General features: G+C 39.1%; 2 long non-coding RNA genes and 1 pseudogene across 2 annotated transcripts; 1 reads left to right on the forward strand and 2 right to left on the reverse strand.

Annotated features, from left to right (window-relative positions):
* Positions 1–144,933: 144,933 nt before the first annotated feature.
* Positions 144,934–301,342, reverse strand: LOC107971136 (uncharacterized). The gene is made up of 5 exons (XR_010154779.1): positions 296,192–301,342; positions 290,690–290,803; positions 210,317–210,524; positions 208,324–208,468; positions 144,934–149,023 (listed from the first exon to the last, which is right to left on the reverse strand). It is a non-coding gene; the product is annotated as an uncharacterized LOC107971136 (long non-coding RNA).
* On the reverse strand, positions 216,881–220,663 carry LOC107971135 (tight junction-associated protein 1-like; annotated as a pseudogene).
* Positions 265,372–395,629, forward strand: LOC107971137 (uncharacterized). The gene is made up of 5 exons (XR_001714062.4): positions 265,372–265,555; positions 320,937–321,047; positions 325,007–325,123; positions 374,769–374,881; positions 380,880–395,629. It is a non-coding gene; the product is annotated as an uncharacterized LOC107971137 (long non-coding RNA).
* Positions 395,630–576,716: the final 181,087 nt, after the last annotated feature.

A 576,716-nucleotide genomic window follows, 5' to 3' on the forward strand; every position in this document is an offset into this window, starting at 1 on the left:
AAAAATAAAAAATAAAAAAAAAATCTCAGATTTAACCCCTGTTCTCCATCCGCACTGTATATGACCTAATTCAAATATGTGTTACCTTTGCCCTCAGCTACCACAACAGTGTGGGCTTGGAAATCAGACTTCCATTTGAGTAAAAGGCGTACTAGCCACTAACCATGTAACTGTTGGTGAGTTAATTCACCTTTCTGAGCCTGTTTCCTCTTCCGTCAAATGGACAGGCTAACTAATACAGGCATACCTCTTTTGTTGTGCTTTGCTTTATTATGCTTCACAGGTATTGAGTTTTTTACAAATTGAAGGTTTGTGGCAACCCTGTGCCTAGCAAGTCTCAGTGCCATTTTTTTCAATAGCATGTGCTCACTTCATGTCTCTGTATCACATGTGGGTAATTCACACAATATTTCAAACTTTTTCATTAATATCATATCTGGTGTGGTAATCTGTAATCAGTAATCTTTGATGTTATTAATGTAATTGTTTTGAGGTGCCATGAACCATACCCATATAAGAATGCAAACTTAATAATTATGTGTGTTCTGACTGCTCTATTGATTGGCCTTCCCCTCCCCTATTTCCCCCTCGGGCCTCCCTGCTCCCTAAGATACAACCATATTGAAATTACTGAAATTAGGCCAACTAGTAACCTTACAATGGCCTCTAAGTGTTCAAATGAAATAAAATGTCACACATCTCTCACTTTAAATGAAAAGCTAGAAATGACAAAGCTTAGTGAGAAAGGTATATTGAAAGCTGAGATAGGGCAAATGCTAGGCCTCTTGCACCAAATAGTTAGCCAAGTTGTGAATTCAAAGAAAAGGTTCTTGAAGTAAATTAAAAGTGCTTCTCTAGTGAACACACAAATGATAAGAAAGTGCAACATCTTTAATGCTTATATGGAGGGTTTTAGTAGTCTGGATAGCAGATCAAACCAGGCTACAGAGTTCCCTTAAACCAATGCCTAATCCAGCTTTCTTCAATTCTGTGGAGACTGACAGAGGTAAGGAAGCTGCCAAAGAAAAGCTTAAAGCTCGCAGAGGTTAGTTCCTGATGATTAAGGAAAGAAGCTGTCTTCGTGATATAAAAGTGCAAGGTAAAGCAGCAAGTACTGATGGAGAAGCTGCAGCAAGCTATCCAGAAGATCTGGCCAAGATAATTAATGAAGGTGGCTATACTAAACAACAGATTTTCAATGTAGACAAAACAGCCTTCTATTGGAAGAAGACACCATCTAGGACTTTCATAGCTAGAGAGGAGAAGTCAATGCTTGGCTTCAAAAGACAGGCTTACTCTCTAGTTAGGGGCTAATGCAGCTGGTGACTAAGTTGAAGCCAATACTCATTTGCCATTCTGAAAATTCTATGGTCCTTACAAATCCTGCCAAATATACTCTGCCTGTACTCTATAAATGGAATGACAATGCCTGGATGACAGCACATCTGTTCATTGCATGGTTCACTGAGTATTTTAAGTCCACTGTTAAGACCTACTGATATTATTTTCAAAATATTACTGCTCATTGATAATGCACCATTTCACCCAAGACTCTAATAAAGATGTACAAGGAGATTAATGTTGTTTTCATGCCTGCTAGCACAACATCCATTCTGCAGCCCATGGGAATGAATAATTTTGCCTTCCAAGTCTTATTATATAAGAAATATATTTTGTAAGTCTATGGCTGCCATGGATAGTCATTTTTCTAATGTATCTGGGCCAAGCAGATTAAAAACCTTCAGGAAAGGATTCACCATTCTAGATGCCATAAGAACATTCATGATTCATGGGAAGAGGTAAAATATCAACATTAACAGGAGTTTTGAAGAAGTTGATTCCAATCTTCATGGATGACTTTGAAGGGTTCAAGACTTCAGTGGAAGAAGTCACTGCAGATACAATGGAAATAGCAAGAGAACCAGAATTAGAAGTGGAGCCTGAAGATGTGACTGAATTGCTGCAATCTCATAGTAAAACTTGAATAGACGAGGAGTTGCTTCTTACAGATGAGCAAAGATTGGTTTCTTCAGATAGAAACTTATCCTGGTGAAGATTCTGTGAACATTGTGGAAATGACAACAAAGGACTTAAAATATTACATAAATTTAGTTGGTAAAGCCGCTGCAGGGTTGGAGAGGATTCACTCCACTTTTGAAAATTTTGGTCTGAGTAAGATACTATCAAAGAACATTGCATTCTGTAGAAAAATCTTTCATGAAAGAAAGTGTCATTTGACTAAACAAACCTCATTGTTATTTGAATAAATTGCCACAGCCACCCCAACCTTCACCAACCACCACCCTGATCAGTCAAAAGCTTTCAACATTGAGGCAAGACCCTCCTTCAGCAAAAAGATTACAACTCGCTGAAGGCTCAGGTGACTGATAGCACTTTTTAGCAATAAAGTATTTTTAAATTAAGGTATGTACATTGGTGTTTTTTAGGCATAATGCTATTGAATACTTAATATGGTATAGTTTAAATATAACTTTTATATGTACTGGAAAATTGAGAAAATTCTTGTGACTCACTTTATATTGATATTTGCTTTATTACAGTGCCCTGGAACTTACCCCACAATATCTCCAAGGTATGACTATACCTATCTGATGAGGTAGTTATATGATTTAAATGGGAAATGTATATAAAGGATAAATGAATACAATGTCTGGCATATAGTATGTACTTTCTAAGATATTGAGATACTTGGAGATATAAACTGAGCAGTAGTGACTTAAGAATTTCTTTCTTTTCTTGTTATGTTTTTTATTTTTAGTGATATAATTGTACATATTTATTTACAGAGTACATGTAATATTTTGATGAATGCATACAATGTAAAATGATCAAATCAGGGTATTTAGCATGTTTATCACCTCAAACATTTGCCATTTCTTTGTGTTGGGAACATTTAAACTCTTCTAGGTATTTTGAAATATACAATAATTGCTAACCATAGTCGTCACTCTACTATGCTATCAAACACTAAAACTTATTCTAACTGTATGTTTGTACCTATTAACCAACCTTTCTTGGGATCTGGGAAAAGCTAACTGGTTGGAAATGGATTGGAAGCTGTTCGCATAGCACTGTCTTTTGATTGCAGAAATGACCACCAGAATTGGAGCTAAAGGAGATGACAGAGGGGTTAAACCTCTCCCCAGCCACACCTCAATGCAGCCACTGATACAGACGTAAAGACATAGAAACATGATCACAAGGGTAACACCTCACTCTCTGCCTTAAAAACCTTTGATAACTCATCATTGTATATTGGTTAAAATGCATACTTTTTAAATGACTTTAAAAGTTTCCTAAATTTAGTCACAAACTATTCTAATTTCTTTTTTATATTTCACTCTTAGTTATATGAAGGACTATACACACCCATATCATAGTTATATTAAACTTCTCAGTTTTCCCGAAATATGATATGCATTCTTCAGTGTTGGTGATCATGTTATCTCTTCTATCTGTATTACCTATCTCCTTCCATGTGTGCCAATTCTTGCCATCACTGAAACCCCAGATAAAAATATCACTTTCCCAGAAAAAGACTACTATAATTACTGAAAATAAGGATAACCTGAATCATCAAGAAAAGACATATATTTGGTGTATTCCAGCTTAATAAGGTAGGATCACATTAATCTAATTTCTTAACTGGGAAAAGTATCTCACAAAATAGTGAAGTCATAACAAGTTTTGCATTTCAAAGGAGTAAATTTCAGTTACTTGGGAATTCGTTTGTGTGTACTCCGTGATTCACTGATTATTGAAAATAAATGTGACATCAACAGAAAATGCTTGCTGTCTCTCTCTCTCTCTCTCTCTCTGTCTCCAGAGATTGCTTCATTCGTTCAACCAAATTATAGTCATTTATTCCACATCCCTGGCTCCCAAAGGACCTCAAAGAGTTAACATGTTTGTTTCACACTCCAGTTCAGAATGCCACTCTTCTTTCCACTATTGGAATTCTGCTCCAGCATTACGTTACAGAGCTTCCCTAATGTCTGCCTATGGGGATGTGGGTAATGGTGCCATCTGACACTTATCATAATTTCATTCAAACTCATATTGCTTTTACATTGAATTTCTCTTTGCCATTCTGGCTCCTAACTGCCAGCAGCAGGCTCAAATTTTACCCAAATGGGAGCATTTTGACTTCGGGAAAGAACATTGCTGAGTGCCATTTGCTTAATTGTATACATTACTACCGAGAAATTGTTCTGACCCAGGGCCAAATCCCCTGCATCCAGAGCACAGGAAGTTTCTTTTTTATTATTATGATTATACTTTAAGTTCTGGGATACATGTGCAGAACGTGGAGGTTTGTCACATAAGTATACATGTTCCATGGTGGTTTGCTGTACCCATCAACCCCTCACCTACATTAGGTATTTCTCCTAATGCTATCCCTCCCTTAGCCCCCACCCCCGGCAGGCCCCAGTGTGTGATGTTTCCCCGCCTGTGTCCATGTGTTCTCATTGTCCAACTCCCACTTATGAGTGAGAACATGCAGTGTTTGCTTTTCTGTTCCTGTGTTAGTTTGCTGAGAAGGATGGTTTCCACCTTCACTCATGTCCCTGCAAAGGATATGAACTCATTGTTTTTATGGCTGCATAGTATTCCATAGTGTATATGTGCCACATTTTCTTTATTCAGTCTATCATTGATGGGCATTTGGGTTGGTTCCAAGTCTTTGCTATTGTGAATAGTGCTGCAATAAACATACATGTGCATGTGTCTTTATAGTAGAATGATTTATAATCCTTTGGGTATATACCCAGTAATGGGACTGCTGGGTCAAATGGTACTTCTGGTTCTAGATCCTTGAGGAATTGCCACACTGTCTTCCACAATGGTTGAACTAATTTACGCTCCCACCAGCAGTGTAAAAATGTTCCTATTTCTCCACATCCTCTCCAGCATCTGTTCTTTCCTGACTTTTTAATGATTGCCATTCTGACTGGCATGAGATGGTATCTCATTGTGGTTTTGATTTGCATGTCTCTAATGACCAGTGATGATGAGTTTTTTTCATATGTTTGTTGGCTGCACTTCTTTTCAGGAGTGTCTGTTCATATCCTTCGCCCACTTTTTGATGGGGATGTTTGTTTTATTCTTGTAAATTTATTTAAGTTCCTTGTAGATTCTGGATATTAGCCCTTTGTTGCAGGAAGTCATGGACCCCTAATGGAGGGACCAGCTGGAGCTGTGGCAGAAGAACATAAATTGTGAAGATCTCATGGACATTTACCAGTTCCCAAATAATATTTTCATAATTTCTTATGCCTGTCTTACTTTAATCTCTTAATCTTGTTATCTTCGTAAGCTGAGGATGTACGTCACCTCAGGGCCACTATGATAATTGTGTTAATTGTACAAATTGATTGTAAAACATGTGTGTTTGAACAATATGAAATCAGTGCACCTTGAAAAAGAACAGAATAACAGCGATTTTAGGGAACAAGGGAAGACAACCATAAGGTCTGACTGCCTGCAGGGTCAGGCAAAATAGAGCCATATTTTTCTTCTTGCAGAGAGCCTATAAATGCACGTGCAAGTAGGAAAGATGTCGCTAAATTCTTTTCCTAGCAAGGAATATTAATAATTAATACCGTGGGGAAGGAATGCATTCCTGAGGGGAGGTCTATAAATGGCCACTCTAGGAGTGTCTGTCTTATATAATTGAGATAAGGACTGAAATATGCCCTGGTCTCCTGCAGTACCCTCAGTCTTACTAGGGTGGGGAAAAACCCCGCTCTGGTAAATTTGAGGTCAGACTGGTTCTCTGCTCTCAAACCCTGTTTTCTGTTGTTTAAGATGTTTATCAAGATAATATGTGCACCACTGAACATAAACCCTTACCAGTAATTCTGCTTTTGCCCTTTGCCTTGTGACCTTTGTTGGACCCTTATCAGGAGTTTCTGATTTTGCCTTTGTCCTGTTTCCTCAGAAGCATGTGAGCTTTGTTTTCCTTTTTGCCCTTTGAAGCAAGTGATCTTTGTGACCTACTCCCTGTTCTTGCACCCCCTCCCCTTTTGAAATCCTTAATAAAACTTGCTGGCTTTAAGGCTCAGGTAGGCATCACGATCCTACCGATATGTGATGTCACCTCTGGAGGCCCAGCTGTAAAATTCCTCTCTTTGTACTCTTTCTCTTTATTTCTCAGTCAGCCGACACTTATGGGAAATAGAAAGAACCTATGTTGAAATATTGGGGGCAGGTTCCCCTGATACCATTTGTCAGATGGATAGATTGCAAAACTTTTCTCTCATTCTGTAAATTACCTGTTCACTCTGATGATAGTTTCTTTTGCTGTGCAGAAGCTCTTTAGCTTAATTAGATCCCATTTGTCAATTTGGGCTTTTGTTGCCATTGCATTTGGTGTTTTAGTCATGAAGACTCTGCCCATGCCTATGTCTTGAATGGTATTACCTAGGTTTTCTTCTAGGGTTTTTATAGTTTTAGGTCTTACATTTAAGTCTTTAATCCATCTTGAGTTAATTTTTGTATGAGGTGTAAGGAAGGGGTCCAGATTCAGTTTTCTGCATATGGCTAGCCAGTTTTCCCAACACCATTTATTAAACAGGGAATCCTTTCCCCATAGCTTGTTTTTGTCAGGTTTGTCAAAGATCAGATGGTTGTAGATGTGTGGTGTTATTTCTGAAGTCTCTGTTATGTTGCATTGGTCCATATGTCTGTTTTGGTGCCAGTACCATGCTGTTTGGGTTACTGTAGCCTTGTAGTATAGTTTGAAGTCAGATAGCATGATGCCTCCAGCTTTGGTCTTTTTGCTTAGGATTGTCTTGGCTATACAGGCTCTTTTTTGGTTCCATATGAAATTTAAAGTAGTTTTTTTCTAATTCTGTGAAGAAACTTAGTGGTAGCTTGATGGAGACAGCATTGAATCTATACTTTACTTTGGGCAGTATGGTCATTTTCATGATATTCATTCTTCCTATCCATGAGCATGGAATGTTTTTCCATTTGTTTGTGTCCTCTCTTATTTCCTTGAGCAGTGGTTTGTAGTTCTCTTTGAAGAGGTCCTTCACATCCCTTGTAAGTTTTATTCCTAGGTATTTTATTCTCTTTGTAGCAATTGTAGTTCACTTATGATTTGGCTCTCTGTTTGTCTATGATTGGTATATAGGAATGCTTGTGATTTTTGCATATTGATTTTGTATCCTAGAGCACAGAAAGTTTCAAGGGCAAGAAAGCTGCCCCTGCAGAGATATGAAAATCATTGCTAAGCAGCAAAATGGGAGGTGGGGTGGAAAAGAGTCTTAGTGGAACCTGTTACCCCAAATCAAGGCTGGGCCTGAAGCATTTGGTTAGAATGAAGGGAAGAAAGAAAATAAGCATCCCTACAGTTACCAAATATATGCATCTTACCTGTTCCTCCTCCCATATGTCCTCTGCACATGTAATGCTAAGTAAATTGTAAGTGCTAATCAAAGAGACAGTATGAAATAAGATTTTGAAGAAGGCAGGTGATATATGTAGGATAACAAGACCCAAGGGACAGATAAATGGTTTTAATTCACCAGAAGATATGTTCTAAAAGGGCCTGGAAACAGAGATGTCTCTATAATGAGGGAGACAATAAGCCAGTCCTATGAGGAGGTGTAATTGAAGATGTAGAGGAAATAATGACACAATCAGAGGTAAAGAGGGAAGGGTATTAAACCATGAATTGTCAGGAAGCATTTAGACATCTTGCTGTCAAAGAAGCCCAGGATATTTTCAGTGCTGATGTAAGGAGACAAGAAAGCAAGTCTGCAGAAAAAAAAAATTAATTTTTGGGGCAAGTGGGGGTGGGTGCAGGGAGTAGAGTGAAGAGGGAATATAAACAAAACAATATTCTTACATGTGGGAAAAGTGTGCTATCAAGTCACATAGCCCCTTTCTCTTCAGGGCCTGTCCACATTCTGATCAATAACTAGCCAGCCTCTTGACCAGGACTTTCATGGAGGATGATAGCTTTTGTCAGAAAGGTCTTTCAGAGTCTTTTCCTTCTCATTCTATAGGTAGCTGTAAAGCTCATCCCAGCTCCGGATATAGGGCTGCCAAGATCAGGCTAGGATCTGGTTAAGAAACCAAACAAACACAAAAAGAAAATAAAAACTAAAAAACCTTGTTCAGAGCTTTTGCAAGGATGGATTAGCTAAAGATTTTCACATAAAATTTTCTCAGGAGCCCCCTCCAGGATTTCCAGGCATTCCAACATAATTTATATGATTTATAGTCTTCTCTTCTGTATTTCTCTGGGGTTATACATTTCTACTTTCACTGCAGCTTCTTGCAGTCCTTCTTGGATCTCGAATAGACATGTATATTAACTTTAAATCTGCAAGGCCACAAGCTGAAGCCATCCAAACAAACAGTATGTATCTCTCAACCCCTTGAACTCTAAATCTGGGTCATCTGCTGTAAACCAGCACTTCATCATAACTTTCATAATTTTCAAGTACTTAGTTACAACAAAATTAAGGAGATTAAAATCTCTCTTTTTGTGGTTTTAACATTTTATTCTCTTATCAAGCTAGCACCAAGAGACTAATCCAACAAAGACCTAATGAAGTATTATTAGATTGAAATAACATCCTCAGTCATCTCCATATTTCTCAAATAGTCATTATTGATTTATCAAGAAAACCTATTCTTTTCTCTCAAAATCCAAAATCCCTAGCACCATACTCAAGGTCCATCAAAATTTTCAGCCTTTATATTTCATAGCATCCCTTTACTCAGTCTCTGTTATAAACCTTGAACTACTTACAAATTCATAAATTTTAACACCTCCCTTCCTTTTTCGTGCCTTCCTTCTGGTCAGTATGCTCATCCCCACATGCTATGCTTACTGAAATGATAATCATTTTTCAAGTCCCAGGTCAAATGCCACTTCATAGAATTTACCTGATCCCTGAGTGAGATTTAACACCTCCTTTCTCTGTGCCACAGTGGTAGTTTTTTGCTTATAGCTCTACTGAACACATACTGCCTTGTGTACTTATCTGGATCCTGCCTACCAATAAGTGGTAAGCCCCAGAAGGTAGCGGACAGCTCTGGTTCATTTCAGCCTACCTACCACAGCCTCATGAAAACACATCTTTTAAGTGTGGATCACTGACCATAACCATGCTTGTTTCCACTTATGATGAGGACAGCTTAAAAACAATGTGATTTGTATACCTGATTGTATATCAATCTTGAAAAACACTGTTGCTACTTATGCCTTAATAATTTGGGAGGACTGGGCAAATCCTTTGGTCATCCTGGAACCTTATTGTAATGGATGCACTATTGGCAGAGGCATAGAAAGATCCGATGTGGAAAAGTTTGTAATGGGACTAGACCGTATACTGTGAAATTCATCTTTTGTTTGTTTTTTCAGGGGATGCCTCAAAAGTTGATAATGTACAGGAAGAAATTGCTTTTATCTTTTCCCTACTACTTTAAAAAACAAATATTTTAACTTTGGAAATGTCACTTCATCAGCTGATATAGCTATACACATAGAGTCTCAGTTCAAAGAAAAAATGCCCACAGATTGAGTCAGTAATACAGAAACTCACTTAAAATATAAAGTATTTGATCAACTCAACATTTTTGTGTAGCTATGTTATTTACTTACATATTTATTTATACCCTATTTTACTCAATAAAGATTGTTTAACAATGAGAACACATTCAGTAAACTAATGATAAATACAAACAGATAATCAGGACCAGGACAAATACAAATTACATGTATTTATAAGTTTGTTTATCCATTTATTATCTGAATCTTGCATTAGACTATAATCTTGATGGCAGTGTTTATGTCTGTTTCATTCATCACTATGTACTCAACACCTGCCATGTAGTAGATATTTAATAAACGTGTTGAATTAATGCATTTTAAAATAACATTTTATGTAGATCATAAACCAAATTAATTTGCTGTAATTGAGCCTTCAAGTTGGATATGAACTTCCTGGCAGCCAAAGAAAAAGTGAAGATAGATGTAGTTCTCAAAAAAAATTATACAAAATTTTTAGGTATAGGTTACCTCTCCTTTCTCTAGAAACAAACCTTTCTCTAGAATTCAGTTCTAAATAAGTTGCTTGCATGGGGCTTATAAGAGGCACTGGGTAATATATGAAATGACAGCCATAACAGTACTTCTACAACAAATATAGACATCACTGTACTTTAGCTGTTTCTTGTCACATACTTTGATAAAAGTAAAAGCCAGAACAGCAAAACACAAGTTGGGTAGAAGAGGTGGCTCCTGTGAGAAACTAAAAAACATAGGGATATCTTGATATACAGCCTTTTGGGAGTCTGGTGTGACTCAAGCATAGAATAGAATTTCTTTAGATCCACTATAGTGCCAACACAGTATCTTGTGTATAACATATGCTTACTGCTAACTGAGAAATCATTTTTAAAATATCCAATTGCATTTAGTGAGTCCCATTCTTTCTTCTTCCCCACCTCTGTGCCTTTGCTTTTGTTGCTCACTATATCTGGAAAGTCTTCTCTATCTTCTTTCCATCTGTCAAAAATATAACCTGTCTTTCAAGATTAACCAGAAATGCTACTTTTTAAATTTTTTAATATTTATTTATTTATTTATTTATTTTCAGATGGAGTCTCGCTCTGTCGCCCAGGCTGGAGCGCAGTGGCGCAATCTCAGCTCACTGCAAGCTCTGCCTCCCGGGTTCACACCATTCTCCTGCCTCAGCCTCCTGAGTAGCTGGGACTACAGGTGCCTGCCACCACGCCCAGCTAATTTTTTGTATTTTTAGTAGAGACGGGGTTTCACCCTGTTAGCCGGGATGGTCTCGATCTCCTGACCTTGTGATCCGCCCGCCTCTGCCTCCCAAAGTGCTAGGATTACAGGCATGAGCCACCGTGCCGGGCTGAAATGCTACTTATTTTTATGAACACTTCCTGATCTGCTCAACCAGCTATGATCCTTTGAAACCAGAAGGTATAGGTTACCTCTCCTATTTTACATTTATTTTATTCTGCTTTGTATTACAATCATTTAGAATTTTTGTCCTAATGGCAGGAATAGTGTCTCACTCATCGTACATTCTCCAAAGGGCCTACTATTCTACTTCATACTAGGTATTTACAAAATCTTCAGTTGAATAACAATGGATTGGGAATTTTGAGATTCCATCCATCTTATCGAGTTAATCTCATTTGGTTAATCACTTTGGCAATTTAGCCTGAAACCATAAGTCATAGAGATTCTTAAAAAAGATATTTTTAAAAGTAATAATAGTTGGGATGTTGTGTGTAAACAGGGAAGAACATTTATGAGTATGGGAGCTGTAATGTACAGGACAAAATTCAAGGGTCAACTAAAACCTTGAATTTAATTACTGTGTGAAACAATTAATATTACCCAGTTTTGTGGTCACAAATTATAATCCTGATCCTGACCCTGGCCGTTTGTCTTATTTGGGAGTTTACAGGGCTAGCTATATAAAATACATAAACAGTGCAATGGGAGCTGCTGTTCATTTTCCTCAGATCACAGTCTGGCATTAGCTTTGGTGAAGGTAATGGCTAGACAGACTGCTCTTTGCACAATGACTTAATTTTTTTTGGAAAAAATGTTGTGTTCAATCTGATCATAAGAAAATTTGTTACATATCATCATTCTCAGCTCCTTGACATTGTGCCCAAGTATTTCCAGAAGCCTCTGGGCAATATGTGCTCAGTTTTCATGTTGCTCCTACAACCAGTGTTGGATATCAAAGTCTGACCTTTGCATCTCATACTCATCCTGTCACCAATGCCTCCAAGTTTCTTTCAGGGAGGCTTAATTTTGACGTAAGTTGTGGACTGTGACCAGCCGAATGTCTTGTTTCTCTTTTTTGCAATCTTAGGTTTCATGAGAACTCTAAGAGTGGTTATGAGGCCAGACAGAAGATACCGTTACCTCAAAAGACAGTACTGAGGAAAAAGGAGAATAATGACTGCAGGGGTTGAGGGACTCAATTACATTATTTTTAAATTAACAGTTTTATTGAGATATATTTCATATATCATAAAATCTACCCTTTTAAAGTGTACAGTTCAGTAGTTTTTAGTATATTCACAGAGATGTGCAACCATCACCACAATCTAATTTTAGAATATTCTCAATGGCTTTTTGATAAATGCTTTTTATCATAAATGGGACTAGGAAAGAGAATATCCTGTGTAGGCTTAGCCCCACTGTAGGAGATATAAATTAAAGTGTGAATGTTCATGAATATCAATATATATGAAAGCAGCAGTTTATACACTAGTACTAAATTATGTCCTTTTATATTAAAGTGACACACTATCATTTTTTATACCTGAATACAATGTAATTATGCAGTACTGATACATTCAAATATCTCGATGTGAGTAATTAAAACCACAAAGAATATGAGCTTACTTTGGATGCTAAATATAGCCACTGAAAATTAGATTCGTGCCTGGTGCCACCCACACCATTTTATATTGATCAGAAAAATAAAAATGTATCAATGGGATCATTTTTCTTATGTTTTCTGGTCATCATTCCAAATTACCACATGCATTATTTTTACTAATAAGTATCTTATTTTACCTCTATGTTAAGAATCCTAGTTTTGATCTCCAGCTTTAAAATTCAGTTTTTATGGTTGCTAGGGAACTAACATATAATTCTTCAAGCTATTATAATATAAAGGTGCAATTATACACTTGTTTTCAGAAAAAAATACATCCAAAGATTATTTTTTCAAAAATGAGATTAACTAATAAAGCTACTTCTACATGGAAAATAAATAAAAATTAAACAGGGAAATAGCAGTATGCATGATAATAGTCAACTCCCTATTGTTCTCCCCTACCTGCCACTTCTTCACATCTACTCTTTGTAATGAAACAATCTTGATTTGTCTCCCAATGCAAAACATAGTCTTCTGTTTCTGCCTTCAGTAATATTTCATTTAGCTCCCCTCCAAAATTAGAAACAAGAAACTCATTATAGTGGGTTATGAAATTTACTCCTGATAGATTCTCAAATTTGTTATTAATATTTCATTATTATGATTGCTGATGGTCTTAGGTTCATGGGGAAGCTGTTCTGGGATAATCAATCTCCTGTCTTTATGAGAAACATTATTCATAAACTTATGTAAAAGGTCTGCTCTTTCATTATAGTATAACCAGCTAACAATCTATCTGTGTATGCCCATCTGACCTTGCAATTACTGGCTTATCTTTATGATCCATTGCAATGGAGTTATGAATTCCACTTCCCTAAGACTTTTATTCTTTTGCTCTGGAGGTCAGCTAGGAAGAATGATAGAGATACCATTAATAATAATTATCATCAACTCACGTGGCATATGGAAAACATTCTTTCAAAAGATTGGCATTTGCTCTTGAAGACAAGCAATGGTAGATGCCTCCATTTCCAGGAAAACATTGTCTCTAACTCAGGAACATCAATTCAGTGATAGCAGTTACTGGCTGAGAAAATGAGAACACGGCAATTCAACAGCATGGAGGCTCTCAGCTGTAAATGGACTGATTTGTTTTTTATAAGCCTTCTGGCAAAATCCCCAATTATTACCTTTGTCCCTTTCATAATGGTCCTGCTTGTTGCATGATTTACCACTGTTAGTCTGTTAGTAAAAGAGAGAAGGGAGCACAAAGTGCCAGCCATACAAACACTAAAGTTCCCTGTTCCAACAGTGCTAGAACCTAATTCATGAAAATGTATTTACAGTCTATTTGTCTCAATCAAAAATGCTCTTAGGATCCCTCCTGTTTCAGGGAAGCATATTTTGTTTGGAAGTTAGGGATGGTGAAATCACAACATTATCACATCAGATTCTTGAAAGGGACTCACAAAGATCATCTTACTCAGCAAACCATTTGAAGGCAGGTTGTTGAAACTATTATGAGTTACTTATGCCCATGTTCTCTTACATCTCCTTGGGCAGGAAGAATGGTGAGAGTAGGAGTAATCTTGCAGAAAGTGATGGTGAGATTATACCAATGATTCTGGATTTCCATTGTTCTCTCCATTTATTCTTACTACTATCCAGGACCAGGCTCTGTATTTTTGCCCCATGACAGGATTACTGCAAGAGTTCCCTTAGTGGCTTCATCCAGTCAGGCTATCATCACTACCATCAGAATTATCAATGCCTCAGACTATTTCATTTTGTCACAATTTAGTAATCTAAATTAACTCCCTTCCTGGTTTCCAGTATAATTATTTTTTAAGGACAAGTACTTATTGGACATCTACTATTACCAAGCACCATTCTAGGCACTGTGGATAGCACAGAGAACAAAACAGACAAAAATACTCACTCTAGTAGAACTCATTCTAATTAGGAGAATGAGATAATAAATAAGTAAATATCTGATATGTCAGATGGTGGTCCAGGCTATGGACAATAATAACATAAAGAAGCAAAATAACAGTTGTTAGGGTGGGGTGACGGGAGAACAGAGAAATAGTTATAATCTCACATTTTTGTAAAATAGTTTTTCACCTCTCTTCTGAAATTTGCCTTTACCATCCTGTTATGTATGTTTACCTACATGCTTTTTGGAGGGAATTGGGCAGGATATATAGTAGGTAAATAGATATATTTATCCTATCATAATAATTCAAGTCTTTTGACTGGTTTTCAGGGTACTCTGTGATGATTAATTTTAGGTGTCAACTTGACTGGATTAAGAGATTACCCAGATAGCTGGTAAAGCATTATTCCTGAGTATGTCTATGAGGGTGTTTCCAAAAGAGACTGTCATTTGAATCAGTGGAATGAATACGGAAGACCCACCCTCACCCAATATTGGTGAGCACTGCCAAATCGGCTGAGGGCACAGACAGAAGAAAAGTCAGAAGAAAGGTAAATCTATATGTACTCTCTGTCTTCTGGAGTTGGGACACCCTTCTTCTCCTGCCCTTGGACATCAGCAATCCAGGTTCTTTGGCCCTTGGACATCAGCAATCCAGGTTCTTTGGCCCTTGGACTCTGGGACCTACACTAGTCTTCTCAGGCCTTAGGCCTCAGACTGAGAGTTAACACCATTATCTTCCCTGGCTCTGAGGGCTTTGGACTTGGACTGAGCCACCCTACCAGCTTCCCTGGTTCTCCAGCTTGCAGACAGCACATCACAGGAATCCTCAGCCTCGATAATTGCATAAGCCAATTCCCCTAATAAATCCCTTCTCATATGTATGTGTGCATGTGTATGGGTATATGAGAGGATGTGTGTGAGTGTGTGTGTGTGCATGCGTGTACAGACACACACATAGAGAACCCTGACTAATACATCCTTCATATTCTGATCAAAATACACCTTTTCTTGTTGCTGGTGTTTTTTTTATTATACTTTAAGTTCTGGGATACATGTGCAGCACGTGCAGGTTTGTTACATAGGTATACATGTGCCATGGTGGATTGCTGCACCCATCAACCCGTCATCTACATCAGATATTTCTCCTAATGCTATCCCTCCCCTAGCACCCCACCCCCCAACAGGCCACAGTGTGTGATGTTCCCATCCCTGTGTCCATGTGTTCTCATTGTTCAACTCCCACTTATGACTGAGAACATGCAGTGTTTGGTTTTCTGTGTTAGTTTGCTGAGAATGATGGTTTCCAGCTTCATCCATGTCCCTGCAAAGGACATGAACTCATCCTTTTTTATGGCTGTATAGTATCCCATGGTGTATATGTGCCACATTTTCTTTATCCAGTCTATCATTGATGGGCATTGGAGTGGTTCCAAGTCTTTGCTATTGTTAACAGTGCTGCAATAAACATACATGTGCATGTGTCTTTATGGTAGAATAATTTATAATCCTTTGGGTACATACCCAGTAATGGGATGGCTGGGTCAAATGGTATTTGTAGTTCTAGATGCTTGAGGAATTGCCACACTGTCTACCACAATGGTTGAACTAGTTTACACTCCCACCAACAGTGTAAAAGCATTCCTATTTCTCCACATCCTCTCCAGCCTCTGTTGTTTCCTGACTTTTTAATGATAACCATTCTATCTGGTGTGAGATGGTATCTCACTATAGTTTTGATTTGCATTTCTCTAATGACCAGTGATGATGAGCTTTTCTTCATATGTTTGTTGGCTGCATAAATATCTTCTTTTGAGAAGTGTCTGTTCATATCCTTCATCCACTTTTTTATGGGGATGTTTGGTTTTTCCTTGTAAATTTGTTTAAGTTCTTTGTAGATTCTGGATATTAGCCCTTTGTTAGATGGATAGATTGCAAAAATTTTCTCCCATTCTGTACATTGCCCGTTCACTCTGATGACAGTTTCTTTTGCTGTGCAGAAGCTCTTTAGTTTAATTAGATCCCATTTGTCAATTTTGACTTTTGTTGCTAATGCTTTTGGTGTTTTACTCATGAAGACTTTGTCCATGCCTATGTCCTAAATGGTATTGCCTAGGTTTTCTTCTAGGGTTTTTATGGTTTTAGGTCTTATGTTTAAGTCTTTAATCCATCTTGAGTTATTTTTTGTATAAGGTGTAAGGAAGGGATTCAGTTTCAGCTTTCTGCATGTGGCTAGCCAGTTTTCCCAACACCATTTATTAAATAGGGAATCCTTTCCACATTGCTTGTTTTTGTCAGTTTTGTCAAAGATTGCATGGTTGTAGATATGTGGTGTTATTTCTGAGGCCTCTGTTCTGTTCCACTGGTCTATATATCTGTTTTGGTACCAGTACCATGCTGTTTTGGTTACTGTAGCCTTGTAATATAGTTTGAGGTCAGGTAGCGTGATGCCTCTGGCTTCATTCTTCTCGTCCAGGATTGTCTTGGCTATGCCGGCTCTTTTTTGGTTCCATATGAAATTTAAAGTAGTTTTTCTAATTCTGTGAAGAAATTCAATGGTAGCTTGATGGGGATAGCATTGAATCTATAAATTACATTGGGCAGTATGGCCATTTTCACGATATTGATTCTTCCTATCCATGAGCATGGAATGTTTTTCCATTTGTTTGTGTCCTCTTTTATTTCCTTGAGCAGTGGTTTGTAGTTCTCCTTGAACAGGTCCTTCACATCCCTTGTAAGTTTTATTCCTAGGTATTTTATTCTCTTTGTAGCAACTGTGAATGGGAGTTCACTTATGATTTATATGATCAAAATATACCTTTTAAAACTTCAGTCTCTCAACACAGATTGAAAAGACTATTTAAATCTGTCACATCATTGTTGCTGATGGGTCTTGCCATAAAATTTTCTCTTCAAATTCCCTGAGAAGTTTATCCTATGGTAATATCATATACAACAGGTCCAGTGCATTATGATACTTTATGTGAAGATGCTCCAGATCAAGACCTGCCCATAAGGCTGTGGATGGTAGAGTGGAAGAAATAAGAGCCCCATCCCTATCATAAAAACAGTCTGACAGAATATGACTTAAGTTGTATATAAGAGGTTGTGAAAACCACAAGCTATAGCCCAACATATAGCATAAAGAATACAAGTATTTTCATTCCCATCCTGGGGGATCAGCAGGCATTAACTATAAGGGAACAGTAAGAATAATACTCAGGATGGAATATTTCACTTTATACAACATCTCATCAAAGTGTACCAAATTTGGACCCAAATCACCACACACTAGGCATGTTTCTTGCTCTCAGTTGAACTCAAAGTATACTAAGTTGAGGCTAGAAGCAAAAGACAGACATTTGAGGCCTGCTGAGAATTAAGCCAGCCCTTTATTGGAAACATAGAAATAAGAAGGCATACAGCAAAGGGAAAAGGTACACTTATTAGTATAAACCATTTTCTTCTCCCTAATCTGTGCCCCAGAAAAGGATAGTTTATAAAAGAGCTTAGAGATCAAAAAAATTTATTACAGACAAAATATCACAGCTTGTATAAGAAAGAAGAGTTAGAACTTGACTTACCAATTCCAAGACTAGTAAGTCAGTTAAGGGAGAGGATTTCACTAATACCTCAAGTCTAGAAATATATGTATGGTGGGTGTGTGTGTATGTGTGGGTGTATATATATATATATATATATATAGAGAGAGAGAGAGAGAGAGAGAGAGAGAGAGAGAGATTGATTGATTGATTGTCTGGCAAAACTGCAGTGGAAATACCTGATTGTACATGAGCTAGCATATATGGATGAGGAAAGGTATTTCAGAAGGGTGTTATCATGGCCAGAATGCTCACTACGGTTTGAATATGTACCCCAAAGTTTGTTTGTTGGAAACTTGGTCTCTAATTCAGGGATGTTTTGGTCATGAGGGCACCACCCTCACAAATGGATTAATGCCACAGGAGCAGACTCATTATTGTATTCTGTTACAGCAACATAAAGACAATGCTCTATGTTTCTGAGATTAATAGAGATAGCAGTTAGAATGAAAGAAAATGTATTGTTGTGATACACTTGTATCCAATCATAACTGTTTGATAATTCATTTGCCAGTAGAGTTTAGAGTATGAGAAAATGGTATCAGATTTTTTCAGCACAGGAGAAAACTAATAAGGGTCAATTGACCAAGGGCAATAAACATTTTCCACTTATATCCAATACACCCCAGAGGAATTTTGTATGGAGTGGGAGTTTGTATTAGTTTCCTAGGGTTGTCATAACAAATTATAATTTTTGGCTTAAAACAAGAAACTATTCTCTCATAGTTCTGGAGGCCAGAATTCCGAAATCAAGATGTTAGCAGGGATGGTTCCTGCCGGAAGCTCTGAGAGAGAATCAATTCCATGCCTCTGTCCTAGCTTTTGGTTACTATTGGCATTTCTTGGCTTATGGTGGCATCACCTCGATTTCTGTATCTGTCTTCACATAGCTTTTAGTTCTGTCTCTCTGTATCTCAAATCTCTTTTTCTCTCCCATAAGGACACTAGCCATTGGACTTTGGGACCCTCCTAAATCCAGGATGATCTCAGCTCAAGATTCTTAAATTAATTACATCTGCAAAGACCCTATTTCCAAATAAGGTCACATTTACAGGTACTATGGGGTAGGTCTTGGACATATATTTTGGGGGGACACAATTCAACCCACTACAGATTCTCAGAAAAGGGGAGGTAAATCTTCAACAGCTGTCCAGAGGGGGCCATTCAACAACTGAAATTTTTCTTTTCAAAGAGCTAGGTATCTGTTGGTGTAGAAGTTCTTAATTTCTTAGGGGCTTGCCTTTTCCAAGGACTTATTACAAAAAAAGAGCTGCTAACTTTCAAAATCTACTTTATTAAGAGCTCTGTCCCTGAGGCTGTTACATCTGCATCTCTCTGGTTCTAAGAGTGCATACCTTTATTTTGCCAAGGCTCATATTTTACTTCATAACACCTAAAACACAAATCCTAATTTGTCCATACATCCTGGTGTTCTGGAAGTAAACAAGTGTATGATGGTAACATTATCACCTTAAATAAAACTAAAGGTCGTTAGACAATACATCCAATAATGTCTTCACTTTCTGTTCGTGTGAAGCGGTCTGGCATATAGTAGGTTTTCAATAAACATGTATTAACACTCATAACTGAACCATGAATGTAGGTTTAAAGACAGATTACTATGACCACAGCTATAAATCAGATTACTAGGCAGGCTGGGTGATCACACTCAGAAAAGTTACACCCCACTAGCAAACAAAACCTCTCCCATACCCTACTGCTAAGAACAACATAATCAAGGATGTCAATGACTGCACACAGGAACCAATAAAACTGAACGGTGCTTTTGGCTACTAAGCTATAGAAACCTCAGGAATATAGAAGAAGGAAAAGTATATCCCAGAATATGGCAGAAAGCCAGGTATAAACATGCCTGGTTACTAGAAATATGTTCCTTTCACATTATATTTCATATTGGCAAGACACACCCATTTCCTCCACTGCCAATGACACATGTTATGTATGAATCTAGCATATACACACATTTTACTCTGGAATGACAGTATTAAAGGGAAATAGACAACAGTCTTCATAGTTCCTGTTATACTAAAGCCTCAAGAGTTGCATTACCTTCTCAAATAGGATGGCTGTGATAGAAAACAAAAGTTCTGACAAAGGGCTAATATCCAGAATCTACAATGAACTCAAATAAATTTACAAGAAAAAAACAAACAACCCCATCAAAAAGTGGGAGAAGGATATGCACAGACACTTCTCAAAAGAAGACATTTATGCAGCCAAAAAACACATGAAAAAATGCTCACCATCACTGGCCATCAGAGAAATGCAAATCAAAACCACAATGAGATACCATCTCACACCAGTTAGAATGGCAATCATTAAAAAGTCAGGAAACAACAGGTGCTGGAGAGGATGTGGAGAAATAGGAACACTTTTATACTGTTGGTGGGACTGTAAACTAGTTCAACCATTGTGGAAGGCAGTGTGGCGATTCTAGAACAAGAAATACCATTTGACCCAGCCATCCCATTACTGGGTATGCACCCAAAGGATTATAAATCATGCTGCTATAAAGGCATGTGCACACATATGTTTATTGTGGCACTATTCACAATAGCAAAGACTTGGAACCAAGCCAAATGTCCAACAATGATAGACTGGATTACGAAAATGTGGCACATATACACCATGGAATACTATGCAGCCGTAAAAAATGATGAATTCATGTCCTTTGTAGGGACATGGATGAAGCTGGAAACCATCATTCTCAGCAAACGATCGCAAGGACAAAAAACCAAACGCTGCATGTTCTCACTCATAGGTGGGAATTGAACAGTGAGAACACATGGACACAGGAAGGGGAACATCACACTCTGGGGACTGTTGTGGGGTAGGGGGAGGGGGGAGGGATAGCATTAGGAGATATATCTAATGCTAAATGACGAGTTAATGTGTGCAGCACACCAACATGGCACATGTGTACATATGTAACTAACCTGTATATTGTGCACATGTACCCTAAAACTTAAAGTATAATAATAAAAAAAGAAAACAAAACTAAATAGCTCATTATCCCTTTCCTGTAACATTCTGTGACATAAACCAAAACATTCTCTATTCCATACGCTGCAAGTCTTAAATGCAGGAGAAACTCTACAGAGTCCCTTATCAAACTCCTGTCATTTTCTCTTGGGTGTAAATAACAATAAAGAAGAAGACCTAATCACTCCTTTATAACTATATGATTTATGGGATAGCTCTTCTTATGGCTTCTGTGTAAGTAAAAATGTGTAAAAAATTAAATGAGCCCACGTTAACCTGGTGAAGAAAATTGCTTGCCTGGTATTGAAAAATGCCCTTCTGCATTACCTAGGCTGCACTGTAAACACTTGGGCTTTCCTTTGGAATGCTTGCAGATCAAAACAGATTGACTAGAAAAGTTACTGATCCATAGCTAGAAGGCAACAAAATGTAATCAAATGTTCCCATGCCCAAGAAAAGTGTGTGTGTGTGTGTTGGGGGTGGATGGTGATACTTGATTGAGCCCTATAGATCCTGCTGAGAAAGTGCTGTAATGAAACACAAATTATCCTGCCTTTGAGCAATAAACTGGAGGGCTGACACCTTAACTTGCCTGTTTCTAGGTGTGTTCCTCTTTCTAGCAATTAACCATGATAGTTTTATTATGGTCCACAGAACAGCTAATCAATAGGGTGGGATGCTAGTTACAGTCCACAGCCGGCTCTGTGTGCCTGCAAAAGGCCCACGATTTCGCTCCCAGCTGTTCAGTCTAATCCATTTATGGTTGTTTATGGCTCACAGTCAGAGAAATCTTCTATTTACAGCTCATTCATCATTCTTAACATTTTCACAAATCCAGGCCGAATGCTTTGAGGATGGGAAATAAACCCAGACTTCCCCAGTCCCCTTTGCTTTCTCAGCATATTGAATTTCCTTCTTCCTCTGAAAGGCTCACGAACCATATTTTGTTACACTCCAAAATTACATAAAACTTGTTTCACCTGACCCATGAGATTATGCTACTAGAAATTTAAAAGGCAAATATATAACTCTAATTTCTATTGTGCTTTACAGGAAGCTATATTGTTCTAAAGTGAGAGTCCTAGTTCTTTGGGAATGGGATAGGGTGGCCACGAGTGAAAGTCAATAACCAGTTGCAAATATTGCTACAATATTTATGGAAAACCAGACCAGAGAATGAATATCACCTAAGAGTATCACCAATATGGTATCAACTAAGTCTCCCAAGGTAGGCCAAGTCCAGTCCTTTCCCCCTTTTTTGAGCATGGAGTACCATCACATTACCATCTCTATGTGTATCATTATTGACAATAAACCATAGAATTTTCAGATCCATTCTTATTGAAACAAGTGCTCCCAAAGCTGGTTGAGAAATTTTGATAAAACTCCTAAGCCAAATTTGTCTTACTGGGGGGAAAATGCAGTTCTATGTCACCCAGGAATCAATGTCCTCCAGCCGAAGAACACCAGAAACACAAATTTAGTCAAACAAATTTAAGTGTATTGATTCTTTTCAATTAGGAAACACACATCATGGGGAATCATGGGGATTTTTCAGTGAAAGGAGCTTGTTGCAGGATTTGGGCTTATGTCGGGTTACTCTGAGGAGAGTTTAAGTTAAGTATGGTTTTGCTCTGGATTAGGTTCTCTTAGGAAGTAGTGATAATTCTATGCTTGTCAATAATTTTTATTGAGGGGACATGAGGAATGCAGTGGGGCTAAAACTATAATTGATGAAGAAGTAACAGCAGCTCATATTCACCAGGGTTGGGGGGCATTTGGTCATCTCGATAGTTTGGGAATTGTTTTTGTCTGCATTCAGACATGATTACAAAGTAGTCTTGTTTTGTCTTGCTTTCTCATGGTAGCAGAGTGACCTTGTTTGATGTTACTGTACCGAGAAATTTTTATGTCCAACAAACAGAACACCAAGGTCCACCTGTGAGTGCCTTGCTAGCCCTAAGCAGGCATCAGTCAGGGACCGCAATTTTCTATCTCCTAGGTTTTGTAGAGGAAATAGAACCGTCATGCCCAAAGGCAATGGTAAAGTCAAGCTCCCTCCAACCCCCCAGAAAAGGTATGCACCACTGTACCTGGCACAAAGTATAGCTCATGCTCTCTGGAGAAATCCTCCCGTTTACATTGTCTCTGAAAAATTAACACAGTTGTTTCTAGTTTCTATAGCTATGATTTCTCAGGACTTGTTTCTGGCTGCTGCTAAGAGCTTCTATTTACCTGATTTTTTTTTTTTTTTTTTTTTTTTTTTTTGTAGAATTAAGCCAAAGAGTAAAAATATAAATAATTAAAAGGTACATGTCAAAAATATTAATAAATCACATTTTAAAATTAGAAAGAGTAAAGTTTTTTCCTCCTACTTATTCTACTTCAAAGAACTTTATACTCCTATAAGTGTTTTAGTACTGCTTACAACATTCCTTATTAAACCTATAGCAATGAGAAAGATACGGACACCTAAGAGTGAGTATTTCAGGGGAAAATACTGAAAAAACAATCCCCACCCTGGATACATCTATCCCAGGATTCCGGTACTGAGCTCTACTGCCCATTTTATAAAAAAAAATTCTCATCTTCCCTGACATCATTCTTTTATTAAATAAGTATTATTAAATACCTAATACACACAAGAACAGACTCCACTTTCATCAGTGTGGCAGAATAGATCATCTGAAAAGCCTTCTCCTTTAAAACATTTACATTGTGGATAAACCACAACAAATATAGTTTTAAATGCATTGCTGAACTCATGAGAAATAAAGGAAATCCTGAAGGGGAGAGGGCAGAGATGATGAGAAAGAGAAGTAGAATGCAAGAGAGAGAGGGAGAGAAAGGCTAAAACCAGACCAGTAAGCAAAAGCAAAAACCAGGGTTGGCTCAGGGACTATGCAGATACCAGAAACCCAGATTAGAGGATTAGTGTATTCCCTAGCTACTGAAATTAGGCCTTGGGCTAAAGCAAGAGCAAACTGAGCACCTAAATTGAAACCACTGCCCAGCCATGAGGAAGATCACACCCTTAGTGAACACTAGGAATTTTAAAAACAAACAAACAAACAAACAAAAATACTGCCTGACAGCAAAGGAAACCTATGAGAAAAACTGCCTCTTTTTCTGTAGTTCCAGATGTGGATAAATGATCTCTCCTGAGATTGCTAGCAATAGGCCTACCCTCAGTTACGTCTGGGGTTTACATTTATACTATCCTCAGGAAACTCCAAAACAAGAAGTAAGATTAAAGATGTCTCAAGTTGGTAACAACTCTTTGCACCTAGAAGAAGCAAACACAAAACCCTCTGGAAGAAAGCATCATTAATTGCAGACCCTTAGAACTCATACAAAATAAATTTAGCCAAAGTAAAACCATACTTAGAAGTAGCAGAAACAAGAAAAAATACTTATTTCATCTCTCAAACATTTTAGATATTAAAATTTTATGATACAGGACAAAACAGGCAGATTTGCAAAGGAACAAGGTAGAATACCTATAACTTAAAATATGAATGAAATTAAAAACTCAGTGGATAGGTTAAACAAAAGATTGGATAAAGCTGAAGGACTAAGTGAACTGGAAGGTTAAATAGAAATAAATGCCCACAATTAAATTAAAAGACACAAAATGTAGAAAATATGAAATAGAAATTTAAAAATATAGAAGGTATAAGTGGGACGTCTGAATGTATGTCTACTTAAGGCTCTAGAAAGACAGAATGAAGAAAACAGTGGAAGCAATAAAGAGATAACGGCTGAGAAGATTCCACAATTAATGACAGACATGTATCTTCTGCTTTGGGAAAAACAATATATCCCAAGTACACTTAAATACATTGTGGTGAGATGTTAAAACACCAAAGACAGAGAAAATATTTTAAATGCAGTCACAGAGAAGGGAAGATAGATGACCTACGAAGGCATTTATACTGTGAATAGGATTCTCCACAGCAACAATAAACTCAAGAAGAAAGTAAAACATCTTCAAAGAGCTGAGGAAAACAAATGGAACTAGAACTGTATCTGTGTCAAAACTATCTTTTAAGAATGACAGCAAAATTTTAACAAAAATTGCGTGTACCATTATCAAACCCTTTCTAAAACAAATTGTAGAAGATGTTCTTCAGGAAGAAAGCAAATTAACCCCAAAGTATTTCTGAGTTACAAGAGAGAATAGTGAGGAGGATGTCAGCAAGAAGGAAAATTAGAAGGTCCCAGCTCCAGTTCCCTTCACAAAAATACTGACAGCAGCAACTATCCCCAGCCAAGAATACCTTTGTGAAAATTTCAGAACCCGAAAGAGACTGAAGTAGCTCCATGGAGCTCAAAAAAACAAGAAAAGCGGCATTAGAAGGTTAAAAGGAGTGGTTTTACACTGACCACTCACCTCTTCTCCAGGCCACACCATGAGACACCAAGAAGAATCCTCTGGAGCTGTGGTTTCTCCAACGGAGAAAAGAGAGTTCGAGGTGGACATCCATCTTCCTCAGAATTCTGGGGCACTCCCAGGGAGGCCCACTTCTGTCTCGCTCCATGGAGAATACTATGTGAATTGGCAAGACTAGCTAGACCATCTGGAATCAGCAGGGAACAAAGAAGGACAGGGGAAAGGGCTCACAGCAACCAGTCTTTGGATCTTGGTGGTGCTACTGTGTCCCTGCTAGAGGCCTCACCCAACCAGAGATCCCAGACCAACGCTCTGCCCACATGCAGAGCCAACCCAGTGGCCCCATCTGCCCAGGGAGCAAGGTTGGCTGTTCTTCCTAGCTGGGGTCCCTAGCTAGTAGTCTGGCCCAGCCACAGAACACAGAAGGTGGTCCCACCTTGTCCGGAAGCCCAGCCAGCAACCTTGCCCAACTGCAGGGTATATAGCTTGTCATTCGGTTCAACTGTGAAGCCTGGCCAGCAACCCTGCTGAACCACCCAGGACAACCAGTGACCCCACCCAACTGTGGAGCACAGCTTGAGGCCCTGCCTGAACATGGAGTCCAGTCAGTGACACCACCTGTCCAGGGATCACAGAGATCACAGGGATCTCCTGCAGTCCAGAGAAGATTGCAGAGCCCAGCCTGTGACCCCACCCAATCATGGAGCCCACCCAGCAGCAGCACCAGACAATGAAGCGGAGTCAGTGAAATTAAATAAACCCACTCATATATGTTCACCTAATATTTGACATGCAGAAGAATGAAACTGAACTCCTATCTGTCACCACTTACACAAATTGATTCAAAGTGGATGTCTTATGTAAGACCTGAAACTGTGAAACTACTAGAAAATAAAACATAAGGGAAACACTTCATGACATTGGACTGGAAGAGTATTTTTTGAATAAGACCTCAATAGAACAGGCAACGAAAGAGAAAAATAGATAAATGGGATTACATCAAACCAAAAGGCTTCTGCACAGCAAAAGTGTTGCAGGAAGTCAGGGACCCCAAACGGAGGGACCAGCTGAAGCCATGACAGAAGAATGTGGATTGTGAAGATTTTATGGACATTTATTAGTTCCCCAAATTAATACTTTTGTAATTTCTTACGCCTGTCTTTACTGCAATCTCTAAACATAAATTGTAAAGATTTCATGGACTCTTATCACTTCCCCAATCAATATCCTTGTGATTTCCTATGCCTGTCTTTACTTTAATCTCTTAATTCTGTCAGTTGAGGAGGATGTATATCCTTCCAGGACCCTGTAATAATTGCGTTAACTACACAAATTGTACAGCATGTGTGTTTGAGCAATATGAAATGTGGGCACCCTGAAAAAAGAACAGGATAACAGCAATTGTTCAGGGAATAAGAGAGATAACCTTAAACTCTGACTGCCGGTGAGCCGGGCAGAACAGAGCCATATTTCTCTTCTTTCAAAAGCAAATGGGAGAAATATCACTGAATTCCTTTTCTCAGCATGGAACGTCCCTGAGAAAGAGAATGCGCGCCTAGGGGTAGGTCTCTGAACTGGCCCCCCCGGGGCGTACCTGTCTCTTATGGTCGAGATTGCAGAGGTGAAATAAACTCCAGTCTCCCATAGCGCTCCCAGGCTTATTAGGAAGAAGAAATTCCCGCCTAATAAACTTTGGTCAGACCGGTTGATCTCAAAACCCTGTCTCCTGATAAGATGTTATCAATGACAATGATGCCCGAAACTTCATTAGCAATTTTAATTTCGCCTCCATCCTGTGGTCCTGTGATCTGGCCCTGCCTCCACTTGCCTTGTGATATTCTATTACCTTGTTAAGTACTTGATGTCTGTCACCCACACCTATTTGTATACTCCCTCCCCTTTTGAAACTCCCTAATAAAAACTTGCTGGTTTTTGTGGCTTGTGGGGCATCACAGATCCTACCAATGTGTGATGTCTCCCCCGGACGCCCAGCTTTAAAATTTCTCTCTTTTGTACCCTGTCCTTCTATTTCTCAAGTCAGTCGATGCTTAGGAAAATAGAAAAGAACCTACATGATTATCGGGGCAGGTCCCCCGATACAAAAGAAACAATCAATAGAGTGAAGAAACAACTTACAGAATGGGAAAAACTATTTGTAAACTAAGCACTGGACAAGGGATTAATATCAAGAATATGTAAGGAACTCAACTCAAAAGCAAACGAAAAAATCAAATAATCTGATTTAAAAATGGGCAAAAGTTCTGAATAGACATTTCTCAAAATAAGACATACAAGTGGCCAACAGGTATAAGAGAAATGCTCAGCATCACTATCAGAAAAATGCAATTCAAAACCACATTGAGGTACCACCTCACAACTCTTAGGATGGCTATTATCAAAAAGACAAAATAAAGATGCTGCAAGGAGAGAGAGAAAGAGGACCTCTTATACACTGTTGGTAGAAATTTAAATTAGTGCAGCAATTATGGACAACAGTATGGAGGTTCCTCAAAAAATTAAAAATAGAACTACAATATGATCACACAATTCCACTATTGGGTATAAGAAAATGAAATTAACATGTCAAATATATATGTGTACCCCCATGTTTATTACATCACTATTTACAAATTGCCAAGATATGGAATCAACCTAAGTGTCCATCAACAAATAAATGGATTAAAAAATCCACATACACAATGGAATACTATTCAGTCACAAAAGAATGAAATCCTGTCATCTGTGACAAGATGGATGAACCTAGAGAACATTATGTTAAGTGAAATAAGCCAAGTAGAAAAGGACAAATAGCATATTATCCCATTTGTATGTGGAATCTGAAAATGTTAATCTCATGGAAGTAGAGAGTAGAATAGTGGATACTAGAGGATAGGCAGGGTATGGGGGAGGGGCAATGAGAAAAGGTTGGTCAACAGGTACAAAATTATAGTTGTATAGGTGGAATAATTCTAGTATTCTATTGCCCAGTAGAGTGACTATAGTTAAGAACAGTGTATATTTCAAAACAGCTAGAAGACGGAATTTTGAATATTCTCACCACAAAGAAATGACCAGTGGTTTGAAGAAATGGATATGTTAATTACTCTGATTTGATCATTGTACAATGTATACATGCATTGAAACAGCACATTTTACTCCATAAATATGTACAATTAACATGTGTCAATTAAAAATGAAATATAACCTTAAAAATTTACTGCGGTGGCTCATGCCTGTAATCCCAGCACCTTGGGAGACTGAGGCAGGCGGATCTCAAGGTCAGGAGTTCGAGACCAGCCTGGCCAACATGGTAAAACCCCGTGTCTACTAAAACTACAAAAATTAGCCAGGCGTGGTGGCAGGCGCCTGTAATCCCAGTTACCCAGGAGGCTGAGGCAGGAGAATTGCTTGAACCCAGGAGGTGGAGGTTGCACTGGGCTGAGACTGTGCCATTGCACTCCAGCCTGGGCAACAGAGTGAGACTCCATCTCAAAAAAAAAAACAAAACAAAAAAAAACTTTTAATCTTATAAATAGCCCAATTACCTGTCACTCATAATAAAAGTTATATTTAGAGACAATTCAAGCATATATGTTTTTGAGAATAAGATATATATCTAGTACTTTCAGTAATAAAACATTGTCATCACCTAATAATAATAATAATAATAATCACTAATTATGGAGATTACAATTAACTCAAATACTGGACAATAACAGTATGTAAGGCTGGAAGGGGTAATGGGAGGAAAACTGTTGTAAGATCTATGTATTGTTTGGTGTTAAGGGGTTAAAGATACTAATTATGTTTAGAATTATTTGATAAGTATACATGATGATACTTTAAGGTGAATCATTTATACAGAACTAAGGGTATAATTTTCAAACAAGTAGAAGGGACAAAATGATTTTTTTAAACAGTCAATCCAAAAGAAAGCAAAAGAAAAAAAAAGAGAGAAAATAAGCATAGAAAAAGTAGGACAAATAGAAGGTTTAAAATAAGATGGTAAAAATTTATCCAAATTGATCAGTAATCACAATAAAAGTACACAATGTAATGAAACAAAGTATTTTAGGAATACAAAGTAATTGTAAGAAACGTGCATGTTGTCCTCAGTTATTTATTCTAGACTTGTCGTTGACCTGTTTATGTCTCATTTTGGATTGTTTTCTGACTCACTGACTTATCAGAGTACAGAGCTCAGTAAGTTTGTCTCCTGCTGTGTGAGGAAGGTTTGCTTTTCATTTATCCTAAAATGACCTTTTGAGACTCAAGAGATATCCACTGAGGACTAGTACTCTGGGGGTTGAAAATAATTGTTTGATTCCCCTTTTCAACTGCTTCATGATTCCATAGACATCAATCTTACTGCCTCTCAGCTTTCCCCTTATGTATGTGTTCTGTCCGGAGAGTTAGATGCCCACTCCAACTCCATCTCATTTTGGGAACCAGGGAAATAACTCAGATGTTGAATCTTTGAGTAATACTCAAGTTCAGAAAATGAAGCCTCATAAATCTCAGAAACAAATATGTCAATTACAGAGACGATTTCAGCCACCAAATAAATAAATAAAACACAATTAGTCAGACTGGTTTCTTATATAATTTCTTCTAGAAGGTGTTTTCTTTTCTTTTTTTCTTTTTTTTTTTTTTTTTTTTTTTGAGACAACATCTTGCTCTGTCACCCAGGCTGGAATACATTGGTGAGATCTGAGCTCACTGTAACCTCCACCTCCCAGGTTCAAGTGATTCTTGTGCCTCAGCCTCCTGAGTAGCTGGGACTACACGCACACGCCACCACGCCTGGCTAATTTTTTGTATTTTTAGTAGAGATGGGGTTTCCCCATGTTGCCCAAGCTGTTCTCGAACTCCTGACCCCAGGTGATCCACTTGCCTCCGCCTCCCAAAGTGACGCGATTAAAAGTGTGAGCCACCGCATCCGGCCCCACTCCTCTTTGATCTAAGAAATCACTAAGGAAATTTTTAAGATACTTTTTGTTGGTTCTGTATGGTAATAACGAAAATATTTTAGGTTAAAAAATACTGTATTTAGGCCAGTATATTATTATACATTTTAGTGTGAAAATTATTTCTAACAAAATGTTTAACTATAATCGTAATTTAATAAATAAGTGATGATAATTAGCTTGTGTAAAATTAGCATAAAATCAACCTATAAATTCCTAAATGATATACTGTTTTCAGTTTTGGAAACCAGTTGTTTATACCAAGGAAAGTTGAACTGTTGCTAAATACTAAAGATTAAATGAGATAAAGGATAGAAAAGTGGTTGTCCAAACATTAAGTGCTATCAAATGAAGGTGGTTAATATAATTATGTTTATTAAAGAGGTACATAAACATTGTTGAGCAGAAATTGATGGCTCTGGAAATAGGACATATATAATAAGAACATGGGAAACAAGGCTTCATTAACCAGTTGGATCATCACCACCACCACTATCAAATATCATTTTGTAACAGTGTAGTTCCAGAATACATGTTCCCCTCAGAAACCCCGAAATTTCAGCAGCTTGCAGAGTAAGACCTCAACTCAGCTAATGCTCTATTGGCAACACAGTATCTTCTAATACTCTTTCATGTTCAAGTGCTATAATTTGCATTTTTAAAAGTCTGTACCTGCTTTTACTGCAGTAAATACAACACAAAAGTCTACCATACCTTTATAGGAGCCTTTATTTACCTAGCATTAGTTATCCTTGATAAATTCGAACATGTTCTTAGAAGAGATAGGTTTTTAGTTGCAACTCATGTAATGAAAAGAATCAGAGACAACGCAGGATACTGATTGTGTCATGGAAGTGTCACCATTCTTTCTGAGAGCCACCATAAGCTGAGGCACAGCAGTAAAATGCTTGAGGGACCCTGGCTGATCCCCTCATAGCTGGATGGTAGTTTGCTCTTCGATTTGTCATTTCTTGTTTTCCTACGTTTTAACGTGGTGCTTTGTTGATACCATATTGCCACTTTCTTCCTTTTCAATTTCCCTCACCCATTTCATATACCATTGTCCTCTTTTATGAGAAATTCCTTTTCTGAGAACCCGGCTTATAATCACCTTCCCATTTCTATGCCTCCTTTCTGACATGTAAAATACCTACTATCAGTTCACCCTCATTCATTTCTGCAGTTTCTCCTTTTTGCCTTAGATGCTCATTTTCTATGCCATCTCCCATTCTCATTTATATGGGATTTCCCTTTCTCTTTCACTAAATGTGGCTTTCATTTATTTCAATGACCTTAAGAAGCCCTTTATCCTGACATTTCTATGATTGTGAGCTGTTTATTCCCTTTTTAATATAAATAATTTTGAAAGTTTAGCAGGGAGCCTTTTTTCATCTCAGGCAGTTAACTGCTTTTTTTTTTTTTTGGCTAAGGTTTAAAAGAACCTCATTTTGCCAGAGTGTTTTGAAAATAGTCATCCCAAATAATACAGGAAAACATCCTAGTTCAATAATTTGTTGGAGAATGCAAGCTTGAGCCAAAAAAAAAGAATTGTTATCATGTGTAGATTCAATATAGAACCTACTGGCTTTGCAAAAAAAAATTTAATATTTTCTAGTTAGCAATGGTTCCAATTTTATCCAAAGCACCATTATTACTGAGTATACTTATATTTGACCAAATATTGCTTCTATGGCTCTTGCAATTGAAGATGCCATCAATCATGGCACTATCCACAGATGTAACACAAAAGCTTTGTCACTGAAATACTATTTATTTCATGGTCTTACTTCAAGTTCTCTGATAATTTTACGTGTTGTTTTTCAAAAATATTCAGACATCATTTTCTTCATATTGGATGAACTTTTGTCACTGACAATCCTGGGTAATGATAAACCTTTACTGTAGACTTAAGGTTCACCTTTAAGAAAGCTTTGAATCATTCAGAAAGTGTTCAATATGCTATTGAGCCCTATGAAGGTAGTCATTGAGAATCATCATTTTCTACCCACAATCTGATTCTCTCAGAGAAATTGTGCCAGTGCCTTGATAGATTCAGTTAAATTCATATAATAGCTTTTACTTGATGGTAAATATATATAAACCACATGATATTATAACCCAAACAAATCCCAATTGAGGGACATTCTACAAAATGTCAAACCAGCACTCCTCAAAACTGTCAAGGTTATGGAAAGCTAAGAAGGTCTGAAAAACTGTCACAGCCAAGAGAAGCCTAAGGATGCTGGACAATTAATTGTTATCCTGGATGGGATTCTGGAACACAGAAAGGATATTAGGTGAAAACAAAGGAAATCAAAATAAAATACAAACCTTAGTTAATGATGTATTAATCGGTTCATTAATTGTGACAAATACACCACTTTGACTTAAAATGTTAATAATAGGAGAAAGTGGTTGTGGAGTATATGGAAACTCTCTGTACTATCTGCAGTTTTTCTGTAAATCTAAAAACTGTTCTAAATTTTGTAAAGAAAAAAAAGTTTACTAAAAAAATAGTGTCAAGCAAACAATCAAAATAACTAGGCACCAAAAGAAACTGATAACATGAAAAATAGACAGCATAAACAACAGATAAAAGAGGAGATCCAAAAATCATAGAAAGTAAGACTAAAAGCAATGTCTATAACACAAATGTCCTTAATATTTTCATGTAGATAAAAGCTGAGCTTGACTGAGCTTGAAAATGTTAGCAGGAAACTTGACACTATAAAAATAGCACGCCAGAACCAAATGGAAAACCTAGAAATGATTAGTTCAATAACCAAATTCAGGAATGCAATGAATGGGCTGAACAGCTGAAATTCATGAAATGGAAAATAGTTCATATTTTAAAAAACTTATCCAAGATGAGACAAATAGAAAGGAATAATGAAAAGTAAGTAAAGGCAAGTGATAGATAGAAAGGATACTGTAAGAAAATCTAACATATGTATAACCTGAATTGCAGAAAGCTAAGAAAAATGAAACAGGAAGGGTATTTGGGGAAATAAAAACTGCAAACTTTCCAAAACTGATGACAGATATCTAATCTACACATTTGGGGATCCCAAAGGATAAAAAAAATCCACAACAAGACACATAATGATAAACTGAACATAAACAATGAATAAAAGAAAATCTTTAAAGCAGCAAGAAACAGCAAGAAGAAAAAAGTTCTTTCAAAGGAGAAACACTTAGACAATAATAGCATATATGTCAGGAACAGGGAAAATAGAGTTAAACTGTTCTGAGATCTTTGAGTTTTCAGAGGAGAGTTAAACTACCAATTAATTCAGGCTTTAGTAAGTTAAGGATGAGGTAATTTCTAGGCTAATTACCAACAGAATAACAAAATAAAATATAAATACCTGTGGGAAAATAGAGATAAAAATCAATCAACCCAAAAAAAAGTTTAAAAAGGAAAGAAAATTGAGAAAGAAGAGAAAAAACAAAAAAAAAGTACATAGGAAGATAGTAGATTTAAACACAAATACATCAGTTATTACATTGCATGTTAATAAACTCGGCATTCCAATTAAAAGAAAAAGATTCACAGGCTGAATTTCCAAAAAACGAATATGCTGTGTGCAAGAGACATATAAAAACCATAAGGATACAGAATTGTTGAAAGTAAAATGATTGGAAAAGATATACTATTCCAGTAATAGCCAATAGAAACTGGATGTGCCTTTATTAACATCAAATATAATAGATGTTTATACAAAAATATCATTAAACCATAAGTGATATGACAATTCTAAACTTATTTATACTGTAAAACTTGGCCTTTAATATGCAAAGCAAAAGTGACAGAACTCAAGCAATTCATACATACACAAAACAGAAATCCAAATGGCCAGTAAACATTTTTAAAAGTGCTTAACTTCAATGACAACCAAATAAATTAAGATTATAATGAAATACTGCTACACACCCACAAGAAGACCAAAACTTTTAGTTTTTTAAGATTGAAAATAAAGAGTGTTGATAAAGATGAGGAGCAAGTGAAAATCTTATACATTGCTGGTAGGGCTGTAAATTGGTACAATCGCTTTGAAAACTCATTTGGCATTATATTAAATTTTAACATTAAAGTATATCTCATGATCATGTTGTCCTATTTTATTATCCAAACAAAGACATTTTTGAGAGTGAAATGGGGCACTATAAATAATTACACCAGGACAATAGGTAACAACCAGGACTGAATCAAGCAAACCAGGATATAATGCCTCCCTACTATGACCCCACAATTCTCACTCTTATCTCCAACACAAATGCATGTGTTTATATACCAGGAGCAATACTGATAGCTGAAAATTGGATTGAACCCCAATGTCTGTCTACAGAAGGAAATGTGTTATATTCACAGAGAGAGAGAGAGAGAAAGAGAACAAACAATACAGATGATATCTCATAAACATAATATTGAGCAAAAGCCAGACACAAAAGGATACATACTATAGAACTGCATTCATATAAAATTCAAAAAAGACAACAATATGGAGTTTGAGAATATAAACAAATGATAAAACTATAAATAAAATTAAGGAAGTAACAATTATACATGTTAGAAGAACTTCTAGCATTATAAATGTTAGAAGATAACTTCTAACATGTATAATTGTTACTTCCTTAATTTTAGGGAAGGTAAGGAGGAATGAGTACTTTCAAGAGAGTGTAGGGGTTCTTCTTCAATCACTTCATCTATGCTGTATGGTATGAGCGCCATATTTATTTTCTTTGCTCTTCTGTATGTTTACTATGTCTTTCAACAAAAAAAAAGTTTTTTTTTAAAGAGAATACCAGATGCTAACCAAGGAAGTACTAACTAGTAATGTACAGAGGGAGCCAGGGGCTGGCACTGCAATATGTAGTATTCAAGCTGAACAAAGAAGGCTTTTTGAACAACAATATCTCAGCTCTACTTTTGCTTAAAAGAGAAGCTGCAAAACAAAAGCATTTGTAAGACAAGAACACTGCTAGAAAAAAAGAAAAAAGAACCCTACTAGAAAGAAAGAAACCTTGTGAAGCTCAGTTCAATATTACACTGGAGCACTGAGAATCCCCTTTTCCAAGGTTCTTTACCAAACAAAAATATTAAAGAATCCTGTTTATAATATAACCTGACGCTTCAGAATGGAACCCCACAGCCATGCTAGAATGAGACATAAGTGTGCTTTTCCCATCTTTCTGAATAAACGGTATTATACCTTAATCTTTTCAGTTGTGTCGCTAAATCTAAATAAACCAAAGGAATGCAAAAAAAATGGGACAATTTCTCTTATATATCTCCCCCTCCATCAGGCTCAGACAAACCTCTGAAAGTGTTCCAAGAGATGGTCCTATCAACCTGTCATTTGCTGAGTAAATAGAACAGATTTGACCTAGGTCTTGATTTTATGAGTTTTATTTGTCTGTTTTCAGCAGGAGGTAAAATGTGCCAAGTTGTTACTTCATTTTCACTCTAAGGTTTAAACACAAATAACCATTCATCTAAGTGTTGGACTGCACAGTACAGAACCACTTAAATCCCAGGAACATGTCACTTGTGCTAATGGCTTCCGCTAGTCTATGAGGAAATGTTACTTGCATCTTGCTGACCACTTTGGATTGATTAAGGCAAGGAGAAATAAAGAGATCTCAAAGGAAAATTCACCCCCTGTCTTAAATGCATGGAATCAGCATGTCGAGGAGTTTAGAAACACATTTCATGAGGGAATCTTCAAAGCCTGCAAGGGACAAATCCCCCATTAAAAATTAAATTTGCACTCTCAAGGACTCAGTCAAGAAATACTTTTGCTACAAACGACATAAGTAGGACAAATGATAATGTCTGGATAAAGATCATAGAGTAAATAATACTATGTCAGTATTTTTTATTTTAATAATTGCACTGTGATTATGTAAGAGATTGCTCTTGATTTTATGAAACTCACACTGAAGTTTTAGTGGTAAATGGATGTCATATTTGCAACTGGCTCTCAAGTAGTTTAGGAACAAAAAGCTTATTCAAATCTGTATCTGTAGAAAGAGAAAGAATACGAGAGAAAAGGAATGTGGTAAAATATTAACATTCAGAAAAGCTGAATGAAAGCTATATGGGAATATTTGTACTATTTTTGCAACTTTTCTATAAACTCTGAAATTATTTCAAAATAAAACATTAAAAGTCAACGAACTCATGGGTTAAAGTCTAGAATTAGGAACCATTACGTAACTCTTTGATAAGAGGAACATATGCAGGCTCAGACAATAATAAACTATGACTGTGGACAAAGCACTTGATTTTCCTGAATCTCAGTCACAGCATCTTTAATGAAAATGAGCTGATTAGATAGTGTTTGAGCACAATTCCAATTCTAAAATGTTATGGTTCAAGGTTTTATTATTTGTCCCTCATCCTCTCCTCCTTTTCAACTGTCTAATAACCTCTCTCAAGGAATTATAGAAATAATGACAGCAGTTAACATTTAGTGAGTATGAATTCTATTGTAGGTAACTTTCTAATTTATACATTATACATAATGTATACATATAATTTATACATTATACATAATGTATACATATAATTTATACATTATACATAATGTATACATATAATTTATACATTATACATAATGTATACATATAATTTATACATTATACATAATGTATACATATAATTTATACATTATACATAATGTATACATATAATTTATACATTATACATAATGTATACATATAATTTATACATTATACATAATGTATACATATAATTTATACATTATACATAATGTATACATATAATTTATACATTATATATAATGTATACATATAATTTATACATTATATATAATGTATACATATAATTTATACATTATATATAATGTATACATATAATTTATACATTATATATAATATATATACATTTATATACATATACATAATTATATAAATTTATATACATTTTATATATGTGTATAAATTAGAATGATTATATATATATAATCTCATTTGATCTTCACAACAAACAGATTTGTAGGAACTGTTATCATTCTCATTTTGTAGAGGAAACTGGGGCATAGAGACACATCAAAATATACCTCAGGTGATACAATTGGTAAGTGGACTGAGCTGGGCCAAGAGCTTATGCTCACATTCTTTATACCAGAGGTCATAAAACTTTTTCCGTAAGTGGCCAGATGGTAAATATTTTAGGCTTTGCATACCACATAGGTTTCTGTCACATGTTCTTCTTTGTTTTGTTTGTATAACTCTTTATAAATAGGAAAAAAAATTCTTAGCTCAGAAATTGGGCCAGATTTAGCATACAAGATGACTGTTACCCATACCTGAACCTTGAATGGGGACTGATCAGTCACCAAATGACATAACTGGAAAGAGACCCGAGTGATTAACTCATCTAACTGTATTATATAGATGAGGCACTAAGATATCAAGTTATTTGCCCAAGTCCATGTTGGTCATTAGAGCCTGATCAAAGATTAAAACCCTAGTCTTCTGACTCCTCATTCAGTGCACTTGCAGTCACAGAACAATCAATTCTAGATGCATACTGGAAAAACCTAAAGTATGCTATTAACTTATATGTTCATTTATGGCCACAAGCAACTGATGATCGACTTTAAATCAAGCTGGAAAGCAAGACCTACATAAAAGTTTTCAATGACAACGAATATTACATAATTAAGTACTTAGCTATTGAAATTGATTCAAATCAACTCAATATTTTTGAGGAACTGCCATGTGTCTAATACTGTGTGAGAACAAAAAGAACTAAGTGAACTCTGCCTTTAAAAGAAAGCCTTCTGGAGAAACACAAAATTGTGAGCAAAAGACAAGAAAACAAGATAAGGAAATAATCAATGAGGGCTGCAGCTATACCAGGAGTTTCTATGAGAAATAGATCTGCAGATAGAGCTTGAAGAAATGGGGTAAGCCCTTTGGAGAAGTCTTCTGCTTTGCAGTTGCATGGACTTCAACTGAGCAAACATCAAACAAAGACTAAGTGAGAACAAAAGTTATGGGACATGGTGATTAAAAAGGCATTGCATCTGTGCTCAAAGACCTTAAAATCTGATGAAGACCACACAATTTCACTTGTGAAATCCTTAAAGATTTGAACACGTCTCATGGTAGTTCTCCCAAGAGCTATTAACTTGACAGCTAACACAGAAGACACAGTGCTAACAAAGGAATGAAAATTGATGATTGCATAGGAAAATGGTGACTTGATTAACTAAGTTCTCAATAGTTACCTCCAGGGTAACTTCTCCCTGACTTCTCTACATGACAGTTCTCTCTGGGGCAGGAAGAACAGTGTTCAGGTAGTAGAAAAGTCAAGTATCCAGCCCATTTGAGCTGAATCTGTTATCTTTGTCACTGCAAAATTTAATATGACACATATTTGCTGTTTTATTTGTTTACCAGTACAAACATCAGTGGAACATATTAATTTGTACCAAAGCAAACTTCGACCATCAAAGTCCATGAGCTTTCTTCAACCTTACTCTATTCAAAACTTTATCCTAAAATTATAAGGTATCATAATGTTGGCTATAAAATTGATGCGATGTCAAATTCACTTGAATATTCACCAATAGTTCATGCCTGCATATTACTGTCAAGTTCTTACAGCCTTACAGTAGTTCTTGTAAGCTATGGATATGATGCCAATATTTTTACATAGTGGCACCAGGAGCTAAAATAAGACAGCTAATCTGGTGGGTAACAGAGGGAAGGGAGGGAAAAGTCTTAAGTTCTTTGAAATGACTACTATTAAAGTGTGAGAGTGAAATACAAAAATAACTAGATGACAATTCGAATATCCAGGTTTTGCTTTTGGTTATGCCACTAATAAGATATGAGATGGTGAAAAAGCAACTTCTTTGGCCTTCAATTTTTTTTTTTTATATGAAAATGAAGGGCTGGATGAAATGACCTCTAAAGGCCCCTTTAATTTTAACTCTATCATTCAATGGATTACACATATTTTACTGTAAATATAAAAGTTTATTTTATGTATTTTAATTGATACATAATAATTTTACATATTTATGAAGTACATGTGATTTGTAATACATGCATACAATGTGTAATTATCAACTCAGGGTAACTGAGGTATTCATCACCACAAATATTTATCATTTATTTATGTTGAGAACATTTCAAATATTCTCTTCTATTTCAAAATATACAATAAATTATTCTTAACTATAATATTGTACTGTGCTATTGAACACTAGATCTTATTCCTTCTATCAAACTAACTGTTTCAATGGAAGTAAAACCAGGAGTCAAGAAAGAGCATAAGACTGGGATTTAGAAAACTTGACAACTAGTCCTGACTCTGTTGTTCATTAGCTTTGTGACTATATACAAATAACTTAACATTTCTGGGCCTTAATCTTTTAAATTGATATTCTATGACTAGCCAGGGCCTCGATATGGTATCCATATCCATTCCTACCCTTTTCCCAGACAGTATCTTTTGAATGAGACTTGCATTCTCTCTCCTCTACATTTTGTCTAAACTTAATCACCCAGCATCTCTTTCACTCAAGTCATATTTCCTATAATAGAATAAACTTAATCTTACCATTATGAGAATGTGGGTTACTGAGACAAAGTTGTTCCATTTCAGTTGGATCTTTCTCTATATTCTTAATGATAATGTTAACATCATAACCTTAAATTGTCACACACTTTGAAATATCACATTTAATCCCCCACAAAATTCTATTAGGCAAATATTACTATTATTTTTATTTTATATGTGAGAAAATGACTAAATGTGAGTTCAATGACTAAACTCACCCAGCTATTAAATGGTGGAACAAGGATCTGAAACCAAGTCTGTCTGACTCTAACCTTCTTAAGCAGTAGTGTTTGTAGATTCAGAGCAAGTTGGTGACAGAAAGGTAATAGAACATGTCAAAAGGGACAGGTTCTCCGGAAACCCCAGGCACGTCAGAAGTAGCTCCAGTTTATTTCCCTTAAGAAAACATCAATAATGATTCTAGAACTTAGGCCTGAGCAGTTACTTTGTCACCCATGCCTCCAGTCTGTATTTTCCAATCAATATGGCAGCTTCAACAACACTGGATATCCCTAGTCTAACACAAAGCAGTGATGGATCATGATGGCCTTTAGAAATAGAGTGAACTAGGTCACATAATAGAACATCCATCAATTAAAATAGGAGGTTCTAGCCAGTGCAGCATTTGGAAATTAAAGAAAACCACTGAGCATGTGGTGAGAGGTACTTGATCATTCCCATCTAATGTACACATTTAATCATCTTCCCAGCTGGGCCATACACAGTGGACACAGTAGAGAGGGTGTTCTTGTTTGCAGAGGAACATCGTACCCTGTGGTACCGCTCTTCATCAAAGCAGTCACTGCCAGACATCTGTTACCTCTAAAGCCCTCAGGACCTGCTCCTGAACATCTGTTAATAAGGAATTCATCTTAATTGATTACTTGCTTGTTTAAATAAACATGTAACACCTAAAATTGCAAGTACCATTCTCAGTTTATCACTTTCATGATACATTGGAAAATATACTGAGCTAGAAATCAGAAAGCTTCAGTTCTCTCTAGCTATGCTGTAAACTGCCTGGGTAACCTTGGGTAAGTTATTCTCTCTGAGTCTCAGTTTCCTCTTCCGAAAGAGAAAAGAGATTCAACATCTTCCAAAATTCTTGGAAAGGCTTCTCCATTATTTTACAGATGTATGTCCTTCCCTTACTCTAGAACCCTGCCCCCTATGGACGAAATAAATGCAAACTTGACATTCAAGCCTCTATATGAGATTCACATGTACTCTATAAATATGTACAACTATTATGTATCAATTTAAAACAAATTAAAAGCTAAATCTAAAAAAAACTCAAGCTTCTATATGATTCAACCTAACCTTGCTTGTCCATTTTCCAAGTTTTCCATCTCCCGTATTTTCTTTAAAACACATTGGCTGCAAGACATCTGTCAAGCCAGATACTCTGCTTTCTTCACACATGTGTTATTTCCATGGCCATACCTTCATTTAGTCCCTTTTCCCAGCCTAAAATGTCTGATATGCTCCAAAACCTGTCCCATCCTTTAAGATCCAGCTCATTATTATATTCTCAAGGAGGCTTCCCTTCAGGGGAGAAAAAAGGGAAAACATAATAGTTAAATGATCCCTAGTGCAGAATGTATTAAGAACCCTATATCTACATAATGAGTGTTTGTAACTCAACCTTCTGAGAGCCTATGGTAAAAAGTAAACAAATTATAATTGTAGACACATTCTATATGGCGATACCCTGATCTCACAAAGTTTCCTAAAGACAAAATAATATACTTTTAAAATATGAGATGACTAATCTTGAAATCCTCTTCAATTTTATACATCTATACGAATACTAGGTTGCAGTTATAATATTATATTCTCCTTAGACCTTGGATATCATAAAATATCAGAGTTATAAGGATTTCTAGAGGTCATCAGGTCAATGTTCCCACTTAATTTGGGAGCTTCTTGATATATAACCTTCTTATCTCTGCTTCATGTCTCCTTAAACAGATGCAGGGACAGGAAACTCATTACTTCACAAGATAGCTCACAAAACACCTATGATTTATTCAGTTTATTAGTTCATCCAATATATAATTATTGAGAACCTACTATGTACCAGTACTGTTTACCATAAGACAAAGACACAGTGGTAAACAAGACAAACAAGGTCTTTACTCTCATGGAGCTTTCATTCTATTTGTAAGGAAATAAATAACAAGCAAGTAAAGAAGTATAAAAATAAGACAATTTCAGATAGTGATAGGTATAGTAAAGTAATAAGATTATGAGATAAAGAATAACAAACAGTGGGAGGTGTAGGGGCTAATTTTATTATTTATTTATTTATTTATTGACATGGAGTCTCACTGTTTCGCCCAGGCTGGAGTGCAGTGGCAGGATCTCAGCTCACTGCAACCTCCGCCTCCTGGGTTCAAGCGACCCTCCCACCTCAGCCTCCCAAGTAGCTGGGATTACAGGCGTGTGCCACCATGCCCAGTTAATTTTTGTATTTTTAGTAGAGACGGGGTTTTGCCATGTTGGCCAGGGTGGTCTCAAACTCCTGACCTCAAATGATCCACCCGCCTTGGCCTCCCAAAGTGCTGGGATTACAGGCATGAGCCACCATGCCTGGGTGAGGCTAATTTGGGATTGATGGGTTAGGAAAGACTTTTCTGAGGAGGCAGCATTTGAACTGAGACATGAAAAACTAAAAGGAGCTAACTATGCAAACATTTTGGGAAAGAGTGTTCCATGGAAGAAAAGGGAACAATAAATACAAAAGCCCTGAAATAGAAGTGGGCCTGATATGCACAAAGAACAGCAAGGGGGCCAATGTGGCTGGACTATAGTGAGCAAGGGGAAGTGGCAGAAATGAGGTGAGAGAAACAGACAAGCCAATCATGTTGGGCCTTGTAGGTCATAGATAAGAACTTGTTTTTTATTCTCAAGGCAATGGAAAATTCTGCCTTCTGGGATGATATATACCAATGCTATCCCTCTTCCATGTGACAGCTCTTTACATGTTTGAAGACACTGCTTATACCACCCTTAAGTATTCTCTTCTGCAGTCCGAAAATCACCAGATTCTCCAACAATTTCTCTTAGATTGTTTTCATTCTTCACTATTCCCATTTTCCTAGTCATGTTGGGCTACCATAACAAATTACCATAGAATGGGTGGCTTAAACACCAAACATTTATTTCTCGCAGTTCTGGAGGCTGGAACTTCCGATCAAGGTACTTGCAGATCCAATGTCTGGTGAAGGCCTGGTTCCTGGTTTGCACAAGGCTGTCTTCTTGTTGTAGCCTCACATGGCAGAGAGTGAGATTATCTCTCATATGCCTCTTTTTATAAGGGTACTAACCCCATTCATGAGGGATTTACTCTCGTGACCCGATTACCTCCCAAATGTCCCATTTCCAAACACCATCACGATAGAGATTTAGATATCAATACATGAATTTGTGGAAGAGAACACAAATATTCAGTCAATAGCATCCATTGTGTACTTCTGGTCACGCTCCAGTTTGCTATGTCCTTCCTAAACTGGATAGTGACATATATTCGATGAAAAATAAACATTAGCTAAAGGAATTAATAAACAACATATCACACTCAATGAAAAACACAATAGGATCATTTCTTTCATTGAACTGGATATTATGGTTCTACTATTATAACCCAAATAGCATTTGTTTAAAAGTCCCAAACTTCATTTATCAAGGCATCAGCAGCCTGTATTATGTATGTCAAAGATGCCATGGAAGCTGATTTTCACTAGTATATGGAACAGCAACCATATCTGTGGACTCTCATCACTTTTGCTTCAAAAGATGTTATCCTTCATTTGGGGCTTGGTCACATAACTTCTTTCCATAATTAAATGTTAGCAAATATGACATAAGCAGAGTGTTTATTTGAATATTCTTACTCTATGAGACCTCTACCATTACCATATGGACATACACCTGTTAACCTGCTAGGGAGACGCAAGAGAATGTGGAGAAGAGCTGAGTCATCAGATGCACTAGTAAGACCAGACAAGACCAAAAGAACTGCTTGGCCAACTCATTGACTAACAAGCAATAATATATAGTTGTTTAAAGTCACTAATTTGTAAGATAGTTTATTATGCAGCAATAACTTGCTGACTCAAAGAGCCATCAGTTTATGGTGTTCAACCATAAATCCCCTTCCCCCAACACATATATGCACATACATACATGAACTAGCCAGACAGTTCAAACCTTGGTGCATCAGTTTTAGAAGGCTTTAGACAGTTATTCTAAAACATCACAGGTACAATGGGGTTTTGTGTCTATATAATATTGTTCATATTCATTTAGCTACCTAAATATCACAACCTCTCTTGGATTCAACTGAACCCTTATTCTGCACAGCACAGAAACTTGCATAGCATGCAAAATGCCAGCTCAATCAAAATCAAAGCAAACGTTACATATGCAACGTCTACACCTGCTTAAAATGTGTTTTTCCTCTATTTTCCCTCAGAACTATATGAAATTATGGGCCAACTGCAGAGCAAAAATGATTTCTTGGTAGATCTGGATTTCCTATTATGTCTAATGTAATAGAAAGGATATTACCACTCTGCTTAATCTTCCTGCAGTTGACTTGCTGTGAATTGCTATAGTAAAGTAAAAGAAAATCATTATTAGGGTTCAAAAATACAAGTTGGTTTAAATAAAGCTTACATTTATCTGCAGGCATTACACACCTAAAATCTCATTTACAATTCCAAATAATTGGTCAGGGCTTATTAGCCATTTCTATATTTGGATTTACACAGTTTAATATATTTTTCTTTTAGTTGTTTATGTATTTTGTCTCATTGGGTGGGAAAGTAATTTAGGACAAATTAAATATAATATTTTTGCCAGAAATGTGTCTGGATTGCAATAACTGACTTTTTAAAATCTGTATGTTACAAGAAAACCAAATACCTCCATCTTGAAAGTTCTTTCTGGCTATAAAAATTTGAATGTGCCATACAGAAATAAAGACAGGTGTTCTTAAACATCTTGGGGAATAGTATATGCATTTTAAAATCTAGGATCTTAGGATCACATAGAGCGTCAGGAGTATGATGCTAAGAGAGGCTCTTGAGAAGGGCTTAGAAGTTAATAAATCATTAATTAAAACAAAAATATAGAGTGTGGAAGCGGGTACCTAGGCTCATTTTAGAGCTCTCCTGCCACAGATTGGTGAATGCTGGAAAAACTTCAGACAAGAGGATACAGTAAAGATGAGAACATAATTCTACTTACCATTCTGTCAGGCATAATGACTAGGCTGGTTCCCTAAGCATTACCCTACACTTCTTGCAAGCTCAGTCCTAGAACCCAAGTTATTCCTAATCAGGCAAGATTTAAGAACCCTAGTTTAGTACTCAAGTGTCCCATAATTAAACCACCTTTACTTCTAGTCATGTTCTGAGCACATGCCCCATTCTAGTAACTGAACTTTGTGCTAAACTTCTCTAGCCTTAGTTTTCTCACTCCCTCCAAAAATGAGATGGTGTGAGACTTAAATGAGATAATGCAAGTATTTAACACATAGTGAGCATTTGATAAAAGTCACTTGCTGCTACCTTATTCATATTATCAATGTTGTGCTGGTAAACTGGCTTTCCAGAGGGGAAAAGAGGTCTGATCTATAATATTTTCTCATTCCCATGGTGCAAATACTCCTACCATAGCTGATAGCAAACAATCAACATGAAGTCACTGAAGGTAAAGTTAGGAAGAGAAGTATACGCAGTCAGCTCTCACAAGCCAGTATGCACCAGCTCCACCAGATCACTGCATGACCAAAACTCTACCTTGTAACCCACTTCAAGTAATTGCCCCTATTGCTTCCTTCTGTATCTTAATACTAATAATTCTAATACTTTGGACCTATTTTGCTCTCAAACTAAAGTCCCATTCCTTATACCCAGAAGTAACCCCAGAACTGACCCAGAGCATGTTATTATCCCTCTCTGATCTGACAATGTCATCAGTTCTCTCATCTGAAAATCTCTTTGCTCACCTGAGTCTTGGAATACCACCTACACCCAGAATTTGTATCATCAAGTAACATTTGCCTGACACACCATTCTGTTCTTGAGGGACTTCTCTAATTAAATTCATCTTCTTGAGCTGTCATCATCTTCTAATTATGGGATGGTTAAAGTTCTGTCTGGGGCCAGAGACAGGGCCTATTGAAATAGAGGTACAGTTTGTGAGCAAGAACCAAAGAGCTCACTCATCCATGGAAATAAAATTTATGCCTTTGGTCTAACTAGCACTTTATTTTCTCTATCTGGATACCAAACCCTAATTCTATGTACTAGTGGTTGAGTAGGGCCACCATAAACATACCAGGGTTTTCAGGATGCTATAGACACATTTAATGAGTAACTCGCAACATACAATCATACCCAAACCATGAACTCTGGAGTTGGTCCATCATATAGAATAAATAAGTTCCAATACTTTGCTCATAGTCTCATATGGCTATTGGGTATGCTACTTGGTAGCTGGCAAAGCTGGCAGCAAATGGAAGCAATTATCTATGCAAGTGAGCATGTGATCCAATTATGTGTATAATTATGATGCAGGATTAATGCTGATAATGATGATAAAGATGATCCCATAATAACTGAGCCAGAAAAGAGAAAAGGGTAATTTAATTGGAAAAACATGAAGCCACCTAGAGCATCTGTGGGGAACTGAAAGCTCTTGGCTGTTCACATGACAGGGATGAGAGAGCAGAGAAAAGGACTATCCCAGTGAATTTTATATTTCATTAAATAGAAAGTATAAACCTCATATAGATTATAAAATAAGAAAGAATTAAGACACAGTGAAATTCATGCAGCAGGAAATGTGAATCTGATCATGCATAGTTTTGTTTTAAAATTTCCCAATATCTCAGCGTTATCTTATGCTATGAGTTTACCCCTTAACTGTAACTGTGTGGAAATGCTGAGTGATTAAGAGGCTTGTGAATTTCTTTCCCTCATGGGGATGTATGCATACATCCAGCCTGGGGCATATCTCTCAATATCCTACAATAAAAGTGATAGAGCTCACCAAGGTCTGCATAAAAAGAAGGCTCCTATAGAAACACAATGGCCAAGTCTCACCAAAATCATCCAGCTTCTCCTATATACACTACAATTTACTGTTTGCACATGTCCAATCTCCCTTTTCATTTTTCTAGCTAGCCACCTTAACCCTGAGGCTGAATCATTCTCTTGCTTCCTCATTCTTTTATCTGCCTTATCATTCATTAAATAATCATTATTGAACATCTACTATGTGGTGGGCACTAGATGTTTTGAGTTAAATATATACACACATGTGTGCATGTATGACAACATCTATATCCTCAAATCACTCACAAATCTAGCAAGACACACAGGTAAACAGCCAATCACAAAAGAATAAGAAGAGTTTTATTTTGGTGTTATCAGGAGGGTAAAATAGGAGCCCAGAAGGGAAATACTAAATCAGACTAAAAGAGTCAGAAGTTTTCTGGAGGAAATAACTTCTGAGACAAAGGACAGGTAGGAGGTAGCTAAACAAAGAAACCACAGTGAACAAAGCAAAAACCCTGTTCCCATGCATCTTCAATATAGGAAAAGACATACAATACAAATAATATTTGTGTAAGAATGCATCATTTAGTAACTAGTGTAAAAAAAGTATATCAGGGTGTAAAAACAGAGTAATGGGGTACTTTCTTTTTTCTTTTTTTTTTGTTTATTTTCGGGGTGCCACTTAAATAGGATTTTCAGAGACACCTGGATGAAATATCTGAGCAGATTTGAATGACATGAAGGAGCAAGAAGTGTGGTTATCTGAGGAAAGAAGGTTCTTGGCCCTGAGACAAGAATATGTTTAAAGAGTTAAAGGATCAACAGAAAAAGCGGTGTAGCTGAAGCTCAGTGAACAAAGAGAAGTGGAAACTTAAAACAGAAAGCAATTCAAAAAGAGATCACGTGGGACCTTGCAGACTATGACATAGAGTCTATTGTTTTGGATTTTTCTTGAACCTCAGATGTACAGAACTGAAATAATCATAATTCTTAATTCAAGTTATACTACCATTGACTTATAAATCATCCTTTTCTAATGTCCTAATAAACATCCATGAACCCATTGTCCAACTCCCAAACTATGTTCCTCTACTATACTATACCCTACCTCCCCCAGAGGTAACCACTGTTCTGAATTTTATATTTACCATTTTCTTCCCTTTATATTCATTTTATCACATTTATGTATTTTCCTTTCAAATGCTTTGTTTTCGAATTTTACAAAAAAAAATTGTATGCTGTCTTTCGAGTCTTGCTTTTTTCACTCAGCACTATATTACTAAGGTTCATTTATGTTGTTGCTTATAGCCGTAGATCATTCATTTTCACTAATATAATATTCCATTATGTGAACATTTCACAACAATTTACTCATTCTCTTTTTAATGGTTATTTTGGTCATTCCCAAGTTTTTGCTACTATAAGCAATTCCACCAAAAATAGTCCAGTAAATATCTCCTCAGGTAGATATGCTAAATTTTTTCTTGGAATACACCTACCATTGCTGCTAGGTGATAGAATGTGCAAATTTTCAACTTTAAAAGATAATATCAAATTGTTTTCCAAAGTAGCTACACCAAATTACATTCCCAACAACAATGTATGAGAGAGCTCACATACTACACATCCTATCTAAAACTTGGTATTGTCAAGTTCTGTAAATTTTACCTGTCAAAAAGATGTAAAATGATATCCATTGTGGTCCTGTCCCTGAGTATAAGTGAGACTGTGTATCTTCTCATATTTTTATTGATCATATAAGTTTCCTTTTCTCCAAAGCACCTAATTCTTTTTTCCCCCATTTTTAAATTAGGCTATTTTTCTTTGTCCTGTCAGTTTGTAGGATTTCTTTATATATTCTTTATATTAAGGCTTTTTTGATTGCATACATTACAAATTCATATTTTTCTCCCAGTATGTAGCTTGTCTTTCAACTTTGTTTATGGTATTTATTGATGACCAAAGTATTTTTAATTTTGGGAGTGAAGTCAGCAAGATAGCAGAATAGGACCTTCTGGCACTTGTCGCCTTGCAGAAATGTCAATTTGAACAACTATCCATGCATGAAAGTAGCTTCAAATAAGCTAAGGAATCCAGATAAGGAATAACAATATCTGGCTATAGCACAGAAATAAGAAAAGGTGCATTAAGGTGGGTAGGGAAAACAATTTCACATTCCCCATTTCACCCCCTACCAAACCCAGCAACACCGTATGGAGACAGATGCCTTCCATGTGAGGGAAGGAGAGTGAAGTGAGTACCTGACTTTGCCACGAACTCAAGCACCAGGCCCACACCAGTGAAATCCAGCCCGAGGCCAGCCCCCACAGTCCCAGTCTCAAGGCCCACTCCTGTGCCAGGTCTGCCTTTGTGGACCCAGACTTCAGTGTGATCCCACAGACACAGGATCCAAGATTCAGGGTGTAGGCCCACCCTAGTGAAATCTGGTACTGTTCCAGCTGACCCCCATGGACTCAAAATCCAAGCCTTTTGCAGCAGACCCAAGCTTCAAGCCCACCCCTGAAATAGGACATCTTGATCAATGGCATAGCTAGAGAAAAGATAGGGAGAGGCATTTTGATTTGCTTTGGTGGGAGTAGGGAAAGGAGAACAGGGAGCAAGGGTAGTTTTGTTAGGCCTAACTCTGGTCTTCCCAAGCTAAGGAGAACTTTTGTAATCAGACATCATATGTCACTCCCCACTGTAAGGAAAGTAGATGGTACAGATGCAAATAAAAGAATAATCATTTCAGAACAATTCTCCCAAGAAAAGGTAATCTCATAATGACCAAAACATTCACAATCAAGTGATAGAAAAAAATGCACAATTCTAACTGCCCCATCTGTGTATATCTCTAAAAATTGCTTATTTCTAGACTCCCCATTGCAGTGACGTTATTACCTTTTCGCCTGTGGCTGAATCCCCTATACCAATTGCTCACCTGGATGCCAGTGTGTTGCCTACCACTATACTTGTTTGACACCATGCCTGTTAGACACCAGTCAGCTCTGTCTTGTTGACACTTGCTACATACCATCGGAGTCCAGTTCCATCTTTTAGACCACCTTGCCTCCCCTAGTCATAGCTGACCCTTATATATGTGACCTATAGTACCAAGGCATAAAATCCTCTTTATTATTTATAGAAATCTTATCACATTTGTCTCTCACATTTTTTTTTTCAGGCAAGTGATCCTGCTCATCCTATACAGGAGAAGAATAAAAATATCTTTGCATATAAGGTGATGAACTATTTATTTTATTCAGGGAGCAATTGTGAATACATTGCCCTTTATAGTGTTCAGGACTACCACATACATTTACGCAATGAACAACATGGCCAACTGTAGAGACCCCAAATTGCCTACCAATATACCTGCATGTTAATGTCCAATGGAACTAAAAAACCTCAGAGAGATAATCATGAAAATAGTTAGCTCTAATTAGGCAAGGAATTTCAAGGGATCACAGTTAACAATAGTCAAGATGACTATGGCCCCCTGCTGTTTAAGTGAATGATATGTTTAAATATAAAGCATCAGAGTCGTTAATCACAGCAGTAAATTTATTAAATAAAATTAATTATGTTTTCAATAACATAAGATTCTTAATGAAATAAACTAACTATAGGAGGACCCCAAAACACAGCCAAATTGCAACTGAACTTATCAATATATGTGTGTGGGACCCAACTGGTCCAGGCTATAATTGGTATGGAATTTAAAAAGTACAGTTCATGTAATACTGTTAAGAACTTCTGATTAACAGTCCCCTGAAAATACTTCTTTTTTTTCTATCCTACCCCTAGCTCATATGGCTTTTACTTCCCCTCAACTTCTCTCTCTCTCTAGTTCCTTTATCATATAGCTTGGTTTAACCTCACTTGATAATGTATTCCCCTTCTCCTCAAATCTCTTTTGTTCACTCTTTCTCTTTTGCCCACTCCATGATTATGCATCACAAAAATCTAGGAACCAGTCTAGCAAATGTAGGCTCCAAGAGGATATGGTGCTTAAGAAAAGGAAGAAAGTATCTGAAGACTCTTATGTTCATAACATTTTTCTTCATCACGCATGCAGTGCAATTCAATGTAGTTCTTAGAGAGTGACATGGAGCACTGTGCCTACATGTAACTGCTGGACAAACTTGAGCCCAGTTAAGCTAGGGTGTTGGTAGCAGCAGCCCAAATAACTATCACTTGACCAAAGATAGCCTTGCATTTTATGTATTCTATTTGCCCCACAGTAACTTTTAAAGAAGTTGAATGATTTTGAATAAATTTTTACACTATTAAATAGTATGGAGTTATAAAATAAGGAGGTGCCAAATGGCATCAAGCATAATCAAAGCTTTATTTTGGGGGGAAAATGTTAATAACTAAACATGCTTTCAGATTTATTGCTGTAAGGAGGTAGGATCAGTTTTGATCTGGACAAATAATTCAAGTCTTGTTTTTCATTATAGAATGTCAATTTGCCAACTTTACTCCTATAGCAGAGACTACTAAATGTCCCCCAATATCCATTTTCCCTTTTTCCTTTCTTTAGTACCTCTATGCTTTGACTGGGCACATGGTGATCCAGAATTAAGACTACATTCCTTGGACCCTCTTGCAGCTAAATATGGCCATGTAACTGCACTATGGCCAAATAGATGTAAGGAAAAGTGGTGGAAATCTTATAAGAAATACCCTTTCAAAAAGGGAAGGTTGTTCTCTTCTTTTTCCCTTTCCTTGCAGTTTAGAATGAGGATGCATTGGCTAGAACTAAAGCAGACCCCGCCAGGAATAAAGAATGACCTTGAGAATGAATGGTGGACATAACTGAGCAATGAAATGGAAGGATCCTGGGTCTTGAGACTGGAGCTAATGCACAACTGACAGCTCTGTAACATCTAGCTCTGGTATCTTATATTAGTGAAAAATTAAGCTTCTTGTTGAAGCCACTCATAGGTTGTATTTTGTCACCGACAACCAGACCTAATCTTAACTAAAACAATTCCCATTAACTAAAACTTATGTATCCTGCTTCAATCAGCAATACAAAATCTCTGCAGTTGAGTCACTTGCCAGATGGCTGAAGCTTAAATCAATAGCTATCCAATTCCTGCCAAAGGCCAAGTTAAAACAACTAATAGTTGAGAACTGAATAAAAGACATGCTATTCACCCATTCCTTGAGGTCTTCTATACAATTTACATCCACTTAAATTATCAGAAAGCAGTACAACTTGACTGAAATTTTAGTCATCTGACAAAATGCTTTAACTGAAGTGTGATTTGATATGGTCTTTCACCTAGGAGGTGGGAAAGATCAGATAGAACTGTATATAAGACTTTATGAGAAAGTAAGAGGGTTAACTGAATTCCTTGCAGATTATTTCTATGTTGGCTGAATCAGAATTGCCTGTAAAACTGATAAGTAGTGCAAACATAATTTATTTTCCAAACAAGGACACTTTTAGGAGTGAAAGAAGATGCTATAATGCATACATCAGGAAAACAGGCATAAACCAGGACTATCCTTGGAAAATCGAGATGTATGGTCACCCTGCATAGATAGGGAAGGAATACATTTTTGGTTTTTACTAAAATACCAATGAAACTACCTTAAATTTTAATATTGTCAGCAAACTGCTGGAAACCAAAACTACCAGAAAAAGTGGTCTGGTCAGTCAGCAAAGCCCAAATCAGACAGATATTTAATAACAACTATTAAATATAAGGAGATTGTTCCAAAGTTGAGAAAAGAGGTTAATATATGTATGAATTATGCAGTATCCTGATTTCAATATTTATTGTCTCCAACAAATTACATAAATTCATTCAAACATTTGCACACTCATTTGGTTGATATATGTGAACTCATTTGGAAGCTGCTTCTCCATAGTGCATAGGTGCTCAAATCCATGTATGATAAAATAAAGAGGGGTTCCACAATTCTTAGCAGTTATATGTGTTCATGAAATAACAATTTATTCTTTTTTCTTCTTCCTTTTTTCTCTTCCTCTTCTTCTTTCTTTTTTTTTTTCCTTCTTCAGACAAGTCTAGTTTGAACTTGGCTTACTTTATACTATCAAACACTAATATGTTTATGGCAATTTATCACTTTTATCTTCACAGAATAAATACAGGCTTATCAAATATGCTGAATGGGTTATCTGACTTTAAATTTGAGCTCCATAGACTTCCGTCTCACTTTGTCTTCCTCTTATTCTCCAGTAGGGCAGAAGCTCATTGATAAGCATTAAATGCATTTTTCTGCTAATGAACCTATCGACAACAGATATGCAGTATTGTTGACTTTTATACTTTGTTATGAGCAACACTTGATTCTATTCATGTATCTTTGGTACTCATATTCTCTAACTATAAACACACACACACACTGAGTATTCCCTATGCACCATGTTTTCAATTAGTCTATATTTAATGTAGCCTTATAGAGGCCTGTAAAACATACTAAATTGAACTCACAATTGAAAACACCACTAGTTTATTTAGCATCATTTAGCCAGTATTGACGCTGGGTGCTAACCCAATTGATAGCTTAAATCTTACTGTTTGGAAATGAGAGGACTTTACAGAGCACAGGCTCCAGATCAACATAAAGAGAATTTAATGGAAAGTATTTCCAGATGCTTTAACTTTAAAATGCTCTCCCATCAACCCCAGCCTGTCAAGTAGTTAATGATCATAAACAAATGCTTGAATGCACTAGAAAAATTGCTATTTAAAGCAAAATTACAGTCAATCTTCTGGTAGAGCAAAATTTTTTCTTGAAATGAGAATAATCATTCCCTAATTCATATGTTTTGAAAAAGTTTTTCATATATGGTTTCTGAAAGCTTCACCCATCCTTCAATTCAGGTCAACAGGTATTTACTAAGTGCTTAGAATAAGCATTCCTCTCTTTTACCAGGGTTGGCAGAATAAATTGGCCCACTTTGGGTCAGATGCCGATTCCTCACACAATTCACTGTGGAGAAGAGGTGGGATCATATTGTACTAGCATAGCGACTCTTGTGGAAATCATGTGGATTTTGGGTAAGGTATGGAAAAGAATGGATCCTGAAAAAGGGAATGTTCTTACATAACACAAAAGGTGTCCAATATAACATAACATAGCATAACATCACATTACATTACATTATATTACATTACAGAAGAAGCTTGAAGAGAAGACCTTGTCTTTAAGAAACTTACCATTTCATTTCCACATTTCAGAGATTTTAAAATTAAAAAGCCAGTATAGAAAAGAGGCAAGAATCAGGATCCTTTCATTAGGAGACTTTTAACCAAGTCCAGACCCTTACACTGCTGAACTAGGTGGCTGTTTTCTGAGGGCTTTTGTTCCTCATCTATCAAAATAAGGAGGTTGGAACAGAAAATTTTTTAAGAGTGTCATCTTTCCCACCTAAGGAAATTGTATCACCATCCATCCAATTGCTCCAACCAAAAATCTAGAAGTCATTCTGAATTATTCTTTCCCCCTCCACCTCCAAATCTAAAACCTCTTGTTACCGAAACAACTCCTCAGTCTCCCTCATCTCAACATGTGGTAACTCTAATTCCTTTCAGTTGCTCAGACATTAGGATCATCCTTGACTCCTTTGTCTCACAACCCATGTACAATTGATTTGTAAATTTTGTCGACTTCAAAATTTATACAGAATCCAAGCACTATGCAATATATCCAGTCTAGCCCAAACCATCATCATCTCTAGCATAGATTACTGAAATAGCCTCTTAAATGGTCTCTATGCTTCATCTTTTGCCTCCTTATGGTCTATTATCAACACAGTAGCCAGAATGATCCTGTTAAACATAAGCTGGATGATGTGACTCTTCTACTCAAAACTCTCCAAGGGATTCCCGCGTTATCTTACAAATCAAGGTTCTTACAATGCCCAACATGAGCTTCCCCGTTGCAGAACCCCTTTAATCTCATTTTACTGTCACCCTTGTCCATTCTACTCTAAGACACACTGGTTTCCCCACTGTTCCTCAAACTACCAAATACATTTCTACCTCCTGATGTTTTATTTGCCTAGAATACTTCCCCCAAATAACCACATAGGTTTCTCCTCTATTTTCTTCAAGTTTCTGCTCAAGTGTAACCTTACTAGAAAGCTTTTTTCCTTACCACTCTTTATAAATAAGGTTACATTTTAAGGTTCATATGTAACCTTATTAGAAAGCTTTTTCCTAACCACTCTTTATAAAACAGCAACCTCAAACCCATCCCAGTACTCCCTTCACATCTTATCCTGCTTCATTATTGTTCATAGTTCTTATCCCCATTAGTCATATTACATTTTTCTTCTTTATTATATCTATCTTTCTGCTAGACTACAGCTTCCATGAGGGCAGAGATTATATTTTGTTCACTGCTCTATTCGCAGCACTTACAATAATGCCTAACACCGGGGGTAGGACTTAAATATTTGTTGGAAGAAGGAATGAATGAACAAATCCAGTTCATCAGCAAGTCCTATCATTTCAACCACCAAGATGTATATTAAACTGGCTTATTTGTCTCCAACCCACTGTTGCTACCTTAGATTAAGCTTCCATCATTCTCACCAGGATCTATGCAGCAGCCCTCTATGTGGCCTTCCCACCTCCACTCTCACCCTCCTACATCTGTCAGAGTGGTCTTCTAACAATGTATATCAGATAATTTCCTCTCCTACATAAAATACCCCAGTGGCTTCTCATAGCTTTTAGGATCAAATCCAATCTCCTACAAATCCCACCATGACCTAGTTTCTACTAACGTCTCCAACCTCGTTTTTTAATCACACGTTTCCACATTTTCCATTCCTAGTAGGAACCATCTCAGTGCTTCTTCTGTGCTATTTGCTCTGCCAAGATCTCTTCTGACCTTTCATGTTTCAGCTTGTCTCCTCTACAAGAAATATCTTCCTTTTCTGTATAAAGCAGGACTCCTGTTATCACCATTTCACAAAGAGCCTTCTTCTTCTCCTTTGAATATATTAAAATTCATAATAACAGTAATATTTGTACATTTATTTGTTTAATGTCTGCCCAGCTACTCTAAGTTCTGTAAGGTCCTTGTTTGGTCCCTGTTTATTTTGTTCACAATATATCCAATGCTTAGCAAAGTATTTCTAATATCCTGAAAAAGTATTAAATAATTTTATCTAAGCCAATGAAATTTAAGTCCATATTATAGTTAATGTATACATCTTACTTTCTTATTAAGTTTCTACTTTGGGGGTTGAGCTCCAAATAATATCACATAAACCAAAAGGAATTACAGCTTTCTTATTTGACTTTGATCTTTGGCAGATAGATAAAGACCCTTTCTGGGAAAAAAAAAAAGAAGTTCAGTACAGTCATGTAATACATAATGACATTCCGGGCAACAATGGACCGCATATACAATTGTGGTGCCATAAGATTATAATACTGTATTTTTAATACACTTTTCTATGTTTAGATATACAAATATTTACCTTTGTGCTCCATTTGCCTATAGTATTCATTATGGTAACATGCTGTACAGGTTGGTAAACAAGGAACAATAGGCTATACGATATAGCCTAGGCGTGTGGTAGGCTACACCATCCAGGTTTATGTAAGGACACTCAGTGAGGTTTGTACAATGATGGAATCGTCTAATGATGTTCACACAATGATGAAATTGCCTAAAAACACATTCCTCAAAACATATCCTCTTTGTTAAGCAACACATAACTGTATTTGTGGTAACAAGCAGTTTATACTTTTAACTCTTCAGTTACTGCCACCTCTAGGGTGGGGACAACCCTGGGAAATATTTTTGTGGAACTCTTTACTGTTTATAAAATTAGGTTTTAAAATGAACTGCAAAATTCATGGGCCCATTTGAGGTATATACAGTGAGTTAATAAAGATTTAGAATGATGGGTCGAAAAGCAACGCTTATGTATTTGTTTCTTGTCTGATCTGTGCATATAAATATTATTCATGTTCAGGGACCATCTCTTTTTGCACTTTATTGTAAATATGCCATTCTTGGCTAATTTTATATTGGCCACTATGAGAAAAACAGCGATACTGTTATTCACGAGTTATGGCTTTTCAGAGCCCATTTAATGAAATGATATAAATCTTATCTCTTCAGTTCTGTAATATCATTTACTTACTGTTCATTACATCATTCCTCATGATGCTGCAGCATCCACGCCTCACTCTCCATTAATACTGGCCACAAATGTAAGCCTTGCCTAGGGTATGCAGGAAAATGTGAATAATAATTTGTTTTCTGGTCATGTTAAATTTTTACAATTTGGGGTTTTATAGCATAAAGGTAGAACAACACATCCTCCAATCATGTCTTCTCTTCAATGCTTTGGGTCACAATTATTACATTCCTCAAATATGGTTGCTTTCAACATTGACTACACCCCCTGACTTCCATACAGTACCACCAGCTGGGAAGATAGTCCAGGGACCCATGGGCAGAATGAAAAGGGTGGTAATACCCATGCAAGGAACATCTGTCCCTCTTCTGGCACAGTTTAAGATCAGCCTCAGAAAATGTGATATCACCACATCAATTGAAGGCAAGAGAGGACAACAAGAAGAACTTTTGACATAGCAGCAGAATAGTCTTGAAAGCCTTTAGGGAACATAAATGCGACCATCCACTGTCTGAGAAAAGACACAGAGCCTGTGCAAAAGAATGTGGTGACTGTCCTGGGTGCCAGTAGTGCGAAGGTGAGGGGTTTAAAAAATGCCAACAGCTGCCCCCACTATCCTCTGGTGCTATAGGGAAATGGCTGATACGCAGTTGGAATGCAGATGGAAAAGAGCCAATACTTAGGTCAATGATGCCCTAAAATTTTCATGTATTTAATGCGAATGAGAGTTGTCCAAAATCAATATCTCAGTACCTATCTGGCAACCCAACATTGCACAATCACTGGAAAATATTCCATCAGCTAGTGGTAGCTATCAATTTACCAGGCTCCCCTCTTGGAACAGGGTCCCATTTAAAGATCCGTGAAAGGATTTCATAGGAGTGAGTCTTGGGACTCATTAATGCAGCTGATTGACCCCATATTCAGAACAGAAGAACAGATAGTTCTCTGAAGAAGAGAAACTGGGACTGAGATCCACGCAGGTACCAGTCCACACTAAGGGCGACCTAGTGGAAGAGCTTTAGAAAATTTTGAGGAAGGCTTCTTTGCTCACAAAGTGCCGAGGACATGAGGACAATTTGGTGAAAGGCATCTACCACAGTTGAAAAAAATTACAAAAGCTAAGCAAACCAGCCAAAATGCTTGGGCATTCCAATCAGATAGCTTTCTATACAAGATCATCACTTTCACGGTAAGCTTATTTTTATAAAATGTTAAGATTAGCAGAAAATCAAGCTGTCCTTTTGAGTGCATTTTCCCTTCTTGTCTAAAGCTTGTGAATTAAAATCACTATTTTTGGCAGATTTGAAAATAGGATGTGGGTATTAGAAAAGATGACATGGTTTTTCTTCTTGAACCATTTGAAAAAGAAGTGCTGAGGAAGGCATCATTTTTAGTGTGCTCTTTTAGCGACTTGGGAAGAGTTAGACTGCTTTATTGCTTGTGAACACACAGGCTCCAGGGCCCTATATTCTTAGGATAAAATGAGCTTTGGGACCTGAAGAGCCTCCACAGAGGCCTCTTTTATTGCTTACAAACTTCCTCTGTGATTAAGATCCATCCCAGACCTCAGCAGTTACGTGGCACAGACCCCCACATCTGCATATCTGCTAGCCAATTTCCTCTCTGCATAGGGGTTCCCAGACAAGTGCTAGAATTGGATGATTTTATTCCTTTCAGAAACGAATTGTAAAGCTGACATCCGGAACTATTATAGTGAACACCTTATGTCTGCTACACAATGGTCCTTTGCAAAGTGGTTTCCCTTTTAAGTAAAAGCAGTTGTGGCTTTAGAAAGTTCTTTTTTGTCTTCTGTATATGTTCTTCAATATACAGTGAGTACAGAAGAAAAGTAGAAACCTTCTTCCAATACAAATGAAGGAAAGGGTACCAGGGTGGTGGGAGAGGGGTAGGGAACCTACACTTTCTCATACAGGCATTCAGATTCCATTCCATAGAAATCTTACACAGTTCCAAAAAGAAAGAAGAAATATGTGTTCCATATGTATTTTTATGCCACACATGTGAATCAGAGATATTAAGAGGTAACAGCTTTCCTCAGGAAGAAAAATAGAGCAGCACATTTTTTAAAAGTACTATTCAGAGATGAAAATGCTATGTTTCATTAAAGGAAGATAGAATTTACTAATCTATGATTAAATTTTAACAATGATAACCAAAGGGTTTCTGATTGAATTATAAATTAACAAGATCAACTCTTCTGAAACCCCTAAAATCTTGTTTCTTAGACTGTATCTACACAATGACTGAGTCACTGTGTTTGCAAGGATCATCAAACTAAGCCACAGACCTTACTGCCTATGATATAGTTGCTCTGTGAGAGCAGCAGAGCATTTGGTTAGATATGTGTACGAGACTGAAGTCTTAACTCTTTCTTCCAAATTTATGGTTTATGATATCCTGGGTGTATTAGTCAGGGTTCTCCAGAGGGACAGAATAAGATATATATGAAAGGGAGTTTATTAGGAGAATTGACTCACACAATCACAAAGTAAAGTCCCACAATAGGCTGTCTGCAAGCTGAGGAGCAAGGAAGCCAGTAGTGGCTCAGTCCAAGTCCCAAAGCCTCAAATGTAGGAAAGCAGACAGTGCAGCCTTCAGTCTGTGGCCAAAGGCCTGAGAGCCCCTGGCAAAGCACTGGTGTAAGTCCAGAAGTCCAAGGGCTAAAAAACCTGGAGTCTGATGTTCAAGGGCAGGAAGCATCCAACATGGGAGAAAGATGAAGGCTGGAAGACTCAGCAAGCCAGCTTATTCTACCTTCTTCCACCTGCTTTTTCTAACCATGCTGGCAGCCGATTGGATACTGCCCACCCAGATAAAGGGGGGGTCTTCCTCTCCCAGTCCACTGACTCAAATGTTAATCTCCTCTGGCAACACCCTCACAGGCACACCGAGAAACAATAGTTTGCATCCTTCAATCTAATCAAGTTGACAATATTAACCATCATACTGGGTGACCTCATCCCCTTTGCTAGTTATAGAGCAGGGTGGCTAAGAAGGTCAAGGTGAGTATTCAACCCACGCAATCTGGCTTCTACCTTCACTTCTCCAATAAAACAGCTCTGGTAAGGTTCCCAGCATCCTCTCAATTTCCAATTCAATTATACCTCTCAGCTGAATTTGAGACTATTTCCCACTCCTTCCCCTTTGAAACTCTCATCCCTTGCTCTGATAACACTCCTAATTCTTTGCCTTCTATAGCTTTGATGGTTCTTTCTTACTTTGTTCCATTTTCTCTGCCTCGCCCTAAAAACTGGTGGCCTTGGGGTTGTGTTCCCAGTCTAAATATACTTTCTATTTAGATAATATTTTCTATTTAGATAATCTCATCTACTACTCTTTCATCATCTATAATTTCATCGGCTAACACCTATTTTCATCCGCTTGCTAAATCAATTGATAGGTAGATAGATATTCCACAGACATAAATGTAACAAAACTCGCTGCAATAGTCTCAATAATTTTCTTCCCCGAAATCCCCCACTCCCCCCAAAAAACCACACCCATCCTCTGGTAATCCACTTTTCAGTTAAAGGGATCACACTTCCTTCCAATCACTCATCATCTTCTTTGATTACATCTTTGACCTCAACTGTCTCTTCCTACCTCTGCAAATCAAGAACTAAGAGTACAATCCCCTAAATCCCATTCAACTCTATTCCCTTGGACTTTCCTCCTCCCTTGATTCAATTTTATTCAGGACTTTTTGTCTCTTTCCTGAATTGTTGCACTAGTCTATTAACTATTAACTATGTGCCCTGCGTCTACTCTCTAACCCCTAAAATCTCTCCTTCTTTCTCAAGACAGAGTGGTTTTTCTGAAATACATCTTTGATCCTTCCCTTATGAAGAATTCAGCTTAAGCAGATTCCCATTGCCTACAGATGCGATTCAATCACTTTTATAGAAGAACAACAGTTACAAATTATTGAACACTTACTATGTCTCAGGGCTTGTGCTAAGTACTTGACAAACATCATACTTTACATAAATTAATCCTCACTCCAATACCATGAGGTTATTTCAATTATTATTCCCATTCTATAGGTGCAGAAACCAAAACTCAGAAAGATCAGATAATTTGCCCAAAGATTACATAACTAGTAAGTGGCAGAGCCCAAATTTGAACCTGTTCCATCTGATCCAGAAACAGGGTTGTACAGCTTGTATCGTATACTATCTTGCCTAACTTGTCTTTCGATCCTTATTTCCATGATGCTCCACTACATAATTGCCAGTACTCCAGACACTCCAGACTACTTGCCATTTCTCAAAGACGCGATATGTCCATCTTTCATGCTTTTGTGTCTTTATACATGATATTCCCTCTGACTAGAATGCTTTTATCCATCTCATGGACTTGATGAATTTCTACTCATCCTCCTAGATCTAGCTCAAATATCATGACTGTGTAGCCCTGCCCACCTTCTCAGTCAAATCATTCCCTCCTGTATCAAACTGTACTGCCTTGTATATGGAATAGAATGTAAGCTCAGTGAGGACAAAGACTGGTTTGTTCACTGCTATTTCTCTGGTATCTAGCACAGTGCTTTGCAGGTAATAGGCAGCCAATAAACATATTTTGAATGAATGAATTAATAATACCTTTTTCATAGAACTTATTATGATACTACACTAAAATTATTTCACATGCCTATTGCTTATATGATACTGTAAGCTCTTTAGGGTGGAACCACATTTTACTACTGCATATCCATTGTTACTAATGCAATGTTTGACTCATAGTAGGCACATGTTAAATATTTATTAAAAGAATAAATGTCTGACACATGAAAAAATGCTCATCATCACTGGCCATCAGAGAAATGCAAATCAAAACCACAATGAGATACCATCTCACACCAGTTAGAATGGCGATCATTAAAAAGTCAGGAAACAACAGGTGCTGGAGAGGATGTGGAGAAATCGGAACACTTTTACACTGTTGGTGGGACTGTAAACTAGTTCAACCATTGTGGAAGTCGGTGTGGCGATTCCTCAGGGATCTAGAACTAGAAATACCATTTGACCCAGCCATCCCATTACTGGGTATATACCCAAAGGATTATAAATCATGCTGCTATAAAGACACATGCGGCACTATTCACAATAGCAAAGACTTGGAACCAACCCAAGTGTCCAACAATGATAGACTGGATTAAGAAAATGTGGCACATAGACACCATGGAATACTATGCAGCCATAAAAAATGATGAGTTCATGCCCTTTGTAGGGACATGGATGAAGCTGTAAACCATCATTCTCAGCAACCTACCGCAAGGACAAAAAAACCAAACACTGCATGTTCTCACTCATAGGTGGGAATTGAACAATGAGAACACATGGACACAGGAAGGGGAACATCACACACCGTGGCCTGTTGTGGGGTGGGAGGAAGGGGGAGGGAGAGCATTAGGAGATATACCTAATGTGCCCACCAACATGGCACATGTATACATAGGTAACTAACCTGCACGTTGTGCACATATGCACATGTACCGTAAAACTTAAAGTATAATAAAAATAAATAAATAAAAAATAAAATAAAATAAAAAAGAATAAATGTCTGAAATTAATGCCATAGAGAATCATTCCTTAAAATAGGTTTTGTGGTCCTAAAAGTTTCTTTTTTAAAATGCAAATATGCCTGAGGGGAAGTATAGAGGCCACACTTTGGCAATTATTAGGTATTAGGACCTTAGCAGAGATTGATTTGCTAGATAGATTCCTAACATGACAGCTGCCAGCAGGTGGGATAGGACAGAATATGGTGCAGTACAACGGTTCCATAATAATGGACACAGTAGCGGTCTCTGAGCTGTCTAATGGTTGCCTAAAGGCACCCAGTGTCTTGAAAAAGAAGAAATACCTTTGTACTTGTAAATGTCTCTATGTATGAGGTGCCTAGAAGTGGAGAGTAAAGCAGATGGTCAAATAAATAGGTTGCTAGTTGGATGAGCAAAAGGTTAGTCCGGGAAATTTACAGATGAAAGAAGTTTTCCCACGATTTTACTATTCTGAACAGACAACTCTGACATGGAAATATAGACAGCACTCACTTACCAAAGAACAGATATTAAATGGATATCTTGAGTAGAAAGCAAGGTATCTCCATTTTGCTTAGAGCTGGCTCTCGACAGCAATTTGTGCCACTTTAGGCTCTTTGTATTATGAGCATGTAAGCCTGTTAATTGCCAGCAAGAGCCTCAGACATTGCTTGAAACCAACAAGACCATTGTCACAGCCCCCACTCCTAGAAGACACATATCAAAAAACCCACTTTGACATTTGCATTCTTTAGGGAGCACCTAGGGTTCTTTGGCCGGAGGAAGGAAAATGGATGGAAAAATCAGGTTTCAGCCTGTTCAAGAATTAGATTTACCTGACTAAATAGTTTTTCATGCAGAGTTAAAACCACTTAATGGGTCTATTTTCAAAGCTTCTTTGCATTGATTTTAGGGAGAAGTAACTTTCTAAGACCCTTTGCAAGATTTAGCTTATTTATGCCTCAAGCAAGCTAGAGTATAAAGTTTCTGAGGAAGAGAAAAAAAATTACCACACAATCCACAGAGGCCTCAATAAATGGGATAGAGAACAAAAATATAAGCAGCTGCAAGTCATTGTACCCAAAAGTTTGGGGTGTCATTATTTTTAGGCCACAGGAAACCAGGGCTAACCCCAAGTGCTCTGGAAAACAAAATCAGTTCCTTGCTCAATGAAACCTCCAGAGCTAAATGTCTTGCTGATTTAATTTGAGGGCCAGGAAGCCCTTCCATACCTTCCTTCCCCTACTTTAGAGCTTTCAATTCCCATAGTCAGTTTTTTCTTTGGGTTAAGATACTCAAATGAAATGGAAAAAAACCCTGAGGGTATGAAGACACTAATTTATTCGATTTAACTACCTTAGCACTAATTCACTTGTTAGCTACCAGGGAAACATCCTGGGAAGAGGAGAGTAAGACCTTGAAAGCACATGATCAAGTTTTTCAAATAAGGGAAGGGGAAAGTTTAGAGCAGGACTGGCTACTATAAATCACCCTGGTTAAACAGGAAATGGTGCAAGAGCCCTAAACACAGTGTGGGCAGGCAGCAAGCAGTGAGGGCACCTAAAGGCAACGTAGGGAAATACCAAGTACCATGAACAATTCTTCTGTGTCACAATTTTCCAAAGCTGCCCCTGAAAGCAACCTTACAAATTGATTTTGGCTCCCTTTCCTCACTCCCATGCCCCTGTACATCTGAAAACATTCATCTAACAAATGCATAGGGAGGCACTGCCAATCCACAGAGATCGGGAATCCACTTGTCACCAGAAATGGGATTAGGGGGACACTCCGTGCTTCTCTTTGAATCAAGGTCTTTGACATGGGATGCCACAACTCAAAAAATCTGTGCTATCCTCATTATTCAGGAGCCCAGGTAAGCATATTGATGTATCTCTCAACTCCAGCACAGCCCTCAGTCTCAACAATATGTCATGGGGAGTCAAGCTACCTCTAGTCAATCATGCCAGTTTTTTTTTCCTCCTAGGGTAGGAATGCCTGCCCCTCGATTGGCCTCAGTTTGAAGCCTTCAGGCCTTGCACCTTTCATACCCCATTACTCGCCATTACCTTTGCTCACAGAATAAAACCATCAAATCTAGTTTTGCTTCTTTTATTTTCAGCACTCTGCAACTCAGTCCATCTTCTTTTGTGGCATCTGTCTCTACTTTTGACACTCCCCGATCCCTTTCTTCTATGTTCTCTGGAGCTGTGTTCTACTATCAGTTGCATTCCTTATATTTTCTACCTGTCCCCAGAGGATTCCCTCTACCCTCTGATTTACCTGCTGTCTGCTGCTTTCCCCTGAGAGTTCTGCCTCCCTCATGACTATTTCAAAAGGAAGCCTCTCTTCCACTTCCTCTTCCTCTTTTTCTGTGTACCAAGAGAGTTCTGCCTTCTCTTCACTCATGTCGGTTGCCTGTCTTCTATTTTTCCAACACCTTCCTTTATCTAACTCTCTTCCATCGAAGCCCGTACTATAATCCAAGTACACCTCCACCCTCCCTTCCTCCACGATGGCATTGCTCACCCCCACGTCCTCTTCCATTTTGTGCTTCTAACAATATTTCCTCCCACACAGACTCCTGTCTAAGGTGACATTAATTTCTCTCTGCATTAATCCATTTGACACCCTGACCTAGGAATTTCTTGACTTCTTCTACTCTGAAGGCCTTCATTTCCACTCCTTTCCAGTTTCTTGACTAAAATTTATAACTTCACCTCACCTGGAACTCAAACTAATACCCTGCCCTCACCCTTCTAGGAACAACCTGCTTTGCTCCCTCATAACATTTCTCCATTTTCCTGGTCTGTTTCACCCCCTCCATTGCCATCCCCTAACCCTCCTGTCCTCAGGTAACATAAACCAGGGAAACGTCATAAGATAAATCCATGTTAACTTTTCTTAGTTGAACCCTCAATGCTGCTGGTTATTTTATTTTATTCCTTACTTTCTGCCTATCCTAATCCTCCTAGCCAATGTCTTTACCTCAAGCCCCCAGTTTCACCTGCTCTACATGCAAACAAACAAAACCAGCATTTTTAAAACACTTTGGTCCTTCAATGTTCTCAAGTAACTCCCCATTCATCATTCCTTTTACTGGCAAAAAATCAATGAGGTTTTATTTTGTACATCTCTTCACTGCACATCCCCTTATTAACTCTTAGTACTGTACAAATTGCTCACTTAAAAGTAACTAATGATCTCCTAGTTGCCAAATACATCAGCCTCTTCTCCAGCTTCATCCTACCCCAACTCTCGAAGCATCTTATAGTTTATTACACCCTATTTGTTAAATAAATAATGAATACATCTATATATACCTTCTGCCTTCACTGTCACCTCTCCCATTCCCTCTTTCCCACCAGAAATATCCTTTGATGTCACTATGACAACAAGGCCCCCAACTTCTCCTACCCCTCTCAGTCATTTTGCCCTCCTCCTGACCCAGCATGCATGCCCTCATCAACAACACTTCCACTAGATCTTCATTTATTTTGTCCCCTTTGCATTCTGCTGGTTTTGCCTTGCCAAAACCCATGCTTGGACAAACACAACTCTCCATTTTCTCTGCTCTACTTTCCAGGCCACAACATATTGCTGGCTGAAGTCACAAGACAGGACTAAATGCCTCAATTACACATGCATTGTAGGATTGGGTACCTAGGTTCTCAATATACTTCATCAGTTTTTTTATTTATCTCAAATCAACCGTCTATATCAGCATTCCCTGAAATGCATTCCCTGGAACACTGATGATATAGGATATTAATAATAACTATGTGAAGAAATGGCTACTAACTGCCCTATAAATAAATTGGAAAATGCAAGATAAATGAAGGTAGGTAATTTCTGTACTACAGAAATACTAAGAATCTTTAATATTCTCACATATAATGTGAAATGCATACTGTGATTAATTTCCCAGTACGTTTTCCCTAGAAACATTTTTCTATCTCCTGAAATAATACTCTGAGGGACATCATTTGGTAAAAATATTTTAATTTCACAGTCAGCCATTTCTATTTTCTCTTCTCAAATCTTCCCCAATCAACCCATTCACAAAACTCCAATGACACTCTGGGTCCTTTCATTCTTAGCTGATGGTTTTTGTCTCCTGCTCCACTAAGAAAAACATGTCCATTGTATGTGAACTGCCATTCTAGTTTGTAATTCTCTTTATTATATACACATAGCCTTCCACTGCTATAAAGCTAAACCTTGCTTTGTGCTACCGATCTCTCATCATCCCCATAATCTTGCTCTCTCTGCCACTGTCACCTTCTTCATTCTTCATTCTCCCAGACTTGCACACCTTCACCCAGACATGGGCTCACTAAAGTCCTTCTGTCCTAAAATAAGCAAACCTACACCATCTGCAAGCTACTATTTATTTTCTGTCATTCCCATATTGCCAAAGGGAATGTCTGCCAAACCTATTTCCAGTGCCCTAGTTTAAGTCTCCATCATTTCTTGCATTATGGGAAGGCACCTGAATTTAGTTTCTAGTGGAATGCTGTGTACATTATAGGTACTCAATACATGTCTCTTAAGTGTGTTGTGCAACAGAAGTCAATGAAAATCCCCAAAAGCACAATCCTGAATACCATAATCCCAAATTGTTAAAATTCTGAAAGATCAAAATCCCAAAAATATAATTCTGAATAAAATATCTATTAAATTCTTTAAAAAATATTTATTTGCATTTATAAAAGGGGATTTATTTGAGAAATATAAAAACATGATACTTCACAGGCCACTTTACACAATACAGTAGGCAATAATAACATACATATTGTTCAACCATGAACGCTCAGATATACCGTCACACAGATAGAACAGTTATGAGCAGACAAATTGCATTTATAAAGAAATAGGTCAAAAGGGAAATTATAAATGCATATCACCATGGTTGGTAATTTTGTGCACCCAGGATAATAACTGCAGTCATCTGAAATACTGTGATGAACAACCTGATTGGCAAGATCTATCGGAAACTGAGGTGGGTCACCATCACACATGCAGTTGCCCAAAAAGCCAAGATGAGGAGAAATTTTATCAGTCACAAATACAGATGTACAAAAAGGACACGTCTTTATTAAGGAATTGTCAACAATTCCTTACAACATGAGGAATTTGGTTTAAGCACTATGTGTGCACAACAACATGCACACATAGTGCTTACACCAAAGTCAACATTTGGATAATGTATTTTCATGGTGTCAAATTTGCAAAAAATGCATAAAATAAATTAGAACTCTCTAAAAGTCTCACACAATTGATATGTTCAATATTGGAAATGATGCGAAGATGAAATACATAGCATAGTGAATTGTAAAAAATAATGCTGACAATTTAAAATAGTGAAAAAAACTAAAAAAGAAAAAGAAAAAACTAAAATTTGACATATGAAAAAGTGTATTACAGGGATAGATTACGGGCAATTGCACAGAGATAGTCCACAAGAGCTGGCAGACATTCACAATCGTTAACTATATGTTGAAGTCTTGCCTCATGACGAATAGCTGCTTTTTTTCTTTTGGGACATGGCTGTCCTTGGAGAATATGTTCACATTCATTTTCTACATGGTGCTGTTCTTTTTGAAATTCTTCTATGATTCAATATACACCAACATGAGCATTCCCTACTAAATTTTCCCATATTCTGTGCCATGATTCTATGTTGTTTTGGGTATACAAAAATCTGTTCAGCATGTACTCATATACAGATCACAAATTTGGCAGAAACAATACTAGTGATCAAACAGCAACATCGTTGAGTGGGTATCTTCTTATCCTACCATACACATAACTATTCTCAAACCAGTCAGTAACTTTGCTGGCTTCTTCGGGCAAACGTGGCTTTAATTCATTAAAAGCTCCTGGAATGTCATCAGCTGGAAAGAATGCCAATGCTGGCAAATGATGCATTTTTAAACTGAAGTTTGCATTGTTGCCATATCGCATGGTAAATCTACTTAAGTGAATTTTCTTACAAGTGAAAATAAAGACAATAACAAGGTAATAATTCTGTCTAACATGATGAAACTAACATGATGGAACTATTCTGCATACAACTGAAAACTACTCACCCCTTTCCCAGAATTCAACTTTCAGGATTTCAACTTTTGAAATTTCAATCTTTTGGGATTGTGATTTTCAGGATTTTAGACGTTAAGGATTTAGATCTTTCAGGATTTTGACATTCAGGATTATGGCATTCAGAATTGTGTTTTTTGGGATTATGATTCAAACCCTTGTACAACATTATGAAACTAGCCTGCAAACAACAGCCTGTCTAGTTAAAAGAGCAGGCTTGGGACCCAGACTTGCCTGGATTCATATTCAAGCCTTAACTCTTACTAGCTCTTTAGTTTGGGCAATTTAAATAACTATTTCTTTGGAAGTCAGTTTCCTCATCTGGAAAATGCAGATAATAATGGTAACTACCTCATAAATGTACATGGAATAAATAAGTAAATACATGAAAAATGCTATAAAAAGTGTCTGGCAACTAGTAAGCAACCCAAAAATGTTAATGGTTGTTAGCAGAATTACCTTGTTACATATTGATTACGATATAAACCGATTCAACAAACAGCTTCATAGACTTTCCAGTTCCTACATTCCCTGGCACCAGCACATGCTTTAACAGAAAAGGCCTTCTCTGGATCAGGCTAATAAAAGATACTGTTTCTGTCAACAAATCACTGAAAGTGACAACATCAATACTGATTTGAAAGCAAGATTTGGCCCGGATGATTTCTAATCCACTCAAACTACCTCTAGAGAATTCAGGGTTGAATGTCATAAGGGATCTGATTATTCTTTGTGTGATGTTTTATCACAGACTAGAGTAGGACATGGCCATAAAGGCCCATAAGCAAGTGATAGGGCATAGAGGATGGAAATTAAGGACAAGAAGCCCAGTGGTGTAGCACCAATCTATCCAAGTCCAGAGATGAAATTTGAGGGCAGAGACAGAAATTTAATTGTTAGAAAAGTATACAGGTTAGTGGTTAGAATTAAGCTCTGGACTCAAATTGCCTAGTTTCAAATCCCAAATCCTTATTCCTCCACTTGCTGAAGTATGACACTGAGGAATTTACTTCACCCAAGTCTCAATTTCCTTGTAATCAAGGGATTGTGATATAACAGTTCCACCTTTATAAGATAGTTGTGAAGATGAAATGTCAAAATCTATGCACATGGTTTGGCACAGTGCGTGGATCAATTTTACCTTTTTTTTATTATACTTTAAGTTCTAGGGTACATGTGCACAATGTGCAGATTTGTTACATATAGTTCAACCTTTGTGGAAGACAGTGTGGCAATTCCTCAAGGATCTAGAACTAGAAACACCATTTGACCCAGCCATCCCATTACTGGGTATATACCCAAAGAATTATAAATCATGCTGCTATAAAGACACATGCACACATATGTTTATTGTGGCACTATTCACAGTAGCAATTTTACTTTTATCATCATCATCATTATTCTTATTAACAGAGCCCAAGTCCAAGATACCAGCCCATAGTTAGAGACCCAAACCAGAGTCAAAGGCAAGGAGTTGTTGTAGGGTTCCTATGACAGAACATCCTAAGTCAGCCTGTATTGGACTTATTTTATTCTACTTTGTTTCCTGCCCCATCCCACCCCCCCCCCCAGTTTTTCTCCTGGGATTAGAATATTTTCCCCACAAATGACTACATGGATTTGTGCTCCCCATTGGAACTACAGAGAGTTCACCTTCCTTAAACAAGGTCCTCCATGACCTACATACCCCTTTCCTCTTCAGTCTCATCTGCCATTGCTCTCATTTACATTTCACCTTCCAGGTGCATTGAATTACTCATAGTCTCCACATATTCTCTCATGTCTCTGTGCTTTTGCACAAGCTGTTCCACCTGCCTAGGAAGCCCTTATGCATTCAACAAATAATTGAGCATGTCTGGCACTGTTTCAGGCACTGGGGATATAGCAGTGAACACAACAGATTGAATTCACTTACCTTTGTGGCACTTACATTCTAGTCGGGGCATTGATAATAAGTATGTAAACAAAAGAACACAACTACAGAGTGTGGCAAGTGCTATTAAAAATGAAGAAAGAATAATGAGATAGAGAAGAGGGTGTTATTTTCAACAGGATGAATAGGAAAGGTCTCCGTGAGTGGTCTCATGTGAATTATTATTATGATTACTATTCTGTTTATCCTTCAGGTTTCAGCCTCAGCCTCTAACTCTCCAGGAAGCCTACTCTGAATCACCAGTTTGGGATAAATATTCTCTCTTCTCAGCTCTCATAGCACCCAGTGTAAGCCCCACACAGTGCGTGACTCATAATAGACATTCAAAAAAGTAGGGGTTCCTAACCACGGGACCATAGACATTTAGAGAATCCACAGGAAGACTAAATTGCACTCAAAAGTTACCATATATGTGCATTTATGTATTTTTCTGGAACCAGTATTCATAGTTTTTGTCATATTCTCAAATAGTAAATGATCTCATCAAAGATCTACTGCTGAGTTGATGGTCAGTGAACCACCAAATTTCACTGCCTCCTTGTGAGCACTGCATTAGCTCTCCTTGGATGAGCTCTGTCCCAGAGGTATGTGTGTGGTTTAATGCCAAATTAGTGCCCACACTAACTCATTTCTTTAATGTATTTAACATCCCTTTATTGAGTGGCTAAAATACACCAGGAACTATATGTTAAGCTCAGCGGGGGCTAAAGAGATAAGGTCTGAATATAGAGCAGAGCAAAGGCCTCACACCACTTCCTCACATATAGCCATTATCTTCTATTTGCTCATAAACTCCTGTAAAGACAGAAACCCTTGCTGTGCTTTCCTCTATATTTCCCTTTAGCTCTTAATGTGAACTTTTCATGTAGTTGGTGCTCAGTAAAAAGCTGTTCATTTTGTGGTCATTTTTGTCAGAAGACAGGGCAGTGAGCTGAATTCCATCATATCCAGTTAACAAGGGGTTTGAGTGTACTTTCAGAAACTTGATTACTTATGATTTATGAAATGCCCAGAAAAGACAAATTCCCCTGAATCAATGATTTGGCCCTCTCCTGAAGTTGAGTGGTTGTACCTATGTTGTGTTCCATGAGAAAAGTTAGGCTCCTGGGTAGGAACTAAAATTGCCATAAAAAGATATCTTAGGGCTAAATTTGTTACCATCAGAAGCCACAATAAAGCAAAAGGGAATAATTCAGAGAGCAACAGGATTATACAAAACAAGGACAGCTTTTTGGAGAGAACTTAACACCCAGAGAAAGGAGGAAGGTAGAGGAGTGAGGGAATAGGAGAAAAGAAAACCTGTGTTGCCAGTGGCCTCTGAATGTCATTTTGGTACTTTGTCAAATGGGAAATTGTTTCATTACAGTCAGTTGAAACTGTATCTGAAGTGATAAATTCTAAACTCTTCTTCCTTCCTCTGCCTAATTCCTTTTGAACACATTGGATCATACCTAGCCTAGCTGAAAAAACAAATTACATTCCTTCTGCCATAAGTAGTATTCCTTAGGAGAATAATTGAAACCGGTCTATCATTCTCTAAACCTGCACGTTGTGCACATGTACCCTAGAACTTAAAGTATAATTTTAAAAAAGAAGAAGAATTGAAACCATGTCTCAAAATATTTACCTTTTTTCCTCAGACCCTACTAAGACATCACTTTTATCCTTTCTGTTTTGCTAAAAAGACAGTTGGGGAAATACAAAAAATTGAATATTCAGATTCTCTTTTATGAAAATAAAGCTTTACCAAATCAGATTATTTGGGAATATAATTTATCTGAATTTGCTCAGAGTCTAACTTTTACACAAAGGTTAAAGAAAAATAATTATATCAAGTATTTTGCACAAACGTAAACTAATTGCTAATAAACTGCTTTAGTAAAAAGACTGCCTTGGACAAGCTTTAATTAAGAGATATGACATATTTGTAATTAGAATATTATTTGTGAGAAGGCAGATGTAAAAAAAGAATGGGTATTTCAAAAAAGAGTTCATTCTGTTAAAGTAGACTTGGCATTCGTCCTACAGTCTTGTTTTACTATCTGTTTTTGCATGTAAAGATAAAACAAAGCCCAGTATTTTCCAAATGATCACAAATTCTAAATTTGGGGGAGTGGGGTTATAAAAATGAGTGCTATGTTGTACACCTGAAGAAGAACTTGGAACCTAAATGTTCAAAGAATACATAACCATCCGTGGAAAAACAAGCTTCACATAAATGGCAACATCTCATACTGGATCCCACTGACAGCTTTCCAAGTGTAAAATTCACATACAGGGGATGGGTGTGGCAAATGTTACAAACAGACAAATGCCTCACTGCTTATCTACATATATTTCTGTAATTCATTTCCAGTCTAGAACAAACAATGCCATCTATAGATATTCTAATTCTTTAAACATATAAATCACAGTTATTTTAAAGTCTGTATGTAATAACTCCATTACCTGAGGCCCTTGCAGATCTTTTCTATTACCTGTTGATTAACCTCAGTTTTGGGTCATACAGTATTATCTCTTCCTATGCCTGATTGTTTTTGACTGAATGTTCAAAATATCATATGTGAAAAACTGTAAAACTAATTCGGGGCTTTAGATGAGGTTATCTTTCTCCAGAGATGATTCATATTTTTGTTTTGTTTTGTTTTGTGGCAGGCACTGAGAGTCTAAGGGCATGAACAACTCCATATCACTTTAACCCAATCAGATATTAAAATGACTATATGCCAGGCTTCAGTCCCTGCAAGAGCTAGTCTATTTCTGATTTGCCTTCCCACCTAGGATGTTGCCCTTCAGAGTCTCAATCTAAAACCAGGGGCTTTACCAGAAACCCTCCTCTTTGATGGACCCTGACCTTTAAATATTATCCCCTAGAATTGTAAACAGCTCAGCTATACCTTTGGAATCAAGAAAAATGTTGAAGGAGAAAGTGACACCAAATGTTAGATTAACCTCTCTGAGCTTCTCTCTTCTCTCTGAGTGACCTTGAGTCTCCCAATTCTTCACTCCCTTGTTAGATCCCCAGTGTCTTAAAATGGACATTAGTTCTATTTTGTCCAGCTTTTCTCATTGCCCTCAGTTGGAGGGCTGGTCCAAACCAGCAGGATTGATTGATTTGGTAGACATGGCAGACACCATGCCTAAGGCCCTCAATATTTTTAGGAGCCCAGAAATATATCTTAATACATTTTAAAAACAAAATAAAAAAGGAATTTTAGGTTGAAGATTTTTTAATACATAACATTAATATATCAATCTTTATACCAATGCAGTCATAAAACAATTTTGAATATTTTTGGGCTCATGAATCAAAAGCGCCTAGAGCCCACAAGAGTCATAATGTGCCCCTTAAAACAAGTAGTCTGCATTGCTAAAAGCAAAACTCTTCTGGGGATATTTTAAAACCGTCAATACTGCTATAATCTCATCTCCACAACACTTCACACTTTACAAAGTATCTCTTGTCCACTACCTTGTTTGAGACTTCTAAGAATTTGGCGAGCTAAACGAGGCAGGTATTGGTTTACTGTTTTGGCAGAGAAGGTAAATGAGACACAGAGAGTTTAAGTGATTAGCCCAGGGTCACACACCAAGTCAGTGATAGATTCAGAATTAGAGCTCGCATCTGGAGACAAACGGTATTTGAGAAATATGTTGTACAATATAGTCACAGACCCTGTGACTATTTTGAAAATAATATGACACGATAATTTATGAAAAATTTATGAAAACACTTCCTTACATCAATGAGCATACCGTTTTAGGAGTCATAAGGTCTGAGTTCTAATCCTGACTCAGCACTAATTTATTGTGTGACCTTGAACAAGTCTTCTTTCCAGCCTGGCCCTCCTCATTAAAATTAGTACCTGGAGAGCACAATCTGAAATTCTCTACTGGCTCTATTTTCTTTTAAATTCAGTGAGCATACCAAGCCAAAACACTCATTCTGGACATTTTTTTAAAAGGATGCCAGAAGTGAAGTGACCCACTGTGATTCTCCATTTAACATAAATAACCTACCTCATAATAGCCAGTCTTCTTTGATGTAACAAACCGAAGCATATAGGGAAAAAGGAGCCACAGCAATGAAACAAGACCATGTCAAATAAATGCCATTTCCCCTATTGTCTGAAGGGTCTCAGAGACAAATCAATAAGTGTGGAGCCAGGTCCCTGTCCACACTGCCACTGCCTTTATTAATATTGCTTTATTCAATTTCATTAATATTGCAAATACTAGCAAACAATTTGTGTTTAAACCTTCCTCACTCTCTTTTACTAAGACATGACAGTTTAAAAGCAGAGTTGTATTTGTCTGAATCCCATATACTTAGATTCTAGAATAATCCTTGACAGCAAAACCATTTCCTAGCTAGCTAAGTGAGTTGTTTAGATCACATTTTGACCTAAGGAGGATATAGAGTACACAAGTGGAAATTAAACCCAAGGGACAGGGCTTTAATAGCTGCTGCCTAAGGTGATAGTTTTATACAATTCCATTCAGACCCCTGAAATTGCCCATGGTCATAAGAAAGGGGAAATAACACTCCCCTGGGAGTTAGGACACCAGGGTTTAGGGCCTGCTGTGCCACAGACTGAATTGTTATTTAAGGTTAGTAAAGCACTTTCCTCTCTAGACCTCCATCTCCCGTTTGCACTAAAAACGAGGTTACATTAATTATTTCTGGGACTGCTTTTAGCTTTAAACATTTATGGTTCTGTCCTCAACTGGTATTGCACTGTATGGGCTCTTTGCAGTCTTTCCCAGCTTCTGGGCCACCAGAATTGCTTACGCTCCCTATCTCTCGGTTTCACTCAGCGTTTCTGGGTGACACCAGAATGCTAACACTGCTAACATGGACTGCCCAACATTTTGCCAATTGTACTGCCCACATGGGGGGCTAAAAGGATTTTAAGAGCATCATCTACTGACAAGTGAAGATCTCTGGAGGTATTGGGGTCACAGTGGAGGAAGGAAAGAAAAACCTCAAGATACCGTGCTTCATTTTACACAACATACAAGCCACACGTCTTACTTTCACACTATCAAAGCCTTGCTTTGTTAGGAGCACAATGCTGCTGGAGCACCTGGTAGCCCCTTTTCCAAGAACACATTTTCTTTCCATGATGATTGCCCTTTATCTTCTGTAAGGCCCAGACAGCATGGACTGTCCACTGCCATGGCAGGGAACTGGGGCAGTTCCTGGGATGGAGATGTCCAAGATCATATACGTAAAGAATTGAGTAGGTCTGCAACTGCTAATGGGGCTACAATGCTGAGGCAAACTGCAGTAACAGTGCAGAAGATGAGGGGGAAGAGGAAGGGAAGAAAAGGCAGGAAGCGGGAGGGAGATAGGGAGGTGGGCAGAGAGTGGAGGGAAAAATAAAGAAAATGGTGTAGAGAAATATGAAAGCAAACATGAACTTGATTTTCTGTTAATGAATTTAAATACCTCTTTATGTTCAAATTAAGGGATTTATTAAATGCAATTTTCTGAACCAGAAAGTTGATCGTAAAGCATATTAAAAGTGTTTAAAATTTCGACAGGAAAATAACTCATTCCTGGCACACAGCACTAGACCATGTATTATTCTCTTTCAGATTTTCAACTGATTGCTACAATCACTTTAGGCGACTGGCTGTTTTGAGGATTGGTAGTAAGGCCTCCAGTGCTTCATGTAACTTGTATGTGTATTGTAAAATTACTCAGTGGATATGTGTTCAATCTAGTAAGGGGTGATTTTATTTTCTTTCAAGGCCTCTGTCTGCTTTAAAGGTGGTGGATCCAATAATATAGGGATTCACATATGGAAACGAGTTAATGAGCTTCACTCTTCCACATCTTCCAGTGCTATATCAGTGCCCCCATAGCCTGATGCTCTGGGCAGCTACCTGGCTGATCTGCTCCTCAGTCCAATTCTGCTTTCAGAGAATTCCAAGCACATTACCTCCGCTGCATGATACTTTTCTGAATGGGCAGTATAGTCTAGTTAAAACAGTATGTGCTTTGGGATGGGCACAGTGGCTTACGCCTGTAATCCCAGCATTTTGGGAGGCCAAGGCAGGCAGACCACCTGAGGTCAGGAGTTCGAGACCAGCCTGGCCAACATGGCAGAACCCCGTGTCTACTAAAAATACAAAAATTAGCTGGGTGTGGTGGCAAGTGTCTGTAATCCCAGCTACTCGGGAGGCTGAGGCAGGAGAATTGCTTGAACCTGGGAGGTGGAGGTTGCAGTGAGCCGAGCTTGCATCACTGCACTCCAGCCTGGATGACAGGGTGAGACTCTGTCTCAGAAAAAAGAAAAAAAAAAGAGTATGTGCTTTGGACAGAAATAGACTTGAAGTTCAATCGAACTTCTCCAATACTTTTGCTGTGCAGCATTGGGCAAGTAAAGGATGATTATTCATACTTTGCAAGGTTCTTGTAACCATTAAATGAAATAATGAATGTAAAGCCCCTAGCACAGAGTAGGTATTCAAACAATGCTAGTTGTCATGATAATTGTTATAACAACAATAGTAAATATTGCTGATGTTATTTTGTTATCCTCTCACCAGCCTAGTTCAGCTTGTTCATGTGGCCTACAGTTAGGTCAGCCACAAAGCCTCTGCCTTACCAGATGGGGATTGCTAGTTTCCAGATCCCCTCTCTACCCACTCGTACCATCCTACTACCCACTGTGTGCTCGAGGCTTATGTTCTGACAGACAAGCCAGCCACAGGCCAAAACTCACCAGCAGGGACAAGGGACTAATGGCCCTACCAGCTGTAGCACCTAACCCCAGGGAGGAAAGAAAAATGAGGGCGCCAAATATATAAATGGCCCCTGTCTGGACAGCTCATGAGACTTATCAGTTAAGGACTGAGGATGCGTTGTGTGCTCATGTCTTCTTGGTTATGGGAATGATGGTTGTAATGTAGTATATCACGCTTAATCACTTCAGCCCATCAATTACCTGCAAGGGAGAAGAGAAAGGATGGCCTGTTGCCAAGAGAGACCTGTAACTGATGATCACCTGAACAGCATAGATCAGGTCTTGCATCAAGTATGAGCAATTAGAAAGAAAGTTGCACTAGAAATAGGCAGGTGCTATATCAGGTTGGACTCTCTTTCATTTCAGAATTTGACCTTAGCCTTGCAATATGGCAAGGCCTTATTTATATACTTATGGGCAAATTCACCCTCACTTAGGAGGGGTTGGGCAGTCACCCTCAGGCCTCAGGTAGAAAGGCTCCTGCCCCTTAGAAAATCTTGGGCCCTAAGGTTTCACCTTAAGTCATGCCTTTAGAAGGAGTTGCTGAGAAATAAGAGATGCTACATATTAAGATGTCCCCTCACCCATTCCTCTAAAGCTAACAAGCCAGGCTGTGCGATAAACTCCTATCTATTACAGTTATCTATACTAGGGCATTAAAGGCTCATGGCCAGAATCCCATGGCAAGCAATGTACTCTTAGATTCCAATTCCCTACCTTGACTGATATCATCATGTCCCATTAAATGTTGTCACTTGATACCTGAGCCATCATGCCACTACTTTCTTAGCCTTATCTTTCCTTTTCCATCTTTGCCATCTCCTTTCTCCTTGGTCCTGGGCCTTTTCCCACTCCATTATTCACCAGTGTGACAATAGATAGGACAAGGTCTCAGCCCAGGCAGCAGTAGCAACTTGAGGGCATAAAATTCCCTTATAGAGTTACTTTAGCTTCTATCACATAGACCTGCTGTTTTCCCTCCTGGGGCTACGAGCTCCTTGAGGGCAGGAACCATGAGTTACAATAGTAACTGCTACAAAGTGTCGTGGTAAGCCTTACCAGTAAATCCGAGATTTCACATAAGCACTTCACAGCTCCCAACATGGAGTGAGTATTCTATAATTGTTAGCTGCATCAACTTCATTCTCATTTCTAGTCGCATTCCCAGCACCTAGTACAGTGCTTGGCACACTAAAGGGACTAAATATGTATTTATAGAGCCACAATCATATATCTAAAAACCTTGGATCCATAAGTGCTTCAGAATTTAGAATGTTCTCAGATTTGAGAAAGATAATGTGGGCTATATACTATAAATTGCACCCCCAACAAGATCTGGGGTATCATCTCATAATTTAACATATTAATATATCTGTAGTGGATCACATAAATACTCACTTCATGTTGCATTAATAAAGCATATAAAATGCCTCATATATTAGATAAGGACAGATTTTGCTGTCAGTGAGTTGGGGGACCAAATTTACCAGAGAGAGAGAGAGAGAGAAAGGTCAGGTTTCAGACCTCGGATTTTGGAATTGTGAACAGGAGATTGTAGATCTATATTGAGTACATATATGAGTGAAAAAGGACTGTCTTCAGCCTCAGCACCCCTTTTGGAGTAGAGAGATGTTGCTAACTATTCCCCTCTAACTCCTTGATCCAGCTTGCCTTCTGTGTTTTACATCAAAATTGAACAATGTACACTATATGGTAATGAATGCTCCCTATTCAATATAACTTCTAAGGGGGCCAGTTCTCCTACCTTATCTCATTCACTTAGCTTCAAATAATACACTGAGAAAGGATAGTGGGTGCATTTGTAGAGCTAGCAACTCTGCATTCACAGGGCTGCGACCTTGGGCAAGACTCTTTACCTCTCCCTTAGTTGCAATCTCCACATCTATAAAATTATGAGTGGTAAATTTAGGGAGTGGAGAGCTAATACTTAATGAGAAGCTTCTAGGGTATGATTACAGTCCATATCTCACAGATGAGGGAAGTGAGGCTCAAAGAGTTATAAAACCCCAGCCCTTTCCCCTTAGTTGAGAAACACTTGAGAAAATAGAAGGGGAAACTCTAAAAACAAGCCAAAGCACTAGCTAACACACATGCTAAATAGTATAAAGATGATAATATTGTAACAAATTACAAACCTGATGCTTCTGCTACTTGCTAACTTTTTATACCACATCAGCCCATAGCAAGGGCAGAGTGTAAAATTAACAACTAAAAGGGGAAACCAGTGAGATGGAAACACCTAAATATGTGGGAGAAGCAAAGACCACTTAATTGCAGAGATCCAAGATGCTATATTTTACTCCAGTTGAAAATGCAAATGATGCCATCATCAACTATTCCTTGGCAATATTTCTTACTATTCACAGTGCAGTTGTGTGGTCTGAAAACAATTTATACTGAACAAAAACTAGTGCTTCTTTGACTGATTCTGATATTGGATTCTTCCCTTTGCCTCCCTCAAATACAATCTCTTCTATGAATACACAGTGAGTCAATCTGGTATATCTTGATGGTTGAATAAGCTCTTTGATTTTTGAATTATTTTGAGATTAACTGAATTTGAAACATGGGCTGCCTGCAATGTCTTGCTGGCACAAAAAGATGAGCTTTGTTATTGACAGAGAAGACTTGCAAACGACATTTTTTATCATTATTCGCCTGTGCAGAATTCGTGTTCACTTCAGCCTGGCCCAGCTGCCTGGATGAGCACTTCGAGGCCAGGTTCAAAGTGCAATTTACAATCTTCTCTCTCGACTTCTGTGACCTGCTGCACAGTACAGGGTGACTCTTCAGCCTGAGAGAACAGACATTTTTTTTTTTTGCCACAATCAATGAACATTGTCCATTATATTAGGGTTTTTGAGAACTTTCATGATGTCCCAAGTTGAATCAAAATGTCACTGCTTCAAGGGTTTGTATGTGAGCCCTACAATCCTGTTCTTGGTCCCAAAGGAAACTTAGCAATTTCATATCAGCCTTAGGGTCTCAGTCTGTGGACTACAAGATAATCAAGCATTCTTTATCTATTTCTTATTCTCTTAGTAACTCCCACTCTTCCTCATTTCTCCTCTTTTCTCCCTCTATTTATTCTCTTAAAACCACACTTTGCTATCTACTTAAAAGAATTACTTGTCTATCAACACTGCCACCTCTAACAATCTATAATCTCTTCTTTGTCTCTCACTCCTAATTTTGATGCTGTCTTCCTTTTCTTATTCCTTTTGGGCCAGCTTGTCCTATCCTTTAGTTGTTCTTCAAATTCTTTTCTCCAGTTTATCATTCCCTACTTTCATGTTAACAAAAAGTTCACTTGGCCTGTCCTATAGACATTGGCACAACACATATGAAAGCACCCGTGGGATAGGCACAACGACTAGTTGGTTTATACAGTCACTGTCTTAGTCTGTTTTCTATTGCTATAACAGAATGGGCCACAGACTGGGTATTTATAAAGAAAAGAAGTTTATTTTCTCATGGTTCTGGAGGCTTGGAAGTCCAAGAGCACAGTGTCATCATCTGGCGAGGGTCATCTCATGATAGATAGGTGATAAGGCAAGAAATCACATGCAAAAGAGACCACAAGAGCAAGCCAAGCTGACTTTTAAAACAACCTGCTTTCTTGGGAACTAACGCACTCCCATGATAATAACATTAATTTTTTCATGAGCTCTTCACCCTCATGACCCAACCACCTCTTAAAAACCCCACCTCTTAATATTGTTACACTGGCCATTAAGTTTCCAACATATGAATTGTTGAGGGAATCATGCAAATCATAGCAGCCACCTACTAAGAATTCTGCTTTAATGCATAGATAAGAATGATTTTAAATGACTATGCAGTAATTTGAAGAAGCTGGTACTTCTGAAGTGCTCACACTTTTTGCATTTCTATTATACTGAGCAAACCCTATGTACCAAATGTTTATAGGACCAGTTGTGAGGACACAATTGTGAAGAAAGACAAGAAAGTGAGAAAGTGAGAAAGGAAGTGAGAAAGTGAGAAAGGAAGTTAGAAAGCAAGAAAGTAAGCAAGAAAGCAAAAGAACAAGGGAAGGAAGGAAGGAAGAAAGAAGAAAGAAAGAAAGAAAGAAAGAAAAAAGAAAGAAAGAAAGAAAGAAAGAAAGAAAGGAAGAAAGAAAGAAAGAAAGAAAGAAAGAAAGAAAGAAAGAAAGAAAGAAAGAAAGAAAGAAAACCAGCCAATAGGCCGCCTCATAAAAGTCCATTGGGAAGCAAGACAGCAATCAGTCAGGCAGCCTTTAAGCATGATGACAAGAAAGAGGGCAGCCCAGTTACAAACACAACAATCCGAAGACCTACTGAAACTCCAGCCCTTCCAAATCACTCCATCTTTCTCAAATTCAGAGTCAGGAAGAGTAATGATGCCCCTGGGCAACCGACAAACAATAATCTTGCATATTCCCATAAGGCCTCTGTGCCACCACTGCTGCCCAACTAATCTGCAGACCACTGCAAAATACTTCCTCCTTATTATCTTCACTGTCAATCCCAATAAGCCCCAAGCTGAAATCAGTGAGGAGAAATCCTCCTTCTCCACCAGTTACATTCTGCCTTTAGCTAACACGGCAGCAATTACTTATGCTCCTAGGGTTACACATAAACTCTGTAGATATGACTATTTTTGCAATTATCTTTACCATTAGTATAATTGCAAGCAGCTTGAGGCAAGAGCTGTGTCATTTATGTATCCCCTGGTGCCTCTAACATGATGCCTATCACACAGTAGATGCCCAATAAATATGCATTGGATTGAGTTGTATCAATCAGCACCACTATCCACATTAAATTATTCTCCTGTTTTCCACTTTATACACTGTAGACATCTGCAGCCCTTTCCTTCCATTTGGTCTTTGCTTTATTGCTAAAGACAAGAATGAAACTATCACTTTAAATCCAGTGGCCTTCCCCTTATTGAAAGCTAATCATCTACAAGGATTTTCTCTCCCACTGATACCATATGAGGAAACAATTAGCAATATTTTTTCTGATGCCAGCAAATGACCTCAGTATTAATCTTATCAGGCTTGCCTCTTTGAGGAGTTTATTCAGAAATCAATTCAGATTACATTATAAATCAAAAAGAAGAAAAAAAGCAATTCCTAGCTTTCTATTCTACCAATGCGAATATATCAGTTAGGTAATATTCTGATTAAAATGTCAGGACTATGTCACAAATGTTCTATTCTAATTTTCTTTTTCAGCTGTATACTTAATTTGCTAATCTGTTGAAATCATTTGTTCCAATAACTGCTTCTGTATTTCCTGTCTGTTTCCCCGATCATAATTTCACATATTCTATTCCTCCAGGATACTGGACACATGGAACATTATCTTCATTCTTGCCTATGTGCTCGCCACCCAATAATGGGTACACTTTCAAAATTCAAACTCAGTTCCTAAATTAGGCAGTTCATTAAACATATCCATTGGAAACTCCATTTTCTTCATCTTCCTTTCAAGCATCACCCAATGAAGGTGGCTAACCTGATGACCTGCATAACTTATCTCTAACCCCTTACTTTCTTGTGTACATACAAACTCAGAGTATAAAGGCCCCAATTGGTTGTTGTCAGTGCACTAAATTTAGCAAATTTTCAGCCAGGTTTCATCTAGCTATTCATCTGGATGTCCATGACCTCCATGACTCTTTCCATAATGTATTCTATTTCAAGATTGAAATGAGCCCAGAGTACACCAAGACATGAAATCTTAATTCTCAGAGTTGTCTAATTAGTTGGTAATGATCCTGTTTATACAGCTCCCATAACCTTTATTTCTGCTGAGGTCGCTTTTTCTTCAACCTCTTGGCCTCTGACATATAGCACATTTCACTTCCCAAGTCTTATCAGAGGAGTCTATTTTTTATCGATCTGTATATTCTTTACCTTCTCTGATCAATGTCACACAAAACATTATCAGCCCTTGTGGAACCTAGTCCATTTTTTAGTAATTTTTATCCATTTACTAAGCAATATATTTGTTAGGCAGCAAGTATTCCATATAATAACTTGATAAAGATTTCCCAGTCCATGTTACATGAGAATCCTGGATGGAATAGCTCAGCCACTGAAATATTTTGACCCTGGTACTATGATATGACTTATGCTTTAATGAGATTAAATTGGCTGCTGTAAGCAGAGTAGAACATAAATGGGTAGAAACAGAGAGACCAACTAATAGGCTCTTTCAAAAATCCAGGTGAGAATAGATTATGCTTTGGAGCTAAATGGTAGCAGTAGAGGTGCTGAGAATGGTCAGATTCTGAATGTATTTTGAACATAATAGCAAGATTTCATGACAGATTGGTATATGAGAAAAAGAGAAGAGTTACAGGTGATGCCAATATTTTAGGAATGAGCAACTAGATAAATAGGACTGTCAATTACCAAAATAGGAAAGAATAGGTTTGGAGTAAGATTAGGAGTTGGATTTTGAATATGTTAAATTTGAAATGCCTTTCAGAAATCCAAGGGAAAATGAACATTAGGTAGCTAGCTATTTGCGTCTGGGCTTCAGGGAAGGATCTGTTAAAGATATAAATTTATGATCAGTCAGTATACAGATGGTGATTAAAGCTATGTGACTGGATGAGATTGTCAAGGGAGTGAGGATAGATAGAGAAGTCATCCAAGGAGTGAGCCTTAGTACACTCCAACAATTAGAAGTCACGGAGGTAAAGGAGAACCAGCAAAGAAGATTGCTAATGAGTGGCTGAAGAGAAAGTAGGACAGAATACTACCTTGGCAATCAGGTGAATAAAGTGTTTAAAAAAACAGAGAACAATCCACTGTAACAAATGCTGCTAAAAAGATGAAGAGATGAAGACTGAGAGTTAACATTGGGTTTGGTGATTTATTGATTATTGGTGACCTTGGTGAACCATGTTAGTGAAGAGGTGAGTATAAAAGCTTTATAAGAAAGAGTTGAGGAGAGGAGTTGCCCAGAATCTATATCCTGTCCCAGTAGTGTCCCAGTTTTGGAGAAAACATTTATCTTCCATTGTGGGTAGGCTTAGCAGGAGAGTCATTCTCAGCTTCACCTCTCCCTCCCACCTCTCACTGTGAATACTCAGGAGTCTAGATCCTTCTTCCACCAGCCCCTGATATAGCCAGGGAGAAATCCTGTGACAAATGCAGCCAATCAAATATTCTACAAAAGGTTTGAATTTTTAGTAAAAGAAACAAGAAAACAGAAGTCAGTATTTGGTCGTGGAAGTAGAGGCAGCAGCTCAGCCACATCCTAATCCAGCTATTTCTGTGATGACACAATGTTACTATATTCACTAGAGCCTCTTTAGTTCCCTCTCTTTGTAAACCTCATTTTCCAACCTCCCTTCAGTTATAATGAGTCCCTGATGTTCTTTATAAATATCTCTTTTCGTTTAATGTAGCCTGAGTGTGTTTCTGTTGCTTGCAGCCCAGAACTCCAACTTCCACCATAGTACAACCTCAACAGGATGCCAGGTCACTAGCTAAAGTGGCAAAAGTTGTCAGGGAAGCTTACACTCTAGAGAATCAGACACAATCTTTCCAATGTCAAGAGGCCATGGATGGCTGGGCACAGTGCCCCACACCTGTAATCCCAGCACTTTGGGAGGCAGAGGCGGGCAGATTACTTGAGGCCAGAAGTTCGAAACCAGCCTGACCAACATGGTGAGACCCCGTCTCTACTAAAAATGCAAAAATTAGCCAGGCGTGGTGGTGCTTGCCTACAATCCCAGCTACTCAGGAGGCCGAGGCAGGAGAATTGCTTGAACCTGGCAGCCGGAAGTTGCAGTGAGCCAAGATCACACCACTGCAGTCCAGCCTGGGTGACAGAGTGAGACTCTGTCAAAAAAAAAAAAAAAAAAAAAAAAAAAAAAAAAGGCCAAGGGTCAGGAATTTTTTTTCCTTGAAATTTTTGCTCAAATAGCAACAAAATTGGCTTAGAACTGAGTGCATTGTCTACTATATTGTTCAGTAAATATGGATTATACTGTGTAACTGTTTTGCTATACAAGACTTTTTCACCTACTCTTTTTCTTCAACAAATTCTTTTTCCAGATGACATTTCCAATACTCTTGATGGAGTAAAGTGTATAGTTAATCCTTTAAAGAAAGAAAGAAAAGGGAAAGAAAAACTCTGTTTACTTAGGATCAATCGGAAATGAAGATAAAGTAGCTCTGGAGTGGCAGCGTTGATCAGTAGGAAAGAAAAATCAATTTACATAGGACATTCCAAGGCCACATTAAATGTGCATTGCAGGCTAAACCTATGGTTTAAACTATCTATCTTAACTTCATTTCCTGGGACTACACATCTCCATATAGATCCTAGAACAGTTGCTCTCAAATCTGGTGCCCATACCCAAAGACCCTGACTTAGTAGGTCTGTGCTCTAAACTCCAAGCTTCCTGAGGGCAGTTCTCAACAGAATGCATGACCCATGGTAGCAATTCAGTAACTATTTGGTGAAAAAATAAATAACTTGAGTTTTTAGTATTCTCTGGAAAAGAAAGGTAAGTTTTCTTTGAATTTTTGGGGCACGATCATTTTTTAATTTTTTGAGAAAATGTTTCTCAGAGTTTGTCACTAACTCAGAATAAGTTATAATTGGTATTTTGTTGACATGAACATGTCAACTTCTTCCCAGCTTAAGGCAAAAGATAAATACCTTTTAAAGCCAAAATAATTCTTTTTTTGCCCTATTTGTAAACCAGCAGGTATAGAGGACAGCATTGCTGTAGGACAATAATAGATAAAATAGGTATCACTTTTTAAATTCTTACTATATGCTAGGAACTATTGTAAGTGCTTTATATATGGTATGAATGATCTAGCTCAAGCATGAAGAAGAAAATCTACATGGGAAAAAAGATGAGGGATAACAATAATTATTATACTATAAAAATAATAACAACAATAATAATACTTCTTGAGCATTTACTATGTGCGAAGCATTGTTCTAAGTATTTTGTATGAATTATCTCAGGTAATCCTCACAACAACCCTATAAAGTAGGAACTATTATTATTCCCATTTTACACATGTGAGAAGCAACCCTTTGAGATATTAAGTGACTTGCTCAAAAGGTTACAGATAGAGAGTGGTGAAATCAGGATTCAAAGCTAGACCTATATGATTCCAAAACCTAAATAAACTCCTACCCATTCCACTACATTGCTTCCCTTTTAGGAGAGCTTTCATTTCATCCTGAATCTGACTGTGTTGATTCAAATAAGACAATATGTAGAAAATAACTTTATAAACAGTACAATGCTATAGAAATAGAAGTGGTTATTGTGATTATTAATTTTTTTAAACATGTATTGAGTTACTGTATAGACACTATAGATGGTGTTGGATGCAGAGGATACAGCTGTGAGCAAGACAGGCATGGCCTGTAACCTTAAGGAGCACACAGTCTAGGGGATGAGCAGATATATAAACAAAGAATTACAACAATATGGGGAAGGCAAAATGAGAGATGTATACACAATCATTATGGTATTATGGGACCACACAGGAGATATTAGCCTACCTTGGTAGTGGAGAGGGCAGACGGACTATTTCCTAAAGAAGACAGGCCTGGCCAGACACGGTGGCTCACGTCTGTAATCCCGCACTTTCGGAGGCCAAGGCGGGTGAATCACTTGAGGTCAGGAGTTCCAGACCAGCCTGGCCAACATGGTGAAACCCCGTCTCTACTAAAAATACAAAAAATTAGCTTGGCGGGGTGGCAGGCACAGTGGTGGGCACCTGTAATCCCAGCTACTCAGGAGGTTGAGGCAGGAGAATCTCTTGAACCCGGGAGGCGGATGTTGCAGCGAGCCAAGGTCGTGCGCCATTGCACTCCAGCCTGGGCAACAAGAGCGAAACTCCATCTCAAAAAAATAAATAAATAAAAATAAAAATAAAAAAGAAGATAGACCTAAGCTGAATCTTAAAGATCCGTCAAATCATACAGATCAATTAGGTATAGGGAGAGAAAGGCATTCTAGACTAAGTGGTAGTATATGCAAAGTAGAAAAGCAAGAAATGGCATGGCATAAGGAAGGAATAAAATACATTTCTAAGGTAAAGCTGGAAAAGTAGGCAGGATACGGACTTGGAGGGCCTTATATGTCATATGAATTATGTTTAGCTTTATTCAGTAGGTAACAGGGAAGCTTTGCACAGTTTTAACCAAATAAATGACAAGGTCAGATTTCATAACAGAAAGGTCTGCCTGGTAGTTGCATGGAGAATGTACTGAAGGGGAGAATATCAGAGGTCTATTGGGAAACTACTATCAGTTCAGAAGTTAAAATGAGAGACCGTTAGTAGGGATAGAGTAGAAAGGACAGATGCAAGAAATATTTAGAAGAGAAAGCCAACTAGACATAGTGATTTATTAGATGTAGAAAGTTAAATGAAGAAAGGAGTATAATACGACTTTTCAACTGGGTAACAAAACAGGACATCAGAAGAAGGAACAGATTTGATGGGAAGGAATGATGAGCTCCATTTTGGACATATAGAGTTTGAATTGCCTGTGAGACATCCCACTGAAGATACTGGCAGGCCATCAAATATATAAGGCTGACATTTCAGGGAGATGTTGGGGCTAAAAATATAGATCCGGGAATCATCATCACATAGATTATGAGTGGACAATGCCTGGTGAGAGGGCTGACTTTTGCAAGTGGAGTTTCTGTGGATAATGACAGCAGAAGCCAATTTACAACAGAATGAAGAGGGAATAGAGGTGTGAAGGTGGAGACAATAAGTGTAATCTACTTAAGAAGTTAGGATGAGAAGAAAAAGAATGAAAGAATAGGACTGTGGAAATCAATGAAGAGATTTTATTTGTTTTTAGAATAGGAAAGATTTATGTTAAATGTTACTTACAATCTCTTTCAAGGTCACCATTAAGATGGAAGCTTATTGGCAATGGGCCAGTCAGATCCCTAGTAGTAGATCATAGGAAAGAAGCCTATGTCCCCAATATTCTGAGAAATTTAGTAATGATAATTCTGAAAGATGAAGTTGACAGAAAGGGAGAGTAATTATTTATGAAAAAGACAAACAAATTGGTGATCCACTTATTGGTAATTTTGGATTGCTAATAAACATTTAACAAAAGGGAGTTCAATAACTCAACATCACTTTAAGCCAAAAAATATTTTAAAGCTGTCTGTAGCTGCTCATAAATTGAATTTTGTAGCATGTGATTGACTTCCTGCCAAGAACATTTGCTTGTTCCAACTTAGTCTGCTTTATCTAGATACAGTAATTATTTCATTTTGGCAAAGACACTTATTTGAAATCAACACATACCAACCCCCATATTTTACCCCTTCTGAGTTGTCTTCATCCCCCATTGTCTGCCTAATAAGTCTGTTAATGAAAAGGTCTCTACAGTAAAGGCCTTCCAGAAACATTTGTCTCCAGATAGAGGCTCACTAGAGGGGAGCCATAGTACTGGTCACACTGGGTCTGGTACCCAGAGAGCAAAGGGTGATTCAGCCAAGCATCTAATCTACCTGCAAGAAGATGGTAACTGCTGCTCTTCCAAACCCCATCCCAGGTTCTGAGCCTAGTCACATCAGGTCACATAAATGGGGCAGACAGTATTGGAAGGACTGTAGCAAGCCATACCACCTTGATATAGTTTCGATCATTTGTTGCCACAAGTTAACAGTCATTTCTGCATCCATCTCCTGACCTCATGGAGCAGGTTCCAGATAAGAGTACAGCTTGCCTGATCAGAGGACTATTTCTTAGTATTCACAAACCCCCAAATTACCAAATGACACCTTTTGGTTCCATGCAGAAAAGAGGAGGGTGCTCTTCTCCCCAGGTGTGTATTGTATTTTATCAGCTGGACCCAAAACAGAATTATTAGTATTCGGTCTCACAAAGATGCTTCTAAAAACAACTTCAGCTTCTGTGTGTAGTTTTTAGGTACATAGGGGCTAAGAAAACCAGTCCATGGGATCAGTAAGGGCAACAGACCCCATAATTGCATTAGCTAACATATTTTGAGGTAATTATCAGACACGGTTTTAAATGTTTTGTATATATTGATAGATTTAATTTTTTTCTATAACCCAATGAAGTTAGTACTTATCTGCATTTTTCATGTAAGGAAAGACAGTCACAGAAAGGTTAGATAACTTGCCCAAGATCACTTAGCAAGTAAGTGGCAGAGTCAGTATTTGAATCCAGGTAGCTTGACTTTAGAATCTATGCTCTTAGTTGAAATGATCTATTGCCTTTCTGGGCATACTGCCCTTGCCATTAACCATTCTCTATCTCTGATCCCTAGTCACCTAAACACAGCAGCCTACTTCTCTTAGGTCTCTTTCCTGTTAGATGCTTCAGTTAATGTAGTTTGATACTGTGTGAGCCACTGATTCAGCACACAGCTAGATTATGAATCCAAGATCAGGCTTAGCTAGGATATCCTGCTATACTTAATTGAGATAACGTATATAAAGAACCCCAAAGCAATGTTTGGTAAATAGCAAGCACTCAAACATATTCATTTTTTAGATTTTTAAAAACAACCAAAAAAGAACCATCCAGTGCCCAGGCAGGCCAAAAAAGAAGATAGCTAATCAGTCTAGAATTATGATTTCAAGGAGTTGAGAGGAAGAGGGCAATCAGGTCATTCTAGGTGGTCCCTTTTACTTTTGTTTCAACTCCTCCCTACTCATCCACACACAAATAGTGCCGTGGGTAAGGGCAATCTGAGCCTTTCCCAGGCCTGAAGCTCAATCTATGTTCCCTTAAGAAGATTCAATGGAGCAACAGGAAATTTGCACAGAGAAAGAAGGTGGGGAGAGAGAAGAAAATTGACCCAATCAGTAACAAGAACTCTTCTGTTATACAAAGCAAGCCTCCATAACTACCCTCTTGTAGGGTTAAAATAATGAAACCTCAGCTTTACCAATCATTCACATCTTAATAGGAATGATCCTTTCCAAAAGGTGAGCTCACTATAGGTTGGTTTCCCTGAAAAGTAGTCAATAGCTGGGGGACCTGATGACCTAAGGTTGAAAGAGAAAGAGCAATAAAAACAATCTTCCCAAGCTTCATAATTTTGTCTAATGCTTGGTAGGCAATTGGCTCCTACCACAAGTAGGGCCAACATATCCATTTAGGCATAGTAGGCACAGGGCCTGGGGTCCACAAAAAAAAATGTTTTGCTTTGCTCTAAAATAAGAATAAATAATTAACTCTGAGGTAGAAAAAAGTGTTTTAATATATAATATCAATATATTCATTCTTATACCAATACAATTATAAAATATAATTTTAACATTCTTATGGAAGAATAGGTAAATGAAGGCAAAAATGCCTAGGGCTCATAAAAGTCATAATATGGCCCTGGTCCCAGGTTGTGTTTCCATGGAAGTAGATACCGAGAAAGAGTTTAGCGTCCAGGATGGTTATTAAGGAGTACCTGCAGTGGCAGCACTTGTAGAAGAGAAAGAAAGGAAGCTGAAAGGAACAGAAGGAAATGTCAAGCTGCACTGCAAGCTAAAGGACAGACTTGGCCAACCCCACAGGGAGCTCTGGAGCTAGAATGGCCCTTCAGAGTCGTTGCAGGTTGGGCTGGGATGATCAGGTCTTTTTATCCCCCACCTTGGATATGGATGCTCCAAGAAGTAGTGTGGCCTAGGGTGAAGTGACCCCGTGCAGCTGACGTAAACCTTGAAGGGACTGGCAGCTGGAGGCTGTCTGTTAACCTGATTCTCAGTACCTGTGCAGCATAGTCCCTCCTTGAAGAAGGAACTGACTGGTGCCTCATACCATCCCCCTGTATCTATTATACTCACTGTGGAGGAAGAGCCTTCAGTGGGAAGGAATCAACACCAACTACCTCTGCTGGCTGAAAGTAGGGCCCAGTGGCATTATAGCCCCATTTCCTTTCAATCTGTTAAGAACAGCCACAGGAAAGACATCATAAATTACATCAAATACATTATGTAGAGCATTTATTTTTATCTTAGTCTACAGCACTTGAGTTATTTTTATCACCTTTTAAAAAAGAAAATTCAGCTCTCCCTGGCCATCTCATCAATTTGTCAGGTTTGAATTCTGAAATCTATATATCCATATAAAATTTACACCCGTCCAAGCATATTTTTATCCCCACATAAAATTTATGTCAGCAGTGTTTTGCCAATATGGCTACCATAAAAGTTTTGTTTAGACCAAGAGAGTGAGCTCTATATGTCGTGGATAACAATTTCCTTGGTGCAGAACAGTCAATAATATAAGTTACAGGATAGAGTGCCTGGATGACTGCCTTGTGTACACTTTTACTAGCATAAACGTGTTCATCTTCTGATTAGATACAAAATGGGCCAGGTACCACCTTATCTACAGTTCGTTTCCCACACCTATATTGCATAGGTAGCAAGACCCAGAGAAGGGAAGAAAATCAGCATCAACCCAAATAGAAGAGTTAGTTGAATAAAACCTATTTGAGAAAAGGAAAAGACAGAAGAGGAGGGGTTGCACTTGGGAATAATGGACTAAAGTGGAGGTTTTAGGAAATACTACCTATTGATTTCTCACTCACAAGTGGTGCAAGCGAGATCTTTACTAGATTTTTAAAAATTATTATTATTATTATTATAACGATCATTTGAGGGAAGAAACAATAACATAGAAATGCTTATTTTCTTCTTTAGCAAAATGTCCATCACTTCCCACTTGGCTCCTCTTCTCCCTAGATTTGATTATTCAGAGATAACTTATGAAAGGCCATTTCAAACTCTGTATAGTACCTTGTTCATTTTCCCAAGTAGTTCTTTTAATGGGTTTTGCACGTCCTGGGTTTCAGATTATGTAATCTTAGGCGAACTCCATGATCTGACTCTAGCAATTGACAGATACAGATTTGATTATACAATCATGAATGGCTAGGGAAAGCTTTCATTCTTCTTTCAAACCCATAATTGCCTGAGCTTTCCTTTGCAGCTGCCTGCCTCTCGGCAACCCAGTTGGGTTTCATTTTGCAGACTGCTAACTCCTAATCACAAACTCCAGTTTTTGTGATGGGGAAAACAACCGTGCAGCACCAAAACAACAACAAGGACCATTCTTTTCTAACTCAGAAATTTGTCCAAATACCAAATCCTATTTCTGCATCACAAAGGCCATCTCTATCTGGGCTTTGCATGGCCCACATATTCTATATTAAGGAAATTCACTATGAGAAAATCTAGATTTATAAAGTATTGGGATAGGGATTATTTGAATAGACATAGGTAAGAGGGTGGAAATACACAGGAAATATCAATTCATGTATTTGCTTTAAATAAAGGATTTCATAATGGTCCTCTTGAGCATCAACTTCCCCAATATTCACACTTGCTACACTTAAGTACACCCACATTTCTCGACTGCTCAAGGAAATAAAAGAGGATACAAACAAATGGAAGAACATTCCATGCTCATGGGTAGGAAGAATCAATATCGTGAAAATGGCCATACTGCCCAAGGTAATTTATAGATTCAATGCCATCCCCATCAAGATACCAATGACTTTCTTCACAGAATTGGAAAAAACTAAAGTTCACATGGAAGAAAAAAGAGCCCACATTGCCAAGTCAATCCTAAGCCAAAAGAACAAAGCTGGAGGCATCACACTACCTGACTTCAAACTATACTACAAGGCTACAGTAACCAAAACAGCATGGTACTGGTACCAAAACAGAGATATAGATCAATGGAACAGAACAGAGCCCTCAGAAATAATGCCGCATATCTACAACCATCTGATCTTTGACAAACCTGACAAAAACAAGAAATGGGGAAAGGATTCCCTATTTAATAAACGGTGCTGGGAAAACTGGCTAGCCATATGTAGAAAGCTGAAACTGGATCCCTTCCTTACACCTTATACAAAAATTAATTCAAGATGGATTAAACACTTAAATGTTAGACCTAAAACCATAAAAACCCTAGAAGAAAACCTAGGCAATACCATTCAGGCCATAGGCATGGGCAAGGACTTCATGCCTAAAACACCAAAAGCAATGGCAACAAAAGCCAAAATTGACAAATGGGATCTAATTAAACTGAAGAGCTTCTGCACAGCAAAAGAAACTACCATCGGAGTGAACAGGCAACCTACAGAATGGGAGAAAATTTTTGCAACCTACTCATCTGACAAAGGGCTAATATCCAGAATCTACAATGAACCCAAACAAATTTACAAGAAAAAAACAAACAACCCCATCAAAAAGTGGGTGAAGTATATGAACAGACACTTCTCAAAAGAAGACATTTATGCAGCCAAAAGACACATGAAAAAATGCTCATCATCACTGGCCATCAGAGAAATGCAAATCAAAACCACAATGAGATACCATCTCACACCAGTTAGAATGGCAATCATTAAAAAGTCAGGAAACAACAGGTGCTGGAGAGGATGTGGAGAAACAGGAACACTTTTACACTGTTGGTGGGACTATAAACTAGTTCAACCATTGTGGAAGTCAGTGTGGCAATTCCTCAGGGATCTAGAACTAGAAATACCATTTGACCCAGCCATCCCATTACTGGGTATATACCCAAAGGATTATAAATCATGCTGCTATAAAGACACATGCACACGTATGTTTATTGTGGCACTATTCACAATAGCAAAGACTTGGAACCAACCCAAATGTCCCACAATGATAGACTGGATTAAAAAAATGTGGCACATATACACCATGGAATACTATGCAGCCATAAAAAATGACGAGTTCATGTCCTTTGTTGGGACATGGATGAAGCTGGAAACCATCATTCTCAGCAAACTAATGCAAGGACAAAAAACCAAACACCGCATGTTCTCACTCATAGGTGGGAACTGAACAATGAGAACACTTGGACACAGGAAGGGGAACATCACACACCGGGGACTGTTGTGGGGTAGGGGGAGGGGGGAGGGAGAGCATTAGGAGATATACCTAATGTAAATGATGAGTTAATGGGTGCAGCACACCAAGATGGCACATGTATACATATGTAACAAAACTGCACATTGTGCACATGTACCCTAAAACAAAGTATAATAATAATAAAATTAAAAAAAAAAAGAAAATAGAGTGAGCCGCAACCAGCTCACTATCCAACCCAGGAGATATCACTGTTTAAGAAGATATTTGCAGTTTCTCAGACAGTAGAAATGATAACCATGTATGCTCTCCCAAAGACTGGATTTTCTACAATGTTTATTCAAATTCCAAGATAATATAACAATATTCAGCTGCCATAGCCTATGTAAAGGAACAAACAAGAGACAGAGATTTTTCAGATCTGCTGATTCACTAAATTAATGTTTTTATGACCCTTAAGATAAGGTTGGCTAGTTTCTTTCCTAGTTGTAAAACTACAAAGATTGATGAGATAAACTTGATGCTTAACCTTGACATTTGTAAGAATAAGTTAAGTTTGAAGCTTGTCAAAATATTGACAGTTCTTCTTTAAAAATGAATTGCCTAGAATATTAAATGGTGTTTTATGTACTGCATTCAATTTGGTTTTGCAATATTGTAAAAATTATTAAACACAGTGTTAGAGTTTTAAGGACAAAAAACATTTCAGTCTTTATTCTGAAGTTGGATTCTGAATCCCTGAGGGTGACACCTCTTGAGAAATCTTTCCAGTTATAAAGGTCTTAAAGGCTCCATTAATAACACTGCTTTGAAAGCATAAAACATCTTCCTCTTGACCTTGAACCTCAGACTCTCAAAAAATTGTTAAATTGTGCTGTGACTATGGCCCTTTTGAAGATTCATTATATGGGGAAATGGAAAGGGGACCTCTTGGCTTCAAAAATTAGAGACCCAGTAAGAAGCTTTATTATAGCCTTTTTTATTATATAGTTCAGTAGAAGAAGCAAGCTCATCATAGAAGAGACAGCATTGGAGGACCAGTGCCAGTGCTGACAAACCAGATGATTATTGATGGCAGTGCTCCAGAGTGTTAAAGCCAAAATGAAAGCAAGGAATGTAGGCCTCTGGGATGTGGATGGGAGAGCTTTGAACCAATCTAATGTTTATTTTATTGTGATACTTGAATCACTGCATCAAAATCACCTGGGTAGTTGTTACAAAAGCAGATAACTGGGCCACACTCCAAACCTACTAAACCAGAATCTCTATGGAACAGATACCTTGGAAACTGCGTTTTTAGCAATCACCCCAGGGATTATTATGTACAATGAAGTTTGGGAACCACTAAATTAATGCTTCTGAAAGTGGGCTAACACCGTAAGATATAGATCTTTTAAGGACTCTTTGCATTTGAATAAAGACTTTATTGTCTCATAGATCAAACCCTGAAAATGGCAGCCTAAACTATAGAAACACATTTGAATATACACAGGAGTTTGGAAGAAACTTCAGCACCACAAGTTTTCTTCTCCTCATTGACAGAGGCTATATATTGCCCAGTGTATTTTTAAATGCTTCTGCCCATTTCAGCAAATACACTCAGGACTGTGACTGAAAGTAGCCACCCCATGACCCTGGCCTCACTCAATCACCTAGTGGTTACCTCTGAAAACTTGATGAAATGGATATTGGAAAGTGAGGGCTTAGGATCATTTATAATTTCTGGTTAACTATACAGATTAAGAAAGAATTTGGATTCAACCCCCAATATGGAAAATCATCCTAAAATGATTCCCTCTTTTTGTATCTGAAAAAGTTTAGCTGGTGAAACATAGCAGAATTCCTCTTTGAGTACCCACAAATCTGTTGCACCTCAGGGTCTCCTGAACATACAGCACAACATGATATCTACAGTAATGATAAGACACTGGGCTAAATGTATTCTAGCCCAGTGAATTCCATGAAAATGTAGTTGTGGGGTTTTTTTTAATTCTTAAAATTCTGGTGTTTTATATCCTCTATCTCAGCCTATTTTATTAACATTTACCTCTTTTTCCTCAAAGTGGGTTGGGGACAGGGTGATGGAAAGGGGAAGATTCAGCGCAGACATTTCTATACTTGTGGGTTCTAAGTAATTGGGTTCCAGTTAAAGAGGGACCTCTCTGTATTTGAGACATTGCAGCTATCCTATCACATTTTTCCAGAATTTCTTAAAAGTTACACCTCCTTCCCTGGGGTATGAATTACACACAAATGTCTTTGAATATATTTGAAAAACACTAGGGTAAACAAAGTTAACTACTTTCTTTTCTGTGGAACTTGCAAGAGCCTTTACTATATTAATCTTCATTTAGAATCTCTGAGATAAAAATATAGCATTCAGTAGCTCACAAAAATTATATAACTGGAGATTACCTTCTTCATAGTGCATCTTATGTGACTATTTTTTCACTCCCACTCACATACCACCACAGACACCGAAACGAGCTCTGCTTAAATGTTACTTAAGCAGAGAGACTATCCGGACCATTTTACCTAAGGTAGCCCCCCAATACCACTTCATCACTCTATCCCTTTAATCATCTTTATTTGTCCCCAGTACCTGATAAAAATATGGTCTTTCTTTTGTCTGTTTTTGTTATCTCCCTTACTAAAATATAAGCTCTAGAAGAGCAGGGGATGTTTTCCTTTGATATAAATGCTATATTTCTAGTATCTAGAACAGAGCCTAGCATATAGAAGGCACCTAATCAAAATTCGTTGAAGGAATAAGCAGACAAAACATCTGATGCAACTTTCTTTTGGTCATTTATGCCAAGAAACATTAACCTTGAGGCCAAGTGAACATCACTGCTCAATATCATCCAGAGAAGAATATATATCTGCAAATTATTTTAAGGGATAGAGGTAGCCTTTCCTAACTCCTCTGTGGGCAGATCTGAACTAAACTTTTCTGAAATGTCAGTTGAATTACCACATTTTCCCAAGTCATACCTTTGAGGTTTATTTTATTCTAAAAAGTTGCCTGAAGTATTTTTGTGTCTTACCTCCTGGTAGAAAATATGACAATAGAATATTTCTATGTTTTGCAACAGAATAACAAATTGAACTGCCTATACTGTTAATTTATTTTTCTTTTTCTTTTTGTTTAGACAGAGTTTTGCTCCATTGCCCAGGCTGGAGTGCAATGGTGCAATCTACGCTCACTGCAACCTCTGCCTCCCAGGTTCCAGCAATTCTCCTGCCTCAGCCTCCCAAGTAGCTGGGACTACAGGCGTGTGCCACCATGCCCGGCTAGTTTTTGTATTTTTAGTAGAGACGGGGTTTCACCATGTTGGCCAGGTTGGTCTAGAACTCCTGACCTCAGGTGATCCACCCACCTCGGCCTCCCAAAGTGCTGGGATTACAGGCATGAGCCACTGTACCCGGCCTATACTGTTAATTGCTTGTGGCTAATTCTCAAAAACAAGGCCATCCTAGTATTGGAGTAAATACTCTAAATCACATCACAGTTTAGAAAATATAGGCTTTTGGACACCCTAGACCAGGGGGGATTGGGGAAGACACAGAACCAAGAATTACAGCACTTTATGAATACAAATGAAGCTGATAAATAAAGACGACACAGATGAGCTCTAAGGGTAAGAGGGTGTAGTGAAGCTAGTTCAAACAAAGTACACTCCCAAAATTTAACAAAAAGAATAATAATAAATATAAAATATGAAAATTAAGCAGCAAACATGCAAAGGCTCATACACCACAATCTTTGAAAAGTTGCAGTAAAGGAAATGAGAAACACAGTTTTCATTGATATAGCTCTCATCAAGCCCCTATCTCCTATGAATTAGTACAGTGAAAATAATGTAAGTGGATTTTTTAAAGTCCTGAAACTAGATTGAAAGGAAAAGATTTGGAAAATTTCTCACAAGAAGAGAAGCCACTCTTTATGAACCTCAATATCTCAGCAAAGACCAGAAGTCGGTGAACCTTCATTTTGGTTTTTGCAGATTTGGGCAGATCCTGCTGTAAGAAGACATAACAATTAGAATCATCCATAGATAATTTTCTTTAGCAATAACTGAGAGTAGACAAGATAATAAACAAACAAGGAATTAAATAAGATAAAATTATTTGAAAAAGTAAAGGGCTCAAAAACAAGAAGCTCATGGCCATGTGCTGCTGAATTCTCCCTTCAAGCCTGCGGGATAATAGTACTGTGGCAAAAACCCAAAGGTTTTATAGTGTTTTTTTTCTCTACTCCCTAGAATGGGTGGATAAAATGGGAAAAGTTGACTTCTGACATTAATTGTATTTGTTGGAAAGAAAGGTTTGAGGACTTCATTTTAAACAACTTGAAGCCTAAGATACTCTATGTGCAATAGGTGGTGTCACTATTTGGGTCAGTGGTTCCCAGTCCTAACTTTGTATTAGAGTTACTACATGGGGAGTTGCTGAAACATGCCAATTCCTGAGCCTCAAGCCAGATCACATGAATTAGAATCTTTTAGAGGGTGAAGTGCAAGCCTTGGTACTTTTTTAAAGTTTCCTCAAACTGATTGTGATCATAATAAGGATCCCAGTAAGGATAATCATTGAACCAAGTGGGATGAATCTTGTTACAGGCATTTTAAGGAAATTACAGAGAGGAAATCAGAAATCCACAGATTGTGACGGCCCTTGGGCAGCAGAATGTGGCTAGAACACCCAATGCCTAGCATTCAAACTGAGGCTCTTAAGGAGGTACAGAATGCCAAGGGAGTGAAGAGAAATTTATCCCACTATGTTTAGAATTTCTCAGAGAATTCTTTAATTTAAACATGAGTACAATAAAAAGATATAGAATGACAGATTTGCGAAAAGATTATAGAATGACAGCTTTGCAAAAATACTACAGGAATGAGCAGGAGAGTGGGAGAAAGCAAGGGAGAGTAGGAAGAAATGGGAATACAGATACTGAATCCACACTTGAAAATAACATCCCTTGGTAAGGAAAAGAAAAATTTCAAGAGAATATGGAGTCATTGAGACAAGACATCAAAGACAAATGATAAAACAATGGAATGAGAAGAATAAGATGAAAAGGGAGATTACAGAGGTAAAAAAAAAAGCTGTGAATCAAAACAGCACTACTGAACTATAAAACATATTATATATCATAAAAATGATGAAAGAAGAAACCAGAGGTCATGATATTAATATCAGAGAAGATTGAATTCAAGGGGGGAAGGGGGCTTTGATAAAGGACACCATCCACAATGAGGATATAACTGCCATAAATATTCATGTACCAAATAACAGAATCAGAATATATAGCACATAAACTGCATAAAATGCAATGAGAAATCTTCAAAAACACAGTAGTAGGAGTTGATCTTAACACATTTCTGTCATCTGTAACAGACAAGGTAGACAGAAAATAAGCAAGAATAGCCAGAAAAATTCTGAAAGAGGAGCATAAGGGAGCAGAATTAAGAGCACTGTGAACCTGCAAAGACTAAGAGTTTGATAGTAGAGAAGAAATAAGTGGACCAACAGAACACAATAGAGTCCAGAATTAGACTGCTATACATATGGAAATTTCATATATGACAAAGGTAGCATTTCATATCAGCAAAGAAAATATGGATGATTCACTTGATGATGTTTGCACTTGTGACTGTTTCACAGAAAAGCTGAATTCATTCCTCATTTATTATACCAAAATAAATCCTCAATGGACAAAAGGTTTTAATAGTAAAAAAGATGCTAGATGAAAACATAAGGGGATTAATTTATACACTTGATTTGAAACCAATTCCTAAGCAAAATACAAATGTCAGAATCCAAATGTAAACTGTGCTTACTACAAATTCTGAAAATGTCAGAAACAATGACAAAAGACACATTGACAAAGTGTTTGCAGCATATATGACAAATGACTTTGTTTATTGTTTACAATAGGCTTGTACAAATCAGTGACAAAAGGATGAACAACACCCCCACCACCACCACAAAAGACAGGCAAAGAATAGCAACAGGCAGTTATCAGAAAAAGAAATACAAATGGCCATTAAACACATGAAAATATGTTCGACCTTATTCATGATTAATGAAATGCAAATAAAAACAGCAATGAAGATGTCTTATTCACCCACCTGATCGTCAGTAACTCAAAAGCTCACCAAGATGAGTAACAGGCACTCTCATACACTGTTGGTGGAAATGCAAATTGATGCCACCTCTGGGGAAGATAATTGGGCAATAGAGGCAGTCCATGTATCCAGAAATAATTGCTACTGGAAAAAGGGTCACTTAAAGGAAGTCTACTTAAAATAGGAACCACAATATCATCATTAATTTTTTGAATGTTTGAAATTTTTTTTAAAAAAATTTAAACCTCCAAAAAGGTGTCTAATCTTATAATTTTTAAAAAGGTTTAATGCAATTACAAGCACATCCTTTGAGCAATACATAAATCAAATATTGGTTGTGGGGTTTTTTTGTATGCCTTTTCTGACAAAATTGCATAATAGTGCAAAAAGGCATTGTTCTCATTATTTCATAGCAGGATCATAAAGAGTAAGTTTTACAAAATATCAACGGGCTTCATCAGTTTTCCCAAGCACCTCTCATAGTTCCTGATATTCCAATCATTCTCTTTCATCCTAGCCATCTTGTCACTATATGCATGGGTTTGTTCTGTCCCTCAAAAGATAACTATGCCAAGTCTCACCTGCCAATGGCTTTGTGGAATTCAAGCAAATCTCCCTCACTTTCATCAGCCTCATTAAGTCTTGTGTCTTTTACAATATTTAAAATTTCACTTTGCCATTGATTTACACTCTCTTTCTATTGTAGAGATTGACAAAGACATTTATGTGTTGAGCAAGGATAGACTCCAGTGTTAAGTAGAGATGGCTGAGTAGGGAAAAAAAATGTCCTAAATAGCCAATTAAGTAAAAAATATTGTTGTGCTTTAGTGTATTAGTCCATTTTCACACCGTTATAAAGAACTACCTAAGACTGGGTAATTTATGAAGAAAAAGGATTTAATTTACTCAGTTCTGCATTGCTGGAGAGTCCTCAGGAAACTTACATGTCCTCAGAGAAACTTTTAACTTCACGACAGAAGTTAAAGGGGTAGCAAGGACCTTCTTCACATGGTGGCAGGAGAGAGAGAGAGAAGGGGAAACCACCACACACCTTTAAACCATCAGATCTCATGAGAACTCAATATCATAAGAACAGCATGGGGGAATCAGACCCTGTGATCCAATCACCTCCCACTAGGTCCCTCCCTTGACACATAGGGACTACAATTTTAGATGAGATTTGGGTGGGGACACAGAGCCAAACCATATCATTTAATGCATTCTGCTCCTCCATAAAAATCTTTATTTTTATTTTTTTACTAACTCTAGGGACTCAGATAGGTATTTGGTTAATAAGGATTTCCCATTTTATACTGAAGTTTAAAATGCATCTATTCTTTTTTTTATTATACTTTAAGTTCTGGGGTACATGTGCAGAACGTGCAGGTTTGTTACATAGGTATGTATACATGTGCCATGGTGGTTTGCTGCACTCATCAACTTGTGATCTACATTAGGTATTTCTCCTAATGCTATCCCTCCCCTAGCCCCCCACACTCCATCAGGCCTCAGTGTGTGATGTTCCCCTCCCTGTGTCCATGTGTTCTCATTGTTCAGCTCCAACTTATGAGTGAGAACATGCGATGTTTGGTTTTCTGTTCCTGTGTTAGTTTGCTGAGAATGATGGTTTCCAGCTTCATCCATGTCTCTGCAAGGGACATGAACTCATCCTTTTTTATGGCTGCATAGTATTCCATGGTGTATATGTGCCACATTTTCTTTATCCAGTCTATCATTGATGGGCATTTGGGCTGGTTCCAAGTCTTTGCTATTGTGAATAGTGCTGCAATAAACATATGTGTGCATGTGTCTTTATAGTAGAATGAGTTATAATCCTTTGGGTATATAATCAGTAATGGGATTGCTGGGTCAAATGATATTTCTGATTCCAGATCCTTGAGGAATTGCCACAGTGTCTTCCACAATGGTTGAACTAATTTACACTCCCACCAACAGTGTAAAAGCATTCCTATTTCTCCACATCCTCTCTAGCATCTGTTCTTTCCGGACTTTTTAATGATTGTCATTCTAACTGGTGTGAGATATTATCTCATTGTGGTTTTGATTTGCATTTCTCTAATGACCAGTGCATCTATTCTTTGTACGCTGCCTAGAATGCTCTTTTCTCCTCTTTGTTATCTCATACTCATCTTTCAATAGTCAGCTCAAGCATGAATTCCTCAGGGGAGCCCTTTAGGGCCTCCCTGACTAAGTCAAATACTTTATTACAGGTTCTTAAAGCATCTTTGGAGCATGTGTCACAGTTGCAATTCAACATTTCTGTAATTTAATTAATGACTATCTTCCCCACCAGACTATTTACTCCACAGAGGCAAGGATTACCTCTGGCACAGAGTAGTCCCTCAACAAATATCTATTTAATGCATGAATAACAGAGAGAAACTGAAAACTACCTAAATCCCTCAATAAGAGAATGGTTAATTAAAGTAGGCTACATCCATAATGGAACATTGTATTATGTAGTCATTAAAAAGGAGGAGGTGTGTCCTGATATAGAATGATTTCCACAATATATTAAAATTTAAAAAGCAAGGTGCAAAACAGTTTGTAAGATTCTGTGTATGTAAATTTACAAAGACTACATATATACGCTGATAAGTGCAAACAATATTGTTCTAGAAGAAATTACTAAGAGTTTACCGATGGGGAAATTGACTAGGGTGGATGGGGGGGAAATTTTTAGTTTTCTTTTATGCATTTCTATACTGTTTTAATTGTTTTACTATATTCATGTGCTATTTTAATTTAATAAAAATACATTGTTTTTTGATAGAGGGCACCAGTACTGACCAGTAGAATGAGGCCAGAAGTTCAAAGTCCATTGTAAACAATCAGCAACTGGAATCCATGCCAGAGTTGAAATAACCTATTATATTTCTTATTTTGGTTGGTGGCCCACATTTTCTCACTTACTAAGCCAGAAAACCAAGTTATTCTCCAATCCTCCCTCTTTGTTAGCCCTCAGATCTAATCAGTTATTAAGTCATATTGATATTACCACCTAAACAGCTTATCCTTCCGTTCTCTCTTCACCATTCCCACTGCCATTGCCCTTAATCAGGACCTCATCATGTCTCCCTTGGATTGCTGCAATACTCCTTCTTCGCACTTCCACTTTTCACTTCCAAAATGCACTCCCTATTCTGCTGCTAGAAACATTCTTCAATCTAATGAAATCAAAACAGGATGGGCGTGGTGGCTCATGCCTGTAATCCCAGCACTTTGGGAGGCCGAGGTGGGCAGATCACCTGAGGTTGGGAGTTTGAGACCAGCCTGACCAACATGGAGAAATCCCGTCTCTATTAAAAATACAAAATTAGCCAGGCGTGGTGGCGCATGCCTGTAATCCCAGCTACTCTGGAGGCTGAGGCAGGAGAATCGCTTGAATCTGGGAGGCAGAGGTTACAGTAAGCCGAGGTCGTGCCATTGCACTCCAGCCTGAGCATCAAGAGCGAAACTCCATCTCAAATAATATAATAATAAAATCAAAACAATCAAAGACTAACCAACCAACCTATCCTCATCTGCTACTCTTTTCCTATGGCCTTTCATAGTTCAGCCACCCTGGTGTTCTTACATTTACCCTGAAACAGCTTGTTAGTTTTTCCCTCAGGCATTTTGTGTATCTCCCTCCCTCAGTCTTTGGGATGTTCTCCCCTTCCCCATTTGCCTAGCTAATGTCTACTTACATTTTGTTACTTCTTCCCCATCCCCACACCTCTAAAGTAGATTAGTTCTCTTTACATTCTGTTCTTCTTCTTCAGTGCACTCATCATTTTTCTATTTGTTTTTACCATATCTGTCTTCCCCCACTTGACCTTAAACTCCATCAAGAGAAAGACCATACCCACAGTGCCTGACAGAGGGCCTGGCACATAGCAGTGGCTCAATCAATTCTCATTAACTGACACCCTGAATGAGTAAATTAATGTAAATTGGTTTACATAACTCTCTTACTTAAATCCCATCACTGGCTCCTTACCATGTACAAAATAAAGTGTATGAGGTACTTCATAGTTGGGCTCCTGCCTCCACAACCCAAGCCTTAACATTTCATGCTCTAGCAGTTCTGAATCATGCATAGTTCCTGGAACAAGCCTTGCTGCTTCTCCTTGCCTTTGTGTATGCTGTTCCTGCCACATAGATTACCTCTCCCTCCTTCTGCCTTATGTCTATCTGGTGAATACTCATTCATTCATGAAGAACAGCCAGAAGTTCCCTCTTCAGAGAAGTCTTCCCTGACGTCCTAAATAAAGTTCACCCATGCTTCCTCTGTGCTCATTCTGTAGCTTATATCTTTTTGCTTTTTATTGCATTTATCATACTGTGAAGATTTTCTGGTAATGGAGACTTTGTCTCACATTTCTAGGAATTCAGGCATTCCTGAATTCCTAACATATAACTAGAACACAGTAAACACTAAATATCTGAAGTGAATTGAACATGGGTTGTGTGTTAGTATAAACTATTAACGGTATATCTATCATGCTTGCATACTTATGTACAATTTTTTCTGGGAAACAGAAAATATTATCGAGATTTTATATGAAGTAACTCCATTCACTGCCCTGAAAGAATAGCAAATGCATTTATTTTTACATCTAATAAACCTTCATGCTGCTGGTTGAAAGGCTGCGTAAAACTTTGCCTCCCTGGGACACAGCCAAAATCTAAGGCAAACAGACCTTTTTCCTCTTAGATCTAATGTTACGAATCTATGTGGCAAGAAAGGCAAAGCAAATAAATGGCCTTTACAAGCCATGCAATTTAACAGCAGTGAACAAATCAGCCATTTGGTACTTGTGCAAACATTCCGTGCCATCTTCTCAGGTCACATGAAGGAATTGGGTCTAGCATATCTAACAAAAACAAAAAAATAAAGCAGAAATATCTTTTCTTCCCCCACCCTCTGCACAGGGACTTTCAAATTCACAGATACTAATTCTGAATTAGCAAACTCTAGCTAGCCACTGCCGCTTTAGTCCCAACATTTAGATTAAGAATCACTACAGTTGTTCTTTTGGTATACAGTGGTAAGTGGTTAATAAAATAATAAATCTAAGTTTTTTAGCTTCCTAGGGCCCCTCCAAAATGTACCAAGTTATTCATCAACATTAGGCCCAGTCAGCATTTACTAACTTCTCCTGAAATGATAATGAAATCATTTGAATATTATATGGTTAAGTGTTTTTTAAAGAGGAAAATTTATAGTGCTATTGGAGCAGAGAGGAGGGACCTGGGAGTTAAGAGAATATTATTGAAGGAGATAGAACCTGAGCTGAAACTTGAAAAAAGGGAGTTAGTTGGGAAGGGTATCCCAAGCAGAGGGGCATTATGAATACAGACAGACACGTACACATGAAATAGAATAGTATGGGTGAAGATCTACAAGCAGCATAAGAGACATAACATGTTGAAAAAGAGGCTGGATAAATAGGCAGGGGCAAGACCAAGAAAGACTTTAAATGCCATATTAGGAAGACTGGTTCTATGTAGGATGTGCTATAATATGATTAATGTTCTAGAGCATTCTGGCAGCTGTGTGAAGAATGGATTGGGAGATAAAGGACACCCCACAAACCCAGTATAAAGCATACATTTGGACACACTATAATAAAAGCATGTTGAATGAATGCAATCCATGACATTCTGTTTCCAGCAAACAATTCCCCAAAAGACTTATATTTCATTGTCACTTCCTTCCCCACTTCCCACGTTCCATGAGGGCATATGTTTTCCAGTAACTATGTTACTATTTTTAGGTCCCAAGCTGTTCTGGAGACCTCTATATGGTACAGAAAAGTCGTAATTAGGAATCAGGGACCTAAGACTTGAGAAAGAATTCCCAGCCTGGGATGATGTGAACTCAAGTTGAGACTAGTTAGCCTGAAGCTTAAAAAAAAGCTTGTCAGGTCACTTGGTAAGATTGGGTAAAGAAAAGCCACATGATTCCTAAGCTTCCCCTTCTTCCAGCATTTTATGGATATATTCTCAGCTATCTTTCTATCTCTTCTTCCCACATGATATGGTTTGGCTCTGTCCCCACCCAAATCTTATCTTGAATTCCCACGTGTTGTGGGAGGAACCTGGTGGGAGGTAATTGAATCATGGGGGTAGGTCTTTCCCATGCTGTTCTAGTGACAGTGAATAAGTCTCATGAGATCTGATGGTTTTAAAAATGGGAGTTCCCTGCACAAGCTCTCCCTTTGCCTGCTGCCATCCGTGTAAGATGTGACTTGCTCCTCCTTGCCTTCCACCATGATTGGGAGGCTTCCCCAGCCACATGAAATTGTAAGTCCAATTAAACCTCTTTCTTTTGTAAATTTCCCAGTCTCAAGTATGTCTTTATCAGCAGCATGAAAATGTACTAATACACCCCACTACAACTCACTTCATCTACTGCACCCAGCCTGTGAAACAGCTACCCTTCCTTCAGCAATGATAATCTCTGACTTGTCAGGGTGACAAGAAAGGGGGAGTGTCAATCCAACTGAAGTTGTTATAGAGCCAGGTAACATTTGCCCAGACCACGCCTGTAGAACAGGCTTTTGAGTACACATAACTTTGGTATCATTCTCTCAATCCTGTCAGCTAACATGTTCAGTGACAGATATCATTTGGGAACTTGTTTTAGCAAGGCAAACCTGGCCCTGCAGCTCTCCCTGACCACACACATGTTTTCAGGATCTCATTCTCTCTCTCTCTCTCTCTCTCACACACACACACACACACACACACAGGGAAAAACATTTTATTTGAGAAAAAAATCAACTCAGACTGCTACTAAAGTTTACTACTCAAGAGATACACTCAAAAGTTCTGTCACAGAAAGTGGCTTTCATGTGGAACCATGCAGAGTTTTTAGGGGCTGGCACTGTCCGTGATCTGTAAAATCCCCATTTCCCAGTACTAGAGTCCTGGAGTCCTGAAGATATGTGTCAGAGTTCAATCCTCTGCCTGATTGTCCTTTATTACTCTACCTCCCCTTCTCTCCCAGTGTAGTCTACCCACTTGTGATTGAGGCATCTGAGGACATTCCTTCCACACACTTCACATTAACTCTCACAATCCCATGCCCAGTCATTCTTTTCCTTTCTGCCTACTGCCATAAGTTCTCTAAGCTAAAACAGACCTCTCTCAGCAGAGGGGCTTTTTCCTCTCAAAAGATAATCAAGAGAAGCTCTCTACTAACTTAGTAGTAAAACTGAAAGCTAAATAATTAGACCTTTATGACACAAAAGGATACACACATATAGCCATACAAATATAGCCCAGAAATAATGCTTACATATATATGCATGTATATACTCATACCAACACATGATCCTTATTTCTATGACTATTTCATAGCCAATACATTAAGACCTGATTTAGAGAGAGAATTAGACTACGCCAATGTATGGATTTGGAGTCTTACAATGGATAGTGATTTATTTTCAAGTGAAACCTTTGTGCAGAAAGAAAACACATCTCTTAGTCTACACCCTCTTCAATAGAAGGTGCAGGCATCTAATCGGTTAGTAATTCAAATGTCTGGAGTTGGGTGCTGGCTCAAACTCAAAGCCAGAAGCAGGCAGAGGCTTCTTGGCAAGAATCTCCCTCTTCTTTCTTCTTCCAGAGTACCTTTTCCCCTTCTCACTCAGGCACTCTATACTCTTGGGAGAACCTCTGCTCTGAGGGAATGAAAAGAACTAATGAAGACCTTCATATTGAAATCTTAATGACAACGTGTTACTCTTTGCAGGGCTGTTTCCATTTTAAAAGAGAGCAGAGAGTCTAACCCTAAGAAAGAAATCCCTAATAGTGGAATTTCAATAATATGATACTTGAATAAGAAAGTTATAAGTGGTGAGGAAATAGGGCCACAAGGGCTTTCCAACATCCCTTAAATTACACCTAGCCTTTTACGTGTATGTAAAACTAACATGATGTTGACACTCACCTGCTCAACGTACTTCATTCATCTCCACTATCTATAAGATCAAGTCCATAGTTCTTAGTCTAACATTTAAATCTTCTCACTCTTTCCCAGGCTCACCTTCACTTTTCTCCTGTGAAACTTCTTCACTGTACCCCTTATCTCTTGAACATACCTTCACTTCCAATTTTTTGCTCATGAGGCCTCTTCTTGGAATTCCCTGCTCCTCTACAGTATTTAAACATCAACCCCATTCATTCTTCAAGGCTCAGCTCAAATCCTAACCTCCTCTATAAAATTTTCTCTAATCTTCCCACACAGAAATAATATATTCCTGCATTATAACCCAAATCCAGAAAAATACAATACCACCGAATGATTGGAGTTGGACAGGTTTGGCTTCATAATCAACCTTTATTATTTTCTACTAACTGTGTAAATATGAATAAGCAGCCTACCTCTTTGGGCCTTACTTTCCTCATGTTTATGGTGGTGATAATGGTAACTATCTCACAAAGTTGTAAGCATTAAATATGATAATTCAAAAAGGCACTAACCCAGTGCCTGAATGAATAACGCTATTATTGTATATACACATTCACAAAAACTATGAGAACACTGGACTACTTCATCAAGCCCTCTTTTCTTCTTCCTTTATCTACTGCCTCCATATGTCTTCCATCTTGTTTTTCTAACATGAACTATCAGAGTATGTAAGATGTTACTAGCTGCCCACCAAAATCTGTTCTCCACTTTTTTTCTGAGCACACAGAGAGACTGTTTCCTAATCTCCCTTGCAGTTAAGTGTGGCTATATGACTATCCACATAAGAGACTTGTGTTTTAGCTTTATCTTTTTCAATAAACTTTTACACAACCTTGCAGAAGTCGCTTTACTTCCCTTGATCTCAATATTGTCATCTGAGAGACAGGGATAATAAATTATAGTGAATAAAGTATCTGAAATGAATCTTCTTTCCATATTACTCTGCCCTCAAATGCAGGGACTGGGTCCCCAATTTCTGATGTGTTCTCAAATACATACAAATATTTAATAACCATTAGGGCTCAATAACCTTGGCCAAATAACCAAAAAGGCCCTAAATGACACATGTGACCTCAGGTAACCAGGAAAGAAAGGCAAGAATACCCTTTTCACCTATAAAGTCCCACAAAAACTCTGTTGTATTGTATCACAATGCATATCCCCAAAGGTCATCCTTAATTATAATTAAAATAAATGTTATTATTATATTCAAATTGCCTTAAGATATCATTAGCAAGATGATGGGCTAGGAAGCCCTGGACCCTTTATTCTCCAACAAACATATCTATTTCATCAATGAATGAATGGATGCAGAAAATGTGGCTTATATGCACAATGGAATATTACTGTCCTAAAATGGAGAAGATCTTGTCATTTGCAACAACACAGAGAAACCTGGAGCACACTATGTTAAGTAAAATAAACCAGGAACAGAAAGACAAATATCACATTATCTTATTTATATGTGGAATCTAAAAGAGAGTCCATCACCTAGAAGCAGAGAGATGGATACTAGGGGCTGAAGTGGTTGTGTGTGTGGGTGAAGGGAGGGGAATGAAGTTGTTGGACACAATATAGAAAATTTCAGCTAGATAGGAAGAATAAGTTCAAGACATCTACTATACAATATGGTGACTACAATAAATAACAATATGTTGTATTATTAAAAATGCTATGAGAGTGGGTATAAAGTGTTCTCACCACAAAAATAATAACTATGTGAGGTAATGCATTTGTTAATTAGCTGGATTTAGTCATTCCACAATGTGTGTGTGTATATGTCAAAATATCATGGTGTACACAATACATATAATTTTATCTGTCTATTTAAATACTTTAAAAAGAAAACATTTCCAATTACAATAGCATCACAAATCAATGCTGTGTGTAGACTTTTTTTTTTTTTTTGAGACAGGGTCTCACTCTGCTGCCTAAGCTGGAAGGCATGGGGAAGATCACAGCTCACTGCACTCTTGATCTCCTGAGCTCAAGTGATCCTCCCACCACAGCCCTTCCAAGTAGCTGGGACTACAGATACACATCACCATGCCCAGCTAATTTTTTTAAAAAAAATTTGTAGAGATAGGGTCTCATTATGTTGCCCAGGCTGGTCTCAAACTCCTGGGCTCAAGTGATCTTCCCACCTCAGCCTCGCAAAGTGCTAGGATTACAGGTGTGAGCCACCACGACTGGCCTGTGTGTAGAAACTTTAAAAAAATGGCATCATAAATAATAGCATCATGTTCATGGATAAGAAGGCTTAATATTGTTATTGAATCTACAGATCAATGCAATATACATCAAAGGACCACTTTGCTCTTTTTGCAGAAATGGACATACTTTTCCTAACATTCATTTTGAAATTCAAGGGGTCAAAAATAGAAGAAAAAAAAAAAATCTGGAAAAAGAAAAACAAAGTTTCAGGACTCAGAGTTCCAAATTTCAAATTTTACTACAAAGCTACAATAATCAAAACAGCATGGTACTGACATAAAGATAAACATATAAATCAATGGAATAGAATTGAAAGTCCAGAAATAAACCCTTACATTTGTGGTTAACTTTATTCAAGGTTACCAAGACAATAAATGGGGAAAAGGTAGTCTCTTCAATAATAATGCTGGAATAGCTGGATATCCACATGCAAAAAAATGAAATTAGACCTCTACTTTATACCATATACAAAAATTAAGTCAAACTTGATCTATGACTGAACTATAAGAGCAAGCCCCATGAAACTCTCAGAGAAAACACAGGGATAAACGTTTATTACCTTAAATTTGGCAATGAAATGTTAGCTATGACAACAGAATCATAATAAACAAAAACTTTGACTTTATAAAAATTAAAATTTTTGTGCTTCAAAAGACATCATCCAGAAAGTTGTGACAATCCATCCACAGAATGGAAATGTTATTTAGCGATAAAAAAGAATGAAGTATGGAACATACTGTAAAACAGAGGAAACTGAAAGCATGGTAAGTGATAGAAACTTATGACAGATGACCACATACTGAATGATTCTTTTAATATGAAATGTTCAGAATACACAAATTTATAGAGACAAAAGGTAGATTCATGATTGCCTTGAGCTGGGGAGCAGGGTCTATAGGGGAATAGAGAGAGATGCTGAAAGGGCACAGGGTTTCTTTGTGGGAGGATAAAAATATTCTAAAAGTAGATTGTGCTGATAGTTGCAAAACCCTGTGAATATACTGAAAACATTGAATTGTATTCATTAAATGGATAATATGGTATGTGAATTACAACTCAATACAGCTGTTAAAAAACACACACTATTTAATACAATTCAAGAGGTGATTGTTTCTAGAAGCAAATGATACAAATTGTACAGCCTTCTTGGCAGGAACATTTCTGCCAGGTCACCTATCCCTAATCATTTCAAAATTGCAGACTCTTGGAGATAGATTTTTCAGTTTGGAAAATTCAGCTTTTTTGGCCAATTTATTCATCATTTGTAGAAGATTTCTGATAACCTCTAAACTGACACTCTCAGAACTCAATAATATATAATATTTTGGAGCTTGATTGTTCCAAAAAAGTAAATAAATAGATCTATATAGTCCATATTTATTTGAAGCCTATCTTCATCCTTTGGCTTATTGCATCATTGTAATAATCATTATTTAACCACAGAATAGATCATAGATCCCGTAAAATGTGAGCTCACCATGATAAAAATTGAAAGATTTTTCCTATGCAGAGTGAGGGGAGAAGGTGGCACAATAAGTGGGTATGGAGGTTGTCTTAATATGTTTTTTGGAGGCTGGGTGCAATGGCTCATGCCTGTAATCCCTTCATTTTGGGAGGCCAAGGCGGGTGGATTACCTGAAGTCAGGAGTTCAAGACCAGCCTGGCCAACATGGTGAAATCCCATCTCTACTAAAAATACAAAAATTAGCCAGGCATGGTGGCGTGTGCCCATAATCCCAGCTACTTGGGAGGCTGAGGCAGGAGAATTGCTTGAACTGGGGAGGCAGAGGTTGCAGTGAGCTGAGATCGCACCATTGCACTCCAGCCTGGGTAACAAAGCAAGACTCTGTCTCAAAAAATATATATATATATATTTTGTATATATATATGTGTGTACATATATATGTGTTTGTATATATATGTGTACATATACACACATATATGTGTGTATATGTGTACATATACACACATATATGTGTGTATATATGTGTATATATGTGTATATCCACACACGTGTGTGTATATATGTGTATATCCACACACGTGTGTGTATATATGTGTATATCCACACACGTGTGTGTATATATGTGTATATCCACACACGTGTGTGTATATATGTGTATATCCACACACGTGTATGTGTGCGTATGTGTGTGTACACACACGTGTGTACGTGTGCACACGCGTGTGTACGTGTGCACGTGCACACACGCGTGCGTACGTGTACACACGCGTGCGTACGTGTGCACGTGTACACGTGTGCGTGTGCGCGCGCGTGCGCACACGTGTGCGTGCGCGTGCGTACACGTGTGCGTGCACGTGTGTGTGTGCACGTGTGTGTGTACGCGCGTGTGTGTGCACGTGTGTGTGTACGCGCGTGTGTGTGCACGTGTGTGTACGCGTGTGTGCGCGCACGTGTGTGTGTACACGCGCGTGTGTGTGTACGCACGTGTGTGTGTACACACGTGTGTGTACGTGTGTGTACGTGTGTGTACACCTGTGTGTGTACACCTGTGTGTGTACACACGTGTGTGTGTATACACGTGTGTGTATATACACACATGTTTATATGTGTGTGTATACATACACATATACACGTGTGTGTATACATACACACATATGTGTATATATGTGTATGTATACACATATGTGTGTATATATACACGTGTGTGTGTGTGTATACACACACACGTGTGTGTGTATACACACACACGTGTGTGTGTATACACACGTATGTGTGTGTGTATACACACACATATATATACATATATATATATATATATACGAGAAATTCACAAAAAGCTGGTATGCAGACCTGAGTTCCCAGTTCTGCCACTTATTAGCTGGTAATGGTGGGCAAATGACTTAACATCTCTGAGCCTCAGTTTCTTCATTTATAAAATGGTAATACAAATAACATTATATCATCGTATCATTGGAAGGATTAAATAACACATGCAAAGTTTCTAGAATGCTACACAGTAAAGATTTAATTAATGCCCACTATTATTATTATGTGCACATGGAATGTCTTTTAGTGGCAACTTTAATAATTGCAATACTAATGCAAGATATTACAATATTTGTGTAAGCCAATGCAATCATTAATTCAACAAATGTTAGTACCTGTGGGGGATAACAAAACAATTAACACAGCCTCAGCCCTCAAGGAACATTTACTAGAGCTGAAGAGAAACAAAAACTGCCAGAAACAATGTTAAATAACCACAAAATAAAAGAAAATAGGAGAGATAAAAAGGTAACTAAATGGTACAAGATTACTAGGAGCTGAGGTAATGATGATAAGTCATCAGCAGTTATTATTCTTCAACCCAGTGCTCTATCCAACTACATCAACTGAACAGAATCTGAAGTTCTAGTAGACCACAGTGATGGCAGAGGAATGGAAATGGCAATGGCAAAGGAATGAAATAGCAATGGAAAATCTCAATACATAGACTGTAGTCATTTTCCAGAAGAGCAGTAATAGGAAGTTACATAAGATGCACAGAAAGTCCTGAAAAATAGAAAAATATGTGATCAGCTAACTGGGGGGAGAGACATAAATCATGTTTCAAGCCCAAATATCTTGGTGGTTGTGTTTTTTTAATGTAAACTGTGCAAAAAGGGAAACGTAAAACTTCAGTGAATCAAGCCTTAAATATTACTCCTACAGGCAGTTTCAACAGTTTACTGGTAATATACCAAGCTCTATAGCTAACGTAAAATATAGAGCCTGTGACAGACATTCTCATAAGGGAACCGAATTTATGAGCCAACTTGCTATTTAAAGGTGAATGAACTTCAGCCTTTACTATGGTATCTCCCTAACTAGTAAACACCCTCCCCTCGTGTTAATTGTGCTTATTGTCAAAATAAAGATCCTGCCAGGTCTCCAGCCAGCAACGTACTGTGATATCAATGTCCGTCATATCAATATCATCCAACCACCACATTTAGAAAAGAAATATGACTCATTCTTCAGCTGCCTCTAATCAATAACTCCAGAATTTATATTCAATAAACATCCACACTTTGCTTCTAAACAAATAATTTCATCATAAGCTAGTTCTCAGTAGAAACTACAATAAGTTTTCACAATATATTATGGGAGCTCAGGCCATTCAGTTCTAAATAATGGCTCCTTTTGCTGGACAAGTAAATTGAAATTGATTTGTTTCAGCCGCCTATGCTAGAACACACAATGCCTGCTTACAACAAGCCTATTGACTTCTGCAAACAGGACTCCAGCCTGCTTCCTCAAGGACTCCTGGCAAGATTTTTAAATCATCCTACCTTCTCCCCCTTAACCCCGAGAACAAAGCATCCATTTAAATAGGAAATCTGCACAATATGTCCAAGAAAAGGCATGTGAGAAAGCTTCTTTTGAGATCAACTGAGCAGAGACCAAGGTGAGGAGTAAGCCCTCAGATGAAAGGAAAATGACACAAAGAAGAGGCTGACTGAAAGTCAAATCAACTCCTCCTTGTAAATCACAAGGTGGGGGAGAAAAGAGAGAAAGTCCCACTCTTCTGCTGTCTCCTGCTCCCCTCCGCTTTCCCCTCCCTTGGGACAGTGCCATCATGGAGACAGTTGAGGATTCACAGAAAAAATTGTAAGATAACTCTCATCTTTGGAGGGATGGCTATAAGCAGCTGAGGAGACAATACAGACATCTGGTCAATGGCTTCCAAAAGTGTTTCATGTGAAGTCCACAATGCTTCCAATGCTTTCTGTCACTTAGAAGAGAAAAGCCAGCAGAAAAGAACAAAAATCTGATTCTTACACTGCTTACACAGGAGTCTGAGAGCGGATCATTGGCAACACAGAGGTTTCTTTGTAAGAGGATGCATCTAGACCAGAGGCTGGCAGTAGTGACCCTCCATTATGAGATCCAGGGATATATTTAATTTAGCAAACATCAAAATGACTGTCCTTGTTCAGCCCAGGACATTTCTGTGGATTTTAGTTTCCAAAAGGATTATTTTTTATATATACATATTGTTTCTCCCACAATTGTGCAAAAGAGGCAGGACAAGTATGATTATTTCCATTTTATTGTATATTAAGAAAATAAGGCCCAGAGAGAGACAAAAATTTACCAAAGGCCCAACAGTCAAATTTCTGGCAGTCTAGAAATTTGAACTCAAGCCTTATGACTTTAAATGTAGTGCTTTCTTCAGACTATTTATATTTTATTTATTTATTCAATCATTTATTAGTATATCCAACAAATATAGACTGCCAACTCTGCACCGGGCATTAGGAGCTCTCAATTTTCCTTCAGTACCAACTTTTAGGGCTACAAAAGGACCCAGGGGAAGTATGGTCCTCTGCATATATTAATCCTGGGGTCCAAATTTTTTTTCCAGTAATATCCAGCAGGTTGTTTATCAGCCCAGCAGAAACATATCATTGTAGTATGAATCGATGCTCTCTTCCCAAAAGCCTGAGGCATGGCAAGATGCCTCTTAAACAGCACAGGCCACCAACATCTGTGAAATAGAAAACTACCACTCACCAGACCTTCCAATTAAGACTGTCTGAAGATTTCTGCTCCTTAGGAGTGGGGGTGCCATGGGCTGATCCAGAAACACTTACTGTACCCAGCAGTGGCTCTTGGCTACCTAGTGCCACTCACATCCATATTGAGAAGACTTCTCCCAACATGGTGTCATCATCCAGAACTTTTCGCTTCCCCTCACTATAACTTCCCTGTCCTATATCCCTATTCACTTGAGGCTCTTTCCATGATAAGGAGGTAGTAAAAGCAATCTTTACTGGCTTAACATATTTGCCTTTTCACAGAGTCCTGTGCCTTAAAGTGACTTGCACAGTGGGCATTTCAGGCCCCACTGCACACTAATGATTAGAGAAACTTAAGACAGAGGAAGGGGCTTTTCAGTGCTGCGTTCAATTCACAGCCCAGGAATAGGGGCACATGTCACTTACTTTTCTGAACAATGAAGCAAATCCTGAATGATTGTTATGCTGTGGGGATACAATGCAGTTATTGGAAAGGGCAGAGGAACATCTGGCCAGTCAGGCTTGGGCCTCACAAATGCTATAAGGACAAAGCCGAAAATTATTTCTTCCTCTTAAACCTTTATTCCCACAGCATATAAGGCATTGTCCTCAAAGGGCTTCTAGATGAAATCAGTGTTTATAGCTGAACTCTTGTCAGTATGGTCTCCAATTACACATACCTTGTAAACAAAATCCAACCAAAATTGCTTGCTTCATTTCTAGCTTCTCCAAGGTCTATCTATGACCTTGTGTTTCATCAGTGGTTACTATCTCACAAGGATTATTGGCATCCATTTGTACTATCCTTTCAGAATTTTATATACCAATTAGAACATCACCTTTCAGCCCCTCTGGCAATATCATAGAAAGTTCGTTCTCCCACAAGGTCACAGCAACCACCAGCTCATTTCACAATCTGATTTTCAGGAGTTTAACAAGAGCTTTAGAAATGCACTAGTCAGATAAACCTTGGCCTCACAGCCTCTTAGTCTTTCTGGATGAAGTAATTTGAAGGAGGGGGACCTTCAGTCAGTCACAGAGTGTTACTGTTTCCCAGTCTGATGACTTTTTTCCCCCAAATCTTCTACTGCCAGCCTGATATAGGGCTTCATCCCCTCACATCTATCTTACTGCAATTGATATTTTACCTTCCTCCAAGGTTCTCTTCCATTTGATTCATCCTATGTCGTGCTGTAAGATTAATTCACTTGAAGGTACAGCTTTCAGTATGTTATTCCTCTGCTCAAAATCTTTTGTTGACTCTGTTTATACCAGGATGAAGCCCAAATTCCTCAGGCCAGCATTCAAAGCCCACCATGAAATGGTTCCACTCTATCTACCCAACCCTAGCTTCACCATCTTCCTCAAATAAGCTTTTTGTCCTGCAAAATTCGACTTCTCCTGGTTCTGGGCATATAAAATGCTTACTCCATCCTCAGTGCTTTTATTTCAGACTGCCTCTCCTACCCCTGCACCACAGGACATCCCCTAGCTTGCTTCACTATGTAGCCAAACCTCATCTTATCATTCAGTGGCCTGCTCAAGACCCACCTCCTCCTTAAGCCTTCTCCAATCACCCCCACCTATACCATGGAATGCAGAATACTAGACCCCTTCCTAGACATACAGAATCAGAATCTGTATTTTAACAAGATCCTCAGGTGATTCTCATATACATTACAGTTTGAGACATCCTGTCATAAATAGCACTATGATTTGTACCATGAAAAAAAATCTATGACTGCAAATTACAATAGACAACAAAATTTTCCTTGAACTTTTTTCCCAGCTTCTGCTACTTCCCATCTTATGTTACCTATTCCTTCTAGCTTGTGGAGGTCCAAGGAAATGGGAGAGGTTTGTACTTTCCCAACCATCTACACCCACAACCTGTCCCTTCCACCACTTTTGTGCCATTTGAGGACCCATATTCCCTAGTTTTGATTTAATTGGGCTTTCCTATTCTGGGGCCACAATTTTCTATAATTAATTTTGCTGTCATCTAATTATAGGTACAGTTGCCTACATCGACACCACTCCCCCAAAGGCAGGGCAAATAGCTGAATAAACCTATGGGCCTTGGAGAAGGGACAGGGAGGTAGAGAACAAGATGGGTTAACGTGCTATATGCAAAGAGTACAGCTACCCCCAGAGGTAGCACAAGGACAGAATTGGGATGCTGATGGAGAATGGGCTGTAGAAGATTTATTGGGGTTGGGCTACCTTCCATCTGTTTCTCTGTTTCCAGATCTCCCTATGTACCATGAACTTTGTCTGGACATTAAGAGGAGGTCATTGATGGAGAAAGTTGACAAAGTCCCCAAGACATCACCAAAACGAAAGAAATCCGAAGACCTCAGAGGCTTGTTCAAACTCAGTACATCCTTTGGACTCTCTTTAACCCTTTCTTAGTTTCTCATTCCCCACCCCTTTGCTCTCCCTCCCTCTTTTCTGGCTTTTAATGCTTTGGGCTTGATGAAAAGAGGATTTTCCTGGGGGAAAAACTGCTAGTGATCTCTACATCAAGCACAAAAGTCCTTTATTTGAAGTCTTTCTTTTTTATTATTATTATTATACTTAAAGTTTTTGGGTACATGTGCACAATGTGCAGGTTAGTTACATATGTATACATGCTCCATGCTGGTGTGCTGCACCCATTAACTCGTCATTTAGCATTAGGTATATCTCCTAATGCTATCCCTCCCCCCTCCCCCCACCCCACAACAGTCCCCCGAGTGTGATGTTCCCCTTCCTGTGTCCATGTGTTCTCATTGTTCAATTCCCATCTATGAGTGAGAACATGCGGTGTTTGGTTTTTTGTCCTTGCGATAGTTTACTGAGAATGATGATTTCCAATTTCATCCATGTCCCTACAAAGGACATGAACTCATCATTTTTTATGGCTGCATAGTATTCCATGGTGTCTATGTGCCACATTTTCTTAATCCAGTCTATCATTGTTGGACATTTGGGTTGGTTCCAAGTCTTTGCTATTGTGAATAGTGCCACAATAAACATACGTGTGCATGTGTCTTTATAGCAGCATGATTTATAGTCCTTTGGGTACATACCCAGTAATGGGATGGCTGGGTCAAATGGTATTTCTAGTTCTAGATCCCTGAGGAATCACCACACTGACTTCCAGAATGGTTGAACTAGTTTACAGTCCCACCGACAGTGTAAAAGTGTTCCTATTTCTCCACATCCTCTCCAGCACCTGTTGTTTCCTGACTTTTTAATGATTGCCATTCTAACTGGTGTGAGATGGTATCTCATTGTGGTTTTGATTTGCATTTCTCTGATGGCCAGTGATGATGAGCATTTTTTCATGTGTCTTTTGGCTGCATAAATGTCTTCTTTTGAGAAGTGTCTGTTCATATCCTTCTCCCACTTTTTGATGGGGTTGTTTGTTTTTTTCTTGTAAATTTGTTTGGGTTCATTGTAGATTCTGGATATTAGCCCTTTGTCAGATGAGTAGGTTGCGAAAATTTTCTCCCATTTTGTAGGTTGCCTGTTCACTCTGATGGTAGTTTCTTTTGCTGTGCAGAAGCTCTTTAGTTTAATTAGATCCCATTTGTCAATTTTGGCTTTTGTTGCCATTGCTTTTGGTGTTTTAGGCATGAAGTCCTTGCCCATGCCTATGTCATGAATGGTAATGCCTAGGTTTTCTTCTAGGGTTTTTATGGTTTTAGGTCTAACATTTAAGTGTTTAATCCATCTTGAATTAATTTTTGTATAAGGTGTAAGGAAGGGATCCAGTTTTCCCAGCACCATTTATTAAATAGGGAATCCTTTCCCCATTGCTTACTTTTCTCAGATTTGTCAAAGATCAGATAGTTGTAGATATGCGGCGTTATTTCTGAGGGCTCTGTTCTGTTCCATTGATCTATATCTCTGTTTTGGTACCAGTACCATGCTGTTTTGGTTACTGTAGCCTTGTAGTATAGTTTGAAGTCAGGTAGCGTGATGCCTCCAGCTTTGTTCTTTTGGCTTAGGATTGACTTGGCGATGCGGGCTCTTTTTTGGTTCCATATGAACTTTAAAGTAGTTTTTTCCAATTCCGTGAAGAAAGGCATTGGTAGCTTGATGGGGATGGCATTGAATCTATAAATTACCTTAGGCAGTATGGCCATTTTCACGATATTGATTCTTCCTACCCATGAGCATGGAATGATCTTCCATTTGTTTGTATCCTCTTTTATTTCATTGAGCAGTGGTTTGTAGTTCTCCTTGAAGAGGTCCTTCACGTCCCTTGTGAGGTGGATTCGTAAGTATTTTATTCTCTTTGAAGCAATTGTGAATGGGAGTTCACTCATGATTTGGCTCTCTGTTTGTCTGTTATTGGTGTATAAGAATGCTTGTGATTTTTGTACATTGATTTTGTATCCTGAGACTTTGCTGAAGTTGCTTATCAGCTTAAGGACATTTTGGGCTGAGACGATGGGGTTTTCTAGATAAACAATCATGTCGTCTGCAAACAGGGACAATTTGACTTCCTCTTTTCCTAATTGAATACCCTTTATTTCCTTCTCCTGCCTAATTGCCCTGGCCAGAACTTCCAACACTATGTTGAATAGGAGTGGTGAGAGAGGGCATCCCTGTCTTGTGCCAGTTTTCAAAGGGAATGCTTCCAGTTTTTGCCCATTCAGTATGATATTGGCTGTGGGTTTGTCATAGATAGCTCTTATTATTTTGAGATACGTCCCATCAATACCTAATTTATTGAATGTTTTTAGCATGAAGCATTGTTGAATTTTGTCAAAGGCTTTTTCTGCATCTATTAAGATAATCATGTGGTTTTTGTCTTTGGCTCTGTTTATATGCTGGATTACATTTATTGATTTGCATATATTGAACCAGCCTTGCATCCCAGGGATGAAGCCCACTTGATCATGGTGGATAAGCTTTTTGATGTGCTGCTGGATTCGGTTTGCCAGTATTTTATTGAGGATTTTTGCATCAATGTTCATCAAGGATATTGGTCTAAAATTCTCTTTTTTGGTTGTGTCTCTGCCCGGTTTTGGTATCATGATGATGCTGGCCTCATAAAATGAGTTAGGGAGGATTCCCTCTTTTTCTATTGATTGGAATAGTTTCAGAAGGAATGGTACCAGTTCCTCCTTGTACCTCTGGTAGAATTCGGCTGTGAATCCATCTGGTCCTGGACTCTTTTTGGTTGGTAAGCTATTGATTATTGCCACAATTTCAGATCCTGTTATTGGCCTATTCAGAGATTCAACTTCTTTCTGGTTTAGTCTTGGGAGAGTGTATGTGTTGAGGAATTTATCCATTTCTTCTAGATTTTCTAGTTTATTTGCGTAGAGGTGTTTGTAGTATTTTCTGATGGTAGTTTGTATTTCTGTGGGATCGGTGGTGATATCCCCTTTATCATTTTTTATTGTGTCTATTTGATTCTTCTCTCTTTTTTTCTTTATTAGTCTTGCTAGAGGTCTATCAATTTTGTTGATCCTTTCAAAAAACCAGCTCCTGGATTCATTAATGTTTTGAAGGGTTTTTTGTGTCTCTATTTCCTTCAGTTCTGCTCTGATTTTAGTTATTTCTTGCCTTCTGCTAGCTTTTGAATGTGTTTGCTCTTGCTAGGTCTGTCTTTCTTTACAATTCAAATACCATTCTCCCCTTTGCACTCCTCACTTCATGACCTTTAATTCTACTGTCATCAAAAATTAGTCATTTAGATAAGTTGCATGGAAGTCAATCTGAATTGCGCGCCTTGTGTGTATGTGTATGTGCGCATGTACCAGAAGCAGATTTTTATTATTTCCCTCAATATTAACTTAAAGTTGCAAAAGCAATCATTGTATATTAAGAGGCCTTTATGAAACTTACCACAAAGAAAGGAAAAGACTTATCAGAAATGTACATAGAGTACTAATTTGTAGTACACAAAACAATAATCCAACTGTGCTTGCAAACATCTGGTTCTTGTAGAATTGGAGTATTCTTTTATACAGCTGAGCCATTCTCCCTATTTTGAACTTGATTGCAGTGCTCCACTGTTAAAGCAACCCTTTCGTCACAAACCCCAACAGAAATTTCAGCTCAACTCATATCAGAGCATCCACAAGGCCCAATTCAAAGAATCTGAAATAATGTATTGTTACTGCAACAGTTGTGAGTACCAGGGGCATCAGAGCTACCTGAGGCATTTGTTAAATGCATATATTCCCTAGCCCCTAGGATGGAATGAATTAAAATCTCCATGTTTAGGCCATATGGAATCTCCAAGTGGTTTTGGAAATCACCGTTTTAGTGCACTCATAAGCTACAGTCCTCTTGGACTCCTGATTCTTCACCAGTTCCTTGTTAACCTAGCTGCCATTGCAACTGCTTTCCAGAATATGTTCCCTGGCAGACACCAAGGGCATTTCCTGTCTTTTTTACAAAGCTGCACTAGGCATCTCTGGTGACATTAAAGTTGAATGCCTTTAAAAGGATTTTCCTCTGAGACCTTTTACCTTCCCTGATTATCACATCCAGAAGTACATCCAGCAGCCTGTGAAAAACTCTTCCAAGCGAAAGGCCTCGCAGCAGGCTCAGACCTCCAGGTTAAGCAACATCCTACGTGACCAGACTGGAGGTCCACACATACAGAGGTCCTGACTACCAACGGGGCCAAGAGATTGCTCAAGGTGGTTAACACTTCAAAGGTAGCCCATGGTTTCAAGGGTGAAGGAAACAAACATCATAGCTGTCACTCCATATGTCTTATTCCAAAATATCTCCTTTAAAAACCCCTCCAGACAAAGTGCTGGATTCTATAGACGGTGTCAAAGACAAAGTTGTAAAGCAGGTGAGGTTTGTCTCATGGGCCCTCAGCCTCCATGTTCTTTTCCTGCACAGTCTATCCAGCAAGGCCTGATGCCCTTGAGCTTCCCACAGTGGCATGTGGGAAGGTCTGCTGCATGTGTTACCCCAGCCTGGACTTGCTTCTGACTTCCCCTCCTCTTCCTTTGCCCTCCACCTTCCAGCTCAGGGATCCCTTCCCTCAGAGCTGTGTTTTCTGAGTAGAATGTGGTAGATGGTGGATCATAAAAGTAAATATCCTTCTGGGTTACAGAAAAAGTTCCAGAGAGGATTAATCTGAACTAACCATTCACTGTGTCCCCTGGCACCTAGCTAACCCTGGTGCCAGACTGAATCCCTAACACTGACCACAGACTAGGCCCTCTAACTTTGGCCACCATATGATTGTTATTTGTGGCCGGACACTAAGTAAGAAGATTTTTTAGGGTGTGTTTTTTAAATTATATTTTAAGTTCTGGGGTACATGTGCAGAACCTGCAGGTTTGTTACATAGGTATGTACATGCCATGGTGGTTTGCAGCACTCATCAATCCGTCATCTATGTTAGGTATTTCTCCTAATGCTATCCCTCCCCTAGTCCCCCACCCCCAGACAGGCCCTGGTGTGTGATGTTCCCCTCCCTGTGTCCGTGTGTTCTCATTGTTCAACTGCCACTTATGAGTGAGAACATGCGGTGTTTGGTTTTCCGTTCTTGTGTTAGTTTGCTGAGAATTACGGTTTCCAGCTTCATCCATGTCCCTGCAAAGGACATGGAACAGCCCTTCATGCTAAACACTCTCAATAAACTAGGTATTGATGGAACGTACCTCAAAATAATAAGAGCTATTTATGACAAACCCACAGCCAATATCATACTGAATGGGCAAAAACCAGAAGCATTCTCTTTGAAAACTGGCAGAAGACAAGGATGCCCTCTCTCACCATTCCTATTCAACATAGTATTGGAAGTTCTGGCCAGGGCAATCAGGCAAAAGAAAGAAATAAAGGGTATTCAATTAGGAAAAGAGGATTTTATTTAAAAAAAAAGTTATTATTGCCACAGAGAAATCTTACCATGCCCCATCAATAGAGACATAATTCAAAGGACACATCTTATCTAACTGATTATAAATCAACACTATCACCTTGCTTTAGGAAGGACACCAAGTTGCCAACTGTAATTTATAATCCATCAGTAAAAGATAGGTGGGTGAGAGGCAGGGAGGAGCAGCAACAGAATCTCTTATGTAGGTGAACAAATAAATTGAAATAAACAGAGCCTACTCCACCTGGACCTCAGAACCTCATGGTCAACAATATCAACATGCTTTTTATTATGTTTGCTAACATAACCCTGTCTCTACTCATAATGAGAAAAGAGGAACTGAGCCATGATGCCGGAATATTCATGAAAGTAAATATTTATAAGCAGAACAGACAATAAATGTTTGAGAACAGTAACCTTACAAGCACTCAAATATGAAACATGCAACCTCTGCCATTTGTTGTAGCTTTCAGTTGTGAAGAAGTTTTAAAAATAAAATTTAGTCTCCTAATGATATCATATTTGAAATACAAAAAAAAAAAAAAGATCTGAATGACCTCAAGGTGGTTCACTCTACAACAACTAAGTCCTGCATGCTATTAATTGTTGGAGATTCATTCATGTGTCTTTTTCTAAGAATTTCTGAATCAAGCCATTTCTCAATTATTCCCTCGGTGCTGATTACTCCTCCCAGCTGACTTCTCTTATCATCCAACATGCAGCCAAGAAGCACCCTCTAGGTATCAGGCACACCCCTATTTCCAGCAGCCCCACATGCTGACTCTTTGTAAGTAAACTCACTCCAGATAAATGAGACACAGTGTTCTGGGACAAGAGCAGCAATTGTAGTCCTTAGCAAAATTAAGAGGGAGGCGAAACCTGGCTTCACTGGCTTCACTGTCTTCCTCTCACTCTTCTCTGCCCGTCTCCTGGACCAACAACACAAAGTCTTCCCGACCACCTCCTCAACCAGCTCCTGCACCAGAGCAGGGGGCTTTCTAAGCATAACCACAAATAGAGCAAGGAAACAGGAGAATTGAGTTCTAATCTGGACTCCACCTAGCTGTATATTCTTATGATGACATTTCTCTCTTAGTCTCAGTATTCTGAGACTCAGTTTCCTAAATGTGTCATTTTAACGCAATGAAAAGAAAGAGCTCAAGGAAACTAAAATTTACAGACTCCTTACCATGTGCTAGACACTGTGCTCCAGGCAATTTACATCAATAATTCCTTTAATCTTCCCAAATAGTTAGTACAATGTTTATTTTACTTATAAGGAATGTTAGTTTCATAAAGGTTACATCACTTGCTCAGACCACAAAGCTTGAGTAGTAAAAGAGGGATTTTCATCCATGTCTGTGTGTCTGACTGCACTGCTTCCAGGGGCTTGACACATGTGATCCCTAAGGCCCATTCCAACTTTAACACCTTATGAGTCTGTGAAGTCCCATCATGTGCACAGTTGTCTATTCTACCTACTTAAAGTGCTAGCTCCATAAACATCTGTGAAAAGAATAAAGTTAGGTATCATAAATGAGAGATACTAAAAAATGGTACAGATGCTTGAGTGTAACTGTGAGTAAACCAAAGAAAGGAGACTTGAATTGGCCTGAAAAAAAGTTAAAGGAATCTGTTGGCCAAATTTAAAAATAGGTGAGACATGCCCACCTCTTCCCTATAAGAGGAAGGGAAACAGCTATATCAAAACTAAGATTCTATAAATCATTACCCTACACCACCTTTGATAGAAAAAAGGAAGTGGCCTGTCTCCAGGCAGCTTAATGAACCAAAAATGAGTGCAATCTTTTGCCACAAACTGAGATGACATTGCCAAGCACTTCTCAAACTAACTTTGTTTTCCCTGTATTATAAAGACACTGGGGCTCAGATGATTTATAACTCATCTTATACCACTCTCGTCCCTTGTTCTCTCAGCCTTCCAGGCTATAGTGTGGAGTTCAGATTGGAAGGGGATAATAGGATTATTGCAGTGGCCTGAGCTTGGATGGTGGCAGCAGGGACAGAGAGAGATTTTGGAAGTACAGTCTACACAACTGGATGTCAAGGATTAGAAAGGGGTAGGTTTCTGACTTGTGTGAATGGAAGGATGGTAGTCCCTGAGATTGTGAATACTAGATACAGAGCCAAAGTTGGAGGGAAGTTCATAAATTGTCACAAAAGAGGAGTTTATCCAGAAACCTTTCCCCATCTTGGGTATCTGCACTGAAATGACTGCTAAGTCATCTCTCACCTAGTGTTTAAACCCATAATTCAGATCTGCATCGTCTTGCCCCTAAACTATTATAATAATCTTCTAACTGGTCACTCTGCCTCTAGCCCTGCTCCCTTCAAATCCACCTTCCACGCTGATGCCAGAGGGTTCTAACTCAAACTTTTCTATACAACTTCCTTGTTTATAGCCCCTCAATGGCTCCCCACTCTCCCTAGCATAAAGATCCAGTACCCTCAAATGCCATATGAGCCACTTCATGAGCCATCCCCACTAACTTCTCCACATTCATCTCTCCAACCACACCAAACTACTTGGAGTTCCTAAAGCACTCTAACTGTGCCTTTGTTTATGGTGCTCCCTCCACCTTAAATGCTCTTTCCTGTACCACCATCTGCCTGGTGAACACCTACCCAACATTCACAACTCAAATCATGCTTACCTTCTCTCTGAAGCCTTTCCTAATATCCATACCACGACCAGATTTGTGCCCCTACAACTCGGACATTCTTCTACCATAATACCTATAGCACTTTATAGCACTTAATTGTATACATGTTTGTTCCCCTACTAGATGTTGTACCCCTCAAGAACAAGGACCTTGGCAGAGTTCACGCTTAGTAAAAGTCTATTGAATTAATGGATGGATGAGTGATTAAATGGATAAGTGAATGAATGGATTTATGAATGAATGAAGAAGTAGAGGCAATACTAGAAAAAATTAGATATAATACTTAACATATTCATATTACCTCACAGTGCATAACATTTTACAAAATGCTTTAAAACCTTGTGTCCTATTTGTCCCTGATAATATTACAAAATAGAGAAGGCAAACAGATGACATTACTCCAGAAGGGCTAGAACTCAAGTCACCTGGGTTACTCCAGAATTGTCCCTTCAGTTGCTAACCAAATGCCATGAGAAAGAAAATTATTAGGTAATAAAGGTTTTGTTCTCTTGCCTGGCCTTTTTTTCCCCCAAATCAACTTTTTCTCCATGTGTTGAGTTAGCAGCCACCTCCACCATGCCATTTTATGTTTAAACTTTTTGACATTCAGCACAAAGTCAGGTCAGTGTTCCCTGGCCTTGTCAGCACTCCCAGAGCACAGCAGCTCAGGGCTCAGGAGGAACCTCGAATGTTAAAAGCCCAATTGCAAGACTCATCAGAAAAGCAAATACATTTAAACTCTAAAAATATCCCCCGTGATCTATGCATATAGCCATGGTGTCTGACAAATTCAATTAAATCTGTCATACATCATTCTCCACAGTGTTATTGAGAGAGACATCGTAGTATCGAATTTTAATTATTCGGCTCCTATTGATCCCACCATAATCTGGTGAGAATCACTTGCAAACTGACAGTCCCCTCAAGAGACAGCCACTATTATCTAATTATAAATCTCACAGTGTCACTTGATAAAAGGTTAGGATTTGTCTTCCCCACAAGAAAAGCCCCAAATTTTGCCAAAAAATTCTTGTATAGAAACCAAAACAATGTACACACGTTGTAATGTAAGCTGAGCTATAAATGGAGCCTGGCTTGTGGCATCACTGCCTCTCTCCATCCCACCCACACCTTGGCTCCTCAATTCCCTCATATCAAGTGTTTGGGCATCGCCTTCACACTCCCTCCCCAGAGTTTATGCTGAGGGATCTCTCTTCCAAGGTCCCTCCTCCCATAACATCATAACCAACTAGACTAACTCTCAACCCAAAAGCCTTGTGATCTAGTCTAACCTCTCTTTGCTGGGAACAATCAGTGGTCACTATATTTGTATTCTCACAAGTATTCTCAAAGCTTCAACACAGAGGAATCATAGGAATTTCAAGTCCTTAGCAGATGGCTGGGAGACACTGGGAAAAGAAAGGCCTCAAGGTCCAGTACAATTGTACCATCAGAGCAACCTGAAGGACTAGCATAAGAATAAGCAGTCCCATACAGTCAATGAGTCAGTCAACAAATATTTTTTGAACACCAATGGTATGCTAGGAACTGTGCTAGGCTCTAAGAGATACAGTGGTGAACAAAATATAAATGAAGCCTAATAGAACTTAAATAAATGGCTACAATTAGTTCACTGATTGATTAAAATATGTAACAGGCAAATACAATGGGCAAATCATATGGGGCCCCAGCCTATTCTGAAGGGCGAAAGATTAAGCTGAGAGGAGAAAGGTGAGCTGGTCTTGTTTATGTAAAGAGTGAGGCTGGTGGAGACAAGAGGATAGAAGCACTATAGGCAAAGGAATGTGTATGAGCAAAAGCAGCCCAGAAGGTAAAGAGGTCAAGGTAGGGAAGAGGTGATAGCAAGGAGGGGTACCAAATATGGTTGGTGCTGGGTGGAACCAGTGGTGTGGTTACTGCTGATGGATACTTGCAAGGCAGCTTGCAGTAGGTATGGCTGCTGGTGACAGGAATTGTCAATGAATATAGTTGTTGATGATAGGCATGGAATCTGGGATTAGAGTTGAATAGTGGTTATGGCTGCTAGTTGGTATGGCAGTTACTGGTAAACATAATAAGTGTATCATGGCTCTGATTGTAGACATGTCTTATGGCAGTTAACATTACTGGGGATATAACCTATGCTGGTAACTGTGTTCACTTGGCATAGATAGAAGGAAGAATCCAACCTTATTTTTGGCTACCACAAATCATCACCAGATAGCTACCCAGGTGACCCAATACCACTTGTTGAATAATCCATCTTTTCTCCTCTGATTTGAAATATTATCTTTGTTATATATGAATTTCCTCTATATATTTGGGTCTATTTTTGGATTAATCTATACTTTTGCATTGATTTGTGTGTCTGTTTTGTGCCAATATCTTAAAGTTTAAATTACTACAGTTTTATGATATTTTAAGATTGATAGGGACAGCTCCCCACTAATAAATTTTTCCAGGTTTTTCCACACTATACTTGCATGTTTAATTTTCTATGTGAACTTTAGTTTTCTGTAGTTATTCTTATTCAGATAATATTAAAATTGTCAAATTCACATTTATGATATTCAGTGTTCAAACCCAAGAATATGATATAGGTTTTCCATTGGTTCAAGTCTCCAATTAGATTCCTCCTTGTTGTGTTCCAATTTTTCTTCTAAAAGATCTTGTACATTGCTGATAAATCTATTTCTAGGCCGTTACCATTTTTCTTACACTTGCAAAAGGGATTATTTTATTATATAAGCATATATTTGATACTTGTCAATTGTATATATTAATTTTGTTCTGAGAAGTCTGAATTATCTTACTATGTACTATATTTTTAACTTGATTCTCTTGTGTTTTCTAGATATTTAATCATACCAGTAAAAATTTGATAATTTGGCTTCCTCCTTTCCAGTTTTTATACTTCCTACTTCTTTGGCTTATCTAATTGTACTGACTAAAACCTCTAGAATAAAGTTAATTCTTACCATCTTCCTGCCTTTCATAGAAGTCTTTCACTACTAAAAGTTAGTGTTTCACCATTTAACATGATTTTGGCTTTTGGTTATTGTATTAGTCCGTTTTCACTGTACTGATAAAGACATACCTGAGACTGGGTAATTTATAAATAAAAAGAGGTTTAACTGACTCACATTTCCATGTGGCTGGGGAGGCCTCACAATCATGGCAGAAGGTGAAAGGCACAGCTTAAATGGTGAGAGACAAGTGAAAAAGGAAACCCCTTATAAAATCATCAAATCTCATGAGACTCATTCACTATAACAAGAACAGTATGGGGAAAACTACACCCATGATTCAATTATCTCCCACCGAGTCCCTCCCACAACAAGTGGGAATTATGGGAGCCACAATTCAAGATGAGATTTGGGTGGGGACACAGGCAAACCATATCATTCTGCCCCTGGCCCCTCATAAATTTCATGTTCTCACATTTTAAAACGAATCATGCCTTCCCAGCAGTCCCCCAAATTCTTAACTCATTTCAGCATTAACTCAAAAGTCCACAGTACAAAGTCTCATCTGAGACAAGGCAAGTCCCCTTTGTTTATGAGCTGTAAATTCAAAATCGAGTTAGTTACTTCCTAGATACAATGGGGGTACAGGCACTGGGTAAATGTACTCATCCCAAATGGGAGAAATTGGCCAAAATGAAGAGACTTCAGGCCCCATACAAGTCCAAAATTCAGAAAGGCAGTCAAATCTTAAAGCTCCAAAATGATCTCCTTCCTGGCTGCTTTCACAGGCTGGCATTGAGTGTCTGCACCTTTTCCAGGCACACTGCGCAAGCTGCTGGTGGATCTACCATTCTGGGATCTGGAGGATGGTGGCCCTCTTCTCACAGCTCCACTAGGTATTGTCCCAGTGGGGACTCTGTGTGGGGGCTTCAACCCCATATTTCCCTTCTGCAGTGCCCTAGCCGAGGTTCTCCATGAGGGCCCCACCACTGCAGCAAACTTCTGCCTGGACATCCAGGCATTTCCATACATCTTCTGAAATCTAGGCAGAGGTTTCCAAACCTCAATTCTTGACTTCTGTGCACCCACAGGCTCAAAACCATGTGGAAGCTGCCAAGGCTTGGGGCTTGCACCCTCTGAAGCCATAGCCTGAGCTGTACCTTGGCTCCTTTTACTCACAGTTGGAGCAGCTGGGATGCAGGGCACCAAGTACACAGCAGGGGAGTCCTGGGCCTGGCCCATGAAACCATTTTTTCCTCCTATGCCTCCAGGCCTGTGATGGGAGGGGCTGCTGTGAAAACCTCTGACATGCCCTGGAGACATTTTTCCTATTGTCTTGGGAGAGAGGCCACACAATCATGGCAGAAGGCAAAATGCACATCTTACATGGTAGCAGGCAAGAGAGAATGAGAGCGAAGAAAAAGGGTTTTCCCCTTATAAATCCATCTGATCTCATGAGACTTATTTACTACCATGAGAACAGTATGGGGGAAACTGCCCCCATGATTCAATTATCTCCCACCAGGTCCCTTCCACTAGTGGAAATTATGGGAGCTACAATTCAAGATGAGATTTGGGTGGGGACACAGCCAAACCATGTCAGTTATACACACACACACACACACACATATATACACACACCCATATAGTTGTATATTTTATACAGTCATTTTAAGCCTTTTTAAGTCATTTTAAGAACTATCCAATAATTCCAATTTTATTGAGAGTTACTTTTTAGTTGGGAATACATATTTAATGTCACATTTCTTTTCAGCAGTTCTCATATGAATTTTTTCTCTGTTTTCTATGAATATGGTGGAAGAATGGCAAGGGAAAGAGTAATTCAAATGACTTTCTTGAGTAAGTCATGTTGCACAGAGATCTGGAGAATAATTAATATTTCTGATTTCAAATGGCAGACTAAATACACATGATAGTTTTCCTACCTTCTGACTCCATACCATTTTCTCCGCCAAAGCTAAAATGAGAGGGAGAAAGAGAAAAAGAGAGAGAGAGAGGGAGAGAGAGAGAGAAATACTAGACTCAAAATCAAGAAGATACATCATTAGGGGACTAAAATCTGAGGAATCTCTGCAAAACTGAAAACCAACAAATCAAACTAAATAGGAAAACAGCAGCCTATGACATGCACAGATTAGGTACCAGGATCTGTTTTCACAAAGGGTAGAAGTTACACAAAGGGTGCTTCACACTTGGAGGTCATGAAATCTGACAAGGGTGTGGCATAGAAGAAGCCAACAAGGAGATTAAAAGGGTCACTGAAGTGATTGTAGTAGACAAACTGGCTAACTTCTGTGCATTCCCCTGCTCTATCCCCATTGTGAGTCAGGCAACAGCAATGGGGTTATTTGTCTTCAGGCAGAAGCAGTGCTTGAGTCAGGGAGACAGAATAGTGTCCCTAGAGGCTGATGACTTCTGGAAGGAAAGGGGAGTGACCATGTCCTGATTGCCAAATGTTAAAATATCCTACCCATTGACACATTAAAAGCATCTCTATCCATCTTCTACTCTCACTGTAAAGAGGGCACAAGCCCCAACAGGCACCTCCCAGGGAACTGCATAAACAGAGGCACCAATCTGGCAGGAAATCTCATCAATAAAGGAAACGTAATAATCAAGAATCACAAAATATTCGAAGAACAGCACACACAACCAACTGAAGGATGAGCAAGGTTTTACCAGGCAGTGATAGAAATACATTACAGGCAGAAGGAAATATGTGCATCAACAAAAGTATAAGAGTGACAAAGAATAGTATATGTTTCAAATATAGAGCATAGCCTGCCTGAGGACATAAGCTTGAGGGGGTAGGCTGGGCCAAATTGTAGAGGGTTTCAGATGCCAAGCAGAACCATTTGTGTTTTATCCTGTAGGCAATGAGAATGGAGACAGTGGCAGTTTATGAGGGGGAGAGTGACATGATGACAGCTATGCTTTAGAAAGATGATTCTAATGGGAATATGAAATGCAGATAGAAGCGGAAAGAGTAGAGCCATTTGGGGGGACTGCTGCCACAGAGTAGAGTAAAAAAGACTGAGGTCTGCTTTAGAGCAGTGGCAATAGGAGATGAAAGGAGAGGAAAGAAGTGAGAGATGTAAGATATCTGTAATTGATTAGGTTTAGGGATTCTGCATTAGGGAGACAAAGGAATCACAGGTAATTTTAAGTTACATGTTTCATGTAACTGAGTTAGGGAACAATAAGATAACTGCATTTGGTTTTTGTTCATTTTGTCATTGTTATTTTTTGGAGATGAGGAGTTCATTTTGGAAGTTTGAGTTTGAGGTGCCTGCAGGATATATCTAAGTGAAAATATTCTATAAGCAGTTGGAAGTTCAAATCCAAATTTCAAAAGAGAGGCCAAAACTAAGAGACATAGGTTTGAGCAGTATTTTGCAATAGTGGGTTAGATCACTCAATACAGCGAATGAAGGGAGGAAGGAATGAGGAGATTGAGACAAAGCTTCCAAATACAGATCAGCTATCTTAGGAACTGACTTGAGCCATTTTCGATAAAGTGCTATGTGAAGCAAAATGATTTCCTTTTTTTGTTTTGTTTTGTTTCTACTAATCAGAACCAAATAAGTTGGCCAAGTGATCGTAGGAGTAACTCACTAGAAACAAAATGGTGTGAGAAAGAGTATTTTCTCTCAGCAAATAAAGATGTTTAGGTTGAGTAATGTTGACAAATAAAAAATCACACACAGTGTTAGAGTTAAATGTTTATTTTGCAGTTGGGGAAATTTAAGTACAAAGAAGTGAAGTGACTCCTCCAAAATCACACAGCCAGTGTCAGAGCAAGACTAGAATTCAGTTCTGCTTTATAGCCCAGTGATTCATCTTCTCCCACCATCACCACCCCACTAACTCATATACAGCCAACAACTGATATCGTTGATTACTACATTTGATTCCAAGAATTACAACCATAATTCAAGGTGTTTGGCAGGGGGCAAGACATCATGAGTCAGGCTGATAGTCTGTCTATTTAATGTGTAGTTAATTGTCAATTACCTCTGCAAAAAAGCAAGCCATGGCAAGGACAGTCCAAACAATGAATACTTTTAAAAATCATTTGTTTTGAATTTAATATATATTTCAATTTCATGTCATTTAAAGAAAATTATGCACACCCAAAATGTTGTCTGCAAAAATACATGTTTGTAAAGTAAATCATTTTTAGTCCTTTATTTATAATACCATTTCTAAGATATATTCTCAGGAAAAAAAAAACATATTGTGTTTTCAAGATAGTCCAATCCTTTTACATGATTAATAAGTCTTTAATGCATGATAAATATAAGAAAAATACTCCTCAGAGCCCATGAAATCAAATCCATACCCTTTAGCATGCCATTCAAAGTATCCTACCTCAGGGCCACCACCTAGCTTTCTATATTTGTCTCCCTTTACATGCCTTTATCAATCCTCTCTCCTAATGACACTAAACTATTAGCTCTACCCCAAACATTCAATGTACAATCAACCTTACCTCTATGTCTTTGCTCATACTGTTCCTGGGGTTTAAAAATGCTTTCTCCACAATCACCTAGCAAAAGTCGTATCTGTTTTTCAAAATCTACCTCAAATTCCACTTCCCTGTGAAGCCTTCCCTGATCACTCCACAGGAAGTACTCTCATCTTCATCTGCACCACCCTCAGGAATAGAGAAGAGAATCTGAGGGCGATCTTGGTGTAGTTTTGGAACACACTTAAAATACTACCTCCTCTTAAAATGTAGGCTAAATTTGCATTTATTCATATGTCCCTAAAATGTTATGTGCTAGAAATCATGCTCACCATTGAGAATATAATGATAAGCAAAAAAAAAAAAGAGTCCTTGCTTTCAAGGAGTTCACAATCAAGCTAGAGAGGCAATTAACTAAGCAGGCAATTATAATTAATTTATGATGACTGCTGAAATAGGGGTAAGTCAAGGGTGCTACAAGACGGCAGAGGAGAGTCACCAAAACCAACTTTAAGGAGTATATTAGTTTGTTCATGCATTGCTATAAAGAAATAACTGAAACTTGGTAATTTATAAAGAAAAGTGGTTTAATTGGCTCATACTTCCACAGGCTGTACAGGAAGCATGTCTGCAGAGGCCTCAGGAAACTTACAATCATGGCAGAAGGCAAAGGAGGCAGGCACATCTTACATGGCTAGAGCAGGAAGAGAGCAAGAGGGGAGGTGCTACATCCTTTTAAACAACCATATCTCATGATAGCACTAGAGAGATGGTGCTAAACCATTAGAAACTGCCTCCATGATCCAATTACCTCCAACCAGGCCCCACCTCTAACATTGGAAATTACAATTAACCATGGGATTTGGGTGGGGACAAAAATCCAAGCCATATCATTCTGCCCCTGGCCCCTCCAAAATATCATTTCCTTCTCACATTTCAAAATACTATCAGGCCTTCACAACAGTCCCCAAAAGTCTTAAGTTATACCACAATTAACTCAAAATTCCAAAGTCTCACCTGAGACAGGGCAAGTCCCTTCCACAATGGGGATATAGGAAATGGGTAAATATTCCCTTTCCAAAAGGGAGAAACTGGTCTCAAGAAAGGTATTACAGGCCCCATGCAAGTCCAAAACCAGCAGGGCAGTCATTAACTCTTAAAGCTCCAAAATAATCTCCTTTAATTCCATGTCTCACATCCAGGTCACACTGATGCAAGGAGTGGACCCCCAAGGCCTTGGAAACTCCACCCCTGTAGCTCTACAGGGATCAGCCACCACAGCTGCTCTCAAGGGCTGGTGTTGGGTGCCTGTGACTTTTCCAGGCACACAGTACAAGTTGTTGGTGGATCTATCATTCTGGGGTCTGGAGGATAGTGGCCCTCTTCTCACAGCTCCACTAGGCAGTACCCCAGTGAGGACTTTGTGAGGGGGCTCCAACCCCACATTTCCTTTCTGTACTGCCCAAGTAGAGGTTCTCCATGAAGGCTCCACCTTAGCAGCAGACTTTTGCTGGGACATTCAGGCTTTTCCATACATCTTCTGAAATCTAGGTGAAGGTTCCCAAGCCTCAACTCTTGCACTCTGTGCACCTGCAGGCTTAACACCACATGGAAGTCACCAAAGCTTAATGATTTACACCCTCTGAAGCAACAGCCAGAGTACCTGGGCCCATTTGAGCCACAGCCAGAGTTGGAGCTGCCAGGATGCCAGGAGCAGTGTCCTAAGGAACTGTTCTTCCCTCCTAGGCCTCAGGGCCTGTGATAGGAGGGCCTGCTGTGGAGGACTCTGAAAAGCCTTCTGGGCCTTTTCCCCATTGTCTTGGCTATTAGTACTTGCCTTCCTTTTACTTATGCAATTAGTCTGGTCTCACACTGCTGTAAAGAAATACCTGAAACTGGGTAATTTATTTTAAAAAAAGAGAGATTTAATTGGTTTATGGTTCTACAGGCTGTACAGGAAGCATGCCTGGGAAAGTCTCAGGAAACTTACAATCATGGCAGAAAGTAAAAGAGATGCAGGCACATTTTACAGGGCTGGAGCAGGAGGAAGAGAGCAAGGGGGGAGATATTATATGCTTTTAAACAACCAAATCTCATGATGGCACTAGGGGGATGGTGCTAAACCATTAGAAACCGCCTCCATGATCCAATCACCTCCCATCAGGCCCTACTCCCAACACCGGGGATTACAATTTGACATGAGATTTGGGCAGGGATACAAATCCAAACCATATCAGGGAGTGAGTAGTCTTCATGGAAGAAGTGGCACTTGAGATGGAATCTTAAGGATGAGTAGAAATTATCTAGACAAAGTGGGGACCATCTGGGAATGGCAAGAGATGAAACTGGAGAGATAGGCACTGTCAAGATCCTGCAGGGCTTTATCGACCCTGATATGGAGTGTTGATTTTATTTACAAAGCAAGAGCAAAGAAGAGTAATAAGGCTTTAAAGCAGATAATGCTATGATTTGATTTTCATTTTTTTAAGGACAGTTTTGGCTACTGAATTGAGAATGGATTGGGAGAAAAGTAGGGTAAGAGTAGAAGTAGGGAGATCACTTAGGAGGCTCTATAGTAGTTAAGGCAAGAGAGAATGGTAGTTTAGTTTACAGTGGTAGCCTTGGCCATTAGTGCCAAACTAAGGAGGTATCCAGGGAGACAGTAGAAAGTGGACAGTTTCAAAGATATTAAATAAGTACAACCTAAAAGACTTGAGGACTGATTGAATGGGAATGGGACTGCTGAGAGTGAGTAGAGGCTCCAGTGAGAAACACTATTTAGTCTCCCCATCAAGGGTGGAAAAGATAAAAACCTTTACATAGAACTTGTACTGATATGTAGTTTAGTCAGGGTTGCCCCTCCCTCCATTCAGATTGCCTTGCCCTGGTAATATTTTATAGACATCACTCCCTGTTATCAGGCATGAATGTAAGGTGGGCATAGTGAAGGAGAGGGAAAAATGAAGGATTATTCCCAAGTTTCCAGGTAGGACCACTGGATAGCACTTATTGAGATAAGAAACATAGGAAAATAAGGTCAGGGTAAGAAGTGAGGAAAGATGATTTTGGTTTGATGTGTACTGAGTTTGAGGACCCTGTAACACTTGGCACTGCATCTAGCATCCAGGGGAAGTTCAATTAATATTTGTGAAAAATACTGAAATTAAAGAGACAAGTAGAAGAAAATGAAATAATTAAGTAGATTGAGAAAAGTTGCCAGAAAGCTTGGAGAAAAACCAAGATATGTAATTTTTGCAGAAGTCAAAGGTAGAAACTATTCTGAGATCAAAGTCCTATAAACAGAGTCAAATGCTTCCAAGAGGTAAATAAGAGAATTGGAAATCATCCATTCAATTTGTCAACAAAAAGTTCTTGGTGACCCCTGTAAGGGCAGTTTCAAGTAGCATGAGTATGAAAGCGAAATTTGAAAATGTTTAAAAATAAATGTTTGTGGAACTTCCACTTCTGGCCAAGATGGAATAGCAGGGACTAAGCTTACTCCCCTGCCTGAAACAACTAACAAAAAGGAACAAAATATATGAAACAATAGTTTTCAGACACTAAGCATCAAGCAACAAAAAACAATATTTACTGAGATAAAGGCAATAAATGATCTTTAATTATAGTTGGGATCTATAATATCTCCCTCTCAGCAACTGATAAAACTACTAAACAGAATATCAGCAAAGATAGAGAAGAAATAATAACATATAATCAGCATAGGACATCCCACCCAACAACAGAAAAATACATATTCTGTTCAAGTATACATGGAACTAACAAAAAGGGACAAAATATATGAAACAATAGTTTTCAGACACTGAACATCAAGCAACAAACAACAATATTTATTGAGAGATAGGAAACAAATGATGTGATCTTTAATTATAGTTGGGATCTATAATATCTACTTCTCAGCAACTGATATAGAACTACCAGGCAGAATATCAGCAAGGATAGATAAGAAATAATAACATATAATCAGCATAGGACATTCCACCCAACAACAGAAGAATACACATTCTGTTCAAGTATACATGGAACATTTTATCATGATAGACAATAATCTGGGCCATAAAACAAGTCTCAATAAATTTAAAATTATTTAAGTCACATAAAGAATATTCTTTGATCACAATGAAATTAAGTTACAAATCAATAGCAGAAAAACCTCTGGAAAATTGCAATTTTTTTGGAAACTAAACAACACACTTATAAATCATGAATAATTAAAACATCAAAAGGGAAATTAGAAAGTATTTTGAATTTAATAAAAATAAAAACACAGCTTATAAACACTTGTAGGATGCAGCTAATATGGTACTTACCAGGAGATTTATAGCACTAAATAAATATATTTGAGTATAAGAAATGTCTTCCATCTATGAAACTAGAAAAAAAGCAAATGTAACCTAAAATAAACAGAAGAAATGAAATAATAAAAACCAGAGTTGAAATCTATGAAATAAATAAAGAAAAACAATAGAGAAAAATCAATGAAGTCAAAAACTGGTTCTTTGAGAAAATCAATAAAATTGATAAATATATAGCCAGGCTGTATAGGAAAAATGAGAAGAAACAAATTATCAATATCAGGAATGAGAGTGGTAACATCACTACCAATTCTACAATTATTAAAAAGCTATTAAGATTATAAACAACTTTGGCTAATAAATATTACAGCAGATGAAACTGACAAATTTCTTGCAAGAAAGAAACTACTCAAAACAGCTCAAACAGATACTATTATTACTCAAGGATAGATAACCTAAAAAGCCCTATATCTATTTTTTAAATTGAATTTATAGTTTAAAACTTGCCCAGAAAGAAAACTCCAGGCCCAGATGGTTTCACTAAAGAATTCTATCAAACATTTAAATTCAATACAGACTCTTCTTGAAAATTAAAAAGGAAGAAATATTTCCAACACATTCTATAAGACCAGCATTACTGTTACCAAAATATAACAAAGACATTACAAGAAAAGAAAACTATAGACCAATATCCCTCATGAACAGATATGTTCTTAACAAAATTTGATGGCGCAAACTCAACAATGTATAAAGGGATACTACATCATGACCAAGTGGCTCAATAGTTATCCTATTATTACAAGGTTAGTTTAGTATTTGAAAATCAATCAAAATAACTCATCATATTAATAGGCTAAAAAAACATATGATCATCTTAAAAGGTACAGAAAACACACTGGACAAAATCTAACATCCATTCCCCCAAAAAATTTTGGCAAGTTTTGCAGAAGGGAATTTCTATAACCCAATAAAGGGCATCTGCAAACAATCTACTGATATACACCATGACATGGATGAATCTCAAAAATGTTATGCTTTGTGAAAGTCAGATATATAAGAATAAAAAAAATGCTAACTCATAAAACTCAATAGCCAAAAAAGTCCCCAAATAACCCAATTAGGAGATAGGCAAAGAACCTGAAGAAACATTTTTCCAAAGAAGACATACAAATGGCCAATAGGTATATGAAAAGATGCTCAACATTACTAATCATTAGAGAAATGCAAATCAAAACCATAGTGATATATTTTCTTATCCCAGTCAGAATGACCAGTATCAAAAAGACAAGATATAAAGAATGTTGTTGTGAAGAAAAGGGAACTCTTGTAAATTGTTGGTGGGAGTGTAAATTGGTACAAACATTACGCAAAACAGTATGAAAATTCCTTAAAAATTAAAAATATAACTACCATATGATCCAACAATCCCACTTCTGCATATATTTTCTAAGGAAATTAAATTGGTATTTTGTAGCAATATCTATACTCCTATGTTTATCGTAGCATTATTCACAATAGTCAAGATACGGAAACAATCCAAGTATCCGTTGGTGGATGAATGGATAAAGAAAATTTGGTGTATATTGTGTTTGTGTGTGTGTGTGTGTGTGTGTGTGTGTGTGTGTAGCAGAATATTAGTCAGCCTCAAAAAAAGAAGAAAATTCTGTCATTTGTGACAATTTGGATGACTCTGAAGAACATTATGCTAAGTGATGTAAGCCAAACACAGAAAGACGAATATTGTATGGTCTCACTAATATGTCTAAAAAAGTTGAACTCACAGAAGCAGAGAGTAGAATGGTGGTTGCCAAATGCTGGGGGCAGGAGTGAGGGGAGGGAAGAGGGAGATGTTAGTCAAAGGGTACAAACTTTCAGTTATAAGACAAATAAGTTCTGAAGATCTAATGTAATGCATGGTGACTACATTTAAATTTGCTAAGACAGTAGATCTGAAGTACTCTTACCACAAAAAAGGTAACTCTGAGCACAATGTGTATGCATACCAAATCATCATGTTGCACATCTTAAATTTATGTAATTTTTATGTGTCAATTATACCCCAATCAAGAAGAAGAAAAATTATCTGAAAAGAAAATACATTAAAAATTGTAAGGTACACATTATACTCGATTGATAGTAACCTGCCCCTCCCAAAAAAATTAATCTATAGCAACAAAAAGAATATTAGAGTTTTTCTGGGGCTGAGAGGTAGAAAATTAACTAGGAAGAGGCAATTGACTTTTGGGGGGATGAAAGTGTTCTATAGCATGATTGTGATGATGGGTACATAGGTTTATGAATTCTTCAGAACTCATTAAATGTACACTTAAAATGTGTGCATTTTATTGTATGTAAATTACACTTCAATAAAGTTTAAAGTAAAAACTAAGTGCAGCTGAGGAAGTATAGATGGTAAGCTCACCCTATTTGATAAATTTTGGCTAAGAAGCACAATATGGGATTGAAGGATTATTTTTGTTGTGTTTTATAGTAAGAAGGCAACTTGAGATTGATTAAAAACTGATGAGAAAAGAGGGAGAGATTGAAGACATATATTTTTCATTTTTATTTTTTATTATACTTTAAGTTCTAGGGTACATGTGCACAACGTGCAGGTTTGTAACATATGTAGTAGCCTTCTATAGTACCGCCATCTTTTACAGCAATCCACATATCATGCTTCCCTAATAGACAGGAGTATCGTATAATCATAAGTGTTAAGGTTTGAAAATATTTGCAAGGATATATACATTTTCAACTAGAAATTTCAAGCAGGTCAGAAGTTTGTCTCTGGGCAGCATATGTGAAATACTCTACCTTCTAGCAAACTCTGATCGATTACCTAGGATCAATTACTGCCTGGAAGTGGAGAGTCACCCAATCTTCCCCTGCTTTTGATACGACTGCCTTTTAGGTAACTAATGTTAGCTACCAACTTCTCCCTATACTTATATGGATGTTTGAGGCAAAATTTCAAACTTGCATTAAATATTTTTTAACTATCAAGTGAGATTTACTCCATTGTAAGTGTTATTTTTCCAGTTTGTATTTAAAACTCTTGTACACTTTACCAACCAACTTTTGGACTGATTTGAATGCTGGAAACAGTTTATTTTGGTTACTCAGAATAGACTCATTTTCTAAATGTATTTTAATTATCATTATCTATATATGGGAAATACCCCAAATAAGATCTGCAATAAAATAGAAGCTACCCATGTCAAAACCCAAAGAAGTGATTCAAATGTTGGAGACTTTAGATGCTTTGGTGTATCAATGAGGTAAAGGATTCAGGAGAGAAACGGGCTTTAAGTACTAGGTGCATTTTCATAAATTGCTGTCATGGCATTGCCCTTGGTATCTTAAACATGAGAGTGGAGCAAAACAAACACCAGTGCTGTCTTTTTAACAAATGAAATAAAATGGCAGATACATTTTCAAAGAGATTTTATCACATCTATCCTAAATTCTATCCTCAAAGTTAGAAGCAATAGTTCCCATATTCTCACTCCAGCAAGCTTCTCCCTGTGGCTTCTAGTAAATAAAAACATGTATATATCATTTGTTATCACAGGAAAATAGGTTACTCATGTCCTATTAATAGAGTAAGTTCCTTTTCTTAGTAGAAATAATGGAGATACACTACAACATCTTTACCTTCTTTCCCGATCCCTTTGATGCCCCATAATACATATATCTGAGGTAGCCAGCCAAGGTCAGGGGCTCAACCTATGGCTGGGTTTAAGAGCTCAACCTATGACAAGGATTAGAGGTCAGCCTATGATCAGGATTAGGACCTCAGCCTCTGGCCAGTGATAGGGCTCTACCTGTGACCAGGTTTGAATTTTTTTCTGGGATTAAGGCTAGGCTCAGGCTGAGACTATACATAAGGTTAAAGCTTATGGCCTGGGTTCCATCTGTAGCTGGGGAACAGAGTTAAGCCACCAGACCCAAAATTAGAAGAAACCCACTACCTTGGTTCTATTGCCACAGGGTTTTGACCAGCTAAGTTAACCAACCAGAGTCTGCTTTGGAAGCAGGCATGCGAGAGCACCCAGAGAGACACCAGTTGTGGGTCCTTCAACTACTGCTGACAATTAGCTGAGAAAGTCATTTCCTCTCACCACGCTTCCCATTACCCATTCTTCCAAGTGTGGAACATGATCATTATTTCTCACCATGGGACGAGGAGCTAGGGTGAGAGGAAGGCAAGGAAGGGGAAATGAGCTTTGAATTAACATTTGCTGTTGTTTTCTCTCTTGTCCTACTAACCTCTGTCTCTTATTGAAAACAAAGCCAAGCTTCCAATTTTATCCCTCCAGCTATCAGTTTCTTTCTGTTGCTCTTACCCATAATTTGAGTACTTATTGGTTTTTTTGAAATTGAATATTTCCATTGGCCCCTATACTAGACTAATTGATTCATTTCTCTCTATCTGTTGTTTGCATGCCTTCTTGACGCTCCTCCCTATGTGAACACTTCTATGTGTATATACACAATTTGCCATCTGAAGTATTAAGATTTGAAAATATTTGCAATATCTGGACTTCTAACGCAATTTCATAAAAGCCAAGAAGTACACACACTGCTGTTTCAGGATGTCTTAGTTTTTTGTTTTGTTTTGTTTTCTTTTTGTTTTTGTTTTTTGCTGCTGTAACAGAATACCACAAACTGGGTATTTTATAGTGAACAGAAATGTATTGGCTCACGGTTCTGGAAAGTCCAATATAAAGGTGCCAGCTTCTGGTGAGGGCCTTCTTGCTGCATAATAACATGGCAGAAGGCGTCACATGGTGCAAGGGCCAAAAAAAGAAAGAGATCAAGGAGGAGCAAACTAATTCCTGTGATAACAATAGCAAACCCACTCCTGTGATAATGGCATTAGTTCATTCATGAGGAAGGAGCCATCATGATTAAACACCTCTTAAAGGTCACATATCCCAATACTGTCACAATGTCAATTAAATTTCAACATGAATTTTGGAGGGGACAAAGATTTAAATCATAGTACCCCTTAAAAATGAATTTAGTAAACAACATCTTTATGCAGAGTAATGACTGTACTTGACACTAAACGGGGAGAGGATACGGACAGTTTGGCTATGGGGTGCTCTGTCTAGTTTCCAGGCAACAGACTGCCCCTGGTGCCAAATCCCAGAATCCCAGCAGCTCCAGGGAATAAAAATGGTATGATTAGCTGCAGAAAAGCTTAATTTTATTACTGGAGAAGTAACTCAAAGTGCACATAATAGGTCAAGAGGAGTATTTAGGTAACAAAGAATACTGATGATGATGTTGATAATGGTGGTGGTGTTGGTGATGATGATGATTTTAAATCATTTAGATTTTAGATCAGGATAATATTATTTGAAATGATTTTTTCTCCTAGTAGTCCAGTCCGTACCCCAATGACCACCACTCCCTTCCCAATTCCATCAGTTCCACAATTTTGTGTTCATTGCCTCGGGGAGGGATATGACTGAACAAAAGCAGAAATAAAAGAGTTGATCAGTTTGGGTGTCCAAAAAATTAAGTTCTGAGGGCACTAGAGAGGACAGAGAGTAAAGTGAATGTGTTTATTGAGGAGGATAGGAGAAAAAGAGAAATTTTGAGACTATAGGCATAACTGGAACCCAGCAAGAGGGTCTTTGCAAATTGCCTCCTGGCAAAAGCCTTGGGGAATTAAGAAGGAAATAAATTTCTGTGCCTGCTTATGGCCAGGAAGGAGCAGAATGACTTCCAAGTCCTCAAATGAAGTATGGAAGTATCAAAGAGAGCCATTAGAGCTGAAGGGGACAGGTGGAGGGATATCAAAGCTGCAACTTACCTAGTAGATGACATTAAGGATCAGATGGCTCACCAGTGCATACAACCCTAGGGAAAGGAGAGATCCTTGCATAGAATGATATTGAGTTTGGCCATCCTATGGGTTTAGGAACCCAACCAGAAGTTGAACTATAGAAACCTAAATTTGTGGACTGAGACTTAAACCAGCCTTTTCAGTATGTAAAAGAAGACTATGTCCTGAAGTAAGGAACCTTTCATGGTTTCCTTAAATTTAGCTGAAAGTTGCTTTTGGAGGGGGTGTTATTAAATGGTGTCAACTCCAAAAAATGGTATCACACAGTTGGTTAGGAAAACAGAGGGCCTCAAATGGTACCTCACAGGTGCACATAATATCAACTTCTAACTGCAGGTAAAAATTAGCCTCAAAAAAAATTAGACAGCAATTAAATGAGGATCATGATGCCTGTGGATGGCACAATTTTCCCCAGGAGAAGCTATCTGTCAAAATTTAGCTATATATATGGAGGTGACATCATATACTTACACAGTGTAACTCATTTTCTTGTCAAACATTTGATCTTAGACACACGGTAGTATTTAACTTACATTTCTAGACACACAGAAGCGTGCGTGCACACACACACACACGCGCACACACACACACACATCATAATGCTTAAAATGAAAGCCTCCAGGTGAATACAAATGTTCTCTCCTCCACTTCTTAGCTTAGGTAGTCGCAGATATGCTTTTAAACTGTTAACTGGAATATTAACCACATATGACTTTAGATTACATGTTTGTCTAAGACTTCCTCACCTAACTCTTCAAAGGGACTGCCTGCTGCCATCACTCTCCCACCTCACACCTGCCTCTAAGCTTTCTTGAGTTTTCTGTCACTTCCAGCTCAGAAGTGATTCAAGGTTCACCTCCTCTGAGTCATCCCCAATTTCTAATTTATACTTTACATTTCCTTATTTCTGATTCCCAGCCACTTTGTTATTCTTTTTCCACTGTCAATTTGTCAATCTTCCCCCCACTAAACTACCAGCACTAGGCATTGTGTGGTTCATAAGTTTCCTTCATTGGTTTCATATATATATATATATGAAATATATAGATGTAATTTTTTTCCTGACTTATAAGGTTTAATCTAAGGAGGTAGCATAGTATAATGACAATGACAAAATGCACTGGACTTGAAGTGTTTACACTCCAAAATCTTAAGTTTGAGTCTCTTTCCGCCACTTACTAGCTGGGTGCATTTTGACAAGTAATTTTGCAGCTTTGGTGTATCAATGAGGTAAAGGATTCAGGAGAGAAACGGGCTTTAAGTACTAGGTGCATTTTGCAGCTCTCAAGTTTTAGTTTCCTCATTAATAGATTTGAGGGCTGATTTAGATAAAGGTACTGCACACTGGAGACTGTATAGTGAACTGGGCATTCTAATATGCTTTGTTTGGTCTGGACAGTGTTCAAATATTTTTAATGATTTTAGATGGAGAATACATGCTCTGCTTCTCCAAAGTCCCACTCCCTAATGCCTTCCACTCACAAGCTACACGTATGGGCATTTGTGTTTAGAGCCACAAGATTAGGTGCTTTGTAAGTAACACTCTTGCATCTCCAATGGCACTTTATATCTTTTACATTTTTTGCTCTTCCAACAGATACCTCCCACTCCACATCTCCCGGCCACAGTAACATTTCAGTAAAGCAAATTCTGTGTCCTGCACTGTGGTTTGAACAATAAAGGTTAAGAAATTGAAGAAGATAAAGTCTAAACACGAAGAAATAAAGATTCATTGAAACAGCTAGGACTCAAATTTGGTTTTAACAGGCAACATTTGGGACTTCAGATGTCTGTCTGGTCATGATGCACAAAGAATGTGTCCCATCCACATTTGATCCACAACCCTCTTCATCCTCTTGCCTCTCCCAGACCCCCAGTCACTCTACAAGATGCAGGCCATCCCAGGATACCCTCTACTATTTCAGCAGTCTCTGGCCATCTGAGGCTGGAAACAACAAAGAGTACCACCCAGGTTTCAATCCCTTCAAAGAAAAAGGCTTTAAAATGTTCATAAAAGCAGCTCAGCAGGCTTCTTGGATATCAAATCTCTTACAAAACAACATTTTGATGTGTTAAATGTAAATCAATTGGAAGCACATGCATTCAATAGGGCCTGAAATGTGCCTAGGCTTAAAAATAAAGGAAAACATCTCAGTGCAGCGTCTGGGGACATTTGGCAGCTGCAAAATTTTGGAGGGTAAAATGGTTTTTGATATTCCATAGAAACTCAACTATGATGAGGCATCTGGACCCTACCTGCTCCCATCCCTTTTCTGCCTTCTCACTCTAGCTCAATCCAACTATAATACCAAGACATTAACCAGTAATAAAATGCAGAATGCTATTATCTTATTCCACTCAAGAACATCATGTACCAAATGACCACCTGTGGGCTCTAGATAAAAGATAGTATCTATGTCCTTGGAGAAAACTAAAATCCACTGTTGGAGGCTCGCACCCAATTTTCAGGCTGCCTCGTATCTGATGGTAGACTCTACAGTAGAGCTGGGAAGATGTGATTCTCTTCCATAGCAAGTTTCTAATTTGGTGGGAATGAAATCCCTGCTTTCAGGGAAATCCCTACCCAGACAGTAAGACAGAAGTAACATCCAGAGCATATTCAATAGGAAGGTCACAAGAATTAAGCTCCTAACATTGATATTGACAAATAAAACATAACCGCTATTTAGAATGTCCCTAGATTCATATTTTTTGCTACTTAGAACAACATATTTCATGGGTGCTAATAATAAGATAGTAACAATACTATTACCCCAACCAATAAGAATAATATCTTCCATTTATCAGTGCTCTTGTGTTAACAGGAACTGAACAAGACATTTTATATCCATTTATATACATTTTTTTATTTAATCTACCCAACAACCCTGCAAGGTAGGTATTAATAGTCCCATTGGGAAGATATGGAAAATGAATCTCTGATAACAGGACTATATGCAGTCTATACACATTTAGATGCTTTCTGGCCATGCATGCTTCTGTCTAATGCTGTACTTTTCTTCTCTTCCTCCTCGACACCATTAGATAAAGACTATGTTCCTCCCCTATACTGTATTCCCTTGCTGATAAAAACTCATGTTTCTTACTCAGCAGAAAACCAAGCACTGGACTGTGAACACCATGGGTGTACAACCCATATTGGTAACTAAATGACTGACTTTGTTATTCAGGTTTGATTCTGTTAGAGCCACACTTAAGCAGCAATACCGGTGCCTAGGTGTCTTACGGAGTTTTGCATGAACCAGTGCTCTTAGGTTTTATGTGCATGCCTCCTATTCACAGCACTGAGTCAAGAGTCCATGGTGGTCTTGGCTAGGAGACAAATCTGAGAGACAGACAACCATGTTGTACAGTGATTGTTCCCCTCTACTCTGATGATGAGGGCTTTCTCGCAGGGTCAGACTCATCACTCCTGATTGGCTCCTTTTTCAGGGAAGTCTTTCCTGAGGAGGTTCCTGAGGCTTACATGTTCCACCAGTTCATTGTGTCCAGTGAACCTTAATCCCAGTTTATGCTCAAGTTGGGTGGGACTGATGGATGGTTTCTGTGTGTAGAAATGTTATGGACCCAACCACAGCACTGTAAGCTAGAGAGCAAGTTCAGAACTGGGAGACCAAGTCAGGCTGTGGCAACTTGCCAGTCTATAGGTACAACCATGGCCAAACCTAGCAAATTCTGGCTTAACAAAGCTAAAAGAAAGATTCAAGTCCACAGTCAGAGGCTGAAGCCAAGGTCTTATCTTGGTAGAAAGTGTCACCAGAGGTTCTTGACCGTCTCAACCCAGAGAATGATCATTGAACCAATGAAACTTGAAAACTCCATAAAAGACAGCGATTTTCAAAAATTTCAATCCATATCACTCTTTATTCATATGAATTCTTTCAAAGAAACTCAGTATTCCTAACAAAATTGAGAAGATGGTTGGCATACTGCTTATTGAGTACAGGCTCTCATGCTGGGCAGCCCTGGGTTCAAATCCCACCTCCACTTACCCTACCTGTGTGACCTTGGACAAGTTTCTTTGTTTCTCCATGCCTGTTTTTGTTTTTGTTTTTGTTTTGCCATCTGTAAAATGGGGGTAATAACAGTACCTACCTCTTGGTACTGTTGCAAATGATTGAATAAATGAATACATGGGAAGTTTATGCAACAGTACCTGGTAAATGCTCAATAAATGTTGGATTATCGTTTCAGTAGATGAACTCTGAGTGGCTTTGATTGAAGAAGATGTGGGGTAGGCACCCCAAGGCCCACCCCATCACTTGGCACTCTTTGGAAATCATTGCTCTGGTACAATATTCCACCCACTCCAAGAATCTCCTCTACAATATCTATACACTGCTTAACACTGCCTGTGATAGAGACCCTGTTACCAGCTCTAATTATTCCAAACATCAAAGTCTTCTCTTATATTGACTCAAAATGTACTACACAGTGGAGTGGGAGATGCCACTGATTCAAGAAGCAAAACAGAAACAGTACAGCACACAAAAAAAAGTTGTCCTTTAGTCAGACAGACATAGACTCTTACCTCTGCAACTTCTTAGTTGTGTAATCTTGGAGAAGTTACTTAACCTCTCTGAGCAGGCTTTCTCTCATCTGAAAAACAGGGATAATAATCTAAGACATAAGGTTGCTGCTATGGACTGAACTGTGTGCCCCAAAAAATTAATATGTTGAAAACTTAATCCCCAGTTTCTGTTTCTGGAGATAGAATCTTTAGGAGGTAATTAAGGTAAAGTGAGAGCATAAAGGCAGGGCCCAGTCTGATATAACTGTGGCCTTATAAAAAGACGAAAACTCTCCCGCTTCCCCTTTCCATACACAGGTACCAAGAAAAGGCCATGTGACCATACAGCTAGAAGGCAGCCGTCTGCAAGCCAGGAAGAGTGCCATCACCAGGAACCAAGTAGGCTGGTACCTTGATCTTGGGCTTCCTAGCCTCCAGAAGCGTGAGAAAATAAATTTCAGTTATTTAAGCCACCCAGTCAATGGTATTTTGTTATGGCAGCCTGAGCAGACTATTATAGTTGCTATAAGGATTAAATGAGACAATATGTGTTAAGTGCCTGGTACAAAGGCAGAATTCAAAAAGTCGAATTATTTTTATTCTTAATTCTTTGCTCTGACTTGAATGGTTATGGAGAGCAAATCAAACCCTTCTTCCACGTGAATTTGGTCAGATAATTAAAGACAGATGGCATAGAGGACTCACCACAGAAGTTTGCCAGACGTATCCAGTATTTGTCTCTAAATTTAGACTCATTAAATGTGCCTGTTTCCATGACTACACTGTAAGCTCCCTGAGGGCAGAAACCTTGTGTTAGTCCTTTCTGTAGTTCAATTGCCTAGAATTCTGTAGATGCTAGGTGTAAACATTGGGTGGATGTATGAATCAACATACAGCCATAACCTATTAGTGGGCATTTGGAAGTCTCCTGGCCACTTGCTTCTCATATGCAAAAGCTTGAGGATGATTTGCATTTATCCTAGGCTCTTTAGCTGACAGCAAGCTTACTGCTCCTCATCCACAGAGAGCACTGTGGCACTGAGTGGAAAACACCCAGCAGCAATTGCCAGGAGCTTTTTGCAACTGAGCTTATGAGCTTCCTACAGGTGGAGTCCCCAAATTTGAAACTTTTCACATTCATTGGGAGATGTAACTTGCTCCTACTCAGAACATTTTCTCTGTCAAAAGAGGTAATTACAAACAATGGTAAAAGAACTATACTGGCTCAATGTTAACTTTGCTAGGCAGGCCTTGTCAGATTTATTATCTTAATCCATTACTTTGAGTGAAATGACCAGAACTGTTTTTCACAGAACCATGTCAGAGCTGATGGGTGCATATTAGAAGTAATTGTACTAAATAATTTTCTAAATCTTTTAGAAGAACAGAAGTCCAATGGGACATTTATTTTTGCATATGTGTAGTTAAATTACTCTTCTTTGTGTGAAGTAGAGTTAGGTTTGGAATGGTAGGCAATGAAGTTGTAGCCAAATGGGCTTAGTAATATAACACGAATCCTTTAATAATAGAACTTGTTACTAAAAAGCAGACATTTCACAACATCTCAGGAAAATTCCCCCAGAATACAAGAGGCAGAAGGGAAGGAAGGAGGCAGAAGAAGAAGGAGAGGGAGAGGGAGAAGCAGAGGAAGGGAAGAAGGACGGAGGGAGAGAGAATTCACTATCATTAGCACAGCAACAGCAGTTTGATGAGAAGAGCTGTCCATTGCTAGAAGAAATAGGATGGGAATATGAATGTTTTCTCTGACAGTAAGGGGCTGATTTTCCCAGACTCATTCAAATTCTTCCACCCAGTTCCCCATATGATCTATGACAAATGTGGAAATATGATGATAAGATAAAAAGCAAGAATAATAGTTGGCATTTATCAAATGCTTACTATAGACCAAGAACTTTACAAAAGCTAGCTCATTTAATCCTCCCAATATCCTTGTGAAATGTATATTACCATTTCCAATTTACAGACAGGGAAACTGAGGCTCAGAGAGGTTATGTGAAGGGTCTAAAGCAGCAGTCCCCAACTTTTTGGGTACCAGAAGGCAGTTTTTCCATGGACAGCAGTGGGGGAGGGGAGGTGGTTTCAGGATGAAACTGTTCCTCCTCAGATCATCAGGCATTAGTTAGATTCTCATAAGGAGCACACAACCTAGATCTCTCGCATGCGCAGTTCACAATAGGGTTTGAGCTCCTGGTCCTGCGAGAATCTAATGCCACCGCTGATCTGACAGGAGGCAGAGTTCAGGTGGTAATACTCCCTGGCCCACAGCTCACCTCCTGCTGCGCAGCCTGGTTCCTAACAGGCCACGGTCTGGACCAGCACAGTTGCAGCCCGGAGGTTGGGAGCCCCTAGTATAAGGTCAAACAGCTTAGGAGCAAAGCCCTGATTTGTGCCCACATTTGACAGACTAAAGAGAGGCGCTATATCTATTGCCTCTCACCTCATCTACTGATCAGGCTGAGGCCAGGAATAGTTTTTGTCTGTCTTCCTCCAATTGTCAGTGATTTTACAAACTCTAAATCATATGTGTTCTTTGCCTTTAAAAAGATACAGCCTCTTCAGTCTGGAATCTGTTTTTATAAGGCTGGGCCTAAACCTTTGACCATTTCCACTAAATGTGTAGGGGTGTGGACCTGAATGGGTGGGTGGTATGTGTGAGAGGAAGGGGTGAAAGAGAAAGGGAACATTGCAGGGGAAAGCAAGGCTGTTCAGAGGCTGGCTTGGAAGCGTAGCTTTGCGGCTGCATGTTGCACCACACTTCTCCTTCTGCTACACAACCTTCTCTTGTACAGACCCCCAACCCCCCAGGGTCTGCAATAGTGAAAGCAGAGGATGAAATGGCCTGGGAGTACCTGCAGCCTGCTCCACCGGATGGGAGATTGGGATTTAGGGCGGAATCTGAGGCTCCTTGGAGCCTTCCCATGTAAGAGCCCTCCCTTCCTAAGATAGCTTGTTCCACTGAAGGGCGCTGGCTCCTCCTGCAGGCCTGTCCTGGGAATTACCGCGGTTTTCGTGTCTGCCTCTGTTCTCATCTGGGATGAAAGATCCACCCTAGGCAGTCATCCTCACCCTCCCAACTCAAGGCCCCCTCCAGAAGGGAAGAAAGAACCATTGAGGAAAGGGCCTGCCCTGCTCCTGCTCCTGGCCAATTACTCTGAGCCTAAGCAGCAACCCTGTTGGAGGAAGGTTTGATGAACTATTCATCACACTTCTAAATAATTCATTTCCCTTTGAGAGCAAGCAGCCCACAGGAGCTGTGAAGTTTTCTTAAGCTGACACCTTTTGAGAGATGAAAAATAAAGCAAAAGCCCCCTTTTAGAGAAATCACAGTTGCTTTATATGCCGTTTCCTGCATCTCTCTTCCGATGTTACAGGGCTCTTCTGTTCTGCCCCATTCCTTGGAATTGGTCTCCTATTGTTTTCTTTGCTTTTTGTTGTTCAAACGACTCCACTTTGTAGGATCTGCTGTGCTGACACTTCCAGCGTTATTCTTGTCTCTCCTGGCCCTATGGGCTTCCAGTGTATAACAAGCCAACCAAATAGCCTTTAAATTGAAGGTACAGGAGCAAGAGATGGGCACAAGCCTTTTTGGGGAACAGTTCGTTGTGTCAAATGAGATGCACCCAGAGCATTTCTGAGAGTTCAAGGTCTCCCCTTTGTTCTGACTTTGGCTTCCCTGACAAGGCTTACTATCTCTACTTGCCATTCTGTAAAAATCTTCTCTCCCCTTCCCTGATTTTTAACAAAACCTCCAAAGAGCTACCCTCTTGGCCAGCTAGGGCCAAACACATTGCATTGTATGAGGCCTCTTTTACTCTATCCCCAGCCACCCATACACCATAGATACATATTTAATATGTGAGAAGCAGGCTACAGGGGATTGTGAGGTTGGAAGATCACAGGCTGTGACTAATTATCTTTTCTGATATTAACCCTGCCTCCTCCTGCTCCCCGTACAGCTATGGGTCTCTGACTGCACCTCAGCAGCAATGGTGCCCTTCCCCATCTGCCATACTCCAGAGCAGACTAAGCAGAGCATTTCTGAGCAGGACTCTCATCCCCTCCACCCACATTGACCTTTGCCTAGTATATTCTCATTTATCCTACCTACACATCTTCTGGAAAACAGAATAGGTTCAGAACCAGAGTTAATAAAAGGATTTAGGGGGAAAAATTAAAAGGACAAATGCCCCTAGATAGTTGGGCTTTCAACCTCACTCTACTTTGACATAGCATCATACAAGAAAATAAATACAATTAGTAATTTCCCTTACTTAACAAGTAGAAGTCCTCATTGATCAAGGGGAATGAGCAAGCAGCTCGAGCTATGCCTCCCTTTAAGCAAACATAATAAGGAAATGAAGATTTCTAAAATCCTTGTCTTTTGAAGCCAGTTGCCCTATTGCATTTCAGAAATGTTTCAGTGTGCATGTATTTGTTGACAAGCTTCTTTTGTTTAAGAATTGCTTTAATTAGCAAAATTGGTTGGTATAAAATTATTTTCATAAAACTAAAGATCTAAAACCACTTTAGAATATAGGGTACAGTGAGGTTTCCCAGGGCATAGAATGTGGCTTGGGGCATGCTACATGCAGACCTAGAAAGTTCCAGACATTGGAAGTCTACCAGCACCTCAGTGCTACAATTACACTTCAGTTTCAAGATAAAGATAAGATTTTGCAACAGCACAAAGGGATAAACAAAGGTTTAACTAATAAAAACAGTCCCTGCAATGGTTAATTTTGTTTCCATCTGATTGGGACATGATATACCCAGATATTTGGTCAAGCATTACTCTGGGTATGTCTGAAAGTGTTTCTGGATGAGACTAACATTGGAATTGGTAGATTAAGTAAAGCAGATGGCCCTCCCCAATGTGGGTGACCACATCCAATCAGTTGAAAGCCTGACTAGAACAAAAAGGCTGATCCTTCTGTGAGTAAGAGAGGATTCCTCTTCCTCTTGTCTGACTGCCTTTAATGTGGGACATTAGTTTTTTCCAGCCTTCTGACTTAAGCTGAAACATTATCTCTTCCTAGGTCTCCAGCCTCCTGGCTTTCAGACTAGAATTTACATCATTGGTTCTCCTGGGTATCCAGCTTGCCAGCTGCAGATCTTGGGGCTTGTTAGCCTCCATAATCACATGAGCTAAATCCTTATTTTATTTATGTATATATTTATCCTATTGGTTCCCTGGGATAGAAAGGTCCCTGGGGAGGCCTCAGGGAGCTTTCAATCATGGCAGGAGGTGAAAGGGTAGCAGACATGTCACATGGTGAAAGCAGGTGGAAGAGAAGAATGAAACTGGATCCTCATCTCTCACCTTATACAAAATCAACTCAAGATGGATCAAAGACTTAAATTTAAGACCTGAAACCATAAAAGTTCTAGAAGATAACATCAGGAAAATTCTTCCAGACATTGGCTTAGGCAAAGAGTTCATGACCAAGAACCCAAAAGCAAATGCAACAAAAACAAAGATAACTAGATGGGACATAAACTAAAAAGCTTCTGCACAGCAAAAGAAACAATCAGCAGAGTAAACAGACAACCCACAGAGTGGGAGAAAATTTTTGTAAACTATGCATCTGACAAAGGACTAGTATCCAGAATTTACAAGGAACTCAAACAAATCAGGAAGACAAAAATAATCTTATCAAAAAGTCAGCTAAGGACATACATAAATAGATAATTATCAAAAGAAGATATATAAATGGCCAACAAGCATATGGAAAAATGCACAACATCAATAATTATCAGGGAAATGCAAATCAAAACCACAATTCAATAGCATCTTACTCCTGCAAGAATGACCATAATTTAAAAATAAAAAAAAAAAATAGATGCTGGTGTGGATATGGTGAAAAGGGAACACTTTTACACTGCTGGTGGGAATGCAAACCAGTATAACCACTATGGAAAACAGTATGGAGATTCCTTAAAGAACTAAAAGTAGAACTACCATTTGATCCAGCAATCCCACTACTGGGTATCTACCCAGAGGAAAAGAAGTCGTCATGTGAAAAAGACACTTGCACATGCATGTTTATAGCAGCAAAATTCACAATTGCAAAAATATGGAACCAGCCCGGCACAGTAGCTCACACCTGTAATCCCAGCACTTTGGGAGGCCAAGGTGGGCAGATCACCTGAGGTCAGGAGTTCAAGACCAGCCTGACCAACATGGAGAAACCCCACCTCTACTAAAAACACAAAATTAGCCAGGTGTGGTGGCACATGCCTGTAATCCCAGCTACTTGGGAGGCTGAAGCAGGAGAATTGCTTGAAGCCGGGAGGCGGAGGTTGCAGTGAGCCGAGATCGCACCATTGCACTCCAACCTGGGCAACAAGAGTGAAACTCTGTCTCAAAAACTATATATATATATATATATATATATATATATATGGAACCAGCCTAAATGACCATCCACCAATGAGGGAATAAAGACAATTATACACACACACACATATATATTTATATATATATATCTAGATTATGTATACATATACATATATACACATATACATGCATATATATACACATATACATATATACACATATACATATATATATACAAATACATACACACACACACACACACACACACACACACTGTGGAATACTACTCAGCCAGAAAAATGAACAAAATAATGGATGCAGCAACCGGGATGGAGTTGGAGATCATTATTTTAAGTGAAATCACTCAGGAATGGAAAACCAAACATTGTATGTTCTCACTTATAAGGGGGCACTAAGCTATGAGGATACAAAGGCATAAGACTGATACAATGGACTTTGGGGACTCGGGGCAGGGGAGGATGGGAGAGGGATGAGAGATAAAAGACTACACATTGGGTACAGTGTACACTGCTCAGGTGATGGGTGCACCAAAATCTCAGAAATCACCACTAAATAACTTATCCATGTAACCAAACACCACCTGTTCCCCAAAATCTATTGAAATAATTTTAAAAACTAAAAATGGGCTAAATATCTGAATAGACATTTCTGAAAAGAAGACATACAAATGGCAAACAGGTATACGAAAAGGTGCTCAGCATCAAAGATCATCAGAGAAATGCAAATCAAAACTACAATGAGATATCATCTCACCCTAGTTAAAATGGCTTATATCCAAAGGACAGGCAATAACAAATGCCGGCGAGGATGTGGAAAAAAGGAAAACCTCGCACCCTGTTGGTGGGAATGTAAATTAGTACAACCATTATGGAGAATAGTTTGGAGGTTTCTCAAAAAAACTAAAGTAGAGCTACCGTAAAATGCACCAATCTTACTCCTAGGTATACACCCGAAAGAAAGGAAATCAGTATATTGAAGAGATACCTGCACTGCCATGTTTACGGCAGCACAATTTACAATAGCTAATATTTGGAAACAACCTAAGCATCCATCAACAGATGAATGGATAAAGAAAATGTGGTACATATACACAATGGAGTACTATTCAGCCATAAAATAAGGAATGAGATTCTGTCACTTGCAACAACACAGGTGGAATTGGAGGTCATTATGGTAAGTGAAATAAGCCTGGAACAGAATGACAAATATTGCGTGTTCTCAATTATTTGTGGGATCTAAAAATAAAAACAATTGAACTTATGGAAATAGAGACTAGAAGAATGGTAACCAGAGGCTGGGAAGGGAAGTGGGGATTGTTAATGAGTAAAAAAGAAAAAAAATTGTTGGAAAGACTAAATAAGACCTAGTATTTGCTAGCACAACAAGGTGACTATAGTAAAAAATAATTTAATTGTACATTTTAAAATAAGTAAAAGAATATAATTGGCCAGGTGCGGTGGCTCACTCCTGTAATCCCAACACTTTGGGAGGCCAAGGTGGGTAGATCATCTGAGGTCAGGAGTTTGAGACCAGCCTGGCCAACATGATGAAACTCCATCTCTACTAAAAATACAAAAAAATGAGCCAGGCATGCTGGTGTGTGCCTGTAGTCCCAGCTACTCTGGAGGTTGAGGCAGGAGAATTGCTTGAACCCAGGAGGCAGAGGTTGCAGTGAGCCGAGACCACACCACTGCACTCAAGCCTGGGTGACAGAGGGAGACTCCATCTCAAAGAAAAAACAGTAAAAGAGTATAATTGGATTTTAACACAAAGGATAAATGGTTGATGTGATGGATACCCCATTTACCCTGATGTGCTATGTGCTTATTATATTACACATGGCATGCCTGTATCAAAATATCTCAGCTAACCCACAAGTATATATACCAACTATGTACCCACAAAAATTAAAAATAAAAAATTAATGTAAGAAAGACATACAAATAGTCAAAAGGTATGTTTAAAAATGCTCGAGACCAGCCTGGACAACATAGTGAGACCTCATCTCTACAAAAAATAAAAATATTGGCCCAGTATGCATAATCAAGCAGGTTTTATCCCTGTGATAAAAGGTTGGTTCAACATACACAATTCAATAAATATGACTCATCACATAAACAGAACTAAAGACAAAACTCACGTTATTATCTCAATAGATGCAGAAAAGGCTTTCAATAAAATTTAGCACATTTTCATGTTGAAAATTCTTTTTTTTTTTTTCTTGAGATGGTGTCTCACTGTGTCACCCAGGCTGGAGTGCAGTGGCGTGATCTCGACTCACTGTAACCTCCACCTCCCGAGTTCAAGCGATGCCCCTGCCTCAGCCTCCCAAGTAGCTGGGATTACAGGTGCCCATCACCACACCCAGCTAACTTTTTGTATTTTTAGTAGAGATGGGGTTTCACCATGTTGGCCAGGCTGGTCTTGAACTCCTGACCTCAGGCAATCCACCTACCTTGGCCTCCCAAAGTGCTGGGATTACAGGCGTGAGCCACCACACCCGGCCGAAAATTCTTAAACTAGGTATTGAAAGAACATACCTCAAAATAATGAGGGCTATCTATGACAAACCCACAGCCAACACCATACTAAATGGGCAAAAGCTAGAAGTATTCCCCTTGAAAACTGGCACAAGACAAGGATGCCCTCTCTCAACATCCCTGTTCAACAGTGTACTGCAAGTCCTGGCCAAAGCAATCAAGCAAGAGAAAGAAATAAAGGGCATCCATATAGGAAGAGAGGAAGTCATACCATCCCTGTTTGTAGATAACATGATTCTTTATCTAGAAAACCCTGTAGTTTCATCCCAAAAGCTACCTCAGCTGATAACTTCAGCAAAGTCTCAGGAGACAAAAATCAATGTATAAAAATAACTAGCATTCTTATACAACAACAACAGTCAAGCCGAGAGCCAAATCAGGAATTAACTTCCATTCACAATTGCCACAAAAAAAGAATAAAATGCATAGGAATACAGCTAAGCAGGGGGGTGAAAGATCTCTACAATGAGAATTACAAAACACTGCTCAAAGAAATCAGACATGACACAAACAAATGGAAAAACAGTCCATGCTCATGGATAGGAAGAATCAATATCATTATGATGGCCATACCACCGAAAGCAATTTATAGATACAATGCTATCTCTATGAAACTACCAGTAACATTCTTCACAGAACTATAAAAAAAATTTTTTAAATTCATACGGAAGCAAGAAAAGAGCCAGACTAGCCATGGCAATTCTAAGCAAAAAGAACAAATCTGGAGGCGTCAGGCTACCCAACCTCAAATGGCACTACAGGGCTACAGTAACCAAAACAGCATGGTGCTGGTACAAAGACACATAGATCAATGGAACAGAATAGAGAGCCCAGAAATAAGGCCACACACCTACAACCATCTGATCTTTAACAAAGCTGATAAAAACAAGCAATGAGGAAAGAACTCCCAATTCCACAAGTAGTGCTGGGATACCTGGCTAGCCATATGCAGAAGATTGAAACTGGACCCCTTCCTTACACAATATACAAAAATCAACTCAAGGTGAATTACAGACTTAAATTTAAAACCCAAAACTATAAAAACTCTGGAAGACAACCTAGGCAATGCCATTATAGGCATAGGAACAGGCAAAGATTTCATGGCAAAGATGTCAAAAGCAATTACAACAAAAGCCAAAATTGTTTAATGGGATATAATTAAACTTTAGAGCTTCTGCATAGCAAAAGAAACTATCAACAGAGTGAACGGACAACCTACAGAAAGGGAGACAATTTTTGCAAACTATGATTCTGACAAAGGTCTAATATCCAACATCTATAAGGAACTTAAACAAATTTACAAGAAAAAGCAATGAACCCCATTAAAAACTGGGCAAAGGACACAGACAGTTTTCAAAAGAAGATATACATGCAACCAACAAGCATATGAAAAAAGTTCAATATCACTTATCATTAGAGAAATGCACATCAAAACCACAACAAGATACTATCTCACACCAGCCAGAATGGCTATTTCTAAGAAGTCAAAAAACAACAGATGCTGTCAAGGTTGCAGAGAAAAAGGAATGCTTGTACACTGTTGGTGGGAGTGTAAATTGGTTCAACCATTGTGGAATACATTGTGGCAATGCCCCAAAGACCTAAAAACAGAACTACTATTTGACCCAGCAATCCCATTCCTGGGTATAAACCAAAGGAATATAAATTATTCTATCATAAAGAAACATGCATGCATATGTTTGTTGTAGCACTATTCTCAATAGCAAAGACATGGAATCAACCTAAATGACCGCCAATGATAGACTGGATAAAGAAAATGTGGTACATTTACCCCATGGAATACTATGCAGCCATGAAAAGAATGAGATTATATCTTTTTCAGGAACATGGATAGAGGTGGAGGCCATTATCCCTAGCAGACTAATGCAGGAACAGAAAACTAAATACCATATGTTCTCACTGATAAGTGGGAGCTAAATGATGAAAACACATGGACACATAGAGGGAAAAAACAGACAGTGGGGCCTATCTGAGGGTGAAGGGTGAGAGGAAGGAGAGGATTAGGAAGCATAACTAATGGGCACCAGCTTAATACCTAAGTGATTAAATAATCTGTACAAAAAAACCCCGTGACACAAGTTTACATATATAACAAGCCTGCACTTTTACACCTGAACTTAAAAGTTAAAAAAGTTAGCCCAGTGTGGTGGCACGTGCCTGTAGTCCCAGCTAGTCAAGAGGCTGATGAGGGAGGATCACTTGAGCCAGAGAGATGAAGGCTACCGTGAGCCAAGATCATGCCACTGCACTCCAACCTGAGCAACAGAATGAGATTCTGTCTCAAAAAAAAAAAAAATGCTGAACATGTCTAATCATCAGAGAAATGCAAATCAAAAGCAAAATGAGGTATCATCTTACATCAGGAAGAATGGCTATTAAAAAGACAGAAAAAAAGAAGTCTGCAAGAATGCAGAGAAAGAGTAATTACTTTTATTGACACAATATTTGTACATATGGGGTATATTTGATATTTTGTTACATGCATAGAATATGTAGTGATCCAGTGAGGGCATTTAAGGTACCCATCACCTCAAGTATTGATCATTTCTATGTGCTGGAAATGTTTCAAGTCCTCTTTGCTAGCTATTTTGAAATATACAATATACTGTTAACTGTAGTCCCCCTGCTCTGCTATCAAACATTAGAACTTATTGCATCTAACTGTATGTTTATACCCATTAACCAACCTCATCTCATTCCCCACCAAATATATGCACATCCTTCCCAGCTTCTAGTTTCTACCATCCTACTCTCTACCTCCATTTGAGCAACAATTTTAGCTACCACATATGAGTGAGAACATGCAATATTTGTCTCCCTGTGCCTGGCTTACTTCGTGTAACATAATGACCTCCATTTTTATCTATGTTGCTGGAAATGGCATTATTTCATTCTTTTTAATGGCCAAACAGTATTCCATTGATGTGGTTTGGCTGTGTCCCTACCCAAATCTCATCTTGAATTGTAACTCCCACAATTCCCACGTGTCATGGCAGGGACGTGGTGGGAAGTGGTTGGATCATGGGGGTGCGTCTTTCCTGTGCTGTTCTTGTGGTGGTGAGTGGATCTCATGAGATCTGATGATTTTAAAAAGGGGGAGTTTCCCTGCACAAGCTCTCTTCCCCTGTCTGCCACCATGTGAGATGTGCCCTTCACCTTCCACTGATTGTGAGGCTTCCCCAGCCATATGGAATTGTAAGTCCATTAAACCACTTTCTTTTGTAAATTTCCCAGTCTCAGATATGTTTTTATCAGCAGCATGGAAACAGACTAATACAGTAAATTGGTACCAGTAGAGTGGGGCACTGCTGAAAAGATACCCAAAAATGTGGAAGCAACTTTGGAACTGAGTAACAGGGAGGGGTTGGAACAATTTGGAGGGCTCAGAAGAAGAAAGGAAAGTGTGGGAAAGTTTGGCACTTCCTAGAGACTTGTTGAATGGCTTTGACCAAAATGCTGACGGTGATATGGACAATAAAGTCCAGGCTGGGGTGGCCTCAGATAGAAATGAGGAACTTGTTGGGAACTGGAACAAAGGTGACTCTTGTTATGTTTTAGCAAAGAGACTGGTGGCATTTTGCCCCTGCCTTAGAGATTTGTGGAACTTTGAACTTGAGGGAGATAATTTAGGGTATCTGGCAGAAGAAAATTCTAAGCAGCAAAGCATTCAAGATGTGACTTGGGTGCTGTTAAAGGCATTCAGTTTTATAAGGGAAACAGTATAAAAGTTCAGAAAATTTGCAGCCTGACAACGTGATAGAAAAGAAAATCCCATTTTCTGAGGAGAAACTCAAGCTGGCTGCAGAAATTTGCATAAGTAATGAGGAGCTGAATGTTAATCCCCAAGACAATGGGGAAAATGGTATGTCAGAGGTCTTCACGACAGCCCCTCCCATCACAGGCCTGGAGGCCTAGGAGGAAAAAGTGGTTTCTTGGGCCGGGCCCAGGGTCCCCATGCTGTGTGCAGCCTAAAGGCTTGGTGCCCTGCATCCCAGCCTCTCCAGCCATGGCTGAAAGGGGCTAATGTAGAGCTCAGGTTGTGGCTTCAGAGGGTGCAAGCCTCAAGCCTTGACAGCTTCCATGTAGTGTTGAGCCTGCCAGTGAACAGAAGTCAAGAATTGGGGTTTGGGAACCTCTGCCTAGATTTCAGAAGATGTATGGAAATGCCTGGATGTCCAGGCAGAAGTTTGCTGCAGGTGTGGGGTTCCAATGGAGAACCTCTGCAAGGGCAGCGTGGAAGGGAAATGTGGGGTCAGAGCCCCCACACAGAGTCCCTACTGTGGCACCACCTTGTGGAGCTGTGAGAAAAGGGCCACTGTCTTCCAGACCCCAGAATGGTAGATCCACCAATAGCTTGTGCCATGCACCTGGAAAAGTTACAGATACTCAATGCCAGCCCATGAAAGCAGCCAGAAGAGGGGCTACACCCTGCAAAGCCACAGGGGTGGAGCTGCCCAAGGCTGTGGGAGCCCACTTCTTGCATCAGCATGACCTGGATGTGAGACACGGAGTCAAAGGAGATCATTTTGGAGCTTTAAGATTTGACTGCCCTGATGGATTTTGGACTTGCATTGGGCCTATAGCTCCTTTGTTTTGGCCAATTCCTCCCATTTGGAACAGCTACATTTACCCAATGCCTGTACCCCCAGTGTGTCTAGGAAGTAACTAACTTCCTTTTGATTTTACAGGCGCATAGGCAGAAGGGACTTGCTTTGTCTCAGATGAGACTTTGTACTGTGGATTTTTGAGTTAATGCTGAAATGAGTTAAGACTTTGGGGGACTGTTGGGAAGGCATGGTTGGTTTTGAAATGTGAGGACATGAGATTTGGGAGGGGCCAGGTGTGGAATGATGTGGTCTGGCTGTGTCCCCACCCAAATATCATCTTGACTTGTAACTCCCACAATTCCCACATGACATGGAAGGGACATGGTGGGAGGTGGTTGGATCATGGGGGCGGGTCTTTCCTGTGCTGCTCTTGTAGTGGTGAGTCAGGCTCACAAAATCTGACGGCTTTTAAAAAGAGGAGTTTCCATGCACAAGCTCTTTTCTCTTGTCTGCCACCACGTGAGACATGCCTTTCACCTTCTGCCTTGATTGTGAGGTTTCTCCAGCCACATGGAAATGTAAATATATTAAATTTCTCTCTCTCTCTTTTTTTTTTTTTTTTTTTGGTAAATTTCCCAGTCTCGGGTATGTCTTTAGCAGCAGTGTGGAAATGGACTAATACATCCATTGTGTATATATACCACATTTCTTTTATCCATTCGTCCACTGATGAACACTTAGGTTGATTCCATATCTTGGCCATTATGAATAGTTCTGCAGTAAGCATGGAGGTGCAGATATCTTTTTGATATACTGACTTATTTTACTTTGGATAAATACCCAATAGTAAGATTGCTGGAGCATATAGTAGTTCTATTTTTTGTTTTTCGAGAAACCTCCATATTGTTTTCCACAGTGGCTATACTAACTTAAATTCCCACCAACAGTGTTATAAGAGTTCCCTTTTCTCCACATCCTTGCCAGCATCTGTTATTTTTTGTCTTTTTAATAACAGCTATTCTAATTGAAGCAGGATGATATCTCATTGAATTGGGCTTTTGATTTGTATTTCCCTGATAATTAGTGTTGTTGAGCATTTTTAATATACTCGTTGGCCATTTGTATGTCTTATTTTGAGAAATATCTATTCATGTTTTTGCCTACTTTATAATGGGGTTATGTTTCTTTACTGTTCAGTTGTTTGAGTTCCTCATATATTCTGGATATAAGTCCCTTGCCAGATGAATAGCTTGCAAATATTTTCTCCCATTCTACAGGCTGTCTTTTCAATTTGTTGTTTCCTTTGCTGTGCAGAAGCTTTTTAGTTTAATATAGTCGCATTTGTCTATTTTTGTCTTGTTCCCTGTGTTTTGCTGTCTTAGCCATAAAATCCTTTCCTAGACCAATGTCCCAAAGTGTTTCCCCTATGGTTTCTCCTAGTACTTTTATGGTTTGGCATCTTACATTTAAGTATTTGATTTATTGTCAGTTGATTTTGTATATGGTAAGAGGTCCAATTTCTTTCTCCCACGTATAGGTATCCAATTTTCCCAACACCATTTATTGTGGAGGTTGTTCTTTTCCCAGTGTAAGTTCCTGGCACCTTTTTTGAAAATCAATTCAGCTGTACATATGTAAATTTTTTTCTAGGTTCTCTATTATATTCCGTTGATCTATGTGTCTGTTTTTATAACAATATCATGCATTTTGGGTTACTATAACCTTATAATATATTTTGAACTTATGTGTTGTGATGCCTCTAGCTTTGTCTTCTTGCTCAAGATTGCTTTCTCTATTTAGGCAGTTTTGATTCAGTAAGAATTTTAGGATTGTCTTTTATAGTTTTGTAAAAAAAAAAAAACGACATTTGTAGTTCAATGGAGATTGTATTGAATCTGTAGGTTTTGGTTAATATGGTCATCTTAATGTTAATTCTTCCAATCCATGAACATGGGATGTATTTCTAGTTGTTTATTTCTTCTTAATTTCTTTCATCAGTGGTTTATAGTTTTCCTTAAAGAAGTTATTCACCTCTTTGGTAAATTTATTCCTAGGAATTTCTTTATTTTTTTTTTGTACGTATTGTAAATGGGATTGTCTTCCTGATTTCTTTCTCAGCTAGTTCATTATTGGTATATGGAAACACTACTGGTTTTTGTAGGTTGATTTTGTATCCTGATACTTCACTGAATTTATCAGATTTAAGACTTTTTTTGGTGGAGTCTTTAGGTTTTTCTAGATATAAGATCATGTTATCTGCAAAAAAGGGAAAACTTGACCTCCTCTTTTCCAATTTGGATGCCTTTTATTTATTTCCCTTGACTGATTCCTTGGGCCAGGGCTTCCAGTACTCTGTTGAATAGGAGTGGTGAAAGCAGGTATCCTTGTCTTAGAGGAAAGGGTTTCAGCTTTTCTCCATTCAGTATGATGTCAGTTGTATGTTTATCATATGTGACTTTATTATTTTGAGGTCTATGCCTTCTTTGTTAAGAGTTTTTATCATGAAAGTATGTTGAATTTCATCAAATGTTTTTTCTGCATCTATTGAGTTTTTCATGTTTTTTGTCCTTCATTCTCTTTGTGTGATGTATCATGTTTATTGAATTGCATATGTTAAAACTTCCTTACAACCCTGGGATAAATCTCACTTGATCATGGTGTGTTATCTTTTTTATGTACTGTTGGATTAGGTTGGCTAGTACTTTGTTGAGGATTTTGGTATCTATGTTCATCAGGGATATTTGTAGTTTTATTGTTTTGTCATTGTTGCACCCTTGTCTTGTTTTGATATCTGGGTAATGATGGCCTTGTAAAGTGAGTTAGAAATAATTAAGTCCTCTTCAAATTCTTGGAATATCTTGAGGAGAATTGGGGTTAGTTCCTTTTTATTAAGTTTGGAAGAATTCAGCAGTGAAGCCCTCTGGTCCTGGATTTTCTTCATTGGGAGACATTTTATTATAGATTTAATCCCATTACTCATTATTGATCCTTCAGGTCTTATATTTATTCCTGATTTAATCTTGGTAGGTTGTAATTGTTCAGGAATTTATCCATTTTCTGTGCATTTTCCAGTTTGTTAAAATATTACTGTTCATAATTTTCTCATGATCTTTTGTATTTCTGTGGTACCAATTGTAATGTTTCTTTTTTCATTTCTGATTTATTTGGGTCTTCTCTCTTTTTTCTTGATTAGCTATCTTTTTATGAATTTTGTTAATCTTTTCAAAAAACTAACCTTCATTTTATTGATCCTTTGTATTGGTTTTTATTCTGTTTTTTGTTTGTTTGTTTGTTTGTTTTAGTTCTGCTCTAATCTTTAGTATTTTTTTTCTTCTACCAATTTGGCATTTGGTTTGTTTTTGTTTTTCTATTTCCTTGAAGTTCACTGTCAAATTGTTTACTTGAAATGTTTTTAATTTTTGGATGTAGGTGTTCATTGCTATAAATCCCCCTCTTAGCACAATTTTGCTGTATCCCACAGGTTTGGGTATGCTGTGTTTTTATTTTTATTTGTTTCAATAAATTTTTTGAGTTTTTCTTTAATTTCTTCCTTCACCCAATGGTCATTCAAGAGCATGTTGTTGTTTAATTTCCATGTATCTGTAGAATTCCCAAAGTTGTTCTTATTAATTTATAGTTTTATTCCATTGTGGTCTCATAGGATACTTGATATGATTTTGATACTTTTTAATTTGTTAATGCTTGTTTTGTATCCTAAACTATGCTCCATCCTCGACAATGTTCCATGTGCTGATGAGAAGAAAGTGCATTCTCTGTGGTTGGATGAAGTGTTCTGTTCATGTCTGTTAGGTCCATTTCTCCAAAGTGCATTAAATCCAATGTTTCTCTGTTAATTTTCTGTCTAGATGATCTGTCTAATGTTGACAGTGGGATGTCGAAGTCCCCCACTATCATTATATTGGAATCTTTTTCTCCTTTTAGATCTAATAATATTTGCTTCGAATATCTGGGTGCTCCAGTGTTGGGTGCCTATATGTTTAGAATTGCTATATCCTCTTGCTGAATTGATACCTTTATCGTTATATAATGACCTTTTCTCTTTTTACAATTTTGTCTTAAAGTCTGTTTTATCTCATATAAGTGTAGCTATTCCTGCTCATTTTGGTATCCACTTATAAGGATTATCTTTTTCCATCCCTTTATTTTCCATCTATATGTGTCTTTACAAGTGAAGTGAGGTTCTTACACATATGATATGGTTGGCTCATGTTTTTTTATTAATATCTATTCAGCCAGTTTATCTCTTTTAGGTGGAAAAGTCAATCCATTTACCTTCAAGGTTATTATTGATATGTGAGGGCTTATTTCTGTCATTTTATTAATAAATCCCTGGTTGTTTGTACATTCTTTGTTCCTTTCTCTCTTATTGTTTATCATTGTGGTTTGATGGTTTTCTATAATGTTAATATTTGATTCGTTTCTCTTCCTTGTGTGTTTGCTTTACCAGCGTGTTTGATCATTTCATTTTTTTACGATGGTAGATATCATTCTTTCACTTTCACATGTAGGACTTCCTTAAGCATCTCTTGTAGGGCTGGTCTAGCAGTGATCGATTCCCTCAGCTTTTGCTTGTCTGGGAAATATTTTAAGTCTCCTTCATTTATAAAGGATAACTTTGCTGGGCATAGTATTTTTGATTAGCAGGGTTGTTTTTCTTTGAATATTTTGAATATATTATGCCATTCTCTCCTGGTCTGTAAGGATTCTACTGAGAAATCCACTGTTAGTCTGATTGGGGTTCCCTTATCAATGACTATACAGTTTTCTCTTCCTGCTTTTAAAATTCTCTTTGTCTTTGATTTTGACAGTTTGACTATAATGTGCCATGAAGAAAACTTTTTTGAATTGTATATTTTGGGGTATTTCTGAGCTTCTTGTATCTGGATGTCTAAATCTTCTGCTAGACTTGGGAAGTTTTCAGCTATTGTTTTGTTAAATCAGTTTTCTATCACTTTCATTTTCTGCTGCCTTCTGGGACACTGAAAATTTGAATATTTGGTTGCTTTGTGGTTTGCTATATGCCAAATAGGATTTGTATATTCTCTTTTATTCTTTATTTTTGTCTGACTGGGTTAGTACAAAAGATTTGTCTTCAAGTTTAGAGATTATTTATTTTGCTTGATCTAGTCTATTGTTGAAGCTTTTGAATGTGTTTTGTATTTCATTCAATCATTTAATTCTAGAGTTTTTATTTGGTTCTTTTTATGATATCTATCTCTTCAGTAAATTTCTCATTCATATCCTGAATTGTTTTTCTGATTTCTTTGTGTTTTCTTGTTTCTCTTGTACCTCACTGAGCTTTGCTAATATAATTATTTTAATTTCTTCTTTAGAATTTCATAAATTTATATTTGATTGGGATGTGTTGCTAGATAATTACTGTGTTCCTTTGAAGGTGTCTTATTTCTTCTCATTTTCATGTTTCTTATATTCTTCCATTGGTATCTACACATGTCATATAAGTTATTTGTTCCAACTTTTTGAATTTGCTTTCATAGGAGAGAACTTTTTCATAAATATATATCTATGGTGTTGACTGAGTAGGGCAATTTACCTTTGATTCTGGGTGTGTGCAATAGTATAGTCTACATATTATTTCTTCAGCTGTAAGCAGCATTAGTAGTATACGTAATTTCTTCAGTGGTTTAGGGTGCACTTGTTAGTGGAGGCTGTGGTTAAATTTTGTGGGGGATGGGGATGTCAGGTGAGTCACTCCTTGGGCTCCAGTAGTGAAAGCATCAGACCAAGTGTGCTTGTCCTTGTGACCCAGGGTGGCATACACTGGAATCAGTGTTAGAAGGTCCAGGCTAGTGAATTCTTGAGCCTCCAGGCAGGTTGCTTGAGTACCAGCAGTGGGCTAGGTTAGCAGGCAAGTCCTTGGGTCACTGAGCAGTGGGAATGGCATAGGCAATGGCAATGGCAGTGGCAGGATAACCCTCTGGCTTCCAAGCAGTGTGCACTGGTGTTGGCAGTAGCTGCAGTGGAGTGCATGGTCCAGTACCTATGCCTGCAGGTGGCAGATGTGGGTGGGTTCCAGCTGTGGTAGTAGCTTCAGTTTTGGTGCACCTGTCCTTAGGCCTTTGGTTAGAGTATGCTGCTGGTGCCAGTGGTGGTGGATAGGGCAGGGAAATTCCTAGGACCTGGATGGCAGGCTTGGGCACTGGGTGGGGAGTGGTGGCGCCAGGCCAGTAGTGCCCCCTAGCGGTGTATGTGGGAACCCGGTGTGGTAGGCAAGAGCAGAATGATTCCCAGGTTCTTGGCGGAATGCTTTGGTGGGGATATCAGTGTTTGCACTGTGATCCTACTTCTGGGGAAGTCTGTGTTGCTTTCAGTAGCAGCAGCCATAAACAAGTGCCTGGGGAGTATGCAGTTCAGCCCCAAGGGGTGGCTATAAACCAGGTGGCTTTTCCTTAGTGAGCTTTTAAATGCATGGCAGCCCTGCCACTGGGGTAGCTGGGTTGCTGCCCATGGCTTATGCTTGAACTCTGGAAGCAGCAGCCAGCAGCAGCACCTGGCTGTAGGTAGGGAATTTCACTGGGGCTCCAGGGATGTGAAGATACAGGGCTGTTGGGCCACAGGGCAGGGTGCAGTCTGGTGGGGACTGGGCTCTCAAAATGGCACCCTGCTGTAGTTGCTTAGGACTCAGTGGGTGTGTGGGACCTGGTGGGAGCTCCCTCTCTGGAGCAATGCCATCACACAGTCTCCAGACAGATCCCTACATAAGTCTCAGGACCCATATGGGTCGAGGGGCTCTCCTGTGGCTAAGTTTGCAGAGGTCCACAGTGGGAACGTAGACTGCTAGAGGTCACTCACTTATACTTTTCCCACATTGGGGAGCCTCTCCAGGTTTCTAGCCCATCCCAGCCAAGCAGGTTGCCTCACTTTTATTTCCTTCCTTGCTTTAGATCACTTCTGTGTTGAATTTTAGCATTCTCTCTTAGGTGATCTATTCGTGTGTGATTATCTACTCACTATTTTGGTTCTTCTTTGTGGAGGAGATGAATACCAGATTCCTCTAGTCAACCATCTTCTTTTTTTTGAGATAGGGTCCTGCTCTGTTACCCAGGATGGAGTGCAGTGGTATGATCAAGGCTCACTGCAGCCTCCACTTCCCAGACTCAAGCAATCTTCCCACCTCAACTTACTGAGTAGCTGGGACCACAGGCACATACTACCATGACCAGCTATTTTTTAAAAAAATTCTGTGAGATGGGGATCTCACTATATTGCCCAGGCTGCCCTCAAACTCCTGTACTCAAGCGATCCTCCCACCTCAGCCTCCCAAAGTGCTGGAATTACAGGCATGAGCCACCATGCCTGGCCTAAGGAACCATCTTGAAGCCCATTGATAAGGGAGCTCTTATATGGTCTTGGTGGGAATGTAAATAAGGATAGCCACTATGGAAAACAGTATGGAGATTTCTTAAAACACTAAAAATATAACTACTATATGGTCCAGTGATCTCACTACTGGGAATTTATCCAACAGAAGAGAAATCAATATATCAAAGGGATACCTGCACTCCCATGTTTATTGCAGTATTCACAATAGTAAAGATCCATATCAATCTAAGTGGATAAAGAAAATATGGCACATATACCATGGAATACTATGCAGCCACAAAAAGAATGAAATCACATCATTTGCAGCAATGGGGATGGAACTGGAAATCATTACATTAAGTGAAATAAGCTAGGAGCAAAAGACAAACTTTGTATGTTCTCATTTAGGGGAGCTTAAAAAGTTGATCTCATGGAAGTAGAGTAAAATGATAGATACCAGAGGTTTGGAAGGGTGTGGAAGGGGGATGAGGAGAGTTTGGTTAATAATGGGTACAAACATACATCTAGATAGAAGAAATAAGTTCTAATGTTCAATAGCAGAGTAGGGTGACTATAATTAACAACAATATATTGTATATTTCAAAATAGCTGGAAGAGAGGACTTGAAATATTCCTAACACACAGAAATGATCAATACTCGAGGTGATAGATACTCCAAATACCCTGACTTAATCATTACACATTCTATGCATGTAACAAAGTGTTACATGTACCCCATCAACATGTATATTATGTATCAATAAAAATAGTGTCATGAAGGCAGGGATTTTGTCCTGGTCATAGATGTATACCCAACACCTAGCACAGTACTTGAAACATAGTGGGTGCTCAATAAATATTTGTTCAGTTCACTAAACAACTCTGAGTTCTAACAATGACTCTGTCATTAACTGGCAACTCTGTGGCTTTGGGCAAGTTCTTTCCTCCCCCTTGAGCCTCGGTTGTACCATCTAGAAAATGATGGTGTGGAACTAAACTATCTCTAAGGTACTTATCAGCTTCATAATGCAATCAATGATTTTATAAATTGACATATATTGCAGCCATTTTCCAAAAGCAGAAAATAAGGGAGCAGGCATCATCATCGTCACTATTCTCTATCACACAATAAGTATTTATTCAGACCCACCATCTGCCATGCTGTATGCTAGTTGTTGAGAATACAGCAATTAATTTAAAAAACACACCCTTCCCTCAAGGAGATGGTAATCTAATTAGGAAATATTCTATATACATGCAAATCAAAATAACAATACAAAGTACAATGCTCAGTGCCAAATGAGTTGAAATCATAATGATAAACAATTTTGATAGCTAAAATTTATTGAGATCTTACTATATACCAGGAATTAATCTAAAAAATTTACTTATATTAACTTATATAAGCCTCACAACAAACCCATGGGAAATATACTATTATTACAACCCTAGGAAACAGGTACTGGTACTACTGTATCTATTAATAGATAGTAAGTGCTACTGGCATGCAGAAGATCTCACAGAGGACTGAGTACAGGCAGTCTTGAAGGAAACAGGAGCTGAGCTGAGCCCCAAATGAAGGATGGAATTTAGATAATCAAAGAAGAAAGAGACCATTTCAAAAAGGAACAACTTGAGCCAACACATTGAAAGGGAAATGTATATTGCAAATTCAGGGCATAAGAAGTTGAGTGATTTCACTGGACTAGAGTTGCCTGGTAAAACTATCGAAAGATAAGTTTCAAAAGAAAGGTGACAACTGATTTGTGGAGGAGTTTAAATGTCATGCTAAGGAATGTGGCCCTGTTCTTGTATATATTGGGGCTCCAATGAAATTTTTGAGAGTGGAGTTTCATGATCAAAATTACCATCTACGAAGATTAATGTGGCTATGAAGAAACCACTAAAACCTAGGTGTGAAGTGATAAAGGTTCATATTTGGGTTGTTACAGTAGGAGACAAAGAAATTAGGGCTGTAACAGAAACTACAGAAAGAATTAACTATAATCAGTGACTGATTTGATTTTAGATGATGATACGGTTAGGCTTTGTGTCCCCACCCAAATCTCATCTTGAATTGTAATCTCCATAATCCCCACATGCCAGGGGAGAGACCAGGTGGAGATAATTGAATCTTGGGGGCAGTTTCCTCCATGCTGTTCGCATGATAGTGAGTTCTCACAAGATCTGATGGTTTTATAAGAGGCTCTTTCCCCTTCACTCAGCACTTCTCCTTCCTGCAGTCTTGTGAAGATGTCTTGCTTCCCCTTCTACCATGATTGGAAGTTTCCTGAGGCATCCCCAGCCATGCTGAACTGTGAGTCAACTAAACCTCTTACATTTATAAATTACCCAGTTTAAGGCAGTTCTTTATAGCAGTATGAAAAGGGACTAATACAGATGACAAGATGCATATGACAAAGATGACCCCAGTTTTCCAGTTTTGGGTATTTTTACAGAAATGGGTAAGTCTTGAGGAGTGGGAGATAAAAACTTATAGAACAACTTTAGAAACATTTATAAATAACTTAACCATCATCCTGAGAAGACTTACAGTAATGTAAATGTCAAGTTAACTCTGACTTAAATTCAACAGAATAAAGAAAATACTGACTGCATTATCAGGTGCTCATGAGACATTAAATGATAACTTTGCTATAACCATCTAGAAAGGAAGAGAAGTCACACTTCGTGAAGGGTTCTTATTTTCCACTCAGCTAAAAATTGTGAAAAGCTACTTGAACTTATACAGAGCACATTGGTAAATGAGAATATTTATTAATGCATGGTATGATGGATATCCTCCATTTGCCCATTTTCACTCTCCACCCTTTGCTTTGCTCCTGCCTGAGAAGCTCACCTATATGGATCTTATCAATTGGCTTCTTTCTCTATGGCTTCTGAATGGACTTGGCCAATTGTGAGCCCAGTAAGTGATCAGAGGGAGGGAGAAAATAAAGTCAGAGTATTTAATCCTAAGGTTGTTCTGGCCTGGCTGTGCCCCTAATCCAAAAGACACTGCTCTTCTCAAGTCAGCCTCCCTTACAGGACTCTCTCCTTCTTGGTGCCAGTAACTGCTCCCTCTTCTTGTCCCTTCAGCTTAGAAATAGTAATAGCTGCTTGTGCTATTACTATGCTATACCTAGTATCCCTTATGCCCACACCTCTGTAAATAGTTTCTTTATGAATAGATCCTCTTCAAATTATTCTAATCTAAATGTATTACATCTTTTCTATTAGCACATTCTGACTGACACACTTGAAAAGTGGGTTTTACATATACACTACATAGTCTAGGTCAATGTAGTATCATGGTAAAGAGCTTGGGTTCTAGGGTCAGCCTAACCTATCTTTGAGTCACAGATCTGCCATTTGCTAACCTATGTGGCTTTGGGCAATGTTTTTCATCTGTGAATCACAGTTTCTTCCTCTGCAAAAATGGGAATAACAATAGTATTTTCCTCAAAGTGCTGTTATAAGGATTAAATGAGACAGTATATGTAAAGTGCCTGACACAGTGCTCAGCATGTATAAGTACTCGATAAATATTAATTATTCTTCTCATTCTTTTTATAGCTCATAGCATCCACAGAGGTGGGAAGTACAGTTTGAAAATTCATTAATTAGGGTCCTGTTTACAATTTTATTGTTAACCATAATTGCATCTTTAAAATAGTCTCCTGACTTCATTCAAGTAATTATAGCCTGTCAGTAAATGATGGGTTTAAATTTCTGCACATATGCTAGAATTTTACGCATCTTGCACTTCACAGCAGGGACCCAGTCTTAGTCGACACTTTCTTGCTCTGACATCTGCACTCAATACATAGGGTCTTACTTAAGCAAAGACATAATTGTCCTTCAAAATAAAAGTGTAAACAGGATTGTGGATCTCAGATTTGTTAACTTCCTCCCTTACTGTGACCATTCTAGTTACACTATCTGCACTGGACTGTCAGCATTGCAGAAAGTCAGCAAGTTGTTATACAAAATAAGAAACTAGAACTCCAAGAAACTGAGGCAAAGCTACAGGTGAAGGGAAAGACCCAGGCAGAGGAGCTTACTAGCCCTGTGATTTTAACCAGGAGTGTGAGTTCAGTACAAAGTTAGAAGTCAGAAATCAAGGGTTTGGGTCTTAGAAGCCATAAAAGGATCATGGAAGTGAGAATCAGGCAATGTATCTAATATTTAAGATATATCTATTCAATACCTACTATGTGCAATAATTCATAACAGGCAGTGAGTTAGGTCTTCGTGGGAATGTGAATAAGGATAGCCACTATGGAAAACAGTATGGAGATTTCTTAAAACACTAAAAATATAACTACTATATGATCCAGTGATCTCACTACTGGAAATTTATCCAACAGAAAAGAAATCAATATATCAAAGGGATACCTGCACTCCCATGTTTGGATATAGAAAATAAAAACAAGACAGAGATGTAAAATCCAACATCTAGGCAAACATCCTGAACCGAGTCCTTTGTAGGAAAAGGCATGAGTTCAAGTATCTGGACAAGCAACTGAGGCAGGATACATGGAGTTCTAGCAACAAAAAGTCTTGGTAACTGAAGGCAAGTCCCCCCTTTCTAATCACGGAGTCACTTCTGTACTTCTATCCAAGGCAAGCTTCACTCCTTGGACATGGCCACCCTCAAGCTCGCAAATGAAAGAATCTTAAAAGCTGCAGGTGACTGAATGGAAGAATAAAGTTAAAATGAGAAAGATAAATAAATTCTGGCACACATACATAAAAAGTACAAACATAAAAAGTGCATGTTGTAAGTCCTCCATAAGCCGAACAGTTTTGTTGCTTGTCTGTTTTCGTTTCTCATATTACATTATTCATAGATTGAAATACTCCAAGTCGGATAAAAATCAAATGACTTCCTCACCACCAATAAAGGGAAGAGAGATATATATGCACTGGGTTTATGAGGCTGCAAAGGGAAATGTTGGAGAGCGTCTCTATAAAACTAGGGGTAAGATTCCATTCAAGACAAAGGAAAACAGACACATGCTGAGGATGAAAGAAAACAGCAACAAAATGAAAACAGAAAAATGAAACAAACAGAAGGGAAAGTTAGCTTTGGGGTATGTTGTAACCACCCAGCCCAACACTCTATCACTATCCTTGGAAGAACCGTGCTATGGGAGGAGAAGAGGCGGGAAGCAATTAAAAGATGTGGCCAGATCCTAAAACAAGCTTTCACAATATTAAAGGGTACCAGCTGCTTTTCTTAAAACTCCAATAGACAAAACTGTGAAATTACCTGGCCAAAAATGGGGTTCTATTATACAAATTGGAAAAGAATTTTACTTTTTCTCAAATATAATGATTTCATCAAATACACTTCATTACCTAATCATTTGTATCAAAAGGCTTGAGAAAAATAAATGATCTAATATTTTGTCTGGGAATTAAAACCATGTATTTTACATTATATATAATTTTCAAAATAAATTTGCCCTTGTCTTGCCCTTGAATATACAATTCCATCATGTATTCTTGGCAGCCAAGATTGATTCATGACTTAGGTTGGATTCCTCCCAGAAGCTGACGCTGACACAAGAATGTGAGTGCAAGTGGTGTATGTGGGAGATGATCCCAGAAAGCACTGGTAGAAAAACAGGGAAATGTGGCGGGTTAGAAAAGGAAGCCCATACAGGGTGCAATACTGAACACGTCACCACTGAGTAACTGGTATTCTATCCCACTAGAGAAGTCTGCGAGAGAGTATAAAACACCTCAGAGCTATCCCAATAGAAGGACCAGGAGCTGGGAGTATTTATCTCTCAATTCCCCCCAGTACTTAGGTGAAGGCCGCTTCACTTGGGGGAGGGGGTATATTAACTCCATCATAGATCCTACAGGCTCCAGAGACCAGAGAAAGCACACAGGTAATGAGTTGCAGGTGCTTGCAGTTAAAAGCTGTCAGATGGGTGTACACAGAAATGGTGAGGGCCCAGGAGATATGGGTGTGGCCACAACAGTGTCTGCTGCAACACACAACTTCTTCCAGCTACCTGAAGGATGAAGGAATAAGTTCAATGGCATTTCGAGGCATCTTCCAACTTTATAATTCTTTGATTACGTAAAGAAAACATGTAAAAGTGTTCTAATTACTATAATATAAAAATATACATGAACACCTGATGATTTAAGTTTAAGAAGGCAAGGACCATGAGTATCTGGTTCACTACTATAGCCCCTTGTTTGCACTGTGCCCGTGCTGTGTCTGGCACATAGAAAGCTTTCTAATCAGTCAATGTTTGTTGAACAAATGAGTAAGTAGGTAATTATAATCAAAAGGTACGCAATTCAGTTCACATTTACACTTCTCTGGTCAACTAGTCATCTACAGCCTTTTGTTTATTTGAACAGAAGCCTCTTCTCTAACAAAGGTCAGCAAATATTCTACAGAATCTGTTTTCAGTGAGGGAAAGAGTTCCTCTTTAAGCTAACAAATGACTTCATTTTACAATAGCATGACAGACAGGTTCTTAATTAATTTGCTAATAGTTTTTCCCTATGTATGGTTATTAACTCTAGTTGAATCTTTAGCCATGACACAATGTGTGCATATATCTATGCCACATACAGATGTATTTGCATACATATGAATAAAAGGAAGACCATACAAATGGTTGACTTTATATATATCAATTGTATTTTATGGAACACTCCCAGGTTTTGACAATTGGTTTAGCACAATTTAGCTACAAGTGCTTAAAATATTCTTGAATATGAAGAAGTAAAATGCTGCCTTTCCACAAGATGCAGGAAGAAAGTTCGCAAGAAAAATCAGGGCAATTTTGCATAGCAACTTCTATATTTACATATCAACAATCTATTTAATGAGGAACACCAAAAATAGCAGATCAAGTAAGTCCAGAAGCTGCAAACACAACACATCCTGCAAAATTCAAAACAATAGCAGTTGAGCAAGCCTGACCTGTGTTTAAATATTGGAAAAATACAATGTTCCTTTAAAGCAAAACAAAGCAAAACAAATCTCCTGGCTTGCCTTCTTCAAACTAGAAGAACTGTATGCTGATCACATAGGATGTGGTCCTTATCTGCAAATCTCAGCTATGCTAGTGAACTCAGTTCTCTTCTGAAGTACTGTCCTGGTCCTGTCAGTGAGTCAATTAGTCATCAGTGAACAAGTACCCACTGTGAGCTGAACACAGAAATAAACATTATTGAGGGGCAACAAAAGAAACAAGGCCCAATTTCTGTCCTTGAAGAGTGAGGACCTGGTTGCTTACATAGAGCACACATTTTAAAATAATGATAATAACCCTTAAAAATGCTTACAAAGAAACATCAAGCAGTGCCAATTAACAGTGGAGAGAGGAAGAGTAAAAGAGATTGTGGTTGAAGTCTAAAAACCCATAAAGTGAGCGGAGGGGAAAATAAATACTTATTGGCAAATCTTAAAATAGTTGTATTAGCGAAAGAGTTACAAACCAGTTGTGTCAGATGGAAGCACTTTGTAGATTATCTAGCCAGCCACTATGTTTTAAAAATGTGTATTTGAATGACTGTAAGTTCTATCATGCCCTATTCATACCAACCCTGATAGTTTCACACATTTATAGTCAGTTGCTTGCCTGCCCAGTGAAACCATTTAAATTTGCTCTCCCTGAGTTACAGGGGAAAAATATCATTTAGTAACTTGCTACTAAAGCATGGTCCATGGATCAGCAGCATCAGCATCAGCATCAGCATGATCTGGGAGTTTGTTAGACACGTAACCTCTCTTTAAAGTCCATATGGAACCAAAAAAGAGCCCGCATTGCCAAGACAATCCTAAGCAAAAAGAACAAAGCTGGAGGCATCACACTACCTGACTTCAAACTATACTACAAGGCTACAGTAACCAAAACAGCATGGTACTGGTACCAAAACAGAGATATAGACCAATGGAACAGAACAGAGCCCTCAGAAATAATACCACACATCTACAACCATCTGATCTTTGACAAACTGGATAAAAACAAGAAATGGGGCAAGGATTCCCTATTTAATAAATGGTGCTGGGAAAACTGGCTAGCCATATGTAGAAAGCTGAAACTGGATCCTTTCCTTACACCTTATACGAAAAATTAATTCAAGATGGATTAAAGACTTAAATGTTAGACCTAAAACCATAAAAACCCTAGAAGAAAACCTAGGCAATACCATTCAGGACATAAGCATGGCAAGGACTTCAAGACTAAAACACCAAAAGCAATGGCAACGAAAGCCAAAATTGACAAATGGGATCTAATTAAACTAAAGAGCTTCTGCACAGCAAAAGAAACCACCATCAGAGTGAACAGGCAACCTATAGAATGGGAGAAAATTTTTGCAATCTACCCATCTGACAAAGGGCTAATATCCGAATCTACAAAGAACTTAAACAAATTTACAAGAAAAAAATCAAACAACCCATCAAAAAGTGGGCAAAGGATATGAACAGACATTTCTCAAAAGAAGACATTTATGCAGCCAACAGACACATGAAAAAATGCTCATCATCACTGGCCATCAGAGAAATGCAAATCAAAACCACAATGAGATAGCATCTCACACCAGTTAGAATGGCGATCATTAAAAAGTCAGGAAACAACAGATGCTGGAGAGGATGTGGAGAAATAGGAACACTCTTACACTGTTGGTGGGACTGTAAACTAGTTCAACCATTGTAGAAGACAGTGTGGAGATTCCTCAAGGATCTAGAACTAGAAATACCATTTGACCCAGCTATCCTATTACTGGGTATATACCCAAAGGATTATAAATCATGCTACTATAAAAACATATGCACACATATGTTTATTGTGGTACTATTCACAATAGCAAAGACTTGGAACCAACCCAAATGTCCATCAATGATAGACTGGATTAAGAAAATGTGGCACATATACACCATGGAATACTATGCAGCCATAATAAACGATGAGTTCGTGTCCTTTGTAGGGACATGGATGAAGCTGGAAACCATCATTCTGAGCAAACTATCGCAAGGACAGAAAACCAGACACCGCATGTTCTCACTCATAGGTGGGAATTGAACAATGAGAACACTTGGACACAGGGTGGGGAACATCACACACTGGGGCCTGTCGTGGGGTGGGGGGAGGGGGGAGGGAGAGCATTAGGAGGAATACCTAATGTAAATGAGGAGTTAATGGGTGCAGCACACCAAGATGACACATGTATACATATGTACCAAACCTGCACGTTGTGCACATGTACCCTAGAACTTAAAGTATAATAATAATAACAATTTTTAAAAAATTAAAAAAAAGAAATGCAGCCTCTCAGGCATCACCACAGACCTACTGAATTAGAATGTTAATTTTAACAGATTCCAGTTGATTTCTATGCATGCTAAAGTTTGAGAACCACTGGTTTAGTTTAGCACACATGAAAGAAAGCCCTACTTCAGCCAAGAGTAATTAGAAATAGGGACTGTGCTACTCACCAAGTGATAGGGTAAAAATAAACTTCAAAAAAATTGAGATCAGTCAAAAGGTAAACTAAATACAAACAAAACATAACTTTTAAAGCAGTGGTTTTCAAACATCAGTGTCCATCAGAATTACTTGAAGTACTTGCAGACTCTGGCTGGACCCTGACTGAGACTCTAATTGAGGAGATGTGGGATGGGGCCTTTCAAATAGGCACTTACAGGTGAGGCTAATTGCTATAGATTGAATTGTGTCCTCATAAAATTCATACACTGATACCCTAACCACCAGTGTGACTGTATTTGGAGTGAGGCATTTAGGAGGTAATTAATATTAAACAAAGTCAGAAAAGTGGGGCCTAATGCCATAGAATTGGTGGCCTTGCAAGAGGAAAAGAGAAAACGCTCTCTTTCTCTACTCCTCCCTCCCTCCATCTCTCCCTCTCTCTCTCCATTCCTCTCCCCATCCCCTGGCCTTCACTCTTTCCCTGTCTTCCTCTTCCCCTTTCCCTCTCCCCCTCTTTTTCCCAGTCCCACCCTCTCTCTTCCACTCTTCCTCTCTTCCTTCCCTCTCCTCCCCCTTTCTCCTCTTATCATCTCCCTCCCTTCCACTTCCCACTCCTCTTCTCTCACTCCTTCTTTTCATTCCCCCCTCCCTCTCCATGCTCCATGCTCTATATGCACTCAAAGGAAAGGCCATATCAGGACAAAGTGGCTATCTGCAAGCCAGGAAGAGGGCCCTCAGCATAAACAGATGATGCCAGCACCCTGATCTTGTACTTCCCAGCCTCTAGAACTGTAAGCAAGTACATTTCTGTTGTTTAAGCTACCCAGCCCATGGTATTTTTTCTAGCATCCCAAGCTGACTAACACAACGAGGCAGGTCATCCCCTAACCTCACTTTTTCCTGGACAGACCTCCCTATATCCTGGGCCTCCTAACAAACATGGATTACTTCTGCTACTACTATTTTCTACCCCAGGGCCTCTGAAGATTTCAGTGGCAAAGCCCAGGAAAAGTGCATCATCATACTCTCAAATGAAAGGGGCAGGAAAGCATGAGGGATCAGTTGTTATTGTCAGAATGGGGTGGCCCAAGCAGCCTGGGAAGGCAATTGTGATGTTGGAGATGGGACAGAGTTTCCACAGGCAAAGATGGAGAAGAAGGAGAGTCTAGGCTGGCTCCTCTTCCTTCCCCCAAGTGCAATTGTCAGGTGGCTGGCATTTTGTCTCATTTTCCACTCTAGAATTCAGCCCTAACAAAACCTCCAATCTTCATCTCTAAACATGATTACCATGGTGGTTGAAGTCACAGCTAAGACTAGCGTAGGTAATTTTGTTGTTGTTTTTTCATGGGTTTCCTACCTTTTTTCAACCTCAGTTCAAGTGCAAACATTCCAAGTACAAACTCTGGGTCCCTACCACAACCTCCAGTCAAGCTACTCCATCTTAGTACTCCAACTCTCCCTTGCACTCCAGCCATGATATCTCCCCATATTTCCTATCCCTATAGCAAAAGAAGAGGCCACATCTGTTGGGATTGGAGCAAATGGATCAGAGAAGGCTGGGACTCTAGGGATAAGCAAGATTTCCATAGTCAGAGATAGAGGGAAGGTAATTCCCAGTAAGAGCAAAGACATACTGTAAAATACTGTCTTTCAAACTTTATTATACCTCAGTGTCACCTGGAAAGCCAGTTATAATTAAGATTTGGGGGAAGTCATTCTAATTCAGTAGGTCTGAGGCCCAGGAATCTGCATTTTAACCACCATTTTTTTAGCTTACTCAGGTGGAGGCAATCAAAATATCACACTTTGACAACAACTATTTGGATCCACTGGTTCAGTAGAACAATCCTTCACACAGATGTGACATTATATATCTGAGTTCTAGTCTAAATGGGAGAAGTGAGCTCTTTCCTTGTGATGGACAAGGACGAGGGGGAATAAACAGTCCTCCAAAGTATTTTAAAATAAAGGATGAAATTTGCTAGAGGAGAGGCCTGACATTGGAGTTTCAGGGACTGTAACCACGCATTTCAGATTTCCAACTTCTTCCCTAACACCTAAAAGCAGGACATGCTTTTAGTTTCCTGCCAGTGACCTGTTATTTTGCCCCCTCTACAACAGTTTTTAAGTTGCTTTTCCTATCTGAGTCCATATTTTGCTTCAGGTCAGAAAACCTCCACATCACCACCAGATGTTTCTTAAAAAAAAAAAAAAAAAAAAGTCTCAACCATACTTCTTCTTTGCTTAATATTTTTATGATAATTGTTCCCTAACTTCTGTGTACACTATTTAAAGAGCTTATTTTTAAAATGCAGATTCTTGGGCCTGATATCTGTCCCCCCACCCCCACCCACACACACACATTTTAATATTTTAATTCTGTAGATTAAGGGTATGGCCCAGAAATATGCATTGTAACAAGCTCCCCAAGTAATTCTGATGCAAACTCTGGATAGATGCTCATAAATTCATGTAGGATCTATCCCAGGAACAATTTGCACTGCTCACTGGGGCCTTTAAGAGATACCATTCAACTCTTAGGACTGTCAAGCTCTGCAGTGGATGCGTGGGAGAAATGTTTGGGGCCTGAGAATCTTCCCGAGTTTGGGAAACCCCACAGGCTTCGAGGTTCCTGACCAGAGGAGGAATATGATAAAAACACAAAGTGATTATTTGAAAAACTACATACAAGCACAACCGTAGAGGAGATGGGATTAGAGTCTGAGAAGAACTAAGCCAAAGGTTGAGGAGCTTCACAAATAAACTCAATGAGTCTCCTAATAAAGTAACTTCATTTTGTTTTTTGTGTATTTCTTTTTTGGTTGTTTGGTTTTGGCCTTGAAAAACTTTAATGAAAGTGGAATCCTGGAAAAATATGGCAAAAGAGAAAACAAAAAAAAAAACAAAAGCCTTCCTCAGAAAAGGAATGAATGGATCTCAGGAATTAGCTGCTTTGTGCAAATCTAGGCTCAGTGTATGCAACCTTGCTTCATTTTCCTGCTGCACTTTTAAGTCAGAGGAGAAAAGTGTTTAGAACAGAAAAGCAAAAAGAAAGGACAAGCAAGAAGCAAAGCAGAAAATACATTCAGTGCCTAGGGGATTGGCACGGGGGTGGGGATGGGGAAAGGTTGTGGGGAGAAACAGACGAGAATTTAGAGCAGGATTTTTTTTTAATTGAGTAAGGAAATAATTCCACAGCACTAAGAGCCACATCACACTAGAGACTGAGCAGAGCAGCCCAGACCAATAACGCATGCCATATGGTGAGTTAGAAGCCAAGTGTGCCTGGCGCCCTCAGCTCAAAGAAAAGTCTACCTTTCAGAAGCTGATAATTTTGCCGACCACCTGGGGTTCTTTCACTGTGGCATCCCTGGGGACATGAGACTGCATTGTTTCCCCCAGCAAAAACTGGTAGATATGTCAAGCATAGGAGGATTTTTCAAACTACATGTTTCAGTGCAGCCAACAATGAGGCAGTCAGTGTGCTTAAAAGGAAGAGTTTGCACTGATTTCAGTCGTTGGGCCAGTAAAACGACTTTATTAGAAATTATCATTAATAACACCTAATGTCAGGGATTTTCATGATGGCCCTGCTGATATCCCACATCGCTATCTTAGATTTTTTACTACTGTACTTCAATAGATGAGGTGTAGAACCTTGCTCTGGACTTATTCTTCTATTTTCATGTGGGCACACACGCTTCCCTCACACACACTGAGCCCCCATAGTAAAACTCCCGTGTCCTATGTGCCATTAACTCAGGCACATGGATGAGTGACTGCTAATCTGATAACCATGTCCAGCCTACTGTATTAATGAAAACGAATATCCTAATGATCATATAAAAATGTGTCAGGTTGGTAGCATAGTGGTTAGGAGTCAACTACAGCTGGTTTCTAATGCTGGCTCTATCAGCTATTAGCTGCCTGACCTTGAGATAGTCATTAAATCACTGTGTGCCTCCATTTGATTTCATCTGCAAATCAGAAGTTTTGTCAGGGGATTTGCCAGTATTCAGTGAGATCATGTATGTCTAGCATTCAGCACAGAGCCTACCTTATAACAAATGTCCAAATGTTTTTAGCCATTTTGATGTTGCTGCGGATTCTACTCCTCTCCAGGACTGTTCAGATTTCAATAGGGAAGTTCTAGAGACACGTTAGCAACAGTCATCCTGGGTATTTATGAAGGAGTAGGAAGGGGAGTTGAGCTTGGGGCCTTATTAATTCCAGCACAACCAGGGCAGAACTCATCAGATTTCCTGAATCGTTCCTCACTGATGGCTTGGACCATGCCTCTTAGTGTTTCCATTTCTGGTCCACAAAATGGGATTGTACTGAGGCCAAATTGTCTCCTCTATATGAAAGGAAAGAAAGGGGGCCTAAAGAAAATACGAGGTGGGACTGCTGTAGTCCTTTGTATTCCTCAGTGTGCTATTTTTGGCACTCTGTCCTCACAGTATGTCTCTGTTTTTCATTCCTTGCCAGAACCAAATTCCAATTAGGAGTTCATCAACAGTAGGAATTCTGCTGCAGAGAATAAAATAATTGTGACATGTTTGTTTTAAAGCTGATTTTTAGTTAATAAACCATCTGTTGGGGATAACTGGTGCCTTACAAAAATTCTTTTATAAATAAATCAGGAAGTTGACAGGTCCAAAAGCAATATCTATATATAGACAATACTAATGATAGAGAATATATATATGTATATATATATACACACACACACACACACACACACATACATACACATTTCAGACTACATGTACAGCAGCTGATTAGGTATCTAATTAAACTTCTACTCGGGGCAGTCAGGAAATGTCCTAAACCTCATTTATCAATGAGATAAACTGGAAAAGACTAGTGCAATAGAAGGTATCACATGTGCAACATTAATAAACAAGCAAACTATAACCACACAGGGACAAAAATTCAATAGGGACTCCAAAGGACTCTATCTTCTAGAGTGAAGAAATTATACCCTTAAGATCAATGGCCTTTTCAAGCAAAAGGAAAAAATAATAATTCAATACATAGAAACAGAGAGTAGAATGTTAGTTACCAGGGGCAGGAGGTTGGGGAGATATAGGTCAAAAGGTGCAACGTCTAGGAATGTAATGTACAGCATGAGGACTATAGTTAATAATATTGTATTGTATAGTGAAAATTTCCTGAGGGTGGATTTTAGGTACTTTTACCACACACACACACACACACACACACACACACACACACACACACCCCTACCCCTTCCCACACACACAAGCTAACTATATGAGACCAGAGATATGTTAATTTTTTTGACTGTAGTAATTATTTTACTATGTACAGTCATGTATCACTTAATGATGGGGATTTCATCATTGTGAAAACATCATGGAGTGTACTTACACAAACCTAGGTATAGCCTAAGACACACTTAGGCTATATGGTATAGCCTAAGACACACTTAGGCTATATGGTATAGCCTATTGCTCCAAGGCTACAAACCTGTACAGCATGTTACTGTACTGAAAACTGTAGACAATTGTAACACAATGCTAAGTATTTATGTGTCTAAACATATCTATACATAGAAAAGGAACAGTGAAAATACAGCATTATAATCTTATGGCACCATCATTGTATATGTGGTCCGATGTTTGGTTGATTAAAACATCATTATGTGGTGGGGGGCTGTATATGTATATCAAAATATCATGTTATACACCTGAAATATATACAATAAAAATGTTTAAAACCCAAGATGTCACAAGGCAGAGCACAGAAAAAAGATCTAAGCAGTGTATTAACAACTCTTAGTGAGTATTCCCCGAAGCTTCCATTTATCCCACCACCCCCATTCTAATCTTGGTTTAAGTTGATCATGATTAAATTAATCTGATCATTAAATAACGCTAATGAGAGAAGAGGTGATGATCCAGACACATTTATTTTTACCATAGCCAGGACTCATTGCCCCTACAGCCATGGCATCTAGGATCCTGGGGTAATAAATGCAAATGGAATCAGAGAACAGAGACTGACCAACCAGAATCTATGTAAGTAATATGGACACATAACAAATTCCTCATCATAAATATCAACATCCACACCTCAAGACTGTTTCAGGGAGAAAGGCTTTCACAAAGCTTTTATAGGCTCCACTTCTCCAGTCCCCTTCTCCTAAATCTGTCCCCCTCCCAGATACAACAGGCATATAACCAAAGGGGGTGGTAGTGGAAAGATCATAAGAAACAGTATAAATTAGTTTGAGGCTATATCCTTCAATTTATGCCCATGGCCCATGGTAGTCTTTGATTATATATATATACATACATATTTTTTTTTTTGAGATAGTCTCGCTCTGTCACCAGGCAGGAGTGCAGTGGCGCGATCTCGGCTCACTGCAACCTCCGACTCCCTGGTTCAAGGGATTCTCCTGCCTCAGCCTCCCGAGTAGCTGGGATTACAGACACGCGCCACCATGCCCAGCTAATTTTTGTATTTTTAGTAGAGACGAGGTTTCGCCATGTTGGCCAGGATGGTCTCGATCTCCTGACCTCGTGATCTGCCCACCTCGGCCTCCCAAAGTGCCGGGATTACAGGCGTGAGCCACCACGCCCAGTCAATACTATGTTTTTTACTGTCTTATCTCATTTGTTGATTTCCGAACCAGGCCAAGACAGCACTCCTTGATAATCATGCCAAACTTCAAAAATTTTGAATTCTTGATTTTTATGTACCAGGCTTGAGAAACATACATTTTCCTCTTTTCCCACCTTTATTCTTGTTTACAGGGGTTCTATAATGGGGTCCAAGCCATGAGTGTGTGACAGGTATTTCAGCTCAATTAGGTGGGGAAGGAAGAAAGAAACAAAGGAAAGCCATAAGTGGATGGTCACTCAAAATCTTTAAGACTTTCTGACAATTAGGATCCTGACTGAGAATGGGGCTGGGAGCAAAGTTTGTTTCTATACCCCCTTCCTACTTCACTGTTAATTCTATATTAATGTTTGACTTTTCTATGATTAATATTGTGATTAGCAATTATAACAATAGCATTATTAATATTAATTATTGGGATGATAATGTAGTGGTGGCCTTTGGAGAGATCTCATCTAGGTTTTTGCTTTATAATTTATCAGTAACAGGAATGGTGGATATTCTAGGAAAAGGAATACAGTACACTGCTGTGAGTTTTCTATTGTCCATCAAATAGACCCCAGTGTGGTACCTAACCTGAACAAAGTGGTGCTCTCAATTCCATGCAACTCATCAGGCATCTTGTGGGCCTTACCATGCTACCCAGCCTCAAAAGCAAATGCCAGCTGAAAATCCCATCATGTTTTCTCAAAGTGACTGAGCCAATGTTTTTCTGTCAAATTTAAGAGCACACAATGTCAGCAGACAGGTCCACATTGCACCTCTGTCACTACATTTTAGACTCTCTAAGTTCCTATAAGCTCTGTGGATGTTCAGATCATGCTGTGACCCGGCTAAGGGTTGTTCCATTTGCCACAATTCTCCCATTAAGGTTTTCCCTGCCAGGCTTTCAACATGCAGACATTAACAAAAAGCAAGATCCAACTGCAGCTGTATCACCTATTGTCCCTCAACAGTTGGAAACTAACACACAGTTGGCAGAGGTTTAATCTCTAGCTATGGCAACCCTGTGTGTGCCCCCAATTACCATGACCCTCAATTACTCAGAGGCCCAGCTCCCCAGGAAAGGAAAGCACGATAAGGCAGGTCCCCTTAGTGCCTTTCCCTGTGATGTGATCTCTGTGGCCCTATGATCACAGATGAATCCAGGAACTGTTTTCTTGCCAAGGCCCAAAAAGAGACAGAGGGATCCATCAGGAACCTAAGAGCTATTAATCTCAGGACATTCCTTCCAACCTGAAGAATGCCCCTTCACTTGTTCCTGTTATTAATGTACATAGAGCTGATTCAAAACACTGTGCTTCCATGCCAAGATTTCACTTTGGGATTTCTTTATCTTTTCTAGCCTGCTCTGTGCCTTACATCAGATGGTGTGTTATGGGGGAGGGAGGAAGCAAGGAGCCAGAGAAGGGAATAATAGGGAAAGGAAAAAAAAAAGAAGAATCTATGGTTTTTGTAATGAAAGCCTGCCTTATGTCAACTAAGTAGCTCTCTCTAGCCTGCAACAAAATCTGAAACTTCAAACAGCACTTATACTTTTGACATTATTTCAATCCAACCGAGATATATAGGACATCTACTTAAAGTGAGGCACCATGCTAGACTACGTAGGAGATGTGGTCCCCAGGCTTTAAGAAGATTTAGTATACAGGGGAAATGAGAAGGACAAAAGTAACTGGGAAAGACTAGGAAATGCAATAGGTACTCTAGTAGAAGCACAAGGAAATAAAAGATATGAGAGCATAGACATTTCTTGGGAGAGCACAGGGAGTCTCCACTAGGATTTCAGAGTATTGCCGAGTGGCAGGATGCTAAGAAGCATGAGAGAAAGCACCAATACCATTTCTTGAGCTCCTTCTCCAAACTGTAAGACTTTAAAACATGTCAAATGTGGTTTCCGACCTAGCTTAACATATGGAGTCAGCACTCATCTCTGTCCCATCGTTTGAGGAGCAAAGAACACCTCCTCACCTCAAAGTCCATCCCTGACCAGGAAATTCTATAAACTGAGATAGCCTACCTAGACATGTCCCTTTCTGGTGCTTTTTTCTAGCTCCCATTTTTCCTCCAGAGGAGATAGATAGATGAAAGTCACATCAAGTACAATGCCAGAAAGGCCCTGGAGAAACCTGAGGGTCCCAGGTACCCAGGTGGAGCCGAGATGGAGACACAGGGGAATAATAAAGGATGGATAATACCACTTGGGCCAAACTCTGCCAAATAGCCTCTGCAGGGAGCTGGTTAAGAGAAAGCTTCTGGAGTCAGGCACCCTTAGCTTTGACTCCTGACTCTGTCACTTAATCTTAGATAATTTACTTTACCTTTTTGGACATTAATTTCCTCACCTACGCAACAAAGATAATGATGCCTACTTCATAGGGATGTCCCAGTGTTTAAATGAGATAATGTTGGTATAATGCTGGGAGATCATGAATGCTCAATAAGCAGTTCACAATTTGGTTTACAGCTAATCCAGACAGTGAAGGCATATACTAATGAGGAAATGATACTTATCCACTGTGTAATAGTTAGAATTCCACGTTAGTGGAGGGGGGGTGTAAAGGGGGAAAATACAAGGTTGTCTATCAGATTACAGAAATCGATTTTTTAAAAAACACTTCCAAAGGAGAATTTTAGCAGAAGGCTGGGCCTGTGGGGCAGAGAAACCTGAACAGGAGTAGTTGGAGTGTCTGACAGGAGGAGGCCTCCTAGGAGTGGTCAAAGATGGGTGATGGAGAGATCAGTGAGGTACCCTCTTCCCCTGAGTATTTGTCAGAGATGAGGACTGAGGATGAAACTTTCAGGAATGGGAGTTGTAGAATGAACACAAATCAAAAGATTACTTTGTATATATGTATGGAAGGAAGGGACTCTGAGGTTGCAGGGGGTGAGGTCTGCTGTTACAGGCTCTAATGATCATTTCACAACTTGCAGACAGATGGAAAAAGCCGAATGGAAAAGTTGGGAAGGCTGGGGAGGGTGAGGGGGTGGGACTCTATATTTCTTCTTACCCCCTTCTCTTTTTGTAATGCTATTTCTTGGTTAGTCAGGAGCACAGTATTAATGTCTTTCTATAGAAGTTTCACAAAACTTCATACCTTTGACTTCCCAAATGAGATGACTTAGGTGGCAGACTCTAGGTGTGGTTACCATAAAATTCAAAACAAAAAGATGCAACTAGCTTCAGGCAAGAGAGTTGCTATGGTCTGAATGTTTATATCCCCCCAAAATTAACATGTTGAATTCCCAATCCCCAAGGAAATGTTATTAGGATAGGGGACTTTTGAGAGGTGATTAGGCCCCAAAGAGATCCCTCACCCCTTCTGCCATGCGAAGACACAGTGAGAAGATGGCCATCTATGAACCAGGAAGTGGGCCCTCAGCAGGCACTGAATCTGCCATCACTTTGATCTTAGACTTCCTAGCCTCCAGAGCTATGAGACATAAATTTCTGTTGTTTAAAAGCCAAAATGTTATATTTTGTTATAGCAGCCAGAATGGACTGAAACAATAATCTTTTAAAGCAAACAAAGCTCCACGTGAGTGAGTACAGAAAATGAGAGGAACTGAAACAGTTAGGAAAATTAGAGCAATGCCTCTGAGGTAGAGACTGAGTGTGCAGGCTCTGAGGGCAATTCCATGGCTGATGAACTGCAGCTTCTCTGCCACCAAGTCTCTCACTCCTCTATCAACTTCCTTCTTTTTCCTCCTTGGAGTTATATGTCTTGGTTAGACAGCACTGCTGTGTTAGATCATAAAGCTTCATGCCTCACACCTCCCAACCAGATGACCTTTTATGATAGACACTGACAGGAAAGCCTAAGTCAAAGCTGTGCCTAGGGGTAGCTCTGCTAACATCTAGCTAAGAACGCAGCAAAAGGGTTGCACTGGAGCAGGTGCTTTGGGGAAAATGGATTCCAATCTAAAGGAAGGAAGCAGGACTGAAACTTCTGACAAGGTATAATGCCTGTGGATGAAACCTGAATTTGCTAGCTCTGGAGAGGATCTTTGGTCTCAGAAGGAGAGAATCTAGGGAATAGAGGCTTCACTTCAATTATAGAAACACCTATCTGTTTTCCAAGGGAGCAGAATAGAAAAATGTGCTCTGCTACCTGGCTTCTCTTTTTTGTGCTTATCACTTTATGTTCATAGTGTCTCTCATAGTTGAAGGCTGAGCTTTATAGTACATATAGAATACAAGCCCACAGCTATTTCAATTGTTAGATTATTCTCTGTCAGTGCATGTTACAATGATTCCATGTCTTTTTGCTAAACTATTTTGAAATACTGTTTCATCAAGTTAAAATACTAAACATTTAGTTGTGCCATAGCATGATTTTTACTTGTTTTGTGGCTCTTGTGGGATAAATGATCACATGTGATGTGACAAGGAAGATACCATGGTCCAATCACCCACAAAGTAGTAGAAAAGAGATAGACAGCAAGACAAAAAGAAGCAGAAATAGCAGGGACACAATGTGGTGGGAGGTTTGAAAGGGAAAGAGATTTATTTAGGGAAATAAGCTTTAGTAGATCCATGTACCGAGTTTCCTAAGCCAGCAGGGTCAGTTTAGAATTGATCTGCAAGACAATGTTTGAATGCGTTCTATACTTTCTTTTGCTCCCCACCAGCATACTATATTTTGATGATTGGTCTTTTGGCACAAGACTAGAAAATGCATAACTGTGAGGGCAGAAAGCATTGCACACATTAAACAGTGGTTGGTGCAACACACATTTAGTGTATCTCACAGCGATCTGCATTTGCTCAATTTCAACCCACTGGACTGCTAGATAATGGGAATTGCAGCCTGAATGTCTAGGCTGGGGTAGAATAGATCCCCTGGAATTTTTTTCTAATATCTATTTACCAAGCTCCCTAACTGATGTAAAAATCCATACAGCAGAGACGGCGTCAACATTTTATTTTTCTTCCAAAGGAAAATACTTTTTTTATTTCAGGTAGCTCATCCTCTCTAGGCTGCAGACTGAATACATTCTTTTTAAGTCTAAGCATTAATTAGACAGATAAAGAAATGTATCTCCCTTTGTTCAGAAGGAGAATTCTATTGAGCCTTTGACAATGAAGCTGCTTAAGGGACAGCCTGAGTTGCTGTTTCTGCACAGAGTTTCCGTAGAAGGAAGATAAAGAGGCTCACTAGTGGAGGACTCTGTCTTTGTGCCATCTTCTTGCTGCTTCCTCTGGGCTCCAGTGGGAAGTAGAGCCCTAAAAAGTAAATAAAAGGTCCATGAAGGCCAAAATGAATCCTGCGACTTAAAGCCACAAACCAGAATGCACCACTGGCGCACCTAATGGCCTCAGAAAGTGTTTGAGTGGTTGTTCCCATCTTAGGCCCTGCTACTTCCCACTAGCATCAGATGACAGATTATGGTGAGCTCACAAAAAAGCCCCTAAGGAACCCAGCCAAGATGGGTTTCTTACAGGTACAGAAGGCTCCTTGAGGCCACACTACCAGTTTACCAGGTGCCTGGGAGTGGGGGGTTCATTTTGCACATCCACAGTTTGCTTTAAAAACTGTCTTATGTAACAAGAGAGAAGCCATAAACACCAGCACTCTCAAGGTCACCTCCACTGAATGCAGGGCTTGGGGAACACTGTATAACTCCTGAAAAGGTGCCAAGTGCCAACCCTAGGCAGCTCTCTGGCTGCAATTTTGTGACCCTACTTTGAACAGATTATCCAGCTGAACCACTCTACTACAGTCCTTGCTGCCCTTAGGCCACTGTCATACATCTCACTGGACCCCAACAGTCAAAACCTTGGCTTTTTACTTTTCCTTTTTCTGTTTTTGGACTTAAAAGCTTTTAATTGCAGTAAAATATACATACAAGACAATGCACATATCATAAGCATCCAGCACGGTAAATTTTCACGAGTATGTCCATGTAACCAATTCCCAGGTCAAAAAATAAAACACTGCTAGCACCACAAAAGCTCTCCAGCTTTTATCCAGTCGCCATCACCCAAGGGTAACAACTACACTGACTTCTAGCGTAAGTTCATTTTTATATTCTTTTTTAACTTTTTAATTTTTAGATTTTTAAAATTTGTAATTGCCATAACAATTATGTATATTTATGGGATACAATGGGATGTTTTGATATATGTATACATTCCAAAAAGATTCAATCAACCTAATGAACAGATCTATCACCTCATCAATTTATCATTTAGTGGCTAGGCACGGTGGCTCATGCCTGTAATCCCAGCACTTTGGGGGACCAAGGTGGGTGGATCTTCTGAGTCCAGGAGTTCAGGACCAGCCTGGGCAACATGAGGAAACCCTGTCTCTACCAAAAATACAAAAAAAAAATTAGCTGGGCATGGTGGCACACCTGTAATCCCAGCTACTCGGGAGGCTGGGGAATGAGAATCACTTGAGCCCAGGAGGCAGAGGTTGTAGTGAGCCAAGATCACGCCACTGCACTCCAACCTGGGTGATAGACTGAGACTCCACCTCAAAAACAAACAAACAGACAAAAAAACACATTTATCATTTTGTTGTAAGAATGTCATAAATCTATTTTAGATAATTTGAAATATACATTATTAGTGTCATATTTTAACTTTTTAATAGCTTTAAGGGTACAAGTAGTTTCTGGTTACATGAGTGAATTGTATAGTGGTGAAGTCTAGGCTTTTGGTGCACCTGTCACCAGAGTAGTATACATTGTACCCAATAGGTAGTTTTTCACCCCTCAACCCCCTCCACCCCTACCCCCTTCTGAGTCTCCAATTTCCATTATACCACTCTGTGTGCCTTCATGTACCCATAGCTTAGTTCTCACTTTTAAGTGAGAATATATATTTGGTTTTTTATTTCTGAGTTACTTCACTTAGAATAGTGGCCTCCAGTTCCATCCGCATTGCTGCAAAAGGCATTATTTCATTCTTTTTATGGCTGAGTAGTATTCCATGGTGTATATGAAATATATATATATATATATATATATATATAATTTTCTTTATCCACTCATCAGTTGATGGGCACTTAGGGTGATTCCATATCCTTGCAATTGTGAATTTTGCTGCAATAAGCATAGGTGTGCAGGTGTCTTTTGATATAATGACTTATTTTCCTTTGGGTAGATACTCAGTAATGGGATTCCTGGATTGAATGGTAGATCAAATTTTTGTTCTTTAAGGAATCTCCATACTGTTTTCCATAGAGGTTGTACTAATTTACATTGCCACCAGCAGTGTAACAGCATTCTCTTTTCACCACATCCATGCCAACATCTATTGTTGTTGGACTTTTTAATAATGACCATTCTGACTGGGGTAAGGTGGTATTTCATTGTTTTTTTAATTTGCATTCCCCTGATGATTAGTGATGTTGAACATTTTTTCATATATTTGTTGGCCATTTGTACATCTTCTTTTGAAAAATGTCTATGCATGTCCTTTGCCCACTTTTTAATGGGATTAGTTGATTTTTTTCTTGCTGATTTGAGTTCCTTGTAGATTCTGCATATTAGTCTTTTTTCAAGTGCATAATTTAAAGGTATTTTCTCCCATTCTGTGTGTTCTCTGTTAACTCTGATAACGATTTCTTTTGTTGTGCAGAAGCCTTTTAGTTTAATTAGGCCCCATCTATTCATCTTTATTTTTGTTGCGTTTGTTTTTTGTTTGTTTGTTTGTTTTGTTTTGTTTTTGTCTAGTCATAAATGCTTTGCCAAAGCCAATGTTCAGAAGAGTTTTTCCCAGGTATTCTTCTAGAATTTTTATGGTTTCAGATATTATATTTAAGTCTTTGATCCATCTTGAGTTGATTTTTGTAGAAGGTGAGAGATGGGGATCCAGTTTCATTCTCCTACATGTGTCTTGACAGTTTTCCCAGTACCATTTATTGAATAGGGTGTCCTTTCCCCAATTTATATTTTTGTATGCTTTGTGAAAGATCAGTTGGTTGTAAGTATTTGGCTTAACTGCTGGGTTCTCTACTCTGATCCATTAGTCTATATGTCTACTTTTATACCAGTACCATGCTGTTTTGGTAACTAAACCCTTGTAGTATAAATTTAAATTGGATAATATGCTGCCTACAGATTTGCTCTTTTTGCTTAGGATTGCTTTGGCTATCTGGGCTCTTTTTTGGCTCCATATAAATTTTAGGGTTTTTTTTCTAATTTTATGAAAAATGATGGTGGTATATTTATGGGAATTGCATTGAATCTGTAGATTGCTTTGGGCAATATGGTCATTTTCACTGTATAGATTCTTCCAATCCATGAGCATGGGATGTATTTCCATTTGTTTCTGTCATCTATGATTTCTTTCAGCAGTGTTTCGTAGCTTCCCTTGTAGAGATCTTTCACCTCCTTGGTTAAATATATTCTGAGGTATTTTAATTTTTGTAGCTATTGTAAAAGGGACTGAGTTCTTGATTTGATTCTTAGCTTGGTCATTGTTGGTGTTTAGCATTGCTACTGTTTTGTGTATGTTGATTTTGTAACCTGAGACTTTACTGAGTTTATCAGATCTAGAAGTTTTTTGGAGGAGTTTGAGGGTTTTCTAGATATAAGATCATATCATCAGCAAACAGTTTGACTTCCTCTTTTCCAATTTGGATGTACTTTATTTCTTTATTTTGCCTGATTGCTCTGGCTGGGACTTCCAGTTCTACATTGTTTAGAAGTGGTGAAAGTGGGCATCCTTGTCTTGTTCTACTTCTCAGGGGGAATGCTTTCAACTTTTCCCTATTTAGTATGATGCTGGCTATGAGTTTGTCAGATACGGCTTTTATTATTTTGAAGTATGTTTCTTCTATGCCTAGTTTGTTGAGGGTTCTTATCATAAAGAGATGCTGGATTTTATCAATGTTTTTTCTGTGTCTATTAAGATGATCATATGGCTTTTGCACTTAATTCTGTTTATATAATGAATCACATTTATTGACTTGTGTAAGTTGAACCATCCCTGTATCCCTAGAATGAAACCCACTTGATCATGGTGAATTATTATTTTTTTTTTTGATGTCCTGTTGGGTTTGGTTTGCTAGCAATACCTTATTATTAACTGTGGTCATCATGCAATGTAATAGATCACTAAAGATTATTCCTACAATCTAATTGAAACTTTGTACCCTTTAATCAACATTTCCCCATTCCCCATTCCCTCACCATCCTCTCTCCTCTGCCTCTGGTAACAAGCTTTTTATTTGGTTTCTATGAGATCAACTTTTTATTTTTTTAATTTGTCTTGTTATGGATATATGACAGCTATATATATATTTATGGGATACATGTGATATTTTGAAAAAGTATACAATATATAATGATCAAATCTGGATAGTTGTGATATCCATCATTTCAAATATTTGTGTTGAGAACATGTGAAATCCTCTCTTCTAGCTATTTTAAAATATATAATACATTATTGTTAACTATATTTGCCATATTGTGCCACTGCATACTAGATCTTATTCCTTCTATTTTTGTATCCATTAACCAACTCCTTTTTATGTCTCCCTCCTCACTACCATTCCCAGCCTCTGATAAACATCATTCTATTCACCAACTCCATGAGATCAATTTTTAGCTCCTACATGAGTGAGAATACGTGACATTTGTCTTTCTGTGCCTGGCTTATTTTACTTAACATAATGACCTCCAATTCCATCTATACTGTTTCAAATGACAGGGTTTCATTCTTTTTATGGTGGAATAATGTTCTGTTGTATATATATGCCACATTGACTTTATTCATTTATCTGTTGATGGACAACTAAATTGATTCCATATCATAGCTACTGTGAATAGTGCTGAAATATATAAAAGTGCAGGTATCCCTTTGATATACTGATTTCCATTCTTTGCATATATACCTAGTGGTAGGATTGCTGGATCATGTAGTTCTATTTTTAGGTTTTTGAGGAACCTTCATGTTTTCCATAGTGGCTGCACTAATTTACATTCCCACTAACAGTGTAGGAGTGTCCCCCTTTCTCTGCATCCTTGACAGCATTTGTTATTTTCTGCATTTTTTAAATAGTCATTTTAACAGATTATGACATTTTTCAATTCCACAAATAAGTGAAACCATACAGTATGTGTCTTTTCTTGGCTTATTTAACTTGGCATAATGTTCTTCAGTTCTATCATAAGGGGCTAATATCCAAAATATATAAGGAACTCAACTCAATAGCAAGAAAACAAATAACCCAATTAAAACACGGGCAAAGGATCTGAACTGATATTTCTCAAAAGAAGAGATACAAGTGACCAACCAATATATGAAAAATGTTCAGCATCTCTAATCATCAGGTAATTGCAAATGAAAATCACAATGAGATATCACCTCACACCTGCTAGAATGGCTGTATCAAAAAGACAAATGAAAACAAGTGTTAGTGAGGATATGGGGGAAAAAAATGAACCATTGTATACTATTGGTGGGAATGTAAATTAGTACAGCTATTTTAGAATATAGTATAGAGGTTCTTCAAAAAACTAAAAATAGAATTACTATATGATCCAGCAATCCCACTTCTGAGTATATATCCAAAGGAATTGAAATTGGTATGTCAGAGATATCTGCACTCCCATGTTAATTTCAGTATTTTTCACAATAGCCAAGACATGGAAGCAACCTAAGTGTCCATCAACAGATGAACAAAGAAAAGGTGGTATATATACACAATTTTAAAAAGGAAATGTTATCATTTGCAACAGTATAGATTCATTTTATGTGTTTTTGTGCTTTATACAAATTGAACCCTTCAGTATGCATTCTTATATCTAGTTTTTCTCAATATTATGTTTTAGATGTTCATTCATATGGTTGAACATAGTTTTAGAATGTTCACTTTCATTTCTGTTTATTGTACATTCATTCAAAGTAATACTAATTATATCCAATCTACTACTGAGGGTAAATTGGATAGTTTCCCTATTTTTTAGCTGTCCAAAATACGGTTGCTATAAACATTCTAGCATATGTATTTTGAAGAACATATATATGCTGTCATGAACTTTAGCTTCCCCATCTCTGCCAAGCTCAAAGCTCTTCCTGATTCAAAATTTTACTAACAGAAGACGACAGGATTAATTGTGATTTTTCAACATCAAGTATGGCCAACAGAACTTAGGATGGCCCCCACCTTCACACCCTGTATAATGTCCTTCCCTTGAATGTGGCAATGATCTGTGATTTGCTTCTAACTAGTAGAAGATGACAAAGATGATTGGATGTCACTCCTGTGATTACATATGTGCTCACACACACAAACACACATGCTGTAAAAGGGCCTTCAGAGAGGGCCACATGGCAAGGAACTGCAGACAGACTCTAATTCCTAAAAGCAGACTTTGATCCACAGTTGGCAAGAAAATGGGAACCTGAATTCTACAGCTGTGAAGGGGATGAAGCCTGTAAACAAACTGAATGAGCTTGGAAATGGATTCTTCCCCAGTGGAGATTCCAGATAAGAACACTGGCTGGCAGCTTGATTGCAGCCTTGTGAGACACCATGCAGTAAACCTACTTAAGGCACACCCACACTTCTGACCTATGGAAACTGTGAGATAATAAATGTATGCTGTGTTAAGTCACTAGCTTTGGGGTAATTTGTTACACAGTATATTTTTTTCCTATTGCTGCTGTAACATGTCATCACAAACATATGACTTAAAACAATCCACATCTATTGTCTTATTCCAGAGGTCAGAAATCCTAAAAACCAATGTGCTAGCTGGGCTGGGCTCCTTCTGGAGCCTCTAGGGTAGAGATCACTTGCACTCCTTAACTCATGGCTCCTTTCTCCACCTTCAAAGCCAGTAGTACATCAACTTCAGGTTTTTGTCTGTCTCTATGACCTCTGCTTCCTTCATCGTACCTTTTTTTTTGACTCTGACCTTCTCACCTCCATCTTATCAAGACTCTCATGATAATACTGGGCCCACCCAGATAAATCAGAATTCTCTCTCCATTCTTAAGTTAGTCACATCTGCAAAGTTCATTCTGTCTTGTAAGGTAACATTCACAGGTTCTGGGGAATGGTTTGCAGATATCTTTGAGGGGGTCATTCTGCCTACTACATACTGCAATAGAAAATGAATGTAGGTGCTCAACTTATGATGGCATTAAGTCCTGATATAGCATTCCAAGTTGATAATATTATAAATCAAAAGTGTGTTTTTGCACTTTCATGTTAAATCATTGTGTTAAATTTAAATGGAGTCCTGGAAATCAGGGCATACGTATATACCATTTAATTTATTTTTTATTTCAATAGGTTTTTGGGAACAACTGGTGTTTGATTACATAAATAAGTTCTTTAGTGGCGATTTCTGAGATTTTGGTGCACCCATCACCGAAGCAGTATACACTATACCCAATGTATAGTCTTTTATTCCTCACCCCCCTCCCACCTTTAGCCCGAGTATCCAAAGTCTATTGTATCATTCTTACAGCATACATATATACTTCTTGACTGTTTTGAAAACATCCTAAGATCTTCTCTTTCCTCCCCTCATATCACATTAGTCTCTAAATTATTTTGGTTTTTATGTTCTTTAGGTTAGTTTCCTTGTTTTTCATTGTTAATGCCATAATAAAACCTCATCAGCTCTAATCTAGATTATTGCAACAGCCTGAAAGAGGTTACCAGAGACATCATTTCCCTCTCATCATTCCTATTCAACATAGTGTTGGAAGTTCTGGCCAGGGCAATCAGGCAAGAGAAAGAAATAGAGGGTATTCAATTAGGAAAAGAGGAAGTCAAATTGTCCCTGATTGCAGATGACATGATTGTATATTTAGAAAACCCCATCGTCTCAGCCCAAAATCTCCTTAAGCTGATAAGCAACTTCAGCAAAGTCTCAGGATACAAAATCAATGTTCAAAAATCACAAGCATTCCTATATACCAATAACAGACAAACAGAGAGCCAAATCATGAGTGAACACCCATTCACAATTGCTACTAAGAGAGTAAAATATCTAGGAATACAACTTACAAGAGATGTGAAGGAACTGTTCAAGGAGAACTACAAACCACTGCTCAATGAAATAAGAGAGGACACAAACAAATGGAAAAACATTCCATGCTCATGGATAGGAAGAATCAGTATCATCAAAATGGCCATACTGCCCAAAGTAATTTAAAGATTAAATGCTATCCTGATCAAGCTATCATTGACTTTCTTCACAGAATTGAAAAAGACTACTTTACATTTCATATGGAACTAAAAAAGAGCCCGCACAACCAAGACAATCCTAAGCAAAAAGAACAAAGCTGGAGGCATCATGCTACCTGTCCTCAAACTATACTACAAGGCTACAGTAACGAAAACAGCGTGGTACTGCTACCAAAACAGATATATAGACCAATGGAACAGAACAGAGCCCTCAGAAATAACGCCACACATCTACAACCATCTGATCTTTGACAAACCTGACAAAAATCAAGAAATGGGGAAAGGATTCCCTATTTAATAAATGGTGTTGGGAAAACTGGCTAGCCATATGCAGAAAGCTGAAACTGGACCCCTTCCTTACACCTTATACAAAAATAAACTCAAGATGGATTAAAGACTTAAACATAAGACCTAAAACCATAAAAACCCTAGAAGAAAACCTAAGCAATACCATTCAGGACATAGGCATGGGCAAAGACTTCATGACTAAAACACCAAAAGCAATGGCAACAAAAGCCAAAATAGACAAATGGGATCTGATTAAAATAAAGAGCTTCTGAACAGCACAAGAAACTATCATCACAGTGAACAGGCAACCTACAGAATGGGAGAAAATTTTTGCAATCTATCCATCTGACAAAGAGCTAATATCCAGAATCTTCAAAGAACTTAAACAAGTTTACAAGAAAAAAACAAACAACGCCATCAAAAAGTGGGTGAAGGATATGAACAGACACTTCTCAAAAGAAGACATTTATGTGACCAACAAACATGAAAAAAAGGTCATCATCACTGGTCATTAGAGAAATGTAAATCAAAACCACAATGAGATATCATCTCACACCAGTTAGAATGGCGATCATTAAAAAGTCAGGAAACAACAGGTGCTGGAGAGGATGTGGAGAAATAGGAATGCTTTTACACTGTTGGTGGGAGTGTAAATTAGTTCAACCATTGTGGAAGACAGTATGGCAATTCTTCAAGGATCTAGAACCAGAAATACCATTTGACCCAGCTATCCCATTACTGGGTATATACCCAAAGGATTATAAATCACTCTACTATAAGGACACATGTACATGTATGTTTATTGTGGTACTGTTCACAATAGCAAAGACTTGTAACCAATGCAAATGCCCATCAATGATAGACTGGATAAATAAAATGTGGCACGTATATACCATGGAATACTATGCAGCCATAAAAAAGGATGAGTTCATGTCCTTTGCAGGGACATGGATGACACTGAAAACCATCATTCTCAGCAAACTAACACAAGAATGGAAAACCAAACACTGCATGTTGTCACTCATGAGAATAAGTGGGAGTTTGAACAATGAGAACACATGGACACAGGGAGGGGAACATCACACACCAGGGCCTGTTGGGGGGTGGGGGGCTAGGGGAGGGATAGCATTAGGAGAAATACCTAATGTAAGTGATGGGTTGATGGGTGTAGCAAACCACCATGGAACATGTATACCAATGTAACAAACCTGCACATTCTGCACAGGTATCCCAGAACTTAAAGTACAATAATAATAATAATAAAATACTGCCAACCAACTTAACCTAATTTATAGAGACAGCACTCTACCCAACAGCAGAATACAAATTATTTTCAGGTACACATAGAACATTTACAAAGACAAACCATATTCTGGGCCATAAAACAAGTCTCAATACATTTCAGAGGATTCATGTCATAAAAAGGATATTTTGTGTCCACAGTGGAATTACATTCTAAATAAGTAGTAGAAAAATATCTGGAAAATCCCCTAATATCTTTAAACTAAATAACATACTTCTAAATAACCCATGAGTCAAAGAAGAATTCCAGAGGGAAACTAGAAAGTGTTTTGACCTGAATAAAATTGAAAACACAATTGATCAAAGTTTGGGGTTACTGCCAAAGTAGTACTTGGAGGGAAATTTATAGCACTCACTGCCTATGTTAGAAAAGATGAAAGATCTCAAATCAATGACCTCACCTTCTACCTTAAGAAACTAGAAGAAGAGCATATGAAACTCAAATTAAGGAGAAGAAAGTAAAAAACCAGAGCAGGGAAGACAGGGAGGGAAGAAATACAAAGAGGTGCAAAGATACTTTTGGAGGGTGTTGGATATACTCATCATCTTGATTGTGGTGATAGTTTGACAGGCATATACATACGTCAAAACTTATCAAAGAATATACTTTCAATATGTGCAGTTATGTTATATATGTCAATTCTACTTAAATAAAGTTGCTTTGAAAACACAATCCAGATAGAACAGTGTTATCTGTTTTAATTTAGCAGTTTATTTCTTTAAGTATCTACCCAATTTCTTGAGCCTTTTCCCTGCTTAAGAATGATCCACCACAAAAGTGAAGAGGATAACAATGCAGGTGGCTATTTGCCAAGTGGATGTAATAAAACCTGACTCTGCTAACTTCACGGGGTTCTGTGAAGATCAAAAGTGTTAACGAACAGAGCTCATTACAAAGTTAGAACGTGTTATAAAAATGTAAGGGCTTATCTCTCTAGTTTCAGGTTTCCTGGTGAAGTGAATAATAAAACTAACTACAGCCAAATTTGGAAGTGAATAAAGTTTGTCTTTGATCTTCTCTCTCCCGGCCCTGATGCCCTCATGATGTAACTCCCAAAGCCAGGGAAAGCCGAACCAGGGCCTTGTTCTGCCAACTCTTTTTCCTTTTCTTTTTGCTAAACTCGTGTCAAGCTTTTGGTCTCTCCTGGAGATCCTGCTCTCGATTAAATGACAGGGGGTGCTAAATGAGCAACTCAGATAAGTGAATTTCTTAAAACCTATTTACTATACATTATCTTTGTCTCCGATTAGCTTACTATGCCTTAACACTGGCTAAATATCAATATTAACAAAATTCTTTATGAAGTCGCCCTTACTAGGGGGTAGCATTTGGAGGCAGATGGCCTCTTAATCAGTTTATCCTTTCAGAGACTGAACACTTCTTGGAAACTCCTTCTGTTGAATGTACAATGCCGCAGTTTTCTGCTCTAGTTATTTTATTATAAGCCAGGGATCTATTACATGAGCATTCCTAGAACGCCTATAAATCTCTTCCCTCTCCCCCAACCCATGTGTGCACACCTTTAAAAATAATAAGAAAACAAAGAAGCTCCAATCAGTAACAGCATTGCAATGTTCAATTTCATCCCTTATATATTACATTGGGATTATAATTAAATCGTTAAAATGCATTGCTAATCTGTAAATCTGGACTAATTAGCATAAGTGCACTCCGTAATTACTAAGCACAGGGCGTGTGCTTGTGACTTGCATAGACTTTTGGACTATTAAGCCTGTCTGAATGCTACTCCCCACGTGATGGCTCAGGAGCTTCCAAAGGAGCTTTCACCAATTTTGTTCTGTATACCAGGATAGTGATATTGGTTTTACTTCAAAAAAGAAGCAGGTAATAGGTTCACACAGGTCACTACTAGATCTCCAATAAGCTCTCTTAACCCGTTTTTGTTTTGTTTGTTTTCCCTCTGGATCTAGTCTGAGATATTCTAGCTCCATCTTTTGGAATAAAATATAAAATATGGACTTACTGATAGGATCATTATTCTGGAATCTTCTGAGAAAATTATCATAAAAGATAATTTAGTCAGCTGGTAACTTCACTTGCCCAAATGGCCTTCAATCTTTCATCACCCAGATAATGTTGGGGGATGCTACAGTCACAGGTTTATTGCATTGAGAGTGGATGGATTTTGTTTGCTTTCATGCCATTAAATTTCAGTATATCATTATTGTTCTAGGATGTAGCCATTCCTGGACACATCCAAGAATTTTTGACAGATATGCAATGTACTGTGCACTGCACAGCTACACTGTGACATAAGTGTCCACATCCTCATTAATTAGCCATGCCTTGCCCCTCCCTTGCATTACTCTGTACTGCACGCTCTTCTCTGGAGCCATAGGATTTGCTTACAGGTGCTTATTCCCCTTCACCAGGGTCCTAATTCACCAGCCTCCACATCCCTGATCACAAAACTGAATGGGAAGAAAGCCATCTCTTCTTTCTTCCTGTCTACCTTTTGTCATCTCCTACATTGGTATTCTTCTGTCCTCTCTCTAGGCTCATGGTCTGGCAATGGGCTTTGGGGGAGACAGTAAGGTAACATGGAGATCCTCACAAGTTGGAAATAGCTCAATACCTCATCCTGCCCTCTGCCCAAAGGTTACTGGATGGGTAAAGTGAGATTTTAAAACTTGGTTTATTTTCTTCCAAAACATCACCAATAACTAGGGAATCCTCTCCACCACTTCCTCCAAAAGAAGAAATTACAATGGAGGGGAAAAGTGGGCTTTGGGAGTAGTAAGATGCTAAATACAACTTCTAAATTCAGAAGCAATAGACTTCCCTAAATTCCCCCTAAACTGACCAGCCAATGTGCTCCTTCCTTTCTTATATCTAAAAGGCTCCTTCTAACACTGTTCCTACAAGATCTTTGGGACCAATAAGCACCTTGATTAGTTTTGGCTGTTATCAGATGTGGTCCCTTCCTATAGCCTTCATTTTCTAAGGTCCTGGGCTTTGGTATGCAGCTGTGAGAGTTTTTTAAATATTATTATTGGCCAGGCGTGGTGGCTCACGCCTGTAATCCCAGCACTTTGGGAGGCCAAGGCAGGCAGATCGCCTGAGCCCAGGAGTTTAAGACCAGCCTGGCCAACATGGCAAAATCTGTTTCTACTAAAAATACAAAAAAAAAAAATTAGCCGGGCGTGATGGTGGGCACCTGTAGTCCCAGCTGCTGGGGAGGCTGAGGCAGGAGAATTGCTTGAACTCAGGAAATGGAGGCTGCAGTGAGCCGAGATCACGCCACTGCACTCTAGCCTGGGTGACAGAGCGAGACTCCATCTCAAAAAAAAAAAAAAAAAAAATATATATATATATATATATAATTATTATTGGTATATATATATATAATTATTATTGGTAATCTACAGGGTGGGAGTAGATTCATCCTGGCATTTCCCCCTCTCCCTTCCCTTTATTCAAACAAGTAGCTCTTTGCTTACTCTCAGGAGAGGTGTGCGGCAGAGTAAAAAACATAACTAGCTGGCAAATCATTCTGGTTTTTAAGTTCCCAAAGCTGAAACACTTAGGAGAAAGGGATTCTCTGGTAAAAACAAAATGTCTTAGCCTGAACTATGAATGAAGACCGTTTTCCCCAATTTGGGGGAAGTAAGATAGGAGAGAGGAGTGCTCTCTACCCTACTTCTTGACCCTGCCTGCAGGGCAGCAGCAAGATGCCAGAGAGTGAGATCTATGGGTCTGCCGAAAAGAGGAATCCAGAACTCCCAACTTTCTGGTTACAAGTGAGGAAACAGCAAGTCCTTACAGAAGAAAACGCAACACAGACCCCAAATGATGGATGAGATGTTGGCTGAGTGCACACCTACTAAGACCTCATCCTCCCTCCTCACCTCCCCTCCGCTGCCAGGAACCCTTTTCAGTTCAGAAAGGCTTTGTCATTTCAAGTAGGAATCTACACTGTCAGTGTAAGTTTGTAGTGAATACTCTCCACTAGGACCTCAAAAATGTGGGTGTAGTCTTCTGTCTCTTAACTAGGTGCACTGCTTATGGGTGTTTCTCAGTCCAAGGGACAAGAAGAGACAAATATCCCACATTTCAGACAGGAAGTACCAAAAAAGCAGAGACAAACCATGAGATATAGACAAAATCTGTACATTGCAAGATTCTTTCTAATCTTAATGTGTCAGTTCATTTTAAATTTCTTATTTGGTATAAAATATTCATTTTTGAATTTTGTTTTTTAAAATATGTATAATTTATGTTGGAATCTAGTATTGAGTAGCTTTTAAATTCTAAAAGATTAGTGAAAAGTACATTGTATAAGAAAATAGGAAATGTTTTCAGTTTACCTTAATATTAAAAAATGCGGCTGGGTGCAGTGGCTCACGCCTGTAATCCCAGCACTTTGGGAGGCTGAGGCGGGCAGATCACAAGGTCAGGAGTTTGAGACCATCCTGGCCAACATGGTGAAACCCCATCTCTACCAAAAACACAAAAATTAGCCAGGCTTGTTGGTGCGCTCCTGTAATCCCAGCTACTCAGGAGGCTCAGGCAGGAGAATCAGAGAATCGCTTGAACCCAGGAGGTGAAGGTTGCAGTGAGCCAAGATCGCACCACTGCACTCCAGCCTAGGCGACAGAGAGAGACTGTCTTAATAAAAAAATAAAAAATAACAAAAATGCAATTTTGTGCAGTACCTACAGAAAGCAAAATTGGGAACGAGGGCATAGCATATTTAATCTGATGCAAGGATTAGATTTCTGTCCTTAAACACAATACTTAAAGCTTTATGTAAATGAAATATAAACCATGGAATCTCAGTAGAAATTGCTATAATTCTAAAAATGTCCTCTTTTATAAATTGTAGAAGAAACAGATAATCTGGGAAAGTTTCAAATCTACAGAAAAAGTCAACTTAAAGCTTCTGAAAAAATTTTAAAGATGTATTTTTTTCAGGAATTACTATATTTTAATATAATCTGGTTCTATTTTCTTACATTTTTAATTGGCTTTTAGCAGTTTGAATTCATATAGCAATAAGGTATTTATCCAGAAGCCTCTAAGAAACTGAAATTCTACAACGGGAATGCATACAATTAAAAGAAAGATACTGGTACATATATGCAAAGTCAAATCAGAGTGGTGAGCCAGGAATCAAAAGAGGGTTTGGGGGCAAAACCTTCAGAACTTATATTTACAAGTACTGCTTTTATTAATTATATGGAATTCTAGGTATCAACTTGATTTCCAGCAGGAAGAGTAAAGACTATGAATATCACTGCATTAAAATAACACTAATTAGAAAAATCATGTCATAAACTGCAAACTGGTTATCAGTACATAGTATGATATACATAGTTTTTAAGGAATCATTGCAATGTTATGAAAAAGAGAAGAACATGTAGCTCAGAAAATAAATCAAGAAGTTAAGAAGTTTTAAGATAAATATAGAATTCAGTAGAGTTCAACTGAATATGTGAAAATGTGAGGTTCTAATGTTACTAGAAATTAAATAATACGAGTCAGAATTACTCAGCCAAAAATCAAATAATCATGTATCATTATACATGAAACAGAACCTTGAAAACAGCATCTGAATTTTTACTGCCAGAGCCAGAGATTTAGGTGTGGAGGCTGACTGGATTTTCATTCATGACCCTGATGGGACATCCTGAACCCTATTTATGTTGTTTTAAGAGTGATTCCATAACCTCAGGGGGTGAAGTAGTCAGTGATTTAGCTCATTCCCCCGGGTTATATTAAACAGAACCTTGAAAACTGAGCATCTGAATCTTTTTATCATCTCCGTCTAGACAGGTAAGGGGACTCCCCCATTTTCTTTGATTCCTACCTCCACCGGGAAAAGCCTTCACTTTCTGAAAACTAAGAAATATCAACTAATGGCCGGGCGCGGTGGCTCATGCCTGTAATCCCAGCACTTTGGGAGCACTGAGGCAGATGGATCACCTGAGGTCAGGAGTTCGAGACCAGTCTGGCCAACATGGTGAAAGCCTGTCTCTACTAAAAATACAAAAATTAGCCAGGCGTGGTGGCACACACCTGTAATCCCAGCTACTCGGAAGGCTGAGGCAGGAGAATTGCTTGAACCCCGGAGGTAGAGGTTGCAGTGAGCCAAGATCGTGCCACTGCACTCCAGCCTGGGTGACAGAGCGAGACTCCCCCTCAAAAAAAAAAAAGAAAGAAAGAAAGAAAGAAAGAAAGAAAGAAATATCAACTACTAAAAGACAAAGCCTTCAAATTGAAAGCAAACAAATAATTGAATGAAGATATCAGATACTTATTTAACCATACAGAATGAGGAGTTATGGATGATTCGGATAAAGAAAGCTGACCATACATTCTTAGTGGGATGCAGCTAGGAACAAAAAGAACTGTATAGAAAATCTTGAACTTTACTTTGTAGGTTTATTGTTTAATATTATATTGTTATTTTTAAACAATTCTTTTTTTAACCAGATTAATCAAATAAGTAATTATATTTACTGTGTTCAAAATCAAAAATTTAGGAATTCTGCACCATAAGAGATAAATGTAAAATAACAATATGAAAAAAGAAAAATCACAAACCTTTTCTAGCTCTGTTCATTGAAATGAGCCAAGAGCAGTGATACCCATACAGTTCCCCCTTAGCATTCAGATTCTGGTCTCTGATACTATTCTTTCACTGAAAGGAACCATGACTCCTTCAAACATGAGTGATTCCATGTCTGGGGCAGAAAGGTACAAGGGGAGCGGGGAAAATATGATTGTACCAGAAAGCAACAAAACTTTCAATGAGTAGTGGGTCATGTTATAAGGAATGGAGCAAAAGTTTTTAAAGTCTTCCACATTAAAAAGAAAATAATTACTATAGGTGACTGAAATATAGTAAGTCTGTGAAAAACCATGCTCCCATAATGATACACAAAAAGAAACCATAAGAAATGATTTCGAAAGTAGGTGAATAGAACAGAATGGCTGGGCACGGTGGCTCACGCCTACATAATCCCAGCACTTTGGGAGGCCGAGGCAGGCGGATCACCCAAGGTCAGGAGTTCAAGACCAGCCTGGCCAACATGGTGAAACCCCATCTCTACTAAAAACATAAAAACTAGCTAGGCGTGGTGGTAGATGCCTATAATCCCAGCTACTCGGGAGGCTGAGGCAGGAGAATTGCTTGAACCCAGGAGACGGAGGTTGAAGAGAGTCGACACAGTGCCACTGCACTCCAGCCTCGGTGACAGAGTGAGACTCTGTCTCAAAACAAAAACAAACAAACAAAAACAGAACAGAATGCATTTCTATGGAGTTTTATTTCTCATTCATGAGGCATTATTGATTAATTTATTGTATCAATAGAGAATATAGAAACTAGTAAATACATCAGTTGAAGGGCAATTTCTGATGCCAGGGGAATATCAGAATGGCCAATAAACTGCGATCTCAAGTCAGACAAAGCAAAATGAAATATCTGGAATTCAATTGTATATAAATGTAAGTATTCTTAAGATATGTATGGCCCTAAGAATATGAATCAATGGGAAAAGTACTAACATATCTCAAGAACCCATCAACTTCCGAGTTCTTTAGAGTGTGGAGAAATACAATACAATATCGTAAGATTTTATCAACTCGGATGGAAACTACAGACTTATTATGTAATGTAATAACATTATCCCAGGGAAATGGGCTAAGTCACTGATCACTTACCTCTTGAGGTTATGGAATCACTCTTAAAACAACATAAATGGGGTTCAGGATGTCCTATCAGGGTCATGGATGAGAATCCAGTTGGCCTCCATGCCTAAGCCTTTGGCAGCAAATATCCTCATTGATTTGGTATGATAATTCTTCCCTAGGTGGGATAATATAGAATTAGGTAAAGAGATGTTTAAAAGAAGTAAATTATTGTATTTATATGTTTGTGTTAAGAAGGAAGTTCTGTATATCTGATTATATATTTGTGATACATGAGAGAATTCACCTTGTGACAGCCATGTAAATATAATATGGAATGTGTAATTAACAGTTATGATTTCAAAGTGCAATCTTAATAAATTTTCAGTACTGAAACATCTAAGATCTTCAGGCATGTTATTTTCATAGATTTAATTTTTAAAAAGTATTTAGTTCCCAGGCAGATTTGCTTAGTAGACCACTAAAATACTTAAAAGGGCCATGCTCAAGGTGGGGCAGCTGCTAACACTGCTTTTTGCACAGACACATGGACTGTCAGCCCTCTATCCTGTCCCCAGTCCTATCTGCCCCATCCCCACAATGGGGCCTCACCAAGAGGAACACTGCTTGGACAGTGTTCACTGCTGACAGTTCCTCAGCAGCCTGCCTTCACTAGCCTGTTTACCATATCCTGCCAGGAATCCTGTGGCCTCTGAGTCCTTCCTCCCATCTTAGCCCAAGCCTCCCCCCATAGGATACCCATGAATAAAGGGCAGCGGATGATGGAATAAATAGAAAATACCAAATTTATACTGGGATTTTCCAATATTACCTCTTCTCAGTATATGTTAGCTAGTCTTTGTGCTACTTGTAATGCAGGGAAATTGCAACAAATGTGATATAGGACACAACTGGAGTTGAAGGCCCTTTACCCACCTGCAAATTGATTTTATTGGCTGTTTTCAGATAGTGGGATACTCCCATGTCTAACTTGTAATGTGCCTTTTTTTTTTTTTTTTTTTTTTCTGGATGGCCCAAGGCTTTCCTCTGCAATAGGAGGATAGTGCTATTACTGATTTTTTCTTTTAATGCTTCAGGAATACATTTTTTCACTGGAAAATTCCTCTTAATATGAAATCAGACCAAAGCTTCTATTTTATGGAACAGAATTTTCACCACGTATCTAAAGCTGTAAAAAACAAATTTCAGACACACACTCTTTACCACCCTCAAAACTCTTGCAAAGTGGAAGCAAAGGCAAGATGTGCAACATTAAGCAAGGACTAAGTACATTCTGCCATGAAACAGGCCTTAATAAGAGGCCTAAACCCCTTCAAATTTTGAATATTTAAAAGAAGTAAACTTCCTGTGGGCTGCAAGTCACTGAACTGTGCACTAAGCCTTCATGAGATTGTCCTCTAGCTAGTAGTCCAGCGATTGCCCTCAATGTTGAAGGATACATTGTAGTCTTAAAGTTGAGAGCTAATGTCTACAGTTCCTTTCAGTATGTGTTCAGGCTACAGACCAACATGGGAATTCACACCAAGATATCCATGTCAGCCAGGGGACTAGGTCTATGCAGGAAATTCTGGAGAACAAACCACCTCAAACTCAGAGGTGCTGGATCCTTCAAAGTTCCCTGGACCCACCTACATACACAGCTGTGTGGACTGCAGACCACCCAACAGAAACATATACCTAATTGCAAGCTTTTCCCCACCTGTGAACCATAGAGGCAAGGATTCAAACCACAACCCCCAACAAAACAGGGCAAATCTAACTCCTCAGCAACATACAGATACAAATTAAGATATTAAAGGCTAGATGAGAATCCTTAGGTTCCAAAGCCCTGTGTCATCTTTAGTCTAGAAGGAATAAGGGAGTCATTTTTGGCACCCATGATTCACTGAGGTGAAGACCACAATGAAGTCTCAAAGAAGTGCATGGACAGATAACTCCAGGACTAATTATATGAACTGGGAACCAACTGAGCTAATACCAGCCAAGTCTTCTTAACAGTGCTCACCTTGCTTACTATTGTATTTTGCCATCATCTACCAGGAAGGTGTTTCTTTCCTGCATCCCACCATGTTCATCTCCCTGGAATGTCTCTCATGGTGATGATGAACAAGTGTAATCCTTGGCAAGGCACATTCATAGCCAAGTTCATGTACAGGTAAAAATGTGTGGACTCACAAATCCACAGAGGATAGACTATAAGAGGAAGTTAGCTCCTATAATAAAAGACATCACATGTCAATGATTAGAAGAGAAACAGTGTCAGCAAAATGAGAGGTCCCTAATGTTTCACCAGACAAACACAGTGACCTCCTTTCCTTTTCAAATGAATGTTATCAGTACCACTTTTAAATAACCTTTTGGAAGTTTGTTAACTAATGTCTATTTCTTGCACTTTGCTGAGTATCACAGCGCTTCACCTTTTCTAGCTGAAGATTACAAAAATACCCATCCCCCACTATCAGGAGACAATTCTTGCAACAGAATCTTAGCTTATACTCATGTATAAAAGACAGCCTGCAATTTTGACGCAAGGATCTAGAGTGTAGTGTGGCCCAGCCTCTAGCTAGTGAATAGTTCTCTACATCTTTCACATAATACACTTCTTATAAACAGTAAAGAATTAAATATTCTGAGTCCCCACTCTTTTTTACCACTACAACTTCAAGAAAATTAAGAAAGCTACATTTTATGCACACCTGAGTTTAAGACTGAGATTCATTGCTGCCGCAGGTGCATACGAACAGCATTTCTAAAGTTGGAAGCATGGGGCAATTCCTACTGGCGGCTTCTATGGGAACCAGGCTACCAAGTCTAAAGAAAGCAAGGTGAGAAAGGAGAGCCAAGACAGAAACCCAAGGGTGTCTGAAAACACAGATGCACACATAGCAAGGCACGGTGCAGGCAGTGAGAATGCAGGAGGAGCCTGAAAGGTTTAATTCCCTGAGCCAATGAATACAGTACATTTTTAGCTGCTTTCTGCAGACCTGAGCAGGGAAGGCCTGAGACTTGGGATTGCTTTGGACATGCCTTTCAAAAATCTGTTTAACATTAACAGGGGTGGGAAAACTGATTCTTTATTAATAAAAACAGAGTCATTTAATAATTTACTTTCACTGTGAAGCTATTTTAACAGCATGTTTCCTGCTAGTCTTCATTCATGTTCTCCATTTTTCTTTTGCAAACTTCTGAGCCAAACAATTTCCTGGGAGTCACACTAAAGGATTTTAAAGTTTAATTAATGAATCTTTTGCTGTTATTATCAGCACTATGCCATACATTATTAGGTGTCAAAATTAGGCGTCAAAATTTCAACTGATTTGGACTGTAAAGTGAGTCTGTGGTAGTGTTGTTTGTTTGGTTTTTCTTTTTAATTTTCACTTGAGGATGTTATCAGTTTTGGAAAGCGCAGAATCAATTTACACGTCACTAGTTCCGTGAAGTCGTGTATGGAAACCTGAGTAAACTGGCACGATATTGCTAGTTTATTCCAATAATGTTTTAGGGCCCATCTAGATTGGCACTGTGGAAATCCCTCCAGCTGGCTGCCTCTTAATTGGCTCACTGGCTGACTGGCCTGGGTGGGAAAAGAATGCTCCATGAGTTTAAGGGTGGACACATCTCCCAGATTGGCTTTATGAAAAAAAACCACTACATTTTCTGGCATATTTCTGCAGTAGGAGGCAAGTGTCCATGACTGCTCCTGTAACTGGTGCTTGTCTCAGTGGACCACATGCTGGAATTGACAGTGGCATTACCATATGCTCAGCACCTCCCTAAATCTGAATTCTGGCCCCTATACATGTAGTGGTACTTCGTGAGAGGAGGAGATGGAGTCACTCAGGCATGGGAGTGAAGGGCAGGTTTGCCATGGAAGAAAGGAGGGATAGAAGGCAGTGGGTGTGCATAGAGGAAGTGGGTTACAGTAGATAGGAGGACTTAGCGCCAAAAGCAAATTAATTCCACTTGATCCATTCAATCTAGGCACTGATTGTAACTTTCACCTGTCCTCTGTCATTTTTCAGTGATACTTTGGCATTCTCAGCAAGGAGAGGGCATGAGCAGAAGCTGCTGCCTAGTCCCTACTCCCACCCTGCTCCTTAGTGATGACATTATCTGAATCCCTCCACCCAATTCTTTCACAGCCTGGAAATAATCTCAAGTCTCTAAGAGAAATGAAAATCAGATCTCTCTCTGGAAAAGTTCAGGAATTTTGTATAAAGGCCAGGGAATGGGGCATTAATCCTAGGTGGTTAAATGAACTGTTAAAACAAATTGGGCTTTTGGGCTTATTATTGGCCTAGTCCAAGACACAGTACTTAGTACTTGGGGATAGAAAATATATATGTGTGAAGCATGAAACACGGTCATATGCTAGAAGTTGTGAGAAACTCCTCATGGATACTTTTGTCTTATGTATGTGGTCCCCAAGACAAATAAAGAAGAGATGATTCTAAAGAGGAAAGGGAGGGTGATTTGAATCTTCTAATTCAGTGTTCTCAACCAGGAATGATCTTATCCCCCTTGGGACATTTGGCAATGTCTAGAGATGTTGTTGGTTGTCACAACTGGGGGGTGCCACTGGCACCCAGTTAAGAGGGGCCACTAGGCTAAGCACTCTACAATGCACAGGACAGCCACCACCACAAGGAATTATTTGGCACAAAATGTCAATAGCATCGAAGCTGACAAACCCTGGACCACAGCAATGGTTCTCACACTTCAGTGGGCATCAGAATCACCTAGAGGATTTCTTAAAAACAGTGCAGGGGCCGGGCGCGGTGGCTCATGCCTGTAATCCCAGCACTTTGGGAGGTCGAGGTGGGCGGATCACGAGGTTAGGAGACCAGCCTGATCAACATGGTGAACCCTGTCTCTGCTAAAAACACAAAAAATTATCCAGGCGTGGTGGCGCACGCCTGTAATCCCAGCTACTCAGGAGGCTGAGGCAGGAGAATCACTTGAACACAGGATGGGGAGGTTGCAGTGAGCCGAGATCGTGCCACTGCACTCCAGCCTGGGTGACAGAGTGAGACTCCGTCTAAAAAAACAAAAAACAAACAACAACAAAAAACAGTGCCGGATCCCACTCCACTTTCTAATTCAGTAGATAGGGGTAGAGTCTGAGAATCTGCATTTCTAACAAGTTCCCAGGTGACACTAGGGCTGATGTTCTGAGGAGCATACTTTTGAGAACCCCTGCCCTAGTTCTTCCCCCGAGTTGCCCTTTAAATTATCCCCCTGCTTGAGAATGTGGTTAGACCGACCTTAGCCTGGAGCGTTGATGCTATCACAAAGGAGGAAGCAAGAAGCTCCCTTTTAAGCAAGGAGACTTCCCAGAGACTTAATTAAAGTTTGGGAAAGTATCCCATGAGGTGGGGGTGGGAGGGGGTCAATAAAATTGATCCAAATAAATTCTTTGCACATACAAAATAAAACTCACATGCACAAAAAGAAATTTGATCAATAAATTAGTAAATTCAGAGTGAGGAGGGAGTAATTAACAGGCCCATTTAAAGTGCGGAATACATTAAATAAAGAATGAGTGACTCCACCGGGGCTACTGAAGCAGGAAACACCGATGCGTTTGAGAGGCCTGGAAGATTAGAAACATATTTCAACAAGGAGAAAAGAGGAGAGAGAATGGAGAGCCCAGAATGATGAAGATGCTGGGTGGGGGTGGGGACGGAGGTGGGGGTGGGGGTTGGGGGAGGGATATGTATCAGAGCCTTGGGAGCCTTGGATTTTGAACTCCTACAAAGTTTAACAAAATTGCAGCTTTGCTCTGGTGTATCTCCCGGGCATAGGAAACTTTTAAGTAACCTGCTGCAAGAGCTATTCAAGCCACACCTGGTCTTGAGCAGTTACTATGTCGAGTCTCTTTATACTGGAGTAAACGAAAGGTTTAATCCCAAGTCAATTGGAACATAGCAAAACCTTATTGATTGAGAACAATCCCAGGGTTATCTTGGGCACCTTGCCAATCTACAAGATCCCCTGCCGGAAAAACTGAGGCAAAGCGGACTCCACTACCAGTTTAAGCCAGAGTGGAGGACCATATAGACCATGGTTGAGGGAAGTAAAGTTGAGACAATTCACTATTGAAAGCAAATAAAAAGCTGTCCTATTTCATATAGACACTCACATACTAAACATTTTCCCCAAAGGGTGGGACATGGAGGAAACCAAATGTATGACTCATGGCAGAGCCATAATTGTATAAATTGCTGCTAAGATAATCCAAGTTATACCTAACTTTTAGGCTCTCAATAAATGTTCGATAGCTTGCTTTGAGCTTGATTTCAGGGTCCAGTTCCCCATTTCACCCCCAAAAGAGTCCCTGGGGGGATCCTGTTGGCAACTTGGCAATGGAAAGCTAAACTGGATCAGCCGTGAATATGAATCATTGTAATAATTCCTTTATATGTGGCGAAGAACAAGACCGTGGCCAATAACTGCATCAGCAAGAGCAGAACTCTTCTCTGCCTCTGTCATACCCCCTGAGACCTCTGAAATGTAAGTACTAGTTTATCATATAATGGTGCTCAGTCTGGCTCCATGCATTTCACTCTGGATTTGTGAAGGGCTGGAAGGTGATTTTTGCTTTCATTAGAGCCGTGGTCCCCTGAGACCATTAAGAAGACTCTTTCCAAGCCTGGGGAACATAACTCTAGTACCAAGCCCACAATGCAATTCAGAAAACCTTAAAGCAGGTGTCTTCAAATATCTCTGAGCCTCATTTTCCTCACAGGTATATTAGGACCCAGCTTAGCCTTAGTGAAGCGGGTGAGAGGTTGCTATGTTTAAAGCTGCTTCGTCTGTTTTTTAATTTTCCGCTGCCATTTTCAATCAGGCCTTCCTCATTAGCTGGATGGGAAAGTTTGCAGAGCCAAACCTGCAGCAGATTCCCTCAGGCGATGTTTTAGTTCTAGTGCTTCCCCAGGCTTTAGGCATAAAAGCGCCTCCCAGGGTGAGGTGACTTGCGACACATTTGGCTGACACCTGCCTATGAAGAGAGACGTCTGAAACCACTTTCCCAGAGCAGCCCTGAAGCAGTCAAGTCAGTGAAGTCTTTAGCAGGCTTTCTTCCTAGTCAGACACAGATCCCGATGCACAGCCTGAGGATGAATTCTTAGTCTAGTAAGCACTTCCAACCTGCTGGTCAAGCCTTTGCTGTCACCACGTGTGGCTTACATACCTCTCAAAATGTGAGGTCAGTTAAAAGGCATAAAGCTGCAGAGTCCCAGACTCTAAGAGGGAGCAGGCCATGCAGTCTAAACTCCATTTAGACTGCAGCATCCCAGATAAAGAGGCATCCCACCTTGGAACACCTCTACTGGGAGGAAGCTCAGCACCCCATGAGGCAGCCTCTTCCACTGTTGAACAGATCTAATAATTAAAAGCCCATCCTTTTACCTAATCTCCATCTGCCTCCCAGTGTTTCCTGTGGAGCTACATGGAATATGTCTGCTGATCCTGCTACCTGATGTTATTTCCATTGTGTGCTCTGTCTTAGCAATTATACCAGATGGTTTGTGAGGGCATGGACCATGTCTCCTGCTTCTTATGCATCACTATAGTGTTGGTGACCAGCTCTAAAATTACTGGGTAGTGTTCTTAGTTGTGCTCAGTCTCTTCATTTGTGATCATTGTTTCTTCCCAAGCCCGCCCTGTGAAGCCTGAATTATACTGATTCTAACTTCACCCTTCAGCTCATACCAGGGCACTATCATCCAGGGGTAAAGTTCATGGGCATCCTTGAGAAATGCCCACAGTAATGAAAACAATCTGCTCAAACTCCACATCATTCTTCCAACATACATGTGCATGTGTGCACACACACACACCACCACCACCAGTCTTTGTATCTAGGTGAATGCAAACACAAATGAATTTTAAGGGCATCCTTGAAGGGGGAAACAAATATCAAATACAATATGGAGTCCGAGGAGGGTGAGTGAAAAAGAGGAAGTGACAGCATATTACACTTCTTGCCTTAGGGTATTGCCAGCACAACAGCAGCCAGCATCTCTCTCCCGGAGCCATTTGTATCTGTGAGTCAGGTAGAAAGTGCAGCAACGTGGATCCCACCCATGGGAGGCAACCTCCGCCTCCTGGGTTCAAGCGATTCTTCTGCCTCAGACTCCTGAGTAGCTGGGATTACAGGCATGCACCACCATGCCCGGCTAATTTTTTAAACCAGTAAAATAGTTTGATTTTAAAATAGTCATCAATGTGAAAATTTCGGCCGGGCATGGTGGCTCACACCTGTAATCCCAGCACTTTGAGAGGCCGAGGTGGGTGGATCACGAGGTCAGGAGATGGAGACCATCCTGGCTAACACGGTGAAACCCTGTCTCTACTAAAAAAAAGAACAAAAAAAGTAGCTGGGAGTGGTGGCGGGCACCTGTAGTCCCAGCTACTCAGGAGGCTGAGGCAGGAGAATGGCGTGAACCCGGGAGGCGGCACTTGCAGTGAGCCAAGTTTGCACCACTGTACTCCAGCCTGAGCGAAACAGCGAGACTCCATCTCAAGAAAAAAAAAAAAAAAGTAAAATTTCCTAAAGCTGGGAGTAACAGTCTAGAGCCAAGGTTGGGGGGAGGGGGGCAGGCCTCACCCAGAACCCACCTTGAGGCCCCTGAACCCCACCTTCCCTTCCAGAGGGAGGGAAGAAACAGCTGAGGAGAGCCCTCAGTCAGTCCTCTCCCTCATCCCTGAGGCCAGCTGTGCCAGGCCCCTTGAGGCCAACAGCCCATGCAAAGAATTGGGGGGAAGGGAGACAGGTAGGAAACAGAAATTAGAGGTTAATAACTCCAACAACACCCACCCCCAAGAAAACAAAATAACAAACTTGACTATGAAAGGAGGATGGAAGATGAATACTGATAAACTCCTCAGCTCCCCAGAACAGCTCAGTTTGGGCTGGGTTGGGCTGATTGGAGGAAAGGTCTTGAGACCCAACTGCATGTTACCTCTGGAGAATAAGTATTCTAAGAAAAGGGGAAAACCATGAGGCAAGCCTCTGTGTCACAGTCAACGCAGCTGACAGGCCTGGTGCGGCCCACCGCCCAACCCCACTCACACAGGGAACAGCTGTGCAGGTCTGGATAGAGAAGAGGTCAAGGGCTTGGACTGGGGACCCTGAGCTGCCAAGGTGTGGGGCCTCCTTGCAGTCCCGGTGCAGCAATGGCAGGAAGGCCAGCAGAGGCCCTAGTAGAGCTGGTTGCCCTGCTGCTGGGCCTGCGTCAGGCTGTCCTCGCAGTGCAGGTGGTGAACCCCCATTCTTTTGGGGCTGCACTGGGGGCAGCTGGAGCTGGGGAGTGGCCAGGCCCTGCCCTCAGTGTGGGAAGTGCCAGGACCCTCCTCTGTGCCACTGTTAATGAGCAGCAGGCTCTGGCGCTCTTGCTCAGGGCTGATGGGCAGCTTCAGCTCTTCTTCCTCCTCCCTGGGAAAGCCAGAGTCAGGTTCTGTGGGAAGCAAAAGCCCACTCTCTTTGGTTCGGGGAGAAGGTGCCTGGACCACCTAATCTCTGTCAGCGGGGTTATGGGCAAAACGGTGCTGCAGCTCAGGGAGGGTGTCACTCTTAAAGGCTGTGACCTGGGCCACAGCAGCAGGTGGCAGAGTATGGTCCACAAATGCCCACTGCCAGCTGGCCAGCAGGTCCTTTTCAGAGCTAACAGACCTGGCTGGGGCACTGAGTGTTGGGGGCACTGAGCTGAGCTGGTGGTTGAGTGAGGCCTAGGCTGAGGCAGGGGCGCTGAGCACTGGGCTGGGGCAGGCCCGCTCACTCCCTTCCCCCACCAGGCTCAGCGAAATGGCCTGGCGGGTAGTGTAAGTGCAGTTGGGCAGGGGGCTGTTGCAGGGGATCCAAACTTTATCCTTGGAGAACTCTATTACCCTGCAGCCAGGATACAGTGGGAGTGGTGGAGATGGGGTGGGGTAGGGGCTCAGCTTCTCAAAGGCTGGCAGGGGCAGCTCTTCCTCTGGGGAGCCCCCAACAGTATCCAGAGAGTGACACTCCCCATTGGGTTGGGGGGTGGGGCTGCCAGGGGCTGGGGGACTGGCTGGATCGCCTGGGGCACCCTCACTGATGTCCACATGCACAAAGACATCTTCAGCCATGGGGTGCCCAGCGCTGCCTGACCGGGCTGAATTCAGCAGTAGAGACTCTGGCTTCTCTAACACTCGGGCAATGACCAAAGTAGGCACAACAGCCGCTGGGGCTAGGCTGGGAGCAGGACCAGGGCTGGCGGCCTCTTGACCACTATGCAGATGTTTCTGAACCATGTCCTGTAGCTCACAGGACAGATCGGAGAACTCATAGTTTCGGAAGTGGGACTTGCTGCACTTGAGGAGCTGCACAGCCAGGTTGCAATCCCCCTGGTACCACTCGTTGAGCTCCTCCAGCTTGTTGATGGTGTTCTTGGCATCCAGCAGCTTGTTGGTCAGCTCCACGATCTCCCAGTCCAGCGTCTGCCTATCCATCTCAGCCTTCTTGAGCAGTGTGTGCAGCTTGTCCTCCAACTCCTGGTTGGTCTGCTGAGAAGCCATGTAGCTGTTCTGCAGCCTGCAGAACTTATCCTTAAAACTTGTCCAGCTCCTCGTGGCTCTGGCCCAGCTCCAGCTCCAGGCAGTCCTGCCCAATTTCCAGCTCACATTCCAGGACCTCAGTGCATCTCGTGGCCGAGGCCAGGCGCCGATGAAGCTCTTCATTATCCTGCTGCGAGAGCTTCATCCTTTCCAAGTCAGTCAGGGATTCCTCCTGCTCAAACCTGGATCCAGGAATTTCCAGTCGCAGCTCCCAATGCTCTGGTGGTGCCTTACGGTAGGGTTTCTTAGCATGGGCTGCACTGGTCATTCTGGGAGGTGACACCTCCTCCACCTGCGACTGTTGTCAGCAGCTCTCTCTGTTCCACCGTCCGGGAGTTAGCCCCCAGCTCTCCGCATCCCACGGCCCCTCCACTTCCTTTATCCAACAGCTCTTTCTACCGCTGCCAGCTGCGTTCAGGCCACCATCTTGCTGTGGGGCAGGCCGCGTAGGAGCCAGGGCTGCAGGAATCCCCATGCACTTGGCACCTGGCGTCATCGGGGGTGGGGCCCCTTTGTAATTGTTAAGCATATTTATGTTTTGTCTTCTCCTGCAGACTGCAGTCTCCTCAAAGGCAGGGACTGTGATGGTGATACTTCTGCATTTACTTCAAGGCCTAGTATAAAAAGGGGCACACGGCTAGGGCTTACTTAAATAAACGTTTGGTTTAGAAACATCTAGAACTGAAGACTAGCAGTGAGTCAGGTAGACAGCTTAACCTAAGATCCTTGCATTATTAAGACTTTTTTGGAACACTTACTAATTGCAAAGCATGCATCATCAGAGTGTGATGGAAACCCTTGGCAAAAGATGCCCAAATCCTCTTTTCTTGCAAACCCAAGACACACAACCTATTGCTCACTATGCTGTTTTTCACACACAAAGCTCCACCTGGGCACATCATGGTGGTCTCTTATCAGTGTGGCCCCTGTGAGCTGTGTCTCCAGCAGTGGGGATGGGTTTGGCTGAGCCATCCACAATCCTATACTTGGGTCACAATATTTGTGAATATTACAGGTGAGGCTAGAAGCATAGCTTGGAGAGAAATGCCCACCTTCCACAGAAACCTCGCAAAGTTCTCTTGAAGAATCGCCTGGCTTCTAAGGGCCTTCCTATAGCAAGAAGGAAATGAACACATTTTGTAAGAGAGTTTTTGTATATGACTGGCATGATAGTGTGACAAGTCCTGATAAGACCTCCTCAAGCATCATGAGTATCTGTGTGTACAGAACATGGCTCCCAAGCACATGAAGTAAGTGGGATAGGCAACGATCTGTGTACTGCGAACATGCCTCGAGGACTTTTGTACATCCTCTACCTGGTCTGGTCTCTTCCTCCCACCCCTCATTACTAGGTCCTTCTCAGTTTTCAGGCCTCAGCCTAAATGTCACCATCTCCAAGAGATCTATAAGAAAAGCTCCCTTAGTGCCAGACAGTGGGCGCAAGTCAGTGGGTGCAGCGCACCCTGCGCAAGCCGAAGCAGGATGAGGCATCCCCTCACCCGGGAAGCGCGAGGGATCAGGGAGTTCCCTTTCCTAGCCAAAGAAAGGGGTGACAGACGGCACCTGGAAAATCGGGTCACTCTCACCCGAATACTGCGCTTTTCCGACGGGCTTAAAAAACGGCGCACCAGGAGATTATATCCTGCACATGGCTTGGAGGGTCCTACACCCACGGAGTCTCGCTGATTGCTAGCACAGCAGTCTGAGATCAAACTGCAAGGTGGCAGCGAGGCTGGCGGAGGGGCGCCTGCCATTGCCCAGGCTTGCTTAGGTAAACAAAGCAGCTGGGAAGCTCCAACTGGGTGGAGCCCACCACAGCTCAAGGAGGCCTGCCTGCCTCTGTAGGCTCCACCTCTGGGGGCAGGGCACAGACAAACAAAAAGACAGCAGTAACCTCTGCAGACTTAAATGTCCCTGTCTGACAGCTTTGAAGAGACCAGTGGTTCTCCCAGCACGCAGCTGGAGATCTGAGAACAGGCAGACTGCCTCCTCAAGTAGGTCCCTGACCCCTGACCCCCGAGCAGCCTAACTGGGAGGCACCCCCCAGTAGGGGCAGACTGACACCTCAGACGGCCGGGTACTCCTCTGAGACAAAACTTCCAGAGGAACGAGCAGACAGCAGCATTCGCAGTTCAAAAAACCACTGTTCTGCAGACACCACTGCTGATACCCAGGCAAACAGGGTCTGGAGTGGACCTCTGGCAAACTCCAACAGACCTGCAGCTGAGGGTCCTGTCTGTTAGAAGGAAAACTAACAAACAGAAAGGACATCCAAACCAAAAACCCATCTGTACATCACCATCATCAAAGACCAAAAGTAGATAAAACCACAAACATGCGGAAAAAACAGAGCAGAAAAACTGGAAACTCTAAAAAGCAGAGCACCTCTCCTCCTCCAAAGGAATGCAATTCCTCACCAGCAATGGAACAAAGCTGGATGGAGAATGACTTTGACGAGTTGAGAGAAGAAGGCTTCCGACGATCAAACTATGAGCTAAAGGAGGAAATTCAAACCAAAGGCAAAGAAGTTAAAAACTTTGAAAAAAATTTAGACGAATGTATAACTAGAATAACCAATACAGAGAAGTGCTTAAAGGAGCTGATGGAGCTGAAAGCCAAGGCTCAAGAACTACATGAAGAATGCAGAAGCCTCAGGAGCCGATGCGATCAACTGGAAGAAAGGGTATCAGCGATGGAAGATGAAATGAATGAAATGAAGCAAGAAGGGAAGTTTAGAGAAAAAAGAATAAAAAGAAACGAACAAAGCCTCCAAGAAATATGGGACTATGTGAAAAGACCAAATCTACGTCTGATTGGTGTACCTGAAAGTGACGGGGAGAATGGAACCAAGTTGGAAAACACTCTGCAGGATATTATCCAGGAGAACTTCCCCAATCTAGCAAGGAAGGCCAACATTCAGATTCAGGAAATACAGAGAACGCCACAAAGATACCCCTCGAGAAGAGCAACTCCAAGACACATAATTGTCAGATTCACCAAAGTTGAAAAGAAGGAAAAAATGTTAAGGGCAGCCAGAGAGAAAGGTCGGATTACCCTCAAAGGGAAACCCATCAGACTAACAGCGGATCTCTCAGCAGAAACTCTACAAGCCAGAAGAGAGTGGGGGCCAATATTCAACATTCTTAAAGAAAAGAATTTTCAACCCAGAATTTCATATCCAGCCAAACTAAGCTTCATAAGTGAAGGAGAAATAAAATATTTTACAGACAAGCAAATGCTGAGAGATTTTGTCACCACCAGACCTGCCCTAAAAGAGCTCCTGAAGGAAGCACTAAACATGGAAAGGAACAACCGGTACCAGCCACTGCAAAATCATGCCAAAATGTAAAGACCATCGAGACTAGGAAGAAACTGCATCAACTAACGAGCAAAATAACCAGCTAACATCATAATGACAGGATCAAATTCACACATAACAATATTAACTTTAAATGTAAATGGACTAAATTCTCCAATTAAAAGACACAGACTGGCAAATTGGATAAAGACTCAAGACCCACCAGTGTGTTGTATTCAGGAAACCCATCTCACATGCAGAGACACATATAGGCTCAAAATAAAAGGGTGGAGGAAGATCTACCAAGCAAATGGAAAACAAAAAAAGGCAGGGGTTGCAATCCTAGTCTCTGATAAAACAGACTTTAAACCAACAAAGATCAAAAGAGACAAAGAAGGCCATTACATAATGGTAAAAGGATCAATTCAACAAGAAGAGCTAACTATCCTAAATATATATGCACCCAATACAGGAGCTCCCAGATTCATAAAGCAAGTCCTGAGTGACCTACAAAGAGACTTAGACTCCCACACATTAATAATGGGAGACTTTAACACCCCACTGTCAACATTAGACAGATCAACGAGACAGAAAGTTAACAAGGATACCCAGGAACTGAACTCAGCTCTGCACCAAGCAGACCTAATAGACATCTACAGAACTCTCCACCCTAAATCAACAGAATATACATTTTTTTCAGCACCACACCACACCTATTCCAAAATTGACCACATAGTTGGAAGTAAAGCTCTCCTCAGCAAATGTAAAAGAACAGAAATTATAACAAACTACCTCTCAGACCACAGTGCAATCAAACTAGAACTCAGGATTAAGAAACTCACTCAAAACCGCTCAACTACATGGAAACTGAACAACCTGCTCCTGAATGACTACTGGGTACATAATGAAATGAAGGCTGAAATAAAGATGTTCTTTGAAACCAGCGAGAACAAAGACACAACATACCAGAATCTCTGGGACACATTCAAAGCAGTGTGTAGAGGGAAATTTATAGCACTAAATGCCCACAAGAGAAAGCAGGAAAGATCCAAAATTGACACCCTAACATCACAATTAAAAGAACTAGAAAAGCAAGAGCAAACACATTAAAAAGCTAGCAGAATGCAAGAAATAACTAAAATCAGAGCAGAACTGAAGGAAACAGAGACACAAAAAACCCTTCAAAAAATTAATGAATCCAGGAGCTGGTTTTTTGAAAGGATCAACAAAATTGATAGACCACTAGCAAGAATGATAAAGAAAAAAAGAGAGAAGAATCAAATACATGCAATAAAAAATGATAAAGGGGATATCACCACTGGTCCCACAGAAATACAAACTACCATCAGAAAATACTACAAACACCTCTACACAAATAAACTAGAAAATCTAGAAGAAATGGATAAATTCCTGGACACATACACTCTCCCAAGACTAAACCAAGAAGAAGTTGAATCTCTGAATTGACCAATAACAGGAGCTGAAATTGTGGCAATAATCAATAGCTTACCAACCAAAAAGAGTCCAGGACCAGATGGATTCACAGCCGAATTCTACCAGAGGCACAAGGAGGAACTGGTACCATTCCTTCTGAAACTATTCCAATCAATAGAAAAAGAGGGAATCCTCCCTAACTCATTTTATGAGGCCAGCATCATCCTGATACCAAAGCCTGACAGAGACACAACCAAAAAAGAGAATTTTAGACCAATATCTGTGATGAACATTGATGCAAAAATCCTCAATAAAATACTGGCAAACCGAATCCAGCAGCACATCAAAAAGCTTATCCACCATGATCAAGTAGGCTTCATCCCTGGGATGCAAGGCTGGCTCAATATACGCAAATCAATAAATGTAATCCAGCATATAAACAGAACCAAAGACAAAAACCACATGATTATCTCAATAGATGCAGAAAAGGCCTTTCACAAAATTCAACAACCCTTCATGCTAAAAACTCTCAATAAATTAGGTATTGATGGGACGTATCTCAAAATAATAAGAGCTATCTATGACAAACCCACAGCCAATATCATACTGAATGGGCAAAAACTGGAAGCATTCCCTTTGAAAAGTGGCACAAGACAGGGATGCCCTCTCTCACCACTCCTATTCAACATAGTGTTGGAAGTTCTGGCCAGGGCAATTAGGCAGGAGAAGGAAATAAAGGGTATTCAGTTAGGAAAACAGGAAGTCAAATTCTCCCTGTTTGCAGATGACATGATTGTATATCTAGAAAACCCCATTGTCTCAGCCCAAAATCTCCTTAAGTTGATAAGCAACTTCAGTAAAGTCTCAGGGTACAAAATCAATGTACAAAAATCACAAGCATTCTTATACACCAATAACAGACAAACAGAGAGCCAAATCATGAGTGAACTCCCATTCACAACTGCTTCAAAGAGAATAAAATACCTAGGAATCCACCTTACAAGGGACGTGAAGGACCTCTTCAAGGAGAACTACAAACCACTGCTCAAGGAAATAAAAGAGGATACAAAGAAATGGAAGAACATTCCATGCTCATGGGTAGGAAGAATCAATATCGTGAAAATGGCCATACTGCCCAAGGTAATTTATAGATTCAATGCCATCCCCATCAAGCTACCAAGGACTTTCTTCACAGAATTGGAAAAAACTACTTTAAAGTTCATAAGGAACCAAAAAAGAGCCTGCATCGCCAAGTCAATCCTAAGCCAAAAGAAGAAAGCTGGAGGCATCACGCTACCTGACTTCAAACTATACTACAAGGCTACAGTAACCAAAACAGCATGGTACTGGTACCAAAACAGAGATATAGATCAATGGAACAGAACAGAGCCCTCAGAAATAACGCCGCATGTCTGCAACTATCTCATCTTTGACAAACCTGAGAAAAACAAGCAATGGGGAAAGGATTCCCTATTTAATAAATGGTGCTGGGAAAACTGGCTAGCCATATGTAGAAAGCTGAAACTGGATCCCTTCCTTACACCTTATACAAAAATCAATTCAAGATGGATTAAAGACTTAAACGTTAGACCTAAAACCATAAAAACCCTAGAAGAAAACCTAGGCATTACCATTCAGGACATAGGCACGGGCAAGGACTTCATGTCTAAAACACCAAAAGCAATGGCAACAAAAGCCAAAATTGACAAATGGGATCTAATTCAACTAAAGAGCTTCTGCACAGCAAAAGAAACTACCATCAGAGTGAACAGGCAACCTACAAAACGGGAGAAAATTTTTGCAACCTACTCTTCTGACAAAGGGCTAATATCCAGAATCTACAATGAACTCAAACAAATTTACAAGAAAAAAACAAACAACCCCATCAAAAAGTGGGCGAAGGACATGAACAGACACTTCTCAAAAGAAGACATTTATGCAGCCAAAAGACACATGAAAAAATGCTCACCATCACTGGCCATCAGAGAAATGCAAATCAAAACCACAGTGAGACATCATCTCACACCAGTTAGAATGGCAATCATTAAAAATTCAGGAAACAACAGGTGCTGGAGAGGATGTGGAGAAATAGGAACACTTTTACACTGTTGGTGGGACTGTAAACTAGTTCAACCATTGTGGAAGTCAGTGTGGCGATTCCTCAGGGATCTAGAACTAGAAATACCATTTGACCCAGCCATCCCATTACTGGGTATATACCCAAAGGACTATAAATCATGCTGCTATAAAGACACATGCACACGTATGTTTATTGCGGCACTATTCACAATAGCAAAGACTTGGAACCAACCCAAATGTCCAACAATGATAGACTGGGTTAAGAAAATGTGGCACATAGACACCATGGAATACTATGCAGCCATAAAAAATGATGAGTTCATGTCCTTTGTAGGGACATGGATGAAGTTGGAAATCATCATTCTCAGCAAACTATCGCAAGAACAAAAAACCAAACACCGCATATTCTCACTCATAGGTGAGAATTGAACAGTGAGAACACATGGACACAGGAAGGGGAACATCACACTCTGGGGACTGTTGCGGGGTGGGGGGAGGGGGAGGGATAGCACTGGGAGATATACCTAATGCTAGTTGACGAGTTAGTGGGTGCAGCACACCAGCATGGCACATGTATACATATGTAACTAACCTGCACATTGTGCACATGTACCCTAAAACTTAAAGTATAATAATAATAAAAGAAAAGCTCCCTTACCAATATTCCTCATTTCCACTTGCTTTCACAGCATTTCCCATAATTTGTAATTTTAAAGATATATTTATTAACTCATTTTGTCTGTATCACCGTACTTAGAGTTCAATAAACTGCAGTGAAGACAAGGCCGTCCATGCCTGTTTCACTAACCTACTATATCCCGCACAGGACTTGGCACAGTTAGTACTCCAAAAATTCTTGGAATAAAGTATTATAAGACCATGTGACAGAGCAGAAAACACAGAGAATTTCAAGTCAGCTGAGCTGGGTTCCAGTTGCAGTGTGGTCATTTCCTAGCTGTGTGATGTCAGACAAATCACTTAACCTCTCTGGTCCTCATTTTTCTCATTCTTATCTGAATTAATATCACCCACCTCACAGTGCTTCTTGGGGGGGAAAAATAAAATAATTAATGAAAAAGTATTTGGTAGAGTCCTGAACAGACATGAATTATTTTGGTATTATGAAAGATGCCTGAAATAGTACCCCTGCTTTGTCTCTAGGATGCCCTAGAAGCACCTGAAAACTGTACCATCAGTCACACCTTTGGATTAATGCTATGGAAGACACATACTACATTGAAAACTATTGTGTACCTTTAATATGGGCATTTGACCTTATCATTCACCTGTTGTATTAGTCCAGTCTCACACTGCTATAAAGAGATATCCAAGACTGGGTAATTTATAAAGGAAAGAGGTTTAATTGACTCCCAGTTCTGCATGGCTGGGGAGAGCTCGGGAAACTTACAATCATGGCAGAAGGCAAAGCAGAAGCAGGCACCTTCTTCACAAAGTGGCAGGAGAGAGATGTGAGAGTGCAGGAAAAAACTACCGCTTTTAAAACCATCAGATCTCGTGAGAATTCACTCACTGTCACAAGAACAGCATGGGGGAAACCACCCCCATAATCCAATCACTTCCCTCCCTTGACTTGTGGGGATTACAGGTCCCTCCCTCAACACGTGGGGATTATAATTCAAGATGAGATTCGGGTGGGGGCACAGAGCCAAACCATATCAGCTGTCTTAGCATTGACTTAGCTGACAGCAGGGCCCGGGCTAGGCAATTTGAGGAAAGGGGTGATGGGAAGACAATCTTGAGATGCCTTAAGCTTGCAAGACTTCTAGAGAGTAAATTCAGGCCAGAAGAGGGGCAACTACATGGTGTGGGTGGGGGGGCGCCCTGGTGAGGCCTAGGGGAAGTCAAGTTGTTAGACAGAGGGAAGACATAGAAAGGGAGGTGGAGGGGTCAGCTACAAACTTTCTCTACTTGGCCTGTGTGTATATCAGAGACACTTAACTTTACAAAACCCATGTATGTGCATTGGAGAGAGGGGAGGAAAGCCAAAGAGCAGGAAACGGACACCAAGGGAGCTGTACTTAATCATAATAACCATTAGTATTGACTTTGGTGCCATCTTAAAGGAGCCATTTGTTATAAGAACCAACAGTCAAAACCCCAAGCCAGCCAGGCTTTGTCTTATGAGCTCTAAAAATAATGGTATTTTGCTGTTCATCTGTTTTAATTTTCCAAATTCAAATGCAATTTGAAATCCATTCAAAAATTGATTTCTTTCTTCTAAACAAAGAGACATTAAAAGGAGAAAGGAAGGAAGGAAGAAAAAAGGACAGACAGGCTAGGCTTTTTAGTGACTCACATCATAATACCCCAAAAGCAGGAGCCCAAAGCAGTAATTATTTCCCTATCTAAGAAATATGAAAGGAAAATGGGTGATAATTATGACCACACGAACAATATATAAAACCTCTCTAGAGCCAGGGCCAGCAAATCACTTACCTGCAGTTTCAACAACAACATATAAAAGCAGAAAGAAACACAGTTAAGGTCAATTGGCTCCTGGTTTTTAAAGTACCACCTCATTTTAATCAGCTCCCCATGCTATTCTGTGTCTCCAGCTGGAAAACTGGCTAAGAGAGATTAGAGTTGTTTGCTCTTTTTTAAGCAGCTTCAAAACAAAGTGGAAACAGTTGAGTGATCTTGCAATTAAGACAGCTTGGAAAAGGTCAGCAGATGATTTTCCAGCCAGGGCTTTTGAGGGTGTCTGCATTTAGGTAGAGTCACCACAATCCAAGTTCTGGCATTCTACCTTACAAGATCTTGCTTCTGTCCATTTTCCCAGCCTCCGGGCACTGATACAATAGCAAAACTCACAATAAACAGACATAACCTGGACCTCCAAGTTATTCATACATGATGGTGGGATGAATCTATCCAACAACCAGAATACTTGGGCCCACTATTTAGTTCTTCAGGAAAGAAACTGAACACATAAAGCAACTCTATAGAAGTGAAAATGAAGATGAACTGCATCCATATAAACCTAGGTTCAAGGATTCATGTAACTTAATTCTTTGGACCTTGGTTTTCTTACCTGTATAAAAGAGAATATTGATCACTTAGCATTGTTTTGTATATTTGAAATCACTTTCATGAGCTGGAGAGTATAGTACAAATGGAAGTGGTTGTTTTTGGCAATAAGAAGGCAGTTTTGTGCACATAAAATCTGAGAAGAGGGAACTGGAGAGTTCTATGGGGAATTTTATCCCACTCCACTAGATCCTCAAAAATTCCATACTGCACTATAGAGATCACCTTTCTAAGGACTCAGAGTCACCACACATAGTCTTTGTCCTTTGGACCCAGTGGAAGATGTTGAGAAATCTCTGATTTGTATCTAGCTTGCCTTTTTCAAAATTTCTTATTAGACAACAACAGCTTCCATCATCCTGATATCTCATGAAGCATATGTGGAAATCAGTGATATTTCAGATATCTCCCATGAATTACCTCTGAGATGGAGGCCTTCCTGGGGACTTTTCCCAACCTTGGCAGCTTACACCTTCATGCATCTGTCTGAGGGGTGCTGCTGCAAGAATTATACTTACCTACACTGGGAAGATTCATGTGGCCTTTCATTTAAGGGGGATCCGTTTTCTTACCAGATCCACAAATTCTGTACATGTCCCTCTGTTGAGAGCAACAAGGAATTCTCCCTCAGAGCCAGGAGAGGGAGAGGTGAAATTGGGGAGTGGCAGTGATCACACAGAAAGGATGGTTCTAGGTCACTGGGGAGCTAATCACTTCTCTGGGCCAGTGAAACCCAGGCAGGGTTTGCTACAGGAAGAAGCAGAATGCCAGGAAACAAGAAGGCTCTGAGGCAAATTTCAGAAACCAGAGTGATAAACCCAACAGGGACTTCCCACTTTCCTTGGAATCAAATTTAAGCTTCCTATCATGGTCCATGAGACCCTGAGTGATCTGAACTCTGCTTGCTTCTCCATCTTCAAATCATGTACTCATGCCTGCTCCATTCACAATGGCTTTCTTTCTGTTCCATAGACCTGTCCACTCATTCCAGGCTTAGAACCTTTGTACCTTACTTCCGTCTGGGGTTCTCTTCTCCCATATGCTTGCCTGAATGAGTCTTTCCCATCACTCAGGTTTCAGCTCAAATGTCACCTCCTCAGAGAGACCTTCTTTGATGACCTTTCTACTAATGTTGCCCATTCCATCAGCCACTCTCTGTCCCATTGCCATGTTTTATTTTCTTAATGTCACTTACCTGACATTATAGCACTTTTTTTTGTTTATTATCTGATCTCCTTCAATGAGAGATAGAACAAGAAACCACAATAGGTGAGATTAAGGAACTGTAAGTCAAAACTTTTAATAGACTGTCGGGATAGACAAATGCTGAAAGCCAGGGAAGAAATGTCTTGTCTTGTGCATGCGTATAAGCAGACTGGATCGATTTAAATAGACTGGGGTCAACAGGATGTAACCTGCATCAAATACCTACTATATACCAGCCACTTTTCATATATTATCATCACAGGTTTGCAAAAGATTGAACACCATGTTGATGGCTCCAAGGAATACTCATTCCCTGCTTCCTTATGTCCATGGAGGAGAGGGACAACGGCTCCAATGCCTAGGATGGAACTGAGCTGGAATTCTACATTTGCTGCTCTCCACCACAGGATGGGCAAACTTAACCAGAAGGTAGTGTCATTTCATTGAAAGAATAAATGCGGGTCTGTCTCTTTTCTTTCTAGCATTTTTCAGCTCCTGATCTCCATTTTGTAAGACCATCTGAGTGAGGACTCTCAATTGCAAAAGAGGTCTTCCATTCTCCAGCTTCTAAGACTACAGCTAATTTTAATTTGGGGTAGTCAGAAGTCTCATGCCTAAACCTTAACCTTGGGTCGATCTTTAACAGAGAATCTTGTCTTTTAGATATAAGCAGAGAGATGGTAGAATGTGTGGACTTAGACCACTAGGGTTTTCATCCTGGCTTTGCCACCTACTGTGTGACTGTGGATAAGTTGTTCAAGATTTCTGTCCCTAAATTTCTTCCTCTCTATATTGAAAATATTAATCATATTTACCTCATAGGTATAAAGATTAGGTAATATGATACAAATAAATATCTAGAAAACCATTAATAAATTTTAGTTATTGTTACTAATAAAAATACTAAAGAGGAGACATTGATCTACATCTAATTCCTTGTGTTTGTTCTCAATTGGTTAGAGCCAAGCAGGGTAGACAGGTAGACAAACTAGCCTCAAAAATCTTCAACATGGCCCAGAAAACTTAGTAAATAAACACAAAGAGTGTTATTTGTGGACCAAAGCATTATGTTAAGAGACCAAATTTCGTGGTGAGCCTCACTAGCACTGGGGTTTGGAGCTTTAAATATGGCTTCATCTGGTTTCTCAGGTTTGGGTATGGGTCCATGATATGCAAGTAAATACTTTTATTTGGGGTGTCTGGGGCCTTACAGGGATTTAGCCTTGGACAGAGATAAAAGTGAGCTCCAGAGTCAGGAGAAGCACTCTGGGGTCTTTAGACTACAAAAGAAGTAGAATTTTTATGAGTTCAAGAATCCCATGGGAAGAGGGCAAAGTCCTTACTAGAGTTAGGTATGGCTTACCTGGAAACCAGAAGACCACTGAAGCTAGTATAAGCGTTAGCTGATCTCTAGTATGTGAGATTAGGCAACAGATTCTTCTTCTTTACTTGTTTAGGGGGAATTCCCCTTGTTATAATTCTCAGCTAGGAATATAGCCTAAGGCTTTAAACCACAATAGCAGCTAGATTTCTTATGAGTTAAAGAGAAATAATGTAAAATTTGGGGGCTTTAAATTGTTAGTGTTGGGTGGCTTTATATCAGCTGCCAAATTCTATCCAAATTGATAGAATTTGGATCAATTCTATGCCAAATTGATCTTGAGCATGTAGTACCAGGGAAGCCTCAGAGGGACAAATTTTGGATCTGTTTGGAAGGTCCACAGAATCCTGGGAGTCTCTTTTTCCACCTTCCATTCAAATTACCTATTCAGGAGGATGAGGGCTTCTTGTTTTATAATTAACAAAGATAAATGGTCTTTTTTTGATATGTTCTCCAAGAGCCCTACTATCATAGGTAGTGAGTGATGGCCAGTTACTCTAGCACTGCTTCTTCCTTGTTCTTCTACCTCTCCCATCTCTCTTCCCAGCCTTTGCCATCCACTTACTCTACTGATCCCAAACTGTGAATATTCCTCAAGTATTTGGTTTTGTTTACTTTGCTATTTTCTGCCTTGTACTCAGTAAGCTTAGCCACTCCCAAAGGTTTAGCTCTCTCCATCATGCAGATGACTCTCCTATTGGGTCCTACCTGCACTGTGTTTCGGATCTGCATTCACACCTTCTACATGCAATAATGTGCTGTTAAGTGTTTAATAATTGGCTCATGGCAGTGGGTGCAAGGCAGACTCTGATTTCTAGCTTTTGCCAATTTCCATGCTATCAATATTCCAACCGTGGCCAATTTCAAGCTACTAATATGAGGCCACCGAACACAGAGTTGAAAAGACATGTGCACAATTGGCTTTCCTGAGCCAGAACAACCCAGATCCCCACATCACTGTGGCTATAGGTAACCTCCACTTGGATGTCCTGCTGTCTCCTCAAACTCCACACCTTCCAAGATTAGCATCTCTCCGCCAACCTTCTCTTCCAAATTACTTTATCTCTGTCAGTGGTATCTGTTAGAAGGAAATTGCATTCCCCAGGCCTCCTGTTTTCCTGATTGAGCCACCACTAGCATAACACGCCTGGCTTTTCTGGGGCCCCTCATTCCCTTTTCCTCAAGGTGTGACTTAGCTTACTAGTGAGGCTGATGAAGAAACTATACAACTCCATTCCATCTGTTGAGAGGTCAGAAGACTTCAGCCTGTGAACCAAATCTAGCTCATCACCTGTTTTTGTAAATAAAGTTTTACTAGAACACAGCCACGCTTGTTCCATTACCAACTGTCTGTGGTTGCTTTCACACCACAGCATCGGGGGCAAGTAGTTGTGACAGAGATCAACCATTTAGCCTGCAAAACCTAAAATATTTACTATCTGGCTTTTTGCACTAAAGGTTGGCTGATCCCTCTTCTGCAGCTTTCTCTTTCACCTCTGCCTGCCCTGAAAGAGTGTTTTAGGTTGCTCTCAGCCATATGGGAATCTTACAGGATGACCTGTGCTCCTGGAGGGGGAGGCTACAGTTGTCCTGGTGTGCCAATTACTATATGGGGAAATCTGCATAATTCACAGGACACTAATAATCACATCTTGAACTTCATTTACTTACTGTCTCAATTCTCACTTGGTTCAGAACTCAGGAGAGGAACAAAGAGGTATTACTTATTTCTCCCTAAAACCTAACAATACTGCCTATTTTCTGATTTTCCAAGTTCAAAATCCTGATGTACTCTTATATTCTTCACCCTTTCATCCATGTTATCCTGGCATGTGTCCCTACAAAATATCCCTCAGATCTTGTTCTCATCCCAGCTTTCATCACCACACATAACTGGATTACCTCAGCCTCCTCCCACCCCTACTCCTACATCCTTAATTGATCTTTCTGCCTGTAGCCTTTCCTCACTCAACTAGCTCTGTAGTAGGCACTGGAGGTAGAGATGAGTAAGTGATTGTCCTACAAGGAATTTACATTCTTTGAGGGAAAAAGGCAAAGGCAAATAAACAGGCAATTGTAGCACAGTGTGAGAAATACTAGGTACAGTATTGCCAGATCAATCCTACTGTAATACCACTTTTATCATGCTGTTCCCCTGTATAAAAACTTATGCCACCTACTGCCTGCTAACTAAAGCCTATTTCTGTGCAAACAAGGGAAGAGAGATCACTTTTGGGTTTGGGGCTTTTCTGGGGGTTGGGGTAATTGCTGTTTCTTAGAACTTTAAATTCTTTTTGAGAACAGAGATACACACACTAAAGGGAAGAACGTTTAAGTGTTGACTTTTACTGGGTGGGAGCCAATTTGGGGCAATGCATACATTGTTATCGCTGCAGAAGGTACTGTAATATGGCTATGTATAATAAAAATGAGAAATAAAAAGTACAGGGCAGCTTTCTGTCCCAGTTTGGTCACTTTAATCAAAGTAACTCTCTGTACAGAACAATTTCAGAAGCTTAAGAAAGAGGGCACACATGAAAAAGACAGTACCAAAAGATTCAAGGGCCAAAACTTCCATCCTACTGGGACCAGGTGGCAAGAATTGGAAAAGCAGCCTCACACAGATGCAGAGGTAAGATTTTTTGGAGTCTTCACTGGGTTCTTCCATTAAAGGAAAGAACAAGGCTACTGAGTGACCACAGGCTGGATTACTAACCCTCTTGGGTAAACAGAGCAATAAATTGTGGTGCAGTAGTGACTTTGACCTATGACCTCAAAGGACAGCTCAAGGTTTTCTCTCCAGTCTCTTAAGTCTAGGACACAGAAACTCCTGTTAAGGCTGAAAGTTAAAATGGCCTCTAAGAACCCAATCTGTCTACCTTGTCAGAAGGTGCAACTCCTAGTGGCGGAGTGAGGTTCTAATCTTAATTACGCAGAGACTTGAAAATTACTGTCAGGCACATCTCCACATTACTCCCTCTTCATCTTCTCAATTCCATCCCTTTCAGTGTTATTTCTCACTACTGGAAATGTCTTCTCCCTCCTTCATCTCTACCTATCCAATCCTAGCACAATTCCACCTCCCCAGATACCAGTGTACTTACAATCAATACTATGCAATTTAACATTTAATTGTTCTCTAATCCTTTCATGATGCCTACATTAATCACTCCCAGGAATTAAGACATTAATGTTATTTTTAAGATGAAAATTATCTAGTTTATTGTAGGTGCTCAATAAACACTTGACAAGTTAAATTACAAAGTTGGTACTTTGGGAAAAGATTAGGAAATTGTGCAAATGTGCCTCAACAACTAGGCCATTACCAGTCATTACAAACAAAACACCATTGTCTTACAATTTGGTGGTTTGTAGACCATGGATTTTACTGCCAGACAACCTGGATTCAAATCCCAGTTCCACTGCTTGCTAGCTGTGTGAGCTTAGAAGGTCACTTAACCACTCTGGGCCTTGGCTTATTCATCTGTATAATGGGTGTAAGAAGAACTATCAACCTCATAGGTTATTGAGAGGATTTAATACATATGTATAAATTATTTAACAGAATGACTATAAGTGTTGGCTTACATTGTAAGTGTTGGCTGGTAATATTATTTTAAATTGTTTTATCATATTAACTAAACAGGGCCTCCTAGAAATAGGACACAAAACATATACAGTATTCTGATGGAAGGAATCACTAAGAAAAGGGCAAAACACAGACAGAAGCATGGAAAGGGCAAGTTCAAGGGAGGAGCCATACAGAGGGGCCCTAGAGGTCTGTGAAAAGACATACTATGAATGAAGACTCCTAAATTTGGAGCACTTAACACAAATTTCTCCAGCTTCACAGATTTATCTTTGGCTGGTTCTCACAGTGACTGGAGTACTTCAGTTTGGTCCAAGTTTTACTCTAAGAAAAAGAAAAGCTAACACTGCACTTTTGAAAGACTCCATTTGGTTTATTAAGTAATTAACTTCCTGATGCACAAAGGACAAAGCACTGAGGGGCCCTATGAAGCCAATTAAAGCCCAAATGGCTGGATTGCTGCAAACAATGGGTACACGGGGAAAAGCCTTGCCTTTCTCATGCTACCTCCCACCAATCTACTAATTAGACTGGGGAGACAAAGAGCGGATGATGAGGAAGCCAGGAAATGCCAACCTGAAAGATGCTGGGAGGCCTGGGAACCAAAAGGAAATAAGGTAAAGCTCAGGGTATTCCTCAGTGAGTGTTAAGCAGGAACCAGGTGTTATAGTTTGGATATTTGTCCCCTCCAGGTCTCATTTTCAAATGTGATCTCCAGTGTTGGTAGTGGGGCAGGTGTTTGGGTCATGGGAGAGGATCTCTCATGAAGAACTTAGTGCCCTCTCCATGGTGATGAGTTCATGGGAGAGCTGATTGTTTAAAAGAGCCTGGCGTCTCCCTTGCTCCCTCTCTTACCACGTGACACGATGGCTCCCCTTCCCTTCTGTAATGAGTAAAAGCTTCCTGAGGCCTCACGAGAAGCCAAGCAGATGTTGGTGCCATGCTTGTACAGCCTGTAGAACTATGAGCCAAATAAACCTCTTTTCTTTATAAATTACCCAGCCTCAACTATTCCTTTATAGAAATGCAAAATGGACCAATACACCAGGCAGGTACAAAGCAATTTATTCCCTTTCCATATTATTTGAAATTATATTTTGATACATATTGAAAGCTCTTTGAGTTGTGAAACCATTTCTTATTCATTTCCCTTTTTTCACTCGTGTCTAACACAATGCCTGCAGAAAGTAAGTGTTCAATATGGGTTTTTGTTGTTATTGTTTTCTTTTTGTTTGTTTTTTAGAGACGAGGTCTTGCTATATTGCCTAGGCTGGTCTGGAACTCCTGGTCTCAAGCAGTCCTCTTACCTTGGTCTCCCAAAGTGCTAGCAGTGCAGGCATGAACCACTGCACCTGGCCCCAGTACAGGTTTATTGAATTGAAATATGTTTGCATGTCAAAAATGGATAAGGATGGGAGAAGAACCTCTCTGAGTCTCTATTTTCCATTTGTAAAATGGCAGAATAGGCTGGGCGCAGTGGTTCACGCTTGTAATCCCAGCACTTTGGGAGGCTGAGGTGGGCGGATCACTTGAGGTCAGGAGTTCGAGACCAGCCTGGCCAACAAGGGGAAATCCTGTCTCTACTAAAAAATATACAAATTAGCCGGGCATGGTGGCACGTGCCTATAATCCTAGCTAATCGGAAGGCTGAGGCAGGAGAATTGCTTGAGCCCAGGAGGTGAAGGTTGCAGTGAGCCGAGATTGTGCCACTGTACTCCAGCCTGGGCGACTGAGTGAGACTCCATTTCAAAAATTAAAAATTAAAAAAAAAAAAAAGCAGAATACCAATAGACCCTACCTCATTAGATTTTGAGACCTAGTCAAGTTAACACTTATACTTAGGAAACATACCTGACAATAGTAAGCACTTTATACATTTCAGGAATTATTTCTAAGAGAATTAAATAAAATTAAATGAGATGGAATGTATACAGCAGGGGCCACAGCATTTCTAATTAGGACTCAGACACATTTGGGTAAATCTGGTACGAACTTTAAAAATTCCTAAAGGGCCTATTTTGATGTGGTCTGGGAAGGCTTCTGGAGGAGAATCATGGTAAGGGAAGGAATAAGGTATATTGACCTTGATAAGGGATGGAATGGGAGTGTTGAAACAGCTTAAGTCATCAGGGATCCTAAGCACTGTGAAGTATCTGCCATTTGGCTCTATTTCCTAGCCCAATCCCACACGGCCTATGACAGAATAGGGAGTGATGGAACAGTCAAGGATGTTCAAGAGTATTAGTGAAAGCTGTGAAGGGGAAAAGGGTGCTGAGATAAGTAACTTTGGAGGTGAGTGGGGACTGTAAGAGTTAAGGCAAAAGGAACTGCACAGGAGCACCATACTCTATTAGTTGTTTCCCATGGGGTATGGGTTAACAATTCTGATACTGCTGTACATGTACAGTATACTAGAATTGAACAATTAAGTAAATGAATAGCAGATGGTAAGAGCCAAGTTTCTTGCTGTTGAAATGGATGGTCACAGATGAGCAAGTGGAGAGGCTAGAATAGAGTTGGAAACATCAGTTTAAATTCATGTTTACCTTAACGTAGATTTACCAACAAAAAGTACAAAAATTGGAAAAACATGAAAATCAATACACCAAAAAAAGAATACTTGTTTACAGGATGAGAGCCGCAAACAAGAAGGTAGAACATCACCTTGTTCCACCTCAGCTGAGAAGGTGTATATCAGACTACTCAAAGTTTTTGCCACTCTGCACATGTCTGCAAATGAACATGAAGGCACCATAAGTATTGATTTGCAGTTTACAAATAAATTTTAGTAAGTAGGCAAATTCACAAATATGAAATCCATGAATAATAAGGATCGACTACATTAGAGTATAACTTGAAGTTCAAAGTCAATATCCATGAATCTATACTGATATAAATTATTGAATAAATAAATGGGAGGAAACAGACAAATCTCCCATGCAGAAGATTCCAAAAAATTTATAGAGATACTCTACCCTCAAGATACTACCCAATCAACCCAATGAGTTGTACATAGTGACTTCCTTCCAAAGACCACAGTATAGAAAGATATTTTTAAAAGAGTGACTTTACACCAGAGAAATCAGGTTTCAGTTATTACACTGAAGAAACTTGAAAACTTCAGTCAGGTGATCAAGGTCAATGTCAACTTTGATAAGTCATATTGATAGTTTGTACCCTTGATATGAATGATAAGAATGGCACCTTGCCTCTGTGGTTTTCCTTCCCCAAACCCAAGTCTAACCATGAGACAAACATTAGACAAATCTCAATTGAGAGAAATTCTACAAAATAACTAACCAGTAGTCCTCAAAATTGTTAAGGTCATCAAAAGCAAGTAAAGTCTTAGAAACTGTCACAGCCAAGAGGAACCCAAAGAGACATGATAATTAAGTGTAACATGGTATCCCGGATGGGATCCTTGGACAGAAAAAAGACATTAGGAAAAACAGGAAATATGAATAATGCATCAACTTAAGTTAATAATAATGCATTAATATTGATTCATTAATTGTGACAAATGTACCATAATTATGTATTAACAATAGGGGATACTGAGTATGAGGTATGTGGCAATTCCCTGAAGTAAATCTTAACTTTTCTGTAAATCTAAAAAGATAACTACTCTAAAGTAAAAGGATTATTCAAAAACATTGTAAGGTTATCAGCAGTCCTGCTTTCGGACACTTTCCAATAAAATGTAATTCAAATGAAAAAGACGTATGCTGTTCCTACTTTGAGAAAAATTTTCCAGGTGTTCTGGGGCCATGAACACACCTGTGCTTTGTTGTCAGCACTCAGCAGAAAGGCAACAGGGTGAGAAGGAGAAATCAGATTCCAGCAGAGCAGCAGCGGCACCCAAGAAACAACAGTGCCTCAATGGGAGACAGTAGTTCCAGATGAATGTGTGGTTAATGTCCAACAAAGCAGCAACAGCACATGGCAAGCAAACATGTTCATGATCACATAGGGGATACCCACTAGAGACTGCCAAGAGTTTGAGAGACACAACAGGGCACTGGGATCCTACAAGAAGCAGATGGAGCAAGAGCCAATGATACTGGATTATATACTATTATTATTAAGACTGTTGAGAGCTAAGGAATCTTACAGGTTACACATGCAATGTCTAGCCCGTAATAGGTCCTTCATAAGTTTGGTTGCTTGCCAGTGTGCTGGGAGTTGATATATCCTAGCTCACAAGAGCCAGTTGTTATATCTTCAAAAATTCTGTAAGCTGGTTTTTAAACACAGCCATTATTAAAAATTCAATTGTGTCTACCTACAATGAAATTATATTAAAATCAAAAGTAATAGTCAAAACACATCACCTTCTAATTCTTGAGTTACATTTTGTCTATCTATGCCCTTGAGGTTATTTATAGCTATAGTATCCTTAGGGTGGAAATACCCTATAATGGTATACTTCTGTGCATCTCTTCCCACTATTTACCCAGTAACATCGCAATTGTAGCTTGACATCAGCTATGGTAGGGATTATTTACAGTATGAAAATTGTGAAATGCTTAAGATCAAGGCTTAATTTATTGTTTTGTTGATAGTCCAAACTTTAAAAAGTGATGGAGAAAGCATTAATAATGCAGATTAAACTTAAAACTGTTATATCTATAGGCATTACATTTTGACTAATCAAGAAAAGAAGAACATGTTCTTCCAATCTTCAAAACCTATTATTTGATTCAACAAAGGAGTTGCCCACATCACTGATGAATAAGTGAAGTTCTGACATGCATCTTTGTTGTTTCACTTTCATTACTCATTAACGTAAATGAGAATATCAGTCACGTTTATGTAGGGACTACATTCATTCATCAATCACAACCATAGATTGACTATGGATAAAAGAACTTGCAAAAATTAACAAAAGCATTCTGTAAGCATAAACTGGTTTGCGGAATTTAAAATAAGGAGTAACGCATACTATTTTTTAATTGTGTACTACTCATCCTTTATATCAATACAATGTAAAAATGTGCACGCACACACATTTTTTTCTAGAAAGTTTTTTTTTTTTTTTTTGTTCTGGAAAGTTGGTTGTTCATGTTTTACCAGCACACCCCGCAGGTTCCTTGTCCCTTTGTTCTGAGGGAGACTATATAGTATATATAAATATATATCAGCAGTCACTAGACTCCTGGTTTATTGCTTAGATTTTTTCCAAGTTTCTCCAGGTGAGATTTGTTGGGATCTAGCCTGAGAAACAAAGACAAGAACGGAGGGACTGTGTGAGGAAGCTGGGCAGAGGCTGAGGAATGAGCGTGTAATACCTAGGAAAACTGAAGGAATTAAGACCAAATCTCACACATGTTAAGCAGGTTGGGTCAAACTTAGCTCTAGCTGTCTCTCTGTTTCCCACTCCTGGACTATTTGCAAGAAAGCATAACTCTTTTCACTCATCCATGTCTTCCAAGCTAGAGTAAACACATTCAATTTTCAGAAGCTTCCAATGGCAGCAGAAATTGATGTATTAAATTAGGAAGAAGCATTGTTTAGCATATGTGAGAACATGAAAAAAAGCTGAAATACAAAAGTAAATAATGTACTGGGCATGGTGGCTCGTGCCTGTAATTCCATCACGTTGGGAGGCCTAGGAGGGAGGATAGCTTGAGGCCAGGAGTTTGAAACCAGCCTGGGCAACCTAGAGAGACTCTGTCTCTACAGGATCACCTAAGGTCAGGAGTTCTAAAGCAGCCTGGCCAACATGGTGAAACCTTGTCTCTACTAAAAAAAAAATACAAAATTTAGCCAGGCATGGTGGCATGCACCTGTAATCCCAGCTGCTCGGGAGGCTGAGTCAGGAGAATTCCTTGAACCTTTGAGGCAGAGGTGCAGTGAGCCAGAATCACGTCATTGCACTCCAGCCTGGGCAACAAGAGCAAAACTCCATCTCAAATATATATATATATAAAAAATATATATACAATATATTATATATTATATGTATTATATATACAATATGTTATATATTATATGTATTATATATACAATATGTTATATATTATATGTATTATATATACAATATGTTATATATTGTATGTATTATATATACAATATGTTATATATTGTATGTATTATATATACAATATGTTATATATTGTATGTATTATATATAATATATTATATATTGTATGTATAATATATACAATATATTGTATGTATAATATATACAATATATTGTATGTATTATATATACAATATATTGTATGTATTATATATGCAATATATTGTATGTATTATATATACAATATATTGTATGTATTATATATACACAATATATTGTGTGTATTATATATACAATATATTGTGTGTATTATATATACAATATATTGTATGTATTATATATACAATATATTGTATGTATTATATATACAATATATTGTATGTATTATATGTGCAATATATTGTATGTATTATATATGCAATATATTGTATGTATTATATATAATACATTATATTATCTATACAATATATCACATTATATATTATATATACAATATATTATATATTACATACACAATACATTACATACAATATATAATATATTATATATGCAATATATTATATGTAAAATATACACCATATTATATATGCAATACATTATATGTAAAATATACACTATATTATATATGCAATATATTATATGTAATATATACACTATATTATATGTGTGATATATTATATGTGATATATACACTATATTATATGTGCAATATATTATATGTGATATATGCATTATATTATATATGCAATATATTATACTTGATATATAATATCGTATACCTATATTGTATGTATAATATATACGATGTATAATATCGTATCTATTATATATAATATATTGCATATTATATATATACAAAAATTAGCTGGGCATGGTGGCATGCACCTGTAGTCCTAGCTACTCAGAAGACTGAGATAGGAGGGTCACTTGAGCCCAGGAGGTCGAGGCTGCAGTGGGACTATGATTGCACCACTGCACTACAGCCTAGGCAACAGACAGACTCCATTTTTTAAAAAATAAATACATAAATAAAATGAGTATAATGGAGTACTTGTTTACATTTTGATACTACTGCTCCCTGTTGGCTTCGCCATAGCTGATGGAGAGAGGACCGTCTGTTATAAAAGGTGTCTCAGGGGACCTACTATCATCAGAACTGAAGCTTGACTTTCAGAGAGGCTCTTGTCAATTCAGAGAGTATTACAGAACAACAAAACATAGTCTTTCTTGCTGTTCCTTCCCTAATCAATACATTGTCTTCACTTAACATCCTTGATGAGAAAAAAATGTTTTTTTATGTCATTTAACTTAAAGTTGCTATTTCCAAAAACCTGTCAATGACATTGAGGACTTACTGTACTAAAAATTAGCAACTAGCACACATCCTTGACACAACCTTGATTTCATAGTGTATATGTTAAGCGTGCAAGAAACACTTTAACATTTTTTGCCATGTTTGATTATTAAGAAGAAGCTTTGTAGTTTAATTTGGGTATTTTAGCTATTATTGTATGTGTGTTATAATGGGAAATGGAAAGAAAAAGGATCAGGAACAAAAACAAACAAAAAAAAATGTCAGAGATCAAGGCAATAGGATTCTGGAGCTAGCACAAACTGACAAATTGGTTTACAAGAGCCAATCGTGCACATCTCTTCTGAACACAGAATTCAGTGCCCTCAAGCTGGTAGCTTGAAACTGGCCTTGGTGAGAGTATTTACATCACAGAAATAATATCCAAAATATATAAAGAACCCTTACAATTCAATAGCAAAAGAAACCAAATAACCCAACTTAAGAATGGGCAAAGGGGCCAGGCGTGGAAGCTCACACCTGTAATCCCAACACTCTGGGAGGCCGAGGCAGAATCATTTGAGGTCAGGAGTTCGAGACCAGCCTGGCCAACATGGAGAAACCCCCTCTCTACTAAAAATACAAAAATTAGCCAGGTGTGGTGGCAGGTGCCTGTAATCCCAGCTACTCGGGAGGCTGAGGCAGGAGAATTGCTTGAATCCGGGAGGCAGAGGTTGCCATGAGCTGAGATTGTGCCACTGCACTCCAGCCTGGGTGACAGAGCAAGACTCTGTCAAAAAAAAAAAAAAAAAAAAGAATGGGCAAAGGAATTGAATAGAGGTTTCTACAAAGAAGACATTAAAATGACCAACAGGTATATGAAGAGATGCTGAACATTACCAATCATCAAGGAAACACAAATCAAAACCACAATAAGGCTACATCACAACTGTTAGAATGGCTATTATCAAAAAGACAAAAAGTAAGTGTCAGCAATGACGAAGAGAAATTGGAACCCTTGTACACTGTTGGTGGGAATGTAAATTGATGTAACCACTGCAGAGAACAGTATGGCAGTACCTCAAAAAACTAAAAATTGGACTACCACATCATCCAGCAATTCCACTTCTGGGTATACATTCAAAGGAACTAAAATCAGGATCTCAAAGAAATAGCCTGCACTCCCATGTTCATTGAAGCATTATTCACAATAGGCAAGATCTGGAAACAATATAAGTGTCCATGTATGGCTACATGGATAAGTAAAATGTAGTATATAAACAAAATAGAATATTATTCAACCTTAAAAAACAAGGAGATCCTGCCATTTGAGACAACACAGATGAACCTGAAGGACATTACACTAAGTGAGATAAGCCAGTCATAGAAGGACAAATACTGCATGATTCCACTTACATGAGGTATCCAAAATAGTCAAACTCATGGAAAAACAGAATAAAATGGTGGTTGCCAGAGGCTGGGGGAAGGGGGAAATGGAAGGTTGATGTTCAATTGGTATAAAGTTTCAGTTACGTAAGATGAATAAGTTCTAAAGCTATGCTGTACAATATTGTATTACTTAACTAATTACTGTAATTGTACAATATTGCTATACTTAACAATACTGTATTGTGAACCTAAAATTTGTTAAGAGGGTAGATCTCAAGTAAAATATTTTTACCACAATTAAAAGGAGACTTTTAATAGAGAAGCCACTGATGGGGCTCATGGCTGCCAACTTTATGTTTCAATCCAAGGATCTAATTTCAAAGCCTCCATCAATCTCCTGACCCAACTTTTCACTGAAAAACAGCTTCTCAACAGTCTGTTCCTGCAATCATGGTTGTCACTTAAACTTTCATAAACCCTGGAAAATAAGGCATCTGTATTAAAGAGTAATGCTAAGATGCTAATGGAAACTCACTAATTGAAGTGCTGGTCAAATCCATATTGGGAAGAGGCCCCTGGATTCCACAGAGACTGGTGGCCAACCGGGCAGCTCCCAGAAGCACTGAAGTTATCAAGACCCAGGAGTCCTGCTAATTACTTAAATACCTTCCTATTTTACCCTTTCATTTAACATTTAAGACCTTGAAAGAATCAGATGAACCAAGCAGAAGTTGAATTTTAAGTGGAGTATACATACTACCAGGTAGTTTTGCATCTACCATAACATAATACTTTTCAAAATATGACACTGATTCTGGGCTTCTTAGTTTTTATATATAAAAACATTTTGGTCTCTGTTATGTTCAAGTGCTCTTGTATCCTCATTATCATGAATGGTCATTTATTGAAAACACAGAGAACCTTTTTTCTCTTATGCACTTTGCAAATTTTCCTCAGCTTCTACAACACATTTTATTTCATCATCAAATCATTTATTTTAGGGCAATGAGATGATAGAAACAAATTACATAGGTGAATTCTTCTTCGGCATCAAGTCATGGATAATGCCAAACTGCGCTGAATCCTGGACAGACAGCAACTCATCTTATGCAACTATTATACAAAGTATGGTAAAGCTATGTCAGCCAACAAAACTTGAAAGGCAGAAAATAGGGCATACTCCTTTATGCCTTAAAGGAAGGGAAATAGACTATCAGTAGCTGGACTCATCTGTTCTTTGTTGCTATTGTCAGAATAAGCCAAGAGATGCATTAGCTCAGAAAAGAATTGTGCTGCTTAACAAGCTGGGGGAAGAGGGAGAGGATAAAAGGAAAATGTGAAGTACAATGTAAGCCCCGTATCATTGAAATATAGATCTTTCTTCCATCAAAAAAATGAAAAAAAAGAAACCTGAAAACCTACTTTATATTTTTTAAAAAAAGACATAAAAAATTCTTTGCAAAGAAAATATCTGATAAAGGACTATTACCCAAAATGTACAAAAACTCTTAAAATTCAACAGTAAGGAAACAACCCAATTAAAATATAGTCTAATACCTTAATAGACATGTCACCAAAGAAGATATACAGATAGCAAATAGGCATATGAAAAAAATGTTCCATGTCATATGTCACCAGGGAAATGCAAATTAAAACAAAAATGAGATACCACTACACATCTGTTAGAATGTCCAAAATCCAAAACACAACACCAAATGCTGGCAAGGATGTGGAGCAATAGGAACTCTCATTCATTGCTGATGGAAAAGCGAAATGGTACAGTCACTTTGGAAGACAGTGTGGCAGTTTCTTACAAAACTAAGCATACTCTTACCATAAGATATAGCAATTGCACTCCTTGGTATTTACCCAATGAAGTTGAAAACTTATATCCACACAAACACCTGAGCCTGAATATTTATAGCAGCTTTATTTATGCTTGCCAAAACTTGGAAGCAATCAAGATGTCCTTCAGTAGGTGAATGGATAAATAAACTGTGGTACATCTAAACAATTGAATATTATTCAGTGCTAAAAAGAAATGAGCTATCAAGTAATTAAAAGATATGGAGTAAACTTAAATGCACATTACTAAGTGAAAGAAGCCAATCTGAAAAGGCCACATATTTTATGATTCCAGTTGTGTAACATTCAAGAAAAGGCAAAACTATGGAGACAGTAAAAATATCAGTGGTTGCCAGGGAGTGGGGGAAGGGATGAATAGGTGGGGCACAGAGGATTTTTAAGAGAAATAAAACTACTCTCTATGATACTATAGTAGTGGATACACATCATTAAGCATCTATCGAAACCCATAAAATATACAGTAATGTAAACTGTGAGTTTTTGGTGATAATGATGTGTCCATGTAGGTTCATCAATTGAACAAATGTACCACTCTGATGGAAGATGTTGATAATGGGGAGGCTCAACACATGTGGAGGCAGAGCATATAAGGAATATCTCTGTACCTTTCTCTCACTTTTGTTGTGAACCTAAAACTACTGTAAAAAATAAAGTCTGTTAAAGTCAAGTAGTGTGATACCTCCAGATTTTTGGTCACGATTGCTTTGGCTATTCAGGACCTTTTGTGGTTCCACATACATTTTAAAATTGCTTTTTCTATTTCTGTGAAGAATGTCATTGGTATTTGATAGGGATGGCATTGAATCTATAGATCATTTTGGGTAGTATTGTCATTTTCATAATATTAATTCTTCCAATCCATGACCATGGAATATCTTTCCATTTTTGTATCCTCTTCAATTTCTTTCTGCAGTGTTTTATAGTTTACCTTGTAGGGATCTTTCACTTCTTTTGTTAAATTTTCCTAGGTACTTTATATTTTTTGTAGCTATTATAAATGGTATTGATTTCTTGATTTCTTTTTCAAATTGTTCACTGTTGGCATATATAAATACTACTGATTTTTGTATGTTGATTTTGTATTCTGCAACTTTACTGAATTCATTTGTCAATTTTAACAGTGTTTTTGATGGAATCTTTAGGGTTTTCTAAATATAATACCATGTCATCTGTGAACAAAGTTGATTTGAATTCTTCCTTTCCAATTTGAATGCCCTTTATTTCTTTCTCTTGCCTGATTTATCTAGCTAGGATGTCCAAGAAAATGACAAAAACATCCTACTTATGTTGTGGATGTCATGAGTGTGGTTTAAAGCAATGATTGGATAAAAAACTGCTACCAGTAAATCATTTCAATTAGCTATACAGATCAAGAAAAAATTTTTTTAAAATAACGTGGTATATACTTTTGCCACACACAGCTGAGAAATTCAAGTTATGTGTACTAAGATGAAAACAAGAAAAACTAGGCAGAATGAACTGGAGGGGTGGGACTAATTATGCCTGGAATGCAGGAAAAAGAGAAAGGGGTGGGGAGAAATGGAGGGAGGGAGGGGAAAAAGAGGGAGGAAGGGAATCAGGAAACACTACAAAGCTACAAATCAGGGCTTTTTTCCCCCTAGAGAGCCAATTTACCAGCACACCACAGGCTCGAGGATCTTAGTGATCATCAAATGTAACCCCTTGGAGAATACTAAAGAGGGCAAGTGGGGTTGGGACACTGGGAAATGAGCAAAAAGCCAAAAGGTGTGAATTTGTGCAGGATGTGCAGGAAAGGGATGTTGAGAAAACCTTGCCCTCTTACCTTCTCCTAGGTTTTGAGACTTGTTCTGTATTCTGGGCCACGCAGTGTGTGTGTGTGTGTGTGTGTGTGTGTGTGTAGCAGGAGAGCAATTGTCATAAATACTTTCACAAGTAGAGAGCCACTCACAGAGCTAAGCCCGCCTAAGTGAACGTATGGCTTTTTATGCCTTTAGTTCCAGTCCCCAGAGCAACTAAAAGACAAAGCGGTCACAGGTCCCCACCTGGTAGCCAGGAGAGCAAAACCTCAGTACAGCTCAGCACAATGATCTCTGCTTAACAGATTAGCTACAAATAATTCACCCACTGCTCCAAATTGCTAGGCTAGGCTGGAGTGGCAATTCTTGAGGAATAGAGGGATTAAATAACCAGGTTGGTCCACACCCACTTCCTTGGCCCTTCTCATTTTCCCTGGGTCATTCAAATACCCACTCAGCAGGGGCAGACAACACAAAAAAGCTCCTGCATTCCCCGCTCCTCTTGTTTAATTGTTAGATTCTAAAACCACTCACGACCGGATGCAGTGGCTCAAGCCTGAAATCCCAGCACTTTGGGAGGCCGAGGTGGGCAGATCACCTAAGGTCAGGAGTTTGAGACCAGCCTGGCTAACATGGCAAAACCCTGTCTCTAATAAAAAATAAATAAAACATCAGCCAGACGTGTTGGTGCACGCTTGTAGTCCCAGCTACTCGCGAGGCTGAGGCAGGAGAATTGCTTGAACCCGGGAGGTGGAGGTTGCAATGAGCAGAAATCATGCCACTGCACTCCATCCTGGGCGGCAGAGCAAGATTCCGCCTCAAAAATAATATAAATAAATAAAAATAAAAAATAAAACCACTCAGAAAAGAAGCTATTAATGCTCTATCATAATCAGCTAACAGTCTCTGCAGTCACTGCATTTACCAATCAGGCTCAGCTCTGCACTCTTACTGTCATCTTCTTTTCCAGGTAGACTTTTCAACCACAGATTATTAGAGGGCCTACTATGTGCCAGTGATATATAGATGTATTTATCTACAGTGATACACGGGTAAGTAAGACATGGACCTTACCCTCAAAGAGTTTACAACTAAACAAAGAAGACATACGTACCTTACCATATCATGAGGCAAAATAGAAGCAGGGGCACAGTGATGTACAAGTGCCTGGAATCTGGAAAAATTAAGGCCAGGGGGAGTTATAATGAAAAATACTAGCTGATGTTTACTGAACATTTACCATGTGTCACACTCCACAATAAACCTTTCATATAAATCACTTCATTTAATCTTCCCAACCAAATATAATACGTAGCATCTTCCCCACTTCACAGCTAAAATGATAGAGATATAAAGAGATTAAATAATTTATCCCAAATTATACAGCTAAATGTTGGAATGGGGGTCTGCTATCATGTGAATATTTATGTTCCCCCAAAATTCATATGTTGAAATCTAATCCCTAAGGTGTTGACATTAAAAGATGGGGCCTTTGGGAGGTGATAAAGTTGTATGGATGGAGTTCTCATGACTGGGATTAGTGCCTTTATAATAGAGGCCCATGGGAGCTTGTTTGCCCTTTTCCTACCACGTGATGACACAGAAAAAGGCACCATCTAAAAACCAGAAAACAGACACTGAACCTGTCAGCATCTTGGCCTTGGACTTTTCAATCTCCAGAACTGTGAGAAATAAATGTCTGTTCTTCATAAATTACCCAGTGTGTGGTATTTTGTTATATTAACCTGAATGGACTAAGACAGGGTCTATCCCAGTCTTTCTTATTTCAGAACCAAAGGCAGAGTTCAGGGGAAGCTGAAATGAGGTACCATACTCTTATAAGGATGTGGAGATAATTGTATTAATTTAAGGGCTACTAACAGAATTTATTCATTCATTCTTTCAACATGACCCAAGTATTGTTTTAGAATAGTGAAGAAAACAGATGAAATTCCCTGTCTTCACGAAGTTATATTGTAATGAAAGGTAAGTCCTTTTAGGGAGAAAACTGCATATGTTGGGACAAATACTTTAATAAATGCTTGCAGCAGAAGGTAGTAAAGCCCCTCTGATGATGACCAGCAGGGACACCCCTGTAGTCTGACAAAGTTAAGTTTATTAACTTCCTAAAGCAAGGGAGACTGCACATCAGAGGAAGCACAGGGCAACTCATGAAACGAATGAAGTGATAGGGATATTTGAGATTGGGAAGAAGAGAAGAGGGGAGGTAAAATTTAAATGAAGCAGCATTTTGATAGTCTCAGGGTAGAACAGGGATATGCATAAAGGCATCAGCATCAGGCCTTGGCTCAGAAGTAGACCCAGCCTGAGATACTTGAGAGCAAGGCTTTTTGGCTCTATGTTCATTTGTTAATTAACAAAAAGAATCTGAGTTTATTTTTACAGGTTCAAAAAGTTCATTCCCCCAACTCTAATGACCTTAGTGTTAAGTGGCAACAAGGCCACATAAAAGTAAGGAGGCTGCTCTATCAATGTAAAAGGAAAAGAATTTAGCATTCTCAGGGCAAGCTGAGAGGCAGGGGTGAGGAGCTGTGATGGGAAGGGCACAGTCAGAGTGAGATGCACGAAGCCTGGTGGCAAGGGGAGGGGTAATGTGACTGGGGAAAGTCTACTGAGCTCATGGATGGATTGCGAGTGAGAGCAGTAGTAGGAGTGAGAGAGAGAGAAAAAGAGATAATGAACGAGAGAGAGAATCAGACAGAGAGACAAAGGCTATGTTTCACACAAATATAGTGTGGGACAGGGACAGCATGAGTGCCCGGGAAGTATGAGGCTCCTCTGGAAGTTAACAGAAGTTTTTGGAATGTGTTTGAACTTCCACAGGCCATGAAATAATTTCACATCATAGATCACAAGAGCAGGAAAACTTCAAGCTAATTTAAAATATATACGACACAGGGCAAGTCAAAGAAGTCTCACTTCAACCTACAAATAATAAATTTGCAGAACAAATTCCCTCAAGAAATAGACACCTGGATTCAAGTTCTACCTCTATTAGTCAACAACTGACAGATTCAGAAACAGGCAAACAGAAGTCACAATGACCATGGAATAAGCAGTTGAGACAAGCAAGATATTAAAAATGTAAGAAAGCCAAGCTGGTTAAGACAGCACTATTTCCATGTACGTACTTCTTCCTCAAGAAGCAGGTGGTTCCATGGGGCCCCTGTGGCCTCACTCTAAAGGTGAAGGTAGGACAATCAGTTACAACTGGCTAATGGAAATCAAGTGTCCACTGTTGTGTTATGCCGATAATGTAGAGAGTGAGCTAAGACTACAGGCAGGCGGGGCCACCCATGTGCAGTGAGACAAAGATAATTGTAAACTTAACTGTCTAAAATACAATTTAATATCTTGGCATCTTAAGAATATACAACTTTAGCATTATTGGCTGAGCCATTAAAAGTCACCATGTGAATCCAGAGTTATGGTCCTGAGCAAGGAATCACAACTGGAAAGGAGTCAGACTTCAAGACTTAGTGAGGCAAATCTGTCCTTTAGGGATATTTTATTTATCCCACACGGTGACCTTAAAATGTTCTTAAGCTAACTTTTCACAAGTTAAAAAATGGGAGCCATCATGTTATTTAAAAAATCAAGTTACCTGCTTCTCTTGAAGAATCAGAAGATCTAACAAGATTTGGCCCATATTCCCATGTGACAAAAAGCAGCTGCAGTGGATGATAAGTGCATTCTCTGTTTCCCTGGAGTCCCTACCACTCCTGATTGTCTCATACCCAGCCAGTTTCACTGATTTCTATTACTTGGCAGACTCCTGGAGGGGTTTGTAATTCCTGACTAAAGTACCAACGTTCATAGCACTTTGCTGAAAAAAAGATGAATATATCCCATTTGTTCACTCATATTCTTAAAAAGTGGTTTGGGGGATTTTGTCCAGAATATAATATTACACTTTAGTAAGGTTCTTTTTTTCTAGGCTGTGCGAAGGGTCATGCTTCCCCTCACTCCAGATTTCCTTCTTCATTCACTGTATGGTCAGTGTGGTGTCTTCTGTTTGGTTATCAATGTTTGTTTGTGAAGAAGGACAGTGTGACCTCTCGGGCAGGAGGACCCTTACAGTGAAGAAAGCCGTTAGCAAATCAATCCTAAAGTGATTTATTTCCAAGCAATAGATAGCAAGGAGGCAGTGTATATATATCATTTGGACAAGGCCTTAATAAAGATAAATTCGGAGTTTGAGTTCCTCTAAGGAAGTGGCTTTAACTTCTGACATATGCCAAAATGCACTTCACAACTAATTAGGTGGTATTCACATATGCCTTGCAAGTGAGTATAGTTAGGCACTTGGATAACAGTGATGCATTTGTCTACATTTAGATGTGCCATTGATGGTCTGAAAAATCAGGGGACTTTGAGACCATGGAGCAACAGCAAGAGTTAAATTCAAGGAGATTCTCAAAGCCAATAATTAATGCATGCTCATTAAAAAATCTATGTCAAGACTGTTTTGCTGCAGCACAGAGGGCAAATAAACATTGAATGTCAGTCTTACCTTCATGTGATTAATAAAATCATGATTGCAGAATTCCATTTTTATTGTCTCATATATACATTTGTAGGATCCCTGCAGTCACACATACACACGCATACAAGTTGGGGTAAAGGACTAGGGCTGACTCAATCGTCCAAATGATCTTAGCAACTAGTACTTTGAGCTCTCTGATTTGGAACTCAGGACCCAGACTAAAATAAGGCAAGCTAGGTGCCTAGGGCACAAAATTTAAGGAGGTGCTCACTTCCAGGGCATGCGTACGCAAGTTAGTGCCTCCTTAAATTTTGCTCCCTTGGGGCCTGCTTTGCCTCACCCTAGCTCTGTTGAGAATATTTTCATTCTTGAATTGTGATGCTAAAGTTCTCACTAAGGGAATAGGAAGGCCAAAAAATGTGGAATACCTACAAAATCAAGTGCAGACATGAGCAATAACAACTTACCGGACACACTGTGCAGATAATACCATAAACCCTTATATCTAGTCGACAGTAAGGAAAGAGAGGGGTCAGTATAAATTAATGGCATGTCTGAATATCCATTTCTCAATTCCAAAGCCTAGTAATGGAACTAAGGGCTAAAAAGAAACTGCCAAGTAAAGAGCCTACAGGTAAGAAGTGAAGGATCCCACTGTGAAGTTCTGTGGTTTGTGATTGGTGCATTAGTTGATTGTACCAGTGGGGCTAATAGAAACTAAAACTCATTTTTTCAACTAGGCTAAGAATCTGTAAAATCTTAATAATGTGATTAATTTGCTTGTGAAACCTTTTACATACAGAGTCCAAAAGGGAAACCTCAGCTCTGTCTCATTTACGACAAAGTCCAAGTACAAAATAGTTCCAGTTAGGAGTTCCATCACGCAGGCAGGTGTGAGGCAGGAGACCTCAGGTCTTCTTACTTTGCTTCATAAGACTTAGGCTAGATTACAAACTAGCCTCTGTTTTAAACCCTAACCCACTTTATCTTCTCTTCCTTCTTCCACCCTAATCTCCAAGGCCAACACATGACTACGTATGTTAGGACTGAGAAAAGAACAGGCTAAAATGGTGCCAACTTGAGTCATTATTATCCAGCTTTAATTGGTACCCAACTTGAGACTTTCCAGATAGAAGATCACTGAGTGTTTCCAGGTGGGGAAAAAAAAAAGCCACCTCGTCAACAAAATTGATAAAATTGGCTTATGAAGCTCTGTGGACATAAAGTCACGCTTGTTAAGCAGAGAAGCTCTCTGGTAATGAATTCCAAACATAGGGATTAGCATTTCCTTTGAAATAGTTACAGCACATGGAAAAAAAAAGTCCTCAATAAAATGTGGTTTCCATTTCCCGAATTCCACTTAGCTCAGCTCTCTGGCTGGTGTTCCCTTAGTTTGGCTGGGCTATGTAGGAGTGGAGTTTTCAACACACAATTTTCAAATGAGTAATTGCACTAAGCATAGTCCAGAAACTAACATAAGTAGTGTTGCCCTTCAAAAGCTTATGTTCAACATTCTAAATTAGTTGAAGCCACTCATCAATTATTCAAATATTTATTAACTACATCTAAGTGTTCATGCTCTATTCTTAGTGCTGTAGGGAGGCAGGGTGAGAGTGACAGATCCAGGTTCTGCTATGGGAGTTAACTGTCTAGTAAGGAGGTTAAGTTATGCACATGAATAGCTAATATGAAGTAGAAAAAATTACATTCCACAAGAGAGAAACAGACAATGGGCTGGAACACTCAAAGTGCATTCTTCAGACCAGTGCATAAGTATCACTTCAGAGCTCATTAGAAATGGAGAATCTCAATTCCCAACACTGACTGACTGATTCAGCCTCTGTAGTTTAACAAGATCCACGGGTGATTCTTGTACACATTAGTTTCAGAAGCCCTCAACTAGAATAGATCAGAGGAAGGAGAAATTGCTTCCAGCTGAGGGGCTCAGAAAAGCCTAAAGAAGGAAGATGGCATGTGAGCCAGATTTCAAAGTGTCATAAACTTGGTTGACCACCAAAATTTTTTCTCTGCTTCTTCCATACATATAGGTAGACTACATTTCCTAGCTCCCCCCCTCACAGTTATGTATGAATGTGCCTACTTCCAGACCCAGACCCTAAGAGAGTGTACATGTCTTATTCACCCTTTCCTTTTCCTCTAGCTTGAACGTGAATGAGGTGGGCCACTCTTCATCATTCAGATTAGGATGACACTCTAGGGGATGGTAGAGCAATAACTTTTTGACCTGACAACTTATAAGGAGGCTATGATCCTGAATGACCACACGAAGCAGAGTCATTGCATTCTGAAACACAACAGAGCTGTTACACGAGAGAAAAAAAAAATGAAGTTCTGAATTTTTAAGCCACTCTACTCTACGGTCTCTTTTTTATAAGGGCCTATGGTTACTGTAACAAATGCAGACATATAAAATGTCCATACAAAGAGATGGTGAGAAAGGTGTTGCTCATTAAGGGAGAAGCATATGTAGACAACAGGTATGTGCCAATGCTTATGGAGCATTTGAGGAATCACAATCATTTGACTGAAACATATGGTATATGAAGTTGTAAAAGCAAATAGAATTAGAAAGGTAAGTTGAAAATTAGATTATGGGTGATGTGGCACTCCAGGCCACTGGTGACAGGGAGCTACTGAAGATCTAACATGGGAATGACACAATGTTTGGGGGAAAACATTCTGGCAATAGTGTGTGTAATGTGTTGAAGTTGGGAGAGAAGAGGTGTAGAAAGTCCAGTTAAGCTTTTGCAATAGTCCAGCTGAAGAATGGCAAGAAGAACCTCAATGAGGTGATTCTGGTAGAAATATAGGGATAAAAGTGTTCATATTTTCAATTTAGGTACTTCTCCAATAAAATCTAATAAGGAGCTTTGAGCTTTCAGAGGCAGAACCAACAACCGGGTATCTATTGTAGACTATAATTAGTTACTCCAATTCCACAGAAATACAGTAAACCACCACAGATCTTTGAACGTAGACGTAGGCAACAAAAGAAAAAATATATACGAATATGGGAAAAGTTTCATAACCAGAAAAAGCTAATTATTATGTGGCAATGTATCAAATATATTTCTCTTCATTTATATTTCTAGAAGTTAAACTAAAAGTGACTTTTTTGTGAAATATTATCTTCCAGAGCTCCTCTCACTTCTAAGCTAAAGTTTTCTCTTTGACTAATTGTCTACAGTAAACACCTAACATCTGACCTTAGTTTCTTTACCTCAGACTCTATTATACCCCTAGAGGCATTGGAATCATTTCAATACACACTTCATTAGAGCCAGAGTTAGAGTTGTTAACATTTTAAATTTAAAAATACTTGTGTAATTTTGCTTTTACGAAAGTGTATATATTTATGTATGGGGTATGCCCTAAAGCATGGCTCAGCCGTACTAGAAAATAAGTAAGCTTCATGATAAAGCTGGTACTGGTTACAATTCCAGGATTGTAATGGGATCCAAATGAAGCACTCCTGAGGGTGTGAGCACACAAATATTGAACTTGAAAATTACAGGCTTTCAAGAGTGTAGAGAGTGTACTAATGAAGTTGATTGAAATCAATTACCCTTCTGAAAATTGGGAGGTATTCAGAGAACAATTAGGAAGACTCCAATCCATATTCATTAATATAGAGTGGGTCCCCAAATGACAGAGATAGCTGCTGTGATTAACAAAGAGGTTTTAAAAAAAGACAGCCTCATAAAAGAAATAGACGTGGGAAAGACTTCCAGTGCACAATGGACAGTAACATACTTATATTAGAAAGAAGTTGCAATCTAATTCACGATTAAATGTATTTCTTAGTAATAGAAGTAGAATGAGGGAATTCAATTCAAGTGTGCTACCCAACACACAAGAGAAAATGAAGAAGACTTTTTTTGCTCCCGCCCATGGCCTATTTGATAACTTGATAATTGTCTTGGTCCATTCAAGCTGCTATAACAAAATACCATAGACTCAGTGGCTTATAAATAACAGAAATTTATTTCTCACAATTCTTGAGGCTGAGGAGTACAAGATCAAGGCAGACTTTGCATCTGGTGAGGGCCCACTTTCTGGCTCATAGATGGTGCCTCTTATTATATCCTCACATAGTAAAAGACACAAGGCAGCTCTCTGGGGTCTCTTTTGTTTAGGCATGACACTTACTCATGAGGGCTCTGCCTTCATGACTTAAACACCTCCCGAAGCCCCCACTTTCTAATACCACTACATTGGAAGTTAGTGTTTCAACTTATGAATTCTAAGGGGGAACACAAACATTCAGACCATAGTAGTAATATAACATGTAATAAGTCAGGGCCTAAACATAGGAGAGGAAGAAGGCAGCTGCCTGTCAGGAGATCCCTAGCCAGAAAGCTCTCCCCTGCTGGGCTGCGTTGTATAAACAGTCTCAGAATTCATCTTAGCCCTTAAGAAATGAATTCAGGTTCTAATCAAAGGCCTACCACCTATTTGCTGAGGTTTCTTGAGGAAATCATCAACCTTTCTGTAAAACGTTGATGACAATACTTTATTCTGTAAAATGTTGATGATAATACTTTGTTCTACCAACCTCACAAAGTTGTTTATAATCAAATATGACTGCATATGTGAAAGGTGATCATTCCTGCAGAATATAATGAATTTTTATTGTTTTACTTCCTTGTTCACAGTGACAGCTTACTATGTTCTAGGCACAGTGCTAAGCATTTTATCTTCATTAATGATTTACTCTTCACAACTACTCTATGGAAATGGGTTCTATTATTATCCCATTGTACAGGTAAGTAAACTGAGTCTCACAGAGTTTAATATGCCCATGGTCACACAGCTAGTAAATGGCAAAGCCACAATATGAGGCCAAGCAGTTTGATTTCAGAGCCCATATTCTATACCACTGCACTCTACTGACTCCTGACATTAATATCTGACATGTTAATATCTGCAATTTACAGGTTACAGTGTACTTTCATATACGTACTCATTCGATCAGTACCCCAATCCTGTGAGGTAGGGAAATTATCTCCAGTTGCTTGGAGAGGAAACCAGATTCAGAGGGAATTACTTAACCAAGGCTGAACAGCTAGTGTTAAGTGTTATTCCCAATATGCAAAAGCTGCTTTACCAATTTGTACTGTTTTCCTAAGTACATGGGGATCAGTAAATGTTCTGTTGGTTAGCTGGCATAAGAATTCTATTCCCTGGGGAAAATATATGTTTATGTGTGTGTATATATACACATACACATGTACAGATTTTTTTATTAATAGGAGACAAGGTATACAAATTTATTTAATGTGTGTACACAAGAACTTTCAGAATGAAGACCCAACTTCCTAGTAAGATACAGAAGCTTATATACTATAAATGCCCAACAGGTTCTTCCTGCCCACTGCAGAAACAAAACCAATTCACTGAGATTATGGCACTGCAGTAAAGAAAGAGTTAATTAATACAGGCTAGCCATGTGGAAGATGGAGTTATTACTCAAATCAGTCTCTTTGAAGACTCAGAGGTTAGGGTTCTTCAAGGATACTTTGGTAGACAGGGGACTAGGGAATGGGTGCTGCTGACTGGTTGCAGATGCAATCATAGGGGTGTAGAAAATGGTCTTCACATTCTTTTACAGAAATGAATGCACTGAGTCAGCCTCTGGGTTGAGAGAGCTGAGCACAGGAAAAGCTGAGTCATGAGTCACAACTCCCAGTGGAGTCAGTCAGTTACCAGAATGCAAATATTTGAAACACATCTCAAAAGACCAATCTTAGCTCTACAATAGTTATGTTATCTATAGGAGCAATTGGGGACATCACAAATCATGTGACATCTGGCAACATGACCCTTGAGCAGTAAGGCATTACAAAAACTATGCCTACATTTTAGCATAATTCCAGCCCCTCCCATAATCCTAACTTGTGGCCTTTCATTAGTCAAAGGCAGTTTAAGCCCCTAAACAAGAAGGCAAGCAGTTTTAAGAATAGACTGTTATCATCCTTGCTTGGAAGTTAAACTATAAGCTCCTCCCATGGTTAGCTTGGCCTACACCCAGGAATGAGTGAGCATAGCCAGCCTGTGAGGCTAGAAGCAAGATGGAGTCAGCCATGCTAGATTTCCCTCACTGTCAATAATCTTTGCAAAGGTGGATGCAATACCACTTCAAGGTTATAGAAAGAATGGGGGTTTGAATCCTGGTAAAACAGATTATGGGATGGGGGAGAAGAGGAATTCTGTTGAGGGGATTACCAAGGAGAATGAATGGATATGGGAACTTGTAAATACTTCTCTTTGGAATTTAAATGATCTTTGGAGATAGACATTATACTTGTAAAAGTGTCTGTTCAGGTGTAGTTACATGTTGGTCTTCTTTTCTGCAATAGATAAAGAGATAACAGGAAATGGAAGAAAAAAAAACAATTGTTCTCCTTGGTGGGTCTGGATCTTAGGCAGATAAAGGAATTTCAGCTTCTTTGGGAGAGACAGTCGGGGAAGAGGGAAGGTCAGAGAGAGCTTCAACCTTCTTCATCTCAGAGTGTGTGTGTGTGTGTATATATATATGTGTGTGTGTATTTATATATATGTTTATATATATACGTTTCTATATATATATTTCTATATATATGTTTCTATATATATATATATACACACACACACACATATTAATCTGATAAAGATCCATGGAATTTAGAAATAGCATGGCTCCTGAGGTGTAAGAGCACAAGACAACCATAGCTAAAGATTAAAGCCTAGGTCAAGTTCTAGTGAGTTGCCAGGATGGGGGCTCTAAGCATCCAAATGCATTTGCTAACTGACAATCCTAGAAACAGGTTGAAGATCTAAGCCATTTTTGATAAACTGTACCTCATAAGCCCTTCAAAGGTAAATCTATTGACAAGTATGATTCATTAGTATACTAAGCACAGCTTACAAAAGAACTCATCTGTGGAGTTTTTAACTGCAAAGAGTAATTTGTTTGAATGCAGAATTCAGTATCAGTCAATGAATGAAGGTCAGGATTAGGTGACTTCTCTTTAGCAGATTTCAAGTCAACCCTGAAACTCAGCCATCAGTGCATTTCCCATCACCACCCCCACTTTCTCTCAAAGGCAAATGAAGTACACATATAAGGCTGAGAAATAAGAGACTCTTGCTTGTGGTATGCTTTCATTCTCTTCCTGGCTCTCTGCTCTCTAGACACCCAGTGACCTCATGCTGCCTCCCATTGCTGTGTACCATCTGGTGATGCCCTCACTGCAGTATCTCATGTCTCTCACCTACACTTATCTATTCGAGTAACCTACGTGACCCCTTTCCTTCGGATATCATGTGGGATTGCAAGTGGCTCCGAGAAATTAATTAGTACTAATTTGTTAATGGCCGAAAATAAATTTTGTTGTTTAGACCCACACCTATCCCACTCTAGGTAATAGAAGGCAGCAAATTAAAGCTGGCCTAAAAATCCACCAGACTGAAAGACAGGACAACAGAATCCTAGCTCAACTTTTCTACAACTGGGCTGTGGGATTTATTCTCTTTGGGTGTCACTTTCTTAACCGTAATCAGAATTCGTTACCACAAATGGTAATCCATTTGTGGATTACCAGTACTCTCCTGCATGCCTCCACAGTCTATCCCTGCCTACCCCAAAGTGAAGAGGACTTATTTTGGAATTCGGTAGGTTTTTCTACAAAACAGGACTGACTCTACTTGTGTTTATACACAGCTCATTGCTCTCCAGAAGAGGCCCTCTCCTTTCCTTAATTGAACCTGACTCTATATTTTGAAGAATGGATGAAAAGAGAATGTTAGAAGCATTCTTAGAGTATTTTAACTTAAGGTTCAATATTACAGAGTTGTAAATGCCAAGATAAGACTTTGGAACTTGATTCTCCAGGACAACAGGGAATCATGGAAGTTTTCTGAGCAAAGGAGTGACAAACAAGGTTGTGTTGTGTTTGTAAAACTAAATAGTTAAATTATCACTCTGTGGAAAAAAATCAAAATATTTCTTTGCCATATTTTGACATGGTTGTTCAAAGGACCTGCAAACAGAAGTAGCCCTGCAAAGCTTTCTTTTGTGTGGAAGATTTGTACCTGTAGAGAATCTGCATTGATGAAGCCAGGTTTTCTCTGAGGCCTTCCCTTGTCCAGATCTAGGAATGATTAACTGAAAGTCTGACACCCTTAAAGGCCCAAAAGAAATATCTACCATCTATTCTTTCTGAGGGCTGCTACCTGTGAGGTTTCATCTACATAACAAGACCACCTTGCTAGCCAGGACTCCTCTTCTCCCACTCCCATAATCGATTTTGCCACAGGCTAAGCCCCCATTGTTTCTTTAACCTCAAGATGATATATAATCTTCTGTGCCCCATTGGGGTGTTGGGGTTATCACTCTGTGGTTCTTCCCCATGTGAATAAGTTTGTGTGCTGGAGAGAGAAATCAGCAAGATGATCCACTAGAGACACCAGGTGCTTGTCCCTCACCCCCCACAAGAAAGGACCAAGGCAATGAAAAAACAAATAATATTTAACTGGAGTGTCAAAAGAAGAGTGCTGCAGTGCAGATGCACCTTTGTTGACTAGAAATCCAGAAGAGCAGCATAGAAGCACCCAGCCTCTACAGCCCCTTCTTCCTCACCTGGATCAGATCTGCCTGGAGCCAGAAGGGACTTCCCATCATGGGGCAAAGGCAAGCAGAAGAACCCCACCAGCCTCCATTGCCTCACAAAAACCTTACTACAGGAAACCTTACTACAGGATTTTCCTTACTACAGGAAAATCCCACAGATTTTTCACACCTACCCCCTGTGAACTTGAGACTAGACCCACTGCTGAAGTCTACTGTACCTCCCCAACACTAGGGCTCCATCTTCATTCCACTAAGCCCACACTGGTAGCTGAACACTACAACCCCAGCTGTGCAGAGCTTGGACCCAGGATCAGCTATGACCTTGCTCCTGCACAACAGGGAAACCAACTCCCACCATAGACACTTCCAGCCAGAGGAACAGTCTGGCATTCCCACCCAGTGCAAACCCACCCTTGAGCCAGCCAAACTGCTGCATTCCCTCCCTCATGCAGGAAAGGCCCTCAAGCCTCTGAACAGCTGACGCACTCCCAGAAGGTGGAGTAGCTACAGACCCACTCCCAAGGCCTGAGAAACAGACCCACCCCTTACAGACAAGCCCCTGGCCTGACCAATAGCCATGCAGCCCCTAATCAGGGCCTGAGAAAAGCTCCAGGGCCACCACTAGCAGATATACCCCCATCCAATCAGCAGAGTGCCCATGCCTTGGGACTGAGAAACAGCCCCACGGGCCACCCTGGTGGGCAAGCCTCCAGGCAAGCCGAGCAGCCTTGTACTTGCATCCCGGACCTAAGAAGCAGCCCTACGGCCACCCCTAGCAGACATTTACCCATGCCAGCTGAGAAGCCATGGGACTATATCCTGGGTCTGAGAAATATCCCTGTGGGCTGTCCCTGGCAGACACACCCCAGGTCAGCTGAGCAGCTGTGCGCCTGCATGCCAGGCCTGAGAAACAGCCCCATGAGCCACCCCAGCAGACACATACCCAGGCCAGGTGAGAAGCCATACAACCACATCCCAGGCCTGAGAAATAGCCCCGTTTCCTGGCAGGCAAATCCCCAGGCCAGCCAAGCAACTGCGTGAGCGTGCTCCCAGCCAGAGTGTAACAGCCCTCATAGAACCAACCCAAGCCCCAAGTTGGTTGACTCACCATGGCACACACTCTCCCCCAACCTGAGAAATGCCTCGCAAGTCTACCCCCAGCAAAGCCACAGCACCACAACCACAAACTCTTCACTGTCTAGGCCCTGAGACACTCAAAATGTCACTAGCATGGATTACACATGGAATATTCTCCAGGATTGATCATGTGTTAGAACACAAAACAAGTCTCAAAAAAAAAAAAAATTAAAAGTGGAAATCCTATCAAGTATCTTACCTGGTCAAAATGGAATGAAACTAGAAATCAATAACAAGAGGAACATTTTAAACTATACAAATGCATGGATATTAAACAACATGCTCCAGAATGACCAATGGGTGAAGGAAGGAATTAAAAATGAAATTTAAAAATTCCTTGAAACAAATGAAAATAGAAACAAAACACACCAAAATCTATAGGGCACAGCAAGAGCAGTACTGAGAGGCAAACTTACAGGATGAATAAGTTTTAGGGAACTAATAAAAAAGTGAATACTTGACAGATCCTTACATAAAAAAAGAAAACGTGAAAGATTTCAAATAAATAACTTAATGATGGCCGGGCACGGTGGCTCATGCCTGTAATCCCAGCACTTTGGGAGGCCGAGATGGGCAGATCACGAGGTCAGGATATCGATACCATCCTGGCTAACACGGTAAAACCCCGTCTCTACTAAAAATTCAAAAAATTAGCCAGGCGTGGTGGCGGCTGCCTGTAGTCCCAGCTACTCGGGAGGCCGAGGCAGGAGAATGGCATGAACCTGGGAGGCGGAGCTTGCAGTGAGCCGAGATTGCGCCACTGCACTCCAGCCTGGGCAACAGAGCAAGACTCCGTCTCAAAAAAAATAAAAATAAAAATAAAAATAATAACTTAATGATATATCTCAAGTAATTAGAAAAGGAAGGACAAACCAAACCAACCCCAAATTAGTAGAAAGAAAGAAATAATAAATCACAGAGCAGAAATAAATGGAACTGATACTAAAAAAAGTTTTAAAAGATCAATAAAACAAAAAGTTGTTTTTCTTAAAATATAAAATTAACAAACCATTAGCTAGACCAAGTAAAAGTCATAGAAGTCCCAAACAAAATCAGAAACATGGAGATGTCACAGTGGATCCCACAGAAATACAAAGGATCATTAGAAACTATTATAATCAACTATACATCACTAGATTTGAAAACCTAAATGAAATGGACAAATTTCTGGACACATACAACCTAACAAAATGGAACAAAGAAGATGTAGGACATATGAACAGACCTATAACAAGTAACAAGATTGAATCATTAGTAAAAAATCTCCCAACAAAGAAAAGTTCAGGACTGGATGTCTTCACTGCTGGATTCTACCAAGTCTTTAAAGAAAAATTAATACCAATTCTTCTCAAATTATTCCAAAAAACTAAAGTGGAGAAAATTCTTCCTAAGTCATTTTGCAAAGCCAGCATAATCCCGATACCAAAACCAGGCAAGGACAAAACGTAAAAAATAACTACAGGCCAGTATTCCTGATCATAGATGCAAAAATCCTCAACAACATGCTAGCATATTGAATCCAACAACACATCAGAAAGATAATACAGCACGATAAAGTGGGATTTATCCCAGAAATGCAAGGATGTTTCAGCATATGCAAAGCAAAAAACATGATACATTGCATCAACAGAATAAAGAATAAAAACCATATGATCATCTCAAAAGAAGCAGAAAAAGCATTTGATAAAGTTCAGCATCCCTTCATGATAAAAACTCACAATAAATTAGGTATCGAAGGAAAAGCACTTCAACACAATAAAGGCCATATATGACAAACCCACAGCTAACATCCTACTGAATGGAGAATAGCTAAAAGCTTTTCCTCTAAGAACTGGAACAAGACAAGGATGCCCACTTGCTCCACTCCTATTCGACATAGTACTAGAAGTCCTGGTCGAGAAATTAGGCAAGAGAAATAAATAAAGGGCATCTAAGGCATCCAAATTGGAAAGAAAGAAGTCAAATTGTCCCTGTTTGTGGATGACATGATCTTATACATAGAAAAACCAAAAGACTCTAACAAAAATCTCTTAGAACTGATAAATGAATTCAGAAAAGCTGCAGAATACAAAATCAACATACAAAAATCAGTAGCATTTATATACACAAACAACAAACTAGCTGAAAAAGAAATCAAGAAGGCAAGCCAATTTACCATAGCTACAAAAATGTTTATTGCAGCACTGTCCACAATAGCCAAGACATAGAATCAACCTAGGTGTTGAACAATAGATAAATGGATAGAGAAAATGTGGTATATATACACAATTGAATACTATTCAGCCATAAAAAGAATGAAATCCTGTCATTCACAGCACCACGGATGGAACTGAAGGACATTATGTTGAGTGAAATAAGCCAGGAACAGAAAGTTAATCACCATGTGCTCTTACTCATAAGTGGAAGCTAAAAAAAAGGTTGGTCTCACAGAAGTAAGAAGTAAAACAGAGGATACTAGAGTCTGGGAAGGGTGGAGGAGAGAGATTTGTTAAAAGACAAAACTACAGCTAGATAGGGGGAATAAGTTTTAGTGTACTACTGCACTGTGGAATTACTATAGTTAATGATATATAGTTTCAAATAGCTAAAAGGAGGACATTGGATATTACCAAGACAAATAATAAATGTTTTGGCTCAACTGGCCAAGAAGATGGATATCTAAATAGTATTGCCCCCGCTTATGGCATTTGCAGCTTCTCTTTTGTCATTTCTTCTCCTAGACCTCTCTCCTGGCTCATATATCCCATCTTCAGCAACTTCTGAACAGACTACTGGCAACTGTATGTAGCTTGTTTCCTGATGTTTTGCCTTTCTTTAGAAAGATAGTGATTACTCCTGGGACTAAGTAAAAGAGGGATATAAGGGTCCTAGAGCTGCCTCACCTGTTCAGGGCATCCAGACTCTTAAAGCATAAGAGACGCCTCTTAAACCTCAGCTAAGCACAAGCCCCGCAGGGTAGAGAAATAACCAGAAAAGAAGTGTGTGTGCACATGCTAGAAAGAGGATGAGGGGGGTGGGGGCAACATCGAAACAATCATCTCATTCATCAAAGAGAGAGCAGAGACCTGACGCAGTGATACAGAAAAGACTCTATGGCTGTTATGACTTACCTGAGTGGCTGGATCTTATACACTCTTTGGACTCCAGTAGAGTTATGTAAAATTTCCCTTTTACTGTTGTAAATTCAAAAACCTTTTATGACCTTTTACTATTTGCCAAGCAGGCACTGAGAGAGACATGAGACCACAGAGGTGAAGAAAACACAATCCCCCATAACCCCACTTTATGCCTATACCCTACCTTATACATATCTCTATTATTTGACCCACCACTTCCTCCCAAATGAAAAGAGGAGAATCCTTGTATCTCCAGTGCCTATTACAATGTCTGGAGCATTGTAGAAACTCAATACAGGAGGCAAACAAGAACAATTATGAATAAAGTGAATTCTATTTTTTCACTGACTCCAGAGACTGATGTATTTTCCTAATGGATCTTCGATGATCACTAATTGCAAACACTTTGGTTTTTAGTCCTCTCAATCAATGCTCTATGATATGTTAACAAAGCATAAAAGAACTAGGGAAGCACCTTCAGATTTAAGGAACCCCTTTGTACTCTAAATATAACCACCCCAATAATGTAGTTGATATTTTAGGTGAGTTTGATATGCCTGGGCTTCTTAAGCAGGACCACCTACCTGCAGCAGCAATTTCTTTCAGCCCCTCTCCCAGAAAGCAAGCTCCCTGATTTAAATATAACCCCAGGGGAAAAAATGTTCCCTCCCAGCAATTGTTGAGTGAACCCACAGCTGCTGCCTATTGTTAGGCACCAGCTCAAGCAATCAGGCTTTCTTTGTATTAGCTGAAAAACAAGGAAATCGCACATCCACGCCTAACTGCCTCACACCTGTGCTTGCAAAAGTGGCAGAAGCACTGAGCATCTTGTGACTAATCTGGAAAATTGTCTACTTCAAGCAAAGTGACTTTCAGTGTTTCAGGTAAGCTTCTAACCTCTTTTCCAGCTACATGTGTGATTTGGAATGCACATATTTGTTCCTTCTTCCTGGTAGTCTTTCAACTCTAAGCTCTGCCTGGTACAGGACTTTCAGATCATGGCTTTATGCTGAGATCCAAGGAACAGATTACAATGGTGAGTCTGAAAATTAGCACATAGGACCTCTCTAAGTGCAGAAAGACCGCTAGAGAGAAACTGAAACTCAACTCATTGCCAGACTCTGATTTTCAAGTAATAATAGCAACAATTTATTTTTTGCTTACTATATGCCAGGCACTGTTTTAAAGCCATTATCCTGTTTTTCACAGGTAAGGGAACTGTGGCACATATATGCTAAGTAACCTGTGCAAGATTGCGCAGCTAACAGATGTGAACTCAATTAACTCTATGTGGTTTTTCAAATTAATTTATTCATTAACTCACTCCCCTTAACACAATTCAAAATACTTATGTTAAACAAATTATTATAATTTGTTGATTTCAAATCAAGAGCCTTTTAATCACTATCATTTTTTTTTTTTATCTTCATCATAGCACTTACAGTTGGCTCTGCTCCCTAGGCATGGCCAATGGCCAAGAATCATTCCAAGTCTCTGCTCCTGCTCTTCTCTCAACCCCATCTCTACCTATCAAAATCCTAGACACCTTCAAGGTCCATATCAAACATTCTCTTCTTTCTGAAACTTTCCTAGTCATCTAGCTAGATACAATCTCTTATCCCTCATATTTCTCTGTTGGGAAACCGTTATGGTCTAGCTTTTAGTAGATATTAGGGTAATTATTTTATCCTCACCTTCTACTCAACCATAAGTTCCCTAGGGGCAGAAATTAAGACACACTCCTCTTTGGATCATCTGCAGGGCCTAACATAGTGTCTTGCAAATAGTGGATGCAGAATATATGTTTACTGAATTTTCAGTTGAGAACTCTGTGTACACGTTGCCAAGAAACAAAGAACAGCGAGAGATGGTGAAAAAAATGTAAAGAGGAAGAGAGGTTAGAATTGTAAAGAGCTTAAGAAATCAGCCAGAAGGAAATATGTACAAGTACCCTTGCATGGCAAGGGAAGCTAGGAAGAGTGTGGAAGCTAGGAACCATGTGAAAATCTATTTGATCAGAAAAACTGTTAGTGTTTTACAAAATGAAGCTACTCCTCTCCTATCTTGGAAGACAGAGTCAATAATGTTCAGTCTTCCAAAATTATATACTTCTCCCAAATTTCTGCTAAAATAATTTGACACTAATCCAGCTGACCATTTACTATACAGCATTAGATATTTAAGCTTTCTGTATAGATCTGACTCTTCTCTTGCTATTAGTTGAATCTTCTTGACCTTATGTTCTGCCATTTACCACCAATCTAAATTATTTTATTATGTTAACTATCATGCTGGATTCCCATTGTTCTCTTGACCCTGTGATAGGAATATTACCAGCTATATGCTGTCCTCTTTATGAACTTGTGGTTTTCCTCCTGGCATGTTCTCATGCCACATGGTTCCTACCCCATTTCCTGTAGCTGGGTTCAGCCCAAATTCTCAATCAGTATGGCTTCCATATGCCAGCTCATGAATTAGTGTCAGTCTGTGATGGAGTTTACTCCTGCTGGGGATGAAATTTAATTATATTTTTGTAATTTTTCTGTTTGTCTATTTCTCTTAATTTATATTTATCTTTTTTTATGGAGACTAAATTAGTCTTATAATTCAATATATTCAACTGAAAGGGTTGTTTTTATATTAATACTCTGGCCTTTCTGCTTGTATTTAAATTCACTTTTATGGTATAACAGTGATAATTAGTTGTTGGTAGTTGTGTGTGTGTGTATGTGTGTTCTTATGTGTCAAAATAAAATGCTGGCAATCTAATATTAGTTTTCCAGGTATTTATCTACATTTATCTATTTAAACACACACAAACACTTTCTTCTCTTTTTTTAACTGACCTGGGAACCTCTGCTCAGAAGGATGCTGATAACCTTAATGAGTGCATGCAAGGATTAGAGCAAACCAATTCCAATTAATGGTCTTATTCTGCTGGTGGTGGGCTGCCATTTTCTTCAAGTATAAAAGCCAGTAGGTTTTATTTAGTTCAGTTACACAATGGTATGAATTTCTTCCAAGAGTCTACCTAAGGAAAATCTATGTATTTATTAAGGTAAGAAGTCTATTAAGCCACACCATTTATAATCATTCCACATAATGTATAGAGTGTGTAAATAGTGCTCCTGAACAGTCTATAGAGAGATACATTCATATATTTACCCTTGAATCAGGCACTCCCGTATTGCAGCATATTTGTATTTATAGATTTTTTTTCCCTTGGAACTCAGCCTCACAGACACTTCAGTGCAGTCTCTCACCATCCTTTTGCAGCTTCCTGGTGGAGATGACATTTGCTCAGCTAGAGAATAGACACTTTCTAGCTGAGTTGCTCATCACACTGATACCCTAAGGCCTGGCTGATTGGCTGTCAGAGGACTCCAGCTGTTTAGCTGCCGTGATATGTCTTTCATAGGAAAAGACATTTCCTGGAACATCAACAGCTTGTTAAGGACTGGGGAGTGCAGGGGAGAAATTTTAAAATTTTGGAGGAACTGAGTGTTTTGAACTTGGAGGAGGCATGAAGATGAAACAGAGAAAGGGATGAAGGGGAGACTTTTCCCTCCTCTGTGTTTGAAAGACTCATTTTCAGAGCTAACCTTACAATTTATGATGAGCAGCCCTCTGCAGCTTAGCAGGTCAAGTGTTGGTAGGAGAAGCAAATCTGTTACCCACCCTAGGGGTGCACAGACCATATGAAGATGTAAACTCATCAAAGAAGCTGGAAAACTCCTCATGAAATTGTCAGCAATTTCATTTCAATCTGATTTTCTTTGTGCCTTGATTTCCCCTTCTGAAAATCAAGGTTGAAGAACACTCTTGGACATGCTTATAAGATCCCAGAGAGCAAAACGTTGACCAAAGATACCTGGATTCTGAAGGTCCCTTTGGGAAGCTAAGTTGGTAGCCAGAGCACACAGAAGGGAGGACCACAGTGCTAATGAGGCCATGCTTGCCAATTTGAAGCCCATGTGGGCCAATTAGCTCTGCTTTCTTCCGCTGCCATCAACTGACCCCTGAACTCTGGCCACTCACCTCACAGATCTATGCCATTTGTCACTGGGGTCAGCAAGAGAGTGCGTGGTTGTCTCAGTGAAAATTTAACAGAGCATGTTTCCAAGTGTCACCTTGATGTGTGAGGGGCAGCACAGGAACTCCTCAGGGTATCAAGTACTGTTTAACGGTCTCCTGGAGTCCTCCTGCCATCTGTGCTTCCCACTCTGACATATCTTATCACTCTCTATTGTCTTTGTCTGCTTGCCTATTTGTTTTCTCCCACCAAACTGTGAGCTCTTTGAGAACTTATATTGGCTTAACATAAGTATTGTATCTTACTTAATTCTGTAACCTTGGCAACTCACACAGTATAGACACATAGCAAGAGCTCTGTAAACCTTACGTGACTGAATGAAGGAATGTAAAGGGCCTATCTCCAGCATTCCTCAACAAGGTTTGACAACAGCTCAGTGGGTCAGCAATTCCACCATAAAAATCTGCAAAAATTTCCTAGAATAAATGCATATAATTCACTCCAAACATTTTAACAGATAAATGCCTTTGCAAAAATATTACCTATGAGCCAAGGGACAGATGTGGATAGCAACAAATTGGTCTGCCAGGGTAATATAAGCACCTAAAGTTTGTAAATCAGTAACCTAACGCTGGCTTATTCAGTGGCATATGCAACAAAGCAAAGCCCTTTTGAATAAAAAATAAAATCATCATCTGAGTTTACAATGGAGAGTCGCTCCTTTGGATTGGAGGTTCCTAGAAGGTGAAGATGGTGCTTCATCAAAAGGCCATACACATCAAATGCACTAGGGAAGAAATAGGAGCACTTTGAGTTCTGATTTCAGCAATAAGTGAGCCATACTCTCTCATCTAGCCTCCCTGTGTCTCTGAGGCCTAAAACATACTACCCTCTACTCATGACCGTCCATGCTTGTCAGGATTACTTTATTAGTTGTTTAATGCTCAATTCAGATGTCACTGCCTCTAGGATGTCTTCACTGACCACCATCCCCAAGGTGGATTCTGTGCCTTTACTATATACTTCCATGGAGACCATGATTTCTTCTTTTATTGGAACTTTATGTTTTATTGTAATTTTCCCTTTACCTATTTATCTTCTCTGATAGACTGTGAGTTTGTTGACAATAAAAATTCTATGTCAGTAGGTCTGGGGTAGAGTAATTGTTATGACCAAGGAAGTTTGGGATATACTGTTCTAATTCATTGTGTTCACAGTCCTGGATGCATAATTAAATATAAAACACTGCCACTAGCCAACCCAATCAGAAACATAGTTTCGATTCCAAAATTAACCCTTTGCTCCCAAATATCAGTTGGAGAAAGGCTAAGGAGTGAGGAATACCCAGTGAGGTAGCTACTATTCTATGACCATTTTATGGAGAGATAAGCTGAAGGTTTGACAGTTTATGTGATTTTCCTAGTTACTTACTGTAAGTGCCAGAGCCAAAATTCAAAGCCAGATCTGTTTTTTTTTTTTTTTTTTTTCGGAATTGTATTTTGAAAATGTTTAAAATACAGGAAAGTTTAAAGGGGTTGAAAATCATATACCTACCACCTAAATTCTGCCATTAATATTTTACTCTGTTTTGTCATGTATACATCATCTACTTGTCTGTCTACTCATTGATCAATTTATCTTAATTTTGATGCACTTCAAAGTAATTGCAGACATCAATATACTTCAACTATATACTATATGATTATAGCATGCGTATCATCAACTAGGATTTAATATTTGTTTGCAGTGTTTTCTTTTGATGTAAAACTTACGATGAAATGCACAAATCTTACATGTATGTTTGCTGGACTTTGATAAATGCATACACCTCAGCTACCCAAACCCCTATAAAGATTTAGAACATTATAATTCCCCTAAAAAGTTCTCTCATGTCCTTTTCAGTCAATGCCACCACCATATCGAGAGGCAACCACTGTTCTGAAATTCTTCCATCATAGTTTAGTTTATTCTGCTCTAGAGTGTATATAAATGGAATCACAAGGTATGTACTCTTTTGTGTAAGCATTTACCAATGTGGTTTTATAAATCAGTATTGTGTCCCATTCCATTATTGAATTGTGCTCCATTATATGGAGATACCCCAGTTTGTTTACTTATTCTCCTATTGATAGATAACATTTCTACTTTCTGTCTATTATGAGCACTGCTGCTGTGAAAATTCCTGTACAAGTCTTTGTGTGGATATATACTTTCATGTCTCTTGAGTACATACCTAAGAATGGAATTGCTAGGTCATGGGGTGTGTATGCTTAGTTTTATAAGAAATTGCTATACATTTTTCCAAAAGTGGTTGTACCATTTTAACACACCTATCAGCAAAGTTTGATAGTTCCAATTCCTCCACATTCTCATCAACACCTGATTTTCTTGATCTTTTACATTGTAGTCACAGTGATGGGTATGTGATAGCATCTCATTGTCTAACTCAGACTTTTTGAATTTCAAAATTAATGGCTTTTTTATCCTGATCACATTACAAATGTATGTAGGTATATAAAAATAACAAGAAACTCATAGTACAAGTCACGACATGAGAAGTGCAATATAAATGAAGTGCCAAAACATCATAGAGAGATAGAACTTCCAGCTGAGATACACAATATGATGTCATATATTCATTTTTTCATTAATTCAAAAATATTTATAAAGAACCTATTAGGTAGTGGGGATATAACAGTAATCAAAACTACAAAGGTCCCTGCCATCATAGAACATTAATTCTTTTGCTGTTGTTGTTGTTGAGACAGGGTCTCACTCTGTTGCCCAGGCTGTAGTGTAGTGGCATTATCATAGCTCACTGCAGCCTTGACCTCCCAGGCTCAAGTGATCCTCCTGCCTCAGTCTCCCAAGTAGCTAGGACTACAGGTGTACACCACCACACTTGGCTAATTTTTAGAACGTTCTTTCTAGAGACAGGGTATCACCACATAACCCAGGCTGGTCATGAAACATAAATTCTAATGGAGTGAGGGAACACAATAAACAAACTAGTAAAATGCATCTCAGATGGTGATAAGGGCCATTGGGTAAAATAATACAGGGAAGATGGGGAATAGGGAAGGCTGGCAGGAGGAGACTATTTTATATAAAGTAGGCAAAGCATTTATTTAAGATAGATCTTGAAGAATGACTAAAGTTCAACCTAAAGCAAATAAATAGAAAAACTTCAAATAGGGTGCGGGTGGACACAAAGATAACATTGATCAGTGAGAAAGAACAAGGACTGAGTGTGATAGGAGCCTCAGGTCTGTCTTGGAGCACATTGGGAAACAAAGCTGAAAAGGCTAGGGAGAGAGCAGTTTATGGAGCTTGTGCCTATTTCATCAGGCAACAAAGAGCTACAGACTGGGTTTAAGCAAGATGGACCCAATAATGGACCTAGAAAAAAACTGAATTTGTGGCATTTCATTTGGTTGAATAAACATTTTTCAGTGCCTACTGAAAGGATTGTAGGAGGGAGAAACTAAAGATGGTGGAGAGAAGTAGGAAAAATAATGAGTTATCTGCTGCCATTAATAAATAACTAAGACTGTGGAAAGTAATTGAAAGATAGAAAATTTATCGAGGAGATAGAATTAAGAGGCTTGGTGACTTAAGGTGGCAGTAGGAAGGGTGCTAATCTCTTTTCTGCTTGGAATAGCATATATACATCTTCCAGTAGCAACAAAAATAAATGAATATTGGCAGCAGTACCCATACAGAATCAGGCCTTCCTTTTGAAGAATTGGGACTTTTTCCATTGCCTTTGCTAGAGCATCGCCCTCCACCCTCCAGTCCAGAGTGGTTGAGCCTATTTGAACCTGTGTTTCTATACAGTGTAAGAGGAATCTCAACCATTTGGGCCATGGCATCCAAGGGTATGAAGAATGCTCACCAGAATTTTTGCACATGGCTGAGAAGGTGGTTCTTTCCAAGAAAAAAAAAAAAGAAAGAAAATACCAAAGAACAATACCACCACCACCATCTAAATTTCTTTTACTGGCTTGTCAAATGCCTGAAAGTTTCACCATTCAATGGGAGAGTTCAGAGTCAAAGATTCAATATTTAGGCTCTTCTGGAATCATGTACATTGAAATTAATTGAGAACTCTTGCTTGAGAGAAACAACAGATTCACATGGATTCATGTGTCTCATGCCTCAATTACCCTTCATTCATTGAGCATAATGGGAAACTCAAAAGAAGAGGTCTCATGACAGAGGTAACTGAGGATAGGTGATAGGGATAGTAAGAAGATCTATAGTTAACTGAGGATGGGTGGTGGAGATATTAAGAAGATCTGCAACAGAAAATAGGCCCAGGCAGAGCTCCAACTGACGGGCGTGTGTGAGCCTAAGTCAGTTGTTTAAGGGTGTGAATGAATGGGAGAATGAGCCATCAAAAGGCAATAGCAGCAGGATACCTGCTTCAAATATTTTCCTGTCATCAAATTGCTGGACTGTGGAAAGTTCAAAAGGTTAAGAATCACTGGCTTTATTAAATTGTATCTGCAATAAACCAAAGCTCTGAAACTTAAAAATGTCAGTATCACAACGGAGGTTCCCAGCCTGGGACACCTCACCATCCTCTGCATACAATCTCAAAGATGTCCTCTTTCAGGGCCTTCCACTCTCTCTCAAAATACAGTACTGACTGAGTCATCACAGTGGGCCCCCATTTAGCACCTGCTGCATATATGTCACTTTACTCAGTGAATTCCTGCTACTTGGTTAAAGACACTGCTGCTTTTCAAAGCAGTGAGTAGGGTGGGGGAAGGTGGATCTCAACTCACCAAGTGTCAAAGTAACGAATGGGGGAAGTGAAGCGAAGTGAAGCCAATGATCATCAGCAGCAGGAGCTACAAAGAAGGCTTCAACCAACCTTCACGCCTCTCACTTTAACTAAAGGGTTGGTAAAGAAAAGGGCCTTGTGAGGCATAGGACAAAAGATAGTGCCTGGGTAGAGTGGGCACTGGATCAATGAACGTTGAATGAAAAAGTCAGAAAAGTAGCATGAGGCCAGGTAGAGGTGCCCAGTGCCCAGAGGTAGATATTTGCTTTTTTAAGAAAAAAATCCTGCCTCCCTCTACATATCGTGGCATCCATTTTTTTCTTCTAAAATGCATAAAGCCATCTATCTTTTGTGCCTTTATAGATACAAGATGCATCCCTTTGCATGGGATCTGGGTGTGTGGGTGTACATGTAAATGACTGTAGCATAATTGTAATCCATGGAATGAGCCTGGTTCACATGAGGGAACCACTAATTTGAACTCTACACACACGGAATTGGTGATGACTTAACCAGTGGGTGTTGTAAACAAGATAATAAGGGAGATGCTTCATTTATTCAAGGAAATATTCAAGTAACCACTTATGTCAAACACAAGAATAATTCTTATTAATATTTTTAAGTGACTCCTCTAGAGACCTATATCCGAGGCAATACAACATTAAAATGCTTCATTAATTCAGACTGGTCTCTGCTCACCATCTCAATCAGTTATTCCAAATCATCAGTGTTATATCACAGTTTAAGAAATATGGAAAATGATTTGGCTGTGAAGGTATAGCTCATGTTAAATGCTCCCTGAAAAGCTTGGGGTTTGAACTGAGACACTGAAAGCCCTAAGAGGCCTGCTCGAAATATGGAGGGTTCTCTGAATTCAGTCAAGGATATTCTTATGAATTTGAAAAAGGGAGAATCTTTGTCCACTTCAGTTACACTCTATCACTCTACAGTTTCCACTTGTTAAATACCACTAGAGTATGCTCTACCTTGGGGAAAAAAAATTCTTTTAGGTCTCTAGAGATGTGAAAGAATGAACTAAGTATCTTTTAAAGTGAAGTGTTTACACTCTATACTGTTTATCTTCCCATTGACAGACAAAGAAGCCTTTGCTAAGAGCTTGCTCAAAAGTCTTTTAAACACATTTCTAGGGGAGAAGAACGAGAGAGGCAGATTGAGTTTGAGCTCAAAGAAGATCTGGGAGTGAAAACCCAGATATGAAAGCTGGAAATTGCAGCTCCTACTTGCTAAAGTACACCTAGGTTGAAATTAGCAGAACCGCGCAGTGGGGAGGGTCTCCAGTTTAATAAAGGTAATCCAACTAATTCGATTTCAGATAAGATTGGAAATAATGAAATATTTGGGAAGAAAAACAGAACAGAGTTCATCTCTAAAGAACCAACAATAGCTTTGGCTCGCAAAACAAACTATAAGATGGGCAGTCGCAGCAATACTGGTATAATTAGCAAATAAAAGAATAAAAATTAGTAGACTATTTTTCTCCTTACCCTGGAGTATGGGGAGAGAAACTGGTAACACTGACAGGTCCAATCTGAACTCAAAGGAAGAGAGAACAAGCTAAAAGGACAGTCTCTGACTTTGCATTTACTTTCCAACCCCGCCTGCTTTTAGTGCCTTAGAGAACAGAGGAGACATACACAGCAGGGCAAATGCTTTAGTTTTTTAATAATGAAACAGCATAATCTAATAGGCAAAGTTGTGCACTGAAAGTCAGGAGAGCTATCCTCTAGTCCAGCTCTGTCCTTTCCTGGTTGTGTGACCTTAGGCATGTCATTAAACCTCTCATGCCTCCAGTTAATTGGTGTATACACTGTGAGCCTGGGTTTGTGTAATTTTATACACAATGCACTTGTGTAAAATTATCTCTGAAGTCCCTAAATATTATTTTAAAATTATATAGTATCACGAAAGCTTTAATAGTCTATAATTCAATGATTTCATCTACCCAAGAAAAAATTGTAGCCCCTAGAGATTTAGCTAAGGAGAGTATGTACATGCGTGTGCATGCACAGAAGAGAGGAGGAGAAAGGCAGAGGGAAATGATTCATTATGAGTGCACAATAAAACCAACAAGAAGAAAATAGATGGTTTAAAAATAAATTGATGTCTAATTATTTTGACTTACTCTAAACAAGCCTGCAACAGGGATGGGTTGCAGCCTGAAAAGTCTGTTTTGAAAGCTCCCTCAGATTTTTAACCACAAATCCTGTCTCAAAGTCATGCAAAGGAAAATCTCTTGTGAGTCTTTAAATCTCCATCAGCTGATACATGAAAATGAGGGTAGGACCAGCTACACGGTGGGGAATAAACCAACATGACCCTACTTTTATCCCATACAAATGCCTTGTAATTGTTCTTGGAGTGCAACAGACAGCTTACTTTGTTATTAGCAAGCTGAGTATTATTTTTACAAGATAAACAACAAATCCAGACTCAGGACAGGGGCTGGCAAACATTTTGCACAAAAAGCCAGATAGTAAAGATTTTAGGCTTTGCAGGTCACATACTGCCTCTGTCACATATTCTTCTTTTGTTTGTTTTGATTTTTTTTTACAATCCTCTGAAATTGAGAGTACAGGCTGGGCGCGGTGGCTCATTCCTGTAATCCCAGCACCTTGGGAGTCCTAGGCGGAAGGATTGCTTGAGCCCAGGAGTTCAAGACCAGCCTGAGCAACATAGAGAGACCCTATCTCTACAAAAAAATTTAAAAATTAGCCAGGCATGGTGGCACACACCTACAGTCCCAGCTACTCAGAAGGCTGAGGTGGGAGGGTCACTTGAGCCCAGGAGATTGATGCTGCAGTGAGCCAAAATCATGCCATTGCACTCCAGCCTGTGCCACAGAGGGAGACCCCATTTCAAAGCAAAAAAAAAAATCTTGAGTACAAAAACAGGCCGTAGGGTGGATTCGACCTGCTGGCAGTAGTTTGGCTACTCCTGCACCAAATTAAGCAAGCAAGTAACAGTGGTAGTGTGGGCTCAAATCTACCAGGTCAAATAGTCAAAGTCAAATAGACTTAGACCAAGTAAATCTATTAAGCTATGTTTCAAAAGAGCTGTGGCAGAATGTATAGGCAAGGAAGTACACTGGGGCCCTTGGAGAATAGCCACAGCATTTCTTCGAGGTATTACTATTGACATTATTTATAGCTAGGATTTGAACCCTGGCAGACCAACTCCAAAGCCAATGTTGTCACCCACTGTGCATATTCTGAAATAGCACTTTGTGAGTGGCTTTGTAGAGGCATCTCACATTTTAGATAAACAGGGTGTTCCTTGCTCTTTCTGTAAATCAACTCCTATTTTCTCAGTGATTTACATGAAAATTTCAGATGGACTGTCAATATATACTTTTTCCTAACAAATTAGTCTTAAGCTTCACTGCCTCCTCCCCCTTCCCCCAATCTTCCTTGCCAAAGTACTAAATGTTGTATAAACAAATACTTAAAAATACAAACGACAATTCTGATATATATAGGATTCCTTTAGGAATCATTTTATAAGCTAAAGAGTCCTTTCAAAATATGAGTGATTCCTCAATGGAACAGCCTAGAAAGTCCAGAACTAAACCCAAACACACACAGGAGCTTAGTATATGCTAAAGGTGGTATTTACATTTATGGGGAAGAGATAGTTGATTAAATAGTATTGAGACAATTGGGCAGAAACCTAGAAGAGTAAAGTTGAATCCACAACTCACATCTGACCCAAAACAAATTCCAGATGGGTCAGTGTTTTAGCATAAAAAATAAAACTGAAAAAGAGTAGAAGAAAGGTCATTTTAAAATAATCTTGGAATGGAGAGAAGTTTTTTCTAAGTATGACACAAAATCCATAAGCCAAAAAAGAAAATAAATATTTTTTCAGTGCAAAAATTCCGTGATGTTAAAAAAAATTCACAGACAGAAACATTTGCAATTTATATTACAGAAAAGGAATTAACTTTCTTAATATAAAAAGATCTCCTGTAAATCAATTTTAGAAGATCAACAGGCAAATTGCAAATGGTCAAGGATAATAAACAGATTATTTGTAGGAAATGAAGTACTAAATTAAATGTAGTATAGTTGCTCAACTTCATCCATAATAAGAAAAATGTAAATTAAAAACCTCATTGAGATGATTTTCCACCTGTCAGATTGGTGATGATTAAAAGAAAGTTTCCTAACACCTTGCGCTGGTAAGGCTGTGGGGTAACAGTCACTCTTATGAGTTGTTGAGGGGAATGTAAATTGGCACAACCTGTATGGACAGCAAGTTTGCCATACCTACCAAAATTTGAAATGCACTTACCTTTGGACCTAGCAATTCCACTTTTAGGAATTTATTCTATAGAAGTGTTCATGCATAATAAATGACAAATATATAAAGGTATTAATTGGAGTATTTACTGAAAAAAATTCAAATGTTTATCAATAGGAAACATTTTTATAAATTATGGTAGATCCAAATCGACATCTGTATGTTACTGGTAGAAAATCCTTTCCAAAATATATACTTAAGTGGAAAAGCAAGGAATATAACAATGTTTATAGTATATAGTATGCTACCATTTGTCTCAAAGCTGGGACAAAGTAATATATATCTGCATGTGAAAGGCAGCAGAGCATAATGGTTAAGAGCATGGATTCTGAAGCAACCAGCCTGGATCTGAATCTTGGCTCTACCATGTAATAACTGGATTTCTTCGTGCCTCAGTCTCCTCATCTGTAAAGTGGAATTAATAACAGTACCTACCTCACTGAGCTGTTTTGAGGATTAAATGAGTCAATATTCTCAAAGTCTTAGAATAGTACCTCAGACACATAGTAAGTACTATTTAAGCATTTGTTAAATAAATAAATAGCGGAGAATATGCCTGGGAGGTTACATATAAAAAGTTGCATCTAGCTAAAGGGCAAAAATAAAAGGAGATTTATACCTGTGGAATATTCTACCAAATGCTTATATAATACCTATTGTTTTTTAAGTACATGATATTTAAAGTGTAAGTGAGTTCTATTCCCTAGCACCCTCAACTTACCTGGACTCATCTCCTCTCTACCCATCCTTTGTTTTGGCCCATCATCTTCACTTTCCATGCCTTCCACTATTGCTTCTTATTAAGTTTACTATCCCGTTCCTTTCTTTACCCCAGTCCCTTTACTTGTCTCTAACTTTCTACACTGTTTCATGACTTCACAGCCTTCACAGCCTTCTTTCTGCTGCTCACTCCCTAATCCACCTTTCACGGATGCCAACACCACATTCTCAAAGTTTCAAATCTAGATATCCCATTGCCTCAAACTCAGCACATCAAAGTGAGCATGTCATCCCCCTCTCATCTCAACCTCTCTATTTTTATCTCCCAAGCTAGAAACTTGACACTTAACTTTGACTCTTCTATCTATTTCATCCCCTACACCCACCAAATCCATCAATGTATCCTTTTACATGTCTCTTCTTGACTATTTGCTATTAACAGGTATATTGGCTTAGACCAGCACTTCTCAAACGTTAATGGGCATAATGTGCATATGTATCAGCTGAAGAGCTTGTTAAATACAGATTCTGAATCAGTAGGTATGGTAGCCGGCCTACAAAATAGTCTTCAGTGACCTCATGTCCTGGTATCTCTTCCCGTGTAGTCCTCTCCCACATTGTATCAGGGTTGGCCTGCATGATCAAGAACATAAGGTCAGAAAGTGATAGTAGACTATCTGTGAGATTAGATTATAGAAGACAGTGTTGCTTTTGTCTTGGTTTCCCTCTGTCTCTTTCTCTCTCTCTCTTGGATTACTCACTCTGGGAGAAGACAGTTACCATGTTGAGAATTCACTCAGGCAGGCTATGGAGAGGCCAACATAGTAACAACCTGAAGCCTCCAGTCCACAACTAGTGAAAACTGAAGCCTCTTGCCAATGGCCACATGAGCAAGTTTGGAAGTAGGTCCTTCAGCCCCCAGTCAAGTGTTCAGATGACTACAGCTCTAACCAAAATCTTGAGTATAACCTCATGAGAGAACCGTCTCTGAGCCAGAACCACCCAGCTAAATTATCCCTGATTCCTGACCACAGAAACTATGAGATATACATGTCTGTGGTTTTAAACTATCAAGTTTTAAGGTGGTTTGTTAAGCAGCAGCAGATAACTTAGACCAGTGGTCCCCAACCTTTTTGACACCAGGGACCAGTTTCGTGGAAGATAATTTTTCCATGGACTGGGGGGAAGGCGGGCTGGTTTCAGGATGATTCAAGTGCATTACATTTATTGTGCACTTTATTTCTATTATCATTACATTGTAATATATAATGTATATACATGTATATATTATTATATGTAATATATACAGTGACAGAACATCAGGCATTAGATTCTCATAAGGAGTGTGCAACCTAGATCCCTCGCATGTGCAGTTCACAATAGGGATCATGCTTCTGTGAGAATCTAATGCCACTGCTGATCTGACAGGAGGCGGAGCTCGGGTGGTGATGCTGAATTGCCTGCTGCTCACTTCCTGCTGTGTGGCCAAGTTTCTAACAGGTCACGGATCAGTACTGGTCTGTGGCCCAGACAGTATATCTGGGATGGAGCCTAAAAAAATTCTGCATTCCTAATAAGCTCCCCGAGGATACAGATGTTAATGCTGCTGGACCTTGCTTGAGTAGCAAGCCCTATACCATTACAGCAGCCTCCCACCCAATCCCCACCCCGAGTATCTCTCTGCTCCAATCCTATTACGTTCCTATTTCACAACGTATAATGATTCCCTGTCACCTATTGTATAAAGTCAAAGTCCTCAGCCTGTCTGTCAAAATCCTTTGGCAGCTGGCCATAGTTGTTATGCTTTTAGTAATATTTCTTACTGCTCTCCACCAGGCACTTTCTGCTCCTGTCAACCTGATCTCCTCCCAACCTTCTGCACACATCACATTCATTCCTTTTCCTGGGCTTTCTATTATCACTATGTCCACTTATTTCCAGCCGTCACCAATATACATATAACTAACATGTCTTGCACCCTCCTCTGCTATCCAAACTCAACCTCCAAGGCCTAGCTCAGTTCTTATTTCCCCCATAAAATTTTCCCTGCTTTATTTTTACCTAACAGTTTTATGAGTCACAATCTCAACTTCCAAGCTTAATTTTAAGCAATTTTAGGTCAGGAATATATCTCATAAGTCTTAATAGCTCTGGGGCACCCAGCACAGGGTTGGACACAAAAAAAGTAAGTAAGTGTCAATTGACTGAATCTGCCTGTCACATTCAATGTAGCCGCATGCCTACAAGCACTGCCAAAATTTACTCCCAGGTTTTACAACAACAGAGAGAATCCCTGAAAAAATCCACTCCCCTCTTCCCTGCCACCTTCCTCTATACCAAGTTACTCTCTTATTTATTCTTTCCACATCACTGGCAGGTAAGAAGGTAACATATTGAGAGGACAGCTTTTATTATGGGCAGCAATAGAAGGGGAAATAATGTCACAGCTAATCCAAAAGCCGTTTCATTTTGGATTTGAAATCCCTTCTTTGATCAGGAAGGCAGATGTGCTGTGAACTCATTAGGGTTTCCCTAAGCAGTGTGAATCATCTACAAGAACACATTGAGAAGGCAGCCAGGGGAGATAGACCTGAGAACACAATGGCTGATGAAGGAAGATCATCTGAGAAAGATAAATACCCCACGACAGATAACACACATTGAAGGTAATGAACAAAACAAGTAACAGAGAGATGAAGACAGACCAAGACAGACATGATCCTGAGGCTTGCGTATTCCACACATCAGACCATAAAGACCATTTTACAAAAGAACAACATCCACTATATTTTGAATGTTTACTATCTGTCAGACGTTGTACTGTTCACTTTGCACAAATCAACTCATGTTAATCCATACCACAATCCTGTGAGTTAGATGCTAAGGGTAGTCCCATTTCCCTGATGAGGAAGCTGAGGCTCAGAAAGGTTAAGCGACTGCTCCGTGATCAAACAGCTAGAAATTGGTTGAGCTGGGACTTGAACCCAGTACTATCTGAAGCTAAAGCCCTTATTCTCAATCTCTATATTCTAGGTCTAGCCCTCATCCTCATTTTGGTAGATAATGCATGAAAATATCTGTGACAGATTCATGGAAATTTAGAAAGCAGCAGAAAGTTACTATTCAGTTCCTATCCACACCTAGATACTTCAAAACCTCCTGCCCCTTGACTGCCCTAGGCTATCCAGGGCATCTCATCAGGTGGGGAAGGAACCCCAGCATTATACTTCCAAGGAAGTATGCTCATTCTATATACATATATATGTGTGTGCGTGTGTGTATATATATGTGTATATATATGTGTGTGTGTGTGTGTGTGTATATATATATATATATTTTTTTTTTTTTTTTTGAGACGGAGTCTCACTCTGTCACCAGGCTGGAGTGCAGTGCAGTGCAGTGGTGCAATCTCAGCTCACTGCAACCTCTGCCTCCTGGGTTCAAGCGATTCTCGTGCCTCAGCCTCCCGGGTAGCTGAGATTACAGGCACATGCCACCACACCCAGCTAATTTTTGTATTTTAGTAGACTGGGTTTCACCATGTTGGCCAGGATGGTCTCAATCACCTGACCTCAAGTGATCTGCCCACCTCAGCTTCCCAAAGTGCTGGGATTACAGGCATGAGCCACCGCGCCCGGCTGCTCATTCTATATTTTAAGCCCTTTATTCCAAAGTCTGCAGGGTGGCAATGAGTGTAATTAAATAATCAAATTCTGTTACCAGGTAACTAATGGATTACCCCTCCCAGGTAATACAAAGCATTCGCTCTATTAAAACAGAACACCCTAAACAGGCAATCTAATGACAGGAATTTGGGCACTTTGCCAGGCCCAAGGGAAAGCAAGTTTGGAGCCAAAAAACCTTTTCATGCCCCTCCTAGCATGCCTCTTCTTCCTTTGGGTTTGATATGCACCTTAAACACATCATTGCTTGCACTTTTCTTATTTAACAACAAGCAGTAGAACAGAATGTGGCTTCTTTAAAAAAAATTCTAATGAAGTTTCCAATTCTCAATTAAAAGAAACATCTTTCCATCCATCTATTTATCCCTGCCAAGCATTTGCGTTTTGAAGCTGGAAGTTTCATTATCTGAAATTTGCAGGCAATTACTAGGTCTAGTAACTCCCAAGATGTGAGCATTTTTTCCAACAGTCTGAAGTGAAAAGTGATTTTGAGTGTGTGTGTGTGTGTGTGTGTGTGCGCGCGCGCGGCGGGGGGGTGGGGTGGGGTGCAGTTAGGGAGACAGTCCGCTTAGAAAAGAAAGACGTAATGAAGGCAGGCAGGAGAAGAGGCAGTGGAAACCAGATCCAGCCATATATTTGTCTCATCTGACTTTGCGAGCTCCAGAAGTATTAATGAGCAGCCTTCCAAGTCCCAGGGGAAGCTTTTAGATTTACAGCTTTAAACAACAACTCGCCCTCATTTTGGCACAAAGTCAAACCAAAATTTGTCATAGCTTATAATGCTTGTTAACGAAGAACATCAAAAATTAATGCTCATTAGGGTGCTTGTTAAAATGCACGGTACTCTCCAGTTTGACTTAAGTATAAAGCACCACTTCACAATAATATTACGGCCCAGCAGAGAGAGGAGGCTGTTCAAGTCTGAAGGGTGTTCCCTTGGGACAGCATTAGCCGCAGTGCAAGACTGGGCACCTGTCAGCCTCTTCCTGAACCTTCCAGACAGGTGAGAAAACAGGAAGCTCTCAGAGAGCAAGTGACTGTGGCTCCCACTGGGATGTCTAATTCCACACTCCAGTTTTCCTGTTCTACAATGTTATTTGGTGAAATGAATTGAATTCAATTGCGGTCAGTGGTACAATCAGGTCTTGGCCAAGAAAGAAAGCACTAAAGAAAGAAGGAAGCTCAAGAGCTTAATTTAAGCTCAAAACAAATAAATGGCAGGGGCCAGGACGGTGGGAGGCAGTAAGGAGAGAAGATGAGAAAAAAAGACACAGCAAATAAATTGTTTTAAAAGATAGGGATCAAGGGATAAATAAGAGTAAGACAGATATCCAGATACTGTCATATTCCAAACCAGAGAACACACAGCGAGGATATTACTATTTGTGTGATGATTTATTAATTTTTTTCTTTGCCAATTTGAGGTTTTTAAGACTATTCTTAAAATGTCCAGCAGCATTTCAAAATCATTTGTTCCAGTGGGCCACTGTACGTAAAAACTTGTACTTGAACTCTGGAATTTGTGGCCAGTGCTTTTTAGAGAATCTTGAACTTGCAACAAAGGTACAGAGCAAGGGAGAAAATGAGAGTGAGACAGGAGAATTTGAGCCCCAGCTCTACTACTTAGGGTGGAAATGAATGACCTTGGAGAAGCCACTTCATCTTGCTAAGCCTCAATTTGCTCATCTGTAAACTATTAGAGTGAGCTGTATGAAATTGCCATTTCATTTCTGTAGGTCAAAATGCTCAAATATCAGCAGCTTCACATGGTTCAACCTAATAAAAGGATTAAACAGGATAATATATTTGAAAGCAATTTTTAAAGTCTAAAATGCCAAAGATCATTTAAGATCATCCATAACTGTTGCTACTTCAAGAAAAACATATGCATATGCACTATATTATGCTTCACCAATAGGAGCAGCTAAATCAAATGAAACCTTTCCTCAATATTGCCAAAGGCCTTTCTGATGCAAGATTCAGGATTAGGATAGCTGCAGCCCAAGTCTATCACTGTAAACCAATATTATTGACACTGTTTAAGATTATTTTAAAATGTCCTGTCTTGCTGCAATAGGTATTTAACAAAAAGTATTCAGAGTAACTTCCAAATGGCTACACACACACACCCCCCTCAGCCATCCTCCTCTCTCTCCCCAAATTGACTCAAAGCCTTACTAGCAAGAAATGGTACTGAGTTGTACAAGGAAAAGTCCCCATAATAGCGTCATTCCAAAGTATTGATTATAGCAGGTCAAAGTAGTACCTAGGACAGAAGGCAGCCCAGATAAGTAAGGAAATTTGATAGAGATTATGCAGGTTCTAGAAATCAGAGCAGGTAATGGGACTAGGCCAAGTAGGCAAGCTAGAGCCAGAGCAAAGGAGGGCAGGAAAAGTGAAGGCAACTAGTGGGTCCAAAGCCTGATAAACAACCAGTAACCAAAAGGCCACAAATGTTTGAAGACAAAAAGAGGCGGAAGTTGGGAGCTCTCTAAAAGGCAGAAATGCAGAGGAAGGTAAGTGACCAAATTTCCAGCAACCAAGAGATATAATAGGACAAAGTACAATTCAGATAAAATAGAAATACCCATCCGGGGAAGGATCTAATTTAGTGGCGCAAAATGTTGTTGCATCTCTCATCTTAGGAGATTGTTATGCTTCCTGTGAAGGCAGACATCAATTCTGGCATTGCCAGGCTGGGGCTAACAGGGAGAAACATTTAGACTATATGGCTGTTGTGAAAAAAAGAGAAGGTTAATCAAAAGATTATTTATGATGATGGGGAGTGGGGCGGGGGTATTGGTGGGAAACAGGGCTCTGTATGTAGCAAAAAGAAAGCAATTAGCATTAGAGGAAGTATACAGAAAGCCTGCACACACACGTACTCCTCTGCCAATCAAGCTGTGAAGACTCCGAATCTCTCTGAGGAGCAGAATATGATATTGTATTAGAATAATTGACTTTCCCGTTCAACCTAGATAAGAAACGAATGGCATATTGTACTGGGCACACATCTCTAATAGAGATAATGCCGCCTCCTTTGATAGGTGTATAGCATTGTGTCTGTCCAGCAGGCAATCTGAGGCATTTTTTTTTCTTGTCTTCCTAAGTCTGAGCTTCATTCTCAAACAAACTGACGGTAGGGAATTTCAGTAATGACTTGCTGCCCTGCGTTAGCCCTTTCCTGCTCTGAAAACGCTCCCTCTTTGCGCTTTTTGTTCAGAGACAGTAGTCTGCATTTACATTTGCTGGATTTCATTGTTTCTTCACTCATTGTTGCCCTTCAGAATGTAGCATTCTCCAAACTTGGGATTTTGCTCACTGCATCGTCTTCCAGCTCATTAATGTAAATAATAAAGAGACTGGTTTCCAATGCTGTTCCCTTTCAGAGCCATATTAATAATTCATTTCCAGCTTGACAAAGTCCTTTCGGCAGCTGCTTTGTTTGAGGCTTTGCTCCTCACCGTGGCGATAGGTCAATTGTCTTATGGTGAAGTTGAACCTGAGGGCCTGAGAAGGGCATTTGTATTCCCTGCACGTGACCATAGGGGATTAATATTGTGAGGGGGAAAAGCACCAAGTCCACTTCTAAGGCTCCCTCTGGAGACTTAGCCTCTCGTTCCCGTGTTCTTTCCAAATCTGCTGTTTTTAGCATTAATTATGAAGACAACGAGCTCAGCGCCAAAGTGTAGAAGCTGGATCCTCAGTTATGCACAGGGAATGAAAAGTCTGTCAGTCAAGAGAACAGTATTTGTTCTTTTTCTAGAAGAGAACTTAATGACCAAGTTAGGTCAGCTCAGATTGCCTAGGGCATGCAGTGCTTTATCCAGCATCCTGCACATGGTAGGTGCTTAGATTTCTGCTAACTGACTAACTTAGTTATAGTATCTAGCCATGAAAGTTGTTCCAGGGACAAAGACCGGTGAGGTAGTACCCACCGAAATCATCATGCCCCTCTCCTTTTCCACCAGATATTCCTCTGGAACACCTAGTGAGACATACAGTCTAATACAGGGGTGTCCAAACATTTGGCTTCCCTGGGCCACATTGGAAGAAGAAGCATTGTCTTGGGCCGCACATAAAATACACTAACACTAACCATAGCTGATGAGCTAAAAAAAAAACACACAATAAAATCTCATAATGTTTTAAGAAAGTTTACGAATTTGTGTTGGACCACAGGTTGGATAAGCTTGGTCTAATACAAGAATTGAAGATTTGAAGAGCCACACATAGGGATTGTAAAAGAGCCAGCTATACACTGAAAGCCATGGGCTATGTGACATCAGGTGAAAACATTCTGCAGAGACAACAGTGGCCCTTTTTCAATGGTGTAAGGAAGAAGCTAGATGGGAAAAAGCTAACAGGAGCTCTGAGTGATCAGAGAGCACTGTCCAGTACCAAATTATCCATGGAAAAGTCAGGCAAGAGGAAGTAATCCTGTCAGAGCAGCCTCCATGGAGCTGTCCTGGGACAGCAAGATGCATTAACTCCGACTACAGAACCAGAAAATGGTTTTCAAATGGTTGCCCATGGATTCCCAATCAGCCCAAACCATTCTTTGTTCCCTGAGTAGATGGGAGTCTACCTAGTGTCATATTCAGCCTATACCACCTCCGAGCATACTAAATACAGTTTTTTAGAAAAGAGATGAAGTGAGGCATGGTGGCTCATGCCTGTAATCCCAGCACTTTGGGAGGCCGAGCCGGGAGGATCACTTGAACCCAGGAGTTCAAGACCAGCCTGGGGAACATAGGGAGACCCTGTCTCTACAAAAATAAAAAAAAAATTAGTTGAGCATGATGGCGTGTCCCTGTGGTACCAGCTACTTGAGTGGCTGAGGTGGGAGGATCGCTTGGGCCTGGGAGGTTGAGGCTGCAGTGGTCTGTGGTCATGCTACTGCACTCCAGCCTGGGCAACAGAGTGAGACCCTGTTTCCAATTCATACAAACTAGAAGATAGAGATAAAGCACTTTTCCTTGAGTGATGCATGTTTAGGGAGACTAAGTGCTGGGGGGATCTAGCCCTTTAACAATACCCTCATCCTGATACCCTCTTCCCCCCAGTAGTCTCATCAGGACCTCTTATGCCTCTTCCCTTCAAATCATTGACAGTCTTGCTGCTCTTTACTAGGTGGAAGGGGTAATAGTATGGTTAGTTTAATAAATTTCTGCTAGAATGGGTTACACTTCCCCCAAATCAATGTAACATACTATGCTATAAAAGGCAGTGTAGAATAATGGTTAAAAGTACAGACTCTGGAGCCAGTCTACCTGGGTTTGTAATATTGGCTCTGCCATTCACTAGCTGTGTGTTCTTGGGCCTCTCTCTCTCTCTCTCTGTTTCCTCATCTGTAAAATGAGGATACTAAACATAGTATCTTCCTCATAGGGTTGTTACAAGGAATAAGTGTGTTAATATCTATAAAGCCTTTAGAATAGTGCCTAGTGTATAGTAAGTGCTACATAATTGCTTATTAAAAAAATTTAGTTTATTATAATTGCTTTGAAAGGTTTTCAAAGGGTGATCTTTAATGATGGGATTTCAGGCACTGCAAGAAAATGATATTTTGGAGCACGCCTCACATCACATTACATGGATAACTGTCTATACTAATGAGGCCCTTAGACCCTTAGAAATCTATTCATCCAGAATGGATTGACTGCCTGTGACTCTCCACCTTCAATGATTCTTTTTTGCTGCCCAGTGAACATATCCAGGACACAAGCTAAAAAGCAAAATCGATGGTTTCTATGCCTCTGCATCTCCAGACCTTTGCCTCCCGTCTACCTTTGCAAAGTGCTTACAGGCTAAACACAAATCAGATTCAGCTCCATTAACAGCTCTGCAGATAACAACCTCCAGCCTCCCACTCACCTCCCTGTTCCCTTCTGAACCAACTCATGCTCTGGCCCAACTAGGTAAGAATGTGTTGGCCGTTCACTGGCATGGATCAATCTCTCACAGTCTGTAGGGCTGTGGAGGAAAAGAGTACATAAATGAACTAGAGGTCAGTCCTTGTTTGTGTAAAGTGGCATGTCCAACAGGAAACAGAACCCATTCCTATATGAAGAGATTTTGCTTCATATATAATAAGGCTCCCAGTGGGTAGCCTGACACCAAACGAATAGCTGTAAGAAAACTATCCTTTCATTGTGACCTGAGCAAAGACCAAAGAATGGTGAAATTGATGGGATTTTAATTCTTCTGGGTTTTGTACTAAGTTGAACAATCTTATAAGATCAGGAACCTGGTGGAATACACTAAGAACCTGGGCTTTGGGAGTATTCGGCTCCCTCTCTTTCACAAAGACAGATGACACAGAACTAAATACAACACTGGATTATTCACATTTTGAAGACCCTCACCTGGCAAGCATTTTGAGTGTAGAAGCAAGGCTAACCTGAAACAAACTGAGACATCCTTTTCATCTTTACTTTGTTTCTATCCCCTTGTCTCTCCTGTTCCCAGTACCCTCACATTGACCCCTTTCTTCCTTTCTTTTTTTTTTTTTTTAAGACAGAGTCTCGCTCTGTCATCCAGGCTGGAGTGCAGTGGTATGATCATGGCTCACTGCGGCCTCCACCTCCCAGGCTCAAGCAATCCTCCCACCTTAGCTTCTATAGTAGCTGGGACTACAGGCAGGCGCCACCATGCCCTACTGATTTTTGTATTTTCAGTAGAGATGCAGTTTCACCATGTCACCCAGGTTGCTCCCAAACTCCTGGGCTCAAGTGATCCACCAGCCTCGGCCTCCGAAAATGCTGGGATTACAGGCATGAGCCACTGTGCCCGGCCTGACCCCTGACTTTCTAAGAGTCCTATCTCTGCAAATTTTTCACCTCAAATCTGACCTTTCCATTCAATGAACCATGTTTGGCTATGTATTCTCTACACTCCTCTACTTTGTTCCCCTGGCCTAGCTCATATCCTATTATTTTGTCATCTGTTTTCCAAGATATTAGCAATTTAATTAGCCAAACTGTGTCAGGGCATTAAAGACTGAAAACAAGTTAGCATGTTATGCTTATTTGGTATGGCAGCAACTGTTAGCTGTCCTCCAAAATCTATTCTCCCATATTTTTCCTGGCAAAATGACTAGACTACATTCCCCAGCCTCCTTTGCAATTAGATGTGAACATGTGGTTGAATCTTGACCAATGGCATGTGAGACTAGGTACAGGGCGCCACCTTCAGGTCAAAGCTTTTAAGAAAAAGGTCTTACTCTCCAGTCTGGCTCTTTTCTTCCACCAGCAGTGTCTAGATGCCAATGAGGCCCTAGGGAATTGAGGGGCCACAAAATGGGGAAAACCTGAATCTCAAAATGACTGTGGGGAGGAGAACCACCCTGCTGACTTGAGAACCAACACGGGATTGCTATGTGAGCAAGAAATAAACTATTATATTGAGCTATTACATATTTGGGTTTACTCATTACCACAGCTTAGCCTAGAACACCCTGAGACACCTGGAATATATGCATTCTTACAGACATTACCTATAGACAATATCCTATGTCAAAGTACTGAATCTCTAATAGCAGGAAATTTCAGGTATCATTGATGGAGATTTTGGAGATAGGGCTTTTTGCAAAAACCCTCACATCATCTACAAAGATAAATCATGGATGGATTCAGCCACAAAGCATGAAGGGAGAAGAAGTTGGACCAAGCAAACACCCATTAACTAGAATAGGTTTTGAGGGAATCTGACCACAATTTGCAGAGTGGGATCTCAGCCAGGACAGTTGGGAATATCTAGAGCAGTGTTTATAGCCTCAAACAATAGTCAGAGGGAGGAGAGCCAACTCGGTAGCAAGAACTTCTAGAAAGGTTTCAACCCAGAAGTGAAGCACAGTGTGCATCATCATCATGATATGTCCATATCTTACCAGCTGATAAGGTATCAAAGAAATGGGCCGGGGCAGACTCTAGAAAGAGAAATTTGGCAGGAGTTAGGCAAGGTTCTGCATGTGGACTTAGCCCTAGAGGGAAACAAGGCCAAATTACTGGACAAACTGTACAGTGGGATATCAAAGCAAAAGTAACCTAGAAAGGGGGCAAGGAGCACTGCATTTCAGGGGTGTAACGAACACACAAAGCTCACTCCCAGCTCAGTGTTTCAAGCCCTGTTAAATTCGTCTGAGGTTGTTGATATATTTTCTGCCATTTTAAACATTGATTTAGGAAAGGGGTAGCGGGTGATCTGGGCCTGCAAACAGGGCTCATCGATTCAGTTGAAAGGCACTAGGGAAAACAAAAGCAAGGAAGATGTGGGAGGAACTGACAATTTAAAGATCCATTTTCAGCTAATGTCAGTTCTGGCCAACAAATCTTCATATTAGAAAGGCATGGCTAATGTCAAATCATAGGCGAACAATTAAAAATGCATAACATCATCTTCATTAAGTCGGTACCATTAAAGACCAGAACTATTAGCACATTTAAGCATGCATGACCAGTACCTCTCTTACCAGTTCGTGAGCAAATCCTCTTTGTCCTTGCAAGATTCCACATTAGCCAGATTCAAAGAATTATCCAGCTAATTTTGGCCATGGCCAGAGGTGGGACTGCATCTGTAGAAATTGCTAAAAAAAAAATAGGCTTTCAGTCTCATTTTGCAATAGTGATCATTTCTGACATTGGATTGTTGTACATTTATTATGTCTCCCTCTGAGCCCTTTCACAGCAGCTAAAGTACTCCCTCTGATGGTCTGTAGATTTCACTCACAACTAACAACAGGGCATTGTTCTGTTGAATTTTTCCTCAGGATGCTTCTAACAGCCCCACAAAGCTGGAACCCTGACAGCACTTAGTTCAAGCTTTGATTGAGCTCTTTTGGTCCTTTTTTTTTTTTTTTGCAAAGGAAAAAAAAAAGAAACTGGTATAATCTGTTTTAGAATTTGGAATACACACACGCGTACAAATATACTATGTACATATAAAATATGCATAATTCAGCAACTTTGCTCTCCCTAATTCTGGAAGACTTTGCTTACAGAACACTTTGCAGAATTCAAATCAATAAAAAATGCTGTCTTGCCAACCCAAAACGGGCTTAGATCAGTGGTGCTTACAGAGGAAGGGGAATTGCAATATCCAATCACTGCAACAAGGAAGCTGGCTGCACAGTGTGATATGGCCAGCAAAAGGCCAGCCGCACCATACAAAGTCCTACAATTCTAACCATTCATGTCAAAGAGGTTGTAAGAGCCATGGGAAGAACCTATAGTCATTTCCCCTTGGGTAGCCATGTTCGTAAAGCCCTCGTGACCCTCTCCAACATGCTTCCCCGCCGATAGAGCCTAACTTGTCATCCCTATATTCCATGCATTCTTTCTACTTTACCCCAGAGGCTGTTGTTACTGTCTGATCCCTAAGATGAACCTCCTAGCTTCATCCTGCTTTGTTCCATAACTATAATTTGCCCTACCACAGAAAATCAGTACCCCTTCCCTTTGCAACATCAAAGCAGTTTTCAGACATCAGTTTACAAAATAGTCCTGGGCTGTGATAAAATTTGGCCTTTTTTAAAAACAAAATTAGAAAAAATAGGGTCAATGTAATAAGAGTTTGTCAAAAAGGTAAATGTATTCAGTTAAAAAGCTGTCTATTTTTCTGAGATGATGTCCTTCCTGCTTTTATTTGGGGGCTGGGAGGCATTAAAGCACCCTTCTTTTTATAAAACTATGGTGATAGTAGATGGTGGTTGAGATTCGGCTTGGGTTTTTTATTTTTTTACTTTGCAAAAAGAGAAAGAAAGTATCTGGGAGAGGTAAGGGATAAAGACGTTAACGAGCTCCTTTAAACATATCAGGAATGAGATTAGAAGGGGTCTGTTTCAGTGTGAGGAGGAAACAGAGAGAGGGACAAAAAGGTCAGATGCAGTTCAAACAGCACTGTAAGGTGAGGAACAAGATGGTAGTAGCAGAAGAGAATCTGGAGAATGCTGAAGATAAGCTCTTTTTAAATTCTATACTGAAGTCCAGCCCCAACTGCAGCCCTCCCATTTGCCTAATTACAATGACTCTCAAAAATGCACATCGGGATACATTGCATTGATATCATTTGCAAATAATACTCAAGTTTTATCCTGCTAGCAATTAAATTCCCAATTACCTGGAAGGCAAACACAGTCATGCAAATCATAGATGCAGACTGATTCATATTAGAACTCCAATGGTTATCACTTCAGAACTAGGCAATTTGCATCTCCTTTCCTTTTTAGAGGCTGCAGTGAAATTTACTTCAACTGGACTTTGTGAGTTACAGGACTAAACTCCATTAATTTTCTGAATATAAAATGTTATTTTAGCTTATCTGAAAATTGATCTTCTCCCAAGACTATCCCCTTAATCTTTTTCTCCCTCTACTTCTTCATAAATGTATTATCTAGTTCAGTCCCTATATTATTTATCATCTATTATTATTTATTAATTCACTAACACTATCATATAATTCAGCAATGGAATTTTTGCCGCAATGCTTTTCAATACATTTGCATACTGAATAAAACCATATTGATTCTTAAGGATTTTTATGTGCTAGAAATGCTTGCCACAGACAAATTTGCAAACAAATTTTTATTTGGTTTCTGGAGACATTATTTTGACATGATTTCAACTGACGCCAACAAATCAAACGAAGTTCTGCAACAAATGCCTTCTTAATAGGTTTTGCACTATTTGTTTTAGTTGACACAATTTATTATAATTTAACAGTGTTTCCTTCCTAGGAAAGTCCAAAATCAATAAAAAATGGTGACATATGTTTGTATTTATTTGGAAATACAAATGCAACCAAAGGGCTCTGTCAGTGTACGATTAATAGAGTACAAGATGTTGTGGTTTGGGGCATCTGATTGTCTGTCTTGTAATATGAATTTTGAAACAGCTTGGGATTCCTGCTCCTTGGCTTTCAGGTTAGGATAGAATTTCACATTAATGATAAATCACCCTGGATATGTGGTTTTCTAATTCAATTTGCTGCAACTTAGCTTCAACAGTTCACAAGGGGGGATGTGGGACCACACGTGGGATGAGAAGAACTACAAGCTGGTAATAAAATGTTAAGACAAAAAAAGCGAAGACATTTGAAATGTTATTACTGAGAGAGATGCCAAAACTGGCATTTCTGTCTTTTCTTCCAAATATTATGGTGCACAGGCTGGCAATGGAGAGCCCAAAGCTCAAGGCTGGGCACAGAGGTTCAACATCGAGTTCTCTTCACGACAACCCTCTGGCCTTTTTAGATAAATTTTTCTCCATATTGACAGTTGGGAAATATAATTAAGAATTCCAAGGAGAAAAAGTACTCTGCTCTGGGCCTGACTGCCAACCCTTTCACAAACAGATTTTCAGGATCTGCCTGTCTCTTGACCTAGGTCCAGTCCCTTGGTTCTGTTCTGTGGTCCAGGTACAAGTGAAATTCTATCATAGAATTAAAATATCTCATGGTTAGAAGGATCTGAAAATTTGTCTACTTCAGTGGCTCCCAAAGGCTAGTTTCAGGGACTTGTGCAAAATCCTAATGAAATCTTGCAGGTCTGTAAAACAATAAGGGCAATGTGGTAGAAAGCTAAATGTATTAAAGGACTTTGCTTCACTCTGAGATTATGTCCTTTCTACTTTTGGGGTATGAAATGATGGTGTTTTAAATGATAGTTTGTTTTTTCTTCTCTAGTGTTCTCCTTAGAGGGTGAATCTTCATTTCTGCCTCATATCTACATGGAAAGAGAGCTCCACTAGGAAAATAGGATTGTTATATGTAGCCACATAGGACAAATTGATCCCTCCTCTAAAAACTAACCCTCCCTAAGTATTTTTTACTCCTAATTAAACATCCTGGGTTCCTTATGTCATGACTTGGAGTCCCTTCATCTCACTAGTAATCCTCTTCTGAAAAGACTTATTTTTCAGACTGCAGTCTGAAACCATCCTTTTAAGAGACAGTTTTCAAAAAGGAATCTAATAGTGCAAGTGAAATGTGGTCAGTAACTATTAGAGCAGGCCCATTCCTTATTAGTTTGGGATTCTACACTTCTATAAATATCTTCCCCTATTAGTGATTTTGTCAGTAACTGAATCATCTGGAAGCATATGGCCCAAGCCACTGGAGTTTCCCAACTGTTATCTTGAAATCAAGTGACCATCAAGGTCAAATGTCATAAAAAGGTCAGAGAAGTCACACCCTCATATATGTTTGATACCACCTGGTCCTTAGCTCCTGATTCGGGTCTGCCACCAGTTCCTACATTTTTTTTCCATGGTTATTGAAATTTGATGCTGACCTGATCTGATAATTGGTCTTGCCATGCCCTTTGGTTTCCCTGGAAAGGGATCTTCTGGAATGCCAGGGGAGCTTGACAGTACCCTCAGGCCAAACTGTCACAAACATTTTCCCATTCAGTTTGCTTGTTTGGTGTGTGCCTTTGGCTACATCTATAAAATGCCAAAACATTCAGCTTACTCTGTCAATAAATCAGGCAATTCAGTGGATAAATTTTAGTCAAATCAGTTGTTTATCAGCATGTAGAAAAACATAGTAATCCAAATGAAAAATATAAGAAGGTTACAATGATGTTAACAAAAATTATGTATGACAGATCCTTAACGAGTGGAGAGTAGTTAAGGTTATTAGGAATCAAAGGATACAAAATTTTATTTAGACAGGAAGAATAATTTCAAGAGATTTATTGTACAACATGGTGACTGTAGTTAATAACAATGTATTGTATACCTGAAAATTACTAAGAAAGTAGATTCTAAGTGTTCTCACCACAAAAAAATGATAAGTCTATGAGGTAATGCATATGTTAATTAGCTTGATCTAGCCGTTGCACAATGTATACATATTTTAATTATGCTGTATACCACATATGTATATAATTTTAATTTGTCAATTTAAAAATAATAAGAACAATTTTAAAACATGGGCAAAAAAGATTATTAGGGATTGTTCCTAAGCTTTTAAGGTTGCTGTCATGAAAAGCAAATACATCCATCTTACCACAAAATTTATCTTACTGCCACAGTTGAAGGTAGAATCTTAGGCTATAGGAAACACTGGCATGATCCAATCTGGCAGGTCTTAAATTCTTATAAAAACATGAGAAAAGGACAAAGTAATTCAGAGAAAGGAAATAAAAATTCAGAAGTCATAAGCTAGTTATATCATTGTGTGCCTGCCAGACACCTTGAAACAAAAGCCAGATTCATCCAGAAAGCATTTTCTGATTATTAATCCATAAATTCATATAATACTATAAGAAAACAGGACAGCGGTAAGTTATTATTTTAAATATAACAACCCAGAAGTTATAGGCCTAATCTAAGGATAACAAACTTGGCATTTAGAAACTGAGACACATGAAAGAAATTATCATTCCTGCCTTTTAATCAATTTATAAAGGCTGTACGGCCTCAGTTGCCTCAAAAACAAATCAGTAGCTATTTAGGGTTAAGTATTGGGCTTTTTTCTAACTATAAATGAAACCACAAGCCACATGAAAGCATTTTGACAATGTCATTTAGAAGGAGGTGATAGAAATCTGAGCTTTAACTAAAATGTTCCCTTGTTTTAAATAAATTTACCTTACTCCTTGTTTTAAGTAAATTCACTTTACCTGAGTTCTAATTTAGATATTGATAAAGAAGTTTCATTTACCCTACTTTTTAAAGTAGCTAAGAATATAATGTAAGGAATTTTCATGCTGGAGTAACTTGTATTAAACCATAGCACTTAGTGGTGAGATACAGCATCACACCTATACTTTCGAGATACTATTTAGATCTATAAGAAGAGTGAAGACAAACAGGTTTAGAATAACAGGTTTAGAATAAATTATTTTCCTGAAAAAGGGTAAGAGGAACAGTAGACCTCTGGCAGAAGAAAGAACCCAAAGAAAACACCTTTCCCCCACCCCCAAATAATCATGACATCAGTGCCATCTAAGAAATGTCTTCTTGATACCTACCTTTCTCCGTATTTTTAACATTCCACTCAGTGGGGTACAAGGAGGGAGAAACTCATGGGAACACATCCTCAGCATTCTAATGTAAGGCAAAAGCAAAATAGCATTTATCTTATAGCCAACATTGTTGGAATATATCTATTTGGTCAAGCAGCGGATACTGAGAGAGTGTTAACATTAAAGACATTTGCTGTCCCAAAGCCTTTTGTGTACTGAAAATGAGTTCCATTCCTAATGGGTTGTTAAGTGTAAAGCCAGAAAAAAAAAGTGGCTGACAGAATTTGGAGCAGAAGAAATAGAAATGACTACAATAGAAAGATGCTTAATAAAACTGTTGAAAAAAATATTTTGAGAATAATTATCTTACTGTCAATTTGCTTATAATTTTCATGGTTGAATGGGCTATGATAATTGTACCTTTGCTTCTGTTCCAAAGTAATGCCAATTATTATGTTTTGCAGCTATTCATCATGTTTACCATTCACTTGTATCAGTCAATAGGCCCTTTTGATTTCAGTATAAGTTATGTGGAAATCAAAGTTTGGGATTACCAAAAGGTTTTTTCCTTTCCCACCTGGAAACCACTTACCTACAAGCTTGATTGAATCCTAGTGAGGTCACTTGTTTCTCAATAAGACCCTACGAAAGACTACTTTGGCCTGAGGCCCTTCCTCCTCTGCCCTGGCTCCTCGCACTTTTTCCTTCAACTGCCTTTTGTTCCCTGCACTTTTTGAGCTTTTACCTCTCCCGGTTGTTCAGGAACCTAACCTCCCCTCCAAACCGAATGTTTCAACAACCCTTTTCTCTTTAGTGTTCTCTTCCCTCAGGGTCTTGCTCTCTGATTTTCAAGATGAAGACAAAATATTCTATAATAGAACTACCTAGTAAGGGGAATTTAGCATAACAGTTAAGAGTTCCAGCTCCAGAGTTAGATTGAAATGTGTTAGAATTTCTCTTGTAGTGTCCTTGTAAGGTATGGGCTTAGAAAAAAAAGGAAAAACAAATAAAAAGAAAAAAGGAAAATTTAAAAATAAACTTTAAAAAATTGTCTTGTAGTAGCTGAGGGATTTATAGACAAACTACTTGAGCACTCAGCCTCGGTTTTCACATCTCTAAATGACATGTTTATTGACAGGAATAACTACAGAAAGGTAAGAAAGTGCCTGATTCTCTGATTTTGGCTTGAGTATCTGAGTTGTGGGTGGGGAGATAATGAGTTTTGAAGATTCATGGTTTGTGGTGCCTGTGCGTCATCAAGAGCGCTGCCCCTGTGTCAGTTGAAAATGCTGATTTGGAGCTCAAGAGAGAGGTCAGAGCTGGAGATACAGGCTAAAAGGTCATCAGCCTATGCTGATTATATAGAAGTAGATGGGATTGTCTGGGGTAAAGGTGCCAAATGAGAAGCACAGATGGCCATGGTCAGGGCTCTGAAGAACAGCAACAATTAAGTGGTGATTAGAGGAAGAGGACCAAGCACAGGAAACTGAGAAATGGCCATACAGAAGAAGAACCAGTAGGGATGCCATGTTGGTAACCAAAGGAGTAGATAATTTTGAAAATGAGGTAGTCAACAGTGTGAAATGCCATAGAAGTGTCAGCTGAGACGACAAAAAAATATTAGTTTATTGAATTTGACAGGTAGGAGTCAATGGCATTTGCCACTCTTCTGGTTGGGTGGTGGGGGAGAAGCATAACTCTTAGACGCACATTTTGAGAGACTATAAATTTCTTCTAACACATATGGAAAGCGGTTTCTCAGTAGACTCCAAGAATATGTTGCCATTAGAAGTGATCAACAGGTGCTAAGCAGACGGCCCTGGAGATGAGAGCCCAACAGTCTGAATTGGCTACATCCACAGAAAACATTTAAGAAGGGAGCTTTGTTTAAAAAGATTAAGCAATAGCTAATGACTCTGGGAATGTTGCCTCTTACTATGTAAAAGGAGAAGCTGGTTTGTGTACAATGTGGTTAATAATTAATTAAAACTTTAAGTCTCTTGCTGAACACGCTGATTATAATATAGTATAGGATTAAATAATCGTGTTTGTTTTAACCTCAATTTTAGCCCACCCAAAATAGTGAAGTCCATTATGTAAACTTCAGACTGCTAATTTAGACTAGAACAAGTAGAAAGTACCTTTTCCTTAATTCAATGGAATCAATTAAATATATAGGGCTGCAGGCAACATTGCTGAATCTCATAGCCTCAAGCTCTTTTCCATAGGGCTTCCTGTGTGAACTAATACGTGAAGCTAGGTTAAGCTTGTTGAAATGAAGAAACGGTCTTGTGGGGAGTAGTTGAAAGAATTGGAGATATTTAAACTGGAGATGAGCTGACTCCAAGGAACATGACACATCTTCAAATACGTGACATAAAAAAAATTTGAAGGTTCTTTGTGACCCAAAACCATTCAAAGACCCTTAAGTACAATCTTAATAAATATAAATTTGCAGTCAGTTAAGAAAAGTTCTCATTAGTAATAGCTGTTCAAAGATACATAGGCCACCCAAAGAATTAGTAAGTTTCCCACCACAGGAAGTATCCAAGCCAAAGTTAAATGGCCATTTGTCTCAGATGCAATAAAAATGATATAACTGGATTAGTTAGGATTAGATTCACTTGTATATAATAGAAAGAAAGCAAAAGATCAGAAAACTCAACAATGGCTAAATAATATAGAAGTTTATTTTTCTTTCATGTTAAAAGTGATTTGGAAGTGGGCAGTCCGAAGCTACAGGGTAACTCTCTAGTGTCATCACGGACCTGGCGTCCTGTCTTTCTGTTGTATCATCCTATCCCATGTCTTCTACCCACAAGGATACTTCATGGGCCCATGGAGTTCCAACAACATGTCTTTACTATAGGCCTCAAAAAGGAGGAAAGGAAGAAAACCAAAAGAAGCCCCTCCTGAATGTGTCCACTCCCTTTCAGAAACCTCCCTGGAAGTCCCACATGACACCTTTGCTTACATATTATTGCCTAAAAGTTAGTCTCATGGCCTTGGCTAGCTGCAAGGAAGGTCAGAAAAACAGAATTATCTTTGATTCTGGGTAGAAATGTGTTCATCTAAAAATAGCCATTCTGTGCCTGAGGAGAAAGAGAAGAAGAGATGTTGGAGTAGGCAATAGCCATCTGTGGCACAACAGCCATCTGACGAGTTGGAGCTTAACAAAGTTTAAGATTCTTTCCAACCCTTAGATTGCGTGAGCTCATAACAGGATTATGCATCAAGAGAACTGCTTTCAACATACTCTTGATCTGGGAGGCAAGACTGTCCTTATGTGTATCCCCACCATCTGTGTAACTGGTTCCCGGCATTAAATTTCCTCTGTTTTAAACACTTACAGTGGTTTTCTATTTTTCTGGTTGGACCCAGATTAATGCAGTGCCTGAAACTATTAATCTTATTGTTAAAATCTGCTCTCTTTAGAGAGTCTCTGAGGGAATAAGATATAAAATAAGCAGGTTTTAGTGAAAATAATTGGATAAGGAGAGATACAGAGACTGGAAGCAATTTCTTAGTAGGGGAGGAAAGCCACCAGAGCTTTCAAGGCAGCCAGGAGAACAACTATTCGTTCAAATACCAAATATTTACTGAGCAGGCACTACATGCCAGGCACTGTTAGATGCTAGAAATAGAATGGTGAACAAGACAGACATGGTTTCTGGCCTCGCGGATCTCATGGATCATAGAAAAATGAGAGATTTAAGAAGTATAAGACAATTAAGAAATCAGAGTTGACACTGAGGACGTTAGGCCATAAGCAAACTTCAAAAAACTGATCCTCTGGCCTTTGCTTTGATTCATAAAACAAATTAGGAGCATGGGGGCTATTCCGAAATGTCTGAGGAACACTGACCTTGAAACTGTTTTCCTCCCTCTTCATGCCTTCCTTTGTGATTCCTTAAAGGCGGTGTTCTTCCGTGTTCACAATTTTCCTTTCCTGCTCTCCATAATTCTTCCCTCGCCTTGTATTGGGTTATGTAGCTCTGTGTCAACCCATTGTAAATATTGCTGCATTTGCAAGTATAATAACAAATTCCATGCAACTTTGCCTTTCCATATTGTCTGACAAGAGGCCATTATTGTTTTAAATTTGCACTTACATACTGTAATATTTGCATTTTGCATTTAATCACTGTCACATTTTAGTGACGGGAAGTGGAGCTGGGGACAACAATTGATATTATGTATCTCGACCTGAAATAGTACCCGCAGATGGGATGTTGCCTGGACCCATATAGCCTTCAGTGATTTATAACTCAATGATCATAATGTGTCTGTTGACCTTCCAGACAGTTCAGTAATCATTGTTTTGTACCTAACTTGCTTGAAATCTAAAACTACTTCATCCAAGCAAAAGGAAGCAAGCACTGTATTTAAAGGAAGTCTCCATTTTAAATGGCTTTGACAACCTCCTCCCAGTAGCCTTTTCAAAGTTGCCCGACTCCTCCCTTGCTTGTTTCTTGTTTATCTTCCTCAGTCATAATGCACAGTTTGGACTTGACTATTAGTATTGCTTATTATATTCTGCCCTGTATCATGAGTTCCTCATCTTTCTGCAGGTGAATTGTAACCAATTTAAAGACAGGACCAGGTCTTTTAATTCATGTTTGGTTAATGACACCATATTCCTCCCCCTCCTCCTTTTTTTTTTGCCTCTGTTTTCCTTTTGGTAGGCCTTAGATTTTATCCAACCCCCTACTCCTCCACACACAACACTCTAGCTTTCCTACTCCTAGGGTCTGCCACCAACTAACCTTGTGACCTTGGTCAAATTGCTTAACCTCTCAGAAACTGCTTTTCTATCCATAGAATGGAGTTGACGCCTACCTACCTCTTGGTGCTAAGGCTGGAATGAGGAAAGGTAACCTTTTAAATAACAGTTAGAAGAGAACCTAGCACATAGAAGGAATTCAGTTAGTCTACTTCTCTTCTCCCTGACCCACAGTCTACCAAAAAACTCAATCTATTCTGAGACCCATGCCCTCAGAGTCCTATCCTCTGTGAATGTGACCACCCTAGTAAGTTAGTGCATTACCCCTGCTACATGGTATATGTGTATTTTATTTATATTTTTATTTTTAATGTTTTTGAGATGGTATGTTGCCCAGGCTGATCTCTAATTCCTGGGCTCAAGGGACCCTCCTGCCTTGGCCTCCCGAAGTGCTGGGGTTACAGGCATGAGCCACCACACCCAGCTGTATGTGTACTTTAAATGGAGTTCCATCTAGTAGAATGTAAGTTTCAACTGAGGCCAGGCAAGGTGGCTCATGCCTATAATTCCAACACTTTGGGAGGCCAAGGCAGGAGGATCACTTGAAGCCAGGGGTTCAAGACTAGCCTAGGCAAAATAGTGAGACCCTATCTCTGCAAAAAATTTAAAAATTAGCCAAGTGTGGTGGCACATGCATGTAGTCCCAGTTACTTGGGAGGCTGAGGCAGGAGGATCGCTTGAACTCAGGAGGTCGAAGCTGCAGTGAGTTATGATCATGCCACTGCACTGCAGCCTGGGCAACAGAAAAAGACACTGTCTCAAAAAAAAAAAAGTTTCAACTGAACTGACACCTGAGCACACTACGTAGATCCCTTCCTGGTATCTTCTGTCATGACACCCATTGCATTCATATTCATCATAGCACATAGCACAATTTAAAGTGAATCACTTCTGTGTCTCTTTACATGTTTATTGTGTCTCACCCAATAGGCTGTACACTCAAAGGCAAAAGCCACATCTGCTTTAATTATCAGTGAATTTCCAGAACGCAACAGAGTGCTTGGCACACAGCAGACAATATTTTTTGATAGATTGGTGGGTAGCTGGAAGGATAAACAGATGTAGTAAGTAGATACAGTTAGAATAAATGAAACATGGTGGAAATTTCAGGCTCAGTAGCCAGGTGGTACAGTAATATTGGGCGGCGGACAGGTTATTTGCCACCTCAAATTGGGTGGAGATACACTTCCTTGAGGAGTAAGCGTTAGGAATAGGTTAACTAAATGGAGCAAATGGGTGTATAGAGATGGTAGGCAAGATGCTGAGAATTTGCCAAGACATTGTGTCTAAAGGCACAGGAACTTTCAAAATATAATGTTTATTATCAAATGCATTTTATGCAAAAGCGCCAGAACAGACCTGCCAAATATTTCATCTTGTTTTTTCCTTTGTCTTCTCTGTGCAGAATCTAGTATTAAAGCCCAGTTGCTCTGGCCTCCATATTCTAGCAAAAGTTCTTAGCTTCTGAAGTGAAAAATACACCGCCACCAACCTGTCACAGCTGAGGGATCAGAAAACAAGTTAGGTTTTTGAGCTGTCAGGTTGAAAAGGATTTGTAAGCCCCTTCCCACCTACTCTCTGCTATGAAGATGGATTTCCAGAGGTTTGAGAGAGATTTGTACTATGGCTTTGAGGTTTACAAAATGCCACCATCCAAGGAGTTTGAATTATTCCTCTCCTGTATTTCATTTGTAATGTACCCTTGCCAGCATAACGAGTACTAGAAGGGCATTTGAACAGTAATAAGGCCCTTAACACTTGTGAGCAGCTATTTCCCTTGCAATGCAGTTGTTGTGCTGAAGGAAAATAACCAGTAGCAAAATGGGTTAAGCCCTTTCTTCCAAAATCTAATGCCACTTGGTTTGTAGTTAGGAACCAGTGCCCTGAGTGATTCATTCCTGAAAGATGCGAAATTTAGGATTTTCAGTTAAATATTATGAATCTGCTCTTTCTCTTCCCGATTTCCCTACTCCCGCCTCACTGTGAGGGGGGAATAATTCACTCAAGAACTCGCAAATTGGAGAACCCAGTGGAGCCAGTTTTTATTTCATCTCTATGTATCGTCTGTGAGACCTCTGGCAAGTCACTTAGCCTCTCTGAAACTCAGTTTTCTCAAACATAAAATGAGAACAATACCAATACCTACTTATTAGGAATTTTTTAAAGGTTTTAAAAGAACATCTGTGAAAAATATATAGCACTTTCTGGCATAATCTAAGTACTTCACAAATGTTAGCTAAGTTACTGCTAATTTAACCAAGTACTTCTAAGTAGAGTTACTTAAGAGACTGCTTTTGAATGGTTGTTCCGAGACTATTTAACATCCTGCCTTATTAGAGAATGATTTCTAATTGGTATACTAATATTTACTTATAAATGAGTATAACTAAAGTGCTTGAAATGTTGTCCTTTTGTTAACATTATTCTTCATTTGCTTTCTTTATAAATAGAATAAAAGAAAACTTCATTCAGCCAACAATCTTAGTATCACTACAAATACCAGTTAACAATATTGTACTAAATTTTGATTTTTCAAAGTACTTTTGGGCGTTTAAACAACCAAAATGTTATTTTCATGGTTTCTTGCTCAAATGCAAACAAGAATTTTCTCGAAAGGGGTCCACAGACTGCCAGTGGAAACTTGACACTCAGCCAAGTCTTAATTCAGAGTCAATAAGTAATACCCCTATGCCTAGGTAGATGTGTAAATTTTCTCCACATGATAAATAAGCAGACTGTGATTTCTATCAAATCAATCTTGGTTTGAGTCAGTCCTTCTCTAATCAATAAATCTGGATGTGCACTGAAATATGAAGTCAATATATGCAGTGTTGTATTCACTTTAAACTCCTTCATCAAAAGTACCTAGCAATTTTTCTATTATTGCCACAAATTCAAAATACCAGGTTTTTTCTTTTTCGCTTAACTACCACTCTAAAGGGCAATAAGTTTCTGGGTCCTGAAAAAGTTCTTGCTTGGCTCTGGTTAGAAATCTACATAGATTATCTGACCCAATCAATGCAGTAGCTACAATTACATTGGAACTGCACTATAAAGCCAAATTGGGTATGAGGCAATATCAGAGGAAATTGTGGTGTTTGAAAGTTATTGCTGGGATATTTGCAGTTTTAAACTAGAAATTCTAAGAAGTTGGAGGCTTCTGGGTAATGTAGGAATTATAGAGAAAGGATCTGCCATTTTCCAGAAAAGGTCATGGGCCTTCCACTGCTTCCCTTAATAATACTCCTTTTCATTGTATGTATGTATGTACAAAGCCAGGCTCATCAATGCCTGCAAATCTTGACAATTTGATAAGTTTGTGCAACTTCCTCAGAATTTTTAAACTGATGGAAGATCCCTGCCAGCTCATTCCTTCTCTGCGCTTCAAACAATCAAATTCAGCCCTCTTCACTTCCTTCTACACTTGTTTCTATTTAGTAGCTGCTCCTGACACCCTTTAGTAGGGGCTGTGGGATGTTGTGGAGATCAATTCTTGCCATCAGCCAGTACAACCACCACAAAGCTATATGTGACCAGGATCTGGGTCTATTCTAAACTTACTCAACTCAGAAAGGATTGTCATTCATTCTAAGTTAAATCTTACTCTGTTGTTAATATGTGTATTTTGAACTGTTAAGACTCCTAGCTCAGGGGTTCTTATACTGGGGTCCATGAATAGATTTTAGGGGGTCTGTGAATTTGGATGGGAAAAATTACATCTTTATTTTACTGACTTTTAACTATAACTTAGTGTTTCCTTCAACTATGAATGTATAAATCATAGTTAATATTAGCAGCACCTGTGACTTTGTCACCAACAAAAATCATAAAATTTTTTATATCACATTACAGGTGTTGTATTAATAGATATCTCAAAATATCATTTAGGATCACTGCCACTTCAAAATCATCATAGTTATTAAACCAATCAGTAGACCTTATTACTTGGAAAACTGCCTGCTGCCTGCTTTTGTAGCTCAAGTTTTATCGGAAGATAGTCATGCTAATTCACGTATATATTTTATCTTTGGCTGCTTTCATGCTGCAATGGCAGAGTTGAGTAGTTCCAAGAGACTATATTGCCCACAAAGCTAAAAACATTTATTATCTAACCCTTTAGAGAAAAAGGTTGCTGACTTCTGATTTTAACATACTAATATAGAGGCACATATATTATTATGTTACAACCTTTAAAAATTATTCTAACTATATTTCAAAATAATTGGTCTCCTTTTAATTCTATGGATTTCATTTTATTTAATTAAAAACATTATTCTGAACAGACTTCCATAAGCCTCACCAGACTAACAAAAAGGTCCATGGACTTAAAAAATGCGAGGACCTCTCGACTAGCTTGAGAATCAATCTCAAATTTTATTAGTGAGCATATAGACTTAGTTTGTGGACACCTCTTTGCCCCCGAACTAAAGGCAAATAGACTTAACTACTTACCTGGATTTTCCTTTGCTCTTCATTTTACTTGGATGCCTTGTTACCCTAATCTTGCTTTATTATGTGTTATTGTGTCAAATAATTCATTTACTCAACAATTACTAACTGAATGGATACTATGCACAAGGCACTGGAGATATGGCAGTAAACAAAACAGATCAATCCCTGCCCACAGAGAGCTTGCTTACATTCTAGCTAGGGGAGATATACACTAAAAGAAGTAAGTAAAACCATAATATTTAAGATGATAAGGGTATAGATGAACATAAAGCAGAAAAGATTAATGCACTTTGAAATGGGAAACGGGAAAGGCTTCATAGAGAAGCTGCTTTTGTGCAAAGACTTGAAGGAGGTGGGGGAGTGAGAAGTCATGGGAACTGGGGATGGACATACTAGGCAGAAGGAGCAGCTAGTGCCAAGACTCTGAGGGAAGAGCATGCCTGGCATCCTCCAGCAAGCAGGGCAATGTGATTGGAATAGAAATAAGCCAGGGATAGTGAGTAGTAGAAGATCAAGGTATAATGAAGCCAGGAACTCTCAACTCTTTCTGGTTCTCAGAATCACCTGAGGAACTATGAAAAACTGCAGACACCTGGGCCACACTACATATTATCACTCCTGGAGATATGGCTTCATTTTATTTGGGAGTGAGGACCAGACATTTTTTAAAAAGTTCTCCAGGTGATTCTAATGTATAGTAATGATTAAAAACTACTGGGGTAGGGCCATAGGCCATTGTATAGACATTAGCTGTTGCTTCAAATGAGATGAGGAGCCATTGCAGAATTTTGATAAGAAAGGTGGCATGCTCTGACTTATGCTTTAACAAGATCACTCAGGCTGCTGTGGGTTAGAAGGTTAAGGGTGAACAGGGAGACCCATTAAGAGGCTTTTGCAATAATCCAAACATGCCACAGTGATTGCAGTAAAGTTGGTAAAAAGTGGTTAGGGTCCAAATATATTTTGAAGGTGAAATCATTAAGATTGAATGTAGACTGAGGTGAGGGAATGAGAAAAAGGGAAGAGTCAAAGGTGATGCCAAAGTTTTTGGCCTAAGCACTTGGAAGATTGCATGGCCATTAATTGAAATGAGCTAGACAATGAAAAGATCAGATTGTGGGGAAAATATCAGCAGTTTGGTTTTGGACATATTAAATTTCAGATTCCTATTAGACATCCAAATGGAATGACAAGTAGTCAGTTGGATATACAAATCTGGAGTTTGGAAGAGAGATCTGGGCTGCAGATATAAATCTGGGGATTCAACAGCATGTAGGTGGTATTTAACGTCACAAGACAGAATGATATCACTGAGGGAGTGATTATGAATAGAAGTGAGAAGCAGTCTAGGACTCTGACATTAAGAAGTTGGAAATATGAAGAACCCGCAAAAGGAAACTGGAGCAGCTAGGGAAATAGGAAAAAGAAAAACAGGGATAATGTCCTGGAAGACAAAGGAAGGATCTGCTATAGGAAATAGTGCTAAAAGGTCAAGTGAGAGCTGAGAATTGACCTTGGCATTTAGCTATGAGGAGGTCACTGGTGACCTTGACAAGAGCAGTTTCAGCAAAGTGTTAGGAGTGTAAGTCTGACTGGAGTGGATTCAAGAAACAATGGGAAGAGAGACAATAAGTAGAGATAATTATTTTAATGAGTTTTTGCTGTAAAGGAAGACAGGAAAATTGACTTTTTAAAATAATACAAATGATTACAGCACATTTGAAGGCTGATGGGAATGATTCCGTGAAGAGAGAAAAATTGTTGACATGAGAGAGAGGAAAGAATTACCAGAGCAAGTCAACATATTTAAGGAAGAGTCAGGCTGCCTTGGTTCAAAACCTGGCTCTACCCATGTTAAGCTCTGAGACTTTGGGAAAATTACCTTCTCTGTAATTCTCTGTGTCTCAATTTCCACATCTAAAAATAGAAATATAATAGTACCTGCCACAGGTTGTTCTGACTATTGAGTTAGATATTTTCTAAAATATTTATTGGCACATAGTAGGGGCTCAAAAAATGTTAGCTAGTAGTAGTTATAATTACATTCTTCTCTTAAAACACTGCTTAAAGAAGACATTTATGCAGCCAAAAAACACATGAAAAAATGCTCATCATCACTGGCCATCAGAGAAATGCAAATCAAAACCACAATGAGATACCATCTCACACCAGTCAGAATGGCAATCATTAAAAAGTCAGGAAACAACAGGTGCTGGAGAGGATGTGGAGAAATAGGAACACTTTTACACTGTTGGTGGGACTGTAAACTAGTTCAACCATTGTGGAAGTCAGTGTGGCGATTCCTCAGGGATCTAGAACTAGAAATACCATTTGACCCAGCCATCCCATTACTGGGTATATACCCAAATGACTATAAATCATGCTGCTATAAAGACACATGCACACGTATGTTTATTGCGGCATTATTCACAACAGCAAAGACTTGGAACCAACCCAAATGTCCAACAATGATAGACTGGATTAAGAAAATGTGGCACATATACACCATGGAATACTATGCAGCCATAAAAAATGATGAGTTCCTGTCCTTTGTAGGGACATGGATGAAATTGGAAATCATCATTCTCAGTAAACTATCGCAAGAACAAAAAAACCAAACACCGCATATTCTCACTCATAGGTGGGAATTGAACAATGAGATCACATGGACACAGGAAGGGAATATCACACTCTGGGGACTGTGGTGGGGTGGGGGGAGGAGGGAGGGATAGCATTGGGAGATATACCTAATGCTAGATGACGAGTTAGTGGGTGCAGCGCACCAGCATGGCACATGTATACATATGTAACTAACCTGCACAATGTGCACATGTACCCTAAAACTTAAAGTATAATAAAAAAAAAAGATTTATTTAATTAATTAATTAATTTATTTTAAGATGGAGTTTCGCTTTTGTTGCCCAGGCTGGAGTGCAATGGTGCAATCTTGGCTCACTGCAACCTCTGCCTCCCGGATTCAAAAGTGATTCTCCTGCCTCAGCCTCCCAAGTAGCTGGGATTATAGGCATGCACCAACAAGCCTGGCTAATTTTGTATTTTTAGTAGAGACGGGGTTTCTCCATGTTGGTCAGGCTGGTCTCGAACTCCTGACCTCAGGTAATCTACCCGCCTTGTCCTCCCAAAGTCCTGGGATTACAGGCGTGAGCCACGGCACCCGGCCTAAGATTTATTTTTCTGTAGACCTTCCTGACGAAGTAATCCCCACCCCATCCCAACCCCAAGTTCAGTAACTCTAATCACTCAACCTATCTCTTGGCACTTAATGGATATATGGCCATACAGTCATGCTGATATTTGCTTCTGTTTTCTCTTCTCATATGTCATTTATGTACCTACATTTCCACAAAGCCCTTCTTTCCCCAAGGGAGAAAGTACTGACTGTAGGAGTTAAGAGCACGGGCTTTCAAGTCAACTGGTCTTGACTTGGATCCCAGCTCTATTACTTGCTGACTGTAGTAAAGTCTGTCTGTAAGTCTGTCTTTACTATCTGTAAAGTAAGAATAGTAATATTACCTACCTCACAGAATCATTGGAAGAATTAAATTAGTTAATACACAAAAAGCACTTACAACAGTATTTGGCACATAAATTAATGTACAACATATTTTTGTGATTATTATTATTCCTAGAAACCAGCAACTACATCTTCTATTTGACACCATTCCCTACCCAACATCCTACCATGAACACAACTTGGTCCAAATCCACTCTTTCCTCAATCAGGGCTTTGTATTCAGGAACATTTTTGATATAGTATTTACATCTTGACTAATGGCCCTACCTGCCGGCTGGGGACATCTGTGCAAAATGTAATAAAAGCCCTCTTTTTCTCCAAGTGACTTGAAAGAATTTTATCAATGGGCCATTCATTCCCATCTCAGTAGTGCAACTATATCCAAAAAATTTTTTCAATTGAAACAAAAACAAGAATGGCTCTATTTAGATACCCAGAATTTTAAACTTAATGTTTACACCAATTAAATTTGTTAAAACAATATTTCCTTTATATTTTTCTCCCTTTCTTTTTTGTGGAAGGTAAGAGGGACTCTACATAGCTAACTTCCATTCACCATTTAAATCTCAACTTAGACTTTACTTACTCCAGGGAGTCCTTATTTCCTGTTAAGCACCCCTTGTGTTTGTGCTCACCATGGCACCAATCACAATATTTCCTCTGTACCCACGGATTCAATCAACCACAAATTGAAAATGTACTTAGGTCTATGATAGTCGCATCTGTACTGCACATGTACAGACTTTTTTTTCTGCTCATTATTCCCTAAACGATGAGTATAATGACTATTTACATAGCATTTACATTGCTTCATTTCAGTGAAGTGGTAGGGGTGTAAGTGTGACTGGAGTGGATTCAAGAAACAATAAGAGAAGAGACAATAGCGACAGTAAGTAGAGACAATTCTTTTAACAAGTTTTTGCTGTAACAGGAGACAAGAAAATTGACTTTTTAAAATAATACAAATGATTACAGTACATTTGAAGCCTGATGGAAATGAGCCTTCAAATTAAGTTGCATTAGGTATAAGTAATCTAGAGATGACTTACACTGCATTTGGTATAAGTAATCTAAAAATGATTTAAAGTATACTGGAGGATGTACATAGGTTATATGCAAATGCTGCATCATTTTGTATCAGGAGCTTGAGCATCCTTGGATTTTGGTATCCACGAGGGTTCTGGAGTCAATACCCCATAGATACCAAGAGACAACTGTGCTAGAGTTGCTTAGTTACTGGTCAGTCTTCCTCACTCCATAAGCATAAGTACTATGTTAATCTCATTCCCTAATGTCTACAACACTGAACACATAATATATACACAATAAATATTTGTTTATTTGTTATTATAGTGTTTTCCCAAACAGCCATTTTGGTAGGACTTTCCCCTTCTCAACCAGAAACTTTAATGTTGTGTAGGTATAATCATAGTTCAAAATAAAATGCAATGTCATCAGGGGAAACCTTATGTATAATCAGGTTAGAAAGCTATCTACACAGTGGTTATATACAATTTTATGTGTCATCCATGCATTCATATAGACAAAGGGAAATTTAAAAAATAAAAGAAAGCTATCTACACAGTGAGATTTGAAGGAAAATTGGAAAGTCCCTATACAAAAATATCTGCTCTACCAGACCATCTACTTCAAGACTATAGAGTACTACTGGTTCACAGATTATAGGGTGATAGGAAAAGGAAGGCAACATTCATCAAATGCCTCCTATGTACCAGGCATGTTATGTATGTTATCTAGTTTAATCCTCACAATGACTCTATGGAGTGCATGTGATTACCCACGACTTAAAGATGAGAAAATAAGCTCATAGAGGTTGAATAAATTGCCCAGGAATACACAGAGAATAAATAAAGAGCCAGAGATTAAGCAGAGGTCTGCCTGACTCCACGTGTGTGTGCTTTCTGTTATTCCACATTGACATCCAGGATACAGATCCAAGACAATTAAGTAAGGATGGAAGCAAAATATTAAAGACAGTCTGAGACTGTGTTTGTGGTGGCTACAAGTCTGTAATCAAGGTGTCAGCAGGGCTGCACTTCCTCTGGAGGCTCCCAGGGGCCTTTGTCCTTGCCTTTTCCAGCTTCTGGTGGCTGCAGGTGTCCCTTGATTTGTAGCTGCATTACTCAGATCTCTGCCTCTATGACCACATTGCCTCCTCTTCTCTGTGTCTTCTCCTCTCCCATCTCAAAACTCTACCTGCTTTTCTTTTATAAAGACACTTTTCATTGGATATAGAGTCCAGCCCGATAATCTGAGATAATCTTCTCATCTCAATATGTACAATTACATCTGCAAAGAACTTTTTTTCCAAGCAATGTAACATTCATAAGGCCTGGGGATTAGGATGTGGACATATCTTTTGAGGGGCCACAATTCAACCCATATGGTTTCTTCAAAGTGGAGAACATTTCCCAGCTATGGTAGAGGGAGATATGACTATGGAAGAATGTTCAGGTAAATGCAATGTTCCTGGCTTTGAAGATGGATGAAGAGGGCTATGAGCCAAGCAATGAAGGGTCCTCTAGAAGCTGAAAGAGGCAAATAAGTGGATTATCTTCTAAAGCCTCGAAAAAAAAAAATACAGCCCTACCTGCATCTTGATTTTAGCCCAGTGAAATTCATTCTGGAATTCTAACATCCAGAACTGTAAGATAATAAATTTGTGTTGTTTTAAGCTGCTAAATTTGTGGAAATCTGTTACAGCAGTGGTAGACAACTTATACAGGCACTGAGGAAAGTTGAGCAGATGTTTGGGTCAGAACAAGTGTGGAAGCCAGAGTCAAGAGGGCAGGTCAAAGACTAAACGGATATAAATTCCAGAAGGCAGAGCAGGGCAGACGGCAGGAATTAGGAAAGCCACAGGAGGGGGAAGGTCAGGACAAAGAAAGTAGAAGAAATGATATGCATTAGTAATATCAAGAAGCACGCTTGATAAGTTCTCTACCAGGCTAGAGAACTAATCTTAACATGGGGAGCCCAGGCCTTGTAGGGTGGAACATAGTTGGAGGCATGCTGCCCAGTTAGAATATGTGTGAGAAGGAAAGAGTGATATTATCTGGCAGGCATATATCTACATAAAGTTGCCTACAGTTTTCACACACTTACTATTTTAAGATAGTTAAGGTCCACCTTAAAGTTCAAGTAGCGTACTAAGATCATCTATTTAACACAGAGAGAACTTGTTAGAAAAATGTACTAATCATTCACCTAACAGGGTCTGAGGGAAAGACCCCCAGACTGAATAGACAAGAAACAATAAGACAATAAGAATAGACAAGAAAGACAATAAGAATAGACAAGAAACAACTAGGAAATGTTTACAGAATGGAGCATTGGCCAGGGACAAGTACTCAGCCTGGCACATGGTATAAAGCAACAAATGTTTGCTGAATGAAGGAATGAATGGATGAGTGAATGAAATCACTAAGGACTCTGGAAGTCTGTAGGACATGATGACTTAAAGAAAGGAGGCTGGGAGCGGTGGCTCACGCCTGTAATCCCAACACTTTGGGAGGCTGAGGCGGGCGGATCACGAAGTCAGCAGACGGAGACCATCCTGGCCAACATGGTGAAACCCCGTCTCTACTAAAAATGCAAAAAAAATTAGCTGGGCATGGTGGCGCGTGCCTGTAATCCCAGCTACTCGGGAGGCTGAGGCATGAGAATCGCTTGAACCCAGAAGGCGGAGGTTGCCCTGAGCTGATATCGCGCCACTGCACTCCGGCCTGGCGACAGAGCGAGGCTCTGTCTAAAAGAGAAAAAAAAAAGAAAGAAAGATGGATGGAAAAAGTTGGCAGTGAGACTCCAAAGGCAAGCTCATCAGTGCCAATACTTACCCTAACTGGGCTGATGTGTCTTCTTTTTTTGAGATGGAGTCCCACTCTGTCACCCAGGCTGGAATGCAATGGCGAGATCTTGGTTCACTGAAACCTCCACCTCCTGCATTCAAGTGATCTCCCACCTCAGCCTTCTGAGTAGCTGGGATTACAGGCATGTGCCACCATGCCCGTATTTTTGTATTTTTAGTAGAGAGGGGGTTTCACCATGTTGGCGAAGCTGGTCTTGAACTCCTGACCTCAAGTGATCCACCTGCCTCAGCCTCCCAAAGTGCTGGGATTATAGGCGTGAGCCACCGTGCCCAGCCTGATGTGTCTTTTTAATAGGTAATTGTTATAGTTTCTATTTCCCAATCTCAAAAGTAATACATCTCAAGGGAAAAGAAAAAAAAAAGTCACATGCCTGTTATCTCTCACCCCAAGATACTATTTTGAAATATTTACTTCTAGTCTTCTCTATGTCGTTGTCTGTAATTGTCCATGTCTGTGTCTCAATCACTCTTTCTTAGTGTGTGTGTATGTGTATAAAATATAGTATCTTATTCTATTTACCATTTTGTAAATTGCTTTTATTTTTAGTTTTATTTATTTACTTATTTTTCAGAAAGAGTCTTGCTCTGTTGCCCAGGCTGGAGTGCAGTGGCATGATCACAGCTCACTGAAGCCTCAACCTCACGGGCTCCAGTGATCCTCCCACCTCAGCCTCCCAAGTAGCTGGGACTACAGTCATGCACCACCACAGCTGGCTAATTTTTTATTCTTTGTAGAGACAGGGCCTCGTTTTGTTGCCCAAGCTGCCCTGGAATGCCTGAGCTCAAGCAATTCTCCTACCTTGGCCTCCCAAAGTGCTGGGATTACAGGTGTGAGCCACTGTGCCTGGTGTTTTCATTTTTTTAAACACAGCGTGGATTGTGGTTGCTTTTTCAGGTCAAAAATATTCTATTACAACGCGATTTTATATGACTCCATAATCTTTCAATCTACAAGTATAGATAATTTATTTAACCAATCTATTACCGTCTTTTTCTTCTAATTTTCCACCATTAAAAACAGTGGTATAATGAACATTTTTATGACCACTGCTTGTCACACACTTCTAATTATTTCCTGAAGGTAACTTCCTACAAGTAGAATTGAATATTTTGGCAGGTGCAGATACATATTTTCATGTTACTCCATAAAGAGATTTACCTATTTGCATTCTGACTTCAGTATATGAAAGTTCTGTTTCCTCAAACCTTTGTTAACACGGGTTATTATCAATCTTTTGTAAATTTGCCAATGTAATGGATGGATTTAGTTTGTATTTGTTTGATTGCTAATGAAGATAAATATTTCTTCTTTTATTTATTGGCCATTTTTATTTCTTCCTTTGTGATTTACATATTTATGTTCTTTGTCCATTTTCCTACTCGAGTTTCCATCTTTTTAAAATTAAGTTGTAAGAACTGTTTAAGTAGACCAATTATACTTAATATCTGCTGCAAACATTTTCTCATTTGCTGTTTTCCTTTCATTTTTATTTATCATGGATTTTTAACAGACAAAACGTGTTTAATATGTTTGTTTCTTTCTGCAGCATCAACAACTCAATCTTTTCCTCCCTGATTTATACCTTTGCAGTTATGCTTACAAATATGTTGCTACTGTAAGAGTGTATAAATAAAATAAATACCTATATTTTCTTTTCATTATTTTATAGTTTCATTTTCATATTTTAATTTTAATCCACCTAGCAAGTTTTTATTGAATGGTATAAGTTAAGGGTCTGGTTTTAGTTCATTTTTATTAGATAGTCATTTATGAGATGGTGAATTTTCACTGGAAACTTGCTTGAATAAATTCAGAAGAGTGTACTGAAAGTCAAACTTAGTGAAATAATTTTTTAAACCTACATTTTCCATATTGCATCTTAGGTCTCAGCAAGTAATGGATTCTGATCTGCAAACACAACCCAGCATGCCAGCATTTGCAGATGTACCCATAAGCCAACCAAATAGCAAGTCTCCTTTGCAAGCAAAAGGTCAACTTCTCATTGTGAAGTCTCCAGTTACAGACTCACATTCATTCTCAAATCACCCTAACACACAGAAAACAGACATATTTACTTTTCTCATGATTCTTGGGAGAATTTTGCTCTGAAACAAAGTCAACAGCCAAATCTCTCCTCAGCAAGCTGAAGCACATCCCATACTGGTCTCTGGGTGAAAGACCCTCTAGTAAACTTGGTGAGAGTGACAAGAAAAAAAGGGATTTTTTAGATTAGAAGAAAATGTTCCTACTTCACTACAGTGTCCTTTGGACCTAAATACTCTTCATTCTGAGTCGCATTTCCTATGAGATGTTACCAAGGCAAATGTTCAGGGAAATAGCAGCTGGAGCCATTTAAGGGTTACTAATTACAGGGCATTACAGGTACAATTTGTAATCCTCCTTGACAGATGTGACCCATTACATTAAGCATTGTTGGCATGTTCTACAAAGCCAGATGCAAGCTGGGATGTTGGTCTTTTGGTAGCACAGCTTTCTGGCAAGCTTCATCATTACCAGTAGCTCTGTATATAGGTAGGAGAAACAACTGTTAACATGATATAATTGGAGGATCCTTTAAAATGGCCAGTGGATTTAAAAATATCTCACTCCACTCCACGAGGTATTAATACGCAAAGACATGTCCAGATAGTTCTGTTAGATTATTAACTCTGCCGATATTATCCTATATTATTGATTTCAACATTTGGGTCAAAAAGATTTTTGGAGTCTGAGCCACAATGTTCTGACTGAAATATTTTAGAAATTAAAAAAATATTCCCAGTGATTTTCCTTCAGCCCATGCTGCAGCTGAGCAATATCTACCTGTGTGATATAGAAATGAATGCTCAGTTCAAAGCATTTCAGGAAGAAACAGAAAAATATCAAAACAATCATCATTTCTGTAAGCAAAACAAATAACTGATCAAATGACTTTTAGACTTGCCAGTCATTGCTGAGATGTCCTGGAGGTATGGCCAGAATGTTCTGCAGTCACCAAATACAGAGAACTATTGTACCTTCCACACGAGTAATGAAAAGACTTAAAGAAGAATCACATACACCTTTAATTGTTATTATTTTTCTAAGCTCTTCCTTAAAGATAGAGAAAACAAAAGGATAATTTATGTTTACAGTTCTGTGACACATAAAAAAATATAATTAAAGCACTAAATCTCTACCAAGAAATGTGATGTACAGAATTCAATTCAGCATTTAGCTGGAAAGGAGTCCCTTCGGGGAGATCAGGTTGATATGTGAGGAATCAGTTTTGAAGTCCCGTTGCTGATTTTTTTTTTCAAGGGATGGTAGTTTGGTCAGCCTTACTCTGATTTCTCCTCACAACTGTCAGTCAGAATGAATTACAGGACATATTACCTGAATCCCAACATCTAGCTACATTAACAGCCCTTGATTTTTGTTCTTTCAAATGTCATTTAGATATATGGAAGTCATTTTCTTCCTATCATATTTCCAGCACCCTCCGACAGGCAGCATTTTACATTTCCCACACAAGAGGGCTTTTTTTTTTCCTCTGCATTGGACTTCAGAATACAGAAAGTTGCAGAGTTTATTTTTTAATCTTCTTTATTAGTTGCATAAAACTGTCAACAGCCATGCTAGTCTTGAAAGTATCAGGCTGATTTAAGAGAAACTTTCCTGAACTGGGTGGAGAGTGGGGCAAAGAGATAAGCAAATGGAAGAATATAGGGAAGGGGGCAGTACTTTTTTCCCTAAAATATTTCAATCTAATTTTTTAAAAGCATAGTTCATCCTTCTAACACAGTATTGGCTCTAATAAGGATACTGCAGACTCAAAGGGTCAGAATATAAGCTTTAAATATTGGGTATGTTATTTACAGACTTGGGCACTGACCACATACGCATGCATGAATCTTGAAGAAGCATTTTTGGCTTTTCTCATGAAAAATCTATTGGGAGGCCATACATCTGAAAGCGCTGTCTTCCCTCCCTATAGGATGGGAGCCCCAATCAATCTTTTGTGTTATGACCAGATGTAAGTCTTAAAAGGGCAGTTATTGCAGGTTTTATGGAGCTGAAAGCCCGGATACTCATGAGGAGAATAAGTTCGTAATAGCCTTAAAGAGTAAACTATTCTTCAAGGTCCTAGGTTTCCACAGAGTGGCTGCTCCAGCAATCTGTAGCCATACTTTAAAAAAAAAAAAAAAAACAATTCTTACCATTAGAAAACACTTCAACATTCACCAACCCAGCTAGAAAACAAGTATTTATTGTATTTAGAGCTTTGTATACTGGAGGGGTATGTAGAAGAACCTGGTTTCCTTCAACTTGTAACTTGTCAGTCTCCCAGGTTAGAGATATTTGAGGCTCTTTAAGCATGAAAATGCCCCTCATTAACACAATGTCATTTCTTAGCCATGGCTTTGAACTTTTCCAAAAAACTATATGTTCAGAAATCCATACCACACCTTTTGAGGTATTCTCTTTATTCTAAATTTGCCTCTTCCAAATGTTCAAAAAGGGGTCCCTGTCATTGAAGCATGTTCTCTACTCCACCACCCCAAAGGGACCAATTATTCCCTTGGCCTGCTGTCTCTAGCTCAGCACCTTAATACCACATCATGCTAAGACACTGAATGGATATATGTGAAGTCCAGAACTTCTTTCATTTCCTGTAGTTCATACTGTCAACCCATACTAGAACAGTAATGGAAGAGGAATGAAAGAGACTACGGGAAATTAGCATAGATGTACTTCTTCTGGGACTTTCTGGAGAAAGTGTCCCCACTTTTGTTGCCTAGTTTACTTATGATAGAGAAGCCCAAGACAGGTTGGAGAGACAGGCGATAAGGTAATCAGAGTAATACATGGGATAATATGTAGCCTCTTACAAGCTATGTCAAATTACACCATGTAAGTAGCCACCTACTCCACGTCCTTCCTGTGAGCTCCTAGAAAGCAGAGACCAACATGTGACCTAATTAATTAGCTATTTAAACATATAGCTTTTTATTCATATAATGACCACTTCATTTAACAAACATTGGCTGACCTCCTTGCCCTGTGGACCAGGCTGTATTGGGTGCTGGATGATTTACAGCAATAAATCAGAAATAGGTGGACCTTCTGGAGGGAGAAACAATTATTGAAGCAGACACTCACTAGACCTGAGGGCACTGCACTCAGCTGAGAAGCACTAGAAGCAAAGGTTTGTAGAGGAAGTGAGTTCCACATGGGGTGACATTTAAGACAGAATCACTCTGACTTTGGGAAATATATCACTTAAAGCAACAACAAAAAGTTATGCTGCCAACTGTGAAATGAAAGGAGATGTCCTTCTGTTTGAAGGGAATTTTGTATGTAAAGGAAGTTATTCGTGGAACTCCTAACAAACCCATGACAAATAGCGCCAAACTGAAGTAGCCAAACTTTGAATCAACCAGAGCAAGAGTGTCTCTTAGCATTTCTGTGGCCTGGGAATTTTTTTTTTTTTTTTACACATTTGCCAGTTTTTATTGAGAGATCATTAACATACTATAGCATGCACAGATTTTAGGTTTTCAGTTAGGTGAGTTATGACAAATGTGTACACCCCTGTAACTACCACTCAGAACAAGTTGTAGTCTATTCCTACCACTCCAGAAAGTTCCTATTGTCTCTTTTCAGTCCTTTCCAGGTACACATACAATCACTGTTGTGAATTCCCCTATCACTATGGATTGGTTTTTGCCCATTCTTGAACATCATATGTAAGGAATCATATAGTATTTACTCTTTTGCATCTGGGCTAACACACTAGCATTCATTCAGGGCAGCACACTTGAAGAGATTAAAAGACTCACAACAGCATTAAACAAGTGAGCAATAAATACAATGCAATCCCCACTATAGTATTTCAATATCACACTGTGTTTATAAAAATACATAGAGTTACATATTCCTTTGACTGCCCTTCAACCCTAAGTGATTTGAGTTAAACTGTTTTTTCCACAAGAAAAATTTTCCTATGTTTCAAAACACACACAACACAATTTTTCCTTGATGCCAGGCTGACATGTTATGCCTACTATGTCTTCCTCAAGCAGGCTGTACGTGGCTCTACTTTCAAGCAGCACACATAACTCTCAAAGTAGGATCTTTCAATTGTGGCATAAATACAATCTACATAATGATTAAAATTTCATCATGGAACTGGGAAGGCTTCAAGGATACCACTGTACCATAACACACTGGGTGAAAACTACTGCATAGAGGCAGCCATGCCAAGGGAAACAAATGTATCTGCCTCCCTATCCCAGCTTTTGTTTTACCCTCATTTCCTTACGAGGTCACTGAATTCCACTGCCTATCATAACTGGTTGCATCAGTTGGACTTTCCCTGCCCCATTCAGCCCAGATGCTGCTGTTGTATCCCACTCTTTAATCAGAATACACAATGCCACATGCTGTGTGCATCAGAGAGAAAACAGAGCAGAAAAGACAGTTCAATAGTGGAGTTTAACTGGACAAGGAAAAAAGAATGTCTTATATCCATGACTCAAGCCTTATATATTTCCTTCTTTCAACACTGGAAAATTGTCACGTTTATGTGATATTCTGCATATGTACAACAGTGCAGAGCTATTATGTGTATACGCTCAAATATGTACACCATACCTACGACCAAAAGCTGGTTCAAGATTACAAGGAAGGAGAATGATTCTCAGATATGTGACTACTGTTTTCATTCATATTTTTGTTCTCAGTGGCTTATTCGTTAACAAGAGCCTTGCCTCACTTTCTACCACCTCTTTAATGGATTACTGATTAACTTACCTATCTATAGGGAAATCTGGCTACTGACAGACAAACACACGTTTTCAAACATTCTTGGGAAACCTAAACATACTTCCGTTTCTTCTGTGGCTACAATCCTCTAAAAAAATAGTTTCAACTTAACCCCAGTTTAGCAATTTGCTCTCTGCTCTTACCTGCCAAATATTGGGCAATGCTAGGTCTTTTTTGTCTCAATGTATACACAGGAAAGATGGGGATGTCTAAAGCTAGCCTGATGAAGAAGCACAGTTCACAGAATCTGGAAAGGTAAAGGAAAAGAGTGGCCTTTGCCTTGAAAATTACAAAAGTCTGTTCAAGGCAGAATTGTCCCGGATCTGGAATTTGTGGGAAGATCCTAGAGTTAAAATGTGTTTTTAAATGTATATTTTGTAGAGCAGCAATTCCCTACAGATATGAGTTACTAGATTCATTTGTAGGAGACAGAATCTCTTCTAGTTTTGACCATAATTGTGTTAAAAAATAAAAAAGAAGAAGAGAGGACTTCATGATAATCTCAGCACCCCCCTCAGTCCCACCCTGGATCTACAGGAATGAGGACATCATCACTTAACATATTCCACTTTGTGCTGGAGTCCAGTTAGCCCATTTTGCTTGGGCCTGGAGGCTCAAAAGAAGCTAGTTCTGAGGATGTCTCTTCCTTATCCCATCACCAAAACCTGAAGAGAAGTTCAAGCCCTGTTTTGTCTACTTAAGAGATCCAGGCTCACAGAATTGAGCTTCTCAGGAGTCTGTCCTTGTACAGAAATTTTTGGTGTTTCTCTTCTACTAATTACGACAGTGCTGAGTCCCTAGGGGCAGGGTGGAGGGTGGCAAGTGGTTGGTGGCTGAATCCAAGGTTTGTCAAAAGGCAAGCAAAACTTCCCCCTGCTGTAGGTCCAGTCAGCCTATCTCGCATTTTTCTGCATTTGGTCTCAAAGGAGAATGTAACTAAATATACAAATTGAAAGAAATCTGGAAGAAGACAGGAGAGAAGAAACCTGGGCGCCTTTTACCATTATCTTGATAAAATGGCAGTGACACGCACTCCGCCTGCCACAATTAGGGTGATAAATGCTAGTTTCTTTCAGGCTTGTTTGAAAGTCAATTATGTAGATTATTTGGAGAATACTGACAGATGGCCTTCTTCCCCATATGAGACAAACAAGCTGAACTTTGATATGTGCATAGAAAACACTGTCATTTCTCAAACATCCAGGGCCCACCAAAAGACTGATGAAACTGCCATTGGCCACTTTTGATGAACCCGGCCCTCAGGCCTTTCTTTTTTTTCCCCAGATCTCCCTCTTCTCCCACCCTCATGGAAGCTTTGCTTCTTTTCATCTTATAGTCAAATACTGATCCACTCGACCTGTCCTCGAGGTTTTGATTAACACAGAAGATTGCCACGTAAGCAGCTTTTTGTTTGTTTTCAGCTAATTCGTTTTTTATTATTCACTTGCTGCAGTAAAGCTTACTTTTATTGTCCAACCACTGAACAGAGAAAAATGGATTGATTTTAGTAACTAAATAATTCAGGCTGCAATGTGTGGTGGAGGGTGGAGGCAATGAGGAAGAATTAGGGGGAGTCTGAAAAAGCTTGCTGCAACATTGCTCTTCTGTTTTCGTAGTCCTCCACTGATCCCCTGCCCAGGTTGCAATGATTTTGATTAGATGGTGAGGAGGTTGATGGAGATGGCACTATGTTGCTGCAGTAGTGATTTAAATTAAAAAAGGTTTAGAAAATGATTGTTTAAAAAGTCTTCCTTCACCAAAAAACAACAGAGATTCGCCAAATGAGATCTGTTGCTTGTTATTTTTTTATTATATGAAGTAACTCATTGGACACAATTATTTCAATTCTGAGGTGTATTTATTCATTTTTTATCCCTAAAGTCACAAACCACTTGTCTCCACTGCCATTTATGACACCAAATAGATGAGAAGATATTGAATAAAGCAGCCCAGCAGACCAGAGCCAAAGACATCTTGATGTAAAATTGAACAAATCACAGCAGAAAGCAGCCTCATTTATTTGATAGAGGCATTAATTTCAGGATGGGGAAAAGGAGAGAGATGATGGGAGAAGAAAGAGAAAAAGGAGAATGAAGGGGAAGTTTGTTTCCGTTCTCCATCATCTGCCCATTTAGCCCTCTTTTCTCTCAGGTATTTCGTATGCTTAGGCTTCCTTAAACAAAACTCAAACACATAAGCTATAAATTTCAAAATGGATAGGTTTCACTTCATGAAAACTTAAAACTTCTGTGCTACAAAATACGTCATAAACACATTAAAAAGAAATTGCTGATTGGATTTACATTGTATATAACTGACAAAAAGTAGAGATCCAGAATATATAATGAATTTCTACAAATCTGTAAGAGAAACAATATAATAGGAAAATGGGTAAAAGACTTGAACAGGCATTTCACAAAAGAGGAAATACCAATTCCCAGTACAAATATGAAAATATGGTCAATGTCAATACTTATCAAGATAATACACATTAAAACAGCAAGGTACCATTTCCACCTCTGGCAAAATGCGAAGGCTGACAATGCAGAACACTGTCAAGAAAACAGAGAAAAGAGGAATTTCATACTCTAGCTATGGAAATATACTTAGGGACATGACATGGGAGAGCAATTTGGCAGTATCTAGTGTATTTGAAGATGTACCTTCCCTAAGGCCCAGTAGTTCCACTTGTAGTCATTTATATTAGAAAACTTTTGCACACATGAATAAGTAGCATATTCAAGGATGTTGCCACAGTATTGTAATAGGAGACAATCTAAGCATTCACGAAAAGAGAAATAAGTACATTGTTTAATAGTCATATAGCGTAAGACAAGACAGCAAGTAAGATGAAGGATCTAGATATGCGGGCATCAACAATGATACATAAACTTTAAAAACAACAATAATATATATATAATCTGCATATATATTTACATATATTATATTGTAATATTATATAGTATATGTTAATATGTGGTTTTAAATACACTAACATGCATGGGAAGCATACACACCAACTACAGGATATAGGTTACCCCTAAGGAGAAACAGGAGAACAATGTAATCAGTGAAGGGTGGAGTACAAGGGGGGTTACAACTCTATAACGGTTTATTTTTTACAAAAAAGCAAGACATTAGCATTTATTAACTTTGGGTTATGTGTCATGGGTGCTCATTAAGTTGCTCTTTATACTTTTCTGTTTGAAATGTTTCATTTTTTTCCTTTCTTTTTTTCTTTTTATTTTGAGACAAGGTCTCACTCTGTCACCCAGGCTAGAGTGTAGTGACACAATCACAGCTCACTGCAGCCTTGACCTCCCTGATTTAAGCAGTCCTCCCACCTCAGCCCAGCTAATTTTTTAAATTTTTTTGTAGAGAGAGGGTCTCACTGTGTTACCCAGGCTGGTCTTAAACTCCTGAGCTCAAGTGATCCTGGCACCTTGGCCTCCCAAAGTGCTGGGATTAGCGGTACAAGCCACCACACCTGGTTGAAATTGTTTATAATCCCTTTTTTTTGAAACAGGTTCTCACTCTGTCACCCAGGCTGGAGTACAGTGGTGAGATCATGGCTTACTGCAGCCTCAACCTCCTGGGTTCAAGCGATCCTCTTGCCTTAGCCTCCCCAGTAGCTGGAACTACAGGCATGTAGTTCCATGCCCAGCTAAGGTTTAAAAAAAATTTGTAGAGACAGGGTCTCACTATGTTGCCCAGGCTGGTCTCAAACTCCTAAGCTCAAGTGATCTTCCTGCCTCAGCCTCTCAAAGTGCTGGGACTACAGGCAGGAGCTACCATGCCCAACTAATTTCATAATCCAAAAAGAAATAAAACAAAATAAAGTAATTCTATTGTGTTCTATCCCCATAAAAAAGCCCATCTAATGCACTTCTCTTATAAGCAAATTCCTACTAAAATGTTTATTCACTGAGCAAATGTTTATCAAGTGCCCACTATATACTAATTTAATTGTATTTTAGAGCACATTGTGCCTGAATCCAAATGAATACACCTCTAATATTGGAGTTTCAGGTACAAGGACAGACCAGTGGTTAAGATTTACATAAGAGCAGGAGGAGTCTTCATGGTATCTCTCAAATACTAACCCAAATCTGGGCAGAAGAGAGAAAAGAGAGAGGAAAAGTGGGCAGTGGAAGGAAAACAATGAACACCTGTGAGCACCTAGCACTTACAATGTTGTCGCTAGTTCGTGAAGAACCATTTTCTATACTCAAGTGGTCCCCATTCCTGCATTGTATAGATACACCCCAATGCTTCCATAGTTTGGCAGTTACAACCTAGGTGTTACAAACCTAGGCCTTTGGATAGCCTATGGAACTGCCCATGTCAACCACAAAGCGGGATTCCAAATTACATGACATTAAAAGATAAACACTCTATAAAGTAGCAGCGGACAATGTAAATCATACTAACAATTTTGTAGTGAGGAGGAGGAAACGGTTAACATCAAACAGCAAACAACTAATCAAAATCCTCAGAAGGCATTTATCTCCCAAAGTTCCTCTTCAGCTGCCAATTTGCCAGTTTCTTCCTTTCTTGTTCCCATCCTCATTCAACTTTCTTCCCGTTTCTTATCAAGATCAATCTAGGCTGGGCATGGTGGCTCATGCCTGTAATCCCAGCACTTTGGGAGGCCAAGGCAGGAGGATTGCTTGAGCTCAGGAGTTCGAGACCAGCCTGGCCAACATGGTGAAACCCCGTCTCTACTAAAAATACAAAAATTAGCTGGGCGTGGTGGCACACGCCTGTAATCCCAGCTACTCAGGAGGCTGAGGCACAAGAACCGCTTTAACCCGGGAGGCGGAGGTTGCCGTGAGCCAAGATCATGCCACTATACTCCAACCTGGGCGACAGAGTGAGACTGTCAAAAAAAAAAAAAAAAAAAAAGAGCAATTTAGCTCCATCCCACCTCTCTAATCCTGGGCAGCAACTAAATTGATAAGCTCCCAGCTGTCTTATCAAAACATACAACAAAAGTGGGTCTCTCTATAGACTGGAAAGACATTAGCAAGTGTTTTCTCAAAGAGATCATAATGAAGTACCCCAAAATACCTGAAACACCGTGGTAAAATTAGGGTGATTGAACAGAAGTCAATTGAATCAGTAAGCTATTGCTAGTAAAGAAAAAGAAATAAACAAAACCACCTCAAACTCAGTATTTTAAAGAACATCTTTCATTGTCATTAATTAATCTGCAGATTGGCAAGAGGTTGGCTGATCTAGGCTGGGTTTGGCTTGGCCAGCAGTTCTATTTCAGGCTGCATGTCCATCTGGGCTTAGCTCCTTGCTAAAGGACAGGCTGAAATCTGCTTACATATATTTATTCTGGATCCCAGGCCGAAGGTGCAGCTTTTCTTATGGAGATAGCAGAGACACAAGAGACCAAGCTCAACTACACAAGCATATTTCATGTCTCTGCTTACGTCACATCTGTCATTATCCCATTGGCCAAGGTAAGTCACATGGTTGAGTTCAAAGTCAAGGGACTGGAACATCTTATCCTCTGGGGTTGAGAGAAGGAAGAGGATGTTTTTGAATAATAACCAAATCTACCATATCAATCAAAGTATCTCTTAATTCTGTGCTGGAGGTCTTTTGTCTGTTACCTTTGTGGCAAATATTTCCACTAAATCTCCCCAATAAACTTCTGGAAATCCTAAAAGGCTCTCTTTGGGGATACTGTAAAATATCCTTCATTTAATGGAGGAGATAAATGGTATTATTTGACTTGCAGAGAAATGGGTCCAGGGATAGAATATGCAGGCAATTTTTGTCACATTGATGGATCAGGAATCCCACAAATTACCCAGTGGATCCTCCAACCAACCAAAAGTTATAAAGAATTCAGGGGTTCTAGGAAGGTAAGGGGAGGCATTTTTATCTATTGGAAACTGTCAACAGGGAGTTTTGTTTCCTTGTTTTATTCATTCATTCATTCACTAAATATTTTTATCGAGCATCAACTGTGGGTCAGGCATTGTGCTGAGGGCACATGGTGAGTAAAACAGCTGAGATACAACTGTGCAGTGCCATAAAAGAGAGGAACATAGTGCTGCAATTGAGAGCACTGGTATGGGAGGGGAGAGGATAACTTATAGTGATTACAGGAGGTCTCACTGAAGAGGTAGCATTTAGGCTGAGATCTGAAGGGTGAGAAGGATCTAGCCACATGAAGAATTAGAGAAATTACATAACCATGAGGCATATCAGAGTTTATTACCTATAACATTGATGAGAAATGTTAAAGAACCAAAAGGCATTATATGATGGATTTCATTGTAACTGCTTTAGAGAAAAATGTCATGAGAAAGAAATCTGTGGCAAATAAAAAGGGAAGTAAAGGGGATAGAATAGAAATGCACTAACACTTTGTCCTGTTGTTACCCTCAATATCATACACTTCACTGATTATACCCTCCAAAGTGTATTGCACCCAGCAACAAAAATTGACATACAATCGAAGCTCTGCTACAAAGGAGCTAGCAACCTTGGGTAAATCACTTTCCCTCACAAATCCTTGGTTTTCTAATCAGTAAAAAGAGAGATTGCCTAAATCAGTTTATCTCCCAAAGTGTATTCATCAAAAATCTTGTTTGCTAGAATGTTAGTGTTATGCAAAGATGAGGGTTAACATTGGATGGAATTAAGCAGGTTTCTTACTACAATGCTTCTCAGAGCCCTAAAGTGTACTCACTTAGATTGGAAACCTCTCTGAAGGAAACAGACTAAGCTATGTGTCTCCAAAACTTAATTGATCAAGTAACTCCTTTTCACTGGTGATAGTCCAGAGATAGTATTCCAAGGAGCACACCCTGACACTCAAGGAAATGGTGAACTGGGGGCTCTCTAAGGTCCATTCCAGCTCTGAAAGTTTCTGTGATGAGCATAAGCACCTAAAAGGGAAAGCCTGTTGGTAACAGATTTTCTACTAAATAATATGATACATGTATGTAATCATACCTCAATTAAACACAAAATATTAAAATAAGGAAGGCCAGGTGCAGTGGCTCACGCCTGTAATTCCAGCACTTTGGGAGGCCGAGGCGGGTGGATCATGAGGTCAGGAGTTTGAGACCAGCATGGCCAACATGGTGAAACCCCATCTCTACTAAAATTACAAAAATTAGCCAGCCGTGGTGGTGCCGCCTATAATCCCAGCTACTCGGGAGGCTGAGGCAGGAGAATTGCTTGAACCTGGGAGGCAGAGGTTGGAGTGAGCCGAGGTCACGCCATTCCACTCCAGCCTGGGTGACAGAGAGAGACTCTGTCTCAAAAAAAAAAAAAAAAAAAATTAAGGTACAATTCTAGTTCACTTAACACTAAAAGCTACTCTTTAGTGAACACTGTTATAGCAAAATTATACAGTACAGTATATATGTGGAAGATAGGCTATAATTAAAAAGATAAATAATTATCAACGAGATAATGATGACAAGAATACTTTTGTGCTGAAGTTTGAAGGGATGATATATAAAAAAAGAGAGCTGAAATAGAACTATGCTGAAAACCATAAGAATGGCATACTTTTTTTTTTTTTTTTTTTTGACAGAGTCTTGCTCTGTCTCCCAGGCTGGAGTGCAGTGGCAGGATCTTGACTCACTGCAATCACTGCAACCTCCGCCTCCTGGGTTCAAGCAATTCTCCCTGCCTCAGCCTCCCAAGTAGCTAGGATTACAGGCGCCCACCACCATGCCCGGCTAATTTTTTTATTTTTAGTAGAGACGGGGTTTTGCCATGTTGGCCAGTCTGGTCTCGAACTCCTGGACTCAAGTGATCCGCCCACCTGGGCCTCCCAAAGTGCTGGGATTACAGGTGTGAGCCACCATGCCTGGCCTAGAATGGCATACTTCCTTATTTTAAACACTTCCTTGTTCATGTATTCTGAAATCATGCCAGAAGTTTAGGAAACAATTATGATTAAGTGTAATTAAGTGAGGAGCATGGGATTAGTTAGTCCTTGTCCTCTTCAGGAGACCATCACCACATTGATCATTTCAGGATTATTTATTATCTTTTCTCATTTTGCACCATTTGGCCAGAAAAATTGTTAACAAATTTCTTTAAGCCACTTATAATTTACCATGTCAATGAGTGTGTCAGCTTTGTCATTTTGCAGGCTATTTCCCAGGTAATAGACATACATTCATTTTACCTTTCTATGCTTCTGCCATTCTTAACAAATAAAACCAGGGTACTGGAGCAGTACATGTGCATCCAGATAACTGAGAACATTCATTTGTTTTCTCAGATTGTGTGACCTTTGAGAAAGTCCTTATCCTGACTGGACCTCAATTTCCTCATCTGTAAAACAAGTGGTTTGGACTAGATTTTTGTTAAAGTCCCTTCTAGCTCTAAAATTCTCTGATTCTATTTTGTATTCTAATTCAAATTACTAGCAAATTATACACTTTATTTTAAAATCCCTTTCCCGCCTACCTTCATTCTATTTTCTAAATATATCTTTTAAATTCTTAAGCTATCAAATTTTAGATGCATAAAAAGATAAGTAATTAAATACCCTAGAACATCCAGACTTACAATCCATTCATTAATTAGTGTAATTTCAGGTAGAGGATAAAAAAATGAAATAAACAAAACCTGAGGTGAGGACAACTTAATAGCATATAATTTTAAGTGGACAGATATGAATATGAGCTTCTCTGGGTTCTCATGTATGCTTCAATTTTCCCAATATCTTTGTTTCTCATGAACAATATTTTAATCAATCACTGATTCTTATTAAACATCCACAATGTGCCATTCTTGTACTAGTTGCTACAGAGGGTTAAAATAGTCTTCATTGACTTCAAAAACCTTCAGCTGGGGCTGGTGAAACAAAACTTAACCCCAAGGAACAATTAGGGAGAAATATCAGACAACATATAGTCAGGGGCTAAATTGTGTGGTATAAGCCAGCAGTTCTCAATCTTGTTCCCCACTACAACACACATAACGAATAATGTTTCCTATACTTGAAACAGTGTAGTACTCAGTAAATATTTATTGAATAAATGTGTGAATGAATCTTCACATGCTTAAGATAATCATACAGTCGTATCCAGGATTCTAATAATCTCAGCCTTTCTCCCCCACCCAAGATAACACACCTATCTGAATACAGGTGATTGAAAGACATGTCTATTATTGGACTAATCAACTTGAATATATATTATTTAAGTGGCTACCGCACATATATATACACACACACGTGTTTATTCCAGCACTTTATGTGTGTGTGTATATATATATATATATACACCCATATATATATACACCCATATACACCCATATATATATACACCCATATATATGTATATATATACACCCATATATGTACATATATACACCCATATACATATGGGTGTATATATATACACATATATATGCAATATATATACACACACATATATACACGTGTGTGTGTATATATATGATAGCCACTTAAATAATATATATAATTATCTGTACCAAATTAAAACATATTTCAGAACTAGTATTGTAACACCGTGGTTAAGACTTGTCAGAGACTTTAGGTGCTATAGGAGCTCAGTGAAAACAGAGATTATTATGAGCTGAAGTATTACCAAGGGCCTTCATAAAGGCAAAGGAAGAAAAATTAAGAAAATAGATTGAAAAGCTACAGATAAGCCATGAGGAGTAGGAAGGGAAGAATAAGTATAGAGTGGGCAGGAAGCAGTGAGGATGCAGACCTGAAGTGGAGGATCATTGCTGGGGAACAAAGGGAGGCAGGCTTGGGAAGACGAGGTAGGATTGGTTTATTGCAGGCTATAGAAACCAGTCTGAAGCACTCAGAGTGATCCAGAGGGCAACAGGGAGCTATTGTAGAGACTCAAGCAAAGTCCAGCGGAAAAGGTGTTTGTGAGATCTGTGTATGTATGAATGAATATAAAAAAGACAGGGTGAAAAAGATGAGCAGGGCAAGATTTATCTTTTTTATAGACCTTTTCTAAAGAGGTGGCAACTGAAGCCTGGCATTTTAATACCATTTTATGAGGCTTCATACATTTTAATTAATGTTAAACTGATTTATACCCTGAGGAGTTATACACAAATGGCACAATCAAATAAAATAAAGGAAGACACATGTGCACAAGTTTGCATGTGTCTATATGTGTTTATAGACACATCTTTCAACTACATTTGACTGTACTTCTGTTAGAAGTGCCAGGTTCTACCCACATCCCAGCCTACTGGCTTCAATCAGAAAGGCAGAATTAACAACACAACAATTTGGAAGGGTTTATTGCCCATTATTTGACCTAAAACAACTTGAACAGTATGAAAAAGTGAGGCTCTAACACAAAAAGGGAGATTAGTCACGTAGCCACTTTGCTGGCCCCCCTGTTGTGTTTCAACTGTGGGCTGCATTTATTTTTCCCATCCTAAAATCAAGTTTCCTAAAAGCTTGCCATGCATTTTAATGCAATTGCTTGCATTTCCCCTTTGGGAAGGAAGAAAACAAGACTTTCCTTATTGCTGAGCTGGAAATGTGTATGTGTACATTTGGGGGTGGAGGGGTGAGGGAACAAGGCATAATAAGAGAATGAAATGGTTGGCTTTTTAAACCTCATAATCCCAACCCTAACTACACACAGATCTCCCAGATTCAGTAGTGGCAGGTGGCAGACACGTACTCACCCATAAGCAATGGAGACAAATTAGAAGCATACAATAAATAAGCCTTTGAATTTGTAAAGCCTTTTATGCTTTATAAATTTTATCACAGTTGATCTTCATCCTACCCTTACATGGTAGAAAGGGCAGGAATTGTTTTCTCCTTTATTTGACAAAAGAAGAAACCAAGATGAAGAAAGCTTGAGTGACTTGCCTAAGATCTCACAAATAAGGCGATATACTTTTAAATCACTTTTATTGAGATATAATTCACTACCATAAAACTCACCTTTTTAATTTTTTTTTTTTTTGAAACAGAGTCTCTGTCTCCCAGGTTGGAGTGCAGTGGTACAATCTCGGCTCACTGCAACCTCCACCTCCAGGGTTCAAGCGATACCCCTGCCTCAGCATCCTGAGTAGCTGGGATTACAGGCTCCCGCCACAATGCCTGGCTAATTTTTTGTATTTTTAGTAGAGATGGGGTTTTGCCATGTTGGCCGGGCTGGTCTGAAACTCCTGGGTTCAAGTGATCCGCCCACCTCAGCCTCCCAAAGTGCTGGGATTACAGGTGTGAGCCACCGCAACTGGCCAAATTCACCATTTGAAGTGTATGCGTTAGTGTTTTTGCACAAGATTGTGAAGGCATCACTGCTGTCTAATTCCAGAACATTTTTATTACCCCCTACAAAAGAATTCCATATCCATTAGCAGTTACTCCCCACCTCTTTACTCCTCCCAGGCCCTAGAAAACAATAACCTCTGTTTCTGTAAATTTATGCTCTGGACATTTTATATAAATGTAATCATAGAATACGTAGTCTTTTGTGTTTGGTTTCTTTCATTTTGCATAAGTTTTCAAGGTTCATCCATGTTTTAACATTCATCATGTTTTTCTATGGCCAAACAATATTCCATTGTATACATATAGCACATTTTATCTATCCATTCATTGTTGGACATTTGAATTGTTTCCAGCTTTGTGGCTATTATGACTAATGCTGCTATGAACATTCAGGTACATGTTTTTGTGTGAACATGGACTTGCATTTATCTTGGGTATACACCTAGGAGTGGAATTTCTGGGTCATATGGTAATGCTACATTCAATTTTTTGAGGAACTTTCTTTTTTTTTATTATACTTTAAGTTTTAGGGTACATGTGCACAACGTGCAGGTTAGTTACATAAGTATACATGTGCCATGTTGGTGTGCTGCACCCATAAACTCGTCATTTAACATTAGGTGCATCTCCTAATGCTATCCCTCCCCCCTCTCCCTACCCCACAACAGTCCCCAGAGTGTGATGTTCCCCTTCCTGTGTCCATGTGTTCTCCTTGTTCGATGGCCACCTATGAGTGAGAACATGTGGTGTTTGGTTTTTTGTCCTTGCGATAGTTTGCTGAGAATGACGGTTTCCAGCTTCATCCATGTCCCTACAAAGGACATGAACTCATCATTTTTATGGCTGCATAGTATTCCATGGTGTATATGTGCCACATTTTCTTAATCCAGTCTATTATTGTTGGACATTTGGGGTGGTTCCAAGTCTTTGCTATTGTGAATAGTGCCACAATAAACATATGTGTGCATGTGTCTTTATAGCAGCATGATTTATAATCCTTTGGGTATATACCCAGTAATGGGATGGCTGGGTCAAATGGTATTTCTAGTTCTAGATCCCTGAGGAATCGTCACACTGACTTCCACAAAGGTTGAACTAGTTTACAGTCCCACCAACAGTGTAAAAGTGTTCCTGTTTCTCCACATCCTCTCCAGCACCTGTTGTTTCCTGACTTTTTAATGATCGCCATTCTAACTGGTGTGAGATGGTGTCTCATTGTGGTTTTGATTTGCATTTCTCTGATGGCCAGTGATGATGAGCATTTTTTCATGTGTCTTTTGGCTGCATAAATGTCTTCTTTTGAGAAGTGTCTGTTCATGTCCTTTGTCCACTTTTTGATGGGGTTGTTTGTTTTTTTCTTGTAAATTTGTTTGAGTTCATTGTAGATTCTGGATATTAGCCCTTTGTCAGATAAATAAATTGCAAAAATTTTCTCCCATTCTGTAGGTTGCCTGTTCACTCTGATGGCAGTTTCTTTTGCTGTGCAGAAGCTCTTTAGTTTAATTAGATCCCATTTGTCAGTTTTGGCTTTTGCTGCCAATGCTTTTGGTGTTTTAGACATGAAGTCCTTGCCCATGCCTATGTCCTGAATGGTATTGCCTAGGTTTTCTTCTAGGGTTTTTATGGTTTTAGGTCTAACATTTAAGTCTTTAATCCATCTTGAATTAATTTTTGTGTAAGGTGTAAGGAAGGGATCCAGTTTCAGCCTTCTACATATGGCTAGCCAGTTTTCCCAGCACCATTTATTAAATAGGGAATCCTTTCCCCATTGCTTGTTTTTGTCAGGTTTGTCAAAGATCAGATGGTTGTAGATATGCGGCATTATTTCTGAGGGCTCTGTTCTGTTCCATTGGTCTACATCTCTGCTTTCATACCGGTACCATGCTGTTTTGGTTACTGTAGCCTTGTAGTATAGTTTGAAGTCAGGTAGTGTGATGCCTCCAGCTTTGTTCTTTTGGCTTAGGATTGACTTGGTGATGCGGGCTCTTTTTTGGTTCTATATGAACTTTAAAGTAGTTTTTTCCAATTCTGTGAAGAAAGTCATTGGTAGCTTGATGGGGATGGCATTGAATCTATAAATTACCTTAGGCAGTATGGCCATTTTCACAATAATGATTCTTCCTACCCATGAGCATGGAATGTTCTTCCATTTGTTTGTATCCTCTTTTATCTCATTGAGCAGTGGTTTGTAGTTCTCCTTGAAGAGGTCCTTCGCATCCCTTGTAAGTTGGATTCCTAGGTATTTTATTCTCTTTGAAGCAATTGTGAATGGGAGTTTACTCATGATTTGGCTCTCTGTTTGTCTGTTATTGATGTATAAGAATCCTTGTGATTTTTGCACATTGATTTTGTATCCTGAGACTTTGCCGAAGTTGCCTATCAGCTTAAGGAGATTTTGGGCTGAGATGATGGGGTTTTCTAGATATACAATCATGTCATCTGCAAACAGGGACAATTTGACTTCCTCTTTTCCTAATTGAACACCCTTTATTTCAAGCTGTTTTCCAAAGTGGCTGCACCATTTCACATTCCCACCCTGGAATGATTGAGAATTCCAATTTCTTCAAATCCTCACCAACACTTGTTAGTATCTGCCTATTTTACTATAGCCACCTAGTGGACATGAAGCAATTTCTCATTGTGGTCTTACATTGCATTACCTTGACCGCTAATGATGTTGAGCATCTTTTCATGTGCTTCTTAGCCATTTGTATATCTTCTTTGGGGAAATGTTTATTCAAATTCATTGCCAATTTTTAAATTGGATTTTTTTTATTGTTGAACAGTAAGAGTACTTATGTATTCAGTATACAAATCCCTTATCAGATATATGATTTGCAAATATCTTCTTCCATTCTGTGGGTTGTTTTTTCACTTTCTTGATGGTGCTCTTGAAGCACAAAAGTTTTCTTTCTTAATTTCAATGAAGTACAATTTATCTCTCTCTCTCTCTCTCTCTCTCTCTCTCTCTCAGTTGCCTTTGCTTTTGTTGTCATATCTAAAAAACCTCTACCTAACCCAAGGTCATAAATATTTGCCCTTATGTTTTCTCATAAATACGTATAGTTTTAAGTGTTAAGTTTAGGTATTCAATTCATTTTGAGTTAATATTTGCATATGGTGTTTGGGAGGGAAACAACCTCACTCTTTTGCATGAGGATATCCAGTTGTGTCAGCACCATTTTTAAAAATAATGTTATTTTCCCTATTAAGTTCTCTTGGCATCCTTGTTGAATATCAATTGACCATAAATGTGTGGGTTTATTTCTGGACTCTCAGTTCTATTCCATTGACCCACATGTCTATCCCTTTGCCAATATCACACTGTCGTGATTACTATAGCCTTGTGCTTAGTTTTGATATCAGAAAATGTGAGCCCTTCAACTTTGTTCTTTTTCGTGGTTATTTTTGCTATTGTAGGTCCCTTAAATTTTTATATGAAGTTAATGATCAGCTTGTCAATTACTGCAAAGAAGCCATCTGGGATTTTTTAGGGATCACATTGTATCTATCAATCAGTTTGGAGGGTATTGCCATCTTAACAATATTAAGTCTTCTGATCCATGAACGTAGGATGTTTATCCATTTATTTAGGTACTTTAATTTCTTTTAATGATGGTTTGTAGTGTTTAGTGTGCAAATTTTTCACTTCTTTTGTCAGATTTATTTGTAAGTGTTTTATTCTCTTTCATTCTATTGCAAATTGAACTGTTTTCTTAATTTCATTTTTGTATTATTTACTATTGGTGCTTAGAAATATAATTTTTTTATATTAACCTTGTATCCTGCAACCTTGCTGAACCTGTTTAATATTTCCAATAGACTTTGTGGATGCCTCAGAATTTTCTATATGGAAAATTACATCATCTGCAAGGGGAGATACTTTTACTCCTTCCTTCCAATCTGTATGCTATTTATTTCTTTGCCTTGCCTAATTACCCTGGCTAGAGCCACCAATACAGTGTGGAATAGAAATTTTGACAGTGGACCACCTTGTCTTATTCTTGATCTTAAGGGTAAAGCATCCTGTTTTCGCCATTAAGCATAATGTTAAATGTTGGTTGTGGATTTTTCAAAGATGATCTTTATCAGGTTGAGGAAGTTCCCTTCTAATTCTAGTTTGGCAGAAAGTATATTGAAGACAAAGTAGAAATCAGGATGTGCTTTCTGCTAATACACAGTCTTCTCACTTTTTTCTGTCCCTGTCTCCTGCTTTAAGAACAGATTGAGATACAAATTTTTGGGACTTTAGTTGAATACAGCAAACTGTGGACCAAATATCTAGATAGACAGACACACACACACACAGACAGATAGATAGATACACACACACACAATTAAATAAGCAAAGATAAAATGAACTTGATTCCAATAAGGTTTCGCTTTCTGAAACAGGATGATTTTAGAGCCCCTGCCTGAACTTATTTTCGTTATAGCTCAGGTGGACAACACTAGATAGAAACTACACCAGGTCCTTTGAAGCAGAATAAACTGATACCAAGCAGACACAATCATCAAGGATTCTGACCCAGCATAGAGCCTAACTTTAGATTCTGGGTTCAGAGAGCATACCTTTATGACAGACAGCAAAGCAATCACAGGATAATGGTCTTGACGTTCAATGAAAACATCTCTTGAGCCAGGATTCAGGTTGTAATTCTAATACTAGGGGAAGTGAGAACTAGACAGTAGTATTAGACAGTATAACCAGAATTTTGTGAATGATGGCTAACCTAATTCCAAGCTTCACAAAACTTTTTAGGGGTGTTCAGGAGGTGCAGGAAGACACCACTAATAAATACCTTGACTTTGACAGAATTTACTCAGGACTATAACAATCATGATAAAGCCATAGACCCAACTAGGGAGATCTGGGAGAGACAGAGAAAAGTGGCTAATAATCTTTACATATTTCAAAGAAATTGTCATTGAGAAAATAGTTTATCCTGGCTCCATGGCTTTCAATAAATGTTTCCAGATATCCAAATATTCCTCTTTGCCTTATTAGGCACATCTCCCTTCTGCTCATATCTCTTGATTACCTCCCACTGTTAATTCTCAACCTAAATAATATATACTCTACTCCAGCCCCCACCTCACATTTATATGCCCAACAGTTGTCAAATTGGGAAAAAAAAAAAAAGGGTTTGAGCCTTGCTGACAAGTAAAAACCTATTCAGTAAAGTGAAACATTGCACCAGCAGAGGGCCAAGGGGCCTTCTGGGTTGCTGTTGGTCATTGGGTTCCACCCTAATGGAACTCTCAGTAGTTAAATACATCCTATATTGACATGGTAGTCTCATTTCTTTCACAGGTTTAAGAAAGAACTCTAGGGTTAAAGAATCAATATATAAGAATATTTTGAAAAGATCAAGACTATCAGCAGATCCAGAATAGAACCAAGTATATACTGCAACAGAGAGTATTATTAATCTCCATGGCCAAACACACTCTGCAAAGGTACAGTTGGCACCACAGAAGTAAAGCATTTCCTGATATGCAAAGGACTGGAAGAAATTGTTTAAAGGTCATTTTGTTGCCTAGGAAGCACTGGGAAAATGAAGAGAAAAAAATGTGATATAAGAAAATATTAACAAAATACCAAAAGCATGAATTTCATTTAACAAAATGAATTCTTAATATGTTGCAAGTAAACTGAACTGAAAACCAAACTCTACTTTCTTCATTTAACTTTTCAAGACATTTTATCTTCATTTTGGATGGAACTTCTATGGGCATTTGATCCTAATTTTTTTTTTTTTTTGATATGGAGTTTCACTCTTTGTTGCCCAGGCTAGAGTACAGTGGCGTGATCTCGGCTCACTGTAACCTCCGCCTCCTGGGTTCAAGTGATTTTCCTGTCTCAGCCTCCTGAGTAGCTGGGATTACAGGCACACCCCACCACACCTGGCTAATTTTTGTATTTTTAGTAGAGACGGGGTTTCACCATGTTTGCCAGGCTGGTCTCGAACTCCTGACCTCAGGCGGTCTGCCTGCCTCTGCCTCCCAAAGTGCTGGGATTACAGGTGTGAGACACCATGCCCAGCCTATCCCAACATTTTTGTTCTAAAGTTTGGTGTCTCCTTTGGTCATTTTCTCAAGTATTTATGGTCTCACAAAAAACACTTAAGTATGTTAAGGAAGCTCTACACTTAAAATAGCCCAGCACTGAATCCTTTGGTAAACCAGATCATCACTTTATCATGGTAATAATCTATCCCTAATTTATGCATCCCCTCTGGTTGGATTAGTATAGTATAGTTTCTTAAAGGAGTACCAATCTAAGTGAGTGTAATAACCAAAGCAATAGCATGGGGTCCTGAAAGCAGTCTCTTTTTGAGGCACCCTAACCAAACACAGAGGTAGAAATGCATGGACCAGACTTTTCCATCCCTGCCCCAACATTAAGACCTTGCTGATCCCATGTCACTGTTACTCAGGATTCTACTCTTTGTTGCAGTACATAGGAAACAATGGATTTGATAATCAGATTAAACCAACCCTTAAAGATATATTGGTAGAATATTATATACCATAACGTTTTCACCCAGTTTAAACGCATTTTTCCTTGAGAAGGGCCTTATGGTGAGATACTGATAATGCCAGTCTCAGGAAGGCTGATCAGGGAACACCCTTTAGATTGAAGAGGACTTCTGATGCCCTTAACATTACACATCAATTCTACCGAATTTATAAAGCAAATCCTGCTCACAGATTGCAGTGTTTCCCCAAAGTTAGTTATCCATATCTACCTCCATAATTTTTTCCATATTCATGAATTGCCAATTGTATTAGTCCATTCTCACACTGCTAAAGACACACCAAAGACTGGGTAATTTATAAAGGAGAGAGGTTTAATTGACTCACAGTTCAGCATGGCTGGGGAGGCCTCAGGAAACTCACAATCATGGTGGAAGGAGAAGCAAACACATCCTTCTTCACTTGGCATCAGGAAGGAGAAAAATGAGTGTGCAGCGAAGGGGGAAGACCCTTATAAAACCATCAGATCTTCTGAGAACTAACTCACTATCACAAGAGCAGGATGGGGGAAACTGCCCCCATAAATCAATTATTTCAACCTGGTCTCTCCCACAACACATGGGGATTATGGGAACTACAATTCAAGATGAGATTTGGGTGAGGACACAGCCAAACTCTATCACCAGTACTGTAAGTTTCCATGTGCAGATTGAGTATCCCTTATCCAGAATGCTTGGGACCAGAGGGTTTCAGATTTTTATTTTTTTTTCAGGTCTTGAAATATTTAGAGATACATAATGAGATATCTTGGGAATAAAACCCAAGTCTAAACACAAAATTTATTTATATTTCGTATATGCCTTATATACAAAGCCTGAAAGTAATTTTATGCAATATTCTTTAAAATTTCATGCATGAAACATAGTTTGTGTACATGAGATCAGATGTGGAATTTTACACTTGTGGCATCATGTCAGCGCTCAAAAAGTTTCGGATTTTAGAGCATTTCAAATTTTACATTTTTGGATTAGGGATTTTTAATCTGTATTACATTTCAGTAGTACTATTATTTATTCAATATTTTATTTAAATTAACTTTTAACTTTTATTTAAATATCTACTTTAGCCTAGTTATATGCCATAATATCTATAAAATTATGGATATTTGTGCTATATATATTTTTATAATATACATTAGAATAAATCTATAAATATTGAAATAAATATGTTCATCTATGTGTTACCTAAAAGAATTTATTGTGCTACTAGTGGCACACATATCACACTTTGGCAAACACGTACTAGTCCAGCCCCATCATTTTGAAGATCATGAGATTCATCAAAGATAAAAAATATGCAAATACTAAAAAATGTATACAATTCAAAAAGATCTTGAGGATGGTTTCTCCATGCCCAGCATTAGAAACAATGACACTGTATAACCAGGCACAGTGATATTCTATGGCAAAATATCAGCAACGATTAGCTAGGCATCTCTGAAGGCTCTAGCGCCCCAGAATCTGAGGGTTGGTTAAGCATGTCCAGTGTCAACTCAAACCCCAACTCATATAATAAAGTTTACATTAAAAGTCAAGGTTTTGATAAATGTCACACTTGGAAGCCAACTAAGCGGGCTGAAAGGAAGACACAATTTCCCATTGTCTAATTGACTTGCAGCACCTTCAAGGTAATAAATTTGTCACATTGAATTATTAATGAGAAATGAATATTTGACTTGCTGCCTTGAATAGAAAATAGTTCATTATTAGGTAGCATTGTTCCTTCCAAATAATGAGTCTGGCACTAGGGGAGTTTAGGTACAATGTGACTGAAAATTGTATTTTTCTTCATCACTATATTTCCCATACCATACAATTCTTTAAAAAAAATCTTATGAGCATTTTATGAGCAGAAATAATATCTTTTATTTAGAGCTTAATTTTGCATTAGTTTTTGTGATCATAGACTTCATAGGTTTCCCCAGTATTTTCAAATATTTAAACATATGCTTGCGATTACGAAAAAGAGTTCCCTAGAGCTGTATTATTATTTAATCAATATTTTCTTTAAATCAATCCACTTGTTTACTTTTTATACTTGCTAAGCCATAATATCCATTAAATCATGGGTTGATATATGGGTTGCAATGCTTTTCAACTTTGTATCAAACTAAACACATGAATCCTAAAAATATAAAATATTGGGCTATTGGCCTGTGTACTGTATATAAATATCATCTACATACTTGAGGTGACACTACACATACCACATTTTTGAAACACTGCATTAAATAATATGTATTAAAGTGGGTTTCATAAGAAAATAAGGGAGGAAGAAAGTACATAATCTACAAAATCAAAATTTCAAAAACATCCTTTTAGGGAAAGACCTGGAGTCCTACTTAATCTTTTACTTTTTTATTAATAAGTCCACTACAACCACCCCCTCCACTCTATCAAACCCCATTTTATGCTTATTTAAAGCCATGCTTGTTCTTCCCTCTTAAGGCCTTTTCTGATTACCTCTATCAATTCTGATCTTGTTGTCCTCTGAAATCCGTAACATTTTCCATTCCTCTTAATGCCTTTATCATATTCTGATATCAGCTGTAGTTATGTTTACACCAGACCTATTCCTTTCATCAGACGTTGTATCCCTTGAGGTGCCAGCATGGTACTTTATACACAATAGGTGCTTAATAAACATTAATTGAGTTGGAAGAGTATCACACAAACTAGGATACTTTGCCAAGTCTAACTAACTTTATGGACCTTTGTTTACTGAGAACCTTGAATGGTCATTACCTGAGCACCAACTCTCAGTGTGCAGACATAGATAATGATGATAAAGTTATAGGAGATTTGAGTGAACATATAGAGACCGTATATCATGTGCTGGATGCTGAAAGCCTCATTTCAGCTTCTGTTGTAAGCAGCATAGCGTGGCTTATCGCAATGCTCTTTCCATAAGGCTGCCTAGTGGGACAACGTATCTTGTTTGATGGGTTCAGCAAGTAACAATTAGATTTTTTTTTACATAGGCCACATTTCTTGATCGTGTCTGTGCAGTGTTCATTATGCTCACTCCCTTGACATCAATACATCAATTTTAAAGAGCATCCAATGCTTTACAGGGTATTATGGAAAGCCCTCTTTGAGTAATGCAGTTTTTTTTATTGTCCCTGATTATGTACAGCTCTTCCATGGAAAATAGGATATCATATTTTCTGAATATTTGTTCTTCTTAGCCTCCCTCAGCCTGGACTCTTAAACCTAAGGTCCATACGTAGAAAAAAAATGGTGTGTATCTAGAATAATCAGGCCCAGTTATGATCTAAGAATTTTTAAGCATTCACAATCAGGAAAGCTATTTCATGCTCTTTTTCCTCCCTAAGCTAAAGGGCTGAAGAAGTCACATATAATAAGTACCATTTACTCTACAAGCAGACACGCTAAACCCACTCTAGCCGATGGACAGTGCTAAGATGATATTTATTCTTCCCCAGTGAAGGTGGAATATGAGTTGGGGAATTGGTACCTGCATACAGGTATACAGAAGGACACTTTGCCAAAATATTCATCACTGCTCTTTTCCCCATTATAGGCACTAGTGAATTATTTTTTTCTACTGATTTATTTTTATATTTGGTAAAATATTGGGACCTATTATAATTAAAATTATATATAGATAGAATGAACATGAACTGTTGAAAACCAGAGTAATGGAACTGATGTTTCATAGTAAAGAAAGAGAAGATAGAGCTATTTGCAGAAGAAAATATATATTAGTGATAGGTAAAGTAGTTGTGCACAATTCTGAGCATCCTGGCAGCCAAATGTAAGAGTAATATGGAATAAATTATGCAATATTTATTATCTAATAACAAGGAGAATCAGAAAAACTAACTGTCCTAGCACTAAACTCTAAGAATTATTTGGATGAAAAACTTTGAAAAAAAATTAACAGCATAATTTATCAAATATTTGCTTATCTAGGGGCCTGAAAATCAAAAACAAATAAGACTCAATCACTGACTTTAAGGTACAAACAGCCAAATTAGTGGAGTATACATGTGTGTGTGTACATATGTATGTGTACATATAGATATGATTCAGTGTCTTTGAAGTGAGTTCCTAAAGGAAGGGTTCCGAAGAAAAATTCTCTTACTGTTTATTTTTGGCTAGAGCCAGTGAGGGACAAGGCCTTCAAAGCGTGGTTCCCAACAAGCAGCACCTGTATCACCTGAACTTGTTCAAGGTAATTTATAGATTCAATGCCATCCCCATCAAGCTACCAATGACTTTCTTCACAGAATTGGAAAAAACTACTTTAAAGTTCATATGGAACCAAAAAAGAGCCCACATCACCAAGTCAATCCTAAGCCAAAAGAACAAAGCTGGAGGCATCACGCTACCTGACTTCAAACTATACTACAAGGCTACAGTAACCAAAACAGCATGGTACTGGTACCAAAACAGAGATATAGATCAATGGAACAGAACAGAGCCCTCAGAAATAATGCCGCATATCTACAACTATCTGATCTTTGACAAACCTGACAAAAACAAGAAATGGGGAAAGGATTCCCTATTTAATAAATGGTGCTGGGAAAACTGGCTAGCCATATGTAGAAAGCTGAAACTGGATCCCTTCCTTATACCTTATACAAAAATTAATTCAAGATGGATTAAAGACTTAAACGTTAGACCTAAAACCATAAAAACCCTACAAGAAAACCTAGGCATTACCATTCAGGACGTAGGCATGGGCAAGGACTTCACGTCTAAAACACCAAAAGCAATGGCAACAAAAGCCAAAATTGACAAATGGGATCTAATTAAACTAAAGAGCTTCTGCACAGCAAAAGAAACTACCATCAGAGTGAACAGGCAACCTACAGAATGGGAGAAAATTTTCACAACCTACTCATCTGACAAAGGGCTAATATCCAGAATCTACAATGAACTCCAACAAATTTACAAGAAAAAAACAAACAACCCCATCAAAAAGTGGGCAAAGGATATGAACAGACACTTCTCAAAAGAAGACATTTATGCAGCCAAAAGACACATGAAAAAATGCTCATCATCACTGGCCATCAGAGAAATGCAAATCAAAACCACAATGAGATACCATCTCACACCAGTTAGAATGGCAATCATTAAAAAGTCAGGAAACAACAGGTGCTGGAGAGGATGTGGAGAAATAGGAACACTTTTACACTGTTGGTGGGACTGTAAACTAGTTCAACCATTGTGGAAGTCAGTGTGGTGATTCCTCAGGGATCTAGAACTAGAAATACCATTTGACCCAGCCATCCCATTACTGGGTATATACCCAAAGGATTATAAATCATGCTGCTATAAAGACACATGCACACATATGTTTATTGTGGCACTATTCACAATAGCAAAGACTTGGAACCAACCCAAATGTCCAACAATGATAGACTGGATTAAGAAAATGTGGCACATATACACCATGGAATACTATGCAGCCACAAAAAATGATGAGTTCATGTCCTTTGTAGGGACATGGATGAAATTGGAAATCATCATTCTCAGCAAACTATCGCAAGGACAAAAAACCAAACACTGCATGTTCTCACCCATAGGTGGGAATTGAACAATGAGAACACATGAACACAGGAAGGGGAACATCACACTCTGGGGACTGTTGTGGGGTGGGGGGAGGGGGGAGGGATAGCTTTAGGAGATATACCTAATGCTAAATGACGAGTTAATGGGTGCAGCACACCAGCATGGCGCATGTATACATATGTAACTAATCTGCACATTGTGCACATGTACCCTAAAACTTAAAGTATAATAATAATAAAATATAAAAAAAAGAAAAATTTTAGAGCCCACTCTGTTACAGTAGGTAGCTAGCCAGGCATGAGTGGGGCAAGAGAGGGCTCCCCCAACCCCACCGAGAATGTGGCGACCATCAGGTGATGGTCAGGCAATTGTCACACTGTCTCTCTAAAATAATAATTGGTCGCATCCAGCACTAGGGAAAGTTTCCAGATAGAAACACCTGAAACTGGTGATCAGCAGCTTCTCAATAAGATCTCAGAAGTTGGGCAAGTGGGCTCAAGCATGCACATTAAGAGGCAAACTGGCAGAGTTTAGCTTGTATATGACCTTCTGGGGGCATTCCACTGGAAAAGGGAAGAATCCCTCAGGTGAGCACGCCTAAAACTCTAGTAAACATACTAGAGTAGGTGTGCATACTGTCCTCCCAAGTGCTAGCAGGCCATTGCACATGCAGGCAGCTCACCTCAAGGGAAGAATGAAGGGAATAAGGACACAAGACATAGGAAGTATGCCTGCATATAAAACCCTAAGTCCAAGGTCAAACAGGGCACTTATTCTCCAAGATGCCTGCTTGGCCCTCTTCCAAGTGTACTTTACTTTCTTTTCATTCCTGCTCTGAAGCTTTTTAATGAACTTTCACTGTGGCTCTAAAGCTTGCCTGGGTCTCTTCTTCTGCCTTATGCCCCTCTGTTGAATAGTTTCTTCTTAGGAGGCAAGAACTGAGGTTGCTGCAGACTCATATGGATTCACCACCAGTAACTCAGAAAACTTCCACCGCTAACAACTCCTGACTTAGTCAACCAGAAATTCTGGGGCTAGAACCTGGCAATCTGTGTTTCAACAAGCCCTCCGGGTGATTCTGACGCACCCTAACATTTGAGGTCCACTGGCTTAGTAATACTCACCCCTAATCTTTGTCTCATGTATCCATCACTGGGATCCAGGTCTTGATATCTTTCTCATGAGCTGGAGACCCAGGTTGCCTAGATGTTCAGACATATTTGGCCTTTCAATCCCTACTCCTCTTCCAGAATGCTTCCTAAAGCACAGGAAAAAAGACATAGCCATAGTCTAAAACAAATTTCCCAAAGCCCACTCTATACTTCACACATATCAAGCCTTCAGAATTACCTGGGGTAGTAAATCCAAATCCAAAAATTTATTGATATGTTTTGAAGATAAACGTATAGCTGGAGATCAAATGGTGTAAATGATTCTAGCAGTAGTATAACAAATTTTGGGATTTCTTTAGACTGAAATCACTGTCAAACAAATTGTTCTATAAATGAAGGCCACAGAAATATAATAATATCATGTTTCATTCAACCAGAGATCACTTTTCCATAAACTTCATCTAACTGCAATAACAGGGAAAAGGGGAAAATGAGCAAAAATAAAGCTAAATAAAATAACAAAAAAAATAAGTTTCCAAGAAGCAAAACTGGATGTCACAATGTCTATCCTCTAATCTGATTTAATTTACTCATACGGTAATTTCTTAAACTGATATTCAGATGCAATTTTTATTCTAGACATAGCTTTAGCAATCATGGTTTAGTGATTTTTCTCAGCCCACAGTTAAGAAGGGGTGGAGAAGTTGTTCAGGGTTTGCCCATTACAACAGCAAGAAATTTACACCTGGGGGACAGAGAAGGCCAAGAAAGAGGAGATAAACTCCCCAATGTCAGCACAAAGACATGTCGTGTCCCTCTACCACACATACAACTCTTTTCCATACAAATCTAAGTCAAATCACCAAAATTTGCCAATCATCTTCATGATCAACTTGCTAACTGACCAGTTCACTTACATTGTTTGTTTTTTTAACCTATGTAGTTTTAGTTAATTTTTTATTTTGTCTTCATAACAGCATTTTGAGAAATGTTCAATTTATTTCTGTCTCAGCTTCCTACTGCTACAACTGAAGAATGAGAGGCAGAAAAAGAGAACGAGACTGAAGGGATAGAGAAAGTGTTAAGATGGCAATAATCCTCAAACTGATAAACAGATTCAACATGATTCCTAGCAAATCCTAGCTGGTTTCTTTGTTGCAATTGACAAGCTGATCATAAAATTAATACAGAAATGCAAAGGACTATGTGTAGCTAAAATAATCTTGATAAAGAAGAATATAACTTGGACCACTCAAACTTCTTGGTTTCAAAACATACTACAAAGCTACAGTAATTGAGACAGTGTGATACTGATATAAAGACAGGCATATAAATCAGTGGAACAGAATTTAAAGTCTAAAAAAATTATACATTGCAGTCAATTCATTTTCAACAATGGGGCCAAGATCATTCATTAGGGACAGAATAGCTTTTTCAACAAATGGTGCTGGTACTACTGGATATCCACATACACAAGAATGAAAGTATTCCTCTTCCAAATACCATACACAAATACTAAATCAAAATGGATCCAATACCCAAATTTAACAATGACAACCATAAAATTCTTATGAGAAAAAATAAGAGTAAATCTTCATAACCTTGCATTAGACAGTGGTTTCTTAGATATGACACCAAAAGCACAAGCAACCAAAGAAAACCAGACAAATTTGACTTCATCAGAATTAAACACTTTCACGCTTTAAAAAGCACCATCAAGAAAGTGAAAAGATTCTCTAGGAAGCAGACTCAAAGAAGAAAACAAAGAAAGTGAAAAGATAACCCACAAGATAGGTAAAAACATTTACAAATCATATATCTAATAAAGGACTTATATCTAAAATATATAAATGACTCTTACAACTCAGTAACAAAAAGACAAAAACCCAATTAAAAATGGACAAATGATATGAATACTTATTCTTCCAAAGAAGATATACAAATGGCCAATAAGCACATAAAAATATGTTTAACATCATTGGTCATTAAGGAAATGCAAATCAAAATGACGATTGCTAATATGAAGATGACAGACAATAAAAAGCATTGGCAAGGATGTGGAGTAATTGTGATTTTTATAAATTGCTGGTTAGAATATCAAATAGTAAAATACTTTGGAAAACAATTTGGCATTTCCTCAAAATGTTAAACATGGACTTACCATATGACCTAGCAGTTCTACTCCTAGATATATACCCAAGAAAATTAAAAACATATGTCCACACAAAAAGATGTACATGAATGTTAACAACAGCAACATTCATAATGGCCAAGAAATGGAAACAACACAAATGTCCATCAACTGATTATTAAATAAATTGTGGTATATTCATACAATGCAATATTATTTGGCAATAAGAAGGAATGAAATATTGATATGTGCTACAATATTGAAATATTGATATGAACCTTAAAACATTATGTTAAGTGAAAGAAGCTAGTCACAAAAAGAAACATATTGTATGATTCTATTTATATGAAATTTTCATAATAGGCAAATCCATAAAAATAGAAAGCACATTAGTGGTTGCCCTGGGCTGGAGAGAGGAAAGAATGGGCATGACTGCTGATGGACGTGTAATTTTTTTTCTGTGACTAAAATATTCTGAATTTAAATAGTAATGATGGTTGTGCAACTCTGGGAATATATTAAAAATTACTGAATTTTACACTTAAAAAGGATGAATTTTATGGTGTGTGAAGTATTTTATGATATGGTACAGTACCTCATAAAGCTGTGTTTTTAAACAAGCTGATTATTTAGAAACTCATATAATATTCTCAATAGTTGCCAAAGAAGCATGTTTAAAAGTTTGTACCAATTCATGGCCAAAAACTCTCAAAGCATTCTAGAAACAGAAGAGAACGTCCTTAAATTGAAGATTATTTATCAAAAACCAACAGTTAACATATTGATGTTAAAACACTAAAAAAATCCCATCAAAGATAAGGATCCATATTAATGCCTTTAATGTTCAAATTGTTCTAGAAGTCCTAGCTAAGACAATAGAAAAAGGAAAAAGATAAGGTTGACATGTTTAATTTTTTTTTTACTTTTTAAATTCTTTAATTTTTAATTTTGGTGGGTACAAAGCAGGTGTATATATTTATGAAGTACATGAGATATTTTGATACAGGCATGCAATGCATAATAATCACATCATAGAAGATGGGGTATTCATCCCTTCAAGCATTTGTCCTTTGTGTTACAAACAATCCAAATACACTCTTTTAGTTATTTTTAAATGTACAATTAAATTATTATTGACTATATTCATGCTGTTGTGCTGTCAAATACTAGGCCTTATTCATTCATTCTATTATTTTGTACCCATTAACAATCCCCACCTCCCCCTTGCACCACTCCCCACCCCGCTACTATGCTTCCCAGCCTCTCGTAACCATGTTTCTACTCTTCATGTCCTTAAGTTCAATTATTTCAATTTTTAGATCCCACAAATAAGTGAGAATATATGATGCGTGTATTTCTATACCTGGCTTATATTTCACTTGACATAATGATCTCCAGTTCCATCCATGTTGCAAATGACTGGATCTCTTTCTCTTTTACGGCTGAATAGTACTCCATTGTGTATATGTACCACATTTTCTTTATTCGTTCATCTGTTGATAGACACCTAGGTTACTTCCAAATCTTAGCTATTATGAACAGAGCTGCAACAAACACGGTGTAGAGATATCTCTTTGATGTATGGATTTCCTTTTTGGGGAGTATATACCCAACAGAGGGATTGCTGGATCACATGGTAGCTCTATTTTTAGTTTTTTAAGGAACCTCCAAACTGTTCCCCATAGTGGTTGTACTAATATACATTCCCACCAACAGTGTACGAGGGTTCTCTTTTCTCCACATCCTCGTCAGCATTTTTCATTGTCTGTCTTTTGGATATAAGCCATTTAAACTGGATGATATCTTACTGTAGTTTTGATTTATCTGATGATCAGTGATGCTGATCACATTTTCATATGTCTGTTTGCCATTTGTATGTCTTCTTTGGAGAAATGTCTATTCAAATCTTTTCCCCACTTTTTAATCAGATTATTAGATTTTTTTCCTACAGAATTGTTTGGGCTTCTTATGTATTCTGGTTATTAATCCCTTGTTAGATGGGTAGTTTGGAAATATTTTCTCCCATTCTGTGGGTTGTCTCTTCATTTTGCGGATTGTTTACTTTTCTTTGCAGGAGCTTTTAAACTTGATATGATCCCATTTGTCCATTTTTGCTTTGGATGCCTGTGCTTATGGGGTATTACTGAAGAAATCTTTGCCCAAATCAATGTCCTGGAGATTTTCCCCAATGTTTTCTTGTAGTAGTTTCATAGTTTGAGGTCTTAGATTTAAGTCTTCAATCCATTTTGATTTGATTTTTGTATATGGTGAGAGATAGGAGTCTAGTTTCATTTTTCCTCATACAGATATCCAGTTTTCCCAGCACCCTTTATTGAAGAGGCTGTCTTTTCCCCAGTGTATGTTCTCAGCACCTTTGTAGAAAATGGGTTCAATATAGATGTCCGGATTGGTTTCTGAGATCTCCAGTCTATTCCACTGGTCTATGTGTCTGTTTATGCTAGTACTATGCTGTTTTGGTAACTATAGCTCTGTAGTATATAATTTGAAGTCAGGTAATGTGATTCCTCTAGTTTTGTTCTTTTTGCTTAGGATAACTTTGGCTATTTTAGATCTTGTAGTTCCATATAAATTTTAGTATTTTTTTTCTATTTCTATGAAGAATGTCATTGGTATTTTGACAGGGATTGCATTGAATCTGTAGATTGCTTTGGGTAGTATGGACAATTTAACAATATTGATTCTTCCAATTCATGAACATGGAATATTTTTACATTTTTTGTATTACCTTCAATTTCTTTCCTCAATATTTTATAGTTTTCATTGTAGAGATCTTCCTTAGTTATTTCCGAGGTATTTAATTTTACCTGTAGCTATTGCAAATGGGACAATTTTTTAAATTTCTGTTTCAGTTAGTTAACTGTTGACATATAGAAATGCTACTGAAAATCATATGTTAATTTTGTATCGTGCAACTTTTCTGAATTTGTTCATTAGTTCTCATAGGTTTTTTATGGCGTTTTTAGGTTTTTCCCAATATAAGATCATATCATCTGTTAACATGGATAATTTGATGTCATCCTTTCCAATTTGGATGTGCTTTATATCATTCTCTTGTCTGATTGCTCTAGCTGTGACTTCCAGTACTTTGTCTAATAACAGTAGTGACACTGGGCATCCTTGTCATGTTCCAGATCTTAGAAGAAAGGCTTTCAGTTTTTCCCCATTCAGTATGAGACTACCTGTGGGTCTGTCAGATATGGCTTTTATTATGTTGAGGTATGTTCCTTCTAAATCCAGTTACTTGAGAGTTTTTATCATGAAGGGGTACTGAATTTTACCAAATGCTTTTTCAGCATCAATTGAAGTGATCATACAAATTTTGTCCTTCTTTCTGTTGATATGATGTATCACATGTGCAAATCATATGATTAATTTGCATATGTTGAACCATTCTTGCATCCCAGAGATAAATCCCACTTGGTCATGATGAATGATCTCTTTAATATTTTGTTGAAGTCAGTTTGCTAATATTTTGTTGAGGATTGTTGCATCAATAGTCACCAAGGATATTGACCTGTAGTTTCCTTTTCTTTTAAAGTGTCTTTGTCTGTTTTTGGTATCAGGGTAACACTGGCCTCATAGAATGAGTTTGTAAGTATTCCCTCCTCCTCTATTTGTTGGAACAGTTTGTGTAGGATCGATATTAATTTTTCTTTAAATGTTTGGTAGAATTCAGCAGTGAAGCCGTCGGGTCCCGGGCTTTTCTTTACTGGGAGAATTTTTATTATGACTTCATTCTTGTTACTTGCTATTAGTCTGTTCAGGTTTTGGATTTCTTCCTGATTCAATCTTGGTAAGTTTTGTGTGTCTAGGAATTTGTCCAATTCTTCTAAGTTTTGGCATATTGTTGTTCGTACTAGCCACTAATGATCCTTTGAATTTCTGCGATATCAGTTGTAATGTCTCTTTTTTAATCTCTAATTTTATTTATTTGGATCTTCTCTCTTTTTTTCTTAGTTACTCTGGCTAAAAGTTTGTCTATTTTGTTTAACTTTTAAAAAACAACTTTTTGTTTCATTGATCTTTTGTATTATTTTCTTCATTCAATTGCATTCCTTTCTGCTCTTATCTTTATTATTTCTTTTCCCCTACTATTATGGACTTAATTTGCTCTTGCTTTTCTATTACTTTAAGGTGCGTTGTTAGGTTGCTTACTTGGAGTTTTTCGTCTTTTTTAATGTAGACATAGAGCTATAAACCTCCCTTTTATTACTGCTTTTGTTGAATGCAATGGGTTTTGGTATGTTGTGTTTCCATTATCATTTGTTTCAAGAAATTTTTCAATTTCCTTAGTAATTTCTTCATTGACCACCACTGGTCATTCAGGAGCATATTGCTTAATTTCCATGTATTTGTATGGTTTCCAAAAATTCTCTTGGTATTGATTTCTAATTTTATTCCATTGTGGTCAGAAAGGATGCTTGATATTTTTTCAGTTTTTTTGAATGTTTTAAGATTTGTTTTGTGATCAACATATGGCCTATCCTTGAGAATGATCCATGCGCTGAGGAAAAGAATGTGTATTCTGTAGCTGTTGGATGAAATGTTCTGTAAATATCTATTGGGTCCATTTGGTTTACAGTGCAGATTTAGTCTGATGTTTCTTTGTCGGTTTTCTGTCTAGAAGATCTGTTCAATGCTGAAAGTGGGGTGTTAAAGTGTCTAGCCTTTATTGTATTGGGGCCTATTTCTCTTTATAGCTCTAATCATATTTGCTTTATATATCTAGGTGCTCCAGTGATGCGTGAATATAAATTTAAAACTGTTGTATCCTCTTGCTGAATTGACCCCTTTATTATTATATAGTGACCTTTTTTGTCTCTTCTTATAGTTTGTCTCGAAATCTATTTTTTTCTGATATAGGTATAACTACTCTTGCTTTTGTTTTTTGTTTGTTGGTTGGTTGGTTTGTTTCCATTAGCATGGAATATCTTTTCCCATTTCTTTATTTTCAGTCTGTGTGTCTTTATAGGTGAAGTGTGTTTCTGGTAAGCAACAAGGCAATGGGTTTTTTACATCTATTCAGCCACTCTATGTCTTTTGGCTGGACAGTTTAGTCCATTTACATTTATATTATTCTTGATAAGTAAGAACTTACTCTGCCATTTTATTATTTGTTTTCAGGTTGTTTTGTGGCCTTATCTTCTTTCTTTCCTCCCTGTCTTCCTTTTAATGAAGGTGATTTTCTCTGATGGCATGATTTAGTTTCTTCCTTTTTATTTTTTGTGTATCTGTTGTATGTTTTTTTGGTTTGAGGTTACCATGAGGCTTACAAATATTATCTTATAATCTATTATTTTAAGCTTATAACAACTTAATACTTCTTGCATAAGCAAACAAGCAAAAAGAAAGCCAATAAAGACTACACCTTAACTTCATTCCCTGCTTTTTTAACTTTTTGTTGCTACTACTTACATCTTACTGTACCGTCCATGTCTTGACAAGTTGTTGTAGTTATTATCTTTGATTGCATCATCATTTAGTCTTTCTATTTAAGATAAGAGTAATTTACACACCACAGTTACAATGTTATAATATTCTGTGTTTTCTCTGTACTTTCTATTACTAGTCAGTTTTGTACATTCAGATGATTTCTTATTGCTCATTAATGTTCTTTTCTTTCTGGTTGATGTACTCTCTTTAGCATTTCTTGTATGACAGATCTAGTATTAATGAAATTTGTCATCTTTTGTTTGTCTGGGAAAGTCTTTATTTCTCCCTCATTTCTGAATGATAATTTTGCTGGATATACAATTCTAGGGTAAAAGTTTATTTCCTTCAGCACTTTAAATTTAACATGCCACTATCTCCCGGCCTGTAAAATTTCCACTGAAAACTCTGCTTCCAGACATATTGGAACTCCATTGCATGTTATTTGCTTCTTTTCTCTTGTTGCTTTTAGGAATTTTTTTTCTTCAATCTTTGGGAGTTTGATTATTTAGTGTATTGAGGTAGTCTTATTTAGGTTAAATCTGTTTGGTGTTTTACAGCCTTCTTCAATATTGGTATCTTTCTCTAGGTTTGGAAAGCTCTCTGTTAGTGTCCTTTTGAATAAACTTTCTACCCTTATCTTTTTCTCTATCTCCTCTTTAAGGTCAATAACTCTTAGATTTACTTGTTCAAGGCTATTCTCTAGATCCTGTAGGCATGCTTCATTGTTTTTTATTATTTTTTCTTTTGTCTCCTCTGTGCACTTTCAAATAGCCTATCTTCAAGCTCCCTAATTCTTTCTTCCGACTGATCAATTCTGCTATTAAAAGACTCTGATGCATTGTTCAGTATGTCACTTGCATTTTTCAACTCTCTAATTTCTGTTTGATTCTTTTTAAGTATTTTAATCTCTTTTGTTCAATTTATCTGATAGAATTATTAATTCTTTCTCTGTGTTATCTTGGATTTCATTGAGTTTCTTCGAAACAGGTATTGTGAATTCTCTGTCTGAAAGGTGACATATCTCTGTTTCTCCCACATTGGTCCCTGGTGCCTTATTTAGTTCATTTGGTGAGGTCATGTTTTCCTGGAGGGTGTTGATGCTAGTAAATGTTCTTCAGTGTTAGACAATGAGGAGTTAGGTATTTATTGTAGTCATTGCAGTCTGGGCTTGTTTGTACCTATCCTTCTTAAGAAGGCTTTCCAGGTATTTGAAAGGACTTGGGTGTTGTGATCTAATCTATATCTGCTTTAGAGGGGGCTCCAAGTTCAGTGGCACTGTGGTTCTTGCAGACTCAAAGAAGTACCGCCCTGATGGACTTAGACAAGATATGGAAAAATTCTCTGGATTGCAAGGCAGAGACTCTTGTTCTCTTTCCTTACTTTCTTTGAAACAAACAGAATCTCTCTCTCTGCTCTGAGCCACCTGGAGCTGGGGGTGGGGTACAACAAGTACTCCTGTTGCCACCAGCCCTAGAATATTACTGGGTCAGACTTGAAGGCAGCACACCACTTGGGTCTTGCCCAAGTCCTGCAATAACCACTTGCTAGCTACCACCTATGTTTGCTCAAAGCCCTTGGGCTTTACAATCAGCAGGTGGCAAAGACAGCCAGGCCTATGTCTTTCCCTTAAGGGAGGTGAGTTCCTTCAGGTCCTGCGTGGGTCCAGAGGTGCTGTCTGGGAGCTCAGGACTAGAATCAAAAACCTTAGAAGTTCACCTGGTGTTCTATTGAACTGTGGCTAAGCTTGTAATCAAATCACAAGATGCAGTCCTATCCACTCTTCCCTCCCCTTTCCAAAGGCAGAACTTCACCCTGTGGCCACCATCACTTCAGGCCCACAGGGTATACCACCAGATTACCATAGATATTCCCTTTAAGGCCTAAAAACTCTTTAGTCAGCTTGTGGTGAATGCAGCCTGGCCTGGATCTCAGCTTTCAAGGGAGTGGGCTCCCCTCTGGCCCAGGGCAGGTCCAGAAATGCTGTCCGAGAGCCAAGTATTGGAATCGGCGAACCCAAGCATCCACTTGGTACTGTACCCCTCTCTGGCTGAGCTTGTACCAAAAATACAAAACTAAGTCCTCCTTACTTTTTTCTCTGCTTTTCTCAAGCAGAAGGAGTCTCGCCTTGTAGCCACCACAGCTGGGAATGTGCTGAATCTCACCTTAAGCCAGCAAGTCTCAATGTCTCACCCAAGGCCCTTGGTGTAGTACCCGGGTACTACACCAGTGGTGCTACAGCAGTGATAACTGCTGGTTATTCAGGGTCCAAGAGCTCTTCAGTTAGCAGGTGATGAATCCTGCCATGACTGGGCACTTTGCTTCAAGGGAGCAGGTTCCCTTCCATCCCAGGGTGTATCTAGAAATATGTGGAAGCTGAGGCCTAGAAAGGGGGTCTCACAACTCTGACCAGTATCCTATTCTGCTGTGGCTGGGCCAGTATCTATGATGTAAGACAAAGTCTTCCTCACTTTTCTGTCTCCTCTCTTCCAGCAGAAGGAGGGGCTCCCTTTTGGATCTGTGAGCTGTGCAGCCTGGGGTTAAGGAAGGAAACAGATGATGCCAGAATCCCCTTAGCCACCCTGGCTGGTTGTGTGCCTCCCCGCAGTCCACTGTCTCTGGGTCCAGTGCAGCCCTAGGACTTGCCTAGGTGTTGCAGTCCTTGTGGCCTAGACTGCCTTTCAAGTTTATTTGGGGCTCCAGAGCACTTTAACCCATGGTAGCAACGCTTGCAAGAACTCAATTTCCAGCTGCTGGAATCAGTGATTCTCCTCTGGCTAGGGCTGGTTTAATGCATCCTCTGTGGGCAGGTGTCAGTGGTATTTGGTCCAGTTTTGCTTTCTGGTACAGCAAAGGCAACACTGAGTTCCATACCTCACAACTGCTGGCTCTCCCTCTTTCCAGAGCACAGAAACACTCTCTGCAACACACTATCACAGCCAGAGGGATGTGGGAGGGGTGGCGTTGGCAATTCAAGGCTGTTTTTTTTCTACCTCTTCAGTTCCTCTTTCAGCAATGTGAAGCAATATGAAGTAAAAACCAGGTACTATGAGTGTTCACCTCATTTTTGGTTCTTACAAAGTCGCTTTTTGTGTGTAGATAGTTGTTAAATTGGTGTCCCTGTGGGAAGATGATCAGTGGAGCTTTCTACTGCATCTTGCTCCACATCCTCCCTAAAAGGAAATTTAAATCATTATTATTTGCAAATTATGAGCCCATGTAATTACAAAACACAAGAAATAATGACTAGGAACTTAATTGTGATACCTAAATAATTTGAGAGATATACTTTCTTCCTAAATGGGATGCGAAGAAAGAGAACGCTCATACCTACTAGTGGGACTTTAAATTGGTATGATTTATTTGGAAAACTGACAGTATGTGCTAAATTTGAATATATACATATTCTTATCACTTAGCAATTCCACTCCTATGTGTATACCTAACAGAAACAAAATACATTTACAAGAATGTTCATAGAAGCATAAATTTTAATAGGCAAAACCTGCAAACAACCCAAATATCTATCAAGATTATTAAGGATAAATTATGGACATTACAATGATAAAAATGAATACATGACTGTTCCATGAAACACTGTGGATGAATCTCACAAGCATAATACTGAATGAAAAAAACTAGACCCTAAAGAATGTATACCATATGATTCCACTTATATGAAGGACAAATAGTAAGGCAAACAAATCAATAATTTTAGAAGTAAGGACAGTATTTGCTTTGGGGAGGAAGAAAGGAATGGTGATCGAGAATACATGAGAGGAACTTCTGGGTGTTCTAGTGATGTTTTAGTTCTTAAGCAAGTATGTGGTGATATTGTGATGTTTTCACTTTGTGATAACTCATTGCACTATATGTCTATGACGTGTTCTCTTTCATACATGTATATTAGACTGTAGGAAATGTTTATTTTTAAAAAATACTTTTGAAATGGTTATCTATAGGGAAGGGAGGGAACATAGCAGAGGGGACAAGGATAGAAGTTAGATTTCTCTAAATATACCTTATTTTTTAGAATTGTGAGTCTGGTTCTTTGTAATATTTTATATAGGTATAAGAGTAAATTAAATTTTTAAAAATAATTACTATAAAACAAAATTAAATTAAAAGAAATGAACCTGCTTACAGAATTGATGCCATAACAACCCAGAGAGCAACTATTTCTAGTGATTTTTAAATGCAGCTATTTGACTGTCCATTCCTAGTGGGATACATCTTAAGGACAGGATTAATTTTAAAAATCTTAAACTGTTTTCACTAGCCTTCTAATTGATTTTTAGCATAGAAAAAGGGATATACAGACATTGGATCAATGGCATCAAGTAAAAACCCTGAAGTCCTAAATTTGAGTTAGAACTATCCTAAACACCCATGATGTGTTTTACATTTTAAAAATATTTCCGGCCGGGCATGGTGGCTCACACCTGTAATCCCAGCAATTTGAGAGGCCGAGGTGGGCATATCACTTGAGGTCAGGAGTTCAAGACCAGCCTCGCCAACATGATGAAACCCCACCTTTACTAAAAATACAAAAATTAGCCAGGCATTGTGGCAGGCACCTGTAATCCCAGATACTCCAGAAGCTAAGGCAGGAGAATTGCTTGAACCCGGGAGGCGGACGTTGCAGTGAGCCAAGATTGCACCACTGCACTCCAGCCTGGGTGACAGAGCAAGACTCCATCTCAAAAAACAAAACAAACCAAAAAAATTTCCCCGTCTCTACTAAAAGTACAAAAAATTAGCTGGGCATGGTGGCACACAGCTGTAGTGCCAGCTACTCAGGAGGCTGAGGTGGGACGATCACCTGAGCCCGGGAAGTTGAGGCTTCAGTGAGCTGTGATCCAGTCACTATACTCCAGCCTGGGTGATGGGAGTAGGATCCTGTAAAAAAAAAAAAAAACCCTAGTTCTGTCCACTGAAAAAGCCCTAGAAACACTGACTAGCCCAATAGCAATGAGCAACCCTAGCACCAAGATTGTCATCTCTAAATATCCTTTATCACTAAAAGGAATCAGGGCTCCTTGGAGAAAGTAGAGGTCTGGGACAAATGTTCAAGTTGAAACTGGATCACCTTGTCATGTTCAAGTTGAAACTGGATCACCTTGTCATATCAGATAGCAAGGAAGCTATCAAAACAGAGTCATGTAAAAGGACTTAAGAGTCAACATGAAGGGGCTCCAAGTGACCAAAGTTGAAACAATTTTATCATCAGTAGAAGTAATAACTGCAATGGATTGAAACACATAAAGTTCATTAAAGGTATGAGTTACTGATGACAGTAAAACAAAACTCACTGGTCACTGTTGGAGAATGCTAGTGAACCAACTCGTTCTTTCAAAAACTGGTAAATAAAGAGAAAGAATGAAGAATTCATCCTGCCATTCTTGCATGATGTGTACTCCACTAAAACCAAACAGCTGATAAGGGCAAATTTGTATTTATAAAAGTATTCCAACTAATAATTGAAGAAGTTTTGATAGTACTAGCATATCTCCATCTCATAATCCCTATGGATCTAGGCAATGAGCCTCAGTGGCTGCTGACATCACAAAAAGAGCGACAAATAGACATTACATTCTTTCTGATAGAAGCACATAACCTCACCTATCAAGTATTCTTGTGAAAAGATGAAAGCTGAATTTGTCTAACTACCAATTTCTAGCAAATAGAGGGTAAAGGAATATTTTAAGTGATTCTACTAGGATGCAATCAGCAAAATCCAGACTGAGAGATAGAGATAGAGATAAAGATAGAATAGAGAGATAGATAGATAGAGAGATAGATGATAGATAGATAGATAGATAGATAGATAGATAGATAGATAGATATAGAGTTAGAGAGAGTTAGAGATAGAAGAGAGAGAGTTTATATGCCTCTTAAGTCTCATTTAATTTTCAGGTTCCTCTCTCTTCTCTAATTGCAATATTGCAGTATAGGAACCTTATTTGGAACTTTGTTCCAACTAATTTAAAAGAAAATTTATGAGAAAGTCAAGATAATGTATATACTGCCTATATTATTTGATGATAACTTAATTTTTCAGGCATGATAATGATATTGTGAATATTATTTTTGTAATGAGCTTATATCTTTTAGAAATATATACTGAAATATTTAAGACAAAATTATGCCTTGGACCTGCTTCAAAGTAATTCTGGGTATGGGAGTGAGGTTATATACATGAAACAAGATTGGCCATGAACTGATATTTGTTGAACCTAGGTGATGAGTTCATGGGGGTTCATGTTTTCTACTTCGGTAAATGTTTGAAGTTTTCCATAATAAAAAACATTTTAAAGAATGGGACAAAAAACCAAAGCTTATTAAAATGGACAGTTTCCCCCAATTAATCTATAAACCTGAGAATGCCAAGATGCTTAAAGATATAATCAATTACACTTATAATATAAGTGCTTTCTATGAAAGAGAGGAACAGGTATAATGAGAGATTGATTATGAATGTACTTATTTATAATATAACTGTTAGTGAATACATACTTTTTATTTGTTTATTTTAAGTTGGTCATTTTATTCACATGCAAACTATTCATTATGGAAAAATGAGTCAAATGTATAATTTAATGTAATAAAGGGAGTCAAATAACAAAGAGAGACAAGTAATGACAATATATAGTTCATTAATTTTACTTTTAGGGAGTTGAACAGTGGTTTGATAGCATCATTAAAAAAAAATCTATGTGAAACTCAATCCATTTAGAACTCATCAGGAGTACCGTGTTTGGCCTGGATTGTACATTTTAAAAGACTGGTCAACTACTGTGGTACAGCCAGAGGAGAATGACCACGACTATGAGGTGATCTAGAAATCCTGTCAAATGAAAACAAGTTGAAAGTACTAGGAATGTTTAACCTGGACCAGAAAAATCTTGGATATACATGCAAACAGCGTTTAAATGTATGAAAAGCCCAGCAACCAGTTGGTGAACCGATTTACAATATGTCACTCGGGAAAACCAATAATGAGTCAAAGTTGCAGAAGAGTAGGTTTTCTCTCACTGTGGAGAACTTTCCAACCATGAGAGCTATCCAGCAGCGGACTCTGCTACCCTAGATGATAAAAAGCTGTCCCTGGAAATGGTCAAACAGACAAGGCAACACAAAATTCCAGGTCTCTCCTAGCCCTAAGGTTCTGAGTTTTAAGTTATTCAGCAAAGAGCTGCTTAAAACCAAGGAGGAAGCTTCCTTAACTTAAGAAAAGTTTTTCTTAACCAGACAGGTGCTTGTTTATTCAATAAGCACAAATATAGAGGATATCTTTTCGGGAGGAAATCAATATTTTTAAAGATAAAACCCATCAATGTTACTTGTGTCAAGTGCCTAGAGTAAATTAAGTTTACAACTTCAGCAGACTGTCATGTGAAAGTGTGGCAGTGACTAACAAATTGAATTACCATAGTACTACATCACTCACAAAAGTATTATTGATAGTGACAGAGTGATATTGAATTTAAATTATTCAGTTTTATTGATTGAACAGCACATCTTAACTACGAAACAAGCGGGAAAAAGCTGAGATGTTAGACTTGGATTTTACCTCCCACTGAGAAAGATCCCCCAAAAAGAATATGTGTATATGCAGTTGAGCCCTATAAAAAGTATCAACCCACTGAAGTATTTTCTGGGTACCTTTCCAGTCCTGTCTTCTCTGTCCATGTTCATCTCACCCTCACTTAGCTATCCAGAGCCCAGTGTTTCAATAATCCCTGCTTCTTGAGTTCCCTTTTCATCCTATTTCCCAGGTCCCTTCCTGACCTAGTTTCATTGCTTATTTTGAAACCACGTATTGAATACTTCTTCTGTGCTAGACACCATTCCGGGCATCAGAGATTAACAGATGAGTATGGCTTTCTCTCGAGGAGGACATAATCTAATGGACAGAAAGAAATGTAAAGCAAAACAAAACAAACTGAAATAAAGTGTTGTATATTTCTCTACCCTACCATTCAAAAGCCCCTGTCCTAATCTCTGTTATCTGCATATCTAAGAAGATTTTTAATCTGTGGGGAATCACAGACCCCATCTGAGAATCTTCTAAAAGCTATGGACTCCCTCCCTGGAAAAAAAAAAAAGACAACACACACACACACACACACACACGTATATACACACAACTTTTATGAAATTTGGGGGAGTTCAAAGTTTCCCTGAAGCCTGAACAAGAAGCCCTAGAGGTAAAAGCCCCTGCCCTAAGGTGTTCATGACTGTAAAGTAATTGATGTTTTCCTAATTTGGGGCCATTTACAGTGTCTGAGTGAACTTCTGGAATCTAAATGCATTAAGGCGAAAGAATTAAGTGACAGTGAAAATTATTTTTGTCTTGCCGAAATAAGCAGAAGACAGTGGGAAATTTAGGATTCTTGAAAGGCTGGAAAAGGTGAAGAAGGCATTATCCTCCCAATCAAATTATCGCACACAGGTAGCCTAAATTAAGAGTTTTACTGTGCCTAAGTCTTGCTCAATTAACAAAATTATTTCATCCAAGATCTCTGTAGCACTTTCAGGCATCTATCTGTCACCTATGAAGCCTCCTTTCTTTCATTTTTTAATTAAACTAAGACACAAACATTATTCCGTCTCCCTCAGAAAAACAACACAATTTACATCCATGAATGTTACAGTCGCCCTAAATGCTCTATCTTAATTGTTTGAGGGTCTTTTTAATTAAAACATGTATAGTTGTTGGTAGAGCTTGAAAATTAGGCAGCTTCCACTGAGCCTCGGGCAAAAAAAATTTCTCTGCAGCAGAGGAGCAAGTAGCCCCAGGAAAGCAGTAATCATCTGGCTAGCTAAGCCCACTATCCTTTTTTAGCTTAAATCCTTGCTATTCAAAGTGCAGTTGATGGGCCAGCAGCAATGGCATCACCTAGGATTTTGTAAGCAATGCAGAATCCCAAGCATATCCCAGGCCAGTGAATCAGAATTTGCAGTTTAACAAGATACCCAGGTGATTCCAGTACCTGTTAAAATTTGAGAAGCACTGTCTTAAAGGATAACTTAGTTCACATTATAGCAGCACTGAGTAGACTCCCAGGCCTCAGGGACTACTGTTGGACAAATAAGTGTAAAGTTTAAGGTGCTTCCACTAGGGTGATCTCATCATCTCTCAGAGTGCCTGGAAACTAAGAAACTGCAATTACTATTTGTTCATTGATCCATTTAAAAAATTGTTGATGAGTATCTACTATGGGTGAAGCACTAAGCAAGGCATTGCAACTACATTATTGAGAAAACCCTCATGAAGCTTACAGTCTAGTGCAGTGTTTCTCGAAGAGGTGTCACCTTACCATTTGTATCAAGTTTACAATGGATGGGTGCATGTTTTAAAAAAGTAAATTTCTGGGACCCGCCCAAGATTAGTTGAATCAGAATCGGAATGGATATATTCCCAGCAAACAGCATTCACAGCATTCAGGTGATTATTAGGCACAATGAAGTTTGAGAATCACTGACTTCAAGGATTATGGAATATTAATAAATGAAGTCATTCATTCAACAAATATTTATCAAACTCCTACTATGTGCTAGGCATTTTTTTTTTTTTTAGATGGAGTCCCACTCTGTTGCCCAGGCTGGAGTGCAGTGGCACAGTCTCAGCTCACTGCAACCTCTGCCTCCTAGGTTCCAGTGATTCTCCTGCCTCAGCCTCCTGAGTAGCTGGGATTACAGGCACGAGCCACTGTGCCCAGCCATGCTAGGCATTCTTTTAGGCACAAGGGAAATAGCAGTGAACCAAATTCCGTATTTTTATAGAGTACACATTCCAAATGGAGGAGGCAGGTAACAAACAAACACGTATGTCAACTAGTGATAAGTGCTATGAGAAAAACTAAGGCTGGTAAACGGCTAGTTAGTGATGGGGGTCCTATTTCATATAGGATGGTCCAGAAAAGCCTCGCTACAAAGGCAGTAACTGAGGCAAGACTTGAATGAAGTGAGGGAATGAGCCATGCAGCTGTGGAAGGTTTTCCCAGGCAGAAGGAACAACACAGGCATAGTCCCTTTGGTGAGAATGTGTTTGACAGGTTCAAAGATAGAAAAGAGACCAGCAGGAAAATGATTGGGGAAGAGTCAGAGAGGTAACATAGGAGCTTGGTAGGAGCTTGGACATGTCATTCTATGGACTTTGGCTTTTACATTGTGAGGAACAGGGAGCCACTAGAGGGGTTTAAGTAAAGAAGCAACATGATATGATATGTTTTTAAATAGTTTATTCTGAATGCTGTGTAGAGAACAGACTGTATGGAGTATACTAATTAGGGTAAAGTTAGGGTGTTATCACAAAAGGACCCAACCTTATGGTAGCTTAAGAATAAAGGAGTTTGTTTTCTCTCTTACTTAACAGCCCTGATGCGAACTGTTCTAATCTATAGCTAAGGTCCCTTGCTCATGGTGATTCATGGGCACATATTATTTCCAAGTTGTTTCCAAGACCATCACCTAGGGCCTTGTCGTGGTCTGCAAAGTCAAAGCTATATTGTCAAGATATCCAGGTTCTAGCAGAGAGAATAAGAACAGGGTATAGAGGAAGCAAGCCCAAATGTCACAAGTCACTGACTCAGAAATGGCACACGTCATTTCTGCTCACTTCTATTGATGAAAACTTAGTCGCATGGGCATATCTAACAACAATCAAGGCTAGGGAATGTAGTCCAGCCAGACAGATGTTCATTCAGGTGTATTTATTTGAAGAAGGGCCAAATGAGTTTTTATAGACAGCTAGCAATGTCTGCCATAGAGGACTAGAGCAAAAGAAGGCAGATGTTGCCGTCATCCAGATAAGAGATGATAGTAGCATAGACCAAGGTGGTGGCAGTGAACATGTGGAGGAATGTTGGCTTTTGTATACGATCTATTTTGAAAGATTCACTGATATACTAGATATGGATGTGATGATGATGATTACTCCAAGAGTTCTGGCCTGAATGACTTGAAGAAAGGAGTTGAATGAATGATTGGATAAAAAAAAATATTCCACTTGAGCCAGATATTTCTCTCTTCACCCCATCTTCCTAAACCCAATACTACATCTTAGTATGAATACAACTCAACTTCTTCCTTGAAAGCCAGATTTCAAATTTCAGTTCTACTACTTTCTACATGTGTGACCTTAAGCAAATCATTTCATTCTGATATGGCTCCAATGAGTAGAGGAACACCAGGGTTCTTGGTCCTCATGCTGGTTTAGATAAAACGACATGGACATATGTGGAGTGGTTTCAAGGAGCAGAGAATTTAACAGGCAAGAAAGAAGGGAAGAGAAAGAAAGAAGAAGCTCCCCTGTACAGAGACAGAGGGAGGGGGGCTCCAAAGCCAAGAGAGGAGACCCCGAGTGGGGCCGAAACCAGTCAGGTTTATGTAGAGGCTGGAGGAGGCGGTATCTGATTTGCACAGGGCTCAGGGGATTGGTTTGACCAGGTATGTCATTCACATAGCCCAGGAAAAAACTGGCCCTCCCACCCCTGCCTATTAATATGCAAATGTAGGGCGCCATGATGTTCTACACACGTGGGGATATGTGGGGGCAGCCATGTTGCCAGGCACTTGTCAGCAAGTGCAAGAAGGCTGCGGGAATCGCCATGTTTGGGTGGACCCAGTTTCTAATAGCCTACATTTGCGTATCAAAGGTTGCCAGCTGGGCTCTAAGAGCCAGGGCTTTACAAGAAAGATGCTTTAAAAAACGAAAACTTCCCAAGGACCCCTTTTCCTCTCTATCTGCCTAAAATAATTTCTTAATAACTCCTACAACAATTCCACCGACTCTTAGTAACCTTATCTATAAAATAGAAACAATAGTAACACCAATCTCATAAAGTTACTGTGAAGATTAAATAAGGCAAGGTACAGAAAGTACATAGCACAGGATGCACTCAATGAAAATGGCCCATCAGACTTGTGATAAACATTACATGTGATTATATATGCCTGGGTAAAGCATATAACACACTTCTCAGCACATGGAAAATGCTCAATATGTGGTATTTATTATTTTTAAAAGGGAGGGCTAGAGTTACCAAAGATAAATGTAGTCACTTCCCAAATTATCTCAGAGACAGCACTGGGAAGAGTATGTCATCTCACCACAATGCAGAAACTAAATGAATGTGCCTATAGAGTTGCTGGACTGTTAGAAATATTTCTCTGAGACCCTCAGCTTATAAGTATCAGTCACAGTTTCTCCCTATCTCTGATGTACAGGACCCTGACATCCTCCATCTACTAGTGTCAGAGAGGAATATAAATGATCTGCATTCTGTAGGGGTGGCAGGAAAGCTTCCTCTTCACTCACTGAAGGTTTGTTGAAAATGAACTGACAAAAAGCAGATTAATAGGAGAGAAATGCATACAAAATTTATTTAAAGTGCATAGCATGGAGGAATCACGGGAGAATGATTACTCAATAACCCAAGGAGGTCCACATGCTTATATACCCTTCTTCATAGGGGAAGGGGAGAGGGAGATGTAGAAGGAAATGATTTTCAGGGGAAATGAATAAGCCCAAAGAACAATGGCCTGAGACAATGGAAAGATGAGGGGCAAAACTTCACTATAAACAAAGTTTGTCTCATTATGCAGATGAAGTTCCCCCAGGTAATCTCTCAGAACCACCCTCTGAAGAATAGGGAAAGAGGATCAGGGAGACAGGGAAAGGTCAGAGAGAGACCTTGAGGCTGCTTCTTTAGTTTGGCATGTGAAAGTGCCGTATTTTGGGTATCATTTTCTGAACACCAACATTCCCCTGACTGAAACTTCCCTAGAAATTTCATACATTTAAAGCTGAGTTGGTGGCTGTAGAGAGAAAAATCGAGTTTGTAGCTAAATGGCAAAGGGTCCCTTAAACCAATCTCCCATTGCTGGGAATAGGTCAATCTAATTAAACAGTTGTGTCTCAATTCAGGAGGTGGTGTTTTCCAGGATCCCATAAAAGTTTTATCTCTATATAGTGTAGGCAAAGAGGTTTTTTAAATAAGACACATTTTTATGGAAACAGAAGAAAAACAAAAGTTAATGTCTAGAGCAGTCTATAAGCTAGTTTATTTAGAATCTGGAGGGCAGTCAGTGGAGAAGATTACTAGATTTGGGATTCAAGCATCTATAGTTGGAGCAACATCAGGTGGTGGCAATTTGACAGATTTTTCTGGTTTATAGTTTCCCTGTCACAAAGTTTGTCCAAATAGAAGCTGTCGTGGTGATTTTTCTTTAAAGCCAAATTGACCAGCTTTGGCTTGTGGGCCTCAGGGAACAAAAGGAAGTTTTTAATTTCTAGTGATTTCAAATCAGAAGGGTGAGAGAAAAATTGAAAATGTTACTGTGGGGACTTATGGTGAGATTATTAGAACAAACTAAGAATTCAGAATTCAGTCCAGATAATAAAAACTCAAAAATAATGGACAGGAATAGAATCTAATAACAGGTGCACTATAGTTTTCTTCTGAAACATAATTTTCTCTCTCCAGTCCCCCTATTTCTGACAACTATAATCACAGTAAGACCAAGTTGTTTGTAAAAATAAAATTAGTTTCATAAACTTAGCCTGATTATTTGCACAAAGTACAGCAAGAATAGTGATTGATCATATAGGCTTTTTTTTTAGCTGGCTTTGCTGGAATATTTTTATAAGGAACCTCAGCTTAATCTCTTAGAGCTGCCCTCAAAAGAATAGATGAAAAGTCTACTTGGGTGGGATAATGACCTCTAGTCTCTTCCATTCTCACTTGGTTAATCTTTCCCAGTTATTTGATAAGATTCCTAGGGAGGGTAACTTAAGACAATTGCATTTCTTTTGGAAAGAAGTTTTCTTAATCAGCTAAGGAAATTCCGGACAGAGTCCTTCCCAATGCTTTGGGAAAGAGGACAGAGAGACAGGGAGGCAGGGAAAGGTCAGAGAGAGACCTTGAGGCTGCTTCTTTAGTTCAGCATGTCAAAGTGTCATATTCTGGGGCATCATTTTCTGATCCCCAGCAATTCAAACTATAGCACTGCTGCAGTTTCCTTAGCCACTCATAATGTTTGCATGTTCCAGAGAAACAAAGCTTCCATCAGAAACCAAACACAAGCCAGTTTACATGAGTGTCTGCACTTGAGAGTATATAAAGACTTGCACAGGCTAGGCGTGGTGGCTCATGCCTATAGTCCCAGCACTTTGGGAGGCTGAGGCAGGAGGATTGCTTGAACCCAGGATTTCAAGACCAGCCTGAGCAACACAGGGAGACCCTGTCTCTACAAAAAATAAAAATAAATTAGCCAGGTGGGGTGGTTCATGCCTGTGGTCCCAGCTACTTGTGAGGCTGGTGTGGGCGGATTGCTTGAGCTGGGAGGTCAAGGCTGCAGTGAGCTGTGATTGCACCACTGTACTCCAGCCTATGTGACAGAGGGAGAAGCTGTCTCAAAAATAAATAAATAAATAAAAATTTAAAAAAAGACTACTTGCATAAACCAAACAGAGCAGGAAGACCTGTGAGAGCTACTAGTGTCCTTTTCCTTTTCGATCCTTGGTGTCATTGAATTCAAGCAACAAAGTATATACCTGATAAAGAAATGGGATTTCTATTATGACCCATCTGTTATAATCTGCATATCTATATATCTTCCTGCACAGTTTACAAAGCACTTTCACATACACTGATACTTTCAACAATTCTAAGAGGTATTATTAACTTCATTTTACAGAAGAAGAAACTAAGAGTTAAGAAATAAAGTGGTTTACCCTTAGTCATACAATTAGCAAACAATCTTAATTCATCTGTAACAGAGTAGGGAGCTCTTACAGCTTGGATTTAAGATATTTACAGTGAAATTCTGCATTTGCATCATCATATTTGGTTTTTTCCCACGATTTACAAGGTTTCCTGGTGTAAGTGCCCAACCCAACCTGGGTTCTGTGAATCCTGAGCCCACTCCCCAAATTGATAAGACTTGTAGCATTTGAGTTTTTCAGTTTGTTCATGTTTTCCCAACCAAGACTGGAAGCTGAGCCATACATGAACAAAATAATCTAGAAGGGAATGTTTGTTCCATGCCTACTGATCAGATTGCTTCCCCACAGGAGTACTTACCTCCTACTTGACTTGGGCTAGAATTCATACCTTCTATTTGAGAAACACTGTGAAAATTACTTTGCTTTCTCTGAGCCTCAGTTTTCTCACCTGTAAAATTGAGACAATGGTGGTATCCACTCCACAGAGCTATTGTAGGGAATGAAATAATGTCTGTAGAACACCAAACACATATTAATCATTCAATAGGGAGTGATGGTGCAATAGGGATAGTAGTGATGGGAATGGTAGTATTCATTATAATTACAGTTTCCAGACCATTCTCTTGCCACTTTCCACCAAAGCATGTATCACATTTCTCCTTAAGGTCTTATCTGCTTGCTTAATCTCTTGAACTATCTCCTAACCTGCTGATGGTAGTTTAATGCATTACTCACCCCACCACTAGATAATAGATATACATTTTGACAAGATACTTAAACTACATATTTCAAAGAATAATAAAAACAAAAGAGCTATACCTCCAAAACAAGGAGATTTGGGGGCTACTCCCACAATCTGTAGGCAGACCTTTATTTTTCTGGTATAGAGCCAGGCCTGACTGGTTATATTTGGCTCCAAATGTAAAAGAAAAAGAGAGAGGATGGGTTTTGCCAGGTATTTCAGAAATTGACTGTCAGGCCAAGCTACTTGAATATATTATTAAAAAAAATACAGCAGCAAAAAAGTTTCTGTCACTTCAACCTCCCTAGTTCCCTGACTCCCTGTACCCTAGCTCTCCATCCCTTAACACAAACACACACATAAAACAAATATCTCCAGGCACCAGGTAAGCTGTATCAAAGATCATAACATTCTGTCACAGTGGGGCCAAGGGTAAACATTGTGTTGGGTTGTAGTCAAATGCATTTGGTAAGAAATAATGCATGAAAGCAGAGCCCAGGTGTTGTTGGAAATGTGCAAAAATACCTCTGTGCTTCTCAGAATTGGTAAACATTAAAAGGCTGAACACAGAGCAAAACCAGTCAGAACTGTCTCTTCCTGAGAATATTGGATTTGCTATGGCTATTTGTGAACACCCTCATGGCCCATCGGAAGTGATAAAATCTTTTAGATATGAGTTGATCTTTTCTAGAGGAGCAGAAGATCCTGGCTAGGGTACCTAGCTGCTGTAGATTTTTAAATTTCAATCAAATAGCAGTAAATCTTTTTGTATAACACAAAGGGCTTATTATATATTCATCCAAATGAAATTCACAACACAGAATGCTACCCTCTTCCTCAATTTATCATCTCTTCCAGGAGTGTTTGTCATCCTTGTTAATTTCCCAGAAAACCGAAATCTGAATCCTCTTGGCTGTAAGATACTGCAAGCCTTCCCAACAAGAAATGATTTTCCCTTAAAAAGAATTGGAATTTTCCATGGATCCTGGCTAAGGTCTGCTTCATAAGTCCAGATACTAAGTCAGACAATAAGACAATTCAGAAATTTTTAAGTATAAACTAAGGCCAGCCTCACCAGAAGGTCATTGTTTACATGTATAATTTCTCATCAGCTTGCCAGATAGTGTCATAATGAGACAGCCAGGTGGGAAGGACTCCCTGGCAAAACTCCAACTGGCCTGCACACTGGGAGGAATGTGCACTGGGGTGGAGCCGCAGAAGTTCACCCCGTTTGCAGTGGGGAGGAGCCTGGCCCCTCCTCTTCCTGGGTGAAAACTGGGATTCAAACTGGGAGATGGGAAGCACAACAGCAGGGCCTCCAGCTTTGCGGAGTGTCCCTGTTTTCCTTTTTTTCCCTTTTCACCCAATAAAACTGTGACTTACTCACCCATCAAATCACCTGCGAGCCTAAATTTTCAGGGCCATGTGACAAAGACCCTCCCTTTAGCTGAACCAAGGAAAAGTCCTGCAACAAAAATTAATTCCTTTGGAATAAGACACAAAAGTTACTGGTTAAAAGGTATTTCCCCCAAAAGAAGATTATGCATATACTGGTTTATCAGGAAGGAGAGCTGGGTGTGTACTTTGATGGAGCCAGAGCATTTGGGTGTTACCATACTGATGGAGAGTAGGTGTGAAGAAGGCAGTGGCTTCTGGAGTTGGAGGTGGAGTGGGGGTTGGAGCAGGCCCTGGAAGAACTTGTGAGAGGGCACAAAATCACATAATCACTAAATAGTTTTGCCAAGAGCCAGTCCTCTGGGCCTTTCCCATTTCTAAGTGTCACACAATTCCTTCTTATTTTATACTCGACTCTGAAGGACTCTGAACGATAACTAGGCATTATTACCTTGATAGGGTTTTAATCAGCCTTTTCTCGTAATTGTGAAAAGCAGAGAAAGAGAGACACAGGAGGAGATGGGAACGTAAGAAAGGTATGGGGACAGGAGAGAACACTTTTTCCTCACTCCTGATGTTGCTTTCCATGATTCTATCTCCTCACTTATTTCTTCCAAGGGAGGTGAGATTTATCTGAGTGGTGAGTCTGGTCAAAAAACCTGTCCCTGTCCCATTGGTCACAGCTCCTTATCTCCTCTTATTCTTGAGACTAAGGCTGTTGTCAGAGTGTGTGTCTTGCTCTGCTCTTCCATGCAGAGAGTTTTTACAGAGACATATATAAATATCCATGGGGATGGGAAGGGCAATGTGATGGTCTAGTGCTACCTCTGAGTGGGTGAATAAATCTGAGATACAGTGTTATAATCGCCTGATGGGTTCTTCCTGCCCACTGCACAGACAAAACCAATTCACCAAGACTATGACATTGCAGTAAAGAAAGAATTTAATTGACATGAGGCCAGCAATGCCACATGAAAGACAGTTATTACACAAATCAATCTTGCTGATGGCTTGGATATTAGGGTTTTTCAAGGACAGTTTGATGGGCAGGGGACTGGGAAATGGGTGCTGCTGATTGATTGGGTATGCCATCATAGGGGTGTAGAGAATGATCCTCATGTGCTGACTCTGCCTCTGGGAGGGGGCCATAGGACTGCCTCTGGGTCACTCCGAAATGCAAAAGTCTGAAAAGGCATCTCAAAAGGCCAATCTTAGGTTCTATAACGGTGATGTTATTTACAGGAGTAAATGGGGGAAGTTACAAATCTTGTAACCTCTGGAACAATGGCTGATTATTGGTTAACTATGCCTACACTTAGAAGAATTTAGGCCTCTCTCATAATCCTAACCTTGTAGCATTTCATTAGTTTTACAAAGGTGATTTAGTTTTTGGAAGGGCTTATTATCATCCTTGCTTTAAGGTTAAACTACAAACTAAATTCCTCCCATGGTTAGCTTGGCCAACGCTCAGGAATGAGTAAATATAGCCAGCCTGTGAGGCTAGAAGCAAGATAGAGTCAGCCATGCTACATTTCTCTGACTGTCAAAATCTTTACAAAGGTGTTTTCAGTATTAGGAAGCTCACTTATCCACAGATATAAACTACATTCTTATCAGTTTAGTTGGGAATAAAGGGGCTATTTTCATCTCCCCTTTGTCTTGCTCATTTTTTTTCAATATCTGTTGGTTTAGAACTCAAGGTGTTATTTATTGGACTTCCTCTAATCCAAACACCTGATGGAATGGTCCAAGAATACAGGGAAATAGACAAGAACTAGAATTAGCAGACTCAAATAACAACAGAAATATCTCTGGGTGGGGCTAGGGGCTATAGGTCTTGGACTTCAATATATAAACAGGATATTTTGAACTTGACAGTCTATAGAAGCTTACATTGGGCCAAGAGTCTGTTTTATATAATTATGCAATTGGCTTTTATTAGGCCAAAATTAGGCCTAACAAGGCCAAAATTAACTTCTTGGTGAGAAATTTCTCATTGAATTGAAGTTCACAGATCATGGACTCCAGCCATTTGGGTAGACTGGCATCCCTGGTACAGCTAAAATCAAGATTCTTTCTGTCTGTCATTTTTCCTTCAGATAATATTGAATCTTTAGCAATTCTGAGTACTGAATATGGATAATGAAATTTTACCTGGGAAAAAGTCCCCTAGGGACTATGGATTGGTCTGCATATTAGCTGTCTGTTGCTACATAACAAACTATCCCAAAATACAGTGGCATAAAATGGAAAACATTTATTATCTCCCAGTTTCTACGGGTCAGGAATCTAGGTGAACCTTAGTTGGATCCTCTGTCTCAGAATCCTTCACAGGCTGCAGTCAAGATGTTGGCCATGACTATGGTTATCTCAAGGCTCAATTAGGAGAGGACCTGCTTCCAGGTTCACTCACATGGCTGTTGGGAGAATTTAGTTCCTCAAAGACTGTTAGACTGAGTCTCATCCCTTGCTGGCAAGTTCCTTGTCACATGGGCCTCTCCATCGGGCAGCTCACAACACAGCAGATGGCTTCATCAGCACAAACAACTGAGAACAGCCAGAGAAGAAGAGAATGCTACAAACATGGAAGTCACAGTCTTTGGTAAACTAATTCTAGAAGTGACACGCCACCATTTCATCATATTCTATTTGTTAAAAGCAACAAATAGAAACCCAGGGGAAGGGATTTCACAAGGAGTGAATTCTAGGAGGCAGAGATCAATGTGGGCCATGAAGGGACTACCACCACCTATTTGTTTGTTTTCTAATTGGGAATATGTGGGGCCAGTGATGCAATTATCTTGTAGGTTCTATTAATTCCTTGAACTGTAGGAAACATCAGAGACTTGGTGTTGAACCAATACACACTCAGAGGCTCTGAAAGAACTACATCCATTCCAGTAAGAGACAGTACAGACTAAAACTGCTGAAGAACCCCAACTCTGCACAGGCCTTGAGAACTTTTCTCATTAAGGTTGAGCATAGTAAGAAGCTAGGGAGGATACATTTTGGTCCTTAATTTTTGGAACTTTTACTCCCAAGAGAAAGAAAACTTTATTTTGAACCTTAAAATCTTTGGAGGTAAAAAATTTGGACTTTCATTTCTCTAGACTTTAACTAAAAAGCATGAGGGAGTTTGAATTTAAATGTCCTCCTGCAAATGTGATAAAAGAAGATTATATTCAAATGAGTAGCATCTTATTGATGCACATTATTTTCCTAGTGTCTTAATGTTATCCTTTGGTCTCACTGCACATCCTCTGATAGTATACTTATGACAGCTGAGGACAGTCTGACTCCCACCTTCGTGAGGCTAACCTCCAGTAGAAACCACTGGGATTGCTGATGGGCAATGTAGATGGTGATATTTGCAGAAGGCTCTGAAATGTGCCTGAAGACTATATTAATTAAATTAATATCAAGACTGTGCCTTGTGTAAGGATGCAAATTTATCACCTACTCTATTTCCCCCTTCATGGAGATGGCTCAGTGGTTAAACTCAGTGAGTTAAGAGAAAAATAAACTGGGAAATTCTAGAGTAGATTATTCTTCCCAACTCTACATGTTTCTTTCCATGTGGGGGCTGTGATATTCTTATGAAGAGGAGGGGGATTGGGATGATTTACCTGGTTGATGAGCTTAGAACAAGGAACTGGGGCATGCATAGCTCTGACCATACTGCTTCTTCATGGGATATGGCTGACTACAGAGGAGTTGTGTTCTGTTCTGATTTCTGCCAAACAGTGAGAGGGGCCTGGCCCTGCAAGAGGGTTCTGTGGTGGTACAGCATAGTTTGTGACAGAGGAGGTAAGTCTCTCTAACACAGGGCCACTATATTGGGAAGCCCGTTTGCTCATACATATAAACTGTGTCCCCACTCTAACCTTTATCCAATATTAAAGGTGATATTTTACTTTATTGAGACAGGGTCTTGCTCTGTTGCCCAGTCTGGAGTGCAGTGGCATAATCATGGCTCACTACAGCCTCAACCTCCCAGGTTCAAACAATCCTCCCGCCTCAACCTCTCAAGTATCTGGAACTTACAGGTACACACCACAATGCCCAGCTATTTTTTGATTTTTAAAAAATTTTGTAGAGACAGAGTCTCGCTATACTGCTCAGGCTGGTCTCGAACTCCTGGGCTCAAGTGATCTTCTCACCTTGGCCTCCCAAAGTGCTGGGATTACAGGATGAGCCACCACGCCTGGCCTAAAGGTGATAAGACTCCACCTTCAGATTCCTTTGAATTTCTCAATTGTTCAGAACTCAAGCAAGTAAAAGTGCTGTGCTATTGGTTGCCTTCCCACTTGTCACAAACAGAAGTGGTCTGGATATGAAAAAAATTTTGGTTCTCAAGATGACAGGTGGGTACAGAATTCCAATGAGGAAGAAGTGGAGGGGCCTGCACAGACCAAAGAAAACATGAAAATCTTGAGGGCTTGTTACCCGAAACAAGGAGTAAGACTCCCAAAAGGGAGATGAATCTTAACCAATGGGCTGAGGGTCAGATTTTAGACCCCCAAATAATAAGACTCTTCTCAGAATTTTACTTTCAAACTAAAAAAAAAAAAAAAATGCTTTAAACCCTACAAACACCCACTTTAAAAAATTCTCCTGATTCAACAAGGTCTGAAGGCTGAAGCAGGATTGAGTGACTGTGATAAATAGCAATATGATCAGTGGCTTATTTGTTCTTACAAATTCCTACTGCTTGTGGGGATCTACCTGATAGTGGGGGATATGAATTTGTAAATAATGTATTTCTCTGGGTTTGAAAGAATTTCTGTCATTTTCTTCATTCTTCTTGACATTTCCCCAATAATTTATGAGCTTCCCTTGATAAGTGGAAGGATCAATAGCTGAGTGTGTCTTTGGGAACTAAGTGACAAAACAACACTAACATCCTCCAGTGAAAAGCACCACATTTCTCTAGCCATGGTCAATATTTGAAGGTGGCAAAACACAGAGGTGAGTCCTTCTTTGTGCATATCTATGTCCCTTCAAATATTCTGAAGCATGGATCCCCATCTAAATGCCAAGGGTACGGTAGTTTTTCCAAAGAGCTAAGAAACAGTGCTAGATGTATAAAGGAGTCCTGTTAGAGGCTGCCATGGAAGTAAAGAATGAACAGGTAGGCTCCATCTCCTCCCCACCTGTACTTGAAGGATTTCGGTTTTAATCTGTTTTATACATCAGAATTTTCTGAAATACATCATTTGAATAACAGGTCCAAGGATTTAAAAAGCTTGCAAATCAAACAACAAAAAGACAAGCAGCCCAGGCAAAAAAATGGGCAAAGGAGTTGAATAGAAATTTCTCCAAAAAAGATATAGAAATGGTTAATAAGCACATAAAAAGATGTTCAACTTATTAATCATTAGGGAAATGCAAATCAAAACCAGAATGAGATACTGCTACACACCCATTAGCATGGCTATTATTTAAAACAACACACACAAAAACCTAAACCTTATACATTACTGGAGAGAACGTAAAACAGTACAACTGCTATGTAAAATGGTATGCTAGCTCCTTGAAAAATTGAAAAATAGAATTATCACGTGATCTAACAATTCCACTTCCAGGTACATACATGAAAGAATTGAAAGTAGGGACTTGAACAGATATTTGTACACCCATGCCCATAGCAACATTGTTCACAATAGCCAATGATGAATGGATAAACAAAATGTGGTATATACACACAATGAAATGTTATTCAGCCCTAAAATGGAAGGAAATTCTGACACATGCTGCTACATGGATGAAACTTCAGGATATTAAGCTAAGTGAAATAAGCCAGTCACAAAAAGATAAACACTGTATGATTCTACTTATATGAGGTACTTAGAGTAGCCAAATTCATACAGACAGAAAGAAGAATGGGGGATTGGAGGGTCTATGGGGAGGGAGTAATGGGGCATTATTGTTTAATGTGTACAGAGTTTTAGTTGGGAAGACGAAAAATTTCTGGGGATGGATGGATTGTAGTGATGGTTGCACAACAGTGTGAATGTACTTAATGCCACCGAACAGTACAGTTAAAAATAGTTCAAATGGTAAATTTTATCACAATTTTTAAAACTTTGAAAACATGTTCTGTGAGACCTTACAGCTTTGTTGATAATGAGAAGAAATCTTTTGCAATTTATGAGGCAGGACACCCTTCATTAAATGGTTCCAATATGCCTTTTAGGATCAAAAATTTATGATTTAGAGGAGCCAAGATGGCCGAATAGGAACAGCTCCGGTCTACAGCTCCCAGCGTGAGCGACGCAGAAGACGGTGATTTCAGCATTTCCATCTGAGGTACCGGGTTCATCTCACTAGGGAGTGCCAGACAGTGGGCGCAGGTCAGTGGGTGCGCGCACCGTGTGCGAGCCGAAGCAGGGCGAGGCATTGCCTCACCTGGGAAGCGCAAGGGGTCAGGGAGTTCCCTTTCCTAGTCAAAGAAAGGGGTGACGGACGCACCTGGAAAACTCGGGTCACTCCCACCCGAATATTGCGCGTTTCAGACCGGCTTAAAAAACGGCGCACCACGAGACTATATCCCACACCTGGCTCGGAGGGTCCTACGCCCACGGAGTCTCGCTGATTGCTAGCACAGCAGTCTGAGATCAAACTGCAAGGCGGCAGCGAGGCTGGGGGAGGGGCGCCCGCCATTGCGCAGGCTTGATTAGGTAAACAAAGCAGCCTGGAAGCTCGAACTGGGTGGAGCCCACCACAGCTCAAGGAGGCCTGCCTGCCTCTGTAGGCTCCACCTCTGGGGGCAGGGCACAGACAAACAAAAAGACAGCAGTAACCTCTGCAGACTTAAATGTCCCTGTCTGACAGCTTTGAAGAGAGCAGTGGTTCTCCCAGCACGCAGCTGGAGATCTGAGAACAGGCAGACTGCCTCCTCAAGTGGGTCCCTGACCCCTGACCCCCGAGCAGCCTAACTGGGAGGCACCCCCCAGCAGGGGCACACTGACACCTCACAGGGCAGGGTATTCCAACAGACCTGCAGCTGAGGGTCCTGTCTGTTAGAAGGAAAACTAACAAACAGGACATCCACCCCGAAAACCCATCTGTACATCACCATCATCAAAGACCAAAAGTAGATAAAACCACAAAGATGGGGAAAAAACAGAACAGAAAAACAGGAAACTCTAAAATGCAGAGCGCCTCTCCTCCTCCAAAGGAACGCAGTTCCTCACCAGCAACGGAACAAAGCTGGATGGAGAATGATTTTGACGAGCTGAGAGAAGAAGGCTTCAGACGATCAAATTACTCTGAGCTACGGGAGGACATTCAAACCAAAGGCAAAGAAGTTGAAAACTTTGAAAAAAATTTAGAAGAATGTATAACTAGAATAACCAATACAGAGAAGTGCTTAAAGGAGCTGATGGAGCTGAAAACCAAGGCTCGAGAACTACGTGAAGAATGCAGAAGCCTCAGGAGCCGATGCGATCAACTGGAAGAAAGGGTATCAGCAATGGAAGATGAAATGAATGAAACGAAGCGAGAAGGGAAGTCTAGAGAAAAAAGAATAAAAAGAAATGAGCAAAGCCTCCAAGAAATATGGGACTATGTGAAAAGACCAAATCTACGTCTGATTGGTGTACCTGAAAGTGATGCGGAGAATGAAACCAAGTTGGAAAACACTCTGCAGGATATTATCCAGGAGAACTTCCCCAATCTAGCAAGGCAGGCCAACGTTCAGATTCAGGAAATACAGAGAACACCACAAAGATACTCCTCGAGAAGAGCAACTCCAAGACACATAATTGTCAGATTCACCAAAGTTGAAATGAAGGAAAAAATGTTAAGGGCAGCCAGACAGAAAGGTCGGGTTACCCTCAAAGGGAAGCCCATCAGACTAACAGCGGATCTCTCGGCAGAAACCCTACAAGCCAGAAGAGAGTGGGGGCCAATATTCAACATTCTTAAAGAAAAGAATTTTCAACCCAGAATTTCATATCTGGCCAAACTAAGCTTCATAAGTGAAGGAGAAATAAAATACTTTACAGACAAGCAAATGCTGACCGATTTTGTCACCACCAGGCCTGCCCTAAAAGAGCTCCTGAAGGAAGCGCTAAACATGGAAAGGAACAACCGGTACCAGCCGCTGCAAAATCATGCCAAAATGTAAAGACCATCAAGACTAGGAAGAAACTGCATCAACTAACGAGCAAAATAACCAGCTAACATCATAATGACAGGATCAAATTCACACATAACAATATTAACGTTAAATGTAAATGGACTAAATTCTCCAATTAAAAGACACAGACTGGCAAGTTGGATAAAGAGTCAAGACCCATCAGTGTGCTGTATTCAGGAAACCCATCTCACGTGCAGAGACACACATAGGCTCAAAATAAAAGGATGGAGGAAGATCTACCAAGCAAATGGAAAACAAAAAAAGGCAGGGGTTGCAATCCTAGTCTCGGATAAAACAGACTTTAAACCAACAAAGATCAAAAGAGACAAAGAAGGCCATTACATAATGGTAAAGGGATCAATTCAACAAGAGGAGGTAACTATCCTAAATATTTATGCACCCAATACAGGAGCACCCAGATTCATAAAGCAAGTCCTGAGTGACCTACAAAGAGACTTAGACTCCCACACATTAATAATGGGAGACTTTAACACCCCACTGTCAACATTAGACAGATCAACGAGACAGAAAGTCAACAAGGATACCCAGGAATTGAACTCAGCTCTGCACCAAGCAGACCTAACAGACATCTACAGAACTCTCCACCCCAAATCAACAGAATATACATTTTTTTCAGCACCACACCACACCTATTCCAAAATTGACCACATAGTTGGAAGTAAAGCTCTCCTCAGCAAATGTAAAAGAACAGAAATTATAACAAACTATCTCTCAGACCACAGTGCAATCAAACTAGAACTCAGGATTAAGAATCTCACTCAAAGCCGCTCAACTACATGGAAACTGAACAACCTGCTCCTGAATGACTGCTGGGTACATAATGAAATGAAGGCAGAAATAAAGATGTTCTTTGAAACCAACGAGAACAAAGACACAACATACCAGAATCTCTGGGACGCATTCAAAGCAGTGTGCAGAGGGAAATTTATAGCACTAAATGCCCACAAGAGAAAGCAGGAAAGATCCAAAATTGACACCCTAACATCACAATTAAAAGAACTAGAAAAGCAAGAGCAAACACATTCAAAAGCAAGCAGAAGGCAAGAAATAACTAAAATCAGAGCAGAACTGAAGGAAATAGAGACACAAAAAACCCTTCAAAAAATTAATGAATCCAGGAGCTGGTTTTTTGAAAGGATCAACAAAATTGATAGACCGCTAGCAAGACTAATAAAGAAAAAAAGAGAGAAGAATCAAATAGACGCAATAAAAAATGATAAAGGGGATATCACCACCGATCCCACAGAAATACAAACTACCATCAGAGAATACTACAAACACCTCTACGCAAATAAACTAGAAAATCTAGAAGAAATGGATACATTCCTCGACACATACACTCTCCCAAGACTAAACCAGGAAGAAGTTGAATCTCTGAATAGACCAATAAGAGGAGCTGAAATTGTGGCAATAATCAATAGTTTACCAACCAAAAAGAGTCCAGGACCAGATGGATTCACAGCCGAATTCTACCAGAGGTACAAGGAGGAACTGGTACCATTCCTTCTGAAACTATTCCAATCAATAGAAAAAGAGGGAATCCTCCCTAACTCATTTTATGAGGCCAGCATCATTCTGATACCAAAGCCTGGCAGAGACACAACCAAAAAAGAGAATTTTAGACCAATATCCTTGATGAACATTGATGCAAAAATCCTCAATAAAATACTGGCAAACCGAATCCAGCAGCGCATCAAAAAGCTTATCCACCATGATCAGGTGGGCTTCATCCCTGGGATGCAAGGCTGGTTCAACATACGCAAATCAATAAATGTAATCCAGCATATAAACAGAACCAAAGACAAAAACCACATGATTATCTCAATAGATGCAGAAAAAGCCTTTGACAAAATTCAACAACCCTTCATGCTAAAAACTCTCAATAAATTAGGTATTGATGGGACATATTTCAAAATAATAAGAGCTATCTATGACAAACCCACAGCCAATATCATAGTGAATGGGCAAAAACTGGAAGCATTCCCTTTGAAAACTGGCACAAGACAGGGATGCCCTCTCTCACCGCTCCTATTCAACATAGTGTTGGAAGTTCTGGCCAGGGCAATCAGGCAGGAGAAGGAAATAAAGGGTATTCAATTAGGAAAAGAGGAAGTCAAATTGTCCCTGTTTGCAGACGACATGATTGTTTATCTAGAAAACCCCATCGTCTCAGCCCAAAATCTCCTTAAGCTGATAAGCAACTTCAGCAAAGTCTCAGGATACAAAATCAATGTACAAAAATCACAAGCATTCTTATACACCAACAACAGACAAACAGAGAGCCAAATCATGAGTGAACTCCCATTCACAATTGCTTCAAAGAGAATAAAATACCTAGGAATCCAACTTACAAGGGATGTGAAGCACCTCTTCAAGGAGAACTACAAACAACTTCTCAAGGAAATAAAAGAGGATACAAACAAATGGAAGAACATTCCTTGCTCATGGGTAGGAAGAATCAATATCGTGAAAATGGCCATACTGCCCAAGGTAATTTACAGATTCAATGCCATCCCCATCAAGCTACCAATGACTTTCTTCACAGAATTGGAAAAAACTACTTTAAAGTTCATATGGAACCAAAAGAGAGCCCGCATCGCCAAGTCAATCCTAAGCCAAAAGAACAAAGCTGGAGGCATCACACTACCTGACTTCAAACTATACTACAAGGCTACAGTAACCAAAACAGCATGGTACTGGTACCAAAACAGAAATATAGATCAATGGAACAGAACAGAGCCCTCAGAAATAACGCCGCTTACCTACAACTATCTGATCTTTGACAAACCTGACAAAAACAAGCAATGGGGAAAGGATTCCCTATTTAATAAATGGTGCTGGGAAAACTGGCTAGCCATATGTAGAAAGCTGAAACTAGATCCCTTCCTTACACCTTATACAAAAATCAATTCAAGATGGATTAAAGATTTAAACGTTAGACCTAAAACCATAAAAACCCTAGAAGAAAACCTAGGCATTACCATTCAGGACATAGGCGTGGGCAAGGACTTCATGTCCAAAACACCAAAAGCAATGGCAACAAAAGCCAAAATTGACAAATGGGATCTAATTAAACTAAAGAGCTTCTGCACAGCAAAAGAAACTACCATCAGAGTGAATAGGCAACCTACAACATGGGAGAAAATTTTCGCAACCTACTCATCTGACAAAGGGCTAATATCCAGAATCTACAGTGAACTCAAACAAATTTACAAGAAAAAAACAAACAACCCCATCAAAAAGTGGGCGAAGGACATGAACAGGCACTTCTCAAAAGAAGACATTTATGCAGCCAAAAAACACATGAAAAAATGCTCATCATCACTGGCCATCAGAGAAATGCAAATCAAAACCACTATGAGATATCATCTCACACCAGTTAGAATGGCAATCATTCAAAAGTCAGGAAACAACAGGTGCTGGAGAGGATGTGGAGAAATAGGAACACTTTTACACTGTTGGTGGGACTGTAAACTAGTTCAACCATTGTGGAAGTCAGTGTGGCGATTCCTCAGGGATCTAGAACTAGAAATACCATTTGACCCAGCCATCCCATTACTGGGTATATACCCAAATGACTATAAATCATGCTGCTATAAAGACACATGCACACGTATGTTTATTGCGGCATTATTCACAATAGCAAAGACTTGGAACCAACCCAAATGTCCAACAATGATAGACTGGATTAAGAAAATGTGGCACATATACACCATGGAATACTATGCAGCCATAAAAAATGATGAGTTCATGTCCTTTGTAGGGACATGGATGAAATTGGAAACCATCATTCTCAGTAAACTATCGCAAGAACAAAAAACCAAACACCGCATATTCTCACTCATAGGTGGGAATTGAACAATGAGATCACATGGACACAGGAAGGGGAATATCATACTCTGGGGACTGTGGTGGGGAGGGGGGAGGGGGGAGGGATAGCATTGGGAGATATACCTAATGCTAGATGACGAGTTAGTGGGTGCAGCGCACCAGCATGGCACATGTATACATATGTAACTAACCTGCACAATGTGCACATGTACCCTAAAACTTAAAGTATAATAAAAAAAAAAATTTATGATTTAAAATTTTTTTTTAATTAATTAATCAATTTTGAGATGGAGTTTTGCTCTTGTTGCCCAGGCTGGAGTGCAATGGCGTGATCTCGGCTCACCGCAACCTCTGCCTCCCAGGTTCAAGCGATTCTCCTGCCTCAGCCTCCCAAGTAGCTGGGATTACAGGCAAGTGCCACCACCCCTGGCTAATTTTGTATTTTTAGTAGAGACAGGGTTTCTCCACGTTGATCAGGCTGGTCTCGAACTCCTGACCTCATGTGATCCTCCCGCCTTGACCTCCCAAAGTGCTGGGATTACAGGTGTGAGCCACTGTGCCCAGCCAATTTTTTTATTTTCTAAGTGTAAACACTTTGCTTGGCATGAACCACACAGAAACACACTGGGACCTCAGCACACATTCAAGGATCAAAATCATCCTAGGGGAGAGCTCAGAAAATAGGACACAAAATATGTTTGCGTATGGAGAAAGGCCTACAGCTTTGAGGGCTGGATGGTACCTAGCTTCATCCATTGGGGTCAAAACTGTTGACCTGTGTTGCCAGTAGCTTCCATGATGGTTTACTACAAGTACACATTGATATGTGGGGCCAGGCAGAGGCAAGAGAGAAGAGTAAAAGGCAAGTGAAAGATCTAGTTTCCCATATGTGTGTCAGGTTTCCATAAATGAGATGGTTTATGAAAGAGTCCCTAGACCTCAGGACCCATCACTTAGCTTGAAGTCCTCTCAGTCCAGAGCTGCACCAGTCTTTCAAATCAGCCAGTCCCATCTTCCCTGGGCAAGGCCTGTGAACAGAAAATTAATTACATTCATGTCCCCAACAGATACATTGAAGGACTTCCACTCCACATTGTGAGAAAATGACATATTTTGATAACCCAATAAGTATAGCATGAGCCAATAAGTCACAGCAGAAGGAGCAATTTAGGAGATTGTTTTTAAACATGTGACTGAATTATTGAGAAATGGATAATAAATTTATTTGCTAATGTAGACAGAAAGGGAAAAATCCACATTGCTTTTTCAGCCCATTACTGAACTAACTTCTGAGTTTCAAGACATCTTTTTCTTTTCTAAAAGGTGACCAGGAACATAGATTTCTGGGCCAGTCTAACAGGAGCCCAAGGCACCCTTGGCCTAGGCCCCAGATGGCCTCTCCTAAACACTTCACAGCCCTCATATACAGAAGCCCCAGTGCAGCAATGATTAGCCAACAAGCAGAATGATAAGGCAAAGTGAGGACACTTCCTCAAGACTTTTGGTTTTGGGGGCCTGCAAATGTGAGATACAGGCTTCAGAAGCAGCCTGAGGGCTCTGGGGCTTAAAGAAAAAGTTGGACAGTTAGCTCACCACTGACAAGCCCTACTCCCCTCTCCATCCTCATTTAACACTGGGCCTAGCTGGCTACTGCCTGCCTAAGGCGACAGGCAGTTAAGTTGTTTCCGAATGGAACTTGTTGTTTCCAGGAATCTGGTAGTAAATCCTTCTTTGAAGGAAAAAATACCCTATAATTCTGCACATCCGCATTGTGTCAGTTTTCTATTTTCTCTCTGTGTATTTTTAACTATATAAGTACTATATGGATATACTCCTGTAATAACACAATTGGTACATATAATGTAAAAAGACTTTCTTGACCACTGCCTTCTCATTCTATTCCCCTCCCCAGAGACGACCACTAAGATCAGTTTGCTCTATATCCCCCAATGCCTTTTCCTATTCTTGTTTCTTATTCTTGCTTCCATTCTTGTGTATGTATATATCTAAATTTATGACGTTGTTGGGTGGGATTTTTCTTTTATAGAAATAGTGTCAAGCTACATATAGCATATTTTCCACTTGCATTTTCTTCTTAACAATGTGTCTTAGAGATTTTTCATGTCAGTAGATACAGAGCTATTTTATTCTTTTTAAACAGATATGTAATATTCCCTAATAGGGCTGAACCCTTCTTATTCAGTTACCTTTGGTTGGGGAAGAGGTGGTGGATTAGGTCAATTTGAGGCAGCAAAGAGCATTCTTGTCATACCTTGTTGTGCATACAGGTTGAGTATCCCTTAGCTGAAATGCTTGGGACTAGAAGTGTTTTGGATTTTGGATTTTTTGTCAGTTTTTTTGGAATATTTGCATTATTACCAGTTCAGCATCCCTAACCTGGAATCTGAAACGCTCCAATTAGCATTTCCTTTGAGCACCACGTTGGCACTCAAAAAGTTTCTGATTGTGGAGCATTTTGATTTCAAATTTTTGGACTAGGGATGCTCAACTTGTATTTTCAAACATTTCCCTAGGCTATATATGTAGAAGTAGAATCGATATAATGAAGAGAAAGCACACGTTAGATTTTAATAGATATAGCCAAAGTACATTCCAAAAAGACTGTGCCAATTTATACTTCCCAACAGTAAACTAGAGTTTCCATTTCTCTTCACTCTCATTAACACTGGATATTCACCATCTTTTTCCATTTTGCCAATCTGATGGGTAAAATAATCTCACCTTTTCAATTTGCTGGGTTTTGTTTGTTTGTTTTTGTTTGTTTCTTTGTTTTTTTGAGACAGAGTCTTGCACTATCACCCAGTCTGGAGTGCAGTGGCGCGATCCTGGCTGACTGCAACCTCCGTCTCCCAGGTTCAAGCGATTCTCATGCCTCAGCCACCCGAGTAGCTGAGATTACAGGTGTGCGCCACCATGCCTGGCTAATTTTTTTGCACTTTTAGTAGAGATGGGGTTTCACCATGTTGGCCAGGCTGGTCTCACACTCCTGACCTTAAGTGATCCACCCGCTTTGGCCTTCCAAATTGCTGGAATTACAGGCGTGAGACACCATGCCCAGCCTCAATTTGCAATTCCATGATTACTACTGAAGTATATTTTCAAAAGCCTAGTGAGCTTTGAAGTGTCTAGTCTTAACTTGTCCACTTGCCCGTATACACAATAACATCTTTTCCTTTTTCAGGTTAACCACTCAGGGGCTCAGTTTTGGTTTATTATCCTAAAACATATTTTATCCAATCCACCGTTGATGGGCACTGGGATTGATTCCATGTCTTTGCTATTTGTGAACAGTGCTGTGATGAACATGAGAGTTCATGTATCTTTTTGGTAGAATAATTTGTTTTCTTTTGGATACATACCTAATAATGGGATTGCTGAGCTGAATGATAGCTCTGTTTAAGTACTTTGAGAAACTGCAAAACTACTTTCCACAGTGGCTGGACAAATTTACACGCTTACCAACAGTGTGTAAGCATTCCCTTTTCTCCACAGCTTCACCAACATCTGTTGTTTTTTGACTTTTTAATAATCACTATTCTGACTGGTGTGAGATGGTATCTCATTGTGGTTTTGATTTACATTTCTACGATGATGAGTGATGATAAGCATTTTTACATGTAGTTATTGGCTGCTTGTATGTCTTGTTTTGAGAAGCATCTGTTCACATCCTTTCCCCATTTTTCAATGGGGTCATTTGGTTTTTGCTTGTTGATTTGTCTAAGTTCCATATAGATCCTGGATATTAGACCTTTGTTGGATGCATAGTTTGTGAATATATTCTCCAATTATGTAGGTTGTCTGTTTACCCCATTGATAGCTTCTTTTGCTGTACATAAGCTCTTTACTTAAACTTGGTCCCACTTGTCAACTTTTGTTTTTGTGGCAATTGCTTTTGAGGACTTAGTCATAAATTCTTTCCCATGGTCCATGTCCAGAATGGTGTTTCTGAGATTTTCTTCTAGAATTTTTAATAGTTTCAAATCTTACATTTAAATCTTTAGCCCATCTCCAGTTAATTTTTGTAGATGGTGAAAAGTGGAGGTCCAATTTCATTCTTCTGCATATGGATAGCCAGCTATATATACCAACACCATTTATTGAACAGAGAGTTCTTTCCCCATTGCTCAATAATATGCTTTTAAACAGACTTTGGGTTTCCTACGGGTGGTTAACATGCTTTACACTACTTTCTAATTTTTCCCTACGAATTTCCCATTTTGGGGACAGTTGCCTTGACTAGAACTGAGGGACTTTGGGATACACTGTTCTGATTTTCCCTCTTTCACCAGAATTTTGAACTTCATTTTTCTATGGCTGCCACACCAATGTGACTTATCCACAACCACTCTCTGTATCCTTTCCTGTTTATGTCTCAAAGCCAAAGTCAGTTTATTTCCTTTTCCTGTGGTTTCTAAGACTACTTATTTAAAGAAGCAATCATTCATAGCCTCCAGAAAAAGCACCACTTCTCAGGGATATTATTCAAAATATTTAAGAACCATATGGCCAAGACACAGACCAGTAGGACTGGATGTCTGAATAGGGCAAACACTGGTCTTAGCATCATGCTAACATCAACTGGCTAAACACCACTCTTTCCTGCAATTGCTTCTCCATGACTTTGTCTGCCAAGCACTGTCTCTGCTATCAAATCACCTTTGTCCCCAAAACTTTATTCATTCATTCAACACACATTTACCAAGAGGCTCCAAAATTCCTTATATTAAGACATTGTGTTAGAGCAGGCCTTCTTGACCTCAGCACCACTGAAATTTGGAGCAGGATAATTCCTGCTCCCTCGTTGGAGGGAGGGACATTCCTTTGCATTGCAGGATTTTTAGCAGCAACCTTGGCCTCTATCAGCAGCATTATAATTAGTCATGATGAGCATTTTTTTAAGTTTTAATTTTTTATTGTTTTTTAATCCAATTTTTTTTAAATTTTTTTTATTTCCATAGGTTTTGGGGGAACAGGTGGTGTTTGGTTACACGAGTAAGTTCGTTAGCAGTGATTTGTGAGATTTTGGTGCACCCATCACCCGAGTGGTATACACTGCACCCTGTTTGTAGTCTTTTATCCCTCACCCACCTCCCACCCTTTCCCCCTGAGTCCCCAAAGTCCATTATGTCATTCTTATGCCTTTGCATCCTCATAGCTTAGTTCCCCCTTATGAGTGAGAACATAGAGTGTTTGGTCTTCCATTCCTGAGTTACTTCACTTAGAATAATAGTCTCCAATCTCATCCAGGTCACTGCAGATGCCATAAATTCATTCCTTTTTATGGCTGAGTACTATTCCATCATATATATATGTTTCTTTATCCACTCGTTGACTGATGGGCATTTGGGTTGGTTCCATGATTTTGCAATTGCGAATTGTGCTGCTATATACATGCATGTGCAAGTATCTTTTTCATAAAATGACTTCTTTTCCTCTGGGTAGATACCCGGTAGTGGGATTGTTGAATCAAATGGTAGTTCTACTCTTAGTTCTTTAAGGAATCTCCACGCTGTTTTCCACAGTGGCTGTACTAGTTTACATTCTCACCAGCAGTGTAGAAATATTCTCTGTTCACTGCATCCACGCCAAAATCTACTACTTTTTAATTTTTTTGATTATGGCCATTCTTGCGGGAGTAAGTTGGTATTGCATTGCGGTTTTGATTTGCATTTCCCTGATCATTAGTGATGTTGAGGATTTTTTTTTCATATGTTTGTTGACCATTGTATATCTTCTTTTGAAAATTGTCTATTCATGTCCTTAGCCCACTTTTTGATGAGATTGGTTTTTTTCTTGCTGATTTTTTTGAATTCATTGTAGATCCTAGATATTAGTCCTTTGTCAGATGTATAGATTATGAAGATTTTCTCCCACTCTGTGGGTTGTCTGTTTACTCTACTGACTGTTCCTTTTGCTGTGCAAAAGCTCTTAGATTATTTAAGTCCCAGCTACTTATCTTTGTTTTTAATGCATTTGCTTTTAGGTTCTTGGTCATGAAATCCTTGCCTAAGCCAATGTCTAAAAGGGTCTTTCCAATGTTATCTTCTAGAATTTTTATAGTTATAGTTTCAAGTTGATTTTTGCATAAGGTGAGAGATGAGGATCCAGGTTCATTCTCCTAGAGGTGGCTAGCCAATTATCCCAGCACCACTTGTTAAAAAGAGCGTCATTTCCTCACTTTATGTTTTTGTTTGCTCTGTTGGCTGTAAGTATTTGGGTTTATTTCTAGGTTCTCCATTCTGGTCTATTGGTCTATATGCCTATTTTTATACAGTATTATGTCATGCTGTTTTGGTGGCTATGTCCACATAGTATGGTTTGAAATCAGGTAACATGTTGCCTCCATATTTGTTCTTTTTGCTTAGTCTTGCTTTGGCTATGTAGGCTCTTTTTTTGTTCCATATGAATTTTAGAATTGTTTTTTCTAATTCTGTGAAGAATGATGGTGGTATTTTGATGGGAATTACATTGAATTTGTAGATTGCTTTTGGCAGTATGGACATTTTCACAATATTGTTTCTACCCATCCATGAGCATGGGATGTGTTTCCATTTATTTGTGTCATCTATGATTTCTTTCAACAGTGTTTTGTAGTTGTCCTTGTAGAGGTCTTTCACCTCTTTGGTTAGGTATATGCCTAAGGTTTGTTTTTTGTTTTGTTTTGTTTTGTTTTTATTGCAGCTATTGTCAAGGGGGTTGAGTTCTTGATTTGATTCTCAGCTTAGTCGCTGTTGGTGTACAGGAGAGCTACTGATTTGTGTACATTAATTTTGTATCCAGAAACATTGCTGAATTCTTTTATCAGTTATAGGAGCTTTCTGGAGGAATCTTTAGGGTTTTCTAGGTATACAATCATATCATCAGCAAACAGCAACAGTTTGACTTCCTCTTTACCGATTTGGATGCCCTTTATTTCTTTCTCTTGTCTGATTGCTCTGACTAGGACTTTCAGTACTATGTTGAAGAGGAGTGGTGAGAGTGGGCATCCTTGTCTTGTTCCAGTTCTCAGAGGGAATGCCTTCAACTTTTCCCCATTCAGTGAGTTAGTCATATATGGCTTTTATTACACTGAGATATGCCCCTTGTATGCCAATTTTGCTGAGAGTTTTAATCATAAAGGGATGCTGGATTTTGTTGAATACTTTTTCTGCATCTATTGAAATGATCATGTGATTTTTGTTTTTAATTCTGTTTATGTGGTTTATCTCATTTATTGACCTTGTGTATGTTAAACCATCCCTGCATCCCTGGTATGAAACCCAATTGATCATGGTGGATTACCTTTTTAATATGTTGTTGGATTTGGTTAGCTAATATTTGTTAAGGATTTTAACATCTATGTTTGTCAAGGATATTGGTCTGTAGTTTTCTTTTTTATTGTGTGCTTTCCTGGTTTGGATATTAGGGTGATACTGGCTTCATAGAATGATTTAGAGAGGGTTCCCTTTTCCATTACCTTGTGGAATAGTGTCAATACGATTTGTACCCGTTGTTTGGATGTCTGCTAGAATTCTGTGGTGAATCTGCCTGGGTCCTGAACTTTTTTTTGTTGGTAGGTTTTTAATTACCATTTCAATCTTGCTGCTTGTTATTGGTGTGTTCAGGGTATCTAATTCTTCCTGATTTAAGCTAGGAGGGTTGTATCTTTCCAGGAATTTATCCAGCTCTTCTAGGTTTTCTAGTTTATGCACATAGGTGTTTCACAGTAGTCTTGAATGATCTCTTGCATTTCTGTGGTGTCAGTTGTAATATCTCCTGTTTCATTTCTTATTGAGCTTATTTGGATTTTCTCTCTTCTTTTCTTGGTTAATCTTGCCAGTGGTCTATCAATTTTATTTATCTTTTCAAAGAACCAGCTTTTTGTTTCATCTATCTTTTGTATTTTTTTTTGTTTCAATTTCATTTAGTTCTGCTCTGATCTTGGTTATTTCCTTTCTTCTGTTGGGTTTGGGTGTGGTGTGTTCTTGTTTCTCTAGTTCCTTGAGGTGTGACCTTAGATTGTATGTTTGTGCTCTTTCAGACTTTATGATGTAGGTGTTTAGGGCTATGAACTTTTTTCTTAGTACAACCTTTGCTGTATTCCAGAGGTTTTGATAGGTTGTGTCACAATTGTCATATAGTTCAAAGAATTTTTTAATTTCTATCATGATTTCATTTTTGACCATATGATCATTCAGGAGCAGGTTATTTAATTTCCATGTATTTGCATGGTTTTAAAGGTTTCTTTTGGAGTTGATTTCCAGTTTTATTCCACTGTGGTCTAAGAGAGGGCTTGATATAATTTGTTTTTAATTTGTTGAGGCTCATTTTTTGGCCTATCATATATCTATCTTGGAGAAAGTTCCATGCGCTATTGAATAGAACATATATATTCTGTGGTTGTTTGATGGAATGTTCTGAATATATCTGTTCAGTCCATTTGTTCCAGGGTATAGTTTAAATCCATTGTTTCTTTGTTCACTTTTTGACTTGATGACCTGTCTAGTACTATCAGTGGAGTATTGAAGTCCCCCACTGTTATTGTGTTGCTGTCCATCTCATTTCTGAGGTCTATTAGTAATTGTTTTATACATTTGAGAGCTCCAGTGTTAAATGCATGTATGTTTAGAATTGTGATATTTTCTTGTTAGACAAGACCTTTTATCATTATATGATGTCCCTCTTTGTTTTTTTTAACTGCTGTTGCTTTAAATTTTGTTTTGTGTGATATAAGAATAGCTACTCCTGCTCGCTTTTGATGTCCATTTGCATGAAATGTCTTTTCCCACCCCTTCACCTTAAGTTTATGTGAGTCCTTACGTGTTAGGTGAGTCTCTTGAAGGCAGCAGATATTTGGTTGGTGAATTCTTATCCATTCTGCAATTCTGTATCTTTTAAGTGGAGCATTTAGGCCATTTACCTTCAACATTAGTATTGAGATGTGAGGTACCATTGCATTCATCATGGTATTTGTTGCCTGTGTACCTTGTTTTTTGTTGTTGTTGTTTTTTGTTTTTGCTTTTTAACTTGCATTTTTGTTTTATATACCCTGTGTGATTTATGCTTTAAAGAGGTTCTGTTTTGATGTATTTCCAGGATTTATTTCAAGATTTGGAGCTCCTTTTAGCAGTTCTTGTAGTGGTGGCTTGGTACTGGCGAATTTTCTCCACATTTGTTTGTCTGAAAAAGACTATCTTTCCTTCATATATTACACTTAGTTTTGTTGATACAAAATTCTTGGCTGATAATTGTTTTGAGGAGGCTGAAGATATGGCCCCAATCCCTTCTAGCTGTTAGGGTTTCTGCTGAGAAACCTGCTGTTAATCTGATAGGTTTTCCTTTATAGGTTACCTGGTGCTTTTGTCTCACAGCTCTTTAGATTCTTTCCTTCATCTTAACTTTAGATAACCTGACGACAATGTGCCTAGGCAATGATCTTTTTGCAATGAATTTCCGAAGTGTTCTTTGTGCTTCTCATATTTGGATATCTAGGTCTCTAGTAAGGCCAGGGAAGTTTTTCTCGATTACTCCCAGAAATATGTTTTCCAAACTTTTAGATTTCTCTTCTCCTCAGGAATGCTGATTATTCTTAGGTTTGGTTGTTTAACATAATTCCAGACCTCTTGGCAGGTTTGTTGATATTTTCTTATTCTTTTTTCTTTGTCTTTATTGGATTGGATTAGCTCAAAGACCTTGACTTTGAGCTCTGAATCCCTTTCTTCTACTTGTTTGATTCTATTGCTGACACTTTCCTGAGCATTTTGCATTTCTATAAGTGTGTCCATTGTTTTCTGAAGTTTTTATTGTTTTTTATTTATGCTATCTATTTCCTTGAATATTTCTCCTTTCAATTCTTGTATCCTTTTTTTTTTTTTTTTTAATTTCCTTACATTTGGCTTCACCTTTCTCTGGTGCCTCCCAGGTTAGCTTAATAACTCACTTCCTGAATTCTTTTTCAGGTAAGTCAGGGATTCCTTCTTGGTTTGGATCCATTGCTGGTAAGCTAGTGTGATTTTGGGGGGTTGTTAAATAACCTTGTTTTGTCATATTACCAGAGTTGGTTTTCTGGTTCCTTCTCATTTGGGTAGGCTCTGTCAGAGGGAAAGTCTAGGGCTGAAGGCTGTTGTTCAGATTCTTATGTCCCATGGGGTGTTCTCTTGACATAGTACTCTCCCCTTTTTCCTATGCATGTGGCTTCTTGAGAGCCAAGCTGTAGTGGTTGTTATCTTTCTTCTGGATCTACCCACCCAGCAAGTCTACCAGGCTCTGAGCTGGTACTGAAGGTTGTCTACACAGAGTCCTGTGATGTGCACCATCTGTGGTTCTCTCAGCCATGGATACCAGCACCTGTTCTGGTAGAGGTGTCAGGGGGGTGAAATGGATTCTGTGATGGTTCTTAGCTTTGATGGTTTAATGCACTATTTTTGTGCTAGTTGGCCTCCTGCTGGGAAGTGGGACTTTCCAGAGAGCATCAGGTGTGGTAGTATGGGGAGGAACAGGTGGTGAGTGTGGCCCTAGAACTCCCAAGAATATATGCCCTTTGTCTTTAGTTACCAGGGTGGGTAGGAAAGGACTCTTGGGTCAGGGTAGAGCTAGGCATGTCTGAGCTCAGATTTTCCTTGGGCAGGTCTTATTGCGGCTGCTGTGGAAGATGGGGGTGAGATTCCCAGGTCAATGGAGTTATATTCCTAGGAGGATTATGGCTGTCTCTGCTGTGTCATGCAGGCTGTCAGGGAAGTGGGAGAAAGTCAGCAGCCAAAGGCATCACCCAGCTCCCACACAATCCAAAGGGCTGGTCTCACTCCCACTGTGCCCCCGCAACAGCACCGAGTCTGTTTCCAGGCAGTGGGCGAGCAGGGCTGATAACTTGCCCCAGCATATCTGCCTCCCAGCTGTGAAAGCAAGTATGGCTTTCCTTCTTGCCCCACCTGTGGACACTGCTCACTGGATTCATGCCCTTTCCCAAGTTCTGACCAGGAGATTTCTTGATCAGTTCAAATCATTACAAAATTCAGCTGGAGATACCCTTCTCCCTGTGGTCTTTTCCCAGTGCCTTTGGCCATCCTCCTGAAGGACCCCTGTGAGGCCAGGCAGAGATGGCTTGTTAGGGAACCCAGCGAGCTCACAGGGCTTTTTCCGCTGCTTCCTTTACCCCTGTATTTCACTCATTTCTCTAAGTTGACTCAGCTCCAGGTAAGATCAGAATCTTCGGTATTCTAGACCTTCAGTTTCCCCAGTGGGGGTGTGTGTTCAGGGGCAGATGGTCTTTTTCCCACTTCCACAATTTGGGCACTCACAGTATTTGGGGTGTCTCTCGGGTCCTGCAGGAACAATCTGCTTTCTTCAGAGGGTCTGTGGGTCCTTTCAGGTTTCCTGATTTATTCCTGCAGTCATTCTGGAGCAAAAATTCATAATGCAAGCCTCCATATGCTGCTCTGTCTGTCAGAATCAGAACTGCAATCTAGTTCTGTCTCCTGTCTGCCATAATCCTGAGCCTATTACTCGGATGAGCATTTTTTCACATGGTTCCTGGCTGCTTTTATGTCTTCTTTTGAGAAGTGCCTATTCGTGTCCTTCATGTCCTTCATGCATGTACATTTCCCCACTGAAGGAATTTAATAGCTCAGTATTATTTTATTTTCATCTCTATCTGATTCTAAATAGACACAGGCTCTTCATACTTTAGGTATTGATTAATATTTTGTGTATAAAGCAACTAGCCCAGGTCTAAGTGCTCTTCAAGGATTATGTCATTCATTCATCATAACAAGCCTCTGAGGTAGGGGCTGTTATAATCTCAGCTTTAAAGATGAGAGGACTGAGGTATGGAGAGGTTAATATTCATACCAATAGCATCCCTCCAAGTCATGACATCATGATGACAACCAAAATGACTTCAGACATTGCCAAGTATCCCCCACAGGGGGTGAGGTGGTGAGGGGGAAAGACAAAAATTCCTCCTGGTTGAGAGCCACCATATTAGATGCTAAGGCAATACAAGAGAAAAAGACAAGATCTCTGCCCTTGGTGAGATTACAGTCTCACTTAACATTTCATTTAATACACTGGTCAGGTAGCCTAATGTGTTTTTGTTGTTAGAGTTGTATAACTTAAGTATTCAATCTTCACCCAATGTCATATAGAAGCATCTTTACCTTAATAATCTTGGTCCTAAGAGTAAGAAATGCTGGTAATGAAAAAATGGGTCAATGTTTATAAGCTTCATAAATAGAAAAGAAATCACAATTGCAGCTTTTTAATGCAATGGCCGCGTGTTAAGGAAATGTGGATAAATGCATGTACATTTCCCTACTGACAGAATTTAATAGCTCAGAATCATTTTATTTTCATCTCTATCTGATTCTAAATAGATACAAGCTCCTCATACTTTAGGTATTGATTAATATTTTGTGTATAAAGCAACTAGCCCAGTTCTAAGTGCTTTTCAAGAATTATTCATTCTTTATAACAAGGCTGTGAGGTAGGGGCTGTTACAATCTCAGTTTTTAAGATGAGGAAACTGAGATGTGGAGAGGTTAAGTAAGTGGCCCAAGATCACACACCATTTAGTGGTGGACCCAGAGCCCAAATCCTCAATGACTACACAGCACTGCTTCAATGAAGAGAAAGAATTATGAGGAAGAGGAAGGGAAATAAGTGATCAAGCTTGTCTCCTGCCTCTCCCAATTCAGTCAAATGTGGTCCCAGTGGCATGAGAAAGTTGTTCCCTATTGGAAATGCCCCAAACCACTTTGGAACTTGATTCTGACCCCTCAGCATCAGGTGCCACAGACCCAAGGTCAAGTGCCACTGGTGGGTCATAAAGTTGTGTTCCCAGAGGGGATATGAAGTCAGTAAGAACTAATAGCCTTGTTCAAGGTCAGAGACGCAAGAGAATAAAGTCCAAATTCTTTAACAGTATTGCACTATCCATTCACGGCCCTATGTGCCAAAGAAACAAAACCACTTGCTGAGGAAGAGGATGCTCAGGTTCAGAAGAGCAGGAAACCCAGAAGCCAGAATAATAAACTATTAGTGAGAAAATCCACCCAAGGTTAGTCTTTAGATAGAAGCTCTGAATGGTCCTCCACCAAAGAGAGGCATCTCCACTGAATAGTGAATACTTGCAGGTTTCTCTTCCTTATTCTTTTTGATTCTGCAATACAGAATCTTTGATGACTTTATTTTCATTGCTTGCCAAATCCACAAAAGTTCACTATGCTAGGTAAGAAAAAAAAATAGTCAGTTTTCCTATAACATGACATATTCTTTAAAAATTACTCTAATTTGGAAAATTATACATTAAAAAGTGCATGGCTTATGAGGAAAATGGGGTTAGGGGAATAACAGTAAAAACATCAGTGACACATTTAAAACCAGAGAGTAATGGCAGGACAGTTTTACATGTGTTAATGGTTAAGAAATACATAAACTATACAATAAGTATGGCACTTTGCCTTGGAAAGACCTAAAGTTTGTTTGTGGACATGGGCGTTGCAGTTTGTGGGTTATTGTGAAGTGATGGAAAGAGGGTTGTCTGAAATCAGATGGAAAGTTATAACACTAAATGTGGATGGGTGTGGTTGATAGATGTTTGAGGCATGTGTTTTATGTATTACCACACAGCTCGGTTGAACTAGGTGTAATTTTCTGCGTTCACCTGGTGTTTCTTGCTGATGGAATCATGCTCAAGCAAACACGAAATTCATGTCATGCATGCTCAAATTGTTCCCTGATACATCAATCACATTGGAACAAATTCACATTTTCAAAAGAGACATTATAGCAGAACTGACTTACAGTGCCTTAGCTAGTAAGAAGATGGAAGACAGTGGCAGAATGGAGGATTATCAAGGACAATCAGCCTCTAATGAAATCTCCAGGCCACCTTCCCATGCTACTGTGAAGGCATACACCTACAACTAATAAAAATTGTTTTTTGCCCCCTCCCCTCTCCCCTCTCCCCTCTCCCCTCTTTCCACGGTCTCCCTCTCCCTCTCTCTCCCCCCATGGTCTCCCTCTCCCTCTCTTTCCACGGTCTCCCTCTGATGCCGAGCCGAAGCTGGACGGTACTGCTGCCATCTCAGCTCACTGCAACCTCCCTGCCCGATTCTCCTGCCTCAGCCTGCCGAGTGCCTGCGATTGCAGGCCCGCGCCGCCACGCCTGACTGGTTTTCGTATTTTTTTGGTGGAGACGGGGTTTCGATGTGTTGGCTGGGCTGGTCTCCAGCTCCTAACCGCGAGTGATCCGCCAGCCTCGGCCTCCCGAGGTGCCGGGATTGCAGACGGAGTCTCGTTAACTCAGTGCTCAATGGCGCCCAGGCTGGAGTGCAGTGGCGTGATCTCGGCTCGCTACAACCACCTCCCAGCCGCCTGCCTTGGCCTCCCTAAGTGCCGAGATTGCAGCCTCTGCCTGGCAGCCACCCCGTCTGGGAAGTGAGGAGCGTCTCCGCCTGACCGCCCATCGTCTGGGATGTGAGGAGCCCCTCTGCCTGGCTGCCCAGTCTGGAAAGTGAGGAGCGTCTCTGCCCGGCCGCCATCCCATCTAGGAAGTGAGGAGCGCCTCTTCCCGGCTGCCATCACATCTGGGAAGTGAGGAGCGTCTCTGCCCGGCCGCCCATCATCTGAGATGTGGGGAGCACCTCTGCCCTGCCGCCCCATCCGGGATGTGAGGAGCGTCTCTGCCCGGCCGCCCTGTCTGAGAAGTGAGGAGACCCTCTGCCTGGCAACCGCCCCGTCTGAGAAGTGAGGAGCCCCTCCACCCGGCAGCCACCCCGTCTGAGAAGTGAGGAGCGTCCTCCCTCCTTGTCCGGGAGGGAGGTGGGGGGGTCAGCCCCCCGCCCGGCCAGCCACCCCGTCCGGGAGGTGAGGGGCGCCTCTGCCCGGCCGCCCCTACCGGGAAGTGAGGAGCCCCTCTGCCCGGCCAGCCGCCTCATCTGGGAGGGAGGTGGGGGGGTCAGCCCCCCGCCTGGCCAGCTGCCCCGTCCGGGAGGCGAGGGGTGCCTCTGCCTGGCCGCCCCTACTGGGAAGTGAGGAGCCCCTCTGCCCGGCCAGCCGCCCCATCCGGGAGGGAGGTGGGGGGGTCAGCCCCCCGCCCGGCCAGCCGCCCCATCCGGGAGGGAGGTGGGGGGGTCAGCCCCCCGCCCGGCCAGCCGCCCCGTCCAGGAGGGAGGTGGGGGGATCAGCCCCCCACCTGGCCAGCCGCCCCGTCCGGGAGGAGGTGGGGGGATCAGCCCCCCGCCCGGCCAGCCGCCCTGTCCAGGAGGTGGGGGGCGCCTCTGCCCGGCCGCCCCTACTGGGAAGTGAGGAGCCCCTCTGCCCGGCCAGCCGCTCTGTCTGGGAGGGAGGTGGGGGGTCAGCCCCCCGCCCGGCCAGCCGCCCCGTCCAGGAGGGAGGTGGGGGGGGTCAGCCCCCCGCCCGGCCAGCCGCCCCGTCCGGGAGGGAGGTGGGGGGGTCAGCCCCCCGCCCGGCCAGCCGCCCCGTCCGGGAGGGAGGTGGGGGGGTCAGCCCCCCGCCCGGCCAGCCGCCCCATCCGGGAGGGAGGTGGGGGGGTCAGCCCCCCGCCCGGCCAGCCGCCCCGTCCGGGAGGGAGGTGGGGGGGTCAGCCCCCCGCCCGGCCAGCCGCCCCGTCCGGGAGGGAGGTGGGGGGATCAGCCCCCTGCCCGGCCAGCTGCCCTGTCCGGGAGGTGAGGGGCGCCTCTGCCCGGCCGCCCCTACCGGGAAGTGAGGAGCCCCTCTGCCCGGCCAGCCGCCCCGTCTGGGAGGGAGGTGGGGGGGGTCAGCCCCCCGCCGGGCCAGCCGCCCCATCGGGGAAGTGAGGGGCGCCTCTGCCCGGCCGCCCCTACTGGGAAGTGAGGAGCCCCTCTGCCCAGCCAGCCGCCCTGTCCGGGAGGGAGGTGGGGGGTCAGCCCCCCGCCCAGCCAGCCGCCCCGTCCGGGAGGTGAGGGGCACTTCTGCCCGGCCGCCCCTACTGGGAGGTGAGGAGCTCCTCTGCCCGGCCGCCCCTACTGGGAGGTGAGGAGCTCCTCTGCCCGGCCACCACCCCATCTGGGAGGTGTACTCAGCAGCTCATTGAGAACGGGCCATGAAGACAATGGCGGTTTTGTGGAATAGAAAGGGGGGAAAGGTGGAGAAAAGATTGAAAAATCGGATGGTTGCCGTGTCTGTGTAGAAAGAGGTAGACATGGGAGACTTTTCATTTTGTTCTGTACTAAGAAAAATTCTTCTGCCTTGGGATCCTGTTGATCTGTGACCTTACCCCCAACCCTGTGCTCTCTGAAACATGTGCTGTATCCACTCAGGGTTGAATGGATTAAGGGCGGTGCAAGATGTGCTTTGTTAAACAGATGCTTGAAGGCAGCATGTTCGTTAAGAGTCATCACCACTCCCTAATCTCAAGTACCCAGGGACACAAACACTGCGGAAGGCCACAGGGTCCTCTGCCTAGGAAAACCAGAGAACTCTGTTCACTTGTTTATCTGCTGACCTTCCCTCCACTATTGTCCTGTGACCCTGCCAAATCCCCCTCTGCGAGAAACACCCAAGAATGATCAATAAAAAAGAAAAAAAAGAAAAAAAAATTGTTTTTTTATATTTTCCTTTTTGTTCCAAGATTCTAAAACAAAATACTGTGGGGGCTGTAGGTCATTTTCATCCCCTACTGTGAGAGTACTGTCCAGGACCTGCTGCATTCCCCAGACAGGACAAATAAAGGAGGAGGCTCCGATGGCCATTTGACACTTAGAGAAACTTCCCATCAACCAGTGCTTAAAGAGTAGCCCAACAGAACTGGATAGACAGAAACAGCCTCAAATGTCCATTTTTAATGCTTTCCCTTGATTTTGTACTTTTGCATACCCGATTCCCTCCACCTAGGATAATCTCTCCCCACTTGTGGTGGTTTTAAAAATACAACCACAAATTCTTGGGTATCCCTCCACATCAAGAGGTGGAGTCTAATTCCCTTCCCCTTGGCCTGGACTTAGCAACTCACTGAGCTATTACGTCCAAGATTAGGTTATGAAAAAGACTGTGGCTTCCAGTTTGGTTTTGTCTCTCTCTCACTTGGATCATCTGCTCTGAGGGAAGCCAGCTGCCATGCTGCAAGGTGCCCTAGGGAGAGGCCCACATGGCAAGGAGCTGAGGTCTGCAGACAACCATGAGTGAGCTCGGAAGAAGAGTCTCCAGTCCCAGCTGGGCCTTGAGATGACTACACTCCCTCTGACAGATTTGACTGCAATCTCATGAGAGACCCTGAGCCAGATCCACTCTGTTAAGCCACTTTTTGATTCTTGACTCTCAGATACTGCCTGCATGAGATAATAAACATTTGTTGTTTTATCCTGACACATTTTGAGGTCATATGTTATGCAGCAATAGGTCACCTATACAACTCTTCCCCACTAGATTCCCTTCTATTTGTTCTTAAACAAGCCCCTGAAATGTAACCTAGTCCATGAAATCATCCTGACCATGTTCTGCTATTGAGCCCATGTAGTGATTTTTGTTCTTTAGTTTCAGTTATTGTATGTTTTCAGTTCTTAAACTTCCATTTGGTTTTTGTTTATATTTTTTTACTTCTTTGCTGAGGCTTTCTAGTTTTCCCTGCCTTTCCAGGGTTGTGTTCTTACTTGCTGGCATATTTTTTAAAATAGCTGATTTAAAATCTTTTCAGATAAGTCCAACATCTGTCATGTTGGATTGGCATCTGTTTACTGTCTTTTCTCATGCAAATTGAGATTTTCCTGATTCTTCAAGTGCCTAATAATTTTGGATTGTATCCTGGATGTTTGACTAGTACTGTATGGATCTCAGAAATTGTTTAAATCCTATTGAGAATGTTGATGTTTTGTTTTAGCAGTCACAAGTTCCAATCCACCTTCTGTGGGTTGTAGTTCCAAAGGCCATTCCATTTTCAAGACCTTTACACCACTATCCAGCTATGCCCCACATGCCCACCACTCATTAGATGGTCTGGGACCTGAGTGGTCTATTTTTTCAGTTCTCAAAGCCTTCAGTCTGCTATATAGAGTCAATCCATACATATTTACTCAGGAGTGAGCTCAGGAGTTCATAAACAATTTATATGAGGTCACTTATAAAACTTATCAATTTCTATGATCTCTTTATAACTTTCTGGTTCCCTGAGATCTTCTTTTTAGTCCTCAGGCCTGAAAAGTGGGCTTTAATTACCCTGCTTTGCTACACAATTTTACAACTGTGCCCTTGTTTAGTGCCAAGTGGTGGGAGACAGAGACAAGAAAAAAAGCAATGGGATGTGGTCCAACCCTCTTTGAATCACAGATCCACCGAAAAGAGAAGAAAATTCCCCACCCTCAGAGTATTAGCTCCCGCGAGCTCCAGTTTTCATTAGCTGCCACTGTTGCATGGGATTTCTCAGGAGGCAGAGTACAAGGAATCATAGAAAAGGAGGAAGAAAAAAAATGGAAGATTCCCATACTAGGTGTTGGGAGTTCACTTTTCCATCCCTTGAGCCAGAATTACATTGCTTCTCCTATAGCTCTCTCTGTCTAATCCCTGGTGCCCACTCCCAAGTTGCTGGTGTACTGAGTTCAGGCCAGGGTATGCCAGAGGGGAAAACATGGCATACTCACCGCCAGTTCAGTGACACTTTTGAATTCTGGTTCTTTCTCAATATGCTAACATTTGCTTCTCAGACTCCTCCATGCTCCATTCATTCTGATCAGGTTTTATAGCTATATACAGGGGGGAGACAGGGTAGGATGTGCTTACTCCATCTAATGCATAACTGGAACCCCATGGTTGATGCTATATTAAAATTATCTAATTTTGCTTTTTTATTTCCTCCTGGGAGCTCCTTGAGAACAGGGGTTTTGTATATCCCTCACACCTAGAACAGAGCTTGGAATAACATTGGTAATTAGTAAATTATTCTGCAATGAGTGAATGAATGAAAGACTAACCAGGGAAACCTACCCATTCATAGAGTCCAAAATCAAGGAAACCAGTGTGGCAGCATGAGTTATAAAGCATGACTGGAACAGAACTTATACCAGTGGGAAAGGGTTCCAATGTCCTCTTCTCTAGAGTCACTTTCTTCCACAGAGGCCCTTTGATGGCAATGGCCCCATCTTTGCAATTTAATCCATTATTAGTTGCATAGCAGAGACTTTAGACATAGTAATAAAAGGAGAGGTATATATAAAAACTACCATCAATCAAAACATTTTAATGAACAAGCTTATGCAATGTCCTTTCTGCTAGGCACAGAGAGAACAGAAAAGGATGCTGCAACTGCCCCTATTCTCAAGGAACCCACAGTTACAATACAGTTACAATTTATAAGACTCACTTATACTGAGTGTATTAATTCATTCTCATGCTGCTATGAAGAATACTCAAGACTGGGTAATTTATAAAGAAAAGAGGTTTAATTGACTCGCAGTTCTGCATGGCTGGAAAGGCTTCAGGAAACTTACAATCATGGCAGAAGGCAAAGGGGAAGAAAGGCACCTTCTTCACAGGGTAGCAGGAAGGAGAAGGGCAAGCAGGGGAAATGCCAGACACTTACAAAATTATCAGATCTCCTGAGACTCACTCACTGTCATGAGAACATCATGGGGGAAATCACCCTTATGATCCAGATACCTCCACCTGGTCCTGCCCTTGACACATGGGGATTATGGGGATTACAATTCAAGATGAGATCTGGGTGGGGACACAGAGCCAAACCATATCACTGAGTGATAGAATAAAATTCAAGACATGATATAAGGAAATATTTAATAACTGTGCAGAGTACAAATTCAAAGCAGGTGCAAAGGAGCTTCAAAGCAATTCAAAGGAGGTGCAGATCAGTGTAGGCTAGCACAGTTGTAACAGAGAAAGAGGCAGGGCTTAAGATAAGTTTCGGACTGTGGGTTTTGATGTAGTAATTGGAGGTCTTTTTGCAAAGATTAAGCAGCACAAGCAAAGGTATGAAGACAGGGAAGGACATGAAGAACAGATGGGCCTCTCTAGAGAAAAGAATACATTTGATGAGCCAAGGAAGGCATCATACTCTATACTTATTGCTGTATCCTGGCCATATTATCAAATAATATTAAAATTCCAGAGATGGCAGAAATGTTCACTTACTCAATCCTATCCAATCCAATGCCTGAGGCCTCTGTTGTTTTGTGCATCTAGTTCCCTTGCCCTTCTCCCAAAAGACACTCTCTCTCTCTCTCTCTCTCTCTCTCTGACCACATTGACCCATTTAAAATTGTGCTAATCAGTGTTTCTCCCAGAACTTTTTTGGGAAGTGTCAGAAAAAAAAGTTCTCTCTCTGTTGGGGTTGTTACGACACCATATGGAGAGGGCCTGCATGCAGAATAAAGCAAAGGCAAACAGAGCCCCCAAAAATGGAGAGACAGAGTCTAATGATGTAAATTGATCTCCTGAATCAGCCCTTCCTGAAGTGACTTCCCTGTTATATGAGACAATCAACTGCAATTTTAAGCTATTTGAATTAGGTTTCTTTCATGTGCCACCAAAAGAGTCTTGAATAACATAAGCTTTCTCCACATTCTCCTCACCAACTGGTCAGTCAAATGGCTTGGAGTCCCCAAATTATAGGGTAATCATTTATTTCTGAGGCTGCCCATTATATCATTAACAGCCCCTATAGAATGATTTTTTGTAATTGAGTTAAAATGTATGTCCATGTCACTTCGTTTTCTTGGTTGTAGTTCTCATCTCTGGAGCCAGAAAGGAGAAGGGTAATCTCTCTGGCACACTCATTTGAGAGCAGCTTTTATTTCTTCCCTGAGGTTAAGCATTTAAAGTTTCTCACATGGCATGGTTTGCATGATTTTAAGTCCCCTCACCATTCTTGTCACTCTGCTCTAAATAGGCTCCAGTTTGTAAAAGGTGTTGTGTAAGATTAATTGAAATATTCCAGGGATAGTTCCATCAATAAACATTACAATGGGATTATCAATTTCCTCAGATTCTTTTTTTTTTTTTTGAGTTATAAGATTTCTTTTTTTTATTTTTTTATTTTTTTATTTTTTTAAATTATACTTTAAGTTTTAGGGTACATGTGCACATTGTGCAGGTTAGTTACATATGTATACATGTGCCATGCTGGTGCGCTGCACCCACTAACTCATCATCTAGCATTAGGTATATCTCCCAATGCTATCCCTCCCACCTCCCCCCTCCCCACCATGGAATACTATGCAGCCATAAAAAATGATGAGTTCATATCCTTTGTAGGGACATGGATGAAATTGGAAACCATCATTCTCAGTAAACTATCGCAAGAACAAAAAACCAAACACCGCATATTCTCACTCATAGGTGGGAATTGAACAATGAGATCACATGGACACAGGAAGGGGAATATCAATTTCCTCAGATTCTATCATCACAGTGGTTCTCTTCTTATTGGACACCTGAAGACCTTTAAAAATACTGATTCCTGGGCCTCAGCCTGAGAGTTTCAGGGTTGAAGCTTGGGAAACCAAGTGTGTGAACCACTATATTAATGTATCTTAAAATTGCATAGCCATATCTCATAGCTAACTTACATTTGAGCTCATTGTGCACTGAAACCCTTAAACCTTTATTACACAAGCCCTGCTTATCCATACTCTGTATTTTGTTAATGTTTCTTGATTATTTCCACCCCCGATAGTATTTTATTCCTACGTCTATTAAATTTTATCTTGCAGATTCAGCCCATTCACCAAACATGTCAAAATCTATAGAATCTTCATTCTGGTTTCTATTCTGTTTACTATCCCTCTATAAATCTGATGAGCCTGTTTTTTAAATAACTTCAAACAAGTGATTAATAAAAATGTCTTACAGGACAGGCTTGAAGATAGAACCCAGTGAGTTATGAGTAGAAACTGTCATAGAAACACTGTCCAGATTTGTTCCCATACCTTTTGGGTGTGTTACTTCAACAAACTACTGCTTGACATAATTGTATAAGTGAGGCCACAGATCTTCATACATTCCACAAAGATGTCATAAAAAATCTTGTGAAATGATAGAATAGCAGTGACATACATAGTATATGCTACATTCCCCAGGGCTATCACTCAACTAACCCTATTAAATAAGTGAATGATGTTTGTATTACATGACTTCTTCTCAGTAAACCCATGTAAACTCCCACTTATTGCTAGTAACTCTTCTTTGGATTATAAGCCATCATTTAATAGCAATTTCTAGAATCATTGTCTAAGACTGACATCAAGCTTGCCAGTCTATGGTTCATGCAAACCATCATTACTTCCTTTCTAAAACCTGGAATATCAGTCCACTATTTCATGTCTTCCTGTAAATGGGTAAAATTCAGTGTCCAACTTCTTTGACTTTTTGAATCTGCAGAAGAATCTAGAAATTAATGTTTATGATGGTATCTGACATGTGAGTTTCGCATGTAAGATAGGTGTGTCCTATTGAGAACTGAGATACCGGAATAACTAGCCTCTCCTTCCACTCCCACTTTCTTCCACAAAATTGAGCACTATAGCCATTAGCAATCATCAACATATCTCACTGGGGAAGCAAAAAAAGGCTCTCTTCCCCCACATGGGCTCAAATGTCTTTTCCTTCTTTGTTCAATATATTCTCTATCATTGTGCTTCTCTAGTAGGTGTTGCCAAAGTGGGAGTAGGAGGAGGGAATCCATGTCATCAACTTTTATCTGTGGCCCTACTGTAACTTTGAGTGTTTTGCTGCTTTACTATTCTCTTTGAGCTGGAGCAAAGAGAGAGCCTACATTATTATTTAGTAGGAGCTGCAATTGAAGAGTCTGGGCAGCACGCAGCATAAGGAGCAGCAGAATATTCTTTTGTTCTTACACAGCTGCTTGCTTTTTACCTCTATATTTTATGTTTAGATTTTGCCTGTGAAATGCTTTCATATCTCTATCCCTCCCTCTCTCATGTTCTCTCTCTCTTTCTTTTCCTCCACCTTCTGTTTCTCAAATATATTGCTGTATTACATTCTTAGAGTGGAGCTGGGCCTTTTAAATTGATCTTAGTCCATTATTTTTGTCAGCTGCATCCCAATTAGGTGACATTTCTTGAGAATACTTGGAAAAGGAAGTTGAGATGAGGAGAGGTAAAGGGGAGTTGAGATGAGGAGAGGTACTCTCATGAGTATGGCTGGTCTTAACAGAATTGGTTGATAAGTGAAGTCTATCTCAGGTGCCACTGCCCCTCAACTCCTACTCTCAGGCATCTGCTCCTTACACACAACAGCTCCCCTTCATCCCTGGACCTGCTCTTGCATATCTATTGCTGACCTGCTCTGTGTTCAGGACTTCAGCCTGCTGTGATACCTATTCTACAGCTTGGCCCTCAGATTACAAGTCAAAGGGCCTATCAGCTGAGCTATCCAGGTTCACTCTACAGCTCTTAGGAAGGAGGCTCTGGTGTAGGAGCATAATCACTGGCCTTGGTCAACTCAGCTCCATCACTGATTTTCTGTATCTGTTGGTCCAGCTATTCAACTTTTCTGAGCCAATTGGAGATAATAACAGTAACCACAACAACAATAATAGCAATACAAATGCTAACTCCATGATATTGTTATGATGATTTAAGATATGTGAGAGATTTCCAAAAACTTTCATCAACGAACTAAGAAGAGTGGGCTACAGAATTTCAAGGCCTTCATATTTGCTGTGTATGCATAGAATATATTATCAGTAATAATAATGATAGCTAAAATGTTCGAGGGATAACTCAACAGTAGGAGTGCCAGCCACTGTCCTAAGCACTACACACACACATGTGTGTGTGTACATGTATACCCACATACATATATACATACATATAAAACAGGGGGCTTCTGGAAACCATACCTTCTGCCCATGCTGTATTAACCTATACAAGACAGACAGTGTGGTACACTAGAAAGAACACAAAGCAGGGCATCAGGATCTCTGGGCTATAGCCCTCATTAAGCCATGAACTCACTCTACAACCGTGGGCAAGTCACCCCCACCGGTAGTGAACTAGAAGATACCTACAAACACTTGCTCTTATATGCTGAGACTAATACTAGGAAAAGACACAGCACCAACGGCAAGGCAGGAAGAGTTCTTGTCTCAATGCCTCACTGTAAATACTAGTTGAAAAGAATTGGTTCCCGTGCCAATTACCAAGACTGGCCCACCCTTTGTGATCAGGCAGTATGCTGGTTTCTGTACTGATAAGAATGGAGGGAACGATGAAAATGAGCACCAGCTACTTTGTGACCACTGGATTCTGTTGCCTTCAAAGGAATGGCCAGAGATGCCTTTGTCCTTGATACTACCAGGATTACTCTTGCTGATTTTATCCAGATTGAGACACATCTCAATACCCATCCCATTAAATACTCTTTAAAAGGTTTCAAATACCAACCTCCAGCCCCAGAACCCAAGCAGGATAGGCCCCATCACTAAGACCTGAGACAAATTCTACTTCTGCCACTCAACTGCTACAAAAGGCTACCAAGGCAAGGCCAAACTTCACTGTAGCCCTAAGAAGACATTCCATTTTTTTCTAAGGAGGCTCCAAAAGATAGATATTTTCCAAGTGACTTATCCAGGTGGTGTGAGAAGAGAGTCCACCTACTCAAATTGCTCTCTTCTATAAGCATCTTTATGCATGAAATCCCTCTGAATATCATTCCTATAAGGGAAGGCTTCTGTTAATATGCATATGATATGTGGGAAAAGCTACTACATTAGACCATTAACACCTTATAGACATCAGTCTATATTTTACTTTATCAGGTGAGTTTGACAGACAACAGGTCCCAAAAGGAATGGAACATAGGGCAAGGAAGTTTTGACAGTAATGATTGCAAAGAGGGTAAGGAGATTTCTAGAGAAGGCAGACTCTCCTTGAATTGCAGTCCTGGCCTGGGAAGCACCAGGATATGTGGAGTGTGGGAAAAGGGAGCAGCCTAGAGGAAATGTATGTTTTTCTAATCACAAATACCTAAAATCTCATTTTCTCCTTATAAATCCCAGGCCTGATAAGTAGGAAGATAGAGATCATTGCCAGTTTTCAAATGGATAAAGCAAGGCCAAGAAAGATGAAATTCTTTACCCAAAGTCAGTGACTTTATCATGAGACCTTGTGTGTTGCAGTTGGAAGTAGTGGAGGACAACACAAATCCAAGTCGCTCTTGTACTCTGAACCTCAGTTTCACTACATGAAAAACAAGAAGTATGGACTAACCAACCCTAGATCCCTTCTAGTTCTAAACTCCTGTAACTAAGTTCTGAAGAACCTGCTAATGTCCTGTAAAAACAAACAGAAGAGATTTTTTGCTCCAATGGTACTTCTGCTTTGAGACAGATGACTTTTTAGCCAATATGTATTGAGTGTTTTCTATGGGTCAGACACTATGGCAGGTGCTACACAAGTTCCTTCACATGTATCATCTCATTTAATCCCCCCAAAAAACTATTATTCCCATAAGGAAACTGAGACTTGGAGAGATGAAATGAGTTTTCTAAGATCACACAGATAATAAATGATAGGGCCAAAACACAAAGCCAGGGCTGTCTGGTTCCACATCCTGACTCCAACCACTGTTCATCAAAATGATGGTAGAGCATATATTACCATACTCCTAGAATGACCAAAAACAAGCAATATGCAAATAGTGACTGTGTGACGTCATGAAAAGTACAAATGTTGGATTCAGAAAAACGTAGGTGTAACTTCTGAATGTGTTCATCATTAACTCTAAGTTTCCTGATCTGTAAAATGGGTATAAAAGGACTGATGTGAGGACTAAATAAGAATAAATGATATAAAGAATGTAAAGTACCTGACACTTGGTAAATATTCAATAACAAAAGAGTTCCCTTCCACTGTAAAGCCCTACCAATTAAGCCCGTGAACCAAAGGGTAAATGCAATCATAATTATAGTAGTTATAACCAGGCTCCACAGGTTGGCTGATTCTAAAAAGACCATCAAGAGTGAGGTAGAAGAACTTCTTTATTTTTGCAAAACAACGTTAGGGCCTTTGCCACTGGAAGAAAGCAGCTAGGCTACATAGTTTTTGGTTTTTGTTTTTTGTTTTTTTCTTTAGTTGATCGGTCACATACACACTGTGCGTTTGAACAACTAGTGGGAACAAACACAAGAAGCCAAAAGCAATGTAGAGACAAGGGCAGCATCCCTGCTACTGTTGTGGCTCTTCAAAGCTGGCTTGCTTTGACACCTGCATTCCTGTTGTCAAGGAAACAGAATTCTCTGGATCCTAGGCATATGGTGAGTGTGGTTAGGATCCTCCTACTCAGGTAGTAGAAGAAGGGTGCAGATGGAGAGTGAGACTGCCTAGCCCAGGCTGTGTCAGAGCCAGAGGTGGTGAGATGGAACTGCCAAGCTCCAGCTCGCTGAAAACTCCCTCTCCTAAGGAAGTCAAAGAAGAGAGCGTGTTGCAATTACAACATGAGTGACTGTTCATGGTGACTGCTTTGAGCTAATAGCTGAACATACCCAAGGTAGATAACAAAAATCATAAGATCTCCTTAATATTGAGCTCCTGGAACTTACAACAATGCCATGAGGGAGGCTAGACAGAGATTATCATCCATTTCACATTTGAGGAATCTAAGACTCAAGATGGTATGTAGCTTACCCTCAGTCCTGCAAACATTAAAGCATAGAAGTAATATTCAAGCCTAAGTCTGTCCAAATCCTACACTTCATTACACCACTTGGGAAGAAACAGAGTCATGAGAAGTACACCAGTGCACAGACCTGTGATCTGCAGTTTCTTATCAGCATAAACCATGCAGAGAGACCTATGGGGATGCTGATGCTGCATTTATAAAGGGGACTGAGGGAAATAAGCCCAGTTTAAGGAAGTATAAACTGTGGTTTCTCACTCATTAAGTCATTACTTATGTTCTGAAGCCCCAAATAAACTTGGTGGAATTTGGAAGAACCACCAGAGATGGAGTTAAAGGGAGGGGGAAGGGAAGGGGGAGCTCATTCCTTAGTAAGAACTCTCTTTTAGGTGAAAATAGAATAAGAAGTCAAAAGAGAAGAGATCAGAAATGTATCTATTCCTAGGTATTGAGATTTAAGTCAAAATCCTGTGTTCATTTAAATTTCATATGGAAACATGAGAAGTCCTCGATTAAATACTTACATGGTCATAATTAGTCTATCAGTTGCCACAATAATTCTGCATAGCAAACCACCTCTAAACTCAGAAGCTTGAAACATCACTTTTTTTTTTTTTACTCACATGTCACTCATCTAGGTTGGCTGCAGCTGGGCTTGGCTGCAAGCTGTTGGTTGGATCCAGATATGTCACACATTTCTTTTACCCTCTTTGAAATGGCAGGATCCTTGGGCACGTTTTTCTCATGGTGATGGACGAAGGACAAGAGGGCAGGCAAGGCCAACCACAAAAGCATATTCCAAGCCTCTGCTTTTGCCAGTTCCACCTAGTCACACGGTTAAGCCCAGAGTGGGGGACCACACTCCAGCCACCACTAGGTCAAAGCAAATCACATTGCCAACTCCATCATCAATGGGGTAGGAAAGTATACTCCTCCCACAGAGGTTGAGGGGAAGGGTCAAGGGAATGAATAATAATGTACCAGTCAGTAAAAAAAAAAATGTGTGTTTGGGGCAGCATGTATTTAAATTAAGAAGGCAGCATAATACGGTGGTAAAAAAGCTTAGGCTATGACATTAGTCATATCTGAGTTCAAATCCCAGTATTTCCAGTTAGTGTACTGGCTTTGTATGCCCAATCACCATCTTTTATGTGCCAAACTTGGGAATTATGTGTGAGGATATACTCAAAATTAAGCACAATGTTTGCCAAACTTAAGGCATCACCCCCCAAAAATCTTAAACTTGCTGTAGCCAAGAAGAAACGACATTTTTATGTACTGAAGAGTTCCAGTTAATTAAGTTTTTACTTTTTTCTTTCTTCCAAAACAAAAATGAATCATTTCCTATGACAACTAAAATTACTCTAAAGAGCAGAATTTAGTTTTGGACCCAGGTAATTTGGAATAAGCACATGCTAGACTTTTTTCTCTCACTGAAATTAACCATAAAACCTGGACAGAATGCATGAAACATCTACTTAAGGACTCTGAAAAGTAAATAACTGCAGGGAACACAAGGAAGAACACTAGAATTTAATATACCACCAACCCTGTGGTGAGTTTACCACATTCCCCCTCCTGTATCCTCTGGTCAGAAATCAAGCCAGCCAGAAACCCAAAAGTGAGTATTGTGGTACAGATAGAGAAAGCCCCAGAAGCAGCTCTCTAATACTGGCTCAAGAACAGGAAACTCCTAACACTCATAAGGTGGAAGAAAACTAGCCTTCTTTCTTATTTTTATTGTGTCCCATCCTCTAGGCAATCCTGCAGCTGTAGCAATGACAGTGGCAGCAGCAGGTACTGGAAAACTGCTGGGGCCAAACTCTAAAAGAGGGGAACCTTTCTCTCCATTTGGTTAAGCTGCAGCTCCAAGAGAGTAGGGCCAAGTCCCATTACTTTGTATTCTCTCTCTGCCTTCTTGCTGCTTGGCTCTAGCAATAGTACAATCATGAAAGTAGATATTTTCTGGCCAGAAGACAAAAAAAAGAGAGCCCCAGGAAACCATAAAGTACTGAGGAGATTGAAGAGAAGGAGGAGCTCAGGAAAGCAACCCTAAAAAGTTGCTTATGAACACCCAGGTTCACCCCCAGACTGTGCATGTGTGGCTCTGATCCAAATGAGCATACCAATGACTTTGAGAACTAAACTAACAGATATACCACTACCCAGATGCCAGTCTTGCCAGTGGGTAGCACACATGCAGGAAAGATTCAAATAGCATGGCAAAAGTTTTGAAATTAAACTGACATAGAAATCTCAGCGTACAGATGTGTGGGAACTTGAACTTTCGTTTGAACTGAACCACATTAATTGCCTGATAAAACAAAAATATTAGCATGCTTCATAGGATTTAAATAAGACCCAGAGTCTCATAAGGTAATATTCAAAATGTCCATGATACAATTCAAAATTACTAGGCATATGAAGGACCACATGAATCTTGACCCATAGGAAAAGACAATCAAGAGGTCAGTAATGAGATGAAGACACAGGTTTTGAAATTATTTGATACAGATTTTGAAGAAGCTATTATAAGCTCAAATGAACCATTATGAATACTTGAAACAAACAAAAAATACAAAGATACCTGCAAAGAAATAAAAGATATTTTAAAAAGGACCAAATGGAAACTTTAGAACTAAAAATACGATAACAAATAAAACTTCACTAAACTCAAAAACAGAATGAAGAAAAAAGACGAAAGATTCTGTGAACTTGAAGATAGTTCTAAAGAAATACCTACTCTGAAATGTAGAGACTAAAGAAAGGCTTATTAAATTGAATAGAGTTTCAGAGACCTGTGGGATAGCAACGAAAGATTTAACAAGAAAAATAGTGGAGTGATAAAAAAACATTTTTGAAGAAATAATGGGTGAAAACTTCTCAAGTTTGGCAAAAGACATAAACCTATAAATTCAAGAAGGAGGAAGAGCCAGTTTGGATAAATCCAATGAAATGCATGCCTAGAGACAACATATTCAACTTCTAAAAACTAGATACGAAAAAAAAAATCTTGAAAACAAAAACTGCATTACCTATAGGGGAACAGTGTTATGAAGAACTGTAGATTTCTCATTAGAAACGATGGAGACTAGAAGCAAGTGGCATGGCACTTTTAAATCGCTGAAAGAAAATAATTGTCATCCCAGATTCTGTGTCCAGTGAAAATATCCTTCAGGAATGAAGGTAAAGTTTTAAAAGGAATCTCAAGGGAAAATACATTCATAAACATCTGACCTGCTCTTAATTGTTAAAGGAATTTCTTCAGAAAAAAGGTAAATAATACCAAAAAGAAACTTGGAATCTCAGGAATAAAGGAAAAGCCAAGTAATTGTAAATATCTAGATAACTATAATAGAAAGGAGCAGAAGAAATAGTTGACATAATAGTGGCTGAGACTTCCAAAATTAATGGCAGACACCAAACCACAGATCCAAGAAATTCAGAAAATATCAAGCAGGATAAATATAAAATTTACAACTTAGCATATCATATTCAAACTGAAGAAAACCAAAGACAAGGGAAATTTTTTGAAAGAAATCAGAGGAGAAAATTCAACTTACCTATCTATAGAGGAACAAAGATAGGAATTACATTGGACTTCTCATCAGAAACCATGCAAGCAAGAAAAGCATGGAGTGAAATATTTAAAGTGTTAAAAGAAAAACAAAACACCATCTAGAATTCTGTATTCAACAAAATTGTCCTTCAAAAAACTCTCGGACATCTCAGCCCAACTCCTCTGACTGGGCAAATGTGTGCTCTGGGATATAAAGACTGTGAGTAAAAGGCAAATGTGCTGACTAAACTTTGTAACACCCCAGGACCCAAATGGCCATGCTATGACACTTCCCTAAGGAAGCATAATGCAGGAAGGAGGAACTGATGCCCCTTCTGACCTTGCAGTTGACTACCAAGGTCTCATTGCTCCATAAGGATTGAGAGCATCAATATCCAGGACAATCAGCAGGGCACAGCAGGCTGGCAAGGCAAGAGCACAGACAGTCTGGGGCATAGTAGCAGCAGCAGTGATGGTGGTCGGGCTAATTCATAGCTCATATAAGATAACCCCTAGAGACTCCCATAAATACTTTGGCAGGGTCTTTTTGAGAAAGACATGCTTAAAATCACTGCGTGAGCAGATAGGGCCAGAGCCAGGGCCAGCTAGTTACAGCCATAAATCAGACAGGCTAGCACAATGAAACATGATACCAAAATAACCTTCACACTACAGTGACTATACTACCATTATTTACTCCCTGACAATAGCAGTTGTTCTCTTGGTACTATTAACTGACTTGCTAGTATTAAAAACCTAATAATTAAAATGACAAACTCACATAGACAAGTCAATTAAAGTCTTTGGCTAATCAATTTCCTTCTCAATGCATGTTTCTGCACTTCTAGAAAATCTGCTTCCACATGGGCATATTTAGTGAACATGTTCTTTATCAATTCCAGGACAGAAATGACACATTGCAATAGGGGTCCTAAAACCACACACAAACCCAAGGAAAAGGAACATAAAAAATGGGATAAATACAGAACCCAACTAGATGTCATAGGAGATGTCAGTCATCTCATTGGCTGGGTTCTTAGAGACAGAAAAACGCTCCCCAAAATGCTTTTGATGTAATTAGATCAATGCCATTTTTTCTAAAGAGCCATATACAGTCAGCCTTCCACATCTATGGTTCCACATCCCTGGATTCAACCAACTACAGGTAGAAAATATTCAAGAAAAAGAATTGCATCTGTACTAAACATGTACAGACTTTTCTTTCTTGTCATTATTTCCTAGACAATACATTACAACAACTATTTGCATAACATTTATATTCTATTAGGTAATATAAGTGATCTAGAGATGATTTAAAGCATATGGGAGGATGTGCACAGCTTATATGCAAATACTATGTCATTTTATGTCAAAGACTTAAGCATCCACAGATTTTGGTCTTCACAGGAGGTCATAGAACCAATCCCCCAAGGATATCAAGAGACAACTGCATTCCACTTTGAGCCATACTTAAGGAATACCAGAGTCCAGATCAGCATACAGAAGCTAAAAGGAATAATGGCCAACATTTAACATTTATTAAGGGCTTACTATCAGCCAGATACCATTCTAAGTATTTACATGTAATAACATATTCAATCCTCCCCAAATCTCTATTAGGAAAGCACTTCTTATCCATATTTTGTAATTGAGCAAATTTACATTCAGGAATTTTACCTATTGAATGGTAAAGCTGGTATTCCAATTCAGGAAACCTGACATCAAAGATAAAGCTCTTAACTTTGAGTGCTTTCATACACACTTAAAGCTGCCATCCCACCTCTGGCTTCCCAGAGTCTCCCAGAGTGGTATTTCACCACAGCCTACACCCTGATAGGTAATCCTTATACAACACAGAAAATAGGCTACACAAAATGCATCTGTTCATGAACTTGTTTTCCATCCCACTATCTCAATAGGGAAATAAGTAGATTGATTGGAAATACATGCTCCTTCACCCTAAGCAAACAAATGGGCAGCATAATCATTCTTCTTTCCATCCCACTCTCTCAATGGGCAAATAAATAGATTGTTTGATTAGAAATACATGCTCCTTCACCCTAAGCAAATGAATGGGCAGCATAATCGTTCTTCCAGCACCAGTGTAAGGTACTTAGTCTGGCTCATAGATAAAAAAAAGTGTTATGTCCCACAGCTGGATATGATCCCCATGACTGAGTATTAGTAGGACATTCATTTTAAGTTGGTTCTTTAGCATAGAGATGGCTGTTACCAAGTCATCCACATTCTCTACTCTAGTCCAAGGCTCGGTCTCACAAAGAAGTAAGCCATAAAGGGTAAATAAGTCTTGAAGACAAATTTTAACCAGTTCTTAAATTGTTTCTTCTATTTATCTTGCTTCATATCATTTTATATTGCACACCTGAGGATCTAATCATTTTTCATTTTCTGTTTCATACAGACAGAACTAACTTAGAATCCCAGCCCTACCATTTCTAGCTCCATAGGTGACCTTGGGCAAGTTACTTCACCTTTCTGTGACTCAGTTTTCTCAGCTCTAAAATGGATACACAGATCTCTCTTCACAGGGGTCTTAGTAAGAAAAAAATAGCATATATGTAAAAATGTTGGGCAAAAAAGATGCAAAATAATATATTAACACTTTGTTTAAATTGTGTAAATTCTCAGAAGGGCAAAGAATTGAAAAAGACATGACACTAAAATAATTCCATAAATCCAAGAAGACAGTAGTTTTGGTGGATTACAGTTTCCAGTTGTCTGTCTATCCCCCTTTGCTGTTCAATATTAATAATCTCTATAGCTTATAATTTTCTTGGCATTCGAAAAAGACTGGAGCTCAACCAATCTGCAAGTACATTATCCAGTAACTACACAGGCAATTTCAGCCGGCATAAATTCATTTCCTAGGATCCACCATTTTAACGAATGCCTAAACTAGAAACTCAGGCTTCTGGCTGGCCGAGGTGGTTCATGCCTGTAATCCCAGCACTTTGGGAGTTGGAGGACAGCCTGGGCAACATGGCAAAACCCCATCTCTACAAAAAATACAAAATTATCAGGGCACAGTGGTGCATACCTGTAGTCCCAGCTACAGGGGAGGCTGAGGTAGGAGAATGACTTGACCCGGGGAGGTGGAGTTTTGCAGTGAGCCGAGATGGCACTGCTGCACCCCAGCCAAGTCCACAGAGCCAGACCCTGTCTCAAACCACCACCACCACCAGCACCACCGCCACTACCACCACCACAACCACAAAAACACCCTCAGGCTTCTTTAAGAACAGTGTATGAGGCTAATTCTTGGCCCAAATTTTCAAAGAGTAGGTTCAAATGCCAATTATAGTAGACCATAGGGAATCATTAGTGGTTCATTTAGCTGCTCCAGACTGCCTCAAAACATATTATTAGTCCTTCTCTCATCCAAGGACATTCAGGAATAACAGTCTAGATCAGCATACGGAAGTGTGCTTTCAAAAAAAAAAAGGAATATTCAAAACGAGAAATTACAGAAGGAAATTGAATCCACCAGACAAATTCTCAGCAAGAAATTAACATATGCCATGTTTGCAAAAAGAATAAAACAACCCACTCCCCCAAATATCCATATTTTAAATTAAGCCTTTATTAAATACTGAGATCAGTTGAGTTCCCATCAATATTACACATGTCCTGCATTATTGCAATCATACATATTTCATTAACTACATACCCATAGCTTTCTAATAACATTTCCATTTGGACTTCCTGTCATTTGGGTTTCTATTAGCATATAGGCACTTGGAGTCTATGAGGAAGGGAGGGAAAAACATAATAACCAAAATGTGCTTTCGTTCTCCCCGTCAGCAGGAACTTCAGCTTGAGATATATAATTGAAAAGCAATGCCTGCCTGAAATACTGCATTAGACAAGAAAAACTGCAGTGGCAGATTTAGAACAGAGAAAAGAAAGCATAACATATTGTTTATCACAGGTAATTATAGGTTTTCAATACTTTTTCATCCATTAGTTATCATTTCACCAAATTTCCTGTCTTTGCTTGCACAGAAGAGTTCTGACATTTGCTTCTGCAAAATGTTCATTATCTGGTAGAATGTTGAAATCTAGAGCACAGACACAGTAAGAGGCACAGACAGGCAGCTGTCATGTTACAAACCAATGGCTCACAGTGTTCTGTTGTTTACTTGCTTAATTTCTGACACTTGCCTCTCAAGCCATCTCTTCGATTTGAACGGACGCTGCATGCACTTAACCTTCACCTCTATTTTTTTCTCAACCATTTTTCAGGTCATGCTTGTCTTAACTTGACCAAGTAGAGCAGGGCAGGGTCGCTGTGAAATGTCAGTGCCAAAATAGATTTGCAAAAACAAAACCAGAGATAGGATGGGATTTGTTTGCTTGGAGAGCATGGGCAGGCTGTCACAATCTGGCCTTTGAGCTAAAGATAATTGGGAGCAGAGGCAGGATCACATGTAGGGTCACCCCCAGCAGGAGATGACAGATCCAAGTGGACGAATGTGAGAGTCAACATCTATGGGCAAAACTGAGGCCAAAGCTATCAAAGGCCTGACAACAAGAGTGTATACAGGCAAATCCTTTTGAGCAACATTTCCTTGTTATCAGGCACCTTTTGAAGGCACAGGACCCCAATCCCTTAAATATACTTCTATCAGTATGAAAAACACAAATCTCTGTGTACATTAAACTCCTCTTATGCCTCACAAGGACAGTTTCTTGGTGGTTTGAATCACAGTCACAATAAAGAAAAGTAGGATCAATCAATGCAAATTTTGAGCAGATGAAGTTGGCTTACAGTATCCTGTATGTACTTTGCCTCCTCTCCCCTGTAGGTACCCCTTGCTCAAGGGCCCTGATGCCCCAACCATGCATGAATACTTAGAAATTGTCTAAATGTTATGCTAAAATACAAGTCCACGATCCTTTATATGCAATTCCAAAATACAAAGGGATCTGAAATGGAAAGATTTTTATAACTCATTTGGTATCAAAATTTGATAATGCAAAATTGTGAGGTTATTTATGGTCTTTATTTATCTGGCTTAGAGTGAACATTTATACATTTTACTGCAAAAATATTATTGTGTTTGATTATGAAGCACTGCCCCACGCTCCACTGAGGATAAGATCTACAGTACACATATTTGATTACCTTACTAAAATCTGAAAAAATCTGAATTCCAAAACACAATTGGCTCCAAGGACCAGATAAGGGATGTGGACCTATGTTAAAAGCAGTTGTTTCTGAGGGCTGGAATCGTACACTTCATTTCTTTTTTTGTTATTGTTATAGAAATGGGGTCTTACTATGTTGCCCAGGCTGGTCTTGAACTCCTGGGCTCAAGTGATCTTCCTACTTCGGCTTCCCAAAGCACTGGGATTATAGGCATAAGGCACTGTGCCCAGCCACACTTCATTTCTTTAAACTGTTTCATATTTTCAATACTTTCTATATAGTGCATACATTATTTTTATAATTATAAAAGTATCTTAATAAAATAATTACCTATTAATCACAGATATGCCAAGACATCTACCTACCCATATTCTTTTAACAGTTAATTCATTACATACACCTGAAAGAAATAAAACTTAGTTCTCTAAAAATGATATGCTAAATCAGGCTTGTCACCAATGGCAACTGTCTTCTATTTTAATTATCCCAAATAAGAATGGGGTATTACATCTGAATTTTTCTCCCCCAGCCATTTATTTCCTTAAAGGAATAACTTGAAGCCAGCATACTTGTTTAGAGGGAATTCATGTATCTGATGGCACTGCTTTTCAAACTTTTCTGCCAAGGCAGAAGAGAATGAAGAGGACTTCCAGAGGCCAGAGGGTATAACTCGTGTTTGCAAGGTTCTCCCTTGTAGCATAGGTGCTCAATTAAGAGTCTGGTAGGAGTGAGTAAAAGAGTGAAAAAAATGAATAAGCTAATAACTAATTTTCCTTGTAGAACATTATCTAAATATGATCTTGCTTATAATACTTTAAGGATCAAAGAATCTCCTTATGGACAAACACACCTTATTTACATGTCTCTCTGGGAGTTCATCAGTAACTCCCAGAAGCAGGAGTTTTCTCAGTGGTCAATCTTGCATTTCCCAAATGCCCTAGAACTTTTAAGGCAGAAGTAACGAGAAACATACCGGGAAGGGAACACCAGTGGTTTGAGTCTTTGTACATTTGTCCTTGCAGTCAAGTCATGCCTTGCAGATTAGAAACCTGGAGGAGAATCACGGACCTGGGCCTGGCTCGCCTGAAAGGTGTAGGGGTACGTGTGTGCGTGTGTGTGTGTATGTGTGTGCGTGTGTACTTTGAATTTTCGTTTATACAAATTAGCTTGAAGCCAAAGACTCAAGACCTGAAAGAAACAGGCAAAACCTGAAAGTAGTTAGTCTCCATGCAAATAAAAATCAGAACTAAAACTAACATGATTTTTTCCTTCCAATATTTCTGGAATCCCAGTAGGTCTGTTGAAAATGGAGTAGGCCAGGTAAATTAGATTCTTTATTAACAAGGCTGGATTAAGGCAATCTGAAAGTGGGTTTAAGAAGCTGCTGCTTCTCCTAAATGGAAGGAAAAGCTTGCTTCTGCCCATTCTTCTTCAACTATGATGGAATAGAAATCAGATGCTTCTTGAGGGCCATAATGCTCAGCAAAGAAGTGTCTTTCAGTGAACCCTGACCACAAGCTGGAGGCCTGGACAATGCTCTGGGCAGCATAATATTTCTCTGCTTGGAGGTGCTTCTCTTTATGTTCAGGGTCTAGCTTGTAACGTAGGCAGAGCTACCACTGTGAAGTTATCTGCAAAAGACCCTCCTGCCCATTCCTTCATTCAGTCATTCAAAGATATTTATTGAGAGCCTACCATTGGTCTAGGCTCTTGCCTGGGAGGTTCAAAGCTGAGTCCAATAAGAGAAGAACACAGAAAAGAACCACTCACTTATTGTGATTTGATCTCAGAATATAACAGGAAGGAACTAAACTCTTCCATCCCCCCTCTACCCCTGACCTCACCTCCAACTAGCATATGCCTCAATGTCTGATGGTAATACTTCATCTCATTAGCTAAAAGTCAGGTTTCCTGCTGCAGTGCACCTGTTAGCTGCATCAGTCATTTCCCCCTCATGTTGCAGTGGTTCCCCATCATTCCAAAAGCAAGATTTGACAGGGGTGGAATGGAAGAAATCTGAAGAGGTTTGGGAACCTCTCTGGGAATGCAAGGGAGTGGGAAAAAGAGGAAAGGCTGGCCCATCAAGGGAAAGAAAGGAATGAAGCCTGCCGGCGGGAGTAAAGAACACCAAGAACAAACTGCTAGCTTTAACAATTTTGCCAATGATTGACTTGACAATAGAGTCCAGAGCCAGGAAATAGGTTGGGGCAGCAAGGCACCCGAGCAAGGAAGGGGTATCTACAGGGGAGATAAGACAGGAAAGCACATGGAGGATACTGCAAGTCAAGTCCATCTGCTCAAAATTTATGTCGTTGCCCCTAGTTTTCTTTACAGTAACTGTAATTCAGACCACCAAGAAACTGCCCTTGCCAAGATCTCTTTTCTAGTCTGAAGACCACTTGGGACTGCAGGAAGGCACATGGGGTATGGTGCTTGCCCTTTAATGAAACTAAGGCCACAAATAATATCTATTAAAAGATTCCTGCATAGAATTACTATAAGATGTAAAGTGTCACTTATGGTCATAAATTTGTGCCATTATATAAGAGATTAATTCACATTTGGAGCTTGATGTTGATGGATCATACTTTCTCTAGGATTAATCCATATTTGGAGTGTAACGTTGATGGATATCTCTCTTGCTGTCTCTCTCATGTGTGCACATGTGCGCACACACACACACACACACCATACATTTCTCACTGTCATTCTCATAAAATATACCTAAAAACACCATGTGCCTATCCAAACTGCATCTTGCATCTGGAAGCATCCAAAACATCTTTTGAAAAATAATTAGAAAATTATCTCCACCAAAGGCCAATTATTTTAAAATCAAGAAAAACTCTAGGGCTGGGCACAGTGGTTCATGCTTATACTCCCAGAGCTTTGGGAGGCTGAAGTGGGAGGATTTTTTGAGCCCAGAAGCTCAAGACCAGCCTCGACAACATAGCAAGACCCAATCTCTACAAAAATTAAAAATATTAGCTAAGAGTGGTGGTGTATGCCTGTAGTCTTAGCTACTCATGAGGCAGAGGCAGGAGAATCGCTTGAACCCAGGAGCTCAAGGCTACAGTGAACTATGATCACGCCACTGTACTACAGCCTAGACAACACAGTGAGACCCTGTCTCTAAAAAAAAAAAGAAAAGAAAAACTCTACACCCCAACTTTTGCTTGCAGCCTGACCCTGGGCACAAACTCAGTATCTAATTTTAATTAGTCATCTTACAAGTGTGTAATAAAACTTATAAGAGGATATCAGTGTCAGTGTGGATAACATAGAACAAACACATCCCCAGTGATGAAAAATCCCTGGAAAGCTCTCCGCCATCCCAGAAGGTCATATTCACATTACGGTGGATAGCACACTTTGCTTTTTTTCAGTGAGAGGAACACAACTGTCAGGCCAGTTTTAGAGCATGCCAGTGACTTCAATGAGCGCCTCCCCCATAGAAGATGCTCATTGCACACTTTCCATGCCCCTCAGCCACAGCAAGAAGTTTTAAAGCAAAATCCAACAAGTTCAATCATTTTCAGTTTCATAAAGGCAGAAAAATACTCAGCTACATTCGTCTTTGTGGGATAGTACCTTTAGAGTATGCTTAAGGTGTCTTTTTTTTTTTTTTTTACAGAATCCTTCTGTTTGCATCTGATCTGCTCACTGCAATATAACACATGCATAAAACAGTGCAACCGTGTTTGTTTTAATAAGGCCATTCTGAGCAGCTGTTTAATGATCCATGATGTTAAATGAAAACTACAGGTGTTCCAAATGCAAACCTTATGGCCCAGGGCCCCCCTTATTACCGTTCTACAATTAGCAGCCAACTGCTCTTAGGCTGTGCAAAGAATTACCACCATCATCATTACATTATTTCTTAATTTCATTCTCTGCCTAAGTGTCTTCCCCCAAAGGAAAAACCTGCTTGGCATGGGAAAGCCTAAGAGTGAAAAAATGAAAAGGGAAGGAGAACACAAAACACTCCCTGTCCAACCACAAGGAGGCCTCAGTGAAGGGAGAAAGAGCCAGCCAAAAGGCTCAGCCCCCTAAGGAATCTTCCAGAGTGACTTTCTGGCCAAACTTAACAAAGTCTTGCTGAAACTATTGGTGTTCATAAGGATTGCATTAACCCTTTCTTCTTCATGATTCCCTAAACTTAATACTGTGCTAAGCCAAATTGCCAGAAAGCTGCATAGCTGGATTCCATCGCTCTGTCTTCTTGTAGAGGGCTAATTTTATGCAAGTATAATTTTAACATCACAACAGTTTTCACTTAAGGTACATATAATAAATTGCAAAGAAGGAAGTCTTCTGTATCACTTGTGAAATTGCTGTCTGTATCATTATCCATTACATACCTCAATACCTCTTACATAAAAATGCCAGAGACAAATTTAATTAGAGCTCGGGAACAAGTTTATCTTTCCATGTCAATGGGTACACTTTTTTCTGCAAAACTAGTAATTCTCAATTCTGGCTGCATATTAGAATCACCTAATAGTAAACACATTTATTTGCATCCCAGCTCCTTCCCAGACCATTTAAATTCAAATTTCTAGGAGTGGGCACTGGGCAGGACCATCGAGTTGCAGTTCCAGGGGTCACCATTCACAATGTGCTTGGTCAAATTACAGTATTATACTCTGCTGCCAAAATTGAGAACCACTGCCCCAGAAAATGAGAGTTTTATAACTCACTGATTTTGCTTCTTCATTTTGGTTACTAAGAAGCTCAAAACTAATTATACTGAATTGCAGTTTTCCTCTGCCAAAATTTCTCGATACAATTTTCCCTCTGCATCCCCTCATATTAATGCTTTTACCAGTACTTTCAGTGTAAGCTACCAAATATTCTTTTTGTAGGTAAAGTAAAATAAAACAATAAATAAAATAAAGATCTATTGGGAGGCACAAGTAGATCTATATACGAATCTCCCATAATCACCCCAAACGTAAGATGGCCAAAGATGGGCCGGGCGCAGTGGCTCATGCCTGTAATCCCAGCACTTTGGAATGCCAAGATGGGCAGATCATGAGGTCAGGAGTTCGAGACCAGCCTGGTCAACATGGTGAAACCCCTGTCTCTACTAAAAATACCAAAAAAAAAAAAAAATTACCCAGGTGTGGTGGCACATGCCTGTAATCTCAGATACTTGGGAGGTTGAGGCAGGAGAATCGCTTGAAACCAGAAGGCGGAGGTTGCAGTGAGCTGAGATCGCACCACTGCACTCCAGCCTGGGCAATAAGAATGAAACTCCATCTCCAAAAACAAAACAGATGGCCAAAGATGAATTCCTGGTTCCACCTATACTTCCTCTTCCCCGGGTCTTCCCCGTTGCAATAAAGGATGCCCCATTCACCCAGTTGCTCCAAAGTCATCCTTGACTCTTTTACTTCTCTTTGATCCCACAGCTTGCAAATATCAGTGTCTTGTTAATTCTGTCTTGAAAATACATATAAACTCTAACTACTTCTCACCACTTCCACTGCTACCAGTTATTGGTAGGCTCGAACAATCCCAGAATCTCTGGGTTTCCCATAAATAAATATTTATTTCTTGCTCAAGCTCCATGAAGGCTGCAGCTCAACTGAACTCTGCTGGACTATCCTGGGACAACTTAGCTCCACATGTCTGCTAAGGACCTAGGCTGAAAACCATGCTATTCTTATGGTGGAGAGCAGAAACTCAGGGTTGGCAGAGCCAAACCACTACAAGTGAATTTGAAGCTCTGCTTAGAAAGGATATAGGTTACAACTTCTCACATGTTATTGGCCAAATTAAGTCACATGGTCAAGCACAAAGTTAATGGGGAAAGACAATATACTCAGCCTACAGAATATCTTGGCAAGGGAGAAACAAATAATTTTGAACAAATATGCAATTACCATAGCGTTCTAACCACTATCAGTTTCTACCCTTGTTCTTTTTGTTCTTTTATCAACACAGCACCCAGATGATTTGTATTAGTCCATTCTTGCATTGTTATAAAGAAATACCTAAGACTGGGTAATTTATAAGAAAAGACGTTTAATTGGCTCATGGGCTCATGGTTCTGTAGGGTGTACAGGAAGCATAGCACTGGCATCTGCTTCTGGGGAGGTCTTAGGAAGCTTTTATTCATGGTGTGAGGTGAAACGGGGGCAGGCACATCACATGGCTAGAGCAGGAGCAACAGAAAGAGAGTGGGGGCGTGGGGAGGGAGGTGTCACACTTTACAACAAACAGATCTCGTGAGAATTCCTCATTGAAAAGACAGTCCCAAGCCATGAGGGATCTGCCCCCATGACCCAAACACCTCCCACTAGGCCCCACCTCCAGCATTGGGGATTACAATTCAACATGGGATTTAGGCAGGAACAAATACCCAAACTATATCAGGATTCTTATTAAAATTCATAACTGATCATGTAACTCCCTTGTTTAAAACCTCCCATCACATTTGGAATGAAATATAAATACTTTTTGTATGTTTAAAATTCCCTTCATGATCTGATCCCTGGCTACATCTATAGTTTCCTTTTCCCAAAATCCATTCTAGTCACATCCATCCCCAAACATACCTTGTCCCTCAGGGCCTTTTCACAAGCTATCTCCTCTCCCTGGAATGTTCTTCCCCTTAGTCTTTGCAGCAGGTCTCCTTCTTGTTATTCAAAACTAAATTTAAGTGTCACTTCCTTAGAGAAATCTTCCCTGATCACCTAATCTAAGGTTGTTCTATCATATAACCCTACTTAAATACCCTGCATACCATGTATCCCAATAAGAAATTATCTCTATTATTTTGCTTACCTACTATGGGTCTCTTTCTATTGGAATTTAAGCTCTATGAGGGCAGACACCTTGTCTGTTTCATTCGCTGTTGCATCTATAGTACTAGAACAGCTTCTGAAAAAATAGCAAGGTATTCAATAAATGACTGAATACCTTGAATGACTCAATTGCCCCCAAGTTAATGCTTATTTATGATTGTAAATCTTTAAGTAAATAAAACAACAGATTTTTTAAAGCATAGGACAAAAGATTGGACTAGCTAACCTTTAAACTCTTATCAAATCTTAAGATTCTATGGTTTTCTAGCCAAGTCCCTACATTTGTACAGCTTTTTTCCAGTTGCAAAGACATTCACAATTATTATCACTTTTGATCTTTTCAAGAACTCTCTGGAGTTCCCAGGGCAAGATATTAATATAGATGAGGAAACTGCTTTATACTTTAGGTCAGGATAAGGCACATGCAAATGGAGGGAAATGCCTTTGCCAACTCACCCTTTAGCACACAGAGATGTATGCATGTCTGTTGGGGATGGACTTCCACATCCTATACCCTTTCACTCAGCTGGGTCTATCAGAGAAACCCCTGTTACCGGAATGTGACCTTTTCCCAAAGCAGTTTCCTTGTAAAAGGAAACCATCTTCAGAAATAAGTGAGGTAAGATTCTCTGGCTAGCATAATGCATTGGAACAAGCCCAAACCGTGATGAGTGGTATGTCTGACTATTTCCATGTCTACAAGTGAGTAGGGAGAAAAACAGATGGGCCAATTTTGCCCTCTTACAAAAAATTTAAAAAAAAACCCAACAGTGTTTTCTATATGGTCTCCAATATGAATTTCTGTTTGGGGACTGAACAGCCAAAGAAATCATTTCAGGAAGACAACAATAAACTCAGTTATAAGCAAGCAGCATGCTTTTTGATTGATAGCATTCATTAAAGTGTGGACCAACAAATGAGCCAGACTTCTGCAGTTTATAACTGTCCTTGGATAAAACTTCAGGTAGAGACTGAACCTGTTGAAGCATGCCCAAATCTTCCACCTCCCATCTGTCAGTGCTAGGAGGTCTTCCCAGAGGGTCTTGTCCCTGTTGGTTCTACTAACAGAGTTGGTGCTTGCCTCTGGTCCCTGAAGAACCCTGCTTCACTCTGGAGAAGAGTACCCTCCCTGGCCTTATCTGGTCTAACCACAAAGAGGGTTAAAAGAACAGAGGAAAAGAACCCTGCTCTATGAGAAAGCAAGACATCAGTGGGGTTCAGAAAACAATTTTAGTCTTTAAGTTTGGGAAACATCATGCTTGATGAAAAGTAAAGGGAAATTCAGATAATCACCATGTGACCTATTTAGAAAATAGGGAATGCATAATGATGGAGGACTTTAACAGTGCTTTATTTCACTCCTGGATCTCCCACTCCTCAACTACCACCACCCCCTTATGTAGATCCCTGTTTACTCCCTTAGTTCCAAATGAAAATTCCCATTTTTGTTACATCAGCTAACATAACATGTTAAGGTATAGGTTTATAAGATAAGCATAACTGGAACAGAAAGTTGTGTGTCGGTGCAGGGGAACTGAAGTTTAGAGAATTAAAGAGGAGTCCAACCACACAAGATGTCTCACAAAAGGCTGAGAAGTTTGGACATTCGTTTAAGAGCAATTTCTAACTTGGCCAGGAGAAGTCGGTGGGCAGTGGTTAATATGACAAAGAAGGAACTATTTGTCAATCCTAGCTCTGTCATTACACATAGGTACAATAAAATATTTAGCGACACGAATTTGAGCCATACCAGCAAGGCCTCATGACTTGTTGAAACCTCTTCACATGCACCCAGCCACTACCACACCCTGAAATCCCAATAACAAAATAACGAGAATAACAATATTAGTCACTAGCCTTTACTGAGCATTAATTATATCACAGGATTTTTCCAAGCATATCACACAAGTTATTACTCCTCTAATTTAAGGCATTATAAGGGTTGGAGCCAAGATGGCCGAATAGGAAGAGCTCCAGTCTACAGCTCCCACTGTGAGTGACACAGAAGACGGGTGATTTCTGCATTTCCGACTGAGGTACCAGGTTCATCTCAATGGGGAGTGTCAGAAAGTGGGTACAGAACAGTGGGTGCAGTGCACCGAGCGTGAGCTGAAACAGGGTGAGGCATCACCTCACCCGGGAAGCACAAGCGGTCAAGGAATTCCCTTTCCTAGTCAAAGAAGGGGGTGACAGACAGCACCTGGAAAATCAGGTCACTCCCACCCTAATACTGCACTTTTCCAACGGTCTTAGCAAACAGCGCACCACGAGATTATATCCCGCACCTGGCTCGGAGGGTCCTACGCCCATGGAGCCTCACTCATTGCTAGCACAGCAGTCTGAGATCAAACTGCAAGGTGGCAGTGAGGCTGGGGAAGGGGCGCCCACCATTGCTGAGGCTTGAGTAGGTAAACAAAGCAGCCAGGAAGCTTGAACTGGGTGGAGCCCACCGCAGCTCAAGGAGGCTTGTCTGCCTCTGTAGACTCCACCTCTGGGGGCAGGGCATAGCCAAACAAAAGGTAGCAGAATCCTCTGCAGACTTAAATGTCCCTCTCTGACAGCTTTGAAGAGAGTAGTGGTTCTCCCAGCATGAAGCTGGAGATCTCAGAACAGACAGACTGCCTCCTCAAGTGGGTCCCTGACCCCCGAGTAGCCTAACTGGGAGGCACCCCCCAGTAGGGGCAGACTGACACCTCACACGGCCGGGTACTCCTCTGAGACAAAACTTCCAGAGGAACGATCAGGCAGCAACATTTTCTGTTGACCAATATCTGCTGTTCTGCAGCCTCTGCTGCTGATACCCAGGCAAACAGGATCTGGAGTGGACCTCCAGCAAACTCCAACAGACCTGCAGCTGAGGGTCCTGACTGCTAGAAGGAAAACTAACAAACAGAAAGGACATCTACACCAAAACCCCATCTGTATGTCACCATCATCAAAGACCAAAGGTAGATAAAACCACAAAGATGGGGAAAAAACAGAGCAGAAAAACTGAAAACTCTAAAAATCAGAGCGCCTCTCCTCCAAAGGAACGCAGCTCCTCACCAGCAATGGAACAAAGCTGGACGGAGAATGACTTTGACGAGTGGAGAGAAGAAGGCTTCAGACGATCAAACTACTCCGAGCTAAAGGAGGAAGTTTGAACCCATGGCAAAGAAGTTAAAAACATTGAAAAAAAATTAGACGAATGGCTAACTACAATAACCAATGCAGAGAAGTCCTTAAAGGACCTGATGGAGCTGAAAACCAAGGCACGAGAACTACCTGACAAATGCACAAGCCTAAGTAGCTGATGTGATCAACTGGAAGACAGGATATCAGTGATGGAAGATCAAATGAATGAAATGAAGTGAGAAGAGAAGTCTAGAGAAAAAAGAATAAAAAGAAACAAACAAAGCCTCCAAGAAATATGGGACTATGTGAAAAGACCAAATCTATGTCTGATTGGTGTACCTGAAAGTGACGGGGAGAATGGAACCAAGTTGGAAAACACTCTGCAGGATATTATCCAGGAGAACTTCCTGAATCTAGCAAGGCAGGCCAACATTCAAATTCAGGAAATACAGAGAACGCCACAAAGATACTCCTCGAGAAGAGCAACTCCAAGACACATAATTGTCAGATTCACCAAAGTTGAAATGAAGAAAAAATGTTAAGGGCAGCCAGAGAGAAAGGTCGGATTACCCACAAAGGGAAGCCCATCAGACTAACAGCTGATCTCTCGGCAGAAACTCTACAAGCCAGAAGAGTGCGGGGCCAATATTCAACATTCTTAAAGAAAAGAATTTTCAACCCAGAATTTCATATCTGGCCAAACTAAGCTTCATAAGTGAAGGAGAAATAAAATCCTTTACAGACAAGCAAATGCTGAGAGATTTTGTCACCACCAGGCCTGCCCTAAAAGAGCTCCTGAAGGATGAACTAAACATGGAAAGGAAAAACTGGTACCAGCCACTGCAAAAACACTGCCAAATTGTAAAGACCATCGAGGCTAGGAAGAAACTGCATCAACTAACGAGCAAAATAACCAGCTAACATCATAATGACAGAATCGAATTCACACATAACAATATTAACCTTAAATATAAATGGGCTAAATGCTCCAATTAAAAGACACAGACTGGCAAATTGGATAAAGAGTCAACACCCATCAGTGTGCTGTATTCAGGAAACCCATCTCACGTGCAGAGATACACATAGGCTCAAAATAAAGGGATGGAGGAAGATCTACCAAGCAAATGGAAAACAAAAAAAAGGCAGGGGTTGCAATCCTAGTCTCTGATAAAATAGACTTTAAACCAACAAAGATCAAAAGAGACAAAGAAGGCCATTACATAATGGTAAAGGGATCAATTCAACAAGAAGAGCTAACTATCCTAAATATATATGCACCCATTACAAGAGCACCCAGATTCATAAAGCAAGTCCTTAGAGACCTACAAAGAGACTTAGACTCCCACACAATAATAATGGGAGACTTTAACACCCCACAGTCAACATTAGACAGATCAACGAGACAGAAAGTTAACAAGGATATCCAGGAATTGAACTCAGCTCTGCACCAAGCAGACCTAATACACATCTACAGAACTCTCCACCCCAAACCAACAGAATATACATTCTTTTCAGCACCACACCACACCTATTCCAAAACTGACCACATACTTGGAAGTAAAACACTCCTCAGCAAATGTAAAAGAACAGATATTATAACAAACTGTCTCTCAGACCACAGTGCAATCAAACTTGAACTCAGGATTAAGAAACTCACTCAAAACCACTCAACTACATGGAAACTGAACAACCTGCTCCTGAATGACTACTGGGTACATAACGAAATGAAGACAGAAATAAAGATGTTCTTTGAAACCAACGAGAACAAAGACACAACATATAAGAATCTCTGGGACACATTTAAAGCAGTGTGTAGAGGGAAATTTATAGCACTAAATGCCCACAAGAGAAAGCAGGAAAGATCTAAAATTGACACCCTAACATCACAATTAAAATAACTAGAGTAGCAGGAGCAAACACATTCAAAAGCTAGCAGAAGGCAAGAAATAACTAAGATCAGAGCAGAACTAAATAGAGACAGAAAAAAACCTTCAAAAAATCAATGAATCCAGGAGCTGGTTTTTTGAAAAGATCAACAGGATTGATAGACTGCTAGCAAGACTAATAAAGAAGAAAAGAGCGACGAATCAAATAGACGCAATAAAAAATGATAAAGGGGATATCACCACCGATCCCACAGAAATACAAACTACCATCAGAGAATACTATAAAAACCTCTATGCAAATAAACTAGAAAATCTAGAAGAAATGGATAAATTCCTCGACGCATACACCCTCCCAAGAGTAAACCAGGAAGAAGTTGAATCTCTGAATAGACCAAAAACAGGCTCTGAAATTGAGGCAATAATTAATAGCTTACCAACCAAAAAAAGTCCAGGACCAGATGGATTCACAGCCGAATTCTACCAGAGGTACAAAGAGGAATCGGTACCATTCCTTCTGAAGCTATTCCAATTAATAGAAAAAGAGAGAATCCTCCCTAACTCATTTTATGAGGCCAGCATCATCCTGATACCAAAGCCTGGCAGAGACACAACCAAAAAAGAGAATTTTAGACCAATATCCCTGATGAACATTGATGAAAAAATCCTCAATAAAATACTGGCAAACTGAATCCAGCAGCACATCAAAAAGCTTATCCACCATGATCAACTGGGCTTCATCCCTGGGATACAGGGCTGGTTCAACATTCGCAAATCAATAAATGTAATCCAGCATAGAAACAGAACCAACGACAAAAACCATATGATTATCTCAATACATGCAGAAAAGGCCTTTGACAAAATTCAACAATGCTTCATGCTAGAAACTCTCAATAAATTAGGTATTGGTGGGATGTATCTCAAAATAATAAGAGCTATCTGTGACAAACCCACAGCCAATATCATACTGAATGGGCAAAAACTGGAAGCATTCCCTTTGAAAACTGGCACAAGACAAGGATGTCCTCACTCTCCACTCCTATTCAACATAGTGTTGGAAGTTCTGGCCAGGGCAATCAGGCAGGAGAAGGAAATAAAAGGTATTCAATTAGGAAAAGAGGAAGTCAAATTGTCCCTGTTTGCAGATGACATGATTGTATATCTAGAAAACCCCATCATCTCAGCCCAAAATCTCCTTAAGCTGATAGGCAACTTCAGCAAACTCTCGGGATGCAAAATCAATGTGCAAAAATCAGAAGCATTCTTATACACCAATAACAGACAAACAGAGAGCCAAATCATGAGTGAACTCCCATTCGCAATTGCTTCAAAGAGAATAAAATACCTAGGAATGCAACTTACGAGGGACGTGAAGGACCTCTTCAAGGAGAACTACAAACCACTGCTCAGTGAAATAAAAGAGGATACAAACAAATGGAAGAACATTTCATGCTCATGGGTAGGAAGAATCAATATCGTGAAAATGGCCATACTGCCCAAGGTAATTTATAGATTCAATGCCATCCCCATCAAGCTACCAATGACTTTCTTCACAGAACTGGAAAAAACTATTTTAAAGTTCATATGGAACCAAAAAAAGGCCCGCATTGCCAAGTCAATCCTAAGCCAAAAGAACAAAGCTGGAGGCATCATGCTACCTGACTTCAAACTATACTACAAGGCTACAGTAACCAAAACAGCATGGTACTGATACCAAAACAGAGATATAGACAAATGGAACAAAACAGAGCCCTCAGAAATAATGCCGCATATCTACAACCATGTGATCTTTGACAAACCTGACAAAAACAAGAAATGGGGAAAGGATTCCCTATTTAATAAATGGTGCTGGGAAAACTGACTGGCCATATGTAGAAAGCTGAAACTGGATCCCTTCCTTACACCTTATACAAAAATTAATTCAAGATGGATTAAAGACTTAAATGTTAGACCTAAAACCATAAAAACCCTAGAAGAAAACCTAGGCAATACCATTCAGGACATAGGCATGGGCAAGGACTTCATGTCTAAAACACCAAAAGCAATGGCAACAAAAGCCAAAATTGACAAATGGGATCTAATTAAACTAAAGAGCTTCTGCACAGCAAAAGAAACTACCATCAGAGTGAACAGGCAACCTACAGAATGGGAGAAAATTTTTGCAATCTACCCATCTGACAAAGGGCTAATATCCAGAATCTACAATGAACTCAAACAAATTTACAAGAAAAAAATAAACAACCCCATCAAAAAGCGGGCAAAGGATATGAACAGACACTTCTCCAATAGAAGACATTTATGCAGCCAAAAGACACATGAAAAAATGCTCACCATCACTGGCCATCAGAGAAATGCAAATCAAAACCACAATGAGATACCATCCCACACCAGTTAGACTGGCAATCATTAAAAGGTCAGGAAACAACAGGTGCTGGAGAGGATGTGGAGAAATAGGAACACATTTACACTGTTGGTGGGACTGTAAACTAGTTCAACCATTGTGGAAGTCAGTGTGGCGATTCCTCAGGAATCTAGAACTAGAAATACCATTTGACCCAGCCATCCCATTACTGGGTATATACCCAAAGGATTATAAATCATGCTGCTATAAAGACACATGCACACGTATGTTCATTGCAGCACTATTCACAATAGCAAAGACTTGGAACCAAGCCAAATGTCCAACAATGGTAGACTGGATCAAGAAAATGTGGCACATGAACACCATGGAATACTATGCAGCCATAAAAAATGATGAGTTCATGTCCTTTGTAGGGACATGGATGAAGCTGGAAACCATCATTTTCAGCAAACTATCGCAAGGACAAAAAACCAAACACTGCATGTTCTCACTCATAGGTGGGAATTGAACAATGAGAACACATGGACACAGGAAGGGGAACATCACACACCAGGGCCTGTGGTGGGGGGGGGAGGGGGGAGGGATAGCATTAAGAGACATACCTAATGTTAAATGACGAGTTAATGGGTGCAGCCCACCAACATGGCACATGTATACATATGTAACTAACCTGCACATTGTGCACATGTACCCTAAAACTTAAAGTATAATTTTAAAAAGACATTATATAAGTCTCTGGGGGTAATTAAAACATTATAAGTTATCTGGGGGTAATACATTTATCCATTATCAATCACTATCATCTAAATATTCATTAGATCATCACATTAATTAAAAATTATATACAGAGAAATAACATGATGAAAAAGTTTCTGGAAGATTCATTTGACATCTGTGTGGAAAACCAATTAGGACTAGAAAGAAGCCAGAGCCCTGCCCACAAGTTAAGAGGCTGTTTTATAGGAAATTCTATTGCCAAATAAAAGAATAAGTTGTAACTGATACATCTTATAAGTTTTATAAATTTGGAAATGTATGTGTGTGTTTGTGTGTGCCTATGTGTCTCTGTTCATACTAGAAAACAAATCCAATCTGAAGGGCTCTGTTAAGCAATAAACGTGAAGCTGTAGATATACAAAGGGAAACCCAGACTTCGTTTTGGAATTGCTGCTAGAGAGAGCTGAATTACTCTGCATAAGAATATTCATATTTGCATAATACATTTATATTTCTCCTGGGAGGACAGGAGCAAAAGGAAAAGAAAAGGGAAAAAAGCCACCAAGAGAGAAAAAGGAAACTGAGCCACATGGTAGGAGACTAGAGCTTGGGTTGCAGAAATGGCTGAAGGACTTTGAATGACAGAGATGGCTACCACTTTATTTGAAGTTGTTTGCATGCCTGTAGTAAAGATCCCTCCATATCCCCTATGCTTCAGTAAAATATGCTGTTTGTTTGAGTCAACATAGTGTAGAAAAGAAATAGCACACACACCATAGTGAGAAGATCTTGAAATAAAACAGACTCCGCAATGTCAAGAGCTCAGAGCTAGAGGTGACATCATTAACATTAGCGCCCTGGAAACTCACAGCTTGAAAAGAGCTTTGGACTGCCCGTAATCTCTAGGATGGAAGTTCGAGCTAATCTTATCTAGATTTTAAGGATGATGAGGGTAATCCTAGTTGACTTCTAGATTACATATGTATAGGATTTTCCTAAAGTGAAATGCAAAAGCAACAGGAGCTAGGAAGTTTTCCAATCCAGTTTGGTTGCCATAGGCCTCTGGACTATATTTTTCCTTTTCTTCTTCTTTTCTTTATTTAAAATATTTTTCTGTTTTCCTAGTTTTTCTGTTTTCCCCTCTCACTCAAGGCTGGAAATGGTAAATTGCAAAAAAAAAAAAAAAAAAAAAAAAAGGTACAGTAATTCCAATCCCAGCTAGATCACGCCTACAATCTGCAATCTGAGATGTATGAAGAAAGAAAACTGATCAACGTATAAGAATATTGCAAGCCATATGCCAGTGTCAGGCGGCAAAGCTGCAGCTGCGCTATCAATTAGAACATTCTAATACCCAGTTATGAAGACTGACACCTTGGAAGTAATTAAGTACTGGATATTTTAGGTAATTGCTGTTGCAGGACAACACAACCTGTGCATTTGGAAGACCAAAGGCTTGATAGTGGCTTCTTCCTCGGAGGCTGTACTATCTTAATTGTCCCTAATCACTTCAACACCTATGGTGTTTAGTGATTGCCTCAAGCACAGCAATAGGTCAAACGTGAACCAAGGGGGAACCATTGCCTTATTTTTTTCCTTGCTAAGTATCATGAAAAGCAGCAGGGGCATATTGGAATATCAGACTAAACCACAATGACAGAAATAACCCATTGACATGGCAGATTCCCATTAAGAGTATACACTGCTACAGCTAATTTCCTATGGCTAGTAGGGGATTCTAGGAGGCAATAATCATTCTGTCAAGACGCTAAAATTGTCAAAGATGTCTTTCTAACAGAAAAAAAGAGAGAAAATCTTAGCTAATTATTATTTAGTTAGCATATCAGTAGTGTGTGTCCCCACCATGTCAGTCATCAAGCCCTAAGCCACACATTGTAGGGGCAACAGAAAGGGGCTTAATGCCAATAACAAAGAATTCACAGCAGCACTTTTGCATGGAATCAGGATTGTCAAACTAGAAGCAGCCTTGGGAATCAGCTGCCTGCGTGTTTCTCAGCTTGATCTACACATTGAAATCACCTGGGAGCTTTTAAAAACTGCCTGGGCTTCAACTTCAATTAATCAAATTAAAATCTGGGGGGGAAGGGGTCTCTGGACATTGATGTATTTTATAGCTCCCCAGGCAATTCTGATATGCAGTCAAAGTGGAGAACCACTTATTCATCCAACTCCCTAATGTTACAGGTTAGAGATCTGAGACCCACAGAGAAGAAATGCTTTATCCAAGGTCATACACTGCGTGGCAATTCTAGACCTAGAATTAATCCTCTGGACTCTCAGTGGGTGCTCTTTTTCCCCTAATGAAATGAGGCTTCCAATTCAAGGAACTGAGACTTAGAGAAGGTAAAGAACTTGCTCAAGATCACACACCTTGTGGCAGAACTGAGATTTGAACCCAGGCAGTCTGATTACACAGTCTGTGCATTTAGCTGCTACAGTGTTTACATCCCAAAACAAAGCTGATAAACAGGATCAGGCTTAGTGCCAAATGATATGGAGACCAGCAGTGCTAGAGGAATGCAGAGAAGGAGGAGGCTAAATCTGAGCAGGACCTAGAGATTCAGGCAGGATTTGGAGAAGTTGACTTGCCAGGTTGAGGGGAGTTGTGGCAAGAGTGACGTCAGTGAAGGTGTAAATATGGGAATCCACAAGGTGTTAGAAGGAAGTCAGTGACAACTTTTTAAAAAATTAATTTCAAACTTAAATGTTGCATGAATAGTACAGAGAACTCCTGTATACCCTTTATGCAGGTTCAGCAATTTTTAACATTTTGCCTCATTTGCTTTCTCTCTGCCTCTCTCTCTTCTCTATTACACACACACACACACATTAATCAGCGTTGTTTGGGGATGCAAATAGCATGGTAGCTAAATGTACTGACTATATATATATTTAAATATATATACACACTCATATATATGTCACATAGAATTTATTATATATAATTAATTGGCATATATGACATAGAAATTTATATATCATGTTTGATATATTTATATATGATTTATTTTTATGAACCTGTTAAAGGTAGATCACATACATCAATTCCCTTTACCCCTTAATACTTCAGTTTGTATCTCCAAAGGACAAAAATATTATTTTAGATAACCACAATACAGTTATTAAATTCAGGAAATTTAACATTGTTATTTTATCTTATCTACGGTCTATACTCTAATTTTTTCCCAATAATATCAGTTACCGCATTTTTTTAGCATTCTTTTTTTTCCCATATGTTATTGGGGTACAGGTGGTATTTGGTTACATAAGTAAGTTCTTTAGTGGTGATTTGTGAGATTTTGGTGCAGTATACACTGCAGTATACACCAAGCAGTATACACTGCACCCTAATTGTAGCCTTTTATCCCTCACACCCTCCCACTCTTCCCCCTAAGTCCTCAAAGTCCATTGTATCAGTCTTATGCCTTTGCAACCTTGTAGCTTAGCTGCCACGTATCAGTGACCATACAGTGTTTGGTTTTCCATTCCTGAGTTACTTCACTTAGAAGAAGTCTCCAATCTCATCCAGGTCGCTGTGAATGCTGTTAATTCGTTCCTTTTTATGGCTGAGTAGTATTCCATCGTATATATATACAACAGTTTCTTCATCCACTCGTTGACTGATGGGCATTTGGGTTGGCTCCATGATTTTGCAATTGTGAATTGTGCTGCTATAAACATGCACGTCCAAGTATCTTTTTTGAATAATGACTTCTTTTCCTCTGGGTAGATACCCAGTAGCGGGATTGCAGGATCAAATAGTAGTCCTACTTTTAGTTCTTTAATGAATCTCCACACTGTTTTCCACAGTGGATATATTAGTTTACATTCCCACCAGCAGGGTAGAAGTGTTCCCTGATCACTGCATCCATGCCAACATCTACTGTTTTTTCATTTTGTTATTATGGCCATTGTTGCAGGAGTAAAGTGATATCGCATTGTGGTTTTGATTTGCATTTCCCTGATCATTAGTGATGTTGAGTATTATTTCATATGTTTGTTGGCCATTTGTATATCTTCTTTTGAGAATTGTCTATTCATGTCCTTAACCCACTTTTTGATAGGATTGTTTGTTTGTTTCTTACTGATTTGTTTGAGTTCATTGTAGATTCTGAATATTAGTTCTTTGTCAGATGTATAGATTGTGAAGGTTTTCTCCCACTCTGTGGGTTGTCTGTTTACTCTGCTGACTGTTCCTTTTGCTGTGCAAAAGCTCTTTAGTTTAATTAAGTCCCAACTATTTATCTTTGTTTTTATTGCATTTGCTTTTGGGTTCTTGATCATGAAATCCTTGCCTAAGCCAATGTCTAGAAGGGTTTTTCCAATGTTATATTCTAGAATTTTTATAGTTTCAGGTCTTAAGTCCTTAATCCATCTTGAGTTGATTTTCGTATAAGGTGAGAGATAAGGATCCAGTTTCATTCTCCTACATGCGGCTAGCCAATTATCGCAGCACCATTTGTTGTAAACGGTGTCCTTTCCCCACTTTATGTTTTTGTTTGCTTTGTCGGAGATCAGTTGGCTGTAAGTATTTGGGTTTATTTCTGGGTTCTCTATTCTGTTCCACTGGTCTATGTGCCTATTTTTATAACAGTATGATGCTGTTTCGGTGACTATGGCCTTACAGTATAGTTTGAAATCAGGTAGTGTGATGCCTCCAGATTTGTTCTTTTTGCTTAGTCTTGCTTTGGCTATGCGGGCTCTTTTTTTTGTTCCATAAGAATTTTAGAATTGTTTTCCTATTTCTGTGAAGAATGACAGTGGTATTTGATGGGGATTGCATTGAATTTGTAGATTGCTTTTGTCAGTACGGTCATATTCACAATATTGATTCTACCCAATCCATGAGCATGGGATGTGTTTCCATTTGCTTGTGTCGTCTATGGTCTTTCAGGAGTGTTTTGTAGATTTCCTTGTAGAGGTCTTTTGCCTCCTTGGTTAGGTATATTCCTAAGTATTTTATTTTTTGGCATCTATTGTAAAAAGGGTTGAGTTCTTGATTTGATTCTCAGCTTAGTCACTGTTGGTGTATAGGAGAGCTACTGATTTGTGTACATTAATTTTGCATCTGGAAATTTTGCTGAATTCTTTCGTCAGTTCTAGAATCTTTTTGGAGGACTCTTTTGGGGTTTTCTAGGTATACAATCATATTATTCAGCAAACAGCAACAGTTTGACTTCCTCTTTACTGATTTGAATGCCTTTATTTCTTTCTCTTGTTTGATTGCTCTGGCTAGGACTTCCAGTACTATGGTGAAGAGGAGTGGTGAGAGTGGGCATCCTTGCCTTGTTCCAGTTCTCAGAGGGAATGCTTTCAAATTTTCCCCATTCAGTATTATGTTGGCTGGAGGTTTGTCATAGATGGCTTTTATTACATTAAGGAATGTCCCTTGTATGCCGATTTTGCTGAGCTTTAATCAGCAAGGGATGCTGGATTTTGTCCAATGCTTTCACTGCATCTATTGAGATGATCATGTGATTTTTGTTTTTAATTCCGTTTATGTGGTGTATCTCATTTATTGACTTGTGTATGTTAAACCATCCCTGCATCCCTGGTATGAAACCCACTTGATTGTGGTGGATTATCTTTTTGATATGTTGTTGGATTCAGTTAGTTAGTATTTTCTTAAGGATTTTAGCTTCTATGTTCATCAAGGATATCCATCTATAGTTTTCTTTTCTGGTTATGTCCTTTTCTGGTTTTGGTATTAGGGTGATACTGGCTGTATAGAATGAATTAGGGAGGGTCCCTTCTTTCTCTATCTTGTGGAATAGTGTCAAAAGGATTGGTACCAATTCTTTGAATGTCTGGTAGAATTCTGCTGTTAATCCGTCTGGTCCTGGATTTTTTTGTTGGTAATTTTTTAATTACCAACTCAATCTCGCTGCTTGTTATTGGTCTGTTCAGGGTATCTAATTCTTCATAATTTAAGTTAGGAAGATTGTATTTTTCCAGGAATTTATTCATCTCTTCTAGGTTTTCTAGTTTATGTGCGTAAAGGTGTTCATAGTAGCCTTGAAGGCTCATTTGCATTTCAGTGGTGTCAGCTGCACTATCTCCTGTTTTGTTTCTTACTGAGGTTATTTGGATTTTCTCTCTTCTTTTATTGGTTAATCTTGCTAATGGTCTATCAATTTTATTTATCTTTTCAAAGAACCAGCTTTTGGTTTCATTTATCTTTTGTATTTTTTTTTTGTTTCAATTTCATTTAGTTCTAATCTGATCTTGGTAATTTCTTTTCTTCTGCTGGGTTTTGGTTTGGTTTGTTCTTGTTTCTCTAGTTCCTTGAGATGTGACCTTAGAATGTCAGTTTGTACTCTGTCAGTCTTTTTGATGTAGGCTTTGGGACTATGAACTTTCCTCTTAGCACCACCTTTGCTGTATCCCCAAGGTTTTGATGGGTTGTGTCATTATTGTCGTTCAGTTCAAATAATTTTTTAATTTTCATCTTAATTTCACTTTTGACCCAATGCTCATTCAGGAGTAGGCTATTTAATTTCCATGTATTTGCATGGTTTTGAAGGGTTTTTTTGGAGTTGATTTCCAGTTTTATTCCACTTTAGTCTGAGAGAGTGCTTGATATAATTTTAATTTTCTTAAATTTATTGAGGCTCATTCCATGGCCTATCATATGGTCTATCTTGGAGAAAGTTTCATGCGCTGTTGTATAGAATGTGTATTTTGTGGTTGTTCGGTGGAATGTTCTGTACATATCTGTTAAGTCCATTTGCTCCAAGGCGTAGTTATATCCATTGTCTCTTTGTTGACTTGCTGTCTTGATGACCTGTCTAGTGCTGTCAGTGGAGTATTGAAGTCCCCCACTATTATTGTCTTGCTGTCTATCTCATTTGTTAGGTCTGTTAGTAATTGTTTTGTAAATTGGGAGCTCCAGTGTTAGGTGCAAGTATGTTTAGGATTGTGATATTTTCCTGTTGGACAAGGCCTTTTACCATTATATAATGTTCCTCTTTGTCTCTTTCAACTGCTGTTGCTTTAAAGTGGTTTTATCTGATACAAGAATAGCTACCCCTGCTCGCTTTTGGTGTCCATTTGCATTAATGCCTTTTTCCATCCCTTTACTTTAAATTTATGCGAGTCCTTATGTGTTAAGTGAGTCTCCTGAAGGCAGTAGATAGTTGGTTAGTGAGTTTTTATCCATTCTGCAGTTCCGTATCTTTTAAGTGGAGCATTTAGGCCATTTACATTCAATGTTAGTATTGAGATATGAGGTACCATTGCATTCATCACGCTATTTGTTGCCTGTGTACCTTGTTTTTTGTTTTTGCTTTTTAACTTGTATTTTTGTTTTATATATCCTGTGTGATTTATGCTTTAAAGAGGTTCTGTTTTGATGTGTTTCCAGGATTTGTTTCAAGATTTAGAGCTCCTTTTAGCAGTTCTTGCAGTGGTGTCTTGGTAGTGGTGAATTCTCTCTGCATTTGTTTATCTGAAAAAGACTGTATCTTTTCTTCAAATACGATGCTTAGTTTCACTGGATACAAAATTCTTGGCCGATAATTGTTTTGTTTGAGGAGGTTGAAGATAGGGCCCCAATCTATTCTATCTGGTAGGGTTTCTGCTAAAAAATCTGCTGTTAATCTGACAGGTTTTCCTTTATAGGTTACCTGATGCTTCTGTATCACAGCTCTTAAGATTCTTTCCTTCGTCTTAACTTTAGATAACCTGATGACAATGTGCCTAGGCAGTGATCTGTTTGCGATGAATTTCCCAAGTGTTCTTTGTGCTTCTTGTATTTGAATGTCCAGGTCTCTAGCAAGGCTAGGGAAGTTTTTCTTGATTATTTCCCCAAATATGTTTTCCAAACTTTTAGATTTCTCTTCTTCCTCAGGAATGCTGATTATTCTTAGGTTTGGTTGCTTAACATAATTCCAGACTTCTTGGAGGCTTTGTTCATATTTTCTTATTCTTTTTTCTTTGCCTCTGTTGGATTGGCTTAATTCAAATACCTTGTCTTCGAGCTCTGAATCCCTTTCTTCTACTTGTCCAATTCTATTGATGAGACTTTCCACAGAATTTTGCATTTCTATAAATGTGTCCATTGTTTCCTGAAGTTTTGATTGTCTTTTATTTATGCTATCTATTTCCTTGAATATCTCTCCCTTCACTTCTTGTATCATTTTTTGGATTTCTTTACATTTGGCTTCACCTTTCTCTGGTGCCTCCCTTATTACCTTAATAACTAATCTCCTGAATTCTTTTTCTGGTAAATCAGGGATTCCTTCTTGCTTTGGGTCCATTGCTGGTGAACTAGTGTGATTTTTGGGGGGTGTTAAAGAGCCTTGTTTTGTCATGTTACCAGAGTTGGTTTTCTGATTTCTTCTCATCTGGGTAGGCTCTGTCAGAGGGAAGGTCTAGGGCTGAAGGCTGTTGTTCAGATTCTTTTGTTCCATGGTGTGTTCCCTTGATGTAGTACTCTCCCCCTTTTCCTATGGCTGTGGCTTCCTGTGAGCCAAGCTGTAGTGATTATTGTCTCTCTTCTGGATCTAGCCACCCAGCTAGTCTGCCAAGCTCTGGGCTGGTACTGGGGATTGTCTGCACAGAGTCCTGTGATGTGAACTTTCTATGGGTCTCTCAGCCGTGGATACCAGCGCCTGTTCCAGTGGAGGTGGCAGGGGGAGTGAAATGGACTCTGTGAGGGTTCTTAGCTTTGGTGGCTTAATGCTCTATTTTTGTGCTGGTTGGCATCCTGCCGGGAGGGGGCGCTTTCCAGAAAGCATCAGCTGTGGTAGTATGGAGAGGAACTGGCAGTGGGCAGGGCCCTAGAACTCCCAAGATTATATGCCCTTTGTCTTCAGCTGCCAGAGTGGATAGGAAAGGCCCATCAGGTGGGGGGCAGGGCTAGGTATGTCTGAGCTCAGACTCTCTTTGGGCAGGTCTTGCTGTGGATGAGTGTTTGGGTTATCTCCCAGGTCCTACAAGAGCAGTCCCCTTCCTTCAGCGGGTCTGTGGGTCCTCTCAGGATTGATGATTTATTCTTGCAGTTGATCTGGAGCTACAATTCATGATGTGAGCCTCCGCACGCTGCTCTCTACATCCGAGTCGGGGCTGCGAACTAGTCCTGCCTCCCATCTGCCATGATAGTATTGTGTCTCTTCAGTTATCACATTTTGGTTCCTCCAGTACAAAAACCAACCTAGCATCATGCATTACATTTAATTATCATGCCCCTTTAGTTTCCTTTAATCTCAAATGGTTCTACAGCCTTTCTTTGTCTTTCATAACACTGACATCTTTGAAGAGTATAGGCCTGCTATTTTATAGATCATTCCTCAATTTTGGTTTGTTTGATGTCTCCTTATGATTGGATTCAGGCTATGCATTACCAGCCAGAAAACTACATTAATGACATGTTCTATTCAGAACACCATATTTAGAGGACACAATATCTACCTGTGACATTGATTTTGATCACCCAGTCAAGACATTGTCCAGTTTTTTCACTATATACTCTCTTTCATTTCATAATTAAAATGCAATCTATGAAGAAACACTGAAACTATGCAAATATCTATTTACTCATCAAATTCTCCCCTGCCATAGTTAGGATTTATTGATGATTCTTGCCTCAAGCCTCTGTACTACGATGGCAGCAAAATGGTGATTTTCAGTTCTACTATTCCTTCCACAGATATCAGTCAGCATGCTACCATAAAAAAGAGCCCTTTCTTCTCATTTATTTATCTATTTATTATTGGTGTACACTTTAATGGTTCCTACACCTGCCTGTGCCATTCACAATAGGGACTAGCTAAAATATTATAACAGATGCCTTCAGAGGTTTCAAACATATGCAAAAAGCTTTAGCTTTTGTAAGAGATAAAGAAAGCATGAGTATCCAGAGGTAAAGGGAAAAAAAGCTAGTAAACCTATAGAAAATCCTGGTGGTGTGTTAAATCAGACATAATGCCCATTAAATGCAGTTATTTGTGGTAATAAACCCAAAATCCAAACAAAACCACTTTGTTGTTTCCTTGAAAGCACTGTACCTATTTACATGTAGCACCTCAATTTTCAACCACTAGCTCAGCAAGGATTGTTCCAGGAACCTAGTTTTGTCAAAAAAAATTGAATTTAGCTAAATGCATCATGACAGTTGGATTTCTCACAGCTCCAGAAATAGATATACATTCTTGGGGTGGGTTGGCAGAGAGTGAGGGATCGGACTGCAGGAGGTGGTAATTAATCTGATAAAAATCATTCAAACTGTGAAAAAATTAATCCTGCTGAGATTTCAGGGTGTGCTCACAGTTCAGTTAGGGGTTGTACAAACCACATCAGCCACACTGAGATACTTTAACAATTAAGATCTCATGAGGCCCGGGGGAGACTTTGTTATCTTTAGATTTAAAAATCAGGACTGCAAATCCAAAGAGCACTTTACAGACCAGTAGATTTGGAATTGGGTTTAAACAAGTCATGTGAGGACTATGCACAAAATTTCTTCATTAAAGCATACAGAGAAGGCCATATCTTTTCCCAGGTGTCTTTATTTTTCCTTTTTATTTTACCCCCTTCCTAAAGCTGGTCTCAAATGTGAGTTCCTTTGGTCACAGCCAAGTTTGGGCAGGCCAGGTAAATTTTGGATTGCCTTCTGCTGAATCCCTCTCAAAGAAAGGCTCCAAAGCAAGAATTACCTTACACTTTCTGAAACTGAAAATGTCATTTATGGTTTAAAAAGGCCAATACCAACTTTGACTCATGCTGTCTTACAAAGGAGTTTTGTGCTACCTAAGATGTAAAAAGCTTTCAGGAAGACGTGATCTGTATAAGAAAATGTTGAAATGCTTTGGAAATATCAATAGTTTATGGGCCTAAGAAGACAGTTTTTTAAAAGATCTCATCCCAGAAAATTGAGAACACAGGACTGATGTAAACATATAAAAAACAGGGATTTCTTGGCACTTATTTTATCAGACTTTGGTTATATTTTTAAGCTTTTTTGGGAAAGGGACAAATGCTGCTTGTAAGGTAATAATTATAACAGGTTTACATGAAGGGTTCAAGTTTTAAAAACCAAAAGTGAATTTTCCAATTTCAAACCGTATGGTGGATCAGTCAATCCATTGAAATGATTCTTTTGCACTAACAAAGCCTGACTTTCTGAGTTCCTCCACGATAAGAACCTTGAACATTTAGTTGGTAACCAAGTAGTGAGTTCATTGCCTTTTGGGGAGAATTTCAGTTTTGGTCCCTGCCAGGTCTAAAACAGAGGAGTACTGGCTGTTGTGCACAAACCACCCACAGGGTGCTTTAAAGAACTCTTGACATGTTGGAGACACAAGATTCAAATTTGCTATTACGCTGCTATAATATTGTTCAATTTCTGAAATGACTTTGTGATCTTTAGAATGATGGGATTTCTCATAGAACTCTTTGGCCTTGAAACATACTTATTCACAACATTTGTCATATGCAGCGACATTCAACTACAGCAGAGTAAATAGGTTTAAAACCATGAGTTCCGCCTGCTGGAATGCTTTATCATTATGCCTTGGCATCCTCAAATGCAATAAATGTGGAAATTCGGAATTGAAGGGCTTGATTTCTAGTCTCATTGGCCTCTCTCCCTTTGAATTAATGTGCTGCCATTGAGTTCAGCAATAAAGTACCTCATGCTAACAGAGAGAAAATATCAACTTTCTTCCTGTGCATATGTGAATTTGGCAAAATAGCAGTAAGAAGGCAATATAAAAGTAAAAATGATTTAGCTGTCGTGAATATGAGAAGGTGAATTTAATGCATAACTAACATCCTGCAGAATTTGTGGTTCTGGCATATTGGGGGAGGTAAAACATTAATTGAGTTAAGCTTTGGAAGAAAACCATTTTTCAAATGATAAAAGCAAAGCAGAATTCTGGATACTTTTCTCAATATAATGTTACATTTAAATCACCTTATCATCATCATCATTAACAACAAAGAATTGCTGTTTAAAATTTTCTGTTTCTAGTCATGAAAAGCATAGAGAAGGCATGATCTATATTATCCCCGTTACTAGCTCGAATGGTCTTGATTGGTTCCTCTCTTCTTCCAGTGTGCTACTCCTGACAGCTGAAGCCATCTGCAGAGTGAGCCACAAGCTCTGAGACCAACTTGTTCCTCATCAAGGAAGGAATTGAAGGAACATTAGTTCCAAGGGTCCAGCTGATGATCTTGCTGGCTCCAACCTTGTTTGACAAAAATGTCTCATCATTCGCAACTTTCATTTCCCCTTCTTCCTTTAAGTTTCAAAACCACACAACCCAGTTGTCAGTTACCAGGCTTCCACCTCACCAAATAGCTTCTTGTGTCCATGTATGCATATTTCCTGCTTCTAAACTATACAGTGCTATTCTCCTCCACCCTTCCAGGATAATTGTGCCCTTGATGGATATCCCTGAGGCTGGCCATTTATCCGAACTGCTTCGTGCACTAGCTCTTGCTGGACATGGAGTTGAGTCTGTTGCTGAGTTGGGATCATCCCAATATGCTGGCTTAATTTCCAGTTCCTGATCTCTCTTGCCTGGCCCGTCCTGCTGCCTTCTAACATTTCTAACACCATTTCATATATTCATGACTTTGGACATAAGCTGGCTTGCATGACCAACTATTTGCCTTATGTATTCTGGGGAAAAGTCACTTCCTAGTTTTTCTTCCTCTACCACTTATTAAACAAAATTTCCCTTGTCTTTTTTCCCCAGGCCCTTTTTCTTGCCACCAATCCAAGTTGTGATTTTATTCCCCTGTAAGAATATGAGCTCCATAGGGTCAGAAATCTTGTATCCCCGAAACTTAGCATAGTAGGTACTCAATAACTATTTGCCAAAAAATAATTTGTTTTAAGCAATTTTGGCATATTTATTGATTTCCTCTCGGTCTTATCCACTGAAAAGATCTTTTTACAATTATAAGCCTAGACCAGCACACAGTGCCTGGTATATAATAGGAGCTTAAAGAATGTTGAATGACAACATAGTGTTGGAAGTTCTGGCCAGGGCAATTAGGCAGGAGAAGGAAATAAAGGGTATTCAATTAGGAAAAGAGGAAGTCAAATTGTCCCTGTTTGCAGATGACATGATTGTATATCTAGAAAACCCCGTTGTCTCAGCCCAAAATCTCCTTAAGCTGATAAGCAACTTCAGCAAACTCTCAGGATACAAAATCAATGTACAAAAATCACAAGCATTCTTATACACCAACAACAGACAAACAGAGAGCCAAATCATGAGTGAACTCCCATTCACAATTGCTTCAAAGAGAATAAAATACCTAGGAATCCAACTTACAAGGGATGTGAAGGACCTCTTCAAGGAGAACTACAAACCACTGCTCAAGGAAATAAAAGAGGATACAAACAAATGGAAGAACATTCCATGCTCATGGGTAGGAAGAATCAATATCGTGAAAATGGCCATACTGCCCAAGGTAATTTACAGATTCAATGCCATCCCCATCAAGCTACCAATGACTTTCTTCACAGAATTGGAAAAAACTACTTTAAAGTTCATATGGAACCAAAAAAGAGCCCGCATCGCCAAGGCAACCCTAAGCCAAAAGAACAAAGCTGGAGGCATCACGCTACCTGATTTCAAACTATACTACAAGGCTACAGTAACCAAAACAGCATGGTACTGGTACCAAAACAGAGATATAGATCAATGGAACAGAACAGAGCCCTCAGAAATAACGCCGCATATCTACAACTATCTACCTGAGAAAAACAAGCAATGGGGAAAGGATTCCCTATTTAATAAATGGTGCTGGGAAAACTGGCTAGCCATATGTAGAAAGCTGAAACTGGATCCCTTCCTTACACCTTATAAAAAATCAATTCAAGATGGATTGAAGACTTAAACGTTAGACCTAAAACCATAAAAACCCTAGAAGAAAACCTAGGCATCACCATTCAGGACATAGGCATGGGCAAGGACTTCATGTCCAAAACACCAACAGCAATGGCAATGAAAGACAAAATTGACAAATGGGATCTAATTAAACTAAAGAGCTTCTGCACGGCAAAAGAAACTACCATCAGAGTGAATAGGCAACCTACAAAATGGGAGAAAATTTTTGCAACCTACTCATCTGACAAAGGGCTAATATCCAGAATTTACAATGAACTCAAACAAATTTACAAGAAAAAAACAAACAACCCCATCAAAAAGTGGGCAAAGGACGTGAACAGACACTTCTCAAAAGAAGACATTTATGCAGCCAAAAAACACATGAAAAAATGCTCATTATCACTGGCCATCAGAGAAATGCAAATCAAAACCACAATGAGATACCATCTCACACCAGTTAGAATGGCAATCAGGAAACAACAGGTGCTGGAGAGGATATGGAGAAATAGGAACACTTTTACACTGTTGGTGGGACTGTAAACTAGTTCAACCATTGTGGAAGTCAGTGTGGCGATTCCTCAGGGATCTAGAACTAGAAATACCATTTGACCCAGCCATCCCATTACTGGGTATATACCCAAAGGACTATAAATCTTGCTGCTATAAAGACACATGCACACATGTTTATTGCGGCATTATTCACAATAGCAAAGACTTGGAACCAACCCAAATGTCCAACAATGACAGACTGGATTAAGAAAATGTGGCACATATACACCATGGAATACTATGCAGCCATAAAAAATGATGAGTTCATGTCCTTTGTAGGGACATGGATGAAATTGGAAATCATCATTCTCAGTAAACTATCGCAAGAACAAAAAACCAAACACCGCATATTCTCACTCATAGGTGGGAATTGAACAATGAGATCACATGGACACAGGAAGGGGAATATCACACTCTGGGGACTGTGATGGGGTTGGGGGGGGGAGGGATAGCATTGGGAGATATACCTAATGCTACATGATGAGTTAGTGGGTGCAGCGCACCAGCATGGCACATGTATACATATGTAACTAACCTGCACAATGTGCACATGTACCCTAAAACTTAAAGTATAATACAAAAAAAAAACCAAGCAGAAAAAAAAGAATGTTGAATGAGTAAAAATAAATTTTTCCAATGAAATACACCTCAGATGGGTAGAAATATGCATTAATATACAAAAGGTTAGAGTAGGTGGCCTAAGAAAGCCTGTATTTCAGGAGAATTACAGGCATGTAAAGTGCATAAAACGTATTTCTAAAATTCCTACAGGTTATCAAAGGCCAGGGCTGGGACAATAGTGTGACAAGCAAGGCACTTCCCTTGGACACAAAATATCCGGGGCAGCAAAAGACTCAGAATTAAGATGACTAGCATTTTAAAACAATATTTTTTAAAATCAAAATTAATGTAAAAATACATAGTGAACAGAATATAAAAAATTTAAATAAAAATAGTAACAATGTAGTGCCTAGCCATATTAGAGCCTGTGGCAAAATAAAAAAATAGGAAAATTGATTATTATCTATAGTGTCTCCTGACTTCTAAAGATGATGGATCCCAAACAAAAGGTAAAACTAGGTTGCGACATGAGAATGTAAATTGTACAAGCCCAGAGAAAAGTAAAATTGCTCTCTATAAGAAAGGGGGCAGACGTGGAATAGAATCTAGGAGAGGGCAGGAGGGCAGAGAAGCTGGAGAGACAGAAATATTAGCGGAAAGAGGAAGGGAAAAAACAGGGGAAAATCAGATAAGAAGAAGACTTTGGGTGAGATATGTCCAATAAGGGAATCAGATTAAATTTCCCTCTGTTATGCACAATGTAACCCAGTCTTCCATTTCCCCATGAAATATTCAGCAAAATGCACATTTCCCTTCAATGCTTTGGGAAGTGGATTTATTTGGGGGGATGAATGACAGAGTTCTGTGTTTTGTCTCAGGAAAGGCAAAGGGCAGGAGCAGAGACTATGCAAGGAGTTTCGAGGAGGATACAGTCTGTTCCTTCTTCATTTAATCAGTCACCAAGTTCTAGCAATGCTACCACTTAAATATTTCTTGATTCTGTCTACTTCCTTATGTCTCTACTGCTACCATCACCTTACCTCCTAACTAATTTAAAAGGTCTCACTTTCCCTGCTCTTCAATTCATGCCCCATGCTGCAGCCAATGAGCTTTCCAAAAATCTCATGTCAATCCCACTGCTCCTGGAATAATCTAAATGCTTCAACATGGCTTCAAAGTCCTTCATGATCTTGCCCCAGTATTATCTTTTACCATACCTCATTACACCCAATGCACCAGATGCATGAGACTTCTTTAAGTTTTTTGAGTGAATGAAAGATGATAAAGTGGGAAAAATTAAGAAGCATAAAGGTAGTACATAAGAAAACAGTTGCAAATTAAACAGCTAGACATCAAAATTACAATCATTAAAAGAACAGGGGGATAAAGCCAATCAAGTATAAGATCTGCTTCATCACACCCAAACTCTTCCCAAAGAAATTCATTTGGTTTACGGCACAGTTATCCCTCCGTATCTACAGGAAACTGGTTCCAAGTACCCCCACAGATACCCAAATCCAAGGATGCTCAAGTCCCTGATATAAAATGGTGTGATATTTGCATATAACCTGCATACATCCTCCTTTATACTTTAAATCATCTCTATATTACTTATAATATCTAATACAAATTAAATGCTACATAAATAGTTGTTATGCTGTATTGGCTTTTTATCTGTATTATTTTTAATTGTTGTACTGGTTTTGGTTTTTATAGTTTTTTAAAAAAATATTTTTAATCTGTGGTTGGTTTAATCCACAAATGCAGAACCCATGGACATGGAGACTCAACTGTATATCATTATTTTCTTATTTTATTCTGTAGTCCAAGTCACCAATAGTGTGATATTGAAATAGCTATTAAGTTTATTGGCTTTGACTGAATTGTATACATCCCACATAAAGACAGAACTCTGGTTATTATATCCAGAGCAGAAAAAAAATTAGCAAATTCTTTCATAAAAATCCTAATTACATTTCTTTTGTAAAATATTCATTTATCTGCTTAAAACAAGATGGATTACTTTCATTAAAGTTATTAATGCCCATTAGTAAAGAATAATGTGCTTGAACTTTCCATGTTCTTAGATTGACCACAGGGACACACACTTCACCAATGCCGGCATGCTGTCATTTAAAATCAAGGTGCCAAGTCTATCTAAAGCTAAAAGGCTATTCTTCTCAATAGAGGTAAAAATTGAGCACAGACATATGGATTTGCTGGTTGTTCTCTTTTCTCCTTGGGCTTTTCTGTTGCTCTTAGATATGGAGAATTACCTAAATTCTAGCGCTATGCTGTCCAGTATGGTAGCCACTAGCCACTTATGGCTATTTAATTTTAAATTTATTACAATTAAATAAAATTTAAAATTATGTTCCTCCATCACACTAGCCACATTTCAAGTGCTCAATAGCCACATATAGCTAGTGGTCGCTGTACTGGACAGAGTAGATATAGAATATTTCCATAATCACAGAAGGTTCTAATGGACCGAACTGTTCCAGTACATTCCAAAGCCCCCACTCCCAGTACAAGGATTCAAATGGAGCTCTAATATCTCAGCTTCCCCCCTCCTGACATTCTGAAAAGATTTAGATATTGAAATAAATCCCCTATTACACCTCAGCCTCAGTCAAAGTGGAGACTTTGACAGTTTCATTACTGCCTTATCAAGTCACTTCATGATTTTTTAAAAATTATTATTCTAAAAACCCATTTATCCAGACAGGATTTAGTGGCTGTTTGAAGTCTATTCATTTAATAGAAACTGACTTCCAGCACATGATTCCTGGCTTCCTTGCCCCCTAATGTGTTCTATACCTAGCAGCACTCACAGTTATGTCCTTTCCAAGAAAGCTCCCTTCCATCAGCCACATTCACAGATCCATTTAAAATCATGTTCAGGCATTTGCTTTATGTTTTCACAGTCACAGGAAATTACTTCTTTCACTCAAGTTTCATTTCTTTCTTTCCATTTTATTTTTATCTTCTTCAGGAAAAGACTGTCTACCATGGCAATAAAGTATTTGTGCTCTCTGCAGCCAGACAATTGAAGAAGAAACACTGACAAGCATATTGCTATATCAATAATGCACTATCCTTCACAGACAAAAGGCACAGCTACTGACCCACCTCTAGTAAAGTGCAGGCCTTGAACTGTGTCGCCAGAGGTGAGAATGTATTTGACTTAATCCATCTGATAATGATCATTTGTGTATTCGCTGCCTGGACTTAGGGTGCCATCTGTGGCCAGATTGGGGCTTAATCTGTGACCAGGGCCAGGACTCAGACTTGACTACAGTTAGGAAATGATTTTGTGGCCAGAATCAAGGTTCAACTTAATATCCGATTCTGATGGCTAAAACATACATGAGGATTAGGGATTAGAAGCCCTGTGTTCTAACCACTTAACCTAGGCAAGTTGCAGATAATAAAAGTTTTTGGCAGAAGTTTTTAACTTTTACCTGTATCCCAAGAATAGTACATTTTGGGGCCATGCATGCTGTCAGTCTCCTACCCCCTACCTATAGAGCAGACATCATTAATCAGCCATGGCCTTCTTTCCTGCTGTGTTCAGATGAGGCTCCAAATGACTTCTCACCACATTGCCCTATGTGGCCACTACTATTCAATCAGAATTGGCCCAAAAGATTAAACCTATTTATCATCTTTGTTACAGAGGTCCGTGAACCAAGCAGCATATTACTTCTGGAAATAAGACTTATGATTCTGACCATTTTTGAGGTCAGAGGAAGGTAGGGAACAATCAACTTAAGGGTAGGACCCAAGGCAAATCAAAATTTTACAAGCACTCCCCTGACTCAAAGGTGAAGAGTTGGCACAGGCAGCCTGAGGAGAGATGGGGAAAGGCAGGAGTGTTACTGTCAGGCCACTTGCTCTAGTCTTAACTTTACATACTGCTTGAAATAACAAGGTTTTATGTCAATTGGATAGATACATTTGCACTTCTTTCCACCTTTGGCTGCCTGAGTGAGTGAATAATTTTAGTCTCCTTCTTACTATGAGCAGCTACTGAGACACCCCCAAAATCAAAGTCCAAAAATATTCAACTTATTTTACCATTTCCTAGAAATGACTGACTTAGAGCAGAAACTGAGTCTATCTAGAGTGGAATCATTTTTTTCCAGGTATGCCTTTAATTCTCTGGAGAGCATACTCCTGGGTTGTCTCTTTTCAATTTCCAGGACCACACATACTTACTAGATTTACTGTCTTTCCAGAGACGTGGTCCACAACCCTACCAAAAGCTTTAAGTCCACCACACTTGAGAACAGGGTGCTACTCTAGTTCTAAGCACTCGAACTTTTTCCAACTATCGCTCCAAAGAATCTCAGTGTTGGAGTGACCCTTAAAATTTGCCTAGTCCAGCCACCCACATATTGCTTGAATCTCCTTTACAGCATCCTCAACAAGTTGTTATTTAGCAACTTTGGGGCAATTCCAGAGCCAGGCTAACCACTATTCCCCAAGGCATTCATTCCACCAACATCTGTGGAGTGCCAGGATGAAGTGCACTATGCACAGCACAGTTCTCATTTCTATATATTTCTTCCTTACATTGTGCCCCAAACCTCTCCCCTGATTCCTTCCACCCATTGGCCCTGGTCTGCTTCATGATACCTTACAAAAAGAAGGTATTTTTTTCTTTCTTTTTTATTTCTTCCATATGACAGCCTTTTAAATATCTGAGGACAGTTATGCCCTTCCCTGCATTTTCTGTTCTCCCAGCTAATCAGGCTCTGTTCCTCTGGCTGTTAGCCATAAAGTCTCTTTAACATCCTACTCGTCATTTTCTAAACATGTTTTGCTTTATTAATCTGTCTCTTCAAGTTGCAGAACTGAATGTTTTAAGTTTGGCTTGATCAGAGTTGATTAAGGCAAAGCTTTAATTTTCATTTCTCTAGAAAAAAGTTCCATTGATAGAAATAGAAAAAAAGTCTATTGGTTCATAAGTCTACATTCCCTTTCTTTGGATATCATCTCATACTTTTGACTCATTGGGCTCCCTACCCTCTTTTATTCCTCCTCCTCATTACTGCATCCACTCTATCAGGTCTTCCTTTAAAATATTTCTTGGGTCTATCACTTTCTTCTGTTGTAATAACTCTCATCCACAACTTGAGTCCTAATCACCTCTTGCCTATATCATTACAATGGTCTCCTAACTGGTCTTTCTGTATCTATTCTTCTTCCTATTTTGGTTCATCCTTTGTCCAACTACCACTTTGTAAGGTATCACTCCGATGGTAGTTTAGTATAATCATTCAGGGCCTGGACTGTGGAGCCAGACTATTGGGTTCAAATCTCAGCTCTACTATTTATGAGAATTATTTTACCTAATATCTAAAGCTCTATATAATCTGGCCCCAAACTACTACAAACCAGATAGCTTGCTTTGGATAAGTTACCTGTTTCTTCACCTATAACATGAGGGAGTGGATTAATTTATCTTAAATGCCCCCTTCAAGGCCAGACATTCTATAATTCAACCTTTCTAGTCATTTGCCCCTTCCTATCCAACTGTACTATGTACAATTGCCTGAAAAAACCTTGTTCTTTCTGGCATCTATGTCTTTGCTCATGCCACGAGAAATGCCTCTGCCTATCTATCCTTTAAGATATAGCTCAAATGTCATCCTCTCCATGAATCTTTTAATCAGAACAGTTTACTTTCTTTTCTGACGTTCCCAGGATGATAACTTTCTTTGGCTCTTGTGATACTGATCATATTCTACCTTATGGACACATGTCTTATATCTTCTGCCAGGCTGTAATACAGGGACAATATTTTTTTTCAGCTACGTGTCCAGCTCGCTGTGTCCAGCACAGTGCCTTTTACATTGTAACATATTATAATACTTATTGAATAAATCCTTACTTACATGTGGCAGAAAAGTTTAACCACGTGTTAGTGTATCTTCAACGAATTCACATTTCTTTGACTATATTCTCAAAAAATATTCAAAAATCAGCAAATACCCACTCTGAGCACTAATTGGGCATGCCTTATCCCTCTGGAAATTCCTGAAGTTTTTAAAACAAAAATTTATTTTAAAATTAAATGATTCGTTCCTTAAAAATTAGTATGTCCAAACAGTTAAAATATAAGAACTATATAACTGTAAAGTCTAGGAACATTTAAAATCTAGGAAATTTAATGAGAGGATTGACTAAATCAAGAATGCCAAGAGAAAACGAGGAAAAGCCACTCCCCTACCTATGAAAAATGGGCAAAAGGGCCTGCTCAAGAAGATGGCCGGGGTGCTCTGTAAAAATCTCATGTGACAAACTTCTTTAGCTATTATGATATCTTTAAATGTCAAAATAGTGAGGTTGACTATCCTTTCCTACACACATAGAGGAAGTGACATGAAGGGCGCAGGCCAAAACTTCCCTTACATAAAGTTTTCTGTCCCACCTGCCAGTTTGTCTTGCATAGACTCTCAGAAATCTCCACCATTATTTGATTTCTTTTGCAGTGACAAAGATTGTATATATTTATCAAGTGCAATGTGATGTTTGGAAACACGTATATGTTATGAAATGGCTAAATAAAGTAAATTAGTATATGAATTTCCTCACATAGTTATCATTTTTTGTGGTGAGAACCTTAAAATTTATTCCCAGCGATTTTCAAGAATGCAATAGATTGTTATTAACTGTAGTCACCATGTTGTAAAATACATCTCTTGAACTTTTTCCTCCTATCTAACTGAAACTTTGTATCCTTGACAAATATCTCCCCAACACCCCCACCCCCAGTCCCTGGTAAACACCATTATGGTTTCTGCTTATATGAGGTTAACTTTTTTAGATTCCACGTATGAATGAGAGCATGTGATATTTGTCTTTCTGTGCCCAGCTTATTTCATTTAACATAATGTCCTCCAGTTCCATCCATGTTGTTGCAAACGACAGAATCTCATTTTTTTAATGGCTGAATAGTACTCCATTGTGTATATGTACCACATTTTCCTTATCCATTCATCTGTTCATGAACACTTGGATTGCTTCCAAATCTCGACTGTTGTGAATAATGCTGTAATGAACATGGGAGTATAGATATCTCTTCAACATAATGATTTCATTTCCTTTGGATATATACCCAGCATTGGGATTGCTGGATCGTATGGTAGTTCTATTTGTGTGTGTGTGTGGTTTGGCAATTTTATGGGCAGTGGTAAGTAAAAAAAAAAGGGGGGGTGAAACATGGAGAAAAAAGTTTTAGGAACCTCCATACCGTGTTCCATAATGGCTGTACTAACTTACATTCTCACCAATGGTGGACAAAGGTCTCCTTTTCCCCACATCCTTAACAGCACTTATAATCTTTCGTATTTTTGATAATAGCCATTCTAACAGGCATGAGGGAATATCTCATTGTGTTTTTAAAATTTTCTTATTTTTATGGGCATATAGTAGATGTATATATTTATGGGATACATGAGATATTTTGATACCAGCAGACATGAGTAATAATCCCATCAGGGAAAATGGGGTATCCATCACCTCAAGCATTTATTCTTTCCTTGTTTTGTAAACATTCCAATTACACTCTTAGTTATTTTTAAACGTACAATAAATCACAAAAAATGGAAAGATATTCCACATTCATGGATTGGAAGAATCAATGTTGCTAAAATGTCCATACTATCCAAAGCAATCTACAGATTCACTGTAATCTCTATCTCATACCAAGGACATTCTTTATAGAAATAGAAAAAAACAATCAAAATGTATACGGAACCACAAAAGACTCAGGATAGCCAAAATAACAAAAACAGAGGAATCATATTACCTGACTTCAAATTATACTACAGAGCTATAGTAACCAAAACAGCATTATCTTGGCATAAAAACAGATAGATAGACCAATGGAACAGAATAGAGAACCCAGAAATAAATCCATACATCTACCATGAACTCATTTTTGACAAAGGTCCCAAGGACATACATTGGGGAAAGAACAGTCTCTTCAATAAATGGTGCTGGGAAAACTGGATATCCATATGCAGAAGAATGAAACTAGATCGCTATCTCTTGCCATAAACAAAAATCCAATAAAAGTGGATTAAATACATCAACCTGAGATCCCAAACTATGAAACTACTAAAGACAACTTTGATGAAACTCTCCAGGACATTGGTACTACTTTTTAAATTTTTTTTTAGATTATTTGTTGGCATATAGGAATGCTACTGATTTTTGTATGTTGATTTTGTATCCTGCAACTTAACTGAATTTGTTTATCAGTTCTAATCATTTATTGGATGAAGTCTTCAGGTTTTTCCAAATATAAAATTATATCATCTGCAAACAAAGATAATTTGAATTCTTCCTTCCCAGTATGGATACACTTTATTTCTTTCTCTTGTTTGATCACTCTAGCTAGCAATTCTAGTATTATGTTGAATAACAGTGGTGACAGTGGGCACCCTTGTCATGTTCCAGATCTTAGAGGAAAGGCTTTTCAGTTTTTCCCCATTTAGTATCATACTAGCTATGGGTCTGTTGTATATGGCTTTCATTGTGTTGAGGTACATTCCTTCTATACTGTTTTTTGAGGGAATTTATCATGAAGGGATGTTGAGTTTTATCAAATGGTATTTCAGCATCAATTGAAATGATTATATGGTTTTGTCCTTCATTCTGTTGATATGCTGTATCACACTGATTGATTTGCATATGTTAAAACATTCTTTAACCATGGGATAAATCCCACTTGGTCATGATGAATGATCTTTCTAATGTATTGCTGAATTTCGTTTGCTAGTACTTTGCTGAAGATTTTTGCATTGATGTTCATCAAGGATATTGGCCTGTCGTTTTCTTTTGTGATGTGTCTGTCTGGTTTTGGTAGTGGAGTAACACCAGCCTCAGAGAATGAGCTTGGAAGTATTAATTCTTTCTCCATTTTTTGGAATAGTTTGGTATTAGTGCTTCCTTGTTGGGTAAAATTCAGCAGTGAAGCCACTGGGTCCCGGGCTTTTCATTGCTGGGGGGCTTTTTATTATGGTGTCAATCTCATTACTTGTTATTGGCCTATTCCAGTCATGGATTTCTTCATGGTTCAATCTTGGTAGGTTACATATGTCTAGGAATTTATTCTTTTCTTCTAGGTTTTCAAATTTATTGGCATATGGTTGTAATAGCCACTAATGATACTTTGAATTTCTGCAGTATCAGTTGTAATGTCTCCTTTTTCATCTCTGATTTTACTTGGGTCTTCTCTTTTTTTTTTCTTAATCTGACTAAAGGTTTGTGTATTTTGTTTGTCTTTGCAAATAACCAACATTTTGTTTCATGGAACTTTTGTAATGTTTTCTTTGTTTCAACTTCATTTACTTCTGCTCCATTTTTTAAATTATTTCCTTTATTCTATTAACTACAAGTTTGTTTGCTCTTGCTTTTTTCTGCTTCTTTAAGATGCATTATTAGATTGTGAATTTGAAGTTTTTCTACTGTTTTGATGTAGTCATTTATAGCTATAAATGTCCCACTTAGTACTGCTTTTGCTATATTACACAGGTTTTGTTATCTTGTGTTTCCATTTTCATTTGTCTCAAGAAATTTTTCAATTTTCTTCATAATTTATTTATTGACCCATTGATCATTCAGGAGCATATGGTTTAATTTATCTGTGTTTTTATCATTTCCAAATTTATTGTTGTTATTCATTTCTAGTTTTATTCAATTGTGGTTAGAGAAGATACTTGATATGTTTTCAATTTTTTTAATTTTTTGAGACTAATTTTGTGGGCCAACATGGTGTTTCCTTGAGAATGGTCCATGTGCTGAGGAAAACAATGTGTATCCTGCAGCCATTGGATGAAATATTCTGTAAATATCTATTAAGTCCATTTGGTTTATAGTGTAGATTAACTTCAATGTTTCTTTATGGATTTTCTGTCTAAAAGGTCTGTCCAATGCTAAAAGTGGGGTGTTGAAGTCTCCAGCTATTATTGTATTTGGTCTACCTCTTTAGCTCTAATAATATTTCCTTTATATATCTGGGTGCTCCAGTGTTGGGTGCATATATATTTATAATTGTTATACCTCCTGCTGAAGTGACCCCTTTATCATTGTATAATGACCTTCCTTATTTCTTTTCATAGATTTTTGTCTTGAAATCTATTTTGTCTCATACAAATATAGCTACTTTTGCTTTTTTACTTTCCATTTGCATGAAATATCTTTTTCCACTCTTTATTTTCAGTCAATGTGTGTCCTTTTCTTTCTTTCTTTCTTTTTTTTTTTTTTTTTTTGAGACGGAGTCTTGCTCTGTCACCCAGGCTGGAGTGTGGTGGTGTGATCTCGGCTCACTGCAAGCTCTGCCTCCTGGGTTCATGACATTCTCCTGTCTCAGCCTCCCGAGTAGCTGGGACTACAGGCACCCACCACCGTGCCTGGCTAATTTTTTTTTTGTATTTTTAGTAGAGATAGGGTTTCACCATGTTAGCCAGGATGGTCTCAATCTCCTGACCTCATTCATGATCCACCCACCTTGGCCTCCCAAAGTGCTGAGATTACAGGCATGAGCCACCACGCCTGGCCCAATGTGTGTATTTATTGGTGAAGTGTGTTTCTTGTAGGCAACAGATCGCTGGGTCTTGTTTTTTAATCCATTCAGCCACACTGTCTTTTGATTGAAGAGTTTAGTCCATTTATATTCAACATTATTATTGATAAGTAAGGACTTACTCCTCCCATTTTGTTATTTTTTGTTTCTTGTAGTCTTCTCTTTTTTCCTTTTTACCTTCCCATTTTCCTTTTTGTGAAGGTGACTTTTTCTGGTGATATGATTTAGTTTCTTGCTTTTTATTTTTTGCGAATCTGTTGGATTTTTTGATGTGAGATTACCATGAGGCTTGCAAATAACATCTTATAGCCTATTGTTTTAAACTGATGGCACCTAGCATGTATTGTGAAAGCAAACTAACAAAGAGAAAAGTAATAAAAACTCTATACTTTCAGTCCACCCTCCAATGCTTCTTAACTTTTTGTTGTTTCTCTTTATGTCTTATTATACTCTCTCTGTCTCGAAAAGTTGTATTTATTATTTCTATATGTTAACCATTTATTCTTTCCACTCAAGGCATGAGTAGTTTACACACCACACTTACAACGTTATAATAGTCTCTGTTTGTATGTGCACTTACTATTATCAGTGAGTTTTGTACCTTTAGATGATTTCCTATTGCTTGTTAATGTCCTCTTATTTCAGACTGAAAAATTCTCTTTAGCATTTCTTGTAGGATAGTTCTGGTGTTGATTAAATCCCTCAGTTTTTGTTTGTGTGGAAATGTCTTTACTTCTCCTTCATGTTTGAAGGATATCATTACTGAATATAGTATTCTAGGATAATTTTTTTCCTTGAGCACTTTAAATATGTCATGCCACTCTTTCTTGGCCTGTAAGTTTTCCACTGAGAAGTCTGCTGTCAGATGTAATGGAGCTCCTTTGTATGTTATTTGTTTCTTTTCTCTTACTGCTTTTAGGATCTTTTATCCTTGATTTGTGGGAGTTTCAGGTAGTCTTCTTTGGGTTAAATCTGCGTGGTGTTCTATAACCCTCTTGTACTTGTATATTGACATCTTTTTCTAGACTTGGGAAGTTCGCTAATATTATCCCTTTGAATAATTTTCTAACTCTATCTCTCTTTCTACCTCCTCTTTAAGTCCAATAACCCTTAAATTTGCCTTTTTGAGTCCATTCTGTACATCTTGCAGGCATACTTCTTTCTTTCTTCTTTCTTTCTTTTTCTCCTCTGTGTATTTTCAACTAGTTTGTCTTCAAGCTCACTATTTTTTTCTTCTGCTTGATCAATTCTGCTATTTAAAAACTCTGATGCATCTTCAGTATGTCAATTAAATTTTTCATCTTCAGAATTTCTGCTTGATTATTTCTAATTATTTCAATCTCTTTGTTAAATTTATCTGATAGAATTCTGAACTTCTTCTCTGTGTTATCCTGCATTTTGTTGAGCAAAGCAGCTATTCTGAATTATCTTTCTGAAATGTCACATATCTCTGTCACTGCAGGATTGGTCACTGGTGCCTTATTTTGTTTCTTTGGCAAGGTAATGTTCTCCTGGATGATTGCAATGCTTGTGGATGTTCATCAGTGTCTTGGCATTAAAGAGATGGATACTTATTGTAGTCCTTGCAGTCTGGGCTTGTTTGTACCCATTCTTCTTGGGAAGACTTTCCAAGTATTCAAAAGGAATTGAGTGTTATGATCTAAATCTTTGGTCACTGCAGCCATATGTGCATTAGGGAGCACATCAAGCCCATTAATGTGGTTACTCTTGCAGACTCAGAGGTACCACCTTGGTGGTCTTGAGTAAGACCTAGAAGAATTCCCTGGATTACCAGGCAGAGACCCTTGCTCCCTTCCCTTACTTTCACTCAAAAAATGGAGCCCCTCATTCCATGCTGAGCTGCCTGTAGCTGGGAGAGAGAGGACTAAATCACCCCTGTGGCCACCACCACTGGGACTGCACTGGGTCAGACTTGAAGCCAGCACAGCCCTGGGTCTTGCCCAAAGCCCAAAGGCTGAAATTTCAGTAAGCTTGTAGTGGATGCTGCCAGACTCAGGTCTCTACATTCAGGGCAGCAGGCCTTCCTCTGGCCCAGGGAAGTTCCAGAAATGGAAGCCAAGTGTCAAAGCCTGGAATCGGGGACCACGAGAGCCTGCTTTGTGCTTTAAGCCCCTGTGGCCAAGCTGGTACCTAAGCTGCAAGACAAAGTCTCTTTTACTCTTCCCTCTCCTTTTCTCAAGTAGAAGGAGTTTCTCATGCCCACCATATCTGGGAATGCACTGGTCACATCTGAAGTGAACAAGGCCCTGGGTTTCACCCAAGGCCTGAAGCCCATGGTATTTCCTGGGAACCACTGATGTTTACTCAAGGCATAAGGACTGTTTAGTCAGTAAATGATTAATCCTGTCAGGACCAGGTCCTTCTCTTCAAGGAAATGAGTTTCCTTCTGGCCCAGGGTGTATCTATCAATGTCATCCAGGAGCTAGGGCCTGGAATGGGGGCCTAAGGACTCTCCCTGGTGCCCTACTCTACTGTGGCTGAGCTGATATCCAAGTTATAAGACAACATCCTCTTTACTCTTCCCTCTCCTCTCCTCAAGCCAAAAGAGGGATTCCCTCCTAGAGCTGGGAGCTGCACTGCCTGGGATTGGGGGAGTAGTGATGCAAGCATTCCTTTGGCCACCCTGGCAGGTGTCTCACTGTGTCATGTGCACCCCAAATCCACTGGCTCCAAGCCCAGCACAGCACCAGAACTTGATCAAGACTTGCAGTCCTTGTAGCCTAGACTGCCTTTCAAGTTTATTTAGGACCCCAGAGTGCTTTAGGCCTCAGTGGTGGGGCTAGCCAGAACTCAAATTCCAATTGCTGGGATGGGTGATTCCCCTCTGGTAGGGCTGAACTAAATGCTCGCTCCATTGGTACTGGCTGAATTCTTCTCTGTGTTGCTTTCTGCTGTGATAGAGCAACACTGATGTCCAATGTAAAGTCCCACAATCACTGTGCTTTCCCTCTCTCAAGCACAGAGATTCTCTCTCAGTGCCACATAGCCACTGCTGGAGGATCAGGGAAGGGTGGTGTCAGCAGTTCAAGACTGTTTTTCCTACCCTTTTCAGTGCGTCTTTACTTGATGTGATGTTAAAATCAAGTACTGTGCTCACTCACCTGATTTTTTTGTTCTTATGAAAGTGTTTCTTGTGTGGATAGTTGTTCAATTTGGTGTTCCCTCAGGGGAAATGACCATTAGAGGCTTCTGGTTGGCCATCTTGCTCCATCTTCTCCCGTGATTGCTTCATTGTAGTTTTAATTTGCATTTATTTCCCAGATTATTAGAATTGTTGAGCATTTTTAAATTTACCCATTTGCTATTTGCATCCTTTCTTTTGAGAAATGTCTATTCAGGTCCTTTGCCCATTTTTTTTTCTTTGAGACACAGTCTCGCTCTGTCACCCAGGCTGGAGTGCAGTGGCACAATCTTGGCTCACTGCAACCTCTGCCTCCCACGTTCAAGCGATTCTCCTGCCTCAGCCTCCTGGGTAGCTGGGATTACAGGTGCATGCCACCACGCCCAGATAATTTTTGTATTTTTAGTAGAGATGGAGTTTCACCATATTGGCCAGGCTGGTCTCAATCTCCTGACCTCATGATCCGCCTGCCTCGGCCTCCCAAAGTGCTGGGATTACAGGCATGAGCCACCGTGCCTCGCCATCCTTTGCCCACTTTTAAGTGAGGTTATTTGGTGTTTTCATTGTTGCTGTTGAGTTGACTTCCATATGTATTATGGATATTAGTCTCTTACCAGATATATGATTTGCAAATATTTTCTCCCATTCCATTGGTTATCTATCACTCTTGTTTCCTTTGCTGTGCAGAAGCTTTTTGGTTTGTTGTAATCCCATTTGTCTATTTTCACTTTTGTTGCCTGTATTTTGGAGTTCATATCCAAAATATCATCACCCAGATAATGTTATGCACCTTTTGTTTATGTTTTCTTCTAGCAGTTTAACAATTTCGTGTCTTACATTGAAATCTTTAATCCATTTTTAGTTGATTTTTGTATATGGTGAGAGATAAGGGTATAATTTTACTGTTCTGCATGTGAATATCCAATTTTCCCAGCACCATTTATTGAAGAGACCATCCTTTCCCTATTGTGTATTCCTGGCATCTTTATCAGGAATCAATTGACCATAAATTCATGGATTTATGGAATCCCCACCATTACTTACTTTGTCCTATGATGATACTGAAGGCCCTGGGTTTCTGATTTGATACTGCTAAAGAGGAGGACAGGGGTAAGATTATGGGAGACAGCACAGAAGAAAGTACTTAAACCACATTTTTTGTCAAAGGCTAGATATGCTATAGCACTGGGAGTTTGGGGGAAACTCTTATAAGTTCCCATTGGCATCAATGCCCTTTGCTCTACCCTCTCCTTATAGAGGGAACCCTCCCCTTTATGTGACATGTCTTGGGGATGAAACCTCTCAGAGTTTAGGAGATCTTTCTCTCATATTCAGTAGTATCAGTACAAGGCCATAATATGTTTCAGTATTTATCAATTACCTCTCAGTCACTTTTCACTCTTTGAAGCACTTACACATACATTTTTATTTAAGTTTCAAATATTAGATATAATGGGCAGTCACTCTCCTGAGCACTTAACATGAATTACATAATTTAATCCTCATTAAAATTTCATGAGGTAGGCACTATAATCCCCATTATACAAATGTGCACGGCAATACACAAAGAAGTTAACAAATTGCCCGAAGCCAGACAGCTAGTAAATAGTGAAGCTAATGGTCATACTCAAATTTGCTTGACTCTAGAGTCAGTGCTGTTGAACAAGTTATATATATATATATATATATATATATGCACACACATACATATAATTTTATATATATATTAGTGTATTTATACTTTTTAACCTGCTTTTTCACTCAATAAATATTTTAGAATCTTTTGATGTCAGTAAATATAACTTTACATTACCATTTTAAATGCACTTTACTGTTCCATTATAAGGCTGTACTAAAATTTATTCAATCTCTTATTGATAGAAATTTTTCTTGCACCTATTTTTTTACAATTTAAATGGTATTGTGATGAAAACTTTGTACATACATACATTTTCATGCATGGGTGCACTATTGACTCAGAATAAATTCTCAGAAGCTCTGGGCCACTTTTGGGATGTGACCAGAGTGACCTGAAAAAAGCCTTTAAGAAAGGCTTCAAGGAAACCTCTTTAGGGACAGAGCTAAACCAATGGCTTCATAAAGCCAAACACAAATTCCCAAAAGCAGATACGTTTAATGGAGAGCACACAGGAAAAGAAAAAAAGCAAAGTAGCAAATATCAAAGAATGAATAAAAGGAAGGTGTAAACAGACAGTCAAGGAGATAAGTGAAAAAGAGTATGCTAAGGCAAAACTAAAGTCAGGACTTACTAACATCTGAGAATGGCTGAGTAAGAGAGAATGTTTGCTAGTGGTGTCCTTTGTAGTCAAATTGAACAGATTGACAATACAAAAGAAGAAATTTGGATTATGGTACTCTTTCTAGAATTGTTTTAGGAGCAAAGAAAAAAGAGAGGCCATGGTCTTTTGTTGAGGTACCAATCAAAGGAAAAAGATACAGCTGATAGAGAAGCTGACATGACAGCTCCAGAAGTGAGAATCAAGATGCAGTTGTTGAAGAAGAGAAGTGCTCCCAGCCCTGCTAGCCTCACTGCTGAGTTCAACAGACTCTGGACGACAGCAGCTTCAGCAAAGCTCTGAAGGCTGCTGTTTTCAGTGGCACCTGGAAGAAAAGGGAAATGGTCTTCAAGGGTGACACACTGAATCTAATTGCAGAAGGTGCTGAGGCTGGCAAACTGCATACTCCGCAAGGTGCTACAACCAGCAATAAAGGGATAGGCATTACTTGAGTGACAAGTACTAGGATTTCTCTAAAATTCTTTAAATGTCAAAGGCTGTGAAATGTGTCTAGATCAAACTTTGGTATATGATTTTCTTCTCAAAATCTTGCAGAGAAATAAAATGCCAGACATACTGATGAAGCTGAAGAAGGTAACACGTAGCAGTGGGTGGGTAAGGAAAGAAATTGAAGTGATAGAGGAGCAATGAAAGACTACCCTTATATGTGGTCTGCTATGCCTCCTTATGGACACTGATATCATGTTTAGGAGAAGCAAAGTGTAAAAATGAAGAGGAAATGGTTGATATGTGGCCAGTTACACAGTTTTCAGATAAAATCATGCTGGCAATATGCACAGAAAGCCAGAAAAGCTGGAATACACAAAGTGAAGAGTTACAATTCCAGAAGCCAACAGGATATATGTTAGTAGCAAAATTCTGTAAGTTGTGAAAATTCTTGACATCTACTTTATAGGGAAATAAGATACAGGAAGAATTTGAGAAATAAAATAAATCTCAGCAGAAATTAAAATAAGTTTGGAGAGTTTGGAAGTTATTGGAACAGAGGGTAAGACTGAGCAAGCAGTTTTAGTCATCCTGATAGGAGCCATTGGGGTAGCTGTCTGGAATAGTAAGTCTAACATTCAGGAAGCTCACGTTTCAGTACCTGGAAGATGACAAGCTGGACTTGATCAGGGTGGAGTCATTAGAAGAGCTAATGTAGTCCAGAAAAAAGAATTAGGTTTATGTATCAGACAGACCTCAGCTTGCATCTCAGCTCCAAAATATATTAGGTATATGGCCTAAGACACATTATCTCATCTCTCTGAGCTTTGTTTCTACATTTATAAAATGAGGGTGATAATGGTATCTACCACAGAACTATTGTGAGGAACTGATGAAATAATATATGAGTTTCTGGAATACAAAAAGTGCTCAATAAATATAGAGCTATCAGAAAAAAATAATCAGTGAGAAAATAAGATGTTTACTTTTCCATTCCCGAGTCACTTCACTTAGAATAATAGTCTCCAATCTCATCCAGGTCACTGCAAATGCTGTTAATTAATTGTTTTATGGCTGCGTAGTACTCCATCGTATATATACCACAGTTTCTTTATCCACTCTTTGATTGATGGGCATTTGGACTGGTTCCAAGATTTTGCAATTGTGAATTGTGCTGCTATAAACAAGCACGTGCAAGTGTCTTTTTCGAATAATGACTTCTTTTCCACTGGGTAGATATCAAGTAGTGAGATTGCTGGATCAAATGTTAGTTCTACCTTTAGCTCTTCAAGGAATCTCTACACTGTTTTCTAAAGCGGCCATACTAGTTTACATTCCCACCAGCAGTGTAGAAGTGTTCCCTGTTCACCACATCCACACCAACATTTACTGATTTTTTATTTTTTTATTATGACCATTGTTGCAGGAGTGAGGCGGTATCACATTGTGGTTTTGATTTGCATTTCCCTGATAATTAGTGATGTTGAGCATTTTTTCATATGTTTGTTGGCCATTTGTATATCTTCTTTTAAGAATTGTCTATTCTTGTCCTTAGCCCACTTTTTGATGGGATCGTTTTTTTCTTACTGATTTGTTTGAGTTAATTGTAGATTCTGGATATTAGTCCTTTGGCAAATGTATAGATTGTGCAGATATTCTCCCACTCTGTGGATTGTCTGTTTACTCTTCTGACTGTTCCTTTTGCCATGCAAAAGCTCTTTAGTTTAATTAGGTCCCAGCAATTTATCTTTGTTTTTAACGCATTTGCTTTTTGGTTATTCGTCATGAAATCCTTGCCTAAGCCAATGTCTAGAAGGGTTTTTCCAATGTTATTTTCTAGAAGTTTTATAGTTTCAGGTTTTAGATTTAAGTCCTTAATCCATCTTGAGTTGATTTTTGTATAAGATTAGAGATGAGGACCCAGTTTCATTCTCCTACAAGCGGCTAGCCAATTATCCTAGCATGATTTGTTGAAAAGGGTGTCCTTTCCCCACTTTATGTTTTTGTTTGCTTTGTTGAAGATCAGCTGGCTGTGAGTATTTGGGTTTATTTCTGGATTCTCTATTCTGATCTATTGGTCTGTGTGCTTATTTTTGTACCAGTACCACACTGTTTTGGTGACTATGGCCTTATAGTATAGTTTGCGATCAGGTAGTGTGATGCCTCCAGATTTGTTCTTTTTGCTTAGCCTTGTTTTGGCTATGTGGGCTCTTTTATTGTTCCATATAAATTTTAGAATTGTTTTCTCTAATTCTGTGAACAATGATGGTGGTATTTTGATAAGGATTGCATTGAATTTGTAGACTGCTTTTGGCAGTATGAACATTTTCACAATATTGATTCTACCCATCCATGAGCATGGGATGTGTTTCCATTTGTTTCTGTTTTCTATGATCTCCTTCAGCAGTGTTTTAATTTTCCTTGTACAGGTCTTTTGACTTTTTGTTTATGTATATTCCTAAGTATTTTAATTTTTGCAGCTATTGTAAAAAGGGTTGATTTATTGATTTGATTTTCTGCTTGGTTGTTATTGGTATATAGAAGAGCTACTGATTTGTGTACATTAATCTTGTATCCGGAGACTTTGCTGAACTCTTTTATCAGTTCTAGGAACTTTCTGGAGGAGTCCTTAGGGTTTTCAAGGTAAACTACCATATTGTCAGAAAACAGTGACAGTTTGACTTCCTCTTTACTGATTTGGATTCCCTTTATTTCTTTCTCTTGTCTGATTGCTCTGGCTAGGACTTCCAATACAATGTTGAAAAGAAGTGGTGTGAGTGGGCATCCTTGTGTTTTTCCAGTTCTCAGAGGGAATGCTTTCGACTTTTCCTCATTCAGTATCATGTTGGCTGTGGGTTTGTTATAGATGGCTTTTATTACATTAAGCAATGCTCCTTGTATGCCGATTTTGCTGAGAGTTTTAATCAGCAAGCGATGCTGGATTTTGTCGAATGCTTTTTCTGAATCTATTGAAATGATCATGTGATTTTGGTTTTTAATTCTATTTGTGTGGTGTATCACATGTATTGACTTGCATATCTTAAACCATCCCTGCATCCTTGGTATGAAACCCACTTGAACATGGTGGATTATCTTTTTGATATGTTGTTGGATTCAGTTAGCTAAGTATTTTGTTAAGGATTTTAGCATCTATGTTCATCAAAGATATCGGTCTATAGTTTTCCTTTTTGGTTATGTCCTTTCCTGGTTTTGTTATTAAGGTGATGGTGGCTTCACAGAATGAATTAGGGAGGGTTCCTTCTTTCTCTATCTTGTGGAATTGTGTCAAAAGGATTGGTAACAATTCTTCTTAGAATGTCTCGTAGAATTCTGCTGTGAATCCATCTGCTCCTGAACTTTTTCTTTGTTGGTAATTTTTATTTATTTATTTTTTATTATTATTATACTATAAGTTTTAGGGTACATGTGTACATTGTGCAGGTTTGTTACATATGCATACATGTGCCATGTTGGTGTGCTGCACCCATTAACTCGTCATTTAGCATTAGGTATATCTCCTAATGCTATACCTCCCCCCTCCCCCCACCCCACAACAGTCCCCAGTGTGTGACGTTCCCCTTCCTGTGTCCATGTGTTCTCATTGTTCAATTCCCACCTATGAGTGAGAACATGCGGTGTTCGGTTTTTTGTCCTTGTGATAGTTTGCTGAGAATGATGGTTTCCAGCTTCATCCATGTCCCTACAAATGACATGAACTCATCCTTTTTTATGGCTGCATAGTATTCCATGGTGTATATGTGCCACATTTTCTTAATCCAGTCTATCACTGTTGGACATTTGGGTTGGTTCCAAGTCTTTGCTATTGTGAATAGTGCCGCAACAAACATACATGTGCATGTGTCTTTATAGCAGCATGATTTATAATCCTTTGGGTATATACCCAGTAATGGGATGGCTGGGTCAAATGGTATTTCTAGTTCTAGATCCCTGAGGAATCGCCACACTGACTTCCACAATGGTTGAACTAGTTTACAGTCCCACCAACAGTGCAAAAGTGTTCCTATTTCTCCACATCCTCTCCAGCACCTGTTGTTTCCTGACTTTTTAATGATTGCCATTCTAACTGGTGTGAGATGGTATCTTATTGTGGTTTTGATTTGCATTTCTCTGATGGCCAGTGATGATGAGCATTTTTTCATGTGTCTTTTGGCTGCATAAATGTCTTCTTTTGAGAAGTGTCTATTCATATTCTCCGCCCAGTTTTTGGTAATTTTTAAATTACCACTTCAATCTCACTGCTTGTTATCGGTCTGTTCAGGGTATCAAATTCTTCCTGATGTAAGCTACGAGGGTTGTATTTTTCCAGGAACTTATCCATCTCTTCTAGGTTTTCTAGTTTATGTGTGAAAAGGTGTTCATAGTAGCCTTGATGATAGTTTGCGTTTCAGTGTGTCAATTGTAGTATCTCCTGTTTCATTTCTTAGTGAGGTTATTTGGATTTTCTCTCTTCTTTTCTTGGTTAATCTTGCCAATGATCTATCAATTTCATCTGTTCAAAGAACCAGCTTTTTTTATCATTTATCTTTTGTATTGTGTGTGTGTGTGTGTGTGTGTGTGTGTTTCAATTTCATTTAGTTCTGCTCTGATCTTGGTTATTTCCTTTCTTCTGCTGGGTTTCGGTTTGGTTTGTCCTTGTTTCTCTAGTTCCTTGAGATGTGACCTTAGAGTGTCAGTTTGTACTCTTTCAGTCTTTTTGATGTAGGCATTCAGGGCCATGAACTTTCATCTTAGGGCTATGAACTTTTCCCCTTAGGGCTATGAACTTTCCTCTGGGATACCTTTGCTGTATCCCAGAGGTTTTGATAGATTGTGTCATTATTGTCATTCAGTTCAAACAATTTTTAAATTTGCATGTTGATTCCATTTTTAACCCCAATGTTCATTCAGGAGCGGATTATTTAATTTCCATGTATTTGCATGGTTTTGAAGGTGACTTTTTGAGTTGATTTCCAGTTTTATTCCACTGTGGTCTGACAGAGTGCTTTATATAATTTCAATTTTCTTAAATGTATTGATGCTCGTTTTATGGCCTATCTTGGAGAAAGTTCCATGCGCTGTTGGGTAGAATGTGTATTCTGTGGTTGTTGGATGAAATGTTCTGTATGTATCTGTTAAGCCCATTTGTTCCAAGGTATAGTTTAAATCCATTGTTTCTTTGTTGACTTTCTGTCTTGATGACCTGTCTAGTGCTGTCAGTGGAGTATTGAAGTCCCCCACTATTATTGTGTTGCTGCCTATCTCATTTCTTAGGTCTATTAGTAATTGTTTTATAAATTTGGGAGCTCCAGTGTTAGGTGCATATATGTTTAGGATTGTGATATTTACCTGCCAGACAAGGCCTTTTACCATTATATAATGTCCCTCTTTGTCTCTTTTAACTGCTGTTGCTTTAAAGTTTGTTTTATCTGATGTAAGAGTAACTACCCCTGCTCACTTTTGCTGTCCATTTTCATGATGTGTTTTTTCCACACCTTTACTTTAAGTTTATGTGCATCCTTATGTGTTAGGTGAGTATCCTGGAGGCAGCAGATGGTTGTTTGGTGAGTTCTTATCCATTCTGTGGTTCTATATCTTTTAAGTGGAGCATTTAGGCCATTTACATTCAATGTTAGTATTGAAATGTGAGGTACCATCGCATTCATCATGCTCTTTGTTGCCTGCGTACTTTGGTCTTATTGTTTTTGCTTTTTAACTTGTATTTTTGTTTTATAGGTCCTGTGCAATTTATGTTATAAAGAGGTTCTGTTTTGATGTGTCTCCAGGGTTTGTTTCAAGATTTGGAGCCCATTTTAGCAGTTCTTGTAGTGGTGGCTTGGTAGTGGTGAATTCTCTCAGCATTTGTTTGTCTGAAAAAGAATGTTCTTCCTTCATATATTATGCTTAGTTTCACTGGATACAAAATTCTTGGCTGATAATTGTTTCGTTTGAGGAGGCTGAAGATAGGGCCCCAATCCCTTCTAGCTTGCAGGGTTTCTGTTGAGAAATCTGCTGTTAACCTGATAGGTTTTCCTTTATAGGTTACCTGGTGCTTCTGCCTCACAGCTCTTAAGATTCTTTCCTTTGTCTTAACTTTGGATAACCTGACAATGTGCCTAGGCAAAGATCCTTTTGCAATGAATATCCCAGGTGTTCTTTGTGCTTCTTGTATTTGGATATCTAGGTCTCTAGCAAGGCTGGGGAAGTTTTCCTGGATTTTTCCTCCAAATATGTTTTTCAAGCTTTTAGAATTGTCTTCTTCCTCAGGAACACCAATTATTCTTACGTTTGGTCATTTAACATAATTCCACACTTCCTGGAGACTTTCTTCATTTTTTTTTTTTTTTGAGATGGAGTCTCACTCTGTCACCCAGGCTGGAGTGCAGTGGCACAATCTCCGCTCACTGCAACCTCTGCCTCCCGAGTTCAAGCAATTCTCCTGCCTCAGCCTCCTGAGTAGCTGGGACTACAGGCGTGTGCCACCACACCTGGCTAATAATTTTTTTGTATTTTTAGTAGAGACAGGGTTTCACCTTGTTAGCCAGGATGGTCTCAATCTCCTGACCTCACAATCTGCCTGCCTCAGCCTCCCAAAGTGCTGGGATTAGAGGCGTTAGCCACCACACCCAGCCTGTTTATATTTTCTTATTCTTTTTCCTTTGTCTTTGTTGGACTGGGTTAATTCAAAGACCTTGTCTTCTAGCTCTGAATTTCTTTCTTCTACTTGTTCAATTCTATTGCTGAGACTTTCCATAGCATTTCACATTTCTAAAAGTGTGTCGAAAAAATTCCTGAATTTGTTATTTTTTTTTTCTTTAAGCTATAAGCTATCTGTTTCCTGGAATATTTCTGCCTTCACTTCCTATATCATTTTTTGGATTTTCTTGCATTGGGCTTTGCCTTTCTCTGACCCCTCCCTGATTAGCTTAATAATTAACCTCCTGAATTCTTTTTCAGGTAAATCAGGGATTTCTTCTTGGTTTGGATCCATTGCTGGTGAACTGGTGTGAATTTTTGGGGGTGTTGAAGAGCGTTGTTTTGTCACATTATCAGGGTTGGTTTTCTAGTTCCTTCTCATTTGGGTAGGCTCTGCCAGAGGGAACATCTAGGGCTGAAGGCTGTTGTTCAGATTCTTTTGTCCCATGTGGTGTTCCCTTGATGTTGTACTCTCCCCCTTTTCCTATGGATGTGGCTTCCTTTGACCTGAACTGCAGTGATTTTTGTCTCTCTCTGCATCTAGCCACCCAGTCAGTCTACCCAGCTCTTGGCTGGTACTAAGGATTGTCTGCACAGAGTCCTTTAACATGAACCATCTATGGGTCTTTCAGCCGTGCATACCAGTGCCTGTTCTGGTGGAGGTGGCCGGTGGGGGTTGGGGGGAAGTGCGGGGGAGGGGGAGTGAAATGGACTCCATGAGGGCTCTTAGCTTTGGCAGTTTAATGCTCTATTTTTGTGCTGGTTGGACTCCTGCTACAAGATGGTGCTTTCCAGAGAGCATCAGCTATGGTAGAATGGGAAGGAACTGGTGGTGTGTGGGCCCTAGAATTCCCAAGATTATATGCCCTTTATCTTCTACCACCAGGGTGGGTAGAGAAGGACCATCACGTAGGGGCAGGGCTAGGCAGGTTTGAGCCCAGACTCTCCTTGTACGGGTCTTGCTGTGGCTGCTGTGGGTGATGGGGGTGAGATTCCCAGGTCACTGGATTTGTGCACATAGGAGGATTATGGCTGCCTCTTCTGAATCATGCAGATTGTTGCAGAAGTAGGGGGAAACCAGCAGTCACAGACCTCACCCAGCTCCCATGCAAACCAAAAGGCCGGCCTCACTCCCACTGTGTCCCCCCACCCCCAACCAACAGCTCCCTGTCCGTTTCCAGGCAGAGAGCTATATGGGTTTGAAAACCTGCCTCAGGCTACCCACCTCCCAGCTGCAAAAGAAAAGGGCTTGTTTCTTCTCCCCCTGTGGATTCTGCACACCAGATTTGCACCCTCCCCTGAGCTCTGGCCAGGAAGCTTCTCACCTGGTTCAAATTGTGACAAAGTTCAGCTAGAGATTTGCTTCTCCCTGTGTAGTTTTAACCCCTGCTCCTCTCCCGTTGGGTCCCTGTGGTGCCAGGGAGGGATGGCCTGCTAGGGGACCCAGCGAGCTCCCAGGGCCTTTCTGCTGCTCCCTCTAACCCTGTATTTTGCTCAGGTCTCTAAATTGACTCAGCTCCAGGTAAAGTCGGAAACTTTTCCCACAAACAGACCTTTAGCTTCTCCAGTGAGCGTGTGTATACAGAAGAGGAGGGTCTCCCTTTCCCACTTCTGCAGTTGGGGCACTCACAGTTTTGAGGGGGAGGTCTCCCAGGTCCTGCAGGAACAGTCTACTTCCTCTATTTTACCTTTTATTTAAAAATTCCTTCCATAGGTAGATAGTTTATTTGAAAAACAATGGTCAATATGAGAACATTGCAGATTCTGGAAGCCATAGATAGAGGTTCCTAACAGAAGTACCTTTGGTTATGAGTCTGTTTTTTATGGTCTTTCAAGTTCAATCCCTCACATGCACATCCCACAGTAGCCAAACTTAACCTGTCTCCTAAACATAATAAGAAGGACAAATGAAAGAAATTAAGACAAAGAAAAAGATACTCTAGACTATTGTTAGTCAATGTGTTTCTTGTCTGGAAGCTTGTTAATAAATGCAGAATCTCAGATCCCACCTAGAACAACTGAATCAGAACCTTCACTTTAACAAGATTTGCTGGTGATCTTTGTGCACATTAAAGTTTGAGAAGTACTATTCTATAAATACATTAGAATAAAAAAATGGGATGCAGCCATAAAAAAGAATGAGTTCATGTCCTTTGCAGGGATATGGACGAAGCTGGAAACCGTCATTCTCGGCAAACTAATACAAGAACAGAAAACCAAACACTGTATGTTCTCACTCATAAGTGGGAGTTGAAAAATGAGAACACATGGACACAGGGAGGGGAACATCACACATTGGGGCCTGTCGGGAGGTGAGGGGCAAGGGGAGGGAGAGCATTAGGACAAATACATAATGCATACAGGGCTTATAACCTAGATGATGGGGTGGGGCCCGGTGTGGTGGCTCACGCCTGTAATCCTACCACTTTGGGAGGCCGAGGCAGGTGCATCACGAGGTCAAGAGATCGAGACCATCCTGGCCAACATGGTGAAACCCCATCTCTATTAAAAATACAAAAATTAGCTGGGCGTGGTGGCATGCACCTGTAGTCCCAGCTACTCAGGAAGCTGAGGCAGGAGAATCGCTTGAACCCAGGAGGCGGAAGTTGCAGTGAGCCAAGATGGTGCCACTGCACTCCAGCCTGGCAACAGAGTGAGACTCCATCAAAAAAAAAAAAAAAAGAAACCCTAGATGATGAGTTGATAGGGTGCAACAAACCATCATGGCACATGTATACCTATGTAACAAACCTTCACGTTCTGCACATGTATCCCAGAACTTAAAGTAAAATGTTTTTAAAAATGGGAATAGATAGAGAATTTTTAAGTATACTTATTTCCTCATCAGAATTGAAGGACTCAATAATGGTAATTAGAACAGAAGAGACATCAGCTGATAAATGAATTCAAGAAACTTTTTTAGAAGTCAGAAAGTAGGTGAAGAAATAGTCACTGATTTGACAAAGTGGAGAAGCTCAAGACCTAAAGTGTGAACAAAGGGAGATTATAATTAAAAGATGCCTGAAAAGCAAAACCAGTCCACAGAACCGAGGAGAGGCTCAGAACCTGGAAGCACCATTTTTGGCAGGGAGTAGGGATGGAGTTATGAGGTAAAAAAATGGGGGATTGATTAAATATTTTTATATGAAATAATCAGATTTAATTACCTTACACACAGATACTACTCCCCATACTCACAGAACATTATCAGCCAGAAACTACCTCATAAGCCAGAAGCCACTGGGTATTTATTGGCTGGAGAAACTAAACTGGGAGTCTTCAAAATCAGCAACAGCAAGCAAGATGTCAGGTGAAGGTGAATTGCAAAGCTGAACATAAGACGATCTATTGAAATTCTGCATATGGAACAGTCAGACACCCATGCACACCTCTCCTCTACACCATGGGCAGAAAGCCTTACAATTAGATTACTATCCCAGGGCAAAAAAATGAAATAGCCTTTTCTGGAAAAAATTAGCTTGAAAAAAAAAAAAGCCTCCACATGGTGACATTTTGGGTCCCCAGTGAACCATCAAACACTCAATAGTGAACCTCTTCTCCAGGTTGCATACCATGTGCATGCCCAGAAAGCTCTCAATCTCAGCATTTTATGCATCAAATATACATATGAACACCTAACCAATAATGACCAGATCACTAAGGAAAGCTCTCAATATAGGAGAAAAAGAAACTAAAGAGAAAGAAGAAAACAATTCAGGGAGTGGGAAAAAAAGTGGCAAGATATAAGAAAGCATTGCATCCATAAAATAGATATTAAATGTTATTTTTAAAAGCAGGAAAAAGTAAAAAAACAAAAACTTGGAAATTAGAACTTAATGAAATGTAATATAACTCATTTTATTATACAAAATTAAAATAATAAATATAACTTAAAAATATTAAATAGAAAGTGAGAAAATAAAGCAAAAGAAAATTCTCAAAAAGTAGAATAATAATGATAAGCAATGACAAAACAGAAAAAAGAATATTAGTCAAATAGAATCCATCCAGGAGGTCTAATAACCAATTAATTAATGATAGCTTCTGAAATAGAAGAAAAAGTGAAGGAGAGACAATTATCAATAAGTACAATAAGAGAATTACCCAGATTTGAATGACATGAGTCTAACATGAGTCTACAGATTAACAGTGCTCACAAACGGTCCAACATAATGAATGATAAAAGGCCCTATACCAAGGCACAGCACTGAACTATCAGAACATCTTTTTAAAAAGAGGGAAGATTCCAAAAGCTTCCACAAAGGAAGAGGAGGGGTATTACACTAAAAAAAAAAAAAGCATCAAAATGACATGGGGCTTTTTTCTTCCAAACATTTTGTTTTGAAAATTTTAAACACACACAATAGTGGAAAGACTAGCAAAAGGAATATCAATATATCTATCATCCACCTAGATACACCAATTGCTAGCATTCTGCTACATTTGCTTAATTTCAATAGATACGTAGGTAGGTATATTATGCCACTGTTGCATTGCTATAAAAAAAAACCTAAGACTGGGCAATTCATAAAGAAAAGAGGTTTAATTGGCTCATGGTCCTGGAGGCTGTATGGGAAGCATGGCACTGGCATCTGCTTGGCTTCTGGGAAGGCACCAAGGAGCTTTTACTCATGGCAGAAGGCAAAGTGGGAGCAGGTATTTCACACGGTGAAAGCAGGAACAAGAGAGCAAAAGTGTGGGGGTAGGGGTTGGGGGTTAGATGCCAGACGCAAACAACGAGATCTCATGAAAACTCACTAACTATTGCAAAAGCAGCACTGAGCCATGAGGAATTAAATCCCATGACCCAAACACCTACCACCCTGCCCCACCTCCAACACTGGATATTACAATTTAACGTGAGATTTGAGTGGGGACATATATTCAAACTCTATCAGTAGGTGTGTGGATATAAGCTATTCTTATAATAAGCAGGAAGACTAAAAGTTGAACAAATCAAAAATAATAACTCCAAATTTCAAGACAGATTCAGTATAATAAAACATAAAGAGAGACAACAGAAAGTTTAAAAGCAGGGAAAGAAGTTAAGATCTAGAGTTTTTATTAGTCTTCTTTTGCTTGTTTGTTTTTTATGCAAACAGTGCTAAGTTGTTATCAGCTTACCATAATGAGTTACAAAATAATACTTAGAATATCATGGTAACCTAACATCAAAACACATACAACAAATACAAAAAAATAAAAAGCAACAAATGAATTCATACCACCAGAGAAAATCACCTTCACCAAAAGAAAGACAGGAAGATAGGAAAGAAGGAAGTAACAAAAACATCCAGGAAACAAATAATAAAATGGAAGGAGTAAGTCTTTACTTATCAATAATAACACTGAATGTAAATGGACTAAACTCTCCAATCAAAAGACATACAGTAGCTGAATAGATGAAAATCCAGGACCCATTGATCTCTTGCCTACAAGAAACACACTTCACTTATAAAGAAACACATATACTGAAAATAAAGAGATAGAAAAGGATATTCCATGTCAATGGAAACCAAAAAAACAGCGGGAGTAGCAATACTTACATCAGACAAAATAGGTTTCAAGATAAAAACTATACGAAGAGACAAAGAAAGTTATTACACATGACAAAAGGGTCAATTCAGCAAGAAGATATAGCAATTGTAAATAATATGCGCTCAACACTGGGGCACCCAGATATGAAAAGTAAATATTATTAGAGCTAAAGAGAGAGAAAGACCCCAATATAATAATAGCTGGAGACATCAACACCCCATTTTCAGGATTGACCACATCTTCCAGACAGAAAACTCACAAAGAAATATCAGGCTTAATCTGTACTATTGATTAAATGGACCTAATAGATATGTAAAGAACATCTTATCCAATAGCTGCAGAAGACACATTGTTTTCCTCAGCACATGGATCATTTTCAAGGAACAAGTCTTAAAACATTTAAAAAATTGAAATATTGTCAGGTGTCTTCTCTGACCAAAACAGAATAAAACTAGAAATCAATGACAGGAGTAATTTTGAAAACACAAATACACAGAAATTAAACAATATGCTCCTGAATGACCACTGGATCAATGAAGAAATTATGAAGAAAATTTAAAAATTTCTTTAAACAAATGATAATGGAAACACAACATACTAAAACCTATTGCATACAACAAAAGCAGTACTAAGAGAAAAGTTTGTAGCTATAAGTGCCTACATTGAAAGAGACAAAAAACTCTAAATAAGCAACCTAACAATGCATCTTAAAGAAATAGAAAAGTGAGAACAAACTAAGCCCAAAATAGTAGGAGGAAAGAAATAATAAATATAAGAGCAGAAATAAATGCAATCGAATGAAGAAAACAATACAAAATATCAATGAAACAAAAAGTTGGTTTTCTGAAAAGTTACACAAAATAAACAAACTTTTAGTCAGATTAAGAAAAAAAAGAGAGAAGATCCAAATACATAAAATTAAAGACGAAAAAAAGAGGAATTACAACTGAAATTGCAGAAATTCAAAGGATCATTAGTGGCTAGTATAAACAACTATATGCCAATAAATTGGAAAATTTAGAGGAAATGGACAAATTGCTAGACACATGCAACCTACCAATATTGAATCAGGAAGAAATCCAAAACCTGACCAGATGAATACCAAGTAACAAGATTGAAGTCATAATAAAAATTCTCCCAGTAAAGAAAAGCTCGGGACCCCATAGCTTCACTGCTGAATTCTACCAAACTTTTAAAGAAGAACTAGTATCAATCCTACACAAACTGTGCAGAGACACACGTAGGTTCAAAATAACGGGATGGAGGAAGATCTACCAAGCAAATGGAAAACAAAAAAAAGGAGGGGTTGCAATCCTAGTCTCTGATAAAACAGACTTTAAACCAACAAAGATCAAAAGAGACAAAGAAGACCATTACATAATGGTAAAGGGATCAATTCAACAAGAAGAGCTAACTATCCTAAATATATATGCACTCAATACAGGAGCACACAGATTCATAAAGCAAGTCTTCAAAGACCTACAAAGAGACTTAGACTCCCACACAATAATAATGGGAGACTTTAACACCCCACTGTCAACATTAGACAGATCAACAAGACAGAAAGTTAAAAAGGACATCAAGGAATTGAACTCAGCTCTGCACCAGGCGGACCTAATAGACATCTACAGAACTCTCCACCCCAAATCAACAGAATATACATTCTTCTCAGCACCACACCATACTTATTCCAAAATTGACCACATAGCTGGAAGTAAAGCACTCCTCAGCAAATGTAGAAGAACAGAAATTATAACAAACTGTCTCTCAGACCACAGTGCAATCAAATTAGAGCTCGGGATTAAGAAATTCACTCAAAACTGCCCAACTACATGGAAACTGAACAACCTGCTCCTCAATAACTACTGGGTACATAACGAAATGAAGGCAGAAATACAGATGCTCTTTGAAACCATGAGAACAAAGACACAACATATCAGAATCTCTGGGACACATTTAAAGCAGTGTGTAGAGGGAAATTTATAGCACTAAATGCCCACAAGAGAAAGCAGGAAAGATCCAAAATTGACACCCTAACATCACAATTAAAAGAACTGGAGAAGCAAGAGCAAACACATTCAAAAGCTAGCAGAACGCAAGAAATAATTAACATCAGAGCAGAACTGAAGGAGATAGACACACAAAAAACCCTTCAAAAAATCAATGAATCCAGGAGCTGGTTTTTTGAAACCAGTTTAACAAAATTGGTAGACTGCTAACAAGACTAATAAAGAAAAAAAGAAAGAAGAGTCAAATAGATGCAATAAAAAATGATAAAGGGGATATCACCACCGATCCCACAGAAATGCAAACTACCATCAGAGAATACTATAAACACCTCTATGCAAATAAACTAGAAAATCTAGAAGAAATGGATAAATTCATGAACACATACACCCTCCCAAGACTAAACAAGGAAGAAGTTGAATCCCTAAGTAGACCAATAACAGCCTCTGAAATTGAGGCAATAATTAATAGCCTACCTACCAAAAAAAGTCCAGGACCAGATGGATTCACAGCTGAATTCTACCAGAGGTACAAGGAGGAGCTGGTACCATTCCTTCTGAAACTATTCCAGTCAATAGAAAAAGAAGGAATCCTCCTTAATTCATTTTATGAGGCCAGCATCATCCTGATACCAAAGCTTGGCAGAGACACAACAAACAAAGAGAATTTTAGACCAATATCCTTGATGAACATAGATGAAAAAATCCTCAATAAAATACTGGCAAACTGAATCCAGCAGCACATCAAAAAGCTTATCCACCATGATCAAGTGGGCTTCATCCCTGGGATGCAAAGCTGGTTCAACATACACAAACCAATAAACGTAATCCAGCATATAAACATAACCAAATACAAAAACCACATGATTATCTCAATAGATGCAGAAAAGGCCTTCAACAAAATTCAACAGGGCTTCATGCTAAAAACTCTCAATAAATTAGGTATTGATGGGACGTATCTGAAAATAAGAGCTATTTATGACAAACCCACAGCCAATATCATACTGAATGGGCAAAAATTGGAAGCATTCCCTTTGAAAACTGGCATAAGACAGGGATGCCCTCTCTCATCATTCCTATTCAACATAGTGTTGGAAGTTCTGGCCAGGGCAATCAGGCAAGAGAAAGAAATAAAGGGTATTCAATTAGGAAAAGAGGAAGTCAAATTGTCCCTGTTTGCAGATGACATGATTGTATATTTAGAAAACCCCATTGTCTCAGCCCAAAATCTCCTTAAGCTTATAAGCAACTTCAGCAAAGTCTCAGGATACAAAATCAATGTGCAAAAATCACAAGCATTCCTATACACCAATAACAGACAAACAGAGAGCCAAATCATGAGTGAACTCCCATTCACAATTGTTTCAAAGAGAATAAAATACCTAGGAATCCAACTTACAAGGGATGTCAAAGACCTCTTCAAGGAGAACTACAAACCACTGCTCAATGAAATAAAAGAGGACACAAACAAATGGAAGAACATTCCATGCTCATGGATAGGAAGAATCAATATTGTGAAAATGGCGATACTGCCCAAGGTAATTTATAGATTCAATGCCATCCCCATCAAGCTACCAATGACTTTCTTCACAGAACTGGAAAAAACTACTTTAAAGTTCATATGGAACCAAAAAAGAGCCCACATTTCCAAGACAATCCTAAGCAAAAAGAACAAAGCTGGAGGCATCACGCTACCTGACTTCAAACTATGCTACAAGGCTACAGTAACCAAAACAGCATGGTACAGGTACCAAAACAGAGATATAGACCAATGGAACCGAATACAGCCCCCGGAAATAATACCACATATCTACAACCATCTGATCTTTGACAAACCTGACAAAAACAAGAAATAGGGAAATGATTCCCTATTTAATAAATGGTGCTGGGAAAACTGACTAGCCATATGTAGAAAACTGAAACTGGATCCCTTCCTTACACCTTATACAAAAATTAATTCAAGATGGATTAAAGACTTACATGTTAGACCTAAAAACCATAAAAACCCTAGAAGAAAACCTAGGCAATACCATTCAGGACATAGGCATGGGCAAGGACTTCATGTCCAAAACACCAACAGCAATGGCAACAAAAGCCAAAATTGACAAATGGGATCTAATTAAAGTAAAGAGCTTCTGCACATCACAAGAAACTACCATCAGAGTGAACAGGTAACCTACAGAATGGGAGAAAATTTTTGCAATCTACCCATCTGACAAAGGGCTAATATCCAGAATCTACAAAGAACTTAAAGAAATTTGCAAGAAAAAATCAAACAACCCCATCAAAAAGTGGGCAAAGGATATGAACAGACACTACTCAAAAGAAGACATTTATGCAGTGAACAGACACATGAAAAAATGCTCATCATCACTGGCCATCAGAGAAATGCAAATCAAAGCCATAATGAGATACCATCTCACACCAGTTAGAATGGCAATCATTAAAAAGTCAGGAAACAACAGGTGCTGGAGAGGATGTGGAGAAATAGGAATGCTTTTACACTGTTGGTGGGACTGTAAACTAGTTCAACCATTGTGGAAGACAGTGTGGCGATTCCTCAGGGATCTGGAACTAGAAATACCATTTGACCCAGCCATCCCATTACTGGGCATATACCCAAAGGATTATAAATCATGTGGCTACAAAGACACATGCACACATATGTTTATTATGGCACTATTCACAATAGCAAAGACTTGGAACCAACCCAAATGTCCAACAATGATAGACTGGATTAGGAAAATGTGGCACATATACACCATGGAATACTATGCAGACATAAAAAAGGATGAGTTCATGTCCTTTGTAGGGACATGAATGAAGCTGGAAACCATTCTGAGCAAACTATCGCAAGGACAGAAAACCAAACACTGCATGTTCTCACTCATAGGTGGAGATTGAACAATGAGAACACTTGGACATAGGGTGGGGAACATCACATACTGGGGCCTGTCCTGTGGTGGGGGGAGCGGGGAGGGATAGCATTAGGAGATATACCTAATGTAAATGACGAGTTAACGGGTGCAGCACACCAACATGGCACATGTATACATATGTAACAAACCTTCACGTTGTGCACATGTACCCTAGAACTTAAAGTATAATAAAAAAAATAGAGGAGGAGTGAATACTTTCAAATTCGTCCTATGAAGCCAGTATTATCCTGATACCAAAAACAGACAAAGACACATTTAAAAAGAAAGAAAGAAAGAGAGAAAGAAAGAAAGAGGGAGAGAAAGAAAGGAAGAAAGGAAGGAAGGAAGGAAGGAAGGAAGGAAGAAAGAAAGAAAGAAAGAAAGAGAGAAAGAAAGAAAGAGGGAGAGAAAGAAAGGAAGAAAGGAAGGAAGGAAGGAAGGAAGGAAGGAAGGAAGAAAGAAAGAAAGAAAGAAAGAAAGAAAGAAAAGAAAGAAAGAAAGAAAACTACAGGTCAATATCCCTGGTGACTATTGATGCAAAAATCCTCAACAAAATATTAGCAAACTGACTTCAACAAAATATCAAAGAGATCATTCATCATGACCAAGTGGGATTTATCCCTGGGATGTGAGGATGGTTCAACATATGCAAATCAATCATATGATTTGATTAAACTAAAGAGCTTCTGCACAGCAAAAGAAACTACCATCAGAGTGAACAGAAAACCTACAGAATGGGAGAAAATTTTTGCAATCTACCCGTCTGACAAATCATATGATTTGCACATGAGAGATTGATTTGCACATGTGATACATCATATCAACAGAATGAAAGACAAAAATCACACTATCATTTCAATTGATGCTGAAAAAGCATTTGGTAAAATTCAACACCCCTTCATGATAAAAACTATCAAGAAACTGGATATAGAAGAAACATACCTCAACATGATAAAAGCCATATCTGACAGACCCACAGCTAGTATCATATTGAATGGGAGAAACCTGAAAGCCTTTCCTCTAAGATCTAGAACATGACAAGGATGTCCATTGTCACCACTGTTATTCAACATAGTACTGGAAGTCCTAGCCAGAGTAATCAGACAAGAGAAAGATCACATCACGTTCAAAAGCTTTTGCACAGCAAAGGAAACAATCAACAAAGTGAAGAGATAATCCACACAATGGGAGAAAATATTCACAAACTTCACATCTGATAAGGGATTAATAACCAGAATATATAAAAGGAGCTTAAACTGCTCTATAGGAAAAAATCTAATCTGATTTTAAAATGGGCAAAATATCTGAATAGACATTTCTCAAAAAGGCATAAACATGGCAAATAGGCATATGAAAAGGTGTTCAACATCATCGATCCTCAGAGAAATGCAAATCAAAACTACAAGGAGATACCATCTCACCCACATTAAAATGGCTTTTATCCAAAAGACAGGCAATAACAAATGCTGGTGAGGATGTGGAGAAAAGGGAACACTCATACACTGTTAGTGGGAATATAAATTAGTACAACCACCATGGAGAACAGTATAGAGATTCCTCAAAAAACTAAAAATAGAGCTACCATATGAGCCATCAATCCGACTGCTGGGTATATACCCAAAAGAAAGGAAATTAATATATCGAAGAGATATCTGCACTCCCATGTTTATTCCAGCACTATTCTCAATAGCCAAGATTTCGAAGCAACTTAAGTGTCCATCAACAGAGAACTAAAGAAAATATGGTACATAGGTACATATACACAATGGAGTACTATTCAGCCATAAAAAAGAATTAGATCCTGTCATTTTCAACAACATGGATGGAACTAGAGGTATTATGTTAAGTGAAATAAGCCAGGCACAGAAAGACAAATGTCACATGTTCTCACTTATTTGTGGGAATGAAAATTAAAACAATTGAAGTCATCAATATAGAGAGTAAAAGGATGCTTACCAAAGGCTAGGAAGGGTAATGAGGATGTGGGGCAGAAGTGGGGATGCTTGGGGATGGTTAGTGGTACAAAAAAACAGAATGAATAAGACCTAGTATTTGCTAGCAGAACAGGGTGACTATAGTCAAAGTAACTTAACTGCATATTTTAAATAACTAAAAGTATAATTAAATTGTTTGCAACAAAAATGATAAGTGCTTGAGGGGATGAATACCCCATTTATTCTGTTGTAATTATTACACATTGCATGCCTATATCAAATATCTCATGTAACCCATAAATATACACCTACTACATAAACATACCCACAAAATTTTTTAAAATTTTAAAAAGAGAAGTCAATGAAGTTGAAAACAGAGAAACAATAAAGTCATTGAAACAAAGAGCTAGTTCTTTTAAAAGATCAATAGAGTTGACACACCTCTATTGTTTACCTCTGACAAGGTAAAAAGAGAAGACACAAATTATCTAACAGGCACAGTGGCTCACGCCTGTAATCTGAGCATTTTGGGAGGCCTGGGCAGGTGGATCACTTGAGCCCAGGAGTTCGACAGCCACTTGAACAACATGGCAAAACCCTGTCTCCACAGTAAGTACAAAAAATAATTAACCAGGCATGGTGGCACACACCTGTACCCCCCAGCAACATGGGAGGCTGATGTGGGAGGATTGCTTCAACCTGGGAAGTTGAGACTGCAGTGAGCCACGGTTGCATCACCCAGCCTGGGCGTTGAAGTGAGACCTTGTCTCAAAAAAAAAAGATGAATTATCAATATCAGGGATAAAACGAGATATCACTATGGACCCCGCAGACATCAAAAGGGTAAAAAGGCAACAGTACAAACATCTCTACATACATAAATTTGACAACATACATGATATGAACCAATTTCTCAAAAAAAATACTACCACAACCTCACCCAATATAAAATATATCATTTCAATGGCATTATAACAAAATTAAATTCATAATTTTAAAACTTCACAAAAAGAAATCTTCAGGTCCAGATTGTTTCACCGGAGAATTAAACGAAATATTTAAAGAAGAATTAACACTAAGTCCACACAATATCTTCCAGACAATAGGAGGGAACACTTCTCAATTCCTTTTATAAAGCTAATATTATCCTGATAAGAAAATCAGACAAAGACAGTACAGAAATGTACCAAACAATATCCCTCATGAATATAGATGCAAAAATCCCTAACAAAGTACTAGAAAAAAACAATTCAGCAACACATAAAAGTAATTAAACAACATGCTCAAGTAGGGTTTAAGCCATGGATGCTGATGTGGTTTGAATGTCCCCATCAAAACTCATGTTGAAATTTAATTGCCACTGTGATGGTATTGGGAGGTGAGGTATAAAAGAGGTGAGTAAGTCATGAGGGCTTCACTCTCATGAATGGATTGTCATTATGACAACGAGATAGTTATACAGGAGTAGGCTCATAATAAATGGATAAATTTAGCTCCTATTTTCTCTCTGTCTTGCATGCTCAATTCTGCCTTCCACTCTTCTACCATGGACTGACCCTCACCAGATGGCACACCATGTTCTTCTCAGCCTCCAGAATTGTAAGCCAAATAAATTTCTTTTTCTTTTTTATAAATTACTCAGTCTAAAGTATTCTGTTATAGCAGCAGAAAATAAATTAAGACAGAAATCTGGTACCAGGAAATGGAGCTATTGCTATTAAAAATGCCTGAAAATGTGGAAGCAGCTTTGGAACTGAATAGTTGTTAGAGCCTGGAAGAATTTGGAGCAGCAGGCTAGAAAAAGTCTAAATTGGCATGAACAGAGCATTAAGTTTCTCTTGAGGGCTCCTAAGGGGAGAGCTACAGAGGAAGTCTAAATCTTCTTAGAGATTACTGAAGTGGTCATGACCAGAATGCTGATAGAAATATGGACAGCAAAGGCCATTCTGATGGGGTCACAGAATGATTTGAGAAACAAAATATTGGAAATTGAAGAAAAAACCTTCCTTGTTATAAAGTAGCAAAGACCTTGGCTGAATTGTGTCTGTGTCCTAGGACTTCATGAAATGCAGAACTTAAGAGCAATGAACTAGGATATCTAATGGAAGAAATATCTAAGCAGCAATGTATTCAGGCTGCTGCATGGCTACTTTTAGCCACACACAGCGAGATGCGAAAGCCAAAGAATGACTTAAAGATGAAATTTATACTTAAAAAGATAAGCCAAACAGAAAGATAAGGAAAATTCACAGGCTGGCCATGTAAAGACTGAAAAAGCATACTCTGGAATATGAAGAATAGGCCGGGTGCAGTGGCCCACGCCTGTTATCCCAGCACTTTGGGAGGCTAATGCAGGTGGATTTCTTGAGCTTGGGAGTATGAGACCAGCATGGGCAACACAGCAAAACCCTGTCTCTACAAAAAATTCACCAGGCATGGTGGCATGCACCTGTGGTCCCAGCTACTCGGGAGGCTGAGGTGGGAGGATTGCTTGAGCCTAAGAGGCAGAGGTTGCAGTGAGCCAAGATTGCACCACTGCACTTCAGCCTGGGTGACAGAGCAAGACCCTGTCTAAAAAAAATAGTGCTAAGAATATAATACTAAGATTGTGACCAAGCAATCATTTGCTAAAGAGATTAGTATTGATAGAACAGAGCCAGGTGCTATTCATGAAAACAATGGGAGAAAAAGACCCTGAAAGAATTTTAAAGATTTTTGAGGCTGCCCCTCCAATCACAGGCCCAGAGCTATAGGAGGACAGAATGATTTCAGGGGACAGGTCCTGGGTGTCTTCCATGGGCTCACTGCCCAGAGCCTCCTCAGGACTCTGCTCCCTGCATTCTGGTGCAGCACTCTTCAGCTGCTGCACTCATGGCTCAGTGGGTCCAGGTATGGCTTGACTTGCTGCTCCAAAAAGTCTAAGTCATAAGCCTTGGCAGCATCTACATGGTGTTAATTCTACAGATACACAGAATGCAAGAGCTGTGGAGGAATGGCTTCCTCCACCTAGATTTCAAAGGATGCCACAAAATGCCTGAAAGTCCAGGGAGAAACCTACTACAAAGGTAGAGCCACCATAGAGAACTTCCCCACTAAGGCAATGCTTAGTGGAGTTGCAGGGGTAGGGCTGCCCTTAAGACTTCAGCACTATAGAGGTCCAAACATGCAATGCCAGCCTGGGAGAACTGCAGACATGAAACTTCTACCAATGAGAGCTGCTGGATAGACTGAGCCCTGAAAAGCCACAGGGGCTGTATTGCCTGAGGCCTTCGGGGCCCAACTCCCACCTCAGTGCATCCAGGAAGTGATACATGGAGTCAAAGCAGGTTTAAGACTTAATGTTTCCCTGTTGGGTTTTGGACTTACTTAGGGCTTGTTACTTCTTTCTTTTTGCCTATTTCTCCCTTTTGGAATCAAAATGTCTATCCTATACCTGTCCCACATTGTATTCTGGAAGTAGATAACTTGTTTTGATTTCACAGGTTCATAGCTGGAAGGAATTTGCCTCAGAATGAATCATGCCTTGAGTCTCACCCATATCTGATTCAGATAAGACTTTGGACTTTTGATTTTTTGTGTCAGGTTTGAATCAGCCTAGTTGTGCTAAATCCAAGAATGGGGAAAGGTTTCAAAGTGGCTCAGTGGCCAATTAAATGCTTTCAAATTTAAGGTTTATTGTGAGGCTTTCACACACCAATAATCATGCAAATATATTTAACACATAAAGGCAGTAATAAGAAAGAAGGAGAACAAACCATGGCAAGTAATTCAGGAGACCAGCACACTGACAGACAAACTGGGCAGCTCTTGATTTCCTTCAAAATGCTGACCAGTGAGGGAAGTCACTGCTCTTCTAAGGCAGTTTCCAGCAGCCATTACCAAGAGGCCTTGGAGTTCTCATTGGCAGAGTTTCTTTAGGCATCTTAGTCATGGTCAGTTTCTTTTTTTTTTTATGGCCCTCCACAGGAGTATCCATGGTCACTATCTCAGCCTCACTTTCCTGTCAGGTCTGGAGTGTGCCTGGCCACAGTAGGTGTTATCACCTCAGTCCATTATATATATGTTTATCACTTTGATGTGTCAGCAACTTCACTGTGGGCTGAGTCACTGTTTGTAAGTGACTCTATTTTGAGACATTTAGGATAACAAAACATTATTATATATCAGGACATTTGAGTTGATGCTGAAAAAGTTAAGACTTTTGGGACTATTGGGATAAAGTGAATGTATTTTACCTGTGAGAAGAATATGAATTTGGAGGGCCAGGAGAGAATACTATGGTTTCATTGTGTCCCCCATAAGTTCATGTACTGGAAACTTAATTGCCACTGTAACAACATTAAGAGATGGGGTCTTTAAAAGGTAATGGATTAATGCTGTTATCACAGGAGTGGTTTAGTTATCATAGGAACAGGCTCCTGGTTAAAAAAATAAGTTTATCCCCCATCTTTTCTCTCTGTCTTTCCTGTGTGCTTCCTCATCATGTGATATCTTCCACCATGAGATGACCCTCACCAGATGCCAACACCATGCTCTTGGACTTGCCAGCCTCCAGAACCGTGAGTGAAATAGATCTCTTTTCTTTGTAAATTACCTAGTCTATAGTATTCTATTATAGCAACAAACAATGGATAAAGACAGAAGCAAAGCTGGTACAATATTACAAAAATCAATCAATGTAATTTACCATATTAAAAGATTAAAGAAGAAACCTTGTATGAACATATTGATCAATGCAGGAAAAAGTGTTTGAAAAAATTAATACCAATTCACTACAAAAATTCTCAGAAAAATATAGAGAGGAACTTTCTCAACTTGATATAGAACATCTACATAAATCCTAAAGTTAACATCATACTTCATGATGAAAGACTGGATAGTTTCCCCTTAAGATCAAGAACAAGGCAAGGATGTCCATTTCACCACTCTTAACTCAACATAATGTTAGAAGATCTAGCCAGTCCGATAAAGAAAGTAAAGAACATAAAAGGCATGCAGATGGAGAATAAATAAAACTACCCAAATTTGAAGATGCCTACAGAGAACATCCAAAGAAATCTACAAAAACCTCCAAAACTAGTAAATGAATTCAGCAAGGTTGGAGGACAGAAGATAATGATACAAAAATTAATTGTATTTCTATATAATAGTAATGAAATGTGGACACTGAAGTTCAAAATATAGTACCATTTAAATTCCTTTTAAAATCCAATACTTAAGTGTGAATCTAATAAAACTCATGTGGAACTTATACACTGAAAACTACACAATGCTAATGAAAAGAAATAAAAAATAATCTAAATAAATAGAGATACATAACATGTTCTGGATTGGGAATTCAGCACAGTAAGGATGCAAATTCTCCCCAAGCTGATAAACAGATTTAATGTAATTTCTATCAAAATCCCAGCAAGACTTTTATAGATATGGAAAATATTATTCTATCTGGTCCTTTACAGAAAAAGTTTGTGCATCATTCCTCTGCTGCAAGACAAGTAGGAGTCTAGTTGCTGCTCAGAAGTTTCTTTTTCTGTTGCTAGGCCCTTCTTTCACACAAACCCCAATCCAATATTTTCTATGTCCAGTAACATAAGATCTCTTCCTTCAGTCACAGAGAAAATTGAGGTCATCAAATAAGAATGTTTCAACTACATTTCCAATGTTTCATCCCTGCTTTTATGTATTTGCTCTTGTACATACTTCATTCTTTCTGGAATGTAAGTTCCATCCAGGCAGGGATTTTTGTCCTGGTTTTTCAAACTGCTACATCTTCAGTACCTAGAACAGTATCTGGCAGGGTACAGAGGCTCCATAAATCTTTGTTAAATGAAATTATCTTCAATTTCCATAGAAAAGGTGCCATTTCTTCTATCTCAAGGCTAATCCTTCCACCTATTCTCTGGATCTCTTCTATTTCCACCTTTCCAGGGACCTCAGCTCTTCAACAGATCCTTCTCATTCTTACATCTTCAACTTCATCCTCTCTCTTTAGCATACCAGTATGCTCATGTCTCTCCCAGTGTATATGTACAGATAAATAGCCAGCTGCCACCCAACTGCTCACCTCACATTCACAACCAAATTTCTTGAAAGACTTGTCTATACTCACAGTCTCCACTTCTTCTTCTCCATTAAATCCTCAGCCCACTATAGTTTGGCTTTAGCCCCCACTACACCACTGAAATGGCTTCATTTCAAGCTAGCAATCTCTCCATGGTACAAATTCCTATAGAAAGTTCACAATCTTGATCTAAGTCTGTAGCATTCAACACAGTTAACCATTCCCTGCCTGAAAATTTTCTTCTCCTCTTGCTTCCTGGACACCATACTCTGGTTTTCTTTCCATCTCCCTCTCCTTTTTCTTCTCTCTCTCCCTTCTCTCATTCTTCTCCCTCCCCAACCTGCAGTGGAGTATCTGCTTGTTTTTTGTGTTACTCCTCTGGACCTTTGTCCTTGTCCTTTTTCTGTACTCTATATATTCCCCCTGCATAAAAGCTACATCTACTCTATATGCATACGTATGTCTCAAGTATGGAAAACTGGCTGCTTGAAGATTCATACAGCCTGCAGCTGGGTTTTGTTTGGCTGGCTTACCAGATTTTTTTTATTTTCCCCGGTGCAACCTCCAACATTTATTTCTAACTTGAATGTCTTTGGGGAGGGCTTGTGCTCATCTCTTCTTTTTGTCTTAGGCCCATATCAGCCCCAAACAGAATTATTCACTTATGTCACCTATCTGGATACTGTAGACATTCAGATTTTTAACTCCTAATGCTGATGACTTTCAAGACTATATCAGTAGCACAAACTACATTCCTGCACCCCAAATAATATATCCAATCTTCATTTGGGTATCTGACAGGCACCTCACACTCAACATAGGTAAAACTGAGCTCAGGACTTCCCCATCAAGTCTTATCCTCCTGTGTTTCCCCTCTCAATGAATGGCACTTCCTGACACCAAAGTTCAATCCTGAGATTCACACTCACTCTCCATTACCCACCTCATCACTTACATGCAATTGATTAGCAAATCATGTAAATTCTACCCCCTAAATATCTCTCAAATGTATGCCTCCTTCTTCTTCCCTGTTACTATATTTTTAACTCAAAGTCTTGTCATTTCCAACTGAATCATTGCAATAGCCTCTATAGGGTATTTCACTATCAGATCCCTTTTTGACCCCTTTAGCATTGACTCTCTACAACTCAGTTCACACCCTAGGTTCAAGCCCAGCAAGACCAGGAACTCTCTGATTCTCTACACCTCAGTGATTTGACAGGTTCCCTCTGCTTGAAACACCTTCCTACCATCTTCATTCCAGAAAAGCCTATGCTGTCCTTTATATTTCAACTCAGACATTTCCATCTCTAGAAGGCATGCCTTTCCTGACACCTCACATCCTGTAAGAGAGGGGCCCTCACACCTCTCAACCAGCTCCTGCACTAAACCCATTTCCCTATGGGCAGGAAAGATATTCACAACTGTATTCTACATGCTGGGTACACAATAGTCCATCAATAATTTTTTAAATGAATGATTCTCTGAGTAAAGTCTGTCTTCATTGGAGTGGTGACCAATCGTCTTTGCAATCCAGCTGCAACTTCCACTGTCATCTGAAATGGCGTGGATCTGTGTCCTTATCCAAAACATATGTCGAAATGTGATCCCCAATGCTGGAGGTGGGGTCTAGTGAGGGGTGATTGAATCATGGGGGCAGTTTCTACCCGTTTCACACTATCTCCCTAGTGCTGTTCTCATGATAGAGTTCTCATGAGATCTGGTTGTTTAAAAATGTGTGATATCTCCCCCTTCTTGCTCTCTTCCTCTTGCTCTTGCCACGTAAGAAGTGCCTGCTTCCCCCTTCACCTTCTGCCATTATTGTAAGTTTCCTGATCTTTCCCCAGAAGTCAAGCAAATGCTGCCATGCTTCCTGCACAGCCTGCAGAATGTGAGCCAATTAAACCTCTTTTCTTTATAAATTACCCCATCTCAGGTATTTTCATGGCAATGCAGGAATTAAATAATACATCATCCATATCTCTCACTAGACCCCTACATGAATCTAATGCTCCAAACAATATCAAGAATATCATATTATAGCTTTTGACTGAAAAGGAAGTCTGTAAACCTTAACAATTGTATTCACAAATTTAAATAAATTGCCACAGTGACTGTTGAATAAGGGAACAAACTACTTCATTCCCTGAAGACCCTGTGCTGGTTTCCCACCTATATAATTGATCATGGGCTCCTCAATACCTCCTCCTATAATAAATCTATCCCTTATCCACCAAATTAAATACTATTTTCTTGAAATCTTACCTGCTCTACTTAGCCAAAAATAGAAATGATTGCTCCTTCCTCTGAGCTCCTCCACCTTGGATTCTCTGATAACTATCTAATTTTGCCTTATATTGTATTTTTTGTATGCATAGCTTCTATCCCCTTCCTGACTGTAATCACCTTCAGAGCAGAGAACATGTCGTTTTTGACCCTTTGATGCCCCGTAGCATCTGGAACTTAGCAAGTACACAATGCATATTTTAAGTGACTATTAGATAAGATCAGATTAGGAGTATTTCAACCAATTAAAATGCATTTAGTATTTGATTATTATCCCTAAAGCCAACTGCTTTGTGAATTTAAATAAATAAAGCTCATCCACAGTAATAATTAATTACCAATTATCATGTTAGTGTTTCCTGTTTACAAATATTAACCTAGGGAAACAGGGGTTTTCTAAGTTACTGAGAGGAGTAGACACTTTGGTTTCCATTCTAAAACCAAAGCTACAGATTCCATTTCCATGTGGTCTGCTTGGACGGTGAAGTGATTGCTTCAGGTTTCAGCTGAAACTATATTGGCAACTCAGGGGTATATTTTAAAAACCCTCAGTAGGTCCCATGGAGACTTCCTGAGATAAAGAGCTGTAATTTAATTTGCTATTGCATAACCCAGTCACGAAAGGCACAAAGGAGCCCACGTTTTCATTCCCTTCATAGTAGACATTTAATTATATGATAATTACGTACAGCTTGCTACTCGGCTTCTACTTTTATGAAATGTAAATTACACTTCACTCAAAAGTGCAAGATGAGCATTTAAAATACTTCACTAAATGAGTTTAAAGAATTTTCTGATATTTTTTCCCAGGCTAAGAATTAGGAAGGCGATATACCTTTAAAGGATACTTTGATTTAGATACCAGGAAATTTGAGTTCTTAATGAATATCTGAAAGAGAGAAAAGCTTCCAAGAAAAAAATGAATAGTGTGTTCTAAGCAAGCTCAATGGCTTCAGTAAAGCCAAAGCCTCATCTTTCAGAATAAGTCTACCACTTTTTCAACTGTGTAGATTCATTAATGGAGATTTACTGGTAAGGCTAAGGAAAAAAGAAAGTGATGACAATGATAAAGGTGATGCTATTTGAATGACTACATTTGGAAATGAATGCTAAATGTATTTTATTTGTCTTTTATTGCACCACTTTCTCCTAACATTAAAATTGACTCCTAACGGAGGTCAAGTGTTTGGGAAAATCATTATTATTTCCACTGCTGCATTATGCATTGAAGTAGAAAACATAGTCTGGGGAACCCAAAGCTGCAGATGACTTAAAGGAATCCTGAAGCATTCTCCTTAAACCTTGCATTTTGCATTCAGGGGCTTTGCCATCATTCTTGCCAACTCAAACTATACGAGTAATCAGGATTACTCTCCATGGTATTTGCCTCTGGTGGTTCATTCAATGTCTTCACCAAAAAATTCCAAAGAAACTAGGAAATGAAGAAGATCCAGAAAGGGAGGTAACTTACATTTGCATATGGGAAACAAAGATATAAAACTTTAAGCAAATTACTTTTCATGACTTGATCAGGAAATCATGAGGAATTCCGGGTCAACTACCACTGATAATCATAAAAGACCTTATACTTGTCAAGGATTTTATTATTTTCAAAAAATTTTCAAACATAAATTCACAGCATATTAGAACTAGAAGGAACATTAAAATTCATCCAGTGTCACTCTCTCTTTTAATGCATTTATTCTATCTATTGTTATAAACTTTTATTGAAATATAACATACAAAAAATGTAAATCTTAATTATACAGATTAATTTTTATAAAGTAAGCACACTCATGTAACCATCACCTAGATCAAGACTCAGAGCATTATCAGCATCCCAAAAGTCTCTCTCATGTTCCTCTTGGTCTTCTATCATTATTCTAATTTCTATCACCATAGATTAATTTTGCCTGTGCTTGAACTTGATATAAATGTATTCTCTTTTATCTCTGGCTTCTTATTCAATCTTACATGTGTGAGATTTATCCATTGTGCTTGGTGTTGTAGTATTTTTTTCTTATTAATTGCTGTGTGATATTCCGTTGTATGAATATGCCACAATTTATCCATTCTAATGTTGATTAACATTTAGATTATTTTTAGTTTGGTGCCATTACAAATAATGCTGCTGTGAACATTTTGCACATGTCTTTTGGTGCAAATGTGTGCATTTCTGTTGGGTATATGCATAGTAATGGATTTATTAGGTCATTGGGTACACACATGTTCAACTTTAATTGATACTGCCAGTTTTCCAAAGTAGTTGTACCAGTTTACACTGCAGTCAACAGCATATGAGAGTTCCACTCACTCCACTCCTTGGCAATACTTGCTGTTGTTTGTCTTTTTAATGATAACTATTCTGATAAACGTGTAGTGGTCACTCATTGTGGTTTTAATTTGCATTTCCCCAATGACTAATGATGCTTGCTAAACATGTCAGTGTACTATTTGATGAAATACCTGATCAAGTCCTTAATTTTTAATTAGGTTATCTGTCATTTTTTATTTATCCGTGGGAGTTATTTATATATTCTGGACACAAGTCCTTTGCAAGTTATGTATATTATAAATATTTTCTCCCACTCTAATTTGCCTTTTCATTATCTTAATGATGTTTTAGATGAATATAATTACTGTATTTCAATAAAGACCAAGAGAGAGGGCTCAAATTACCAACATGAGGAATGAAATATCAGGAATGAAAAAGGAGGCATCACTACAGATTTTATGTGTTAAAAAGATAAGAGGAAGACAGTACAAACAACTTTATGCCAACTCTTTTGCTATGATAGTGCATGTACTATCTATTTTCATTGTACAAGCTATCAACACCATATAAATTTAAAGAATGAAAAATTAGAAAATCATTTCTCTGTTGTTACTTCTAAAATATGGAAAGATATCACTTCATTTATTCAACATTTGTTTACAACATCTAAATGTCAGATATTTTATGAGGGGATAGGGACACAACAATGAACAAAAAAGAACAGTCCCTTTTCTCATGGAGCTTACAAACCCATGGGAAAAAAACAAACCTTAACAATCACCCTGATAACTCATTACCATTATGGCAAGTGCTACATAGAATAGCTACAGGGTGCTATACATGTGTATAAAAGGGACTATTTAGAGTAGAGGAGCATCAAAAACTAATCTGAAAGAACTACATATAAGCTGAGACTTGAAGGATAGTTATAAGTTTGCTAGGTGTAGAGGGTGGAGGAGAAGGGAGGATGAGAAAGGGAAAATTCAGAAAGAATGAGCACCCCTCCCCATAACACACACATACACTTGCATACATGCACACAGCCTACCTGGTGCAATATGACCCAAAGATTCAACTGCTCCAGATCAAAGTTAAGAGGATGCAGAGTTCTAAAGCCAAGGCAAGAGGAAACAAAGAGCTAAATTACTGTTCTACAATGGAAGTGGCTCTGAGGTTTGGAAAACAGAGATATAGAAGTACCTATAGAGCTTCAAGACAGTATTCTCAAAACAGACAGGGTTACTGGAGTTTTACAGATTCTACAAGTAGAGTATATAGACACCCTGTTCTTTGACAGTGCCCAGGGAGGTGACAGGACATCGGAGAAAAATGGCAATGTGATATCCAAGAAAGACTAGACCCAAACCAGTTCAGGACTCCCAGCCTGGACAGAATCCCCTGTGCCTCAGCTTGGTCCAGAAGCAGCAGAGCTGCTAGCCTTGAAGAGACCATACAGGCTTGGACAATGAGTATGTCAGTGATGGCCAGTGTGAAAAACTGAAGACCTGAGGATTCCCTGTGATGGTCCAAATGCTTAGTACTTAACATGGACATGGAGGCCTCCACAATGACTGAGATTAAATGTTCTATCAAATCTGGGGGGAGGGTATGGTCTCTGAGCAGATTGATATTTAGAGAATAAAAGAAATATTTATTTCACTCTATATTTTGGGGTAAAATGCATGCCCACTACAATATTTAATATTGGGAGAAAGTAGTGGAATCTACTCTGGGAGAAAGTAGAGAGAGTCTCAAAGCAGTTTGGGCTGAGCTATAGGTATCTTTGATAGGACTACCTTGGTCATGAGTGGGGATGGAGCAGTTAAAAGTACAGGGCCAGGGCAGACAAATGCTCACTGAATGAAAGAATGAATGGTCCTCGCCCTTTCAGGAAGCCATTCCAATCTTCAGAAAGTCAGTATTTCTATCAGACCTCCTCTCCCACAAGAGGGACCCATAGAAAGTTTGGCTGCCTTACCTTAATCTATTGCTTCCCAGCAACAGAAGTAAGCTGCCCAAGTGGCCGCCAAGGTTGTAGGGGTAAAAATGTGCTTCATGCTTAACTAGGAAAGAAGCAATTCCTTGAGTTATGTGTCATTAGTGAATCCTAATGTCATTAGGTATAAGAATCAGAATTTGCATAGAAATCATTGCAGGGAATTGTTCCTTCCCCATACCAGTATTGATTTCTCAGCACCATTAGCTGCTTAATGCTACTGCTTTTAATTGATTACTCCAGGGGAGTCCCTCAATAGCAAGCTTCTTCAATTGAGATGCAAGGACATTCGCTGAATGTGATTCAACAACCCCAGTTGACTCTGGAGACCTCTGCCTGTCTACAGCATAATCATGGCAGCCTCACACAGTTTAATAAATAACATGGTCCTTCCGAATACAATACTCAGGCTATAACCTAGTTAAAAATATGAACTTGTCTGGTTCTGTTTACCTGCTAAAAATCAATGATCAAGTCATACATTTGTAAATACATGTACAGTTGGGAGTCTGGGAGTTATTTTTAAACTTCTTGTTTCAATCTCTGAATATGTATGAAGACTCTGAAATGCCTGAGTAAACTCTCCTGCCTTAGTAAGTAGTTGAGTAGCTATAGCTAGACTCTACTTTGCCTAACTAGGTATATCATAGTATATGGAACACCACTGTCACTACCAAGGACTAGAAAAGTTGAGAAGTGCTGGGTTAAAAGCATATTGAGGCGAAGACAGCTCAGGGAGCACTTCAATAATTTACCCAATTCCCCAGCAGGAGCTTCTATTTTTGTTTTTGAGACAGGGCCTTGCTCTGTTGCCCAGGCTGGAGTGCAGTGGTAGTGGTAGTGGTGTGATCTCAGCTCATTGCTCCTCAACCTTCCAGGCTCAGGAGATCCTCTCCCACCTCAGACTCCCAAGTAGCTGGGACTACAAGTGTGTGCCACCACACCCAGCTAATTTTGTTTATTTTTTGTAGAGACAAGGTCTCACTGTGCTGCCAAGGCTGGTCTCAAACTCTTATGCTCAAGCGATCTTCTTGCCTTGGCCTCTCAAAGTGGTGGGATTACAGGCGTAAGCCACCACACCTGATAAGCTTTTTGTTTTCTGATTCACTTTTCTCCTCAATGTTGTCCTCAGGAAAAAGGATCTTGTTCATCAATTCAATCCAATTGACCAAATATAGTGTGCCTTGATAGAATTGATAGAAATGTGGGCCGGGTGCAGTGGCTCATGCCTGTAATCCCAGCATTTTGGGAGGCTGAGGCAGGTGGATCACGAGATCAGGAGTTTGAAACCAGCCTGACCAACATAGTGAAACCCCGTCTTTGTTAGAAATATAAAAATTAGCCAGGCATGGTGGCGTACGCCTGTAATCCCAGCTACTCAGAGGGCTGAGGCAGGAGAATCGCTTGAAACTGGGAGGCACAGGTTGCAGTGAGCCGAGATCGCGCCATTGCACTCCAGCCTGGGTGACAGAGTGAGACTCCATCTCAAAAAAAAAAAAAAAAAAAGAGAGAGAAGAGAAGAAAAAAAAAGAAATGTCAACTCACAAAATCAGATGCACAAGAATGTTTTTCTAATATCTCGGTCTATTTTGAGCACCTATTCCTCCAAGTAGTATAAACCTTAACTCCAGTCAATTCAAGCACTCCCCACAATCTCTGGGATTGTGGCTAAGACAAGCAGAAAGTGTTTGATCTTCAGTTGCCTGCTGTTGTTCACCCTGGAATCCACTGAGAGGTGTATTGTCATGTGTGGCCTTGGTTATCTCTCTGCATGTGTTCTAGGGATATTCAAATTCCACCCAGGCATCAGTTACAGAAGCACTCAGATCACTGCTGTGCCTCCTTAGCCTTGAGATTAAGATCTCTCAGGTCTCGAGATGTCCTTGTGGGTATTTAGAAAACACTCAGTTCTTCCAATACCTCCCCAGAGTCTAGGGAATTGTGAGGTGGTCTCAAGCCCTGTCTCCTGACATAGAATACATGCAGTCAACACTACTGCTCTGGTGTCAGGCTAGGTTCAGGGAAACTGTTGAAAAACCTCTATATGGGGAGAGGCAAGGAACAGTCTCATCTGCTCTCAGATTTCTCTACTCCCATGCCCCATTGAGGGTTGTATTATTCATATTTCTTCAATTTGGGTCTTGGTCCACAACATCATGTTACAGCACCTCTGTTAAGGGACTCACTAAGGACTCACTCTTTTGTTCTAATTCTCACTTTTCTCATATCTGATAGGATCTTCATCTAGTTTGGGGAAGAGGAAAACAGGCTTTAACTTATCCTGTATCCTTTCAAATCTAGTGTGTATGTCATGAAGTGCATTGTCTGGGTTCTTTAGGACTCGGGCCTTTGAAGCTCAAAAGCTCTAGTTCCTGAAATTCTAAATAGGCTTTTAAAACTCAAAGGCTACAAATTTACTTTTTTTTGTCTTCTGCTCTTCTACTATAACAGCCTTTCTCTTAGGTGATGAATGTGTTTGCTGAATATGGAAAGGACTAGGTATAAGCACACACACAGACACACAAACACACACAGGATAATTTATTAAAACATTATCCCAACATCTTACTATATATTAAGGCCATGGTAGAAACTAGAAGAGGAAAAAGAAAAGACACAGTCCATGTGCTAAAGAGAATATAGTTTCATTATGGAGACTATGATTTATATATCTGAGACACTCAAAAAATGCATCATCATATATAATCCAAGGATAGCTTAAGTGATACACTAAATGCTGCAAAGAAGCCAAATAAGAGGGCTATCAATATGAACCATAGGGGTCAGAGACAATCTTTTCACAGAAAAGACTGACCTGAAAGGAGGAGTGGGAAAGGAGAAGGTAATAAATAATTTCATTTTGAAAACTTTTCTCCAGGCAAGTGTCATGTCCCTTATATTAGGCTTTCAATAGTATTTTCACTGTCCCTCTGTGGTTTTGATGAAAAAAAAAAAACCCTACTCGTGTCTTTCAAAACCTAGTGTACCCAAGAGCTCAATTCACTTATTCAACACATACTTATTAAAAACCTATCATATACTGAGCCCCATGCTAGGTAGCATTAGGGCTATTTGCATAGACCGAGAACAACATGGATCTTTTACCAAGTGGAAACCATATAATGGGAAATGTCATGTAGAGCAGTGGTTCTCACACTTGATTGGGCCTCAGAATCACCTGGAGGACCTGTTAAAACACAAAGTGCTGGGCCTCACCTGCAGGGTTTCTGATTCAGTAAATCTGAGGCAGAACCTGAGAATTTGCATTTCTAATGAGTTCCCAAGTGAAGCTGATGCTGCTGGACTGGCAAAAACCATTGATATAATGGTTAAGAACCCACAGGATTTATAGTCAGCCAGACCTGGGTTTGAATCCCACCTCTGGCACTTAGACATGCAACCCTGAGTACATTATTTAGCTGATTAGAGCCTTGGGCTTTTTAATCTATAACACTTGATACAACAAGAGTCAGCATTATTTTTTTTAGATATACTGTGTGTCTAGGTACAAGGGAAATAGCAATGAATAAATAGACATAAACCTGTGAGGGTGATGACCACTAAGCACAGTTACCTAAAGTACTGTATGATTAGCATTGTGATCAGAACTATGAAGAAGAAGGGCAGGGAGGGGGCTATGAGAAGTGAAAACAAGGAAACCTTATCCAGACTGAATGGTCAAAGAAGACATCACTGAAGCTGGCTGATGCCTGAACTGTAAGCAGGAGGGCCCGTGCTCATCAGGAGAGGTGGTGGGGTAGGGCTGCTAGTGTTTGGAACTGCTTGATGAGGAAAGGATGGCGTGGCTGATGGTAATGTGTGGGGCTTTTGAGTGTGGCTAATCGGGACTGGTAGAGAGATGGGCCAAAGGGGAGCATGGGTTATAGAAGGGGTGGATGAGGTTGGTGGTGATGGGTGGAGCTAGAGGGTGTGGTGATGTGCATGACAGTGGGGAATTGTGGTGAAATGATGAGGATATTGGGGAGGTAACACTGATGAAAGTGGTACACAGGAGGTGGTGAGCTCGCTGGTCCTGGTAGACAAGGTTAGTGGGTGTGACTTGTAAGTGTAAATGATGGTGGTCAGTAGAACCATTATAAAGAATAAGGGGTCACTTCTTTAGACAAATCAGAGAAGACCTTCCTGATGTTGTGACATTTAAATTGAGACTGGATGGATGAAAAAAGGGGTAACATACACTCTGAGCAGAAGAAATTACAATGTGCAACAGCTCTGAGAGACAGTAGAGACCTGAGGATTTTATAGAAAACCAGTGCAGCTAGAGTGCCAAGAGTGAAAGGAGAAATGGTGGGAGATGAGGCTAAAAATGCAGGCAAGAGCCAAACCATGCAGAACCTTCTAGAGATTGATAACACATCTGGTCTTTATCCTAAGAGCAATTAAAACAATGCGATCAGCTTAGAGTGTTGAAAAGCTCACTCTGGCTATATTGTGAATAATAGGCTGGAAGAGGCCACCAATCAGGAAGCGTTTGAAGAAAATAATTCAGCAACGCAGCACTGAGTCATATTTTTCTACTGACACAGAATATATGTACCTTCATAACTGGAGCCCTTCCATGTCTTTCCTCCCCAGTGTCTAATTTCTTGCCTGGTATCCTAGTATTGGGACTAGATTTCCTACACACAAAAAAATCTGTTTCCTAATCTGAATCTGGAACTAAATCCCTAATACCCACTGCCATCATTCCTTGATAATTCACCAGCTGCTAATCTGAACTCCAGCAATTGCCAGCTACTTAGATGGCCATTGGTCAACTGCCTCACTCCTGCTTGGCCAATAGCCAGGTTCTCGGTTGTTTGTCACCGTGGAAACTTATTCTCACATTTTACCTGCTCTTATCCCTCTTAGGTCTGATATGATTCTGAACCTACTTTTGGAGTCAAACCACCATGTACTCAACCCTGTAATAACCAAATCATTAAACCTTGGAATTAAATCCTTACTATAAAGGAATACCTGAGACTGGGTAATTTATAAACAAAAGAGGTTTAATTGGCTCACATTTCTGTACGCTGTACAAGCATGGCATCAACATCTGCTTGGCTTCTGGTGAGGGCCTCAGGAAGCTTACAATCATGGAGGAAAGCAAAGCAGGAGCAGGCAAGGTATGTCACATGGTGAGAGCAGGGGAAATGTGGGGGGAGGTCTCAGACTCTTTTAAACAATCAGATCTCATGCAAACTCATTGAGCAAGAACTCACTTATCACCAAGTGGATGGTGCTAAGCTATTCATGAGGGAGCTGCCTCCATGATTCAATCACCTCCCATCAGGCCCCACCTCCAACATTGGGAATTACATTTCAAAATGAGATTTCGAGGGGACAAACATCCAAACTACATCATACTTGTCCCAGCCGCAGACTTCTCCTGACCAAGGAAAACTTCCTGAATTCCCAGGTCTTGTCTATGCCACTGTGGCCTGTTCCACCACCACCCAAGCCCTGGTTCTAATAGCAGGTATTGTCAAAGAGCTAGAACATCATTTAATAATAAACATGGCCTGGGAATTGAGAACATATCATGTCTTACTGTTTGAAAATTTGATGTGGATTATTTGATATTCTTGGGCTCTTGTGATTGTGCAACTTAGACCTGGTAAACAAGTCATAGGTGCTCCTTTACAGTACCTGAGCTCACTTGTCCAGTTCCTAAGAAGTCAGCACTCACATTTGGATGGATTTGCCTCAGGCGTCCTGACAGCATAATAAGTGAATCTGTTATATATCCTAGGCTACAGATCCTTTCTTGGATGGTATCACTGTATTGACTCTGAGGCAAGGGACTTGAGAAACAGAAACTCTCTCCTTTCTGGGTTGCTCGAAGATCATATTATTCATGAGGATCTGACATGCATCTATAAAGTCCCAACTGATCAGATCCATGCTTCTCATTTTCATCAAACTACAAGTGGATATGGGGCTTGGGGAGCTACTAATGGGTTCAAAGACCCTCACTTTTCTGGACTTTCGTTGCAGTGCTCTGGGAGTGAGATCAGAGGTAGGGAAAAGCAAGTGATGGAGTATGTTCGTTGCAGACACAGAGAGCAGGTTTTGGGATTGAAGATCCTTCATCTGTAAATCTGCTACTTCTTATTATAAAGGCCAAAGTACTCTGGAAAGTGTGCAGTGTGGAGGATAATTGCCTCTCAGGGTCATCTCATAAAGAATCTGAGAGGTCTCCTAATCAGGGTCTAATGGTGGCTTTGGTGCCAGGGGCTGGGTGGCAATGGTTTACAGGTTAGGGCAAAGAATTCTTGGAAGGAGGAAACTCAAGGCTCTGAGAAAGAACAGAAACGTGCCTGGCAGGTAGCCCAAAGAGCTGAAGTTAGAGGAGACCAGGAGTCCAAAATAGGCAGTAGAAGTTGGAAGACATTGGAACACCAAAAGGAGACCAAATCCTATGAGGGTAGACCAAAGAGAAGTCAGTCTCAAGTCAGAGAGTTTGTAGGTCTAGATAAGTGCAAAAAGCTATTTCTTTCTTTAAGCTCACCAAGAGCTTTATGGAACAGGCTTGAAGCTGGATTAGTGACAAAGGTGATGCTCACATCTGAAGCATTGAGTTTTTCACTGGGTGAAAACTCAAGAAGAAGTGTGATAAATGGGATTTTGTTTTCAGGCTCTCTCCCTTGTGGCATTCTCTCATCCCAGGCATCACTTGCTGCATCCAGCCACACAGATCCCACCCATCAATTTCATGCCCCAAGGCCCAGAAATCCCTGCATCTTGGGTCCTCTTCCGTGCTCTCTGCCAGCCAGTCAGATCAAGGCATAACAGGTTGAATGTTGCCTAACACATTTCCCTTTGCATTTCAGTGGAAGTTTTTTAACAATTGTGTCCTTCATTGATATCATCCAAAGCAATACTTCTAATTTGGGAAATTTCCAGCTCTACAGCATATCTGGGAGTATTTGGGAGAGAGTTGGCTTAAAACAACACAAATGTATTCTCTTATGGTTCTGGAGGTCAGTAGTCTGAAATGGGTCTCACTGGGTTAAAGTTGTGGTGCAGGCAGGGCTAGTTCCTTCTGGAGGCTTGGAAGGGAAAATCCATTTACTTGTCTCTTTCAGCTGACAAGTGGCTTCCAGTGCCTGCCTGTATTCCTCGGCTTTTGGCCCCTTCCTCCACCTTCTATGTCATCACTCCAATCTCTGCTTCTGTCATCATATCTGCTCCTCTGCCTCTGACTCTTTCCTCATGTCTCTCATTAGGACCCTTGTGATTACACTGAGCCTACCTGGATAATCTGGGATAATCCTTCTGTACCAAGATTCTTACCTTATTTACATAGGCAAAGTTTATTTTGCATGTAAAGTAACATATTCACAGTCTACAGATTAGAACATGGACATATTTGGGGTACCATTATCCACCCTACCACATGAAACATTTCAAATTGTATCATGGTTCTGACATTTTCTATTCCTGCATTCAATTTATAGATTATAGATTTTAAAAAGATGTTAAATAGTTCAGTGTTATCTTTGCCCAATGATCATCATCTTTCAAAGGTGGTGTGAGGGTGGAAAGAGGTGGTTAGGGGCAGAGAGTAAAAGAAGCAGGGAGCGAGTTTTTAAAGTTCTGCAATGGGACATCTGGAATTGGCCTCTTACCCGATTAACTCCACTGCCAATTAGGATGAGGCTCTGCCTTGTGGTTTCATTTAAAGCCTCATTTAATGACAATTCATTTCAGTCAGTGGTTCTGCTTCTTTTCCAATACAATTTGCTCTTGAGCTCAAATGGTGCTCTCAGCCTGGTTGGAGATTGAAGGCCAGCTTCCTTCAACTCTGGCTTTGATTGAAGAAATGGGAAGTGGACATTTGGAAAATTTATCTGAGAAGGTAGGGAAATTAAAACTGAAGGGAATCCAATTGTTCTTCAGAAATGTCTAAAGAAATTAGAGCAGCAGTGACTCAAAATGACATCCTACTTAGCTTACAAGCTCCCACTTGTTCCACACTCTGTGGGCCAGGAGACAGCCTGAGTCTCTGTGCCCAGGGCGTCTTCATAAGCCTCAGAAGCTGAGCACAAGGACATGATAGTAAGAGGGACACTATCCAGGGCCATCACTTCCCAAAGTTTATGTTCAAGGAAGAAATTTATATAATAACTACCAATAATTGTATACTTATTATATGCTAAGCACTGTGCTTAAGCACACTACATGTGTTTTGTCATTTAACCTAACCTTCATAACAGCCATGTAAGGTAATTTATATTAGCCTTTTTTACAGGTTAGTAAACTGAAGCACAGAGAGAGATTAATTGACTTGCCCAACATCAAACAACAGAGGTAAAATTTGAGCAGTCAGTAGTCCCAAGCCCTCACACTTATCCACCATGCTATACTGCTCCACGTGGAACCCTGCCTGGGAAATTCTGTGTTAGATATGTGGATGTTTATGGTGCCAAACAGGTCTTACTAAAACAAGTAAACAAGTGACTAAGGTCATACTTGCTTACTAAAACAATCGTCTTCAAGGATTTCATTTCTGCATTAGGGGAAGTGCACACAGGACACTTTCACCAGATATTCATGAATTATAATATTTGGGTAAAGATTGAGATCCGGGAGTGTGTATCTTGAAAAAAGTAGTCATGTGAACATATACTAGCCAAGGCCAAAGATAACATAGCATGCATGTTATCATGCAGGAGTAAACCCCTTTCTGGAGACTGTGTCTAAGGTATTAATTTCAGCAAACATCTTACATAGAACAATCCCCAATTTTCATATGCATTTTTTGAAAGCCCTATACAGTCATTCCCTATACATCTTACGAATGGAAAGAACTCTAGATCTCTCATCCTCCAATCAAAAGCTTCCAGAGGTCATCTGTTTCCAACCACCCAGACTTGTTCAGAGGTATGAAGACATCAAGAGCCTTGGAAGGGGAGAAAGAGGAAGAGGAGGAAGAAAGGAGGGAGTAGAGGAAGGAGAGGAGGAGGGAGAAGAGGAAAGAGTGGAGAAGGTAGTGGAAGAGGAAGGAGGGGGCATGTAAGTACCTTCCTGAGAAGATTTGGAGAAGGTTCTAATTTGGAAGATTGATCATAGGAGCCAGCTAAAGTTGTGCAAGGCATCAGCTTGATAGAGGCAAGACACTGTCAAGTCTTGCTCATTAGGAGCTGCCCCTGTGCCTCAAGCCAGCACCCCTTGCCTACACTATATATTGTCTCAACTCTTGCAGGTTTGGGTCATTCATTCAGACCTTTATTAAGAACCAACTATGTGCCCAGCACTACATTAGACACTGTGAGGGATACAAATATATACAAGACAGAATCCTGCTCAAGATAATGCATCTATCTTGGTATTTGTAGTCCCTAATAAGTACAAGAACCATAGGAAGTACAGAAACAAAAGATGAAAATTGTTTCAGCGATCAAGTTCTCTTAAATCTGGGTCATTTTCCCTTTTTCCAATTATTTCTCTGTTCCCTCTACTCCACATCTCCTCTAATCCTGATCTCATTCTTTGGACACATACTGCCCTTCCTCTCCCCTCCTCAAGTTACAGCCCATTTTTATTTTTCAATATCTTCCTGCTGTTTCATGAAGATTTGCCCTAATTCCCTCTAATACCTGATACCTTCAACTATTAATAGGCATTCACTATCCCAATCCTGACACATACACCAACAACAGCAATAGAAACAGTGCAGCCTGCAGTTTGAATTATGAGACCATGTTAATCAAAGAACTGGCAACCACTTGGTGGCAGCATACTCAAATTCAAATAAGAGGAAATATTTTTAAGTGAGAAGGAACAGCCTGAATTAACAAAACTAAAGTTAGAAAATGCCAGATTAGCAAAGCTAAAGTTAGAAAATGATAACCATGCCACATCTGTAAAATAGTATCAGTTGCACTCAGGAAGACTGAATTGAGAGTGTGTTGCAGTCCTGACAACAAGAAAGAAAAAAAGAAAACAAAAGAAAATAAAAGAAAGAAAAGAAAAGAAGAAAAGAAAAGGAAAAGAAAAGGAAAGAAAAGAAAAGAACACAGTGTTATGGAGCTAAGGAGTGCATCTTCAAGGCTATTGCCATAAGAAAGAGCCCTAAGTTTTAATGTTTTAGCACTAAAGACAGACAACTCTTGTGTCTCCATATTCCCTCAAAGAAAACTGGATTGAGACTAATCGAATAATCCAGACCATTGGAAACAATGACAGACTAAATGAAAATGCGTATATAGACATTTTTGTTTCTGGTATAATGGGCCATTAATAATAGGATACTTACAAGAAAACAAGAAGCGAGCGTGTGCCATTGGGAAATGCACTCAGGGATTCATATCCTCTTCTGGGATTGGTATCAAATGCCAAATAAGCTCCCACTGACGTTGTAGACAGTAGGCTGGTATAGATAACCTCCTGGGGCTATTGATTTCTACAAAAACAGAGACTATATTCTAGTTCTTCAGCTGCCAAAACATGATAATTATTAGCAGCCCAGCACAACAAACTGCCCTGATATCTTGGGAAATGTGGGACTCAGAATAGCTTTGTAATTGGCCCCTTAGTCAATGATGTCCAACTGATTAAGGAATGTATATGCCTTGCATCCTAGAAGCCTGAAAAATGGTTTCTTCATCTCTCATTAGAGCTTTTCTATTTCTAGGAGAGTACATCTATTGTTTTCAACTATAAGAAGACATCCAAGGAAAGTTCAATGATGAAAAGCATGGAGTATTTTACTTCAGCTGGTATGCATATAACCAAAGTAAATCAAAAATATATATTGAGCCCGTACTATGTACCCATGCCTGTGCCAGCTGCTACAGGGTAGACAGAAAAAATATTGGCATGGTGCCTCTCTCCCATGCTCATGATCTAGTTGGGAGATAAAATTAACATGTAAAACAATTCAACAAAAGACATAATGTGTTTTGAGTTGGATTGTTCAGAGGCTAGGTGCTATAGTGGTAAGAAAAGAGGAAAGTGACTGTGGACTAGGGTTGTCAAGAACCTTGAAGGGTCTGAGATTTTACTCTACTTTCAAACTAGCAAGTTGGCCTACTACAGTTTCATGGATACCAGTAGAAAATACGAGACTCCTAGATTAGAGATGAAAGAAAATTTATCACTCACAGCAACAGCAGTGGCCAGAGTATCGTCATTTTTGCATTGGTTTTGGAGTGCAGATTCCAACAGGGCAATGTGAGGAGGACCAAATGTCATCTGTGCATGAAGTGGGTTGCATTACAGGAGAGGCACCCTGAACTTAGAGAACTTGAGCTCATAGAATCATTCATAATAGGCAGTAAGCATGCCTTCCCTTTGTTCCATAGACATTATCTCTATATTGCCAAGCTTTTCCCTATATAAACATCCTAAAGAAAATAGTCCAGAGCAACAAGCAGTCATTGTCTTGCTTGCAAGACATTCAGAAACACAACTCAATTGTCAGACAAGGTTTTGTGGAGCCATGGTTTTGGTATGGAGTGCATATCACAGCACAAATGGCTCATGCATATCCATCTCCATTACAAAGCACATGTCCTAAAGATGGGAGATTTCTTAAGATGACCGAGAAAATACAAAACAGTTCAGAGCTTCAAGGGCCTTTGTTTAACCTGCTCATCTTACAGAAATGGAAACTGAATCCGAAAGAAGTCAAGCAATCATAGCATTATTGTAGTATACAACTGGCACATTTCTTATGTCTGATTAGACAGTTATATTCTATGCCCACTGAGCACTATCCTACTTTTCATAGTAGGATGCTGCTTGGGAACCTCATTAGAAACCAAATTACTACCTGAACCAAGTTTACACTAATGTATTGACCTCTACAACACTCATTAAATGAACTGTAAATCCAATACACTGAAGTCATTTTCCACTGAATCAAATAAGGCTTCAGTCAAAAGAATTACCATTGTGATATACTTAATGCCCGGCATTTTCAGGGAGTCTTAGGCTGGATCATTTCAGATAAAGAGAGAAAATTGTAGAGTTGTAAAATAATGCTGACTAAGTAAGTCACACTGCAAGCAAGCATCCTAATTCAGAACTGGGAGTTTAAAGGCAATAATCGACTCGAATTGATTAGTTGGTGGAGCCATCTAACGATTCACAGTTCTTTGTTTACTAATCTGTCTGTACTTCACTTTCTCCCAGATTCAAAAGTGCTGTAAATAATACTACTTACTTTATCTAAGAATACCTTTGGTCCTTCTCAGTTTGCATAGCAGCTGAACTGTGGGAATAAGTGAGGGGGAAATGTAACTACTATCAAAAGTACTAAAACAGAACACAAAGTATAGACAGACCTTCTTGCATCTGTGGGGAATCTAGACAAGGATAATAATCCCCAAGCAAGAAAGTTCACTGGATTTAAATATATTTTCTAGTTGGGTTTCATTAAATCTGGCCCAGAAAGTCAAGAGCAAGTGTTGAACAAATAGAAAATCTGCTTGTGAGTTTCTGATTTTGTATGCAAATCCATACGCGCCACAGGATGAGAAAATATAACTATTTTCAAAACTAGGTGTGTACTGAAACATTAAAGCCAAATATGGAATAAAGTTAAGTGTGTCTCTCAACCCCAATCATCATCCCCCACCTTCTAGGGTTGCAATGCCCTAAGGTTGACTAAAAAGTCATTGCCACTTGTTACTGGCTTGGGAAGAAATAGTTTGTACTTGCTTTGTGAACTACCTTAGCAGAAAACTAGTTGAGATCAAGTGAGATGATGATCACATTGCACCAGAGAGCCCACACCCAAAGTATCTGTGTGCAGTTGTGAGCACAATATGTAACAAGTAACCTTAAAAATTGTAGTGTGTCCAGAAAAGAGCAACCGATATGATTAGAGGACTTGGAGTTTTGGCCTTTTAGGACTAGTTGAGAAACCTAAGGATGGTTAGCCACGAGAAGACTTAGTGGGAAAACATTAGTACTGTTTTCAAACCTTCGGAGGGTTATTTTTCTTTTTTTCAGGTTCATTGAGGTATTATTGGCAAATAAAATTTGTATAAATTTAAGATGTACAACATATTTTGACATACATATACATTATGAAATAATTACTACAATCAAACTAATTAGCATATCTATCACCTCACATTTCTTGTGTGTGATGAGAACACTTAAAATCTACTCTTTTTTAATTTAATTTTATTTTTTTATTTTATCATTATTATACTTTAAGTTTTAGGGTACATGTGCACAATGTGCAGGTTAGTTACATATGTATACATGTGCCATGCTGGTGCGCTGCACCCACTAACTCTAAGTATATAAGACCTTATTATCTATAGTCACCATGCTGTACATTAGGTCTCCAGAACTTATTCGTCTTATAACTGTGAGTTTGTACTCTAACCGGTATCTCCCCTTTTCCCCGAGGTAACTACACTTCTCCTCTCTGTTACTACACTGGTAACTACACTTCTCCTCTCTGTTACTATGAATTTGACTTTTTAAAAAAAGATTCCACATAATAAGTAAGATCATGCAGTGGTTGTCTTTCTGGGCCTGGCTTATTTCACTTAGCATAATGTGGGATAGTTACTATTTGTAATAAATTACTTAATCTGGGTGGCTCCAGAGAACAAAGATGGGACAATTGGCATGATTGAAGGCTAAAAAAAAGAAAGTAAAAGAAATAACTTTCAAATATTTGCAGCTGTTTAAAATGGCGTGGGAACAAAGTAGGGCAAGATGAATCTTCTCAATGAAATATTCTGTTTACAATGTTACCCCTCCCATAGCGCTCAGTACATTCCCAGAGTCTGGGAGTCAGGACCTTGAACCAGCATGCTTCCACTAGACACCAGACCCTCAACCATCTGGCTGTGAAGTCTCTGACTTTTTTGACCTATTAGATGAAGAGCAACCCATCTCTGAGCAGAAGAGTCAGCATCCTACAATAAAACTTCTTGTATTTTTTTTCTTAGAAACTTCATATCATAGGATCATAGGACACTGGAGGAAAGGAACCCCTCGAATCATCTAAGCCTTCAATTAAGTCCATAGTTCAGACCCTGTAAACTGAGGATGCCCAAGAGGGATGCAGAAGAAACACTTGTGGACAACTTGATATCTTACCCCATCAACTGTGATCATCTTGACTTTAATTCTGTACACTCATGAATCCCTTCAAAAATAGAATTTTAACTTTCTTTGTGCCTGTCTGACAGTGTCAGTGGTTTTACTCTTTGTTTCCTCTAGCATATTCTATCAGCTCACTGAAGAGCCAAGCTGGGTTGTGGCCAAAATCATAGCATCAACTTTTTATGTTCTACAAGCAAGAGTCTCTGACACAGGTAGCATAAATAATGCTCCCCATAGCTCCTGCTGAGCTAGGGCTCTTCTGAATTATCTCTCATGCCCTTCTTTCCACTCTTCGTCCATGCAGTATGTCGCAAGCTTCCCCCAGCCCCATTACAAAGGGCCCCATTGCAGGTGTAGTAGCTCTAAACCTACTGTTTACACCACAGGAAACCAAAGAAGTAGATCTGTCTTGCTACATTTTTCACCCACTTAAGTAAGCTGAGTCACTCCATATTGGCTCAGAACCCACTGCACAGTAAAGAGGAGAAACTGGGACATGTTATGGCCTCTTCTACCTCTCTGAATTTTTCTCACAGTGCAGACCTCAGAGGGAAGAGCTTTTCTCCTTACACTTTTGATTCTCCAAGCCTGGATTCTGATATGCTAAAAAGAAGATTTGGGTAGTTAGAAAAATCTTCTCCTAATAATGTATAGCTTTCAAAATATTTTCCTGGGATAGAATTCTATTTTAAATGTCAAAAGCTAAAAGTTATTTTTTTATTTTTTTTTTTAGAGACAGACTCTGGCTCTGTCACCCAAGTTGGAGTGCAGTGGCACCATCTCAGCTCACTGCAACCTCCATCTCCCAGGTTCAAGAGATTCTCATGCCTCAGCCTCTTGAGTAGCTGCTATTACAGGCATGTGCCACCATACCTGGCTATTTTTTTTTTTCTATTTTTAGTAGAAACGGGATTTCACTGTGCTGACAAGGCTGGTCTCAAACTCCTGACCTCAAGTGATCTGCCCACCTCAGTCTCCCAAAGTGTTTTCTTTCATTTCTTATTCTCCATCTGATTTCCTTAGAAGTAAATGGATGTCTTAAGCTAAGAAAAAAAATGTACCCCAAAATGCAAATGGAAAATCACATTTATGTTTTTTCGAATAATTTCTTATATTACATGTATTATCATTTATTCAGTACTATTCATGCTATGTGCATTTTTATTTTTATGTATATGAATTTTATATATGCTATAACACTGTACAAGTCACGATTATTTCAAAAGTACTTAAGAGAAACCCAACTCAAACTATTTAAGCAAAAACAAAAGTGGGGTGGGGGACTCACAAATTGGAAAGTGCAACAGGTAACCTGCTTCAGATACAGGAGGATTCAGGAGCACACTTCTCTCCCCTCAACTCCTTTCTGTGTATTGGGTTCATTCTGTAGACAGATTCTTTCCATGTGCAAGGGAAGATGACTGCCCACACCTCCAGGTTTACATGCTCCCAGTTTAGAAAGCCAAACAGAAAAAAAGCTTATATTCTCCCCAGCACCCAAAAGTTAATCCAGAGAAGGCACCTTATTGGTCATGCTTAGATCTGGTGCCAACCCCTGGACCAATCACTGTTGCCAAGGGATAGATATTATAAAACGTCTATTCTATATTATATGATTATCACTATAGCCAAGGTTGAGGGGCATCATAATTAACAACCCCACTAGGATCACATGGAATGAGGGAAGGGACAGTCCCTCAAAGGACACAGAGGGCTGGACATACCAAAACATCAGATTTCAACTTTACAAACATCACCTCAATCCTTAAAATTCCTTAAACTTATTCTCATTTAATTCAAGTAAGCTAAATAATTTTCTCAAAATCACAGTCGTATAAAAGAACAGGAATCTAAAGCCAGTCTTGACTGATTCACAATGCCCTTGTCCTTTCCACTATATCTTCTACTTTTTTAATGCCATCCCATCCTTGAGTGGTATCCAGTGCCTTCTGCTTCCATTCTTTAACCCCAGTCAAAACATGCTCTGAAATGAGTTGACAAACTCAGTCATACTCAGCTGTCTGACACTGAGTGACTGAGATTCAGGTATTCCTCCAAGGGAAAATTATAATTTAGCATGTATCAACTTTGGGGAGAAGAATGACTTGACAATTAAGGAGATTAATTTAAGAGTCAGACAGACATGAATTGCTTTACCTCCAACACTTGCTAGGTGTGTGATCTTGGGAAAGTTATCACTTTGAGCTTTAGGCTACTCATCTATAAAATGGAGATAATAATTCATAGGAAAACAGAGATGTTGTGAAGATTAACTGAGTTTGTTCTGTTAAAATGCCCAGCCCAGGACCTTTCATGCAGCTGATGTTAAATAAATATTCATTTTTCTGCTATTCAAAAAAAAATCCAAGTTTTGTTATTAACCTATAGATGGGGGAAGTCCAAGGGGGGCCAAGGGCCCTTCTTCTTCCTCTGAAATCATATCATATAAATGCCTTATATGTGTATAGCTTTACCACCTTAATTTTTTTCAAGTATCTTAGAGCTCTTGATCATTTCAACAATGCATCAGGGAGGCAAGGCAGGCCTTGTTAAGCCCTATTTCACTGATTAGAAAACACAAGTTCTAGGAAAGTTGAGTCACTTTGCTAAATATTACTCAGCTAATATCTAACATAACTGGAGCCAGAACTGAGAGTTTATGTCTTCTAATCCAGAACTATCTTCTGGTGGATAAGATCATGTCTCTTAGTAATCATGGTGTGGGAGAGAGCCATTTCTTTTCTATTTCCCCACATGGAATTTTTTCTCCTCCTCCCACTTTACCTACCACTAGGTTGCCAATGGCTCACCCAGGTTAGAGCCAAGAGAGGAAGAACAGGTATGGAACAAGATAAGTCTTACTTGACTGGTGTATAGGGTTCTCTAGAGAAACAAAACCAATAGAATATATTTTTTTCTATTAGTACATATATTACATATATAATATACTGTAATATGTACATATAATATTATATATCCAATATACTTGTTATAAAGAATTGACTCACCTAATCATGGAGTATGACAAGTCTCAAGATCTGCAGGAGACCCAGGAGAGCTGATGATGTATTTCCAGTCTGAAGGCCAGTAGGCCCAAGACAAGGAAGAGCTGATGCTTCAGTTCAAGTCTGAAGACAGGAAAAAATTAATGTCCCCATTTGAAGGCAATCAGGCAGGACGAATTCCCTCTTACTCACAGGAGGGTTAGTATTTTTATTTTATTCAGGTGTTCAACTGATTGGATGGGACTCACCCATGTTAGGGAGGGCCATCTTCTTTATTCCATCTAGGGATTCCAATATTAATCTCATCCAAAACACTCTCACAGATACACCTAGAATCATGTATGACCAAATGTATGGGCCCAGTCAAATTGACACATAAAATTAACCATCACAACTGGTAAAAGATGCTAGCTGATCTTGGTGCATTATGGATGTGATGAATTCTTCATCTTATGAGGCAAATACATAGGTTCCTCAGAGATAACTGCTGAGGCCTTTCAACTTGTTTTTGCATGATGCATTTTCTCTGGCTGTCAACTTACAGTTTCTACCCTCAGTTCCTGGGCATTGGACTATTCCAGCCCACAGACTCTCCACTGGGACCGACCATGAACCCAGGTAAATTCAATTATGCTTGGGCAAAATTCAAAATGGCGCCAAGCAATCACCTTCACATGTGTTTCAAATTTGGTCACAGACAATACACATTCTTGCCCTCTTGTCAGTGAGAAGCAATTTACTCTGTATGTAGCTTTTTCTCTCTATAATCTTCCACTCTAGTTCAACACAGCCAGTTTCTCTTGCCAGAATTTATGCAGCCCCCTCAAACTCCAGGTTCACATGCCAAGCTCTCTTAGTGGTTTTACTAAAGCACCCTTTCATACGTGGTTTAAGGTGAATGATAGAACCTTCTCTCTTCCTCCATTTTAGTGGTAGAAGAAGTTGCATAGTACATCAATTTTTCCCACAAAAAATTGCTCTCTCGGGCTCCTTCAGTCTCGATACATTAATATCTTCCAGGTGTGTGTTTAGATATGCATCGCAAAATCAGTTTCCTACCACCCTCTTTGGTTAAGATGGCAAATTTTATGTTATGTATTTTTTATGACAATCAAAAAAATTTAAAAACAGAGAACATAGAAACCCCGGGAGCCACTGCCATCCCAATGAATTTAAATTTAGTCTGGGGCTATTTGTCATGATTTTGTCACAGGTTCCATGAAGAAATTTTTTTACATACAAAAGTATAATTAAAAAACTCACTTCAGTGAAACAAAACAAAAGGGCATCTCCTTTCATTTCATAGTTGGTAACAGTGCTTTTTGTTGTTGTTGAAGTGATATATTTCCCAAAGCAGGGTGATTCTGTCTTAAATGTCACCCCATTTGGAACTCACTTCCTCTGCAAATCTTTGCTTCTAGTGCTTCTCAGCTGAGTGCAGTGCCCTCAGGGTCTAGTGAGTCTCTGCTCCATTGATTTTTCTTGTACCAGAAGGTCCACCTGAGGGATTGGCATGTGACTGATTTATTGCTGTATTACCAGCACCCAGCACAGCCTTGCCCACAGGGCAAGGAGCTCAGGCAATGTTTGTTAACTGATCATTATAGGAAGAGAAAGCTGTGTGTTTAATTTACTCAATGACAATTAGGGGATGGTTCCCTGTCCTCCAGGAATTCAGTGTCTACTTGGGAATGTTTTCTTTCCCTCATTATAAGATCCTGGAGATCAGGGCCTGTGTTTTAGTCACCTCTGTATCCTCATCATCTAGCATAATTCTTGGCACACAGAGTTCTCAAACTGGCCCACCTAACTACTCCTAATGGCAAAGGAGAAGAGACATATATCCGTAAAGGGATATGGGAGACCTCATTTGAAGTGCCCTTCACAAGCAGAAACTTCTTTTTTTTGTAAGCGTTTTGTGTGATTATATTATTAAATTTTACAGCAACGTTATTAGGTGCAATTATTATTCCCATTTTATAGGCAGAAAAACTGAGATACAGATGTTAAAGGACTTGTTCATTCTCCCACAGCTAGATAGGCTGCAAACCTAGAATTCAAACTCAAATAGAAATCTAGACTACAAAAATAAATCCCCAAAAGCAATACCGATTTCAAAATTCTGGTATGTGGCAGGTGCTCAATAAATGTTTGTTGAATTAATGAATGGTTCTGAAATTATTTTTTTCATTTTTTTATTATACTTTAAGTTCTAGGGTACATGTGCACAACATGCAGGTTTGTTACATATGTATACATGTGCCATGTTGGTGTGCTGCACCCATTAACTCGTCATTTACATTAGGTATATCTCCTAATGCTATCCTTCCACCCTCCCCCAACCCCACAACAGGCCCCGGTGTGTGATGTTCCCCACCCTGTGTCCATGTGTTCTCATTGTTCAATTCCCACCTATGAGTGAGAACATGTGTTTGGTTTTCTGTCCTTGCGACAGTTTGCTCAGAATGATGGTTTCCAGCTCCATCCATGTCCCTACAAAGGACATGAACTCATCCTTTTTTATGGCTGCATAGTATTCCATGGTGTATATGTGCCACATTTTCTTAATCCAGTCTATCATCGATGTACATTTGGGTTGGTTCCAAGTCTTTGCTATTGTGAATAGTGCCGCAATAAACATACGTGTGCATGTGTCTTTATAGCAGCATGATTTATAATCCTTTGGGTATATACCCAGTAATGGGATGGCTGGGTCAAATGGTATTTCTAGTTCTAGATCCCTGAGGAATCGCCACACTGTCTTCCACAATGGTTGAACTAGTTTACAGTCCCACCAACAGTGTAAAAGTGTTCCTATTTCTCCACATCCTCTCCAGGACCTGTTGTTTCCTGACTTTTTAATGATCGACTTCAAAGAAGTCTCTGCTTGAAAACTGACACAAGCAGAAACTTCTTTGAAGTCTTGTGTTCTATCTTAAAACTTCATGTGAGTATTATATTCCACAACATAGCCATCTTTGCTATTAAAAAATGTTTTAGATCACTTAACACTGAATAAAAATATGCTCCAGAAAGATGCCCATGCAACACTAACTCAAACACCCAGCTAAGCAGGTAGGAGGTTCTAGATTCTACTTATCAAGCCCACTGTAAGGCTTGATAGCAGTTTTCATGAAGGACCTGGCTTTTCCTGAGGCTAACTGGCACAATTAGTAGTGAAGATAATTGTGCTTCAATTTTTGTCTAAAATGACTTAACAAAATCATTCTGCCCCAGATGTGAAGAGTGGTAAGCTAGGCTGCACACCAGAAACAGGGGAACAGAATTTTTCATAGGGGAGGAGTGTAAGGAAATGGGAATGATGTAGTAAGGGCTGGCCTGCCTGGGAACATTTTGCTTTGCATCAGATTTGGATAACTCCAGTTTTTGATCACTGGCTTCATCCAAAAGTATCTGCTCTGACAATGGTGGGCCTGCGTGTGTCGCAGTAACACATTTGGACTAAGGGTGAGGGGACTTGTAAAATGAGAAAATAATTTAAACTGACCTAAAAACAAAGAGGTATGTATAGGATGGCATTATTTTAAATCATTGTTCCACAGGGGAGCAGGGAGAACAGTTGGGGTGAATTGAAAGACAAATTAAAGAAAAATTTAAATTGTTTTCAGGAAGCTAATGCCAACTATTCCAAGGCCATTTTTTATCGTTCTCTATTTTACAGCCCTAGACTGAGCCTTTATTCTGGTCCTTCCTGAGTTCCCGACCCAGGTTATAGTTGGAATCCCAACCCCAAGAGCCATGTCACAAAATGAGTAAATAGTTGGCCACAAATGGGACAGCTAAAATAACATGAAAGATGCATAATAGACCAGAGCTTCTCAACTTTAATACGCATATGAGTCACTTGGGAATCTTTTTAAAATGCACGTTCTCATTAAATAGGTCTGGAGTGGGACCTGAGACTGCACATCTAACAGGTGATCGCCATGCCTGATAATCTAGACCTCTTTCCACTAATGCCCACCTCCTGAGTTCACTCTTTCAACTTTGATAGTCTCTCTGTGGACTCTTGAGAATTCAGAGGAAAGGTGCAATTTGAATTCAAGGCAATCAATATTTGCTTCATGTTATCATTATATTAAGTGCTTTTTGTTGAACACTGTGGACCACAAATAATCCTGTCTCCCTAGGCCAAATAGAAACACATCTGGACCCAAAGAAATCAGGCAATAGGCAATAAAAAAAGGATAACTGGGGTAAAAAGTTATCTCCAAGTTATTGATGTTCCATGACCCAAGATACTAATATAGGTCTCACACAATTATGGAGAAAAAAAAAGAATAAAATTTATCTTACTTACTATTTTGCAAGTACTCTATTAGGAATGTTGACAGAGGTAGCTCAGTTATTACAACTAAGGGAGGTAAGTGGAAAGACTCTAAGCATGCTTCCTGGCACACAGTAACTGCTCAGTAAATAATAACCTCTCAGGAAATCTTAAAACTGCCAATGGCAGTTTTCAGAAAGGCAAAGGCTGGTTTTGAAAAAAGCAGAGATACATAATCAGAACCAGAAACCCTTAGAAATACAGAGAAAGACTGTAACAGTCAGAGTTCTCCAGAGAAACAGAACCACACACACACACACACACACACATTATTTATATATATATATAAATATATATATACACACACACACATACGCACACACATATACGTATGAGAGAGAGATTTTTAAGGAATTGGATCACATGATTGTGGGGGCTGGCAAATCCATAATCTACAGGCAGGCTGAGAGGCTGGAAAGTCAGGCAGAAGTTGCTGCTTTAGTCTTGAGGCAGAATTTCTTCAGGAAACTTCAGTTTTTGATCTTAAAGCCTTCAACTGATTAGATGAATTCCACTCACATTATTGAGCATAATCTTTTTTACTTAAAGTTAACTGATTGTAAATAATAACCACATCAACTAAGTGCTTTCACAGTAGCACTTAGATTAGCGGTCAATTAAATAACTGAATACTACAGTCTAGGCAAATTGACACATAAAGTTAACCATTAGAGAGATCATTCTAGATTATTGGTTCTCAATATTGACTTCACATTAGAATCACTTGAGGGCTTTTTAAAATACTAAAGCCAGGCCTCATTATCAAGAGGTTCCAAAATTGTTAATAGCTCCCCAGCTGATTCTAATGTGCAGTGCACACATGGTGAAGAATCACTGATACAGAGACCAATGTACCTCATTTTACACATAAAGAAACTGAAGCCAAGAGAAAATAGGAGATTTGCCCAGCATCCTTTAATAATCAAAAGCTAGATCTGGGTTTCCTAATTCTTAACTCAATATGTTACTAACATCTACCTCTGCTTGAATAGATGAATTTCTGAAGGTATTCCATAATATAATATCTGGAAATTTTTTTAATACTTTGGTGCTGAGGTGGTAAAGAGTAGGTAGGGTGGTATCAATAAACAAGAGTCATCATGAGGTGATGATTGTTGGAAGCAAGTAACAAGTACATGGGGGTTCTGGTACTATTCCCTTTACTTTTGTATAAGTTAGCAATTGTCATTAATACTGCCTATAAAATCAAAAACAAAAACAAGTAATTCCATGCCTCTGCCAAACTGCATCAGGCTATCAACTATATCTGGCTTTCACTGAGTTTGAAGAAACCTTCCCTACTTTTCAACTCTAGCTGGAAACATGAGAATGGCCTGTCAGTTCTAGTCACTTCCCTAAAACTGTAATGAGTTATGATTCCTGGGCTGTAAACATCCCTAAAATAAAAACAACAAAGCAAAAAGTTATTTTAATATACTCTATAAATATGTTGCTAACAAATACAAAGTTGTCCATTAAACAGCCCCAAGTTTTGGTAAGCCAACTGTGAAACACAGGCTTAACCTTGGTGAGGTTGCAGAGCACATGAGACTGAGTTGCCCAATATTAAGCATGGAAAGATTATAATGCTGTTGTTGAATAGGGTATTCTATAGATGTCACTTATGTCGAGTTGGTTGATGGCTCTGTTCAAGTTTCCTTAACCTTTTCTAATTATTTTTCTTGTTGCTCTATCCATTATTAAACATGGAATATTGACATCTCCAACACTTACTGTTGAATTGTCTATTTCTCACTTTAATTCTGTCCATTTTTCTTGATGTATTTTGACACTCTGTTGTTAGATCCATATATGTCTATAATTGTTATTTTTTGATAGATTGACTCTTTTATCATTATAACTTGCCCCTCTTTATCTCTAGTAATATTTTTGTTTTAAATTCTATTTGTGTAAGATTAATAAAACCACTCCAGCTTTCTTAGGATTGTTGTTTGCATGGTATTACATTTTCCATATTTTTACTTTTAGCTCATTTGTATCTCTGAATCTAAAGTATCTTTTATGAACAGCAAATAGTTGAATCTTGTTTTCAAAATCCAATTTAACAATTTCTGTCTTTTGGTTGAAGTGTTTGATCATTTTACAGTTATTGTAATTACTGTTTTGTTTTTTTTTTTTTTGAGGCAGGGACTCACTCTGTCACCCAGGGTGGAGTGCAGTGGCACAGTCTTGCTCATTTCAACCTCTGCCTGCTGGGCTCAAACAATCCTCTCACCTCAGCCTCCCAAGCAGCTGGGACTATAGGTACATGCCACTACCCGGCTAATTTTTGTGTTTTGTTTTTTTATATATAGAGAGAGACAGGGTTTCACTACGTAACCCAGGCTGGTCTTGAACTCTGGGACTCAAGTGATCTGCCCACCTCAGCCTTCCAAAGTGCTAGGACTACAAGCATCAGCCACTGCACCCGGCCTGTAATTACAATTAAAGTAGGATGTATGTCTACCATTCTGCTATTTTTCTATATGGATATATTTGTTTCTCTGTTTTACTTTACTGCCTTCTTCTGTCTTAAGTGATTATTTTCTACTATACCATTTTAATTCATTTAATAATTTTTGATTATATTTTTAATTTTCCCAGTGGTTATTCTAGGGGTGACAATATACATTTTAACATTTCAAAATCTACGTGTATATTTATACTAACTTAATTCAGTAAAATACAGAAACTTTGCTTCAACATAGCTCCCTTCTTTCCTCCTCCTTTGTGCCATTATTAATGTACATATTACATCTCTATATGTTATAAACACAACAATATAGCATAAGAATTGCTTTATACAATCTTTATCTTTTAAATGAGTTAAGAAAATAAAAGAGAAATATAGGGTCTTTTATTAGCCTACATATTCACCATTTTTGCTATTTTTTATTTCTTGCTCTGGACTTGAGTTACCACCTGGTGTCATTTTCTTGCTCCTATATAGATCTATATCCTCTCCCCTCCTTTGTGCTATTATTGTCATATATGTTACATCTTTATATGTTATAATCCCAATACAATTTTATAACTAGTATTTTATGCAATTATCTTGCCAAGAAAAAAAAGATTAGATACATATAGATAGTTAACACTTGAACAGCACAAGGGTTAGGGGCACTGCCCCCACACACTGTTGAAAATCCATGTATAACTTGACTCCTCAAAAACTTAACTACTAGTAGCCATCTGTTGACCAGAAGCCTTACTGATAACATAAACAGTTAATTAGGACACATACATCTCACCAAGCAGGTGAAAGATCTCTACAAAAAGAAACGTAAAACATGGGTGAAAAAAAATCATAGATAACATAAACAAATGGAAAAATAGTCCACACTCATGGAATGGAAGAATCAATTTCGCTAAAATGGCCATACTGCCCAAAGCAATCTGCAGATGCAATGCTATTTCCATCAAACTACAAATGTCATTCCTCACAGAATTAGAAAAAACTATTCCAAAATTCATATGGAACCGAAAAAGAGCCCCAACAGCTAAAGCAGTCCCAAGCAAAAAGAACAAAGCTAGAGGCATCACATTACCTGACTTCAAACTATACTACAAAGCTACAGTGACCAAAACAGCATGGTACTGATACAAAAACAGATGCATAGAACAATAGAACAGAACAGAGAACCCATAAATAAAGCCACACAACTACAACCAACTGATCTTTTACAAAGTCAATGAAAATTAGCAATGGGGGAAAACACCCTGTTCAATAAATAGTGTCAAGATAATTGGCTAACTATATGCATAAGAATGAAACTAGACCCCTACCTCTCATCAAATACAAATAATAACTCAAGATGGATTAAAGACTTGAGGGAGAGGTGGAGCAACATGATAAATAGAAAGCTCCACCAATCGTCCCCCAAACAAGGACACCAAGTTAACAACTACCTACACAGAAAAAATAAAAAATAAAAAATAAAAACACCTTCAGAAGAACCAAGAATCAGGTGAGCACTCACAGTATCTGGTTTTATATCACTGAAAGAGGCTCTGAAGAGATAGAAAAAAACAGTCCTGAATCATTGGTGCCACTCATCCCCCACTCCTGGCAGCCATGATATGGTGTGGAGAGTATCTCTGGGAATTGGGGGAGGGAGAACACAGCAATTGTGAAGCATTGAACTCAGTGCTGTCCTGTTAGAGCAGAAAGGAAAACCAGACCAAACTCAACTGAGGCCTGCCCACAGAGGGAGCATTTAAACCAGCCCTAGCCAGAAGGGAATTGCAGATTCCAGTGGTCTGAACTCTGGTGCCAGCAAACCTTGCCACCAAGTGTCAAAGTGCTCTTGGTGTCTAAGTAAACTTGAAAGGCAGTCTAGGCCATAAAGATTGAAAGTAGGAGGCGAGTCCTAGGGCTGAACTAGGGCCAGACAGTGGATTGGGGAGGATTGTTACAAACTGAGACACCAGCTAGGGCAGCCAAGGTAGTGCTGGCATCACCCCTCCCCTAGCCTTGGGCTGCACAACTCACATCTCCAAAGGAGACCCCTTTCTTCCACCTGAAGAGAGGAGAGGAAACCTGGGGAGGACTTGTCTTTCATCTTGAATACCAGCTCAGCCACAACAGGATAGGCACCAGTCAGAGAAGTGAGGCCCCTGATCTAGGCCCTAGCTCTCAGATGACATTTCTAGACACACCCTGGGCAGGAATGGAAGCTGCTGCTTGAAGAAAAGGACTTAGTCCTGCCTGCATTCATCACCCACTAACTGAAGAGTCCTTGGGCCCTGAATAACCAGCAGTGATACCCAGTGATATGGTCTGGCTCTGTGTCCCCACCCAAATCTCATATTGAACTGTAATCAGAATTGTAATCCCCACGTGTTGGGGGAGGGACCCTGTGGGAGATGATTCGATTATGGGGGCAGTTTCCCCATGCTGTTCTAGTGGCGAGTGAGTGCTCACAAGATCTGATGGTTTATAAGGGGCTTTTCCCCCCTTTGCTCAGCACTTCTTCCTGCCGCCATGTGAAGGAGGACATGTTTGCTTCCCCTTCCACCATGATTGTAAGTTTCCTAAGGCTTCCTCACCCTGAAGAACTGTGAGTCAATTAAACCTCTTTACTTTATAAATTACCCAGTCTCAGGTACGTCCTTATAGCAGCATGAGGACAGACTAATACAGTAAATTGGTACCAGAAGTAGTGGAGCGCTGCTGAAAAGAGACCTAAAAAATGTGAAAACAACTTTGGAACTGGGTAACAGGCAGAGGTTGGAACAGTTTCAAAGACAGGAAGATGTGGGAAAGTTTGAAACATCTTAGAAACTTGTTGAATAGTTTCAACCAAAATGCTGATAGTGATATGGACAATGAAGTCCAAGCTGAGGTGGTCTCAGATGGAGATGAGGAACTTGTTGGGAACTGGAGCAAAAGTGACTCTTGTTATGCTTTAGGAAATATCCTGGTGGCATTTTGCCCCTGCCCTAGAGATTTGTGGAACTTTGAACTTGAGAGAGATGATTTGAGGTATCTGGAGGAAGAAATTTCTTATTGTTCATATCACTATCAGCATTTTCGTCAAAGCCATTCAACAAGTCTCTAGAGAGTTCCAAACTTTCCCACATTTTCCTGTCTTCTTCTGAGCCCTCCAAACTGTTCCAACTTCTGCCTGTTACCCAGTTCCAAAGTCACTTCCACATTTTCAGGTATTTTTTCAGCAGCATCCCACCATAGTGGTACAAATTTATTGTATTAATCTGCTTTCATACCTGAGACTGGGAAGAAAAAGAGATTTAATGAACTTACAGTTCCACATGGCTGGGAAGGCCTCACAATCATGGCAGAAGGTGAAAGGCACATCTCACATGGTGGCAGACAAGAGAAGAGAGCTTGTGCAGGGAAACTCCCATTTTTATAACCATCAGATCTCATGGGGTTTATTCACTATCATGAAAACAGCACGGGAAAGACCTGCCCTCTTGATTCAACCACCTCTAACCAGGTCCCTCCCACAACACATGGGAATTCAAGATGAGATTTGGGTGGGGACACAGCCAATCCATATCAGATAACAACACCCAAGTCCTTTCAAATATGCATAAAGCCGTCCCAAGAAGGATGGCTACAAAGAAATCTAGCCACTGAAGACTACAATAAATACCTAGCCCCTCAATGCCCAAACACTGAAGAACATCCACTAGCATCAACACCATCCTGGAAAACATGACCTCACCAAATGAACTAAATAAGGCACCAGAGACTAATACTGGAAAAATGGAGATACGTGACCTTTCAGAGAGAGAATTCAAAACAGCTGCTTTTAGGAAGCTCAAAGAAATTAAAGAAAACACAAAGAAAAAAATGCAGAATTCTACCAGATAAATTTAACAGAGACTGAAATAATTTAAAAGAATTAAGCAGAAGTTCTGGAGCTAAAAATTACAATTGACATTCTGAAGAAAGCACCAGAGTCCTTTAATAGCAGAATTAATCAAGCAGAAGAATTAGTGAGCTTCAAGAAAGCCTATTTGAAAATACAAAGTCAGAGAAGATAAAAGAAAAAGAGAATTTAAAAAATGAAGCATTACTACAGGATCTAGAAAATAGCCTCAAAAGGGCAAGTCTAACAGTTATTGGTCATAAAGAGAAGGTAGAGAAAGAGATGGAGGTAAAAAGTTTATTCAAAAGGATTATAACAAAGAACTTCCCAACCTAGAGAAACATATCAATATACAAGTACAAAAAGGTTATAGAACAACAAGCAGATTTAACACAAAGAAAACTACCTCCAGGCACTTAAGAATCAAACTCCTGGATGGCCGAATAGGAACAGCTCTGGTCTACGGCTCCCAGCATGAGCCACGCAGAAGACGTTGATTTCTGCATTTCCATCTGAGGTACCGGGTTCATCTCACTAGGGAGTGCCAGACAGTGGGGGCAGGTCAGTGGGTGCGCGCACCGTGCGCGAGCCGAAGCAGGGTGAGGCATTGCCTCACTTGGGAAGTGCAAGGGGTCAGGGAGTTCCCTTTCCTAGTCAAAGAAAGGGGTGATGGACGGCACCTGGAAAATCGGGTCACTCCCACCCGAATACTGCGCTTTCTGGACGGGCTTGAAAAACGGCGCACCACGAGATTATATCCCACACCTGGCTCGGAGGGTCCTACGCCCACGGAGTCTCGCTGATTGCTAGCACAGCAGTCGGAGATCAAACTGCAAGGCGGCAGCGAGGCTGGGGGAGGGGCGCCCGCCATTGCCCAGGCTTGCTTAGGTAAACAAAGCAGCCGGGAAGCTCCAACTGGGTGAAGCCCACCACAGCTCAAGGAGGCCTGCCTGCCTCAGTAGGCTCCACCTCTGGGGGCAGGGCACAGACAAACAAAAAGACAGCAGTAACCTCTGCAGACTTAAATGTCCCTGTCTGACAGCTTTGAAGAGAGCAGTGGTTCTCCCAGCACGCAGCTGGAGATCTGAGAACAGGCAGACTGCCTCCTCAAGTGGGTCCCTGACCCCTGACCCCTGAGCAGCCTAACTGGGAGGCACCCCCCAGCAGGGGCACACTGACACCTCAAACGGCAGGGTATTCCAACAGACCTGCAGCTGAGGGTCCTGTCTGTTAGAAGGAAAACTAACAAACAGAAAGGACATCCACACCTAAAACCCATCTGTACATCACCATCATCAAAGACCAAAAGTAGATAAAACCACAAAGATGGGGAAAAAACAGCACAGAAAAACTGGAAACTCTAAAAAGCAGAGCGCCTCTCCTCCTCCAAAGGAATGCAGTTCCTCACCAGCAACGGAACAAAGCTGGATGGAGAATGACTTTGACGAGCTGAGAGAAGAAGGCTTCAGACGATCAAATTACTCTGAGCTATGGGAGGACATTCAAACCAAAGGCAAAGAAGTTGAAAACTTTGAAAAACATTTAGAAGAATGTATAACTAGAATAACCAATACAGAGAAGTGCTTCAAGGAGCTGATGGAGCTGAAAACCAAGGCTCGAGAACTACGTGAAGAATGCAGAAGCCTCAGGAGCCGATGCGATCAACTGGAAGAAAGGGTATCAGCGATGGAAGATGAAATGAATGAAATGAAGCGAGAAGGGAAGTTTAGAGAAAAAAGAATAAAAAGAAATGAGCAAAGCCTCCAAGAAATATGGGACTATGTAAAAAGACCAAATCTACATCTGATTGGGGTACCTGAAAGCGATGGGGAGAACGGAACTAAGTTGGAAAACACTCTGCAGGATATTATCCAGGAGAACTACCCCAATCTACCAAGGCAGGCCAACATTCAGATTCAGGAAATACAGAGAACGCCACAAAGATACTCCTCGAGAAGAGCAACTCCAAGACACATAATTGTCAGATTCACCAAAGTTGAAATGAAGGAAAAAATGTTAAGGGCAGCCAGAGAGAAAGGTAGGGTTACCCTCAAAGGGAAGGCCATCAGGCTAACAGCAGATCTCTTGGCAGAAACCCTACAAGCCAGAAGAGAGTGGGGGCCAATATTCAACATTCTTAAAGAAAAGAATTTTCAACCCAGAATTTCATATCCAGCCAAACTAAGCTTCATAACTGAAGGAGAAATAAAATACTTTACAGATAAGCAAATACTGAGAGATTTTGTCACCACCAGGCCTGCCCTAAAAGAGCTTCTGAAGGAAGTGCTAAACATGGAAAGGAACAACTGGTACCAGCCGCTGCAAAATCATGCCAAAATGTAAAGACCATCCAGACTAGGAAGAAACTGTACCAACTAACGAGCAAAATAACCAGCTAACATCATAATGACAGGATCAAATTCACACATAACAATATTAACTTTAAATGTAAATGGACTAAATGCTCCAATTAAAAGACACAGACTGGCAAATTGGATAGAGTCAAGACCCATCAGTGTGCTGTATTCAGGAAACACATCTCACGTGCAGAGACACACATAGGCTCAAAATAAAAGGATGGAGGAAGATCTACCAAGCAAATGGAAAACAAAAAAAGGCAGGGGTTGCAATCCTAGTCTCTGATAAAACAGACTTTAAACCAACAAAGATCAAAAGAGACAAAGAAGGCCATTACATAATGGTAAAGGGATCAATTCACCAAGAAGAGCTAACTATCCTAAACATATATGCACCCAATACAGGAGCACCAAGATTCATAAAGCAAGTCCTGAGCAACCTACAAAGAGACTTAGACTCCCACACATTAATAATGGGAGACTTTAACACCCCACTGTCAACATTAGACAGATAAACGAGACAGAAAGTCAACAAGGATACCCAGGAATTGAACTCAGCTCTGCACCAAGCGGACCTAATAGACATCTACAGAACTCTCCACCCTAAATCAACAGAATATACATTTTTTTCAGCACGACACCACACCTATTCCAAAATTGACCACATACTTGGAAGTAAAGCTCTCCTCAGCAAATGTAAAAGAACAGAAATTATAAAAAACTGTCTCTCAGACCACAGTGCAATCAAACTAGAACTCAGGATTAAGAATCTCACTCAAAACCGCTCAACTACATGGAAACTGAAAAACCTGCTCCTGAATGACCACTGGGTACATAAAGAAATGAAGGCAGAAATAAAGATGTTCTTTGAAACCAACGAGAACAAATACACAACATACCAGAATCTCTGCGATGCATTCAAAGCAGTGTGTAGAGGGAAATTTATAGCACTAAATGACCACAAGAGAAAGCAGGAAAGATCAAAAATTGACACCCTAACATCACAATTAAAAGAACTAGAAAAGCAAGAGCAAACACATTCAAAAGCTAGCAGAAGGCAAGAAATAACTAAAAGCAGAGCAGAACTGAAGGAAACAGAGACACAAAAAACCCTTCAAAAAATTAATGAATCCAGGAGCTGGTTTTTTGAAAGGATCAACAAAATTGATAGACCGCTAGCAAGACTAATAAAGAAAAAAAGAGAGAAGAATCAAATAGACGCAATAAAAAATGATAAAGGGGATATCACCACCGATCCCACAGAAATACAAACTACCATCAGAGAATACTACAAACACCTCTACGCAAATAAACTAGAAAATCTAGAAGAAATGGATAAATTCCTCGACACATACACTCTCCCAAGACTAAACCAGGAAGAAGTTGAATCTCTGAATAGACCAATAACAGGATCCGAAATTGTGGCAATAATCAATAGCTTACCAACCAAAAAGAGTCCAGGACCAGATGGATTCACAGCCGAATTCTACCAGAGGTACAAGGAGGAACTGGTACCATTCCTTCTGAAACTATTCCAATCAATAGAAAAAGAGGGAATCCTCCCTAACTCTTTTTATGAGGCCAGCATCATTCTGATACCAAAGCCAGGCAGAGACACAACAAAAAAAGAGAATTTTAGACCAATATCCTTGATGAACATTGATGCAAAAATCCTCAATAAAATACTGGCAAAACGAATACAGTAGCACATCAAAAAGCTTATCCACCATGATCAAGTGGGCTTCATCCCTGGGATGCAAGGCTGGTTCAATATACGCAAATCAATAAATGTAATCCAGCATATAAACAGAGCCAAAGACAAAAACCACATGATTATCTCAATAGATGCAGAAAAGACCTTCGACAAAATTCAACAACCCTTCATGCTAAAAACTCTCAATAAATTAGGTATTGATGGGACGTATTTCAAAATAATAAGAGCTATCTATGACAAACCCACAGCCAATATCATACTGAATGGGCAAAAACTGGAAGCATTCCCTTTGAAAACTGGCACAAGACAGGGATGCCCTCTCTCACCACTCCTATTCAACATAGTGCTGGAAGTTCTGGCCAGGGCAATTAGGCAGGAGAAGGAAATAAAGGGTATTCAATTAGGAAAAGAGGAAGTCAAATTGTCCCTGTTTGCAGACGACATGATTGTATATCTAGAAAACCCCATTGTCACAGCCCAAAATCTCCTTAAGCTGATAAGCAACTTCAGCAAACTCTCAGGATACAAAATCAATGTACAAAAATCACAAGCATTCTTATACACAAACAACAGACAAACAGAGAGCCAAATCATGAGTGAACTCCCATCCACAATTGCTTCAAAGAGAATAAAATACCTAGGAATCCAACTTACAAGGGATGTGAAGGACCTCTTCAAGGAGAACTACAAACCACTGCTCAAGGAAATAAAAGAGGATACAAACAAGTGGAAGAACATTCCATGCTCATGGGTAGGAAGAATCAATATCATGAAAATGGCCATACTGCCCAAGGTAATTTACAGATTCAATGCCATCCCCATCAAGCTACCAATGACTTTCTTCACAGAATTGGAAAAAACTACTTTAAAATTCATATGGAACCAAAAAAGAGCCTGCATCGCCAAGGCAATCCTAAGCCAAAAGAACAAAGCTGGAGGCATCACACTACCTGACTTCAAACTATACTACAAGGCTACAGTAACCAAAACAGCATGGTACTGGTACTAAAACAGAGATATTGATCAATGGAACAGAACAGAGCCCTCAGAAATAACGCCGCATATCTACAACTATCTGATCTTTGACAAACCTGACAAAAACAAGCAATGGGGAAAGGATTCCCTATTTAATAAATGGTGCTGGGAAAACTGGCTAGCCATATGTAGAAAGCTGAAACTGGATCCCTTCCTTACACCTTATACAAAAATCAATTCAAGATGGATTAAAGACTTAAATGTTAGACCTAAAACCATAAAAACCCTAGAAGAAAACCTAGGCATTACCATTCAGGACATAGGCATGGGCAAGGACTTCATGTCTAAAACACCAAAAGCAATGGCAACAAAAGCCAAAATTGACAAATGGGATCTAATTAAACTAAAGAGCTTCTGCACGGCAAAAGAAACTACCATCAGAGTGAACAGGCAACCTACAAAATGGGAGAAAATTTTCGCAACCTACTCGTCTGACAAAGGGCTAATATCCAGAATCTACAATGAACTCAAACAAATTTACAAGAAAAAAACGAACAACCCCATCAAAAAGTGGGCGAAGGACATGAACAGACACTTCTCAAAAGAAGACATTTATGCAGCCAAAAGACACATGAAAAAATGCTCATCATCACTGGCCATCAGAGAAATGCAAATCAAAACCACAATGAGATACCATCTCACACCAGTTAGAATGGTAATCATTAAAAAGTCAGGAAACAACAGGTGCTGGAGAGGATGTGGAGAAATAGGAACACTTTTACACTGTTGGTGGGACTGTAAACTAGTTCAACCCTTGTGGAAGTCAATGTGGCAATTCCTCAGGGATCTAGAACTGGAAGTACCATTTGACCCAGCCATCCCATTACTGGGTATATACCCAAAGGACTATAAATCATGCTGCTATAAAGACACATGCACACGTATGTTTATTGCGGCATTATTCACAATAGCAAAGACTTGGAACCAACCCAAATGTCCAACAATGATAGACTGGATTAAGAAAATGTGGCACATAGACACCATGGAATACTATGCAGCCATAAAAAAGGATGAGTTCATGTCCTTTGTAGGGACATGGATGAAATTGGAAGTCATCATTCTCAGTAAACTATCGCAAGAACAAAAAACCAAACACCGCATATTCTCACTCATAGGTGGGAATTGAACAATGAAATCACATGGACACAGGAAGGGGAATATCATACTCTGGGGACTGTTGTGGGGTGGGGGGAGGGGGGAGGGATAGCATTGGGAGATATACCTAATGCTAGATGACGAGTTGGTGGGTGCAGCGCACCAGCATGGCACATGTATACATATGTAACTAACCTGCACAATGTGCACATGTACCCTAAAACTTTAATAAACAAAAAAAAAGCAAAAAAAATGAGTCTATATTAAAATTTCCAAATCAAATTTAAAAAAAAAAATCAAACTCCCAAAGGTCAATGATTAAAAAAGGATCCTAAAAGCAGCAAGAGAAAAGAATCAAAAAACATACAATAGAGCTCCAATACATCTGGCAGCAGACTTTTCAGTGGAAATCTTATAGGCCAGGAGAGAGTGGTATGACATATTTAAAGTGCCAAATGAAGAAAAAAAACGTATACCCTAGAATAGTATATCTGGTAAAAATATCCTTTAAACATGAGGGAAAATAAAGACGTTCCCAGACAAACAAAAGCTGAGGGATTTCATCAACACTAGACCTGTCCTACAAGAAATGCTAAAGAGAGTACCTCAATCAGAAAGAAAAGGGCCAAGCATGGTAGTTCATGCCTGTAATCCCACTACTTTAAGAGGCCAAGGCAGGTGGATCACTGGAGGCCAGGAGTTCGAGACCAGCCTGGCCAAAATAGCAAAACCCACTCTCTACTAAAAATTAAAAAAAATACAAAAATTTGCCAAGCACGGTGGCACATGCTTGTAATCCCAGGTACTCCAGAGGCTGAGGCAGGAGAATCACTTGAACCCAGGAAGCAGAGGTTGCAATGAGCTGAGATCACGCCACTGCACTCCAGCCTAGACAAAAGAGCGAGACTCCATCTGAAAAAAAAAAGGGTGAAAACTGCCATATATTTTTGGCTGGGTGTAGTGGCTCATGCCTGTAATCCCAACACTTTGGGAAGCCGAGGCAGATGGATTACTTGAAGTCAGGAGTTCCAGACCAGCCTGGCCAACATGGTGAAATCCCATCTCTGCAAAAATAGAAGGAAAAGGACATTAATGAGCAATAAACAATCACCTGAAGGGGCAAAACTTACTGGTTTATAACACTGTAACTGTCGTGTGTAAACTACTCTTATCTTAATTAGAAAGACTAAATGATGAACCAATAAAAAATAATTACAACAACTTTTCAAGACATAGTACAATAAGATATAAATAGAAATAACAAAAAGTTTAAACACAGGGGGCCAAAGTTACGGCAAGTTTTTGTTTTCCTTTTGCTTGTTTGTTTATGCAAATAGTGTTAAGTTGTTATCAGCTTAAAATAATGGGTTATAAGATAGTATTTGCAAGTCTCCTGGTAACTTAAAACCAAAAAACATACAATGGATACAGAAAAATAAAAAGCAAGAAACCAAATCATATCACCAGAGAAAATCATCTTCACTAGAGGAAGACAAGAAGGAAAGAAAGAAGGAAGAGAAGCCCACAAAATAATCAGAAAACAAATTTAAAAATGGCAGAAGTAAGTCCTTACTTATCAATAATAACATTGAATCTAAAAGGACTAAACTCTCCAATCAAAAGACACAGACTGGCCAAATGGATGAAACAACAAGACCTTTTGATCTGTTGCCTACAAGAAACACGCTTCACCTATAAAGACACACATAGACTGAAAATAAAAAGATGGAAAAAGATATTCCATGATAACAGAAACCAAAAAAGAGCAGGAGTCACTATACTTAGAGCAGACAAAATAGATTTCAAGACAAAAACTATAAGAGACAAAGAAGGTCACCATATAATGATAAAACAGTCAATTAAGCAAGAGGATGTAACAATTTTAAATATGTATGCACCCAACACAGAAGCAGCCAGATATATAAAGGAAATACTATTAGAGCTGAAGAAAGAGATAGGCCCTAAAACAATAATAGCTGGAGACTTCAATACTCTACTTTCAGTATTGGAGAGATCTCCAAGACAGAAAACCAGCAAAGAAACACCAGACTTAATCTGCGCTATAGACCAAATGGATCTAATAGATATGTACAGAACATTTCAAACAAGAGCTATGGAATACACATTCTTTTCCTCAGCACATGAATAATTCTTAAGGAGAGACCACAGGTCAGGTCACAAAAACACATCTTAAAACATTCAAAAAATCTGAAATAATAACAAATATCTACTCTGACCATAATGGAATAAAACTAGAAAGCAATAACAAGAGGAAATTTGGAAACTGTACATGGAAACACATGGAAATTAAACAGTATCTTCCTGAATGACCATTAGGTCAATAAAGAAATTAAGAAGGAAATTGAAAATTTTCTTGAAACAAATGATAATGAAAACACAATATACCAAAACCTATGGGATACAGCAAAAGCAGCACTAAGAGGAAAGTTCATACTTATAACTGCCTACGTCAAAAAAGAAAAACTTCAAATAAACAGTCTAATGATGCATCTTGAAGAACTAGAAAAGCAAGAGGAAACCAAACCGAAAATTAGTAGAAGAAAAAAAATAAAGATCAGAGCAGATATAAATGAAATTGAAATGCAAAAAGCAATTTAAAAAATCAGTGAAACAAAAATTGGGTTTTTTTTAATGTTTCTTTTTTTCTTTTTGTTTCTCCAACTTTTATTTTAAGTTCAGAGGTACATGTGCAAGTTTGTTACATAGGTAAATGTGTGCCACTGTGGTTTGCTGCACAGATCATCCCATCACCTAAGTACTAAGCCCAGCATCCATTAGCTATTCTTCCTGATGCTCTCCCTCCCTCTACCCCCACCAACAGGTGTTCAGTGTGTGTTGTTCCTCACCATGTGTCCATATGTTCTCAACATTCAGCTCCCACTTACAAGTGAAAACCTGTGTTGCTTGGTTTTCTGTTCCTGGGTCCTGTTGGGGGGCAGGGGAAAGGAGAGCATCAAGATAAACAGCTAATACATGTGGGGCTCAAATCCTAGGTGATAAGTTGATAGATGCGGCAAACCACCATGGCACACGTTTACCTATGAAACAAACCTGCACATCCGCACATGTATCCTGAAACTTAAAATTAAATTAAATTAAAATTAAAAAATAAAGAGGCCTATTTCACATTCAGTTTTCACCATATTGCACTGTTGTTTACCTCTCACAAGCCTCAGACCATAGGATATGAGAAAAGTTAGCCCTTATTAGGAGAACCACACTGCTATTTATGGAAGACCAGAGGATAGTATTGCAAAAGGGAAGGTGGATGGGGTATGAGGCTATTAGATACATAGTATGCGCTTGATAATAATTGTGGAAAGGATGAAGAGACGAAGGAGCAGGAGAGGCAGAACCAAATGAAAATGTAGAGTCACTGATTACATATTATATTTCAATAAGAAAACAGTAACAAATTTCCTTTATGTGAGCAGCCTTATAAAGTCTTATAAGGTGCTTAGAGGAATGTCTGGCATAGAGTATTCACTATATATGTTAGTTAAATATGTAAATGTTCAGCTGGGAAACTTACTACCTTACTTACCCCTTACTTACTTACCCCTTCCCTACCCTAGGCAGTGGCAGTGTGGTGTACAGAGCTTCTCTGGAAGCTGGAAGAGCAAGAGCAGAGCAGTTGTGAAGCACTGAACTCAGTGCTGTCTCTTACAGGAGAAAGGAAAATCAGACCAAACTTAGCTGATTCCCATCTGGGAAGGGATCATTTAAACCAACTCTAGCCAGAGGGCAATTACCCATCCCGGTAATCAGAACTTGAGTTTCTGCAAACCTTGCCACCAAGGGCGAAAAAACTGTTCCAGGTTTCTCAGAAAACCTTAATGGCAGTCTAGGCCATAAGATCTGTAACCTGTAGGTGAGTTCTAGCATAGAATTGGGCCCAGAGGCAGTGGATTGCGGCGGGTATGTGGAGGGGTGCACATGACCTACTGAGATACCAGCTGGGGCAGCCAAGTGAGTGCTGGTGTCACCCCTGCCCTAGCCCCAGACTGCCCAGCTAGCAGCTCCATAAAAGGCCCCTTCCTTCCACTTGAGGAGATGGAATAGTGAGGAACATTTTTTTTCTTGCATCTTGAATACCAGCTCAACTACAGCAGGACAGGGCACTGGTCAGGGTTGTGAAGCCCCTGTTCCAGGCACCCGCTCCTGGATAACATTTCTAGACACACCCTAGGACAGAAAGAAGCCTGCTGCCTTGAAAGAAATGACCAAGCCCTGGCAGGATTAATCACCAGCTGACTGAATAGCCCTTGGTTCCTGAATAGACAGCAGTGATACCCAGGTACTACATCAAGGACCTTGGGTGAACCTCTGAGACATACTGGCTTCAGGTACCATCATGGTAAGAGGGGAATAGAGTAACAAGCAGGCTATTGGGGTCCCCGATTCCAGGACTTGACTTCTGGACAGCATTTCTGGACGTGCCTGTGACCAGACAGGTGCCCACTGCCCTGAAGGGTGAGTCCCAGTCCAGGCAGCATTCACCAGGAGCTGACTTAAGAACCCTTGGGACTTAAGGGAGCATCAGTGGTAGTGTTGCAGTACTCTCTATGGCCTGTAGTAGGGGATGCGACAGGGTGAGGCTCCCCTGCCTTTGAAAAATGGAAGGAAGTATGGGAAAAACTGCTTCTTGTGGTTTGAGTGTCAGCTCATTTGCAATACAATAGAACACCAGGTCTTTATCTCTAATCCCTGACTCCTGGATGACACCTCTGAACTCACCTGAGGGAACTCACTGCCCTGAAAGGAAGGACACAGGCCTGGCTAGCTTTGCCACCTGCTGATTATAGAGCCTCAGGGCTTTGAGAAAATATAGGCAGTAGCACATGTACCCTAGAACTTAAAGTATAACAATAAAAAAAAAAGCCTTCAAGCTGTTTATGGAGGTTTAGTTGAGAATATGAGTCCCTGAGCCCATGCTTTTCTTTCACCACTTTGTCCAAGGATATTAGGACCAACCAACCAACCTTATTAGATTTGTTAGTTGTCAAAAATCTCCCAAAGATGTTCCAAAGGTATGTACAACTCACCCAGCTCCTTTCTTTTTATGAGTGGTTGACCTGGAGTATCCAACGCAGACTTTTTTGTTTATCTCCATTGCCAGATCATGCATGAAATGTCAATGCTCTCTTTACTACTGGAAATAGAGTCATTAGTGTCTTTAAATCTAACAAAATTTAAGAGCCAATCCCAAAATTCCAGAATTCAGAAAACTCATCTTTAGAATTCTGTTCCTCTAGAATCACTCTTGGTACAAAAATCTGTATTAGTCAGAGTTCTCCAGGAAAATAAAACCAAAAGGATGGAGATACATATAAAGAAAGAAAGAGAGATTTACATATTATATCTGTATATATCTATCTAGTTTAGATAGATAGATGATTAGATAGATAGATAATTAGATAGATAGATAGATAGATAGATAGATAGATAGATAGATAGATAGATAGACAGATATGGATATAGATATAAAGAGATTTACTATAAGATGTTGGCTTATGTGATTATGAAGGCTCAGATGTCCCATGATCTGCCATCTGAAAGCTGGTGACGCAAGAATGCCAGTAGTGTAGTTTGAAGACCTGAGAGCCAGAGAGTTGATCGTGTAGATTCCAGTCCAAGTCTGAAGGCCTGAGAACCAGGAGCACCAAGGGCAGCAGATCAATGTCCTAACTCAAGCATTTTTTTTCTGTTTTGGTCCTCAAGAGATTAGATGATGCCCACCCACACTGGGGGCAGCCATCTGCTTTACTCAGTTCACCAGTTCAAATGCTAATTTCTTCTGGAAACACCACAACAGGCACATCCAAAAATAATGTTTAACCACATATATGGGCATCTCTCAGTCCAGTCTAGTTAGCACATAAAATTATCACATATGATTTTAATTATGTTTGATAAAATGTTTATTTTTTAATTATTAAAATTTTAAGAATGATTGAGATAGAAAATTAAGGTTTTTTTCTCTTTTTGCCATTTCAAAACTGTCTTTTTAAAAATGTAGATTTAAATAATACTGTTCACTACCCTGTCTGCATGACAGGCTTAATTTGAAGAGTAAATGTGACTATGATGTGCATGGAAGCACTCTGAAAACTCTCACGTAACAATATGATGTAAGGTGGTATTTAATGGAGTGTTACATACAGACCCACATATGCACTAAATGGCACTTCTGTGTAGTGCTTCCCACATTTTCACATCAGGACGCAAATAGAAAATGATAATAATTGTCAACACACTAAGAAAAACAGATAAGTTGCTTGCAGCCAGAACAATTTTCCAGGGCTCTGGCCACTGCCAGCCCTGCCCCACCTGAGGATAAGAAGACTAGTATTTCTGCATACCAGATGGCAATCTCTGTTCTATTGGCCTAACACTTCCCTTTACCCCCACCTCCCCCACAGGAACTGACTCAGAGCAAGAGGACAGCTTCAATTCCCCATGATTTCATCTCCAGCCCAACCAATCAACACTCTCGACTCACTGATCTTCCCCTACCTACCAAATTATCCCTAAAAACTCTGATCCCCAAATGATCAGGGATACTGATTTGAGTAATAATAAAACTCTGGTCTCCCACAAATAATAATAATAATAATAATAATAATAATAATAATAATAATAGAAGCCAAGAAATGCAGAGTCCAAAGATCCAACACTGTGTGACTCTAGATATTTTACTTCACCTCTAATTTACAAATAGAAATATTTGTAAATATTTCTTTTCTTCCTGGCCTTAGAGAGCAAAGTAAGGATCAAGTGCTTTGTTTAGAAATAAAAAAAGATAAGGACACAGGGTAGATGCTATTATTCTCTCCACGTTTAAACCCTAGGTAGAAGCATTGACACTAGGGAGACTAGAAGGCAATATGTTTTCAAATGATACACATATGCTGCTCTTTGATTCTGCAAGTATTTACTGAGTGCTCCCTGCTTGCAAAATACTGTGCTAAGGTGCTAGGTGCTGAGAATAGAAAACTCTTACTCTCCTAAGAAAAGATCTATTTTATTTTATTTTATTTTATTGCTATAGCAACAAGTAATCTCCTCCGCCAGTTTTCAATACATTCTTCAGTCAGTGACACTTTGTACTAGTAATTATGCTTCTGAAAGCTAACCCATAAGTGATAGGCTCATGCCCCAGAATGTCAACCAATCGACAGTAGACATGCACCAGTCACCATGTTTCTATAGCTAAGGTTAAAGTCTCTCCCTTTCTGGGTGGTGGCCCCTGCACCATGGCCTTTGGAAGGTCTCATACTGTGAGGGACTTTTGCCTAACCCTGCAAACCTGTCGAAGTGGCACCTAAATAAAACTTGTTGTGTGCCACTGCCACCTTGTGGTCATATATTTTATTTCGCCCAGCCCCAATATGTCCTCCAATTCACTACAAAGGTCTGGAAATTAGACTGGCTTGACTTTCTGCCCTCTAGTTCTCAGTTTGACAGAGGAGTTACGACAAATTCATTCAGGTCAGTGCTCAGCTGATGTATATGAACTATAAGTGGTCAGATTTGGGAAGAGGAAAGAGGTCACTGTGGGCAGGGATGTTTCAGGATCCCGGAGGAGATAGAAATTGAACTGGATAATGAGATAACCAGGCAGAGAAAAGGAGATAGAAACCAAAAGATTAAACCAAGAGGAAGCAGGTTAAACCACTAGTAAATGGGGTGATTTTTAAAATTCTAAATCTTCTTCAAGGACCTAGTAGAATTAGGTTCCATGAGATAGGCCGAAAACTGAAAGCAAGTTTCTACCAAGTGGATCTGTATCTCACTAGTATTTCAAAGGTGTTTGTACTCTCCTAATGGTCACTAGACTAAGAATGCTACCCATGAAAATGATTACAGGCTAGTAATGTATGGATTATGATACAGAACAACTTGATGACCCTCTTTGTCCCTGGGTCTAAATAACCCCAGAGAGAAATAACCTTTATAAACACAGAGGAGCTATTATGTCCTACCATGGCTTTTCAAACATGAAATATGCTCATAAATATTCTTTGATTTCACGGTAAAAGCGGTTGTTCACAGGAAAATAAAACCATCCTTCCCCTGCCGCCCTATCCTTCCAAAGGTATCCCACTGCCCTGATCAGGTTATCTTCCTTGAAACAAAGTAACTTTTAATAAAGTGGGCTGGTGGCAGGGAGAACCTGATATGATCACACACCTGTTATAATAGGATTTAATTCTGCTTCAGATGTGCTAGTTTTAATAAAAAAGGATTGAGCAAATCGAAAATAAATTACACTGAAAGGTCAGGCTTATTGCTTGTACAGTTAGGTTAACTCCCCCCACTGACACTTTTAGAGACTGTATTTATGAGACCTTTTGATTTGGAAAGGAGAGGTATAAAATACATCTACAATTTCCCCATTACTTGCAGCAGTATTTCATTTTCAAGTGTCAATTCCAAGCACTTAACTATGGCATTCTTTAACAGGAGTAAATCTAAAAAGTATGAGTTGTTTACACAATGCTGTTATTCAATATATTAATAAAACAAGCTTTTCTATCCAGTGGAAAGTTAGAAAAATCCTTCCAGAGCTTACGCAGCACAGTAATTCACTTTATTACATGTGGAACATTTACTAAGAATGTGTTGGCTCCTGATTTGAATGAGCACATTCCTCTGACACAGCGTCTCCTCTACCAGGAGAGTCTGCTTGATTTACTAAGTAGGGATGGATGAACCAATGACCCACCCAGGTTTACTTTCCCAACATATTTAATGAGACATTCAAGTAGGTACAGTGTGTTTGTTTCTTTGCTCAACTCCAGCTTTACTTTGCTCAGCTTATAGTAACTAGAAGTGTTACCATAAGCGATTCCAAATGTCTTTCCTTTCTCTTAGGCTGGTTTCATGATTCATCCATCAAACATAACAGAATGCGGAAAGGGACTTCTATTACTGCAAAATTGGTGACGATGGTCCAAAGCTGAAGACAAAAAAAAGTAAGAAAGATAATAAACAATGAACACTTGCATGGCATTTATTATGTACCAGGCTTTGTATTAAACATTTTACAACCCTTAATCCAATTAATCTTCACAATAACTCTATGATATAGTTACTACTATTATCTCCATCTTAGAGATGAGAAAACTGAGGCCCAAAAATATAAGTGAGTTGCCCAGTGACATACAGTTTGTAAGTGGAAGAGCGAGGATTTGAACTCAGGCACTCTGTGAGCTGACACATAGTTTCTAAGTGGAAGAGCTAAGATTTGAACTCCAGACTTGAAGTGTCTTGTAGCCTAGACTCTCATATTCTCAAGAGAGCCACCAATAAATGGGACCAGATATTTTCCACAAGGCTTACTGGACATACTGTCTTCATCTACCCTCTACCACTCTCCACGTCCAGTCTACTCCCCTGAGACCTGGAGGAGGGGAAGAAGCTATTGGAGTTTTCAGCCTGTTGCAAAAGAAGAAGAGGTTTTCCTCTCCAATACTAAAGCCAAATGAGGTAGGGGTGAGCCTCAAGATAATCTCTCGTAGATTTGGGAGAGCCTGTTAGAAAAGGAGACTGGCATCTTGCTCCCTAGCAGTATACTCATGACGCTGGAGACCCTGAAGATTTACTCAAAGATACCTTTGGGTGGAACAAAGAGATAATACTTAAGAGAGAATGATATATGTTCTGTAAAGGCAGGTGAGTATGTGTAAATATTGAGGCTGGGCCTGCTTCTCACCTGGAGATTTCTGAAGGCAGGATACTTGCTGTAGCAGACCATTCCAGCAGGGCATGAAAGGGCTATAGTATAATGTAACCTGGAGAAGAACAGGATAAAACTGAACTCCTGATCCCTACTGCCCTTAAAAGTCACAGAAAAGGATCATAGCAGTTCTGACTCCACATACAGGAGCACAGACTAGAAGAGTAAAAGCCTTCATGCTACCCAGGCAGCTTGAGGGCTGATAGTCATGGCAACCCATCTAGTGAAGGGATTGGACATTTGGAATTTTGGGAATGACTGAGAGAAACCAGGCTGCTCCTCTTTGACAGTGTCCTCAGTAACAGTGAACACTGCAAATGAAGCTAGCCACCACTCCTGTGACAGCCACATAAGCCACCTATGTACACAGAGGGTAGCCCAACAGCAGAAGCTACCAGCAAGAGCTGGAAACAAATCTAACCAGAGTGAGGCCAGGAGCAATCTCCCTACCCCTAACAGACGGGCTAGAAAGTAACGCCAGAGGAGCTAACTTACAAGAAGGAGGGGGAAGAAGAATAGAGAATGTCATACCCCTGCATCTACACCTAATACTCCTACCCACCTATCTAGAAAGCAACATGGTAAGGAGCAATCTTCGAATCTGATAAGACATTGGGATTTTGTAATGGACTAAATTTTGATAACTGAAAAGGACCAGAAGGTTATGAATTTTGAAAAGGGAATTCAACAAAGCAAAGTTGGAATCAACGTTTGGAAAACATAAAACCTTTACAAGTTAATGCCCCAAATAACTTAATATTCTTCAGTAAATCAGTTACGTCAGAATTCCACTGTGGAGGACAGATGCCTCTGTAGCAGGCTGTAGGGGTGTGGCAATTATTTTTCATGCCCTTAACTTCAGAGGTTACAGATCCACAGAAACATTCCAACTTTCCATGGTTTATTTTCAGTTTATCACTCATGGATTTATGAGCAACAGGTATTGCCCAGACCACCTGGCTAGGGCAGAATACAATCATACACAAAGAAACAGTAACGAAACAGTCCTGTGGCTCAGTTTCCACTTGCAGAATTGGAGGAACTTTAGCCCCATCCAAATCCCTCCTTCTGGCTCTAGTTGGCTATGGTGGAGGATAGGTTAGGAAGGATCATTGGGGTGTCTTGCAACTTCTGTCTTAGGCCTTATTTCCACATAATTCCTGCATGCCCAGTCCTGACCACACTCTCTGGAGCCTAGCCCGTTGTCACTACCCAAAGACTCTACTGCTGTTTCCTGTCATAACACTCCACCTTCATGATGCGGCTAGTGCCATCGCCACCACTGCAGCAGAAGGCCTCTTCTGTATTGCTGCTCTTAGTCTCATACAGAATACTAAACCAGAATGTGCTGGTACATTTCAGATACATGGGAGTCCCCTTTCCCTTAGACTCTGATATTTGTCCCAAAGGAGTATGTCAGAAGCCTATATGAGTGTCAACATATCACAATACACTTGGGGGTCCCTCTCTACACAACCTAGTATTATTCCTGCACCAAGTTGATGGACCCAAACTCCCTCTACTACCAAGGTGAGTTCCTATTAAGATTAGATATGTATTGTGCAAGTGCTCTATGTTGAAACAGTGTGATAATTGTTTATTATCACACTTAATCCTCAAGTGTGACAGGAATAGTTTTTTCGGACAAAAATTAATTTTATCAGGTAATTTCTGGTTAAGATTAGTTTTGCCTGAAAAGAAACATAAAATGGAAATAATAATTCCTTAAACAACACAGGGGCTTTGTTTCCCGTCATGTTCCAGTAGGATTGCTGTGATACCCCACTGTGTCAGAGACCTGGACTTCTATTTTATTCTTCCATCTTGTGGGGCTGAGGCTTTAGCCATGATGATCCTGTTCATCATGAAATGAGAGAGACATGCTGCCTCCCTTTAAGAACACTTCTTAGAAGTTGCACACACCACTTCTGCTTACAATTAATTGTCCAGAACTTAGTCACATGGTCACACCTAACTGCAAGAGTGGCTGGGAAATGTAGTCCTTATTCCTGATGACCATGTGGCCAGCTAAAGAATTGGGGTTCTCCAAAAGCAAATGCAATAAAAACAAAGATAAATAGCTGGGACCTAATTAAACTAAAGGGCTTTTGCACGACAAAAGGAACAATCAGCAGAGTAAACAGGCAACCCACAGAATGGGAGACAATCTTCACAATCTATACATCTGACAAAGGACTAATATCCAGAATCTACAACGAACTCAAACAAATCAGTAAGATAAAAAACAAACAATCCCATCGAAAGTGGGCTAAGGACATGAATAGACAATTCTCAAAAGAAGATACACAAATGGCCAACAAACATATGAAAAATGCTCAACATCACTAATGATCAAGGAAATGCAAATCAAAACCACAATGTGATACCACCTTACTCCTGCAAGAAAGGCCATAATCAAAAAACAGCAGATGTTGGCGTGGATGTGGTGAACAGGGAACGCTCGTTGGTGGGAATGTAAACTAGTACAGCCACTATGGAAAACAGTGTGGAGATTCCTTAAAGAACTAAAAATAGAACTACCATTTGATCCAGAAATCCCACTACTGGGTATCTACCTAGAGGACAAGAAGTCATTATTTGAAAAAGATACTTGCACACACATGTTTACAGAAGCACAATTCACAATTGCAAAATCGTGGAACCAATCCAAATGCCCATCAGTCAATGAGTGGATAAAGACACTGTGATATATATATATATGTATGTATGTATATGTGAATTAAGAGCATTGGCAGTGACCTGGTTGACACTGGAGACTATTATTCTAAGTGAAGTAACTCAGGAATGGAAAACCAAACATTGTATGTTCTCACTGATATATGGGAGCTAAGCTATGAGGACGCAAAGGCATAAGAATGATACGGTGGACTTTGGGGACTTGAGGGAAAGAGTGGAAGCGGGGTGAGGGATAAAAAGACTACAAACATGGCTCAGTGTATGGTGAGTGTATACTGCACCAAAATCTCACAAATCACCACTAAAGAACTCACTCATGTAACCAAATAACACCTGTACCCCAATAACGTATAGAAATATAAAATTAATTAATTAGATATAAATGAATAAAAGAAAAAAGAATTGGGGTTCTATTGCTGATCAAGAAACGGGAATATTGCTGGGTGCGGTGGCTCATGCCTGTAATCCCAGCACTTTGGGAGGCTGAGGTGAGAGGATTGCTCAAGGCCAGGAGTTCGAGACCAGCCTGGCCAACATGATGAAACCCCATCTCTACTTAAAAAAAAAAATACAAAAATTAGCCAGGTGTGGTGGCGCTTGCTTGTAATCCCAGCTTCTTGGGAGGCTGAGGCATGAGAATTGCTTGAACCCGGGAGGCAGAAGTTGCAGTGAGCCTAGATGACACCACTGCACTCCAGCCTGGGCAACAGAGTGAGACTCTGTCTCAAAAAAATGAATAAATAAAAAAGAAAGAAAGAAAGATAGGGGAATATATTTTGGAGAACAATTAGCAATCTCTACCACAGATAAGTATAAGGCTTCCACATATGATTGTACATTTTGTGGATTTAAGAAGGCTGAGAGGAAGAAGGGAGATGAAATCTAGTTTGTGTCCACTCTCCACACCGGTGCACCCTAGCTTAAGGTTTAGTCAGCCCAGAAGAAGGGCTATACTAGTCTGCTTTGCATTGTTATAAAGTAATACCTGACACTGGGTAAATTATAAGGAAAAGAGGTTTATTTGGTTCCCAGTTCTGCATGGTGTCAGCATCTGCTGAGCTTCTGATGAGGCCTCAGGAAACTTTTACTTATGGTAAAAGGCAACGGGGGAGCAGTCATGTCACACGGAGAGAGAGAGAGCAAGAGAGAGAGAAAGAAAAGGAGGAGATGCCAGGCTCTTTTAAACAACTATTAATAGCTGTCACATGAACATAGAATGTGAACTCCTTCATCATCAAAGGGAAGGCACAAAGGGACCTTTGCCTCCATGAAGGATCTGCCCCCATGACCCAAACACCTCTCAGTATGCCCCATCTCCAACATTGGGGATCACATTTCAACATGAGATTTGTTGGCAATAAATATCCAAGCTATATCAGGTGCCTTTTTGTATTGAGTTGGGCCATACAAGATTGTCATTTTCATAGATCAAATATGATAAAAAGTCAGCAATTTAATATGGTTGGACCAGTAATTCATCAGCCCAGAAAGGACACCTTTTTGTAATTCTCACAAACGTACCTGTGATAGAGCAATTGTACAAATGTCTCCAATTGTCCATCTTCATCTTCCCTGTAGCTATGTCTTTTGTAATGTGGTTTGCAGCCTTTCCCATCAAGAGGTAGAGTCAATTTCCTCAACCCTTGAATCTGAGCTGGCCATGTGGCTTGTTTGACCAGTGGAGTAAGATGGAAGTAAAGATGTGCCAGTACTGAATCCAGGCCTCAAGAGGCCTCACATGCTTCTTCTCTCACTCTTTCAGAACCTTGTCAGGACCATGTGAAAAAGCCCAGGGTAGACCATCGGAGGAAGGCCCTCCTAGACCATCCTACAGCAAGCCAACCCGCAAACATTTTCGACACTTCAGCCAAGATCAACAGATCTGCCTATCTGACCCACAGCTGATCACTGACACATGAGTGAGCCCAGCTAAAACTAGATTCATCCAGCTGATTCACAGACTCATGAACAATAATAAATAAATACTCTTTAAGCCTGTAATTTTGGGGGTGGTTTGTTAGATAAGCAATAGTTAACTGCTACAGTGTCATATGTACTAACAACATCCCTGTGTAGCTATTAGTATTCGCCTCATTTTATAGCTAACTGAGCTTAGTAGTTAAGTGATTTGCCTAAAGTCACACAACTAGTTAATACAGGGACAGCCAGGATTCTAAACCAGCCTGTCTATAGACCCTGTGATCATAACCATTACTCTATGTGACCATAGCACTACTCTAACTAATGAGGAAGAGGCAGGCCCCATTTGTACCCAGTGGCTAAATGCTAGATGTTTAACAATCAGCTCTCTGTCAAGAGGACGCCCTGATTTGTAGTACTTGCTGATTTCCATGATGTAAATACTCCCACCATGGCCAATCTCAAATCTACAACTTGACATCACTGAACACACAGTTGAGAAGATATATGCAATAACACACCATTATAGTACTTCCACCATACAAATATAAGTAAACAATCTCAAGAGCATAGATAATAGTAAAATGTAGTAAAAGAACATTTTACTGTTTTGAGTTATAAGTTTTGAGTATGTGTTGCCTTTGTTTCAATGTAATTTAACGGTACATTTATATATTAATTTATTTTTAATGGCTGTGTTTAAAAACCGGATTGCAAAATTTTCTTAAAATTTAACATTTGGCTCTTGTGAGCCAGTATGAGCCATTTCTAGCACACCCTTTGCTAAGGGTCATAGTCTAATCATCCAGCCATTTGACCTGCTCGGCAAATTTGTTGCTTCCTCCTATAAACCTACACCTATTTGCCCACCCCTCCAGCCCTCCAAATGTGTATGAATTAGCTGAATATTTATAGCTTGGCCTGTACCCTGGGACCTCGGTCCATATGTCAGCATTTCTTTAACCTCTTCTATTTGTCTTTTCAGTCTATACCACACTTTTGGTTAACAAAATCTATGTCTACTCCCCACTGGGTGAAGTCCATATTTCTTTATTTATTCTACAGTGATCTCATTTGTATTCTAGCTTCAGAAAAGGCCCACTACCTACACATTCAAGGATGTGGCATTTAGACAATAGCTGCATTTTCTCCTTCACATCATACCCCCTCACCTTCCTGATAGCAAACATCTCTGCCCTGTCAGCCATCCCCTCGTCACACGGAGAGAGCCTAATACTTTTGTCCTTGTGGTCCAATTTATCCACCACCCACGCCCCCTCCCCCCAACAGTCCAACAGTCTTCCATGCGATATCTGTACATTTCACAAATAAGCAAGTATTAATGTGGTGATCTTCGGCCCTTCTGGAGTTGATACAGGCAACTTTGGTCTAGGATCAGCTTCATGCAGTCGTTTGAAGAGGCTTCCAGAAGAATTGATTCCATGAATTTTCTCTGCTATACAGCCCAAGGCTTAACTGGGTTCAAAAATTCTCTCTCTCTCTCTCTCTGTGTGTGTGTGTGTGTGTGTGTGTGTGTGTGTGTGTGTTGTTTAACCTTAATCCTTGGGCTCAAATCCATTCCCATATTCTCCTTGGCTAGCGTCATTGTGGGATATAGAATAAACATTTAAAAGTCCATATAAGGCCCTTCATGAAGCCCACATAAGTCTCTTTCCAGGGACTTCAAATCTTCTCAATCTCTACCTCACATTTGACATTTCAGCAGCACTGAAAAGCCTGGAGTTGCTTACACTCTCCAGGGTGTTTCTTGCCTTGTGCTGCTGCTTTTCTCTCTGCCTGAAATGCCCTCTGCTCCTCTCTCCATCCCAAACAAACATATTCACCTACCAAATGCTTGTACCTCTCTTCACAACCTCTGTGAAGCCTTCTCTGATATTTTGAGATAGAATTCATCAATTCTAACATGAAGAATTGCACTGCACAACGTCTCTATTATGTATATACTTCTACTATCACGTGACACATAGGGTTGCCAGATTTAGCAAATAAAAATATGGGACACCCAGTTAAAGTTGAACTTCAGATAAACAATGAATAAGTTTTAGTATAAGTATGTCCCATGTGCTATTTGGGATATATTTAAGCTAAAAATTATTATTTATCTTAAATTCAAACTTAACTGGGCATCCTGTATTTTATCTGGCAATTCTAGTGACACACCATGCTAGTGTTTCTCTTTGGCAGCTCAGCTATGAGTTCCTTGAGGGAAGGGCATTTTGAATTTGTTCACCTATGTATCCTTAGCACAATTCAGTCCTTAGCACACAGTAAAACTCACAAAATGGTGTTGGAACAACATGTGGGTACTGTTTAAACCATTTGAACTAGTTTATGTACATCATCTTATTGAGTCTCACAAAAACCCAGTGAAGGCAGGAAAAAATAGTGTGATGGTTAATACTGAGTGTCAACTTGATTGGATTGAAGGATACAAAGTATTGATCCTGGGTGTGTCTGTGAGGGTGTTGCAAAGGAGATTAACACTTGAGTCAGTGGGCTGGGAAAGACAGACCCACCCTTAATCTGGGTGGGTACAATCTAATCAGTTGCCAGCATGGCTAGAATATAAGCAGGCAGAAAAATGTGAAAAGAGAGACGGGCCTAGCCTCCCAGACTACATCTTTCTCCCATGCTGGATGCGTCTTGCCCTCGAACATCGGACTCCAGGTTCTTCAGTTTTGGGACTCAGACAGGTTCTCCTTGCTCCTCAGCCTGCAGGCGGCCTATTGTGGAACCTTGTGATCATGTGAGCTAATACTTAACAAACTCATATATATATATTCCATTAGTTCTATCCCTCCAGAGAACCCTGACTAATACAAATAGGTATTATTATCTTCATTGTACTAATAATGAAACCAGGGGACAGAGAGGAATGACTTACCCAAGACCATGTCATATGATCATGACAGAGCCAGAACTCAGCCCAGGATCTCCTGACTCCCTAGTTCTTTCCACTTAAACCACATTGCTGTTTTTCTGTGTGTGGCCACAGATTTTATGCAACTTTGCAATTTTCAAAACTATTCCTAAGCTTTAAATAAATGATCATACTTGCTTTGGCTTTAAATGATATTATGACTCCACTGGTATAGCAGTGGTTTTAATATAGCTTGAGGTGTTTGAAGTTGAGCCTAGTGAATTTTTAATTAGGTATCAATCAAATCGAGAGACTGGTTATAAAGCATCATTTTCCAGTAAAGTCAGCAACATGCTAAATGATTTTATTGGTAAACCATGAGCTTTCTTTACATATTTATTATTATTATGTCAATATGGGTTTCCTCTATCTGCGTATGTATAGCAGTTGACAATATCAGCCACATTATTAGTTTGGTTTCCTCTGCTTGGCTAGCTTTTCAGTTGGGGTAAGTCTGCATTTCCTGTCTCAGCACTTATGAAGAAGTGGCAGTAACAGTAAAACTTATATTAACTTGTGCCCAAGTAATAAGCCCTCTGTTAATTGAAATTTTTCTGCACTTAGCTCTTATGGGAAAAAAAAGAGGCAATTATGTAAAGATGATGGACTGACAAACATTTTTCCCCAGAAGCCTCTGGCACTGGTCTATTCAGTCCAATTTCCTGTACTACCTATTTCCATGTAGAGTTCTAGACGGTAATGAGAAATCATCTCTTTGACCCTTGAAAAGGGCCCAGCTCTCTACTAGGTGCTATGAGGCCCAAAAGGGGTAGAAAGCAACTAATATTTATGACGTGACTACTATGAATATTTCTGGAAGAATACTCAAGAAGCTGGTGACTGTGGATTTCTCCTGGGAGGAAAGCTGAGTGACTAGGGCACAAGAATGAAAAGGAGGCTAGCTCTGCACTGCATCCCCTTGTGTACATTTTGAATTTTGTAACACAAACTTGCATTACCTAATCAAAGAAATTATTTTTCAATGCCCACCATGTTTTTTGCATGATCTAATTAATTCTCATAATGACCCTTTGAGGTAAGTATTGTTAACATTCTTATTTTATAGAGGGAAAACTGAGGTTCTGAGAGTTTAAGTCACTCACCCCAGCTCATATTATTCTGAACAAGTCCAATCAAGGTCATCAGAACCTCCCAGCTAATCTCTGGGAGGTCAGAGATTGAACCTGGCCAGAATCTGAGCAGGGTCTACATCCCTCCAAAGCTATGCTAGCTATCCTGCTCCCCAAAGAAGATGAAAACTGAGTATTCAATTGCAAGAAGAATCTTGTTGTAGAACTAAGACATACAATTCTAAACAGTTAATTATATTTCATTAATTGTAAGAAATGCATTTTAAATTTTCTGAAATTAAGATATGTCTTCTAAGGGATAGTGTGCTGTAGTATATTTGAAGGTGTTTTGTTTTTCTCAGTGATTCATAAGATAATGGTACGTGTTCCAACCAATGGCTTCTTGAGGTCAGTGAAATATGGTGCCAATATAGTGCAGAAAATCAAAAAGTCTAAACCAGCAGCACAAGCAGTAAGTGATGTAGGAGCTCTGAAGAAGTAACACCCTCTTCTGTAAGAGTTGCTAGGGTAGGCTGTATGTTGATTTGAGCTAAGCCTCAATGATTGGGCAGTGTATCTGTTATCTATTGCCACAAAGTACTGTACAATAAACAACCCCAAAACTCAGTGTCTTGAAACAGCAACCATGTATTTACTATTGCTCTTGAGTTTAGAGATTAGCTGGGAGGTTCTGATGATCTTTATTAGACTTACTCACTTGTCTATGGTCAGATGAAGGCCAGCTGACTGGTCTTGGCCAGGCTCACTCATGTCTGCATATCAGCTGACTGTTGGCTGATCTAGAATGCCCTCATTGAGGAAGGGATGGTGTGGCTCTGTTCCATGTGTTTCTCCCATACCCCCAGCAGGCTAGCCTAAGCATGTTCTCATGGATATAGCAAGAGAGCAAGAGCAGAGATACAAGAGTGCGCAGGAGGAAAGCTGCAAGCATTTTTCTAGCCTTTGTTTGCAACATGTTTGCTAACATCTTGCTGACCAAAGCATGGCATGGCTTAGCCCAAAGATGAGGCAGAACACAGCACCTTTAATGAGAGAAGTGAAGCAATCAGTCTGTCACAGGTAAGCTTCAGATCTGCAGGTTGAAGAAAGGAGGGCTTTCGTTGCTGGCTAGGAGAGATCTTGCAGGGAGAGAGGAGTCATCCAAATGGACTCTGTGTGTCTTTGAGAGAGTTGTTACATTAGCAAAGATAGTACCATTCAAGGTGATAACTGAGCTTTTGTAGCAACTATGTTAGCAATGACAATAGGGAATAGTTGTTTGAAACCAGGATAGAGCAATCATCTCATAAATCTGACCTCTCCTGCCTCTACCCCTAGAAGCTCCTGAAGCTCAACCATAGAACCCTAAGTTTCTGCAAATTATAGTTTGAAATACACTGCATGGGCATTCATAGCCCCAGCAGCAGGCCTAGCCTGTCTTTTTTCAGCTTCCTAGAGCAAGCATAATGATGAATTCATTATTTTCTACTTTCCTCATTTTTTCTTTATATTGGATGCGATCTTTCCCTGTTCTAATTGCCCTCACCAGAAAGCATCCTGAATGTCCTTAAGATTCTTCTTCTTATCTACTAATTCAGAATCATTTGTTTTACCATCAGAATTTAATTTTGGGGAATCCCCCAGTCCTCTTCAACGACCCAAGTGTTGCATCCCAAAGCTGTGGCTTTCCCTTAGTCTCCTTTCCACTTTATGTGTATGAAAGAGGAACTTGATAATTTTTTCCTGTCATTTTTTCTGCTCTCTGGGAAATGACATTATCAACGAGGTAAGAAAAGCAAAGGAAATAACATATTAAACACATTGCTTTTATCTGAATAAGCTTCAGGAATTGAACAAGCCCAGTAAAAGCTAGAGATAGACAAGGCTTTCTGGGGAAAGTAAAGTCTGAGCTGGACTCTCAAAACAGTGTGGGTTTAGAATGACAAGAATAAATGTGTAAGATTAGTTTATGACAACCTATTCCAAGTTGAAAAGTCTCGGCAAGCCCTGACAAACAAACTATGACATTCTTTCAGTAGCTCTGTGAATTACCACCACTAAACCAACCTAGTGATGTTTCTTTGGGAATCATCATATATAAAACTGGCATTTGACATAGTGACTACAGCTTGGAGTGTGGGCGCTCTGGCCCTAGGAAGTCACCCTCTAGCTCAGCCTTCAAGGTATCTTCCTTATTGATCATGGCAACATTCCTCATGTTTAACTCCCTCCAAGGCCAGAAAAATATCTCCACCTCTCCAGATGAACTTTAGAAACGACACATGAACAACCTCCACTAGGATTTCAATTTGCACCCTAGTTATTTTTGCAGGACTTTCTTCTTTGTGAAATTGCTGGATAATTAACCAGCTTTGAGCTCTGAATCACACTGAGGATATCCAGAGCACTGAGAATTTTTCTTTTGAAAACAAAAGGGAAATCAATTTCAGCTAATTCAGTTGTTGCCATTTTATGAAGTTAAGGTGCTCAATGTAAATTAGTGTTTTGAATGTATGCCTTTGATCAATAGGTGTAATTATTGATTGGAATCACACAAAGCCAAAAGCAAACCAATCATTCTTGACATATAGGTTTTATACCATGCAGATAAATCCCCAACACAACTGCAGTGAGCTCGAGGCTTATGTGACCCTCCAATGTTACAAGTCAACTCATGAAAAGAATGCAACCATGTTCACTCTTTGCCTCCCTTACTTTGCAAACTCCTCTGGATTTTTCATTAAAAGGATCCATAGCCAGAATAGGAACAGCTACTCCTAATTGGTTACTTGTTCAGAAGGTGACTAAAACAGTTCCTTATGCTTAGTAATCATAATGCTACTAGGAGGTATAAATTAAGCAGAATATACTTATACATAATGCTACTAGGAGGTATAAATTAAGCAGAATATGATGCAGACCCTTCAGGCAAAGCTAGACTAATTTGATTATTGAATGGCCACTGCAACTGCAGCTCCCCCAACCCTCCACCATTAGAACGATTTCCTCATGAGCTTGTCACTGTGCCCAAAATTGTTACTATTTGTCAAAGTCAGGGTGCCCAAAAGCCTTTTCCTTCTTAAGCCCCAGGTTCCATTCTCGGTCCCAGGCCAATTTCCTATGCTGTCATGAACACTATCTAATGCCCATTGAGCACTTACTTATGTGCCAGACACTCACCTGAGCACTTCATATGTGCTGAATCTGTTTCTTTTTGTCAGTCTGGTAGTTTTTAATTATCATTAATTTTTCAGATAGAATATTCTTTTTTTCCTTTATTTCTTCTAAAATAAAACCGGGATACATGTGCAGAACATGCAGGTTTGTTACATAGGTATACATGTGCCATGGTGGCTTGCTGCACCTATTGACCCATCCTTTAAGTTCCCTCCCCTCAACCCCCACCCCCAACAGGCCCTGGTGTGTGTTGTTCCCCTCTCTGTATCCATATGTTTTCAATGTTAAACCCCCACTTATGAGTGAGAACATGCAGTGTTTGGTTTTCTGTTCCTGTGTTAGTTTGCTGAGAATGATGGCTTCCAGCTTCATCCACGTCCCTGCAAAGGACATGATCTCATTCTTTTTTATGGCTGCATAGCATTCCATGGTGCACATGTACCACAATTTATTTATCCAGTCTATCATTGATGGGCATTTGGGTTGGCTCCATGTCTTTGCTATTGTAAATAGTGCTGCAATAAACATACATGTGCATATGTCTTTATAGTACAATGATTTATATTCCTTTGGGTATGTACCCAGTAATGGGGTTGTTGGGTCAAATGGTATTTCTGGTTCCAGATCCTAGAGGAATCGCCACACTGTCTTCCAGAATGGTTGAACTAATTTACATTCCCACCAACAGTGTAAAAGTGTTCCTATTTCTCCACAGCCTCGCCAGCATCTCTTGTTTCCTGACTTTTTAATAATCACCATTCTGACTGGCATGAGATGGTATCTAATTGTGGTTCTGATTTGCATTTATCTGATGATCAGTGATGTTGAGCTTTTTTTCATATGTTTCTTGGCCATGTAAATGTTAGAAAAAACTATTTTAAATTTCATATGAAATCAAAGAACACCTCATATAGCCAAGACAATCCTAAGCACAAAGAACAAAGCTGGAGGCATCAGGCTACCTGTCTTCAAACTATACTACAAGGCTACAGTAACCAAAACAGCATGGTACTGGTACTAAAACAGACATATAGACCAACGGAGCAGAACAGAAACCTCAGAAATAACACCACACATCTACAACCATCTGATCTTCAACAAACCTGACAAAAACAAGCAACGGGGAAAGGATCTATTTAGTAAATGGTGCTGGGAAAACTGGTTAGCCATATGCAGAAAACTGAAACTGGACCCCTTCCTTTCACCTTATACAAAAATTAACTCAAAATGGATTAAAGACTTAAATGCAAAACCCAAAACCATTAAACCCCTAGAAGAAAATCTAGGCAATACCATTCAGGACGTATGAATGGGCAAAGACCTCTTGACAAAAACACTAAAAGCAATAGAAACAAAAGCCAAAATTGACAAATGAGATCTAATTAAACTAAAGAGCTTCTGCACAGCAAAAGAAACTATCATCAGAGTGAACAGGCAAACTATGGGAGAAAAATTTTGCAATCTACACATCTGACAAAAGTATAATGTCCAGAATTTACAAGGAAATTAAACATATTTACAAGAAAAAAAAAACAACCCCATCAAAAAGTGAGCAAAGTATATGAACAGACACACCTCACTGAATCTTTACAAAGCTCTGTGAAGCAGGTAATAGTACCCTGCTTCTGAATCCAAGATGCCATTGATTTTAAGATTCACTATCAATTTAACAAATTGTGTATGAACTGTACGTGCTGATTATAACACATATCAAATATAGAAGTGTTAAAATACTCAAGTCAGGAAAATAGGTAATAGCCCCACTTTACGGATGAGAAAACTGAAGCCATAGAGGAGTTAAATAACCAGTCACAAATTACCAAGGTCACAAAGCTAGTAAATGGTAGCGAAAATTCAAACCCAGATCTCTGATTCTAGTGCCTATACCAACCTATAGGCACATGATTGCTTTACTTCCTTTGCCACAGGGGTCTCAGCTGCCTTTCTTCTCCCTTCCCTAGATGCCACTTTCCATTCCATTTCATAGGGTTCGGCTTACCTCAAGAAGCTGCCTGCAACGGTAATACGAACTACTCAGTTTTCTTCTTCCATGGGACCTCAAACAAACAGAAACTAATGATCATGCCAGGAAATAGACATAGTAAAGTCTGGTAGATGAATGTGCAGGAACACTGATTTCAAGATGAAAGACTTAATATATGCTGTAGTCTCTCCATCCAGCACCAAATTCACTGAACTATAGAGGAATTCTTGAAAGGCATGAAGTAAGTGGAATAGTATTGAAGAGAGAACTATAGCCCAGGTCATAGGCAGTAAAACTCCGCAGTAGTAGATGAGAGTAGTATAAAACATGCTTCGTACCCTCAGGTGGTAGAAATGGGAAGAGCTCAGGGATAACTATGAGACAGTTATGCAAGATCAGATAGGGTTATGCAGATCAGATACAAAGAACTCAGGAATATCTATGGGACGGTTATTTAAGATCGGATAGGGTAATTGGCCCCACATATACCCTCCCACCTTCTCCACCTGTGGGTCAGGTAGTAGCCACAATAGCAACAGTATTGCCCATGTCTGAATGGGAACAGTACAGCAATGCTTTAGGTGTAGGATTGTCAGAAAAAACATAGAACACCCAGTTAAATTTGAATTTTAGATAAGCAATGAACTTTTTTCGTATAAATATATCCTAAATACTGCATGGGACATACTTATACTAAATAAAGCATGTTGTTTGACTGAAAATTCAAATTTAATTAGAACTCCTTTATTTACCAAATCTAGCAACCCCTGAGAGAAACAGGGGGCATCTATATCCAGAAGAACGGCCACTCGTGTATCTCAGCCAGCAATATGCCCTACCCTCCCTAAATATAGTTACAACACACAGTAGCAACTTCCATATATTCCCTTAAGTAGACTGTGCAAAAAGAGGCAAGACTGTCAAACATTTAAGAAAACCTCACACTATTGAGTAGATACTAACTATAAAAAAAGATAGTCCACATGTGTTCACTAAAAAAATGTAAAATTATTGTATTAAATTCCCCTCAAATTAAGAATTAGACTACCACAGAAAGACTAAATTTAACACACACATGCACACACATGTGCACACACCTATGACAGTTATAGTTTTTTCTTCATTTTCCAATTGCTCTATAATATGGTAATATAACCTTATATCTTTTGGTAAAGTTTAAAATAAACATGTTTTTAAAACTAAAAAAAAGAAAGAGAGTCTCACACTATTGAAAAGAAACAACAAACTCAATAAATGAAAGAATTTAACTAAGAGGAAACAAAATAGATAAATCAGAATAAGACCTTTACATAGTTTGATTCATTCCCTCAGAGAGATATGAAAGATATCACATCCTTAAACAATAATAAATGGTTTTGAATAAGTGAAAGTGACTTTTTAAACGTTAATTCAAGCTCTTGAAAGTTAAAATATAATTATTGAAATAAATAGCTCAACAGATGGGCTAAATAGCGGATTAGATTCAGGTGAAAAGCAAATAAGTAAACTGCAATAGTGAACTGAAAAATTATCCAGTAGAATCCAAAGAGTTTATAACATAGAAAGTATGAAAGTACAAAAACATAGAGTACAGACCCAGAAGTTTTAACTTCAATCCAATACGAGTTCCAACAGAAAAGAACAGATAAAATAGACAGGAGACAATAGAATAGCCAAAAATTCCCCAAAATGGAAGAAAGACATAAGTCTTTGCCTGAAAAGGCCTATCAAGTGCCAAGCAAAATAAATCTCTCTCTCTCTCCCTCTGTCTCTCTCTCTCTCTCTCTCTCTCTCACACACACACACACACACGACACATTTTAGTGCAATTTTAGAAACCAAAGTTAAAGAGCAAGTGCTAAAAGCTATCAGTGAGCAGGGAGAGAAGTTAGATTACCAGAAAGGAATGAGAATATTCAGTTTGACGTTAGGCTTCCATCTGCAACACTGGATACAATGTTGGAGCACTTCATATTGCAAAGAAAAATAATTATGAACCTGTAATTCTATCAATCAAAAGTTAGGGTAAAATAAAGATATTTTCAGCCATGGAAATACTCAGAAATTTTACTAATCATTAACCCATACTGAAATACTCATTGGTGGATATATTATAGAAGAAGAAAATTGAATCCAAGAGGAAGCAGTGAGACTAAAATCCAAAACTGTCAATATGAGAATTGGGGATGGAGAGCAGAGGGTGTCAAAAGCATGCTAAGATTATTATCATTTTAGGAAGATAAATTAGATATTTACTAATTCTAGTGTTAGAAATATATAACTTCATGTACGTGTTTCAAAATTAAGGGTGGTTATAAAAGATAGAAATAAAATGTATACCTTTCCAACCTGAAAGAGAGGAGGGGAAAAAATCTCAATCCATTCTACAAAAAGTAGAAAAGAAAATATAAAGAAAGTGAAAGCGTAAGTTAACAAGTAATAAGAAAGCAGGAATAACTGTATACACATCAGTAATCACAGTAAATGTGAATAAATTAAACTTATCTATTAAAAAACAGTAAAAATTATTCAACTAGATGTTATGTACAAGAGACATACTTAAAACAAAATCACTCACAGATGGAAAATAAAGAACTAGAAAAGATAACACAAGACAAATATCAGCAAAAGGAAATCTGGTGTAGCAATATTAAGAGTAGACAAAATATAAATTCAAGGCAAAACTGATTCAGAGACAAAAAGAGAAACATCATTTTAATAAAAAGAAAGAACACTCCACCAAGAAGATATAACAGTTATGAACCTTTGTACATTTATGAACATAGGCTCTAAATATAGAAAACATAAACTAATAAATGTACAAAAAGAAATGGTGTTTTTTATAAATCACAATCACAATGGGAGAATTTAACACATTTCTTTAAGAAATTGAGAGATCAAGTAGAGAAAAATTAAGAATACAGACAATTTGAATAATTCAATATATAGAACTTTGTATTAAACAAATAAAGAATATACCTTCTTTTTAAACATACACAAATATTCATCAAAAAATAATCATTTACTAGACCATAAGGAAATACTGAATTCCAAAAACATAATGTCTTTTAGGCCACGTTCACTTTTGACAAAATTAGAAATCAACTACAAAAAGATAGTTCCTCATAAACTTTACATCTGGAAATGTTTAAAGAACACAACTCTAAATACTCTTGGACTACAACTTCAAACTACACTACAAGGCTACAGTAATCAAAACAACATGGTACTGGTAGAAAAACAGACGCATAGACCAATGGAACAGAATAAAGAACACAGAAAAAAAGCCACATGACTACAACCAACTGATCCTCAACAAAGTTGACAAAATAAGCAATGGGGAAAGGACCTATTCATAAATGGTGTTGGGATAACTGGCTGTACATATGCAGAAGAATGAAACTGGACCTATCACCATATACAAAAATTAACTTACGACGGATTAAAGACTTACATGTAAGACCTCAAACTATAAAACTCCTAGAAGAAAACATAGAGAATACCTTTCTCAATATCAGCCTGGCAAAGAATTTATGGTTAAGTCCTCAAAAGCAATTGCAACAAAAACAAAAATTAACAAGTGGGATCTATTAAACTAAAGAGCTTCTGCACAGCAAGAAAAACTATCAAAGGAGTAAACAGATAAACTACAGAACGGGAGCATTCCCCTTGAAAACCAGCAGTGGATAAGAATTCCCTTTCTCATCACTCCTATTCAACATAGTATTTGAAGTTCTGGCCAGGACAATTAGGCAAGAGAAAGAAATAAAGGTATTCAAATAGGAAGAGAATAAATCAAACTATATTTGTTTGCAGATGACATGATCCTATATCTAGAAAACCCCATCATTGGCTGGGCCCAGTGGCTCATGCCTGTAATCCCAGCACTTTGGGAGGCTGAGGCGGGTGGATCACCTGAGATCGGGAGTTCGAGACCAGCCTGTCCAACATGGAGAAACCCCGTCTCTACTAAAAATACAAAATTAGTCGGGTGTGGTAGTGCATGCCTGTAGTCCCAGCTACTTGGGAGGCTGAGGAAGGAGAATTGCTTGAACCAGGGAGGCAGAGGTTGCGGTGGGCCAAGATTGCACCATTGCACTCCAGCCTGGGCAACAAGAGCAAAACTCCATCTCAAAAAAAAAAAAAAAGAAAAAGAAAAAGAAAACCTCATCATCTCAGCCCAAAAGCATCTTAAGCCGATAAGCAACTTCAGCAAAGTCTCAGGATACAAAATCAATGTGCAAACATCACTAGCATATACACCAACAACAGGCAAGCAGAAAGCCAAATCACGAACGAACTCCCATTCACAATTGCCACAATAAGAATAAAATACTTAGGAATACAGCTAACAAGGGAAGTGATGGATCTCTACAAGGAGAACTACAAACCACTGCTCAAATAAATCAGAGAGGTCACAAACAAATGGAAAAACATTCCATGCTCACGGATAGGAAGAATCAATATCATGAAAATAGCCACACTGCCCAAAACAACTTATAGATTCAATGCTATTCTCATTAAACTACCATTGACATTCTTCACAGAACTAGGAAAAAATGATTTTGAAATTCATATGGAACCAAAAAAGAGCTTGAATAGGCAAGGCAATACTAAACAAAAAGAACAAAGCTGGAGGCATGACACTACCAGACTTCATACTATACTACAGGGCTACAGTAACCAAAACATCATGGTACTGTGACAGCCACAGACACATAGACCAATGGAACAAAACAGAGAACACAGAAATAAGACCATACACCTACAACCATCTGATCTTCAACAAACCAAAACAAGCAGTGGGAAAAGGATTCCCTATTTAATAAATGGTGCTAGCAGAACTGGCTAACCATATGCAGAAAATTGAAACTGGATGCCTTCCTTACACCATATACAAAAATCAACTCAACATGAATAAAGCCTGAAATGTAAAACCCAAAACTGAGCCAGGCACAGTGGCTCATGCCTGTAATCCCAGCACTTTGGGAGGCTGAGGCAGGTGGATCACCTGAGGTCAGGAGTTCAAGACCAGTCTGAACGACATGATGAAACCCCGGATCTACTAAAAATACAAAAATTAGCCAGGCGTGGTGGCAGGCACCTGTAATCCCAGCTACTCGGGAGGCTGAGGCAGGAGAATTACTGGAAACCAGGAGGCGGAGGTTGCAGTGAGCTGAGATTTCACCACTGCACTCCAGGCTGGGAGACAGAGCAAGACTCCGAAAAAAAAGAGAAAAAAAAAAAACCCCAAACTGTAAAAACCCTAGAAGAAAACCTAGGCAATACCATTTGGAACATAGGTACAGACAAAGATTTCATGACAAAGATTCCAAAGGCAATTTCAACAAAAGCAAAAATTGACAAATGTGATCTAATTAAACTAAAGAGCTTCTGCACAGCAAAAGAAACTATCAAAAGAGTAAACAGACAACATGCAGAATGGGAGAAAATGTTTGCAAACAGTGCACTTGACAAAGGTTTAATATCCAGCATCTATAAGAAACTTAAATTTACAAGAAAAAAAAACACCATTAAAAAGTAGGCAAAGGATATGAATAAACACTACTCAAAAGAAGACATACATGCAGCTAACAATCATATGAAAAAAGGCTCAACATCAGTGATCATTAGAGAAATGCAAATCAAAAACACATTGAGATACCATCTCACACCAGGCAGAATGGTGATTATTAAAACATCAAAAAATAACAGATGCTGGCAAGGTTGTGGAGAAAAAGGAACACTTTTACACTGTTGGTAGGAGTCTAAATTAGTTCAACCATTGTGGAAGACAGTGTGGAAATTTCTCAAAGACCTAGAGACAGAAATACCATTTGACCTAACAATCCCATTACTGGGTATATACCCAAAGGAATAGAAATCATTCTATTATAAAGATACATGCACACATATATTCATTGCAGCACTATTCACAATAGCAAAGACATGGAATCAACCCAAATGCCCATGATGATAGACTGGATAAAGAAAATGTGGTACATATACACCATGGAATACTATGCAGCCATAAAAAGGAACAAGATCATGTTCTTTGCAGGGACATGGACGGAGCTAGAGGCCATCATCCTTAGCAATCTAACACAGGAACAGAAAACCAAATACTGCATATTCTCACTTATAAGTGGGAGCTAAATGATGAGAACACATGGACACATAGAGGAGAAAAACACACACTGGGGCCTCCCAGAGAGCAGAGGGTGGGAAGAGGGAGAGGATCAGGAAAAACAACTAATGGATCCTGGGCTTAATACTTGGCTGATGAAATAATCTGTACAACAAACCCCCTTGACACATGTTGACCTATGTAACAAACCTGCACGTCCTGCACATGTATCCTGAACTTAAAATAAAAGTTAAAAAAGGAAAACTAAATCCCACTTATAAGTGGGAACTAAACACTGGATGCACATGGACATAAAAATGGGAACAGTAGACACTAGGGAACTACTAGAGATGGGAGATAGGGAGGGGAACAAACTACCTATTGGGTACTATGCTCACTACCTGGGCAACGGGTTCAATCATACCCCAAACCTCAACATCACACAATATACATTTGTAACAAACCTGAACATGTACCACCTGATTCTAAAATAAAAGCTGAAAGAAAAAAATAACTCTTGGCTAAAGTATAAGTAAAATGGGAATTATAAACTATTTAGAATAAAACTAGAACAAAATCACTAATCCGAAAACTTTAGGAATGGGTGCTCAACTTCATTAGTTATCAGAGAAAAACAAATCTAACAGCAATGTCATATTATTACATATCCACTAGAATGGCTAAAATGAAAACAAGACAGAAAATACCAAGTATCGCTCAGGAGGCAGGGCAAATGAAAACCTCACACACTGCTAGAGGAAGTGTAAATACATAAACTGGCACGAGTTTCTATAGCTGAACACATACATACCCTATGATCCAGCAATTCCAAACTTATGCATATATGCAACAGAAGTGTATCTATATCTAACTAAAGATACGTATAAGAGGGTGGCTTTGTTATAGCTAAAGACTGTAAACAACCCAAATGTCCATCAATGATAGAATGGATAAATAAATTAACTGTAGTATATTCACACAATGAAATATTATGTAGCAAGGACAATGAAAAATTACCCACAATAATATAGATGAATCTTATAGATATAATGTTAAGTGAAAAACATCCAGACTCAAAGGAGTATATACTGTATCATTCCATTCACATAAAGTTCAGAAACAGGCAACACTAATCTATATGGCATTACAAATCAAGACAGTGGTTATTCTTGGCAGCAGGGACTGTGATGGTTGGAAAGGGACACACCTGGGCACTTCTGTGATGTTGCCCATGTTGTTTCTTGATTAGGGTGCTGGTTACATAACTGTTCGGTTTGTGAGAATTCATTGACATGTACACTTTTGATTTATACATATATATACATATATATGTATAAATCAAACATATATACGTGTATATACGTGTATATATACGTGTGTATATACATGTGTATATATACGTGTGTATATACATGTGTGTATATATACGTGTGTATATACATGTGTGTATATATACGTGTGTATATACATGTGTATATATATACGTGTGTATATACGTGTATATATACGTGTGTATATACGTGTATATATACGTGTGTATATACGTGTATATATACGTGTGTATATACATATATACGTGTGTATATACATGTATATATATACGTGTGTGTGTATATACGTGTATATATATACGTGTGTGTGTATATATACGTGTGTGTGTATATATATACGTGTGTATATATATGTGTGTGTGTGTGTGTATATATATATATATATGTATGTTGTATGTTATGCTTCCATTTTTTTAAAACTTAGGGACATGGCCAAATAGTACTCAAAAATAAATTTAGGCTTAAGTGCATGTATTAGGAATAAAGGTTGAAAATAAATTAACTAAGCTTCAACTCAAGAATGTGGAAAGAAAATAATAAAATAAATTCAATGAAGATAACATAAAAATGTATCAACAAAAGCATACATTTATAAAATATTAAATAAAATTCAAAAGGCAGATAATACAAAGTGGGTACTCTGAAATAATTAATAATATAAAGAAAATTTTGGCAAACATGATCATTTAAAAAAGAGAGAAGGCAAAATAAGCAATATTAGTAAGACAAATGGAACATAACAAGAGATAATGTGGAGACTTTAAAAATTACAAGAGAACACTATGGGCCGGGCGCAGTGGCTCATGCCTGTAATCCTGCCGGCCGAGGCAGGCGGATAACTAGGTAAGGAGATGGAGACCATCCTGGCTAACACGGTGAAACCCCTTCTCTACTAAAAATACAAAAATGTTAGCTGGGCATGGTGGCGGGCACCTGTAGTCCCAGCTACTCGGGAGGCTGAGGCAGGAGAATGGCATGAACCCAGGAGGCGGAGCTTGCAGTGAGCTGAGATAGCGCCACTGCACTCCAGCCTGGGTGACAGAGGGAGACTCCATCTCAAACAAACAAGCAAACAAAAAAGAAAGAAAGAAAAAAAAAAGAACACTATGTACAACCTAATACCAATTTGAAAACCTAGAAAAAATGGACACATTTAAAGAAAACACAAATTATGAACATTGGCCCAAGAATAAACAAAATACCTTGAATGGACCAAAAACCATAGAAGAAATTTTAATAGTAGTCAAAATGTTCTAACATCCCCCCTCCAAAAAAAGTCCCAGTGGTTTTACTGACACATTCTACCAAAGCTTCAATAAATCAGTATTTAAATGTAAATGAATAAAAAGAGTTCTGGAATTATGCAACCAAACTGATAACAGTGGTTCATTCTGGAGAAAAAAAAAGGTGAAAATTATGGGTAACAAAGAGATAATATTTTCATTTTTATAAGAAGAATGTATTCGTGTATTACTTGTATAATTTGTAATTTCCTAAGAAATTTTCCTACAAATTAAACACAAAAAGTCTTAATTCATATTAAAATTAAATACCTAAATGAAATGGACAATTTCCTACATAAATTAACAATGTCAACTCACAATCTACCACTTACCAGATGTGTGACCTTCGACAAATTATTTAACCTCTCTGAGCCTCAATTTATTTTATAAATGGTGGATAATAGTACATTCCTTATAGCGTTGTTATACAAATTAAAATTAAATGAGTTAGACAATGGGAAGTGCTTAGCACATAGTATGCGCTCAACAACTGTTAATTGTCACCATTACTAGTTATTAATAAAATAACAATATTTAGGAATTACAGAGGCCATAGGACCTTATGGGGATTGCACAGTCACCATCTGTATTCTGTAATTTCTGACTCCCTCCTGAATCAGTGTTGACTGGTAGTGCCCTTGAGATTCTGTCCTCTGCTTTCTTTCCTGATTATGGGTCTCACTCTCGCTCCCCACCCACAATTCTTATCCACTTCAGGGAAAGTCACATGGAGTCTCCTTTTTTTTGTTGTTTGTTTGCTTGTTTGTTTCTCTGGGTTTTTTTTTATCGTGGTAAAATATACATAACATAAAATTTACTATTTGAACCATTTTTAAAGTATATAATTCAGTGGCATTAAGTATATTCACATTGCTGTGCAACCATCATCACTACCCATCTCCAGAACTTTTCATCACCTCAAGCTGAAACCCTTTACCCTTTAAGTAATAATTCCCCACTGGGGAACCTCTTTTTCCTGAAGTTCCCTCTTCCCTGCCTAAAGACATTAAGCCTTTGTCTTCAAGGACACTTAGCCTTTCTGAAGCTCTCTAGACTGGGTGGCCTTGAAGTCTCCAGGCCACTAGAATGATGGTCTCTAGGGTTTTCCTCACATTCAGTACCTTCAATGAAAGTATAGAAGGCTACTTTTGGAACAAAAACATATTTACAGGGATACTGAGCCATTATAAGTAATTACCCCTATCTTACTGGGCTAGACAGAACCTGTTATGGGTTGAATTGTATCCCTCCAAAATTTTAACATTAAAGTCCTAACCCTTAGTACCTCAGAATGTGACCTTACTTGGAAATCACTTTATGGAATATGTAATTATTAATAGTTAAGATGAAGTTATATTGAGGTAGGGTGGGCCCCCTGCTCCATAATGACTGACATCTTTATAAAAAGAATACCATATTGAAGAGACACACACACACAGGATGAATGCCATGCAAAGACTGGAGTTATGCTGCCATAGGCCAAAGAACTACCAGAAGGTAGGAGAGAGGCCTGGAAGGGATCCTTCCTTCCTTAGCATCTTTAGAGGGAGCATGGCCCTGCCAAGACCTTGATTTTGGACTTGTGGCACCCAGAACTGAGAAAATAAATTTCTGTTATTTGAAGTATTTCAGCAGTTCTTTGTTACAGCAGCCCTAAAAAAGTAATACAAACACCTACTCAACAAAATAGGATTGGGAAGTTTTAAAGGGCAATGGAAGATTGGTAGTGTGTATTCACTTTCTATTGTTCTGGGTATAGGGCACTTCTGGGAAAGGTCAGCTCAAGTAGAGGACATAAGTTGGAGGCCATCAAAAGTTGGGGGAATTATAAGGGTCTCGGGTTCGTGGAGGACTCTGAATGTCTACAAAAGCCAGGCCAGCTTACTGCCATTTTCCTAGTGCCTCCAAGGATACATTTTCTAGGCATAGCCAGTGGTTCTTTCATTTCCACAAGATGCACAATTTCTCACTTTTGGAACTAATTTTTGTTAATCCAAAGAGAAGACCTCTTGGAACCAGATAGGCACTTGAGTGGAACCATTAGAGGGAGGAAGCCTCTTCTATTTCTAAGCTGCTCAGGCTGGCATCATAAAGCACTGCTTAGGGCCTAACTCACATGTTGTTCAACTAGAGGTTGATTTTTGTCTTTTAAAAGGCAGCAGGCTTCCCTGGGGTGTTGGGTAGAAGCTTTGAAGATATGGCACCTGGAATGAGTTGACATATTCAATCCATTTTTCCCAGAAGAACGAAAGGCAGGGCCACTTCCCTGTTAGCCTTGGTGTGATTTCCTCACTATACACCACAGACTCAGGAATCGAAGATCTTTCAGCTAGAGGTTGTTGTCTAAGAGTTGGAACTGAAGCCACAGAGGGCGACCAGAAAGCTTCCTGTAACCCTGCTGACCTGCCTGGCAGTTGGAAAGGCAGGATTCTTTCTCCAGGACTTGAAATTGCCTCCCCCTTTTCATTACAAATGAAATCTCATGAAATTTAGAAGTTCATAAGGTTGCAATGTTTATTTGCTGAATTGGCCTTTAATGGTCTCTTATTTCTCATCTGTGCTTTCCTGTGTTCCAGCCTCATGTCAGTGTGCTATAACACAAAGAAAATATCCCCTTCTCAGCAAAAAACTTTGAGGCTTATAAATGACAAATAGCTGAGAAGGGAGAGAAGCTGTGCCTTCACTGGATACATAAGTTTACAGTGTGTCAACACTTACTTCAACCGGAAGGAAGGGTATCAGTGATGGAAGATGAAATGAATGAAATGAAGTGAGAAGGGAAATTTAGAGAAAAAAGAATAAAAAGAAACGAGCAAAGCCTCCAAGAAATATGGGACTATGTGAAAAGACCAAATCTGCATCTGATTAGTGTACCTGAAAGTGACAGGGAGAATGGAACCAAGTTGGAAAACACTCTGCAGGATATTATCCAGGAGAACTTCCCCAATCTAGCAAGGCAGGCCAACATTCAAATTCAGGAAATACAGAGAACACCACAAAGATATTCCTCGAGAAGAGCAACTCCAAGACACATAATTGTCAGATTCACCAAAGTTGAAATGAAGGAAAAAATGTTAAGGGCAGCCAGAGAGAAAGGTCGGGTTACCCACAAAGGGAAGCCCATCAGACTAACAGCGGATCTCTCAGCAGAAACTCTACAAGCCAGAAGACAGTGGGGACCAATATTCAACATTCTTAAAGAAAAGAATTTTCAACCCAGAATTTCATATCCAGCCAAACTAAGCTTCATAGGTGAAGGAGAAATAAAATCCTTTACAGACAAGCAAATGCTGAGAGATTTTCTCACCACCAGGCCTGCCCTAAAAGAGCTCCTGAAGGAAGCACTAAACATGGAAAGGCACAACCGGTACCAGCCACTGCAAAATCATGCTAAAATGTAAAGACCATCGAGATTAGGAAGAAACTGCATCAACTAACGAGCAAAATAACCAGCTAACATCATAATGACAGGATCAAATTCACACATAACAATATTAACTTTAAATGTAAATGGACTAAATGCTCCAATTAAAAGACACAGACTGGCAAATTGGATTAAGAGTCAAGACCCATCAGTGTGCTCTATTCAGGAAACCCATCTGATGTGCAGAGACACACATAGGCTCAAAATAAAAGGATGGAGGAAGATCTACCAAGCAAATGGAAAACAAAAAAAGGCAGGGGTTGCAATCCTAGTCTCTGATAAAACAGACTTTAAACCAACAAAGATCAAAAGAGACAAAGAAGGCCATTACATAATGGTAAAGGGATCAATTCAACAAGAAGAGCTAACTATCCTAAATATATATGCACCCAATACAGGAGCACCCAGATTCATAAAGCAAGTCCTGAGTAACCTACAAAGAGACTTAGACTCCCACACAATAATAATGGGAGACTTTAACACCCCACTGTCAACATTAGATAGATCAACGAGACAGAAAGTTAACAAGGATACCCAGGAATTGAACTCAGCTCTGCACCAAGCGGACCTAATAGACATCTACAGAACTCTCCACCCCAAATCAACCGAATGTACATTTTTTCAGCACCACACCACACCTATTCCAAAACTGACCACATAGTTGGAAGTAGAGCTCTCCTCAGCAAATGTAAAAGAACAGAAATTATAACAAACTGTCTCTCAGACCACAGTGCAATCAAACTAGAATTCAGGATTAAGAAACTCACTCAAAACGGCTCAACTACATGGAAACTGAACAACCTGCTCCTGAATGACTACTGGGTACATAACGAAATGAAGGCAGAAATAAAGATGTTCTTTGAAACCAATGAGAACAAACACACAACATACCAGAATCTCTAGGACACATTCAAAGCAGTGTGTAGAGGGAAATTTATAGCACTAAATGACCACAAGAGAAAGCAGGAAAGATCCAAAATTGACACCCTAACATCACAATTAAAAGAACTAGAAAAGCAAGAGCAAACACATTCAAAAGCAAGCAGAAGGCAAGAAATAACTAAAAGCAGAGCAGAACTGAAGGAAATAGAGAGCAAAAAAACCCTTCAAAAAATCAATGAATCCAGGAGCTGGTTTTTTGAAAGGATCAACAAAATTGATAGACCGCTAGCAAGACTAATAAAGAAGAAAAGAGAGAAGAATCAAATAGACGCAATAAAAAATGATAAAGGGCATATCACCACCGATCCCACAGAAATACAAACTACCATCAGAGAATACTACAAACACCTCTAAGCAAATAAATTAGAAAATTTAGAAGAAATGGATATATTCCTCCACACATACACTCTCCCAAGACTAAACCAGGAGGAAGTTGAATCTCTGAATAGACAAATAACAGGATCTGAAATTGTGGCAATAATCAACAGCTTACCAACCAAAAAGAGTCCAGGACCAGATGGATTCACAGCCAAATTCTACCAGAGGTACAAGGAGGAACTGGTGCCATTCCTTCTGAAACTATTCCAATCAATAGAAAAAGAGGGAATCCTCCCTAACTCATTTTATGAGGCCAGCATCATCCTGATACCAAAGCCTGACAGAGACACAACCAAAAAAGAGAATTTTAGACCAATATCCTTGATGAACATTGATGCAAAAATCCTCAATAAAATACTGGCAAAGCGAATCCAGCAGCACATCAAAAAGCTTATCCACCATGATCAAGTGGGCTTCATCCCTGGGATGCAAGGCTGGTTCAATATACACAAATCAATAAATGTAATCCAGCATATAAACAGAACCAAAGACAAAAACCACATGATTATCTCAATAGATGCAGAAAAGGCCTTTGACAAAATTCAACAACCCTTCATGCTAAAAACTCTCAAGAAATTAGGTATTGATGGGATGTATCTCAAAATAATAAGAGCTATCTATGACAAACCCACAGCCAATATCATACTGAATGGGCAAAAACTGGAAGCATTCCCTTTGAAAACTGGCACAAGACAGGGATGCCCTCTCTCACCACTCCTATTCAACATAGTGTTGGAAGTTCTGGCCAGGGCAATTAGGCAGGAGAAGGAAATAAAGGGTATTCAACTAGGATAAGAGGAAGTCAAATTGTCCCTGTTTGCAGACAACATGATTGTATATCTAGAAAAACCCATTGTCTCAGCCCAAAATCTCCTTAAGCTGATAAGCAACTTCAGCAAAGTCTCAGGATACAAAATCAATGTACAAAAATCACAAGCATTCTTTTTTTTTACATGTTTTCTTGTTTAGTCCTTTTAACATTTAATTTTTATAGCATTAATACAAGATAAGTATCATTATATTCATTTTATTTTAGTTTTATTTTTTTATTTTTTATTTTTTTTTTATTATACTTTAAGTTTTAGGGTACATGTGCACATTGTGCAGGTTAGTTACATATGTGTACATGTGCCATGCTGGTGCGCTGCACCGACTAACTCATCATCTTGAAGCAATTGTGAATGGGAGTTCACTCACGATTTGGCTCTCTGTTTGTCTGTTGTTGGTGTATAAGAATGCTTAGCATCACAAGCATTCTTATACACCAACAACAGACAAACAGAGAGCCAAATCCTGAGTGAACTCCCATTCACAATTGCTTCAAAGAGAATAAAATACCTAGGAATCCAACTTACAAGGGATGTGAAGGACCTCTTCAAGGAGAACTACAAACCACTGCTCAATGAAATAAAAGAGGACACAAACAAATGGAAGAACATTCCATGCTCATGGGTAGGAAGAATCAATGTCATGAAAATGGCCATACTGCCAAAGGTAATTTACAGATTCAATGCCATCCCCATCAAGCTACCAATGACTTTCTTCACAGAGTTGGAAAAAACTACTTTAAAGTTCATATGGAACCAAAAAAGAGCCCGCATTGCCAAGTCAATCCTAAGCCAAAAGAACAAAGCTGGAGGCATCACACTACCTGACTTCAAACTATACTACAAGGTTACAGTAACCAAAAGAGCATGGTACTGGTACCAAAACAGAGATATAGATCAATGGAACAGAACAGAGCCCTCAGAAATAATGCCGCATATCTACAACTATCTGATCTTTGACAAACCTGACAAAAACAAGCAATGGGGAAAGGATTCCCTATTTAATAAATGGTGCTGGGAAAACTCGCTAGCCATATGTAGAAAGCTGAAACTGGATCCCTTCCTTACACCTTATACAAAAATCAATTGAAGATGGATTAAAGACTTAAATGTTAGACCTAAAACTATAAAAACCCTAGAAGAAAACCTGGGCATTTCCATTCAGGACATAGGCATGGGCAAGGACTTCATGTCTAAAACACCAAAAGTAATGGCAACAAAAGCCAAAATTGACAAATGGGATCTAATTCAACTAAAGAGCTTCTGCACAGCAAAAGAAACTACCATCAGAGTGAACAGGCAACTTACAAAATGGGAGAAAATTTTCGCAACCTACTCATCTGACAAAGGGCTAATATCCAGAATCTACAATGAACTCAAACAAATTTACAAGAAAAAAACAAACAACCCCATCAAAAAGTGGACAAAGGACATGAACAGACACTTCTCAAAAGAAGACATTTATGCAGCCAAAAAACACATGAAAAAATGCTCACCATCACTGGCCATCAGAGAAATGCAAATCAAAACCACAATGAGATACCATCTCACACCAGTTAGAATGGCAATCATTAAAAAGTTAGGAAACAACAGGTGCTGGAGAGGATGTGGAGAAATAGGAACACTTTTACACTGTTGGTGGGACTGTAAACTAGTTCAACCATTGTGGAAGTCAGTGTGGCGATTCCTCAGGGATCCAGAACTAGAAATACCATTTGACCCAACCATCCCATTACTGGGTATATACCCGAAGGACTATAAATCATGCTGCTATAAAGACACATGCACACATATGTTTATTGCGGCATTATTCATGATAGCAAAGACTTGGAACCAACCCAAATGTCCAACAATGACAGACTGGATTAAGAAAATGTGGCACATAGACACCATGGAATACTATGCAGCCATAAAAAATGATGAGTTCATGTCCTTTGTAGGGACATGGATGAAACTGGGAATCATCATTCTCAGTAAACTATCGCAAGGACAAAAAACCAAACACCACATATTCTCACTCATAGGTGGGAATTGAACAATGAGAACACATGGACACAGGAAGGGGAACATCACACTCTGGGGACTGTTGTGGGGTGGGGGGATGGGGGAGGGATAGCATCGGGAGATACACCTAATGCTAGATGATGAGTTAGTGGGTGCAGCGCACCAGCATGGCACATGTATACATATGTAACTAACCTGCACAATGTGCACATGTACCCTAAAACTTAAAGTATAATAATAATAAATTAAAAAAAAAAGAAATTCGTCATTCGAAACATAGTGGAGGCCACAGCAGTCAGGGACATTTCTGAAGCGAGAGTCTTTGATGCCTACGTGCTTCCCAAGCTTTATGTGAAGCTACATTACTGTGTGAGTTGTGCAATTCACAGCAAAGTAGTCAGGAATCGATCTCGTGAAGCCCACAAGGACCGAACACCCCCACCCCTATTTAGACCTGCGGGTCCTGCCCCACTTCCCCCACCAAAGCCCTTGTAAGGAGCTAAGTTCTTAAAGACTGAAGACAGACTATTCTCTGGAGAAAAATAAAATGGAAATTGTACTTAAAAAAAAAAAAACAAACAAACAAACAAAAAAAACACAGGTTTCCTGGTTCTTGCTCTAGAGAAACACAGTGTAATTGGTGAAACCAAGACAAAGATATATAAAATAACAAAAGGACATTTACAAAGTGATATGAACTGAAACAAAATATAAATTAGCTTCAAGTATTCAGGAAATGGGAAGTCAAGGAATCACAAGATGTTGTGTATGTGTATTCACATGTGTAGTGTGACCACTTGTATCTGTTGGGGCGACAGTGGTGTAGTCATCTGGGAAACAGAGCTTTACCCTAAGGAAGCATATGAGCTAGACTGTTGGAGGAAATGGGGCATTCTCTTTAACATTATGAGGAATAGGTGCAGAGGAAAAAATCAAGGTATGTGATGAAAAGGAAATAAATCGTGCTATTAGGCTAGTGGGCCTTTGTGAGCCAGGCTAGGATTTGGGAGTTGGACAATGAGCATTCAAAGATTGTCGGTGGGAAAGAAGTTGGATAGATCAGTTGAGACTAGTTGAGGAAGAGCTTCAAAGCCCCCAGAGAACATTATACTTATGGTGAAAGAATGAAAACTTTCTCTCACAGGTCAGGAACAGACAAGCATGCCCACTTTCACTTCTATTCAACATTGTACTCTGGTTTCTACCTCAAGCAATCAGGCAAGAAAAAGAAATAAAAGGCAACCAGACTGGAGAGAAGGAAGTAAAGCTGTTTCTATTCACATAAAAAATGATCATGTATATAGAAAATTGTAAGGAATTCACTAAAAACCTATTAGCACTAATAAATCAAGGTTGTAGGATACAAGTTAAATTTACAAAAATCAATTGTATTTCTATACACTTGCAATGAACAATCCAAAAACGAAATTAAGAAAACTATTTCATGTATAATAGCATCAAAAAGAATACTTAAGAACAAAGTTTAAAAGAAGTGCAAAACTTTACTCTAAACACTACAAAGAAAGCATTGTTGAAAGAAATTAAATATCTAAATAAATGCAAAAACATACTGTGTTCATGGAGTAGAAGACTTGATATTGTTAAGATGGCATACTGCCCAAATTGATGTATAGATTCAACATAATCTCTCTCCAAATCCCAGCTGAATTCCTTGTACAAATTGACAAGCTAATTCTAAAATTTATATGAAATTGCAAGGCTCCCAGAATAACCAAAACAATCTTGACAAAGAAGAGCAAAGCAGGAAGACAGGAAGACTCATGTTTTCTGATTTCAAAACTTACTAAAAAGCAATGATAGGACAATATCAGTATTGGCATAGGACAGACACCTATATCAATGGAATAGAATTATGAGTCCAGAAGTAAAACCATACATCTAGGACTAGCTGATTTTCTACAAGAATGCCAAGACCATTGAATGGAGAAAAATGTTCTTTTCAATAAATGGTGCAGAGACAACTGGATAACCACATGCAAAAGAATAAAGTTGGACCCAAGCCTCACATCCTACACAAAACTTAACTCAAAATGGATCAAAGACATAAATGTAAGAGCCGAATTGTAATATTCTTAGAAGGAAACATAGAGATAAATCTTCATGAACTTGGATTTGGCAAAGGGTTCTTAGATATGACATGAAAAGCATGAGCAAAAAAAGAAAAAATAGATAATTAGTACTTCATCAAATTTTAAAACTTCTATGCTTCAAAGGACATGAAGATAAAAGTGAAAAGAGAACCAACAGAATGGGAAAAAATATTTGCCAGTCACATATTTGATAAGGGACTTGTATCTGGACTGTACAAAGAATTCTTATAACTCAACAATAAAAAGCAAATAACTCAATTAAAAATATGTTCAAAGATCTGAATAGACATTTCTCTGAAGGAGATACACAAATAGCCACTAAGCACATGAAAAGGTGCTCGATACCATTGTCATTAAGGGAATGTAAATCAAAACCACAATGAGATACTACTTTACACCCAGTCTGACAGCTGTAACGTAAAAAAAAAAAAAAAAAAAAAAAAGGTGAACAGTAACAAAATGTTGGGATGATATGAGAAATTGGAACATTCATACATTTCTGTGGGAATGTAAAATGGTACCGTCACTATGAAAAACTATCTGGCAGTTCCTCAAACAGTAAAATACAAACTTTCTATGTGACCTGGCAATTCAATCCCTGGCAATATACCCAAGAGAACTGAAAACATATGTCCACACAAAAGTTACAGACCAATGTTCATAGTAGCATTATCCATAATTACCCCAAAGTGGAAACAACTCAAATGTCCATCAGCTGGATAGACAAAGTACAGTATATCTACACAATGGAATATTATTCAACCATAAAAAAGAATAAAAGAGGGTACTAAAACATGCTAACATGGATCAACCTTGAAAACATTTTTATAAGTGAAAGAATAGTCACAAAGAACCACGTATCACATGATTCCATTTATATGTAATGTCCAGAGTGGGCGTATATACAGAGACAAAAAGTAGATTAGTGGTTGCTTAGGGATAGAGCAGGAAGGGGGAAAATATAGAGTGACTACTGATGAGTATGGAGTTTCTTTTAAGGGGAATGAAAATTTTTAAAAATTATCTTGTAATGATGGTTGTACAAACCTGTGCACATACTAAAAACCATAAGTTGTATACTTTAATGGGTGAACTGATATGGTATGTGGTACAGTATATTTCAATAAAGCCATTTTTGTGAGTTGAATTATGTCTCCCAAAAAGATATGTTGAAATCCTAAACCCTGGTACCTAAGAATGTGAACTTATTTGGAAATAGGGTCTTTGCAGATGTAACTAAGTTAAGATGAAGTCATTAGGTTGATCCCTAATCCAATATGACTGGTGTTCTCATAGGAAGAGGGAAATCTGAACAAAGACACACAAAGAGACTGCCATGTGAGAACGGCAGCAGAGACGAGTGATGCAGCTGCAAGCCAAGAAACACCAAGAACTGGTCACCACCAGAAGCTAAGGAGAGGCAAAGAAGTGTTCTACCTAGAGTCTCAGAGGTAGCGTGGCTCTACTGACTCGTTGACTTCAGACTTCTAGTCTCCAGAAGCATGAGACAATTAATTTCCATTGTTTTAAGCCACCCAGTTTGTGATATTTGGTATGGCAGCTCAAGGAAACTGATACAGCTTTTTAAAAAATACAACAACCCGTTGAGTTTTAACTTGCATGAGATATCAGAAATAACACTGGACTAGGAGTTAAAGGACCTACATTTTTGTCCCAACTCTCTTCTAACTCACTGACACTGACATTGGGCAAGTCACCAACTTTCTCTGTTTTTCCCCTTTTACAAAATGCAGGGATTGGCTTGCATGTTCACTAAGGTCCCCTCGAGGATGACACGCCCCATTAATAGAACTCTTCATTTTACAATTCTGAAAATGTTAGCATAGGACCCCAAATTCAAATGACACCAATAAAAAGTAAAATATTTTCCAAATAAATTAACTTCTTCCGTTTTGAAATTCTTTTGCTCATCTTGACATCTCACTGGAATGAAATCACTCCATTTCTTCTTAGTTCCTATAGGAATATGAAGCCATTTCCCAAGCCTCGTGGGGACTAACTAGCAACTGGGACATAACATTGTTGCTGAGACAATGTAAATTAAACTCCATTTGTCCTTTCTCTTATGCCTTATAAATGTAGAACTCCTTTTCAAGAATTGTGCTTTTATAAAACCTGTGTGATGCCAACAACTAAGCCTCATTTAACCAAAGAAAGAAAAGTAGCATTGTCCTAGTTTTTGCTCTGCCTTGTATTCAAAGATGCCTTATATAATGTGTAAACCATTGGTTTTTATATAAGAAATTTCATGTCGATCTCTCCTTTGCTATTAAAAATGTACAGCATATTGTTGCACAACACAGCAAGTGCTCAAAATGGCTTCCCCCTTCCATGTTTTTAAAATGTGAAACATAATACTCTTTCCTTTATGTCTCTTTTTTTTTTTTGACCTTCCTTTTATCTCTCCGGTGGTGTATTCTCTTTGCAACAAAATTCACTTGACACACTTGACACTGTATTATAGCTCAAGAAATGAGTATACATCAGTTGCTGAATTGTGTACATGCCATAAAGATGTCTTTTCTTTAATACCCAGCCCCATGTGAAGTTTAAATTAACTTCCCCAATCACCACAAACCAGATTTTTTTTTCACCAGCTGAATATTCAGGAAGCAGTTTGGTATTTAGCTTCAAAGTAATGAACTCTTCTATCCTAAGTGCCAATCATGGGCTTTTTGGTATCTCATTATGCAGAATACCAAAGATAAAACAAAACAAAACAATTCTACAAGAGAATGACTATTAGATTGACAATGGAGGCTCAAATAAAATGGAATGATAGCTTCAAAGTGATGAGGAAAAATATCTTCTACCCTGAAGCCTATGCTTAGCTAAACAATCATTAAGAAGTGAGAGTGAACAAAATGCATTTTCAGACAAACAAGACTAAAAGCAGTTTCCTTTCAAAGACCCTTGCTGAAAGGCAACAAAAATATCTACTTCAGAAAGGAAAAAATAATAATTTCAGAATAAAAGTATAGGACAAAACAAACAATGGTGAGCATAGAAACTGAAAAACACGTTTACAAATTTAAAAAGCACTGAGTATAAAAATAAACAATAGTGATAGTTGAGGATGATTTAATAACAAAGTTAATACACTAGACAACAAGATGGAAGAAGGGGTGATGACGAGTATTTGTTTTCTTGCATTGTTTAGAAAAATACAGAGTGATTGACGTTACACTTCGTTGTAACATTTATCTATAAACATTTAAGGGGTCACATACTGATTTAAATCTTTTTAAGTTACTAGAAGATCAGAAATAAAATGTATGACTTCCAAATGAGTAAAGGTAAAAATAAAAATAGAGAAAACTTGATTCATAATAAGAATCATCGTTGGCAGTTCCTAAAATAGTAAAACACACAGTTACAATATGACCCAGCAATTCCACCCCTATGTATATGCCCAAGAGAACTGAAAACACAAAACCTTGTATGTGAATGTTCATAACAGTGTTATTCACAATAATCAAAGAGTAAAAACAACCCAAATGTCTATCAACAGATAAATGGACTAACAAATGGCACTATGTCTATACAACGGAATATCATTCAGCCATAAAAAGGAATGAAGTTGCCTATAAGCTGACTGAGAGAAAAAAAGGAATGAAGTGCTGATTCTTGCTACAATATGAATGAACCTTGAAAACATTATGCTAAGCAAAAGAAGCCAGACATAAAAGCCCATATATTTTATGATTCCATTTCTGTGATGAGTCCAGAACGGGCAAATTCATAGAGACAAAAAGTAGATAAGTGACTGCCATGGGTTGGGAGAGGGGGGAATTGGAAGTGACTGTTAATGTGTATGAAGTTTCTTTATGGGATGATGAACGTGTTTTAAAATTGGATTGTAGTGATGTTTGCAAAACACTGTGAATATAACAAGAGCTATTGAATTTTACATGTTAAAAGTAGGAATTGTATAGTATGCAAATTATGCCTCAATAAATCTGTTATTAAAAAAAATAATGTCCAAATATATCAGTAATCACAACAAAAGAAAATGAATTAAACATAGCTGTCAAAGGCCCATATCGTTTTAGAAGCAAGTTTAACCAAATGTTCAAAAATATATAATCCAGATTTTATATAAAATGGTCCAGAAGAAAAAGAAGTTAGAATTTCCAAATTATTTTGTGAATCTAGTATGCCTTGATACCAAAACTCGAAAAGAACAGTGTAAAAAGAGGACAAAAACTGGAGAATCCAACATATGATCATTAATGTAAAATCCTAAATCCAACATTAGCAAACCAAACTTAGCAATGTATTATAATTTTTAAAACATTATGACCAGGTAGTATTTATCCCAGAAATATAAGATTAGTTTAACATTAGAAAATCCATGTAATTCACAAAATTAAGTGTCCAAGGGAGAAAATACACCAAATTTCGCTAGATGTAGACAAAGTATTTGATAAAATTCAACACTCATTCATATGATTTTTTAAAAAACACATCTTAGCCAACTCAGAATGAAAAGGAACTTCCTTGACTTGACAAAAGGTAGCTAACAAAAATCTGCAACAAATATCATAGCTAATGGTGAAATATTAGAATCATACCCTTTAGAATCAGAAAACAAATCAAGTATCCTCATCACTATTTCTATTCAATATATACTGGAGGCACTTGTCAGAACAATAAAACAAAAAATAAAAATAAGTGAAAGAGAATATTGTAAAAAAAAAAGAAAGAAAATTGCCATTTTCACAACAAACTATTGGCACTAATAAGAGATTTCAGCAATGCTGCTGGACATCAAATCAACATACAAAATTATATATACCAGCAATAATCAATTAGAAAATATATAATATATTTTTAAATATCATTCACAACAGCAACAAAACCTGTAAGATTCTTAGGAAAAAAAGTTAACCAAGTATGCGTAGAATTATAATAGAGAAAATTATTATTCAATTATATTCCAACCAAAATCCCAACAGTGTATTTCCCACTGACCTTGACAAGCTAATTCTAAAAGTGATATGGAAGAGTATCAGGCCAAGAACAGCCAAGAAAATTTTGAAGAGAATGAGGGAAGATTCAACCTACTAGATATCAATTTATTAAAAACATATTAATTGTTAAATAATATGATACTAACATAAAAATAATCAAATAGATCAGCGGTTGGTAAACTTTGTCTGTAAAGGGCCAGAGAGTAAACATTTTAGGCTTTGCATGCCAGGGGGAAAATTTGAGGATATTGTGTACATACTTATATAACAAGAGAGGAACTCCTACCCAGCTTCACCCCATTTGCCTGGGGTGGATAGTTCCACACAGTGAACAGGCTTTGTATCCTCTGTTGGAGACATTTTTCAGAAGATCTACCGTCCAAAGGCTAAGGTGACTATTGACCAACTATTTCAGTTTGCCTGGGACTGCCCTTGTTCTAGCCCTGAAAGTCTCAGATACTGAGTATCCCCTCCATCTCCAGAAAATCAGCATGGTTGATTGCTCTACCTAAGCGGGAAGGGAAGACAAGAAGGCAACCACCACAGTCAGTAACATCTTCAGCCCCAGCCACACCCAGACCCCAGTACATCCATCCTGCTCTCCTCTCAGAGAGCTTGGCCATCTTAACTTGGGCAGGTGGCTGGAGGCAATGCAACTCACTAAGTCACTGACTCCCAGACTGAGATTCCACTGGACTGATTCCACTGCTCCATGGGGGCAGCTGCCAACAGCAGAGCCTCCAACAAGTAGAAGGAGACTATGAGTCCTGCACAGCAGTGAGGAGTGGCTGCCATAAGGGGAGGCAAGCACTGGGAACAAAGAGGAGGACATGGGCAGAGGAGTATGGCCAAGGTTTGGCCTCCAACATTTATATTGCTAGCCTACTTGAGCAGCGCTTGTGGGCCAGATTTGACCTGAGGGATATAGTTCACTGACCCCTGAAATATGTCAATGCTTCACATTACAGTGCCCAAAAGCAGATGTACATACATATGGGAACTTGGTATATAACAGAAGTAGCATTATAAATTAGTTGGGGAAATAATGGAGCATTCAATAAATGGTGCTGGGACGATTTGTTATCTGCAAAGGTAAGGGGAAATAAAAATTGATCCCTACCTTATATCCTAAACAAAAATAAATTCCAGATGAATTAAAGACTTAAATGTGAAAAACAAATTTTCAAAAAATCTAGAATTAGAAAAGGGAGAATATCTTCATGATATAAAGGTATAAAATAAGTTATTAAACAGGGCACAATAAGCACAAACAAGAAAGAGTATCGACAAATTTGACTACATTAAATAAAAAACTTCTATATGATAAGACATCTTTAAAAAGTCAAAAGATATTCTACAGACAGGAAGAATATATTTTCAATGTATACAATTAATAATAGATTAATATACAGCGTATATTTTTAACTTCTACAAATCAATAAGAAAAAAACAACAAACAGCCCAAATGAAAGGAATTAGACATGTAATGAATAGGCAGTTCCCAGAAGAGGACATCCTAATGGCTAATATAGGAAATATAAACAAGGATGTACAAAAATGTTAATCAGAATAAGCTGGACTTATACTACAGTAACAGATCATCCCCAAATCTCAATGGCTTAACACATAAACATTTCTTATTCATGAAAAGTCAACTATAAATTAGGCACCTCTCCAAGACAGTAGTTCTCCACGAGGCGACTCAGGAATTAAGGCTGCTATGATCATGTGGCTCCATTTTCTCCATAGCCAACTTCCATGCCCCTGATCCAAGGGCAGGGTGGTGGAGGAA

The sequence above is a fragment of the Pan troglodytes genome, chromosome X (assembly GCF_028858775.2).
Source record: "Pan troglodytes isolate AG18354 chromosome X, NHGRI_mPanTro3-v2.0_pri, whole genome shotgun sequence".
NCBI classification, from domain to species: Eukaryota; Metazoa; Chordata; class Mammalia; order Primates; family Hominidae; genus Pan; species Pan troglodytes.